Raw genomic sequence first — 576,716 nt, 5'->3', positions numbered from 1 at the left:
TTAAACCTGTCCCCACAAAAGCTCCAGGGTAACTGGAGAATCACCAACATAACCAGGCCATTCTATTTCCAGGGAAGGACTCACTCCAGGCCTGCCTTTCAGAGTTCCCTTGCTAGACACAGCTTGTTACCATGGCAGCGAGTGACAGACCTGCTACAAACAGGTTTACATAAAATGGTGCAAATAAGATTCCCAGAGGTCTCTTCCGGACATTCCAATGATCAAAACCCTACATCAAAACACTTGATTCCAGCCAATAGTAATATTGGGTTGCTAAAAATATTCTTTGTAATTGATATAAGGAAATGTGTACCAATTTGTGTGTCAGTTGGTGGGGCTTGAACTCTGGGCCAGGGCATTGTCTCTGAGCTCTTTTTGCTCAAGATGAGCACTCTACCACTTTGAGCCATAGCTCGGTGGTTCACTGGAGATAAGAGTCTCACAGACTCTCCTGCCCAAGTTGGCTTTGGTCTGCAGTCCTCAGATCTCAGTCTCTTGAGTAGCTAGGATTACGGGTGTGAGTCTCCTGTGCCCAGCTGTGAATGCTCTTATTAGAACCCATGATATTGACTTTATGCTTAATTCTATCAAGAGATCACGTCTCAAGATCACTGTGTCTTACGGAGGATTCATGATCTTCCTTTTTTTTTCTTGTCTTTCATTGAATTTCATCCTCTCTGGCTTGCTACCCAATCTATTGGCATCACATTTTTCTTGACTATCTAAATGAACAGCAGATTCTTCTTGCCTTCTTCTTAATTTTTTGAGGTTTTCATTAATCATACACTGACAATCTTCCATATGTAAAGAGTCAGTATTTGAGCAAAGGATACCTAAAGTGGTTCCACTAAAAACAAAATGAGAATTAGAGATTCATAGTGGGAGATTCATAAACAAGATACATTTAGCTGGGATTTTTCTTGATAATTACAGTTGTATGTATTTAACAAGATGTAGGTTATTGAAGCATGCGCTACTGTTTTGAATAACCAAGATACCATCAAAGGTTGTAATGAGAATGATCTAATTTTTCTGGAATAAAGCATGGAAAGCTTAAAAACATTCTTTGACTCATGTTTATAATATTATAAATAACAAGCCATACTCATTTATCCAAGGGAATATTTTACCTTCAATACACAAATCATCTTTTTTTTTGAAATCTGTTTTGGTTCATTATATATGATCATTTAATCTTCCTTAGCCTACTAACCTCACGTTGTCAGTCTTATTTTTCCATGAGTCTATTAAGGTGATGCTTTTTAAAAAAGAGGGGGGATGAGATTTTTGCAAAGCATCACTTTAATAGACTTTACGAAATCTCATGCCCACCCCCTTATTTTTGCAGGATTTGTGTTTTTGTTTTGCAATTCATTATTAATAAACTTTTGCTGTGTTTTCTGACATTTAAAACGTGCAACTATCAGCAAGAGGTGAACCCATACATACGCAAACACAGCAAATATTTTTGATACGCAAGGTCATTGTGTTGAAATTAACAAAAATTGAATTCTTTCGACGTTCACTGAACTAACAGGCTTGAAGAATCAACCTCCTGAGTAGCTAGGATGACAGATGTGAGCCACTGGTACCCAGATATTAATATATTGTTTTTATTGTCATATCTATTTCTCTATTACAGAATCATTTTGTGTTGGCAGACATAGCACAAGGAATATTTCTGTCTCTGATTCCACAGCCACAGGGGACTCAACCCACTATTGTTTTTTTTTTTTTTAATTTTTCCTGAACTCAAGCAACAAATACAGAAAACAACTTGTTTATGTCACATTGGCCAGAGGAGCTATTTCTATTTCTCATTGTTATGTATAAAATGTTCTTTGTTTTTTCTGTGTTGTACATTTGGGGCTGTTGTTCAGATCTTTTTTAAAAAAATATTTTAAGTAGTGTGCGTTTATTATATTGGAGGCTTCGGGCTATGTTAGCAAGAGTTACAATTTTAGAAATCTGAAAAAAAATCATAAAATGCCATGTGCTAAGAAAATAATAAGGTAAAAATATAAATTTTCAATATAGTTACTCTTTCTTTTCACAGTCTATTGTTGAAATGATTAGCAAGAGCCAGATGCTGGTGGTTTGCACCTGTAATCCTAGCTACTCAGGAGGCTGAGATCTGAGGAACATGGTTCAAAGCTAGCTCTGGCAGGAAAAATCCTTGTGACTCTTATCTCCAGTAAGCCACCAGAAAACAAGAAGTGGAGCTGTGGCTCCAAGTGGTAGAGCATTAGCCTTGGGGGGAGGGCGGGAAGCTCAGGGACAGAGCTCAGGCCCTAAATTCAACCCCAACGACTGACAAAAAAGTAAAAGAAAAACAGTATTAGCAATAACCATTAGCCCTCAGGATGGTTCGCTAAGAAATTGAAGAGACATTTTATATTCTCCATAATTATTCCACAGTAATCTCATGATGTTAATACTGTTATCTGTCCTCATTTAGCGGACAAGGGAAACAACCTTCTGAGATTAAATGAATTGCCTAAAGTGAGAGCATGCATGTGTTCCGTGTCTTGGATCTGTTCTCATTCATCTGCAATTTGGATATTCATCTTCACAGGATCTTGCTTCCACCACAATGACCTCAAATTCAGGGCCCCAAGACTCAAGAGCCGCTCTTTGAAGACCCAAATATGTCGGTGGATGAGCCCAGTACCACACAGTCTGTCCACAGCCTACATGAATTCCTCCAGATTGTTCCTCTCGTGTTGCTTCTGTTCAAGTCAGTTTGCCTTTCTGTAACTCTTAGCCATTCTCCCCACTCCAGCTGCTCCTTGCACCTTCTCCGTCCCTGGTCCCATCCAGTCTCCAGTCTAATTCTATTCTGTTCACAGAGGGCCACAATGTATGGCCTTGCATTGGGATGTGCTCTGTTTTCTAAGGTCAAAACTCCTCCTTCATATACCAGATATAAAGGCATGGGCGGGAGGCTGATCAAAGCGGTGAGGCTCTCTGTGTGGAGGTGTATGCCACCTCTTTCCTTTGCTTCTCCCCAGTTAGAGTTACATATATATGTATATATATGTATATATAATATATCTATATATTATGTGTCTATACATTATGTGTCTATACATACATTCTATCAATCAAGGTTATGGTATAGCTCTTTTGCCTTTTTATTGGTTCTGCTTTATTATTTCCTATAGCCTCCAGGGACTGGGTCCTTTAGGGACTCTTAGAATGGACAACTGCTCCTTGGGTAGGTCATTGAGCAGCCTGAATAAGATACAATAGGAGGAATGAGTATCTGATGAATGACTCCTGAGGAGAGGGAGGTCTGTTTCTCTCTTAATGGCAACATGGGAGTGTAGGATATGATAGAAGACCTTTGAGAGCCTATACCTGTTCAGATTTTCTTATTTTGTCCTCATTTGTGGGGCCTGGGTGCTGTCCCTGGGCTCTTTTACTCAAGGCTAGTGCTCTACCACTTGGAGCCACAGCGCTAATCAGATTTGTCTTTGGGGCTGACATACGGGAACGTAAAAGGGAAGCTTGTTTTTTTTTACATTGATTTCTGTAATAGATGTAGAGCAGCCCACAAACGCTTCCCATTAAGCACAAAGCGAGTGCCCTCCACAAATCAAGCATAGTCAGGGTTACAGAGTGAGGAATGACTGGGAGATCTGTGTTCACTGTGAAGAGCATAAAATCTCTAAGCCTGCGTGTTCGAAAGGTGAAGGATTGCCAGGGTCTAAGAAGATCTGTGCTGGCAATGGTGGCTCATGCCTGTCATCCTACATACCCAGGAGACTGAGACCTGAGGATCATGGTTTGTGGCCAGGTAGAAAACTCTGAGAAATGACACCTGTGAAATAACAAGCAAAATTAAAAAAAAAAAAAGATAGATTGAGCCAGGCACTGTGACTCACACCTGCAATCCTAGCTATCTAGGTTGGCTGAGATGTGAGGATCACAGTTTGAATCCAGCTGGAGCAAAGTCCGTGAGTCTCTTCTCCCCAAGTAGCCACCCCCAAACCGGAAGTGGTGCTATGGCTCAACGTGGTAGAGAGATAGCCTTGAGCACTAAAGCTCAGGGATAGCACCTAGGCCCTGAGTTCAAGCCCCACAACTGACATTAAAAAAAAAGTTAGGCTGGAGGCATGGCTCAAGCGACTTAAGAACTAGCCACGCAAATAGTGGAACAGGTGGATGGTTCTGAGTCCAAACTCTCTTCTAATCCTTGGCTTAAAATATAATAATATTAAGAAAATTGTATCCAGGAATTGGAAACAAGAGGTTTTATGATTATTTTTTGCTTTGTTGTTGCTTTCATTTTCTTCTCTTCTGGTCTTGTTTGTTTATTTATCTGTCTTTGGGAGGGTAAAGAGGAGGCACAGAAGTGTTGGGACAGAGGATAAACAAATGCAAAAGCGGTACTCACGGGACACGATGTGGAAAATGAACTGTACCTCTTGTGGGTGGGGATGGGAGGGAAAAACTGGGAGAGAGCGAGGGAAGAAGTGCCATGGTCCAAAAGGAAAGGTACTCCTTCCCTGACTGATGCAACTGTCACCCCTCTGTAGTATCACCTTTACAATAACAATACAAATAGCTTCAACAAGAAAATTGTAGAAGTTTGGGACCATTACTAAGTGGAGAAAAATCACAAGGCTGGTTGATTATCTAAGGTTCTGAATCACAGTGAAGTATAGATCCTGGTTATATGTTGAAGACCCATCTGTCCTTAGTATCTAAAAATGCCCCCAAATGGTGAGTCCACTGGAGATATAACCAACACGGATCCATTTGACTCCTGGGGAAGTTTGAAGTTTGTTCCTTCCTTTTCTTTTTCAATCATCAGTCCTGGAGCTTGAACTCTGAGCCTGGGTGATGTCCCTGAGCCCTTTTGCTCAAGGCTAGTACTCTACCACTTGAGTCACAGCACCACTTCTGCTGGTTCACTGGAGATCACAGTCTTACAGATTTTCCTGCCTGCTGCTGGCTTTGAACTGTGCTCCTCAGATCTCAGCCTCCTGAGTAGCAAGGATGACAGGGGTGAGCCACATGTACCCCCTGCTTCAGTTCCCAGGTTGTTTACAGCGGAGCAATGTCTGGAGGGAGGCACTGAATTGTCCCATTGCTCTGGGTGTCTGACTCATTCTGACATTGCTGATGATAGCAGCCATTACACAAAAGGGCTGACTCTGGTCCTTTTCATTTATTTATTTTTCTAATGTATTTCTTCCGGTTTTTGCTTCCCTCTGTTTCTCATCCAGGTTGACTGGAAGATTTAAAGGCCACATCTACCAATTTTGGAACAGGGTATAGGTGCATGTTTTGGAGTTGGAGCTAAATGTCACCGGCCCTCTGGGAGATGAGATTCGCCACTCACACATATTAACCTTCCCGCAGAGTCAAGGTCAAAGTCAGCGCAGTGATGGAGGTTACTAGAGTAGGGAAAGGAACAGAGTAGAGCTTTCATCGGGACCCTGGGTCATTTCTCCTACTTTATTGAAATGGACAGGCTTAATGTTGACATTTTCATGCTATCAGCAAGGCTAGTGAGATCATGCGATCTTGGGGTTTTTCTACTGAAGGAATTGGGGTCTTCAGGGTGTGGCAGACAGAACCCATGTCTTGTGAAGGGATGGATCACTAGATAGTCACCAGGCTGGCCATGCCTAAAGCCAGCATCTTCTTTAGCCTCAGTCAGAATTTTAGTTCTTTCCCCCATGTAAACCCATAGAGGCTGTGAACATCTCTCCACGTCAAATGATAAATAAGAGTTTGATGTTTGGATACCTTAAGGAACCAAGAGGGATCTTGGGAGATGTTACCTAGTTTAGCTTGATTTGGGAAAAGTCTGACAACGCCAAGGGCACATGAATGTGCCCAAGTCCCCTCTGTCCTTGTCACATGCCTAAGGGGTAGAGAGAAGGCTGGTCCCCTTAGGAGAGTTACTGAAGGGGAGCTCTGAGTAGGCTTAGTTGTTGGTGGTGGAATGGCAGAAGTGAAATTTCCATTGAAGGGAAAGATGGAGAAGAAAGAAGGGCTAGAGGAAGAGGGACAGAAGCAGGATCTTGGGAGGCTGGTGAGCTGTAGGTTTGGAGGGTGGACCAAACAATGGATGGCCAGGCTCCGGTGGCTCATGCCTGTAAGCTTAGCTACTCGGGAGGCTGAGATATTAGGATTGCGGTTCAAAGTCAGCCCAGGAAGGAAAGTCATGAGACTCTTCTCTCTACTAACCACCAGGACACCGGAAGTGGATCTGTGGCTCAAAGTGGTAAAGGGCTAGCCTTGAGCAAAACAGCTCAGGGATGGCATCCAAGCCCTGAGTTTGAGCCTCACAACTGACTCCCCCCCCCCAAAAAAAATATGTGAAGATGGATCTAGAAAAATTGAGGGGATGGATGGTATTGGGAGAGATGTGGGGAGAATGATGAAAGGAGTCCGACTGATGAAGATGCATCGTACTCACAAACTGGCATGGTGACTTGAAACTCCTCTGCAAGCTACTTGAAGATAATAAATTAAAAAAAAAAGATCTATCCATATGCTTCTTAAAAACACCTGCAACAGTCCTGTAAAGGAAATATTTGAAGAATCTTTTGGAGCATGCCCTTATCAAAGGCAGGCGCGTATCTGTCTTACCCCTTTCTCGTTTACTGTGCCCAGCAAGTTATCTAAAACACGTAATAATGTGTTTATTTAATATCTGTGGTGAGAATAAAGGATGGATAAGTGATCCAATGAAAATTAGGTGGGAGAACTGTCAGAGGCTTTTCATTGTATTTTTAATGCCTTTCTGCTTGTACTTATTCATATCAGCGTGGATTACATTCAGAAGGAAACAGAATCTGAAATGATTACAGCCCTGTTGATCCTTCAAAGACTGTTTAACAGATGCCAACATCACCACGAAAATCTCCCCTGCCTGGGAACGGTTCCACCTGCCCACACTAGCTCTTCAGGGCTACAAGGGGACAAAACCCCTCTTCTGTAGGACCCTCTTTTAATTCTGCAGATGCAGTGGGACTAACGTGTAATCCTAGTCAGTCTGACCAGTGGTAGGTGCTCCTCTAGGTGACCCAGGCAGATTCTGATCCTTTTTGCTGTGGTTATTGTTCAGATAGTGACTCACTGACCTTTTAGCTACACTAAACTCAAACTGTGCTCTTTTTATCTCCACCTCCCAATGAGCTGGGATTAGGGACATGAGCCTTTATAGCCAACCAATTCATTTACTTTTAGAGAGTCCATTGCTTCTCTGGCCTTAGGAGACATTCTTTTCTGTTATAACAAAACATGTAACAACATAGCATAAGGTATCCCTGAGCTGGTTTCTGTTGGCCTTCATTTAGAATTGAGTTATATATTTTCTTTGGATGCAATAGGGATTAAGCATTATTGCCCATATACAAAAGGTATAAAGCTGTTTGAAGAGCTGACATTCACAAAGCTCTGTATTCTCTTTTCCCTCTGTGGCATTATATAATGTCCTCTTTAAAGTTCACTGCCCCCTTCATTGAATGAACTGACTTAGGTGAGTATTAATTTTTTTTATTATTATTCTCCATAAGTAGATGTACAAAAGGGGATTTGATATGACATTACATGCTTCTTTACCCTTCACAATACTCTTCTTCATTGAGTGGACTGACTCAGTTGAGTATTAGTTTCTTTTACCATCACCATCATTATTATACATTATCCTTAAGTAGTTGCACAAAGGGGATTCAGCTCAACATGTCAGTTTGTGAGTACAACACATCTTAATCAGTGTCACCCCTTCCATCACTCTCTCCCATCTCTCCCAACCTCACCCTTCTCCTCGATTTATCTAATTCTGTTTTCACATAGGTAACATTGAATACGATGAGTGCCGTCAACCACTCTTCATCTCTCCATTTGTCTCCCCCTTTTTCATGACCTCATCATTCCTGACACATTTTCTGTCACGTGTGGAAGTTAGATCTAAATTAGAGAGAGAGATAGATAGATAGACAGACAGATAGGTAGAGATAGATGTGCATATGTTCATGTATACAGGGCCATATATACACAGAGATACAAACACATGTTAACTAAAGCATGGCACACACAAAGGAGGACTCCAATGGTGTAACTCCTTTGAACAGCATACTTAAAGAGTTTAACAAAAGGAATACCAGGAAGGTAGAATGTGAACACTGAATTCTCCAAGAAGCTCTGCAGAGTCACCCCAGGCCTTCCATGCAAGGATGCCGGTGCCTATCAACAAATGGGGGGCTTTAATTGCATTGTGACAATCTCCTGCTTGCCTTACTCTCGTTCCAGACTACAGCTTCTTTGTAAATGGAATCTTTCCATTTGCAGCTTTACATTCAGTGTCTAATATGGTGATTGCCTCTCATATAATTACCTTTCATGTGCTAAATTACTCTCACCTAATTTAGTAATTATGAAGTAAATATTCTGTTCATATCTGTGCCTTACAGAATCATTGCTTCTCGTGTTTTATCCATCAACATCGCTACAAAAAGATTTGGGCAATGAAACGTTGGCCAGTCAGATATGTTTATGTGCTCTAAAGCCCCAAAGTTTAAAGATAGAAGTCGACTTGAGGAATCAATCATCAAAGGAAACATGTTCCCACATCCTTTTGGAGAATACCACCGTGGGCCATGTTAATTACATTTTGGTGGGGGGAGGGGTATATATACCGGGAGTGGGCTTGAACTCAGGGCTTCCTGCTCTTGCGTGGCTTATTTCCCTCAAGGCTGCCATTCTACCACTTGAGCCACACCACCACTCCCAGCTTTGTGGTGGTTCACTGGCGATTAAAATTTCATAGACTTCCTTGATTTAGCTGGGTTCAAACTGTGATCCTCAGATCTCAGCTTCCTAAGTAGCTGGGATAACAGGAGCAAGTCGTCAGTATTCGGCTACATTAATTACATTTCATTTGAAAGAGCTAATATGACAACCCACTATCAGACAACAAAAACGACTCTTATTATTGCAGGCTTTTTATTGTTATGTTATCCATATAACAAAATGGTAAAACAAAAAATCTCCAAACAAAATAATTCTCTCTTCCCAAATTGTACCAAGTTATGCATTTATCTTGTTTATATTCAGCCTTGCTTAAAGGCATTTTTTTTTTAAAAAAACACCTTGGACTATTTCTTGGTTTTAGAGATGAGGAAATACATATTGAAGTGGATATAATATAAGCCAAGTCAAAGAGTCAATTGGAAGTTGAGTTGTGACTAGAATTCTCAGCTTTTAGCTTCCTCTTTTGATCCAAACCAACTTCCTTCATCATGAATAGACCGTTTATGTATCAACCTCAATGCCCTATGCCCCTGATCTGCCCTCTCCCCTCCATAGAGGCTGGCAGATTTGCCAAGCTCTGTTTCCCCAGATAGCAAAGGTATGTAAAGAGTCCAAAAGACATGTTATTGGAAATGCATCTCCCAGGCAGAAATCAAAATGACATCAGCTAGAATAAATAACTGCAGCATAAAAGGTTGGCTGTGTCTCAAATGAGGTCAACTTTCTGGCATCCACAAGAAATAAGTGGAAGGGCAGCTTATCTCTCTGAAAGAAGGAGGGTATAAAAACACAATTGGCCAGAATGGAATGGAGTTAGGGTGGGGAATGGAGGCTGATTTCCATGGTGACAACAGGGACACAGAGCACTCTCTATATGCTTTGTTAATGGCATTAAATAAAATGGAAAGTAAACAAGAGATCAATGTTCATCAGGATTACCTCTGAGGAGAAGAAAGTAGGCTAACTCCTCTTCTAAGACTTCTGGAGGCCAAGAGGCAGCAGGAAAATGTTCTTTTCTGGAGGTTCAAGTCTAGTTTGAGCTGCCTTAGTGATGAAGGTCTTTGTGGACTAGCATGGAGTTGATTCTTCATGTGTCTTTGGGGTATTTTTAGTGTGTGTGTGTGTGTGTGTGTGTGTGTGTGTGTGTGTGTGTGTGCCAGTGCTAGGTCTTGATCTCTGGACCTTGGTACTGTCCCTTAGTGTTTTACTGTCAAAACTGGCACTCCATCACTCAAGCCACAGCTCCACTTCTAGTTGTTTGGGTTTTTTTGTGTGTGGGGGTGTGGGGGTTGTGGTGGTGGTTAGAGATAAGTGTCTCATGGACTTTCCTACCCAGGCTGGCTTCGAACCACGATCCTCAGATCTCAACCTCCTGAGTGTCCAAGATTACAGGTGTGAGCCACCAGTGCCCAGCCTTATGCCAACTTTTATGGATGTGGTAGATCTGTAGGTGAAAGACTTGGGTTGAGGTTATCTGATGCCTTAATAAAAGTGAGAGATGCCCCCCCCTTTTTTTCTTTTATCCTAATAGCCTTCCTTTAATTCAGCATCTGTCATCAGCACCTTGCTCAAGGACTTTCCCCATTCTTCCTGGGATTAATTTTTCTAAAACCACAGCCATGCCTGTGGATTTTCACTGCCAAATCCCTTAGCATAACACGCTCGCTCTCCATACTTCAACTCTTGGCATTTTCCCCTAACACGGGTCATATTTATAACACTTTGAGCATACTGCTTCCCATCATTTTATTCTTTCTTGGCTCTCTAGCGATCTTGTCTATGTCCTCATGGTGTTCTACTTCTTTCTTGCCTGACCTTCGCTCATGGAGAATGGAAGCAACCTCCTTCCAGAAACTTCTACCAAAAGTCTCATTCCTCTTCCCCTCCCCACCCATGGGTGGGAAATCCCTCATTCACTCAGTACAAATGCTTATTATGCCTTACTGAAACTTCCTGCTCACTTGTGAAGCTCCTCTGTTGGGCTGTGAACTTGTTGTGACATATCTGTCACTGTAGCCTCCGTGTCTGGTGCACAGAGCATCACCAATACATATTTATTAACTGAAGTGAATTCAGTATAAGGAATTCCTGTCAGGAATTTCCCAGGTTTCTGTTACAGGCCATGGCTTCTGACTTGACGCTATAATGAAATCTCCTTTCTTTTTGGCCATTTGTGGGTCTTGAATCCAGGGCCTGGGCTGAGTAGTAGGTTCTAGAGAAGAGACGTGCATAATGAAAAATTTCCTCCTTCCCTCCCTCCCCTCCCCAATCTCTCTTCTTCCCTTTCTCTCTCTACCTCCCTCTCTCTCTCTCCAGTACTAAGACTTGAACTATGAACCTAGCACTTTCCCCTGGCATTTTAATCAGGGTTGGCATTCTACCACCAAGCCCCACCTCAACTTCTAGCTCTGTGCCAGATAATCAGATGTAAGAGTCCTACAGCCTTTTCTGCTGGGCTGGCTTTGAACTGTGATCCTCAGAACTCAGCCTCCTGAGTAGTTAGGATTGCAGGCATGAGCCACCAGCGCCCAATACCAAAGGTAGTTTTTAAGCAGCTCTTACATAGACAAATGGGATGTTATGTAAGAGGGAAGGAGGCTTACTAACTGAGACCAGGGATAGTTCTGGAAGCTTCGCCCCACTGCGAAATCTAACACAGATCTGAGCAATAACGTTGCTGAAAACAAATGAATAATTGCATTCAAGATTTCAAAATGATATAGCTTCCTCCGGGAGGTTATATAATCCTTTCCTTGCCCTCCGTGTTTATTATCAGAAGAATGTCTGCAGAGACACTAATGGCTGCGATTGTTAAGGAAGAGGGGATGAGGAAGAGAAAATAAGGTGATGAGGGAAAAGGTCCCATTTTCCAAACACATGAAAACCTCAACACTTTGGATCAAGTTACACAGCTAGAATCCCACCCCCTACCACCCCCAAAAGGGCAAAAATTAGACTAAAAGTGCTGTGAAAGGTGGACTCAGAAAAGACATTTTAACCTCTTAAATGTGCTCAGTATTGGAATCAGTAAGGAAGCTGCAAGAAGCTAAGCATGAAAAATTAGGAAGGAAAAGGGCATTTTAAAAAATGGTGGGTTTTTGTTGTTGTTGTTGTTGTTGTTTTTTAAAGGCATGGATTGGTTCTGGTATGGGTGGCTCCTACCTGTAATCCTAGGTACTCAGGATGCTGAATTCTGAGGATCACAGTTCAAAGCCAGTCCAGTAGATCCCAGTTTGGAGCCAGCCTGGGAGAAGAAAGCCAATGAGACCCTCATCTTCAGTGAACCAACAAAAGCTGGAAGTGGACCTTATGGCTTGAGTGGTAGAATGCTAACCTTGAGCAAAAAAATGATACAAAAAAGAACAAGAAACAAAACCTCAGGAACATTGCCCAGGCCCAGAGTTCAAATCTCAGGAAACAAAACAAACAAAGAAACCCTATATTTTTGGCTAACAAACATAGACTCCTTACTTGAGCCCATGAATTAATTGGGAGCAGGACAAAGAATTTAACAAGGCCTCATGTGACCACTCCTGAATGATCAGATCGCTGGATTACCTCTGATTACCTCTGGAACTGCTTGAGACTGTTCTTTTTCTTCTTAAATTGTTGTTGTTGTTGTGGTGGTGGTGTTTGAACTCCAGGGTCTGGGCACTCACTATCTCTGATCATTTTTTGCTCAAGGCTAGCACACTACCACTTTCAGCTACAAGTCCACTTCTAGTTTTCTGGTGGTTCACTGGAGATAAGAGTCTCGTGGACGTTCCTGCCCAGGCTGGGTTTGAACCACCATCCTCAGATCTCAGCCCTCGAACGAGCTAGAATTACAGGCATGAGCCTCCAGCATCCAGCTGGGACTGTTCTTTATTATTTTATTTTAATTATTTATTGGTGTGTGTGTGTGTGTGTGTGTGTGTGTAAGGGGAGAGAGAGAGAGAAAGAAAGAGAGAGAGAGAAGGAGAGAGAGAGAACACTAATTTCCACCACGATCCAGGAGATGTAATGAAAATCAGGTGGATACACATGACTTAGGATAGAAAAGGTCCATGAAGGTGCTTTTCCAGAGCCTTCCAGATACCACAGGCACTTCTGGCTAGGGTGGTAGTAGATCACACAGGGCCAACAAGGCAGGCTAACTACAGCTGGAACCAACTCCCTCTCCTAGTCACGCCCTGGGAGACATCCATGCATTCTATCTCCTCCCTCATGCCTCCTGTAGCCACTCCTCCTTGGAGGCCATTAGTGGTCTCTTGTAATAGTCTACTGTAATAGAAGCTTATTGCAATAGAAGACTGCTGATTGTAAACTGATGAGGACAACCATTAACATAATACAGAGGGTTCTTCCCATCTCACAAGCTACCCTGTGATCTCTGCTAGCCATGTCCTAGGAGCTAAAGCTGCTCTGCTTTTCTTCTGGTAAAGAAGAATTTTCATTTCTTTCCTGGGGTGTAGAAACATTTGAGAAAGTATCAGACTAAACTGTTGACAACCTCATCCTCTCATCCCTTTCTTCCAGAATATTCTAGTCTCAAATCAGGGCTTCTATCTACTTCTCTTTGTGATGGTATGAAGGAGGCTACAATCTTGCTGTGAGGGAAAATGTTCCTGCATTGGGTACCTCCAGGTCTCTTGAAAAGTCATAAGCCTCTTACGTTACATCAGCCACCAGGGCTGTCAAGACATCCTTCCTTTCTTTCTGGTCTCCTGTTAACTTCAACAGCTACTGTAGACTCTTAATCCTTGGATCACAAAGTCCTCAAACCCTTCATCTCCAAGGATTGTCTTGTTCTATTGGTCATCCAAGAACTAAGGCCCTCCCTCCCTGCCCCAGAAGTGTTAGGCATTGCTTCCTGCCTTCACACTTGGTTTATACTGGAGCCCTTAAGTACTTCCTTCCTACCAGCTTCAAAGAATGAGACATTTCCACTGCCACTGAATTTCTCCGTGACCTCTGCCTCTTTATCTCATACTTGTGCATTCTCTTTAGGAACCTTGACTTGGCAGTTTCTGTATTAACTGTATTGTTTATTATTATTATTATTATTATACCTTAGTATCTACTGGGTGTTGACATGGCCTCTCTTGTGTTTGCGACAATTTCACCTTGAGATGGGATATTCTGGCAATCTTCATTTTCCATCTGTTCCCAAAGCCACAGTGACAATACAATACAATATAATGCAATACAATACAATGCAATGCAATACAATACACTATAATACACAATATAACACAATACAATACAATGTAAGCAGAGCCAGGATGCAAACTCACATCTGCTTTACGCTCTAGCCAACTTTTAGTATCAGGTGCAATGATTAATAAGTAAAATAATTCTACAGGTAAATCCTGAAATCTTAGGATCCTTTCTGTGTTATAAAAAATAATTTTCTTATCTTGAAGTAGTTGCACGAAAGAGTTGCCATTCAAACAAAGTGGTTTGTGAATGCCGCTGCATTCATCCTCTCGATTGGTGTCATACCCTTTAACAATTTCCTAATCCCTTCCCCCCAACCCGTGCACTACCTTTTCTTAATACACATTGAATTTTTTTTTTTACTACATTCTCCCCCTCCTCTTCATTTGTCTACCTTTTTCCCTTTGACCCCCACCCTTTTCAAGTACCCCTTTCCTGATGTTGGTTAAACTTCCATTTCACCTCTCCAAGGAATTGCACCAGGAATGCCTCCATCTCTCCTGCAAAAAATAAACATATCTTTGGATCCCCAGAGATTCCCCAAGGCACATCTTCCTGTTTGTCATCCCATACCCAACATGCCTGATGTTGTTGGGTTGTTGTTGGTTTTTTTTTTTTTTTTTGGTTGTTCTTTTTCTTAACATCTTTGTCTATTTTTTTTTTAAGAAAAGTACTATTATCTTTAAGTCATTTTACAAAGGGGTTTCAAGCCAACATGGTCGATAAGTTACCTGGTTCCCTTTTCACTGTAAGTACATTGACTATTAAGACTATATTCACTCTGGTTTTTGTTGGTCCTGGGGCTTGAACTCAGGGCCTTGCTGCTGTCCCTGAGCTCTCTTGTTCAAGACTAGTGCTCTACCACTTTGAGCTACAGCTCCAGTTCTGGTTTTCTAGTGGTTCATTGGAGATAAGGGTCTCAAAGACTTTTCTTCCTGGGTTGGATTTGAACTGTGATCTTCAGATCTCAGCCTCCTGAGAAGCTAGGATTGCAGGTGTGAGTCACCAGCTCCTGGCATAGTTGGTTTTTATATAGTCACTTTTACCACCCACTAGGGAGACCTTGGCTTACAAATTTTCTTCGTGTACATGAGGGCTGTTACCTTTTTCTCTGACTTTGGAGGTTTGGCTTAGTTTGTGCTTAAAATAATAAAAGGATGATACCATCTGTAAACCACATTAGTGACTAAACTTGAAAGGGAAAATGTGTTTTCACACACATTTTCTCCTTGCAGTCTGTTGCTGTGGCGATAAATGCATATATCTGGCACCTGCAGGTGCCGTTGTAGGAAAGAAAAAAATCTACAAACATACAATCATTGGATTTATAGCTGGAAGGGGCACTCTTGGAAGGTGGGGGTGACCAATGAGGTCTGACTGTAGACTATGATCACCTCGTAGCATGGTTGTGGGGAGAGTTGTGTGTCATAGATTATTCAGCAGAGAAGGTACTAACTCTAACTCTAATCTCCTTTCATTAAAAAAGAATCCTGGGTGTGTTAGTTCTTGCCTCAAAGGGCCTGGGTTACATGCGCCACAGCAAACAATTTAGCATCGGGTCTGATTCCTGTGTTTTCTCAACATGCCAGCTGCCTTCCTTCTCTCCTTCCTTCCTCTTTTCTTCTGTGTTATTCAACTTTCAGAGACAGACACCTTCTGCGGTTTCAGAGTGTTTCCCCAATGCCAGAGAATTGTAAATTTTATGTGAGAAATAAATTATATTTTACTCTCTAGGTACCAGGAGTATTATTTCATTCCTTGTTTTTATTTTTATTTATTGCCAATCCTGGGGCTTGAACTCAGGGCCTGAATGCTGTCCCTGAGCTCCTTTGGTTCAAGGCTAGCCCACTACCACTTGAGCCACAGTGCCACTTCTAGCTTTTTCTGTGTATGTGGTACTGAGGAATTGAACCCAGGGCTTCATGCATGCGAGGCAAGTACTGTACCACTTGGCCACATTCCCAGCCCTCTTTCTTTGGTTTTTAAACAAAACTGAATCTGCTATCTTCATGAACATTCGGATCTTTGTTCTTGCCCATTGTTCTCTGAGAGCAAAAAGAGCTAATGGCAGCATTATCTCCACTGTTCATGTGAATTGATTCACCAAGAAGTCAGCAATCCATTCTAAGTTATGTGACTTGTAAGAAAGAGACAAAGGCTAGGCACTAGTGGCTCACACATGTAATCCTGGCTACCCAGGAGGCTGAGATCTGTGGTTCGAAGTCAGCCAGGATAGGGATATTCATGAATGCAGGTTAGGGATGCTCATGAACCTCTTTTCTCCAATTAACCCACTAAAACGGTGGAAGTAGAACTATGGATCAGCACAACAACAACAACAACAAAACAACCACAAAAACCAAAACAAATGCTGGACTTTCTTAGTACCGGGTCCTTTATGGCTATGCCAATCATTCATCTATGAAGCATTTGTCAGTATCATGTTCATTGTTTGTGGTATTTCATTTGAATGTTAGTGTTCTAAAGTAGTTGGATAAAGTCATGCTCCTTATTAAGTATGGAATTTGGTCCAGGCATTTCTGTTTCTGTGACCATAAGCCCCTGCGAGTTGTACGTGATAAGCTACAGGATCATCACCTAGGAAAAAAATGAAGATGGCAACTGTGTTATTATATTATTGCAACCTATAGTTGGGGTTCTCAAAGCCAAGGCTGACTCAGTAGGTTGTAAGATCATTAGATATGGGCCCAGATGGTTAAATAAAATGCCAGAAGACTTGCCTCCCAAATCCTGAAGGCAAAGGGACCCGAAGAAGTTTAAGGAAGGTTGAGAGAATGTAACAAAAGCAGTCTTTCAGATCAGACAGAGCAAAGCAGAAGAACATGGAGAGAAAAACAGAATTTTCTCTGCCTCTCTTCTTCTCTCCCTCCCTCCTCTCTCCACCCTGAACTTACTCTCTGCATGACTTTGTCTCTCTCTCTCTTTCTCTGTCTCTCTTTCTTCCACTTTGTTCCTTCTGCCATTTCTCTCTTCCATCCCTACCCTCCCTCCTTTCCTTTTTCTCCATCTCTCTCCTTTTGTTGCTCCTTCCCTTTTCCATCCTTCTCTCTCTGTATATCTCTTTGTCTTTTGGTCTCTCTTTCCTTTTCCTCTGTTCCCTTCCTTCCCATTATCTCTCTCTCATCCCTCCCCTCCCTCCTTACTTCTCTGTCTGTCTCTCTCTTCCTCCTCCCTCGTTTCTCCCCTTCTCTTCTTCCCTCCTCTCGCCTTCCTTCTGTCTGTCTGCATGTCTCTCTCTTTCTTTCCCTTCCTCACTCTTCCCTTTCTGCTCTGTCTTCTGTTCCTATTTCTCTTTCTTTCTCTCTCACACACCGTACTCACACTGTCTTTTAAAAGGGTTCAATGGAATTTGACTAGAAATTCCACGTTGTTACCTTGGTCACGATTCTGACTTTGTGGGGTGCCTCATTTGCGCATGAGAAAAATACTGATATCAGAAGAACCTGACTCCAAAGGTTGTTTAAAGGTCAATGTCTTGTCTCTAATACTTTCTATATCAACTACATCATTAGGTTTAACTATTACTACTATTATTGTGTTAATGGCAGGCATCTCATCTGTTTTACTTATTGTTTTAAGTTTAACTTCTCCAATAGTGGCCCATCATATCACAGATATCAAATACACATTCAATAAAATAAACTAATGAGTTCACTCGGTCCAGTAAGCAAGTCTGCTCAATGGAGAGTTTTCTAGGCCTGGTAAAAAAACACAGAAACAGCTGAGTCAAAACTGTGGTATATATTAGTTCACCAGCGGAATACAGATTCAGTGTATTCACATATTCTTGACTCTATTTAATGGAGCCATTTCCTCCTTGATTGCTGATAGAACTAATTTTATTCAGCATCGGACAGATGGCAATGTGCTCAGAAAAGAGCCCCCCCCCCTTAGGGAATGCATTTTGATTGGGCTAAACTCTGATTGCTCTAAACCAATTGCAATCATTCCATTCATCTTTGCAAACAGTTGGCGTAGAGTGGGCATATCACAATTGATTCTGGCTAATGAGGATTTAGATGGTCTCTACTGGGGAAACTTTTGTGAAAGTTCCTTTCCAGAGGGGAAAGGAGGAAATCAAGATTTATAGAAGCAATCTCTCGAATCCCCTCTATGTGCTACATATTCATTTCTTGATGATGAGTGAAACTGGAATAGACAAAGAAAATTCACTTCTTGCAGACAGAGAATAAACCTCAAACAAGATGTCATCAGTGTAATCCCACCTGGAACTATGTTGTTGTTTTTGTGCCAGTCCTGGGGGCTTGAACTCAGGGCCCGGGCATTGTCCCTGAGTTCTAACACTTGAGCCACAGTGTGTATGTATGCATATTCCTATGTATATACACAATGCATGTATATTCACACACATGCTCATGTACACATGCATATATACACATGTGCATAGGCGCATGTACACTTATGTGTACATATACATAAACATGTATATATTCACATGCAAGTATATACATGTGCATATATGTAAGTGTATACATACATGTACATAATATATAAACATATATGTGTATATTTTCATTATTTATCAGTTGATTGACACTAAGACTACTCATATTTTGGCTGTTGTGAAAAGAATTGTATAAAACGTTCATTTGACTTCATCATGGGTGTCCTTTTTCGAATTTGTTTTTTCCCCGCTTGGTTTTTCAAGCAAAGATAATAATATTAAATAAATCAACACACCAGTTAGCATTAGTGGCAAAAAATATTATTTTAGGTGGGCTATTATTGCTTCTTAATTAATTTCATGTTTAATTCTCTGGTGGTTTTGAGAAGTTTCAGTCATGGTGTATAACCCATCTGCGAGACGCAAACCTCATTTCAGGCTTCATTATTATGATGGTGATAAGGGCTGTGGCTTCATGAATCTTTATATAAAGACTTCGGATTGTTCCACAGTCTTGCACCTGTTACATATGAATTCCTTTTTCTTTTTTGAGGATCTCTGGAAATCCCTGGGTGGTACAGAATTCTATAACGCATGCATAATGTGTTTTGTTCCTGAATCAGGACAGTGATTGTGCAGTGGTCAAATTTAGAAACTGTTGTTTTGCTCATGTTTCGGTGACTTCTGTCCTTCCATCACGGAGACGAGGGAGCACACGTGGAGTAAAGGCCTGTGCAGGAGAGGGTGCAACAGCAGCAGAGTAGTTGGGTCACAAAGTCTAGTCAGGAGGTTGAGATCTGAGGATCGCAGTTCGAAGCCAGCCAGAGCAGCAAAGTCCATGAGACTCCTATCTCTAATCAATAACTAAAAAAATAATAATAACAGGAGTGGAGCAGTGGTTTAAGAGGTAGAGCACTAGCCCTGAGCTAGGAAGTGACAGCATCATCAGAGGCTTTAGCCTAACTGACGTGTTTCATCGTTAGTTCAAGCCAGAGTAGTGACAATAAATAAATACTAAAAACCTTCTTGCCAGATAAGTAATTATGTGAATAGCTCATCCAAGCTAATTTGGTTTGACAAATTAACCTATAGGAAATGACAGACACTTTAGAAACAAAATCTTTGACTTAAGTACCTTTTTCCTCTTGTGTGTGTGTGTGTGTGTGTGTGTGTGTGTGTGTGTGTGTGTGTTGTTTAGATGTGGGGGTGTCATTGTTTTGTTGTTTTGGTTTGGGTTGTTCTGAGTTGTTTTTATCTTGACTTTGGTTGAGGATTACTTTCTTTTAAAAAATTATTCCTTTATCTGGGAGGAATGGCACACCTATTTTTATATTTCCTATGGACCCTCACGTTTGTCGACAATTATTTCCCTGATTTCTCATTTAGCTACGGATTTTACAAAGCCCTTTGTGTTGAGGATTCTACTTTGTCTTTTCAGAGCGAGAGAGAGAGAGAGAGAGAGAGAGAGAGAGAGAGAGAAAGAAATTGAGTGGTTATTCAGCTCATTTCACATCTGGGGTTCTTGAGGCCTAGAATTGTCTAGCTAATAAAGTCAAGTACCACAGTTTGATTCTGGAGCTAGAATACAGGCCACTGATTTTTAATGTCGTATTCCTTCCAGATTAATATGTTCTACCTGGATGGACTTGATCACATTCGATTTGGCGGATATACGATTTACCTTCCTGGTCCTAACAGTGTTCACCAGCTCAAGTACATTCAGATATCCAGAGTTTGAAATCCTGCTTCTCTATGTGCCAATACCTTGGCCCCTTGTGATGGGGTGTGGGTTGTCATGGTGATGGGAATACAGGCGCTGAGCTGGAAAGGAATTCGAAAAAATAAGAAAACAATTGCTTGATGGGGTACTAGCAAGTGCAGAAACACAGTTGAATGTTGGCTGCTTTGAACAACAAACGGAAGGTCCGTATCGTCGTATTGTCGATGGCCATCGTTAATTAGTACGGCATCGCTCTATCACTAATCCCAATCATGTCCAATTTGAATAATAACTGGGAGAATGATCACACCAATCACACTTGTAATCCCAGCTACTCGAGAAGCAGAGATTAGAAGGATAGCAGTTCGGGGTCAAGCTGGGCAAACACATGACAAGACATAGATGCCGGTCCTCCCAGCTAAGCTGGAGGCAGAGTTAGGAAGATCATGGACAGGCTCAGGCAAACTGTCAGACTCTTTTATCTGAAAAATAACTAAAGCAAGATTATATCTAGGTTTTCACCTGTGAAGAAGGTGACCAATGTTAGCTCCCGAAGAAAAAGAGATTGGAAAATTATCAACCATGGCCATCAGGCTGTGAGCCTGTGTGGCCAACACAGCAGTAATCATCCTTATGGTAATTAATATATGTAATATAGGACACATGTAATATAGGAAGTTGGGGTGAATAGATTCTCCGCTGGCTGTCTTGGAAACTGGCAAATCGAGGAACCCTAAGTACATGTTGTAGATTTCTGATCTCTAAAACTATACTATGACAGGTTTATATAGAGAGACATCTGCCTACTGTTATGGTGTGGTACAGAATAATTTCAATGCCTTAGAGGCCTCTGTGAACTGGGGTATTGGTGGCTCACACATGTAATCCTAGCTACTCAGGAGGCCGAGATCTGAGGATCATGATAAGAGGCCAGCCCGGGGAAGGAAAGTCCATGAGACTCTTATCTCCAGTGAACCAAGGGAAAACTGGAAGTAGTGCTATGGCTCAAAGTGGTAGAGCACTAGATTTGAACACACAAAAAAAGAAGAGCTCAAGGACAGCGCCTCGGCCCTGCATTCAAATCCCACGACTGACAGGAAAACAAAAAAGGAAAGAAAACTATCCCTCCCTGCTCTGCCTATTTATCCTATTCCTCTAATGCTAGCAAAGAACTGAAGTGGTTACTGTCCTTCTAGTTTCCTGGAGAGGCCTTGCTTGTTTAGTTCCTGGGTTTAGTGAGTTCTCACCAGACAGTGTGATACTCAGTAGAGGTTTTTCATAGAGATTGTTTATCCAATTGAAAAACTTCTCTTAGAGGGATTTTTTTTTGTATCATGGATGGTTGGGTTCTGGAATTTGATGAATGATTTTTGGTTAATCTATTGATATAACCATTATATATATTTATTTGATATTTGCAATTTTGTTGTTGTTGGTCATGGGGCTTGAACTCAGGGCCTGGGCGCTGTCCCAGAGCTTTTTGCTCAAGGCTAGCACTCTACCACTTGAGCCACAGCGCCACTTCTGGTTTACTGGTGATTCCTTGGAGATAAGAGTCTCACAGATTTTCTTGCCTGGGCTGGCTTTGAACCACAATCCCCAGATCTCAGCCTCCTGAGTAGCCAGGGTTACAGGCATGGGCCACCACTGGCATTATTATTATTATTGTTGTTGCTGTTGCATATTGTTAAAATCAGTTGGTTACTATGTTGAGGATTTTCACATCTGTGTTCAGAGATTTGTCTGTAATTTTCTTATGTAGTTTGTTAAAGTTATGATACTAAAATGATATTTCCCTCATAGACAAGACAAAGTTTAGAGAATTGGTCAAATTTCTTCCTTAAATGCTTGGGAAAGTATCACCATTGAGCCTGCCTTGTCCTGGTGGTTTCTGGTTTTGAAGGTTATTAATTATTGCTCAAATGTCTTCAGTATATATACATACATATATGTATATGTATATGTTTATTCACATTGAGTGTTTCTTCTTTGAATTTTGGTGGTGTCTTTAATGAGGTTGATGCCTTTAATCTGGGTCATGAAGTTTGTAGAGATATTGTTATTGAAATCATTCCTTTATTATCCATTGTTCTGGTGCCAATTGCAGGGCTTGAACTCAGGACCTGGGTGCTTTCCCTGAGCTTTTTTTGCTCAAGGAGAACACTCTACTCCATAAGCCGCAGCTCCACTTTCAGCTTATTGGTTGGTGGTTCATTGGAGATAAGAGTCTCATGGACTTTCCTGCCCGGGCTGGCTTTGAACTGTGATCCTCACATCTCAGCCTCCTGAGTAGCTTAGGATGACAAGTGTGAGCCAAAGGAACCCGGCTCTTTGTCCTTTTAATGTCCAAGGAATTGATAGTAATGTTACCCATTTTTTTTTCTGATATGACTAATTTATTATCCACTCTTTTTTTCTTATTTGCCTAGCCAGAGCCTTATAAATTAATCTTTTCAAGCAAACAGCTTTTAGAAGAAGCTCTGTAAGTAATTTAATTATCTTTATCAATGGAGCCTTTTTATATGCAAAGTGGACAACTTTTGGCAGAGTGGCTTGTACGTAGACTGACAGGAGAGCTGGATGACTAAGAACAGAAAGGCCTAGAAACTTCTTGTGCTGTTTCAATTGACTGGTAGAGGAAGGAGAGAGGAGAAATCAGCACTGGTTTTCTCTGTTGAGTTCATGGCTGGCTTTCATTTTGAATCCTTAGGTTCTGATTTTCATTCACATGTAAGTATGCTTTCTCCATGCTTGCTTGCTTAGTCGTGTGTGATCTTTGCTGCTGGAGGCATAATTATAATTGCAATATTTCAATGAATTTCTTACCTAAAATATACCTCCACTGGGATATGATTGGCATGCAACTGACATGGCATATCAATTTGGTTTTTCTCACACATATACATATGTATGTACATGGGAAACTTCAGGTGAATATATGTATTTATAATTATCTCTTCTTGATGAATTGATCCCTTTACTATTTTTATTGTTATTTATAAAGGTGATGGGCAGAGGAGATTATGGTTAGATGAGTCAGATAATAAGTACATTTCTTTTGTGGATCCTTTCTATGGATATTTCCCAGTTTTGATCCTTTTATTATTATATAATACCTTGTCTTTTTGTATAGTTCTTTAAAAACTACAAGGTCAACTTAATATAAAGGTCACTATCCATGTTCTTTATGACTTGTATTTGTGTGGAATAGTTTTTCTTTCCCATAACTTTTAGTCTATTTATGGCATTACAGGGTATGATAGTCTCATATTGGTAACATGGTTGAGTTCTGCTTTTTAGACTCATTTTTTGGTTTCATATCTTTTGGTTAATTTATTTAAGTTAATTATCAGTATGTAAGAACTTATGGCTGGACTGGCTGGTAATGATAGCCCATCCAGGAGGTCACAGAGAAGTTACTTTCAAGTTATTTAGACAAGTGGGTTACCACCTTGGGTCTCAAGTCATCTGGGGCAGCCATCTTGGTTCTGCCATCTGACTTGATCACTGAATGGAGCTGATGGTCATCTTGGAGTAGGCCGAGCCTCCAGTGACATGGGTCAGGAGGGAGAGACAAGGTGATGCATTGGATAGAAATGCTCGATTAAGATTCGCCTTCCTCCCTTCGGAAGAGTACAGGCTGGATCCACTGGTTAAACTCCTTTGCGTGTGAGAACGAGTACCTGTTTGTGGTACAGATTCTCTCACACGCTTTGATGAGATAGAGGCTGGTGTGCTTGTTCTGGTGGTGTAAGTGGGTGAACAGACCTAGGACCCTCCCAGACACAAAAACAAATCTGTGTAAACCAGGCCTCGCCTGTCACTAGGCCTTTCTCACTCCCAGCCTCCAGTCCTCCCCATTTAGCTGGTGTGGACCTCTAAATGTGGCTGAAAAATGTGCTGAACTGTTGTCTTCTCATGGCTGACATGCCATACATCTCCTTTCTCTGTTTGTCACCATGTCTCTTTGTTTGCTGTATGTTGGGGTGCGGGTGGGGAGGACGGGTGAGTGGTCAGACCTAATGGGAGACTCTTCAATTTGGGACCATGAGTCTACAAACCTGATTTTAGCTCCTCATTTACAGGGAAGTCCTCCCCTTTGCTCTTTAACAATCCATTACACATGCTTCCTGAATTGTGCTTATGTTTAGAGAGTAGCTCTGTTTGAAATGTGTATTCACTAATGTCCTTCCAAATTAATATAACTTCTATTTTTTTTTTTTTGGTGCCAGTCCTGGGGCTTGAACTCAGGGCCTGTGGGCTGTCCCTGAGCTTCTTTGGCTCAAGGCTAGTGCTCTACCACTTGAGCCACAGTGCCACTTCTGGCCTTTTCTGAGTAGTGTATTGGAGATAAGGGTCTCCAGGATTCTTTTTTTGCCTGGATTGACTTTGAACTGTGATCCTCAGATCTCAGCCTCCTGAGCAGCTAAGATGATAGGCATGCGCCACCAGTGCCTGGTTTACACCTGCTTCTTTATACCAGTTCCTTCTTGGGAACAAGCACTAAGAGATGCTTTCTATGGAATACTAAGAATCATCTTCAAGATTTAAGCACTTGTAATTGTTGGAAACCTTTAGTTACTAGTGACAAAAAGAAAAAAGAGAAACCTACCTTCACTTGCTCCAGTGGAAGAGCACATTCAAAACGCAAAGGCAGGGTTGACTGTCGCCATTCCTGAACGTGAAAGAGAAGTTCAAGGGCTATCTCTTTGTATGTGAACATCATGTTCTTCTGTGTCTTCTTAGTCCCAAGATGAGAGCCCTAGCGCTGTCTGTCAACAGCTCAGAAATGAAGTCCCAGGGAGAGGAGCCTGTCAGTCCCAGCTCATTTCATTAGTGCTCATGTGAGCACCATTTCACTTGAGAGCAAAACATGAGCCCAGCTGTGCAAAGGTACACTACTGGAAAATCCAGAGAGCTCCTCTGTGGGGGATTAATGTGCATTGGCAGAGAAAAGTGAGGCCAATTTGCCCTGCAGAGAGCCTCTTTCTTTTGTCCCCTGTGGTCTTGTCAGGTGCAAGATAAAAATGCCACTCTTGCCTTTTAGGTAAAGGAGAGTAAACCCCACGTTCTTTCCTTCTTCTCTTGACTTTGAATTTTCTTTTTGCAGTTAGTGAAACTTATACTTTTTAAAAAGTGCAACCACTTAGACTTACAGATTCTCAGACTGAGCAACGATCTCAACTGGCATCTGGTCCAAACCATATGAAGCCCCATCCATCCATCCATCCATTTATTCATTCATTCAGTACAGCTACTTTCCCACAAACCAATATCTCTTCTTTCGCATTTCTTTTAGTTTTTTAACAAAAACGTGTATCGATCGCCAGTGAGTATGAGTTCTAGGGACCTAAACGGTGTCTTATTCAGTGACTGAGCTTTGATTTAACTTAATTTCTGCCCAACAGATAGCTTGGGAGATAGTCAGGATTGATTAAAGGCTAAGAAAGGAATGCTGCGGTTCAATAGGAGATAAACGAATACCACGTGCAAGTAATTGTGAGTCGGGCCACACTTCTAAATGAGTTTCAAATAAGCTTTCCTCTTCAGCAGCCTATTTCGCTTTATCTAAAGAAGTGCCCTAAGATTTGTGGGGCACAGATTGTGACATCTGCGATTCAGGGAGGCAAAGCTGACACTCATTAAATATCACCCCTCATGACTACACGTTTCAAGGGACAGGAAGTGAATGTCTAATGGACAATTGCTGGCAAACACAACATTAGCCAACTGCTCTTGAATAGCTGCATTTTACTACACATCTGGCATTTCTGCTAAGTATACAAATAATCTTTGTATATATTATATATATATAATATATGGGATTTATATATGTATATTGATCTATCTATATCTATAGGATATAGATAGGTATCTATCTACATATAGACACCTATCTATTTATACTAATCTATATGTATATCTCTATGTAGACATATCCATATATCTGTATCAGATAGAGATATCTATATAAAGATATATCTGTGTAAAGGTATCTAAATCAATCTATATCTATCTATCCAAATAATCTTTATATACCATACATGGGGACATAGAAAGATACATTTATTGCTTTATACATATATTGATCTACATATTTATATACACATAGAGATACATACATCTTTTTAGAGCCCATACAGATATATATTTATACATATATGAATATCTTTATCTAAATCTATATCTGTATGTCTGTAAACATATATATAGGAAAAGAAGACTTGAGAGTTAGATCATTTTCTCACAAATCACAGAACTAGTCATTATCAGAAGAGATTTGTCGCCCTTTCACAAAGCCCATCATTTTCTGGACTATAATGCAGTCTTCTGCTAGGATGGACAGTTGCTCTTTCCACAAAAAGTTCCCTCGGTTCATGTGTTACATTGCTACCACGAATAAATATCCACTTGGAAGCTCATGGAAAGGACAAACCTGAGTAGGAAAAGAGCATGCATGCTAGAGAAAGGTCATCCACAGAAAGAGATTTAGATGCATGCACATATATTTTCCGTAACATCTTTTTACACATCCAGGTACCAAGTTAGAAAAAATAGCACTACATTTGTATACAAGGGAATCAAAAGCCCAGGAGTACAGTGCGTTCTTCCTGACTCATCAGTATACCTGTATTTCATTTCTAGCTTCCCTTGGTCATTAACAGAACAGTTTCAACCCACAAAGCTAAGGGACTCTGAACCAAAGTACAATGCTGCACAGACTTGTTTGAATTCATGGAGCAGGATACGCTCAGGAATGCAAATGTTCCTAATGATTCCTTCAGTACAAGTTGACTACCTGTTATGCTCAATGATGAATCCATTGCAAAATACACACACACACACACACACACACACACACACACACACACACACACACAATACAAATGACATAGCAGGCCTGTGTCTCTTCCTTGCCTTTGTCCTCAGCAGCTCAGGCCAAGAGCCAAGTCCATGGAAAGCTATGAATATCATTTGGACCTCTCATACCACTGAGAAGTGTTTTCTCAACTACTTAAAAGCTGTATGAATGGGGAAGTGGAAAGAGAAAAACAAGCCAGTCAGTCGTGCAGAAATTCCAGAGGACGGGACACAGGTAGAGAAGGCCCAGAAAACCAATTCACTTCTCATGCAACACATGGAGTTTAGATGCTAATTCGTGTCAGACATTCATCCGTCCTAGTGACTGCAAGTTAATGAAAACATCGTGTGCATCATTCACGGAACAGACAAGAGGATGCATCTGAATGGTTCTATTGTAGACCAAGAAGGTTTAGGAAGAAAGAACAGCTACGAAAGGAGGCCTCCCAACAGGTCCCTGTTGCATTATCTCCCAGGTGACTGTAGGTGAAAGGCTGTTATATCGTTTTAATTTGCTATTTAGCAAATTAAGAGTACATAGCATATTAAAATTAGTATCAATGCCAAACAATGATTAATCAATAATCAATATTAATTAACATTCACAAATTATTGTCAATATTAAATATCCCATTTAATTGATGTTATCAAAATAAGATTAATATTAAATAGACTATTAAATCTTGCCAGGCACTGGTGGCTCATGCCTGTAATCCTAGCCACTCAGGAGGCTGGGAGCTGAGGATCATGATTCCAAGCCAGCCAGTATATATATATATATATATATATATATATATATATATATATATATATATATATATAAATAGTCTGTTCGTCTGTCTGTCGTCTGTCTGTCTGTATATCTGGAGAATTATTTAGCTAGGAAGAAAAATGAAAACCAGGACTCAGAAAATGCATGGAAATAAATACCTTCATATTAAGTGAAAGAAGCAGTTCAGGAAACAAGTAGCAGCCATTTTTCTCTCTGGAAAGTAGAAACTACCACAACCAAAAAAGATCATTAAAAAAAGTAGAAGTGAGACTATTAGAGAGGATGAAGGGAGGGGTAGAGGAAGCAAGCACAAGAAAGAGTGTAACGGTGGCTCACACCTGTCACCCTAGCTATTCAGGAGGCTGAGAACTGAGGATTGTGATTTGAAGCCAGCCTGGGTAAGAAAGACCATGAGACTCTTACCTCCAATTAACCACCAGAAACTGGAAATGGAGCTGTAGCACCAAATGGTAAAGTGCTACCCTTGAGGGAAAAAGCTCAGAGACAATGAGCAGACCCTGAGTTCAAGCCCCAGGACTGACAAAGGAAAGAAAGAAAAAAAACAACAACAAAGGAAGCAAGGAAGGAAGGAAGGAAGGAAGGAAGGAAGGAAGGAAGGAAGGAAGGAAGGAGGAAGGAAGGAAGGAAGGAAGGAAGGAAATAAGGAAGGAAGGGAGGGAGGGAGGGAGGGAGGGAAGGAGGGTGGGAGGGAGGGAGGGAGGGAGGGAGGGAGGAGAAGGAAAGAAGGAAGGGAGAGAGAGAGAGAAAGAGAGAGAGAGACCAAAAGAAAGAAAGAAGGAAAGAAGATGGTATCTGTTAGTGAATATGGTCCAAGCGGATTGCCTGCATGTATAAAGAATGTCATAAGGAGACCTGTCACTTTGTACAATGGATGTAAAGCATTGTTGAAATGTTTAAAAGAACAACACTAGGTGGCAATCCTTAAGATGCTCCAAACATGTCATGAACTGGGCTATTTATGCTTGCTTTGTTTCACAAGAAACCTGTGACATAGGTGCCGCTAGGATGCATATACACAATGGAATTTTATGCCTCTATCAGAAAGAATGACATTGCCCCATTTGTAAGGAAATGGAAGGACTTGGAAAAAATTATACTAAGTGAAGTGAGCCAGACCCAAAGAAACATGGACTCTATGGTCTCACTGCTCACTTTATAGTTAGGAAATGAGGGCGCGGAGGCGGAACTTCCCCAAAGCCACTGGGAAGCATTACTGTGCCTCACTGTACTGGGCTGCTGTGTTTGCTTCTAGGGTGCTTTGAATGGAAAATGGTGGGGGATGTAATCCCCAAAATCGGGCCAGCCCCCGTGGCTTATGCCTGTCATCCTAGCTATTCAGGAGGCTGAGATCTGAGGATCACGGTTCAAAGCCAGCCCATGCAGGAAACTCAATGAGACTCCCATCGCCAGTGAACCACCCAAAAGCTGGAAGTGGTTCATTGTGGTTCATTGTGGAGTGCTGGCTTTGAGTACGAAAGTGAGGGACAGCATCCAGGCCCAGAGTTCAAGCCCAAGGACCAGCACGAGCGCGCGCGCACACACACACACACACACACACACAAACACACACGCACACTCCCTCTTGCAATCCAGATCTGTGAGCAGTAGTGTTGTAACCTAATATCTCAGAGTATAGTGAGAAGAAATGATATGCATAAAGAAATCATTCCCATTCTAATGTCAGAATTATCAGCATTGCCCTTTGTAAGGATTAGTGACATAATTACAAGGTTTTCTACAGCCTTGAATAGACATGATGGCTTGTCAAACCGAGGTTTATCTGAAAACGTCAGGCCCAATGTCTCCAAGTTCATGGTTTCTTCTTGATATCATGAGTTCCTAGTCACAAATCATCCTTTCAAAACTAGAATGAGTCTTCCTGGGAGACAAAAAAAAAAAAGAAACCACACTCACACACACACACACACACACACACACACAATATGAAATCAAATAACAGCCCCATTTATAGTTTTAAGTATTACGATCCATTTTGAATTAATATTTGATGTGATGTTATTAAGGCAGATGTTATTCTTTAAAAGATTTTTATTGTTATTATAAAGGTGAGGTATAGAGGGGTTACAGTTACATTAGTCAGGCCAAGAATGTGTCTCTTTTTGGACAGTGTCACCCCTTCCCTCGCTCTCTCCCAGTTTTCCCCTCCCATGCCCACCCACAAGTTGCATAGTTGTTTTCAACATGGTGTTCAGTGAGTACCACTGCCATATTGGCTCACGCTTTGTCCCTCCATCTCTGATTGATGTCACTCTTGCATCTTGTTGGTGACTGCCCAGCTGATCCAGTACCGTGTGTTGGGACAGCCATCCCATTGGACAGCCAACTTCTCTCTACCTCCCAGGCATTTAGGTTTGTTTTATACCTAAAGCCCAGGGAGTTTGGTTGCTCCTTATGGAGGAAACAGCAACAGCCAATTACCCTCCGCCTGCTTGGCGTAGACAAACAAAGAGAGGAAGTGTGGGCAGCCATCGGATTCAATGAATGAAAACAGAACTAGGAAGACTGAAGGGGAGGAATGGGGTTGAGGGAGATGGGGAAACATGATAGAAGGGGTGACGTGGATCAAGGTACATTGTACCCACAAACCGGCATGTTGAAATGAAAATCTGTACAACTTAAAAACAGTAACACACAAGTCACAGAAAACTTGTAATAAGCCATGTATTTACATATGAAACAGAGCTAGGTAAACTGAGGGGATGGGTAGAGTTGGGAGAGATAAGGAGAATGATTGAACAAGTGACATGGGTCATGATCTACTGTGCTCATAGACTGATATGTTGAATCAAAACCCCTTTGTACAACTACTTAAGGATAATAAAAGGAAATCATAGTCGCATTTCTTTCTGAAGGATTTAGTCTGGCATTGGTTTATATGGGAGAGATGACGGGAGGCTTCAGATCAGTGGGACTTTAGCTTCAATAAAGGTAGAGGATGTAAGAATGCGTTCTGTATCTATAATAACATGCTCAGAAAGGTTGCTGAAGTGCTTTAAGACATCTCTTTGAAACTTGTTTTTAAAGGACTACATTGAAAAAAAAATTCCATTAGCAAGTCTCATGTTTCTCTCCTTTTACTCTCTAAGTGTATGTTATCCTAGAATGCCTTTGATGAAAATTCAGTTCTTCATCTCCATATTTCCGAAGCACCAAATTAAAAGGAAGTCAAGATCTCTAATGTGGCCAAGTGGCCAGTGGCTCACACTTGTAATCCCAGTGCCTCAGGAGGCTGAGATCTAAAGATCAAGGTTCGAAGCCAGTCTAGAAAGGAAAGTCCATGAGACTCTTATCTCTAATGAAGCACCAAAAAGCCAGAATTGGAGAATTGGAGTTGTCACTCAATTGGTAGAGTGCTAGCCTGGAGCAAAAAAGCTCAGGGACAGTGCCCAGTCCCTGAGTTCAAGTCTCAGGACTGGCAGGGAAAAAAAAGTCTTCAGGAATAGTCATTCTGCCTTCTATTACCTATTTCAAACAGACAGATGGTATGAGCATTGGATAGTATAAAAAGGTTCCCTTGAGTCTCTCTGTCTCTGTCTCTGTGTCTATCTCTCCCTCCCTCTCTCTTCCTCCCTCTCTCTCCCTCTCTCTGCCAGTCCTAGGGCTTGAACTCAGAGCCTGGGCACTGCCCCTGAGCTTCTTTTTGCTCAAGGCTAGTGTTCCACCATTGAGCCACAGCTCCACTTCTGCCTTTTTCAGAGTAGTTTATTAGAAATAAGAGTCTCACTGTCTTTCCCTCCTGGGCTGGCTTCGAACCGTGATCTTTAGATCTCAGGTTTCTGAATAACTAAAATTGTAGGTATGAGCCACCAATGCCCAGCAATTCATCTCATTTTTATAAAAAGGATGTGGAACTTCTTGAAGATTAAGCTACTGGTCTTTATCAGTCATTGACAGCTTGGTGTAAATAGCTTACATGGAAGTAATTGGGATTGAAATCATTGATAGAGAAGATTTACATCATAAATCAGACATAGAAGGTGGAACTCGGATGACTTCAAAGCGAATTGTCAGAGAGAAATCTGTCAGAACTGACAACTCAGCTCAAATCAGCACCATACCTACCTGCAAAGATAGAACTCATTCGTCAAAACTACTGGTTAGAATTGCTTAATACATAATTATTTGGTGCCTAATAGGTGACCATGTGTGTTCTGGCTTTGGAGATACAACTGAAAACATACAAAAATTTCATTTAACTCATTATTCCAACAAGAAGCCAGGCAGATGGCACCACCAGTCTAACAATAAATGAGAAGTCTAACAATAAGTGCTCTTTATTGATCCATAATCATTAAAAAAATTCGCAAAATACATGAAAAATGGTTATCTTTAGAAGCAGGAGAGGAAATCAACAAAGAAGATAAGCTCGCATGACCTATAGTACGTTTAATCGTGTGGTGTGTGGTGTGTGGAAGGTGCATGTATTGATTATCTGGTCAGACAAAGGCTCTGAAAGGTGGAGACATTGAGGAAATATATGGATATCCAGGCGAATTTCCCCTCTCTATTAATTTAGGAGCCTTGGCTGCAATTCCAGTAAAGGTGAAGATCTTTCCAGCTCAAATATTCTATGTCTTTGTAATGATGTCCTGGTGTTGGGAAGGCAAATTTAAGGAATAGTCTATCATGAGATGCAGAGCTTTGCTCTCAATAGTCTTTAAGAATAGCAGCTATTGACCTTCAGTGTGGGGAGAAGCAATGAGCAGGGTTCTTATGCAGCATGCCAGCTCTAGAAGGTCAGCTCTAGAAGGACTTCCAGGGTCAAGAAATCAGGGCTGCAAAGCATGCTTCATTACAATGTCCCCACTATACAACATGGTTATTATTATGATGATGATGTCTTCTTGGATCATTCAATTATTCTATCCTTCAATTTGTGCTTTCATACATTCCTTCATGCTCTGGCAGCTCGCCAATCATGATGCCATTTTCAGCAGTGGCACCCATGTCTTGAGTCACAGACTCTACCCACATTTGTGAGTCACAAGGGACACAGGACACGAGGCTTCAAATCTAAAACGGCTCTGTTGCGTGACCACGAGTAACTCTTCTTTGACCTGTCTTTCTATTGATCTTCTTCTAGCAGGCAGGTTTAGCTGTCCATTATGGGGTCTAGCCCAAGGTGATAGATAGTATTGGCTCCAAGAATGGCTCTTGGCCATTTGTCTGACTGATAAAAATCTGGGCACCCTTTCTTTGGGATCAATCCATCAAGGAAGAGGCATCTGAACTGCTAGGAAACAAAAGTATTCTTTTCTAGAAGTACTTCTGAGCTGCTAGGGCATCAACTTGGAGACACTAAGAGTGGAAGAAGCTAGTGAGAACTGGATGGAGGAGAACATAAGTGCAGGGAGAATGGAAACTACAGAGGGTTTTTTGACAAGGAGAATTTATACAACCAGCTTTGCCTGCAAGAACCCAGAGCTGCCCTCAGAGCTACATTGCCCACCCTTAAGCCAAGAATTCCATTTTTTGTCCTAGTTTCTTTTGTTTTTCGGACACCAGTGGCTCATGCCTGTCATCCTTGCCACTCAGGATTTGAAGATCATGGTTCAAAGGCAGCCCAGGCAGGAAAATCCATGAGACTCTTATCTCTTATCTTCAAAAAGCCAGAAGCGGACCTTGAGTGGTTTGAGTGAGTAGTCGACTAGCCTTGAGTAAAAAGGCTAAGGCCCTGAGTTCAAGCCCTAATACTAGCAGAAAGCAACGAACAACAAAACCACTGACCTGTTGTTGAATCGCGTATATCTGGGAGAAGCAATGTAAAGAACCAATAGTTATGAAAGATGATGTCCGGTAAACACAATGGGATGAAGTTCAAATGAGGAAGCCAATTGGAGATGGAGGTTCAGAGCCAATCCAGGCAGACAAAGCTGAGAGACTCTTAACTCCAATTAGCCGGCAAAAAAGCTGGGCACGGGGCTGTGGATGAAGTGGTGGAGTGTCAGCTTTGAGTGGAAAAGCTAAGGGACAGCGTAAAAGCCCGAATTCAGGCCCCAGTACCAACGCGCAGGTGCACCCCCCCATCCACCATCATTGAGAACTCCAGAGCTTTGTTTTTGCAGGTGATACCTAGCAATGGACGCTGTTTACAAATTCAAGCCGGGACACATTTGTAGTATTAGTTCGCCGAGCATCCATATTATTATACTCAAAGAGCATCATGTGGAAAATGTGTCACTTGAGGGTAGAAACAGGAGGGAGAAAATGAGGAAGAACAATGGAAGGGGTGCTAATTGACCAAGCATCTAACTTAGGAAATTGCCAACCCTTTGAACAATGACTTAATAACCACAATAATAATCATTAAAACAAACCCTTGACTGGTGATACCAGAAGAAAGCGAAGAATTGGTTGGGGACAAGGAGACTTGAACAGAACACCAACTAATGTGATCGTTCCTCTAAGCCAGTGATTTTTTTTTTTTCCCCTCAAACTTGAGCGTGTGTGAGACGCAAAATCACCTGTAGGGCATATGTAAACACACCTCATTGAATGCTCCCTGCTGAGTCTGACACCACGCCTAGCAGTTCTCCATCCACTGTGTGTACGGTGACCTACGATCTAGTGTGCTGGCTCAAACGAGCAAAACCTCCAGGGTTTCTGCTTTTGGTGATGTGAACTCAAGCATTCTGCTGGCCCTGGGTGGATGGATTTGGCAGGTCTAGATTCAGGGAGAGGCCAAGATGGCGCTGAAAAGCCATAAGGGATCTGGAGACATCGAATGGATTTCTGAAAGGGAGGAAGCAAATATTGCTAACATTGCACTTCTGCTTCTGCTTCTTCAGCTTGTGAGTACAACCCACCTTGATCCACGTCACCCCTTTCATTGTTCTCCCTCACCCTTCCCAACCTCCACCCACCCCCTCAAGGGACCATTTTCACACAAGCCCGTTGACTATCCCAGCTGCATTTGCCTACCTTTCTTCTCTCCATCAGCAGGAAGTTGATATCTGGGCAAGGACTTCAATGTCTCCTTCAACACATGGTACAGCTTGCCTGTATCTTCTTTTGCTCCTGCTATAGAGATGACCCCACAGACTGCCACATACTGTGTCACTTGTCCTCTAGTAGCTCGCCCCTATTATCCTCGCTCTTCAGGAGGCTAAACTATGAGGACAGGTGAAAGCCAGCCTAGTCAGGAAAAGCCGTGAGACTCTTATTTCCAATTAACCACTCGGAAAAAACCCAGAAGCAGTACTGTGGCTCCAAGTGGCAAAGACTTGAGCAAGAAGAAAGAAAGAACAGGGACAGTGCCCAGGCCCTGAGCTCAAGCCTCATGATTGATGGATTATAAAAGCTGTTCATGAGTGTATGGGACAGGAAAGCCATGATGGTATCCATTTTGAGATTCTGATGAGGTAGGTTGGAGGACAGGGTAGGGAGGAAGAAATGGAGGGATGGAGAGAGGACAAGGGGAAATGAACTCCTGAAAGGAAAGTCTTGCTTTGGGTCATGTTAGGTTGGCAGGGTTTTTCTGCCATTCTTCACCTCAGAGCACCTATGAAGCAAGTGAAAATGTGCTTTCTTTGTGAGAACTTTCTTTTCTAATAATAGCTCCATCTCTCAGGGCACTTTGTTGCTGGAGATCTCAGGGTGTGATAAACCTCAATGTTTCTGTGATACCGTGATTTCTATTCAAGGGAGATAAACTGAGGCAGAAAGAGCCAGGCAAACAGACATGATGGGTTTATTTTATGTATGTTAGGATTTAGGACAAGTAAGTGGTGAGGATTCTCAGGCACTGATGTTATTTTGTCAATCAAATATCTCTCTTCTTTTTGACTGGTTTTGATCAGGCATGCACTGCTCATCGAATGAGACTATTGAGAGAAAGAGATGTTTGGTCCTGTCTCATTGCTAAACTCTTCCTCTTTAGTAATATGAACAACCACAAAGAAAAAAACAAGAGCTGGATGCTGGTAGCTCTCACCTGTCATCGTAGCTACTCAGGAAACTGAGATCTGAGGATTGCCGTTCAAAACCAGCCCAGGCAGGAAAGCTCATGAGACTCTTACCTCCAATGAACCACCAAAACATCCAGAAGTGGTGCCGTGGATCAAGTGGTAGAGTGCTTGCCTTAAGCAAAAGAAGCTCAGGGACAGTGCCCAGGCCCTGAGTTCAGGACAAGGGTGTATGTGCGCACACACAACACATACACACAACACACACACACACACACACACACAATAATCATCATGAAGATGGCATCTTCGTTATCAAGCATTACATGTCCATGTTCTTTTAAAAATTATTCCCACAATTTCTTTTTCTTTTTTCCCCCCACTACTTTATCTGGTACCCAGGATTTAACTCAAGGCCCCAACTTGATAAACATCCTACCAGTCAATCCATACCTTGTATGTGTACATATAAAAATATAATATATGTATACATGTTAGTGGGATGGAGATGATGATGATGATTATTATTATTACTTTTTTCTGGTCCTGGTCCTTGAATTCAGGACCTTGGGTCCCCTCCTTCCTGAGCCTCTTTGGGCCCAAAGCTAGTGCTCTACCACTTGAGCCACAGCTCTACTTCTGGATTTTTCTGAGTACTTTAATGGACAAAAGAGTCTCATGGCCTTTCCTACCTGGGCTGGCTTTGAACTGAGATCCTCAGATCTCAGCCTTTTGAGTAGCTAGGATGATAGGTATAAGCCTGGTTAAGATTATTTATTTATTTATTCGTTCATTCATTCATTTATTGTTTTGCTGGTCCTGGGGCTTGAATTTGGGTCTGGGCACTGTCCTTGAAAGTATTTTTGTTCAAGGTTAGTCTTCTATCATTGGAGCCATGGTTCCATTTCTGGCTTTTTTGGTAATTAATTAGAGATAAGCATCTCCAGGGCTATCCTACTGGGGCTGGCTCTGAACCGTGTTCCTCAGATCTCAGCCTCCTGAGTAGCTACAGTGACAGGCGTGAGGCACCAGTACCCAGCAGGGTGAAGATCTGAATCAGATCAAAAGAACTTTAGGAGAACACAGCTATACCCACACCCTAGGTAGGCTAATTGATGATGCACTCATTTTGATGTCAATTCTGTGTTAAACAGGTGATATCTATGGTCACGTATTTTCACAATATCTCATGCAGTAATATCAAGTTATATTTTAGAGCTATTGAGCCTAAGACTTAAAGAATTTAAGATTATTTTTCTAGGCCAGCAGCCAAATAAGTGAGACATATTACCTGGGTCTTACATATTAAACAACTATTATACCAAGTCATCTTTCTACAAAACCACCACACATCAAAACACCCAAACCCTTATGAATGGATGTGCTTGTATACTATAGATCCCTTACAACTTAAACAAATTCACAAAAACCAAACAGGAAAAAAATCTTGATATGAAAAAAGAAACCCACTATGTCTTCCTTTCTTTAAGTATGTCCTACCTGAGCAAATTGGAATAATTTTTGCATATTATGTTCAGAATAAACCTTATTGCCAACACTTCCTACCCTTAATTCCATTTCCTTCTAGGTATTAAAGTTGAATTCTTGTCATCTAATTGCCTAATAGGTAGAAAAGAGAAAGAGTGCTTTCAGTCTAACCTTTTAGTTCTAGAAAGATCACGATCATAGTAATCTTCCCTATGGAAGGCTTGCTATGAGCAATTTGCCTAAGTTCCAGGGCCTCATGGGACTCTCTGAAGCTCACAATTATATCTAAATGTATATATTCCAGGAGCCAAAGACATAAGTAATCTAACATTAACCCTAGTGTCGGAACAACCCTCATCAAGCAGGTGGAAGCTGTTAATTTCACCTCCCTCCTCTGCAATGGCCTGTGTCTCTCACTTCCTATTCTAACTTGCAAATGTAGGGCCCTTCCCCAATCAGCTTCTAAACACTGCCTCACAGAAGGGGGATGTGTTTGTCTGAAAACAAAATAAAGATGCTGGCCCAAGTAATAGATATGTAGATATACAAAGAAGAGAAGGAAAGAAGAAGGAAGAGGAGCAGGAGGAGGAAGAAAAGGAGGAGAAGGAGGAAGAGGAGGAGGAGAAGGAAGAAGGGGAGGAGAGGAGGAGTAAGAAGAGGAGGGGGAGGAGGAAGAGGAGGAGGAGGAGGAGGAGGAAGCATCTTTAGGAATCTTTCTCTCCCTCTCTACACTGTGCTGCATGCTCTATAGATGGCTCAGCCATTCCCATTTAATCAATTGCGTTATGTGTTTATTGCCTCGTTTTTCACCCTGTTGTAGAGATTATTACTTGAATAAGTCTTAGTGAACTGGAAACGAGCGAAGTGGAATCACTTATGGGCTTATTAGAAAGACATGTTTTCCCATTCACGGACCTGAAAATCTTCACACACGAGGAGCAAACTCGATTCTCCCTTGTTTGTGTCAACGAAAAGGAAGAAATGTTGCTCCACTGAGTCAGATAACTAAAAGATATCCTGTCAGTGATTCTATTTATTTATTTATTTATTCATTCATTCATTTATTCATTCATTCATTCTTTTCTGGTCCTGGGGCTTGAACTCAGGGCCTGGGCACTGTCCCTGAGCTTCTTTGTCTTCAAGGCTGGTGCTCTTCCACTTGAGCCATAGCACCACTTCTGGCTTTTTCAGAGTGCTTTGTTGGACTTTCCTGCTCCAGCTGGCTTTGAAACACAATCCTCAGATCTCAGCCTCCTGAGTAGCTAGGACAATGGGCGTGAGCTACCCGCACCTGGCTGCTCTCTGTGACTCTTAAGAAGCATACTGTGAGAATTGGAAATACTGAGGTGAGTTTTCCCTGCTGCTTTGCAGAGAATGGTAATCCACCGATCAAGTTACAACCCCACCAGTTTACCTGATGCCTTTTTATTTGTATTTTCTCTCTTTCTCCCTCTCTCCCTGCCTCTCTCTCTCCCCACTCTGTTTTTCATACTTGCTCTAGGAACACTTTCCTGAAAGTCTTTAAAATACTTGGTAGGAAGCCAGGTACTGATGGCTCACTCCTGTCATCCTAGCTACTCAGGAGGCTGAGATCTGAGAATCGTGGTTCGAAGCCCAGGCCACAAAAGTTCATGAGACTGGGCTGGGAAGGTGGCTTAGTGGTAGAGTGCTTGCCTAGCATGCATGAAGCCCTGGGTTCATTTCCTCAGCACCACATAAACAGAAAAAGCTAGAAGTGGTGCTGTGGCTCAGTGGTACATTGCTAGCCTTGCCTTGAGCAAAAGATGTTCAGGGACAGTGCCCAGGCCCTGAGTTCAAGCCCCAGGACTGCCAAAAAAAAAAAAAAAAAGGCCATGTGTTATCCCCAATTAACACTAGAAAGCCAGAAGTGGAGCTGTGGCTCAAATAGTAGAGTGTTACCCTTGAGCAGAAAACCTGAGAGAAAGTGCCCAGGCCCTAATTTCAAATCCCAAGACCAGAACACACACACACACACACACACATGCACACACACACACACACATGCACACACACACACACACACACACACACACACGGTAGAAGACAAGGAATATCACACCTTTCATAATTCACTCCTCTGACTTGACCCAGGTCATAGAATTAATTCAAAGTTGAAGACATCCCCAAATTTACATGGGTTGGTATTTAGGCCAAAGTTTCTAAGATACTTAGACTTATTTTATTTTTTGTGCTGGTCTTGGGACTTGAACTCAGGGCCTAGGTGCTGTTCCTGAGCTTCTTTGGCTCAGGTGCTGTGCCACTTAAGCCACAGCACCACTTCCAGCTTTTTCTGAGTAGTTTATTGGAGATAAAGAATCTCATGGACTTTCCTGCCCAGGCGGGCTTTGAACCACCTCAGATCAGATCTCAGTCTTCTGAGTAGCTAGGATGACAGGTGTGAGCCACCAGCACCTGCCTGCTGTCTTCTTCTTCCTCCTCTTCTTCCTCTTCTTCCTCTCCTTCCTCTCCTTCTTCTCCTTCTTCTCCTTCTTCTCCTCCTTCTCCTCCTTCCCCTCCTTCCCCTCCTTCCTCTCCTTCCTCCTCCTCCTCCTCCTCCTCCTCCTCCTCCTCCTCCTCCTCCTCCTCCTCCTCCTCCTCCTCCTCCTCCTCCTCCTCCTCCTCTCTTCATCTACTGGAGAGACTTACACAATACCAGTGTTTAAGGCTGTAGGAGTTCATATAACTGGACTAGAGGATACAGTAGCTACTGTTGCCCTTCAGTGGAGTGCAAAACAGAAAGGGAGGGAAGAGAGAGAGAGAGGGTTAGAAGACTGGAGGGAGAAGAGGAAGAAGCTGGGTTTGGGGAGAGATTGCTGAGGACATTTGAGCAAAGCTAGCCTGTCTATGACTTAAGATGTATTTGTGGAACAGCAAGGAAGTCTAGAGTCAGATGCCTGGTAAGTGGTAGGCTGGGTCAAAGGAACGTTCATTGCTTAATGTGTTACATTCAGGTCATTTCATGGACCTTCGGGGTTTCATGGACAAAAACACAGAATGCTCGACCCAGTTCTGCTTGGAAACCAAGCAGAGACTCTCTCTGTCTGTCTGTCTCTCTCTCTCTCTTTCTCTCTGGAGAACTCAGGCTTCCTCAAGCATTATATCCAGACTCAGACAGAGAGAAAGCATAACATTTAGTCTAGACATGGCAAGAAATGAGCTGTCTCCCCTCAGGAGCGCTAGGAACCATCACTTTTTAAAGTTAGACGAGAACAAACACATCAGCAGACGAGGCCTGGGGAGTTTTCCTGGCACATACGGAGGCAAAAGTACAGCTGAAATCATGTGCTGGTTGCTCACGCCTGTAATTCCAGAAATCTGAGAATCGTGGTTCAAAGCCAACCCAGACAGAAAAGTCCTTGTGAGACTCTTATCTCCAGTGAGCCACCAGAAAACTGGAAGTGGAGCTGTGGCTCAAAGTGGTAGAGCACTAGCCTTGAGTGAAAAAGCTCAGCAGTAGTGCCCAGGCCTAGAGTTCAAGCCCCACGACTGACAAAAGATAAAAAGAAGTGTAGCTGAATATCTCCTCGAAACTGAGAAATTTCAATCACTCTCACATTCATCTTCTTGCCCAGAATTCTGGGAGGGCTGGAAGATGTTGGTGTTTTGATGTACATTGGGATCTGAGGTTGTTACAAATGCACATTTGATTTTGCTAAGCATTCAGGTGCTCTCTCTTACTTCATTATACTTGAGAAAAAGGTAAATAATTATTAACATATAGACAAGGGAAGAGAATCAGAGACTCCTGAATAATAGTAATTTACCTATTACCTGGTTTTAACAGGCTACCATTCCCCCCACCTCCCACCCCCCCACACACACACCAAAATCTTTTCATAATTCCTACTTGGGAAAAAAATCATTAGAGAGGAAATAGAACATGATTCATTATACAGGACTCTAGGCATTCCCACACTGTGAGACCCAAGGAAGGGAAGAACACAAGGCCTCTGGCCATATAAAAAAGAGTTATCAGACAGGTGCCGTTGGCTCACGTCTGTCATCCTAGCTACTCAGGAGGCTGAGATCTGAGGATCGTGGTTCGAAGCCAGCCTGGGCAGGAACGTCCCCGTGAGACTCTTATCTCCAAGGAACCACCAGAAAACTAGAATTGGCACTGTGGCTTAAAGTGGTAGAGCGCTAGCCTTGAGCTGAAAAGCTCAGGGACAGCGCCCTGGCCCAGAGTTGGAGCTCTAGCACTTACAAAAATTAAGTAGTGATCAAAATAAACTCCCAAGAAAGAAAAGAAAATGGCGTGGAACTCTCTCCCTTCCTCCAAGACCACCATTCCGCTCCCCATTCTCTCCATTGCTAGAGGAACAATAATCATGAAGTAGGAGAGGTAGCCTACCACCTATGTTTCTATGGTGATTGTGTGTGTATGTGTGTGTGTGTGTATCATAGGTAATAGTACCATATCTTGGTGTATTTTTCAAGTTTTGCACGCGCTGCCTCTTCTTATCATTCGCTCTTTCTGCATAGCGAGCTTGAGTTTCAGCAGTCTTCACCCAGGTGGACCCCTTTCCCCGACAAATGACCTTTAGGCTCGCCCTGTACAGAGGCACCATGGCATTGACTCATCCATTGGCAGAGGAAGGGAGGACATTGTTTCAGCATCACCATGGTAACGATGGATGCACCAGACATTCTTAGACACATCTCCTGGTGCAAAACCTGCTGCTTTTCCTTGATGCACACCGCAGTATCTGTGGAACGGCATGCCTATTGTCACCCTCATTAGACGGTGCCGGCTTGTTCACGGCATAGCCTGCCTTAAGTTTCCCGGAGCTGCACCAAATAACTCACTCCCGCTGGATGGAGCAGTTGATGATGTTGAGGTTCCAGCCAGTGCCTGCTCCCCCCCCTCCCCCGACCCTTATCACAAGGCCAGTGATTTTCTACAGGAACACGAAGGAAAAGATCAACTCACTTTCCTCAGCGTAGTTGCGATTGGGTAAAGAGACTCAGATTCGGCTTATGTGTGTCCCTGGGTGTAAACTTCTCCAAGTCTCATTCTTTCCTTAGGTAACATTGGCACACGACTATCGTCTATTAGAATTGCTGTTAGAATGAAAGGAGAGGATTTGGCTCTAATGGCTGGCATCTGAAAGCTATCTGAGGATTTGCTTTCTCTCTCTCAGTCTCTCTGTCCCTCTCTTTATCTCTCTCCTCTGTCTCTCTTTCCATGCTCTAGAACAAAAGGTGTTTTTGGAGTAGTTTAGGGGATATTAAAAAAGAAACAACACAGATTATGAGGAATCACAAAGCTATTGCCAGTGCCGCCCCTTGCCCCCCCCCCAGGCAATGAGTTTTCACAAAAGGGTAAAGAAAAATACCCTGGACACCACAGTGTGTGGGCATTGGTAGACACTCCAATGTGTCTGTGCTTGGGACAATGTGTGGGCTCTCTCTTCTGTCCTTTCTCTCTCTTATTTCTCTTTTCCTTTTTTTTTTTTTTTTAAAGAAAGCAAAAGAACACATCCATAAGAACTCTCTGCAAAAATCACTCCAGGGACCCCAGGGTGGCAGAGCAAGCTGAAAGGCGACACCCACCGTTCTGCATGGAGCCTGGGGGGGGGGGGGTGGACTGCTGATTGCCTGCCTTCTCCAAAATTGGCTCAAGCTGGCACGCCTCCTCCTGGGGCAAGCACATTTTTTTTTTCTAGAAGCTGCAAGAATCAAATAATAATAATAAAAAAAGCTCTCTCTAGGATGTTAGCAAAGGATGCCAGCACTTAAAACATGAGTGGGAGAAAAACTAAGGAGAGAGAGAGGGGGAAAATGGTGCTAAGAGTGAAGGAAATAAAACAAGGAGCCACTGGCTGGCTGTATACCCTCACGTTTCTATCAAAGTATGGTAATAATGATATTTCTCTTCACTAACAAAAAAGTAGGTAATGGATCATGATGCCAATAATGTACCCTTTCTTTTATTTTACGAGAAAGAAAAGTGCATTAAATAGCTGTCCCAGATGTGCCATTACTTAGGTGTTGTGAGCAGAAGAATAAAAGGTCAGGTGTCAATTGAGTCAATGATGAATACATATAGTATTGGGCTAGGATCCAGTGATAGCACACTTTGGGTATTTATCTAAAAGATTACAAATTGGGATACAGTAAAGACATTGGCTGGCTATGTGCATTGCTGTGTTATTCACCATAACCAACCTACAATGCCCTACAATGAATAAATGAAGAACATGTTCTATATGTATATATGTGTGTGCATATATATATATATAGCATGCATATCTATATCATCCTATAAATATCTATATATCTATCTACATCTCTATATGATGAAAATCTTACTCATCGGCCAGGAAATGTAAAATGATATCATTGACAAGGATAATGTATGGCCTTGATTTAAACAAAAATCAAGTGAGGTATATCAGGGTTAGAGAGACAAAGGGTGCATGCTTTCTCTTGTGGGTGGCAATTCGATCTAAATGATAAACACATGTGAATGCATATTCAGGGTCACGTGGTGATGTGTACAGAAGTGAGGTTCACGTAGGGCAGAATTCCGATGGTGAAACGCTTTTGAACAACTAAAATGCAGTTCAACCAAATGAACACCAGAAAACAGGAACCGGTGTTGCCAACGAAAGAGAAATGGAGTAATTCAGAGAGGAAGGGCGGGAGACTACAGTCATCGTATTCAATGTACTCATGTGTAAATGGAACTAGGTAACTGGAGGGGGTTGGGGGTGGTGGGGTTGGGAGAAATGAGAGAGAATGATGGAAGGGGTAACATTGATCAAGATGCCTTGTACTTATAAGCTGACGTGTCAAATTGAAACCTCTCTGTATAATGACACAAACAGAATAAAAAAAGTAGATGAATAAAACTTTCTGCAGAAATGAATGTGTTGGTACAATTGGACACAGGTGTTTTAGGGTTTGGAATGAGCTAATGATCCTCTGAGTCACAGACTCTAGAGGCAGGTTCATTTTCCTTCCTGTCTACTACAGAGGAATTTAACTCCGAGTAAAGATCCTGAAAAGAAAGGTCAAAATAAGCATTTCAGGTACCCTGCCCTTTCTACCATCTTCATTCCTCTGCCTCCAACAGGAGAAAAGCCTCAAAGACTAAAATTATGTGACCAATTAGCAGGATGGATGGGAAGACATTAAGAGAGAAATGTTCCCTACTTCAGTAAAATCTCATTAATTTAAATCCCATTTGATACGTGGAACAGAAGCTAGGATGAAATTTACAATCTAGGGCAGCTGGGAAGGGAGATCATCTATTTAACTCCCCTCAATGTCAGAGTTCATATGCATGCAACACAGATTACAAGTGCATTTCCTTAATCTTTATTTTTTTTCTCCCCTTGGGTCAGTCCTGGGCTTTGAACTCAGGAACTGAGAGATGCCCCTGAGGGTTTCGCTCTTGTTGTTTTGCACCAGGCTGGTGTTGTACCACTTGAGCCACATTCTCTACTTCTGACTTTTTTTTTTTTTTTGGTTCATTGGAGATGATAGCCTAGGCTTTGAACACTAATCCTCAGTATTCAGCCTCGTGAATAGCTAGGATGGCAGGCATGAACTGCTGGTGCCCAGTATTTGCTTTATCTTTGGGCTTGTTAGGATGGCGATGGATACTGCTTTGCAGTCAGTGAAAGCTATTAAGTTTTTATGAATAATAGCCATTGGGTTAGCACAGTCACCGGCTGTGGAATTTCTGAGCCCCCCTCTCAGGCCCTCAGTAATCACGGAACATGGCCCCTCATTTGCCAGGGAGGGAGGGGGAATCACGCAGCCACCTGTTTTATGATATCCAGGAAACTCTGCCTTTCATGAGTCACAAAGTGTTAGCAACCTTATGGCCCAAAGGCAGTTGTCATTAGGAAAAGATTGAATGACTTCATTAAATCAAAACTATGTCTACAGCTCTACTTAGCCGCAACAGACAGGGCAGGATGGAAAAGAGAGAAGAAAAATCTGCTTAAAAAAAAACCAGAAGGCGAAAGACAGACTCAAATACAGAAGTCCTAATGGAACTAGCTTCTTCCATGGCTTCGCTCAAATAATATTTGTCTTTCGTTCAGCTTTTGCACCTTGCGGAAGTAACTGCAGGGAGTGGGGGGGAAAGGAAACACCCCCCCCCCGATTGTTTTTTGTGCCAGTCCAGGGGCTTGAACTCAGGGCCTGGGTGCTGTCCCTGAGCTTTGGTGCTCAATACTAGTGCTCTAACACTGGAGCCACAGCTCCACATTAGGCTTTTTGGTGGTTAATTGGAGAGAGAAGTCTCATGGACTTTCCTGCCCAGGCTGGCTTTGAACCATGATCCTCAGATCTCAGCCTTTTGAGTAGCTAGGATTACAGGCGTGAGCCATGCTTTGGGATGCCGAGTTCAGTGTTCATTCGCTCTGTTTGATAGACTTGAGGCAGCTTCTTATTGTTAGAATGCTTAACACTATTTATCTGTAAGGAGTGGACAAATTCAGCGGCATGGTTTTATATGATTATTTGCACTAATTTTTGGTTCTGTGTGTGTGTGTGTGTGTGTGTGTGTGTGAAGGGTATTATGATCTAAATTTAAGTGAAAAGCACTTAATTTGTGGTAGTTTCTACTTCAGCAGAACAAAAAGAAGGAAAGGAAGGAAGAAGAAAATGAGGGAGGGAAGGAGGGAGGAAGGAAGGAAGGAAGGTAAAAAAGGAAGAAAGAAGAAAGAGTTGCTCTTCCTTTTCTGCCTCTCTCCTTTGCTTTTTATTTCCCTTCCTTTCTTATGAAGGATCTGTATCAAATTGAAAATGATTAACCTGACTCATGAAAAGCGACTTCTCTCACTCTGCAAACATGATTATAGATTCATCACTTTTTAAATCCATTTTTTCCGTCTATTTCTCCATTCTGCTTCCCTCTCCCTCCTCTCCAAAAAAAAAATAAATAAATAAAAGTAAAGTCCCACATCGCATGGGAGAGGTGGACTTCAAAGTCTTTCTTCCTCTGCAGACAGCCCAGCAGCTTTGGACGCTGGGGCTCCAGCTTCCCCTGGCCTCCTTCTGCCTACAGGCTGGCAGCCCCTGCAGGAGAAGCCTTGCTTGTTTCCTGCCTCCTGTCAGGACAACTCAAGTCCTGAGGAAGGGAAAACAAATGCAGCTAATGAGCTGGAAAAATAACACACTTGTGAGAACCACTTCAGAGATTAGCCATTTCCTATTTCCAGGGAAAGGAAAAAGAACTGGGGGAAAGCACACACACAGACACACACAGACACACACACACACACACACACACACACACACACAAATGAATTCAATCTTCCTGCCCCTCCAACAGTATTCCCACCACAGCTAGTAGCAATGTGGTTCTCCCCCTCTCCCTCCCTCTCTCTCTCTCTCTTTTTCTCACCCCCACCTCCCTTCCTCCCTCTCCTTTTCTCCTCCCCTCTCTTTTTACAAATCCAGCCAACATATGCAGCATAGCAAAAGAGCGTAGCAACTCTTTAAATACATGATTGAAGCTGCAAACTAGGCTGCTCCAAGATCTTTTTTTTTTTAAATTTTATTTTAGGAGCCATGAGTTGATGGAGGAAAAGTTCCATATTGCCAAGAAGATAGATCAGCCTTGTTCGGCAGACGTGAGCTATGTGTTACGCGAAACAGGTGTGTCACAGCCCAGTGGACCTGTTATTTTTATGCCACTGATGGAATAGGTAGCTTGAATTCCGAATTATCTGTTAAAGGAGATGTAGCTGAAGAGGCTCCTGACACAGGAAGTCTCAATAGATGGGCATCAGAGAAGCAGATATTGGCTAAAGCGAATTCAAACCCCAGTTCAGTTCTTTGGCATTTATTTGTTTTATTGTATAACACACCGGAGCAGAAGCAACCATCCTTGGTGAGGAGGGCCGCTAAACTCTGTGGTTTTTATTTATGTACTATTGCTTCCTAGAGTCAACATATCCAATTAGTACAAAGCAGTAGCTTCAAACTATAGAAATGAATGAGCTGGGCCCCAGTGGCTCACACCTGTCATCCTAGCTACTCAGGAGGCTGAGATCTGAGGATCGTGGTTCAAATCCAGCCTGAGTAGAAAAGCCAGTCATACCCTTATCTGCCATGAACCACTCCAAAATAAGAGCATTAGCCTTGAGAACCAAAGCTCAGGGACGGCACCCAAACCCTGAGTTCAAGCCCCATGACCAACAAAACCAAAACCAAAAAAAGAAAGAAATGTATTATACACCCAGTTCTGGAGTCACAGAGCTAAAGCTAAAGGAGTCTACAGTGTTGGTTTTTGTGTGTGTGTTTGTTTTCCTGGTGGATCTGGGAAAGAAATTGTTCTGAACCTTTCTTCTAGTTCCTGGGAAACCTCACCAACCCTTTCCATCTCTCGGCTTGCAGCTGCCTCCCTCCAACCCTCTGATTCCCAGCTCTGTCTCTCTGTGGCCTTCTGTATGTGTCTCATTCCCTCTTTCTTTTCTAAGGAGACCGAGTCCACCCTCATTCACAGTGCTCCCGTTTAATGATCATTTAAATACATCTGCTAAGATCTTTAAAAAAATTTTTTTTTCTAAATAAGATCACATCTATAGGTCCTAAGGAGATGTATCTCTTTTGGGTCAGGGCCACCATGGAATTCAATATAGTCATGGGAGTGGCAGAGTCAGAGGAAGTGGCGGTGCAGACAATATCAATCAAGAGCCTATCCCACCACAAGGAACCAGACCTCTTTCTGGCTCACCAGCCAGCTTTGCTCCAGTGACTTGAAGATCCCAGTGATCAGCCTCTCCCATCCCCGGCTCTGTGTGCAGCCCTCGGTGAGACAGCATCACTGTAAGGCAGGACTAGTGAGAATACTGGTTTTATACTGGAATTGCTAAAAGGTGAGGTTGTCAGGAATAACCCTGCAGAGGAGATAGGGAGCAGAGAGAGGCAGGGTAGCCTCTAAGACCCATCTATGCCTGAAGGCACTCTGAGGATTTCAGTTCTATAATTCACCTAAAAAACAAAACAAAACAAAACAAAAAAAAGAACCTCTTTGACTTCATCTACCTGTCATTGCGAGTAATTAAAAAAAAAAAACATTGGGGCTGGAGATATGGCCTAGTGGCAAGAGTGCCTGCCTCGGATACACGAGGCCCTAGGTTCGATTCCCCAGCACCACATATACAGAAAACTGCCAGAAGCGGCACTGTGGCTCAAGTGGCAGAGTGCTAGCCTTGAGCGGGAAGAAGCCAGGGACAGTGCTCAGGCCCTGGGTCCAAGGCCCAGGACTGGCAAAAAAAAAAAAAAAAAAAAAAAAAAAAAAAAAAAAAAAAAAAAAAAAAAAAACATGCCTATAATCCTCACGACTTTGGAGGTTGAGATCTGAAGATCCTGGTTGAAAGTCAGCCTGGGCAGACAAATCCCAGATCATTGTATCCCCAATTAGTCATCCAAAAACCATGTCTAGAGATGTAGTTCTCGTAGTAGAGCATGCACCAAGAGCAAGAAAGCCAGTGAGAGCATGCGGCCCTGAGTTCAAGTTTCCATACCTGGCGCAAAACGCAGAACAAAACGATTTTTTGGAAAATCCTTAGTGTATGATCATTCATCCTATACCTATTTTACTGTCAACAAGCATGCAAGATAGTAGTCCCTGGAGCAAACAGGATGAGATGGAGAGAGGTCTAATTCCTGACTAGGAGGGGTTTATAGTATCTTGGAGAAATGTTCAGGTTCTGCCACGGATTTTTTTTTTTTTTGCAGTGGGTGAGAGCAAACATTTATGGTTCAAGCTGGATTTGTCATGGAGGCCCCATCTGAGAGCAAGATCCATGAAGCCCAGGCTTTCGGCCTCTCTTTGTAAACGTCCATGAACGGTGTCATCATTCCTGATGCTCTTGGGGAAAAGACAAAGGTGCAGGACTGGAGGGCGGATGGGGAAGATGGATTGCAGATGGCCAGGAGGGAGCTTGCTCTGGTCCCTGGGTATTTTTAGCTTGCTATTCTCAGAGAGGATCACTGACCTCTGGCCACCTCAATCCTTCCAGATGAGGGAAGAGATGACAGGAAAGCACAGACCCAGGGGTAATAAGCACAGAGCAGAGTGGCAAGAGATGGCTTCTCTTCCAGGATAACTCTTCTGGGGCAATTGAGGCAAAGTATCTGTTTAGGCATGGAGACTACGGATCACAATTATGCAGCCTAATGAAAACCCCATCACCTTTTCCAAATGGTTGCTTCAGCTCTCTTGAGGACTGGGATCAGGGGGGAGAGGAAGTATTATTCTATGTCCAAACCTCCTTTTTCCCTCAGGGAATCTTGTACTACACAAACTGGAAACTAAGCCCTTTCCCTCCATACAGGAAAAGAGCAGGTCATCTCTTATCCAGCCTCCTCTTGGGCCAATGTGGTTGACTCTTACCAGCTAGACTCATCAGCACCAAATGCTGAACTGTACATTGGTGATGGGGAAAAGAGCCTTTCTGCCATGGGTGGCAAAATGGGTGACTGTGTGCTTGTGAAGAGCTTGGGTGAGCTTGCTGCTAGTGAGGATCTGGGAGCCATTTTGACGTTCACATCTGGACTGGCCCAGCTGTGTGCCTTTAGTAGATCTCACAAACTATATAATTGAAACTTGCCTTCTCAGTTTCGTTAGAGACTCATATCTTCTTCTTCTTCTTCAATTGCTTTCAACCACATGCTGGTGACTCACGCCTGTCATCCTAGCTATTCAGGAGGCTGAGATCTAAGGATCGTGGTTTGAAGCCAGCCCAGGCAGGAAAGTCCATGAGACTCTTATCTCCTTTGAACTACCAGAAAACTGAAAGTGGCACAGTGGAGCAAAATGGTAGTACAACTAGCCTCGAGCCAAAGAGCTCAGGGAAAGTGCCCAGATCTGAGTTCAATCCTCACGACTGACAAAAAAAATAAGAATAAAAATAAAATAAATAGCATTGCTTTCAGTACAAGGACAAAGTTCATTCCTGCTATTTACCACAAAGATCACTGACTTAGTTTCTTTCTCCTAGTCATCTGTCTAGCTCTAACACCGAAAGTAGTAGTCAACAAATAGTTATTTATAATCACCCCAGTGTATTCTCAGGTTTCACATCCATGAATTCCACAAACAACAGACTGAAAATGATTTTAAAATGTAGCTGTACTAAATATGTACAGACTTTTCCTTCCCATTAACCTATAAACAGCATTGCCATTATTCACACAGTACTTACATTGCATTAGGCTTTATAAATAATGGAAAGATGATTTAAAAGCTGTGGAAGGATATGAAGATCCTATATTATCTTGGAGCAAGATTATATTCTCTGACAGCAAAGTATCATTGCAGATATTATATGTAAGTACCATGGCCTTTGATATAAAGGACACAAGTACCTGTTGATTTTTGTTATGCATACAGGATCTAATTCTTCACAATTACTGATGAATGACTATCTTTCCATCTATGTTTTATCCTCTTTGGCTCTACCCTGACCCATGTTAGTTTGTCCAGAAAACCACATTTTATTTATTTATTTTTAATTCTTCTCCTTTTTCCTAAGAGTTTGGAAATAAAGACTTGAGGGGTTAAATGACTTATAAATCTCATAGCTGGCAGTGAATGCTCTTTCTTTTTTCTTTTACCCCAGCCCAGTGACCTCACACATGGCTGTGTGTGAATGTAGAATGTAAAACTCATCAGGACATAGGACATGTCTTATTTCTGACCTACGTACTTACTTGGAACGTTACTAACATTAAGCTAGACAAGACATACGCATTTCTGTCGGGACTCACTGGAGACTACTGACCGCCATCTTTAGACAGAGCTTGCAACTGCCCACTTTCCCACAATCCCTGGTGCCCGAGTTGCCTCATTCTCTGACCCCTCCACTCAGCTACATCACTTACCTGACCATCAAAGGCCACTGCCCTACCTTTAGGGAATGCAAGAAGCATAAAGAAGCAGGTATCCACATGTTGCTGTTCTAACACTAGACAAAACACTCTAGCCCAAGATCCAAAGGCCCACACAAACCCAAACCTAGCAACTTAAGAAGTCAAGATACGGACCAGCCAATTGGTGTCAGCCAAGGCAGCTAGATGAAGGGGGAAGGAAATATCAAAATTCCCTGCCCCGTAGGTACCAATGGCCCATGCCTATAATGCTAGCTACTTAGGAAATGGAGGGCTGAGGCTTACAGTTCAAAGCCAGCTTGGGAAAAAAAAAAAAAAAAAGGCTGAGAGACTCTTACCTTCAATGAACCAGAAAAACAAACAAATAAACAAGAAGTAAAGCTGTGGCTCAAGTTTAGAGTGCTAGCCTTGAGCAGAAAAGCTAAAGGAGAATGTCTAGGTCCTGAATTCAAATCCAGTAATAGCGCACACACACACACACACACACACACACTCCTTGCCTTGACTCAAGGCTTTACCCCTTATATGGTACGTGGAATCTTTTTAAAATAGCTTTCAAAACCAGGTACTTCTATCTCAGGCCTGTAATCTTAGCTACTCAGGAGGCTGAGATCTGAAGATGACAGTTCAAAGCCAGTGTAGGTAGGAAAGTCCTTCCCTACGCCCCCCCCCCACCGTCTCTCTCTCCCTCCCTCTCTTTCTGCAGTCCTGGGGCCTGAACTCAGGGCCTGGGCTCTATCCCTGAACCTCTGTTTGTGCTCAAGGCTAACCCTCTACCATTTGAGCCACAGCTCCATTGCTGGCTTTTCTGGGTAGTTTGTTGGAGATAAGAGTCTCATGGACTTTCTTGCCCATGCTGGCTTTGAACCACAAACCTTAGATCTCAGAAGTGGTGCTGGGGCTCAAGTAGTAGAATGCTAGCCTTAAGCAAAAGAAGCTCAGTGACAGTGCCCAGGTCCTGAGTTCAAGCCCTAGGACTGGTACAAAACAAACCAACAAGCACTCAAACGAAATATGCAAAAATTCTTCCATTTCTGCAATTACAGTTTTGTTTTGTAACAGCAAATGGATTATGTAGGGCATGATTAGCTTGGAAAATAAAAGCTTCTTAGAAAGAAAAAAGAAATCAGTATGAATTCCGGCTTTTAAAACTAAATAAAAATCACCATTGGGGTGATATCTAGTGCTTTAGATTCTCTTAATGTATTCTACAATATAAAGTTCTTTGCAAGGGCATATTTTCATTATTTTTAAAAAATATATCTTGCTTCCTTATCTACTGTTTAACTCCAATGCAACAGACATATAGACCCCTTGATAGAGTTATGAAAGTTGAAAATGAACATCTACAGACCTAGGTTCCAGGAGAAATGTCTTGGGCATAAGAATTTACTGAGCACATTGGAGGAGAAACAGGGAAAAATGTATACTCCCACCCAACTCCAGGAAACAAACAAAGTACATCAATTAAGTGGGTCAACTGTGAGAAAATACAAGCCACAGAGCTACTTTGTGGGAATTCTACAGACATAGAAGAAGCGTTCTAACTCCCTTTCGCCACATTTCATGGCAGTGCTGCTTTATTCCTCTTTCATTTTCCCGGTGGGAAAAGCAGTTACAGTCAGGGAAAGTTGGCAACAGAGCTTTGTGTCCAGGACTCTATTGGACCTAGTGAGGGAAACATGGAGGTCTGGAAGACTCCCACCGCATCTGAAGAGCGATACCCTGGCTAATGAATATACATAAAGAATCTAGCCAGATGTTCAAACTTTCCAGAAAGACAGATGCTTCTGTGCATTCCTCCCCTCCCCCCTCCCACCCTGGGCTTTACAAGTTGATGTGAAGCTTATTTTAGATTTAGCATATGAACCATGCTAAGCCAGTTCTTGCGTTCTACATTGGTCATTGGTCTCTAGATTGCCCCACCTGTAACCATGTCTGCGCTCATGCTGTGGTGATTTAGCCACACAGAAACTCAGTGACGAGCGGCAGGTCCCTTCCTTTACCTGGGTATTAAAGCAAGTGACCCAGTGTCCTTTCTAAAACCAGCCATTAAAGGAGATATTGACAATTTCAAGCATGACTGAAAGGCAGGGAATGGACCTGAGAGGAGATTTATTGGAGAATAACTTTAGGCACACACAGACATGCTATGGTCTTGTTGTTATAGGGGAATTCGATCGCGAAATACAGAGGAGCCACCTTTTGAGAGGTTGAATTGGGAGTTTTTATTAGAAAGCCAGTGACTGCGAGCGGACCCATATCCCTCCCCCCCCGCCAAAAAAAAAAAAAAAAAAACCACAACAACTTGCAGCCTCGGATACCCTTAAAACAGTTAGGAAACTGAGCCACAGGGGTAGTGGACTAAACAGCAAAAAGCAGAAAACAATCTCAACAAAGCAGGCCAGCTGGGATGGAGAGTTGAAGAGGGGCGCCATGGTGAGCTGAGGAGTGTTAGGAGACACAGGGCATGGTGTAATGGAGGCACAGGGGTGTGGAATGGCGGCAGGGGTGTGTAAATATCAGTGCCAACTCTCCAAAGCATCACTACATTTTGCAAGAAACAAAAATCTTGCCCAATGTCTGCCTTCCAACGAATTCGATTTAATTCTTCTGTCATAATAGAGGGGGACCATTGACTCAGGAGGCTGAGATATGACAGGATTGCGGTTCAAAGCCAGTGTGGTCAGGAAAGTCTGTGAGATTCTCATCTCTAATTAACCACCAGAAAACTAGAAGCAGTGCTGTGGTTCAAGTGGTAGAGCGCTAGCCTTGAGCAAAAAAAAGCTCAGGGACAGTGCTCAGGCTCCGAGTTCAAGTCTCAGGACTGGCAAAAAGAAAGAAAGAAAAATCTCATGCTACCCAGAGCCAGGAGAGCCCAAAGCATTTGCTTCTTCCACTCAGGCCTATCCACATTATTATACTACGGTATATTTTTACAGTTTTTAATAGTATTATGCATATATTTTTTTCTTTTGTTAGCAAGTGATTTCATCCAAGTCCTCTTTGCCTTGCTTCCTCCTCCAGTAAAACAAAGAAACCAGTCCAGTCCTGTATCTTAGTCTCCATTCCCTCAATCATCTGCAGAGGACAAATGCCAAAAGTGCAAGTCCTGCCCACTTCCAAACCATCTTCTCCGGGAAGGATTTCCTTGCTCCAGATGCTCTTCCTCCCTGGCATTTGGGTGGCCAGCACCATGGCCTGAGAGAGATGTTGTAGTTGTTGGTTTCCATAGCAACTCTAATTTCCTTCTCCATGGCTCACCGAGTGTGTCCTTTTATTCTGAAATGTACATTATTTTTATTATTGTTGTTATTGTTAGTAATTATTTCATCAGCTTTGGACATCCTGTTTCTTCGGGGTCCCTAGTAGCAAATCTCCAGGAACAGGATTTCTCATTCAACATTCTCTCCTCATTGTACCTCCACGTCCCCCCTGCCGCCTGGGAAAGAGCCGAGAATCTTGGCTGCAATAATGACTCATTTCTGGGGAAACATACTCATTCACGTGACCTCTCAGAGATGCCCGGAGGTGGGCAGCCCTCCATCGCCAGGTTGTCCTTCATGATGCTGTGACTGGTCATAAAAAGCCCTACAGGGCCTTTGTTCAGCTCTGTGTCTCAGCGAAGCCTCTGTTCTTTATGACAATGGCCTCCTTCCCTGGGTTACACCTTTACAAACCCAAAGCTACCTACTCTTCTGCTGTTAGTCCTCAAGGTTAGGTTTAGGTCTTCCCTACTCTGTCTACTTTGAATGCTGGTTATTCAAGCTTCCTATATTATCCCCTTCCCTGCCCTTCCTTTCTATTCCCTTCCCTTCTTTTTCCTTTCCTTCCCTCTCTGCCGTCTCTCTCCCTCCCTGCCTCCTCCCTCCCTCCCTCCCTCCCTTCCCTCTTTCCTTCCCATCCCTGTTTCCCTCCAGTTCACTATTTCTCTCTTTCCTCCCTCCCTTCTCCCTGTTTCCTTTCTTCTTCTCCTTTTCCCTCTGCTGGAAAATCAAGCCCTGGGTTTTCTGCATGCAAGGCAAATAAACACTGAGCTACGTCCCCAGCTCTTATATCTATTTTTTTGTTTGGCAGTTGTGGGGCTTGAACTCAGGACCTGGGTGCTGTCCCAGAGCTCTTTTGCTCAGAGCTATCTATCCCTCTATCATTTTTGAGCCACAGCTCTACTTCCAGTTTTTGACTGGTTCACTGGAGATAAGAGTCTCACGGGGACTTCTCTGCTGGGCTGGCTTTGAACTGTGATCGTCAGATCTCAGCCTCCTGAGTAGCTAGAATGACAAGTGTGAGTCACCAGCACTTGTAGCACTTGGCTACACCCACTCTTAATTTGTATTTCAGGGCCAGGCTCTGGGGACCCACACCTGTCACCCTAGCTACTCAGAAGGCTGAGGTGGGAATATCATGCTTCAAAGCATTGGCAGAAAACTCCCTAAGACTCTTCATTTCCACTTCAGCAGTAAGAAGCCAGAGGTGGGGTGTGGCTCAAGTGGTAGAGCCTCAGCCTTGAGCAAAGTAGCCAGGTAAGAATTCCAAGCACAGAGTTCAAGCCCCAGTAATGGCACAAAGACATTGTATTTTTATTATTATTTTGCCAGTCCTGGGCTTGAACTCAGGGCCTGAGCACTGTCCCTGGCTTCTTTTTGCTCAAGGCTAGCACTCTGCCACTTGAGCCGAGCCACAGCGCCACTTCTGGCTATATATATATATATATATATATATATATATATATATATATATATATATATATATATATGAGGAATTGAACCCAGGGCTTCATGTATATGAGGCAAGCACTCTTGCCACTAGGCCATATTCCCAGCCCCAAAACATTGCATTTTAAAGGAGACATTTTCCTGACCTCCCAAGATGGAGCTAGCTTTTGCTTTCCACTTCTCCTAATTATAATGAAATCATTATTTTGATGGATATCTATTGGCGGCTTGTCTCTCTAGTATAATAAACTCCTTAAGGAATTATATTTTGATTAACTGTTGTTTCTAGCAGTATTTTCTGAAGAAAAAAAAGAATTAGAGCTAAATATTTCGGGTAGGGAAAGTAATATTTAGGTTGAAGAAAGGGAAAGAATTAAGTAACTAAATGAATTGTGCTTTGTGCTTTTATGGAATGAAATTTTATCTTCTCCAAGGAGACAAGCCAAGTGTATCACCTGGTGGGCAACAGCTGGGGAAGATAAATCTGTTTCCATTTTCATGAAGCCGTTATTTGGTGTGGTATAGATCAAAGCAAAAGATGAGCTGAAGCAGGACACTGGGGGTCTCACATCTGTAATGCTAGCTATTCAGGAGGCCGAGGGCTGAGGATGGAGGTTCAAAGCTATCCCAGGTAGGGAAGTCTATGAGACATTTATCTCCAATGAACCAACAAAAAGCTGGAAGTGGTGCTGTGGCTTAAGTGGTAGAGTGCTAGCCTCGAGCACAAAGAAGCTCAGAGATAGTGCCTAGGCTCTGAGTTCAAGCCCCAGGAATGGGAGTAGGGGAGGAGGAAGAAAAACAGTGGATGTTATTTTCCCTAGGAATAATGTACTTCTTTACCTCTTTTCTGTACAGCAGGGCAACAGACACACAGGACTGAATTCTCAGTGGATAAAGAGAAGAGAAAGGAAACAGAAGGCAAGAGGGAGACAGAAGGAGAGACCACCAGAGAAATGGTAAAATCAGAGATGGCACCTGCCCCAAGAGAGTGGAACCCGATAAAAGAGGGCTCACCCTGGCAGTTAGGAGGAAGCAGGGGTACTAAGCATGGGGTTGGGGCAGAAGCATGAAGGAAGAGTTCATTTGAGAGGCCACAAAGCTCTTGACCATTTCCAGTTCTAAGAACTCTGTGCCAGATACCAACCAGGAGGCTGATGGATGGACAGAATTTCTCAAGGCATTCGGGTCAAGCATCTCAGTCAAGATACAATGAAAAAATAAATACCCCAGGACATGATCACTGATCCAGGTCTCTAGGTGTTCACACACAGTGAGACCAAAAGAGGACACTCTTAGGAGAGGAACACAAAGGCACAATGCCCATGTGCCTCTGAGCATATAAAAGAACTGTTATCAAATGAACCCCAAGAAATGGAAACAAGAGTCTTTTTGCTTTGGTTTTTTTTTCTGCTCTTTTCTTTTCTTTTTATTGTGTTTATTGGATTATCTGTCTTGGGGAAGGCACAGGAATGGAGGGACAAAGGGTGAACCCATGCAGCAGTGGTACTCACCGGACGCTGTGTGGAAAATCAACTCTACAGCTTGTGGACAGGAATGGGCTGGATAAATTGGGAGAGAGCGAGGGAAGGGGGGACAGCCTTGTCTAAAAAGAAATGTACTCCTTGGGCTGGGGATATGGCCTAGTGGCAAGAGTGCTTGCCTCGTATACATGAGGCCCTGGGTTCGATTCCCCAGCACCACATATACAGAAAACGGCCAGAAGTGGCGCTGTGGCTCAAGTGGCAGAGTGCTAGCCTTGAGCAAAAAAGAAGCCAGGGACAGTGCTCAGGCCCTGAGTTCACGGCCTAGGACTGGCCAAAAAAAAAAAAAGAAATGTACTCCTTACCTGACTTACATAACTGGAACCCCTCTGTACATCACCTTTCATTTTTTTTTTTTTAAGAAAAGAGTCACTGAATCCTTCTTATGGATGATGAGTGCTTATATTTATCACTTTATCCAAAAGTCACAAACTTGCTTTAACTGTGGGGAAACCAAGACTCAGAAAGATTAAGGTACTTCTGTAAAGGCATAGTAGATCACACTAATAGTCCAACCTACTGAGGAGACACAGGAAGGAGAATCACGGTCTGAGACTATCCCATACAACAGTTAGGGAGACTATATCTCCAAAATAAATACGCTGGGAATAGAGGGAACTACCTGTAATACCATCTATGTGGAAGCTATATTGCAGTCCAAAGAGTCTCATGCACTTTCCTACTCTGGTTGGCTTTGAACCTCAGATCTCAGCCTCCTGAGTAGCTAGGAAGACAGGTGTGAGCCATGGGCACCTGGGTAATTATTTATTTTGGAGATAGTATCTTCACTGAGCAGCTCCGGGTCAGCCTTAAATTTCAGGTCCTCCTGCCTCAGCCTCTTGAGCGCCAGGCCCACCAGGGTTAAAGTCTCATGCTGGACGAATGTGGTGTTCTATGTCCAGCAAATCTGAGCTATTTCTTGGTCTCCACTTCCCATTGATTTCCCCCTTTGCATCTTGTCAGTAAAAAGTTGCAGATTGATTTCAAATTTGCAGGTTAGGAATGCTCATTCTGAAATGTCAGCCTGGCCGTACTTATAAACCATGTGGCAGGCACCAGGTTCCGTGTAAGAAATTCCAACACACATCAACTCTTATGGTTATGCAAACCTAAATGGAGCAATGGCAGGATGGATGCAAACTGAGGATGGTTTGCATAGTCAAAGCTGACCTTTGGAACTTAACTTCAAAGACAGATGCTAACCTGCTACCAGTGGCTCATGCCTGTAATCCCAGCTATTCAGGAGGCTGAGAACTGATGTTCAAAGGCAGCCTAGGCAGGAAAGTCTAGGAGACTCTTATCTCCACTTAGCTCCCAATAAAGCTAGAAGGAGTACTGTGGCTCTAGTGGTAGAGCACTAGCCTTGAGCAACAACCTCGGGGACACAGCCCAGGTCCTGAGTTCAAGCCCCAGGACTGGCACAAAAACAATAAACAAAAGATAGCTACTGTGGAACACTAAAGTCGTATCTAGGTTCCATTTGCAGCCATGTGGAATGTTGAGAGAGCTGCTTCCCATCTTCTAGAACTCACTGTACATGTGCTGAGACCCTTTGTATAAGAGAATCTACTTGTACTGTGGATAGAGAGAAGGGCAGAATAACTGAGTGCATGTTGGGAGGGGGTGGGGGCTGCTGCCTCCAGAAAATAAATCAAAAGCATGGATAAACTGTTGGGAATTCTAACGGAAGTCAATTTGGTTTTGCACACACATTGATTTTGCAAAATGAAGCACGCCGCAGTTATTTAATTACTAGCCAGACACCTCGGAGGAAATCCATAATGAGTATCATTTTAATGTGCAATGACAACGGGAGTAAATGGAATATTGACCACATGGGTTTGTCCGTGTTGTGGGTTAGTGACTGACACCTGGGATTCTTCAGAGGACGGGACAGGGGCTCAGAGAGGCCCGGCTCCTGCCTCCTTCCAGCTGTGTGTCTGTCTGTCTGTCAGTCCTCTGTGCTTATTTATAAAGACTGCCGCTTCTGTGTGATGACAAATTATATATGACACAAATGCCCTAGGCGGTAAATACAAATTGGCTTAGGGAATCAAAAGAATTTATTAATTTAGGTTCGTTCTCTCTCTTTCTTTCTCTCTCTCTCTCTCTCTCTCTCCCTTCCATCTTTCGTTCGTTCGTTCGTTCGTTCGTTCGTTCCTTCCTTCCTTCCTTCCTTCCTTCGTGGCTATCCTCCAGGCTATCACCTGTTTTTCTATAGGAGATTTACACTGATGTCCAGTGAAGAGCCAATTTAGCATTAATCCCAATCTCCCAATTTAAAGTTCTATCATATCCTGCCATCTCCAATTAGACAGCTAGAGAAAATGTGTGTGTGTGTGGGGGGGGTGTCTTTCTGATGGGATACAGAAAAGTTACAGCATGTGAGAGAAGACCAGTAAGGATTATCAAAGAGAATGAAGTAACATAATACTCAGGAAGTTACAGAACCAATTGGAAGTATTAATTATAGTAAGTGAAGACTGGAAGAATAAGGAGTAGACAGGAAAGAAAAAAATATGCTACATAGAGAGAGCACCATGCTTGTCAGTGGATAAAGTTTCTGGAAAAACTGATTGTGGCTGAAGGAGACAGGGCTTCCTGAGAGCTAAAGCTTGTGGAACAGTGAAATGGAATTCTTCAAGGCTCAGTTCATTTAGTAGAGGTATTCAGAATTCCCTGGGTGAACACTTCAACAGGAAATCTATAGGACACCACTGTTCAAAAAGAAAACAGCTTCGAAACTACATAGTAAGGTCTAAATGTTTTCAGTAGCTGCATTCAAAAGAAATAGTTGCTCAGGAGGCAGAGAATGGCAGGATTGATATTTGAGGCCAGGTTTGGCAAAACCTAGTGGGTACATCCCATCCCATTAGACTGGTGGCACGCTCTTGTATCTATCTATCTATCATCTATCTGTCTGTCTATCAAGAAAACATGAGCTTGAGGGGCTGGGGATATGGCCTAGTGGCAAGAGTGCCTGCCTCGGATATACGAGGCCCTAGGTTCGATTCCCCAGCACCACATATACAGAAAAACGGCCAGAAGCGGCGCTGTGGCTCAGGTGGCAGAGTGCTAGCCTTGAGCAAAAAGAAGACAGGGACAGTGCTCAGGCTCTGAGTCCAAGGCCCAGGACTGGCCAAAAAAAAAAAAAAAAAAAAAAAAAAGAAAAAGAAAACATGAGCTTGAGGTAGGATTCAAGTGGTAGAGGATCTACCTAGCAAATGTAAGGTCCTACATCCAGATCTAAGTACTACCAAAAATATGTAAAATTCATTTTAGTAATAGACTTTTCTCAAGGTATCATATGATATCTATCTATCTATCTATCTATTTTTCTCAAGGTATCATATTCTATCTATCTGTTCATCTACCTATCTTTCATCTATGTATGTATGTATGTATGTATGTATGTATGTATGTATGTATCTACCTACCTATCATCTATCATGTTTTAAGGAGGTTCTGTGTGTTTCTACCCAAGCAGAATATTTCCACTGGGAGTCCACAGGTCCCTCCACCGAGGCCCAGGCCACACAATAGGGGAAAGGCATTTTTAACCTTTGGAGCCTGAGGTCCTGGAAGATCACATTTAACACCAGAAGTCTCTTTTTGACTCTCAGTGTCAGCATATTCAGGAAAAACACAAGCAAACCAGCTGAAGTCACATGATTCAATTCTCAGGGACTTCCTGTGGGTCTCTAGTCCCTAAAGAAGGAAAGGCAGTAAGTAGTTCCTCGAGCCTCTAATTGTCTAATGACTACGTCCATGGTCTGTGCGTGTGCTCCCTAAGGCGAGGAATAACAGAGCGAGCACTGAATCGTTCCTTTAGAGGCAAGCACCACACTTCAGCTCAGCTCCTCACTTCTTGCATGAATCCAATATTCCGCCCAAAGGGTGCTTCGTGTTAATCTTTTACTAATGAGAGTGGCAGCTCTCCCTGTCTTTCTTGGAGAGGAGATACATTTTCTGTAGGTAAATCTTGATCCATCCGGAAAATGCCATTCATTTAGATGAGAGATTCCAAAACAGAAGAATTAGTAGATAGAGCTATGGCTCCTGACCTTGAACATTTCATTATTTGTGGTTTCTTTCTTTCTTTTCTTTTCTTTTTCTTTTTTGTCCATCATAGGGCTTGAACTCTGAGCCTGGGTGCTGTCCCTGAGCTTCTTTTGCTCAACGCTAGTGTTCTACCACTTTAAGTCACAGCGCCATGTCCAGTGTTCAGATGGTTAATTGGAGGTAAGCATCTCACTGAGTTTCGTGCCTGGGCTGGCTTTTATAAATTTGTTTTCCCAGAGCTGAGGACCGAACTTGGGGCCTTGTGCTCACCAGGCAGGCGCTCTTCCGCTGAGCTAAATCCCCAGCCCCTGGGCTGGCTTTGAACTGTGGTCCTCAGATCTTAATCTCTCGAGTAGCTAGGATTATAGGAGTGAGCCACCAGGGTCCAGCTTGAATATAGTTCTTATCCTCTGTGAATCTGTTTCTTTATCTTCAAACTGACCATAATCACAACTAGTTTAAGTCAAATCACAATGTGACCAGTTTCTCATTATCTTGACAGTATGCTGCTATTGTTGACTGCCAACCCTAAAGACACATTGTTTAGGTCTCTCTCTCTCTCTCTCTCTCTCTCTCTCTCTCTCTCTCTCTCTCCCCGTCTCTCTCTCTCTCTCTCTCTCTCTCTCATCTATCTATATATCTTGGCGCCAGGCCTAGGGCTTGAACTTCAGGGTCTGGGCACTATCCCTGAGCTTTATTGCTCTATCACTTGAACCACAGCTCCACTTCTGGCTTTTTGAGTAGTTTCATTGGAAGTAAGAGTCTCACACACTTTCCTGCCCTGGCTGGCTTCAACCTGTGATCTTCGGATCTCAGTCTCCTGAGTAGCTAGGATTATAGTTATAAGCCACCAGTGCCCAGCTGAGTTCTCTCTTTTTAGCCAAATAATAAATTTAAAATGTATTCAACCTCTGAGCCTCAGTTGCCTTACTTTTTAAGTTGGAAGTCATAGGTGTGTTGCATTGAATAGTTAAGGGAATACACTTATATGCTTAGCATTATTAATGCACACACACATACGTATAGTTACTATCTGTGTGACTTATGGCTTGTTCATATGACGTATGGCTCGTTGCTTTGAGCTCAGAAAAACCTTACTTCCTTCATTTATTAGAAAGAGAAAAATCTTAGCCAGTGCTGGTGACACCTGAAATCCCAGCTACTCAGGAGGCTGATTTGAGGATCACAGTTTGAAATCAACCCGAGGCTGGAAAGTCCGCGATACTCCTATGTCTAATTAACCACCAAAGAGCCAGAAGTGGAGCTGTGGCTCAAAGTGGTAGAGTGCTAGCCTTGAGCAAAAAACCTCAGGGATAGGACCCAGGTCCTGCGTTCAAGCCCCAGGACAGAGAGAGAGAGAGCTGGGGTGGGGGTGGGGGGAATCCTTAATATCCATCTGAGTGTTAGGAACATAACAAAATGTGTCTACGTGAAAGAATGTGGTAAAACCTCAAATGTCATAATGCATGTACTTTAAATAGCAAGCGATCATTCTGGGGGATAGATAAGCTGAACATGTGTTCACACAAGATTCTTGGATTCCACAAAGACCACTGGCTTTTCTACATCTCCCCCGTCCTTAGCACCCACGCCTCCCCACCACCCTGGTCCGCTGTGCCTGGCGCACATCCAAGGCTGGTTGAATAAGCATGAGGCATGATTGCCCAGTTGTTATTTGGCAGAAGAAGTGCAAATTTCTCCCAATTCAAAGAAAACACCCAGGATCTCTGTTGGTTAGTCTTTTCTCTGAAAGCACAATCACACCATTGGAAGAATCTGTCCGAAATAGAACATGAAATCATTTGAGTCAAACGCTTTCTTTGTTTTGGATGAACTGATACCTATTAAAACTTAGGGTTTTAGAGGAAAAAGCAGGTGGCATTATGCAATCTGTTTGCTTATCTTGTTTCATTTCCTCTCTTCTTTTTTTAGTGTTTCAAGTTATTTGCATAATAACAGAATCTTTGTTTTCCTGGAGTTCAGGTTTTTCTGCCTTGAAGCCCAGGGTGAATTCAAAATCCTGGAATTGTGATAGCAAAGTCATCTATCTGGCAACGCTTGGTTGGCTCTGAGCAAATTGGGGCTCAGAGTTGGTTTTAATACTAATCACTGGGTGACTCATGATGTTTTTCTCTTTCCTGATGGTGGCAGAAAGACCTGGTATTGGAGCTCTGATGGCTGCTAGGAAGATAGATGGAATGGATCTAAAACAACACATACGCCTAAGAGAACAAAGACATAGGAGTACTGAATACAGGTGTTTTTTGTTTTTAAAGATTGGTCCAGGTGTTGGTAGCTCATGCCTGCAATCTGAGGCTGAGATCTGAGGATCATGTTTGAAGCTAGTAGCTCTGGCAGGAAGGTCCCTGAGATTCTTATTTCAAATTAACCATCAGAAAACCGGCAGTGACACTGTGGCTCAAAGCGGTAGAGTGCTTGCTATCCTTGAGTTTAAGAACTCAGGATAGTGCCCAGGCCCTGAGTTCAAGCCTCACAACCGATCCAAATAAATAAATAAATAAATAAATAAATAAATAAATAAATAAATAAATGGGCAAAAATAAGTAAACAAAGGACTCCTAAATCTAAAACATTTCTGATCTCTGGCATTTAGATACCTACTCTGCCTGTATTCAATGGAAATTAAAGCTGGGGTTTAGAGCAGCCATACACTTGGTCTAAACCAGGCATCTGATAAACAGTAAATAGGATTGATTCAATTTCCAGCTCTCACTCCAGAATCTGAGATCAAGCGTGAATATACTCTATCTTCAGGAAGATTAAGAAACCTTTTTTTTTTTTCCATTAGATGTCTGAAAACACTCAAAGCTTGGAGATTAGAAGGCTCACTTTGTGAGTTTTTACTAGCCTGTAAAATGTTTCGATATACTATCAGATACGCTCACAAACTGTGATGTGAAAGTCCTCAAATCCATTATTGAAATTCATAAGAGACACCAGTCCATAATTCATACATCATCTGGGTGATGTGTTTACTATTTATGCCATTTTAAAAGAAATTTTGCAAAGAGAGAGGAATGTACAACTAGAGACAGAGGTAGGAGCAGGTCATAACGTCTGACTTCATTATTCCTGTGGCTTGTGCCCTCGTGTCTTGTCGAATACATTCATTTGTTTGTTTAGCTGAGGCTCTCATTTTTAATGCATTAGAGAGGATTGTATCTCAACAGCCCTGCATTAGTTGTGTAAGAGTTATTGTTGCATAATGAATCCTCCCAAAACTTAGAAGCTTAAAATAAAAACCCCTTTAATGGTGATGTTGACAAGCTTGATTTTAAAGTTCCTCTGGACATTTAAGGGATGAAGACAGACCAAACAATCTTTAAAGAGAAAAATGAAAACAAAAACAACTTACAACAAAGCTACATTGACCAACACTGACCCAAGGATGGACACACTGACTAACGGAATAGAATTGAGAGGGTCTAGGAACTGACCTCAGATCTGTAGTCAGTTGGTTTTCAAGAAGAATGCTTAGGCAATTGAAGGAAAGAAAGGAGAGTTTTGCCAAAAAAAATGATTCTGTGACGAATGGATATCAAAGGAAAGAACTGTTGGACTCTCTCTTCTTTTTTATGTGTACATTAAAACTAACCTAATGTATAGAATGGATCCCAAGCTAAAAATCTAAAACTCTTAGACACATATGTGTTTACTCTTACAACTTTGGATTCAGCAATGGCTTCTTGGGAGTGAGAACAAAAAGAAGAGCAAGAAAACAAAAGTTAAACAATATCATCAAAATGCAAAACATTGGACTGTAACACACACCATCAACAAAGGAAAAATAAAATTCACTGAATGAAAGGTTTTGCAAGCCAAACATCTGATAAGACACAAGAATACCTAAGAACTAATAAAATATAATGACCAGAAAAAGAAAAGGAAAGAAAAAGAAAAAAGAGACAAAACATCTTATTCTATGACAAAGTATCTGGATAGAAAAATCTCCAAAGACTGGAGTTAAACCCAGGTAGGGGGCTAAGATGCTTAACATCTTCAGCCATCATGGAAATGCAAAACTAATTATGCTAAAAATGTAACCTCTTTGTTTTATGAAAAACAAAACAGCTTTACCTTTAGAAGGTGAGAAATAGATCATTATATATCGTTGTTTATACATTTAATACATTACATTAAACGGCTTCTGCCGTTTGATTATATAAATTCCTACTCCACATTAATATTCATTTCTTGTATTGGAAGAGACGCTGCTGATTTGACTTTGAGTCGGAGCTTAAAAGCAGGACTTGGTTGACGAAAGGCACTAATTTAAAACATCCTGAATATGTCAGCGTGAAAAAATCCCATCTTTATCCCCACAAGGAGAAGGCTACAGCGGAACATGCGTGGCTGTAGGCAAACACATATCTATTTCAAAGCAAACTCACTCCCCTTCATGGTATTGTACTGACAGGCTAGCACAGATGTTCATACAAGGATGAATACTTTTCCTTGGTCATTTCTAATTTCTCATTCCTATAAATTTTTTCTAGAGTGAATTTGTTTCAATGATTAAACTACACAGTCCTAATTGGCCCATCATAAGATAGCTCCATATATTTCACAAACAACTAGCAAGATCAGTTAACATTTATCACGAGAAAGTTGCTTAAAATACGATTTGTATTTTGCTCCTGTCAAATGACATTCTGTGCCAAGTAGACATGACTGGTTTTTTATCAGGGGCCCATTTAACAAAAGGTAAATAAACGGTGAGTTGCAGCAACTGTAGTTGATTATAAAACCTATGACATGCTTAAAAATGAGGGGCTGGTGGCTCACACCTGTCATCCTAGCTACTCAGGAGGCTGAGATCTGAGGATCACAGTTTGAAGCCAGCCTCGGCAGGAAAGTCCGTGAGACTATGATCTCCAATGACCCACCAGAAAACCGGAAGTAGTGCTATGGCTCAAGTGGAAAACACTAGCCTTGAGCTCATAAAGAAACTAAGGGATGGTACCCAGGCCCTGATTTCAAGCCACAAGACTGGCGAAAAAGGAAAGGCCATTTTTTTTTATCATGTCAGCGAGGAAGATACCACATTGTCAGTCAACCCAGGAAGCTGTATATGCGTACTATATTAGTTGTCAAGAGATCCAATTTTCAAAAACCATCACCAGGAAGCAAGCCTTGATGGCTTCTAACTGTAATCCTAGCTACTTAAAAGGCTAGGATTCTAAGCCAGCCCTAGCAGAAATATCTAAGAGGTTCTTATTGCTAATTAGCCAAAAGCTGGAATTGAAGGCATGGCTCAAGATAGTAGAGCTAGAACTATGAGACAAAAAAGCTAAGTAAGGCTGGGCTCTGGTGGCTCACGCCTGTAATCTAGTTACTCAGCAGGCTGAGATCTGAGGATTGCATTTTGGAGCCAGCCCAGGCAGAAGAGTCAGTGAGACTTTTACCTTTAGTTAGTCACAGAAAAAGCTGGAAGTGGTTCTGTGGCTCAAGTGGTAGAGTACTAGCCTTGAGCAAAAAAGAGCTCAGGGACAGTGCCCAGGCCCAGAGTTCAAGCCCAGGGAATGGCACAAAACAAAACAAAACAAAAGCTGAAGTGCCAGACTTTGAAGTCGGGCCCCACCTTACCATGCGAACCCCACTTTACCACGTGAACCTGAGATAAGCAGGCCCTGTGAGCAGACCCAGGGCCAGCTTATTAGGGCCCAGCTGGTCAAGAACTCTAACCGCTGGGAATGCTTAACTCTAACCACCCCTAGAATGCCTCGAGCCCTATCAGATTTGTACCTGTGTCCTAATCTTGCTTGCTTGAACACCTGATTGCTGTAACTTTGTTCTTTGCCTTTATAAGCCCTGTGTAATCACAGCTCGGGGCTCCCTCCTAACCTCCTCTGTGTCGGTGGGTAGGAAGAGGCCCGAGTTGCAGCTCACTTGAATAAAGCCTTGCCTTGCTTTTGCATTTCGGAACGTCTGAGTCTTGGTGGCCTTCTTGGTGGTTGTTTCACAACTTGGCATAACAAAGCTAAATAAGCATTTGAGGCTTTGAGTTCAAAGTCCCAGTCCTGGCACAAACAAAACACAGTACAACAAAACAAAATATATCAGAAAGCAATAACCTATCAGGGGAAATATACATACATAATTATATGAGTATGTTTATTTTATGTATGTATGTGTAGAAAATCTGCTCCATTGATCAAATTGTTCACTATGTGCATATTTGTATGCATTTTACTTATGTACAAATATTCATACATAAGTATGTGTATTATATGCACAACTGTGTATTCATATATCTGGAGAATAAGTTTATTGATGAAGATAAATTTATTGATGAAGACTGGGGCTGCATCTCAAGTGGTAACATACTTGTATAGCATGCCTGATATCCCAGGTTCAAATCTCAGCATTGCAAATTCAAAAATACAGACCTGATTACAACCTTCATTCTATTCAACTTTGTGGCAATCAAATTTACAAAATTACTAGTTACCTCTGAGGTCTCCTCTCTCTCTCTCTCTCTCTCTCTCTCTCTCTCTCTCTCTCTCTCTCTGTCTCTCTCTGTCTCTTTCTGTACTCAATCATAAGCTGCTGATCAATGACATTAAAAACTCAACATTGCTTCACCTGGTCATTATGCTAGACTAGTACTGTAGAGATAAGAGGGGGAAACACATATTTCCAATTTTCCCAAGAGAAAACTAAAGGTCAAAGAGCAAGAATAAGTTTTCCAGGGAAGAAATAGTAAAATCTTGGCTCAAACTCAGTCTCCTGCATTCTCACCCATGCTCTTCCACTACCGAGAAATATCTAGGGCATTGCTGAAATTACCTGGCTTAAATGAACATCAATCTATGAGGGCTTTGTGTGTAATCTTCCTTCTTGAAAAAAAGAAAAAGCTCTATTTGGCCTTGGAGGTCCCCAGGTGCAAGTTTGACAAATGTTGTGTTGAAAACAAATTATGCTGAATTGCATGTGCATTAATTTCTTGGCTAATATTTCAGTTGCCTACATTGCAAAGCCCTTCAGAGGTCTCATGATTGAGGGGGGAAAAATGTGTGCTTTATGGTTTCTAAATATTTGAATTCCAATTTCAAGGCCTGTCAATCTACCTACATTCATAAGTTAGCTTAACCTGATTTTCTCTGCTTCATGACACTATTGTTTCCTGTTTTCTGGGTTGTCTCTGACACCAGGAAATTTTATATTACATTTAGCTGAATAGATTGAAGGTTGCTCAGGTAGGCCCCTTGCCTGAAATTCGCATTGTACGGCTTCCCATCCTCTTTCCTTTTTTTAACTCTGCTAAGTCTGTGATCAAAGCAATTACAGAGTTTATCTACACTGCAAAGCTGTCAGATTTATAAAACCTCACATGGGTGGAATCGCAAACTTTGGGAAAAAAAAAGGATTAAAAAAAGAGTTCCTTTACTCTCCCGAGAGCCTATTCTAGAAAACAAAAAACCCCCACTTCAATTGGTAGGTAACTTGGCTCTCTGCTAGCTTCCTTTATGGAGGGAAGAAGAGCAATTTAAAAATAAAAATAAGTAAAGCACACACGTCTAGGAATTTTCTGCTTCTTTTTCTTTCTTTGTAACCATCAATAAGAAAGAAATATGTGAAATGTCGAGTCATCCTCAGATTTTCCAATGGTGTATTTGAAGAAGAAAATCTCAGCAAAGGATATATTTGGGGATCTAAGACAGGACTTGTAGGATAGTGAAGTTAACACACACACACACACACACACACACACACACAAAGATGCATCTTTTCTGCATGATTCTATACAGAGTCAGTATATCAGCCCCTCAACAACCTTTTCCTTTAAAAAAAATTATTTCCCTTTTAGAAAGTACCAATACTGATATGCTTTCATCACTGTCTTCCTTATCAACAAACATCTTCACAGTTTTTAAGGGTAAATGAGACCCACGCACCAAACTTTGTAACTCATTTGGATGCTTGCCTTACTGCTATGTGCAATAAGTTTTTGAATTTCCACACCCATCTGGACCTAAACCACCTTCCCATTTTTCTTTGAGGTCAACTCTTAATCCCTCCTTCTTACCCACTCATCTGGCTTCACTGTTCTCAGTGTCTGAGTGTCTGCTGGCTTTCCCCACCACGGTGAGCCCTCTCCTCTTTCTCTACCTTATAGCTTTGCAACCGGCCTTCCACTCTGACCGCCATCTTGCTTATTCTCAACGTATCAGCTACCAGTCTTGCCTTTTTTGGTTGACTTGCTTGGGAGTTGGTCTGCTCCATAGAGCAGAGGCCTGGCTTGTTAGGGAAGTACATAGGGTCTCAGTGCTCTGGGAATCCATAGTCCTCCTTTCTCCTCCACCAATCCTCCCTTCCAGACCTCATTGTCATGATGGTCGATACATTTGCGTCTACAAGGCCCTCAACCCAAACTCCTCCTGGAGTTGTAAAATAAAAATGGATTTCATCCCCTAGCCAATACGTTCTTCTGCGATCGCATCTTGCATTCTCCCCTCCCACCCCACCCACCCATAATTCCTGAAATACATAATTTACCATCTCCCTCTGCACTACACTGGCATTTGTCATGCTCAGGAACTAGGAAATTTGCCTGGCTCAATCCTACTTGCCTCCCAAACGTCACCCAGGCCTCAACTACCCTCATGTAGAAGACTTGGTAGACTTCAATCTTCAGATGTGAACTGATCATCTCTTCTTCTAGAAGTGGGGGGAAGCATCACCAGGGCGGGGTGCTTCTGGGCTGATGTACTCTTAGCTTTGGAGCCTTACAATTTAGGTTCATCGCCTCTCAGACCAGGCACTGGAGAGATTGCGCAGTCTGTCACAGTTCTACTCATCATCCATTAAAAACACACAATGGCAGCCTGGGGCAGGATAATATGATTAATATCACACAGGACGTGTGGTACTGCAGCGAAGGCATGTTTTTAATCAGTGGTGGCTACATTATCATTAATAACAACTGCCAGCTAAGCCCCACGTAACACCCTATGTATGCTGCTATCCTCATTTTTTAATGGTGTCATAAATATGATGGATCTTCTTCGCCGTCTTCCCGCTAGATTGTGAGTTTACTATCAAGAGAAGTTTAAAGCTGGGGATGGAAGTACAAACTGGTAATCCCAGCACTTGGGTGGCTGAGCTAGGGGGATCAGAAGTTCAAGGCCATCTTGGGAAACAGGGAGTCCCGTCTACAACAGAGATAAAACAAGTCGAAACAAAGCCAAACCTCAAACAAGCAAAGCCAAACCAAACCAACAAATAAGGTATGGATTCCAATCTCCCAAAAATTTAGGAAAAGGGCAGTTTACAATTCTTCTCTCTATCCCCTGTGTCTTTCTCTATCCCTCTGTCTCTCTCATGCCAGTACTGGGGCTTGAACTCAGAACCTTGTGTCCTTTCTTGGCTTTTGCATTCTAGGCTAGCACTCTATCACTTTGAGCCGCACCTCCAGTTCTGGCTTTTTTTTTTGTAATTAAATAGAGATAAATGTCTCATAGACTCTCCTACCTGGGCTGGCTTAGAGCTGTGACTCTCAGATGTCAACCTCCTGAGTAGCTCAGATTACAGGTATGAGCCACCAATGCCGGAAAGTTGTCTCGTTTTTAATCTAAATCATCGTGTATCCTACCTTGCACCAGCTAAGTGTTTGACTGATGTCTGGGTCTATGAATTCAATTCAGTGGAATAAAGTCTATGAACAAGTGCAGCCCTAATCCTGACCCTAGGTGAGCAGAACAGTAGCTTAAAGAACTGAACACATTGCTTGTCTGCAATGGCTCACAGAGAGCCCAGGATTCAATTCCAAGTGTGAAAGAGATTGTGGTAGGGGAGGAAAAAGCAGCTAGAGAGACAGGTAGCAACAAAGATTCGATGTGTCCAGATTTTTTAAAAAAAAATCATTCCTTTCTGTATTAGGAAAACTCTTGAGAACCTGTCACGGAAGCTCACGCATGGCAGCCACCACCAAGTGCTCATTAGTTTCTTTGTAAAAAGTGTCAAGCACACACACGTGCGCACACACACACACACACACACACACACACACACACACATATATATATAAAGAGAAAACAGGAAAATCCAGCAAGCAATTGAAAACATCCTTTCCCTTTGGCTCTCACTTACAAGGGAGTCTATGATCCTTCACAGGCCAGAGAGCGAAAAAGAAATTTCCATAGATGAAATAAACATAAGCAGGGCATGCCTGTAATCCTAGCTGCTCAAGAGGCTTTGATAATGGGTTCTAATATAGCCCAGGTGTGTGTGTGTGTGTATGTGTGTGTGTGTACACGTACATGTATGTGTATATGGATATGGATAGGTGAGACATTTTTCTCCAATAAACAACCAAAAAGTCTGATGTGGAGCTATGGCTTAAGTGGTAGGGTGCCAGCTTGAGTGAGGAAGCTTGCCCAGGCCCAGAGTTCAAACCCCCATACGATCATATAAACCAACACACAAACCAAATAAATGGAATGATAAACACGGAATCAATGCTGGAAAAGCAGAGAAGCAGCAAGAGAGAAGCAAAGCACTGTGGATCACCACAATTAGGTAGCAATTCTAGAGAGCTCACATGCTAGGGCCATCTCATAACAAGTAATTAATGTTCATTACCGATCTGTACAAACAAGTTATATAAATGAGTCATCATGATTAGATACACAGGCAAGGATTGGAGTTTTTGGAATTTCTCCACCGACCACATTGCGATCATCCAATAAGCCCATATATTGTGGTGGTATGTGACTTGGAAGAAAATAACTTTCTTTTCTTTGTTGGTCCTGGGTCTTGAACTCTGGGTCTGGGCACTGTCTCTGAGCTCGTTTTGCTCAAGGGCAGCGCTCTACCACTTGAGCCACAGCACCGCTTCCAGCTTTTTCTGTGATTAACTGGAGATACGAGTCAAGGATCCTCAGATCTTAGCCTCCTGAGTAGCTACGATGACAGGCATGAGCCAAAGGGGCCTGGCTGGAGAAAATACCTGTTAACCACAATTTCTTCTTCTGGAAACCTGAAACAGTAACCCCCTGTCTCATAAAGCTGAAATCTGCTCTGATAAAAGAAACAAAAAGGCATAGATGAAGGAAGGGATGGGGAAGGGAGGAAGGGATGGGAGAGAATGTTGAAAGGGGTGACATTGATCAAGATATATCGTATTCATAAACTGCTTTGTTAAATGGTGACTCCTTTAAAAAGTGAAAAAAAAAAAAAAGAATAGCCACAGGCAACTATGATGGGAAAATAGATGTCTATGAAATTCATCAAGTTTTGTCAAATGCACCAGACCTTAACTTTGCAATGCCAACCAAGCAGGTCCAGGTGAAGCAATTACCACGTTGATTGTAGGGGCTGGAAAATGTCATAATGAGTCACCGAGGAAGAGATTCATTTGGATTTCTGTGCGAGTCCTGTTTGATTATCTTGCCCACAAGCACGGACCATCTCAGTCTCTCTGGGCACATTCGATTGGACGTAGAATTAGCTGTATGTTCCCATTCAGGAAAGAGACAAGAGCCGGTGTCATTAGCGCATGTTCATTTATTTTAATGGAACATTAAGACTGATTTATACCATGGCATTAGAGAAGAAAAATTATTCTAGAATGACGCTCAACCTATATAAGAAGAGGGAACATGATCATGGAATTATAGGCTTTCTCAGAGGGTAATGCTAATGTTACCAGTTCTATTTCTCTGTGTCCCCAGGTTGATTGGTCAGCAAGCAGAGACTTTAAGAGCACACAGGAAGTGAGCTTCATCTACAACTATTTTCTTTTTTCAGCAATGGATCTCAGACGACTGTGGGAAGATTCAAATGTGGACAGAGAACACCCCCCCACCCAAAAAAAAGAGTCACAATCATTCTCCTGAATTTCTAAGCCCAGCCTAAAGGCTGCAGTTATTCCATTTAATAGAAATGTTTCTCTTTCCCTTCTTGGTACTACTTTAAGATAATGGTCTAATCAGTATTGATTTTTACTGCTAGGTGTGTGACAGCCTTGTGAACTCAACTTCTTGTTTCTTTATGAGACCAATCAAGAGAAACAACCCTGACGATGATTCATGGCCTTATGTATTTTTTTTCCCCTTCTCAACATTAATTTCTCCCCAACCCCTGTTTTCTGTTCTGTCTCCCCCTTCCTAATGATTGTCCCTTTATTCTTCTTATACATCCCTAGAGGCTTTATGGGAGAAGAGTTACAGAGGGAGACAGGACAAAACATATTCCAGCTAATGCCTTCTGGTTTGCCCCCCAATATGTGGGAAAACCATTTTGTTAGAATAACACGGAGTCATTTTGCTAAGAAGGCTGCTTTTCATGGGGAAGGTATTGATGGAGTGAGAGGGGGAACTTCTTTAGTGAGGCAGTTGTAAATTATTGGCTTTCTCTCTGACCCCTCCTATTAACCTTATATTCTATGAAGCCAGGATTTGACTTGGAGTGTTTATTAGCGAATCCCCAGCCCTAATCAATATTCCTTACAGAAGGTGCTCAATCACTGTATGGGAGTCATAAAAGAACGAGGGGAGGTCATTTGCTCTTATGGTTCCTCCTTACTCACTATTGTCTATCTCCATTAGGGGAGTAGAAAAGATAGACCGTTACTTTCTATTCAAGTTCTCATTTGGAATTTCTCTAGCTGGCAATAAGCACAAATAGTCTCTAAAGGCTGTTCCAGAAGCTTGACACAAATACCAACCCACCCCATACAAACAGACAATAGAATATTCAGAATCTTAGGGGTGATGAAAAAGTGAGTCGAGACGCTGAGAGCTAGGAGAAAGAGTTCCTAAAACAATACCTGCAATGGAAGGCGTTACTCGAGCTCTGGCAAAATAGGATCAAAATTTGATATTTGGCTGGGCTCCAATGGCTCACGCCTGTCATCCTAGCTACTCAGGAGGCTGAGATCTGAAGATCATGGTTCAAAGCCAACCTGGGCAGAAATGTCTACATGAAGCTCTTATCTCCAATGAGCCACTCAAAAACCAGAAGCAGTGCTGTGGCTCACAGTGGTAGAGTGCTAGCTTTGAGCAAAAGAGCTCAGGGATAATGGCCAGACCCTGAGTTCAAGCCCCAATGACAACAACAACAACAACAACAACAATAATAATATCATCTGAACATTGGAGACAAGTTTTATGAGAATCCATCTTCTATCAGCTTTGAAATTTGGGGGAATTCAGCAGAATTTGTATTAATAGCATCCCATCCTTTCAAAAGATAAATTTTAAAAAATGTAATCAGCCACTCCCCACCCCTGATACCTCTAGACTTACTGCACATTTACCTCCTAGATGAACATAAGGCATCTCCCAAGTGTTTGTGACTCTGTATTAAAAATAAGGTGGAAGGCTTAGAGTCCACTGATGGCCAGCATCTCTGATGTCATGTCTTGTTAGTTTGATACGAATTAATTCCCATTTCATCTCTCCTTCAATCTAACACCATCAGCAATTTTATATGGGAATCAACTCTCATACACTCTTATCTCATCAGGAAAGATAATGGACCTACCAAGAAGATACATATATATCATATTCATATCCATATATATATATATAAATATCATATATCTTTAGTGAAGCAGAGACACAGAGAAGCAGAGCAAGTAGAATGACATTTCTGATTTTCCTAGAGTTAACTGACCCTGCCAGATTCTCAAGAGGATAAAAAAGATGACGCTGTCAATCAAGGAAACATCAGATTTAAATTGCTTATTTTGGAATTGCTACCTATTGCTGCCTTCTACGGCCAGCACCTAAGCTGACAAATTTATTATTCAATAGCTGGTGGTTTCATCCATGCTGAAAAAATGAAAACAATTGAAGTAAGTAATCCCAGGGAACAAATTGTTATCAGCTCATAAAACCTAGCTCTCCCAAACAATATTTTAAAGCCTGAATTCTTTCAAACTGCTAAAGCAATGGAACAAAATTGGCGATTTTCCTTTCATTTATAGGGAGTGGTATGAGAAAGAAACTGCCTATATGAGCAGAGAGGATAAAAGGGATGTAGTGGTAGGATGTAGTCAACAGTTACATCTACACTTGGTGTACGAATTTAGGGTAGCACAACTTATCTTACTAGGGCTTGAGTGCTACCGCTTTAATTTTTGCTAATGGCTAATATACCTTTGCACCGGAGACATACAGCCCCATTTCTAGCTGTTGTTATTATTTTTGTGTGTGTGTGTGTGATCAACCGGGGCTAAGAATCTTGTGGGCTTTCATGCCCAGCCTAGCTTCAAGCCACGCTCCTCAAATCTCAGACTCCTGAGTAGCTAGGATTACAGGCCTGAGCCACCAGAGCCTGGCAATGAGATAAACCATTTAAAATGCGATAAAAACCTGACTTCATTGCTTTGGGGACCAGAATTTGCACATCATGGCAGCAGGAGTAGATGGAGGAGAGAGCTGTTCATCTTGTAGCAGCCAGGAAACAGCCAGAGGAGAGGGAGGGAGAAAGGGAGGGAGGGAAGGAGAGAAAGAGAGAGAGAGAGAGAGAGAGAGAGAGAGAGAGAGAGAGAGAGAGAGAGAGAGAGAGAGAAGAGCACCCAGAATAACATACCCCTGGTAGGACTCTGCTTCTTAAGTTTTACACCTTCTTCTGAAATAGGTCCACCAGTGGAGGAGTTCAGCTAGAACACATGAACAAATGACTTGACATAAGCCTGTGATCTTAATCTCAAATCCAGATGGAGTTAAAGCCCCAGAGTACCCTTGCCTATTACTTAAATACCCGGAAATCTCAGTATCTAGACATGTGTCTTTCTGGTATTCCCTAAATGTTGCTTTGCTGTAGGCTTGTGACAGGCTAGCTGTGTTCTCAGCACTTCTTGATGTATAGCCAAGGTTTGGCTGAACCTCTTCAGTGGTAGCTATCGTACACGATGCTTTTCATAATGTCCGAGATCAACATCACCTGAAACTTACAACTGAATTCATTATTTCTACTGAACTTGGAATTCCAATAAATCCCAACCACAGAGTCATTGAGGCTGATATTTACAGGACGATAACAAAATTTATAGAAGCAGCCCACCAAACTGGAGAATGAAAATATATTCAGAGCCCAAAGTGAGCATCTGCCAGGAGTTTTTGCTCTCCCTAGAGACAAAGGTTGACATGGAATATATTGAAATAGGTTGAATTCACAAACCATGTCAGAATAAGGGCCTAAGAAAAAAATATTCCAAGTGTATCCTACAATGGAAAGGTATCCCCTTCCTTTCTGCCCGATGACCATTCGAAACCCATCGCTTCTTCCTGACTCGAGTTGTGAAACAGTCTTAGCACCTCCATCTTCCCTCTTGTTCCCTTGAAACGTGTTCTTTTTTTTTTTTTTTTAACCCCATGGCATTGAAGTTGTACCTGGCTTTGTTTATTCAGTTCTGTTTGCTGGTGTTCACCAGAGTCTGGTTGTACTTCTCAAAGTGTTGAAGATGGCTTTTAAAGGTGGAAGGAGTGAAATCACAGGGACGAAATGCAAGACCATCGAATGCTCAGATGGATGGCCAGGCTCAGTGGCAGGTGAAAATGTAATTCTGAGACGTGTCAGGGCAATTTTGAAACATCTTTTTCTCCCCCTGTGTCCACAGGCACCTGCTCTTCTTCCCCAGATATTTACATTTTCTCACAATATTACCATCACTTGCCAGCTGTGTTCATTACTCTACTCACTGTTCACCATCGCCGAGTAAAGGAAAATAGCCCAGGTGCCCCTCAGTGAATGAATGGATCAAAAAATATGATTGATCTATGTGTGTATGTTATATACATGTATTGTATATTATATGCTAGGTATACGATATAGAGTTTACATTATATATTCTATATAGAGTATATACTGCAATATATATACTCCTTTATATGTGTGTATATATATACACACACCCATATATGTACATATGATCTATTTGCATAATAATGTTAGTACATCATCTAAAGACAAATCGCTGAGCCTGTGTGGTTGAATTGTGTGTGTGAAGTGAAGTAAGACATAGTCCAAGAGACAAAAGATGCATGTCTATCCTCCTATGTAGAAATTAGACCTAATATATAAATGTATATGTAAACACACACAGTATCTAATATATAACTATATATGCCAGCACACTGGGTCATATGTGCAGGTGTACAAGTGTTTCAATATGCGTATGACCCTGTATATGCTATCTGCAGGGGAGCATTCCGATGGTGGAGCTCCTCTGAACAACCCATTTATAGGCTAATGAAGTGAATAGCAGGAAGTTAGAATTTGAGGTGATAGGGGGAGGTCCAGAGGAGAGAGGTAGATGAATGAGGAGAGGAAGAACGGGAGAAAGCAGTCATAATATTTGATGGACATGTGTGAACCTGGAATGAGGAAAATTGAGGGGATGGGTGGGGTTGGGAGAGATGGGAGGAAACCATGAAAGGGCTGACATTGGCTAAGATGCCTTGCACGTTAAATTGAAGTCCCTTTGTACAACTACTTAAAGATGGCAAATAAAGAAAGAAAAATAGACACAGAGAGAAAAATAGCAGATTTTAGATTAAAAAACAAGTCTCTCTATACATTTCATTATCACTCTGCAGAAACACCCCGAAACGTAACAACCACACCACTCTCAGAATGAACATAGATCAAAGAGCAGTACTCTTTCCAAGAATGCCTGTTAAATTGAAACACATCAGACACAATGATTTCCAATTCAAATAATGCTGGGGGAGGGGGGGGGAGAAAATCAATCAAGCAATGTCACCCAACCAATCATTCAACATCCACAACAAAGAGCATTCAGGCCTATGAGGACTAACATTTATTTTCCCAAACTCAAACAATGATTAAAAGAAGAAAGATGAACTGGAAAGGAGGAAAGGGGATTTACATGAGTATAACAGAGTGAACACAAATCTTGACTTAGAAAATTTGTAAATTTCCAGGTGACTGGGAAAAAAATAACTGCAGTGCAGCTTGCTTTGATTAATTTTTCATTTTGAAATAGTTGCAGATTATCATACAACAATAAGAAAGAATGCATTGTGGAGAACCTGTGGGATTGGGGAAATTTGCAGTTTAAAAATATAATACATGCCGAATACTGGTGGCTCACACCTGTAATCCTAGTTACTCAAGAGGAGATCTGAGGATCCTGGTTCAAAGGCAGCCTGGGCAGGAAAGTCTGTGTGACTCTTATCTCTAACTACAACCCTCCCAACACCCCACCCCCCAAAAAAAAGCCTGAAGTGAAGCTGTGGCTCAAGTGATAGAAGGCTTCCTTTAGCAAAAGGGAAAGCACAAGGTCCTGAGTTCAAATTCCAGAACCAGAACACACACACATATATATACACACACAGAGTTTTAAAGTAAATCAAACAGCTGAAATAGAAAACAGTAATCAAAGGAAAGACATTGAAAGAGCTGAAACAAAAGATAGGGCCAACAATTTATCGAACAGAAAATATGGTAAACTAGAAAGGGGAAGTAAATGGTGGGGTATGGCTCCTGCTAGAGCACTGGATTCCTAGCACTGCACACAAATGCAGGAAGAAAAGAGGAGGAGAGGGAGGGGGATAGGGAGAAAGAGGGAGGGGAGATGGGGAGGGAGAGACAGAGAGAAAGGAAAAGAAGGAAGGGCAAGAGAAGGAGGAGGAGGAGGAGGAGGAGGAAGAGGAGGAGGAGGAGGAGGAGGAGGAGGAGGAGGAGGAGGAGGAAGAGGAGGAGGAGGAGGAGGAGGAGGAGGAGGAGGAGGAGGAGCTGAAATAAGTATCTTTAGGAATAGACAAAGCTTACTGAGGAAAAAAAGATATAGATAATAGATCTATAGATAATATAGGAACAAAAGAAAGGAAGGAAGAAAAGAAAGGAAGGAAGTAAAAGAAAGAAAGAGGTTGGAAAGAAGGAAGGAAGAGAAAGAAGGTGAGGAGAAATGAAAGGAAGCTAAATGGAGATAGAATAGACAGTTTTTACTAGCTGAATGGCAAAGATAAATTTAAAACGAGCAAAGTGACCAATTAGCTAAACAATTACCAAAACCATCCTCAACAGTGGAAAATTAGAACAAGTTAATAACTACTCAAAAAATCAGTGTCCAAACACTGATTCCACCCACTTTTACCTCAATAAAGGAAAAATCCACTCAATATGACAACTATCAAAAAATATATCTTTCTGTATTATCTTGTATTTAGAAAAGAGAGAAAATTGTTGTGAGACTTTTTATAATTCCATATGATACCAGGAAAAAAAAGTAAATTTTAGAACAGACAATTTTACACCTTGCAAAAAGATGTGGAAAAATAAATACATTGTCCTTTTGAGTTTTAATCTTGTACAGAGTAATAAATCTGGTGTGTGTGTGTGTGTGTGTGTGTGTGTATGTGTGTGTGACAGACAGAGATAGAGTACTTGGGTTTGAACACAGCACCTACATGCTGTCCCTTAGCTTTTTCACTCAATGCTGGTGCTCTACCACCCAAACCACAGCTCCAATTCTGGCTTTTTGCTGTTTAGTTAGACGTAAGAATCTCATGGACATTTCTGCTTGGTCTGGCTTCAAATCATGATTCTCAGAGCTCAGCCTCCTGAGTACCAGGAAAATGGTTAAAACACTGGACTTTCTTCTTCCTTCCTTCTTTCCTTCCTTTTCCTTGCTTCCTTCCTTCTTTCTTTCCTTTCCTTCTCCCTCCCTCCCTCCCTCCCTCCCTCCCTCCCTCCCTCCCTCCCTCCCTTCCTTCCTTCCTTCTTTCCTTCCTTCCTTCTCTTGATTCCTGCACTGATATCTCTAGAAGAACCGGAGTCCAAAAATGATTAAATCTATCAGCCCAAAGAATCAATACTCGATGAACACATGCCTCAGATATGAGAAACGAGACCGATAAACCTGATGCCTTCTTGATGAGATTTGCTGTCACCGAGACTACAGTGCTAAAGTTCTTGGTGACAGCCTCCTGCCATCAAAGATTTTTAGCATTAGGCTGTTTTTACAAGAAGGCCAAATAATTGGGAGAAATAAAGAAGCCACCATAGACAAAGCAGTCATTCTGCCCTGATTATAGCTGATATCGCTGATATAGATGATTATGGGGGGTGGGCTATCAAATCAATGATGGATTCTGCCCCCCCCACCCCCGACTAGGAGTCGTTGGGAGAATTTAAATCAACGTGTCAAATAACAACTTGTGTGATATCATCTGTTGTGAACCAAGGAAATGTTGGGTCCCTTGGTTTGCTAAGTCTGTTATTAACCACAGATTCAAAGAGGGAAATGAGATGCTAATCATTTGGGGGAGTATAATTGAAGACTTTACCTAGGAAGGCAGGGATACATTTATTTAAATATATCACCCAAGATTGAGTTAGTAGGACACTTGCTTTTCTGCAAGAGATCCATTGAAAAGAACATGCTCATGCACGCATTTTGCACAGGGCAACTGCGTATATTCTACCACCACTTTGTGTATCTTAGGAACACAAGAAAATGGCAGCGGGGGAGAATTTCAAGAGTTAGTCTATTCCTAAGATAGAACCATGGTTCTCATGGGTTAAGTAGTATCTCCCAGTCAATTTGGGATGGAGTGGGTTAAGTGTCTCTCTGAAATCTGTTTCCCTGAGAGTTGGCATCATACCATATTCTTTCTGATCTTCTTGCCTCCATCAGAGGTGCTACATTTACATTTCACTCCAAGTCCTTGGGCACTTGGTTATGCTCACAAAAACACATGAATTATTGAAACCAAGCAGCAAGTGATAGCAAGGAGGACTTCCCATGGGACCATGTCTGCTTCCTGATGCCCAGCTGTGTAAGTGGTCAATACAGAGTCCATTTCAGAGTTGTTTGGGATTGATTTGGGAAGGACAGACATAGGCACAAGAGGCAATTGGCAAACAAGCCCAAATAGTTTCCTAATTAGATTTGGTGTTGGATGACTCCAGTCTATTAGTGTGATGGATCACAAAAGGGCGAGATCAATGCAGGCTGAGTCACTAAGAGGGTTTCAGAGGAGGTGCAATTTCTGTGGGATTTTGAGATAACAGTAGAGGGGTTAAGAAGGGAGTTGGGGGTTCCCAATTTGTTTTAGACACCCACTATCTGGACTTCTTGCCTACGGTGCCATAGACAGCCAAGTTGGACTACCAAGAGAGAAGTTGAGCACGCTGTAAGCTCTGTTTTCTATCAGTCGTTCACATGTAGGCATGCTTGGGTTTGCCAAAGCAAATGCTTCTACCTCAAAGTCCATGAATTTCTTTTTCTTGCCTTTAAAAAAAAATTATCCTTCACCAGCTGTACAAAGAAGTTTCAATGCGACCTCTCAGTTTCTGAGTATGAGGCATCTTGTTCAATGTCACCCCTTTTATTTCCCACCCCCCACCCACCATTTCTCTCAACTCTACGCATTCCTTCAGTTACCTAGCTCCATTTTTCACAGATGGACATTGACTACTAGCACTGCCTTCGCCCACCCTGCCTGTCTCCATTCCAATTCTCTTCCAATCCTGTATGCTAGGAAGCCAGGGTTTGTGGTTTTTTTTTTTTTTTTTTTTGCATTGAACTCATCCGAATACAGTGTATCCCCTGAGCAGAGCTCTTCCACAAATGGCCAGAAGCATCCGGGTGTGCTTTGTAGTAGTTCCACTCCACATCATCCACACTAGCACACCAGCCCTCCCCAGAGAAAGCCCGACAGAGATGTCAAACTGCAAGAGCACATCAATGAATCGGACCCGCTGCAGAAAGTCGGCAGTAGATCAAATTTCCTTTCTGTCAATCGACAGCCTTAATTACAGCACCACTGTTGCTCATTAGCTATCTTTTTCTCTTTCTCTCTCTCTCTTTTTTATGGTGGGGGGGAGGAGCAGGCCATGTAAGGAGAGAGACTGCGGACCTGTAACAAATGCAGAGGTTGTAGGATTCTCATGGAGATACGTCTGGGGTCCCACACAGTCTGTTTTAAGTCACAGCGAACATAAATTCAGGCCGTAGAGTTACTTGAATGAAAGGCATCGTATAAGCGCAGCTCGTTGTCATTATCATTAAGCATCTGTTCCGGATGAGCAAAGCTGGATTTCAGGGCCCCCCACCTGCTTTCTTCTTTCTGAAGAACAAGCATGGAATGGGTCCCCATCCTTTGAATGTTAGAAAATGCAGCTACGCAGGAGATTCTGACACTTGGTTGTTGTTTTTTTTGTCAAGCCTAGCATAGTGACTTATTCTTTGCCAATGCTTTGATATTTTCAATAGGCCAGGTAGCTGACCCAAGACCTCCTTCCCTCCGCAAATCGTGCGCTCTTGACATGGAATCATGAGGAGATGACTTGACACTGGCATCCAGGGGGGGAAACCCATGGAGGATACAGGAAGTAGGCAGGTCCACGGAGGGGACAGGAGAAAGAGAACCTTTGAAATGCCTACGGGCAGTACCTACGTGGCTAATGAGCTAGTGACACCATATCTAATCAGGAAGATCAAGGGCCCAGTCCAAGGCTCACAGGCCTAAGCCTGTGAACGCCATAGAGCTATGCAGTGGGAAGGAAATTCCAAATTGTCTGGAGAATGTAAGCAGGTTTCCTGGACCTGGAATTGTATGTGTATATCCAGTATGTATATATCCATTGGGTCTCAGAATTGGCGTTTCTTGTAAGAACATGGGTGTGACACAGGCTGCTAGTCCAAGAAGACACTGGCTAGGGAAAGACGGTAGCGTTGCAAAGACACAAAGCAGGTACATTTTGTTCACGTAAGCCCAGGTGTCTTAGTGGAGACACCTGAGCCTGATTTGTTTTTTCCCAAGTGTGGTTCTTGGGTTGGCTTCCGGAGGGTTACTGTAAGTGCAAGACCCAAACCCCAATGCCATAAACTGAGGGACAGTGTCTGGGAATCTGAAACTTAACCTTCACCATTAATAATTCCTAGAATAAAGTTTGAGCAATTCAGAAAGGTGCCAGAGGCTCATGCCTGTCATCCTAGCTACTCTGGAGGCTGAGATCTGAGGATCGTGGCTCAAGGCCAGCCAAGGCAGGAACGTTTGTGTGGGACTCTTCTCTCTAATTAACCACCAAAAAGCCCTAAGTCGAGCTGTGGATCAAATGGTAGAGCAGTATCCTTGAGCACAAAAGCTCAGGAACAATGCCCAGGGTCTGAGTTTAAGCCCCAGGACTGGCACACACACACACACACACACACACACACACACACACACACACACAAAAGTATGATAACTTCAATCTACATAATTTCTACTGTTCCTAATGGCACAAAGATGCCATCAACTCGAATGATTAATGAGGGGAAAAGGGCATTTTGTGCTCCTGAAAAGACAATACTCATCATCACTGGAGATTAAACTCTAGACTGTTTTGAAAGAATGAGCCTAATAGTGCTGCTTATTAAATCCATCTGTATAATTTACAATACAAAGAAAGGTACACATGCTCAAGTCTAATCTCACATGTTCCAAATCAGAATGGAACAAAAAGACATGGGCACAAAAAGTTCCCACAATGCTCCAGGTTCCCCTTCATTAGGGTTTTCCAGATAAACAGAAACAGTAGGCTATGTGCATACCAAGACAATGTGGGAAGGTATTCTTAAGGAATTGTCCCAGACAAGTGTAGAGGCTTGCCAGTCAAGTCCAAAATCTTGGCTTGAACCCAAATGTTGGAAAGAGCTAATGCTGCTGTTAAAGGCCGAAGGCAGTCTGCGGACGGAATTCCTTCTTATGTAAAGGAAAGACACAGATTCACACCTTCAATAGTGCCTGAGTCCAATTCACATGACAGAGGGAAGTTTGCCTCACTCAAATCCATGGATTTAATTGTTCATGGTATCCAAAAATACCCTCACAGAAACTCACCACATAATTAATCAAGTATCTGGCACTGTGGCCAAGTCAGGATGATGCAAAAAAAAAAAAAAAAAATAACCACCCTTCTGACTTCCTCTAATGTACTTGTTGTGTTTTTTTTTGTTTTTTTTTGTTTTTTTTTGGCCAGTCCTGGGCCTTGGACTCAGGGCCTGAGCACTGTCCCTGGCTTCTTCCCGCTCAAGGCTAGCACTCCGCCTCTTGAGCCACAGCGCCGCTTCTGGCCGTTTTTCTGTATATGTGGTGCTGGGGAATCGAACCTAGAGCCTCGTGTATCCGAGGCAGGCGCTCTTGCCACTAGGCTATATCCCCAGCCCCTTGTTGTGTTTATTGATTGTATTACCACAATAGAACATAAGCTATGTGTTTTTGTTACTGTGTTTTGCTTTGCTTTTTTGGTGCCAGTATTGGGGCTTGGACAAAGGGCTTGGGGACTTTCTGTTTGCTTTTGGCTGGTGGCCTGTACCACTTGGGCCATAGCTCCACTTCTGGCTTTTTTGCTGTTTAATTGGAAATAAAGGTCTCATGAACTTCCCTTCCCAGGATGGCTTTGATCATCAATGCTCACATATCAGCCTCCTGAGTAGTTATGATTATGAGCACGAGCCACAGAACCTGGTTCAGCTGGGCAGTGTGTGTCTGTCTTGTTCACTGGTAGATGCCCCATATATAGGGACAATGTCTGATTCATGGTAGGCACACGGTAAATCTCTACTAAATAAAACCATCATCACCATCCTTTATTATCGCCCTCAAGTTCATCCAAGGTCGAATGGTAACTATTAGGAGCAGTACAGAATTTGAACCCCACAACATACACACACACACACACACACACACACACACACACACACAATTTAAAAATCTAAGAATTCTGGGTATTCTTGCTATTCTATGTGAGAGGACCTGAGAACATTTTCTTCCAAAATGAAGGCATACCACATTTCTATTCCTAACAGAAAGCCAGGAGCTCACCAGCTTAGGACATAGATAATCATGCTAATTGGAAATTATTTACAGCTTTAATATCCCTTTTATACTCTGGCTCTCTGAATTATGAGATTCCCAGTGCCAATATTCATGGAGATGGGCTGTGGGTGATTCAGTTTCCTTCCTTTCTCCTTTCCCTGTTTCAGATTTATGGGCCTAAATGTGCCAGTTATTTGGTGAATAATTCCTGGACAGGGCTTTCAATAGAGAGGGAAGAATGCTTGATTCAAAAGAGCTGTGAATATTTATAGCCTATGCAGGAATGTGTGGTTTTTTTTTTTAGTAAACAGCCCAATTCCATCAGAGAAACAGAATGAAAATTAATAACATTCCTTTGATTCTTCTGAAAACCAATTGAAAATCAATCTGTCAAGAAAGTTAATAATGACCTCATTCTTTGACCCAGTAATTTCAAGCATCTACCCAAATCATCAAGAAAAATTTACACTCATTAAAATGCTGGTTCTAATAGCCAACACTGGTAACAACTTAAAAGCTGAACATAGGGCTTTGTTTAAATTGTAGCCAGTCAATAAGATAAAAATGGACATGGATAATACTTTTCCCAAAGTTTACATGGCAACAAAACTCTTCATTTTGTTTAGTGAAATTTTAATACATGAGCTTATTTGTAAAATATGATCTAATTAGAGAAAATAAGAGTCTTCTAAAACAGAATGACTAAAAAAATAACATTAATACTGGTTTTAGTTGAAGGAAGCAACAGGTAGTTTTCTCATTTACTTTAAGTTTTATTTAGATTTTTGGAAATCAAGCACAAATAGATATATGACAACACTTTGACCTCCAGGTTGAATAAGGGATTCTGGTAGGTATTAGTTTATTTTCTTTTAGGGGACTTTTTTCCATTAAAAATTTAAATGTCTTCGGTATTCATGACCAAGATGAGCATGTTCTGTTTTATTATCTTAATTGCTGGCTGCTATTTTTTTGTTTGTTTTCCTGCCCATCTATCTGTGTATGCAGTGTTCAGACCTAGATATTTCTGAGAAGGAAGTAGTTGTTTAGCAAGGACATCCAAGGACATGGGGGACAAAGCAGGACTAGTCATAGAGAGTGTATAGCCACTGTCTTCCCCATCCTGTATCCTGCATTGGGAGTCTTCATTTAACCCGGGAAGAGCTTGATGTACAAGTGGGGGTGGGTTGAGGCAGTTTCCCAAATATCCACCCACCAGGTGCCTAAAGGCATCCTCTGATCTCCTGCTGAAGGGCTGGAACCCCACAGGGAAAATTCTTAATATTCTTCACGTCTCATGATGAAGGAGTCTAGATTACAGATCAAAATAATTCTTTCCTTTGCCCATGGCTGCCCCTGCACGCCCCCCCCACCCCAACTTGGACAAAGAAACTCTTGAATGTCCTATGAGATTAAGAGCTTCCCATTTCTACACCTGACAGTTGACAGTTCGTGTTCAAAGCTGCTCATCTGCTCTGTGATTTTTTTTTTCCTGACAATGGAACCCCACACCTTCTGTAAATAAATCACCCCCCTTCCAGTGTTGAGGGTGTTTTTCCTTGGCATGAACTTAAGCTATATCTCCTTCTGATCATTTTTATTGTGTTACAGGAGGTTTTAGTCCTTAGGCCTAAAGTCTTGGGTGTCATAAGGTCCGGTCTAGTCGCTTACCCCAACCCACCAAATTAAATGGGTAAATTGAGTCAGGTGCAGGTGGCTCATGCCTGTAATCCTAGCTACTCTGGAGGCTGAGATCTGAGGATCACTGTTTGAAGCCAGCCTGGGCAGGAACATTTGTGAGATTCTTATTTCCATTAAACTACCAAAAAAAAAAAGCTGGAAGTGGACCTATGGCTCAAGTGGTAGAGTGCTAGCAAAAGAAGCTCAGGGATAGTGCCCAGACCCTGAGATCAAACCTCATGATGAAAACAAACAAATAAATAAACACAGGAAACAAAAACAATAAAGCACTGTAATACAGGACTCAAAACCTTGAAACAACTAGAAGAAAACATAGGAAAATCCTTCAAGATATAGGTATAAACAATCACTCTCTGAATAGGACTCTCATATCAGAAATAAGAATAAGCATTGACAAAGGGTCTTACAACAGATTAAAAGACTTTTCTCATCCCAGGAAACAATTTCCCCCCCCCAACAGAAGATGAATATGCATCATGCAGGAAGAGAATTAAGCCCAAGTAAAGAAACAAATAATCCAGGGCATAAGGGGGCAAATGAAATTGATGAGACAGTTTTCAAAAGAAGTTCAATTGGGGCTGGGGATATAGCCTAGTGGCAAGAGTGCCTGCCTCGGATACACGAGGCCCTAGGTTCGATTCCCCAGCACCACATATACAGAAAACGGCCAGAAGCGGAGCTGTGGCTCAAGTGGCAGAGTGCTAGCCTTAAGCGGGAAGAAGCCAGGGACAGTGCTCAGGCCCTGAGTCCAAGGCCCAGGACTGGCCAAAAAAAAAAAAAAAATAAGAAGTTCAATTGTGTTTTCATGATGCTTCAAAATAATGTGTTTGTCTCACGGGCATGTGATTAGTTTCAACATGGAAAGAGGCAGTGTCTTTTTGCTTTGTCTTCTTTTCCATATCCACAAACATGAGCAAAAGGCAGGCACATAGCAGGTGCAAGTCCAAATGCATTGGCATCTCAGAACTGGCCTTAGGCATCTTCTATCCACTGTTCCTTTGAGCTCTGGATTGAGGCTCCACTAGTTCAGTGTCAGTCCACAAGCTTGTTAGCAATGCAGGCTCTCAACCCACACTGGAGCCAGCGAGGCAGAGTCTCCTTAGGACCCAAGTCCTCCAAGTATTCGCTCCTCTCTCTGCACATTCAAGTCTAAGATGGATTGCAGCCCCAGGGAAGTGGTGAACCTGGGAGCCAAGTACCAGCAATGGGCACACCCATGGCCTCTAGCCTTTGTGGCCCCAGCTCTTGTGGACCATCTTAAATGTTTGTGTCTCATCTCCACCTGTCCCTCTGTGCTTCCTCTTCCCAGAGACTGACTCATGTGTAGCAAGAAAATGGTGCAGATTTGAAAATGAGAGCTCAAAGGCCACAGAATATTTGTTGTTGTTATTTCAAAGCCTAGTATCTATTTGCTCCTAGTAACAGAGTCCCAGTTTATATAATCCCTACCACCACCAAACATAGAATCAACCTTGGCTTCAACATTTCATCTCCTCATTCATGCAGGATCCAAAATCACATCATTTAGAAAATAAATAATGGATCAAGGTATGGTGGATACAGTTGTAATCCCAGCCTTTTGGGAGGCTGAGTCCGGCCAGCCTGGGCTACATAGCAAAAGCAAAGACAAACCCTAAGAAACAAAAATCTTTGTCCTTCAATGTACCTACATTTTTTCAGGTGTGGGTGGCTCATACCTGTGATCCTAGCTACTCAGGAGGCTGAATTCTGAGGATAGGAGTTCAAAGTCACCCTGGGCGGGAAATTCCATGAGACTCTTTCTCCAATTAACCAGCAAAATACCAGCAGTGCGGTTGTGGCTCAAGTGGCAGTGCACCAGCCTTGGGCAGAAAACCTAAGCCACAGGACCTAAGCCCTGAGTTCAAGTTCCAGTACTGGGACACACATAGAACCAGGGTGTAATTCTCCATGATTTCTTGTTCCCTCTGCTCATCAACTGAACCCAAGTTGTGTTCTGTGCTGCTTTGGGTGCTAGGTTGAAGACATAGAACCTGGAACTTCCATAAGCCAGGGTGAACAGAAAAATGAATACATGCTCAGTGTAACGCCTGCTTCATAGATAAAACGCCATCATTTCTCTAGTCACGTTGTTTTGTTACCTCGAAATCAACCCTATCAGCAAGTGCTATCCAGTACCCAAACTGGTGAAGGGAAAGAGACAGCACAGAAAAGGACACCAGGAGAGGCCGCACCCGAGGGCTGCCATGGATGAAGATCTCAGGGTTTAGCATGAAGTCTTGCAGGGGAGAATGGAGTAAAAAAATAAAATAAAAAACCCACCATATATCCTACAAAATGAAGAGGAGTGACGGAAGGGATGCATGGCCAGAGGGGGATGGGTGACGATGTTGACTTGGATCAAGACATATTTTATTCATAAACTGCTTTGTTAAATGGAAACTCCTTTGTATAACTACTTAAAGTATATATATACTATATATAGTATATATATACTATATATAGTATATAGTATATATAGTATATATATATATATATATATATATATATAGTATTAATACCAAACATCAATCATGTACTCAGAGAGAAACAAGAGCATTAAGTAGACACCCAGGTATCTGTTCTGGGTCTAGCAGGGAAAAATGAGGATGACAAATGGAAGATACCAGTATTCACATGATGTCAAGTGGCTCATGCCTGTCATCCTATCTACTCACCAGGCTGAGATCTGGAGGATCATGGTTCAAAGCCAGCCCAGGCAAGGAAGTCCTTCAGACTCTTATCTCCAATGAACCACCAGAAAACTGGAAGTGGAACTGTGTGGCTCAATGTGGTAGAGCGCTAGCCTTGAGTGAAGGAGCTCAGGGACAGCACCCAGGCCCTGAGTTCAAGCACCATGGCCAATAACAACAACAAAAAAATGTACCCACATGATATTTACACCCTCTTTTACTTACTGCCACCTGCCCTCTACCTTTATTCAAATTCTTGCCATCTCCCAAGGCTCAGATTCAATTTCGCCAGCTGTGTGATTTCTAGTTTCTCAATGGCAATGTGTGCTTTCTCTGAATTTCAATGCTGCTGGGGTGGCATAGGCTCACTCCGATTCCAGGGACTTCTTCCCGTAGACAGAGGCCTTATCTAATTTAATTATGTGTGTTCCATAAATTAGATAATACATCACTCTCTAGCAATCATCACTTCTATTTATTCCAAAAGGCCTGCACTGAGCGCGTTCAATGCGTAAGTCATGGAACTTTCCAGTGACCCTGTGAAGCAGACATTCTTGGTATATCCATGGAACATGTGAGAACACAAAGGCTGGGAGAGATCTGAGTCCCGGCTGAGGTTTACCAGGACCGATTGAGAGCAGAACTGACACACAATGCCAAGTCTGTCACACTTGACAGTTGATTTGTAACGCACAGGTTGAACCCAACGAGACTCTTTCGCTGCACTGCCATTCATGTTTGAGGGGTCAGAGGTTATGCTAAGGGACCAAAGAGTCAGGTAGGATGAGGAGGAAAATCTCTGCAATGGTGCAGAAATGTGTCCTTGGAGGGTCCAAAAGTGAAGCTGGGGGCAGCTCGTCACACTCGTCATCCTAGCTACTAAGGAGGCTGAGACCTGAAGATTGCTGTTCAAAGCCAGCCCTGGAAGGAAAGTTCTTGAGACTCTTATCTCTACTAAACTACCAAAAAAAAAAAAAAAAAAAAAAGCCAGAAGTAGCGCTTTGGCCTAAGCAGTAGAGTGCTAGCCTTGAGTAAAACAGCTCAGGTCCCGAGTTCAAACCTCAAGACCAGCACCAAAAAATCTGGAGGTGAAACCCTTGCCTCTTTAGTTTCCTATTGAAAGGTGATGGCTTGTATTTTACAAAGTGGAATCCTGTAGATTACTGGAATATGTTTTTGAAGGGTACCGTGGACCCTGGCCTATTTCCTTCCTTCCTTCCTTCCTTCCTTCCTTCCTTCCTTCCTTCCTTCCTTCCTTCCTTCCTTCCTTCCTTCCTTCCTTCCTTCCTTCCTTCCTTCCTTCCTTCCTTCCTTCCTTCCTTCCTTCCTTCCTTCCTTCCTTCCTTTTTTTGATTGGCTTCCAGGCCCTTGATGAACAGAAACTTCCCAACCGGAAGTCAAAACAAACCTTTCCTCTGTCTGGAGTGAATTGGCCCCCAAACACAACTTTATGGTCATAGAAAGCTGCACAAGGCGTTTTCTTCTACTTTGCTTGAGGAGACCTATCGACTTTGTTCGGAATCTTGTTGTTTTTCTTTTTTTCTCCAGAAAGTGAAGGTGTGGGGGGGGGGGGGGGAGGGGAGAATCTAAAGGAAATGGAAGTATCCATCCTTTGAGAAGTCTGTATGCTGCTTACCCTTGAGGACATAGGGAACAAGATGCAGCTACAGAGAACAGCTGTTAGCCAATCCTTCCATCAGCGTTGTTACAGATGATCACAATGTATGACCCAGCATCAAACCCTGAACCCTCTCAAAAGCCATCATTCCCTCCCTCCCCCCCCCCCCCACAAATATTGATCTAGGCTGTATTCTTGCTAAGAAATGCAAGTGGAATCCAAACCCCTCGTTACTTCCTGGCAGGCAGGAAAGGCCATAATAAATTACGAGGAGCACAGTCCCAACCGATGATGATAGGCAGCAATATAAATGTAAATAGCTTCCTCACTTCTAAATGTGCTAAATGTTATCTCTGTTAATGGACATTTGGCTAGAGATGGCTGAACGCCCAGGTGAAGCATTAACTACGATGTAGAAAATACTGGCTAAGTACTGTGCATTTAGTAAAATAAATAAAATAATACGATACGTCAAAGGTCAACCTCACCCTCAAAAAAAAAAACACCAAGTGGCTGAGGGCTGGTGCCTTACAATCCTAGCTGCACAGGAGCCTGAGATCTGAGGACCAAGGGTCAAAGCCAGCCCAAGCAGACTCTTTTCTCAAATAAACCACCAAAAAGCCAGACATGGTGGCATGGCTCAAGTGGTTAGGATGGCAGCCATGAGTTAAAAGCTGAGCAAGAATACAAGGCCCTGAGTTCAAACCCCAGTATTAACACAGAAGAAAAACCCAAACACCCCACGTGTTAGTCCTAAGAACAATGGTCTGCCAGTGCCAGTAGTTTACATCTGTAATCCTCACTACTCAGGAGGCTGAGATCTGAGGATCATGGTTCAAAGCTGACCCAGGCAGGAAGGGCCGTGAGATTCCAGTCTCCAATTAACCGCTAGTCTTGAGGAAAATGGCTCAGGGACAGCTCCCAGGCCCTGAGTTCAAGTCTCACGGCTGACACACACACACACACACACACACACACACACACACACACAAAGAGCAGTGATTACTGCATTGTTAGTTTTGCAGTCGTGCGGCTGTATTTGTGGGTAGTAGTGAATTTGTCAGATCCAGTTCATTCTGCAGCCCTGCCCAGTGCCAGGCCAGGCCTTTCACCAGCATCATTTTGATGGAAGACTGCTTAATCTTGCCGAGTATGCATGTGATAGTCGGCCAAATAAGTAACGACTTGCATTTAGCACAAGGCTCAGGGCAGCATTCATGGGAAGAATGAGATCCTGGCTTCTAGGCTCCATTGAGTCAGACAGAAGAAACACGTTTCCTTCAAGGCTGAAGAGTTTAATGTACAAAGTTAATGAGTAAAAATTCGTGTGTGTGTGTGTGTGTGTGTGTGTGTGTGTGTGTGTGAATTCATTTCTTCTTTTTTGGTTAGTTCCTTTTCTGTTCCCAGAAATTCCCATTTCATGACAAAGGCTCAGTTGGAATAGGCATATATAAGCTAACAGAGGAGAGAGAATGATCACATGTAGGAAACAGGAAACAGAGAACAAAACTTCCATGGTCTGCTACAGAGCATAAATCAATGCCCCTCCCACAAGGATGGACATCAGCAACCTTCAAAGGATCATAAGATTTGTCCCAACATTTTTGCCATTAGGATTTCATTCCAAGGAAACTGTGGCAAATGTGGGGGAGGAAGACTACGTATGAATGCTATTCATTAAGTTGGAAATTAAATTGAAGATTCAAAATTAGGGAGTGCTACATAGATTATGTCAATGCACCTATAATGATTTATACTTGAGTTGATTTCATGATCTGAAAGAATAACCCACACGGACGGATGCTTAGCACACCAGAGAAGTACAATGAGCTACAAAGCTCTTTGGTTATTATGGGTGGGTATGTAGATTGATAGAATATATATATATATATATATATATATATATATATATATATATATATATATATATTAGAGAGAGATGGCAGATGATAAATAGAAAGATAGATGATAGGTAGATGGGTAGATAGATAGAAAGACAGACAAATAGATGTATAGACGGATAGATAGGAAGAAACTCCCAGTAACTCACAAAAACTCAAGTTTAATACAACAAGAATGTGAAATTAACTACTTTAGCCCGGGCAAGACTCGAACCAATATCCTCCAGATGGTTGCCTACCAAAATAGCTGACATTACAACAGTGAGCCACGGTGCCCAGTTTCTTTCTAACCTCTTGATTCTCCCATTTCCAGGCAATGCATATCTATAGATGAACTTGTTCTCTTTCAGGATCTCACCTCTACTTCCAAGCTAAAAAAAAAAAAGTATGCAAAGATGTAAATGAGAATGCATTCAAACATGAAGAAAAAGTCATTCTTGGCTCTTTATGTTTTCTGGTCTTGGGCCTTGAACTCAGGGCCTGGGCACTGTCCCTGAGCTTCTGTGCTGAGAGCAAGCACTCTACCACTTGAGCTAAAGCTCTATTTCTGGCATTTTTTGGGGGGTGAGGGGGGGTTCTTAATTGAAGCTAAGAGTCTCACAGACATTCCTGCCCCGATTGGCTTTAAACCTTGATCCTCAAATCTCAGCCTCCTGAGCAGCTAGGATGACAGGCATGAGCCACCAGCGCCCCCTCTTCGATCCCATTTTTGAAGTTCACCTTCAGTTCATAATTTGCTAAGTTTCCTTTGGCTTCCACAATGACTCCTTATTGCCCTGGCCTTTCTCCTAGGCTCTGTGCTTGGACAACCAAGCAGGTCTCTGCTGGACATCAGTTCTGGAGACAATTTCACCCTTGAATAGAAGTTTAGTGGACTTGAGAGAGAGAGCTCACTCCACTCTAAAGTCCTTATAATTCACTGTCAAGTGAGTGTTTCATTCTATTTTTCTAGCTATTCTTTCCACACGAGAATCTTCAGAGGGAATGACTCTCCTCATGCCCCATGGCTAGGGTTGTGGAAACAGAATCAGCCCAGTTTTCTTCCTAAAGAAACCATTCTATACACAATTAAACTCAACAGATGAGAAACACAAGACCACAGCTAAGATTCCTGGCCCAGTTCCCAGGATGCTGAAGAAAGTCATATTGAGGAGAGTTTATTATGAAAGATGTCTGAATGTCTCTTAGGAACAACCATTTGTAATAACATTGTGTGTGTGTGTGTGTGTGTGTGTGTGCTTCTTCAGAAAATCCCAATTGTTATCATAGTTGCTACCTCATCGCTGCCTCTCCCCCTAATAATCATGTTAATGAAGTGCAAGTTTCCAATGGAAGGCTAACAGGGTGAGTTTCCCAGATATTATCATAAAAAGCTAAATGTCTGGTGATATTACCCGTGAGAAGTCCTTGAGACTCAAGGACTAAATTGGGCCTGAGAGAGTCCGTGTCATAAGACATATGCAGTTTCAGATCCTCGCTTGACACTTGCCCCACTTTCTTGTTGTTGGTGGTCGTGGGGCTTGAACTCAGGGCCTGGCAACTGTCCCTCAGCTCTTCTGCTCAAGGCTAATGATTGATCACTTTGAGCCCCAGCTCCACTTCTAGTTTTCTGGTGGTTAGTTGGGGATAAACTACTGGCTGGTTTGGTTTCTATATATAACTGGATTTTCCTGCCTGGGCTGGCTTTGAACTGCCATCTTCAGATCTCAGCCTTCTGAGTAGCTAGGATGACAGGTGTGAGCCACCAGCACCTGGCTCACACTTGGTCTTTCTAAGCAAATGTCTTGATTTCTCAACCTTTCCAATGGAGGATGGTGATAGTGATCTATTTATGTTTGTGCAAGGATTGAGCACGTGGAGAGTCTTGATGACAATCCCTAATACGTAACAGACAATCACAAGATTCCTTTTCTTCTCTCTCTGCTGCACGCAAAGGCATTAGCAGCTACAAGGAGAGATGGCCTTCAGTCTCTTGGAAATTTTACTAAAAAACTATACTCTATTTTGCTGGAAAATGGGATTGCTAACTGTAAGCATTGAATAATGGCTTTGAACTGCGATCCTCAGATCTCAGCTAGGATGACAGGGGTGAGCCACCAGCACCCAGTCTCACTTACCTTTTTAAAGGTCCTATCACAGTGGGATTAAATTTCAGTAGGTCCCAAATGTATACAGTGATGACAGATCTGAGAGTCCACCTTTTGTCTTCCCTGCTCCATCTCACTTACTGCTTCCTTCCTGGCTTCCTACAGTCAGTGCTCCAAACAAATTATTTCTGCCCAACTCTATCTCCTGGGCAAGTTTCTGTGACACTCCAGTGTCACACTCGACTGATCGGTGCTCATCTATCAAGACTATGACATAGAAAGTATTCATAGATTGATAGATAGATCGATTGGTCGGTCGATCCATAGATAGATAGATAGATAGATAGATAGATAGATAGATAGATAGATAGATAGATATAGTATATATAGATGATGGACAGAAGAGAAAGTCAAAGGACAAGGGCCAGGCATTGTGGCTCATACCTGTGACCTCAGCTACTCTGGAGGTGGAAATTAGGAGGATCACAGTTGAGGGCCAGCAAGGCAAAAAGTCAGTGAAATTTCATTTCAGGCAAGATGGTTCACATTTGTGTATTTCCAGCTAGGTAGAAGGTATAGATAGGAGGATTAAAGTCCATGGAAGCTGGAAAACAAACAAACATAACACCGTCAGACATTGGTGGCTCATGCCTGCAATCCTAGCTACTTAGGAGGCAGAGATCTGAGAATCAATGTGTGAAGCGAGTCTGGGGCGAAAAGTCTGTGAGACTCTCCAGTTTATCAACAAAAAGCTAGAAGTAAAGGTATTCATGGCCAAAGTGGCAGAGTACCAGCCTTGAAGAAATAAAAAGAGAGAGGCTCAAGGCTCTGAGTTCAAGACCCTAGTATAACACCCCCCACCCCAGACACACACACACCACAAGACATTATCTGAAAAATGCCTAAAGTGTAAAGGCTTGGGGACAGGGATGAATGAGTAGCATGCCTGCCTAGCTAGTGCAAGGCCCTGGGTTCAAAACCTTGGTATCACCAAAAATGAAAAATAAAAATAAAGAGCAAGTGATTCGATTTTTGCAGATTAAATCTCTTGTTTCACAACTGAAATGGAGGGAACAGTAAGTAGTCTTACTGCAAAGACAGACAGTCAGGAAGCCATAATGCCTCCCCAAGGAGCTGAGGCCTAGATTGAGAAGAGGAGGAGGAGGAGGAGGAGGAGGAGGAGGAGGAGGAGGAGGAGGAGGAGGAGGAGGAGGAGGAGGAGGAGGAGGAGGAGAGGAGATGGAGGACCAAAGCAACCACTGTTAAGAAACACCATAGGCTCCCAAGGATAACGCGCAGGCATTCATAATCAGATTTGGTTCCCACCGTGGAAACCCATCCATTATTTCCATCAAGCTGTACTTGTTCATGTGCAAGCCCAGTTCCACAGGTTCATATTGAGCACAGCAGACTGGAAAATAAATAAGTAAATAATAAAAAGGAACTGGAAAGGAAGCACCAGGGGAAGAAGAAGAAAAAAAAAAACTACAGGCTCTCCATTCCCTAACCTTTCTATCTTACAGTAATCTTGACAGTACCTTCATCTGTCAGGAAACTGTGGGAGTCATTTTGTCTTCATGAAATAAGAAGTGTGTGTGGGTGCGGGAGGTGGGGAATTATTTATCAGCTGTTAGCCATTTTGAGCTCTCTATTGACAATTTGTCTAAGGCTTGTTGTTTCTATGACACTGGATCAGATAAAGCCAACAATGGCACGGCCAGCTTGTGAGGGAGACCTGCCATCGGGGAGAAGGGTGCCAATGGATAGAAATTCTGTCTGAAGAGAGGGGGTTGTCCTGCCTGGGGGATAAGATTCAGGAATGGAACATGAGGAAATCCCAGGATGAGGGGAATCTCTTAGGGCAAGCAATTCAACTTGGAGTGGAAAAGAGGACTTGGTTTGGGGAGAAGAAAACAGGTAGAGCCTTTCATCCCTTTGCCTGGATTCATGGAGGACCACTGAAACTTCTCATCTGTGGACAGGATTTCTGAAGCAGCAGTTCTGTGCTTCTGGACCTCACTAGGACCAAACAACCAGAACTAAAATTTCCATTCTGCATGAGACAACTAGGTACATGCACACAATCTGGAAAAAGCTATACTGAACGAATAAACCAGACCCAGAGAAACATACGTTGTGTGGTTTCCCTCATTTGCAGTAGCTAGAATGTGCCTATAAATCTGTAAAAGTAAACATACTGGTTAAAAATCAATACAACAGACCATGATCAGTTGTACAGGTGTCTCGGCATTCACACACAGTGAGACCAAAGGAGGATACTCTTAGCAGAGAAACATAAAGGTGTAAAGCCTATGGGCCTCTGATCATACAAAATAATTTTTATTGAAATGAACTCCAAGAAATAGAAACAAAAGGTGTTTTTTTTCCTTTGCTGTTGTTTTTGTTTTCTCCCCCTTTTATCTTGTTTGTCCATTCATCTGTCAGTGGGAGGGTAAGGGGAGGCACAGAAAAGGATGGAAAGGGGGTAAACAAATACAACAATGGTACTCACTGGCCACTATGTTGAAAATGAACTATCTAACTTGTAGGTGGGGATGGGAGGGAAAAACTGGGAGAGAGCAAGGGAAGGGGTGACATTACTCTTTACCTGATTTATATAACCAGAGCCCCTTTGTGCATCCCCTTTATCATAACAATAACAGAATGCATAAAGAAAAAGAAAAGATTTGACACCATCTTTTTTTTTTTGACTCTTTTTGGGCTCTAAGCAGTGAGACCATCATATGATTGAGATATGTTTCCAGGAATGATTGAGAAAGGCTTTAGGCACTGGCCCCGGAGCAGGGAATTAAAGAACTTGGAGATGGGGAGAAAAACCCGAGATTTTAGAGATACCAAGTCAACTACTGCTTCTAGGACTGACAACCAGAGTGCGGACAGTCCCTCCACCCCCAGCCCGGAATATTTAACAGGAATTCAATTAGCATCCTTGTGTCCCTAAATATATCAAAACCAGTGTGTTAGCTAGCTGTCCATTGCCTGGATAGGATAGCTGAGCTGATCAAGTTATAAGAAGGAAAGATTTCTGTTGAGTGCCTGGCTTCCCTTTTGTAGGCCTGTGATGTTATGGGGGAGGGGGGGTGGACAGATCTAATCTGCTTACCTCATGGTAGCTGGGAAACAAAGAATAAGGGGGAAGGAACTCTCCATGATTCCCTTATTCTGTGGGTTCCAAATGACCTAACTTTCTCCCATGATACCTTCGTTTCTAGAGGTTCTGCCGTCTCCCAGTAGCACCATATGCTGGCAATCACGTAGTTAATAGATATGGATTTGTGGACCCCTCCAGAGTCTCTTCTACAACAGCCAGAGAAGAAGAAACGCCTGAATTGACCAGAGGGGATAGCATTGATTTTCTGATGCTCTCATGATGGGAAGGAAAAATTCCCAGGACCTCATGGGGCATGGGTTTAAATATTCAGAAATGCCTTACTTCCCTCAATGGGGAGTATATAGTGCTGGCTTGAGTACTCTGTGCCAATCAAGCAAATCATAACATCAAGAGCTCCAAACTCAAATTGTTTTCAAATAATTCTAGCATTCTACCATAACAAAACTTAAGGATATTTATACGGATACTGAAATATTCGTCACCCAACTGGATAACACTGACAGTGTCTAGAGTCTAATCAAAGATGATGAGGTATGTGATTAAGCAAGGAACCATAGCAAAACAACACAGAGGATAAATAATCAATCCACAGTAAGGGAAAATTAACACAAATATTAATTTTAGCAAATGATTCCATTGACAGTTGTTATAATGATATTTTATTTTTTTTCAAATTTTTATTATCAAACTGATGTACAGAGAGGTTACAGTTTCATATATAATGATATTTTATAAAACAGCTAAAGAGGAAACCTCAAGATGCAAACAAGAAGAGGAAAGAAAACACCAAAGAATAATATGTATAATTGCAATTATCCCTGCTCCCCACCCCAAAAAGAAAAAGTAGGAAGGGGGAAGGAGGGAAAATGTGTCTGAGAAAGTAATAGCTGAAAAAGTTTAAAATTTTTATGAAAACTATAATCAACAGCTCAAGGAAACAAAAAACAATGTGTGGATAAGACACTTGAAGAATATACAGGGAGAGATAGGACAATCAAATGACTCAAAACCAAGAATAAAGAAGATCAAAGCTAGCCACGGGGCGGGGAACCCAAAACCAAACTCATCACCTATTCCTAGAAAAAATGGTCAAGACAACAGCCTGTTTCCTACTGGAAAAAATGCAAACCACAAGACAACAAAGATCTTTAAACAAAAACAAAAACACACCTGTCAACTACAATTTGATTTCATGTGAAAACACCTTAAAAAAAAAAAGTAGAATAAAAGTTCAGACCTGAGTCATCTATTTTCTTCTGCTAACTTCTGTGTCCTCAGGTTTTCAGGAGCAATGAGCAAAGAGAAACCCAGATTCTAGTAACAGCCTTAGATTTGAAATGCAAACTTCCCAATTTCTTTCTCAGAAATAGTATCGAAGGCAAGCGTGTATGCAAAGAGTTACATACAAAAGCAAAAAGTTGTGCATAACTTCTTGCAGGTGACCTGAACTGAAAGCAAACTGATCACCAAGGAAACAGTGAAATCAGCCATGTTAGAAGCACAGGGCATTTGAAAATTAGGACTTTTTTGTTGTTGGTGGTGGTGGTCATAGGGTTTGTTGGCCAGCGGGCTCTCTCCCTGAGTTCATCTTTCGTTCAAGGCTGGCACTCGACCACTTTGGGCCACAGCTCCTCCACTTCTGGTTTTTGAGTGGTTCAAGTTGGAGGTAAGATCCCCATAAACTTTTCTTCCCCTTCTGGCTTCAAACTATGCTCCTTAGATCCCAGCCTCCTGTATAGCTGGGATTACAGGCGTGACGCACCCATGCCTGGCTAGGGCTTTTGAAACATGGTTGAAATCAGTGATTTTTATTCCAGCCCACTCATGATTCAACAGAGGAGGGACAATTCCTGATGGGAGCTGTGAGCATAAAAAAAGCTATTTCATCTGCTCGCAGAATCCGTGGTTCAGTTTCTAAAGGGTGTGTGCTAGTCTAAAAACCAATAGATCACTTTAAATTAGACAAAGGCTGAGGAGATGGGAACATTTGCAGCATATTCTTAGAGTACTATGATCCTAAGTCTTTCCATTCATACATGATATTACTGGGCGTGGATTTCTATGGTGGCACCTGGGGTTATTTATGAAGAACTCAAGACACATTCAAGCTAACGCTACATAGAGTCAAACGATATGGAAACTGACATTCTCTTACTTTGAAATTTCAAAACCTCTGATTTCCTCTAATTCCATAGGTTAAGCAAGGAACTGGCCCCAGTTTTCAGGGTTAATATGAATAAATAAAATGACTTTTTGGGGCTGGGAATATGGCCTAGTGGCAAGAGTGCTTGCCTTGCATAGATGAAGCCCTGGGTTCGATTCCCCAGCACCACATATATAGAAAATGTCTAGAAGTGGTGCTGTGGCTCAAGTGGCAGAGTGCTAGCCTTGAGCAAAAAGAAGCCAGGGACAGTGTTCAGGCCCTGAATCCAAGGCCCACGACTGGCCAAAAAAAAAAAAAAAAAGACTTTTTGAGCTCTAATCATGCATCATTAGGTACTATCCTTATCCTATTTAGAAGAAAAATAAATCAATCCCAGGCCCACACATCTTCTGGGACAAATATCAACTTTTACCTCCACTTAGCATCATTGAGAATGGAAATAACATGAGCTAAGGTTTACTAGAATATCCTAGCGAGCGACTGTCTGCAATCTCATCGGAAGAATGGCGGAATTGGGGGCTTGGAGATGAGCAATGGGCCATTAGAGCTCTCTGAGTATTTGAAAGGCTGGGTGTGGGAATGGGTTGGGCAGAAGGAGATACCCAGGGCAGAGATATGACCTGTGATGTTTACTGTATCACCAGGACAAGGAAGGAGGCTACAAGCAACTTTATTTTACATGAGTAAAAATAAGAGCAATAACACTAATCACAACCCCTCTAGAGATTCTATTTTTCAACCAAGAAACACGTTCCCCATTGGTGGCAGTGTTTAAGCCAGAGTTAAGCAATGGCACAATCAGGGCCAAGCATACACAAGCTGGGAGGTGGAATTCAAGCCCCTTGAGATCAAGGTCACAAGCAGTCATTCTGTCTTCCTCGAGTCTTAATGAAGTTGTCTATAACAGTTCTGGTTCTTCAGCAGATTCACACGGAATACTTTTGTTATCAGGGAGAGTAGCTGAGGAGAGCTGCAGTAAGGAGTCTCTTCTAAAGATTTTAGTACTGTATTTCTATCCCTTCCTCCTTACAGCCCTGGGGACAAAGTCTCTGAGCCACGGCCTGTGATCATCCCACCATATGCAAAACAACTGATGTGGCAGACCCAAGCGGACCAAGCAGAAACCATCCTTTGAGTTCTCGCTTGAGACTATATCTTGGCATGTATTTTAAAGCTCCAATCTAGATTCCATCATGCTTTTGTTCCCAGAGAAGAATAACCAAACTTTAGCTCCACAGCTGTGTGCCACATATTATCTTTTGGCAGGGCACCGGTGGCTCATGCTTGCAAGCCTAGTTATTCAAGAGGCTGAGATCTGAGGATTGAGGTTCAAAGCCAGCCGAGACAGGAAAGTCCTTGGGATTCTTAACCTCCAACGAACCACCAAGAAACTGCAAGTGACGCTGTGGTTCAAAGTGGTAGGGAGCTAGCCTTAAGTGGAAAAGCTCAAAGATGGAGGAAGCCAGGCTGGGAGTTCAAGCCCCCACGGCTGACCCTCCCACCTGCCCCCCCCCAAAATCTAAGTAATCAGACATAGTCCTGAACTGTCGATCTTAATCTTTCATGTTACTGCTTACGCCCAATTTTCTGGAACAGTCTCCAACTTGGTTACCATCTCTGGCCTCTCTCCATTCCAATTTATATGACATAGCAAGCACTAGCTTATTATTATTATTATTATTATTATTATTATTATTATTATTACTATTATGAGGCAGTTGTGCAAAGAAGTGCCAATTCAACATGTCAGCTTATCAGCACAGTGTGTCTATTTGAAAATGATTTTATTTTCCTGAAGCAGGTGTACAAAGGTGGCTTCAATTCAACAAGTCCGTATATGAGGACCATGCATCTTGAGCAATGTCACCTCTTCTACCCCTCTCCCCATTTCTCCCAACCCCTCCCCTGCCCCAGGCTCCCCCCTTGCTACCTGGATCCATTTTCCCATGTGTACATTGAATAGTATAACTGCTTTTGCCCACTCTTTTTCTCCCCGTGGCTCTCTTCCCCTGCCCTTTGATCTCCTCCAGCTTCCTGATACTTGTTTTACTGAAATAGAAGTGAGTTGTTCAAAGGAGTTATGCCATCGGAATCCTCTTCTGTGTATCCCATCCTTCAGTCAATGCATTTGTGTACATCTGCCTAGAACCCTGTAGCTGCTTTCCTCTAGGTGTATAATCTAGATATTTCAATAATAGGTTAAGACGATAGGGAACATCAGGGCTGCTAATTGCACATCCCAGTGAATGGCTCTGAGAAGGTCACACCATCCTAGAACACAACCATTGGCTCTCCTAAGCTTTCCTCATCTGCATCTCAAGTCAGACACTTGCCTGGGTCTTGAACCAACAGCCCTGGGGGGTAGGAACAGCTATGGGCCAATTACCTTTATCTGATGGCCTCGGTGTATGTATAAAAATGTGTTCAGTCATGTTTTAAGGATTGTTACATGAAAGAGTTTACAAAGCTCTGATGGGATCAAATCCACCTGATGTTTTATAGAGAGACAAAAATGCAAAGATTTATAGTTGTATTATATTGCTAGTGTATGTATCAGGAAATGAGTGGCTAGAAAAAAGATTGGAAGGACAGGGAGAGAGTTACTGAGGGATTGGGCATGGACAGAGAAAGAGGAAAAAGGACAGGAAGAGGAAGTGTTACCAAATGGGCCAGGAGTCAAAGCCACTGGATATCAGATGAGGCCTTATGAACAGTCCTAAGCACCATGGGGCACTCACTGGTGGTTCATGCCTGTAATCCCAGCTACTCAGGAGGCTGAGATCTGAAGATTATGGTTTGAAGCCAGCCAGGGCAGGCAAGTCCATGACAGCCTCATCTCCAATGAACCATCAGAAAGCTGGAAGTGGTGCTGTGGCTCAATGTGGTAGAGTGCTAGCCTTGAGCAAAAGAGCTCAGGGACAGTGCCCAAGCCCTAAGTTCAAGACCTAGGACTGACTAAAGACACAGAGGGAATCCAAGTTTGCACAGACCTGTTTGGGAAAGTTGGAAGCAGCTACACAATTATTTCAGTATCTTTCAATCCTTAAAATATTACTGTTCTTTTGTTTTGTTTCTTGCCAGTCATGGGACTTGAACTCAGAGCCTAGGTGCTATTCCTATGCATTTGTGCTCAAGGTGAACACTCTACCACTTTCAGCCACAGCTCCACTTCTGGCTTTTTTTTTCAGTAGTTAGTTGGAGATAAGAGTCTCCTAATTTTTCCTGCCCAGGCTGGCTTTGAACTGTGATCCTCAGATTTCAGCCTCCTGAGTGGCTAGGATTCTAGGTGTGAGCCACTGGAGCCTAGCTATAGATTGATTCCTAAGAAGAATGGTTGCTGCTTCCGTAATGGAGTCACACTGGAGTTTTAGGAACCACAGGCACTGACATTGAGCAGTCCACCTATTATATAATACTGTTTTTCTTGAGCATGGTAAGTTTTACGTTATCTGTCCATCTCCATGACTGTCACCTAGTTCAAATAGCCCCTACCTCTAGAATGCTGCAGTAGTCCATGAAAGCTCCCTTGAAGCCAACATGGCCAGCCCCTAACATTTATCCTCCACAGATAATCAAATGTGTTATTTTGATTGCTTCACACACAATAGTTTTTATGTGATTATCTTTAAGAAGTTGTATGAATGAATTGCCATTTCACAAAGCAGTGTCTGAATACAGTATATCTTGATCAGTGTTGCCCCTTTCAATATTCTCACCTATTCCTTCCCTAACCTACTTCTTCCTTCACTCTTCTTTTTCAGAAAGTATTTGTCTCATCTTTAAGTAGTTGTACCAAGGAGATGCCATTCAACTAAGCATTTCTAACTCAGGCTCCTTCAATGTATATTTGCCACCTTGCCAAGGCAAATTCTCTTCTATCCAGCCTTCTTTCTTTCTCACAGAAAGCCATGCTGGGTTCTAGCTCAGACTCTTGGCCTTTTCTAATCTCTTGGACTAAAATATTATGGGCTTGAACTCAGGGCCTGGGCACGGTCCCTGAGCTTCTTTTGCTCAAGGTTAGCACTCTACTACTTGAGCCACAGCGCCACTTCTGGCTTTTACTGTGTAGGTGGTACTGAGGAATCGAACTCAGGGCTTCATGCATGCCAGGCAAGCACTCTACCACTAAGCCACCTTCCCAGTCCTGATTTCAATTCTTTGAGAGTTAATAATGTATATATAATTCTACATTGAAGCTTCAATATTTAAGGTGGATGATATTTGGTCCAGAGTAGAAAACGTATGTGTATTTGTAGGAATGAAAGGAGGCAGGGAGAGGAAGGCAGCTGCTCCTATAAAATACCTTTAGAACTGGCCCCATGCCTGAATCCACAAGAATAATAATTTTACAAAGTCAAATTTGTACTCTTAAGGTATATTCATCCTTCAATACAGAAAAGAATTGAGCTATTTCATATCGTTTATAGAACAGCATAAGGAACCTTCAAACAAGATCTTTTTCCAGATGTAACTTTTTGTCACTTAAAGCTAACACTCGATTCATCCAGTTTCGAGCAAGAAGCCTTGAATATTCATTATGATGGTGAAATTAAAGATTGCCATAGACAATGACACAACGATGAAGCTCAGATGGTAGTGAGCTACTCTTTGAATCCCAGTGAATAAGTAAATAAATACACACATTAATAAACTATCTGCATACTATTTAAGGGTACTGCTGTGTCAGGTGTCAGTACATTTCAAATGAGAGGGTTATTATCAATTTATCTTTGTTACATGGTAGCAAATTTAGTCTTAAAGTGGGAACCAAAGGAAGGCTGGGAATTAATAACAGCTTTTTTTTTCCCCCTTAAGAAAAAAGAGGAGATAGATTTGACATTCTCTGAGAGAAAAATGTGGGAAGTACATGTTCCTCCAGTTAAAAATGGTATTTTAGTGGTTTTCTGCTCGGAGGAGAATGTTCCGTTCCTTCCCTGCTTCTTCGCTGGTTAAGAGAAAGTAAGTAGAAATCATGATGTGAAAACTGTCTATAATCTACATGGCTGGAATTTTTCCAGTCTCCAGGAGTCCTTGTTTTAACAAACCTGGGTAAGATGAAAGCCTTTGCTCTGGAAATTATAGCATTTCTGGTAGTTCCACAAAGGTGGTTTTATTTATTTAATAATCAATTATCAGTTATCCAACTGCTGTATCATACTGAATTCTTTGAATACTTCTGATCTGGTCCACTTTGCACACATTCTGTAATGTGGGACCACACCATGAATGAGGAAGGAAGCATATCTCTGTTGTATTCATGGTCAGGACTGTGCATATTTATTCGTATCTCCCATGGATATTTATTCACCACCACCCCATGCCATAACAGGGATATGAAAGTAAGACACACCAAAGCAATATCTGCCTTTCTGAGCTTCACCAGAGAAGGCAAATATGAATCCGATATTCATAGGCCTGAGAATTATGCTACAGGGCTGAGGTGAGCTGAAATCTGAAGGAGGAAGAGGGAAATATCTAAATGAGATGAGCAAGGAATGTAGGATGACTACGAGGGCCACGATTCCAAGCAAAGAAACAGGGTGCCTTGAGTCCTGGAGGGAAAGGAAAGAGGACTTAAGCAGAAAGGAAAAGCAGTACACGAGGGAGATGGGAGGTAGAAATGATGACCCGGAGCCTCTAATTCGCCTTTGATTCACTTGGTGCTTCAAACGGCTTGATCAGGTACAGGGTCATCAAAAAGAACTCCACCAGCTCTATGGGTCATCAGCAATCATTCCAGCCGCCCCATGGAGAATTTCTAAATAAGGGCTCCAGAGGGAAGAAAGCAGTCCTAACCAAGGTCATTGCTGTCGTTGGGAGGAGGAGAAGATGGAAGGTTGGCTGCACATGGTAGATACGTGAAGAAAGGAAGACGAAGAGGAAACAACACTAGAAATGGATGTGTTGGGGGTAGGAATTGCTGAGTCTGTTTTGGGGAACTACATGATGATGAATGTGAAATGTCACACCCAGAAGGTTGGTCTGGTTTATAATGATGAGTTTACTTGGTTAGAGACATGAGTTTTATTTATGCTAAGGCCTCTCCGCACTATTGATATTTGGGACCAAATAATGGTTTACGGTGGGGCTACACCCACTGGGTGACAGAAGCAGCTTCTCCACCATTTCCAGATAAGCAGAAGTATCTCCAGCTACTCCCAATGTTTATTTTTTGTTTGGGGACGGGGGAGAACATACCCCTAGTTAAGAAGTGACTCATTATTCTCTTTATTTCATGCGTGAGTCAAAATAGAAGAGGAAGCTTTGTTTAATAATATTGACTTTAGAATCAGAGAGAAACAGGTTTAAAATCCTCAAAATTAATTCACTCTGCCATCTTACACAAGTTACTTAATCACTTGCCTTTCATCATTTGTAAAACAGGGAGAGCCCTGATTCTTCTGCACGAGGTCACTATGAATATTATCGCTATCAAGTGAGAAGCACAAAGCCGAACATGGCTGGCTTGTTCCATTCATCGGGGTTGCTATGAAGGAAAACCATCATTATGGAATCTCTCACAGCTTTGCCCATGGCAAAAGGCAGGGTCTGAAATGACACCCACTTCCTTTGACCCACCTAAGCCAGATCTGAGTTATCTCTCAAGATTTATAAGTATTGTCCTCCCCCATTGAAGAGTTCTATCCACGATTCCAATATATGGGGATTAATATCATTTCCAAACTCCAAGGGCAGTTAGAGGTCATCTTGCAGAATTTGGATTGTTATCGAGTATTGTCTTATTTTTTCCCCCTCGCTTTCTCTCTGCATTCTTCCTGACTTCCCATCAAGCCATTACGTTTCATAGTTATGTGGGGGTGGTCTATGGTTATTGGGTAACAGTAGATGTTGAGTGTAGGTTAGTGGATTGAAGTCATCCTCATACTGATGGTGGGGGGAGAAATAAATCAACTTCTAATTTTGACTAAGTTAGCACAGGACCACCTTGGGCAAAGGCAGCTGGATGATAAGATCAACTTAACTTTTCTGATCCTTTTAATGCCCAGGGATGGCAATCTACATAAAATATGAATGAGTTCTCAGCAAGAGCCCGAGAGCAAGCTGACTTCATCGGAGATACTGGCATTTTCTCCTGTGTGAGAAGGGAGTTAAGACTTTCAGGAACTCAAGGTGCACAAATGGGGCAGCTGCTCACCATCACAAGACACCCTGGCTGAGAGCAAGGCCTGCACGGGGCTTTGATCTCAGTGGGAACTCAGCTCTCAGATCCACTGCAGACAGGGAGACTTTCAAATTAACCTTGACTTCTCTACGCCACAGAAATGGTCATGACTGAAAGGCAAGGCCTGACCACGGTCAGCACAGGAACCACGAGGCTGAGAGTTAAAATGTGATTTCTTTTGTCATACATAGTAAGAGGCTTACTCTATCTTGCAAATCCCTATAGATGCTTAATAAATATATGTTGCAAGAGATTCCTCAACTGTATCTCTCTGTACATAGTACCTTCTAACCTCAGTTTTCTTTGCCTTCATGTGAAAACTGAGTTAGGTGCCTATAGCTCACGCCTGCATTCCTAGTTACTCAGGGATTTGAGATCTAAGGATCATGGTTGGAAGCCAGCTAGGGCAGGAAAGTCTATGATATTCTCATCTCCAATTAACCAGGAAAAAGTCAAAAGTAAAGCTGAGTGGGGCTCAAGTAGTAGAATGGCAATCTTAAGTGCTCAGGCCCTGAGTTCAGGCCTCAGTACCAACACACACACAGACACACACACACACACACACACACACACACACACCAAACAATACACACACATACAAACACACAAAACAAACAAAATATACACATACAAAAAGGGAAGGAAGGAAGGAAGGAAAAAAGAAAGAAAGAAAAGAAAGGAAGAAAGAAAAGAAGGAAGGGAAGAAGGAAAGCAAGAAAGCAAGCTTTGAATCTATCTCAAGAGGTCCCAAATTAAATGTTGATCCTTTCACAGTGGTGAGTTATTTTTGGATAAGAATCAGGAGATGTGGTTGACCAGGATTCTGGATTCCTAAACGCACTTCCATCTCAGCAAGAACTGTTTTTGGTTGTTGTTTTTTTTTTAAATGCCACTGCTATTTTAGAGTTCTGTGTCTTGTTTGAGGTTCCATTTGAATAAAGAAGCCAGCTAATTAAACCAAACAAAAGCTTCCAAATCAGCAACCTAGATGCTCTTTATGGCCCAAACCAATTGGTATCCATATGATCTGTGATCATCCTTATGGATAAACAAGAAGTGCTTCAGGAGAGATTCTAAGCTATCTTCAGAAAAGGGTGTCACTCTTGAGTTATCTCCCAAAAGGAAACAAAATTATTACAATTTCCGGAGGAGGGGATAATGGAATCAGGCAATCTTGCTCCTTCAATAATTCAAAGCTTGCTGAAAACTGCCTTTGTACATAGACAACTCATGGCACTGCCTCTCAGGCAACCAATCAATATTAGTAACACAGTGAGCACCGCCCAATGTTGTCAACCTCTAAGGAAATAATTACAGCTCCTGTCCTGAAGATATGCATGAACCAAATATACTCACTGTCAAATAATTCATGGGGATACCATTAGAAAATTATGTATGCCAGAGGAGGTAGCCACAGAGAAAAGTTGGGTGGAATCTGGCCATGTCCGATTGTTTTTGATGATAAAGATGAGGGAACACTGAGGAAGTGTTTTCTGAACTGATCTTTTGCAGCCCAGGAGTAGAATTTGAAGACAAGGACATAAAGAAAGGGTCATTTAGGCTGAAAAAGAAACCCCTATAAATACAGTAAATCAATAACCAAAGGACAGATCATCACCTCTGGAACACAGGATACAGGTTTAGTTTTCCCAGAACCTGGCAAGAACACAGATAAGTGGAGTGAAATTCAGTTCTTCTTTTCTGATCTTTACCTAAAATGTCTGGCTCTCTATGACAACACCACATAGAATAATTCTTCTCCCGGCAGCACCTTGAAAATGAGAGGTAGATATGTACTTACTTCAGCTGCTGAGCCTCACTTTGATGAGCATAAATTAATAGGCTTTATCATGACATTTTCATACATGCAAACCATATTCTAGGGTCATACCTACCCCCCGTCTATTACCATTCTGTACCCCATCTTTCTTCCCTTTCCTGCGTATGCCGCTTCTTTAGTCAACCCCCTTTTACTTTCAACACTTCTCCTCCATTCCCCTAGATTCCTCCTACATGAGAAACATGATATACTTGTCCTTGTGGGACTGGTTTATTTCATAACCTGCAAGGGACAGAACTTCATTCTTCTTCCCGGTTGAGGAATACTCCACTCTCTGTGTAGACATCACACTTTCTTCACTCATCCTTGGATTCTATCATTTGGAACAGTGATTGTGAACGTCACTGTTCATCACTGTGAACAGCCATGATAAACTCAGCTGTGTTCACAGTCAGCAAGCCAACATTGTCAACCACAGAGATCCAAGGTGGAAACAAGACTCAGTACATCTCACTTGTCTTTACCTTGTCCATCATAGGATGGATTTCATCTGCTTCTGCTGGCTTCCCTGACCAGTGTGACTGGCAGGATGTTCTAAGATGGCCCCCATTCTTCCTGATGCTGGGATCCACATCTGTGTGTAAACCCCTCTGTTTGTGTCATGCTTGACTTCTAACCACTGGAATGTCTCCATAGACTTTAGCCTTTGAAGGAAAAAAGAAGGATCATGAGACGTACAGATGCAAAGGATTGTGGGAGTCCTCAGGAGCTCAGAGGAGATGCACAAATGCAAAGGCTTATGGGAGTCCTCAGGAGCTCAGAGTGGCTGATGGCTTCTAGACACAGGAGAAATGTAAGATCATCCTCATGGAAAACTACGACAAATCAAATTGTACCACAGCCATTGGTAAGCTTGAAAGATGACCCCTCCAACTCCAGAAAGGGTGACAACACAATCTCATCCTTTGCCTGTAGGTTTGAGACCTGGAGCAGAACACCCCAACGGAACTGTACCCAGATTTTTGGACCCACAGAAACTGAGATAGCATTGTTATATGGCTTCAAATGGCTAAATGTGTGTGGTCATTTGTCATACAGTACTAGAAAATGAAGGCATACAATGTAATTACCCTCTGTAGATTTGCATCAAAAGAGAAGTCTGGGGGAAAAAAAAATCACAGGTCTCTTTGTTAGAAGGTCTTCGAGGCCCAGAGATAGAGCCAAACTTTGAAGGTGGGCAAAGAGAGGCTTTGAAGGTAATTCAACAAGTTAAGATGAGCCTGACACCAGGCGCTCATACCTGTAATCCTCGTGACTGATGAGGCTGAGAGCCAAGGATTGCAGTTCAAAACCAGCCTAGCTGAACAAATTAACTACTAACCAAACCAACCAACAACAACAAAAACACAAAGTGGAATTGTGGCTCAAGTGAAAGCCAACCTCGAGCAAAAAAGCTAAGGGACAGTGCTCAGGCTCTGAGTTCAAGCTCCAGGACTGGCACAAACAAGCAAACAAACAGAAGGAAATAAAGAGACCATTCTGTTCAAATAGCATATTCTGAAGTATTAACTTGCAGGCCTAGGGATGAATAGAGAAATTGGCCAAAAGATAGACATCAATCGTTTTACACATACATCTACATCAAGTAAATATAGAATATTAACTTGTCTTTTCAAATTATTCACTCCTTGAAGGTAATCTACTTGAGGAATTTGTGCTGGCAAGCTCTGTGTGTGTGTGTGTGTGTGTGTGTGTGTGTGTGTGTGTATCAAATAGGATGCTGTTTCTACCTGTAATTCCTCTTTTGCATGATTAAAATACCTCGTGTCTTGCCCCTGGAGTTGAAATGACAAATGTACCCAGTTGCACGCCCCCGTGCTGTCACTAGGGGACTGTTCCATTTGTTAATAGGCATTGCTTTTCACCAGAAACTTCGTCTTCAGCGGAGAGTAAATTGCCTTTCATCTGCACCCATATTTACAGCATGTTCAAAAAGTGGTTTATGTTTTATTTACCACTTTGTGCCGGCAGGAAGATGGGGTTTGAGGGAACCCGAATTCCCTTTTTCAAGTCATACAGGCTGCAAGAAAGATGAAACTGTATGGTAATCTTTTATCCACCATGCTGGAATGCTCCTGGGGGGGCGGGGGGGGGGGACCTATCTGGCTGCTATGAATCCCAATGTATAGGTAAGGAAGTATGTGACGATGTTTCTTTCGCTTGTGAAATTTTCACTCCTAGAAGTGTAACCCTGGCCTGGAGCAATCTGAGCTTTTAGAAGCTACCGTGTCCTTTCAAATGCCTCAGTGGACATTGACCATGTTAGAGTCGATTGCACAGGTTTGGGGAGGAGGTTGTGGGTCACGTGGTAGAGCATCCGCCATGAGTAAAATAAAACTGAGGCAGGGTCTGAGGCCTGGGGTTGGGACGTAGCTCAGTGGCAATGCGCTCGCCTAGCAAGAGCATGACATCCATGACAGAGTCCCCTCCCCCCCAATAAAAAGAGAATATATCCTAAACAAATGCCATTTTAAACCTCTCCAGATCTGCCCAATGATTTTATTTGCAATGGTTGATGTTTATTTCGGGAGCTATAACTATGGAAAGAGAATGAGATTTAAAATAGCTCATATCTACCCAAATGTCAGCACACAAATGCCTTCCTGTGTCTGAATTCACAATAAGAACAATATTCTGGTTGATAAATTGAATACCTGGCTGTTTACGATTATTCACTGAATTCCTGCTTCTCAGATCTGTGATGCAGCTTCAAAGCCAACTATTGAGCAGCTTTGTGAACGCGTAAAACAGTACTCTCAAAAGTTTTTAATCATCATTTGTAGATAATGCTGGAGTACATAATGTAAATTGTCCAATTAGTGCTTCTGTGCATAGTTTTCATAAAAAGAAAATGGTGTGCCTAATTAAATCTTACCAAAAGGTCTGGCATAAGAAAAAGAAAATTTCCAGGACTATTCTTTATAATTTTATTTTTTTTATCTTGCCGGTCCTAGGGTCTGAACTTGGGGCCTAGGTCTGAACTTGAACCCTGAGCCTCCTTGTGCTCAAGGCTAGCAATCTACCACTTGAGCCACACAACACCACTTCTGGCTTTTCCTGTGTATGTGGTACTGAGGAATTGAACCCAGGGCTTCGTGTATGCCAGGCAAGCACTCTACCACTAAGCCACATTCCCAGTCCTCTTGGAGGGGTCAGCCAGCAGCATTTTGCACCAGCAGGAGGACGACCAGCACAGGTGTTCAGTAGGTATCCTAAAAATGTCCACAAGCCTTTTGATGAGCTGGCCTTGTCCTTCATTCCTTCCTCATCTTTCATCTCTCCTTTCTTTCTCTGGTCTCCTGCCATGCTTTGTCTTTTCCTCAGGCCCCATATTAAATCTCTTTCTTTTTGTAATGGTTTGTCCTTCAGTTTGGAGAAGCTCTTTTCTGGGTTTCCTGCCTCTTACAGTCACCTCTAAAATATCACAGAGACTTTCCAGGATCTGTCTCAGAAATCTCCAGGCTCTTCTCACTCAGTAGTCTCTACCTTCTGATTTTTCTTCCCCCAGAATCTTACCAAAAAATAAAGTGAGGGAGGGGATCTGGGTTGTATCTGAGTTTCTTCCCTCTCTGCCATCTGTTTCCCATGTATTCAAGAGTAAAGGAATGCTCACGGGCTGGGGATATGGCCTAGTGGCAAGAGTGCTTGCCCTGTATACATGAGGCCCTGGGTTCAATTCCCCAGCACCACATATATAGAAAATGGCCAGAAGTGGCGCTGTGGCTCAAGTGGCAGAGTGCTAGCCTTGAGCAAAAAGAAGCCAGGGACAGTGCTCAGGCCCTGAGTCCAAGCCCCACGACTGGCCAAAAAAAAAAGGAATGCTCACACCTGAGGTCTTAGCTACTCAGAGGGTTGGAGTTAAAGGATCCAGGTTCCAAGCCAGCTCAAGGAGAGAAGTCTGGGATACTTTATTTCCAAAATAACCAGCAAAAAAAAAAAAAACTGGATGGGAAATGTGACTCAAGTCACAGTTCATTAGGTGAGCAAGCATAGGTACTGAGTCCAAACCCCAGTATAAGCCAAAACAAACAAACAAAACACTAGCCAGGCACAGGTAGCTCATGCTTGTAATCCTAGCAGCTCAGATCTGAGGCTGAGATCTGAGGATCAGAGTTCGAAGACAGCCTGGGCAGGAAAGTCCATGAGACTCTTACCTCAAGTTAACTATCAAAAGAAGGTAGAAGTGGCCCAGTGGCTCAAGTGGTACAGCACTAGCTCTAAGCAATAAAGCTCAGGGATAGTGCCCAGGCCTCGAGTTCAAGCCCCAAGCCTGGCATATCCCAAACAAACAGGCAGTAGGGCTGGGAATATGGCCTAGTGGCAAGAGAGCTTGCCTCGTATACATGAGGCCCTGGGTTCAATTCCCCAGCACCACATATACAGAAAATGGCCAGAAGTGGCGCTGTGGCTCAAGTGACAGAGTGCTAGCCTTGAACAAAAAGAAGCCAGGGACAGTGCTCAGGCCCTGAGTTCAAGGCCCAGGACTGGCCAAAAAAAAAAAAATTCCAAACAAACAGGCAAAGTCCTAAAAAGTAGTATTTTCTCTTATGACAGTAAGTTGGAAACAACTTTAGCTTATTAATTATTAACATGTAGTTCTGGTAATATTTCGGAAAGCCAAGCCAACATGGGGCTGAATTGCTTAGAACTTAAGTCATCTTTTCTGCATTGCTTAGAACTTAGTCTCTTTTGAAAATTAAGCTGGGGGCTGGGGGCTCTCACTTGTATTCCTAGATAATGAGGAGGCTGAGGTCTGAGGTTTGCAGTTCAAAGCCAGCCCAGGAAGAAAAGTCTGTGAGACTCTTACCTCCAATGAACCACTAGAAAACCAGAAGTGGTGCTGTGGCTCAAAGTGATAGAGTGCTAGCCTCGAGTGGAAAAAGCTCAGCATAGCTGATCAAAAAAAAAAAATCAAAAAAATTTTTTAAAGTTATGGAAGTTGGACTTAGTAACCATGAAGAGACCTTCCAGCTCTGAAATTCTTGAAGACTCCTTAAGAAAGCAAAGCAATCCATTTTCCCTCCTGCAGATCTGTTTTCTCTCCCCCTCCCCATCTGATAATTTCCTAAAGAAGAAGCAGAAGCAGGGTGGGGGTGGGGAGGGCAATTTCCAGCTGAGGATGGTCAGAAAATGAATTCAGGTCTGATTCCTGGGGTGCCATGGCTGAGTCTTTCAAAGGCTAGCTTTGAACATCCCTCCTCTGGCCCCTTTCAGGAGAGGAAGGGGGAGGAGGTCTGTTGCTTGCTTTTGTCTTGCTGTATAGAAGCTGGACCTGTATTAGAAGGAATAAAAAGAGAAGCCACTGTGTCCTTTGCCAAGAGCTCCCTCTGAAAGCTGTGGATGGAGCACTTTCCCGAGGGAGTCTCTTCTTCTCACAAGGGGAGGTGTTTGGCCCAGGCCAGGGCCGCGAGTCCAAGCAGAGGTTTACGACGACCTTGGGAAGGTGAGCAGAACACTGACTGTCTTTGCTCTTTGAACAATGCAGCCATGGATGAGGACTGCGGAGCCATCATAATAAACACCATGATTGATATACAGCATGGCCCAAACCCGGAGGGACTTGTGGACGGGGCCTGTGGGCAGAGGGCTCTGCTCTCTCAGAATAGGAACCGAGTGAAAAATGATGTGCCCAGTGGTTCTTAGAAGGGGCAGAGATGGCGCAGATGGGCGCTTTATCAAGAGAATGTACTTTGAAACACTCCCCTGTGGAAGGTGGAGAGGAGACCACAAGTCCTCCCCATTGGGAAACATCGTAATGCTTTGCATTTACAGAGCTAAGTTCAAGCCAGCGGGGAGAGCTAGTGGCTCATGCCTGTCATCCTAGCTGAGCTGTGAGATTCACGGTTCAAAGCCAGCCAGGGCAGGAAAGTCCATGAGCCTCTCATCTCCCATAAACTACTAACAAGCCAGAAGTGGAGATGTGTGTCAAGCGATAGAATAAAGAGCACTAGCTTTGAGCAAAAAAAGAAGAAGAAGCAGCTCAGGAGTCATACCCGGCCCTGAGTTCTAGCTATAGGACTGGCACTAAAAAATATAAATAAAATTTTAAAGGAATATGCGGTTTTTTGTGTTGTTTTGTTTTGTTTTTTGGCCAGTCCTGGGCCTTGGACTCAGGGCCTGAGCTCTGTCCCTGGCTTCCTTTTGCTCAAGGCTAGCACTCTGCCACTTGAGCCACAGCGCCACTTCTGGCTGTTTTCTGTATATGTGGTGCTGGGGGAATCGAACCCAGGGCCTCATGTATATGAGGCAAGCTCTCTTGCCACTAGGCCATATCCCCAGCCCCGGAATATGCGTTTTTAACATGAAAGGGAAAAAAAATGAGTCGCTTCGAGTCAAATTACCCACTATGATGACATCCTCTCCAACTCAGAAAAAGAAATAGCATTTTCACTTAGCCTGTTTTCGTTCACTGGCATCTTGAGCATTGTTGCAAATGAACACAGCCAACAGTGGCAGAGGGCTGCCCAAGCAAGGCTCGGAAGAAGCTCATTACAATTAGTGTGTTCATCAAGTCCCTTGGTCAGTAGGCACATTGAGGAAGTGACTCACATGTAGCTTCATCTTCCTGTGTTCTCCATTCACAATTAGGTTTTGTAGAACTCAACAGGGTTGTAGTTCTTGTCCCAAAACATACTGTACAAATCCAGGCCCCTGGTGGTTCACCCCTGTAATCCCAGCTACTCAGGAGGCTGAGACTCGAAGGTCACGATGCCAAGCCAGTCTAGGGAGGAAAGTGTGTGAGATACTTATGTCCAACAAACCAGCAAAAACCTGGAAATGGAGCTGTGGCTCAAGTGGTAGAGTGCCAGCCTTGAGCACAAAAGTGGGGGGGGGGGTCTAGGAGCTGAGTTCAAGCCTCAGTACTGGCACCAAACCAAACCAAACAGTACAAAATGAAAACACTACATAAAGGATATCCAACTGCAATTCTCTTTGTCTCTCTCTCCCTTTCTTTTTTTTCTTTTCCTTCCTTCCTTCCTTCCTTCCTTCCTTCCTTCCTTCCTTCCTTCCTCCCTCCCTCCCTTCTTCCCTCCCTCCCTCCCTTCCTTCTTTTCTGAGCAAGATGGATTTTGGAAGAATTGGTTGTTACTTGGTTTCAAAGATCAAGAAAATCTGGGCTCAGGTTGTAGTATACCCACTAGCATTTGACAGATACATACCTCAGTTCCCATAAGTGTACTAACCCCAAGGAGTTATGGTAAACAAAAAAATAACAACCAATGTAGTTAAGGAAAGGCACAGTGCTCATTGCCTGGCTTGTAGTAGATGCTCAATAAATCGTAGCCAGTAGTTGCAGTAACAGCAGCAGCAGTATCACTGGCTATTTTTTCCACTTTTTTTTCTTATCTTGTGGTTGTACAAAGGAGTTGCCATTGAACAGTTTATGAATACAATGCTTCTTGCTCCATTTCACCCCTTTCAATATTCTCTCCTACACATCCCTTCCCTCATTTTCCTTCAAGTTGCAGAGTATCATTAAATTCTTGACTGCATCTTCCCTCCCTTCTCTTCCTTCTCTACCCTGCTTCCCTTAACAACAGAAGGCAAATGCTGGGTCTGCAAACAGAGTATTGGAGGAACAAAGAAGATGGGGTTTTATCTTGGATTCTAACTACCATAGGGGGTCTCAGGGATCTTGCAAACACCTTTGGATGCTAAAGACTTGTGGCGAGAATTACCTTTGATGATAGGTGTCAAGGTGCTTTGTAAACAACAGAACTATTCCTGATTCCTATCATGGAGAACTCCCTGTGGAAGGGCATTTGTGTGTGTGTGTGTGTGTGTGTGTGTGTGTGTGTGTGTGTGTGTGTGTGTGTGTGTGTTTCTTTTTTAATATCCAAGACTATCCATTGGATAACTGGCAAAGCATCCAAAAAGCACAGATTTCTGCTGAGTTTCCTTTCCTTTATTTCTGCTGCTGCGTTATTGTCAAAGCTCTTTGATTACAAGAAACTAAAACCAAATCACATTGCTTAGGTAAAATTCTGGTTTGTGGAGAGAATATGAACTCTTCTCTCTTCTCTTCTTTGTCTCCTTCTTCTCCTTCTCCTTCTCCTTCTCCTTCTCCCTCTCCTTCTCCTTCTTCTTCTTCTTCTTCTTCTTCTTCTTCTTCTTCTTCTTCTTCTTCTTCTTCTTCTTCTTCTTCTTCTTCTTCTTCTTCTTCTTCTTCGTCTTCTTCTTCTTCTTCTTCTTCTTCTTCTTCTTCTTCTTCTTCTTCTTCTTCTTCTTCTTCTTCTTCTTCTCTTCTTCTTCTTCTTCTTCCTCCTCCTCCCTTCCTCCTCCTCCTCTCCTCCTCCTCCTCCTCCTCCTCCTCCTCCTCCTCCTCCTCCTCCTCCTCCTCCTCCTCCCTCCTTCCTCCTTCCTTCTCCTCCTCCTTCTTTTTTCTTTCTTCTTCTTTTCTTTTTCTGCCAGTCCTGGGACTTGAAGTCAGAGATCTAAGCACAGGCTCGTGCCCTGGCTGGCTTTGAACCTCGATCCTCAAATCTCAGCCTCCTGAGTGGCTAGGATTATAGATGTGTGCTACCAGTGCCTGGATTGAGGTGAATCAAATCTTTGACTCAAGTAGCCAACCTGAGTATGGTTCAGATGCAACTGAGCTAAACATATGGATGCTTTCACATGTAAAGAAACAAATCTATGCATGTAAACAAAATGAATAAGATGCAAAAATGATATTTAGGAAATGGCAGAGGAGAATGGGTTAACACTCAAAGGCAGCACCCAAGGAAGGAAAAAAAAATCAATTTCCAAGTCCCCGAGGCAGGAAAGAGCTTGGCAAATCAGAGAAAATGAACGGCGTCCATCGCTGCTCTGGCTTGGTGTGGCGCATGGGGTGGATAGCCCGGGTCTGGGTAGCAATCACAAATCCACTTTATTCATTTATTCATGCAGCACTTAACGTATTTACTGTGTGCCTCTTCTCTGTTAGACACGGCTGAGCGCCAGACAGATTCAATTTCCCCCAAGATAATGGACCCTAGATTTTAGTAAGAAGTGAAATTAATTTTAAAAAATGAATATATACATGAAAACATTTGTCAGCATATAACTGGTGTGTTAAACTGAGACCATCTAAGGAGTGAGTTTTGAATAGAGACAAGGATGACATAATTGCTGTAATTGGGGAACCCCATATTTTGAGATCAAGTAGCGAAAGAACCAAGAAAGGATATGGAGAAGAGAATTCTAAGAGACAGGGGGATGAGAAAGGAAGGATGAGCCATAACGTGTGTGCTTTAGACCTGTAATCCTAGCTACTCAGAAGGCTAACATCTGAAGATTGTGGTTCAAAACCAGCCTAGGCAGGAAAGTCCATGAGACATTTTATCTCCAATGAACCAGCAAAAAGCTGGAAGTGGGAGTGTGGCTCAAATGGTAGAGCACCAGCCTTGAGTGAAAAAGCTAAGGGACTTGAGTTCAAGCCCCAGTACTGACACACATGATAGAAAAAAGGAGAGAGAAAGAGAGAGAGAGAGCGCATGAAGTTGTAGAATTAAACTGTTAACGAATGACTGACTAAGGATGGTGAGGGAAGGAAGGAAGGAAAGGAGGGAGGGAGGGAGGGAGGGAAGAAAGAGAGAAGAAAAGGAGAAAAAGGGAGAAGAAAGAAAGGAAAGGAAGGACAGAAAAGGGAAGAAAGAAAAGAAATATAAACTGAAAAGGTTCTCAATTTAAAAACATTGGCAGGTAACAAAAATGAATGTAAAAACTGCTTTGACCACTACTATGAAGAACAAACATATGAACAGGTGAAATGTAGTTCAGAGAATATTCATTTGACATAGAGGATGTTTGTTTGACACTTCTGTTGTACATCGTGTATGTGTGTGTGTGTGTGTGTGTGTGTGTCGGTCAGTTGTGGGGCTTGAACTCAGGGCCTGGGTGCTGTCCCTGAGCTCTTCAGTTCAAGGCTAATGCTCTACCACTTGCGCCACAGCTCTACTCCTGGTTTTGTGGTGGTTCATTGGAGAAAAGAGTCTCACCAACTTTCCTGCCCAGGCTGGCTTTGAACCATGATTCCTATAATTACAGCCTCCTGAGTAGCTAGAATGACCGGTGTGAGCCACCAGCACCTTGCTTTCTATTGTAAATCTAACATAAGAGGAGTTATAGAAAACCTGCATATCCTTAAGGAATATTTATAATGCTCTTATTACTTTTATTCTTTTTCCTGTTAATACTACCACAACTAAGATCTTGTTTCAGGCCACACTCCAAATATTTTAACTATGGAAACCTCATCTTATTTTTTTCAAAGAACCCCAAAACAGAGATACTTACACATTTCCATCCCAGGGAAAAGATTACTGAGTGGTCCAACTAAACATTTGCCTATTAGCTAAGCACCTTGATTTAGGTTTGAAGGAGGGATAGCCGCCTAGGTTATCTCCTTCAAAAGCTTGTATGCTTCTTTCTTTCCTTCTCTCTCTCTCTCTCTCTCTCTCTCTCTCCCTCCCTCCCTCCCTTTTTCTTGTGCTGGTCCTGGAACTTGAACTCAGGGCCCAGGTGCTGTTCCTGAGCTTTTTCCGCTCAAGATTAGGATTCTACTACTTGAGCCATAACTCCACTCACAGCTTATTGTTTTGGGCAGTTATTTGGAGATAAAAGTTTCATGGATTTTTTTTTTTTTTTGCCCAACCTGGATTTGAACTCTAGTCCTCAGATCTCAGCCTCTTGGGTCACTGGGATTATAGGCAGGAGCCTTAGCACCTGGAAGAAGCCTGGACATTTTAAAGGTAGATTTTTAGGATACCTCCTCTCCTCTCAAAGAACCAGAAAATCTTTCTTTCTCTTTATGTTAGTACTGGGGTTTGAACCCCATGCCTTGTACTCATTAGGCAGGTGCTCCGCCACTTGAATTACACTTCCAGCCCTCCACTTTGTTTGTTTTTTACTTTGGATCTATTTTTGTTGAGCTGTCATGTTTTTGTTGAGGGCTGACTCCTATTTATGCTTCCTGACTGACTGGGATCACAGGCACACACTACCATACCTGGCTTTTCTTTTCTTTTTTTTTTGAGATGAATTCCCTTTAAATTTGTGCCCAGGCTGACTTTAAGCCATGATCTTCTAATCTCTCCCAAGTAGCTAGACATATCGGCACAAACCACCATTTTCGTTTAGATTGCCTCTTAGGTCAGGGCGATCCTATTAGTGAATGAATGGTTGATGACCTTCTATGACCTTTGCCACGTGGACAACTCCCCCGCCCCCCAAGTAATTCAAAGCACTTCAGAGTGACACCTCCAAAAAAAAAAAAAAAAAACCGGACATTTTCAGCATAATGAGTACCATAAAATAAGTGCCTTTATTATATTCAAACGGAGATATGAGTGTGTGTGTGTGTGTGTGTGTGTGTGTAAAAGGATGGGGGTGCCAAGAGCCTGGTGAGAAACAGGAAATGATTCACACGTGCACCTGTCTGTGTGTGATTCAGACAGAAACTAACAAATTATTTGGAAAATCCTTTCTACCACCCTCCGCCCCCCCCCCCGCCCCCGCAAATGGACACCATCAGAGAGCTCGGAGCCCATTTGTACACAAATGGAAAGCTTGGCACATCAGAGGCCCAAGAGGAACTTAAGAAGTGGGGGAACAATGGCAAGCAGGTTGTGAGGCTGCTTCGTCCTCGGGCTGGCTGGCTGGCTAATCTCTGTCCTGACTCCGGCTCTAATTTTTGCCTCTGATGTAGGCCATCAGTAATTAAATCACTGCCCTGCCGCTCACTGTTGCTAAAAAGGATGAGGTTTTAAAATAGATCCCCTGCTTCGCTTGTTCTTGTGGGTCTGGGCTTTTCATCCAATTCTGATAAGCACTCTGCCACCCGCTGCTCCTCTCTCTCTCTCTCTCTCTCTCTCTCTCTCTCTCTCTCTCTTTTCCTTCACGTTGCTTCTAGAAAGAATTTGGTAAATAAGACACCCAGGGAAGGAAGCAACCGTTCCTACTGCAGAACGATCGATGGCTTTTTTTAATTTTTGGTTTTCCTTGATGCCAGCAATAATTAACATTTACCAAGAACTGGGTAAGTGCCGAGCCCTGCCTTGGGGTTACCTGAACCAAGCAAGCTACTCCTATCATTCCTTCTTCTCAAAAGTACCCATTGCTTCTGACGCACAGGGTGGTTCAATCACATGTCCGTCAGCCGCTGGGTGATGAGTGCAAGGACGCCCAGATCATCTTCTTCACCCTTCTTCTTCACCCTTCTAATCTCCCTACAAACCCAGGTTTGTGGAGAGCCTGCCTGTCGATACTCCTCCTCACCAGCAGGGGCAGCATCACCGGTGTGGAATGCAGAGCCCTCCATCTCTCTCCTTAGCCATAGGAGACTTAATCTGATTTTCACTACGCATGCTAGGCAAGCACTCTACCAGGAGTCACCTTCCCAGCCTTTGAGGCACCTTCTCAGCCCTCTGACTTTACTAGGATCCCCCAGAAAAGGCCCAGCAACACATTGCCAAATGTGAAAAAAAAAAAGTTTCTGATTTTTTGTTGTTGTTGTTGTTGTTGTTGTTTTTTAATCTTAGGGGGAAATCTTCCTTCCACAAGGAAACAGCTGTTGGAGTTAGCAATTCTACTCAGGAGTATTTGGTCCCAAACTCTACTTTCCTGGAAAAGAAATTGAAGCTGCAAGAGTGACTCACTGGGCCCAATTTCTACATCTTTAAAAATCTGGTGCAGAGCAGTTATAAATGAATTAAGGAAAGTGTAATAGGCTCTACGGAGAGCTCAAATGGTGTAATTCTTTAGAAAGACTAAATCAAAGCCCAGCAAAGTAAGTACTAGGAAATGGGTATTTGCAAGGGTGAAGAGGGGAGGGAGAGGGGGAGAAGGATGAACAGGGTAAGGGAGTAGAATGCAGGCATAAATGCATTGCATATATCTCAAAGTTGAGAAGAATAAGGGGAAAAAGGGTGTGTCAAAGGGGGGGGGTGACATAAGTCCAGGTGCATTGTACACATAAACTGCTTTGTTAAATGGCAAAATAAAATTCAATGCCTAGCCTAAACACGATGGAAAGTGAGGGAAGGGGTGGGGGGAGGGGTGGAAGAGAATCAAGCAAGGTTGACATAGATCAAGAAGCACTGTATTGATAAACAGCTTTGGTGAGTGGCAACTCCTTTGTACAACTACTAAGTGATAATAAAAATATTCCAAAAAAAATCTTGTGCTGTCTCTTTGGAGCACAGTACTCTATAGGTAATAAAAAAATAATAATAAAGCCCTTTTCTTAATACTTTCTTGGCCTGGTCATTCCTAACCCCATCTCTGGTACCAGGGAAGAATATAGAACTACATTTATTTTTTCCCCCTTCAAGCTAGCAGAGACCAACAGAACTGGCAGAAGTTCAGCACCATACTCCATTTCTTAGATATTCTTATTAAATGCAAATCAAGCAAAGAGGCTGGAAGAAAAGAAAACAACTAGATTCCCAGAGTTGATATTTTTTTCTCCTGTTAAATTGAGATGTGGGAGTTATCCTATGCTGAAGTAGTACATTTCAAAAGACACACACACAAAAAAAACCCCTAATGTTTTAAGAAGTGGGTTTTTTTTAACCCCATTAACATGTTGCTAAGCAACACTTTTACAATATCAGCAGCTCTGTGATTACAAGCTGAATGAATGTCTGGAAACACAAGAGCAATGGAAGAGAATGCATTGCCCCATTAATGCTCTGACTTTGTTAGGAAAATTGGGGTGACCGCTTCACATGCTGCAATAGAGATAGAGGGGCACTTTATCCCAGGTGAGTTAAAAAAAAAACAAAAAACAAACCATCACGTGGTATCTATGAAGGATGCCGCTGATATACTAATTATGTCATATTATTTTTGTGTTAGTAGTAGGGCTTGAACTCAGGGTTGGGGTGCTGTCCCTTTGCTTTTTCAACTCAAGGTTGGCATTCAACCACTTGAGCCATGCTGCCATTTCTGGAATTTTGTTGGTGGATTGGAGAGAAGAATTTCAAAGACTTTCCTGCTCAGGCTGGCTTGGAACCACAGTCCTCAGATCTCAGCCTATGGAATACCTAGGATTACAGATGTAAGCCACTGGCACCCAGCTCAGCTATATAATTTTAAATCAATGCGTTACAAAACGGTCTCAGTATTTGCAAAAATAGGATCCTACATTTCCATCAGCCAGCTTTAACAATTTTCAACTTGTAGTCCTCCTTGTTTTATCTATTTCTCTTAATTCTATGTGATTCACAGCAAATTAGTTACTGTATTGTTTCATCAGCAAATATCGCATCAGAGGGAAAAAAAGGTTTTAAAAGAGAGTATAGGGGCTGGGGATATGGCCTAGTGGCAAGAGCGCTTGACTGGTGTACATGAGGCCCTGGGTTCAATTCCCCAGCACCACATATACAGAAAATGGCCAGAAGTGGCGCTGTGGCTCAAGTGGCAGAGTGCTAGCCTTGAGCAAAAAGAAGCCAGGGACAGTGCTCAGGCCCTGAGTCCAAGCCCCAGGACTGGCCAAAAAAAAAAAAAAAAAGAGAGAGTATAAGCCAGGCACCAGTGGCTCATGCCTTTAATCTTAGCTACTCAGAAGGCTGAGATCTAAAGATCCCACTTCAAAGCCAGCCCAAATAGGAAATTCCATGAGTCTCTGATCCACAATTAACTACCAAAGTACAATTAGCTACCAAATTAATCTACAATTAATTACTAAAGCCAGAAAGGAAGCCATGGCTTAAGTAGTAGAACATTAGCTTTCAGCACCAAAGCTCAGGGACAGCGCCCAAGCCCTGAGTTCAAGCTCAGGACCAGCAACCAAGAGAGATAGGCAGACAGAAAGAGACAGAGAGACAGAGAGAGAGAGAGAAAGAGAGAGAGACAGAGACAGAGACAGAGAGAGACACACAGAGACAGACAGGTAGGCAGCACAGAGAGACAGAGAGAACAGTATCATTATTACCCCAAAATTAAAAATATCAGTCATTCTTAAATGTTAGCAAATATCCATCTGAATTTCAATTTCCACTTATTTCATGTTTTCTCTGGTTATTTCTGTGAGGATCTAAATAATTCCCACACAAGTTCATTTTCATTTATCTCTGTCTTTTCTCTTTCACTTTATTTAATGAAGAAACGGTTTGTCTTTTTGAGCCTCCTGAAGCCTGGGTTTTGCAGTTCATATTCCAAAGTTTCTTGGAAACTGTTGGCTCTAAAACCTGATCATATCTAGACTGGGTTTTGGTTTTAGAACAACAATGATTCATCAGTAATCTTCCATTCTTATATCAAGAGGCATATAATATCCAGCTGGGTAGACGTGGTTCACATCTACAAGATTCCATCTCCAGTTAACCAGCAAAACACTGAGCTGGAGACATGGCTCAAGTGGTAGAGTGCCAACCATGATCAAGAAAGCAAGACAGAAGAATGAGTCCCTGAATCCAAGTCCCTAAATCAGCAAGAGATGCAGTTTTACTTGCCTCTTTTTTTGTGGATGCAAAAAGGCTTTTTTTTGGTCAGCTGTGGCCCTGGGTGCTATACCTGAGCTCTTGTGCTTGAGGCTAGCACTCTACCACTTTAAACTATAGCTCCTCTTCCAGTTTTCCGGTGGCTCATTGGAGATAAGAGTCTCCAAGATCCATAGATTTCATCCTCTTGAGCAGCTAGGGTTAAAATGACACAGACTTTGATTCATTTGCTCATTACAGATTATAAAATGACATTCATTTATTAGCACTTTTCTTCCATATGGAGAAATTTGCCTTCCCCATCTAACTGTGAATGAAGTGGAATGGTTCGTGGTGGAAAGGCAGGACACTGGCTCCATTCTCCCCAGCATTCAAAATAATGGGTTGGCTGGAGGTGTGGCTCAAGTGGTAGAGCACCAGTTGAGCAAGCAAAAGGAGGGATGTTGGTTTAATAGCTTTCTCCAGTGATGACCAGGTAAGGTCAGTTTGTTCAGTAGATTTAGATATTTTTGCTAGGTTCTATTCTCTGCAGCCATTTTTTTCTGCAAATATTCAAATGGTCCCATATTTGACCTTTTGAACTTGGCTTGAAACTTTTTTTGCCCAATATTATTCATTATTTACTTTATTCATCTCAATGTAGGGATTTTTTTTCTGTTCTTTGGTTTCCACTATTCTTGTAATGACTGCACAAGTTTGAATGCTATTTTTATGCTTGCTGATTTTGATGTAAGATCAATATTCCTAAAATTTTAGGAGGAAAAAGTAGATCAGGATTCCTTTTCTAACCTTACTGATCCAAAATTCCTCTTTCTTTTTTCACAACATAGGCACACACACACACACACACACACACACACTCACACATAAGATTAGTCTTTTAAAACTGCAACCCCTTTGTTCAACTACTTAAAGATAAAATGTGTATTTAAAAATAACCGATTTGATCATGTATGATACCTACTTTTCATGCAATGAACACATTAATGACAATTATGTTTAAATTCCTAATTCTGACAGCCCTAACATTTGTATATGTGTTCACTTATGTCTAATAAAAGCTTTGTTAATTGAGATGCAGGGTTTTTTGTTTTTGTTTTGTTTTATTTTTGCCAGTTCTGGGGATTGAATTCAGGGCCGAGGCACTATCCCTGAGCTCCTTTTTACTCAAAGTCATTCTACCACTTCAACAACAGTGTCACTTCTGGTTTTTTTTCTGTGATTAATTGTAGATAAGAGTCTCACAAGAACTTTTCTACCTGGCCTGGCTTCGAACTGTGATCCTCAGATTTTAACCTCTTGAGTAGCTATGATTATAGGCATGAGCAATCAGCACTCAGCTACAGGGTTTTTTTCCCCTTCCCTATTTGTATGTTTTGAAATCTTTGATTGATGTTCATAAATGCTGCCCATAATAGTATATAAAGAAAAATATGTGTGTGTGAATGTATGTGTGTCTTTGGAAATATATATATATATGTCTTTGGAAAATATAATATGTGATATAATGTATAATAAATTAAATATAATATAGTTAAAAGAATCCTTTTCCTACTTTTCTGTTTCTGAAACATGGACATACACATTCACCTATTCTCACACACATCACACTGTAGTCCTCCAGACCCTCCTCTTTGGTCCTCCAATCATTTTATCTAGGTCACCTGTTTTTGTGACTCTCACTACACCTGTTATGCCTAATTTGGGTTTTACTTCTAATTAGGAGTAGAAGACTTCCATCCCAGAGAATGTTGCACGTGCTTCATTTGGGGAATTCTTCAGACCCATCACGTTTCCTCCTCCTCAGACTTTATCATCAATCCTTTGTACTTCTTACTGCTTTCAAGTGAACAAAAAAATTTTAAAGTGTCTTTCTGGTGCCTCTTCCACTTAAATTGATCTGTCACGCTTTCTAGAATGTTCTGCTTTCCACTTCTATCCACCAATCCAGCACTTCACCCCTTTCCCTTCCACAGATTCCCTTATGGTGTGACACACAGCAGCTGGATCGTTTCTGTTTATTGTAGATAATACGAATGATGGTTCAGTTTTGCTATCCCCATTGCTTTTTTCCTATATTATATAATCCTAGCTACTCCAAAGGCTGAGATCTCAGGATCAGGGTTCGAAGTCAAACCCAGCCAGGAAAGCCCATGAGACTCTTTATCTCCAATTAACTACCAAAAAAAAAAAAAAAAAAAAAGCCAAAAGTGGAGCTGTGGCTCAAGTGGGTAGAACTCTAGCCTCAAACAAAAAAAGTTCAGGACTACTGCCCAGGCCCTGAATTCAAGCCCTAGGACTGGCATAAAATAAAATAAAACAAGACAAACAATCTCTCATCAGTATAATTTCTAAATAAATTTAAAATTACTTAGCAATATAGTGTTTGTTTATTTTTTTTATTTATTATTAAGTACAAAGGGGTTATAGTTCCATAAAGTTTCTCTTCATTTTACTCAATGATGACGTCTTGGTATGGACTGTTAAGGCTGCAAATTGTCTTACGGATTATGTAATTCACATAATTTGGTCTCCTACAAATGTTTTACATCTCACGAATTCACCGCTTTTGGAGAGACTTAATCTATTGTCAAAATGTCCTATTAAGCTTCTTAAGCTGGAATTATTTAATTTACACTCATCGTCTGCATTCTCCAATTATTCTAGACATATTTTTTGTCTCCTTTGCTTAATAGAAGTTGACAATTAAGAGTATGAAATATGGGGCTGGGAATATGGCCTAGTGGCAAGAGTGCTTGCCTCGTATACATGAGGCCCTGGGTTTGATTCCTCAGCACCACATATACAGAAAATGGCCAGAAGTGGCGCTGTGGCTCAAGTGGCAGAGTGCTAGCCTTGAGCAAAAAAGAAGCCAGGGACAGTGCTCAAGCCCTGAGTTCATGGCCTAGGACTGGCCAAAAAAAAAAAAAAAAAGAGTATGAAATATGACCAGCTATGGTGGTATACATCTGTAATCCCAGATACTTGAGAGGCAGAGATTAGGAGGATCGTGGTTTGATGCCAGTTACAGCCAAAGGAGAGTTAAGACTCCATCCCAATAAACAAGCCAAGAGAGGTGGTGTGTTCTAGTTGTCCCAGCTTCTGGGAAGCAGAAGTTGGAAGATAGCAGTCAGAGGATGGTCTTAGTCAGTAACACGAGACCCCATCCAAAAATAAGTAAAGCAAAAAAGGGACTGAGAGAATGGCTCAAGGGGTAGAGCACCTGCCTAACAAGCATGAAGTCCTGACTTCAAACCCTACTACCATCAAGGGGTGAAAAAGACACGTGAAGTAATTTAAGTTTTTGGAGCACTAATCACTACTACAATTTTCTAGGCAGTACCTATGTTCTTACTCCAATTCATGTCAAGCATTGAACAATAATAATCATCTGAGCTGAAAATCATGGAGATTGTCAATATGCCATGTGCTCTGTTCAGTGGTTTATATACCATTACTAATTGATTCTACCCAATCAATACGCTCTCAGAGCTCCCAGCCTTCATCCCACCTTCCACGTGGAAACTGAGGCACTGTCAACTTAAACCATTTGCCTCAGGTTACACAGCAGATGGGACCAGAAACAGAATTCAAAACTTTAAAATAATAGGATGCAACTGCTTTGTTGACAAGAATCCCCTGCAGGACATGATCAATATCTTTCATGGCTGCTTATCTCCAAAAGGTAAGAGAGATAGAAGAAACACATCCCTGGCTTGATCCCCGGCCTTCTGGAACCTCCACCGAGTCTGTGGTTGTGATTGAAGTAGTACCCTTTATCCCTGTGAGTCCAATAAGCTCCTTTCCTATAGTTTAGCATGCTTCTCTCCCAGGAAACACTAGGTACAGGCAGTAACAATCAGCCTCATCTCCCCTTTACCTTGAGATAGCATACTTTGGGGGCAGTTACAACCATAGAAGGCAATAAGATCCCCTTAAAGTGACCTTCAGGTCTGGGTAGCTACAAGACCCCTTATCTGCCACAACAGCATGGGCAGCAGCCATAAATCATTACCCACCATAATGAAGTCCCTGGTCAACGTGTTCACACTGGGGCTTCTGTCTCCTAGCCCCTCCTAGCCCTGTAAACTATATAGGTCATCTCAGACAATAGCTGGCACCGCTTCTCATTTTGTGAGGAGTCTGGCAGGTCCCTTCGCTGGCAATAAACCTTTTCTTTGTTCTTTTTGCCTGGATGTCTGTATGGTTTTCTGGCAGGGCCTAACAGTCCCCATTAGTGAAGGATCTGAGGAAATGTTTGCTGGAGCTCAAAATCCAACTATCTTCTAATACTTCAAAAAAACACAGCTTCTACACAATGGGTTCTGAGAGGGTTTTTTTTGTTTGGTTTGTTTTGTTTTCTGTCCTTCAAAGGATCTTGCTTTCATCCCATTACTACTTTAGCAATTACACTCTCAAGAGTGCCACGAACTAATGACTCCCTTCATAAAGTCTGCTGTGCCCCTGAACATACGTGTAAGATCTTAAAAAATTGAATTATCCCACTTTACCACAGCGGACAGGATCACCCTAATCAGATGGAGAGAGAAGAACCAAATGGCATAGACATGTTTTGAAAACTCGCCTGAGGTCCTGCTCCTGGAAGATGGCCTGACCTTTAGCCCACTTCTAACCATCAGGTCTCTTCATCTTTACCTGGACCTGAGCTGTGGTTTGCATCCATCCAATGGAGGTGGCATGTGGGTGCCTCACTTCCTGGTGAAAAACGGTTGGCACATACTGATGATGTCATCCAGCCCCAGTCACTTCCTGGTGAGACTGGGTGGCGCAGGTGAATGACACCATCCAGTCCTAATCCCAGAGCACAAGGAAAACTCAGTTGTACTTTCTGATTTTTTTTTTTTTGGAGGCTTCACACAGGCTTTCTTTGGGAGCACTATCTCCATGAATATTCACTTAAGTGAGGTGCAAACTGATTTTCATCTTACCAATTTTGGTGACAGTTGACTCTATGTAGCCAAAGGGCACAGCCTTGAAAACAGGAGATTTCACAGTCAGATACTTGGAAGGCCTGACTAAGGCCAGGCTTGCTCAGGAACTCACCACACAGGAAACAGCCCACCTACCTCTCCCATCACTGCTGCCAAGGGAAGCTCTCAAACCCTTAGTCTTCTCAAGTCTTCCAGTTTTTGTTTTTTAATGAGAAACTGAATATCTGAATGGGCTATTTTTAAGAAAAGATGCCAACATGATATTGTATAGATAAAAACATCCTGCAGTCCCATCACTGGTCAATTCTTGTCATACTCCTTCAAGTAATGTATGCAGTAAACTTCGATGATCAATCCCTTCTGAGAAGATCAGGACAGCCCAGGGCTCTTGCTTGTAATACTGGCTACTCAAGAGGCTGAGATTGGAGGATCGTGGTTCGAAGCCAGCAGTGGCAGGAAAGCCTGCAAGACTCTTATCTAAAGGGGCTACCCTCGAAAAGCTAGAATGCTAGCCTTGAGCAAAATTGCTCAAGGGCAGTGCCTAGGCCTTGAGTTCAAGACCAGCAACCGAGGAAAAAAAAGGGGAGTGGGGAGTAGCAAAATGTTTTCCATCTGTGTGGCGCCTGGCTTTGTTCTGGCTCCTGAGGACATCATGGGATGGGGGTGGGGGCTGGAATCTGGATGACATTCTTGCTATAGTGATGTCGATGGTGGCAAACAGACAAGTTATACCAACACGATGACAAGGTATTGGAATCAAGCCCAGCCGCGATGGAAGTTCAGACACAAAACACGCCGCGTGGCTCCGGTGACTCATGGAAGTGTTGCTTTGAAGACTGACACCACAGACTGAGAGGATGGAGGGAGCCAACCCTGTGGTCCTGCCTCAGATCCTTCACCCGAAGGAAGGAAGGAACTGATCCCTGAGCGTTGCTGCATGGGGCTTCGACACAGACGGGAGTCAGAGCAATAACAGAAGTGGCGGCAACTCCAAATAGCACAGCACAGAGTCAAAGAGGCTAACTACTCAGAGAAAAGAAGAAGGCAGTGTGCTACTTTGTTGGGGGGTTGGGTTGGGAGGAGGGAGGAGTTAACCCTGACTATCATAAAAAGCAAGCAGAGAAAAGTGACAGTAATTCTGATCATCACGGCAGACCATGTGTCCTCACTAGAGGAGAATTCTGTTATTCTTTGTTGTGGTGGTTATTGGTTTGTCCCTGAGCTCTTTTGCTCAAGGCTAGGGCTCTACCACTTTGAGCCACAGCACTACTTCCACTTTTCTGATGGTTCATTGGAGGTAAGAGTCTCGTGGACTTTCCTGCCCAAGCTGGATTCCAACCATGATCTTCAGATCTCATGACAGATGCCACATGGTACTTTTAGAAACCTGAATCCATTGCAAATTAGTCCAGCTACCTTGATGACCCACTGCTGACTGGCTAGATTCTTAAGACACACCCAGACACAGAATGACATTCATCAGAAAATGAATAAGTAACTGGGTGACAGTGGCTCATGCCTGCAATTCTAGCTACTTAGGTAGGAAGCTGAGATCTGAGGATTGCAGTTCAAAGCCCACCTGGGCAGGAAAGTTTGTGAGACTCTTATCTCCAATGCACCATTGGAAAACTGGAAGTGGTGCTGTGCCTCAAAGTGATAAAGCACTGGCCTTGAGCAAAAGAGCTCAGGGATAGTATCCAGGCTCTGAGTTCAAACCCTATGACCCACCACAAACCAAAAACCAAAAAGAGAGAATAAAATAAATTCCAGTCTTTGCTTTTGAGTTACCCTACAACTAGATCCAAATTATCTATACCACTAACGCTCTATAACCATAAAAAAAACCTTTTCCTATGAAATCTTACTACATAAAATTGGAAGACACAACTGTTAGACCAGATGTGCAGACATCAACATACGGACAACGTGAAAGGAAATATGTCAAATCCAAAGGAGAACAAGGCATCTCCAGAAATAGTTCCCGATTTGAATTTGAACCTATGAAATGCTTGAGAATAATTTTAAATACTGATCCTCAGGAAATTCAACGAAATGCAAGAGATTACAGATAAACAGTCCAACCAAAGTGAGGATGGTTTAGGATAGAAATAAGAATACACCAGAAAGAACTCATTAAAAAGAAAAAGAAATAGTCAGAAATCTTGGAGGTCTCCATTTTAATTAGTTGATTAAAGCTTCCACAATGAATTAGGACAAGCAGGACAAAGAATTTCTAAACTTGGTGAGAGGTCATTTGAATGAATCCAGTAAACCAAGAAATGAACTTTATTAAAATGCAGGTAGAGCACGGGGTTTGAGCCTCACATTTGCATTCCTATCTATTCACATGGCTGAGATCTGAGGATTGTAGTTCAAAGCCAGCCCAGGAAGGCAAGCCTGTGAGATTCCTATCTCCAATTAACCAGCAAAAAGCCAGAAGTGGAGCTGCGGCTTAAATGGTAGAGTACTAGCTTCAAATTGAAAACCAAATTGACAGTGCCCAGGCCAGGGGTTCAAGTTTCGGTACCCCCTCCCCCGAATAAAAGCATGAAGAATGCCTACAAGATTTAAAGAATACTGAAATTGTACAAATGTTTGCATTAGGGGAATAGTAGAAGGTGAAGAAAAACACTGGAAACTTATTATACAAAATAATAACCCAACCTTCCTGAATCTTCAAAGAGATAAGGACCCCCAAATACAAGATGCTCAACAGACCAATACAGAGTTTCAGCATTATATATATGACAGTGAAAATGTCAAAGGTGCAAGATAGAGAATTCTAAAAACAGCAAAGGTATGAAATGCCCATAATACAATGGCCCCCAGACTGATAGTGTATTTTTCAGCAGACCCCTTAAGAGGGAAGAATGAAATGGAATGGTACATTCCAAACACCGAAAGAAACAGTAGCTGCGAAGGAGTACTATACCCAGTCAGATAATCCTCCAAATATGTTTCTGAGAGAAACAGAGCTGAAGAAATTCATCTGAGTGTAGTCGAAATAAAACTACAGGAAAGGAGAAGTATTGCAGTCAAGTGCTAAGTGGGCTATAGCACGCTCCTAAATGACCAAAGATTAATAGAAGAAATTTAAAAGGGGAAGTGAAAACAGGTCTCGGAAGCCAATGAAAATATCAACACGAACATGCGCAAATCTGTGAGATTTCTAAGAAAGAATTTACAGCCATTATTGCACACAGTGTCAAAATAGAAAGATCTCAAACCACCCACTAGTTGAAAAGCAACAAAACTCAAAGTTTGTAGAAGGGTAGATGTAATAACGATCAGAACATTAATGAATAAGATTGAAACTAAGACAAATAAAAAAAATCAATGAGACACAGTTGGTTTGGGAAAAGTTAAACAATGAATAAGCCTTCCTGTAAATTAATCGACTAATTAAGAAAGAGAATGCAGATCAATAAAACCACAGGTGTTATTGCCAATGCCATAGACATATAAAAGATTATGTGAAACTGCTAGAAACTACTGTAGGGCAATAAACTGAAAACCTAGAAGAAATAGAAAATTTCTTGAACACATAAGATTCAGGGACAACAAGAAAATCTGAATGAAGCAAGCGGTGACACTGATTAAGATGTATTTTGCTCATACATTGACATGCTCAACAGAAACTCCATTTTCTAACTATTTAAAGATAATTAAAAACAGATGACAAATGAGAAAAGAAAATAATAGCACCAGAGTCATGTCATTGTTTTTCAATTAGGTTTAGATTCTGCATATAAAATAAATCTGTGATATTTGTCTCTCTGGTCTGATTGGTTTTGCATAGCACGATACAAACAACGTAATTTCATTTTTCTTTATAGCTCAATAGCAGATACAATTGTATGACCGTAGAATATTAAAATTGTCAAAAAGGGGCAAGAGGGACTATTAAGAGAAACAATTGTAGAAGGAGTGAAATTAATCAAAGCATGCTGGATTCAAATATGGGTGTATCATAATGAAACCTCCATGTAGAATATGCACCAGTAAAAAAATGGAAAAAGATTTCTGCAAGCCAAAAGGTGGGATTTCATTTCCTTTCAGATAAATAACTTTGTATCTCAGAAAACCAAGGGTATCTTAATCTTTCAAAAACAGTATCCCAGTTTAGACCTAGAAGAAGACGTAGAAGCTTTGTTAAGTGGAGAGTCAGTTTTATGTTCCAAGCATTCTGCTCACGCACTGAAATTTTCATAACATTCTGTGGAGAAATCTTTGAAGATAATTAGGATGGTCATTTTATAGGCCAGCAAATGTAACTAACTTGCTCAGGATAAATAGCAAGTAGCTAACCCAGAATACACATTAGATTTAACTCAAGTGTGATTGACTTCAAAGTCCAGGTACTTTTATATTAATCAATAACAATAATAAGATAATACGATATTGCCACGCATTTGCTATGTGCCAATTTAAGATTCTAAGTGATTAGTTCTAAGTGAATTCCTCAGTTATTTCTCATTAAAATCTTATGAGGTCCTGTTATTAGTTCTCTCAGAAAAATTCAGTACTTTTTTTTTTGCCAGTCTTAGGGCTTGAACTCAGGACCTAAGCACTGTCGCTGAGCTTCTTTTGCTTGAGCCACGGTGCCACTTCCAACTTTTTCTGTGTATGTGCTACTGAGGAATCGAACCCAGGGCTTCATGCATGCTAGGCAAGTACTCTACCACTAGGCCACATTCCCAGCCCACAGTTCAGTATTTTTCCCCTGGTGTTTGTCATACAGCTTACATGTATAATTTGAATGAAGAGAGGAGTTATTTTTTATTTTTATATCTGTCTGTCTCATCTGTCTGTCTGTGAGTTTATTTACTTATTTGTCTATACTGGGGCTTGAATTTGGGGCCTGGAACTCTCAGCCTTTTCTGCTCAAGGCTGGTGCTCTACCACTTAAGCCACATATTCACATCTGGCTTTTGGGGGTTCCATTGGAGATAAGAGCCTCTTGGATTTATCTTCCTGGGCTGGCTTTGAACTATAATCCTCAGATCTTAAGTCTCTTGAGTAGCCAAGATTACAAGTTTGAGCCACCAGTTCCCTGATTATAATTTTTAATTGTACATACTTATGGCATGGCATGCAGTATGAAAATGATGCATTTATACTAAGTATAATAATTAAACTAGGGTAGTGAACATTTCCATCTCTTTAGCATGCTAAAAATCAGTGTGTGTGTGTGTGTGTGTGTGTGTGTGTGTGTGTGTGTTCTGGGGCTTGAAATCAGGGCCTGGGTGCTGTCCCTGAGCTTTTATGCTCAAGGCTAGCACTGTACCACTTGAATACAATTTGCAGCATAAGAAACCAGATTCAAGAAGGTTCAGTAAATAGGATAAGGCAGCTTTCTCCCTCTGTGGTTTTGGCTTTGCAAGGATGGCCTGCAGTATTTCCATAAAGATGGGGGAACAGGGTGCTTCTATCACAACTGAACAAACAGGCATCCAGTCTTGGCTGTTAGTGTTTTGACTGATAAATCTTTTAGATCTTTCCCTTCCCTTCCCTTCCCTTCCCTTCCCTTCCCTTCCCTTCCCTTCCCTTCCCTTCCCTTCCCTTCCCTTCCCTTCCCTTCCCTTCCTTTCCCTTCCCTCTCTGTTCTTCTCCTTTCCTTTCCTTTCTTCTTTCCCTTCCCTTTTCTTTTCTTTTCCTCTCTTCTCCTCCTCTTCTTTTTCTGTTCCTTCTTTCCTTTCCTTTTTCCTTTCTTCTTCTTCTTTTCTTTGACAGGACCTATCTGGGCCAGGCTATCTGTAGACTCTCAGGCTCCAGCGATCTTCACATCTCATCATGAATCTAGAATTTGGACCCAGGACTACAGGCGTTCTCTAACAGCCTCACTCCCTAGTTCATCCCCATATTCTCTTTGTCATTGACTCTGAGGAAAATAGATTGCTGCTTCTTTCTTATTTTTATTTTCTGGTCACTGAGGGTTGAACTAAGGACCTCATACCTGTTCGAATTGACTTGATTGACTGGCACTCTACCGCTTGAGTCATGCCTCCAGTCCAGCTTTTTGCTGGTTATGTTGGAGGTAGAGCATCGGGGTGTTTTCTGCCTGAGCTGATTTCAAGTCATAATCTTCTGATCTCAGCTTTCTGAGTGGCTGGGATTGCATATGTGAGCCTCTGGCACCTGGCTGAAACTGATTGACCTTTGTTATCCTCTAGCCCACTCTATAATAATACTGGCCCTAAGTATTTTTAAGGTCAATGTAGAATATTCAGTGACTTTTATTTTGCAAAGGAAGGGGGGGGAAATGTTTGGATTAAAAGGGGGAAATATTCTATACACACTGAATTTCTAGCCATAGTACATACGGAACATTCAATTAATTAACTTTTTATCTGGTAACTTGGCAAAGAGCCTTTATTTATAAGCCAATTTCCCCTGAAGGTAAAGTGAATCAAAGGCTCCATTTTAATCATGGAAAGAAGAAAAAAAAAACCTGAACGTGGCATTATAAATTTTCCAGCACAGTCTAAGCAAGATAGTATGTGTCTCTAAGAAACAGAGCCAGGTCAAAGAAACAGGTGACAGAATGGGGTTGGGTCTGTTATAAACTCTGCTGATTGTTTATGAGGAAGGAACTTATCTTTCCCATTTTCCCAGAGAAGGCATGAACTGAGCTTCCGGGTTTCTGATGGCACAAGCACATAATATACACTCAAGAAAACCAGTAACAATTGGTGTTGAACCAGGACTCATTCCCTGCCAGGCCTTATGCTAAACCATTTTCTTAAACATAGGCATCGCCCCTATGGGAGAAGTACTATTATTTGATACCGTTCATAGGTAAAGAAAACAGAACTGTGACAGGCCAAGTAAGTTTCTCCAGGCGAATAATTAAGGAGTCAGGTGAGGTATTCTCCCATCTAATAAATATTTATGGAGTATTGATTATAGGTTCTGTCACCCTCTATTTTATTTTACTTTACCCCTTCATTTGGGATAGACCAGCAAATAAAAACACCCATCCATAGTAGATTCGCATTCAAGTGGTGATTGATAAAGCATCAACAATATATGTAATTCAAAAGCAAATAAAGTAGCATAAAGAAGTGTAGCCTATCCACCCACCTCCCCCCAACAGAAAGGAAAAAGGACTGGAAGGGAGAAACAGAGCTCAGCAGCAGAGTAACTGCCTAGTTATTGAGAGACCCTGACTTCAAATTCTAGTATGACCCCCAAATTAAAAATAAATGAAAGAACAAGCCAGTAAAGGGGCCCCGAGGGACTCAGAAAGAAGCCAGAGAAAAAGAGTGAGAATCAGCCAGTTCCAGAAATGACCCTGAAGGTAACAGGGGAGGGGACCATGGGAGTGACACCCCCATCTTGCCTTGTATTGCCTCAGTCTAGGCTGTCTTGAAAATGCAAACAATGCTGACTGTATGGATTCTACATTGAACTCAAGGAAATCTGACTGTAAAAGTGAAGACGCTGAATTTCACCCATTTCCCGGCTTGACTTTTCCTAATAATGGCACCTCCTCTGGCCCCTGTGAATGCCTACACATTTAGATCTAGTAAAAGAAAAAAAAAATCAGCTCAGCTATTCAACCCACCCATGTGCAAATGAAGAGCCAATTGCGAGGTAGATAAAGGGAATATCATTTGATGGGGTCAGGCATCAAGACTGAGAGCATTTCACACTGGTTGGTACCTAGATCCCTTTAATGCCCTTGTAATGACCTTGGCAAAGGACCAAGGGGAAATCTGTAGTATCGAAGCAGCTGAGGCATTTTCTAATGGGCTCAGCATGCTTGCCTTTGAAGAGAAAGTCAGTTCCAGCTCCAGAAAAAAAACACAAATGAACAGGCAGCCTGTGTGCATAACTCAGGAACTCAGCGTTCTATTGCAAACTGGTGTTAATTGAGCTGAAGACTGAAAAATAAAATAAAATACAAAGGAGATTAGGATACCAAGAGACATCTGGCTGTTTGCTCCTGGACTCTCATGCTCATTGTAATTGTTCGAGCTCACAATTTCTCAAAGTATAGCATTATCATTTGATTTTTCTACTTCCAAAGCTTAACTGTCTCCCAATGGTTGGAGGATGTCATTCAACCGTTTGTTTTTTTAGTTTTTTGGTTTTTGTTGTTTTGTTTATGGCGCTGGTCCTGGGACTTAGACTCAGGGCCTGGGCACTGTCTCTGGGCTGCTTCTTGCTCAAGGCTGGCTCTCTACCACTTAAGCCATAGCTTCACTTCTGGCATTTTGCTGGTTCGTCGGCAATAAGAGTCTCATGGACTTTCCTGCCCAGGCTAGCTTCAACAGTGATCCTCAGATCTCAGCTTCCTGAGTAGCTAAGATTACAGGTGTGAACCACTACGCCTGGCTTAATTCAACTGTTTCAAGTTTGACATTTCTCACCATTCATGACCCAACTTTAGCCTGCTTGTTTTTGAACTTATTACTACATCGATTTCTCCGAGACTCCGAGACTAGGTTCCTGACCCTATTCCTTGATGACCAGCATTTTCCTAATTTGATAGCTAATTGTATCTACCTCCCCCCCCCCCCATCTCCCATGAAGGCTCTTTAATCTACCCCTCCACATATCAAATTTCAATGTAAACTCTGTGAACCGGTAGAAGTTCATTCCTTTTCATGCTTTTATGTTTTTGCTACTTACTCCCTACTTCTGTGACACTCTAGTTTGGGGAGTCATTCTCATTGCAAGCTTCATATCAAAGAAAGACCACTTGATGTCTATCCCAGAGCTCAGGACAGGCAGCAAAGATGAAATGGGAAAGGCAAAGACTGAGAGTCCACAAAGAAGAAGGTGCAGGCTCCATGTGCAAGGCCTGGGACACAGCCGTGCTGATGATACACACTCAGGCTTCTTCTCTCCTTACACAAGTGATTGACTTTAAGGCAGGTGCCAGTAGCTCACACCTGTAATCCTAGCTATGCAGGATGCTGAGATCTGAGGATCGCAGTTCAAAGTCATCCCAAGCAGAAAAGTCCCCAATGAGACACTTATCTCCAATTAACCACTCCAAAACCAGAAGCACCCATGTGGCTCAAGGGGTAGAGCATTAGCCTTGAGCACAAAGAGGCTCAGGGACAGTGCCCAGTCCCTGCGTTCAAGCTCCACAACCGACAGAAAATAAAAGTGATGGACTTTTTCACCAAATATTCCACCACGAGGTGGAGGGAAGGGTGCAGAAAAGCGCATGTGCTTCCATTAGAGTTAAATATGGGCTCTCAAGTTCATCTTCAGGTTTGAAAATTCACCAGGAGGGGGACAGAACTCAGAGAAGCCATGACACTTAGGAGCACATTCATCGTTGCTGTGGATTATGTGTGTAAAGAATACAGATTCTGGGCTGGGACTATGGCCTAGTGGCAAGAGTGCTTGCCTCCTACACATGAAGCCCTGGGTTCGATTCCCCAGCACCACATATATGGAAAACGGCCAGAAGGGGCGCAGTGGCTCAGGTGACAGAGTGCTAGCCTTGAGCGGGAAGAAGCCAGGGACAGTGCTCAGGCCCTGAGTCCAAGGCCCAGGACTGGCCAAAAAAAAAGAATACAGATTCTATGAAAGATGAAAAAATTAAGAAAAAAGAATGTATGAGGCTGTGTTGACAGGCTCTTTAACAACAATGGCTAGTCAGTGTGTTTACAAATGCCACTTTCTCTTCCTAGCACTTTATTTCTTATTTGTGTCAGTCATGGGGCTTGAACGCAGGGCCTGGGCATTGTCCCTGAGCTGTTTTGTTTTGTTCAACATTAGGTTGAGCCATAGCTCCCCTTCCGGTTTTGTGATGATCAATTGGAGAGAAGAGTCTCACTGGACTTTCCTGCCTGGACTTGGCCTTGAACTGCCATCCTCAGCTCTCAGCCTCTGGAGTAGCTAGGGATTACAGGCGTGAACCACCAGCACCTGGCATCGTTGCTCTTTTGTGAAGAACTATATTTAGAGCAATATTATAGCTGAAGCAAATATTACATAATGACTCTCCGAGGTGTTACTCTCTTCAGCAAAATACATAATGTTGATGTTTTCCTATCATACTCCCTGTCTAGTCAGAACAAGATATGAATACATAAAAATATAAAACTCAAAAGAGAGAGAGAGAGAGAGAGAGGGAGAGAGGGAGGGAAAGAGAGAGAATACAGAGTCAAGTCAACAAAGGAAGGAGGCACACGAAGCACAGAGAGCCCAGAACAAACAAAGCATAAGCCAGCAACTGTCGAAAGCACATGAGTGACAACTCATACTCCAAGAAACACTGGATGAGAACGCAACCAAAGTGGCATCAACTCGGGAAATCCACCTGATCTTGGACGGCCAGGGTCCTTCGTGGAGGTCAATGGAAATCAGAGTGACGGGCCTTATCTACTTATTCCTTATGACCATTCCCTAAGAGATCGCAGGAGTACAATGCAGCCTTGGTGAATGAAAGCCAGCACTGACTATTAGTTGCGTTACCAGTGTCAATCCTGGTCATAGACCAAATCTCCAGGCCCACAAGGATGCTGCTACCCATTCCCAGGCTGTACTCTAATATTCTAGCATCCTCCAATTGGAAATCAAGCCCGAGTGGATACAGAAATTTCTTCATCTCCCAAGATTAATAAACCACTCTACTTCCCCTTTTGCTTGTATCTGTCCACCATGCTTAGAGTCAGGTTAGTCCCACAGCAGGGGGCGATGGTGAATGTGCTGTAGTTAGCCACTTAGCGATCAAGGATCCTGGCCAACGCTTCGGAGGACCATTGGTCTTCAGCCGCAGATACGCTGCTAACATTGACCAGATAGAAATAAATGGTCACGGGATTGCTGGCTCCCTAGGTTAAAAGTCTGCAAATAGGCTTGTCTCCAATAAATCTCTTCACCAGAAACAACTAGATATTTTAGGATTCAGTAGTTACTTTGTTGGAAGTTACCTTATTGCTGACATGTAGAGATGATGAACTATTAGCTGAAGAGTTATAGGGCTGGCTTGTTGTCTTTTATACATAATGGTATATTCAGAATAGTCAAATCACATCTTTCATGCATTTGGGGCTTCTTAAAACATCGTTTCCCAATGTATTCATTAGCTACCATATGAGGGACAAATATACTTACACATAAATTACAGAGAGACCCTACTATTTTAATAGGTTATATATAATAAAATACTTTCCACATCTGTAAGAACAAAATAATGCTAAAAAGATTATTATATAAAAAAATTAAAATGAGATTCATGCTTGCATAGTTATTATAATAAAATGTAATAGGATAATACATTATTCAATATTATTTTAACACTTCATGGTGAGACCAGATTGGCTTTAAGTTTCATGTTTATGTGTGTGTATATATGTACAAATACAGGGATACATATAAGCACACACATATATAAACATATAAATACATGCACACATATATAACTTATGTCAATGAATAATTTTAGTATGTAACAAAGATCCTCACAAATATAAGATTCTCCATAGCTTGGTTGAAAATAATAGCTCAGATCATGAGTTGCTTTTATTTTGGTTTAGCAGCACAAGGTAGTTACTATCTGTAGAAGAAGAGTTTGTTCCATGTTTTCAAGAATTGGCAACTCTGGGTGCTTGTGGCTCATGCCTGTCATCCTAGCTACTCAGGAGGCTGAGATCTGAGGATCACAGCTTGAAGCCAGCCTAGGCAGAAAAGTTCTCATGAGACTCTTATCTCCAATGAACTACTCAAAAACCAGAAGTGGTCCAGTGGCTCAAGTGGTAGAGCACTAGCCTTGAGCACAAAGGCTCAAGGACAGCACCCAGGCCCTGAGTTCAAGCCCTATGACTGACAAAAACAACAACAAAGAATTGGCAACTCTATTGATGCAAATAAAATCCCTTTTGGATGTTATGCTAGCTATGGAATCCTACCAACAACAATTCACATATGTCTTTACTTCCAATCTGGAGTGAGTAGAAATCTAGGTTCTTTCTATGACTCTCCCTCTCTGTATGGTAGACTGGTCTAGGAAGCCAATATTGGTCTAAGATTCATTGCCTTCTTTCTAGTGGGAAGTCAGAGCACTAGACAACAGTCAATATGCGAGCCAGGCACTAGTGGCTCACACCTATAATCCTAGCTGCTCAGGAGCCTGAGATCTGAGGATTGCAGTTGGAAGCCAGGCCAGGGAGGAAAGTCAATGGAGACTCTTATCTACAATAAACGACCCCCCCCTAAAAAAAACAAACAACCCAAAACCAAAAAACAAAAGCTAGAAGTGGAGGTGTGGCTCAAGTGGTACCAGCCTTGAGTGAATAAAGCCAAACAAGAACGTGAGGCCTTGAGATCAAGCCCCAGTCCACACTCTCTTTCACACACACACACACACACACACACACACACACACACTCCTCAATTTCAAGAATTTCAGAGAAACATACTTTGACAAGCTTTATATACAAACCCATGAGCCTTGGTTTAAAAAGAAAACCAAATGGTTTGAGAAATGGGGACAGAAAAATCAAAACAGATACACATCAAACCAGTTTTGAGGCATTATAATAATTTGCCCCCCTCCCCCTTAAATCCAACCTGATGAGCCGGCTTTTCAGTGTCTTTCTCCTCTCCCACCCACACCACCTTCAAACACACAAATCTCTCTGCACCTCTAGCACTCTATGGGCTGGCAAAAGCCTGGAAACACAACCAGCAAGTGGATTTACCCTTGGGTGTGTGAATGAAATAATCCTCTACACAAAAGTACTGAACTGCAAACACTTCACATGCAGATATCCTCAGGCTGGGGCATGAGATCGATCTTCTAGAAGTGAAATAAAGGGAAGACAGAGAAAGGTGCCAATGTCTCCTGGGGCAGCTGTCAACACATTCATTCTCCCAACTGAATCTTTTAAGAGTGGCCACTTCAGCCCAGGAGAAAAGCCCACGGCAAAGCCTGCCTAAAAATACCTAGAACAGGGACGGGGAGGTTTTATTTTCGTTTTCTAAGCAGACCACCTGTTGTTTGGGAGGTAATTATTTGTGCTTTAGCAATGAAAGGCACAAGAGGGGTGGTGGGGAATGTGTTCAAACCAGATGTTTGCTTTGAAATCGAATGGCGATCACCCAATTCCCTCATTCAGGAAGCTGGGAAGTGGCTAGCCTGTGGTTTGTATAAGCAGGGGCCCGGGCACGCAGTCTGCCAAGTGCCAGGATTTGTGTGGAAAATAATGGGCAAGCTAGAAGCCCTGGGATCCATCCATACTCCCCTTAGATTTCATCACTCTGCCAGTCAAAGACTGTCTATCTTGGCCCGATGAAAGGAGAAATCACTCCTCAAATCATGTTCGATTTACTTGGACATTCGGTACACCGTAAGAAGTTTATTAAAGACCAGGTGCCAGTGGCTCACACCTGTAATCTCAGCTACTCAGAAGGATGAGATCTGAGGATTACAGTTTCAAGCCAGCATGGGCAGGAAAATCTGAGAGAATCTTGTCCCTAATTAAAAACCATCAAAACCCAAGTGGGGCTATTAGCTGCTCAAAGTAGTAATAGCACCAGCCTTGAGCAAAAGGGCTCAGGGGACAGTGCCCAGGCCCAGAGTTCAAGCCCCACAACCAACCAAAAAACAAATAAGCTGTCAAAAAGCCCTAAGTGGAGGTGTGGTTCAACTGGTAGGGTGACTGCCTTGAGCAAAACAGCTAAGTAAGGGCATAAGGCCCTGAGTAGCACACACATGCACGCATACACACACACACACACACACACACACACACACACAGTAGAAGTGCATTGATCATATTTTCTAAAACCAGAATGTGTGCTCGCCTTACGAAGAGCAGACTAAGAAGATGAACATGGAAACCTTCCCCTTGCATATTTACACATCTGTGATCACACAGATACAAAACAACACCTCGCTACTGGGGGATTAAAACAAAAAACAACACAACACATCCCAAGTGCACATTCTCAGAACAGATTTCTCATTAAGACTTTAAAAAGTGCTATTTCTCAAGTTGAATGCCAGTAGATTATTTTTTTCTTTTTTGTACAAGTCCTGGGGCTTGCCTCAAGGCCTGGGAGTAAACTAGAATCAGGGCTCCTCTTCTGCTTTTTTCAGTAGTTTATTGGAGATAAGAGTCTCATGGACTTTCCTGTCCGGGCTGGCTTTGAACCGAGATCTTAACATATCAGCCTCCTGAGTAGTTAGGATAATAGGTAGGAGCCACTGTTGCCTGGATAATGCCAATTAATTTTAAGAATCAAATTAGCTGGGAAGCAACCATCAAGTAATTTATATAGATCTAGTGTCTGGAAAGAAAATGGCACATGGATTGGATAATGCTTCAGGCGTTCAGGTCTGACAGGAGCGATACTTGCTGAATGTGCATTAGGAAAATGTATCCCATCACCTAAAGTTTGGCTTACATTGGTTCTTTTCTAACCCAAAGCCTTCCAGATGGTTTCCATTGGTTGGGTACTTCTCCCCTGGCAATATTCTTCATTTGATGTAAATATGTGTGTGATGGATTTTTGGGAAGATGTAAGAAACACAATAAACACTCAATCCTAAATATCCAATATGGATATATCGCTCTTACATGAATACTCAATTTGGAGAGAAGAGAGAAAATGAATGCTTAGGTCAGGAAAATCATTTCATCAAAGCTAAGAATTAGGCTCAAGAACCTGATCATATAAACAAGTCAGCTGTAGTTCAAGAGAGAATAGAATGATCCTCACATACTGCAGTTGTAGTATTAGTGATCGATTATTATATTTTCAGGTGTAGGGCGTTGGCAATAAGCTTTGGGGAAGAGACCCTTGAGGCAAAACCTTAAGGCAAAAAGTTGCTTTTTACACTGATGTGAGTTCACAGGCATTTCCAAAACAAATGAGAGCTGGGCCCAAGTAGCCCAGACCTGTCACCTTACATAACTGTGTCAATGGTAGAGTGCTTGCCTAGCATGCATGAAGCCCTGGGTTCGATTCCTCAGTACCACATAAACAGAAAAAGCTGGAAGTGGCACCGTGGTTCAAATGGTAGTACGCTTGAGCAAAAGAAGCTCAGGGACAGTGTGCAGGTCTTGAGTTCAAGCTCCAGGACTGGCCAAAACAAAAGAAGAAGAAGAAGAAGCTGAGATCTGAGGATCATGGTTTGAATCCAGCTCTTCCAGGAGTCTGTGAGACTCTTTGCTTTAGCTAACTACCAAAAAGCTGGAAGTGAAGCTGTGGTTCCAATGGTCGAGTGCTATCCTTGAGCAAATAATAATAATAATAATAATAATAATAATAAAAATAAGTAAATGAGGAAAGACTCACTTACATGCTTCCTCTTCTGTACCTCGCAGCTGCTAGAATGTCTAGAAACATATTCATGGAAGGATTAATGCTAACATTAATTCACTAAAGGCATGTCTGTTCATCTCAACAGTATTCACACAGAGTTTAAAACATCGCTGAAAGCCAGTCTGAGATAATGATGGGACTTCGATATAATAGCCCTGTGCATATGGATTCAATGACAACCTGAAACTGTGCTATGTAATAATACGTAACACATAATCATAATAATACATAATCATAACACAACTTCCTTTCCCCTATCTTCCTCCCACGTAGCCCCTGGACAGAGACCACTACATTCATGTCATTTACAAAAGAGTCAGGCTTAAGAATGTCCCATCTGCTATCTGATAGTTGTCATTGTCTCCTAAAAGCTGGGATTCTTCACCATTTACAGAACGATTATGACTGACCCATCGCCTTGGTATCTAGTTCGTATAAGGAGCTTGGCAAAATGGCTAGCACAAGACATTAGAGGAAGCTCTTGGTTTGATTTTTATTTTTCCCAGCTTGATTGAGTTGTCATTAGCAAAGGAAATTGTATGTATTTGAAGTAGACAATGTGATTTTGTGTTGATGTACCTATATGCTGTGAAATGATTACGATGATCAAGCTGATTAACGTATCCATCAACAAAGCTGTGATGATTGTGTATGTAATGAGGACATTAAAAAAAAAAATCTATAAAATGGCACCAGGTGCAGATGGCTCATAACCAGTAATCCTAACTATTCAGAAGGCTTGAGATCTAAGGATCACGGTTCTAAGCCAGCCCCGTCAGGAAAGTCTGTGAGGCGCTTATCTCCAATTAAACAGGAAAAAGCTGGAAGTGGGGCTGTGGCTCAGGAATAGTGACCGGGCTCTGAGTTCAAGCCATCGGGCTAGCACAACACACACACACATACACACCTTTTGGAATTTTTCAGGGGAGTCATTATCCAGGATTTCTATTTTTCTCTTTCTTATGATTTCTATATTTCAGCAGATCTTCTCACTTTGTTCTTGTGTTGTTTTTGTGACATCGTTTAGCTGTCTAGTTGTACCTTTTCTTTAGGTGTCTTTTTTTTTCTTTTTTTTTTTTTATTGGTACTGGGGATCGAACCCAGGACATTGCACTTGTGAGGCAAGCACTTTGCCACTGAGCTACCTCCCAGCCCCTACCCTTTTATAATTCCCAAAACTTCTTTTGAGTCAATTATTTAAATTGTTTTTCAGGCAGGTCATGGGTTGCTGGGCCTTTGAGGTTGACAACTGGTGCTTTATTTGTTCCCTTTGTTTCAGGCATGTTTCCCCTGAATATTTGTATCTTTTGTGGGTCTTCTTAGGTGTCTGCACATTTGATGACATAGACATTTTGTTTCCTCTTTATAGATTGTCCTTAGCAATAAGATGGATGTGAGCTGGGAACTAGGAGCTCACACCTGTAATCCTAGTGACTCAGGAAACTGAGGTCTGAGGGTTGTATTTTAAAGCCAGCTCCCAGGAAGTTCAGGAGGTTCTTATTTTCAATTAACTACCAAAAAAAAAAAAGGAGAAATGTAGCTATGGGTTCAAGTGGTAGAACACTAGCCTTCAGCACAAACAGCTCAGGGATAGCACACAAGCCGTGAGTTCAAGCCCCAGGACTGGCCCTAAACAAAGATGCAAGTAGGTCCATTCGGAGGGATCATGGGCAGATTTTCTGCTGGAGCCTTGGATGGGCTAGATTGCTGCTTGATTTTCTAAGACAGGACTTGAACTTGGGTCTGTCGCAGAGGTTGCATTAGGGCCCATGAGATCTGTGCTCAAGCTTCTATCCCTAAGAGTGTGCTTTGAGCCTCTCTGCAGAGGCTGATCTATGCCCTGAGTTCATAGAACTCAACCTGGCCCCTGAACTAATCAGACTTTCAGAGAAGGCCAGGGTAGAGCCCGGAACCCTGAGGAGGCAAGCTGACTCCCTGGCGTGGGCCTGCTGCTGTGGTGTGTGGTGGTTGTGGGTTCATTCCATGCTGTAAATCCTGCACACAGTCCCAGGCAAGCTTGAGGAAGGGTGGGCATGGATAATGTGACATTGCTTCCTTACCAAGGCCTCTTTGTTTATTTCTCTGCTCTATCAGTTGGCTAACATTTCTTATTGTGATCCCTTAGCTTCTTGGGAAGATAGTTTGCTACATGGATTGTTGTCCAAATGGATGGTTTTAGGAGGAGAGGAGCCTTGGAAATGACTGGTCTGACGTTCTGCAGACATCTCACCTTTCTTTCCACAAAAGCAACCTGCATTAGCTCTGGGTGTTATTATCTGTCCCGCTGGATGGCTCAATAAGGGGCACTTCCTTTTGCTTCTGGTGGCATTAGCTCAAGATTGGGCTCTGTGATTCTGGCTTACCTCACCAATTGTCCACTTGCTACTAGGGCATCCTTCTCTGCCAGCAAATGCCCATTCTTACAGAGTTGCAATATTGTGTTAATAAGCCAGCTCTCAAGAACACAGCCTCCGATCTGTCAGATTGGCCAGTGTTTGAGGTATAAATGCACTCACCACAGCCAAGATGGAGCTGCCAACTGAAGCGGCTGCAGACTTACAAGAAAGAGTTAGCCTTTAAGATGCAGTGATACTGAACTCATGCTTTGTGCTAGCACACAGGTGAAGGCCGCTCTTCTTGACCGGGTTGACCGAGGTGCCTTCAGAAGAGCGAGCGGGAAGCTCTCGGAGGCCTACAGCTCAGGAAATGAGACTTCCAGAGCTTGCATTCACTCTGTGCCTTCTAAACTGCTTCCCGTTAAATCCTATGTCCTCTTCATAAAGCTTTGTGCTAATATCACGTGACCACAGTCCCTTGGCATAATGCACACAAAGATCATGGGATTCTCCCACTTAGAGATTCTCTAAGGTAAGCCCCCCTTGGCCATAATACATAGATGAAGATCTTACTTCCAAGAATATGATTTTATAAGCTCAAAGCTTATCATACTTCCAGCTATATAAATCATGTCCAGGAATAGATATCCCCTCTAGCTGGACCCCAAAAGATGCTTCTAGATCTGACATTCCAAATTTAAAGAGCTTCCCATTTCTCTGTTAAGCACTTGCTCAAAAAATAAGTAAGTAAATAAATAAATGATTTTATTTTAAACATAGAATAAACGCATACCTAAGAACTATAATGACTGAACCAGTGAGTGAAGGTGGGTATTTTTTATTTTCTGTTGTTCTTATGGCTGATTAAATGGAGTTGGGAAAAGAATAGCCTATCAAGAAAAATTATTAGCTTTTTGTACAAACTTGAAATGCAGAGTAGTAAAAATAAAATCTGTCAAATGCCAAATTTTATGGTGCATAAATCTATACTTCAGCCGATATTCGTTAAATGGGTCTCTCACTGTTAACAAATAGAGACTACCTTGGCGCACTGAACGTTTAATTCATTTAACTGAATATTTCCTCGCACTGTGAGTTATTGCCAGTGGCTATGTGGGCTTATTTGGAAAGAGTTTTAGAGATATGTTTCTCCCCTGATTTAAGTCTGAATGTATTCCAAGTTTCCATCTTGTCAGGTTAAGTTCCCCCAAATCTACCTTTACATTTTCCATGTCTCTAGGTCTACTATTGTCAATCATGTTGCTGGATATTTTGGGGGTGAGTAGGGAAAGTTTGGGAAATGAATGTAAGGAGTCATTAAAATCTTGTGTCTGTGTAGTTCCTAGATTGGATGCGATTCTTTCTGAGTTTCAAACGCTCCTCTGAGGAAAGGTGATATTATATTTTGAGAACTGTCACTCAACTTTTGTGTGTGGGAATATTAATTTTTCAATGTGATATTGTTGGGAGGTAAAGTCAAGTGAAAGGTGTTTGGGTCTTGGGGATAAGAGTCCTTATGAATGAATGATTGCTTTTATTACAAGAATGAGTGAATAAGCTATTGTAGAAATTTGACCTTCTCTTCTCTCTCACTCACCTTTCTGTCCTGTCTTTCCTTCTGATTTCCATCATGTTCAGGACCAGCAAGAAGCTTTTACCATGTATAGCTCCCTAAGCTTAAACTTCCCAGCCTCTGGGTTATGTGCCAACTAAACAAATCTCTTTCCTTTTTATAAGTTTCCCAGCCTCAAGTATGCTGTTACAGTTTGGAATTTGAAGGCTAATCATGCCCTCGTCATATCTCACATTTCATTATTGAGAACTTAGGCTAATTTTGTTTTTTTATAAATCAGTCATAGCACTTGAACTCAGTGTCTAGGTTCTGTCCCTGAGCTCCTCTTACTCAAGGCTAGTACTGTACCACTTTGAGCCACAGCTCCACTTCCAGCTTTTTCTGTGATTTAATTGGAGATCAGAGTCTCACCGACTTTCCTGCTCAGGGTGTCTTTGAATCACCGTCCTCAGATCTCAGCCTTTTGAGTAGCTAGGATTACAAGCGTGAGCCACTGGAGCCCCGTTCAAAACTCTTCATTCTTAACCACACCACATGGCTGTCTATTCGCTACCCCAAGGTTTAAAATGTTGGCTAATCCTGGCAGAACAAACACTGTTTTAAGAAGTACTTGCTAATTTAATCATTACCTGGGATTGAATTTCAACAAACAATAATTAAGTTCAGTTTTAAGTTATTTCAACATGTTTTGTATCATGTTGCATGAGAATTCCTTGACTATTACTATGGTTTGTAGATGGTTTGCATTTTCCTAAGCCTTTCTGTATTAAACTTTAGTGATCACTTTGAAGGATAAAGGAAGTGGGAAACAGCTAGGCGTCAGTGTTTTATGACTATTATCTTGGATACTCAGAAGGCTGAGATCTGAGGATCATGATTAGAAAAGTCCCCATGATTCTTTTATTTTTATTATTTATTTATTTATTTATTGGCCAGTCCTGGGTCTTGGACTCAGGGCCTGAGCACTGTCCCTGGCTTCTTCCCGCTCAAGGCTAGCACTCTACCACCTGAGCCACAGCGCCCCTTCTGGCCGTTTTCCATATATGTGGTGCTGGGGAATGGAACCGAGAGCTTCATGTGTAGGAGGCAAGCGCTCTTGCCACTAGGCCATATTCCCAGCCCCCCCATGATTTTGATCTCTAATGAACCAACAAAAAGATAGAAATGGTGCTGTGGCTCAAGTGGTAGGGCACCCACCTCGAGTACAAAAGCTCAGGGACAGAACCCAGGGGCTGAGTTCAAGCTTCAAGACTAACACACAAACAAAAACCAACAAACAGAAAGTGGCCTAAGATGTAAGACTTACACTGAGAAAGCTTTTCTTGTTTTCAAGAGACATGTCCAGAAAAATTGAAAAAAGCAAAGATGGCAAAAAACAAACATGGAAACATATGTGGGCAAGCAATTGGGCTTAGATTTTTATGCCCTTGGGTGATTTTTTTTTTTAAAAACTTATTTATTTTTTGTAAATCAAGCCCATTGCTTTATACTCAGGAACTACACTGAGAATGTCACATTTTCTGGCTGTTGAAGTATCTGTGACATTTGTCATTTATTGCAAGTGACAATAGTGAATGTTTTCTGTGAGTGCCCTGTTACACACACACACACACACACACACACACACACACACGCACGCACACACACTACCTGGCAGACCTGGAATCCTGCTCCTCTCATTCCAAATCCTATTCTTTCCTTGTTATACCTCAATAGTTATAATTCCGAACCCAAAGTGGACAAACACTTGCAGCTCTTTTGTAATGACTTTTGTTTCAGTTTGATTGCTTTCTCTTCTTCTGATGTCCTTGCAAGCTCCCATTTAGTTAATTTTAATTAGCCAATTAATTGATGGCGACCAAACAAAAGCAAAGAGTAGAGGTAAGACATGCTATAATTAATCATCTTCTTTATCTTCCATTTCTCAGGGCTACAGTAGAATCTTTTATTTTCCAGAAGGAAAGGTCATATAAAACAAAAAGAACTTTCCAGATTAGAACACAGTGTGAGCCTAGGGTTGTATCCCGTAATAGCTCAACCCCTTGGAATAGAATGTTTCCTTACAGCCAAGCTGTTCTCTTTTAGTAGCTGGCTGAACTCTTTGGAAATAATCAAGAAAAGCAAAATTACGGTTCTTATTCGAGCTAAACTAAGGGCAAAATGACAGTTGATCGGTATGACTGCCCACTGTCCGAGACTGGTCAAGATGATATGAGAAAGTACACAGGAATTAAGACAGACAGACAGACAGACAGACCTACAGACATGGATATATAAACCTATGAATTCCACAAAGAGACAGAGTAAGAGGTTAAATACAAGTTCGAGATGGCATTAACCCATGAAAATAGGAAGTAACCATAATAAGACATAATACTGATAAAATACTGATCATTGTAAAAATTACACAATATTATGAAGAATATATGTAAGATTAAAAGTTTTATATTTTCCCACTTTCTGGTAGTATGCTAACTTGTAAATAAATATATTTACAAACAATATATAATATATGCCACATACAGTTTATAGCATATAACACATGTTATATATGTTATACACAAAATATAACATATGTTATACATATGTATAATAATATCTTATATATGATATTTATATTTTGTATATGTTTCCATTTTTTAGCCAACTTTGCTCAAAGTTTTACATCTTGGTGTGTTTGCTTATATGTATCAAAGAGAAATATTGGGAAGGTAATTTATTGACTAATTTTAAAACACTATGAAATCCAAAGGAAAAAAACAAAGCTGTAAGATTTACTCTGTATGTGTAACAACTTATTATAAAATAACACCCATGGTGACTATGCTATATGAGCTCAGGAAATAAAACAACCCAACCAGAATACCCAGAGGTAAGTATTCCACATTTGGTCACTTGATGGATGACAAAGGAGACAGATACTGCACTGCACTGAGAAAGCTAGGTCAATAGAATATCCATGCAGGCCAAAATGCATCTTACTCTTATTTTATCCTCTATGGAAAAAATCAAACCTCAGTAGAATGCTGATGGAAAGAGATAGCCAATAAAATTTTAGAAGATAACACAGGTCTTCTTCCTACCTTAAGGAAACAGAACAGAGCTCTCTCTTTCTCTGTGTCTCTATCTTTGTCTCCTCTCTCTCTGTCTCTCTCTCTCTGTCTCTCTCTCTCTCTCTCTCTCTCTCTCTCTCTCTCTCTCTCTCTCTCTCTCTCTCTCTCTCTCTCTTTCCCCCTTCCTTTCTAGATACTGGGGCTCAAACTCAAGATCTTGCATATGCTAGACAAGCTCTCTACCACAGAGCCACATTAACTGTCACAGCGCAATAAATTTCAAGTATAAGAACGTTTCTGGTTGGGGGATGTAGCTCAGTGGTAGAGTCCTTACCTAACAAGCACAAGGCCCTGAATTTGATCCCCTACACCAGGTGGGAGAAAAAGAACATCCCTTCTTTTTAAAGAATAATAACAACAACAATAGCAAAATCCTCATAGAAACTAAAACATAGAGGAACAGAAAGGGAAAATATGTTTCCAATATATTTACTTGTCGGACAAGGATTCATAACCAAAATAATTTATAACCCTTCAAATCAAGAGAAAATTTGAAGACAACAAGCCTGACAGCTCATGCCTGTAATCATAGCTACTCCAGAGGTTGAGATTTGAGGATCCTGGTTTGAAGCCAGCTGGGAGCAGAAAAGTACCTGAGTCTCTTCTTTCCAGTTAACTACACAAAGCCAGAAGTGGTGTTGTGGCTCAAGTGGTAGAACATTAGCCAGAGCCCAGGCCCTGAGTTTCACAAGCCTCAGGACTGGCACAATAAATTAAAACAACATAAATAACCAGAGGATAAAAGAGCTGAAATCAGGGCTGACAGAGTGCCAGCCTAGAGAGCATGAAGTTCTGGGTTCAAACTCCAGTACTGTACAAAAAGAAAGAAAGAAAAAGGAAAAACATATGAGCAAATCAGATATCTAAAGGGCCAATAAGGAAAAGGAGTTCAACCTTATTACTAAGAGTATTGCCCGGTATCATACTCTCACACACCCATCAGGAAGGCTAAAACAAGAAAGGACGCAAACAGTGAGCGTTTCAGGGATGAGAAACAGCTGGGAATCTCAGGCACTGTGGATTTAATAAAACTACTTCAGAGAAACCTGTCAGTCATATATCATTTGAACTGGAAAAGTACATTCCTTGTTATTCTCCCTAATATCCACTTACCAAAATGTTCAACGGTACACACCAAAAGATATGCCAGCTTACTCAAAAGAGCATTCATCTTAACAGATGAAAATGAGGGGGAAAAAAAATCAATGAATGCTCATCACAAGTAGAATGCTGATGGCTGAGGTCTATAATCCTAGCAATTCAAGGAGGCTGAGATCTGAAGATGCCTATTCGAAGCCAACCCTGGGCACAAAAATCCTGAGACCCTGATCTCCAATGAATCTGTAAAAACAAAACAAAACAAAAAAACACACAAGGAATGGAGGTGGGTTTTAAGTAGTAGAGCACCTGCTTGGAACAAAATAAGCCAATGAAAACGCAAGGCTGTGAGTTCAAGCTCCAATATCAGCATACATACACACCAAAACAACAAAAAAGACAAATACATGGTATTGTCATAGTGTGTGTGTGTATATATATATATATATAATGTATATTGTATATGTATATTATATATAGTGGATAGTGTCCAGAAATTGATGCTACTACAGCAGACAAGAAAGAACACATTACGTGTTTCCACTTCTACAAAATATATAGGGAAAGCTCGAGTCTTTGAGGGGTAACGTCGTTGTGAAAGATAACTGAATACAGACGTCAACACGGCAACACGCTTAAGGAGATGCAGGCCATACGCAAACGCTGCTTCCCTAAGGTTTACATGGAGATGCTCTCATTAGAGAGCAGAAAACAATGCTTGAGTTCCTTCTTTCACTCATTCATTCAACCAACACTGACTCCGTACCAACCACTCTACTAGATTGGGGGATGGAATAAGTGAAAACTAGAAGTGAGTAGGCTTTGTGTATGTGTACTAAATTTCTGCAGCAGATAAATAAGAGCCAAAGACTATATAAGGGTTGGGAACCCAGTGAACTGAATGACTTCATTTCTTCTGTTATGGACAGAACCATAGGCTCCATTAAGCCAGATGTCACTAATTCTCCACCCTGGAATTGGACTTTCTGACTCCTGATGCACTTCTAGAGATACAAACTTTTTATTTATTTTTTTATTTTATTTTGTTTTTGCTGTTTTTGTTGCTGTTGTTTCTGTCCCGCCTGTTTTTGTGCCTCGTGGCATCTTTAAAGGATGAACCATTAAAGTTTGTCTCCAGAAGAAAATGAAAACCTTAAAAAGAATAACGTGCAGTTCAAATGAAACATTACACGGTAGCTTTCTGTATTTCTCTCTCTTTTCGTGGAAATCTCAATTTTGAGATGAAAGACTATGAAGCTGTGCTTCCTGAATACAAATATGGATAATTACCAGAAGGGCTCAGCCATCTATATGTTTTTTTTTTACAAGTTATATTTATGCCTGTTCATTCGAAAGAAACACATATTCATGTGTTTCCCAAGCTCTGTGATTATTTAAGAGCTCTTTGCAAATGACTCTTCTTTTCTTTTCGCCAAGTATTGAAGAGAATAATGTGGCAGCATTTGTGTGGATGTACAAATGCAGGAACAGTAATCATAAATGTCTTGTTCAGGGGTAAAAAAAATATATATCTAGCATGAGCCAGATGCCAGTGGCTCACACCTGTGACCCTCAGGAGGTTAAGACTGGAGGATTGAGGTTCTAAGCCTCCCTGAGCAGGAAAGTCAGTGAGATTATTATTTCCAAATAACCACAAAAAATAATAAAACCCACACAGAAGTGGAATTTTGGCTCAAGTATAGAACACTAACCTTGAGCAAAGAAGCTAAGAGACAGCACCCCGGCTATTAATACAAGCTAGTGGCTCATACCTATAACCCTAACTACTCACGAGGTGAGATCTGAGGATCACCGTTCAAAGTCATTTGGGGCAGGAAAGTCTGTGAGACCCTTATTTCCAATGAACTACAAAAAGCCAGAAATGGTGCTGTGGCTCAAGTGGTAGAGCACTAGCCTTGAGCTCCAAAGCTAAGGGATAGTGTCCAGGCCATGAGTTCAAGCCCTAGATTGATTCTTTTTTTTTAATTATTTTCTTCCTATACCCTAATTTTTGATGGGGGTAAAAAAATCAAGGCTCAAGGGAGGAAAGGTTTGATTCCTTCATGCAGCCAGTACTGGAAAGGGAAAAGTAAACTCCAAGCCTCAGTGTTTTATATATAGCTCCTTCTAATAGTAACATGATTTGCCTAACAATCGCGGTGGTATTGATCCCGAAATATCATTAGTTATAACAATGCATTCTCCCAGGCAGAAAGTAGCAAGTGGCAGATCGGTGATCTCATTTCTGATGTTAATGCCCTACGATTACATTACAGCAGTTTCCAGCATTTTATCATGAAATTTAAACATTTAAAGGCAACATCATCTGCTCAGCCGGGAGGTAAAGTGAAAATGAAAAAATGAATGTTTATGATATACTAGATCCAATTACCCATTTATTGTGTGCGGTTCCATCTCTTATAGATCAATTCAAGGAATTCCTAACTTCTCAACAGCCTTTGACTTGTTTTATGGTTGTTGTTGTTCTTTTCCCCTTCCCCCGCCGCACTAAGTAGAATAGGCAGTGACAATCTATGGGGCCTTTAACCACATCGCCTTCATTAGAAATTCTAACTGCAAATACTTCCGAGTTCTCTTTGGATACTCTGTGAAAATAATGAAAAGTCTTGAATCAAATGTGACTCCATCATTTGTTGAGAAAATAGCCAGGGAATGCCAGAAATCATAGGGTAGAGACATTTTCTGGTTATCTATAGCCTGGATCCATGTTTAGTGATGGGCAATATGGGGTTATGTAAAAATATGCCTCTGTCTACAGGAGGGAAGGGCAGGGAAGTGGGGCACATGTGGCTATTCTCTGCACCCCAATTGTGGAGGAGGGGGAGAGCCATGTAACTCAGCACTGGTTAAATCCTGGGTGAAAAGATCATTGTTGGTATCTACGGGGTTTGGTCTCCGCTCTCTTTCAATGGTCTCCCTTTTCCAAAATCAGGTCTTCCAGTCACTATCCTTTCCATTCCCTGAATCAAATGCATTTTTTTTTTTTTGGCCAGTCCTGGGGCTTGAACTCAGGGCCTGAGCACTGTCCCTGGCTTCTTTTTTTTTTTCTCAAGGCTAGCACTCTGCCACTTGAGCCACAGCGCCACTTCTGGCCATTTTTTATATATGTGGTGCTGGGGAATGGAACCCAGAGTATCATGTATACGAGGCAAGCACTCTTGCCACTAGGCCATATTCCCACCCCTCAAATGCATTTTTCTAAGCCCACGCACTTGTAGAGTGACTCATTTCCACAATTTCCAGAGGAATCATCCTGTCCTTCTAGGTAGCATTTTTTCCTCTGATTTTAGTGTGTGTGTCTCATTGTGATGAAGACCCAAAAAGATGCTCACTGGACATGAGGTAGAAAAGGAACCAGACAACCCCTAGGGGTGAGGGCGGGAGGAAAAAATTGGGAGAGAGCAAGGGAAGGGGTGACATGGTCCAAAAAGGAATTCTACTCTTCACCTGACTTATAGTAATGGTACATCACCTCTATAATAACAATTTACAAATTTTAATAACAGCAACAAAAAAACTAAAAGCAGGCCCTGAAAGCAGGACCTCTAGTTTTCACTTTTTGTCTCTTTCTCTCTCTTTTTTTTTTCCTGGGGCTTAAAGCTGATCAGAAACTATGTTTTGTAGCACCAGCATTTGACATCCTCTCGCCTTCTTGTCTATCATTGCATTGTCTAGTCTGACGTCAGCCTCTCATTTGCATTTGCACAGGCAGACTTGGACCAACACACACCACAGAATGAAGTGAGCTCCACTCTGGGCTTCCAAAGGAAAACGCAGGTCTCATCACCAAGAGGGATGAACTTGAAGGTTTCACGAAAATCTAAGATCTGTGTTTGACTTTTCACCGTGACAGACACCTGCCCCAAAGATGGTGAGGGCCAAATTGCTTCTGAAAATAATGGTGACAGTTGTCGTTGTTTCTGTGATTTCAACATAATGGAAAGCTGTCTATGGGAGTGTTTTTGTTTTTGTTTTTGTTTTTTATCAGTAGGCCCCAAGTTCTGTAGGTCTGAAGTCATTGTAGCATAAATGAAAGAAATAAGGGTCTGTGGAAGGCAGGATTGTGGTGCTCAGACTAACTTTTCCACTGAAACAGTGGCATCCTGGCCCAATTGCTTTTGTGCTAAAATAGTAATTAATAATACTTTCTTTGCTCAGAATTCCTTGCCAATATCTTGCTTCCGGCAAAAAGAGGATCATAGAAAAGGCATGATCTTTGGTGTATCAAAACAAGTGAAAAATCTGTTTTAACTACTGTTGCCTTGGGGGAAAAATATTCCATGGGTGTATAAGTTAATTTTCCATGCTGATTACATTATGCATCATGGGGGCTGTTTTGTTTTGAAGAATAGATGCTAAAATGCATGTAAAGTTGCCTAACAATGACTGAAAGGATCAAGCTGCTGATATTGTGATTATTATGGAACACCCCCTACAATACCAACAATAATACATGCCAACAATAGTAATGAGAGAGAGAGAGAGAGGGAGAGAGAGAGAGAGAGAGAGAGAGAGAGAGAGAGAGAGAGAGTGTGTGTGTGTGTGTGTTGTCTTTTGGTGCCAGTCTTAGGGCTTGAACTCAAGGCCTGGGCATTGTCCCTGAGCTTTGGGGCTCAAAGCTGTGGCTATTCTACTTGAGCCACAGCACCACTTCCAGCTTTGTCCTGTCATTTTGTTATAGAGGAATTCGATCATGAGATACAGAGAAGCCACATTTTGAGAGGGTGAATTTTGAGTCTTTATAAGAGAGCCCATGACTGCAGGTAGAATCCTGTCCCAGAATGCTGTTAGCACAAAGCTTATAAAGCAAAACCCACCACGTTTGGGGTAGAGATCCAAGCCCAACAAAAGTGTTACCATTGAAAGGAAAAACCAGGGGCAAGAATTCTCTTTAGCAAAACACCCCCGGGCTGAAAGAGCATGATGTACCTGCATCATCAAAGAATGGCCTGTCTCACCTCTAGGCTTCTTAGAACTTGGTGAAGAGCTTCTACCACCTATCCAGATGCCAGAACAAAGGTGAGGACTGGACAATGTTACTTGGACCCAGTATGCCTGTATCAGTTTATCAGAGATAAGAGTCTCACAGGCCTTTCCTGCCTCCTGAGCCACTTGGGGCGTGAGCCACCAGCACCCTGGTGAGAGGTGTGATGTGTTACTCTTCCCAATAACATTGGCTAGAAACAATGAGGCATTTGAACTGAATGTTTTATTCAGATGTTAGGGATTCCACTGGATATGGAAGTACACAGCTCAAGCAGCTTTTCAACACCTTAATTCATTATATTAATGAGAATGCTTCCTTGGCTGATAGGTAAGAATTCAATTAAAGAAGTATAATGAACAAGTTTACTCCAGAGGTCAACCCTAGCATGGGTTACCTTGTGATTGGGCCAAGTTCCACCATTTTGGTATGGAGTTAGAGGAAGTCTCTCTTATTAAAATTTTTTTTATTATAAAGGTGACGAACAGAGGATTTATAGTTACATACATCCAGTAAAGAGTAGGTTTCTTTGTGGACATTGTCACCCCTTCTCTCCCTCTCCCAGGTTTTGGGGGTTTTATTTTCCCTCCTGTCGCCACCCAGGGTGTTTCTAGAATACATTGCTTCTTATGTGTGTGTGCCTCAGTTTCTCTACTTGTCAAGTTCATTTAGCTGACTTTCTGCCCAAATTAGTAGGGATTTTCATTGCCATTATAATCGTAGTTAGATCTGTTCATTTGGGGGTACTGGCTGCTGAGGGCTGAGAGGCAAGAGAAGGATTCATGAGAGAGAGAGAATACAGTCATACTAATTCATGCATATATGAGAAAATGAAACAGGATAACTTGAGGGGGTGGGTGGGGTTGGGACAGATTGGGGAGAAGACAGAAGGGGTGCTCAATAAACTGACACATTGAATTGAAACCCCACTGTGGAACTACTGAAAGATAATACATTTAACATTTTTGAAAGAATGACATTTAAAAAAATTAAATGGTGGTGGGGGGGTGGAAAAACCAAAGGAGCAAGGAAGAGTCAAGGAAAATAAACAATCTGCCTAAGGGAATCTCCAAGACCGGAAGTACATTTGATGGGGTAGGGAGCCCCTTGTGAGAAATGAATTTGTGTGGACCTAGAGCTGTCACAAGAACTCCCTCACGCCGGTGGATCTGGAGAGTTATTCTGCAATTCAAATACGATCATCTGTGTGGTGACAATTTAAATGTCAGCAGTACTGTGATTACAACTTTATGAGAACATTTTCTTTTTCAACTCCAGGAAAGAAAAATTTCCTCAACATTAAAAAAAAACAACACAAAAAAAACAGATTTCACAGCTATTTGGTTTACTTCAGAATGTAAAGTTAACATGAAGGCAAACACAGTACTTCTGCGGTCAGGAAATCTGGGAATAGGAAGAAAAGACTGTTCCTAGGCTGTATTAGCCATTTGGACTTTATGTAAATAATGTAACGTCATTCAACTTTAGATGTGTCTGTCACCTTTATTAAAAAAAAAAAGCAAAACAAAACAACATAGGGACAATTAATCCTATCTTAATACTTTATTCTGTTGTGGGGCTTGAACTCAGGGCCTGGGCACTGTCCCTGAGCTCTTTTTCTCAGGGCCTAGTACTCTACCACTTTGAGCTACAGCTCCACTTCCATGTTTGGAGTGGCTAATTGGACATAAGAGTCTCATGGGGGCTTTTCTTCCCAAGCTGACTTTGAACTGTGATCCTCAGATCTCAGCCTCTTTGGAGTAGGCGTGAGCCACGGGCACCTGACTCTTTAGTCTTGTTCAGATCCAATTAGAGATTGTAATCTGAAAGCATTCTGTAAATGTGCTGTATTCGTGGTATAATATGTGGAACTTAAAACTTAACCCTCCAGCCTGAAGTTCCCCAGCCTTAAAATCCCCTCAAATGTGTATTTTAGCATTGCATATTTCTGAGAAATCTTCTCCCTCTTGACCATACACACAACAGGCACACACACACACACACACACACACACACACACACACACACACACCTCTCAATCTGTCTATAAAACCAAACTAATCATGAAAGAGTGAACCAATGTAGCGTATCAATGGACTGGAGCTACACAATTTGATTCATGTATTCATGGTTTATTCTAACAATGAATGAGCAAATCGACAATGGTGGTCTGGGGCCTGTCAAATGGCAGGATCCTGACTGGATGGAGAATTTCCTGCTTTGAGGTTGTGATTGCACTACAAGCAACAGCCATGTCACCAAGATGTTCGCAGACAGTGGGGCGCCCGTAGCTCACACCTGTCATCCTAGCTGCTCAGGAGACTCAGATCTGAGGATCAAGGCTCAAAGCCAACCCAGGCAGGAAACTCCATGAGACTTTGATCTCCAGTGAGCCATGGAACAAAGCTGGAAGTGGAAGTGTGGCCCACGTGATTGAGTGCCAGCCTTGAGCTAAAGTGCCAAGCAAGAGGCCTGGAATTTAAGGCCCAGTATTTGGCATAAAACAGAAAGATAAATATGATCTCAAAAAGATACCTTCTAGCCACATGCAAGTGGTGAATGCCTTTAATTCTAGCTACTCAGGAGGCTGAGATCTGAAGATTGTGGTTCAAAGCCAACCCAGGCAGGAAAGTCTGTGAGACTCTTATCTCCAGCTAATCACCAGAAAACTGGAAATGGTGCTGTGACTCAAGTGGTAGAGTGTTATCGTTGCACTGAAGAGCTCAGGGACAAGTGCCCAGGCCCAGAGTTCAAGCCCCAACACCTGCAAAAAAAAAAAAAAAAAAAGCTTCTTTTCCTTCCTTCCTTCCTTCCTTCCTTCCTTCCTTCCTTCCTTCCTTCCTTCCTTCCTTCCTTCCTTCCTTCCTTCCTCCCTCCCTCCCTCCCTCCTTCCTTCCCTCCCTACCTCCTTACCTCCTTCCCTCCCTTCCTGTATCTTTCTTTCAGAACAGACTTTGTTCAACGGACATTCTGCAATGGGAAGAAAGCAAGAGACATCTAAGAGGCTCACAGCTAAGTGTTTGCTTTGAACATTGATTATGAATATTCTTCCTCAGAGTAGCCGTTTCCAGATTGTCCACTCCCCAAATCTTTTGGCATATGAGCACTGGGCAGGGAAAACCAATGGGCCATTTTGGCTTATACTTCATCATTTATCTCATGTCAACATTCGCAGTTATACTGGTCTCAAAAATACCAATAAAACATCACATGAAAAATTCTCTCCCAAGTTTAAACCAGTTTTATCGTATCTGATTTGTTTAATCGAGCAGCTTGATATGAACAAATTGAAAACCAGGCAAAATATAAAAAGGGCATGGCTTTTAATGAGATTAGAGCTTAATTTTTAAATTATTGTTTTTATGCATTTTAAGTTTCAAAATTAATGCATGCAAGCATATAAACTGGTAAAATATAAGAAGCAGAAGCAAAGGCAATGGCTTCGTGTAGTTTGCTAGAATTTAAGATACAAGAAAGGCTCTTTTTGTAAGAAGCAAGAGAAACATAAAAGAAATGAAAACTAAAATTAGATGCAAAATAAAAAAACAATTAGAATCTGACAGAGAAAGAGTAATTGTTATAAGATCAGGTGAATTTTAGTAAGCGTGTATTTGATCAATTAGTGTAAAAGCAGCTTTCAGTCAAGTTATTAGTTGGATTTTTCTAAGTAACTCATAACAGATAAAATATAGACAGCTGCAAAATTAACAGAATAAGGATATGAAGTCTATTGTTTCTTGCCAAGCTTCTACAGAAAATAACTGGAAAATAGTAAATTGTGAGCCAGGAGCTAGGAGCTCATGCCTATAATTGTAGCTAGTCAGGAGGCTGAGATCTAAGGATCATGGTTCAAAACCAGCCTGGGCCAGAAGGTCCATGAGATGCTTATCACCAATTAACCACCCCCCCCCTCAAGAAAAACAAACCCTGGAAGTGGAGCTGTGGCTCAAGTGGTAGAGCATTGGTCTTGAGCATAGAAGCTCAGAGACAGTACTCAGTCACTGAATTCAAGCCCCAGGGTCAGCACACACACACACACACACACACACACACACACACACACACACACAGAGAGAGAGAAAATTATATTTTTCTTCCTAGGTCTAACTAATTTTCATTAAATTATTATAAAAGTTTTTCAAACTTAAATATGTATATATATATGTAACACATCTATCTATCTATATCTTTTGAGCTATTTGAACTACTTGCTAGACAATGATGAGGTTCAGAGAGAGAGAGAGAGAGAGAGACTGCTTTGATCATCTCAAGATGATCAGATGGCTTTTCTGACTGTCTGTAATGATTCTATCCAAATTCCCTTTCTTTTACTTAGAGCTCTTTGTCTCTCTTGATTTTTTCCAGGCACCTTTCCACCCTAGTGCTTGCTTCACTGAAAACTCAGATGAGAATACTTTTCTCAGCCAATTCTCCATTTCAGATAATACCTTCCTTTCTTTCCTTTTTATCTCATTCTTCTTTGAGGCTTGAATTAGGACTTGGGTGTTGTCCCGTCCTTAATCTTTGTTGCTCAAGACTGGGATTGTACCACGTAAGCAACACCTCCACTCCTGACTCTTCTGTGGTTCATTGAAGATGAGAGTCTCACATCCCAGTACCTGGGCTGGCTTCGAACTAGTTCTGAGTTGCCTGTCAAAAATACTTTTCAGGTCTGGGGATATGGCCTAGTGGCAAGAGTGCTTGCCTCGTATACATGAGGCCCTGGGTTCGATTCCCCAGCACCACATATACAGAAAATGGCCAGAAGTGGCGCTGTGGCTCAGGTGGCAGAGTGCTAGCCTTGAGCAAGAAGAAGCCAGGGACAGTGCTCAGGCCCTGAGTCCAAGCCCCAGGACTGGCAAAAAAAAAAAAAAAAAAACACTTTTCAAAGAAACAAATCCTCTGCCTTGGAAAACTTGGTTGATAATCCTATGTCACCACTGCCAAGTAAAAAGAATTAATATTACTTATGATAATTACAAAAAATGTAGATATAGATGTAAGAAAAACACTGCATATGTTCAAACCTAGGACCCCTATTTCATATTTTTCACAGTTTTTAGTAGCATGTGCTAATTATACAAATTAATGGGTTGACATTTGTATAAATGCCTATAATGGAGTTTAATACTGTTCAGCCCCCCCCTTTGTTCTCTCTTATCCTCCCATGATCTTTTCCTCTTTCACTTCTACTCTTCTTTCTCCCTGCATTCCCCACATAAAAGCAAGCCCATGAGACTTGTTTTTCTGAGTCTAACCCGATGATGTAGAGTTTGGTCCCCCCTCCCTTTTGGGGAGGCAGGTAATATGATTCATTCTTTCCTGTGGCTGAATGTTACTCCATTATGTGAATAGACCACATTCTCTTTATCCATTCATTGGTTACTGCTCACCTAGTCAGAGACCATAGCTTGTCACTTGGGAATGGTGCCATAATAAACAGGTAGTGGCACTGTGACTCATTTGGTAGAGTGGACTTTTATTTTCATCCTTTTGTAATTGTTTTTTGTTGTTGTTGGTGGTGGTGGTGATGGCGGTCACAGGGTCTGGGCACTGGGCTTGTTTCACTCAAGGCTAGTGCTCTACCACTTTGAACCACAGTGTCACTTCCCGTTTTCTGGTGGTTAATGAGATGTAAGAGCCTCACAGACTTTCCGGACCAGGTTGCCCTTGAAGCGTAATCCTCAGATCTCAGCCTCCTGAATAGCTAGGATTGCAGGCCTAAGCCACCAGCACCAGGCTCAGTTATGATATTTTGACCTCTGTTTGCCTTACTTTTAGTCTTGGTTTTCTGTTTGTTTAGCATCAAAGGCAAAGAAGAAAATGTTTGTCTTATTTAAACATAAGATAAACCTGAAGAGTAAATATGGTTTAATCTTTGATCCGCTTAATCTAAGCCCCGGAGTTTATATAAAGAAAATAATCAGTAATAATAGTCAATGACTTCTATAAACAGATGTCCTTAAGCATTTAAACTAGCATTTAAAAATGAAATATTCAGTAGTTAGGGATGTTATTGTCATGTAATAGCATGCAATCCTGCCAAATTATTTTTCCCCCAAGTGACATTTAGTTGTACTCAAAATTTCTTGTAGAATGATGTGAAGTAAAAGAAGGCATGATTCACATTGAGAACATACAAAAGAACAGGAGGCAATCCCATTTAGTTAAAAGTCCAAAAGTCCAATTGAGGGCTTGAGCAGAGCAGCCATTGTGTGTGGAAACTAAATATCAGGCAGGCAGGGAGGGGAAGTTACAATATCCACCAGTAACAATGTCCTCTGGCTGGGGAGAAGTCCCTGCTTTGACATTTCTGCTGAGAAGAAGTATTTCCCAGAGAAATTGTATATGAAACCAAATGTCACAGTTTGCCTGAAAGCAAACACAGGGAATTATTTGATAGACAAAGGGAGGGGAGAAGGAAAAGAAGACAGAGGAGAAAGAGGAAGAAGGAGAAAGAGGAGGGAGGAGAAAGGAAGAGGAAGAGGAGGAGGGGGAAGAGGAGGAAGAGGGGGAGGGGGAGGAGGAGGAGGAGGAGGAGGAGGGGGAAGAGGAGGAGGAGGAAGAGGAGGAGGAGGAAGAGGAGGAGGAGGAGGAGGAGGAGGAGGAGAAGGAGGAGGAGGAATAATCAGTGTGATGCTAGGTAGCTCACACCTTTAATCTTAGCTACTCAGGAGTCTGAGATCTGAGGATGGAGGTTTGAAGCCAGCCAAGGGAGAAAGTCTGTGAAACTGTTATATCTAATTAACCAACAACAAAAAAAATCCAGAATCGGAGCTGTGGTTGAAGTAATAGAGTACCAGAGTACTCTATTTCTAGCCAAGAAAGCTAAAGGATAACATTTTGAGTTCCAGCTCCAGTACTGGCACCAAATAGACAAAAAAGAAAGCAAAATTCAAAGTTGAATATCATGCTGGTCTCTACCAAGAATTCAAGGTCTATCATGCTGAAGTTTCTCCTCAGAATTCAGTTACCGTTGTTCCATTTTATCAAAAGCTGGAGAAATATTTTATGTGATTTCTGACTTGAAAGAAATAGCAGGTGACCTCCTCAAATATTTTGCTTCAAGAGAGCTATTATTTTTGTTGGGCTTAGAAAAGACTGCTTGCAGTAACATGTTATCAATATCTGAGATTTTTTTTTTTAAGTACACTATGTCCTTCTTCAACTTGGCAATGCCTTGAGGATGAGAAGGGCGGAAAATAAGATTACAGTAAAAATAGAAATCTACATGTCATTTCTCCAGAAGTGACATTTGAAGAGGCGAAAAAGAACTTTGTACAACAAACAAATAGTTTGTGTTTTTTTTAATATAATAAAACATCTACAAAACTTGATAAAGAGAAGAGTTCGCCAGAATAGGAGAGCCTAAATGAGACAAGAATGCTGTCAGTTTTTTGGCTGAAATTTTAACTGCTTCGCAATCCAATTTTGTCACCACACAAATTCTGATGACATGGGTTCTTTAAAATCACTTTTTGTGCTGGATGCTGATGGCTCGTGCCTCTAATTCTAGCTACTCAGGAAGCTGAGATCTGAGGATGACAGTTCAAAGTCAGCTTGGGGAGATAAGTCTGTGAGACTCTTATCTCCAGTGAACCACCAGGAAACCCAAAGTGGCACTGTGACTCACAGTGGTAGAGCACTAGCCTTGAGCAAAAGAGCCCAGGGACAGTGCCTAGGCCCCATAACTACCACCACCACCAACAACAACAACACCAACAAAACAATTACAAAAAGATGAAAATATAAAAGTCCAAATACTTATTACAGCACTATTTACCATAGCCAAAAAATGAAATGAATCCAGATGGACTTTAGTGGATGAATGGTTAAGAAAACTATGGGATGTTTCTACATTGGAATACTATCCAACCATAAAGTAGGGGCACCACTGGATTCTCAGCAATGGGGTTGAAATTGGAGACCATGATGCTAAAGGAGGCAAGACAGATACAGAAGAATGCAAACCACTTGCTCTCCCTCCTTGGTAGAAACCAGTAAGTCAATCCTCCAGAGGAACATAATGAAATAAGTCATGGGAGGCTGGAAAAGAAGAGAGGTGACTGAAAGAAGTTCAATAAGGAGCCTCAGTTAGCATGGAAGGATAATCTGGGGTTTCTCTATAGTGCAGTCTGGTAACTAGTGGCTGAAAACACCTATGTTATTATTTCACAGTGGCTAGAAAAAAATTCTCTAACACCTCAAAATGATGAATGATGAATAAAATAAAAATGCTTGTTACACTGACCTGATTAGTACACATTGAATCCATGGATTAAATTAACCAGGATGTACCCCACCATAAAGATGTACAAATAGTATGTCTCCACAGAAAAAGAAAAATGGAATGCATTTTATCAGGAGGAATTGGAACCCTAAGGAAAACATCCTAACTATATTTGCTAATCACTTAAGAACAAATTAAGTCTGTTTCTCTGTTCCAACAGAGGAATCCTGGAAAGGGGACCTTTGTGATCCTAAACATGGCATTCCATTCTTTAGGTAGTAAGAAAATGGTGCCAGACTAGGTTAGCAGGTTGGGATAGGAAGAGTTCTTCTCCTGGCTCTGATGTCGTCTGTCTTTGCCATGCTGTTTTTTTTTTCTGTGTCTCTCTTTCCTCTGTATTGGCTGCTAACCTCTGTCCACAGAATGCTTTGCAATTGATGATCTTGAAGACCCTTTCCCACTGACACGTTAGCCGCACGATTTTATCATTACCAACTTCACGCTGAATTACTCCAGCTGATCATGCTGGAAGGCTGACAATGGAGCCAAACAAGCTCTGTGCAAACACCCAGATATACGACAGGGTGAAATATTACTTTTAAACCCTTGTCCAGATTACCAAAGTTGTCAGAAACAACCGCAACAATAACTAGACAGTCCAGGACTGGCTCTCTCACACTTGTAGTCCTAGCTACTCAGGAGACTGAGATCTGGGGGGGGATCACAGTTCAAAGCCAGCCGGGGCAGATATACAAGTGAGAGGTTAAAACCTCTCCAGTCTCAGTGCCAGCACACAAAAGCATCATCCTCATGCTTTCAATTTCCTCTTTCTATTGTCTTCATTTTTATTTCACAAGTTTCTCTCTGAAAATAGAGAAAAGAGAAACATGTTGGTGTCTTTTTTTTTTTCTGAATACATTCTCATTGAAAACCCTCAATGTCTTTGTCAAGCAAAAGTCCTCTTTAGATATTTCTTCCTGCAGATGTAGAGATACTTAAACAGCTCTGGGGGAGAAGGAACAAAAAAAGCCCATAAAGAAAGAAAATTGGTATCATTTTGTATTTGTTTTTAAATGAGAAAAAAATAATTATTCCTATTCAGTTGCTCACAGAAATGCCATCATTCTTAATTTTTTATTGTTTCTTCTGACATAACTCAGCAAAGTGATTTAGTTCTATTTTTCTCTCTTGGCCTGATAATTTTATAAGCACTTGAACACTCGTTGTTTCAGATGGAGAATGATTCACCTCAACTTCGGGTGCCTGCTGGAATCTTCCTTCCTCCAATTGCAATTTGAGTCTGGGAGTAGCCTAACCCATAGCTTCTAGATCAAAGAGGGGATTTCATAAAATAGAAATAACCATGACTCTTCTTTTGGTCGCAAGTGAGGACTCATATCTCATCCTGTTTTAATTAAGCAATAAGTTAGATGTCAAGAGCAATGAGAGTCTTGAAGGTCAATGCTTGCTTAATTAAAAAATTGGAAGGGGCTCTCCTTGTTCAACTATTTTGAAAGCATCAGGAGACCTTTTAACATCTGCGTGAGCCCTCAAAGGAGATGAAGTCATAGCCAGCAAGGCCAATAATTTACTCTGGAATTCAGACTCCTATTCCCAACTACAGGGATCTACTGAGAGTAGCCCGTGGTTTGATACAGAAAGTGAATGTTTGGCATTATGACCCCAAGGCATTAAATAGTCAGTGTTCTGAATATACCCTTACATAGCCAAGAATTTCCACATCTATTAGATTTAGGAAGGTGAGAATCAAAAGTTACAACATCGTAGGACGTTTTTTGCCAGTCATGGGGCTTGAACTCAGGGCCTGGGCATTATCCCTGAGCTCAAGGAGAGCTCTCTACCACTTTGGGCCACAACACCACTTTCGGTTGTCTGGTAGTTCATTGGTGATAAGAGTCTCATGGGGACTTTTCTGTCCAGACTGGCTTCTAACCAAGATCCTCAGATCTCAGTCTCCTGAGCCGCTAGGACAAGCAAAAGAATTTTTTTTAAAGACATTAACCAACTTATATCATGAGGAGGGTAAAGGGGAGGGATCAGACCAATAGAGAGATTAAGGATGAATGAATACATTAATAATAGTCAATGTGAAAAGGAAATCAGGGAAGCTGAGGGGATGCGTGAAGGTGGGAGAGATGGAGGAGAATGATTGAAGTGTGACGTTCATCAATATCCCTTGTGCTCATCTACTGACATATTGAATTGAAGCCCTTTTCTAGAACTACAAAAAGACAATTAAAATAATAATCCTGTGGGTCGCATTTCTCTGAACACACATAAAGTTGTTTGTTCTCTTCTCCAAGCTAGTCTTTTTGTTTGCTTGATTTGGTTTTGGTTTTGTTTTTTGGTGCCAGCCCTGGGGCTTGAACTCAAGGCCTGGACGCTGTTCCTGAGCTCTTTCATTCAAGGCTAACACTTTCCTCACTTGAGCCACAGCGCCACTTCTGGCTTTATTTCCTGATAACTCATGGGTGAGTAGTGTCTCATGGATTTTCCAGCTTTGGCTGGCTCTGAACTCTGATCTGCCTGGGGTGGGTGGGGTAGGGTCTCTGGAGTTTCCTTGAAGATTGTCAGGAGAAGGCATGGCCTGTGGGAGGGGCCCATTTACCCTCCACAATTGATGCTTTATCCGTGAATCTTCTCTTTCTTGGATCCCAAAGTGATTGTAAAGAGAGTAACTCAGATCCAAGGGCGCAGATACAAAGTGTGTGTTGGGGGGGAGGGGGGGTATTGGGAGGAAGAGGGGACTTTTAATTCATTTACAAGGCCCAGGGAAAAAAAGTATTTTTAAGTTGCCTCTGACATTCTTGCAAATATGTCTCCTCATTTGTGGCTGCTTGCAATGTTAAGGATCAGATATTCTTCGCTGGAAAGGCTCTCAGTCTCTCATTCCCCTCACAATATTGCCCCTTTTGGCAGGGCAACCTAGATTGCATAGGAAATAGAAGCCCTGAGATATAACTGATCTTGGAATATAAATTGTGCTGCAAGGTCCAAAAGATAGAGAACCCGGATCTAAGAATGGGAGATTTGATTTCTCATCCTTTTTTACCTATGAACTCATTCTAGGCAGGTGATTTCCTGTTGAGCCCCCTATGTCTTTCTGCATAGAAGGAGGGAAGTGTTGTTTCAAGTAAGTCCCATTTGAGTCTGTAACACACGGTGAGGGAAGTCAGAGAAAGCAGACCCTCTGCTGTCATGAACTTGCATTGTTCTTGAGAAGTGTGAACAATCCGAAGACAAGGATATGTCTAATTATATCAAGCTGCCAAAGAAACACTGTCAATGTGTTCTGTTTGTGTGGAAGGGAACGCTAAGAGTCTGAGCTCCCTGTCCTTAGAGGGGAAGAAATGGATGAACTTCCTGCAGGGCGTGTTAATGAGGGCCCAGCATTTGTGTGGGAAGGCAGAGAGACTTGAGGGGGAAGAAAAATATCTCCACAGGATTTTTAAGACCTGAAGCTCTTTTTGCACAAGCTAAAGAAGATAGGGGTGGAAAAAAATAGCCCCAGCTTCCTCTAAAAAGAGCTGAGTAGAAATTTGGTTTGCAGTGCAAAATGTTTGGATTAAAATAAGATGTGGCTAAACCATTCAGGCTAATGAGAGCATCCTCAAGAGACTCAAAAAGAAATGTATGGCCAGGTGCTGGTATCTCACCACTATAATCCTTGCTTCTTGGGAGGCTGAGATCTGAGGATCATAGTCTGAAGCCAGCTTAGGTAAGTCTGTGAGTATTCTTATGGCTGATTAACCACAAAAAGCTGAAAATGGAGCTGTGGCTCAAGTAGTAGAGAGCTCGTCTTGAAGGGGAAAAAAGAATCTCAGGGACAGTGGTCAGGACCTGAGTATAAGCTCCAGGACTGACAAAAGAAAAAAAGGGAGAGAGAGACAGAGAGAAAGAGCTAGAGTGAGAGAATGGGTGCAAAGAGAGAGAGAGAGAAAGAAAGAGAGAAAGAGAGAGCAGGAGGGAGGGAGGAGGGAGGGAGGGATGAAGGAAGGAAGTGTATGTGTGATTTCTCTTCAACAATTCTCTAACAGAAACAAGGCAAAAACAAAAGGACAATGCCAAAAAAGGATAATCACCAACCAACCAAACAACAACAACAACAACAAAATATGAATTGGGTCCTGTCATTTAAGCACCAAGAGTAGCTTCTGGCATAGGAAAGAAATGTGTGGGTGATCAGGCTTCAGTGGGACCTTTCTAGAAGTCATTTAATACTTCTGCCTTCGTTCTCTTAGCCTGGAATGAATAATGCTTTCCCACTGTCTTTTTAAGTAACGAAGGTCAACAGGAGATTATATAATGACGTCATATTAAACCTGACATGATTACTGAAGGGAAAAGTAGAAGCTGGACAGATTCTAGGTATAAATTAGATTCCCATCAGTGCTCTGCCACTGATAGAAGGCAATTTCGCATAAGCTGTGAGGAACAAGGCAGAACCCCTGGTTTGGTGGGCTCATGTTACAAGCTGAAGTGCTCCAGACCTAGGCTTCTGGCTCTACAACCTTGTGGAAAACTTGCCAGACATAAAAGACCCCCTCCCCACCTATGAACCATTAGACCTGGTAAGAATGGATAAGAATGCCTGTAATCCTAGTAATTTAGGAGGAGGTTGAGATTTGAGGATCAGGGTTCAAAGCCAACCTAGGCAGGAAAGCACATGAGACACTTACCTACTGCTCAAAAAAACAAAACAAAACAAAACAAAAAACACAAACCAAACCAAACAAAACAAAAGAAACAGGAAAGAACCAGAAGTGTAACTGTGGCTCAAGTGGTAGAATGCTGAGTAAAAGGAACTCAGGGACAGCACCCAGGCCCTGAATTCAAGCCCCAGGAAAGACACACACACAAAACTGTGTGCCTGTTATAACCAGATCTTCTTTAACTTTGCTATGAAATATATAGACTGATATATATGATAATATATTAGATATTGTATACATTGATATATAACTATATAATAAAAGACAAATAGTTAGATATATAATATACCACAATGTATTATATTATATACTATAATACATATTATGATTATATAATATATAAAATTTATATGTGTAATATATTTAATAAAACATGTAATATGTTTAATAAAATATAATATATAATTATATAATATATGAATTCACGTAACTATATAATATATAATTGATATATATGATAATATATTCATCCTTTATGGATTCCTACATCTCCTCTAAGCAAGCCAAATAAACTGTGGATGTCATTAGACTGAGTTAAATTATTTGGCCTAGAGTTGCCTTTTGCCCATTATTATCATGTCGTTTTATTCTCATTGCACATTTACATTTTCTTCATGGGTATCCACATATGCAGCCACATATGATTAAGAGACGTGTCTTCCTTCTTTCCCAGTGTTTACTTTCTGTCTTTCTGACCTGAATCTCTGAACCTTGAAAATCTCAATGCCACCTCTGCCTAGGGAGACAGATGGAAGGGTTGATCTTCTTTTTCGGAGAACATCCACTTTTGCCTCTGAAGTGCCTTCCTATTCTCTCAATAACTTTACTATTCTTAATAAACTTTGCCATGACTCTCATCTCAAGAACTAGAGAGAGCTGCATTTACCTGGTGTCAGAAAGGAATGGACACATACGAAACACAAATTTTGTCAGGGCAATTGACTTCTTTTTATTTGTTTTGTTTTTGTTGCCAGTCCTGGGGCATGGACTCAGGGCCTGAGCACTGTCCCTGGCTTCTTTTTGCTCAAGGCTAGCACTCTACCTCTTGAGCCACAGCGCCACTTCTGGCTTTTTTTCTATATATGTGAAGCTGAGGAATCGAACCCAGGGCTTCATATATACGAGGCGAGCACTTTACCGCTAAGGCCATATTCGCAACCCAGGGCAATTTACTTCTGTGCAAGGCTATTGCTCTACCCATAGGCAGGCACACTATACAGGGAAATTTGCAGGGGGTTTTGAATCCCAATCCAAACTGCCCCCTCCTTCCCAAGGAGTTAGGCTCACAGACTAAGTGCAATGGATTAACAAGGTTAGGGAGAGAGGCATTCCTTAATTCCTACCAAAAGTTGTTTTTTTGTTGTTGCTTCCTTTTTCATGTAGCAATTACAGTTTAGTATTTTCACTGCTTCAACACAAGACTCATCTCCCTTCACACTGCTAAGCTGGTCACAAGCAACACACTTAGCAATTGCAGTTGATTAACTTCTTCAACCCAGATGTATGTATCTCCCTCACATGGCTCGCTGGTAATACAGCAGTATAGATAATAGTTACAATGGAAGTAAATAAGGCAAATCATCCCAGGAAATGCCAACACACAACACCAAAATAACACTTTCATTGGACAGAAAAGCAAACTTTTTCTCACATTCGTTAAATGCCACTTCTTGAATAGGTGTGTCACATGATCCTGTTTGTTAAGATGAAAAAAAATTCAGCTACAATTAAATCCAGAGTTGGCTGAATGTGGAAATACAGCATATTTTATTGAGAACTGTTCTTAGGAAGGGAAAGAGGCCTAAGTATGAAACTGAGTTTAATTCCAAGTAGAGTACGGGCCAATGGGAATAGACAAACCAAATCGCAGAGCGAAAAGAGACGGACAGGAAGCCACCTGGTCTAGAACAAAGGGTTCTAATGAAGCTGATCTGGAAGATTCCGGCTAGAGACAAATTGAGGTGTTCAAACTTTGTCTAGGAATTGCACTCCCTGAAGAACTTGATTACATATCCCAGAGTGATCAGATATGGAGAATTGGATATAAAAAAAATCATAAACTGGCCTTTATCAGGAGTATACAAGCAAGAGAAAAGCTTTCCTGAAGCAAAGAATTTGTGCGTTCATTTTTATGGAGTTGTCTGCCTCAGACTAAGTGAGAATAAATGTCAACCATTATCACCATCAATCTTATCAATATTAGATGTATACTTGAGCTTTGCTGGCTGATAAGAAAATTCAACCCACGTGCAGTGGCTCACACCTGTAATCCTAGCTACTTAGGAGACTGAGATCTGAGGATCACAGTTTAAAGCCAGCCCGGGCAGACAAATCTGAAAGACTCCAATCTCTAATTTACCAGCTGACAGCTGGAAGTGGAGGCATGGCTCAAGTAGTAGAGCACCTGACTTGAGTGAGAAAGCCAAACAAGACTGAAAGGCCCTGAGGTTCAAGTCCCAGTACTGGCGCAAATAGGTTCAGCACTTGATTTCTATTCCTACCAGCACCTGCTCATTTTCAGCTGTTATGAAAGCGAGACAGAATTCCATCATGCCTTCCATGCCCATTTTCCAGCTTATGAGTGAAGTTGAACGCTTCTTCCTATGTTTGCACTGGTCCTTTGCATTTCATCTTCACTTTAATTTCAGTGAATGTCCAATTGAGTTTTCCAAGATGGAAATGTAAAGCCAGGAGCCAGTGGCTCATGGCTGTCATCCTAGCTATTCAGGAGGCTGAGCTCTGAGGATTTCAATTTGAAGCCCACCCAGGCAGGAAAGTCTATGAGACTCTTATCTCCAGTAAACCACTCAGAAAAAGCTGCAAGTAGCTCTGGGGCTCAAGTGGTAGCACGCTAGCCTTGAGCACAAAGAGGCTCAGGGACAGTGCCCAGGCCCTGAGTTCAAGCCCTAGGATTGGCAAACAAACAAGTAAACAAATGTAAGACATATTTTTACATCTTGGCAAGACATTGATCAATTAATGAGTTTTGACTATCTTCCCCTGGTACATAATTTGATTTCCCCCATCCCATTTTATTGGTCTCATTTGATGCACAAATAAACCTAATTTTAAAGTAGGCAGAAGAAAAAAACTTACCAGTAACAAAAAATATGAAGGTATGTCCTCTGTATTTTATCAAAGTTTTGTTGTGTGGCTTTTTTACTTGTAGATCAATGGCCTGTGTAAAATTGCCATTTATCTATTGTTAGAAATTGAGATCAACATCCAATGGCATTGAGCAAATGATCAAGACACATTGTACTAACAAACTGACAACTGGAATTGAATTCATTTGTAGAATTTCTTAATGATAGTAATAAAAAGAGTTCCCAGCACCATTTGTTAAAAACAAATGATATACTATTTTACACTGGACATTGAATGGCCATTTTGGCAGAAATCTTGTTGTCACACACACACACACATACACACACACAGAGGTATATGTGTATATGCACAATATGCATATATGCATATGTGTATGTATATATACATGCCCAAATATACACATGTGTGTAGCTACAAATTTTCATCTCATATATCGCTCTGAAAATAAAAAACTCCACAGGATGTTTTTATAGGAGAACAAAAACCCCACAGCCCTTTTTCTCTTTGTGGTTTCAAGTTTCCAGGCACAAAACAGAAATGGATGGAATAAAGAGTTAACTGTGTCCTTCATAAACTGCTTATTTTCCCCACATCAAACAATTCCAGAAGTTGAAAGTGAATACAGTTTTGGAAACCATTTCAAAGAGACGTAAACAACATGTTTGCCACCTTACTTATCAGTTCATTACTAAAAAAAAAAAAGTACGTGAATCACTTACACTATTAGGAGCTGTAGGAAGCAGAGAGAAGTCTTCCCAAATAGTTTTGAAGCCAAGAAATTTAAAAACAAACAAACATCAAAAGGATAAAAATCACTCTGTACTTTGGTTTGCTACAGGGAAATGACACCTTTCCCATCATCATGGTGGGAGAATGAATTTGTTTAATCTTTTTTGGAAATTAATCTGGTAATATTAGTTCAATTAAAAAAATACAATTAGACACAGCAAAATAATACCTTTGGAAAATCTATCCTACCAAAACAAAAGGCAACTTGTGTGTGAACACTTCTGTGCTTGCTAGCAGAATTGAAGGTCTGCACTTCTCAATAACTCTGCTGAAAACTCACCAGACAAAGAATAGTGGGAGAAGAGAGACGCGTTCCTGGACAGCCTGGAGGAAAAGCAAGGAGACTTTCCCATCTCAGGTACCCAGTTTGGGGTGGTGGGGGAGGGTAGACGGAGGGAAACCCTAGCTTTGGTTGATCTAAAGGGATGACCAGGAAGTAAAGGAAGAAAATCCCTGTACTGCGGGAGGAGGGAAGAGGAGGCATGTCTGCAAAGAAGCAGCTCCTTTTCCTTCTGAAGTTAATGGGGACACCGAAGTGGGATTTTCTTTTCACAAGAACAGGGGTATTTTTTTGGCTCATCAATGAGAGGAAGCTGAGGAGAGAGAAGAAGGCATGCTTGGGGCTCTTTATTTATTTATTTTAGAGAGAATGGGTTGAACTCGGGGGACTTGGGAGTCTTCCTGTCTTTATTTCTGAAGATTCCCATTATGAAGTAAAGATAACTCCTTTGTTAGGCTTCTATCTTGTGAGCCTGTGTTTCATTTGTAGGAGCATCCGTCCACTGTGATTCTGACCACAGGATGGGAAAGAATGTCCTACCACCACTGAAATGGAAGTTCTAGAAGGCCCCTTTTTTTTCTTTTGGGTGTTTACTCAGTTTCCCCAATGACCACCATGGCACCCCATCCAGGATTCATACATCTGCTTCCTTAAATAACGACAGCACTTGAAGGACACTCACAAGTGTAGGTTAAGTACACGCATATGTGTACACATTAACCTGTAGATCAACATGGGGGGGAATATAAATCAGAGTGCTGCTCCCTTTGACTCTGTTAAGGGAATAGAGTTAGAAGCAATCAGGCAGCTATTAAGGTAGTTTTTCCCCTTAAGCATCTATGGATTGAATTCTTGTTTTAGGCTTACATTTCTTGGGGAGGGGAACATTATAATTCAGTTGTATAGGAAGCATATTAATGTTAGGAAGAAAATGTACTTAAAAGCACTCGAGGCAAACATGGACTCATCTCTTTTCTTGGATCCTTCACGGTCTGTACCTGAAGGGAAAGTCACATAAATATTCCCATATGGAAGCTGTGAATATCATAAAAGATCTGGAAATTTCCCCACATTCCTAGCCTCTGAAGCTGTTTCAGGCTTCCTTGGGGAAAACATCGCCTGTATGTTAGCTATGGAATGAAGAAATGAATTTGGTCAATCTCACTCTCTTCTGGAAATGCTTTTACAGGCCCCACTGTAAGTTCCATAAGTTCTCTCACTGCAAATACAACTGACAACCAATAGCTAACAGTGTCTTTGCTTTGTCACATGAAGCAGCATGTGAGAAAATAAATCATCATCCTTCACAGCAAATAGCAGTTGGCTCTCTTGGTCTTTCCCCCTGGTGTCTTCTGAGAAAAGCCGCGTGGGAATTTCAGGGGCTCCACAATAAGAAAGTATTTACAAGCTGTTCTGGGTGGTGTGGAGCTAGGTGGAGCCGTCTGCCTGTTGGCTTTCGAGTAGAACTGGAGACATGTTTGAAAGAACTGAGCACAATTATTTTCCAGGAAGCAAGTGGATGTCCCCACAAAGCGCTCCAGAGACCGTCAGTAAAATGAGAGGAGCGAAGGAGGAAAACAGACAGTTTGATACAAGGGACCCCTAAGGCTGTCTGTAAACCACTTGGCCAATGGTGACACTGGTTGCCAATTATAATCACAAGCGTCTTGTTCTTAGAAGAATTCACGTAGCTATGAGAACATAGGCAATCACAAAACAACACAGATTTCCTTCTTGCTTTATATGTGTATCAACTTTGCTGCAGCATGGCATTGTGTACAGGTGGGAAATGGTATAAGGAAACCTCTTTGCAAGAGGTTTGCAAGTTCATGCATCAGAATATTTGGGTTACAAGTGCACGCACACACACACACACACACATACAGGTATATATTTGCTCAAGCCTGCATAACTAAAAAAAAAAACACATAGAAACAAATAGAAAACCAGAATGAGATAGTCACTTTAGCTGGATGTTAACCCCCAATTCATGATTTTAAGGTTTGCGTGATTATCTTTTTTCTTTTTTGGGAGGGGGGGGTTGTCAGTGATCTGCATTGTACATGCTGACAAACACTCCCAGTGATCCTATATTTGTGTTCTCCTCATGCCTAGATACAGTCACGAGAGCTTCATCTCCTTCCTCAATGGCTGGTGCATAGGCCTAGAGGAAATAGCCTTGCATCTGCCTATGATGTTTTCCCAATAACCAACCAGGTGGGGCCCAATAAGGGGCCATTCTGGGTCATGAGCTCATCCTTCTCAGAGGTGAGACAGGATCCTTTGAATAACAACTCTGCCAGGCGATGCAGACACTCTTCCCCCAAAAGAGAATTATGCTCAACACAGGGAAAGTATGGGCACAGGTACCTAGCCATTGAGATGGGTTCAGGAGTACCAAAGGTTATTTTGAAAAGAAGAAAAGGAGGAGGAGGAGGAGGAGGAGGAGGAGGAGGAGGAGGAGGAGGAGGAGGAGGAGGAGGAGGAGGAGGAGGAGGAGGAGGAGGAGAGAGGAGGAGGAGGAGGAGGAGAGAAGAAGAAGAAGAAGAAGAGAGAAGAAGAAGAAGAAGAAGAAGAAGAAGAAGAAGAAGAAGAAGAAGAAGAAGAAGAAGAAGAAGAAGACCATCTTGTTTTCACCACTGCTCCATAGTGGGATGGTCCTAGGATAAGGAGAGGCTGTCACCGAATAGGAGTTTGGAACAGATGGGAATTGCTTTTTTTTTTTCTTTCTTTCTTGAAATAGTTACTGATCTAGAGATGTTAAGATTAGAAAGGGTAATGGGTTTCCATTTGTAGGAATCTGAATTATGGAAATCAACCAAGCAGAAGGAACCATTAGTCATCCTTTCCTCATTTAGAGAGAGCTCTGCAAACAAAAGACAGCGGTGTGTGTGTGTGTGTGTGTGTGTGTGTGTGTGTGTGTGTGTGATGCTGTGATGTGCTCCATTCTAGTGTAAATGCAGATATTTTTGGAGAATGTGTGAAATATGTATACTCTGTATATTTCTAAACCCCCAAAGCACCACAGTGGGTAATGGCAAATTTGGGGTCACACTCTGCCAGAGTTCAAGTCTTGACTCCCTTCCTTGCCAGCTTTGCAACTTCATACAAATGTTCACGTTTCTGGATCTTGTTTTGTTTATCTCTTACTGATAATAGCAACAACCATATAAAAGAAGAGATTCAATTAAAATGGAAGAGCCTGGTGCCAGTGGCTCATGCCTGTAAATCCTAGCTACTCAGGAGACTAAGAGATGAGAGTTAAGGTTCAAAGCCAGCCCCAGCAGGAATGTCCATGAGACTCTTACCTTCAAGTAACTACCAGAAAACCAGAAGTGGAACAGTGGTTCAAAGGGGTAAAGTGCCAACCTTGAGCAAAAAGAGCTCAGTGACAGCACCGAAGCCCCGAGTTCAAGCCCCATGACCAATTACAACAACAACAACAAAATTAAGTTAGATAGACAGTGAAAGGTATTTAGGAGAGTACATCACTGAAAAAAAAAATCACAAGAACTCAGGGAAGTTCTCAATCTGTGTTACTAGTGCCGTGCACTTCCTTTGTGATTGGATGTAAATCCTTTGCCTGCAATGGGCTTCATTGTGAACTTCTAGACAAACTGTACTGTGTTTACATGGGTGAGCAGCTCCAATGCCATGATGGATTCTGCTCTGGAAACTTAAAACCTTATGTTTTTCCTCCCCTGTTTCTGTCAAAAGGCTCCTAAACAGTGCTCTGGGTTTCCAGAAAAAAACAAAAATAAAAACCAAAACCCAAGGCATGCTAACAAACAAGGAGGTTAAGCTAACAATTTATAATTTAATATGTGAACATTTTCATGTACGTAATGGTTTAAGACCAAAGCAACTCTTCATAAATTAGCAATTGCTTGTTTGCTTATTTATTTATATACCAGTATGAGGCTTGAATTCAAGAGCTCAAGCTTTCCTTGGCTTTTTTCCCTCAAGGTTGGTTGCCCTACTACTTAAGCCATAGCTCCACTTCTGGTTTTTGCTGGTTAGTTGGAGATACGAGTCTCACAAACTTTCTTGCCCTGGCTGGCTTTGAACTTAATCCTCAGACCCCAGCCTCCTGATGATTACAGGTGTGAGGTACTGCTGCCTTGCTTGAAGGTGGATTGGAGAGACAGAGAAAGGAGGGGAGAGACAGACAGACAGACAGACAGACAGACAGACTGAGACACAGAGAGAAAGAGAGCTCTGAAATTGGTGGTTTCATTATGCGAAATGAATTATGTCCTTCTCAATCAGTGCTTGAGAAATGTATATTACAAACCTTCAGAGAGGGAGATGGGAGAAAACACACACCAATTTCGCAATCTTACTTGGTAAGGTAAATTCATCACCCTTCATGAATGGTTGACTTAAATGTCTGAAAAGTAATTGCAAACCAACTCACTCTGAGCCCAGAGAAATAATTAAAAACAAAAGGTAACAATTGCCAGAAGTTAAATTTCTGTCTATATCCCCAAGATTTTTTTTCCTTCCAACTTTTTTTTTTCTTTCTCTCCCAGAAAAGATGATTGGCTAGATAGGAATGGAAATGTTCCCTTTTGGAATTTCCCCCATCTGTCACTGTATATATCGAGTCGAGAGAAAGTGATGTGGGGGTAATTCAAATGGAGTTGAAGTAACACAGGTAGGCTAAAGAATACAAGGAGGCCAGTCTCAGAAACCAAAGCCCTCGTTGTAGGAGATCAGCCCTGTAAGGGAAGAAAACGGGGGAGAAACTGAGCAAAAGCACTAACTCAAAGGCAAATTATTCTTCAGTCGTATAGATGCATTCCATGGCTCCTCTCTAGCACCTGCTTCTATGGTGAGACTTAATATAGCTGAACTGCTCCTGTGAAGAGAGACGAGTACTGACATGTGTACATGCTGCTGTAATGCAATCGTCTGTTAGCAAGCCCAGGAAAATGAAAAGAAAAACAAAACATGGCAGGGAGATTTCCTGTCCCTATTTCAATCCGGAAGCTCTGAAGGCACGTAACAGGATACGGTATTCATTCCTTCATCTGTGGCATAAATCCCCACCACAATCGTCTCCCACACATGGGAGTCTTGAATGCTAACACGCGTGTATTGCATGACATTTTTCTAGATCAGTTCATAGCAACCTTATGCAGTACAGGCAAAAAAATAATAATAGTTGTGTGTTTATTTATTGACTTAAAAAGTTATCTTTAAGTCGTTGTCCAGTAGGATTACAATTCAACATGTCAGTTTATGAGTACATGCATTTTGTTGTTGTTCTTGTTAGTTGTGGGTCTTGAACTTGGATAGAGCCTGGGTGCTACCCCTCAGCTCTTTTGTGCAAGGCTAGCGCTCTACCACTTTGAGCCACAGCACCACTTCTAGTTTCATGGTGGTTCATTGGAGATGAGAGTTGCATGGGTTTTCCTGCTCAGGCTGCCTTTGAACTGCGATCCTCAGATCTCAGTCTCCTGAGTAGTGAGGACTGCAGGCGTGAACCACCAGCGCCCAGCTAATGTATCTTGATCCACATCATTCCTTCTCTAATTCTCCTTCATCTCTCCCAACCTCACCCCTCCCCTTAGGCTACCCGCTTCCATGTTCACAAAGGTACATTGAATATTATGCCTATATTCTCACATCCTTCTTCTCTCCCTTCATCTGCCCCCTTTGACCTCCCACATCAGCCAGCAAGTATGTTTCCGATTCCTGGCACTCCTTTTGTTAAACCACAAGTTAGTTATCCAGAGGAATCATACCACTGGACTCTTTCCCTGTATATTCCATATTTTACTTAATATGTGTGTGCATACATATGACCCTGTAGGTGTTTACATATATAATATAGATCTTAATTCTACCTATGGGAGAACGCATGCATCCTATGTTTCTCTACATCTCACTTAATATATTTTTTTCTAGGTCCATCCATTTCCCTACAAATGACACCAGAATTTTATCAAGCAATATCAAGGAATCTCCTAATCACTTCTACCCTTTGGTTCTTAGTGATCGCCTAACCCTTTGGTTCTTAGTGATCTCCTTCGACCTTATTCTAAAAGTACGAAAATCCATGGATTCAATGATTCAATTTGACTTAATTGAGTTTCTTTCACCTGCCACAGACGCCTTTCAAACAATTTTTTCCCCCACAACAATGAAAACCCCAACAAATAAGTCTACCCTCAAGCTCCTGACAGAGACAAACGAGAGGGACTCCATCACTTTCAACACAGAACAGTTTTAAGATCAGGTGGGTAGAAGGGGCGGAGGGGAAGATGTTGAAAGGCTGACACAGATCAAGATGCATTGCATACATGAACTGCTTTGTCGAATGGCAAAGCACTCAGTATACAACAAAAAGATTAAGAAAAGCGAGGGAAGGGGTGTGGTGGGAGGGGAAGGTGATTTGATCAAGAGGTGTGGTAGTCATAAGTTGCTCTGTGGAATGGCAAATCCTTTGTATAGCTACAGAAAGAAAATAAAAACATATAAGTCAGGTTGCCCTGTGGCTCACACCTGTCATCCCAACTACTCAGGAGGCTGAGATCTGAGGATCACGGTTCGAAGTCAGCCTGCACAGGAGAGTGTGTGAGACTCTTATCTCCAATGAACCACCCTAACTACCAGAAAGGGAACTGTGGCTCAAGTGGTAGAGCACCAGCCTTTGAGAGAAAAAACTCCGGGACAGCACCCAGCCCCTGAGTTCAAGCCCCAGGACCAGCACAAAATAAACACATAAATAAACTTTAAATATTTAGACAGATAGATAAAAAGATCAGTCCACCACCAAGAGAGGAACCGTTGCCTGTCAGGCTATACAGAGGAACTCTGCTCTCAGGAGAAGAAGAAAGAGTTTTCCAAAGTGAATTTCAGTGGGGTGGTGGGAAGAAGTAACACCATCATTAAAAGACCAGGAATGTTGCTGCCTCCTTGAGTTCTTCCTGAAGATGGAGAATTCTGAAAATATCCTCTCCCTCCATCTGCGCTGTTTCCATATAAGCAGGTAATGTGACTTCCCATCAGGGGAGAATGCAGTCAACATCCCAATGTCTATCCTATCACATGGAGAGGGGTGGGGGGCGGGGTGGAGGGGAGGGGAGGGATGGGCGACAATGGTCAAGGGGTGACAGTTTGATCAAGATACATGCTGTTCACCAACTGCTGTGTGACCCGGCCACTCCTTTGTCCAGCCACTTCCAGGTAATAATGAAATGAAACAAAAGCGCATCAGGGCAGGACTGAAACCTGGCCAAATATTTCTCTGCATAGGAGAAGACAAAGAGAGGGCTCATGTCATTCATGATGACTTACAATCAAATGGCTGAGGAGGTTCCTGACACGTGTCTTGCACGGGTTTGTGGGGTGCACATATGGACATAGTCCACATCCACAGGTGAACGGGCCATTCATCCCTGTGGTGAGGCGTATACTGCTCCATAGGTAGAAGACGCAGGTGTTCATCTGTTCTGCCACTCTGGGTGGAACTATCCCCTAACCTGGTAGGGAACAGAAGTGGAAAAGCTGCATGTGGATAAACATGGAAGAATAGCATTGTAACATTGCCTACTGGATGGTAAGCTGGCAGAAGACCAGCCCTGGGCTGTAAAATGGGCACTGGAACCCAGTTCAGGGAGAGCTAGGCAGCGTTTCGAGAAGAGGCTACAGGTGCTTTGGCAGGCACAAGGAAACAGCCCGAGCTTTTAGAGAAGCAAAAGCTCTGTGTTTTAAACATGACAACTGTTATGTCTTTTGTATTTTCCATAATTATTGCCTTTTTGTTCTCAGGGCACTAAAGTTCTTTTGAAAATGTCAGCCTGTCTCCGCTGAGCAAAGGGAAACAAGGAAAATGGCTTGGATTCGTACATTTGCAAATTTCAAGAAGGAACAGGGTGCTCAGCTTTTAAAGGCTCAGCTTGGTGGCCAAACTAATGGAGACAAGCATTCAAAGAAAGCCAGCACCCTTTCATCGGCCACTGTGGATTTTTTTTGTTATTTTTATTGTTTTTCTTTCTTTTTTTTTTACACTGTTTTCTACACTATTTTCCCACATTTTGAACTTCCTGATGTTAGTCTCATTAAACCTTGTATTCCACAGAAAAGCCCTGTTGCACTGTAGAAAAGACAAAAAATGGAGGCAGGCAGAAAGCAGAAAATCAAATCAGCCACATGCCCATTGTTGTCTGAAAAGATAACATTTGATGGTCCCTTCTACGTGGCCCTTCAACTTTTTATACACACATAGAGAATATCTAAACATACACACAGGGGTCACAAAAGTAGAGTTCAATGGAATTTGGTAGTTCAATCACCCTATTTTTTATTAGTTTTATTCTGGTGACATTAATTTTTAGCAATGGCACACAGCCTTCTACAGTGCCTTACAACATCTCTCGATTGCTAGGCACTTCACTTGGTTCCATTTTTATTACATTTAATATGACATTGTGAAAACGATATTTTCCCCCCACTAGAGAGAAGGGGAGATGACAATTTTATCACCCACATTCTTTTCTGCTCATCGAGACTTTTTTTTTAATCTCGATTTCTGAGGCTTCTTCCAGCAAATCTTCAATAGAAGTAGGCAAGCTTTGTCCATGAAGGGCCACTCAAAACTGCTCATCTCTGTGATTGTCGCCCAAACAGAAGAGCAGGCAGAGACAACATATAAACAACTGGCTACCGCCATATTTCAATAAGACTTTATTGGCATAAGAAAGCAGTGGAGTGGGCTAGACCAAATGAACTCATGAGTCCCAAGCTTTGCCAAGAGGACATTTCTTTGATTTGCATTTCCTTTATGGCCAGTGATGTAGAGCATTTTTTCATATGTCTATTGGCCATTCTCATTTCCTCATCAGAGAAGTTTCTTTGTAATTCTTTAGCCCACTTGATGAGGGGGGCTATTGGTTCTTCGCGGTTTTGTTTTGGAAGAAGGTAATTTTTTTAGTTCTGCATATATTTTAGAGATGAGGCCTTTGTCTGTTGGATGTCCGGTAAAGATCTTCTCCCAGTCTGTGGGCTTTCTGTTTATCTTGAGAGCTATGTCCTTTGCCGTGCAGAAGCTCTGGAGTTTGATGCAGTCCCATTTGTCCAACCTTTCTTTGATTAGTAGCCTTTCAGGGTCTTTGTTAAGGAAGTTCTGTCCTGTGCCAAGGAGCCCAAGTGTTTCTCCTACTCCTTCCTTTAGTGTTTTCAGGGTGCCTGTTTTGATTTCAAGGTCTTTAATCCATTTGGAATTGATTTTGGTGCAGGGTGATATATAAGGATCTAGTTTTAGTTTGTTGCATGTGTTGAGCCAGTTTTGCCAGCACCACTTGTTAAAGAGGCTATCTTTCTTCCATACTATTGTTTTAGCTCCTTTATCAAAGATTAAGTAGGCATAGTTCTGTGGGTTTAATTCTGGGTCTTCAATTCTGTTCCATTGGTCTTCAGGCCTGTTCCGGTGCCAATACCAAGCTGTTTTTATTACTATAGCTTTATAATACAGCTTGAAGTTGGGTATTGTAATTCCTCCAGCACTGTTCTTTCTGCTTAGGAGTGTTTTTGCTATTCTAGGTCTTTTATTGTTCCATATGAATTTCTGGATTGCTTCCTCTATTTCATTAAAGAATGGTGTTGGGATATTAATGGGTATTGCATTGAATTTGTAGATAGCCTTTGGCAATATTGCCATTTTGATTATATTAATCCTCCCAATCCAGGAGCATGGGAGGTTTTTCCATTTCCTTAGTTCTGACTTAATTTCATTTTTCAAGCTTTTAAAGTTCTCATCAAAGAGGTCTTTCCATCTCACCCCAGCAAGAATGTCATATATCAAGAAAACTAATAATAACAATTGTTGGAGGGGATGTGGCCAAAAGGGAACCCTACTCCATTGTTGGTGGGAATGTAAACTGGTTCAGCCACTCTGGCAAGCAGTATGGAGATTCCTCAGAAGGCTAAATATAGAACTCCCCTATGACCCAGCAGCCCCACTGTTGGGTATCTATCCAAAAGCCCACAAACAAAATCACAGTAATGCCACCAGCACAACAATGTTCATCGCAGCACAATTTGTCATAGCGAGAAGCTGGAACCAACCCAGATGCCCCTCCATAGATGAATGGATCAGGAAAATGTGGTACATTTACACAATGGAATTTTATGCCTCTATCAGAAAGAATGACATTGTTCCATTTGTAAGGAAATGGAAGGACTTGGAAAAAGTTATACTAAGTGAAGTGAGCCAGACCCAAAGAAACATGGACTCTATGGCCTCCCTTATTGGGAATAATTAGTACAGGTTTAGGCAAGCCATAGCAGAGCATCACAAGGCCCAATAGCTATACCCTTAGGAACACATAAGATGATGCTAAGTGAAATGAACTCCACGTTATGGAAAAAAGTGATATATCACAGTTGTAACTACTTTCAACGTCCTATGTGTATGTGTAGTTTCTATTATTGATGATGTTCTTGTATCACCTTCCTATGGTTGTACCTACACTATCTCTGTAATCTTATCTGAGTATATTGGAAACCGTGTTTACTGGTATTGGAAGTAGGAAATTCAAAGGGAATACCAAATTTGAGAGACACAGGGTAAAAAAAGAGAAATAACTACAAAAGCAATACTTGCAAAACTGTTTGGTGTAAGTGAACTGAACACCTGGCGGGGGGAGGGAAAGGGGGGGAGGGAGGGGGGCATGAGGGACAAGGCAACAAACAGTACAAGAAATGTATCCAATGCCCAACGTATGATACTGTAACCTCTCTGTACATCAGTTTGATAATAAAAATTTGAGAAAAAAAAAGAGGACATTTCTAATAATGTTCTGCTTTTTACCTCCAGCTCCAAACTAACCTGTTCTATCATGTTAAAACCTAAATATATATGTATATAATATATTATATAAATGAACATAAATAAATATATACACAATTATATTAAAATGTATATACTATCCATATTATACACATTATATAATATACAATATATATACATATGTATGTATATATTATAAATATATATTAACAACATATGATAGCCTACCTTCTCTGGGAGCCTTAAGAATAGTAGGTGACACAGCCTAGAAAGCTTATAGGGCAGTGAATATCCTAAAGGGCTGTCTGTTGCCTATGGCAGAGTGATGAAGAATGGAGAAATACATCCTTTTCTCCTCCACCATCTTTCAGAAGGTTCTGTGGCTCTCTCAGTCATAGCTCATACCTGAGTCTGGGTTAAATAAGCTGTGTTTTGGGTTCTACCCACCTGCTAACCCCAGGGCAAGCCACATAGAATGTGCATGTGTGTGTATGTATATGTATACCTATGATATTATGTATATGTTATGTATAATATATGATGTAATATATTATGTATTTATTATAGAATATATGATATATATTATTGTCATAATATTCTGAACAGCAGTTCTATGGGTCAGATGATATTTCACTGTAATAAATAGAAGCTGAGGTCTCATTCCTGGCTTGCACCTGTCCTCCATGCTATTCAGGAAGCTGAGATCTGAAGACTGCAGTTCGAAGGTAGCCTGGGCAGGAAAGCCCTTGAAACTCTTATCTCCAATAAACTAAATAAAATACTGGAAATGGAGCTGTGGCTCAAGTGGTAGGGTGATAGCCTTTAGCAAAGGGCCCTAGGCTCTGTCTGGAAAAAAAAAAGGAAAAGAAAAGACAAGGAAAGGAAAGGAAAGGAAAGAAAAGAGAAAGGAATCTCCAGTTAATTGAAGACTCTCCTTTCTAATTAAACTACCAGAAAGCTGGAAAGGTTGCTACACACACACACACACACACACACACACACACACACACACACACCCCTCTAGAAATACATATTGTGGAAGAGGACCAAGGAGCATATGGCTAAATAGTTTAGGTCAAGTTAGCAGTGACTTTTGTTGCCAGTCCTAGGACTTGGACTCAGGGTCTGAGCACTGTCCCTAGCTTTTTTTTCCTTAAGGCTAACACTGTACCACTTGAGCCACAGCGCCACTTCTGACTTTCTCTGTGTATGTGGTGCTGAGGAATCGAACCCAGGGCTTCATGCATGCGAGGCGAGCACTCTACCAGTAAGCCACCTCCCCAGCTCACCAGTGACTTTTTAAGTAGAAGGATTGATCAATTCCGCACACTTTCACTGTAAGTATTCTGACTCTGGTGATGGGGTTGCTCCTAAGACGCCCCTTGGATTTGTTGTTTTTAAGAAGATTGAAGTTAGTAATGGCTTTAAGGAGTTAATGAAATATATCGATCCTTTCATAAGGGAAAAAAATCTATATGGCATCTGCAACAACACATAAGACATACAAGTTTGTTCGTAATTGTAGGGAGCTGCTATTTCTCTCATTAACCCTAGATGGAACACATTGCTTTGGAAAGATTCCTGCATTTGGTGGAAGGCTCGGGGATGGAAAGGCCTAATTTCACCCTGTGGGAACTCAGTGGTGATAAACTTCTTGATTCACTCCGTTCACCCTCTCCTGAATTAATGTTTCTAAAATCGGAATGCCTTTACCCATCCGTGTGTACATTGAGCTCAGTGGATTTTCTTTCCTTTGCTTCCAATAGAGGTTTTATGAAATCCATGACCCAAGTTTCACAATCAATAGCACCTATGCAGGAAAAGAACCGAACACAGCATTTGTGGATATGCTTGACAGGGCTGCTGTATAAAGTAAAAACAGGATGCCTGCCTTTCAAGAGTTTGTGATTCAACAACAACAAAATCCACCCCGATGTTTATGAAACAGATTTATTTCTAATCATTACTTGCCCCCGTTAAGCAATCGTATGTCTTAACTCTGAGTAGGGATTTTTTTTCCGAAGAAAGAGGTCTCAGAACAAAGTCAGAAATAAATAATGTAAAAGGGGGGGATTCAGATGGAATAGGGTATAGATTGGGCCATTCTAACATCTTCATCCCAATGGTGCAATTTGTGATTGAGACAAATTAATATTTAAATCTGGCCAGTGATTTACTTTAGCTGCTGCAGGTGAAGTGTGCACATTATTGTTATTTATTTTATGAAAATGATGGAACGAATATGGCTCACTCCTGTTATCCTGGCTACTTAGGAGGCGGGGATCTGAGGATTAAGGTTCAAAGCTAGCCTGAATAGGAAAGTCTGAGAGACTCTTATCTCTACTTAACCACCAAAGACCCAGAAGTGGAGATGTGGCTCAAGTTGTATATTAACAACCTTGAGAGGAGAAAGAGAAAAAGAAACCTAAGGGATAGCACCTAGGTGCTGAGTTCAAGTCCTAGTACCTGCACCAAAAATAAAAAAAATAGAAAGTGAGGAAGAAAGAAAGAGAAGAAAAAAAGATGGAAAGGGAAAGAAGTGAAATCCCTTTTCTGCATTTAATGGTGGTTAGACTTTGGTCTCCATGCCAGTCTTGCCCTTGCTTTCAGACAGCACAAGAGCAAGTCATTCTGTTAGAGAGTTCTAAAGCAACTACAGAATCATTGTTTTCAGAAGTCACTGAAACACGACATATTCCACCAACTGCTTCATGTCAAACCTTCTGGATACTAAGAAAAATAAAATGTGGGGCTGGGAATGTGGCTTAGTGGTAGACTGCTTGCCTAGCAGGCATGAAGCCCTGGGTTTGAGTCCTCAGTACCACATATAGAGAAAAAGCCGGAAGTGACACTGTGGCTCAAGTGGTAGAATGGTAGCCTTGACCAAAGAAGCTCAGAGACAGTGCTCAGGCTCTGAGTTCAAGCCCTAGGACTGCCAAAAAAAAAAAAAAAAGAAAGAAAAAAGAATGGAGTTCATTGGATTTTAGTGAGGAACTAAGCAGAAACAAAACTTCTTTGAGGATCTCTGAGCTGAGGAGACGGAACAAGTACTTCCATAACTCCTGTTTGGATCAAGGGGCCCGAGGGCTCCTCTAAGTGTGCAGTGATTTCCCCCAATTTATTAGGAACTAATGAACCAGAGGTTTCCAGTTAGGAGAAATTGAACAAGCCAAAAAAGGAGAAGAGGTTATATGGGTGCAGGGGAGACTCTTCTTTAAAGATCCATTTTTAAATATACTAAGGAAAAAATTTTAGAATGGCAGCAACACCTTTGGCGAGAGCTGAGAGGTGTAGACTTTAAGGTCTACTCTATCATGGTCCTCGAACATCACTGCTTTTGGTTCCAGCGCCCTCTCGGCAAGTCAGCAGATAAGGCAGCTGCCCCAGGGACATCATTTTCTGCGCGTTTGCACAGCCCTGGGTATTTGGCTAATTAATTGATATTTATCATTTTTAGACTGCTAGTGCATTAAAACATGCCAACCATTAAAAGTGGAATGGCTCCTAAGCCAATCATACACACACACACACACACACACACACACACACACACACACACACACACACACAGCTCAGAATCACACTCCCAGGATCTCCTTTTCCAGGATCTTCCAGGATGCCTTCCATTTTTGTCAAACCCACTGAAAGTCAGAAGAGGAAGCAGCTGGCAGAGGCTCTCTGGCCCCATCAGCCATTCTGGGTACATACAAGGCGGAATGGAAAAGTCAGAAAAGGGAACCAGAAAAGCAAAAGCAAGGCATTCAGGCCGCTGAGCAACCCCGTTCTCCAAGCTTCAGTTCTGAGGGTGCTATGGGGGAAGGTGGGGGGTGCATGCACCCTGACTTCTCTTACCTGAATTATGTTATACTTGGACAGTGACATCCAGGATCTGCGGATCAATTAATGTAAGCAGACATAGCTTTTGCTTTTCTGCCATGACCCCCAATACACAAAGAACAATCTTCAGTTGAGTTCCCCAAAGACCAGGGTCTGGGCGGGCTCACCATTGAATTCTTCCTTGCCAGCCCTATCTATGGCACTTAATTAAGGAAACCATTTGTCATTCAAACTGGGACATATCTGAAAGCCGTGCTATTTATAATTGTACTGGGTCAAAAACATTAACTGCTGGTATGTCAGACAGAGTAGACTATGTAGCTACTCAGCAGGGAATGGGTGTTTGTTAACTATGTCAATTAGTAAATGAAAGGATGGATAGAAAGTTTGATCTCCTTTGTGTCTTCCGGCTCTGTATTCTATCTTCTACTTCCTTGTCCATTATGTCACCCAGTTTATCCAATTTATCTCTGACTATAACCTCTCCCTGAAGATCTAGACTACAAGGGTGTGTGTGTAGATATGGAAATATATATAACTGGTTATATATATGTATATACTATTAGAGAAGGAATATATAATAGTATATAATATATATTATATGCTGCATAATATATAACTGGTTGAAAAAGCATATATAATCATATATTTTAAGCAAATATTATATAATAACATATAATATATCATATAATATATTATATATAATATATTAATAATTAATATAATATATTAATATATAATGTATTATATAAAATATATTATATTATATATTATATATTAATTATAATATATAATATATTATATAATATAGTAATATATAATCATTATATATTATATTATATTATATATACTATATATTATATTATATTATTATATTATATATTATATTATATATTTATATATATTATATATTATATAGTAATAAGCATATATTATATAATATATTTTATGTATCACATACAATATAATATATATTTATATTTCCCTACTCAACCAGTTATATATTACACATATTAGTATGTATATATTATATATAAGATGATAGATATAATATATATAACTGGTGAGTACAGAAATAGTCAACCAGTTATATATTATGTATAACTATATATCTATATAATGTATAATATATTCTAACATATAGTTAAGTAGGGAGATATACATATTAGATAATATACTATTATTTTTATACATACATGTATATATGTGTATATATATGTATCTGTGTATATATATGCATACATATATATTTTTTTATATCACCAAGTAAGATAGGGAGAAACAGTAGGGGAAAATCTTTCATCAGCTCAAATAATGAGGTCTATTGTTTTACGTCAGTATTTTATTGGCTTCATATCTCTGCTGGAGATGCTACTTGCAGGTTCTCGGGCTGCAGCGAATAGACAGAGGACATTCTCCTCTATCATTCCTGATGAGAAGAATCTGTTTGCATGCACCAAGAGTGTCCTTAGTATGCCTCTAGCCCTGCTATCGAACTGTTGTAAAAACTAAATCGCTCCAAATTACTACTGCTTTGAAACCAAAATCAGTTTTGGCAGACACCTTCGGCCATGCCCCTGCCACAGAGCTGGGTTCGTGCCAACAACTCTACAAGCAGACTGACTCATTTGATTCTTTTATAACATCGCCCTACTAGTTTATCTCTGAGAGTTAGCGTGGTTTCGTGAGATGTGAAATATGCTACTGAGGTATTTTTTTAATGGCCCTGTTGGCTGATGGGAAATGGTGTCTAGGAAAATACTCTAGGCTAGTGTGTTTGAATCACTTCTAGAGTGTTTAAAAACAAAAAACAACAACTGTACTAGCTGGGTGGCAGTGGCTCATCCCTGTCATGCTAGCTATTCAAGCAGGCTAGGATCTGAGGATTGCGGTACCAAGCCAGCCCAGGCAAGCAAGTCTGTGAGACCCTTATCTCCAATTAACCACCACATAAAAAGCTGGAAACGGAGCTGTGGCTCATGTGATAGAGCCCTAGCCTTGAGCACAAAAGCTCAGGGATAGAACCCAGGCACAGAGTTCAAATCCTAGAGCCAGCACACACACACACACACAAACATATACACACATACACATGCACACACACTTGCACACACACAAAGTGAAGTAAATATAAGTAAGAGAGTGGAAAGCAAGAGGAAAGAACCCACTAAACACTTGAAAATAATCCAAGCTCACACCTGCTCAGAAGCTTGCAATCGGAGAACTGCAGTTTAAAGCCAGCCCCAGAAGAAAAGTCCAGGAGACTCTCATCTCCAATTCACCACCAAAGAGAAAAGAAAAAGAAAAGAAAAGCTAGGGAGTTGTGGCTCAAGTGGTTGTGTGTATGTGTGTGTATGCATGTGTGTGTGTTTGCTAGTACGAGGGCTTGAACTCATTTTATTCTTGCTTGGCCTTCTTGCTTTTGATGCTCTTGCACTTGAGCTACACCTCTACCTCCAATTTTCTGCTGGGTCATTAGAGATAAGTCTCACAGACTCTCCTGCCCTAGGTGGCTTTGAATGGTGAGCCTCAGATCTCAGCCTCCTCAGTAGCTAGGATGGCAGGAATGAATCACCAGTGCCTGGCATTTGGCAAACTTTTTGTGCATAAAATGCTGCAGAAGCAATGCTTGGGCTGTTGAATGCTAAAATTGGTGCCTCTGTGGTCTTGATGGCTGTCATTTGGATCATTCGCTTTAGGTCTAATCCATCAGGCATGTCACAGACAACACTGTGGAAAAGATCCACGAGGTAGAGAAGCAGGTTTTCTGAGTTCTACCCCCCAGCCACATGAAGAGACTGCTTCCTGAGAAGCTTTTGAAATGATTGCATCCATAACCAACACATCTCTAAAACAATCCTAAGCCACAACTACTCATTTAAGAACTCCCCAACTCCTGACTCAACAGCAGGCATGGTAGGGAGGAAAGATGACAAAGAAAAATGAAAATAGTGATCCAAAGTGAAAGAATTAAAAAGATGCTATCTGTGTACACTTCTGACTCATTAGACATAGCGGTTGGGCCTCATTCATCATAAAATTGGACATAAAGTTGATACTTAATAAGGGTTATTAACATAATCACCACTCTCTTCCCTCTGGGTCTTTCCTCTCATGCTCTCTCTTGATGCTGCCCATCCATCTGTGAGTCCCCAGGGTTTGGACTCTGGCTGTGTCTTTGTGGTGTGATTCTATTAAAACAGAAAGCAAATCAGATTTGTCAAATGTCTCCCCTTTGCAGAAATTCCTCTCTCTCTGCTACTATACATCATCAAAATTTCTGCAACTGCCTTCTTCAGCTGGTTGTCATCTCGCAGATAAGAAACCTAACAATGTTTCAGTATCTGGACTCATTCTTTGTAGCACTAATCACTATATCCAATTTAGAGAAACAGCACAGGTGCCCTACAATGGATGCATAGATCAAGAAGATGCGTGTGTGTGTGTGTGTGTGTGTGTGTGTGTGTGTGTGTGTGTGTGTGTGTGCATGCCATTCCTGGGGCTTGAACTCAGAGCTTGGTCACTGCCTCTGAGTTGTTTTTGTTTGTTTTTGCTCAAGGCTGGTGCTCTACCATTTGCACCACAGCTCTACTTCCAGCTTTTGGTGGATCATTGGATATAATGTCTTGCCTGGGCTGGGTTTGAACCACCATCCTCAGATCTCAGCTTCCTGAGTAAGTAGCTTGGATTACAAATGTGAGACATTGTGGCCCAGCTTGTTTTTTACACATTACATAGGGCCATTGAACATCTCTTGGTTACCACCAGTGAGTGTGTTTTAATACGTGGCTCCTGTATACATGTTGCAGTAGTGACAGCTAGGCTTGGAAACTAGATGGAAGTATAAATTCTCAGGTCCGTACCCTACACTTCACAGACCAAGTATACTGGCAGTGGTGTCTAGAGTGGGTGCTCCCCAGCTTTCTGGTCCAATGTGAAGACCCTCAAGTTTGATTGTAATAGGAAATGACAGATCCCTGTAAAAATCCTCCAAGAGAAATTCTCCATAGTGAGCATTATTGTCATCTCTACTTAACAGATTTAGAACTTGAAATTCAGAAACAGCCTTCCACCAAAGGTCAACACAGGAAGTAAGTAGCCATGCCAGTTTAAAATTGGGTAGTCCTACTTCTTTGACACCCATCTTCTTTCCACAATAGCAATCTCCCTATCTTTTCAGGAGGAAGTTGGAAAAGAATTTATGACAAGTTCCCTTAGAAGAATAAGTCTGTATTAAGAGAGACAGACAGACAGAGACAGAGCGGCAAGGACAGAGATAAACCCAGGGAGAAGAAGGCAGACAGATGGACAGACCAATAGATACAGAGACAAGAGACAGGCACAGAAAGAAACTGAGGGAAAGAGAGAGACAGAGGGAGAGACAGACACACAGAGAAAAGGCCAGGGTCTTAGTAGCTCTTCAAGGATACCAGTCCAGTGACTTAACTTCCTTCCATCTCACTCCATCTCTTTCAGGAGTGAGAAATATCCCAATCCTGGCCCACACTTGGCCTTTAAAATCACCTGATAGTTGGTAGGATGGACATGTATGTTTCTGGTATGCTTATTATGGGCTGCCCATGGCCAGTATCCATTATTTTATATGACCCATGAACAATGTTCTAAGTATCCAAATGACTTTGGGGGGGGGGAAGGTGGAGAATCTTTTTTTTCCCCCCTTTCTATCACTTCCCTATAGTGTGACAGGCTGATAACAAAGCCTTTAGCCTAGGAGCCTTTGAGAGAAATTTGAAATTTAAAGAAAGACAAGGCACAATACAACTGCCAGACAATGGTATATGTAACAATTATCAGTAAGCCATCAGAACAAGGGAATAATTTGGAACATATTTCTGCTGTGCCCAGTCCTAAGAACAGTGACATATTTTTAAAGATTACTTTATCTATGTTATATTGTCAGTCATGGGGCTTGAACTGGGAGCAGTCCCTGAATTTTTGTGCTCAAGGCTAGCGTGCTACCACTTTAAGACATCACACCACTTCTGGTTTTCTGGTGGTTCATTGGAGAATAAGAGTCTCATGTACTTTTCTGCCTGGGCTGGTTTTGAACTGTGATCCTCAGATCTCAGCCTCCTGAGTAGCTAGGATTATAGATGGGAGCCACCAGTGCCTGGCCTTATTTTATGTTTTCAATTTTTTTTAATCTTTTTATTATTATAAAGGTGATGTACAGAGGGTTTTTTTTTATAGTTACTTGCCTCAGGGAATAAGTATGTTTTATTTGCAATGTCACCCCTTCCCTCGCTCTCTGCTAGACAGTGACATCGTGAGGTGAAGATCTTAAAGAGTTAACACACTTTCTAGAAACCCTGACTTTCTCCAAATGCGTCACTTGGGCCCACAGTAGACCAGGTACGTGGGTGTAAGAACACACACACACACACACACACACACACACACACAGCACAGCAGGAGGAGACGCACGTGCGTTTGCTCCGACTGGGTATGCAATGAAAATAGAAATGGAAGTCAGAATATGCCTTTCCTTGGTTCCTGTCACCTCTCATAAATCTCCCAGCCCAGAGTTCCGTGGGCAAATGAGATATTCACCCAGTCTCTTGCAGGTGGTTTTCTCAGAACGCTGGTAGAAATGCCTAGAAGCATGCTTTCGGTGAGGGCTTTGTGTCCTGCCATGGGTATTATTAGCATACGTGACTGGGGTTGGTGGTTGAAGAAAGAAGACTAGAAAGAAAAGCAGGAGAACAAAAAGAAAGAAAGAAAAGAAAAGAAAAGCCAAATAAGATAACCAGCTATTTATATCAGCTCTGTCGGAAGTGATGACAGGTATAATTAGTGAGTAGAAATCACAGGGCTGATTCCAGCGGGGGTTCCTCCTGCTGTTTTTTTGGGGGGGGGACAGGGGGGGACAGGAGGGGGTGGGAAAGATAAAAGATTGAAAGTGTTCTTGACATCTCTTCAAAGGCAGGCTGCTCCGGCATGCACTTCCATTTATTTTCAGATTGATTAAAAGCAATTTCCTGTTGTTCATAATTGAACCAAGGGCTATTCCTAGCTCCCCTCCCCTCCCCTGGATTCCCCCGTGAGAGCAGTTTGAGAAGAGAATTCTCTAGAGATCCACTGTCTTCTATCAGTTTCCCTCCTCCAGTTCCTGGGTGGGTGAGGGAGAGGTGCTTCTAGTCCAAAGAAAAACAAGCTATTAAATTAATTCCCATGAAGACGTTACTGACACGAACGCACTACCATCCCAGGGGTCTTTACAATAAAAGCAGGAAAAGAACATGAAGGTAAAATTCTACGCTATGAAAGCTGCCAGGAGCCTAACAAAATCATCGAACTCAGTGGTTACCAAACAGAATCAATTATCAAAATTATCTGGTCCTTTCAGATACTTTTTTTTTTTAATGGTCCCCTAATGAGTCAGTGTCTCTAGGCATCAGAGACAGAAATATGTAATTCTATGAGGTTCTCTTCTCTTCTCTTCTCCTGGTCCTGGGGCTTGAACTCTGAGCCTGGACACAGTTCCGGAGCTCTTCAACTCAAGGCTAAGGCCTCTACCACCTGAGCCACAGCACCACTTCCTGTTTCCTGGTGGTTCATTGGAGATAAGAGTCTCACAGCCTTTCCTGCCCAGGCTGGCTTTGAACTGTGATCCTCAGATCTCAGCGTCCTTAGTAACAAGGATTATAGGCATGAGCCACCAGTGCCCAGTTTGTCAAAACATTTTTTTGAAACACTAAACTCATAGCCTAATGATTATTTTTCTAGATGGTTGCTGGATTGCATTGCTTTTTTAAAAAAATGGTATCTTATTATTTTATTATTATATTTTTGATTTTTTATATTTAATTATACTTTATTTTCCCCCTTTATGTTTTGTTCACAAAAATCTAAAATATTTCCACTCATCTCTAATATATTTTGTTCTGAGGCTTTGTTTCACTCAGATTTTATTGAAAAATAAATGTGCTTGTGCTTCTAAAGAGAAAACAAGCCCTCATTACTTTGGCTTGAACACAAGGACTTTCCATCTTACTTGTTTGTTTGGTTTTTGTTTGTTTGTTTTACCCAAGGCTGACAATTTATCATTACAGCCACAGCTCTTCTTCTGGCTTTTGGTGGGTTAATTGGAAATAAGAGTTTCATGGACTTTCCTGCCTGGGCTGGCTTGACCTGTGATCCTCAGATCTCAGTCTCCTGAGTAGCTAGGATGACAGGCGTGAGCCACAAGTTCCTGCCTCTCTCTTCTTTCTGAGACCTTAGTACCCTAGATTCTTGGGTAGTCCTGTCATTGTGGGTGCCTGTTAGATATATCCTGATGACACAGCAATTTATGACACAGAGAGATCACTGCCTCCATGGATTTATCTTCCAGTGGGGTCATGGACAAGCAGAGAGGGCCTTACCCTCTCTCTCTATGTTGATGCTCACTGCATTCAAAAAAACACTCATGATTATAATCCTAGCTGCTTAGGAGGCTAAGAGCTGAGGATCATGGTTCAAAGCCAGCCAGGGCAAAAATGTCTGGGAGACTCTTATCTCTAATGGACCACCAGAAAACGGGAAGTGGCGCTGTGGCTCAAAGTGAAAGAGCTCTAGCCTTGAGCGGAAGAGCTCAACAACAGGGCCCAGGCTCTGAGTTCAAGCCCCACAACTGACCAAAACACACACACACACACACACACACACACACACACACACACACACACAACCAAAACAACAACAAATGAACAAAACCTGCCGTTTTCTCTCAAAGGCTGAAATGCAAGTGCTCATAGAACTTAACCTAGTGTCACTAAGTGAAGGAGGGTCATCCTGAAATGAAATCAGGTATCATGCACTGTGGAGAAAGAGTGCTTTCCTCATCTAATGGCATTTCAAATTCATCTTTTAGCAAGGTGTGTAGAGGCTATGCAAGAAGCCATTGCAGAAATTCGCTTCTGCATCATCACTATCTTTATACAGAGCCTTGCGAGATCTACCCCTTGCTGTATCTTTGATTATGTTTTCCCCGAGGCTCTGACGATCTCCTGATTCACTGATGGTAGGCTCACAAAGGATTTTTCTCTGTATATTGCTTATCTTATTGTTAGGTAGTCTGCGCTCTGGCTGGAGAAATGTCTCTAAGGCCACACACGAAAGACCTTTGATCTCTACCCATCCTTATGTTTGTTTTGTCTTGTGAATGTTGGGGGGCAAGATCACAACGTGGTTATGAACATTTAAATTTTTTTTTAAATCGGAGATTCTGATGGAGAAATCTATTGAAATACATTTTTTAAATATCCAGAGCAAGATCGTTGAAGATAAAAATTGATCTTCTCCTTGGTCGATGTGCTGAGTGACAAGATCCAGCAGTCTGTCTACAACGACCACAATTTCCAAGTAATGCTGGGCATACTAAAAGGTTGTGAGATGTCTATTATGAGATATAAAGAAATATCTGCATTGCGAAGGACAATCATGCTGGGTGCTGGCGGTTCACACCACTCGTGGGACCTGAGGGTTGAGGTTTGATGTTAGCGAGGATAAAACAACAGCTTGTGAGACTCTTATCTCCAATTCACCAGCAAAATGCCAGGCTGGAGACGTGGCTCAAGTGGTAGAGAATGAGCAGTGAAGGTCCCGAGTTCAAGCCCTTGGTACCAGTGCCAGAAAAAAACAACAACAACAACAACAAAAACAAGGACAAGTAATCACGAAACTGCCAGTACTTCTGTAGAGTTTCCTACTTAGCCCAAATCTAAATTTGAGTTCTGGATTGATGAAATTAAAATACTAATTAATGAATGAACACTTTCCCATTCAGTACACAGGAACCCCTTGAATAGCATTTAAGAATACCCCTAGGGGACCTTAGAAAAGGAACTTTGATCTGAAACAGCACTTCACAAAGTATAGGGCAAAGTCCTGCAGATCCAGACTCATGAGATGTCAGAAATATTGACTAGTGACATTAGTTTTCATTGGATTAACCTAGAAGTGACCAATGACATGATGTTAAGTAATGCCACTGCTGTAGTGTTATAAACTGGGGTACTGTGATCATTTGTGTCACCAAATGATCATTTGTGATCCATTCTGACCCAGCAAATTCCGCTTCTAAAATTTAATCAAAGGAACAAATGAGAGATGTGCAAAGCTCTCAACAGAAAGATATTCAGGCCAGCTGTGCAAGAAGGAATATGTAGCCAATAAAAGATAATGTATATAGCCCTGCGCCAGGGGCTCACGCCTGTCATCCTAGCTACTCAGGAGACAGAGATCTTAGGATCATGGTTCAAAGCCAGCCTGGGCTGGAAGGTCCATGAGACTCTTATTCTCCACTCAAAAACCAGAAGTGGCACTGTGGCTCATGTGGTAGAGCCCTATCCTTGTCAAAAGAAGCTCAGGGACAGCGTCCAGGTCCTGAGTTGAAGCCCTAGGAACAGCATGCGTGCGCGTGCGCACACACACAATAAGTTGACACCGGATGGTTGACATGCAAAGATAATAGCTGAAAATTAAAAGCCATATGGGGGCCTATATAAATAATTTCATTCACATATCTTTACACAGGAAAAAAAGCTAGCAAGGGTTTTCACTAACTCTCTCAGTGGGATTTGCAGTGATTTAATGATCATTTTGAATAGCCACATTTTCTTTTTATTTTGTTTGTTTTGTCCAATGAAAATATATTATCTAAGTAGATAAGTGGAATTAAAAAATAAACAAGAACAGATATGTTACTATATCGAGTATTTATTTGCCCTGTTTTGGGAGAGATATTTCTTGGGGAGCATTTCAGGATGTAAATATTCTTACTTTAAAAAACGAAGTGCCAATCACTCTTCTAGATGTGAAGCATACAAAATGGAGCAAGAAAAACAAGCCTTATTTTGTGGGACTCACTTCCCAGCTCAGAGTACAGATAATTATCCAGCCAATGATTGCATGACTAATAAGGTACTGGGTAGAGAAAAATGTTTTGCAAAAAAATAAAGAAGAAGAAGCAGAAAAATTGAGATAATATGAAACAGCTAGAACAAGGGCAACTTCTCTACTAAATAGGTTATCAGATTTTTCATAGTAGTAAAAGTTAATTAAAGCCAGGTTTTGGTGGCTCACACCTAAGATGTGAGGATCACAGTTCAAAGCCAGCCCAGGCAGGAAAGTTCGTGAGACTCTTATCGCCAGTTAACCACCAGAAAACAGAAAGTGGGGCTGTGGCTCAAAGTAGTAGAGTGCTAGCCTTGAGCAAAAGGGCTCAGTGCCAGTACCCAGGCTGAGAGTTCAAGCCCCACAACCAACCACTATCATCACCACTACCACCACCAACAACAACAACAAAACCAAGTAAAACAACAGCCAGAGGCACATCTGGATTAGGAAAGATCATTCCAGCTGTAAGAAGAGCAGATTCAAGGTCCTGGGGTAAGAATCAGCTCAGCATAGTTGATGGGAAAAAAAAAAAGAAAGATTCATGTGTCTGGATTGCAATGAGAAAAAATAGACAAAGTGGCCAAGAGTCAAATGATTTGAGGTCCTGAGACTCTACTAAGAAGTTGGAATGTGATTCTAAATGTTACCTGTGAACTGTTGCTCTTCATTCTTGGCTCTCTATCCAAGTATCACAAAGCTATATCCTTGAGGGATATGGAGTGGATCTATTTGTCATCTTTCACTGGATAAGAATTTTATAATAGGGAGAGTATATTTCTCCAGGTGCCTTGAATTTGAGGTTGGTCCTGTGACTTGGTTTTGGCCCATGGCTTGTTGCTGAAATGACACAAGCAGGACTTGGAATTGTGTTTGCACACGTGTTTGGCTCTTTGGCTTCTGTCATTGACAGAACGAACGGCATGATGAGCACACATGAACCCAATTTATGGCTTACCGCCTCAGCCTGCTCAGTCCGTCTAATTTTGGGTGAGTTATCCATCCAATTCCGGGGTATGTGAGTGAGAAAAATCACTCATGTTGAAGCCATGGAATTACGGGGTGGTTTGTCACACGGCCTTATTGGCTCCATGTCTGACTGTTACAAGGAGCGATGGGAAGGCACTAGTGGTTGTTCAATAATGCACTGTCAAGATTGTGTTCACGTGGATACGCATGATTGTGTGGCTGCTGTCTGGAAAGTGGACGGAAGGGGGAAATGGTAGAAACAGAATTGCTTTTCACCTGCTGCATGTGTTCTGGTGAGAGATGATGATTATGATGATGATGGTGGTGGTGGTGATGGTGGTGTCATTTATTGTTATTGAAATGACTAACCTCAGGAAAACCTTGGTTCTTGCTGACAAGTACTGATAGCTGGATGAAAATCTAACTTGTCAAGACAGCCCATTCCATTCTTGAATACTTCTCCTTGCCACTCTCCTTGGAGCTTTTACTGATTGATAGCAAGGCTTCTCATTGAATGATAGAGAACAGATTTCTTTCACTACCCCTAGCAAAGCTCTCTACATTTGAAAGAGGTTCAAATGCCAGGCACCCTCAAAAGCCTTCTTCTTAGAGTTGACCATGCACAATTGCTTTCCGTTATTTGTTAGCTAACCATTGGTCCTTGGTCTGCATTGGGTGGAGGTCAGATTTCTCATATTTTCTTATGAACTGTTGCTTATAATTTCCAGTCTCCTACATCCCAGTGGCAGGTAGGTATTGTGACAAATAGTTTAGGACAATCTAGGGTCCACACTTGTGGCCCCCACATAGTTGGATATTCAAGAATGTTTGGATCATCCAATGAACATAAGTAAGAAAGCTAGTGTGGCCAGGCACCCATGGTAGGGATTCATGCCTGTAATTCTAGCTACTGAGGAGGTGTGAGATCTGAGGACTGAGGTTCAAAGCCAGCCCAGGCAGGAAAGTCTGTGAGACTCTTATCTCCAGTTAACCACCAGAAAACCAGAAGTGGTTCTGTGGCTCAAAGTGGTAGAGTGCTAAAACTGCTCAGAGACAGCTCCCAGGCCCTCAGTTCAAGCCCTATGGCCGACAAAGAAAAAAAGAAAGAAAGAAAGAAAGCTATTATGTTGTTTGCAAGGCTACTCACTCCTTGTTCACTTGACCAAGTTCCTTTTAGAATTGTTCTAGGCATGGAACTGAAACTAAGCTGCCATTTCGCTTTGAATGAGATGTCAATATCTGGGTAGAAATCCTCAAAATTTAGCATAGGAGTAATTTCCCCAGGACGAGGGAAGGGAAAAGCCCTAGGAAATACTGCTTTCCCATTGTGTTACTTTGCTTTGGTTCTGCTGGGGGCAAAAAAAAAAAAAAATGTTGGTTGGTTTCCTAGCAACCCAGAATCCATCTCTGGATAATTTACAACCATTTCTCATTTGTCATCATTTGTCCTATCAGATCTGATAATAAATAAAATCTTCACGCATCTAACTGACTTCTGTTTGTAATTAGAATCCATCTCCATCTGGGGGTGGAGGGAGGACATTCTCAGTCTTGTACCTAGCACGTGCTGATTTATCTGTGCTTCTCCCCCCCCCCATTTTTTTCTTGTCATTTTCTAACATGACACCCCTCCCTGCCTTACATGGTCCAATCTGTCTTGATTCCCATCTGCAGGACCCCATCTTGCCTTGTAAGTTGCTATCAACTGTCTTGTCTTTGGACCAGAATTTGTCAGTTACCTCCACATACTTATTCGAAGCAGATCATACATGCCAGGTGAGTTAAGTGTACAATACTCTATATATGTACAGCCCAACTTCCTTCCTAGGAGAACAGCTAGCTTTTCTTGATCACACCAGCACAGCTAGCATTTCTTACGAAGTGGCAGTGGGCTTGGGTTATTTTGTCTGCCTGGTATTGCTTTCCCCTTGTTCTGTTCATTGTAATCCAATTCATTTGGTGTGGGCTTGGACAAAACCGATTAATCCATTATGGTAATACTGCTCTCCCTCCCTCCCCACCACCTTTCCCAGCCTTGCTTGATCCAGGGAGGGATTATGACACACACACGACTCTTTTTTTTTTTTTTTTTTTTGGCCAGTCCTGGGCCTTGGACTCAGGGCCTGAGCACTGTCCCTGGCTTCCTTTTGCTCAAGGCTAGCACTCTGCCACTTGAGCCACAGCGCCGCTTCTGGCCGTTTTCTGTATATGTGGTGCTGGGGAATCAAACCTAGGGCCTCGTGTATCCGAGGCAGGCACTCTTGCCACTAGGCTATATCCCCAGCCCTCATTTTTTTTTTGAATTGTCTCTTTTTGGTTCTTTAAAATAAAGTGATGCGTGCCCAAATAGTTCCTGTGGGCCTATCTCTGGCCATGTGGAAAAGCTCCATCTGCAGTACTGAGAATATCGTCAACAAAGATGAGCAGAGAAGCGAGGTACAGGATCAGACAGAAAAAGTAGACTGGAACAGAAACAGAAAGAGTTAGGACATGAAAGACGAACAAAGGAGAAAGGGAGAAGGAGAAAGGAGAGAGGGGCAGGTGTTGATGACATTTGACCTCTGATTCAGGGTAGAGAGTTATCTGCTTTCCTTTGGGTGAAGCAGAGTAATAACATTCCCTATCGCCTCTATTTCCTTTCTTTTCTTTGTTGGTCAGTTGTGGGGCTTGAACTCAGGGCCTGAGCACTATCCCTAAATTCTTTTGCTCCAGGCTAGCGCTCTACCATTTTGAGCCACAGTGCCACTTCCAGTTTTCTGGTAGTTCACTTGAGATAAGAATCTCACCAACTTTCCTGCCCAGGGCTGGCTTCGAACTGCGATCCTCAGCTCTCAGCCTCCAGAGTAGCTAGGATTGCAGGTGTGACTAGGATTACAGGCAGGAACCTTTGGAGCCAGGCTATATTTTCTTCCAAGTCCATTAAACTTGGGTTTCTTCATGGGTACTAATTTATATAATTTATAGGAAATTGTATATAAATGGTATATAAAATTGTAAGGCTTTGCGGATATATTTTTATTCCTATTACTGGGGTTTGAATTTAGGGGTCTCATATTTACTTAGTGTGCTTGTTTGGCTGGTCTTCTACTACTTGAGCTAGGTCTCCAGTCCAACTTTTTGCTGGTTTCTTTTGGAGATGGAGTTGCTCAGACTTCTCTTGGGTTCAGATTGTAATCCCCAGGATTTCAGCCTCCTGAGTAGCTAGGTCTGTCATTTTAAAAGTGATTTTCCATATCTGGTTTGATCTTTGCAACAACTCCTGAGAGGCAGGAGGGGCATTAGAGTAAAAATATCTCCTGTGGCTTTTTCTTTTCATAGTGCTATTCCCAACCAACTTTCAATAGTCCCAAGATAATCTTTCCTTCTTTCCAGACAATGATACCCACCCAGCAGAAGTAGCTTCGCTTTGTACCTTCTCAGAGACCAGGATAAATAGGAAGCAGTCACAGTAGATCTGACAAGATGTATCCATGAACACAAGAGACATGTTTCTCTCAGCAGAGTCCCCACGATCCAACTCAAATTTTGCAGTCCACTAGAAGACAGAAAATAGCAATAGTGAGAAACTTTGCTCTGTTAACGGGACCTCTCTTGGTTTATTCCCAAGCCAGGCTGGGAAAGTGCATTCATGATAATACAATGTGACACATGCACAACTGGTAGTATGAATTGGTTTTATTCGAAACACAAGTGGTAAGTCCTGTAATTCTTAGGAAAATCTCAGAAGGCTTCATGGGGGAGGCATGCTTTTCACTGGGGACCTTGGGTGCTGAATAGTTCATTTCCTGGGATTTAGTGCTGTGTAGATTTGAACTAATGGCACCAAGCTATGGATTCACCGACACTATCTGCATATCTGTATGCCAGTGACGGTCAGCTGACTTTTCTGCAGACATGGATTCTACCTTGGCCTGAGCCTATCTCTCCAGCTCTAAAATAGAGCTGGTTCTCATTCTCCTGACATTATTGGTTTTCTTTCCATCTCTCTATCATTAAAAACCTGGCCCTGACTATCAAACTACCAATATTTGAAAATAGCATGGCTTTTTTTCTTTATTCCTCCCTCCCTCCCTTCTTCCCTTCCTTCCTTCCTTCCTTCCTTCCTTCCTTCCTTCCTTCCTTCCTTCCTTCCTTCCTTCCTTCCTTCCTTCCCTTTTCCTCCTTATTTTCTCCCCTTCTTCCTTCTTGCCTTCCAACCTCTCTTCTTCCTTGCTTCCTTCCCTCTTTTTCTCTTCCTTTTCTCTCCTTTCTCTCCATCTTTCTCCCTCTCTCAGTCCCTCCATTCCTCCTGCCTCCCTCTCTCTCCCTTCCTCCATCTCTCCCTACTTTCTACCTTTTCTCCTTCCCTTTCCTCCCTCACTCCCTTCCCTCTCTTCCCTGTTCCTCCCTCCTTCCCTCCCACTCTCCCTCCCATCTTCCTTCCTCTCCCCCTTTCATTTCTTTTCCATCTCACCTTTCCTCCTCTCCACCCTCACCCTCCCACCCCCCTCGTGTCTGGCCTTTACAAGATTCCAATTAGATACTAATACATTGTTGGTTGATAGTGTACATGTCACTTCCTGGTACAGACTTTCAAATGTGGGCAGGAACTGAAATATTCATTTCACTTCAAAATGATTATGGAAATTTATTGCACATGAAATGAAGATGAAAACATACCTGTCTTTGCTCAACGCCTGCTCTAAATATTTATTGCTGCATCTCAACTGGTGATTTTTTTTCCTTCTCCTTTGAGCCCTATTTGGAATATTAAAGCAGCAGTGGCATTAATAACGGCCTTCATAACAGCAACGACATGGTCAGAGGCGGCGTCATCTTCCTAGACTTCCTCGTGTTGAATCTCCATGTTAACGAGGAACTTCTGGTTCTGGATGCTTTGCTTCCTGGAGTAGCATCTGTAGGTTCTTCACGCCTTTCTGCTTCCTTCCTTCCCCCTTCTTTCCTTCCCCCTGGGTCTCCATTTTCAGCTCAGTGACGTCAGGTTGTCAAACTCCTCTCTAAGGGCTGTGAGGGGAAGGAGGTGCTGTTCACCATGATGGAACCAGTGACTGGCCTGACCTTGATCCGTTCTCCAGCTCGTCCCCTTTCTCACCTCTGTCTTTCAGGTAGGAAAGTGGGGGAAAAAAAAAAAGAACATAAAAACAATAGCAGCCAGCATGCTAGCTGGGTGATCAACAAGGATGCCAGGTCAGATTCTGTCTGACCGTTCAGTTTGGCCATTCATTTTCGTTCATTCATTCATTCATTCATTCATTCATCTGCTGGTGTTTGTTCAAAGCCCAGACACTCTTCTTTGTCCTTGAAAATGTATTAGAAGCAAAAATAGAAACAAAATTCCCTGCTTTCCTAGAATGTACAAATGTGCTATCTGTACAAAACACAGACCAAAGCAAACAACCAAGAAAAGAAAAATGAGCATAATCAAGTGAATTGTGTGGGGTTTGAGAAGGTCATGAGCTTCGTGGAAGACATCCATTGTCACTGGAGCAGGGGAAGGGGAGGAGCAGGCGAAGGGGAGGAGCAGGCCTGGGCAGCCTTGGGTTTGGGGAGGAAGTGAATTCTCAGCCAAGACTGAGGCTATCTGGTATTGGCAGCTCATGCCTGGAATCTCAACTACTTAGAAGCCTGTGTTCTGGCGATCTCAACTCTCAGAAAGCCCAAGCAAGAATGTCTGTGTGACTCTTACATCCATCTAACCACCAAAAAGCTGAAAATGAACCTGTAACTCCAGAGGTACAGCACTAGCCTTGAGTTAAAAAAAAAAAGCTAAAGGACAGGGTTCAAGACCTGAGATCCAGACCCAGTACCAGCACCAAAGCAGGGGATGACAAAGAAAAAACGGACAGCAAGTGAGGGATATTTGGGAGAAAAATGTAAGGGCAAAGAGAACTCCTAGATCAGAGGCCTGAGGAAATCTTTTGGAAACCCAGAAGGTGTTGGTGGGCAGACAGCAGCCCTTGGAGCGATATTAAATCATCTACCTTCAGTATCTTTAATTTTCAAATGTGCCTTTGTGGAAGAAGTCTGGACTACATTAGCCCTGTAATAAGCTTCGAATCCTAAATTCAAGGGTTCTCTCGTCCTTTGTCTATGATACCTAACATGAGCCAATCATGAGAAACTCTTCTCACAGATGTGCTCGGGCAGGAATTACATACATGATTATATATATTTTCTGAAACGCAGAGACATCTCTCAGGACCCAGTAGTGCAGAGCTTTAATGCCTCTGAGTCTGCTGGGGCTACGGCATCCTCTCTTCTGGTCCTTTGGCTTGCTTCACGTCACTTTTCTCCTCCGTGCCCTGGAGATAAAAATGTTTTTAAATGATGTGCTATAGTCTTTCTTTTACAGATTTTTTTTTTACTAACATATCATTGTACCTACCCAGTCTGATATGTGTGTGCATCCATGCCTATAGCAGACCATGAGCAGTGGGCTAAGTTCTCAGCAATGTATTGGGTACATAGTCAGATCTCATCCAATTTCCCTGTTTCCATTTGTATCATGTCAACAGATGCTTCCGGAAATGAATTTTCAGAACTATTTGGAATTTCAGTCCCTAATTTTTACTTCTTAGATATCTTCAAATAGGTAGTGAAGAAGTTCCTTTCAATAAGTACTTCTTAGTGCTTATTACCATGAGCAACACAGGATACATTGACAAGAAGGAGTCTCTTCTCCAGGAATGGGTATGGAAGACAAGTCATAAAAGTAGCTATCATTCATGATCAGTTGTTATTCCATCAGTTAGATTTAATCTGCACCCTTCTCTGCTCCCATGGTAATGATCAATCCAGTATCTTCTGCCACTGCCTGGACTGGGCCCGAATCTCCACATAGCTGAATCTGAGCCAAATTCAACTGCAAGGTTGGTATGATCTCACTCAATCTATCTTTAAGGTCCCATTGTTCTGTGTGTGTGTGTGTGTGTGTGTATGTGTGTGTGTGTGTGTGTGTGTGTGTGTGTGTGTGTGTGTGTTGGCCACAGTGGTTGTCAGCTGTCTTTGTCTCCCTTGCGCTATATTACTCCTTCCAGCCTCAGGAACATTATTGATGCCATTCAGCTGTTGAGAACAGCTGTCGCCACCTTGGTCCATCCAGTTGTTGCTCCTGTTCAGCCTTAAAAATAATCAATTAGACACGAAGGGCATACCTACTGGCTATATAGAATTTTGACTAGGGGTATATACGTTTTCTGGGAGATGAGAGATTTAAACGGTTGGAAAATTGTGTGTCCTATCTACCTGCAAATGGCTAGCCCTATACATAGTCCTTCTTCCAATCCAGGTGGCACTCGTAATTGGTGAAATCAGGGACTTATACAAATGGTTACAAATTTGTACATACCTTGATTCATAGAATTCCTGGCCAAAATGACTTTCTAGAAAGTCCTAAAGACCACAATGGCAAAGCCAGATTGAGAGGCTAAATTCAATTCTCCTTGCTTCCTGCCAGGAGAATAGCTGAGAAAAGTTAAGAAAAAATAAAAGGAACATCTGTGAATGCATTCAACTTCATGGTCGCACAGGATATAATCATGAGAGAAAAATGACTTGCAAATGGATCTTTGCCCCCTCGCTTCTTTTTTCTTTCTTTCTGGATCTATTCATTTAGTTGTTGAACAATCTGAGGCAAATTGCTCTTCTTGGTAAAGAAGTACACATTTCTTATTCCTGCTGGGAAAATATGAGATGCTTGGGAAAAATTTCATAAAAATGTTCACATGAAGCCAGGCCCTGGTGGCTCAGTCCTGTTATCCTAGCCACTTCGGAGGCTGAGATCTAAGGATTGTGGTTCAAAGCCAGCCCGGGGAGGAAAGCCCGTGAGACTCTTATCTCCAATAAACCACTAGAAAGCTGGAAGTGGTGCTGTGGCTCAAAATGATAAGAGTGCTAGCCTTGAGTAAAAGAGTTCAGGTTCAGCACTCAGGCCCTGAATTCAAGCCCCACAACTGACAAAGTTTCACATGAGTTGATCCAAGGAGAGCTTGTATATTTCCAGGCTATAATAAATACACTTTGCTCATAGAACAAAGCAGGTTTTCCCAAAGGAATAAACGGAACTTTATAATATCCTTCCCTTGCCCCTCCTCTATGCTTTCTTCTGCCCTCAAGCTGAGTGGACAAATGAACAAGCCAATACATTTTTAAAAAGTGATAGATCTCTAGGGCCTTTCAATTAGTGTTGTTTTAGTTTAGGTCCTGAAGAGCTATATTTTACCTGGGAAATTTATAGCTGAAAGTATACCTTCCCATCATATCCTACCAATGGAAGTTTGGCTGGTCATGAGAAGATCAACTTGGCATTTCTGATAAGATGTGAAGATTGCCATGAATTTATTAGGTATGGCAATAGAGTCAGATGGTCTTGTAAAAAGTACTTAGTATGCTGGGCACTTGTGGCTCATGCCTGTCATCCTACTTAGTCAGGAGGCTGAGATCTGAGGATCACAGTTCAAAGCCAGCCTGGGCAGGAAAGTCCACGAGACTATTAGCTCCAATTAACCACTGGAAAACCAGAAGTGGTGCTGTGGCTCAAAGTGCTAAAGTTCTGGCCTTGAGCAAAAGAGCTCAGGAACAGTGCCCAGACCCCAAGTTCAAGCCCCATGACCAACCGAGAGAGAGAGAGAGAGAGAGACAGAGAGAGACATCAGTTGGGTTTGTAATAATAGTTTATCTTTTATTGCAAGTTTACTGCAAGCAACATACAAAGCTTAGACTTTTTGCACAAAAATATGATTTGTCACAGTTGTTAGATATTATTTTTCTTCCATTTTATGATTGTGTATACAGGGGGTGATCTACCCAGGAATACAAAATCTTAAATAGTAGAAGCAGGATCTGAACTTTGATTGACTGGATATCTGGGCTCTAACCTGAACCACTACCAAGGAAGGACAAAGGGATAGGTGTACAGACAGACAGGTGGATGGGAAAAATGAATGGTGGACAAAGACCCCAGTTTGTGTATCTTTGAAATCCAAGTTCTAGATCATTCCTCAATGATGGCTTTCTTGTTTTTAACTTTTTATCATTATTTGAAAGGTGATGCATGGAGGGGTAACTATTATATAAGTCAGGTAAAGAGGCCATTCCTTTTTGGACACTGTCACCCCTTCCCTTGCTCACTGTCTTCCAGTTTTTTTTCCCCCCTACCATGCTGGCTTTCTTTTATGGATATTAAAACTCTCCAGCTCCAGGTTTTCTCCCTCAGCATACAATTGGGGAGTTCAGCAGAATAGTGGGGGGGGGGGAATATATTTTACCATTTCAAAGATTCATAATGAGCTAAAAGGCCAAGTCAAAATCAATTTATTATTCACCAGAGTCTCTGGTCCCTGCCTGTTTTGTTCTCCTGAATAAAACATACCTTCTCAAGTGTATGAGCTGCCAGGAGCTGAGAAGAAAAAGGGAAGAAGTAATCCACATTTACATAATTAAGAAGGAATTTTAAAAAATAATAAAAACACATTCAAGGCAGATTTCCTTTAGAACAGTTGTGTTTATCTGACTCTCAGACTCAGGAAAAAACAATGTTTGCCTGGATAGAAAACGTTTACTGTATCTTTTTAAATTTTTTATATTTTTGCTGGATAGCAGGAATTTTATGATGGAAGATCTCTTCATTTCCTGTTTGAAACCACAAGCCCAGTATCTAACAGCTTAGCTCTATCATACCCTGAGCTCAAAAACAAGAACTTAGGGTGTCCTATAAAAACGAGGGTTCTGCAACTAGTCAATGACCAGCTTGAAGACAGGACTATCCAACTGCATCTGTAGTCCAAGATAGATTAAGCTTTGTGACTTTGAAAGTGACCGTGATAATAATTGATTACCACATTTATTCACAGGATGTGGCTCTTTGTCCAAACAAGCATACATCTTCTTTTTTAACTATGCATTGCAGTGGGTAAATTGTTTTACATTAAAAACAACAACAGCAAATCCTCACAATTGCAAATGCACACATGACAGCCGTGCAGAGAATACATCCCTTGGAGAGACAAAGTCCTATGTGGCTTCTATTTAACTTTACAACTGTGTTTTATTAATGCATTTCAGGTACAAGAGCTTAAATCGATAACCCTATTCCCATGGAAGCCAGTCCATTCAGGCAAAGCAGAATTGGAGCTGCTTGCTTTATTTCCCACCCCCTTCCTCTGAAAGCAGTGGCATTTCATTTTCCAACAGAGTTCCCCTTTTTATTCATAATGTCATATTTTAATCCAGTCAATGTACATTAGCTACAAAGTAATGTAAATGTCATTGCTACTCTTTCCTCAAACCATTTTTCTAATTTGCTAAAAACTCAGTACATCACCATTTTTCTACCTTGGATTAATAGGCATTGAGTAGCTTTTCTATATTCCTTCTCTCTCTCTCACTCTCTCTCTCTCTCTCTCTCTCTGTCTCTCTCTCTGTCTCTCTCTCTCCTTCTCAGTGGAGTTTTATTGAACAAAGCTGGAGGCTATTGCAGGATAACAAATGAGACAGCTTCTCCATAAATCTTACCAAGAATTTGGCACTGCTCAACCTTTTGATCAAATCCCCTTGCTCTCTGTGCTTGTTCCTAATGGAGCCCCAAATTCCCTATGCCCCCCCAAGTTCCTGACTTTGTTCCTCATACTTCTTCTGCTTTCACTGACTGTCCTCAAACCTTAAGTCTCCTTGAGTATTTCCATCAAGTGCTCCTCTTTCAAGAATTCCTCCTTGATACACAAACACACATCCCAGTGAACTAGGATTCTGGAATTCTATATATGCACTTATTCAGGGTTCTGGGAATGGTTCACCATGAAGTCTAGCTGACAATGTCTTTGTGTCACCTGCTGTGTAGTCTGCCAATTCCTAGGATAAAGGAATCAAGAAATGACGGTACAGCAAAGCTGCCATCACAACCATGTTTCTTGCAGCACTATTCACTACAGCCAAGGTATCAAGGTATGGAATGAGCCCAAATGCCCCTCAATGGATGAATGGATCAAGAAAAAAATATGTATGAAATATATACAATGAAGCATATGGAACAATGGAACATATACAATAGAAATTTACTCATCTGTTAGAAGGAATGACATTGCAACATTTGTAAGTAAATGGAAAGATTTGAAAAAAAATTAGGTTAAATAATTAGGCCCAGAAAGACAATGCTAAATGGAGATTCCTGGTATTCATTTTGTTCAAGTGTTAATTGCTAGAAAGGTCTACGCAGATTCACTTCTACTCTTCGGTCAACTAAATTGTTTACATAAAAGCCTCTGTGTGTGATTATATAGAAGCCTGTATTTTGAGTCTTAAGCACATAGATGAGGGAAAACATGTGCCCTTTATGTTTCTGGGTTGGGCTAACTTCTCTCAATAGGATATCTGCCAAATGCATCCTTTTCCTTGCTAAGAATACAACTTTATATCTTCTGATGGCTGCATAAAAATTCAGTCTATCACTTATAGGGCTTGAACTCAGGGCTTGGGAGCTGTCTCTGAACTTCCCTGCTCAACACTAGCTCTCTATCACTCAAGCTACAGTTCCACTTCTGGCTTTCTGGGGGTTCACTGGGGATAGGGGTCTCATGAACTTTCTCACCAGGGCTGGCTTTGAACTGTGGTCTTCAGATCTCCTGAGTAACTCGGATAACAGGAATGAGGCACCAGTGGCTGGCACATTTTTTTTCCCATCCATTCATCCATTGTGGAACACAGAACTGCTGCTTCCTTGCATTTTCCTGATTACAATCTTAAATAGCTCAATGCCTTTTGATTATGATTTTTTTCCCCCAGAGACCCACTTACAATAAATCCTGCAACTCAGATGTGTTCATTTGCAATTGTCAATTTGATGACTGAGGGGGGAGAGGGAGGAAAGCTACCCCGAAAGTGACTAGTTGCTTATAAAATCTTTTTCTTTAGTGACTCAAAGAGCAGAATTCAGCCAACACTTCATCAAAGCGCTTCAGAGCTGCTTCTCTCCCTCACAGAGTGGGATTGGATTTCTTGCCCTTCTGAGCAGTTTAGCCAGGTGGAGAAGTCTGCTTTCAGGAATCACGTGTTGCCTGGGAGTAATCCATAAACTTCAGGAAAATAAAATCCCACCTCACCAATGAATATATGCTACAAATGGTTGGTAGAAAGAAAGGGATAACACTAACTATTGATAGAAATGGGGCCAGAATGATTCTCTAGCTGGTGCTTCTGTCAGCGACATCTGAGAAACTGCCATGGCTGTGTAAACACAACTGGAATTCCAATAGACTAGATATTGAAACTCACGTCAGGTTTAATAAAGCAACCGTGCATTTGCTGGAAGATTGTACTATGAAGACATCTCAGTGTAAGGAGAAAAAAAAGTCATTATTTCTCTAATCAATGACTCATTGAATCATCAGATTGAGGTGCCAGACTTTGAAGTCAGGCCCCACCACGTGAACCCCATTTTAGAATCGAACCCTGAGCCAATCAGATTTGTACCTGTGTTCTAATCTCGCTTGCACAGCTGATTGTTGTAACCTTGTTCTTTGCCTTTATAAGCCCTGTGTAATCACAGCTCGGGGCTTCCTCCTAACCTCTGCTGTGTCGGTGGGTAGGACGAGGCCCGAGTTGCGGCTCGCTTAAATAAAGCCTTGCCTTGCTTTTGCATTTCGGAAATGTCTGAGTCTCGGTGGTCTTTTTGGTGGTGGTCTTGCAACTTGGCACAACATTTGGGGGCTCGTCCGGGATAGCCCCAGAGACCCCGAGATCCCAGACTCCGAAGGTAAGAAAACAGCGCTGTTCATTTGTCTTGTCCTTTAATTTGTCTGTCTGTTTTGCTTTTGCTTATACTTGTAGGGCGCGAGTCAGTTTGGTTTTTGGCTGGAACTGACCAGGAGGGCCTCCTAAACGAGACTCAACCCGCCCACCTTGTACTTGGGTCTGCTCCTTCTGCTTATCTGGCAGGAGGTTGTGGGCCAACTCGGGTCCACTCCTTCTTGCAGGAGGTTGTGGACCAACTCGGGTCCATTCCTTCTGCACCCTTGTAGGAGGTTGTGGGCCAGCTTGGGAGATCTCCAACTCGTAGCTTTTCTTGTTCTCAGGCCTGTGTGTTTTCCTCCTTTTGTATTAATTGTTTTGTTTTTTGTAGCCTTTTGGACTGAACATCTGATCAGAGCTATGGATAACGTTCTATCTTGAGGACCTCCATCTAGCCCCCTAGACTTAATCCTAGCTCACTGGAGGGAGGTTAAGGAGATAGCTCATTTTTGTGAGTTTCTTTCTTGCACTGTGCCTGACTGACAAACGGATGATGGGGAACGTTCCTTCCACTCCCCTGGACTTGAAAATGTTCGGCCAATGCTTATTCAGCGCGCTTTAAGATCTTTTGAAAATGTATGTGTGTGTGCATGTGTGAGTGTGAACATGTTCAAGACTGCAGTATGATGCAAAACTAAGTTTAAATTCAAAGGTCTTCATGCCATGCAGTAACTGGGACTGAAAAAAAAAAAAAAAAGAAAAAAAAAAGAGGCTCTTTTGAAACAAGCAGTCTGTAGGCAAAGGGCGGCACCTGGTTTCAGATTGCCTGTGAGCTTCAGTTTTTCCGATGCAGATAAAAGCTAAAGTGTTGTGTTAGTGTTAAAAAGGCTTTGGAAATCAAGAATACATTTCTAGATAAGAAATTTGGAAGTAAAATTGTCCTAAATAATTATTGCAAAGTGAGAAAAGGAGAATTATGGCTACCAAAATGTTTAATTGCCATTCCAGCTTCTTTGTAGGTTTTTTTGTAACAGTTTCCAGCAGGCCCACAGAGAAGCACAGGTGATTCCTACAAGTTTGTCAAGATCTAATACTGACCCTTAATAAGTTCCAGGTAAGAGAGCATGCTTAAAGACTACTTCTGTGTGGACCACCTTGTTGCTTATAATTGGAGTAAAGTGGCCCCTTATAAGACTCATTGATCTGAATCTGCAGTTCGAAGCCAGCCCGGGCAAAGAAAGGTCCCTGTGAGAGACTTGTCTGTAATCAGCAGAGTGCTGGGAACGGAGTGGTGTGGAGCTCAAAAGTGGTAGGGTGCTAGTCTTGAGCTGGAGAGCTGAGGGACAGCACTCAGGCCCTGAGTCCAAGTCGAAAGTCACTCCTCCTGGGACAAAAGTGATGGAGCATCCAGAGGCAGTAAGCCGCTGCTTGGATGGCAGAGATGGTGTCAGATCCTAGAGTCACTACTGTTGGCCTTTCAAAAGTTAAAGCCGGGAAGTCCTAGAAGAATAGTTCATAAGCATGCCTTTCCAATGCCCATGTCTGTCTACTGGGCAGGAATTTGCCAGTCATCTGTGATAATGGTTAGTAAGGGTAAGTTTGTCAAATGAGAGGATAGCACTGGGGACAGATTGGAAATTGCATTGTGCTTATAGACCCCAGAGTTCAGGACAGGTAAAGAATGAATCGGACTCTAAAAGAGACCTTAACTAAACTGGCCTTAGAGACTGGCGCAGACTGGGTGTCACTCCTTCCTTTTGCTCTGCTTAGAGTAAGAAATTCTCCCTATCAGCTTGGCTTTACTCCTTTTGAAATAATGTACGGGTACCCCCCACCCATTATCCCTAGCCTTCAGACTGAATTGCTTGCTGATTTGGATAATGCTGAATTTTTGTGTAAACTCGATTATTTGCAGCTCGTGTACAAGAATGTGACCCCAACTTAAGGCATTATATAATTCTGCTTCTGTCCCTACCCCCCCCATTTATTCAGACCAGGGGACTGAAATCCTAAGAACCACGGTGGAAGGGACCCTAGACGGCATCGCCACTTGGGTTCATTGCTTCCACGCCAGGCCAGCTGACCGCTTTGCACTGGATGACAACTACCGTGATGGAACATGGGAGGTCTCCAAGCACCCAACTCAGCCGCTTTGCCTTCGTCTCAAGACTGAGACTAAGGTTATAGGTTCCTGGCTAGGTAAGGTCTACGCCCCTGAGTCAGCCTGAAGAAGTTACAGAAGATGGATGATCTTCACCCATCAGCCCCCCTTTAAAATCAAGGGACCAGAGTTGTTTTGGGGAAGATGAGGCAGGATAAACTAGAGGCATGCAAAACAGAAGTACAGAGACTATTCTTGTAAGAAATGGTGACAGGCCCTTTGGTTACTACATTGGGCCCTACTGGCCCATGCCTTACCTCTATATCATCCCCTAGACATGCAAGCCATTGAAATGGACAGAATGGAGCCATGATTGGCTCCCAAGGTACCAAAAAGAAAAAGGGGGAAATGAGGTGCCAGACTTTGAAGTCAGGCCCCACCACGTGAACCCCATTTTAGAATCGAACCCTGAGCCAATCAGATTTGTACCTGTGTTCTAATCTCGCTTGCACAGCTGATTGTTGTAACCTTGTTCTTTGCCTTTATAAGCCCTGTGTAATCACAGCTCGGGGCTTCCTCCTAACCTCTGCTGTGTCGGTGGGTAGGACGAGGCCCGAGTTGCGGCTCGCTTAAATAAAGCCTTGCCTTGCTTTTGCATTTCGGAAATGTCTGAGTCTCGGTGGTCTTTTTGGTGGTGGTCTTGCAACTTGGCACAACAAGATGTAGAAACTCAGAGGAAAATAGAATCGCTATAGATGATATACTGGGAAATTAATGCCCTCGGGGTTCTACATAGCTCTCCTAGAGGATTCAATAGCTCCGATGGTGATCAGAATGCCCAGACGTATACATGTACACATGTAAACATTGGTTGCGTTTCTTTTATTTCTCTCTGAGCCTTAGAAAGCCAAGTGCATTCGTAAGAGCATCAAGTTACAGAGAAACGAAAATGGCAGAGATCAAGCCTTGTGATTCAGAGGCTAAGGGCTAGCTAGCCTGCTGTTCTGAGAGATCAGCAGCAATACAATTGTGCACAGGCTATATTTGAGTTGTAGCCTGTAACAGGGACATGAATATTCTCATTTCCTAGCCATGCCAGAAGTTACTGTAAGGGAGTGAGAGTAAGACAGGAAATGGGTAAAAGTCGATAATCAAGTGGAAATGTAACCCCAAGAGTAACCAGCCATAAGTGAAAAAGCCAAGTAAGAAAGTGAAGCCCTGAGATCAAGCCCCAGTATCCACCCAAAAAGAGAGGAAGGAAGGAAAGAAGGAAGGAAGGGAGGGAGGGAGGGAGGGAGGGAGGGAGGGAGGGAGGGAGGGAGGGAGGGAGGAAGGGAAGAAGATGAAAAAACAAATACATTACTTAGGTGCTAATGGCTTATACCTATAATCCTAGCCACTCACAAGACTGAGATCTGAGGATTAGAGAAGACAAAGCTGAGATTCTTATTGCCAATTAACCAGCCAAAAGCCAGAAGTGGAGATGTGGCTCAAGTAGTAGATGACAGCCTTGAGTATGACAGTGTGAGGTCCTGAGTTCAAACCCCAGTACCAGCATGTGTGTATTCCAAACATAAGTCAATAATTGGTGTGCTAAATAAATGGATAGCATTGTAGGAAAATAGGCCACCACATTGGGAACCTTGAAGCTCAAAAATATTCTACCCAGAGGGGCATGAATCTGGGACATTTATACTCCCTCATCAGCTGAGTATGTTTTTGGTCATAAAAGGATCTCAAATATAAAGAAATACAGATCACATATGAGAAATGTGTGCCAAAGAACCTCCCTCACCCCAAGTTTGGATAGGGTTTTGCCATGTCTATTAAGATGTGTTCTAGAAGGGAAATGAAGGAAGCCATATCTGAGGGCCGAAGCCTTGGTGGATCATAAATTTTTATAAATAGGAAGGGGTACTGGTGGCTCATGTTTGCCCTCTTAGCTACTCAGGAGGCTGAGACTTGAGAGTCATGGTTCCAAACCAGCCCAGGCAGATAAACTCATGAGATGCTTATCCCCAATTAACTGGCAAGAAGTCAGAACTGGAGGCATGGCTCAAGTGGTAGAGCACCAACCATGAATGATAAAACCAAGTGAGATCACAAGGCCCTGAAGCAACACCACACACACACACACACACACACACACACACACACACACACACAGAGTTCTTCTACCACATCAACCACTCTGATCCCTTCTTTCCAATCCACGAAAATTAAGATAATCTCTTCAATATTATTCAAATGTTCATCCTGGTAGATCCCCAACGTCGGGGAGTATGTTACACGCAGATGCACCTTTCTTGCTTTGATATCATCACTGCCTTCATTTATATGGAGTCAGAATCACTTGGAGTCTTCCCTTGGTGCTCAACTTCTCTTTTGAAGCCAAACCAAGTATCTCTAGCCATCCGAGCTTCCTGGTGCATCTCCAAGCATGAGTTCTTCCCGCCCTGAGTAAAGCTGACTTATGTTCCAAATAGAACATTATGGAAACCATGCAACCTATGTGTCTCTGTGTCTGGCTTACTGCACGAAATACAATGCTTTCCAAGTCTTTCCATTTCCTCATGAAGGGTATGATAGCATTTCTTTCTGGTGGAGGAAGACAATGCCATGGTGCACATGGTACCACATTTTCTTGATCCATTCATCCATTGAAGGCCATGTGGGATGATTGGTGGTAGCTAGGATGAGCCCATACATCAACAAGGAAACACACTGGATGGTAAGTAAGGGGTTACAAATGATTGAGCTGAAGTGTAAGACACTCAATGGAGAGTGTAAGGAGTATAATTCTTTAAGAAGATGAAGTCAAAGCCCCAGCAAAGTAAGTACCCTGAAATGGGTGCTTGCAAGAGGGGAGAGGGGTAGAAGGATGAAGAGGGGGAAGAAGGGAGAATGTAGGCAAGGATGCACTGTATAAACCACAGAAATGAGAAATGTAAGGGAAGGGGTGGGTGGAAGGAGGGGTGAAGAGGTTGAAGGGATGAGACCGATCAAGATACACTGTACACAAACATGGCTTTGTTAATCGGCAAAGGAAATTAAATCTAACACCTAAGGTTAAGATAAGTAAGGGAAGAAAGAGGCGGGGAGGGGACAGATGGGTTGGAATATGGATCAAGATGTTCTGTGTACATAAACTGCTTCCATGAAGGGCAACTCCTTTGTCCAAATATTTAAAGATAATTTTAAAAAATTGCTTTAAAACATGATGGAAATGACAGATGTGACCTCCAAGATTAAATTGCAATAGTCCCGGCAGCTCTTCCGGGTCCAATATCTTCCTTGAATTACACCCTTTCAAGTGCTTTCCATCCATTGCAGCCAACATCACCCCTGTAGCTTCCTCAGGGTCCCCAACTCTGAATACCCTCAAACTAGGCTGTTCCAGATGTCCCACACAGAAGCGAAGTAAGATCATACACCTGGCCCGTTTCAAGCTGCTGATTCTTTGTTACACAGCATAAATTGCTATTACATAGCGTGTAAGCATTCACAGGCAGCGAGTGACCCGTCATCTTGTCTTCCAGTGAATGGCTCACATGTTTGCTGTCTCTCTTCCTTTCGCGTGTTCTGGATTTCTGATTTTTTTGACAGTCCTGGGCCTTGGACTCAGGGCCTGAGCACTGTCCCTGGCTTCTTTTTGCTCAAGGTTAGCATTCTGCCACTTGAGCCACAGCACCACTTCTGGCCATTTTCTGTATATGTGGTGCTGGGGAATCGAACCCAGGGCCTCATGTATATGAGGCAGGCACTCTTGCCACTAGGCCATATCCCCAGCCCGTTTCTGATGCTTTGATTCCCTCCTGGGGCCATTCTTTTTGAAGTCAGAGTCCTTTTCAGTATTTGGGTCTTTACCACATAAAACTTTTTGTTGAAAGTGACCAAAACTCAAAGGCAAACTTTTTTTTATTCACAACAAATGGGAATTGTGTTTTTCTCCTGTGTTTAAATTTCCAAGAGAAGGGAGGGGATCTGGCCTTAGAGATAGCTAAAACTAGGGATTTAAATGACACCTGGGCTCATATTCTCTCTCTCTCTTCTTATGCTAAGTAGCTTTTTCAAACATATTGTTCTCAGGAAGTTATCATCATTTTTGTGCATTTTTTTGTTTCATTTTAGCTGAGTGGCCAGAAACAAAAGAAAGTTCTTCCTTGACAATCATTTCCAATGTTGTTTTTTAAAAATAAAATCTCAAAGGGAGAATTGCAACTAGCCTATCTTAGATCACATTACTATACATATACCACTGCTATAAGAACGCTTTTGTCAATCCAGATGGATTGTGTGTACAGCTCTGTGGCAAAAGAGACATGGGTGGGAGGTAATTAAATGTGTGGATGGGCTAATCACTGGTGCCTCGTGCCTATAATCCTGGTTACTCAGGAGGCTGAGATCTGAGGATTGTGGTTAGAAACATGAAGGTCTGTTAGACTCTCATCTCCAATTAACCACCAAACAATAATAACAACAACAACATGAAGCTACAGGTCAAGTGGTAGAGCTCCAGCCTTTAGTGAAGAAGCTAAGGGAGAGCACTCAGGCCCTGAGTTCAAGCCTCGATTCTGGTACAAAAACAACAACAAAAAGACTCGCGGCTAGAACAGAGAACTGTAGAATGAAGGCGCCTATGAAACCCAGAAAAACACTAAGCACTGGGCTCTCTTGGTTGGATACGACATGGCTTGCTGGGTTTGGAGTAGTGTTGAATGAAGAAAGATGGTTGCAAAAAGCTGATAAGGGCCCAGATGACTGGAACAAAAGGTACCAGTCAAGAGTAGCAGGTGTGGTAGAAATAGGAAAACCCTACCAATCCACAAGGTGGGGAGTGGAGGGGAAGTTCTTGGATTTCTGGGACAGGCCAGGTGGGTGATACTTGGGCCCATGACTTCTTCACAATAATGGTCACTCACTGGGCTATGTACTCTCTCTGCAAAGGCAGCTTGAGAGGCTCAGCCTGACTTACTGCCATGGTTCATGAATTTGTTGGGGCATCGAGCTGAATTTGCAGTCATTCCTGTAAGAGTAGTCTCCCTACTAACATGTCTTGCAAGAGGCAGGGGATTCTAATAGTTGGGAAAAGATCAGCTTGGAAGGCAGCCCGGATTTAAGTGACTGGGCTGCTACTTATTAAATATATATATCTATGTTTACATGATATATAAGTATATATAAATATTGATCTGCTACTTATTAAATATGGATATTTATATAATTAGCATATATGTATCTATACATATAAAATATATTTCTATTTATTTTATATCTATATATAAATAAAAATAAGTGTATGTAAATATATACATATATAGATATTTATGTATATATACATGTCTATATTAAATAATTATTAAATATAATAAATATTAAATAAATATACATGTCTATACTGGATAAGTCTATATTATAATGAATATATAAATATATGTTTACATACACATATGTAGTTTGGATTAAGCTCTTTTTAATCTCTCTGTACCTCAGGTATGCTTTATCATAGCATTTGTATAATATACTGTTTCAGAGGATTATTACCAGTTCAATGAATTAATTATACAAACTGTCTACGGTCACACCAGATATGTAAATACTATATACTGTTAACCATGGTCATTATAACACTCTTCTTCATATTTAAATCTGTTCCTATGAAATCCATGCATTCTTCAGGATGCCCTAGCAGACGCATGTCACTCAGTTTTTAAGAACAAATGACTGTCACCCATTCAAGCAACATCTGCTCCATATACTGAGAGCAAGAAAGCTTGGAGTTTGCTGTGTGGTGTGTGTGTGTGTGTGTGTGTGTGTGTGTGTGTGTGTGTGTCTGTGTGTGTGTGTGTGTGCACGTGTGCATGCTAGAACTGGGGCTTGAACTCTTGGCCAAGTAACTGAATCTTAGCTTCTTTACACACGGTGGTGTTCTACCACTTGAGTCATTTTGGGCTCAATTGGGCATTTTGCTGTTAATTGGAGATGAGAGTCTTGTGGACATTCTAGCCTGGGCTGGCTTCAAGCTGTGATCCTCAGATCTCAGTCTCCTTAGTAGCTAGGATGACACTCTTGATTCGCCAGTACCTGGCTGGAAATGATCATTCTAAGCCTTCCACAATCTCAAGGAAGAGAGTAACAACACAGGAGAGCTAGAGTGATTTGTGAGATATTTGGGCTGGAAATAGATTTCTTAGAAGACACTAATGGCTAGCTTTAACATCATGTGTTAATGTCTGTACTGATTACATGGAGATCTTCTCTTCAGATAATTCAAGAGAAAACAGACCCCAGCACAAGAAGTGAGCATGCATTTGTGGGTTGTTGCTTTTCCAAACTCAGTAGCAGAGATGTAAACCAGATTTAGGTCCCAACATCTCCATCATAAAAGCTAATCTTTCCTAATGCCCATTTTTATCCAAGCACGGCGCATAATTAACTGCTAGCACAGAAAAGCACTGTATTTAGAGAAGAACAAGGGAAGATCGGCCACAGCTATTTATACTCTCCTTCAGCAAAAATATTTCAGAGTACGCATGCTTGCTACTGACATGGCTTATTTAAAAAAAAAAATCCCTCATAAAATCTATATAAACCACAATGTTAAGAGGGGGAAAAAAGGCTGCTGGATGATTATATGATATAATCACAAAGCTCTCAAATCTGGATGAAGATTAAAGAGCACTCAGCACACCCCTTAGTGTCTTTTCACTAAATACTTTGTTGTGTGTGTATGTGTGCCAGTCCTGGGGCTTAAATTCAGGGCTATACACTTCCAATTTTTTTTTGGGGGGGGTGGTAGCATTTTGAAGATAAAAGTCTCATGGATTTTCCTTCCTGGGATGGCTTCCCACCGTGATCCTCAAATTTCAGCCTCCTGAGAAGCTAGGATTACAGGCATGAGCCATCAGCGCCTACCTCCATTACATATTGTGAAAGGGTCTAATCTAAGTTGCAGAGTGACTTAGGGAAGGTGTGACACTATGACATCCTTGAGTCAGGCATTAGTGGCTCACACACGTAATCCCAGCAATTCCGGAGGCTAAGAGCTGAAGATCAAAAAACCACCTAAGCAGGGAAGTCCAAGAGACTCTTACCTCCGAATTATTCACCCCAAAAGCCCAGAGTGGAGGTGTGCTTCAAGGCGTTAAGCATCCATCTTGAGCAAAAGAAGCTGAGGGACAGTGCCCAGTGCCTGAGTTCAAGCCCCAGTACCAACACACACACACACACACACACACACACACACACACACACACACACTTCACTTCCAGCAAAAATTAACATCAAAACAATTCCATTCGCCTGCCCGGGTAGATGGAACTCCATATTCTGATTATTATCATTCATTTCCCTCCGTAACAAGTTCTTTGAGGCAGATCTGTGCCTCTTCAACTCCTTTGATGAATATTCCATGAACAAGTCCATGGAGCAATTCTACGAAGAGTGAATCTGTCCATCTCTCGGTGAATATTGGGAACAAAAGCTCTTTCCCAGAGCCAGTTGGTGATAGGTTCTCATCGTACAAGTAGTCTTTCTTCTTTTTTTGGAGGTATAACCCAGACACCATGCAATTTATACTTTAAAGTGCACAGTTTAGTAGATTTTGGTATCTCTACAAGGTAGTGCGTCTTTATCACAAGCCCCAAAGACTTCTGGACCCACTAGCAATCACTCTCCTATTTCTTCCTCTTTCATCTTCACCTCAGCTCCTAGGAGCTAGTAACTTATTTGCTCATTTTCTGTCTCCTGAATACTTCCTACAGGTCCAATAATATATCATGCAATCCTCTAGATCTAGCTTCTTTTACTTAGCATTCTATTTTAAATATTTATCCACATTGTTGCCTATGTTGTTGTTTTTTTCCTGGGTGAATAAAATTTTTTGTATGACCAAAGACATTTTGCCTATCTTGCCAGTAATTGAGGAATATTTGATTTATTTCTATTGTTGCCTATTACCAACATTCATATACACAATTTGATGGAGTATTTATTTTCAATTTTCTTGGTTAAGTGCCTGGAAGTGAAATTATTCAGACATATAGTAACTCTATGTTTAACTTTTGAGGAACTTCCAAACTGTCTTACAAAGTAAATCTGCATTCTTAAATTCATGCTAACAAAGAGTAAGGGTTTCTATTTTCCCTGGTCCCTTCTTGAATATTTGTTCTTAAGACTGTGTGTGTGTGTGTGTGTGTGTGTGTGTGTGTGTGTGTGTGTGTGTGTGTGTGTGTGTGTGTGGTCCTGGGGCTTAAACTCAGGGCCTGGAAGCTGTTCAAGACTAGCATTCTACCACTTGAGCCACAGTCTCACTTCTGGCTTTTTTGGTGCTTAATTGGAGGTAAGAATCTCATGAACTTTCTTACACTGGCTGTCTTTGAACCATGATCCTCACATCTCAGCCTCCTAAGTAGGTGGGATTACAGGTGTGAGCCACCAGTGGCTGGCCAGATTCTGTTTTAAATGTCTTTGTTACCCAATGATTGGCCACTCTGGTGATTTTCAACAAACACTGTTGGAAAGGGGCTATTTACTGGAGATGACTGCCCAGGCAAGTCTAACAAAAAAATCTTATAACTCAGTTCTCCACTCCTGTTCCCTCCCCAACAACAACAACAAAAGAAAAACAAAACCACCAACAACAAAAACACTTGCCAGTCAAATGAAATGACTATGATTCCCTTAGAATGGAGCTTTGAAAAAAACTCTCCACTCTGTTTTGTCCCCTCTAGCAATCATCACAACCTATTTATTTCTGAGATAAATACAGAGCTGGGGTTGAAGTAGGGCAAATTAAAATGCCAGAAAGATGGCTATTCTTATCAACACTCAACCATCTATTTTTCTTGAATAAATGCTCCTCACATGTCTAGAGCTCTCTGGGTAACTGCCCAAGTTCTCCAAAAGTTGATTTGGAACCATCTTTTCTGTGCTCATGTTACTGTGACAAACAAGAGAATTTCCAGAAATTCTCACTGTCCTATGGTCTCTCCTGTCACAAGTTAACTTCACATTTGTTCCACGTACTTTACTGTTTCTTTGTGTTTATAGGATCCGAAGACTTATTTACCACACCACAATTTAATTCTTTCACAGCTCTCTGTTAAAAACCCAAGTAAGCTGGGTGTCGATGGCTCACGCCTGTCATCCTAGCAACTCAGGAAGCTGAGATCTGAGGATCATGGTTCAAAGTCAGCCTGGGCAGGTAAGTCTCTGAGACTCTTATCTCCAATTAACCACCGGAAAACTGGAAGTGATGCTGTGGCTCAAAGCGGTAGACCACTAGCTTTGACAAAAAGAGCTCAGGGACACCGCCCCGTTTGTGAGTTCAAGCCCCATGTCAGGAAAAACAAGCAAAACAACACAAAAACATCTCCTCAAGTATAACCTGTGTTCTTCTCATTTGATTTGATTCTTCCAGTAGAACGTGAGCTTCATGAGGGCCTGGATTTTGCTGGCCTGATCTCCCTTTGGGTCTGCACATTTAAACTGCAGATAGTAAAGCAAATAATTGATAGTTGAGTGATGAGAATTCTGTGGAGCCAGCCTCCATTATCGTCCTTCGGTTTAGGACCCTACAAATAGAAATATACTCTCTCGTCCAGTGAGATTCCAAGAATAAGCCAAGTACAACGGGATGACAAAGGACTTCCACTTGAAAGATGGCTGGCATCAGTAGCCGACATCAGAGTTTCTCAGCTTTGGGATGTGAAATAAGTTGCACTGGAGGCTGAATGATCTTTTGCTGTAAGGGCTATGCTGTGAATGAAAGGATGCACGAAACAGCTGGCCTGGTTTCTACCCATCTGTTTCTAGATTTTTCTATTAGCAAACCCTTGAGATGGAAAAAAAGTTGGTTTTGTTGTTCTTTCTTTCTTTTCTTTTTTTTTTAGAAGGATTGGAATATAGCACTCATTTTTGTAGTGACCTGTAGCATGATCCATTTTAAAATTCAATCTCTATTTTCCTCAACTGTAGAATCGCAAAGCTGAATCTGATGAGCTCCTAGTATTTTCCAAACCCTATCCTCATGCATGTGGAGTCTCTCCATGTATCCTGTGACCAATTACAGAGAAAACTGCTTAAACCTCAGGAAATAAAACTGATTTCAAATGCTACAAAATGAAAGAATAAATATGAAACACCAGGATACCACTTTCACAGAATCTTTGTTATGACCATAATGATCCTTTAATGGTTTGGGTGGTCTTTTTTTTTTCAGTCAGGGACATTTTGAGGTTTACAGCCCTATAATAAAACATATAATCTTTCATGTGGTTAACCAACTTATGGCTATTGTACTCAAAACTGCTCTAAGTGGCCGCTGGGATTAAATTTGCTGAGGTTTTTATTTTATTTTAAATGAGTAAGTGGTGAATCAAATACCTCAAGTGAGGAAAAGGGATTTGAGCTTGTCTTTATATTGGTTCTGTAAAGTAGAATATTTTCCTGACTTTTAGCAGCTCTAGCTCTTATTCCCAAAGATCACTTTGCTGTTACAAACTCTACTGAACAATTATATCAGGGAAACACAGGAAAAGGGAGATCAACCAATGACATGATGATTTTTATCTCTGAAGTCGAAGGAAGAGCCTTACAGAAGGCTGCCCTTTTTGCCCTTCCTCCCTTCCTTCTTTCCTTCCTTCCTTCCTTCCTTCCTTCCTTTTTCTCTTTTTCTTTCTCCCTTTCTTTCTTTCCTTCCTTTCTTCCTTCCTTCCTTCTTTCTTTCTTTCTTTCTTTCTTTCTTTCTTTCTTTCTTTCTTTCTTTCTTTCTTTCTTCCTTTCTCCTTTCCTTCTAAATCTGGATAATGAAGTCTGGGTACTTAAGATAGAGGACAGATGGGAAAATCAAGTAAATGATGTATGCCTATTTTGGGGAAGTTATAATTTCTCATCTATCTCTCTCACAGCCTGAAATCCTAACCACCCCCCCCCCATACATATATTACTGTGCTCATTCTAAGACAGGCAACATGACAGAGGTTAAATGAAGATCTTGTCATTATTTAGGTCCATTGCAAACCAAGAAATGCACACTTCGGATATCTGCCTGAAAACTGACAAATGCAGGCACCCTCAAAGTTATTTCTTTTTGACAAGTGCACTTAGGATATGACATAAATGATTGGTATAATTTTGCAAGAGGAAGCAAGGTTTAATGAATACCCAGTCAGGTTCTGGTTGAAAGAAATGCAAGTAGATTCCAGCCACACTACATAAGAAGATTTGCTTTAGAAAATTCTGTTCTAATATAATTTTGTTATTGTTATTAAGGAGTAGTACAGAGAGGTTATAATTCCCTAAATCAGGCAAATGAGTACAATTCGCCTTGGAAAATATTATTCCTTCCCTTGTTTTCTCCCAATGTTCCCCTTCCTAACCCTGCCCACAAGTTGCACAGTGTTGTGCTTGTTTTGTCCTAGGACTGGCCTTGTAGGCCAAAATAAGAACAATTTACTCTTCTTGTTTGTCCTCTTAGAGCACTCTGTTATAAGAATGGAGGGAGGCCACGGATAGAAATGTCTGCAACAAGGAGCATCCGTCACTTTAGGTTTCAAACGCAGAAGGAGAAGGTCGTGTTGCAGAGGTAGAATGGCCTAGGATGGCTTTGAGGAGGAGAAGGAGGGCAATGCCTTAGAGAATTCCTACCCTGTGCACCGGATTTCAAGCCAAGGCTTGAAAACGTGACGTGAAGCCAAATAAAATACGTGGGAAGGATGGATGGAGACCTTGATCTTTCACATCACAGATGAGCCAGCTCCATCCAGAGAGTCCTGCCCAACTCAATGCTATTTGTCTGTGGTGGGATTTTACCTGAGACCTAGATCACATTTTATCTGTGGCCAGGGGAACTCAGACCTGTATGTATTCCTTGGGAAAAATAATTATATATATATATGTGTGTGTGTGTATATATATATATATATATATATATATATATATATATATATATATATATATATATATATATATATATCCAGGCACTGGTGGCTCACGCCTGTCATCCTAGCTTCTCAGAAGGCTGAGAACTGAGGATCATGTTTTGAAGCCAGCCTAGGCAGGAAGGTCTATGAGATTCTTATTTACAATAAATGACTCCAGAAAAAGCCAGAAGCTGTGCCGTGGCTCAAGTGGTAGAGTGCTAGCCTTAAGCACAAAGAGGCTCAGGGATAGCACCCAGGCCCTGAGTTCAAGCCTTAAGACAGGAAAAAACAAAAACAAAAACCCTGCTCAGGTCTATACACACACATTTTAATGTCTTCATATACTGAAAAGAAAGTATTCATGTAGATCCCTGAGCAGTGCTTGTGGGCTTGGGGTAGCTTGGGGTAGCCTGGGACATTTAAAGTGATCCCAACCAGGCATTACAACACCCAAGGACAGATTGCAGAGTGCCAAGAGCCTGAAGACAAAAGAGGCCTAGGCTTGTGAATGAATACAACCACCAATTAGACGCCTTCAATGCTGTATTTAATGTAGAGTCTTTAAAACAAACAAGCATTGTTTCATTTTAAATATTAGATGTCCTTAAGGCCATCACCCTGCAAACTATGCCTTGCTTTTTGGGTTTTGTTTTGGTGGGGTTTTTTTTTTATCCTAAGGCAACTGGCTGGTAGGATTTGACAACTTGACAATGAAAAATATCCTATCTGACAGAGTCCTCTCCCTCTGTCATAGAAAGATCCAGAAATGCAATGTCCAAGACTTGATGTAAAAATTCTAATTCATTTTAGTCCAATGTACATGCACAGGCATTCACAAACACACATGTACACACACACACACACACACACACACACACACACACACACACACTCACTGTAATCCCTGCTTGTTATTACCCAGCCAGGTAAAGATCATAACCATTTATTCAACTGAGAACCATAGTACAAACAACATTTGGCAAGAATTATTTTTCTATTTTCTTATTTCCCTCCTTAAAACTTCTAGCCATTGACCCTAGGACTGGCCTTGTAGGCCAAAATAAGAACATTTTCTTCTTAAAAGTTGTTTTTATGACTCTCTTATATTTTTATTTTTACTCATCCAGTTATCACTTACTTTCTCTTCTGACATGGATTCAAATCTCTATAAGACACAAATGATCTTAGTTAAGCTCAACTTCTATGGCAGAGATAACCAGTCACTTACTATAATGCACATGACATTTCTTTTTTTAAAAATATATTATTATTATTATTATTGTTATTATTATTATTATTATAGTGGTCTACAGAGAGGTTACCATTTCGTAAGCCAGGTAATGTATATATTTCTTTCGTGGGGGGGGGGGGGGGGGACAGGATCACCACTTCATTTGCTTTCCCCATTTCCTCCTCTGTTCCCTGCTCATGGTTCCGTAGTTCTTTTTCCACAGTGACTACTGAAAACCATGACTGCATTATTCATTCTTCTTCCCTCCATGTCAGTGCCTCTCTTGTACCCACGCAAAAGGAAAAGGAAAAGAAAAAGAAATGGCAATATCACCGCCACCACCAATAGCAAAACCTCCCCTATTTCCACTTCCTAGAATTCGTTTTGATACATGGTATTTTAAGCACACACCATTTCTTATGTGATGTAGGTATCCCCACCCCGCTGAAGGTCACATTTCCTCCCAGTCCTTATGTAACTTGGGACAGTGTAACTCTTGTGAAATAAAGAATGTGAAGCCGGGTGCTGGTAGTTCACACCTATAATCCTAGCTCCTCAGAAGGCTGAGATCTGAGGATCAGGGTTCGAAGTCAGCCTGGGCAGGAAAGAGACCAATGAATCACAGAGAAATCCTGAAGTGGTGTTGTGGCTCAAGTGGTAGAGTGCTAGCCTTGAGCAAAAGGAGCTTAGGGACAGCGGCCAGGCCCAGAGTTTGAGGCCCAGGACCAGCAAAAAAAAAAAAAAGAAAGAAAGCTAAGCTCCCTTTCTTTTCCTGCCTTGCTACCTGGATTATGGATGGTGGTCATTTTACACCATACATACACCACCTCTTAGGAAGAAAAGTACAGTGGATTAAGAAAGACTTAAATCCCTGATTAACTATATAGATTGTATAGAGTAGACTATGTAGAGTAGACTATATAGAGTAGACTATTCTATTAGCCACGGACTGTTTATTTTTCAACAATTAACATAACAGAGTAATACAAACTCTTTCTTAAGCTGCTGTAGGGTTGGAACTATGGTCTGTATAGAGACTACAAGTGCACAAACCCCAGCCAGCTCCCTGTATTATGACGCCAGAGATGAAGCTCACTACAGAATGTATTGTCCTTGATTCAGCATTTGGTGACTAGATGTGTTGGCCAAATACATCTGATGAAAACTATAATATATACATATCTACACTCCTGATGCCAATTACTGGCCAGAACACAGGCTAGCTGCCCAGTCTGAGCTGGAAACTTTATTGTAACTTCTGTTTTTTGTCTTTCTTTTTTTTTTTTTCTTCCCATCATGGGGCTTGAATTCAGGCCTGGGCACTGTCCCTGAGCTCTTCAGCTCAAGGCTAGCACTCTACCCCTTGAGCCACAGTGCCCTTTCCTGTTTTTTGGTGGTTTATTGGAGATAAGAGTTTCACGGACTTTCCTGCCCAGGCTGGCCTTGAACTATGATCCTCAGATGTCAGCCTCCTGAATAGCTTGGATGACAGGCATGAGCCACTGGTGCCCAGGAGCTTATGGTATCTTTTTATTCAGTAGTCAAACGTTGCTTTCAGTAGTGATCTCTAATCTGCCCTCAGGACAGCCAATTTTCCTTTCCTAATATTCAGCCTTTTACTATGGAAAGAACCTGCCTCGTACACTTATTTTATGCTTTTAACTGAAATGTCAGACATACCATAAGGAGGTATACGATAGTATCCATCCATTCATCAAATTTTGGTAGATAGTTATTTAAGTACACCCAAAGGGAAAATGAAAGTCCCTTAATTCTTCATGCATATATAACTAAGTCTTGCTTAGTATTCTCTTCTCTCTCTCTCTCTCTCTCTCTCTTCTCTCTCCCTCTCCCTCTCACATATAATTCCCACTCACACACTGTAATCATGTTAACATATCTATATAGGTACAAAGGATATATCTGTGTTTTCAGCTTTTGTCTTGACCCTCTAAATCTAAATCCAGGTTCAGCAAACTCTGGTCTATGAGCTAAATATGAATCTTCTCTGGTTATTGCTTTCTTTCAAATGAAGTTTTATTGAGACATAGGCATTAAAACATCACCTAGGTATTATCAGCCCATGAATGTTTTAGGGCTACAATGCAGAATCAAGTTATGGCCACAGAGACTATATAGCTACAAAGACAGAAGTATTTATTATCTAGCTCTATAAAGAAAATATTTGCTAATCATGACTTATAGACACATGTTTCCCAGTTTTTCTTTAGTTGGTTTTTCCCCGATTCTCTTTGAGATTTTTTTTTTTTTGCTCTTGATTATTTCCCTGCCCTGTGAATTTTTTATGTAGCCTAAGAGCATCTGTGATTTTTAAAATAAAGTAGTAATATTCCTCCTTTCTCATAGAAATTTCTCCACTGAAAGGCAGTATCTATGTTAAGAGTATAAGGTTGGGGGCTGGGGATATGGCCTAGTGGCAAGAATGCCTGCCTCATATACATGAGGCCCTGGGTTCGATTCCCCAGCACCACATATACAGAAAATGGCCAGAAGTGGCACTGTGGCTCAAGTGGCAGAGTGCTAGCCTTGAGCAAAAAGAAGCCAGGGACAGTGCTCAGGCCCTGAGTTCACGGCCTAGGACTGGCCAAAAAAAAAAAAAAAAAAAGAGTATAAGGTTGCTGGGTGCCAGTGGCTCACACCTGTCATCCTAAGCTACTCAGGAGGGATATCTGAGATCATTGTTCAAAGACAGCCCAAGCAGGAAAGTTTGTGACACTCTTATCTCCAATTAACCACCAGAAAACCAGGAGTGGTGCTGTGGCTTAAGGTGGTAGAGCACTAGCCTTCCTTGAATGAACAAGAAACAGCACCCAGGCCCCAATTGCAAGCCCCATGACCAACACATGCACACACACATACACAATACACACACACACACACACGCACACACGCGCGCGCGGGCGCATATAGTCTCCAGGTGCTGGTGGTTAACCCCTGTAATCCTAGCCACTCAAGAGGTTGTGATCTGAGAATCTAAGTTCAAAGCTAGCCCTGGCAGACAAATCTTCTGAGGCTCTTATCTTCAATCAACCAGTAAGACAAAACAAAACAAGCAAACAAAAAAACCTGGAGGTTGAGGTGTAGCTCAAGTGGTAGAGCACCAGCCATTAGTGAAAAGGCCAAGGAAGAACAAGAGGCCATTAGTTCAAACTCTGGTACTAGCATAGGAAAGAGACAGAGAAAGATAGAAAGGAAGAGAGATAGAAAGGAAGAGAGAAAGGGAAAAGAGAAAAGAAGGGAGGGGAAGAGAGAGGAGAGGAGAAGAAGGGAAAGAGAAGGGAAGGGAAGGGAAGGGAAGGGAAGGGAAGGAAAAGCAGTGTGAGGCAGGTCAGAGGTTCTTAACTTCAGCACTACTGATATTTTGGGCCCCATAATTTTATGGGAGACTGTCCTATGCACTGTAGGATCTCAACCAGCATCCTTGACTTCTGCCCAATGGATGTCACCCAGGTACACACAACCTCAACAACTTATGGTACTGTAAGTATGGGAGGGAGGCAAAAGTGTCTCCACTTGTGAAAAAGAACATATCCTAGTCAATACCATCAGGAAACCAAAGAGCTCTAATTTATATTCCTATGTCCTAAACTTAATGTCATTTCCTTTACAATATTTACCATTAAGATAAGAAAGTATCTTATCCATTTCTCAAACCTTGACAGAAGGAGTTCTAAACCACATCTTCAGATACTTTATTCTAAATTTTCCTCCAAAATTGACATTACATGGAATCTCGTTGCCTATCTTTCCAATCATCTCTGACATTTTCTATTATAACAAGGCTCTTTAAAAACTAATCAGGGACTCCAATAATCTTATTTAACTTTTCTTTTTTGTTCAGCATGTCTCTTCTAAGCCAGGAAAATGGAACTTTCAGAAAGTAATTCTTCCCGTCCCTTTCTTTTTCGGTCCCTTTTCAGATATTGAGCTTCCACTCTCCATGAACAAAGACCATTTTAAGGTATAGTCTCATTGTCAAGACATCAAAGCAGAAACTATAGATGGAAATGACTTTCTTTGCTACTGAGTTTATGCAGTCATTTCCTACAGTATTTTTTTGCTTTGAAGAAAAATAGAAATGTTTGTTGCAACTTATCTTCCTCATATCCTGTAGACATTATCTTGAAAACAAAATGGCAGGCAAGACTCAAATGTTTCTGAAAAATGTCAAGGACAAATCCAAGATTTTACAATGTATTTCTTCTGGGTTGTCAGTAGGTGTAACTGAAAATAGTAGAGTCCATGAAAGGTAAGTCGTTGCTAAGCTTTTAATTTCCTTGGCCAAATCATGTGTTTCTATCAAGGTACCATCTTCCTTAACACATCTCTAACTTCATCACCTGTCTGTGTACTTTGTGGAAACTTAGCTTTTGCAAGGGAACATTCCAAAGCCAAAGTAAAATGGCATCCAGGAGATGGTGGCTCACCCCTATCATCCTAGCTACCCAGCAGGTTGAGATCTGAGGATCATGGTTTGAAGCCAGCCAGGGCAGGAAAGTCTGTAAGACTCTCATCTCCAATGAAGCACCAAAAAATGCCAGAAATGGACCTGGGGTTCAAGTGGTAGAGTGCTATCCTCGAGCAAAAAGCTGAAGGATAGTGCCCAGACCCCGAGGATTCTAGCCCTAGGATGGGCACACACATAAAATTAACATAAAATGGCCTTCTGTGTTTCTTGAAGGCCCAGGAACAAGGACACAAATTGAATGTCATTGTAAATTTGGAAGGGTAGAGCTGTGAGCTCCTTCAATCAATCTTGGTCCTCTCAGCCAGTCTCTCCACTCATCAAGCTTGGCCTACGTGTAACATCCTAACGTCGGTGACATATTCAAAACTTCCGTAAATCAGGATTTATTTTCCTTACGTGACCATCATCACTGAACAATGGAAAATCTGTAGGCCTACTTTCAAAAAAAACCCTCATTACCTTACTTTGTGATCCTTGAATAACAACTCACAAACTTCTCTCTAGCCTGGAGAGACCAGAAATAGAGGCTTCATCAGCTGTATTGTTTGGATGTGTTTGAATGGGCCAAATTACAGTGTACATTTCTGCCTGTACTACGGTCCCATTGTATGGCTACGACCCCTACCCTCTGTGAGTTCACATTATTGCGGTTGCTTCCTTCCCTGGGCTACTGATACAATAACTTTCTTACTTGTTTGTGTTGACTCAGAAAACCTCATTCCAGTATCATAAGAATGAAATGAGCTATGAAATTCCAAAGACTTGGGTTGTAGTTCAAGCTCTGCCATTCATCAGTGAGGTAATTTTCCAGTAAGTTCCTTTTCTTTGCTACACCTTGTGATACTTAAATGGTCTCCCCCAACACACTAGGGGTATTATTAAATCACATTACTAGAAGAACATGGTAATAGTATCAGGCCTGGGTAGATCCAGGAGTTCCAACAATATGGTAAAATCCAGCAGCTCAAGGTGGACATTTTTTCCAGGCCCAAATCTTAGCAGGGAGAGAAAGCACCCCCTGCTTCATTGCTCCCAGCACAAATCCTGTCCTAACTCGTGTTCTTGTCCTCAAACTCTCACCATGGTCAGGACTGTAAGCTGATTGTGCTATGATTGGCATTTCTGGGCTCCTGACAGTCTTGAGGTTTACATACAATGAGACTTCCGGCACTTCCACTTGCCACTTCCGGCAAGAATCTCTAAAGCCGCAAGCATCTCTCAAAAGGATAGTGAGATATGATTGCCACAGAAAGGACATAGAAGGGGCTGGCCACAGGAGGAAGTAACAGACAGAAAAGCAGCTCTCTCTTTGATGTGAAATAGCCTTTAACTAAATCAATATTTCAATCAAATCTGCTATCTCTGCAGGAATTGCCTAATACTGGCCTACCCACCAAAGACTACTATATTTTTTTTTTTATCTTGAAGTAGATAGCTTTATATCAGAATTTCAAGACCCATGGCTGCAGGTATTTCCCAAAGGCTGCTCTTAGAAGCTCATCAAAGTGTTGAAATCAATTGTGGGTTAAGAATTCATTCTAGCCAAGCTATGGAAACAGCTCAGATGCCCTACAATAGATGAGTGGATGCAAAAAAAAAAAAAATGTGGTACCTAAACACAATGGAATTTTACACAGCCATTAGAAAGAATAAGATTATGTCATTTGCAGGGAAATGGATGGACCCAGAACAAATCATGTTAAGTGAGGTAAGCTAAGCTCAGAGAGGCAAAGGGTGTATGTTTTCTCTCAAACGCAGAAGCTAGGCTTGAAATACACTGGACATGATAAATTATACAGGACACAGTGAATCCAAAGGAAGATACTCTTAGGAGAGAAAGATAAAGGCACAGTGCCTATGTGCATCTGATCATAAAAAATAATATTTATTGAAATTAACTGCAGGAAATGGAAGCAAGAAGTTTCTTCCTTGTTGTTACTTTTTCTTTCTGTTGTTTTGTCTTCTTTGCTCATTTATCTGTCTTTCAGAGTGTATGGTGGGTCACAGAAATGGAGGGACAATAGGTGAACAAATGCAGCCATGGAACTCACTAGATACTATGTTGAAAATGAACTATACAACTTGTGGGTGGAGATGGGAGGGAGAAACTGGAAGAGAGTGAGGGAGTGGGCGACATTGTCCATAAAACATGTCCTCTTTACCTGACCGAGGGAATTGTAACCCCTCTGTACATTACCTTTATCACAACAATAAAAAAGAGAACCAAAGGGGCTGGGGATATGGCCTAGTGGCAAGAGTGCCTGCCTCATATATATGAGGCCCTGGGTTCGATTCCCCAGCACCACATATACAGAAAATGGCCAGAAGTGGCGCTGTGGCTCAAGTGGCAGAGTGCTAGCCTTGAGCAAAAAGAAGCCAGGGACAGTGCTCAGGCTCAGAGTCCAAGCCCCAGGACTGGCAAAAAAAAAAAAAAAAAAAAAAAAAAAAAAAGAGAACCAAAATAAAAGAATGCATTCTGAAGAAAAGGAACTATTGGCGCTCTAGAGGAGGGACATCCAGCCCTATTATTCTGTAAATTCACTTCCATCTCTCGTTAACTGCAGATTAGCGCCCTGTAGAAATGAAGAAGTCATCTGCTTACTGCAGTCCAGAAGAACGGTCTTGGGTAGCTACTGCTAAATACCAAGATTCATCTTTTCCATCCAGCTTCTACTTTACTATAGAGAAATAGTACCAAATGTTTTCCATCAAGAACTACTAAATGGGCATCATTTCTTCTGAAAGAAAAAGATAAAACAGTTCACACTTTCTCTTTTTCAGCTGTTATAAAAATTTATATGAGTTAACCAGGACCGAATGGATCACTCCTACAACCCTTAGCTACTCAGGAGGCTGAGATGTGAGTATCGCTGCTTGAGGCTAACCCAAGCAGGAAAGTCCATGAGACTCTTACCTCCAATGAACCACCAAGAAGCCGGAAGTAGAGCTGTGGCTCAAATGGTACAGCACTAGCCTTGCATGCAAAAGCTAACGGACCAACAGCCAGGACCTCATGCACACACACACAAAGATGTATGGTAGAGTGGGGATGCTCACCGAGAAAGTTGTAGTAGCTCCCACAACCCAAGGTCAAACACACACTCCACAGCACAGTGCATTGCTTCCATTCCTGCCCCCTTATTCAGAAACCTTACCTGAACTGACCAAGACAAAGCTAATGGCCTGGAATCTTACTTCCTTATTCACCAGAAGTTGGGCATAGGGCTACCTGCTCATGTACAAGGACAGATGGCTCCATGTGAGGAAGCCTAAGACAAGTAACTAGCCAAAATGTAAATTCTATTTCACTGCATTAATAAAAATGCATAGAAAGTGTGCTGTACTGGATGGGGGTGTTTGGAATGTAACTGTAAAACATAACCATGTTTTAAAAAAATTTGTTGAGGGGCTGGGGATATAGCCTAGTGGCAAGATTGCCTGCCTCGGATACACGAGGCCCTAGGTTCGATTCCCCAGCACCACATATACAGAAAACGGCCAGAAGCGGCGCTGTGGCTCAAGTGGCAGGGTGCTAGCCTTGAGCGGGAAGAAGCCAGGGACAGTGCTCAGGCCCTGAGTCCAAGGCCCAGGACTGGCCAAAAAAAAAAAAAAAAAAAAAAAAATTTGTTGAGGGGCTGGGGATATGGCCTAGTGGCAAGAGTGCCTGCCTCGGATACACGAGGCCCTAGGTTCGATTCCCCAGCACCACATATACAGAAAACGGCCAGAAGCGGCGCTGTGGCTCAAGTGGCAGAGTGCTAGCCTTGAGCGGGAAGAAGCCAGGGACAGTGCTCAGGCCCTGAGTCCAAGGCCCAGGACTGGCCAAAAAAAAAAAAAATTGTTGAACTATTTTTTTGTCAGTCATGTGACTTGAACTCAGGGCCTGGGTGCTATCCCTGAGCTATTTTCACTCAAAGTTAGTTGCTATGGTTTACTTAGATAATAACAGACACGTATAACCACATAGTTCCGTGTGTGTGCCTGAGCCAATATTTTATTTATGTGATTGACTTATTTTTCAATATTTAAAATTAAGTTGTTTTATTACCTCTAGTTTCTTTTACGTTATTACACTATAATAATTAATTGTGGAAAACTAACAGGATACCAACCTCTACTCTTCCCTCTTCACTATTAAAATCTATCAACCACTATTAAAGTTTATCAATCACTCTTAAGTATCAGATATACCTTGTGTTCCATTAATGATCAGATTGCTTCCACCCGTCTTCTGGTAGAATTGGTCACTGTGTGTCTGAAAGTCAGTTTACCATTCCTTTGTTTCATACAGACCGCAAAGCCTGAGGTTGCATTGCCTTCTTTGACTTCTAGTGATATATCCACGTGGTACTTTATAAACGTGGGTAATCCAGTGAAACAGCCCCCAAGATGAAAAATGCAAGGAAAGAGGCAAGAACTAAGGGAGTTAGGACAATAAACAACAGGCCATGCATGGGAAGGCTGGCTTTTATTACTATTCGGTTCAGTGTTGAACTGCCCACCTCCCTTTTGCTTGGCCTTGGGTGTGAGCTGTACGCCTACAAAATATAAAAAGAAACAAATTATAATGAATTTAGGGAAGGTAAAATTCTTGGTATTTGTGAGAAAAGTGTGACTTGGACAGTGCCCAGGCCCTTAATTCAAGCCCAATACCAGCCTCCCCTCCTGTCCCCAAAACAGCCAATCAAAATTGAGCAAAGAGAATGACAGGCGTATAAAACATGTTTGCTCTGTGTGGTAGATTATATGGCAAGGAAAAGGTAAGCATTATTTGAATTACTCTTAATGGTTTTTCTTTAAACAAAGAAACAGATTTCCTTCTCTATAGTTCTAATATACTAATTAGCATATGCCCAATAAATTATAGCTTGGTTGCTTTTAAATGTTCCTGATCATGTTTACAACCAAGGGTGAGAGAATTTCTACAGTTTGGGCAGAAAGATTTTGAAGGTCATAGAACTATCATGCTTACTGTACCGGTGATTAAGACTGCTTTTATGGTTATAATTTACAATAATTTTTGCAGTCCCTCACAACCATCTAAATTGACAGAGAAACTAAGTGGCATGAGTCACCCACGAACAAACTAGATGACATGAGTCACAAAGGAAGTCTGGACTGATATAATGTCTACTAGCTGTAAACTATGGTTCTGGGCCAGGTGTGGTAGCATAAGCCTGTGATATCAACACATAGAAGGCCGAGGAAGGAGAATTACCAGTTTGAGGCTACCCTGGCCTCCATAATGAAACCTTGTTTCAAAAACAACTATATGGGGCTGGGAATATGGCCTAGTGGCAAGAGTGCTTGCCCCGAATACATGAAGCCCTGGGTTCAATTCCCCAGCACCACATATACAGAAAACGACCAGAAGTGGCGCTGTGGCTCAAGTGGCAAAGTGCTAACCTTGAGCAAAAAGAAGCCAGGGACAGTGCTCAGGCCCTGAGTCCAAGCCCCAGATCTGGCCAAAAAAAAAAAAAAAAAACCCCAAACAAAAACAACTATACGTAGTTGTTATCCTTAAGGACTTTAAGCTCACTAGGAAGATGAGGATTCTACATGAAGTCTTGAGTCTAGGGTAACAATTCACACCAGTGACTCCACACCTGTAATCCTAGCTACTCAGGAAGCTGAGAATTGAGGATCGTGGTTCGAAGTCAGACCTAGCAGACCAATCCAAGAGACTGTTGTCTCCAAATAACCAGCAAAAAGCTGGAAGTGGAAGTATGGTCCAAGAGGTATAAGCACCAACCATGAGTGAAAAGGCAAAGTGAGAGCACAAGGCTCTGAGTTCAAGCCCAGTACTAGCACAACAAAAAACAAACAAACAGGGGCTGGGGATATGGCCTAGAGGCAAGAGTGCTTGCCTTGTGTACATGAGGCCCTGGGTTCGATTCCCCAACACCACATATACAGAAAACGGCCAGAAGTGGCGCTGTGGCTCAAGTGGCAGAGTGCTAGCCTTGAGCAAAAAAAAAAAAAAAAGAAGCCAGGGACAGTGCTCAGGCCCTGAGTCCAAGCCCCAGGACTGGCAATAAATAAATAAATACATACATACATACATACATACATACATACATACATACATATAAGAAATTCCCCTTAAAAGTAAACTTCCAACACTGGGAGCCAATCTTTACAGTGAGTAGATGATGCAAACCATTTGGCTAGAGAAACATCTGAAAAAAAAATGGAATTAAATTACAAAAACTTACTTATGTTTTCATTTACAACCTGTTAACTTAAAATTTCAACAATTCACAGACAAGCAACATGCAAACTTTCATCTCTTCTAAGAGTAAGACATACCTTCCCTAGCTTTAGGGTTGGATGCTTAAACTATGATTATAAAATAAGGAGTGTCTGCAGAAGTGTTTGGGGGTGCATCAATTTTCTCAAGGGCTTTTCTACTTCATTTGATATTTGAGTTCTGCTTGCTTGAAGATTCTGTGCTTTCATAATGCCAATCGATTTGTTTTTCCTCTTCTCTGCACTGGTCTAATTTTGTTGGATTGTCAGCTGTCCAGAGCTTAAGTATAATGCAAGCAGCTATCCAATTGCATTTCCACAGATAACCATGGATTCCTGCCATTGGTAAACTGAGCTTGCAGCTGCTTTACCCTGTTAATAACTCTAACTTTTGACCACCAGCAGAAATTTATTAAATAAGCATGACAGCTTGATTTATAACAAGACAAAACGAGCATAGAGACCAAGAAGCAAATTCGGCCTACTGCTTGTTTTTGTAAATAAAGTTTTATTAACACCCAACCTTGCCCTTGGCATAAACAGCCTTAAAGGCAATCAGAATCGGAACCCCAATGATGCAAAGAGTGGAAGTAAATTAGCCATCTTGCTGAGACCATGGGGGTATATAGCTAGTAGAAGAGAGAGGTAAAAAGCCAGGTGCTGGTGGCTCACGCCTGTAATCCTAGCTACTCAGGAGGCTGAAATCTGAGGATCGCAGTTCAAAGCCAGCCTGGGCAGGAAGGTTTGTGAGACTCATAGCTCCAATGAACTACCAGAAAACCAGAAGTGGTGTTGTGGCTCAGTGGTCAAGCTCTAGCTTTATGCAAATGAGCTCAGAGACAGCAACTAGGCCTCAATACTGACAAAAACATTTTTAAAGGGAGAGGTAAATAAAGGCTGAGTCCAATTAAACACTGGCAGATCTTCCAATAAGAGAGACATAGAGACCTATCTGTGGTCATGGCAAATGGTAACCACATCACCAATTACCTTCCTTAGTCAAGGTTTAATGCAGCTTTCAAGTCACAGGGCTGTTCACTATGGCCCGGTTCCTTCTCAACTAAGTGAACAGGGCTGGAAAGCAGCTGATGTGAGATTCCTCTTTGTGCCTGAGATTCAATCATAGAAGCGTTCCAGAAAAACCCCCAGGACCCACCTCAGCCTATACTTCTTACGATGGGATTCCAGGCCAGGTTGCAAAACACAGAAGGGGAGAATTGGTGTGTTATCAGAATGACCGGGCCTCTTGCCCTTTGATGGCTGCCTTTAGCTTGGGCCATTCTCTTTCCAATTAATCCCTTGAAAAATACAATCGGATGGCACCATCTTCCAGGATCCAAGGCCTGGTGTCCCAGCAAGGCCACTTTTTAATGGCCAGCCCTTCTAAAGCCTCCTTGTTCTCCCATGAGCCCACGCGCACTATGAGCCATGTGGGTGGGCCTTCCAGATCTCTGGAGAGGGAGCCCGGCCTCTCTCAGATCTGTCTGAGGCTTTGGCAGCTGGGAGAAGGGGTCCACACAGAAGCAGCCCAGCGGGTTTGCCTGTCAGGAGATGAGAGCAGAGAGGCTGAGGCCCTGCTGTGCCTCTGGGTTCTGGGCCAGGCTTCAAAGGCCACTGCCAGCAATACTGTGAGCCCACCCCAGTGGTGGGTAGGGCAGGGCTAGAGGCGGCTGCTGCGGCTGCGGTCTCTGCTTCAAGGCCCGTTCAGGATTGTAAGCTGCGTAGAGGGAGCAGAAGCTGCCCATTGCCCAGGTGCTATGGTGGGGGAGGGGGGGCACAGGTAGGGAGGGGATGGGAGGGTTGAACTCAGGGCCTAGAAACAAATAAGTAAAATCCGTCCTCAGATCGCTCCCGGCCACCTCAGTGAATTATATCCATCGTGCCAATGTGCCCGTTTGCCCGTGGATTGGACAAAATATACAGAACCAGGGGAAAGGGGGCAGCCTGGACTGAAATATACACTCAACTCTCAACTCTGCTATGGGAGGAGGCGCCGGGAGTCAGCCACTCAGCAAGTAGCAGAAAACTGCAGGCGGAAACCAATGGCTCTGACCATTTCCTCCTCAGGAACTCACTTGGGGAGCAGAGAGCAGATCCTGATGGTGTCTGTCTGTCTGTCTGTGTGACCCAGACTCATCAGAGTTTACACCACACTCTGCAGCCTCGATCTTCAGGGTGTGGGAATTCTGTCCTAAGAGATAAAAAGGGATGGCGGGGAGATCATAGCACATATTGCCCCCCCCCCGCCCTTTCCTTCTTCTCCCAGTAAACCACATCGTCTCAATCAGAGGAAGCATGGTTACCGATGGCTTTGAGATTCTCCCCCACCCCACCCCCCTATAGTTTTTGCAGTTCCTGGCCCATATTTATCACTGGCAGGTGAAATTAGAAGACTAGAGAGCAAGGTCGCTGGCAAGATGGTTCCTGAGTATAGTAGTATTGTTATTTCTAATATTTCATTAGGAATAGAGGTGGACAGAGAAAACCTCTGAGCAGTCAGAATCTCTCCATGCTTAGCATCTAAAGATCATGTACACAAACTGTACGAATTAGAGGTGAATACTAAAGCAGTGCTCTCAAAAGGCCTATTGGAGTCTTTTATTTTCCATTGAGCCTACAATTAGGAAAAAAAATTAACTTCAGACAAAAAGCGTGTTCCCAAAGTACTTTATGCACCTTTTTTTTTTTCTTTTGGCACTCTTGGGACTTGAACTCAAGGCCTGGGCAGTGTCCTTGAGCATTTCTGTTCAAGTCTAGCACCCCACCACTTTGAGCCACAGCACCACTTCTGGTTTTCTGGTGGTTAGTTGGAGATAAGAGTCTCATGGCTTTGAACTGTGATCCTCAGATCTCTGCCTCCTGAGTAGCTAGTGAGCCACCAGTGCCAGGCTCTTGTTTTCTTTTCTAATTTAATTTCATTTTTTTGAATGCTCCAAAAAACCATCCACAAACAAAAGAATAGAGCATGTCAAAGGGACACAGGGAGTGAACCACTACAAACACTCAACAACTAAATCTTACACAGTTCAAACAACAAAACAATTAACATAATATTGGATTGTCTCTCAAAATATGCCATGCATATGCATGAGTCAATACAGAAGAAATTACTCAAGTAATAAATAAATAAATGGAGGGGGAGGGTTAAATCATTTCTGCATAGCAATTTACAAATAATACATGCAGACATTTCCTTCTACCAGAGGTAAGGGCAAATCCTGTTTCTCAGAATGTATGGCTATTATTCATGTGTCCTTTCTACAAAATAGAATAGGAAATGGGAAAGGCAATCATTTTACAATGGGGGAAATCTGAGTTGGATTTTAGCCACATAAGGAAGAAAGCCACGATCAGGCACTATCTGTGGCTACCGTATGTGTCCCTTGACTTATAATAAGAGGAGGCTTCTCTCTTCATAAATTCGTGATTTCAATCTAAATCATGAGAAAAGCAAAATGATTTAAAAAAAAAAAACCCAGATAGAGAGATACTTTGCAGAAGACCTGTCCAGCCAGTCTTCCTCAAGACTGTCAACATTAGGCAACAAAGAACAAGAAATGGAGACACTGACATAGACCAAAGGATAGGAGATGTGACAGGCAAATGCAAAGTGGCATTTGGGTCGGGATCCTGGGACAGAAAAAAGGAACAACAGCCTTACAAAGACCAGGATAGGAAAACAGCCTACAGGTTTATTCCCAGTTAATGACAGTGTCTTAGTGTTCACTAAGGTACCAGGGTGAAAATGTGGATGATGGGAGGGTGGGCGTGCTCCATTCTACCTTTGTGACTTAAGAAGGCAAGGAGGAAGGAAGGAAGGAAGGAAGGAAGGAAGGAAGGAAGGAAGGAAGGAAGGAAGGAAGGAAGTTACTGCACATTTACTTATTTATTCATTCATTCATTTAGTACCAGTCCCGGCGCTGGGCGCTGTCCCTGGGCTTTCTTGCTCACAGCTAGCATTCCATCACTTGAACCACAGCTCCACTTCTGGCTTTTCAGTGGCTACTTGGAAATAAGAGTCTCATGGACTTCCTTGTCCAGGCTGGCTTCGAACCACGATCCTCAGATCTCAGCCTCCTGAGTAGCTAGGATTACAGGTGTGAGCCACTGGTGCCTGGCTCATCTATATCTCTATCTATATACATATATACATATACACATATGTACACATGTATATACATATAGATTAAATATATATTAAATGCTAAATAAAACCGTTCAACTAGTTATTTGACTGGCATACGGTGATGTTTAGAATTCAGTGTATAAATGTTGGGTTCCACAGGCTCTCTGATGAACACTAAATTATCAAACAAGCAAACTAAAATCGGAGCCACTTCCCCCTCCCTCCCCCTCCACTCAACAAACAAAATCTAAACCATGGAGGATTTTCAACCATGAGCTAGGAAATCAATAACACTTTCTGTACTCTACTCAGGTAAAACAGAATCTGTTTTACAAAACTTAAAGTATTCATTTCTCAAATTCATTTGGAGACAAAACTGGCTCCCAGAAACCTGCTTTAAGTGATGGAACTAGAATGTTAGCTTTCTAATCCTTGCATCTCAAAACATCTCACTTTTGTCTATTTTTAGTGTCTCGGTCTTGTCTTTTGTCAAGAAGGAAGACATGTCAGCCCGCCCCTTACACCCATTAGCTCCGCTCCTGTTTGCTCTGTGCTTTGTTCTTCCCCCTTCCCCTCCCCCCCCTTTTTTTTAAGCAAAGGAATATTTTGTGCTCCTGTGATTCTTATTTGTGAGAACTAAGGTACTTAAGGCAGAGCAGGCTATACTAGCAAAGGCATATAAACCTATCATGACACACGTGTATGCGTCAACACAAAACATACATGCATGCGTGCATAAAACACACAAGAAACATGCAACCCACACATACACACCAACCCACACATACACACAAAACACACACACAGAGACACCGGCACACACAAATATAAACATATACACACGTATGCACATACATGTATATACACATACATGCACATATACATAACATACATACACACAGATCTAAACACACACACACCTATATGCTCACACACACCCAAGCCCCTTCCCTTCCTCACTGCACACTTCAGTGGTTCAAAGCTGTGCAGAAACACATGAACATAGAGAACTAAATGACCTCCCTGATCATCAGATGGCCCAACAGGATACAGAAAACTGAGAATCTGAAACGTTGACGCCAGCGACTTCTTCCCTAGAAAGCCAGCAATGTGTATGTTGAAAACAAGACAAACCACGAATTGCAGAAAGCCAGTATTTATTGATTAATGCTCTGTCACCTCTATAGATGAAGCCATGGGGACCCGGGAGGTTAGATGATTACATTATGGCTTACATGGCTAATGAGTAATGGATCCAAAGTGCCTCACAACGAGCCTCTATTATTCCCAAACCTGCAGTTTCAACTTCTAAACTACCCTGACTTCAAAAGCAATAACGTTACCCTATGGGTGCTGTTACCATTAAAATTAATGTCCAAGGCTATCTATGTTCATAGAAAACAGACTTCTAATGTTTACTTTAGAAATGAAATTTCAAAGGTAAAGCGTGTATATTAATCCAGGAGATGATGGCTCATACCTACAATCCTAGCTGTTCAGAAGGCTGAGATCTGAGGATTAGGGTTCAAAACCAGCCTAGGTAGGAAAGTCCAGGAGACTCTTATCTCCCATGAACCACCAAAAAGCCAGAAGTGATGCTGTGGCTCAAGTGGTAGTGTACTAGCCTTGGCTGAAAATCTAAGGGAGAACATCTTGGATCTGAGTTCAAACCCCAGTGCTGGCACAAAAGTATAAACATAATGTGAACATTCCAATTATTGCTGTGTTAATTTTCTTTCTCTCGTGATTCCATTAATTGGTAATTCCATTTAATGTGCCACGAGGGTCCCACATTTTTCAGCCACATGCAATAACTAGTTTTCTTCTGTATTTCTTGAGTGTGTGTGTGTGTGTGTGTGTGTGTGTGTGTGTGTGTGTGTGTGTGTCTAGGCTGGGATTGTTACTCCTGAGTATTGGCTTTCTGTAATCAGGCAAAACCTAGCTAGTTTTATTTGGTGTTTGGTATACCATCTTAGCTCCTACCCATCAGCTGAAGGAATCATTTATTTTCCAATAGATACCAAAATGTCTACCCTATGTCAGATAGTTACTAAGTACTGAGATGACACTGGTGAACAAAACAGCTTAAATTGACACTCTGTGGAACCCAGGTTCCAAGGGGAAGAAGAACACCAGACACTGAACAGGCAGTGAGAAGTGAATGAGGAAGAGCCGGCTACTTTGTCTTGAGAACGAGAGCACCTAGCACAGTTCGGAAGCTGGAGAAAGATTTTCCCAGAGGATCGAGATAAAAAAAAAAAAAAAAAAAAAACACCAAGATGGTGGGGTGGGAGGAGAATGTGGCTACTTAAAGGGAGAAGGCTGGAAACAGCATGTACAAAAAGCACTAGGAGACAAGGGAAATGTCATCTGTTGCTGTGAGAGGTATATGTAGGGTGTATCTTAAAAGTCTATATATGAAGGGTATTCATCTGTGTGTGCATGTGTGTGCTGGTACAGGGATTTGAACTCTGGATATCACGTTCTTGCTTCGCTTTTTCAGTCAAAGCTGGTACTCTACCACTTGAATCATGCCATTTCCAGCTTTTGGCTGGTTCATTGGAACTAACCCATCTCATGAACTTTTCTAAGATGCTCAGATCTCAGCCTTCTGAGTAGCTAGGATTACAGGCCCCCAGTCATTGTCTCATTTTTGAAACTAAGAAATAGTGTTCTGAGTATTACTTTTATTAAGAACTCATAGGTAAATGAAAGCTCAGAGAGAACATAGAAGTCTATAATTTAAACTCTGGAGCACTTGCCTACTTAAAAACCTAAGCTGTTTATGAAGAATATCTTTTAAAGTTATATTAAATTGAAAGAGTCACATTTCACTTTCTGTTAAAGTAAATAACATTTTAGTTTATTTAGTATAAGGAGAGACACATAAATACAGAAGCAATCTATTCTGAGATTCTCCAACAGTGAAAGCATGATCCATTGATTTATTTCCTTTCTACAAATGAAAAACAAAACATATTATTCTCCACTTCTCTTCTTCTTCTCTTCCTCTTCTGCTCCTCTTCCTTCTCCTCTGTTTCCTCCTCCTTCTCCTCCTCTTCCTTCTCCTCTTTCTCTACCCCTCCCCCCACTCCTCCTCCTCCTTACCCCTCTCATATACTGGGCTTGAATTCAAGGCCTTACATTCTCCCTTGGCTTTTTCCACTCAAGGATGGTTTCTCTACCACTGAAGCCACACCACTACTTCCAGCTTTTTACTGGTTACCTGGAGATCGTAGTCTCACAGACTTTTCTATCTGGACTGGCTTTGAACCATGATCCTCTGATCTCAGCCTCCCAAGTAGCTAGCTAGGATTCGAGACTTGAACCACTATCCCACCACCACCAAAGACATCAATTTCTTTAATAGCAGCACAGTTAGAAAAATCCAGCTGTAAGGGTAACGAGGTAAAATCAATATTGTTGTGTTTTTATTTTACAATGTACTTTCGATGTGCATTGACTCCCTTGTCTTCTTGTCTAGCGAAGTGTGGAAGATGGTAATACACAAATATAGGACACAATTATTGAGAAGTGTGATCCCAACTTTGTATCTAGAAAAGATTTGATGGCGCTCAAACCACAAGAGCCATTAGTGACAGGTTCTGGACCAAGGTACCAACGCTTCCTAAGCCAAGAGGATCTTATTTCCTCTCCTTCCCGTAAGAGAACACAGGACCTTCTTTTTTTTTTTTTGGCTAGTCCTGGGGCTTGGACTCTGGGCCTGAGCACTGTCCCTGGCTTCTTTTTGCTCAAGGCTAGCACTCTGCCACTTGAGCCACAGCGCCACTTCTGGCCGTTTTCTGTATATGTGGTGCTGGGGAATCGAACCCAGGGCCTCATGTATATGAGGCAGGCACTCTTGCCACTAGGCCATATCCCCAGCCCCAGGACCTTCTTTTATCCCTCCCCTCTTCTTTCTTCTTCTTCTTTTCTGACTCATAAACTTGTTGCAGTGCATGCTCTGGGAGTGTTAAAACAGAATGCACTTATTTACTTCTATTTTTTTTTTTTGGTACCATTTTCTTCTTCTTTTTTTTCTTTTTTCATGATCCTGGCTTCCGACTGTGTGGCAGGAACACATAAAAATTGACATAAAAGTAGGAAAATGTGCCCCAGATGGTATATTAACTGTGAAATAGGTTTAAATGCCTTCACACAGGGGCTGCTTGCCGATCTGTCAGCTCGCAGAGCCATGCAGCCTCGAGTTTGGGGTTTATTTTTTGGTAGGGTAGCAAGGGAAGTCCCTTCCACCAGCTAACCAGTGTCTTTGTAGCAAATCACTCATGTCCCCACCCAGGAAGTTAGAACGTGTTGGGAACACGAGGTTTCTTGGTGAGAGCATGATTATTGGTAAAATGCTGTCCAGTCTATGAGCAAACCTGCCGATCTCAGAGTTTGGATACTGGGAGCAGAGACGATGGGTAGATCAGAGCTAGCAGGTGGGGTGCAAGTTGGCAAAGATGTCATCTGCAAGAGATAGGAGAACATCTTTTTTAATCTTTCTAATGGCCGCATGGATGTGTGGCTCAATTTAAGCCAGTCCCCAAATTACCAAATTCGTTTCTCCTGCACTTACTGCGCCAAATTCACTAAGATCCTCACCATGTGCATACTGAACACCTGCATTTTGGTGTGTTTTTTTTTTTCTTTTTACTGCTACTATAACAAATGACTCCCTACCTCCCTATTTCAGTGGCTTGGAAAAGAAAGGAATTGCTTTCAAGTTCCCAAGATGAAAAGTCTGAACGGGGTCTCTGTGCATCATAAAGGCCCAATGGATGACACAGCAATTGCAAGTCTCTTGAGTAACAAAATAAGCATCAGAAAGGAGGCTCATGGGTTAACTCTCATACAGGCAATATATCCACTGTGACCTTCTACATACCCAGAACCTCCTGGTAAAGTTAGGTTCATCTTCTGTTGGTAAGGCACAGTGTTTATTTCAGTTCCTAATGGTTGTTACATGACGATTTAAGCCCAACTTCTACTATTCTAATTAACTCTAAACTCTACTCTCAGATCTGTCTCTCACGGTTGCAGTTTGGAGTGCCAAAACGCTACCCAGAAGATGCTCCAACATTTAAATAAAGGGACCAGAAACCGAGTCTGATTCATTTTCTCATGTGCTCTACTCCAGCTGCTGCATTTTCATTCCCTGATGATAAAAACTGAGAGATGACATCAACCTCAATTATTGGGGGAAATACTCTGATTCATAACTTTCTTTGATGTGCAGTTTTGATTCATTAGATTAATTGCCAATTCATGTTTGAAGCTGTAAAGTGCTTTCAGAGACGTTTATCCCTCTTCCCAAGTCTCACGATTGCTCTTGCAGGTGGTAACGATGAATGTTGATGGTAACATAGAGGGCCTAATCAAGAAAAAATGACTTTCCCCAAGTCATAAAGTCAATCCATATCGGAATTAAAGCTATCCGGAGGTCATGTATTCCTCCTATAATAGTCAGAAAAAATGGATTGGTGATTATTGAATTGTTGATTATTAGTGATTATGTACTGGTGAAATTTCCATCTTACAGGTTATGATAAAAATCGATATTGATAGAAATATATGTGTATACATATATACACATACACACAGAGCTGTTTAATGTACTCAAACATCACATTAATTAGAAAACATCTCCATTTAAAGATAACAAAAATGGGACATTTGACTGGCTAAACTTCATCCAACCAATAACTGCTCGTTGTCACATCACACATGAAATCTATACACGTTTGGTTCTAGAGCACAGAATTAAACTCTATACCATGTATGGCCTCCCTTTTCTCTGTGATTTTATTTCTAATACCAATTGCTGGCTCCCCTGTACCCTTTCTTGACAGTAAATGAGTTTATTGCCTTATTCCCTAATGTATGAAGTCCTACTTGTTTTCACTTTTCCATTTTTACTCTTTTCTGACCTCAGGGAATAAGATTTAGCAAAGCTGGGGCATTCTATTATCCCAGATGGCATGGGGGGGTGTGGAGGAGAGAAAGATGACTTCCAATTACCATCATCTAAACTAGTAGAAGCCATGCTCATTGAGAGAAGAGTCCGTAATGAGTTTTCACAGGACAGAGGCGTTATCCACAGCATAACAGGCTTCAACAGGGAGATCTGATTATGAATAGTTTGCCCTCGGCAGTTGTCAGTACCTAGCACTTCATGGTCCTCGCAGTATACGTGCTCAGTGGAAAGCTCTTAGTGCTCACTCCCGGGACTCTGCGACATGATTTCCATTTTCAGATCTGCTGAAGGCTTGAGGCTGAGAGGCAAGGCAGGATGCCCGAGTGACAGAAATATCTGAGCGCTGGACCAGAGTTCGAAATGGACTCACTAGGAGACAATGACCACGGTGCTACTCTACCTCCCACCCTGAGAATGTCCAACTCGGAAGATGCTCAATAAACAGTTGAAATTGACTGACTAGATGAAGGAGATAGATTTTTCTAGTTGGGTCAATAAAGACTCATGGAACAAACATATTCTATAATATCAGTGGGAAAAAATAAGCTTGTACAAATGTTGCTTGATTGTATTATTTGTTTGCGTGGTTATTTATTTAGTAAATAACCCAAAGAGTTGGCTAATACTCTACCACCTGAACTAAATCTCCTGGCATTTTTTTTTTCTGTTTCTAATTTGCTTTTGAGAAAGGTCCTCAGTAAGGTTTTCAGGGAGACGACCTTGAACTCTCAGTCCTTCTGATTTTCACTTTGTGCCTAGGTAGGATGAACAGGGGTATACTACCATACCCAGCTACAGGTTTATATCTTTGTAATCCATTGTCCCAGTCCATGGATTTAGTCATTCTCACTCAGAGATGAAAATTTGATTAAGTGGTGAGAGGAGTATGTAAAGGCCTAGGAAGATGTGGTTTGCTGGTCTCCACATCCAATAGGGGACACGAATGGAAAGTGTCAGGGGAGAAATTTGTCAGTGAACTCTCCTAAGAGAGATCATACATCTCAGGAAGCATGCACAAAGGTAGATCCCTCAGAACCTCTAATGCTACCAAAACAGTGCCAACACTTCCAATACCTACCAACAGGATGGACAGAAAACCAGCTTCCAAGTGTCCACATCAGAAAACACTAGCAGCATGAACATGTTTGACCCAACAACCGGAGCTGACATATAAAAAGATCACTTACCCATACCATGGAGTTCCAGAAAATTCCAGAACATGCACCACATAGATGTCCTTTTCTATAGCCTATATCGTCCTATTTATAGATCAGAGTTGTAAACCTGTGAGTGCCAGTATCTGATTTTATAGATGTCGCATTTGGGCCTATGGACTACTTCTAAAGAATAGAGTTCAATGTCAATCATTCCATCTTAAAAATCAGATGCTTGCTTCAAAATCTAAATTGGTGAGGGGTGGAGGAGGGCTAACATTTAAGAAATTTAAGCCTCTGAGGTTCCTCATTTCCACGGTAGTGGTCATCAGCTCCAAGTGAATTGCGGCTGTTCCCATGTGCAGACAGAGCATATGCTTTGCAATATGGCCTGTTCTTCCTTGGTATTATTCCCTGATCTTCCCGGACACTTCAGTTGTGAACCTTCTTCTCTTTCCTGTGAAATACACTAGGATGACCTGGAAGTACAAACACCAAAGTGCTTAATAGGAAGGAAAGGTGAGTTGGGGGTGTGAGGGTGGGGGGTGGGGGAGGGGAGGGCTGTTAGTAAGAGAATTTGAAAGGCTGGGAAGAAGTATTCAGTGGTTCATTCATCAACTTAAATACTGCTTCTCTTTCGTAGAGGGCAGCATGGCTTGAATAAGGTAACAGAAACGATCAACACTACGGAGGAAAGGCTATCTGAAGGTGATTATTGGTCCCCACCTAGAAGGATGGCTTGATCGCCTGTGGAGGTGTTGTATAAATCATTCTACCCCTTTTTCAACCTAGCCCTTGGGCCTTGGGAGCACACACAACAAAAATGCCTGTTTCAGAGACCCTTGTATCTACCCTGTATTCCTTCATCCAAGTACAAGTGTCCACAAGTTCATGGGCTTCTAGAAGCCTCTTAGCCACCGAAGGGGAATTTAGCCTCCATTGTTACAGGGGAGGTAAATATAAGAAATCTTTGAAAGCATCTAAAGGTGGGAAGGCCAAACAGAGAGAAATCTAATTGCGATTTGCCTTAGAGGTTTTGACCTGGATTGAAGCTATCCCGGGCTTCCCTTTGCATATCCCGTCAAATAAGGAAGGTGAACTCGGTGCTTTTAACAGTCTTCAGGCTCTAAAACTAGGTTTGGGTTTCTGAATTGACCTATCTGGGAAATTAGAGATGCAGTTCAAATGGCTTATAATGTTGCCTCCATTTCATGAATTCTGTAGGTGCTCTTATTCAAGGAGATAGCAAAGCTCTTAGCAGTACCCTTCTTTCCAAAGACTGCCCAAAGCTGTTATTGGAGAGATTACTTCAATTGAGATGCTTTCTCCAGCCTGGGAGAATAATAACACCTCACATTTGTACAGCAATTTTTTTAACATTTCTAACATGGCTATACATCTCTGTCCTGAATTTTATACTTATGCTAATCCTATAATATAGGCAAGATGGGAATTTTACAAGTCACATATCAACCATGAAGAAACAAGGACGTGACTTGTGGCAATGACGTATTCGAAAGTAGGCTTGAACACGGAATCTGTTTCTTTTCTTTTACTTCGTCTACGAAGACCAGATGTGTGACTTCGGGGCAAGCTTCTTAAGTTCCCTGAGCTTCCATTTTCTTGTGTGTTCACTCACCCGGAGATAAATTGTCACTTGCAGAATGCAACGCGATGATATATGTGCTAGGTCCTAAAACCCACGCATGCCTGCCAACATTTATCTTGTCTGAGAAAGGAACATGTGATGGGGTTAGATGGATAACCAGGAGATAAATAGGTCTAGAGAGGATGAGGAGACTGGGATGAAGGACAAGTGGCTGCTCCTGATAACCCCACCTACCTGACAGATCCCGGCCCACAATGGGAGAAAGAGGACTGAAGAGCTCAGGCCTGTTTCATGGAGGAAGAAAGAAGTGTGAGGCTAGCTCCCCACAGGCTGATTTTAAATTCATTTGACTTGCTCAAAAGGAGAAGTGTCCAGAGGCTGGTGGCTCATGCCTGTCATCCTAGCTACTCAGGAGACTGAGATCTGAGGATCCAGTGTGAAATTAGCCCAGGCAAGAAAGTCTGTGGCACTCTTATCTCCAATGAACCGCAAAACAACAACAACAACAAAAAAAAAAATCACCAGAGTTGGAGCTAGCTGTGATTCAAGTGGTAGAACGAGGACCTTGAGTGAAAAAGCTTAGTGAAAGTGTCTAGGTCCTGAGTTCAAGCCCCAGTACTGGCAGACACAGAAAGATAAAAGGAAGGAAGGAAGGAAGGAAGGAAGGAAGGAAGGAAGGAAGGAAGGAAGGAAGATTTCAATCAGGCAGTAGGGCTATAGATATGAGATTTGTTTCTTTGCTTGTTTCCTTGTTTTCAGCCTTTGATCTAGTTAAGTGCAAAAATTGTTGTCTCACTGAAATTAAAGTAGTATTTTAGAATGTTACCCCAAAACATCCTTTGAGGGGCCAGTATTTCCCAAAGTAGTCAAATACTAAGATGTTATCGAGGTGAAAAAATACATATATATATGTGATTTAAGGAAACACAATATATAACCTATCTTCCAGCTCCCAAATGACTGACAGGAGCTTATTAAAAGCCTTGAGAAGTGTACGATCCTTGGGCACACTTGTTTAATTTTTACACTCAGAGTCTGTGTAGTTTATTGGACTGAAGAATTCTGTCTTTTTCCCCCGATGTCATTCTAATTGATAGCTTGTAAATCTTGTTTTGTTATCCTGTTTGTTGTGTGCAGGGGGTGGAGTAGGGGGACTTCAGCTTGGTCTGTATCTTGTCTGAAGTACTTCAGTTAATATCTTGTCAGTCAAGAGTTCCCTATTCCTGATTCTACATCTTGGTTTCTATCTGCCTCCTATACTGCCAGCACTTCTGTGGAAAAGAGAGAGACTGGAGGGGGCTGGGGGCAGGGGGTGGGGAGAAAGAGAGAGAGAGAGAAAGAGAGGATAGACAGGGGCCACATTCAGTATCACTTTGTCCCTACACATTGCAAAGCACCCTCTGAAATTGCCTTCGCCCTTTCGCCTGCTTAAGTCATCCAGAAAGCAATCCAATTCATGTTTTAATAATAGAAGTTTACACTCCTCTCACGCCTCTTATTACAGGGTTATCAAATCATTCCACCAGCCTTAATGAATTTTTACAATGCTCCTGCAAAAGAGATGAAGGAAACATCTTACTGGTGTGATTCTCCAGGGCTGTTTTAATGAGGATATTGATAACCTTTTGCTTGAGAATATCTTCAAGTCAGTTTTGTGACAGAGCAGATGGTTTGGTTTTGCAATGACTCCATATAACCTACACAGCCAAAAGGCCTGCATATGTCCGTCTCCAGCATGGAATCCTCTCATTTCTCTTGCGTTACCACTGGCAAACTCTTCATGTGTCCAGTGCTGAGTCTTCTCTGCTGTAGCCTTAGCAGTCATAGAAGGTATGGCAACTCCCAGTTTACCATAGAAGGAGTTACATGGAACAAAAGTCAACTAGCCTGCACTCCTAGCTACTCAGGAGGCTGAGATCTGAGGATCACAATTCAAAGCCAGCCATGATGGGAAAGTCCCTGAGACTCTGATCTCCAAGACACTACCAAAAATAAAAAATGCCACAAGTAGACTGTGGCTCAAGTGATAATGCACTAGCTTTGAACCAGACAAATTTCAGGGATAGCATCCAAACCCTGAGTTCAAGCCCCAAGACTGGCAAAACAAACGAACTGGGCTTCTCAAAGATCGGCAATAATTGGGACTTATTTCAAATTCTTTCCCACAGTACCAAGCTCCATTCTAGCAGTGGAGAAATACAGCAGCAAAATCTACAGAAATATGATCTCTGCTCACTAAAGAGGATGAAGAACAAAAGACAAAAATCATTACAAATTATTGTATCCTCTAAAGCCCATACAGAAGGAAATGACGGGTGAGATTTTGTTGTTGTTTTGTTATCTGTTCTGAGGCTTGAACTCAAGACCTGGGCCCTGTCCCTGCGCTCTTTTGCTCAAGCTTAGCACTCAACCTCTGTGAGTTACAATGTCACTTCCAGTTTTCTGGTGGTTCATTGGAAATAAAAACCTCACAGACTTTCCTGCCCAGGCTGGCTTTGAACTGCGATCCTCAGCTCTTGGTCTCCTGAGTAACTAGGATGACAGGTGTGAGCCACTGGAGTCTAGCTGACCAGTGTGGAATTTTTGTGAGCAGTTCTCTAAACTAGGAGGTCTTGCTCACATTATTCAAAGCCCAGGAGATTCTGGAATTGTGTCAAGTTGAATTCTGACAATGGTGTCAGGGGAGGAGATAATTGAACTCAGGGCCTGGGCACTGTCCTTAGGCTTCTTTTGCTCAAGGCTAGCACTCTACCTCTTGAGCCACAGCGCCACTTCTGGCTTTTTCTGTTCATGTGGTACCGAGGAATCGAACCCAGGGCTTCATGCATGCTAGGCAAGCATTCTACCACTAAGCCACATCCCCAGCCCAGTATAAGGGATCTTGATCCATGTCAACTCTTTCATCATCTCTGCCAATCCTGCCCATCCCCTCCCTTTACCTAGTTCCATGGATATTATGACTGCATTTCTCCCCTCTTCCTCTCTCCATTTGTCAGCCCCCCTCCCCTTGTTCTCCCCCTCCCTACCCCAGACAGCACCTGCTCAACTTCTTGGCAATCATGTTGTTTAAATGGAAGTTAGTTGTTCAAAGGAATGACTCTGTTGGACTCCTCCTCTGCTTGGAAAGATTTCCCGTGTCACCAAGGGACAGCTCCGGCATGGGAGCAAAGGTTAGAAACACATCTTTCTCTTCCCGATGATCAAGTCAAACCCTATCTTCCTCTCAGACTTTCACCCTTCCTCTTTTCATAACTGGAACTTGACTGGAAATTTCCCATGGCAATCCCAACACCATTCTTCCTTGGCAGCATCACCATAGCAACTTGTAGGAGCCGAGTTCTCAGCCACGTGGCAAACTGATGGAACTGTAGTACTTTTGCTTGCAGCTGGGGACTAGGAAAGTGAATCTTACATTGAATCCTACTCCCTGCATTGACATTCAAATCAAACGGCTTTGTCAGGGCGCCTGGAAAATGGAGTGTCATTTTGCCAGCACAATGCTTCACTCAGAAGCACATCCTTGCCTCTTTGAAGTGCTAAGTGAATGGAAAAGGAGAGAAAAGCTTTTTTTTTTTTTTTTGCCTTTCTGGCTGAGGGTTGGGGGAGGGCTGAGAGTGGGGAAGATTGGGAGGAAATGAATAACAGAAAAAAGAAGACTGCTATATCAAGTTTGAGTTCATTACAAATGCTGTCCAAAATCCTTGTGATTTTCTACATCTTTCTCTGTTTCCTTCTTTTGAGGCAGTAGCATGTGCGAAAGAGCTTTTTGCATTTGAAGAACTACTTAGTACTCATGTGTACTGAGATTTCAGGGAAATCACCTACCTTCTGGTAACATCAATTTCCTAGCTTAGAGATGATAGCTAAATTAATACTTACTCACTTGAGAAATCTTTCTGAGGGCAAATGAATAATACATCAGAGCATATATATATATGTATATATACATATCTGAGCATATATACACACATATCATATACAAATATGTATTATATGTGTATATACAAATACATATGTATGTGTGTATATACAACATGTACCAATTTGTGTGAATACATATAATGTACAAATTGATGTGTATATACATATATATGTGTGTACATATAAATATGTATGATGTGTGTGTGTGTGTGTGTATGTGTGTGATATGTTGTTTTGCCAGAGTATGGGTTTGATATTCGGCTAACCCCTGAGTCAATACTTTCATTCTGTAGCCATTGGATGTGTCCAAGTCAGGAAAAGGCACACGAATCCGTCGCTTCCCAAATCACATACCAAATATGTTACCAGAAAGTTTAAGGCAGCTAAACAACCTCAATCCTTGTGTCTGGCAAGACACAACTGTAAGTAAGGATAGTGGAAAAGTTTATTAGAAGAGCAATCTAACAAGAAAGAGGGCACATGACTAAGCTACACCAAGGAAAGGAAGCAGCTAAGCTCCTGTCTGCTGTCTTGGCTGTCTTCAGCCCTCGTCCTCAATACAGAGCTTGGCTTTGGGTTGAATAGTGAGAATGGAATGGCTTTCTGATTGGTGGGCTTATATCAGATTGTAATGTCAAAGATGGACTATTTCATTTGTATTTCCTCATTCTTTTGTCCTTCTTCCTCAGTCCTTGTCCCCATTTCATTGTCAGGCAAATTTTGATCAGCTGCTTTTCTGCTAACTTCTATCAGTATAACACGATGCCACCTGTCTCATTTACTTTGTCTCCAACAGTCACCGAATTTGCTCTGGGATATAAACATTGGTGTCCTCATTCTATAAATGAAGACACAGAAACTTAGAAAGGTTGATCAAAAATTATCTAAGACTGGGAACGAAAGGAAAAGGATGACCACATATCCTTTCAGGACTAGGGTAATTTCTTTTTAGGTCCAAGGCCAGGACTCGAACTCAGTTCCTGACACTTTCACTCATTGGCTCTACCAACTGAGCCATGTCATTAATCCCAAGAACTGGAGTATGTTCTAACAGGTCTACTTAAGGTGCATATGACTCTTCAAGGAAGTGTGCCTTCATTAGCTCTCTAATTAATTAGGCCCATATGCTTTTTATGTAAGATGGCAATCTGTAGAAGATGAATATTTACCAATGACTTTTGTCTGGTAAAGAACAAATGATTTCTTCCCAGGTTTTTTTAAAGATAAGCTCCAAAAATTATGGTTTTATTGCCCAGGAGATCATTTACTACCTTCATATTTATAATTTATCCAGCTTATTTCCCTGTCTCTCTTACCCCGCCATGATTATATATATATATCAGCTCTCAGCCTCTATTCTTTCACTGAACTTTATGATCTTTTTTGTTTTCTGCATCAATGAGAAAATAAATTTGATATGTGCTCCCTCTCATGCAGTCATTTTTTGGCCTTTTAAAAATTATACTTGGGGGGCTGGGAATATGGCCTAGTGGCAAGAGTGCTTGCCTCATATACATGAGGCCCTGGGTTCAATTCCCCAGCACCACATATACAGAAAATGGCCAGAAGTGGCGCTGTGGCTCAAGTGGCGGAGTGCTAGCCTTGAGCAAAAAGAAGCCAGAGACAGTGCTCAGGCCCTGAGTCCAAGCCCCAGGACTGGCCAAAAAAAAAAAATTATACTTGGAAGTTTCATTTTCATAACTGTTAGCCAGCTAGAAAGAAGTATGACTTGCTTTCTCTGGCTGATGCCTACAGATTTACTAGCTCTGGATCTTAGGAGCAAGAAGGTGGTATTAAGGTTGGACATTGCCCTCCAAGAAAGATGGCCAACTGTGACATGTAAATCCAGGATGTGCTGTAGTCTGGGAATGGAAAGGTCTTTAAAAAGCTCAGAGGAAGAATCCTATGTTTCTTATTTGCAGGAGATAGGAATCAATTGAAGAAGACCTCCTTAGAAAGGTGACCCTTCAGGTAGCATTGAAAAAAATGCACATTGCTGTAGAAGAAGAATCTCCAAGACTTCTGGAGTACTAAGAATAAAGTAAGGATCATAACAATGGCTAGTGATTTTATAACTCAAGCTGATGAAGGTTTTATAAGATGTTATGATATAGTGTGACCACTGAAGGAAAAATGGTATACTTCTTAAACTCCTAGCCAACATACCAACTACATTACCAGAAGGCTTAGGACAGCTCAACAACCTTGAGTCTTGTGTCTGGAAAGAAAAGACTTCAGGCAAGACATGAACATAAGTAAAGATACTAGGAGAGTTTACTACAAGAGGAATACGACAGAGAAACAAGAAGATGCAGCATAGATACATCAGAGAAAGGCAGCAATTCAGCCTATGTCTGCCATCTTGAGCAGCCATTTTCTTCATTACAGAGCTTGGCCGTGGGTTAAGTAAGTGAGAATTGGATGGCTTTCTGATTGGTGGGTCTCCTGTAGAGTTCAAATGTGAAAGATTGACTGTCCCTTCCTTATTTCCTCCATCTTTTGGCCTTCTTACTTCTCCATGCATGTGCAGCCTCTGCCCCCATTTTATTGTCCGCAAGTACTTGGTGTGTCAGCTTAACACTGCCATCTGCAAGCTGTGTAGGCCTGTTTTTCTACTAACTCTTATCAATTAGGATTTGTGTTAGGTTAGTGTTTGCATTAGGATGAGATTCGAGAAAGAGTTCAGCCTTGTTTTAGGATTAGAAGTAAGGTGGGTGTATAAATTGGTTTAGTGTTAGTACTAGGCTATAGAATTGTTCAGGTTTGGGATCAGGGTTAGGGTTAGGTTTAGCAGTAGTGCCTGGGGTATGGTAAGGAGTCGGATTAGGTTATATTTGTGTAGTTAGGGACAGGAGAGAGAAATTAGCATTGGAACTCTATAATAAGGACCTCTACCTACCCTCTGGGAAAAACACATACAAGACATGAACAGAAGTAAAGATACTAGGAACTGTTATCCTAGCTACTCAGGAGGCTGAGATATGGGAATTTTGATTCAGAGCCATCCTGGGCAGGAAAGTTCATGAGACTCTTGTCTCCAATTAACCTCCAGAAAACCAGAAGTGAAGCTGTGGTTCAAAATGCTAGAGCACTAGCCTTGAGTGAAAGAGCTCAGGGACAGAACCCAGGCTCTGAATTCCAGCCCCATGACTGACAAAACAACTACAACAACAACAACAAAAATACTAGGCAAGTGTGCTAGAAGGGAAATAACGACAGAGAAACAGAATGTGTGGCAGAGATACGTCATGGAAAGAAAGGCTGGCAGAAGATTATCACACGACATGGAAGAAACTACCAGCCTTCTAACTTCGGCCCAAAGTGGTAGGCTGCTATAAACAGAAACAGCACTCAGAAAGACAGATGGGTGGGAAGGGCCAAGCAAATGAATGGGTCTCCTTTGCTGATGTGTTCTCTTCTGAGGACGACAGTAAGATGCACAGGGGATGAACAATCGCCTCATGACAGCCCCAAGTCTAGCCTAATTTCCCACGGTTCTCCCCCAAGGAGAAGCAGTGGGAAGACTGCATGATTCAGGTTCTAATGCCCCTCTGAGCTCTCCTCATAACCTTTCTACTCTGTTACAGGGGATCGGAAGATTGGGGGGCTGGGGCTGGAATCTGCCAGTCAAGAGCTTGGTGATTTAACAAAGCCTATTTTTTCTTGGAGCCTCCGTTTGTTCCTCTGTAAGCAAGACTGAGAGAAATGATGCACTTAGCCATTTGTGCATAAGAGACATGTGGTCTCTTGTGATACTTAGAAGTCCCCAAGAGACGTATTCATCCTCTTGACAGATTCAGAAGATGATGCTCAATGGAAGGGACTTGCATGTAATTTGAGGCCCATAAAAATGGCTGTCTACCTGCTGGATCTACACTTTCTCCTAAGCTGGAGACAGTGCTTTCTGAGTATTCACTGCCTTCTAACACCCCGTCCTCACACTCTCCATATATGGAAGACAATTCCTGTCCATACCAACTCTCTATCTCCACTTGTCTTCAGGAAGGCTATTTTATATCTCCCTACCTTGAATCCTTCTGCACTTTTTTCCCACTACTGGAGTTAAGCACTTCTTTAAAAGTAAATCAGCGCCAGGCACTGGGAATTCAGGCCTGTAGTCCTAGCTACCCAAGAGGCTGAGATCTGTCTGAAGATTGTGGTTCAAAGCCAGCCCTGGCAAAAAAAAAAAAAAGTCTGTGAGATATTTATCCCCCAACTAACCACCACCACCACCAAAAACAGATGTGGAACTGTGGCTCGAGTGGAAGAGCATTAGCCTTGAGCAAAACTGCTCAGGGACAGCAGCCAGGTCCTGAATTCAAGCTGTGGGACTGGAGCAAGCGCACACTCATGAACACACTTCTTTTACTCAGGTCCCGTTCAAATGGTCTTTCTTCAAAAGAAGCCATTGCTTACCACCTATCTCAAAGGATGCCTTTGTTTACTGTCTTGGTCTCCCTATTCCTACTCTATTTTTCTTAGCCCATCGGAGCCAATGCTTATATTTATTTATTAATTTGTCATTCATTTCCCTTCCCTATAATAATCCCTGTTGAATCAAGGACATTTTTGTTTATTATTGTATCCTCCGTCCTCTTACAGTGTCCTTCAACTAAGAGGAAGCCAATAAATTGAACAATGAGTCTTAATTGTTATACCTCTCCTAGATGAATATAGTCATTTATACTGTGTTCTCATGGCTGTGATTTGATTTCAATGTGATGGTGACAGGGGTTGAATGCAGGTAGCATTTGGGGGAACAAAAGCCTATTTGAATGTCTTTCTCTGGGCTAACAGTGGGAGTCATCTGGCCCTTGAGTCTGTGTCACTGGTTACGAGGAGATTATTAACCTCTAATACTTCGATGTCCTCAAGCTGACCCACATGTCCTTTTAGAATGATGACTCCTTTCCTCAGATCCTGTGTCATTCAGGGTGATTGTGTAGTTCACACAAGTCATAAGTACTTGCCTTCCAAGTGGCTAGAGAAATGAGATCTTGATTAAATTAATAATGTGTAAAACCCTCCTAACCCTTTTGGGGTTTGAAAAATCAACTCACAGTTTACCAAAATGAATACCAGGAAGTGGAGCCATCTGTTTGTGTTGGGAGTGAATTAAGGTCAAGGAATTGGGAGGGCAAATGAATAGAGAGAGGAAGGGTGGGTAAATACAGTCATTGTATTCAATGCACATGTGTGAAAATGGAATCACATAACTTGTTAGAATGGGAAGTGTGAGAGAGATAGGGGAGAATGACAGGAAGATGTGACATGGATCAAGATGTATTGTACTCGAAAACTGACATGTTGATTTGAAACTCCTTTGTACAACTACTTAAAAATAAGAAAATATATTTAAAACAACAACACAACATTAAGCCTGGCACTGGTGACTCATACCTGTCATCCTAGCTACTCAGGAGGCTGAGATCTGAGAATCACAGTTCAAAGCCAACCCAGGGAAGCAAAGTCTGTGAGGCTCTTATCTCTAATTCACCACCAAAAAATCAGAAATAACACTGTGGCTCAAAGTGGTAGAGCTCTAGCTTTGAGCAAAAGGAGCTCAGCAACAGTGCCCAAGCCCTGTTCTTGATACAGGTCCCTTACCTGGAGCATATGGTGATTCTTCTGGAAATACTGAGCAACCTTTAGTCCATCTACTCCTGACAGGAAAAATTTCCCTGACCTCTGTATTCCTAGGATCCTTGATTCGGTTGCTCATACATAATTGGACATTTAATGATGTGGAGAAAATGGTACCCATTAGAATTCCCTCTAGGAAAGTGCAGGAGACTGGAAAGAATATTTGGATAAGGGCCTTATAGGGCTAAAGGTCTGATGGCCAACAAGAGATAGTTACTGAGTTGCTCAGAGTGCACAGATGTTAGCGTTCTCACCATCTGTTTCCCTATTCTTTCTAAGGAGATTCCTTGAGTTTTACCCAGTGCTAGGTTTTCCTCATTGTAGAGGAGCAAGACAATCTCCATCCTGTCATTTCCCTTCCTCCTGTAGAGCATGTTGACCAGTCTAAGCCAAAGGTCAGCAAATAGAAGCTTGTGGAATAAATACAACCAAACATAAATGCCTGCAGCATGGTTTGTTTTTTAATAGCTGGATGCATTTCTTGATATGTGAAATGTATGGAATTCAAATGTCAACATCCAGAAGACTTTTCTGTCAGCTTTACTGAGAGATCATCCATATGTAATTCACTTTATGTAGGACAAGAAATGTAGGCAAAGCCCCTGGGGTTCCATTCTCACCACTACAAAGAAATTACTGACTCCTCCCCCCACCCAAAAAGTAAATCAAGCAAGAAGAAGGAAAGAAAGAAAGACAGGAACAAAAATAGAAAGAAAGAGAGCAAGTGAGAGAAAGAGAGAGAGGCAAGAAGGAAGGAAACAAAGAAGGAAGGAAGAAAAGAAGGAAGGGAGGGAGAGAAGGGGAGGAGGAAGGGAGGGAAGACAGAAAGAAAAGTTTCTTTGAAGGAATTTTAACAATTCAGAAATGCAATTTAGGAACTAATAGTTCAGAAATAGTGCATAAAGAAGAAATACTTTAAATGCGAGCATCACAGGAGGTCCAGTTTAAGAAATAAAAGGAACTACAAGACTTAAATGTTCAATTTCATGGCAATTAAAAAACATATTCATAGGGCTTTTGAACTGTCACGACAATGAATTTTTTAGAAACATTCTCATTTTCTCCTAAAAAAACACAATACCCCATCAGCTAACACTTAATTCCCCTAATTCCCCATCCCATTAATACTTAAGAAGTCACTAAACTGTTTTCGGTTTCTATAGATTTCCCTGTTCGGGATGTTTTAGAGGCATGAAGTTTTATTGAAACACATTCACACTCACATAGTTTCAACAAGTATATTTGCACTATGATGGCTGAGGTGAATTGGTGTGACAGAAGAAGTATGTCCCACGATGCATAAATGCAGTCTTGTATAGAAAAACCTTACTAAGCTCCAGTCTCTGCCAATTAGAGGTTGGCATTCTTTTGAAGTGTAGTATACAGTTGCCCTATGGCTGAAGGAATGATAAAGGACAGGACTCTGCTCATTAGGCTTTGTAGAGTGTCACTTGATTGTACTGAGGCACAATATGGCGTAGAGTTTCTGTTACCTGTAGCCAAAAATCATTGCAGCAGACAAATTTCTTTCTAAAGAAGCAACTAGAAAGAGGAATACATTATGGTTTGGGCCAAAGTGGAATTCCATGCCAATACCAGCCCTCTTCTTTCTTTTCCTTCCCCTCATGTGATGACCTGCTTCGGAAGGAGCTGGTCAATGAGTGAAAAGAATCTCAACTCAATGGCCTGTTGAGGTCTATTCGTGTGCCTGTGCCTGGCTTTGCATCAGGTCTCCCCAGTTTTGAAATATGGCTCTGGATCTCATCTCTAAACAGAGGAGAGCTGAGTTGCTCCGTCTCGAGCAAGGGTGCTATGTTGTATGGGTGATGAGTAGAGTCTGATTTGTGTCTTCATTTTTCCTCTGGTGCTGGAGGGTGTTCACGGTGCATAAAATGAAAGCTAGTGTCTGTGTGGAAAAGCAAGTAACAGATGTCAAGATATGCAACCCATTGTCCTTCCTGCCTCCCCTCCTTTTTCTCCTCCCCAGCCTGTCTTCCATCTCCTATTTTCTTCTTCTCTTTCCTATTTCCTTCTTTGCTTTTTCCTTCCTCTTCTTTCCTTCCTTTTTCCCCTTTCTCTCTTATTCCTGCCCTTCTGTCTTCCTTCTATCCTTCCTTCTTCTTTTCCTTCCTTCTTTCCTCTTTTCCTCCTTCCTCCTTCCTTACCCCCTGCCTTCTTTCCATCCTTCTTCTCTTCCTTCTTTCCTTTCTTCTTTTCATATTTTTCTATTTCCCATCCTTCTTTCCCCCCTCCCCTCTTTCTTCCTCCCTTCCTCCCTTCTTTCCCCTCTTCTCATTTTTCCATCCATCCTTTCTGCACTATTGATTTAAGAGAATTTGTTATTTTAAATGAGGCTTGCTGTGATGTTGGTCCTTCATGTACTTCTTCCTTGGCTTTTTAAATTGCTCTGTTTTTATATAATATACACATGTTCTTTTCAGCTCAAATATTCATTTAATTTTATATTTTAATATACTTATCTTTTTCCCAGGGCATCATGAAGCCATGGTTGTTCACCAGCATGGCTGCTCAGTGAAGAGATGATAAATCATCTCAGATTGAGGAACAGGGATCTAGTGAAATATAGAGATATTTTCAGAAGCAGCAAGAACAGGCAGTGCAACCGAAGGTTCTGATCTCATCACAGTGTGTTATGTGGCACTGGCCAGTTAGCATCTTTCTGTTTAACTGTCCACTCCTTCTGGGACACCAAGTCTCCAGTTTCATGTCATTTCAAAGCACCTGTAGATGGGTGCCCAGTGGTTTACACCTGTTATAGAATGCTGGAAATGGAGCTGTGTCTCAAGTTGTAGAACCCTAGCCCAGGCCTTTAATTCAAGCCCCACAACCAGCACCAAAAAAAAAAAAATCTAAAGTGAGAAAGTGAAAAAGCACTGGTTTTGGAGCTCTGATAGCTCATGCCTGTAATTCTACCTATGAGCCTGAGATCTGAGGATACTGGTTCAAAGGCAGCCTGGGCAGGAAAGTCCATGAGATTCTTATTTCCAATGAACCACCAGAAAACTGGAAGTAGAGCTGTGACTCAAAGTAGTAGAGCGCTAGCCTTGAGCAAAAAAGCTCAGGGACAGTGCCCAGGCCCTGAGTTCAAGCCCTATGACTGGCAAAAATACAAATCAAAAGAAACAGCACTTGTTGAGGTCTTTTAAGGTTTCTAAACTTGAATTAGGTAATCATGCCTAGCACATTCCTACATTACACCTCTCATCTGACTGAACTTTTAATGTTCTTTAACAAAGTTCCTCAGCTAAACAGTGAAGTTAAAAGAAAAAAATTCTCTTTTTAATCTCTGTTTCCCTGAATTGGACATATCCTATTCATCTGATAAAGATTTTTTTTTTTTTACCAAGGAAAGAATAGGTGGTTTTCATTATGCATTCTATAGAATGAGGAAGATAGATTAAACTAGAGTCACTTTCCTGTCTCACACTGAATTTGTCTCCGATTGTTAAATGATGGTTTATAATAGATGTGTTTATGAAAACTGCCACGTACCATTTAGACATTCTTTGTGACGAATAGTGACAGATGCCCTAAATAATACTGCCTTAAGGTAGACATGAGTTCATTTTTATTCTTATGTAAAAGGCATGCAGAGATGGATGCCTGGTCAATAGGAACTGGAGATACAGCTTTTCCTTGTTTTCTACTCTTACTGAATGGCTTCTCTTCTGCTAGATTGGCCTCATGGTCTTTTACGGCCGAAGATGCTACAGTAATAAAGTACACCAGTCAGCTGAGGAAAAAGCTCAAGAAAAGAGAAGGTCATATCATAGCTCCTTTAGAAGTTAAATTCTTTTTCAACTCTCTATCAGTGACTCCCACATAAAGCTGTATTGGTGAGAGAGGCTAGGACAGACAGATGTAGAGCTAGGCAAACGGCCACACCAAACAGTATGGCGGTCTCCCTGCTAAGGAGGAAGAGGAAGCGCTTTGTCGACCTGTGAAAATCAGCTTATCATGGAAGGTCAGGACTGGCTTGCCTATGGCCGCCATCTTGGAAATTTGGTTCATATCACAGCCATAAGAGCACAAGGGGACTCCACTGACATATTCATCTATATAAATGATGAGTTCGTAGGATCTGACATCATATGCTACTCTTTAGTGTGCCTGAAAACAATCTTACTCAGGAAAAGTTGGAGCTATATATGGAAGAGGGAGGGAACTGGTATTAGGGCTTGAACTCACGGCCTAGACACTGCCCCCTTAGCTTTCTCAGCTCAAGGATGGCACTGTGTCACTTGAGCCACACCTCTACCGCCAGTTGTTGTTGCTGTTGTTGTTGTTGTTTGCTGGTTAATTGGAGATAAGAATCACATGGACTCTCTCTGCTCAGGCTTCAAACCTGGATCTTCAGTCTCAGCCTCCTGAGGATCTAAAAATCACAGGTTTGAGCCATGGGCACTCAGCAAGAATGGATATTTTTCTCACCTGCTTGTTTTTCCACACAGAGAAAGTATCGATGTAGTTTTTACCCACAAGGGTCTAGGCTATGAAGATACTCCCATGGTGAAGGTACTAGTTATAGTCTGGGGGTACCAGGGAGATTTCTTCTGGTGGCCCCTGGTTCCTAGTCCCACAGTTCAAGGGCGTTAAGTTAAATCTGTGTATGATGCTGTCACACCAAATTCATATTTCTGATTATCTAGTTTTAAGTCTAATAAAATGCACAAATGTAGGGAGAGTCTATTTAGCCCACCTGGGGTTTTAATGAACAAATTTCTGGACACACTCCAGGATCTTTCTCTATTTCTTTGAGCCTGCATTGTATCTCAGCTGCCGGGGTCTCCTCTCCATTGATCCTCAGTGTTTGCCCTTCTAATTAATAAAGGCTTCATGCCTCCTTTATGAGGGCACTTGAGATGCATTATGAGGTCATATAAGCTAGATTCCTTTTAGAGGCTAAGAATTCTTATCCCCCTATACAAAATCAATCTCCTTGTTTCTACAGAAAACCCAAATTTGAGATCCTGAGTACTTTTATGTGTGTGTGTGTGTGTGTGTGTGTGTGTGTGTGTTTCATGTCAGCTGCTTTTATATTTCTAACAGAATATTAAACTGTTTCCACGGTGATAGTTCATCACTGCAGAGACTGGAGTAAAAAACGCTGGGGTAGCAGAGCTGGAAGAGAAGAGGTTCTGACATCTCTTAACAGCAGTTTCGATGGGGCTACTTAGCACCCAGTAAAATACCCAGGAACTCGTGTGTGTGTGTGTGTGTGTGTGTGTGTGTGTGTGTGTGTGTGTGTGTGTGTACTGTGGGCTTTCCTTCCTCAGCTAGATTTGAACCTCGGTCCTCAGATCTCAGCCTCCCTGAGTAGCTTGGATTATAGGTGTGAGTCACTATTGCCTCATTCCCAGAGAGCTTTTTTCCCAGGGAGTCCTGGGAAAAAGCAAAGCAAGCGTAGAAAATTATTTATGTCTTTGAATCGTCTTAAAATTGTACCTCTTTATTCCCTTTATTTTTCATAAGCCCTTGTGAGCTATTATTCCAAGAGCTTTCATTTGTAATTTCTCACATTAAGAACTGAAAAGGAGGAAACAAATGAAGAAGAAAAGTAAAAGGCTGAATGGAAACATGACATGATTTCCATTCCCCGAATGCAACCGGAAATGTGGCCTGTCAGTTCAGGTTAGGAAATGTGAGAGGCTCCGAGTTAAGTCTGAGGTTCCAGTCTTTGCCGGGCACAAATCCAGCAGTCATCTTAGTAGGGAAAATCGCTCATCACTTTGTCTGTACGTCCAGACATGGATCACACATTTTGGAAGATTCTTTACCATATCATTGTGCTTTTATTTTTTCAGTCAATTCCAGAGAAGAACCTAATGGTGCATTCCACAGCTAAATAAGTTAGAAGAATAAATTACTCGCCCTCATTGTGGGCACATATTTCCATGACTGCATTACAGCCTCTGAGAAGATCCATGATGGTGTTGGAAAAAATAAGCAAAACGAAATGTGGAGCTAAGTGTGTTGGCTCATGCCTGTCCTCCTAGCTACTCAGGAGGCTGAGATCTTAAGATCAAGGTTCAAAGCCAGCCCAGGCAACAAAATCCACGAGACTCTTCTCTCCAGTAAACTGCCAGAAAACTGGAAGTGGTGCTGTAGCTCAGAGTGGTAGGGCACTTAGCCTTGAACAAAAGAGCTCAGGGGCAGTACTCATACCCTGAGTTCAAGCCCCATGACTGACAAAACAAAAAAAAAGATGGAAATCTTAAACTGGGGGTTTATTGGCGATAAGAATCTCACAGACTTTCCTGCCCAGGCTGGCTTTGAACCAGGATCCTCAGATCTCAGCTTCCTGAGTCCCTAGGATGACAGGTGTGAGCCACCAGCCCCTGGCTCCTTACTTGATTCTTAAGCCATCGGATCTGAGATTTCCATTCCCCCAGGGGAGGGGGAGTGTGGTCACCATTGCTGTACCAGTCACCTCTGGGGCTGGCTTCCTGACTTCTGACCCCATCGCTCCTCTGGTGCCCACATGTCCTGAGCACTACATTTCCCAGTGCTGGCTCGGTTGGTGCCCAGTCCCCTCAACCCCAGGGCTCCGTATGACTGAATGCCTCACACCATAATATTTGCCTTTACAAACACAGCTGACACGCAAGATCTGCCTGGATTTAAATAGGCAAGCTGTATCTCTTCACTTCAGGCACTGAGGAACTGTGTGTATGTTGTTCCTCCTCCTCCTCTCCTCCTCCTCCTCCTCCTCCTCCTCCTCCTCCTCCTCCTCCTCCTCCTCCTCCTCCTCCTCTCCTCCTCCTCCTCCTCCTCCTCCTCCTATCAGAATCTGTGTACATTCCCTTGCTTTTTTATCTTTGCCTACTTGTCACTTGATCTTGGCCCCCTGCCTTGTGTCCTGTTAGCTTTCCCCCTCTAAACTCAAATCTGGAGGTGCTGAGAGAATGAATAGGAGGCCACTGGAGCACGGGTGGTATTTACTTGGAGCAGATGGAGACAGAATCCCAAGCTTTCTCTCTCTGAACATGACTCCGAGAGAATTTTCTGGGTCTCATACAGCTGAAGGGATGAATCCAGACATATTCGTTCTCTGGGCTTGTCTACAAAAGAATATGTTAAAAAAAAAAAAAAAACCTCATTATTCTTTTTTTTTTTTTTAAATAGAGACCTGTGCAACGAATTCCAGTGCTATGTTTGTAGTGCGTGTGACAGCATCACATTGGACACACACCAGAACCCATGTTGGCAGATTCGCAGCCTATTTCCAGCTTGGAAAACTTGCGTAATTTCTCTGGTTCCATTCTTTTTTCTCTTCACTTCAGCTGCCTCTGGCTTCCTTACATTACTATGAATCTAAATTCCATGCCAGGCGAAAACTAATATGAATAGCAACAAAGCTAACATTTATCCAAGGCTTAGATGCCCCAGATTCTCTTCAAAGTATACTTCGAGACAGTCAGCTACTTACTACATGAGTAAATAACTATGAAAGAGATGAAGCCAAGTCTTTGGAGAAACTTAATTTATATGATATAAAAATTAAATAAACTAAATATATACACTGCATCATATATTTTGTAACATATATTACAACATATTATATATTATATATGTATTAGTATTATATCTTATATACAAAAATAAAATATAAATATAAAAATCAAACAAAATATTATATTAAAATAATATTATATAATACATATCATATAATATATAACATATATTATAATGTATTCCATATGTTATATGGACTATATTAACATATGGAATATATTAAAATATGTTACTATTAAATTAATATATTACTACTATTATATAATAATTATAATACACTACATACAACACATATATAATATATATCATAGCATATCATATATCATTTGGTATATAATATATAATTAATACATACACAATTATATGACACATAATTATGTAAAATATATTTGTATGTAATATATCATTATCTATTTATCACATAATTCTATTATGTACACCTAATTATATATAGAATAGATATTTTAAGTTACATATTAAGTGACTGCATATTCTAAGTTACTTCTCTCTCTTAAATCTGTCTCTTAAAAACCATTATCTACTTGAGCTCCTGGTATTGATAGAAGATAGGGCCCAGGTTCTCACTAGCTGTCATCCGCCCTCTCAACATCTGGCACAAATCCAGCAGATGAAAGCTGCTCCATAAATGTATAGAATGCCCCAACGCCATTGACAAGCAATAACGCTCTCTCTTGTTTTCTTCTGCACTTTCCTGTGGTTAGAATCATGTTTGGCAAGGCAGAGGCTTCGAGTTACATTAATGATCAGGTGATTAGTCAAGAGACAAACAAATGGCCAGGCACCAGTGACTCACCTCTGTATTCCTAGCCATTCAGGAGGCTGAGCTGGGAAAGAAAGTCTATGAGACTCTTGTCTTTCATTAACCATTAGAAAGCCAGAATGAGGCCCTGGCTTGAGAAGTAGAGCCCTATCCTTGAGCAAAACAGCTCAGTAGTAGCACCCGGGCCCTAAATTCAATCCCCAAGACTAGGAAAACAAACAGAACAAGAACATAGAACCAACTGATGACCAGGCCCTCTTTGCTTAGGTTCAGGGGACAAAAATCACCGGAAGGATTTGAGGTCAGATCTGGATGAATTTTCATAAGATCCAGAACAAGAGAGTGCTTTCCCATTGTAGTTGATGTTTAGCTGGGTGGCTCTACATACAATAATGATAAAAGAGCATTCGATTCAAAGTTGCTACGAGGAACACAAATTGATTCTTCCCCTCCTTAGATGAGCCATTGTCAAAGATCTGATTCCCTTGACTCTTGGTGAGGCAATAATGAATCATGCACTCACTACTTGTTTTTATGTTCTAGGTTTGCGAAAGGAATCTCTGAGTTGTTGGTGCTACCACACAGATAGACCTCTGCCAACCATTGTGAATTATGGCAAGTGTGACCACCCCATACTGCTCCTTTCCAAGTCTCTCCTTCTCGATCTGCATGCTTTTATCTTTCTCATTTCATGATTGTTTTCTGCTCTGCTTGGGTTTGATACTAGACATTGGCTGGGGGGGGGACAACTCCTGTTTTGGATCAGCACTGCCTACTCTCTCTCTCTCTCTCTCTCTCTCTCTCTCTCTCAAGTTGCCATTGATTTTTCTGCTAGGATTCCTGCTGAGAAAATTCAGGTGAGAAAGACCTTCAGGCTAAAACAACGGAGGAAGCAAAAAAAAAAATATATCAGCAATGGGCAGTTAGAATCTACTCGGACCTTTGCTTATGCAACCAAAGAAGCGAGATAGAAGCAATAAGTGACAGGATAAAAAAGAAATTAAACTCCTAAAGCTGGGTGACCTATTAGACTCTTGTGTCAACTTCAGAAAATCTGTTCAATTCTGTTTTTGTATGTATGTATGTATGTACATACGTACATATGTTTGATCTTAAAGTGCTTAAAAAAAGGAGTTTGAATCCACCATGTCCATGTGTGTAGAATCCATCTTAATCAATGTCTCCCTGTTTATCACTCTTCTCCATCTCTCCCAACCCCATCCATCCCCTCAAGTTGTTTTCTTTCTCTTTTCCTTTTCTTCTTTATTTTCTGGGCGGGGGGTGGGGGGGACGGGGGGCGGTCTTGGAACTTGAGCTCTAGAGGCCTGGATGCTGTCCCTGGGCTTCTTTTGCTTAAGACTAGTGCTCTCCCTACCACTTGAGCCACAGGGCCACTTCTGGCTTTTTCTGTGATTACTTGGAGATGAGAGTCTCATGGACTTTCTTGCCCAGGCTGGCTTTGAACTGCAATCTTCACATCTCAGCCTTCTGTGTAGCCAGGATTACAGATGTGAGCCGACAGTGCCTAACTTCTTTTATTCCCATGTAGGTGTGTGTGTATGTGTGTGTGTATGCTCACACTTGTGTGCACTAGTACTAGGGTTTGAATGCAAGCCCTAAAGCACTATTCTTTAACATTTTTTTTTTTTTTTACTTAAGATTGATGCTCTACTACTTGAGCCACAGCGCCACTTTTTCTTCCTGCTTAATTGGAAATAAGAGTCTCATGGACTTTACTGCCTAGGCTGGCTTCAAACTGTGATCTCAGTCTGATGAGTAGCTAGGACTACAGGGTAAGCCACCAGCATCTGGCTATACTGTCCACTTGTCTCCCCTGCCTTTCCCCTCTTGATCAAATGTGCCCACTTCTGGGTATTCATTTTGTTAGGCCATAAGCTAGTTGTTCATAGGAGTTACCATTGGAGTCCTGGCCCTGCATAAACCAGACTCTGGTGAATTTGTGTAGATCTGTTCTTTATTTTGACACAGCCTTGAAATGAGGAATCACAGCAGGACCTGTGATGGAATAGAAGAGAGCAAGAGTTAGTAGGCAGGTTTTTGCACAGAACCACTACTTTCCTTTCGACCTTAAACAACCTCAACTTAGCTGGCTCTTTGAAATGGGTTGTAACCTAGCATATTTTGTAGACTGAGATTTAGCCATGCAAGGCTCCATTAACTCCCAACGGAAGAGAGAGAGATGAAGAAAGGGCCCACGCTGAGAGATTCCCAGCTGAGGTTCCCCTTCCTCCCCTCTCCTCTCTCCCACCTCCCCCCCACTTCCAGTCTCAGAGCAAATGACTGGTCCATCGATGACAAAAATAATAAAGATGGTTTATGATGCCAGGCACTGTCCATGTCTGAGCATGTGTTTTGTGCCAGACATGGTGGTGATGTAGAAACCATGGTGATCATTTCATTCTTGTAACATTGGCACCAATGACAATGTTTCCCATCCCCAAAATATCAATAAAGAGAGAAGGCTCAAAAGAGGTTCAAACACTGACATTTCTCAAACTAGGTCATATTCCCTTGTTATTCCTTGTACTTTTCTTTCATATCAATTGTCAAAAGCTCCTACTCAGGGTATTTATGTGACTTATCCTTCTCATTAGATGAGAAGCTCCATTAGGACCCGACTGGTAAGTGTTTGCTTACTGCTAGCTCCAATTGATGACTGATGAATGAGTAAGCAAGATTTACTTACTGGCCAGGCAGCCAGAAGAGAAGGCACTTTTTCTAGATATCTAAGGTTCTGAGGATCAACCCTAGATTCTAGTTCAGGCCCAACCCTGGGAGTTTTGTTAAAGGGTAAAGGGTATTTATAGTAGAGAGAGCTCTAGAAACAGAAATGTATGTCTAAAGTAAACTAAATACATTAGCCCAGAGATAGCAGGCAAGTGGTAGAACTTTGGTTCCAATGCTGTCATCTAAAGAGAGCGATTTCAGTGCCTAGAAAGGGAAAATGGGATGCAATGGGCCACCCACTCATGGTATAGTTATGAAAATATCAGGTCGTCAATTCGAGAACTATGGAATTCAGAAGCTATCAGTTGCACACTGTTGGAAATAGGGCAATGGAATCTCATGTCGCTCTATTCCCTCCTACATGGGATGTGGTCCTGTGGTCCAGTGTTCTGGGGTTTAATACACGGCCCTCTCAGGCACCAGTGACTACCCAGCCTGGCTGTCAGCTGACTGTCAACTGTCAAGTCGCCACCATGCTGATGTGCCAATAACTCTTACTTGACTTAATGATGTCCCCAAAGTGCAAGATGAGTAATGACATGAATATGCATATGTCAGGGAGAAGCCTTTAAATGAAAAGTTATTGTAAGACTACGTAGGGGAAAACACATGTATATATGAATATAGATGTAAACAAATATGGGTATACATACATTATATACATATATAAAGGGTTTGATATTATATATGTTTTCAGCAATCTCCTGATGGGGGGAATGTGTACATTTAGGTCAAGTTTTATGTATTTTGTGTGTGTATGTGTGAGTATCTGTCTGCGTCTGTAGTTGAAAAAAATGTGCCAGATGCCAGTGGCTCATACCTGTCATCTTAGCTACCCAGGAGGCTGAGATCTGAGGATCATGGTTCAAAGCCAGCCCACACAGGAAAGTCCATGAGACTCTTATCTCCAATAAACTACTCAGAAAAAGCCAGAAGTGGTGCTGTAGCTCAATGGTAGGGTGCTAGCCGTGAGCAAAAGAAGCTCAAGGACAGTGCGTAGGCTCTGAGTACAAACCCCAAGACTGGCACACACACATACACACATACACACACACACACACACACACACAATTCTTTGGCTCATGCCTGTAATCCTGGGTACTCAGGAGGCTGAGGTCTGAGGATTACCAGTTCAAAGCCACCCCAGGCAAGAAAGACCATGAGGCTCTAATCTCTAATTATCCATCAGAAAATCAGAAGTGGCTCTGTAGCTCAAAGCAGTAGCCTTGAGAAAAAATACTCAGGGACAGTGCCCAGGCCCCTGAGTTCACCAAGTCCTATGACTAGAAAAACAGAACAAACAATAACAACAACAACAACAAAACATGAACTTTGGAGCCAGAAAAGATCCAGATTCCAACCTTAGCTTGGCAAATCACAGTTGATCTGTATTATCCTTCTCAGTCATAATTCTTTTTAATAATTTAAGATTACCTGAAAGGTGGGAATAAATCTCATCCTGTAATGTTACTAAAACATGAGATATCTATTGGATATTTACCCTGTAAGCCAGGTGTCTGTTCTGTGTGTGTGTGTGTGTGTGTGTGTGTGTGCATTAACACACCTCACAATCTTTCCATGGGACAGATAATATAACTACCACTTTACAGCTGCAGAAAGAGGCAGGCCAGCATGGAATAGACTGAGTGGCTGTCAGGTGTAGACAATCAAGAAGGAAAAGAGATGGTTTTCTCCTCCCTTCTTCTCCTTTTATCCTCCAGAGACCTCCTCAAGCTGTGCCCCAGGCTGTCAGTTCCATTTGGGGAGGTGACTCCTGAAGTCAGTTTGTAACATCCTAGGTCTGGATAGGACCACGCTTGGGTTGACTCCTGATAATGCTATCCTGTAACTGGTCAGTTCTGCTTCTCTTCCTCTCCCATGGTTTTGAAGCAATTCAAAGAGCCATATGGTTCATGAAAGGACACAAGCCAGGTACCAGTGGCTCACTCCTGTCATCCTGGCTACTCAGGAGACTGAGATTTGAGGATTGAGGTTCAAAGCCATCCCAAGCAGGAAAATCTGTGAGCTGCTGTGTCTCAAAGTGCTAGAGCACTAGACTTAAGCTGAAGAGCTCAGAGACAGCTCCCAGGCCAAAGTTCAAGCCCCAGAATTGAAAAAAGAAAGAAAGAAAGAAAGAAAGAAAGAAAGAAAGAAAGAAAGAAAGAAAGAAAGAAAGAAAGAAAGAAAGAAAGAAAGAAAGAAAGAAAGAGAGAAGAAGAAAGAAAGAAAGAAAGAAAGAAAGAAGAAGAGAAGAAGGAAGGAAGGAAGGAAGGAAGGAAGGAAGGAAGGAAGGAAGGAAGGAAGGAAGGAAGAAAAGAAACAAAAACCAAACAACTCTAAGCATTTGCACCAAAACAGAAAGCTGGCTTTTATACGACATAGTCAAATATGGTCAAATTTCAAAGGTGAAACATGATCCTAGGATATATTGTCATATGTTTTTCTGTCATTCTGTCCCTTAGAACAGAGTTATTTACTTCCTCTTCCCCACAGAAGTCTCATCGCTTTTCTGAAGTAATATTTCACTCTCAGAGTTTCAAGCTAGAGAATAAAATACCCAGTGCTATGTGACAGGGAAAATTTCAAGTTTAGGGACAACCTTTTCTCCACATCCAATTTGCAGAATATTGCCAATGACAAGCATGGATCTTAAGCTTCCCATCTCTTTTCTTAACCTGGTTGTTTCAACCCTTCCTCCAAGTTGCTAGCCAAGGTCCTGATTTCTTCAACATTGTGAATGTGAGATAGAGTGGAAGAGCCAACTTCTGGCTTACCCATGTTAGGCTGCACTATTTCATTACTAGACGTTGGACCTGTTTACAGATGAGTCTCTTCTTTGTGGAGGTTAACAGAGTTTTCGTTAAGGCATAGCTAGTATCCACAGTTCCCCTGAAGAGTGTTAATGCACTGCTTGTTTTTTTGTTGTTTGTTTTTAGTGCCAGTCCTAGTGATTGAACTAAGGGTCTGGGCACTGTCCCAGAGCTTTTTCACTCAAAGTTGACTAGTACTCTGCCACTTAGAGGCACAGTGCTACTTCAGGTTTCCTGGTGATTAACTGGGATACAAGTCTCACGGGGCTGGAAATGTGACTTAGTGGTAGAGTGTTTGCCTAGCATGCATGAAGCCCTGGGTTTGATTCCTCAGTAGTACATACACAGAAAAGGCAGGAAGTGGTGCTGTGGCTTGAGTGGTAGAGTGCTAGCCTTGAGCAAAAAGAATCACAGGGGCAGGACCCAGGCCTGATGTTCAAGCCCCAGGACCAGTAACAACAACAAAAAGAGTCCCCTGGACTTTCCTGCCCAAATGGTGATCCTCAGATCTCAGCCTCCTGAGTTGCTAGGATGACAGGTGTGAGCCATTGGTGCCTGGCTGCCATCTTGTTTCTTTTGTTTTTGTTTTGGCCAGTTCTATACAATAGTCTTATTTTAAATTGTATTATCTATTTTCTTCTCCTTTTTGCCAAATTAGAGGTGGCAATTTCCATTAAATATCCACTTAACCTACAAAATCATTTTCCAATACTTTGGTTTCACTTGCTGGGATATTCAATATTTTCAAAGATGTGCTAATTTCTTGAAGACTCTTGGTATCAATATTTTGTTTGATCACTTTTCCAATGCGATCCACAGAATTCTCTGGCACCGGCCCTTTGTTGACTCAGTGCTCACAGTTAGATAGCAGTGGGTTGAAGGTCAGGATCCAGACCTCCATATCACATGACCCGTGCTTTCATCCACGTTGAGGGTAAGCAAAATAACAATGTGCTAGGTACCAGTGGCTCATACCTGTCACCTAGCCACTCAGGAGGCTGAGATCTGAAGATCACAGTTCAAAGCCAGCCCAGGCAGGAAAGTCTGTGAGTTACTCTTATTTCCAATTCACCAGCAAAAATCCAGAAGTGAAGGCGTGGCTACTGCTGTAGAGTGCTAGCATTGAGTAAGAAAGCTAATGAGAGTGTGAAAGGCTCAGAGTTCATGCCCTAGTACCAATATAACAACAATAATAATGTAATAAAGCATAATTACTGCATCTAGATACTACTTTGAAATAGGCTTTATTAACCTGGCCATTTACACATAATAATATTATTGATAGTAAAGATGATAATAATAATATTGTGTTGTCCAGTTTACAAGAAACCACCACACAGAAAATTAAGAAACTTCCCTGAGAAATGGATGGACCTAGCACAAATCATGTCAAGTGAGGAAAGCCAAGCTCAGAGAGAGAAACTGCACGTGTTTTCTCCGTGCAGAAGCCAGATCTAAACTACCAGGAAATAACAAAGTATGCAGGTGTCTAGGCAATCATACACAGTGGGACCAAAGGAGGCTACTCTTCGAGGAAGAATACAAAGGCCTATGGGCCTCTGATCATATAAAATACTATTTATTGAAATGAACTCCAGAAAATGGAAAGAAGCACCTATTGTTATTTATTTGTTGACTTTTCCCTCCCCCCGCTTTCTGTTCTGTGTGTTCATTGCTATGTCTTTGGGAGAGTAAGGGGAGACACAGAAATGGAGGAACAAATGTAGCAGCAATACTAATTAGACCCTATGTAGAAATTGAGCTATACAACTTGTAGGTGGGGGATAGGAGAGAAAAAAAAGAAACCACTCTCAGGACCTTTCCGATGATCATATTTAGTACCAGTGATGGTAATTTTCTGAGACATGCAGGCCAGAGTTGGACTATGAAGTAAGAGGCCACTGAGCTTGAGATAAAGTCCTTATTTCAAACTTTGTTTCTACTTTTACATCCTGCGGATTCATTTCCACTTGAGACTTTGCTTGAATAAGGAAATGTGTTGTTGTCTGACTGTTTCAATGACCCATAAGTAGAGTCCAGCCCTCAATATCACAAGCAGGAAAACTGAGGTCTAGAGGAAAATTTGATACCCCTGCCTCTAACTAAACTACACTACATGGTGTACACTACACTAACACTACACGGTGGTGACTCAGTACAGAGTTGAATTCTAGAAACCAAAAGTGGGTACCCCAGTTCTCCTGCCCAAGACATCACCTGTCAGTCCCTGCTCTGTCCCTATGTCCCTACGTGAAACAGCGCCCTGACCCAGTCATCTGACTCATGAGCAACATGACTTGAACCCATACCTTGGCAGTCAAATGAAGTGATTATGTTTCAATTCATGACAGCTGCCTATGGGTGCCAGAAAGAGACACTCCGCCATGCATATGCATATGTTATTAATTATGCAACACGCTTTCTTACATTTACATTTTCCCAGCTTTTTATAGCATTCATTATTACTTCATTACATTGGAAGGGAGGGGGATGTAAGGACGGGCATAAACAGGCTTTGCTGTCAGTAGGTAATCAAGTGTGAAATGGCATGGGTCTGTCTTTCAAGCCTATGTCTTTGACAGTTGATGCTTCCACTCTCCTGGATTCCAACTCTGGTACCTGAGGTCACCTGGTATCCGGTGCTTGAAAAAGCAAGTGACTAATGTTCTCTCCTTCCATCTGCAAGATCACAGCCTTGGACTTGGAGACGGAAGTGTCAGGTCCGAACCACACCTTGGCTCCAGTGAGCTATGTGAACCAGGAGCAATTCAATTCCATCTCATTTTATTCATCGCCACTGAAGGAGAGAAGTATTTCTTGATAAAGAATTGCAAGAAGACAAAGCACAGATGGGAAGTTTGGATGAGGGGGTCCAGAGAGGGTAATTCCACAGACAGGAAAAAGCGAACCTGAGCCATAAAGACCATAGTAACTTGCTTGTCTTTCCTTATTCTTCTTTAGAACTCTTTCCTTTGTGGTCTCTAACCATCTGCCCTTTCTTCCTTAAATACGTCCTGTATTTGCTTCGTATGGTCCTTCTTACACTCTGTTCTCTCTGCCTGAGGCTTCCATCTTACCTTCATACCTTTTCTTGGTCTTACTCCTGTTCGAACTCAGATTTTTCTTTTGTGTTTTTCTTTTTTTCAGTGCTGGGGTTTGAACTCGGGGCTTGGGAGCTGACCCTGAGCCTCTTAGTACTCAAGGCTAATGCTCTACCATTTGGTCCACAGCATCACTTCCTGCATTTTGAGTAGTTTATTGGAGTTAAGAGTCTCATTGACTTTCCTGCCCAGGTTGGCTTCATACAGCAATCCTCAGTCTCAGCCTCCTAACCAGCTAGGATTACAAATGTGAGCCACTGGTGCATGGCTGATTTCTATTTCTTAAAAGTGAAATGCCTTGTCAGATGAATACACTGGTGTAGGAGCCATTAGCGAAGAGGCAGAATGTGAATGTGCCATCTCATGGTCGTGATTAGGCAGACAAAAAACAATCAATGAAGATGGGTGCTGAAGGCTCATGCCTGTAAGCCTAGCTATGCAGTAGGCTAAGAGTGGAAAATTAAGGATTGAAGCCAGCCCAGACAGAAAAATTTGTTAAACACTTTCCTCCAATTAACCACTGAAAATCTGGATGTGGAGTGTGGCTCAAGTCATAGAGTCATAGCAAGGAATGAAGGAAAGAAGGAAGGAAGGAAGGAAGGAAGGAAGGAAGGAAGGAAGGAAGGCAGGAAGACAGGGAGGGAGGGAGGGAGGGAAGGAGGGAGGGAGGGAAGGAGGGAGGGAGGGAAGGAAGGAAGGAGGAAGGAAGGAAGGAAGGAAGGAAGGAAGGAAGGAAGGAAGGAAGGAAGGAAGGAAGGAAGGAAGGAAGGAAGGAAGGAAAATCACCAGGACTAGCTGAGGTAAAAAGTAATGACATAATTATAAAGCCTCAGGAGTCCTTGAGAAAGCCAACGATGTCACTCCTAGATTGCTGTGTAAGGAGCCTAGAATAAGGATTTGAAACATGAACAAGCACACAGGCAGGGTAATCTCTGGCTCTCACTCTCCTAAGCACTACTGCTATATTCCCTCTCAACAGATCAGACTTAAGGATTCTTCCACTGATTGGGGAAAATAAATATTTTGGAGAGATGCCCCCCCCCCCCCCGCCCATTCCTAGACTGTCGAAAACCCACAGCAATCACCAGTACAAGGAATCATGGTCATTGTCTTCAATGACAATCCTGAGGAGCTAGCGAGCTAACAGATCACAGGAGGGCTCCATCTAAGATCTGAAGTGCACCCCCACCCCCACCCCCCCACTTAGCTTTAGCTGAGAAAGAGAGCCACGGCAACAATGGAGGCAGCCATCTTGGTGGGTGGAAGTGAAAGGATGTCTGAAGAGGAACTGTGGTTTGATGGACTGACATCTGAGGGGTAGTTGTCAGATCCACCACACACACAGTCTGGCCGGTGAAGTCTCACATTCACCAGTGATAATGAAAATGAGCCCCACCGTTTGTTCATCTGCCCAAAGCACCCAGCAAAAGGCCTCCAGGTTTTTGACTCTGTATCACATGACTTTGACTCATAGGATTTTTGTGCTTGCCAGAAAGACTAAAATCTCATTCAAACTCTCAAGTGTAAAGGGATGCAATGAACCTGAGGCACAATCCCAACACATCTGAGAGCTGAGAAGAGAGAGGGGAGTGAGACAAGTTTAGCTGTCAACAGGAACTAAGGCTGAAGAATGCTGGATTAATTGATAACCTTCCCACCGTCCTTTGGCACCTGTGTGGGCTGTGATTTAATTGCCTCTTCCACAACCCAGCCATGTGGATTCCACAATCAGAAATGGCACCGTCTCCTCTGGAATTATCTTTGAGTCTTTATCACCTTCTGCATCCATCACAATCACATCTTCAGTTGAATTTTTGCTTTGAAGATTATTTTAATTTTTGCAAGCCTCCAACTTCCTGCAAACCATCCTTTCCAAAGCTGTCGCTTTCTCTTATCTGCCAATTGCAGGAGGCTCCCTACCATTTTACCCATGGTCATAATCGTGCCTCTCAACTATGTCTTGAACTCTATTGCTAGAGCAATGTGAAATTGTTTAAAAAGAAAAAAACTAGCTGGGTTCCAGTAGCTCACGCCCATATTCCTACGTACTTAGGAGGCTGAGTTCTTTGGATCATAGTTCAAAGTCAACCTGGGCAGGAAAAAGAGCTCCCCTATGATCCAGCAATCACACCCTTGGGCACTTACCCAAATGACCACAAACAAGGTCATACTAAAACTACCATCACAACCATGTTCATTGCAGCATTATTTGCCATAGCTCCAACCCAGATGCCCCTCAGTAGATAAACAGATCAAGAAGATGTGGTGGATGTATGTGAGCCTCTCATCTGCAATAAATTACTCAGAAAAAGCTGGAATTGGTGCAAAGAAGCACAGAGACAGTACCTGGCCCAGAGTTCAAGCCCCTGGACTGGTCAAAACAATAACAACAACAGAAACAAAATTCAAAAATTAAAAAAAAAATTGGGAATACTATCATCAGGGAATATGGCTTACAGGTTGTTTCTCTTTGTCTTTGGGATGAAATTCCAAGCCGGAATTCAAAGTCTGCCTGGGTCTCACTCATTCTAACCTGTGCACTCTCACTTCCCGCCCCTCAGTTTCCCCAATTCCTCCTTACTCTACCACTATCAGCATCATGAATAGACCCCTTGTTCTCTCATATAAGGCTGGCTGAAATGGTTCTCTTCTCTCCTCCGGCACTGCAAAGCTCCAGGGTTGATTCCAGGTTACGTTTGCTGTTGTCCGAGGCAACCTTCACGCCAGCAGTGCATTAATTATTGAACATCCCTTTTCACTCAACAGTTAGTCCCAGGAGCACAAGGATTGTCTGCTTCATTTACTGTTGCCTTTACCTTTGGCCTAGTATTTGACACCTGATAGAGTTGTGCTGAATGAAACTCAGAAAAAAATTAAAAAAAAAAAAACTCAGACAAGTGAGAATAAGAACTAATTGTAACGCTCCAAATGCTGAGGCAAGGTGAGAAAATTTGAGACCCTGTGGCTTGACTCCAGGCCTTGCCTGGATCCCTTTTGTAGCTACTCTTTTCTTATTGCTTCCAGTAGGAGCTTTCTTCTCTATCGCCCTGTCTCTCATCCCTGCAACCTGAAGGCACAGAATACACTTTACTTCTCTCTGTGTCCTCAGCAACAAGCCCATGATCCTCAGTCCCTTGTCCTCGGTCCTCACTCCATCTCATCCAGCTCAATCTGTTTCATCAGTCATCACGCACATTCTCTTCGACACACTTTTAATTCTCTTCCTCATGTCCTGAGTTCTTGGCATACACTGGACTTGCTTAGTAGCTGTATTATCTTCCTCTGGTCCCTTCTCTTTCCCATTCACCCAGATCATTATTTCATACGTTTGTGTCTTTTTTTCCCCCTCAAACTCCCTACAACTCCTTCTCCATAGTGATTCCATTTCTGACTTCACTTCCCACTTGACCCCCCAAAAATATGCATATTTGACAGCAATGCTCAGAGCCCTCTCATCGATATGGACTCAGATCAACCACCACTTGCTATTTCCTCTCTCTCTGCTGGGACATAGGAGTCGAAATTTACACAGCTGTTACCATACTCCCTTCCCCTTCACAAATGACCTCTCTCTACTTCTCTGCTCTGCTTGCTGTCTTCAATTTCTCCCCTTCAATTCTTCAAGTTCATGAAAAAGAAAATCAAGGATTTATTTGTTATTCTTCTTCTCAACCATGTTTACAAAAACCTCTTCCCACCAGGATTAACAACGACCTGCTTATTAAGTCCAATGACCATGTCTCAGTCCTAATGGTTTTTGCTGGTTTGTTTTTGCCTTGTTTGACACAGGGCCTTGCACTATCTTCTTTTTATTCGTGTGTTTGTTGCCCCCCTACCCCTACCCTCTGGATTCTTTGCTTTCTTCTTTTGCTGGAACATTCTGCATCTCCCCAAACACCTGAATGTTGAGGAGCTCTGGGGTCCAGATCCTGAGTTACTTCTTTTTCATCTAAGCTTAACAATCTAGTTAGTTTCATCCAGTCTTTTTGCTTTAAATACCATCCATATGCAAATCCTACAGCATGGCTACTTCCTAGATTCCTCTTCTAAACTCTAGACTCACATCACTAACTTCCTACATGACATTTCCACCTGAATGTTTAATAGGCATTTTAAATTAAACATATGTTTAAAAATGAGTCCATGAAATTCTCCCCCCACCAAAAAGGAAAGCACATGCTTTATTAATGGCAATTCCATTCCTCTAGTTGCCTGGCTATAATCCAAATTTCTCTTGTTCATTTCCCACTTATACCCCTCCCCCCCCTTTTTTTCTTTTTGGCAAATCTAAAGTAGTTCCAAAACCACTCAACCAGACACTGGTAGCTTGTGCTTGTGCTTGTGATCCTAGCCACTCAGCAGACTGAGATTCGAGGGCTGAAGTTCAAAGTCAGGCTGGACAGGGAAGTCCATGAGACTCTTATCTCTAAGTGAAAAAGCCAGAAGCAGATGTGAGACTCAAGTGTTGGAGAACCCGCTTTACACACACAAAAAGAGCCAAGGGATAGGACCCAGGTCCTGAGTTCAAGCCTAATACTAGCATACACACATAATCCACATGTGAACTCTCCCTCTGAGTCTCTCTTGGTCTGTCTCTGTCTCTCTCTCTCTCTCTCTCTGTGTGTGTGTGTGTGTGTGTGTGTGTGTGTATTTGAGGACAGTATTATTTGCTGATAACCATATCCCCCTGTTTTTCAGTGAAAGTGTACAAATAAATGTATGTGTATGTGTGTATACATAGAGAGATAATAGGTAATCTGTGGATAATCTATATAGATAGACAGATAACAGATAATCTACCTATCTATTTAGATAGAGATGTAGATCTAGATACATCTAGATCTACCTGTCCAGACCTATCTATATAGAGCTACCCATATTAATTTTTGCTAAGTCCTTTGCTGTAATTCAGTCTGAGACCCCATTGGTGAATGCTTGAGTTCCTATCAGTGTTCTAATTGGTCTCTGCATTCCTCCTGGCCCTCTTTGCCCCATTTATCTAATTTCCCCACCTGACCACTGTCATCCAGGCCTCCCTCCTCCCTCCTCCATGAGTGCTCATTTTCATCAAAATAAACTTCAAGCCTCTGCCCCGATTTGCACACATACATTGGCTAAACTCCATTTCCCCACTGAGCTCATCTCCAAAGCGTTCCCCCTCTCCTTGTCTCCTGCTCAGCCACACTTGTTTCCTTGATATGATCATCACTCCAGTATACCCCTCCTTGCTTTCAGACTTCCCCAGGCCCTTTTGCTTCCTGGAACATTCTCACCTAGATCATTGTTACTAGTACCCTCAATTTTATTTTATTTATTGGGAGTGGAGGTGGGGAGGCATGTCACTAAAAGGACAGCAGTGTCAGTAAAGTTTTCTCTGCCATTATATCAAAATTTTCACCCTGTTCCTAAATGGTTATTTCTCCTACTGTGAGGTGGTTGAGTTTATATTCCAAATGTCTTCAGACTCTCCACTCTGGCCAATCTCTTCTGGATTGTTTTCTGTTTTTCTGTTCTAAATGTATTAATGTTTCTTTATTCCTTTGGTTTCCCTAGGCTGAAATCCATCACCTTAAATAAAGACTACATCATTTGCTGTTTATGTTTTATTTTGCTGGTCCTTAGGTTTGAACTCAAGACCTAGGTGCTGCCCCTGAGCTTCTTTTGTCCAAGGCTAAAACTCTAATATTTGAGCCATAACTCCACTTAGGACTTTTGGGGTGATTACTTAGAGATAAGAGTCTCACAGACTTTCCTGCCCAGGGCTGATTTTGAACAGTGATCCAGAGATCTCAGCCTCCTGAGTGGCTAGGATGACAGATGTAAGCTATTAGTGCCTGGCTTGAAATGCTTCTTATAAACAATCTGTGTGATTTCTTAGCAGGGCCTATTTAAAAAAAAAATAACTGGTCTTAGCTGAGCTACTTGAATTGCCCATCATCCAATTATCATATCTGATTTCATCTCACTTCCCACTGGGTTATTTTGAGGCAAATCCTAGATATTATTATTCCATCCATATATATTTATGTCTCTACAAAGGACTTGTATTTGAAAACAGTCACAGCATCATTAACACATACAAAAGTGAACCCTTTTTAAATATCACATATGTTATCAGACCTAAATACGCTGATTCTCCAGTTCAATTTGTTTACACAAATTGCTATCCCAACACGCTCAGTCTTGAGTCAATAGACACATCTGATATGTCTATTGAATCTTTTAATAGCTACAGGTTGAAGTTTGTGTTTGTTCTTTCTTTTTGTCAGTATTCAGGACCTCCCACTCTCTTGGCTTTTTCACTCAAGGCTGGTGCTCTACCTCTTGAGCCACTCAACTACTTCCAGCTTTTTTGCTGAGGAATTGGAGCTGTGAGTCTCATAGATCTGTCTTCCTGGACTGATTTCAAACTGAAATCTTCAGATCTCAGCCTCCTGAGTTGCTAGGATTTCAGGTATGAGCCTCTGGTGCCTGGCCTTTATACTGGTTCTTATTTCAGATTTTAAAATTTTCCCCATGAAGGGGTTGGAAGCATGGCTCAGTTAGTAGAGCACCACTAGCCAATGAGTGAAAGCATCAGGTACTGACTTTGAGTCCCAGTCTCAGACAAAAAGAAAAAAAGAGAAAGAAAGAGGGAAAAGAAAAGAAAAGGAAACAAAAAAATTTTCCCAGGCAATTTATTGGTTGAAGGACATGGCAAATTGTTCTGAAGTTATTTCTATAGTCTGAGTTTTGCTGATGGTATCTCTATGTCTTTTTCTCTTCATGTTTTCATTTTGTTTTCCTCCCATCTGATAGTTCTTGCAGTAAGTAAATATATTCAATAAATCTCAACCCCACTCCCAAACCAAAGCAATGCAAAGTACATTCAAGATAAACTGGTTTTTGTCCATGTGCATGAAGGCAACTGTCTCAATATGTAGATACAGGGCTGGGGATATAGCCTAGTGGCAAGCGTGCCTGCCTCGGATACACGAGGCCCTAGGTTCGATTCCCCAGCACCACATATACAGAAAACGGCCAGAAGCGGCGCTGTGGCTCAAGTGGCAGAGTGCTAGCCTTGAGCGGGAAGAAGCCAGGACAGTGCTCAGGCCCTGAGTCCAAGGCCCAGGACTGGCCAAAAAAAAAAAAAAAAAAAAAAAAAATATGTAGATACAGACATACAGAAAGAAATGATCACAGAAGCATGGTAGGTGCTGGTTCAGAAAGATGTATTGTGGACTTGAACTTTCTTATCTCTTAATAGCTAAGCTTTCCTAAGCTTTTTTTTTTTTTTTCAGTTGTAGGGCTGAACACTGGGCCTGGGCAGTGTCCCTGTGCTCTTCAGCTCAAGGCTAGTACTCTACCACACTGAGCCACAGCTCCACTTCTGATTTTCTGGTGGTTCATTGGAGATAAGAGTCTTGCAGACTTTCCTGTCTGGGCTTTGAACAGCGATCCTCAGATCTCAGTAGTTAGGATTCTAGGCATGGCTAAGCTTTCCTATTACATGCAGGCATGTCATCTTCAAGGAGGGACAATTGTCTCTACTTCATGGGGCAATTGTCTTTATGATCTGATTACACTTGCCTTCTAGAGTATTAATTCCTGAATGAATGAATGAGAGTCACTGAGTTTACATCTTTTCATTAATTCAACACATGCTTTACAGCGTTTGCTAAACAACAGACACTGATGTAAAGATGTGAGCTGTGGTCAGGCCTCAATGGTGCATACCTATAATCCTAACTACTCCAGAGACTGAGATAGGATAATCACAGTTCAAAGCCAGCCTGGGAAGACAAGCCCATGAGAAAAACCAGAACTGGAGGCACATGGCTCAAGTGGCAGAGTGCTAGTTATGTGTGAGAAAGCCATGTAAGAGGCCAAGGTCCTGAGTTCAAGTCCAAGTGGCAGCACAGCAAAACAAAAGAAAAACAAAAAGAGATGGGTTTTCTAATGAAATGGTGTCATGAAATGAAATGGTGTCATGAAGCGACCGGAGTCATTTCTTCAGCGTGCAGCGTTCGTTATTACTAATCCAATTCCAAAGGCTGCATTAGGACACAATGACCTTCTTGGTTTGACCTTCCCACCTCTCACCTGGACTCAACATTTCCAGTCCGCGTAGCAAACCATCTATTTTTCATCTCCCCGACTCATTTCAGTCTTCGCGGGGGTCTCTATGGCGCTGAGGTTTTGCTCATGTTGATCCAGGCGCTGCTCTTCTCAGAAACCCTCCTGCCCTTGGTTTCCATGACAACACGTGTCTCCTGTGCTCTTCTGGCTCCTGGTGCTTCTCTCCTTGGTTCCCCCTTCAATAGATCTTTTCTTCCTTAGCCCTCAACATTTGATCGTTTCTAAGGCGGTGTCTCTCTTGGTTCTGCATCCTTCCTCAGAGACCCTAGTCCATGGATGGCTACAGCGATGCACTCTACCCAAGAATCAGAGATTGGCCTTGATCTTTAACTCTGAATTCCCTGACCAGTTTGACTGTGGACCAACTGCCACCAAGATACATTGCAAGGTACTGACCAGCAGATCTGATAGACATGTCATTTCCCTTAGCAATCCCTCCCTTGCCCCCTTGCACACATTGCACATATAACACACACAAGCACACCCAGACACACCCACATACACACACACACACATCTGCAAACACTCTGGATCTTTTCACTTTCCCCCGATGTTATTATTTCTAGAATCCTACACTATTAAGCCCCGAACATTCATATAACTCTATACATCCAGCAATTTGAAAATGTTCCCCAACTCTACCTTGCTCAACTTTGTCCAACCACACTACTCTTTTCTTGTATTTACAAACAATTCCTAGGAACATTTCAACCACTAAGAAAAATCTAAAGTGAGGGAAGGGGTTGGGAAGGTCAGGATGGGTGAAAATGTTGAAAGGGTGACATTGTTCAAGATGCCTTGTATTCATAAACAGCTTTGTGAAATGGCAACTCCTTTGTATGACGAAAGATAATAAAAGAAAAAGAAAAGAAACACTGAAAATGATTGCCACAAAAATTTCTGCGGGGTTAGATTCAGAGATAGTTTTCCCCGTAAGATATAAAATGCTCTAGTTATTACTGAACAACCCTCTACCCGTTTTTTATTCCCATACCCCCTTCCTAAAGTAATTTTCAACCTGAAGTTGCTTTATGTTTTCCTTTCCCTGTGCAATGCAAATAGATGTAAATCAAGGAATTTATTAGGTTTGGAGATTTTTTTTGTTTTGTTTTGTGTTAGGAAAAAAAAAGATGTCCATGAAAAGAAGTGTATTTATAATCTGCTATGTGGGTTCAGATGTGTGTGGTATTTATATAATCATACTACAAATAATGTACTTGGGGGAGACAGGAGGTGATGAGTGGTAGAGAAGTTGTATAAAAATGAAGAATTCTCAATTAACACTTCCTTCTTCCTCCCACTTCTGTGGCCCTAATTCTGGAATTCACCCAATGGGTTGTAACAGCAAGGACTTCCTAACTAGCACCAGGGTGAGTCTGCTGGGTTATCTCATGGTGGCCCAGAATGGTGGCCTTGCATGACTTCCTGAATTGTGTGTCCTCTGCTCTCTGACTCCATCTCCCTAGGCGACCATCACCCGTGACATTTTGCTATGTTGTTCTAAGACGCCACACTTTGTAAACTGAGCCTCACGGGTGCCCTCTTTCTTGGAGGACAGTAGCAAATCTTCTCTACACTCCCCCCCACCCCCACCCCCAAATCTAGGACAATCAAGTGTCCTCAAACATTGACAAATGAGCAACGGGTGGCAGCCATGCAGCCCAGAGCTTCATGGACCGAGGAATTGGTAGAGGAGGCGGTAGAAGCCATGACCCAAATTGTTAGCCCACATGAGAGCTGGTAAAGCAATGACTGCCTTTATTTCCAGCTACCTCTACAACTTCAACTCACCGGGGAAGAAGCAAAGGAGGTGGTTTGTAGGGGTCTGTGGAATAAAGAGGCAGCAATGAGCAACCGAAACCCTGGCTTCAGGAATATGTAGTCAACAAACCAGGAAGAACCAGAGACTTTAAATATCCCTGTACTGATTGTAGCTGAAGCTCCAATGGCCACTTGTAGCTCCTCCGACACACAGATTGTTAGGAAACATTCAATGACTGTGTGGAGTAAAGCAGTGAGGTGAAGATGAAGTCGAAGCTCAGAAGGACTTCCAGTCAATAGGTATGTGAGTACTGGAACAGTCTTAAACAGTTGTTCTTTCCTTCGTTGCTGCATTTACTATGTAACTGTGGAGTTTTCAGACTGGCCACCAACTCTACCCCACACCCTTGAAAACTATACAAAAGCCCATTGCAAGCCAGGCGCCAATGGCTCAGGCCTCGAATCCTAGCTACCCAGGAAGCCAAGATCCAGCTTAGGAAAGTTCATGAGACTCCATATCCAAAATAGCCATTCAAAAGCCAAGCTGGACACAGAAATGGAGGGACAAAGGGTGAATACATGCAGCAGTGGTACTCACCGGACGCTATGTGGAAAATCAACTCTATAGCTAGTGGACAGGAATGGGCTGGATCAACTGGGAGAGAGCGAGGGAAGGGGAAACAGTGTCTTATGTCATATAAAACCCCTCTAGGTACATCACCTTTCTAATCACGATCAAAGAAAATAGAAATAAACCACTGCCAATGTGTCTCCCAAGGGGACACAATCAAACAACATATATCACTATGGCTAGTCAAGTACGGATCTAATCCAGAACCTTCCACCATCTATTTACTCTATACCATCTACATCTGAGATTTGGGTTAGATGGAAATGCTTGATGTTCTTTGAATTCCTGCCCCCCCCCCCAAATGATGATTGAATCTCTGGGGCTGAGTTTTGCCTTAGGTAAAAGCTACATGTGAGTGGATTTCAGGAGAAAAAAACAAGCACATGGTAAGAATGTACTCATGGGAAATGAAAGAATAGCTTAAAACCTCCTCCCTAGAAAATTTCCCACTGTAATAGGTATGGCAAAACTCAGTGAGAGGCAAGAATTGATAGGTAGAGAGACATGGGTTTGAAGTTTTGCTAACAGTAGCTAAACTGTGTGTATTTTCGGTGTGTGGTACCTTGTTACGGTATGGAATCTCAAAGCAAATTCTGAGGTCTGATGTAGCATCCTCATTATTCTATAGACAAAGACTACAACCCTGAAGAAATGAATCAATCTGTATTTCCAGTGGCCTCATAATCAGTCATGAAAAGAATTTGTCTTCAGCTGGGCAACTGGTGGCTCACACCTGTAATCCCAGCCACTTCCGTTCTGAAGATTGTGGTTTGCAGGGATCTGGTGGCTCACACCTCTACTCCTAGCTACTCCAGAGGCTGACACCTGAAGATCGTGGTTCAAAGCCAGCCACAGGTCCACTTCCAGGTTTCTTGTGGTCAATTGGAGATACCAGTTCTCCTACCCTGTTTATAAAGCTCTCTTTCTCTCATCTCTTGTGTGTGTGTGCGTGTGTGTGTGCATGCGCGTGTGTGTGCGTGTGTGTAACGGTACTAAGGCTTGAACTCAAGGCCTGATGCCTATTCTTTAGCATTTTTGTTCAAAGCTAGAGCTCTACGACTGCAGTCACACCTCTGCCTCTGGCTTTTTGGCCATTAATTGAAGGTAAGAGTCTCATAGACTTTCTTGTCCAGGCTGCCATCCTCAGATCTCAGCCTTCTGTGTATCTAGGATTGCAGGTATGAACCACTGGTACCTGGCTTGCTCCCAAGAGTCTTTAAACCTTCCTGCTGTCTTCCTGTGTTGACCATATGGACCTTCTTGTCTTTCATCAGGTTTTGGCTCCTTGAGGCTGATGCCATGCAGACAAACAAGTTCTTTGTCTTCATTTGCTCTGTAGAGAAAGAAGACTAGCAACTGTGCATTTCATCCCAAGTGACCAGCTCAGGGCTGACCCAAATAAGATGCCAATAAATTGTGACATATGTTGGAAGGGCCACTGTTTATAAGACGTTGACCCAAGCACTATACATTTGTTGCTCACAGGGATTTCCCCAGAGTTTTATTTTCCACACTTTATGGAGTGGGTAAAGAGGTTCAGGGAAGCCAAGAGGCTTGTTGGAGGTGATACAGAAAAGAAGGCTGGGGACGGGTTTGTCCAGCTCTCAGCATTCACTGCATGAAACATCAGGAATCTTGATGTTCATTTTTTGGCAAGATTGGCTTTGCCACTAGGCTAACAACTGGGCCTCCTTCCTAGCGTTCAAGAGCAGAAGCCAGAGGCTCATTCATCTCCATTCTGCATGGTGTTCTCCTGCCAGTTCTTACTGTACAGCTCACGGTCCTTGCCGGACATTCGCCTTCCAAGTCCAGCTTCCTGTTGAGTGCTTACCTTTGGATCTCTGAATGACTGACAAGTCCTAGGGCCAATAAATTCTCTTGGCTCTGTCCTCAGACCTACCCCTTGTGCAGTCTTTCTCTGAAATTGTCTCCTAGGGTTGTGTGAACCTACTGATTTCAATACAAAGCAGATTTTGTGCCTGAAGGAAGCAGATATCTATTTGGGAGGCTGGCTTTCACAAAGAGCAGAGGCTGCAAATACAAGAGCTGGGAGGCCATTGTAAAGAGAGGCACAGAAGGCTGAATTGGGGGGCAGGGGACAGGCTGTCAAATGCTGACTTGTACAGGGAAGGCCCTAAGTTAGGAGGAATAAGGCTATCCCATCTCTCTGGAGCAATTTTCCCTCCCACAATCTCTGTGGCCTATGTCCTGCCAACCAGGAGAACATTCCCCCCCCCCAATCTGTGTGTGTGTGTGAGACACACACACACACACACACACACACACACACACAGAGAGAGAGAAAGCACCCTGGGGCTTGAACTCAAGACCTGAATACTATCCTTTCTCTTTTTCCACTTAAAGCTAGCATTCTACCACTGGAGCCACAGGTCTACGTCCAGCTTTTTGATGGTTAATGGGAGAGAAGAATCTCACAGACTTCCTCCTGCTTAGACTGGACCCCAACCACAGTTCTCAGATCTCAGCCACCATTTTCAGTTTCCAGGGCTTTGGTCCTGGCCCCAGTCCTGTTGGTTCCTTTGGTTTGTTGACAGCTTTTAGCCCTAGGCCACTGCCGTAGGTTCTTCCCTCTGGCTTCAGGGCTTTGGGAGGCTGAAGCTGAATCAGCAAAGAGACCTTCTTTTGGATGGCAAAGCATTCTTTTGGATGGCTCTTCAGCATTAGAAAGTGCAAAAAAGAAGTGATAGGAGGTAAGAGGAGGTAGTTTTATTTGTTTCTTTTTTACTGGAAATCAGGAGCTGGGAGTCCACAAGGGGGAGAAGGCATTCCATGACACAAGGGCCCCCTCATGTGTGAGATTCAACACATAACCTCTCTATCCTTCCTCCATCCCCCAAGACACTCCATTCCTGAGTGGCTATGTCCAGCCCAGCCACTTGATCACAGATAAAGCAGAGAGGTGCAGTTCTGTAAGCACCCAGAACGAACTAGATGGTAACAGGGAAGGGGGCAGGGCTCTGTCAATGACATTATGGAAGACAGTAAGGTGCTGGTGTCTGACATCTAGGTGGACATCACAGGTTTAACTGCCTTTACATCACTGGTACACACCCATAGCAGAAGGGGAGAGGTAAAATCTCTAGGATTGCCCTCTTGCTTTGGTCTCCTGGCTCTATATCACTCTCTTATTTCTCACGTTTGCCTGTTTTTAGAGCTTGTGATACCCCTGGAATGTTCCTATCCCAAGACAGTCAAATGGTGGTCAAAGACAGGGTTGAGATTCAACCCTCTTGGCAGTTTCCTGAGCCACTTGGAGGCTGTCCCAAGTCACAGATGTTTCTGGAGGATCCAGGCTCACTTGGCGTGCTCTGGTATGTTTATGGAGAGCTAGGAGTGCAGCAATTCACAGGTGTATTTACCTTCCAGGTCCTAGGCAGACACTTGTACTTTGCAGTGAGCAAACATCACCATTGCTGCTGTTCCAGATACCACTGAGTGACCAGCTGAAGGACTTCCCTGACTATTTTTATTTCCTCTGCCTTGAGCCCAAGACCCAGGTCCTGTTGGCTCCTCGCTGACCGTTGAATCTTCCCTGCTTTCCTCCCATGGAAAGAAGTTGTCCAGATCACTTTGGTGTGAATTTCCACGGCTGGTTCACACTCAGGTTGTTTCCATTGGTTCATATTCAGGCAGAAAATACTTTACACCTATCATGCATGGTTGAAATGTTATAAATGAGTAGTCTTTTGTTTTCTGAGTAAGCCCACACAGCCAGGTTGGCATTGTTAGAGTGAAGATGCTTATGATGTTCCTTTTATTTTAAAAAGGGGCAGTATTATAGAATGGAATTTTGTTGAAAAAGATATAATTCAAGTGAAGCATGGGTGGCCCATGCCTGTAATAATAGCTACTGAAATCAGAAGGGTTGTGGTTCAAAGCCAGTCTGTGGGGGGCAGGGCACCGGAGGTGGGGCAGATTTATCTCAAGCAATAACTAGATGAAGTGGTGTGAACCTAGCGGTGGTGAGAGGCACAAATAGGAGAACTGTGGTCCAGGATAACCAGAAAGTGAGATCCTATCTCCAAATAGGACCAAAGCAAAAGGGACTGGATTAATTGGCCCACGTGATAGAGTATGTGTCTAGAAAGCATAAGGTCCTGAGATCAAGCCCCAATACTACCCCCCTAAAGAATCTTATAGTTTAAAGTGTTTATCCAGTACATTAAGATCTTGCCATCGCTACTCACGCCTGAGAGTGAGAAAGGTGGAGTAATTACTCTGAGGATCCGTCAAAGAGAGCTAACAAGAACCAAAAAACTATGGTAGCCAGTCACCTTCTCCAAAGACTCCAATCCGCCTCTTTTAAGAAGGTGTGTTCCTCTGGGGCATGGTTTTACTTGCCATTATTTTAGCATCTTTAAATGAGCTTTGTCTTACTGAGACAAGACCGGACCACGCCTGTTTGTGCGGTCAAGTTTTAAGTCTGATCTGCCATTTACCTAGCCAACTGGCCCATAATAACCCATGTAATCTTTCTGAGATCTTATTTGATTTGCACGTCGAAGATGTTAGACTTTGATGATCTTGCAATCTCTTTCTTTCTACCTCTCACATTCTCCTTACTTCTCTTCCTTCCAGATCATTTATCTCATTCTATTTATGTTGTGTGATTTTTGTGATAAAGGAGAGTGTAGAGAGTAAGCAAGTAGCAATTTTTTTTTTTTTAAATCGGTCATGAGGCTTGAACTCAGGGTCTGGGCTCTGTTCTTAAGCTCTTTCCCTCAAGGCTAGTGTTCCACCACTTTGAGCTTTAGCACCACTTCTGGTTTTATGGTAGTTCATTGGAGATAAGAGTCTCATGGACTTTACTGCCCTGGCTGGCTTTGAACATCGATCCTCAGGTGTCAGCCTCCTAGGTAGCTAGGAATTGATCTTGTTCTAGGGTGCTTTCTAGAACTTGCATGGCTCCCTAATTACCAATGAATGCCAAGGGCCTATGAAAATGCTGTCGTTTGCGTGAGAAGAGGAGAAAAAACCCAAAGAAGAAAGAGAAAAAAGAAAATGCTGTTAAACCTGGCAGAACTCCAGGGTGGGTAATCATATTCTATGGGGTGTGTTCTCACTACACACACACACACACACACACACACACACACACACACACAAGTCTGCAGAATATTTGGGAAGCTTTCTGTTTGATTTGTGCTAGGAAATATGGTAAATATTATTGTTACTATTTTTTAAGCCTCCTTGACAATAAGCCTTCAAAAAACCACAGAGGCTCTGTTTCGGATTGCGTTTTCCCCAATTTGTTAGCTGCCAGTGATCTGTTCTCAGGTTGTAAATTCGATGAGGTCCTCCTTACCCCCCTTGCCTTGAATAACTTACCACTAAAGGCATAAAACATTCAAGCCAAAAGAAACTCTGCATCTCCACATGGAGATGCCAGTGAGGAGTGAGGAGAACGAGGACTTGTGGTCTCTTGCTTCAGGCAATAAGAACAGGAAGGGAGCTCTGTTGCCACAGACATGTTCCTGTCCCCCTTTCTCCTCATTCCAGGCCCTGACTAGCCAGAGGAGGCACCAGATGCTAGAACTGGAGGTTCAGACAAGAAATGAACTGGACTCCCAGATTTATATTGAGCAGAAGGTTAGACTCTGGTCTCCTGGCCTTCGGTGGCCAATGGGTCAAATTAAGACCAGAAAAATCTCCTTTAGACCTTATCTCTTCCCCTCCTCCCCCCTTTTTTTTTTGTCTGACTCTGGCCAAAAGGTAAGCTTCATATTCAACATAAAAGCCATGGCAAATTGAAACCCATGAGAATTGAAATCTGAAGCTCTGGACGTGTGTGTGTGTGTGTGTGTGTGTGTGTGTGTGTGTAGCTGTATAGATGAATATATATATGTGTGTGTGTGTGTGTGTGTGTCCTGGAACTTGAGATGGGGCTTAGATGCAGTCCCTGAGCTCTTCTGCTCAAGGCTAGTGCTCTACCACTTTGAGCCACAGTACCACTTCCAGTTTTGGGGTGGAGAATTGGAGGTAAGAGTCTCTCAGACTTTTCTGTTTGGGCTGGTTTTGAACCACAATCCTCAGATCCTAGCCTCCTGAGTAGCAAGGATGACAGGCGTGAGCCACTCACTCGTGCCCAGCTTCTGAGCCTTCATTTCTAAACAGCAATAACCCACTGCCTTTGAGTGCCGGCCATAGTTGTAGGGGAATCCTCTAGTTTTCTTCCTCCTTTCTCTCCGCCTACTTCCTGGCTGACTTCTTTCATTTCCCTACTTTGGCTCAATGAGACCTGCGAATTGAAATTCCTGCCCAGACACCATGTGTCTTGATTTACAGCGATTTATTTATTTATTACCAACGCCGAAGAAGTAACTCTAAGGCTATTCTGGCTCCGTGGTAAGAGAATTAAAGCATTGGAAGGAATGAACCACTATAACTCAGAAGTCACCTGAGGCGGTGGTGTCTGTACCCAGCACACATGTTGGCCGGCATTTGGAAGGATTTCCTACTGGCACAGTCCATTTCCTGTAGTCATTCCATTGGGTCCCACATTGGGACTCTAAGAGATATCCATCTTTTACATCCAATGTCTCAAGAATAATATACTCTTTTGTCCATGTGATGGAACGGGAAGCTGAGATGGAAACCTTTGAGGGCCCAAATGCTGCCCCCTTCCCTTATAGAATGCTTTTTTATGGATACAGATCGGTAGGCTTACCTATACAAACAAACACAGTAGAGGATGACACACTAAGGGGCGGATTCCAATGGTGTAATCCCTTTGTACCACAAACGTTAAGAGAGTTGAACAAAATAAATGCCAGGAAACTGGAATATGAGCTGTCAGGAGTGGGGGTGGGGGTCACAATCACCAAAGTACAGTTGTACCAATGGGTGCAGGTGACTTGAGGGGGCTGTGTGGGGTTGGGGGAGATGGGGAAGGATGATTGAAGGGGTGACATGGATCAAGATGCAAGGTCCTCACAAACCCACCTGTCGGAGTAGGTGGGATTTTTTTTTTTTTTTTGGTACAACTACTTAAAGATGATAAGGACAAAAAAGAGAACCTATTTTTTAAAATAAGTCTTTTTAACTCTAATCCTATGTTTGGTGTCAAGATCATCTTCCTTGGTCGTTGCAAGGACCGGTTCCTGTGTATTCTACATGGCTGTGACAATGTAATAGCCTTACCCTCTGACCACAGATGCCAGTACACAATGTCCCACGCCACGCCCGTGAGGATGGAAAATGTATCCAGATATTGCCAAGCAATCACTTCCCAGGGGAGAACGAAGGTTTTACCCAGAGCCTAATGCAGTCTCGATTCTACTTCCTCTCCTTGTAATATGGTTGGCATGATGAAGCGAGAGGATGGATGGACAACCGGTCAAGCTGGGTGCTGGTGGCTGACACCTATCATCCTAGCTACTCTGAGGCTCATGGTTCCAAGCCAGCCAGGGCGGGCAAGTCGGTGTGACTCTTATCACCAATGAACCACCAGAAAACTGGAAGTGGTACTGTGGCTCAAATGGTAGAGCTCTAACCATGAACAACAACAACAAAAAAAGCTCAGGGACATGAGAGAGAGAGAGAGAGAGAGAGAGAGAGAGAGCGAGAGCAAGAGAGAGAGAGCGAGAGCAAGAGAGAGAGAGAGAGAGAGATTTGCTCTTGGTGTTCTTCGCTCAGCCCTTGATTTTTATCTGCCTGGAATTTCCTCCTTGCCCAGCTCTCTCGCAGGCCAGCTGTTTCCCAATGCAGTGTATACAACTCTGTGATATCCTGGTTTATTCTGAATGAATGGTTAGGGCCCTTTGGTCTTCCTTTTCCAGAACATTCGCCAGATCCCTTTTCATACCCACCAATCCTAGACTAGAATGGGTCCCTACCAGCGTTTGGGTTGGAAAGAAGTGGTATAAACAAGGGAAGCTCAAGTGTGTGATTTGGTCAAGTTTGAAATGTGTCAACTCTCGGCTTTATTTCATTTACTGAACAATGGATGTCATGAATCAGCCAAGAGGCATTATTGAGCAGAGCAGTTAAGAGAAAATTCAAGAAGATCTGCTGGTCATATGATTTATAGCAATCACAGAACACACATCTTTTTTACTCCCTTTATACCACCCTGCACCCAAGCCCACAAGTAGACAAACTAAATCTTACCCACTTACAGGTTGGATGCTGAGAGCTTGCTAATTAATCCTTGTAAAGGACTTTGAGATCTTCTAAAAGGTGACAGATTGTAAAGCCTTTAATGACAGCCTAATTATTATTATTACCAGGTACAAAGCTCAGAGAATTTGAAAGATTCCCCAGGTACCATTCAAAATAGTAGAGGCAAAAAAAAAAAAACCCCATATCTAATATGCAAATGGAGAAATTATAATTTGGGATCATTGAATCACTGACTTTTAATATCAGCCTTTTGAAGAAATCTCTCCACAGTCTGTACTCCCAGTTTCTCAAGTGAATGCTTACCCCAGAATGTCCTGGCCCAATGCGTCTTAGGAGAAAGCCCGAAATTGAAGAGCTTGAATCTGGAAGGGCTGTTTCCTGTGATTACATTCCCACTGCCTTCCTTGGGAGCAGTGGAAGCTTGGGACAAGCATTCAACTTCAGTTTCTTTATCTATAAAATGGGAATCCCATTGCCACACATTGCTTAGCATGCTCCCTGGCATACAACAAAGGGTGAATAGAACACAGCTTTCAAAAACACTAGGAGAGAGCGAGGGAAGGGCTTTGTCCAAAAAGACATGTACTCTTTGCCCGACTTATGTAATTATAACCCCTCTCTATACCACCTTGATAACAACAACAACAACAACAACAACAACAACAACAAAATAATTGTTTTTGAAAGAAAAGAAAGGGCCAGCGGCTCACTCAGGCCTGTAATCCTAGCAACTCACGAGCCTGAAGAGCTGAAGGAAAGTCCATGAGACTCTTTTTTTTTTTTTTGGCCAGTCCTGGGCCTTGGACTCAGGGCCTGAGCACCATCCCTGGCTTCTTCTCAAGGCTAGCACTCTGCCACCTGAGCCACAGCGCCCCTTCTGGCCATTTTCCATATATGTGGTGCTGGGGAATGGAACCGAGCGCTTCATGTGTAGGAGGCAAGCACTCTTGCCACTAGGCCATATTCCCAGCCCCCCATGAGACTCTTAATTCCAACAAGCTACTAAAATATACTAGAAATGGAACTGTGGCTCAACTGATAGAATGTGCTTGCTTTGAGCAAAAAGGCTCAGGGACAGTGCCTTAGACCCTGAGTTCAAGCCCCAGGACTGACACACAAATAATTAATGAATTAATTTTAAGAAAGCACTTGGGCTAACTAATATATGTGAAAGGACTTAAGATAATATATAGTGCCCAGATCTTTTTTTTTTTTTTTTTTTTTTTTTTTTTTTGCCAGTCCTGGGCTTTGGACTCAGGGCCTGAGCACTGTCCCTGGCTTGTTTTTGCTCAAGGCTAGCATTCTGCCACTTGAGCCACAGCGCCACTTCTGGCCATTTTCTGTATATGTGGTGCTGGGGAATTGAACCTAGGACCTCCTGTATATGAGGCGAGCACTCTTGCCACTAGGCCATATCCCCAGCCCAGTGCCAAGCTCTTATCTTAGGACCATAGTTCAAAGCTAGTGGAGGCAAGAAAGCCTACGAGGTTTTTATATCCCACTAACCACCAGCAAGTTGGACGTGGTGGTATGGTTCAAGTGCCAGAATGCCAGCATGGAGCAAAAGCCCGGCATTCAAGCTCCAGTACTGGAACACACACACTTAAAAATGGAACCAGTTTTTTCAAAATTATAAAGCATCTGATCTGTGGGCTGCCTAGGGAGTAGGGGAAGGGCTGCCTGGAACACAACTTACTACTTCTTTTTCTTTTCTTTTTGTCTTCAACTTCCAGCCCTTGGAGCTGCCATTCAAATGTGTGTGATTGTGTACTCTTGGTAAAAGAAGTGACAATTCCTATGTCCAAAGGTTGGTATGGCAATATATATTATATATAATAAGTATATACAATATATTATAAAAAGGATATATTATGATATATAATAAATATAATACATCTCATGAAATAAATATGCATATAGAATACGTATATACTAAATATATAATATAAATTATATCATATAATAAATTATAAACAGAAATATACATTGTATTATGTATAAATAAAGCTATAATAAAAATATAACTATATAAGTATATAATAAATTTAATACATACTATTGATCATATATAAATGTATTACATATAGATATCCATTATGTATATTTTATATAATATATAAGCATACAATAATATATTAACATAATAATATAATATATAAGTATATATAATACATAAGTATATTCTATATAAATATATATTCTATATAAATATAATATACATATTATATATTATATGCATATAAATTATATATTTTATTTATATATTATATAATAATATATAATATATAATATACATAATAAAATTATGTATTAGTATATAGTAAAATAAAATTATGTATTAGTATATAGTATATAGTATATTATTATATAATATATATTATATAGCATATAATATATAAGTAATATATTATATTATATGTAATATACATTATATGTAAATATTGTATTATATGTTATATACTATATTGTATATAGTATAATATTATGTATAAATAATATAATATTATTTAGATATAATGTTATACGTACGGTGTATTATATACAACATATATATGGATATATAAGAACAATGGTGATATTTACTATAGATTATATAACATGTGACATCTGCATATTCATCTCTTTGAAAGGTCAGTGTTCTCCCCCTCTTTCCGATGACAGGGGAAGGTTGGCCTCTTCCTTTCGGGACGCCCTGGGTGGTTACCTAGTACCCCTTCTCCACTCATAGGATTTCCCTGAACTCCAGTTCGCGGTGCGTGGGTAATTTCAGCCGAAGCCCAGTCCCCGACCGTCCACACAGAAGTCCAGTTTATCCCAGACGTGAGCAACACCCCCAGAGAAGGGAGAGAAGCCCGAAATCCTCTCACTAAACTTCCAGCAACGTGACTCACGTAATTGCCCTGTGCGCCTCTCCTTAGCCTTCCTTGTACACCCACACACCTCTGATGCCACAGACTCTGTGTGTGTGTGTGTGCGTGTGTGTGTGTGTGTGTGTGTGTCTAATAGGGGAAATGCAGGCCGGGGTCCATTCTCAATGCCTGAGATTTAAGGAAGACCCCCCCCCCCCCCAGGAATGGCACCTGTAAAGGTAGCTGGAGACTGCAATTGTCCAATCACCCTCCCCCCCCACCCCCCCGCAGCTACCCTAGCTTCTTGAGTGTTTTTCTCTTAATCTTCCTTGGGGACGGCGCGGGGGTGGGGGGGGGGCTTCTTCAGAAGGATTCCTAGGGGCTTCCTGTTGGGAGAAATAGTTGTAGGAGTAACTGGGACAGTCAAGTGCTGGAGATGCATCCAGCACAGCCGAGCACTCCTGGAAAAAGTGACCTAGATCAACCACAGCACTCTTCTGGGGACCCCCCCTGCCACCTACTGACTTAGAACTGAACCCACACTTCCAGTTGTATGGTTCTGGCTTGGGGGTGGGGATTGGGGGAGGAAGGGAGGGAGGAGAGAGCGAGCTGTGGAGAGGGGATTGTGCATTGGTCCCTTTCAGGAACAAGCCCTACCCCCCCTTACACACACACACACACACACACACACACACACACACAGAGTAAAGAGGGTACAGTGAAGATGGAAAGACAGCCTTGAAGGGTGTGGGGGGGTGGGGGGAGGCCAGCTTGGAACTCTGGAGCTGGCTCTGTTATTAGCATAGAGCTCACTGCTTGGGTGAGAGAGAGAGAGAGAGAGAGAGAGAGAGAGAGAGAGAGAGAGAGAGAGAGAGGCTGAGAGCAGAGAAGAGAGGAGAGAGGAGGAGAGGGAGAGAGGAGAGGCAGAGCAAGCGCTCGCTCCGCTCTGGCTAGCATGGGGAGGGCTCAGTTCATCTGCCTGTCAGTTGCTGTTCACACTGCCGTGGAAGTGCTCTGATTCCAAAGGGAAACAGATCATCCAGCCTCACGGAAGAAAACCAGAAAGGAGGAAGGAAGAGCAGGAACGGCAGGGAGGAAAAGAACCAGGCAGAAAAGCAGCAGCAGCAGCAGCAGCAGCAGCAGCAGAAGCAGAAGCAGCAACAGCAACAGCCACGGAGAGGAACCGAGGGGGAAAAGGGAGAAAAAGACTCAATCTATGACTGGATTTGGACTTCTTTTTCTCCAATGCAAAAAGGAATATGCAGTACATTGTTGCCTTCTTCTGCACCGGTTTCCTAGGCACTGTAGTAGGGGCCAATTTCCCCAACAATATACAGATTGGTGAGTGGGGAGGGGGCAGCCTTGGGGAGGGACTTTTTGTGACTTGAACCAGGGATGTGTGCGGCTGGTTTGTTTTGTTTGGGCAGGGATGTGCTCGGTTCGCTTAAGGCTGGTCAGGAGGCTCAGGGCTGCAAACAAGAGGAGGGGGCTTGGCGTGGAGAGGCAGAGGTAAAGTGGGGAATCTTACACACCACACCACACACACACACACACGTGCACACGCTCCAAGCATGCACGTGTGCAATGGAGGAAATCACACCATTTCCCACCCCCACCACAGGCTTCCTCCGAAAAGAACTGTGAGGGGCTGGCTTGTGGGTGTTGAAGGAGTTAAAACTCCATTGCTCGAGAGAGAGGTGTTGGTGGCTGATTTCATGTGATGTATATCCATATGTAAGCTGGGTGTATTTGTGCCGTGCTTGAATGGATGAAAGGTGCACTTAGACATCGCATTGGGGAGGGGGAGGAGGTAGTATATGGCTTCGCTGGGGGAGGGAGGAGGATGGGGAAGAGACCCTCTCAAAGAGGGGAGCCCCCGAAAGATGCTGGGTTGGTTGGAGCCGCAGCGATAAGAAAAGAGGGCCCACGCTGTAGCCCGGAGGCTCCCTCTTGCTCTGGACCCCTCTTTACTGTCTGCCATACTGAGCCCTGGTGCTACAGTTTGCAGGTCCTGGGGACTTGGTAGGCTGCCTGAGACCTAGTCCTCTGGGAGGCTTCACCCACAGACGTTGCCCCTGTCTTTCTGACAGGCACAAACACATACCCGCACCACTTCTCGCCCCCTCTCCTCTGAAAAATCCTCATCGCTCACTTCCTCTTAAGTTGGGAGGCAGGTTGAACACCGTGCATTTCTTTTGGCTCTCCATTATTTCTCTTTCTTGGTGGTTGTCCTCTGATGAGATTTCCTCCTCTCTACACCCTCCCCACCAACCCGCGGCCCACCCCCCCACACACCTTTGCCTGTATTTTTAATGGGGTGTGTGTTTGGGGAAGGTGGGGAGCTGGCACCTAGCACACCTCATAGTTACAGGGGAAAGCAAGTCAAACAAGAACCACAACACGGATAACAATGCATGCCTGTGAGACTTGGTTTGGCGGGGGGGGGGGGGGGGGGGGTAAGGAAGATTAACTGTGAGCAGCATTTCATTGCCATTTGTATCTTCTACCCGGGAATCAGCTACACTGGTTTTTTGTTTTGTTTTGTTTTTGCTTAAAGACATCCTGTTGGGTTCTTCTTTTTCTGTTCTCTCCCCACCAAATCCCCCTGCAGACTGCTTAGCTCCATGAAAGAAAGTCCCACTGTTTGGTAGTTGATGCTCTTTGTGCGTGCTGGTTGGGGGTTGAAGGATGTGTGGCAGGTGATGATTGTGTATCCCATGCATGTTGCAGTAGCTTCTCTCCGGATCTCCCCCCCCCCCCCCCCCCCCCCCGTCTGACTCCCATGGTGGTGGTTGGAGTGGCTGGGGAGGAACTTGCCGTGTTTTCTGACACCTGTTAAGCTGCCTTGGGGAGCAAGTGTGTATATGTGTGTGTGTACGTGGACGCCTGTCTCCCATACAAAACTTCCTGCCTTGGGGAGACACTTCCCTTTTGCCATCCACCCTCCCCCCACCCAGCTTCCACATCCCTCCTCCCAGCTGTTCCTCACTCTCTTCAGGAGAGGAGGAAGGGCAAGGGAAAGAGTTTGGGGTGTGGTCATCTGGGAGGAAAGGGCAGAGCATCCGAATCAAAAATGATCTTGGCGTGGTGAGTGAGCTAGGCTCTTTCAAAGGTGGGCATAGGTACGTGGAAAACACTTGCTCTTCTGTGTTGATCGTGGTTGTGCCCGGGGACTGTCCATCATTTGGGTATAAATTTGTGGAGGAGTTTTGTATAGGCGTATGTGCATATGTGATATTTGTTCATCAATTTTTACCTGCCTTTCATTGTAGGGAAGCCCAAACTTGCTCGCTCAACTGATAAAAACCCATAAATCCTTGTTACTGGCTTCACAGGCTAGGTAGCAATGTTAAATCCTAGAACAAATGCTGAACCTATCACTTCCACGAGGTAGGACTCAATTCTACTTATACAATCTCTAACAAAAGCCTTCCAATCCATTTCTGGTGGTGGTGGTGGTGGTGGTTCTTAAAACAGACACCTAAGCCACTGGAGAAGTTGTTAGGAGTGCATTATTGCAACTACAATTCTTCACGGCTCCGAGGTAAACTTCTCTGTAAATATTCAGTCTAGTTCGGTCTCTGGAAATAGCTGTTTTTTGATTCACAGCAAGATATTTTAAGTGCTTTTATAGACCCACAGTAAATACCAAGGTAAGCTGTGTGCTCTTGTTTCTGAGAACAGGGACCTTTCTCGTGTTTTCTACTGGAACAGAATGTCGGTACATCTTGACATGGTTGAGACCCCACATTTGCAAAAGCACAAGGTTCCACTATTCAGACACACAATGTTAATCCTTTATGTAACAAGCCATTCCTAGCTAGCTGGGAACATGAGCCAGGAAAGAAACACAACACTAACTTGCAGGGGGAAAAAAAAACACAGTTCCCAGACATAAATGGATAATAAACCTCGGAGACAACTCAATAGTTAAATCTCATGCAGGTCTTGTCAAGCCAAAGCCCAAAAGAATCTGAGTAAAGAGTTATAGAGGTGGAGAAGCTCACAGAATCCTAGATGTATTACTTCAATCCCTCCAACCACCTTTATTAGCACCTACTCTTAGGCCTGGCTAGATGAAAGACGATTGGGCCCAGGTGAGATAAGTTCGGTTGAGGAAGGACATCAGTTCCAAGGAGGTATGCAGGGATGTGGAAGAGAAAGGTCACGGGTCTCTTCTCTTCTCTGACCTTCAGCTGAGCTAAGAGGGACGCAATCACAGGTTTGCACAGAATGACTGATGCTATAGGGACCCGGTTACATCAAACTCAACTGCAGAAGTTTAAACCTGGGTGTCTAGTTAAGTCTATTTTGAACACTCAACCCTAGCATTCAAAAAAAAAAAGTATGACTATCTAGGAATTGGAAACAAGAGGGTGTTTGTTTTGTTTGTTTGTTGCTGTGTTCTTGCCTTTGTTTATTCATCTAAGGGGATGCAGAGAAATGGAGGGGCAAAGCGTGAACAAATGCGGCGCTGGTACTCACCAGACACTGTGTGGAAAATGAACTGTATAACGTGTGGGTGGGGACAGGAGGGAAAAACTGGGAGAGAGAGCAAGGGAAGGGAGAACATTGTCCGAAAAGAAATGTATTCATTACCTGAGTTACATAACCGGAACCCCTCTGTACATCACCTTTATAATAACAATATAAATATTTTATATGAATAGCTATATTGATTGAAAGGTATATTCATCAATGCCTCCATCTTTTAAACTTTTTATTATTATTCTAAAGGTGATGTAAGAGGAAATAATAATTATTTTTTTTAAAGTATGACTAATGGGATTAGATTGGTAGAGGAAAGGGTTCCAGGGTGGGGGAGGAGAGAAGTCAATGGAAGAACCCAGATTTATCATAGGCCAGAGCACTAAGTTTCTTTTTGTGTTTTTCTTTTTTCTCCCTTTCCTTATAGGGGGATTATTTCCAAACCAGCAATCACAGGAACATGCCGCTTTCAGATTTGCTTTGTCCCAACTCACCGAGCCCCCGAAGCTCTTTCCCCAGATTGATATTGTAAACATCAGCGACAGTTTCGAGATGACCTATCGATGTAAGTAATCGCTTCTAGTTCTGGGTAGGTGGTGGTGGCGTTACAAAATGACTCGAGTTGTCATGTGTCTTCATGAGAGAGAAGCCCTCCAAGTGAGCCTTTAGCTCCTACCATGCCTGGTAAAATGGGTTGGCTTTTATTTTATTTTATTTTTTTTACTGCCAGCTAGCTTTTAATTAAAAACAAAAACAAAGACAAAATGCAAACTTGGTGGGCACTTGATTGCTTGACTCTCCCTGACTTTGTCTTGGTTCTCCTGAGACAGAGAGAGTTTTACTCACATGCAGGAAACTTCTGAGAGAGACAGAGAATTCAAAGGCTCTGATGTTAGAAGATTGTGGTTAAAATGTTTAAGACATTTCCCATCCACACGTCAAAGGAAAAACATGTCCCTCATAGGTTGAAAAAGAAAAGCAGAGGACAAGTTGTCTATCCAGTTCTTTGCTTTCTTAAGGAGATGACTGGTGACTTTGAAAACTTGATAGTTTGATTCTTTCTAAAATGGCTTCAAGTGATTGACTGCTTAAACCACCATTTTTGCCCATCATTTCGGTTTGTTTAAAGGCGCCGGAAATATCTACAATTTGTATAATGGCCTTTGGGCACCTAACAGAACAGAGGTGTCATCACGAAAGAGAAGGGAGAGACATAGTGCTGATATTGGAACTGAATGCCTGGCAAAATGTGGGTAGCAAGTTCTAGGTTGCCTGCGTCCCTAGGAAACTCATGTGGTTGGTTGGATGGCTGTCTTTTTTATGTCAGTTAAAAGTGGAAAAATTAATCCGTAGAGACTTTTAACCCTCTCGGGCTTAGACTCAAGTGGGAATTCATGGCAGGAAAGTATACATGATACGGACAAGGACCATTTGGGATCTGAAACTAGAATCAATTGGCACCCCAGACTTGTGAGCCCCAAGTGGCTTCATAATTTCTCTGGAGCCACGGATGGTGGAAGGCATGGATCACATGTTTTATATCTTTCCCACATTCCCATCTAGGGACTCTCGGGAGGTTTTGTGCTGAATAGTCTTAGAAGTCTCAAAATGAGAATTCAGAATTCTCCTTCTCCCTAAGATCACTTAGGTGATAATAGTGCGTTGAATCCTGGCATTATAATTATATCAGGTTCCTTTGATTAAGGACTATGATAAGGACTTTGTAGACATTGATAGTAGCATCATCGCCCTTTATTTCAGATTGACAGCTGCCCATGTAATGTACTAGTTGCTTTTCTTGTGTTGGTTCACTTAATCCTCACAGGAAACTTACAGGGGAATGGTTGTCTTCCTTCTAGAGAAAAGGAAACTGGAGCAGCAATAGGTTCTGTAACCCATACTAAAGTTACCTGAAAAATAAATGGAGGGTTTGTGATCTCCAAGGTCTGCATTCCCATGCATAAGTTCCTTACAGTAATGTGATCGTAACACAATCAACCATAGTAAGAGAACTCACCAAGTGAGAAGGTATTTTCAAGGCCTTGTAATAAAATCCCTTCAGGAGAAAAACACAACAGCATTTCAAACTATACCTGGGTTTTGCACATTAGCCTAACAAAACAGCAAGTCCTGTGTTTTGGGAATGCTGAGATTGGAAATCCTGGCTATATTGTTTTGTTCACTACCCTTTAAAAAGAGCTAAAGCCACGGTGGTGACGCACACCTGTGATCCTAGCTACTCAAGAGGCTGAGATCTGAGCATCAAGACAGTCCAGGCATGGGCTGGGAACATGGCCTAGGGCATGAAGCCCTGGGTTTGATTCCCCAGCACCACATATATAGAAAACGACCAGAAGTGGCGCTGTGGCTCAAGTGGCAGAGTGCTAGCCTTGAGCAAAGAAAAGACAGAACAGTGCTCAGGCCCTGAGTTCAAGGCCCAGGACTGGCAAAAAGAAAAAAGACAGTCCAGGCAGACAAACCAGGGCAATTCCTAACCCCAATGAACCAGCCAAAAGCTGGGCATAGAAGTATGGCTCAAGCAGTAGAGTGCCAGCCTTGAAACTATCCTCTTGGAAAGTAGAATACTGTAGAGTAGGTATTTAATTACCAGATTCCCCAAACCCCCGTACTTTTTCATATGGCTTACTCCAGAGTCTGTACTACAAGGAATTGGGACTGAACATTTTTATATCTATAAGCTGTTTAAGAGTATGCATATACTTTGCATGCATAGGCAACTGTTCATATATCTTTTGGGGACGAGAACACCAGAGCTTTGGGTCATACTTTCAAAAAGGGTTCATTACTCAAAAAGGATTACTAGCTTAGAGCATCAAGATGAATAAGTGGTTAGCCTGTGTATTCACTCACACTGCTGAGAACTGTCGCTAGCAGAATTTGGTGGGAAAAGATGAACTGCCTTCCCCCTCTCAAAATGTTGACTGGCAAAAATAGGAGGAAACGTTCTAAGGCAAAAGGAGATGTTTCTCTGCTGTTACGTTCATAACCTAACACCTGGTTGCAAATAAGAGTTTGTTGTTGTATAGTAGGAAGGCAGATATATGGTACTGGCACTGTCGTCCAGGATGGCTGATGGATTTAGAGTCAATGGACCTGTGTTTTTGAACTTGATACCAGCTAAATACTAGTGCCCATGTTTCATGCATTCCTGGTGCCTTCATTCACGTGTCCATTAAGTGTTTCTCCAAAGCTATGGACTGAGATAAATATTGGAAATACAGAAATGATTAAAAAAATAAATAAAAACACACTCTGGATCTCAAGTAACTGATGCTCTGGGAGACTTTCTGAGGCTGTCTATATCTATATCTATCTGTCTATGTATCTATGTATGCTTTGACCTGTACATTTTTCTTCATCCTTCCAAGATCAAAGGAAATACTGAGCAATTTGGATGGAAACAATGGCAGAGTAATTCCTGGCCGGCCTGGAGAGATCTATTAACTTTTACATGAGGCTAGTGAACCCTTCCGGGCAACGTTCACTGTAGTTTATGGGTTTGGGAAGATTATACATCTGCGGTGATTTGAATTGGGTACAACACATTCAAGGGAACACCATGGTTCTGGGCAGAATGGGCTCATTAAACATGCATGAAAAGCTAAGGAAAAGCATGTGTGTTTTCATGAAGTATAGAGTCATAGTTAATTGCCCTAGTCAATCTAACCTCCAGAAAAAAAAAACATGGCTTATTTTTAAACAGAATTATTGTTATTGATTTAAAAAATATCTGTACATTTTGTGATTCATTATCCCTCCAGCAGAGGGTATAGAAAGGAAGGGAGAAGAAGTGCACTCAGAAAGGCTCCAACTAGAGGTATCAATCCACAGGAGAAGGGAAGGGGGGTGAGGGTTATGGAGTAGGAGATGCAGGAAAGATGGAAGATGAAGATTCATGGTACCACCAGCTGGCCAGTCTGAGGGCATGCTGTCTTTACATCCTGTCTTTCTTAAGAGCTTTCTTTGTCTGCCATCACTGTGGGTTACAGGAACGGAATCTGTGACCCACATACCTTGAGGCCGTGGTGAGGAGAACAGACGGGATGGGGCCAGGGTAACTATCCACAAAGTGGAATAGACTGGGGACTACATCCTGGCCATCCATCCAGCCTAGTGGTGGTGCCTTTATGGCACACGTAATAACTAAAGGAATGAATGGAATACCAGTTGGGGGGCTTGGGTTTTGAGATCTAAGGAGCATTGTGGCAATTTAATTCTTACCTTTGCATTTACTGATCCATATTCCTTCAGCAAGTATGCCCCAGATATCTAACCCTCTGCCAAGTATGGTGCCAGATGCTAGAAATATAAAGTCCAACAAAGAAGATCACCCCTTTCCTTATGAAAGGGCCTATCACTTAGCCAAGAGTTCCCCAAATGAAGCACTCCTAAAATTCACCCAGGATCTTACTGTCATAGAAAGACTCAGCATGACAGTCTGCTTCCCGAATCAGAATATTCAAAAGTAGAAGCTGGAAGGCTCCTGCAGTAGTCAGTATGGGAGTCACACATGATGAAACTCTTTTATCTTAACAAGTCTTCCATTTCTTTAGGGCACTTTTTTTTTTTTTTAAAGCCCTTAACCAAATCCAGGCAGGATGTAAGTACCAGAAATACAGACAAAGCGAAGATATGTTCCCTGCCCTGCAAGACTTTCTCCCTAGTGGATCAGAGGGCCTAAGGGAAGAGAAAATTAAAATGTAATGTATGTGTCACAGCAGTGATTGGTATAGAGTACTGGACGCATGGATGGGTCCTCAGAAAATGGTGGTGGAATCCGTCTGAATGTTTAGAGGGATTTTTCCTGGAGGACAAGGTGAGAGGATAGGACAGAGAGGATAGCATAGGAGGATACCATAGGGAAGGGAGATGTTTGACCTGAATGTCTCCAGTTCTAACCTCCAGTGATTTTCCCACTCAGGGTCCCCATTTGACCATCATCCAATACTATAGAATGGGTGACCGGATGACCGCCCCTAAGCCAGTGCCAGCACAGAGCCATCTTTTAGGGGGCCGTGACACTATTAAAAATGGATGGAAGTTCACATCAACACATGGCTATCTTGTCTTTCTTTAAAATGTAATAGAGGAGCTGGGCACTGGTGGCTACTCAGGAGGCTAAGATCTGAAGATCACAGCTGAAAGCCAGCCCAGGCAGAAAAGTCCCTGTGAGACTCTTAGCTCCAAGTGAACTGGAAGTGGCGCTGTGGCCCAAAGAGATCGAGCACTAACCTTGAGCAAAAGAGCTCAGGGACAGTTCCCAGGCCCTGACTTTAAGCCTCATGACCGACAAATAAATAATTAGCAATAGATGGGTGAACGAAGGGGGCAGCACCTAGGCTCTGAGTTCAAGCTTTAGTATGGATAACATGTGCACACACACCCTGACCACACACTCCTGAAAGGTAATGTAACTCTGAATGGGACAGAGAGCGCCTTAGTCTCCTCTTTCCTATCCGGCCTACTCTTCTCACTTTCCCTCCCTCAGAGCACTCAGAGCAACTCCTCAGAGCACTCTGGTCCCTTCATCCTGCAGTGCTGCCTGTGTTGTGTCTTTGTAGGTCAGCTCATCTAGCATCAGAACATCAATTGCTGTCTAACAAGTCTTGTCGGTGTGTGTCAATAGCTTGATGTGACTGTGTACACCGGGAAATACCTTCACACAAACAAATGCCTGTAAGACCCGGAGAAGGACACATCACAAGGATGCTGAGAGACCTACCTGTCAATCATGGCAGGTAGCATCCTTCATCACAGTGGGTCTCTCTCTGTTGTGGACCTTTGTGAGAAGCTCAAGGGCATCCTAACAAATCTTTAGGCACTGGCAACCAACAGAAACCTCTCCATTCTTTTAGTGTGTGTGTGTGTGTGTGTGTGTGTGTGTGTGTGTGTGTGTATGTGTGTGTGTTTCAGGGTCTGGGCACTCGTTTTTGTTCCAGATTGGTGCTCTACCACTTGAGCCATAGCTCCACTGTCATCTTTTTTGGAGGGGTGGTTAATTGGAGATAAGAGCCTCATGGACTTTCTAGCCTGGGCTGACTTCAAAACCACCATCCTCAGACCTCAGCCTCCTGAGTAGCTAGTTTGCAGGCCTGCTCTATAACAAATATTTCATAGATGTGTTATTTAAGTTTTATTTTTGTTAGTATAAAGATGATGTAGAGAGGGGTTACCATCTCATCACCCAGGTTAGGAGCACATTTCTTGTTTGAACATCACCACCCCTTTCCCTCACTCTCTCCCAGTTTTTCCTTTTGGTTCCCACCCACAAATTGTATCTTTCCTTTTCTGCATAGTTTAAGGTTTACACAACTTCAGGAAGGCAATTACCCCTGTTTTTACTGTGAGGCTCCTGAGACTGAGATTTTTACCACAAACAGCAACATCTGCCATTCCAGGGGTTTCCTGAAGCATGCGAGCATCCTTTCCTTGGAAATGCCAATCTCTGGACAGGAAAGTGGGTGGGCCGACAGCACAGATGTTGCCATTCAGTGTACTTAGCGGATTAAATAAGACTGCCAGGAGAAAAAGTGTGGCTCTGAACAAGAGGGCTTCCTGTAGGAGCGAGGATCGAAAGATGGAGCAGATGTTGGTGATAGAGTGCAAGGAATGTTTCTTTTTCCCTTCCTTCCTATCTTCCTTCCTTCCTTCCTTCCTTCCTTCCTTCCTTCCTTCCTTCCCTCCTTCCTTCCTTCCTTCCTCCCTCCTTCCCTCCCTTCCCTCTCTTCCACCCCCTCTCTCTCCCTCCCTCTCCCTCCCCCTCTCTCTCCCTCCCTCTCCCTCTCTCTCTCTTTCTTTCTTTCTGATCCTAGGGCTTGAACTCTGGGCCTGGGTGCTGTCCCTGAGCTTCTTTTGCTCAAGGCTTGTGCTTTACCAACTTGAGCCACCTCCAGCTTTTTCTGTGATCAATTAGAGATATGAGTCTCACGGACTTTCTTGTTTGGGCTGGCTTTGAACCTTGATCCTCAGATTTCACACCCTTAAGTAGCTAGGATTACAGATGTGAGCCGCTAGTACCTGGCTTGCTTTCCTTTTCTTTTTGAGGGGAGTAGTACCACAGCTGGAAATTCATGCTCAAGGTTCTCTGTCACGTAAGCTATATCTCAACCCTCCCTCCTTTGATTTTTGTAGTTATATTTTTTTAAATAAAGTCTTGTTTTTTGCTTGTTTGTTTGTTCGTTTTGCCTGGGGCTTGCCTTGGACAGAACTCTTCCTGTCTATGTCAGTAGTTAGGATGACTGCTGTCAACTACCATACTATGTCTATTGGTTGAGATGGGGTCTCCTTAGCTGTTTTGTTTGTTTGTTTGTTTTGGCCTGGTTTAGTAGAGATCTTTCTCTACTTCCCGAGTAGCTGGGATTACAGGTGCAAACCATCAGGCCCAGGAGGTTATTTTGAGCAGCAAAGTCACAATATTCCTCCTCTCCTTCAACCACTTCAACAACTGCTGGTTTCATGAGCCGAGGAACCCAGCATTTGTTTCCTGTGCACCAGCACAATTTCCCTTCCATGACAGATGCCCACAGCTCCATGGTAGATGTGACCATCTGAGACGCACTCTTCCATCCTCACCTGTGCACTCTCTTGAAGATACAGAGGTGTCACCATGGTTGTCTGTGGTTAAGTCTTGACTCTTAAAGTATTCATGATCATCTGCTTTTGTGTACAGAAACCTATCTGTGAACATTTCTTCCTCTGGCTAAAGATCCCTTCGAGGCTGTAGACAGAGTTAGTTAGACAAACCAGCTGACACACTGATTATTTGCTTCTTCTTCCAGTGCACTTTTCAAATGAAATTTCTATTGTTATTAGAAAGGTGGTGGACAGAGGGGCTACCATCTCATAAGTCGGATGATATCACCCCTTCCCTTGCTCTCTCCCAATCTCCCCTGCCCCCTGTTCCAGCCTCAATGCACTTTTATGCTGACCTCCCATGTGCCCCAGCACAGCCCCTTCCACACCTTTGCAGACCTCATGCATCGATCACCAGATCTTGATGCTGCCCTCCATGGGGCATGTGTCCATCACCGCCCCTTCCACACCCTTTCAGACAGCATGCATCGATCACAGAATATTGGCTCTTGAATGCACACACAACCTCAGACTCACTCACCATGGCGTTCTAAGCAGCTACTACAAATTGGTCAGAGTGGATGCCTGGGATGAAATCCATTTGCTGTTACAAGACATTGTACTAGGAATTGAGGAAAATGAAATGTACGAGGCATTGATTCTCCCCTTAAGGGGATCAGATTCTTGCAGAGGAAGCAGGAATGAACAAAAACAGAAACTACTGTGATGGAGAAAGCCTCTCTCTCTCTCTCTCTCTCTGCCTCTCTGTCTCTCTGTCTCTCTCAATCTCTCCCTCTGTCTCTCTCTCACTCTCTCTCTCTCTCTGTCTCTCTCTCTCTCTCTCTCTCACACACACACACACACACACACATTCAGGGAAGGAAAAGAAAATTCCAGTTGAAAGAATTTAGGTTTTATCAAACAAGGATGTTTGAATTGAAATGAGAAAGTAAGGTAGGCTAGAAGACAGATGATATAGACATATATATATATAGACACACACATATATATATATTGTCTAACACAATGGTCTAGTACATGGAATTGAGATTTGAAGACGTGGACTCAAACTGCTGGGTGATCCTGTCCCCATGTAATCTTGGTACAATTATTATTTATAAATAATTGTACCATTATTTATTTATAAAACGAAGCCCTTCTAGGGCTGAGAATTTGTGGGAAATCCCAGGGAGGAAAGCGGCGCTCTAGCCTATAATTGGAGAGAGGGTCCTTAAACCACTCAGCTTCTGAAAATCACCCTGCCCCTCCTCTACCAGGTTGAACGGGCCACGTTCTGCCTGCAAACGCAGGACCCTTGCCCTTCCTCTTGGCCTTAGTTGACAAATATTTACCCTGTGGCTGAGAACTACAACAGAAATCAGCCCACCTTCTCCCCCATGGAAGTTACCAGCGAGGGGGGGGTGGCAAAGGAATCAAATAATCTCACCAAGGAATGCATCATCATAAGGGACACTACCTGATGAGAAAGGATCGCAGTTGCTTCTGGATGAGTCTGTGGCAATGCAAGAGGCATGAACTCTGTACAGAGGCACGAGCAGGCGTCTGAGCTGGGAACTGGATGGGGCTGAGAACAGGTGGAGAATGCTACGAGAAAGCAAAGCAGAGGCCTGTGGGGGCGTCACGGGGAAGCCTGAGGCTTAGAGAGGATGGCCAGGGGAAGCTTTTGCCATGGATTTTGAGCTTGTTCAGAACCCAACCAAGAGTTTGAAGCAGAGACATGGCCCTCCCTGTTCACACCAGGAGCCAGGTGGTTCAGAACACTTCCGGTTGCCTTGGTTCCCTTTCTCCTGTCACCAATGTGGGATGAAGTCTGGCAAGGGGGGGCAGGAGGGAAGGACAGACACTGAAGGATGGAGAAGCTGAGGAGGGTATACTGAGTGAGCTGCTGGATTTGCCTCTAGGTGATTGAGTGCAGTGCCTGGAATAGTGAAGAGCCTGCCAACACCATCAAATAAGTTTGATTTCTCCATCAATTCATCAATAAGGAAGTCGCTCATTCCACTGATTCTCAGTCTCTGGCTATGGGGAGATAATGATAGTCATCAAATATACATGGCTGTCTCCAGCTTTTGCACCTATGGACTGTTCCTTCTGCAACTTCTCTGTCAGTCTTCTGTCTTTCTGGTCAAGTGTACATGGTGATACATGCCTGTAATCCCAGCACTTGGGAGGCTGAGACAGGGTTCCTGGCTCAACATTTGCTATATGGGTCCTAGATGGTTCATGAAAGTTGATCTCTCTTCTCTCTCTCTCTCTCTCTCTCTCTCTCTCTCTCTCTCTCTCTCCCTCCCTCTCTCACTCTCTGTCAGTTGCAGGGCTTGAACTCACAGCTTGGGTATTGTTCTAAGCTTTTGCTGCCCAAGCCTAGTCTCTACTACTTTGAGCCACAGCTCCAATCCCGGTTTTCTGGTGACTAATTGGAGATAAGAGTCTCACAGACTTTCCTGCCCTGGCTGGCTTGGAACCGTAATCCTCAGATCTCAGCCTCCTGAGTATCTGGGTTTACAGGCAGGAGCCACTGGCTACACAGCTAATATCTTTCACTTTATGTACAAAAGTGCTGTATTGCATTACAGAAAACCAAGGGAACAGAAGCACCAAACCGAATTTATGTAATCATACTACTAAAGATGATAAATTTCCTGTCTTTTATGGGAAGAGAGCAACTTAGAAATTGGTGGATTTATTTATTGTTTTGTAACAGGACTTTTTACTTAGTATATTTATGTTACGTTTTGCTGTTTTGCATTCCTTTCTAATGGCTTTCTCAAAGCCTGTTGTACATCTGTGTCCTAATGTTTTAACTCCATCCCCTTTTATTGGGTATCTAGTTTATTTCTAACTTTTTTTTTTCTTAAAAGCAATGTCATGAGCTGGTGGCTCACACCTGTAATCCCAGCTCCTAAAAGGCTGAGATATGGGGATCGTGGTTAAAGCCAGCCCTGGGCAGGAAAGTCCATGAGACTCTTATCTCCAAGAAACTACTCAGAAAAAGTGGTACTGTGGCTTAAATGGTAGAGCAATCGACTTGAGAGAAAGAATGGCAGGGATATCACAGGCTGAGAGTTCAAGCCCTAGGACTGGTGGTACAAAACAAAACAGAAAAACACTGAGATAACGACCCTGAAATTTTTCAGTCATCTGTGTATATTCTTTCTGGCTTTATGATCCTTAAGGAGCAGTAGAACAATCCACAATGACATCTGACAGAATAAAATTAGTGCATGAAGGATTTGAGAGTGTCTGTTCAATGCCACTTCTGACAGTAACTTGCATGACCTTGAAGAGTCTTTGTGGGATGGTAAAACCAGAGTCTTTGGGTCATGAGAACAAATGCCACTGCTTATGTAAAAGAGCTTTGAAAAATCAGAAGCGCGAGGCAGATGTGGAGTAATATAATTAACCAGGCTTCTTATCAATTAATGTAAATGCATCATAAGGACAATGTGAATAATTCATCTTTGCTGTGGTGGTCATTAGCTGTGAATGAATCTATGTTGCGGATGGGGAAAATGGAATCTTACAACCAAGTTTACTTATCCTGGGGCCCAAATGTTAGCCACAAAAAAAAAAAAAGAAAATCTGAAAGCATTTCTTTTCATTTAAGGATTCCATCCACAAGAACGAACTGAATCTTTGGGCATTAGGTTTAAGAAATCCCCGTTTAAAGGGACAATGAATGGCTAGCTCCATTTTTGCAGGTTGCTGTGTAGCAAGTGACAGAAATCCAATTACTTAAAAAGTTTTGATATCAGCTATCTCTAGATTAAAGGATTTCGATGACTTCATTAAGACTGAGATACCCTATACAGGATGAGTGGATGAAGAGAGAATAGACATAAGATGAAATATATATTACACAATGGGATATATATTATGTATAATGCATAAATATTTTATTCATCAAAAATATTATATCATTTGCAAGGAAATGGGTGGATCTAGGGGGGAAATTATGTTAGGTAAAGTAAGTGTTGCTCAGAGAAACAAAAGGCACATGCATGTTTTATCTTATTTGTGGAAGTTAGAGATAAATTATAAACTTATATGAAAACATATATAGGGTCGGGCTGGGAATGTGGCCTAGTGGCAAGAGTGCTTGCCTTGTATACATGAAGCCCTGGGTTTGATTCCTCAGCACCACATATATAGAAAAAGGCCAGAAGTAGCACAATGGCTCAAGTGGCAAAGTGCTAGCCTTGAGCAAAAAGAAGCCAGGGACAGTGCTCAGGCCCTGAGTTCAAGCCCCAGGACTGGCAAAAAAATTAAAAAAATATATATATATATGGTCATATGCATATATACATACACATATGTATATACATATATGTACATATATATTACATATGAATACATAAGCAAGTTTATTAAATGATGGTATCTGCAGGGATAACTTGTATAACTCCTTTGAACCACTAACTTGCAGTTCAACAAAAGGCATACCAGAAGCTGGAACATATGTTGTTGTGAGGAGGGGGAAAAGAGGCGGAGGCCAGATGAAGGGAGACAGGGAGAATGGATGAATACAGTCGTAACAGTCAAGGTACCTGTGCGAAAATGGAACCAGGTAACTGAGGGGCTGGGTGGGGGTGGGGGAGATGGGGGAGACTGACAGAAGGGCTGACATGGACCAGGAGGCATTGTACTTACATGGCAAGTTGAACTCAAGCCCCTTTCTGCAGCTATTGAAAGATATTTTTTTTTAAGTTAAAAAATCCTGTGTTCAGAAAGTAAAGGAAGAAAGATCATGAATTTGAGGGTAGCTTGGGCGAAAGACAGCAAGCATCTGTCTTAGAAACAAAAGGACGGGGGCTGGGGATATAGCCTAGTGGCAAGAGTGCCTGCCTCGGATACACGAGGCCCTAGGTTCGATTCCCCAGCACCACATATACAGAAAAACGGCCAGAAGCGGCGCTGTGGCTCAAGTGGCAGAGTGCTAGCCTTGAGCGGGAAGAAGCCAGGGACAGTGCTCAGGCCCTGAGTCCAAGGCCCAGGACTGGCCAAAAAAAAAAAAAAGAAACAAAAGGACTGGGAAATTGCTCAAATAGTAGTGTGTGTTTGCATGGTATCACAGGACCCTAGCTTCAATCTCTAGTGTTATTTAAAAAAAAAAAGAGAGAGAGAAAGAAATAAGAAAGCAGGAAGGAAGGAAGGAAGGAAGGAAGGAAGGAAGGAAGGAAGGAAGGAAGGGAAGTGAGTTTGATACCTGGTCCCTAGATTTTTAGCGTGGCTTTTCTTCAGGCACGTAGAGGCTACCTTGAATTCCCAGCCCTACTATTCTTCACCTATTCGCTCAAAGTCCAGTGGAAAGCGATCTTCTCTTGCTAGTCATTTTCCCAGAAGTCCTGGCACTGTTGCTATTAAATGAAACCCAGATGGGTCGCAGGCTTCCTTCTTAAGGCGACACTGTAGCCACCAGGATCTTTGGGATGTCTGTGCTCCTGGAACAGTTCTAGAAAGTGCTATCTATGCACATGGCTCTTCCTTGCGGGGGGCTGAGGAGGGCAGGCAAGGCAGGTGACGTTTTGACCCCATGTTTAGGGCCATCAGCTCTAAAATACATGGTAATTCCAAGACACCTATACTCTCTGCCAATGACCAAGATATTTCCTACTCTGCTCACTCAAGCTGTGGTGCACAAACCCTTTAATAGTCCCAGCTGGAATGTTGGCTGCAAATCTGATAAGCTCACACCACCAGATGGTAGATTCTTCTAATTGGTTCCATCTCCTCTAGTTGTTTTTTTTGTTGTTTGTGTGTGTGTGTGTGTGTGTGTGTGTGTATGTGTGTGTGTAATAATACCTTCCCCAGGCCTAAAGAAGAGGCCTTTGGGAGAGCCAGGATCACACACCACACAGGCTGAGATCTTAGGCTGGTTGTTGGTTCATCCCAGGTTACAGATGTGCAGTGGGAATGCATGTGTGAAGGGGACCCCAGGAGGTAATCACTAGGATGAGGTTCATTTAGCTACCAAGGTCAACTGACCCAGTAGACCATGCCGACTTAATCCATCATGGATGGGTGTGTTTTGTGATAGATGAAAATGCTTATTTGGCACTTCTCAATCCCTTGCCCTAACTCCATGAACTGAGTATACAGTATTTTTCTGATCCATGAACACTATGTTCTGGTTTGGAAATGTGGATATGAATAGGCAGGTTTACACCAGAGGTCATGAGGAGCGAATGGAACAGAGTGATTGTTGGTCCCAGAAGAAAGGGAAATATAAACAACAGAGGGACTGTGACAAACCCACTAAAGTCTCCTGCTATGCTGACTCTCTGACCTGAAGACCTGTGAGCCTCAGAGAAAAATATTTTTATATACTACTGAACTGGAGGAAGGGGGCTGTTTTGTTCTGAAGCAATAACTGACTGCTATAAACAACTACTGTGTATTTAAAACTACCAGTCATGGCTGGAACACTGGGAAATGGCAAATACAGCCCAGTTTTCATGGAGTGCATATCCTAGTTAGAGTGATAGGCATACTTAAGTATGAACATTTAATTCATAATCCGATTGCACAGTTGTAGTGCAAATCTTGGTCTATATAAGGAAGAATTCAGTGCCTAAACTATTACTATTATTAAGCAGATGCTAGTGTCTCTTTACTCTGCTGTTCAAATCAAATGATGACAAAAATACACTTGTTCGCTGAGCAGTTGTACAGAAAATGTTTCAATTCGTTGTGTCAATTTATGAGCACAACACCTCTTGATCAATACCAGTCTTTTTATCCTTCGCCTCCATCTCTCCCAACTCCACCCATCCCTTCAATCTTCCTAGTATATTTCAAATATACCCACCAAATACAAACTCTCTCTCATGCTATCATTATTTTGACTTTCTACCTTCTGAACCTAAGGAAAGGCCGCACCTACTTTTGAGACCCTCAACTCTTTGAAAGTAGAGAACAAAGAGAATCTGAATTTGTCTAGAATGGTGTTTGATAAATATCTCCAGGGCTGACCACTGTGGCTCATATCTGCTTAGATTTGAAGATCGCAGTTCAAAGTCAGCCTGGGCAGAAAAATCCATGAGGCTCTTATCTCCAACTAACCAGAAAAAAAAAAAAAAAGCTGGAAGCGGAGCTGTGGTTCAAGGGCTAGAAGCTTCAGCCTTGAGCAAAACAGGACAAGTGAGAGCAAAATGCCTTGAGTTCACACCCAGTATGAGTGTGCACACGCGCGCGCACACACACACACACACACACACACATCAGTAGGGATTGTATAATGGTTCAGAGCTAATTTTGAATCCTGGGTGATTTTTATAATCGACTTAACCTCTGCAAGTCCTGGTTTCTTATTTTGTCAAGTGGCAGTAATACCACATTCCTCTTAAGAATTGTGTAGACTCAAGGAGACAGACACAGAAAATGCTTAGCATAAGGCCTGGCACAGAATCAGTGCCCCGATAAATGGGAGCTATTATTGTTTGTTCAATTTAATTGTTTCTGGTGACAAGCTTCTTTGAAAATGCCCTCCAGAGCCTTCATCAGGAAATCCAGTGTTCTTGTTGAAATGAAGGGCATTGGAGAATAAAAAGGCCCTGGATAGGATTTTTGTAATTTAGTTAGGAAATATCTAGATCCAAAGCCTCTTTGATCTGGAAATGACAGCTACAACAAAACTCCCCCAAAATAGAGCCACTTTGCTACTTGTTTCCATTACCCATCTGCCAAAGAGAGCTCTTTGCAATCTCCAGGTCTTGCTAAGAGTCAGTTGCTTTCCAAAGGAAAAAAAAATCAAATAATATTTAAATTTGGTCCTGCAGTTATTTGAGAATGACAAGAAAATGTACTTTAGCTAAATTTATATATATATAGCTGGTTGCTGTTGGGAGTGAAATATAGGGCATTGTTGACTACTGTTTGAGGGCTGAGCCACTCCGTGAATTTTAGGATGAAAGGATTCATCGGAATTAGACTCTTTTTTTATTTTGAACAACTTACAGTTTAACAAAACGAATAGCAGGAAGCTGGAGCATATGTTGTTGGGGGAAAAGGGCCTATGGGAAAGAGAGGAGACAAATGAAGAGGGGAAGGTGGTAGGTAAACCCAGTCAATATGCAATGTACGTATGTGAAATGGAACCATATAAGTTGAGGGGAAGGTGGGGTTGGAAGAGACGGGGGGTGGGGGAAGAAAGAGGGAAAGGGTGACGTGAAATCAAAAGGCACGGTACTCGTAAGGTGACATGTTGAATTGCATCTCCCTTTATGGAGCTACTTAAAGATGACTTCTGTTTTGTTTTTGTTTGTTTGTTTATTTTCTGTCCTGGGGCTTGAACTCAGGGCCTGGGCACTGTCCCTAAGCTTCTTTGTGCTCAAGATTAGCCCTCTACTAGTTGAGCCACAGCGCCACTTCTAGCTTTTTCTAAGTAGTTCATTGGAAATAAGAGTCTCACAGACTTTGCTAAACGAGCTGGCTTTGAACCGTGATCTTCAGAGCTCGGCCCCCTGAGTAGGTAGCTAGGATGATAGGCGTGAGCCACCAGCACCCAGCTTCAATTTAAAACAACAACAACAACAAACTTATCTTTTAAGAAACATTGATCAGGGGCTGGACTATGGCCTAGTGGCAAGAGTACTTGCCTCCTACACATGAAGCTCTCAGTTCGATTCCCCAGCACCACATATATGGAAAACGTCCAGAAGGGGCGCTGTGGCTCAGGTGGCAGAGTGCTAGCCTTGAGAAGAAGCCAGGGATGGTGCTCAGGCCCTGAGTCCAAGGCCCAGGACTGGCCAAAAAAAAAAAGAAACATTGATCAGTGAGGCCATTTGTGAATATTCTTTTCGTAAAATGATGATGATGATAGTGATGGTGATGATGTTGATGAAGATCATTTGCCTTATGCACTAAGATGACTTTGTGGATTCTTGTTTATTTTACCTTGATCACAAAGTTCTCCTGTAGACCTAGAGATTGCCGTGGACAGGAAAGACCCCTATAGACCCCTGTCTATAGGAATGGGGTTGAAAGTGGTGGTAGATTGTAGAGATTAACATATGGATTTGGGGGTATAATGAGAAGATACATTTGAAGGAGAGGCTGGCTTTTGTCTAGAGAAGGGCAGTACTGAAGAATACAAGATCTCCAAAGATCTTGTTTTCAACCAAACCACATTGGTTTTAGTTAGTAGGTACTAGAATCACCCCCAGATGAAAGCTTCCTAATGCCTCACAATACAGAGTACCGATTCTCCCTCCCCCTCTCACCCAGGGACTGGCTTCCTAAGGACGTTTGGAACTTTCTAGTTGATGCAGGACGCTTGTGAACATGAAGTCAAGAGCAGGTTTTCTTGGGGGGGGGGGTGCGGGGAGAGGGGATGTGATGACAAGAACACCCCATTTAGTCATTCCAGATGAAACAACACAGAAGAGGTTCCGGTTAAGATGTTGCGGACCCTTTTCACGTGTTGCTGTTTCTCATTTTCTAAAACAAACGGACGAACAGAAATCAGCATGGAAGCTGGGCACCACCCGTATGGCTCCCTCTTGTAATCCTAGTTACCTAGGAGGCTGAGATAGGAGGTTTGAATGGGGGCCTGGGGAGAGGAAGTAGAGAGGGTTTTACCTGCAATCGGCCTACATTGGGAGACATGGCTCACTTGGTGGAATGTCAGCCACCTAAGCCAGAGCATAAGCCCAGTACTAACTTGTTTGTACACACATACACATGCACGCGCACATACACACACACACCAGAATTGGACAAAACAGGGTAGACTGTGCACTTTCTAAACCCCACAGTCCCTCCCTTTACCCATGCGCTTATCACTAGCTGATGAGACTTAGTGCCTGCTTTACTCTGCTTTATGTCTGCCACCGGATGATTTGGGTCCGTGTGGTAGTGATGCTAGGTTGTCATGGTGGAACAAGGACACCCACATTTTCCCTTCCCCCTGTCTTCCTATACACTGCAAACATATACCACATCACATCTTCCCTCCTGCCCACCCTCTATCCCCCCCCTCCAGATCTGAGAGACAACCAACTTTGGCTATTTGAAGTGGAGGGTGTCCATCTTGGCTGCCTAAGCAAATGGATAGAACTGAGGTGTAAACCCGCCGTAGAGCAAGAGGACGCCAAGGGAAAAAGGAAGGGTGGATGGGCATGCACGAGGCCCAACGACAAAGAAAGAATAATCCTAGAGACCAACTCTGGGGTGGGTGAGAGCGGTGCATGCTGGGAGCTGGCCCACCGCCCAGCCTCCCTCCCACCTCTCTTCATCTCACTAGACCAAGAAAATATGCACAGCTGTTCTCCACAAATACTCTGAATTCCCCCGCCAACGCAGAACCCCGGGAAAACCTATGCCAGCAGAAGAGAGTCGATGCACACAGGGGTGATTTTTCTGACATCCTCTACTTTGGCCTTTTCTTTGGCCCCCCTGAGGCCGTTCATGAGCCAGAGTGAGATCTAGCCGAAAGATGGAGGTAGGGCAGTCAGACTTAAAGCCTGATTCTCTTACTTATTAGCTTCATGGTGGAACTAGCTGGACCACTCCCTAATTCTTTTATTTTTCATAGGGTGAGAAATGTTTTATTGTTAGGATAAAGGTGATAGATAGAGGGGTTCCAGTTCTATAAGTCAGGTCATGAGTGCATTTCTTTTGGGACAATGTCACCCCTTCTCTGACTCTTTCCCAGTGTCTCCCTCCCGTCCCCTCACCCACAAGTTGTAGGGTTCATTTTCCACATTGTGTCTAGTGAGGACCCCTGCTGCATTTGTGTACCCTTTGTCCCTCCATTTCTGTGCCTCCCCTTACCCTCCCAAAGACAGATAAAGGAGCATACAGATCAAGAAGGAAAGAAGAGCTGGGGATGTGGCTTAGGGGTAGAGTGCTTGCCTAGCATGCATGAAACCCTGGGTTCGATTCCTCAGCACCACACACAGAGAAAAAGCCAGAAGTGGTGCTGTGGTTCAAGGGGTAGACCAGAAAGAGGCTTGGGGACAGGTGCCCAGGCCCTGAGTTCAAGCCCTGGGACTGGCAAAAACAAAAAAGGAAAGAAAACAAAAACAGCTCCCCCCCCCCCAAAAAAGGAGGGGAATCCTCTTATTTCTGTTTTTTGGAGTTCACTTGGATAAATATTCTTTTGTGTGATCAGAGGCCCATGGGTATTGTGCCTTTCTGTTCTTCTCCTGTGTTCTCCGTGGGTCTCACTGTGTGTGAATGCCTACAGACCCACATCATTTATCAGGTCCCCGCTCCTGAATTCTTTCTTTGTCTCCCCCCCCCCCCCCATGGCTCTCTGGCTGCTTTCAAAGCCTTCTTTCCCCCTGTGGTTTGAGCATTGACCATAAAGAGGGGCCTTGGTGGGCTCCAACCTGAGTGGCAAATATTCCCCATCTGCCACTCCTCACCTGTGAAACATGGGGAGAAAATTATGTCATTATCTCTCGAGTTTCCATGTCCATCGCTGTCAAATGGGGTTAATCATATTTGCTCTCATGAATGGCTTGGAATGTAAAACGAAAATAATTGCTCGTGAATTGCTGAGCGTAATATCTAGCCTGTGAGCGAGACACACCCAGAGCTCACACCTGTCACCCTAGCTACTCAGGAGATTGAGATCTGAGGATCGAGGTGCAAAGCCAGCCCAGGCAGGAAAGGCTGTGAGACTCTTCTTTCTCCAGTAAACTACTCAGAAAACAACAACAACAAAAACAGAAGTGGCATTGTGGCTCAAGTGGTAGAGCCATAGCCTTGATTAAGACAAGCAGAGGGACAGTGCTCAGGCCCTGAGTTCAAGCCCCAGGATGGGCAAAAAATAAATAAATAGAAAAGAAAGGTTGTCTAAGCAAATGCCAGCTCGATTTTGCTTAACACGATTGTACAGTCCTTCCCAATTGCTGCAAAACACCTCTAGACCTCCACCATACTTGCCTAAGAACCCTCCACTCAGTTGCGATCGTGACAATGGAAAGCCAGGGGACTGGGGAAATAGCTGCTTGGTTACACAGGCAGCCAGGAAAATCCTCACAAACGACCAACCTTGTGGCTGGCTGGGACCATGGGATATCCCAGCTTGACAAGTTTCTACACGATTTTCTGACTTCCCAGGGCTGGTGGCTCATGCTAGTAATCCCACCCCCTCAGGAGGCTGAGATGGGAGGATCAAGGTGCAAAGTCTACACAGGCAGGAAAGCCTGTGAGTCTCTTATCTCCAGTGAAGCAGCTAAAAGCAGGAAGTGTATGTGTGTGTGTGTGTGTGTCTCAAGTGATAGAGCACTAGGCTTGTTTGGAAAAACAAGTGACAGTGTGAGGGTTCATGTCACACACACACACACACACACACACACACACACACACACACTGCTTGAATTTATCTGTGCTTTCAGGGTCATTTGCAAAAGTTACCCCTGTCCTCTTGCTTACCCTATCTTCTTCCTCCTAGTTCTTTTAGTTTAAGGCCTTACATTTAGATATTTAATCTACTTGCAGTTTGTTCTTCTATAAATAGTGAGATGAGAGTCCAATTCTATTGTCCCATCTGTGGATAGTTTTTGTTGTTGTTGCTGTTGTTGTTTCCTGGCAACCATTGATCAAAGGGCTCGCTTTTCTTCATTCTATGTTTCTGACAACTTTGTAGGAAATCAATTGGCTATGTAGTTGTGTGGATTTAATTCTGGGTTGTCTACTGTGTTCCATTGTTCAATGTATCTATCGGTTCCTAGGCAGTATTATACTGTTTGGATTATTGTAATTTTGTAATATTTTGCAATCGGGTAATGCAGTGATTAGAGTCTTGCTGTTTTCTCTCCCTCCAGGTTGTTTGGCAATGCGAGGGATTTTTTTGTGTGTGTGTGTACTAGAAATACATTGAATTTTGACAGGGATTTCATTTAACATAAAAATCAGTAACTATTTTTTTTAAAACGTATGGGCAAAAGCTGAGCACCTGTGGCATATCATCCTAGCTACTCAGGAGATTGAAAGCGGAGGATCATGGTTTGAAGCCAGCCCAGGAAGGAAAGTCTGTGAGACTCTTATCTTTACTTAACCAGCACAAAAAGCTAGAAGTGGAGCTATGGCTCCAAGTGGTGGAGTGCTAGTCTTGAGTGGAAAAGTCAAAGATTGGCATTCAGGCCCTGAGTTCAGGTCCTAGAATTGAAACACACACACACACACAAATTAGGCAGAAGACCCTAATAGGTATTTCTAAAAAGAACATGCAGTAATTATCAGCATACACATGAAAAAATGCTGAAAAGTATTCATCGACAGAGACATGCAAACCAGAATGCCACGACCATATGTGTTAGAATGACTATTATTATTGAAGTAGAGTGGGGGTTCGCTACAATGAAACAGGGTCCCCCCCAAGGGAGGGGATTCCTGGTTCCCCCAAGAGTCCACCACACAGTCTCCAGCTACAAGGTGACAAAAAGACAGTTTTATTGGGGAAGTAAAAAGTGAACAAAAAGTGAACCGACCGGCCTTGGTCGCAGCCCGGACTCGGGAGCCGAAACTGCCGACCACGTGTGCAGGATCAGGGCCCAGCCAGACTCGGGAGCTGGGACTGTGCACACCTGTGCAGCTGGGACCGCGTGTCTGTGTGGCCTTCCAGCCTGGTTATAAGGCAAACATCACAGACAAACTTGTCACACACAGGTGACCAATAAAGATACAACACTTACAGAGCATGCTAGGCCGCACGCAGGTGGCCAATAGAGTTACAGTCTGTCTCATAATATTCATTTGAACTAACCTATCATTCTAGTTAGAATTGACGCATGGATTTGGCGGGGCTCACATGATGCAGGCGGATATGCCTACTCATAGCCGGTTCCCTGGAAGCTCCCAGGCCTCAGGTGGTTAATCTACATAACTTATCATAATAAAGAGGAGGACACAGGTTCCCTTGAAGCTCCCAGGCCTCAGGTAGTCAATCTACATAGTAAAGGGGAGCTTCCCTGGATAGGATGGGGGAGGGCTTAGTGGAGATGGAGTTGGCTTCTGCTCTAATCTGAGCTGGAGTCAACCTGAAGTCCCTCCACAGCTATTGATGGCACTGGGCAGATCTGGCCTCCCTATTACAATTATTAAAAGTGAATGTGTGTTGAGAACGTTGTGGAGAAAAGACACACTCTTTTTAAAAAATGTTTTATTTTATTTTGTTGTCAAGGTGATGTACAGAGGGGTTACAGTTACATAAGTCAGGTAATGAGCATATTTCTTGTCAAACATCATTACGCCCTTCCCTCTTTTTTTTCTCCCACTTTCCTCCTCCCCCTCCCATTCCACCCCACAAGTTGTAAAGTTCATTTTCCAACCTAGTGTCTTGTGAGTATCACTGTGGCATTGATTCACCCTCTGTCCTTTGTCTCACCATGTTGCGATTCCCCTTCTCTTCTTCAAATCAGATAAACTTATATACAAGACACGGTACCAAAATCAAAACAATGACTACAGGGGATAAGCCAAAGGGGGAAAAAAAGAGAAAGAGAAAAGAATGAACTTTATACAGTACATTGAAAACAAGAAGAACCTCATTTTCCATATCTTGGAGTTCATTTGGCTTAGCATCATCTTACATGGTCATATGCTATTGAGCTATTGTGATCCGCTGCTAGGACTATCCTAGACATATACTGATTACTACAAGTGAGGGAAACCATAGAGTGTATGTTTCTTTGGGCCTGGCTCACTTCACTTAATATGATATTTTTCCCCAAGTCTTTCCATTTCAAAAGGCATACTCTCGATGGTCATAGAAATTGGTAGTTCTTTTGGAAAACAATATGGAAATTTCTCAAGCAAAACTAAAAATAGATCTGGGCTTTCTAGTACACACCTGTAATCTCAACTCCTCAGAAGATAGAAAACTGGAGGATTGCCATTTGAGGCCAATCATGGGGGAAAAAAAAATTAGCAAAACTCCATCTCAATCAAGGATAGCCGTACAGTGTGGCATAGAAACTGATTCAAACAAGGGAATTGGTTTGAAGTCAGCCTCTGACTGACTGTACTTGTTCACCTGGCTGGTGCCTTACCACTCCAATCACACCTCAAGCCTGTCTTTTGCCTGGTTATTTTGAAGACTCAAGGATTTTTTTTTTCCAGGCTGTGGCTTCAAAATACAACTGTCTAGGTCTTCAGGACCCTGAGTAACTTCAGGGAAGGGGGGTGGGGGGTGGGTAACTGCCTCCAGGTATGCTGGTTACCCAGGTAACTGGGTAGAGATTTAACCAGGTGGGGGCATCTGCATAGAGCCCTCCCCAGGTCGGACGTAACAGCTGGAAATAAGTCTCTCTTTTCTTAGGGTCCTGCAATTCCCTCTAGTATCCAAACCAGCCTCCAGCCTCCCCCCTCCCTGGAAATAAGTCTCTCTTTTCTTAGGGTCCTGCAATTCCCTCTAGTATCCAAACCAGCCTCCAGCCTCCCCCCCTCCCCGCCCCCTCTCTCTCCAACTAAATTTGTTTCCCATTTCCTGTGTTTCCGGTTTCCTGCCGGCATCCTAGATCTCCAGAGTCCCTGCAGGCTTCATTTTTCTTTTCTTGTCACCCTGCTGACTGGCCATTCTGCTAATGACCCCTAGAAGAATGGCAAATTCTCCTTGTCTCCCCAGGGAACAGGACTCTGGAATTGGGGGGACAGTCGTTTGTCTGAACAGTGCCAGACAGCAGAGCTTTGGAAATCGAGGAAGGGATCCTCCAGGGCGCCTTGGAAAGATTCCCCCCTCCCCCCACCCCCCTCCCTCTCTCCATGGGCCCTAAGAAAGGGAGAGGATAAAAAGGAGTCCAGGGAAAGGTGAGATGTGAGCAGATGGAAAGCTAAGTGGCAGCTCCATATGAAGACATCGCAGCTGGAGATGAGTGCATTAAACCCATGAAATAGTCCTCTAGTTCTCCCCACCCCTACCCCCACCCCCATGGCCGCCCCCACCTCCCTCCCTCCACGGTAAATCTGTCTGTGTCAGCTCCAAGACACATTTCCATCTCCCACTGTGCTGTCATCTTCCACTATTTTCTATGCTGCGTTCCCTGCCCCATCATCTTTTCTTGCATCAACCCTCTAACCTGTCTTCATGTCCCGTCCCCCCCCCCGCCACACCCTCCAGATGTTTTTTTAATTTCTCTAGTATTATTCTTTATTTTATTGATTTCCATACAACCTATAAGGAGTCCTGCCAAAGGATTTCCATTCACCAGGTCGTTGTGTGACGCCAATGCATCTTGAAGCCTACCACGCACCTGTGGCTCACACCTGGAATTGGAGCTACTCAAGAGGCTGAGATCGGAGGATCCCAGTTCGAAACCAGACGGTGCAAGAAAGTCCATGAGGGCTGGGGATATAGCCTAGTGGCAAGAGTGCCTGCCTCGGATACACGAGGCCCTAGGTTCGATTCCCCAGCACCACATATACAGAAAACGGCCAGAAGCGGCGCTGTGGCTCAAGTGGCAGAGTGCTAGCCTTGAGCGGGAAGAAGCCAGGGACAGTGCTCAGGCCCTGAGTCCAAGGCCCAGGACTGGCCAAAAAAAAAAAAAGAAAGTCCATGAGACTCTTATCTCCGATGAACCAGAAGTGGAGCTGTGGCTCAAGTGGTAGAGCACTAGCCTTGAGCAAAAGAGCTTAGGGATAGTACGGAGGCACTGAGTTCAAGCCTCAAGAGCAGCGCTACGGAAAAAAAAAAGTCATTTTTTCCCATTGTTTCTCCCCGTCTCTCCCAACCTCACCCCTCCCTTCAATTTTTCCAGTTCCATTTCCACAGAGGTACCTTAAATATTATGACTGCATTTGCCTACCCTCCTCTCTGTCTTCCCCTTCCCCTTGACTTCACACACACACACACACACACACACACACACACACACACCATAAGTTCTAGCTTCCTGCTATTCATTTTGTTAAAGTCTATATTCACTGTTGAAAGGAATCACACCATTGTAATCCTCCCCTGCATATATTATAGTAAATACACCGTATGCATAGGATACATAATTCATAGTATATTAATGACATACACAAATGTATTAGCATATATATGTATATATATATATATATATATATATATGTGACCCTGTGTATGTTTTCCTACAAGTTTATAATCTAGATCTAATTTCCACCCAGGAGAGAAAACATGAGACTTTGTAAAAGGAGGAAGCTCTGCTTCTGTCGATGTCAATTCCCTCCCTTGGGTTGTAAGCTCTCCTCCTGGAGCCGGCTCCCCTCCAGCCTTACCCTGGCATTCATATTCCATCCAGCCTGTCAAACCTTCCTCCAGTTCTACAGAATACAGCGCTGTTTCCTGCCTCAGGACCTTGGCCTCGGCTCGCCCCTCTCCCTGGAGGATGTTTCTTAGATAGCAGCATGTTTGGCTCCCTTTTCTTTTTCATGGTCTCACCTGTCCTGGTTCCTCCTCAAAGAGACCTTCCCGTAAAGCTCCGACTTTAATGCTATTTCATTTTCCTTCAAAGCATTTTTTTTTGGTCCAATGTCATCTGCTTGTCTTATTTGTCCTGTGTCTTTTGTTCACCCACTCATCCGAGGCGCCATGATACACAGGGTCTGTGGTGAATCTGGAATTACAGACATGAGCCCGTGGGGGCCACCTGTGTGAAAGGAGCTTAGAACAGCCATCATTTCAGGGCTAAGCTGGAGAACTCACCCTGAGCTCAATATACTTAGCACAGTAACCCTGCAGGTTAGTAGTAACACATTTCAACTCCCAGAACAACTCATTTAACAGGTGCAAACATGGGAGACCCAGAAGACTCAGGTAACTAGGCCATTGGGTCAGCTGCTAAGTGGCTGGGTAGGAATCCAGCCGGCCTGCCCTAGCTCTCTTCAGAGCCTGTGCCACTGAAGAAATGAGCAAGTACCGGGCACCAGTGCCTCACGCCTGTCATCCTAGCTACTCAGGAGGCTGAGATCTGAGGATTGGGATTTGAAGCTAGTTCAGGCAGGATAGTCCATAAGACTCTTAACCTTTAATGAATCTCCAAAACAATCAAACAGAAGTGGAGTGGAGCTGTGGCTCAAGTGGTAGAGCACCAGCCTTGAGAAAAAAAAAAAAAGCTCAGGGACAGTGCCCAGGTCCTGAGTTCAAGCCCCATGATGGCACAACATAACACAATACAAGACCAGCAAGTGATACTGAAGGTCTTCTCCTGGACCAGCAGCAGCAAGGTTACCTAGCAACCAAGGTTACCTAGCAACCAGTTGTTACATCAGCTCCAAGTCCCCCACCCCTCCCAGACCTCCTGAATCTGTGCTTCCTCCCCCCCCCCCTTTAAGGAATTCAGAGTGAACTCAGCATCGTTCCTGAAACCCCATCACCACTTCAAACTTGACGAGCAGAAACCAGGCAGTGCCGTGCTCTCATTAGTTCCAGCAACCCACAGAAACGATATTATTTTAGGTTGGTTTTTGTTTTTCCTATCCATTTTGTTAAAATATCTGCTAATGATTTAAAAGCAATACACCCTAGAAAGCCACACCGATATAAAGTACTCAGTTGTATCTTGTATAAAGTCATATGGTCCAGTATGTGTTTGGATATATTTTTTGTTGTTTATTTTTGTGCTGGTCCTGGGGCTTGAACTCAGGACCTGGATGCTATCTCTGAACTTCTGTGCTCAAGGCTAGCACTCTACCACTTGAGCATTGCTTCTGGCCTTTTTCCAAGTAGTGTATTAAAGATGAGAGTCTCACAGACGTTCCTTCCCTGGTTGGCTTTGAACCTCCATCCTCCGATCTCAGCCTCTTGAGTAGCTAGGATTCTAGGCCTGAGCCACCAGCACCCAGCTGATATATGTTTATCTTTTTTTAGATGTAATTTCCACTAATGAGAGAACACATACGCCCTTTGTCTCTCGGAGACTAACTTCACACCACATGAATTTTTCCAGGTTGATTAAGCTTCTCTGATAACACTTGACTTTGCTTCAAACCGAGGTAGCATTAGCTCAAGGATTTATAAATGGATGGTCCAAAACAACCTGTTCCTGAACTGAAGAAAAGACAAGTTCCCAGTTGTAAATTGCAGTTGATAATTAATCATAAGTTCTGTGGGTATCCCCAGGGAAGAATTGTTCTCCCCCCCCACTCCCCCCACCCGTGAACAAGAAAGTTCAAGATCACCTTATTAAAGCCCGTGTGGTCGTTGGGGACATATTTACTATCTTTTAGCAGCATTGGCCTTGGATAAATAGTGAACATACTCGTGCTTAGCAATATCAGCTTGGGCTCTCTGAAGGATTCTGCTGTTTACTTTGCTGAAAGAAAGCCTGTGGGGACCTGCATTGCCTATTGAACTCTAGAGCTCTGCAGTTGGCTAGGAATACACACAATGCTGCTACACACTAGAGTCCACACACAGGGAAACAAATCCCTTACCACACACACTTACCCGGTGGAAAATGCCAATGTGATGGAAGGTAAGAAACCTCAGTGTGTGTTTTTCATTGGCTGCGTGGTGGGTATAGGCACTCTGAAGTTGTGTAGAATCTGGAAGGGTTCCTGAGTCTCCCGTCATGAGAGCCATTTCCAACTGGCTTAACCTTGAAGGATGGTCAATGCTTGAGTGACCTATGTCTCCTTTTTCCTCAAGGCTGTAATCAAGGTGTGTGTGTGTGTGTGTGTGTGTGCGTGTATGTGTGTGCGTGCGCACATGCCAGTCCTGGGGCTTGAACTCAGGGCCTTAGCACTGTCCTTCAACTTTGTTTTTCCCTCAGGGTTAGTGCTCTACCACTTGAGCCACACATCCATGTCCGGCTTTGTGGTGTTGAGTTGGAGAAGGGTCTCACTGACTTCTTGCCCAAGCTGGCTTTGAATGGCAACCCTCAAACCTCAGCCTCCTGAGTAACTGGGGTTACAGGCATGAGCCACAGCGGGCCTAGCAAGGCTGTATCTAGGTTTTAAAAAGCGTGGGGAGCTGTTGATTATTTTTGTTGTTGTTTCTCATCATTGCAATATGAATAGTTATTCTGTTAGCCAGAGTCCAAAACCACAACCATCTCATCTGTAGAGTAGGGTTTCTCTAAAACCCATTTCCTCCCTGTCTTTCCTGGTCTTGGCTTGGGGGGGAGGTGGGGAGTTAACCTCACTCAGCTCAGTCAGTTGAAGAGTCTCATTTGGTAGGAAACGAGCAGTTTGATGGATGGAACTCTGTGAGCTGTGATCATGGTGTAGAACGATCAGGATTGAGGCCAACTTTCTAATCAGCTGTTCAGCAAGAGTTACTCAACGCTGTGAAACAAAGCCAGCCCCATGGAATCTAAGCAGGGCTGTGTGCCCTGGGCAGCACGGGGCACTGGGTTTGTTTGGCCCAGCAGGTCTACGAGGTTGGGCTTCTAAACTTGCTAGTGGGGAGGCCTCTGTTTCTTTATCTGTATAATGGGGGTAGTATTTCCCATTCTGGTTATCTCAATGCTAGAGTCAACAAGAGAGCTGAAGTCACACAGAAGTAGATTCTAGCACTTAGAACATTTCTGCACAGCCTATCTGTGGGCATTTTGAAGTGATGGCATTATTATTATTATCACTATTATTATTAGTGTGTGTCTCTGTGTGTGTGTGTGTGTGTGTGTGTGCGCGCGCCCATACACGTGCTGCTCCTGGGACTTGAACTCAGAGCCCGGGTGCTTGTCTCTGTGCTTCTTTGCTCAAAGCTAGCACTCTACCATTTGAACCACAGCTCCACTTCCAGCTTTGGGTGGTTAATTGGAGATAAGAGACTTAGAGATTTTCCTCCCTGGACTGGGTTGGCTTTGAACTGTGATCCTCAGATCTCAGTCTCTTGAGTAGTTAGGATTACAGGAATGAGCTACCAGCACCTGGAGATAGCACGTGTGTGTGTGTGTGTGTGTGTGTGTGTGTGTGTGTAATATATGTATGTGTATATTCTGCAGCACATCTGAAAAATAAGGCCAACTCAGAGAAGCATAATATACATTTAATGGGATTCTGATTCCAAGCCATTGATTTATTTTCCCCCTTGACTTTTGTTCCGAGTGTCTTTCCTATTATGAAATACGGAGGTAGATTACAAGGTGTTTTCGTTTTAAAATAGCCTTTCATAAAAAATTTAAAAGAAATATTAATATCCTCAATCAAGTCCCTGAAATGTCTTTCAATAGTTCTCTGGCCCTTGAAACCAAACGCAAGAACTCGGCAAAGTCATCTCAGATGAATACTAGTGCAGAAAATGCTGTTGTATACATTGTGTGTGTGTGTGTGTGTGTGTGTTGAGAGAGAGAGAGAGAGAGAGAGAGAGAGAGAGAGAGAGAGAGAGGGAGACCTGGCTGTGTTTGGCATGCTAAAAGGGACTTTTCCACATGCTGTATTAATTCTCACATTGCCTGCTGTGTTAGGCAGGCCTACTTTTCTGGATCACACTGATTTACAACGATTGTAAATGGGTATAGGAAACAGGAAGGCAGGAAAATCAGCAGTTTTTTTCCCCAACTCGAGTTCCCATCCCTTCTTACCTTGCTGCTTACAAGCTATTTGACTACACTAAACTTGGATATGATTCTTTTTCTTACCTGACAAAAGAAGATAGTAATACTGCCACACAGAGTACGTGGGGGCCTCACAGTACCTAGAGAAAGGAGGACAGAGACTGGTACTTGGTGAAAAGGGACTCTGGACTTGAAAAAAAAATTTTTTTGTCAGTCATAGGGCTTGAACTCAGAGCCTAGGCACTGTCCCTGAGCTCTTTTGCTCCAGGCTACTGCTCTACCACTTTAGGGCACAGCTCCGCTACCAGTTACTTGGACCTATGAGTCTCACAGGGACGTTTCTGCCTGGGGCTGGCTTTGAATGGTGATCCTCAGATCTCAGCCTCCCGAGCAGCTAAGATTATAGACGTGAACCACTGGTGCCCAACACCCACACCCAATCTCAAGGCTGGATACAGGACTACCTTGAGCAGCCCCTTGAGATATCCAGGCCAAAATCCCTCCAAGATTGCGGTGAGCAACCCCTGACTTCTATTCCCTTTACCCCTTCCAACCTCACCCTGGTGTGTGCCAGACTCTCTTCTTGCCTCTTCAACATTTGCACCCCACACTATCTTCATCTTCACACCCAGACTTGCAAGCTCGACCAACTCACCTGAGGTTCTCAAACTTCTGTGTGCCTGGAAGACTCTTGAAAACACAGCTTTGCTGGGCCCAACTCCAGATTCCCGGATTCCCTTGGTCTGAATGAAGTTAGGAGAATTTGCATTGCTAACAAGTTCCAGGTGAAGGAGATGATGCGTGCCTGGAGACATTTTTTTTTTGGTGGTTTTGCTATTTCCTTCTCTTTGCAGCAGCCGCTCCCTTTTCTTTCCTGTGGTGGCTGGCTGTGGGCTGCATTTCTTTGTGGCAATTTTGCAAACCTGTTCCCATGCAGCATCTCCTGTGAGAGTCACAGGTACCACATTCATCCAGAAACTAAGGCATCGTCTTCCCTCACAAGTCCACAGCCTTTATTAGGCCTCTAGGCTTTGCCTCTGTGTCCCTCAATGATCTGACATTCAGCCCAGTGCTGGCTTCCAAGCCCACCTTGGTTCGCATCATACTCCCTTGTTGGGTGACTTTACATGAGCTGGAGTGGGTAGATCTCCAGAGCAGATATAGGAAGCATGGTGAAATCTCTCTCAGCTCAAGATTTGACCTGTGGGATCCTGGGCTTGGCCCACAACAGGCTATTCCGTGAAGGTGACGGTTACCTATATTGTGCCGATGAGGACCTGTGATTGTTTAAATGGAGTGGGCCATATTCTAGTCACTTCCACTTCATAATAAGAGCCATGTGCTTGTAGTCCAAGGTGGGGATGGAGGGCATGATTTTAGTCCTACTTTTGTGGTTGTGTGTTGGAAAAGTCTCAGAATATGGGGCTGTCAGGTAGAAATAAAGATACCACCAGTTGCCTGTGGCCCAGGCCTTTAATCCTAGCTACTCAGGAGGCTCTCTGAGGATTACAGTTCAAAGCCAGTATGGGCAGGGAAGTTCGTGAGATTCTTGTTAACCACCAGAAAACCAGAAGTGGAACTGTGGCTCAAAGTGGTAGTCTTGAGCAAAAAACAAAACTCAAGAAGAGCACCCTGGCCCAGAGCTCAAGCCCCACAAGTGAAAAAGAAAAGAAAGAAGGAAAGGAGGGATACAGGGAGGGAAGGAGGGAAGGAGGGATGGCAGGCACAAACTCGAAAGGATCTTATCAAGGCAAAGTTTACTTCTGCAGAAGGGCATGCAGAAAGCCAAATATACAAGTGTGTTGGTCAAGAAATCTGCCCAGGTATTATCCCTAAATACATTGCTGCTTCTTGTTGCAATTGATCATCACTTATATATATATATATATATATATATATATACTTATGTATATTATATATAATATATAATAATAAATATATTATATATTATATTTATTTATTATTGGATATATATGTATTAAATTAATGAGTGGATCCCCCCAAAATGTGGTATCTATACACAATGGAATTTTACACAGCTATTAGAAAGCATAAGATTATATCATTGCAGGGAAATGGACAGACCTAGAGCAAATCATGTCAAGTAAGGTAAGGCAAGCTAGGTGAGACAAATGGTGTATGTTTTCTCTCATGTGCAGAAGCCAGATTTAAATACACTGGGACATGATAAATCATACAGGACTCTAGACATTGACATACAGTGAAAGCAAAGGAGGGCACTCTTAGGAGAGAAACACAAAGGTCCAGTGCCTATGCACTTCCGATTCTATAAAATAGTATTTATTGAAATGAACTCAAGGAAATGGTAACAAGAGGGCTTTTCTTTTTTGATGCTTTTGTTTTCTTTTTGTTCATTTATCTGTCTTTGGGAGGGTAGGGAGAGGCACAGAAATTGAGGGACAAAGGGGTGAACAAATGCAGCCGTGGTGCTCACTGGGCACGATGTGGAAAATGACCTTGTGGGTGAGGGTGTGAAGAAAAAACTGGGAGAGAGCAAGGGAAGGGGGTACCATTGTCCAAAAAGAAATGTACTTACTATCTGGCTTAGGTAACTGTAGCCCCTCTATATCTCACCTTTATAATAACAATTGAAAATTTAATAAGGCAGAGAAAGCAAATGAAACCTTTTCCAAATGACAAAAACAGGAGGGTTGGAAGTGAACCCAATAGACGAGTATGAGCTAGTCCCTTCTCTTCAAAGGGTGCACGAAGAGCACCAAGAACCCTTCTGCAAGCTGGTTTTGCTAGACATATGAGGAAGAATAAACCGGAACCTAAGACTCTGAAAGATGAGGTCATGCATGGTTGGAATTCCAAGGAGACCCTCCGTAAAGTTTCCAGACTTGGACTGGTCTTGGGGTGCGTGTGCATCTTAGGGCTTTGCTCAGGGCAGAGCTTCTGCTCTGTTTTGAGGTGATCGTTGTGGGAAAAGACCTACTTTCTGTTAGCCGCACAAAGAAAGGTGCATGGCTCGGGATCTAGTTCACTGTAAACACACCGTGCTTCCCCTCCAGGGAGCCTCACTTCCTGTTTCCTTGTCTTCTGAAATAGGAAAGATGTTTGGGAGTCATCCTGGAGCCCAAATGCTACTGCAATTGGCCATGCTGTGTAAGATAGCAGCATGGCAACCCTTTCTGTGTGAGCATTGTGACATGCCGGGGTCTGGGAATTGTCTTAGGAGCAAGATGAGCCCATTTTTATAGCAACCAAGGAAAGGTAGATGTGATCAGTTTAGCTGTCTTGCAGGTGAATACATTCAGGAGTCAAGAGATCCAATAGCTTCTCTAAAAACCACACAATGAGTACTGTAGACTCAGCCTTTGAGTTCAGTCCTGATTGACACACCAGCACTTCACTGGGACATGATACTAGTCTAGGAGAGATATGAAAATAATCTTCGCTGCTTGGTGCTGGAGGCTCACACCTCTAACCCTAGCTCTCCTGGAGCCTGAAATACAGAAGATCAAAGTTTGAAGACAGTCCTGGGCACTAAACTCCATCCCCAAGATAATCAGCAAAAGGTTATAATCGCATGGGGGGGGGCGGGGACTCCAATGGTGAGACTCTTTTAAGCAATCAACTTACAGTTTAACCAAATGAAGACCAAGGAGTTGGGATAGGTATCCTTGGAGGAAGGAGAACAGATGAATAAAGAGAGGAAGGGCAAGCAAATGCAGTCATAATGTCCCATACACATGTGCGAAAAGGGAAACTGGGTAAACTGAGGTGATGGATGGGGGTAGGGAGACAGGAGGGAGAATGATGAGACGTGGACCAAAAAGCATTGTACTTACAAACTGCCATGTCGAACTGGAACCCCTTGCAAGGTACCACTACTTAAGGATAAGAAAAAAAAATAATTAAATCAATATATAATATTCGGGGTGGCTCACACCCCAAATCCTTGCTATTCAGGAAGCCAAGTTCTGAGCATTGCAATTCAAAGCCAGCCCAGGGCAGGAAAGTCTTCGAGACTCTTATCTCCAATGAACCCCCAGAAAACCGGAAGTGGTGCTGTGGCTCAACATGGTAGAGCGCTAGCCTTGAACAAAAGGAGCTCAGGGACAGCACCCAGGCCCTGAGTTCAAGCCCCATGTCTGACAATAAAAAATTTAAAAAATAACATATATAAATATGATAGATAGATAGATAGATATTTGTTTGTCTCATGACTGGTTGCTGTACCATGGCTTGTTCTCAGAGCTTCAGGCAGATGATAAGGAAGCTTGTAGGCCTGACTCCTCACTGGCCTTGGTGCCAGCCTGTGGTTTCCTGCCTCCCCTCTGTGTCTCCTCGCTTGCATTATGAAAATAAGAAGCAGCTGGGAGCCCTGTGCATTGCAAATGGAATCGTGGCTGCTGTGCTCTCTGCGAACAGCTCATTCATTACCACATGGCGGACATGTCCTGCTATGCTGTTACGATTTATTTGCACCCAGGTGTCACCTGAAATGAAAAGCAATGTAGACTCCTGCTGAATTGGAGTGTCACAAGTTCAGATTTGGGGTGCTCGGTATGCCTATGACTCCAAAGAGTGTACTCCTGTTGCTGAGGTCAGGAAAAACCCTGTGTCCCGATGATAAATACTGGACTTTGTAAGGAACTTGACCTAACCTCTCATCATTTGTAACACTCTACAAATACTAGCTGGTGGCTCATACCTGTAAACCTCAGCTCTTAAGAGGCTGAGATATGAGGATCGTGGTTCAAAGCCAGCCTGGGCAGAAAGGTCCATGTGACTTTTAGCACCAATCAACTACCAAAGAAAAGCTGAAAGTGAAGCTGTAACTCAAGTGGTAGAGCAACTAGCCTTGAGGAAACACACACACACACACACACACACACACACACACACATACACACAGAATTGAAAACAGAGTTTAGGCATGGAAATCTATGTCTGTCATCTATCTAGAGTCCATCCAAATCCGAGTCCCAGTCAATGCTGTGCTTTGCACCCGCACCCCCTTCAAAATAGCTCTGGAGTAAAGAGAAAGGGATCTTTCAGGATTCCGTAGCCCAAAGGCATGGGCACCAAGCTACTTTTCTTCTCCCAAGGGGAGAAGAGGGAAAGGAGGAGCTCCAAGTTTCCTGAACAGAAGCCTTTTAAAAATTAATACTGTTTTGAGTTTGGATCAGCCTTTTGTTCCATCCCAACTCTCTGGTTAGAGAGCCAGAATCTCTTGCCTTGCGAAGGAGAGGGCTTTGAAAATTGGCCCTGTTGTCTAGTTTGTCTGAGAAGAAGAAAAAAAACAAAAAAAACCAACCACCAGAAGGCACGGGGCTATGAAGGTGAGAACCACCCCCAGAAATGTATTGTGACAGGCTGGGTCTGGCAAGCTGGGCGAAGGCACTCTTGCTGGGAGGGAGGGGCGGGGAACAGATTGTTCTCAGGAGAAACATGGAGGAGGCCTTTGTCTCTTGGAGACTTACAGTACCAAACCATCCCTTGATCCAGGGGAAGGAGGGGGGGGTGGGGACTCACTGAATAAAAGCTCAGAGCAAGAGCCAAGCACAGCGGGCTCACACCTGCAATCCTAGCTACTCAGGAAGATGAGAGCTGAGGATCACTTGTTCGAAGACTACCTGGGAAGGAAAGTCCAGGAGATTCTTATTTCCAATGACACACACACACACACACACACACACACACACACACACACACACACACACACAGAGAAGCCAGAAGTTGAAATGTGGCTCAATTTTAGAGGGTGCTAGCTTTGAACAACAACAACAAAAAAGGCCCAGGGACAGTGCCCAAGTCCTAGTACCAGCACAAACAAACAAGCAAATCATACAGAGGATGTTTGATATGAGGCCTTCTCTTCCTCCTCTGCCAGTAGAAGAGCTTCAAGCAGAGTTATCTGAGTCCACCATTAAATTAAAAAAAAAAAAAAAAAAAAGGTACTCTCTCCCGGGAGGAATCGGTACTCTACCTTCCTTTCTCTGAAAGACAGAAAATGTTTTCAACTCAGCCCGTGCCTGAGCTTAACTCGTTGCTTCCGTCTAGAGTTCAAGTCCAAAGTTAATCCCTTTCTGGGGAATCAGAATACTTGGCCACTTCTCACTCTCGTGACTTGAAGGGAGACAGAATAGCTTATAGCTTCTCTATTTTGTCTTCATCTTAGCTTAGACAGCATGTCTGAAATGTGAGCATCAGAGGGATTTGATCTCCTGTATATATGAAGAAAGTGGAGAGACAGACAGACAGACAGAGATTGATGGGAGAACCATGTTCTTGTTGCTTCATGAAAGACTCTGCCCACAGAGCTAGACATAACTAAGTCTCCCAAAACAGTTGATGAAGAACACAGAAGAATGACACATCTGAACAAGTGTGGTGATTAGATGGTGATGGAAAACCCCGTTTCGTGAGTATCCGTTGAACACCTGCTCTTTATGGAGATGCTCTGCTTTTCTTCCTTGAGCTGATCTAAAGGTAATGACTGGTTGTGAACAACTTAACCCTCAGAGATGAGTGACTTACTGAAAGGATTGCTTACGCAGAGGTAGTGAGATTGAGATTTCCACTCCAGATTGCTTCAAAAGCGAGTCTTGGCTTTTGTCACTTCTGGGCTTGGTGACTTCCTATCCCCAAAGAAAAGTTACGATCCCAGGCCTGCAGGCTCTCTAATCTGATTCAAGATGTCCATACTCCTGCCTGATTCTTCTTCCAACAGTGGGAACGCTGGCTAAAGAGCTGGCGAGGGGAACAAGTGTGAAGTTGATGGCATGAAACAGAGGGAGTTTATGGCAGGGAAACAAAACATAGGCCCACAGACCTGAAGTGCAGTCCAAGGCTGAGTTTACCATATTGACAAATGCCCCATATCCATTTCCTCTTTCCTTTACCCTTACATGTCCCCGTTGTGAAATGAGAGAGGTTCTCCAATCCCTTCACGCTTGTGCCCTGGGGGGACCATGAAGTTTATGAGGCTTGGCGAGCATCTCTGAAATCTGCCAGACATTTGTTCTGTCCTGTCTGGGTAGCTTCCTTCAACAGCCAGACCGGAAAAGCCAAGTTCACTGGCATTCTCTTTGCAAAGAAAAAAAAAATGATTGCTAGCCTTGTCTGGCTTCCAGCTAGGGGTCAGGATTGAAGCTGAGGGGATAAGCAGGGCTCTGTCTGCCCTCATTCTCTGCCGCCATGTCTGACCATGCGCAGTGTTGATGGAGGAGTGCTCTGAGAGGCTGACAGGGGCAATGCCAGTGAGCCCCGATGCCCATCCCCCATCACACAAGAACTTACCCACACCACAGATGGGTACTGATCTGGTACCCACTCACTCCATCTTCTTGTTTTGTTTGTTTGGTTGGTTGGTTTTGGTGCCTCTTCTGGGGCTTGAACTCAGGGCCTGGGTGTTGTCCCTGAGATTCTTTGAGCCATAGCACCACGTCCATCCATCTTCTATTTGGAGAATCTCCTCCACTTTGCCATGCTGCCTCTGAGTCCTGTTTCTATGTTGGGACCCCATGGCGGTGGTGTCCACCCCAGAGCCTGCTACATGGAAGGCCAAGCTTCTGACCCACACCTGTAGCCTTGCTCTGACTCATGCGATGTGCCCTTTGCGAGGTTGAACGATTTCCTCAAGGCCATTTGCTGGCCCAGTCACCACTAATACTGTGTCTGCCGTCCTTATGACGAAAAGCACTACACTCATTCCTTGGCCCAACTCTTACTGTTGCTCCGGTTATTCAGCCTTGAGAACGTCCTGTGCTAGTTGTTGGTAAATGTTCTCACTTGACATGATCCGTATGTAGTTATGTCTCTGCTCTTAAGAATGCTACAATTGCTCTTAGGAAAGAAACAGAAAGGTGCACTACCTAGGGGCTGCTCATCATGCAAAATAATATTTACTGAAATGAACTCCAGGACACGGAAACAAGAGGTTTGTTTTTCTTTGTGGCTGTGTTTGTTTTCTTTTATGCTTTGTCCTGTGGGTTTGTTTCTATGTCTTTGGAAACATAAGAGGAGGCACAGAAAACTGGACACTGTGTGGAAAATGAACTATACAACATGTGGTTGGGGATGGGAGGGAAAACTGGGAGGATACGAGGAAAGGGGGTAACATTGTCCAAAGAAAAACCCCAACAAAACAGTGCTCTTTACCAGACTTAAGTAACTGTAACCCCTTTGTATACCACCTTTATAATATCAATAAAAAATTTTTAAATAAAAAAAGAAAGCAATAGTTCAGTGAGGAGGTGAGCTCCTAAATACAAAGGTGGATTGGAGCTTCTCATTCAGCAGGCCCTGGTGGTTCACGTCTGTCATCCTAGCTACTCAGGAGACTGAGATCTGAGGATCATGGTTTGAAGCCAGCCCAGGCAGGAAAGTCCATGAGACTCTTATCTCCAATTAATCCAACCCCCCCCCCCACACACAAACAAAACAAAGCAAAACTGGAAGAAAAACCGTGGCTCTAGTGGTAGAGTGCGAGCCTTGTGCAAAAAAGCTCAGGGACAATGCTCAGGCCCTGAGTTCAAGCCCCAGTACTGGCACAAAAAGAAAAAGGAAAAAAAAAAAGTAAGGCTCTAGAGTCTGGAGACCCCTCATCTTCTGTTTCTTCAACATCCACCAGAAAAAAAAAATTATATCTAGGAGCTCAAAGAGCCCTTAGAGCTCCTCCCACCCACTTCCTGAGTGGTGTGGGGGTGCGGGGAGGGTCTTCCTGTGTTCTTTCGGGTCCGTTTCTCCTTGGCAGGCTGGTCTGCTGTCTCAGATGGTGCTGGGGAGGAGACGTGAGATCGCTGCTCTGAACACGGCGTGCCCCGGCACACTGGCGGACGCCACAGCTTGCTATTAGCTCAGAACAGATTCCGAGGGGCGGTCACACGAGAGAACAAATGCCAGCCTGGGAAGGGAGGACTCCTGATGGTAATGCAGTCTATTGCCAACCGTTCTCACCCTAGCCCTACTTTGAACAACCTCTTTCTGTAAGGCCTTCTTCTGGATGCATGGACTTTTATAATTGGATTTTGTTTGTTTGCCCTGTTTTTTTTTTATGCCGGTTCTAGAGCTTGAACTCCAGGCCTGGGCACTGTCCTTGTGCTTTTTTTTTTTACTCAAGGCTAATGCTCTATCACTTGATCCACAGCTCCGTTTCTAGCTTTTAGTTGATTAATGAGAGATAAGAGTCTCACAGACTTGCCTACCTTGGCTGGCTTTGAACTGCGATCCTCAGATCCCAGTAGCTACGATGACAGGCATGAACCGCAGACCCCAGATGCATAGGTCAGCATGCGTTATTATTCCTAAGTTAACATGTGGAATTGAAATCCCTTTGTACAACTCTTTAAAGATGATAATAAAAAATATTGGACTTAGTGCTGATGTCGCACGCCTATCATCCTAGCTACTCAGGAAGCTGAGATCTGAGGACTGTAGTTCAAAGTCAGTCTGGGCAGAGAAGTCCCCATGAGACGCCTATCTCCAATTAACCACTCCAAAACTGGAAGTGGCGCTGTGGCTCAAAATGGTAGAGTGCTAGCCTTGAGCAAAAATGCTCAGGGACAGCGCCCAGGCCCTGAGTTCAAACCCCATGACCACCACCACCACCAACAACAACAAATCTGATTTGAGAGTTTAAAAAAAAACAAACCCACAAAATAATAAATAAGTCAGGCCCAGAGACAAAAGTTGCATGATTTCCCTTAGGTGTTGGAAGGTCAATTTTGCTTCTAAACCTATAAGTAAATGTGTTGGGTAGTTTACAAGATTCAAGGGAGAACTCAACTGGTATAATTCCTTACAAAAGGCAAAGTCAAGGCCCCACAAAATTAACACCAGCAAATGAGTACTTGCAAGGAGTTGGAGTGGGACAGCCAAATGAAGCAGAGAAGGGGAAAGAGTGTCCTCGAGGTATAAGCCACAAAATCAAGAAAAGGAAAAGAAAGGGATGAAGAGGGAAGGAGCAGGGGAAAATGTTGAAAAGGCTTGACATCCATCAAGATACATTGCGTTCATAAACTGCTTTGTGAAATGACAATACCTTTGTACAACGACGTAAAGCTAATAAAACCTTTTAGAAAAATGAAAAGAGAATGATATATCCCATAGTCGGCTACTCTTCTTGGTTTCGCACAGTATATAATTCCCAGACCTTTTTCGTTCATGCTGGTTATCGGTATGGTCCCCAGAGATAATTGATTTTTGTGACCCCCCCTCATCCTTGTACATATTGAATTTGTCTTTAGATAAATACTGGGGACCATCAGGTATTTGGCATTGTAAGATATATAAAGATAACTGACGGGACCTTTTGATTCATGTATTGATTTGAGCGCTGTCCATTGGGTGCCTGCCATGTGTGTGAGAGCACTTGGAGTGCAGCTCCGATAGGTATTCCATCACAGGAAGGATTGGTGAGTGTGATCATCCGAGAAGCCTAGGGGAACGCATAAATAGTGTAATGGCGTCCCCCCCCCCCCCACACACACACTCCACGAGGCTGGACTGAGCTGAAATGATGCTTTGCCTAACAAAGCACCCAATGGCGTGAGATGGGCAGCACAGAACATCAAAGAACGAGCAAGGGAATCCGGCTCGACTGTGAGGGACCATGGCCTGGGAGCTGATTCAGGAAGGTTGGATAGAGTTCAAGTCGTGGCAAGAGTGTTGGGAAAGGCTCACCCCAACCTGAAATAGTTCATGTGCAAAGGGCAATGCAACGGGAAGGTAAAAACCGAAAAGTATTGGGCTTGAAAGTTGTAATAGACAGAAGAGCTACCGTGTGAACACGAACCACTTGCTGTGCACATCTTGATGGAGCGTTTCCTTTCTTTATTTTGAAATAGAGTAGAACTGTGTTGCCCAGGAATGGTTTGCAGTGCCTGGCTTCTATTGATCCTTCTGCCTCAGTTTCCCAAACAGCTGGAGCTACAGGCTCAGGCTGTCACCCTTGGCTGTATGTGTTTTGAATACCCATTTAGAAATGGGGAATGTTGGGCGCCGGTGGCTCATGCCCGTCATCCTAGCTACTCAGGAGGCCGAGAGCTGAGGATCATGGTTCCAAGCCAGCCTGGGCAGGAAAGTCTGTGAAACTCTTATCTCTAACAAACTACAATTTTTTTTTTTTTAAAAGCTATAAGTGGCACTGTGACTCAAGTGGTAGAGCATTAACCTCGAGCAAAAGAAGCTCGGGGACAGCGCTCAGGCCCATGGGTTCAAGCCCCAGGACTGCCACCAATTAAAAAAAAATAAAAGGCCAGCTTACCCCAGATTTACAGGTGAATAAATTGGCATCTGAGAAAGCACAGAGCTAGGAATGGGTCACTGGGGTTTCCTGGCAGGTGTGCCACGTGTAAGTTGGTTCAGATTATCCTGAAAAGTTGCCCAATTTGAAAATATTGGGTGTTTTTCTGCGTATTTGGTTTGGGTGGTTGTTTTGGTTTTTCTATTCCAAAGCCAGTCAAGAGAAAGAGAATCTCCCCTTCTCCTTTCTCTCTGTGCCTCTGCTCCTCACTTTTCTCTGGAGTTTTACATCCCAAGGGATGCCATGAACAACCAAGTTACTCTTCTTCAGTGTTTTCATGCCAAGGGAAAGTTTAGCTGACAGGCAGCCGGAGCCATAGCCCTCTAGGGGAGAAGAAAGAATGGTAAAGTAGCCAGGATAGGTTGGCCGATACGAGGGCTAAATAAATAAACAAAATCTCCAGAAATTCTTGCTGGAAATAAACTAAACTAAAATAATACCTGGGGAAAGCAAACTGGCCAAGGAAGGTGATAAATGCCTCTCACTCAAACTTGCTAAGAGCCATTTGAAAAGTCTCATAGGTTCGGTGTTGTTTTATAAACTCCTTTAGTGAGGGGGTGAATAACAATTTCTTGCCTTGAAATGTAAGCACAAAAAATATCCAGAGAGTAATGCATTGTCAATTGCTCACAGACAGAGTGTCAATTTGTAGCCTAAGTGAGCCTTATGATTGTGTATTTTGTGACCCAGGGCAAGTTTTCTGGGACATCTATAAAGCAATATCATAGTATCTAGCAATATTATCATAGCCCAACCCTAATGTACTGCAATTATTTTTTGGGTTGATCCTGAGGCTTGAACTCAGAGCCTTAAGATCTCACTTAAGTCATAGCTGGCATTCTAGTACTTGAATCTGCCCCTAATTTCAGCTTTTTTTTTTTTTTTGCCAGTTCCTTGAAGATAAGAATCTCTCCAGATTTGGCTGGCTTTAAATTGTGATTTTTTTTCCAGCCTCCTGAGTAGCTAGGATGACAGGTATGAGCCACTGGTGCCTGGCATTGTATTTGCCACTCTTCAAGAAGGAGTTGGACATTTATCTGACTCCGATGGGAGTCCTGTGTGGAAAAGGGGCATGTTCTCAACATCACAAGCTATGCTAGAACCCTCTAGAGACAAATAGACCAGCTTAAACTTACCTTCAACTTCATTTAATGAAGGTAAGTGTGAATGTAAATCTGAACATCGTCTCTAAACTTAGAGTGGCAGACAATTACACAGCTGACAATTAGAACACCTGCTCATCCATTGGGCAGGTAATATGTCATTGTGGGCCAAGCTATTGTCTATCAAATAGCAGCCAGCTTGGGGATTGATAGGATGGGTCAAACATCAATCACCCAATAGATGGTAGACAAGAGTAATCAATGATTCACCTTGTTTTAGAACACGTGCTCAGAAGGTGAGCAACGTAAATCTGAACCGGCTTTATTTCTTAGTCGCAGGTTAGTCCAACCTAACAAGTATCCATCAAAATCCCGATTAAAAAAAAGCACCTAGAAACATCAGCTTGATCAATAAGTGTTCATGTCCAAATCAATTATCATAACTCTCTACTTTTGCCACCCTTCTTTCATTCCCTGTCTCCTTGATCAAGGGATTTTCTGAGTGTTTTCCTATGATCCCTCACATTCTGGAGTTATGACCTCCACCGAGCCATCATCTTTTCAATGGTGGCTCTACGTCCTGGCAGCAACTCCAATCTGCCCTCTGCCTCTAGACTCTGCCAACCCCAAACCTGTTCCCTAACCCCCACCCCCACCCTCTACAGAAACATGCCTTGAAAACAGATCCAGAGATACCACTCTTAGCCGTGTGTCCAAAAGATGACACATCAGGACACAGTAAAGACACGAGTAGGTCTGGGGATATGGCCTAGTGGCAAGAGTGCCTGCCTCATATACATGAGGCCCTGGGTTCGATTCCCCAGTACCACATATACAGAAAATGGCCAGAAGTGACGCTGTGGCTCAAGTGGCAGAGTGCTAGCCTTGAGCAAAAAAGAAGCCAGGGACAGTGCTCAGGCCCTGAGTCCAAGTCCAAGACTGGCCAAAAAAAAAAAAAAAAAAAGACACGAGTACATCCATGTTTATTGCTGTACCAGTCACCATAACCAATATGGAAATAGCCCAGATACCCTACAAGGAATGGATAAGTGGGTTAAAAAAAAAACATGGCTTGTATCTTTACAATAAACACACACATTGGCACATATATATGCATACATACATATATACACATAATATGTGTATATACACATACACACGTATGTCTATATAACTATACAAATACACACATACATATTAATTTTATCACATCCTAGCCAGAATGAAACAAAACTGGGTTTGCTAGCAAAGCCATTCTGCATTCCTCTCTCTTTCTCTCTTTCTCTCTCTTTCTCTCTCTCTCTCTTTCCCTAACACGTTTAATCACTCCTCCAGGTCAGGCTTAGATCTAATCCTTACCAGTAATCTTGCCTGTATCTCCCACCCTTACCCCATAAGAATTAGCTTCCTTCTACTTCGTATCTTCTATTCCTGTCCTATGTTAGCAATGTGTGTGTGTGCATTTTTCCCCATTAGCCTGACTGACAGCTCTTCAGGAAAATAGATCTCTTTATTTTTTTGGCTCCTCTGTTCACCTTCTTCTCTTCTTGCCCTTGCCTTCTGTCTTCTTCCAACTACCCACAATCCAGGCCCCCAGGCAAGGGAAGTCCACACATACCACATAATACACACATGCTAGCCAAGTTTGTTGAATAGAATCCATTGATTTGTACTCCACTTCTGTGGAAATAACTGTTGTTGGACTCTTCTGTGTTGAGTATGAAAAGTTCCCACTAGCACAACAGCCTTAACTTTTCAGCCCATCTGCATTTTAGAGACATTTTGCTTCCTGGCTTCACTTCTGACTCTGTAAACGTCTTAACTAATGCAAGGTTAGAGCAAAACCAGCTGGCTTATTTTTCTCCCTCTACTATTCCTAGCATGTTCCCTTTTGCCACTGGTATTGTTGGTGTTTTCACCTTTCTGGTTAAAGGCCAAAGCACTGAGATCAGGCTCATTATGCTGATAGGAAGATATTAGGTTTTTCTTCCTAGGATGTTACTACATCAGGGTAAGACTCTACTCATTTTAGTTTATATCTTAATTATTATAACTTGATTGCCTTCTGTATGTGTATGCATGCTAATCTTGGGCTTGAACTAAGGACCTTAGTACTGTCTCTAAGCTTTTGTGCTCAAAGCTAGTGCTCTATCATTTGAGTCACAGCTGCACTTTGGGCTTCTTAAGAGTGTCAAGGACTTTCCTGAGTAGGCTAGCTTCAAACCATGATCCTCAGATCTCAGCCTCCTAAGTAGCTAGGAATAGAGGCGTGAGCCACCAGCACTTGGCAATTTAATTATCTTTAAATAAGTTGTACAAAGAAGCTACGATGCAAGATGTCAGTTTTTTAGTATAGTGCCTCTTGGTCAATGTTACCCCTCATCTCTTCCAACTAAACCCAACCCCTCAGTTTTCATATATATATATATATATATATATGCATATATACATATATAACTATATAAAATATAAATATATAATTTATATATGTTTATGTGTGTGATATACGTATACACGCATCTATGTACATGTATGTCTATATGTTTTACATAGGTTATATATTTATGTATGAATTATATATAAATTATATTATATATTTAAATACATAGTTAAGTATGTATATGTATCTATAAGTATATGTTTCCATGCACATTGAATATATTATGTTTACGTATCTATATTATACATATATATATACACACACATTGAATATGACAGCTACATTCTCCTCTTCCCCTTCCTCTCATCTACTCCCTTTAAAACTAGGTCTACCATAGGACGGATTGGTGGGCCAAGTTCTCCTGAGATAAGAAGCCATGGGAATCTGGAAATTTCCAAACATTTGGAAGATACCTACTGTTCCCTTTCAGCCCCATAATGTGAACCAGTAGATTAGAAACAGCATGAGGCGGGAATGCGGGTGTCTGCTCCCCCTGGGTGTCACTGGCTTCTGACAAACAGGAGGATCATAAACAAGCTTCACAAAGCAAACCCTGGCTCTGGCATTCTGCAGCCCTGTCTGGGAGTTGGGCCCTGTGCAGCCAGGCCCTGCAGAAAACTAATGATGTCTCCCCCGCAGACCTGGCCTTAGCCAAAGGCCCCTTGGAGCTTCACTGGCAAGAGCATTCTTCATTCTCCACAGGCCTCTGGGCCCTCCCTCTCTCTCTCACCCCCCCCCCCCCCCCCCCAGTCTCCCTGGCTATTGTGTCTCTCCCTGCTCACGCTGTCACATTGCCTGGGTCCCTGTCTGAGCTGCTGGGAACCAGGCATTGTCTGGGATGGCTTCCGCGTGAAAGGTGATTCACCAAAATAAATTGCATTGTGTTTTAGGTCTGTGGCAGGCTACCTTTGTAATCACATCGGTAAGGGACTTCATGATGGCTTGCAGGCCTCAGGGTCAGAGCTAGAGACTCCATTGGACTCCACATAGATTAAATGTGGCTGCCAAAAGAACAGTCAGATGCCCTAGCCTTTTTATCAGTAGGTTGGGATGAGAAATGGATGTGTGTGTGTGTGTGTGTGTGTGTGTGTGTGTGTGTGTGTGTCTACGCGTGTGCATGTGTGTTTGAGCTCAGGCCTGGGAGCTGTTCCTGAGCTTTTGTGCTCAAGACTGGCACTCTACTACTTGAACCACATCTCCACTTTGGGCTTTTTTGGTGGTTAATTGTGGAGATAAGACTCTCATGAACTTTCCTCTTTGGGCCTCCTAAGTAGCTAGGATTACAGTCGTGAGTCACTGAGTTCAGGTTTGTTTTTGTTTGTTTGATTAACCACTAGGAAACGAAGGCTTGTTTTCATCTCCCCACCAAGTGTTTTTTGTTGTTTTGTTTTGAGTGATACTCCCCTTTGTACAGCAAATCTCTATATCTCCCTCCAATTAGGTCTCCAACGATAGATCCACAGGCCATGTTCAGTTCCCCTAAGCTCTCGAGAACCACAACGCCATCTCCAAGTCCACAAAGATGGCACCCATACCATCGTTCTCCCCAAAGACTCATGGGCTGCACAAAACTGAAGTTGTTTTTTTGTTTGTTTTTGCCAGCCCTGGGCTCTGAACTCTGGTCCTGGGCCCAGAACCTAAGCAGCTTTTGCTCAAGCCTCATGCTCTACCACTCGAGCTGCAGCTCCACTTCCAGCTTTTTTCTGTGACTCATCAAAGATAAAAGTCTCCAGGACCTTCTTGCCTGGGCTGGCTTTGAACCACAATCCTCAGGTCTCAGCCTCCTGAGGAGCTAGGATGACAGGCGTAAGCCGCTGCCACCTGGCAAAGAGGTTTACTTTTTCCTTACTGACTAAAAGCAAGAAGAGGGAAATAAAGACGGATGTAGTGTTTCGATAAAAGTCAACCTGACTTAATACCAACCTGACTGTGGGAAGTGCTCCTCTCCAAACCCGGGTTCTCATTCTAGCATCTAAGTTGCCAAGGGGCATTTTTCAGGGTCCCTGATTGGTACATTTGCAATGTGGGGGTCACTAGGTTAAAGAACAGAATTCATTTAAACCTGAGTTTCTAAAATGCCATATATGGCATACATGCCAAATGGGACCTGTTGTATCTGACTTACCTCAGTAAGTGCTGAAAAATGCCTATGCCCAGGCATTGAGTCAGACATCCTGAATAAGAGTTTCTGGAAGTGAGCCAGGAGCCCAGAGCTCACACCTGTCATCCTAGCTATTCAGGAGGCTGAGATCTGAGGACCACAGCTCAAAGCCAGTCCCATCAGCAAAATCTGTGAGACTCTGATGTCCAATGAACCATCAATAAGCCAGAAGTGGAGCTGTGGCTCAACTGGTAGAATGAAGCTCAAAGACAGCACCCAGGCCCTGAGTTCAAGCCCCAGGACCAGCACCACAACAATTTAAAACAAAATAGAGATGATTCCTGCTCCCGTGGGAGCCTTCCCAGCAAGCTTCCCCCCTAAGTTCTCATCAGACGTGGGTTCCCAGAGGAGAGATGCCAGTCTCTGTCGGGGAGCCAGCGTGGTTGCCCTAGCAACGGGCTGAGGCTCATTCTTCAGCCCCGCCCCCCCCCCAGGGGCATGATGACACCAAGCAAGCCATCTGAGCTTGTGGGCCTTCCCCTCCTCAAATAGAAAAGAACAGCGAGACCGGATCTGAATGAACCCAACAGACGGCTAGAATGAGAGTGTTGCTTTAAAGCTATCATGACCACAGATGAAGCTACTTGTATGCCATGGAGATTTATGGGCAGCACAAAACATACATTGGGGGGGGGGGAGCGGGGCTAAGAAGATCCTGTTGTCTATGTAGGTTTTGATTTTTTTTTTCCACCTATGAAGTAACAAGTAGAGCAGCTCATCAAGAATTCGAGTTCTATCCCTGACTAGCTATGTGGATTGTTTCTTTAATCTCTTTGAGTTTCAATTCTCCAATCTGTAAAAACAGAGATAAAAATGTGGACCTTCCTGGGTTTTAGAGTAAAATAAAATATTTAGAAACCTTAGCTTAAGACCTGCAATACAGTTGGTGCCTAATAATATGGGAATTTGGCTGCTGCTTTATTCTCTTTGCTCTTGCAGCTGTTAGGAGTATATAGATAGACAGGCTAAGATCCGTTCATTTCCCCCAAAGACTTAGAGTCCAGAGCAGAGAGCAGATGCTTAAACACAGTTATACGGGAAGATGTAGTACGAAGCTCTGCGTACGTACGCGTGACGCTGTCCAGGGCAGCGTGAGGAAAGCTTCACCCTGGAGGATGTAAAAGGTGAAGCAGCATGTTTTTGGCTAAGTAGGATGAGAACAGAGGCTCACAGGTCAGGAAGAGCCACAATTAGACGGATGAACTTGTTCTTAGGATTACTTGATAGTACAGTAGGTACAGTAGGAAAAGACAAGATGAGATGGAAATACAGATATGGATATAGGTATCACCAGAGAAATAGAGATAAGTAGAGAGAGAGAGAGGTAGGAATAGACAGATGGAGGTGAAAACAGGTAGACAATAGATAGGCTGAGATATATCAGTAGGCAGGCAGACAGACCAGACAGACGGACAAGTAGAGATGGACAGATAGAAGGTAAATAGATGACAGAGAGATAGGTGATAGAAGATAGGTTGAGATACATAGATGAATGATAGATCACTATATAGATAATAGATAAGCAGAGAGATAGATAGATAATAGGTTGAGATAGATAGATAGATAGATAGATAGATAGATAGATAGATAGATAGATAGATATGATAAATGGTTGGTTGAGGAACATAAATAGATTATTGATAGATAACTATATAGATGATAGATAAGCAGGCAGACAGATAGAAATAATAGGTTGAGATAGACAGATTGATAGATAGTATTTATAACAGAACCCAAACCAGCTATGACTAGAAAATTTAACTCCTCCTCCCGCCCCCCAACCTGTCACATCTCAAAGTTTAAAGAAAAGACAGCGTCTTCATTTGATTACTAACAACCTGACCTGGGCTAAGCATTGTTCGTTCTCGTCCCTTAGCTAACATTGAGGATTGTACATCAGAACCTATGCATCCTTAATGAAGGTTTGTGGGAATCCATGGAGATAACAACTGCCTGCCATTCACAGAGGAAGCCCGGAAGAATGAGCTCCTCTCTCCCCCCAAGTTCTGAGGCTGCAGGTCTAGGGTGAGAGTTCTATTCCCAGCAACTCCTGAGTGATATTGACATGGCTGTCCTGAAAAAGTCAACTCGGTGAACCACTGCAGGGGTCAACATAGCTACTCCATTTTTAGGTTATTCATTATCATGGGTTCAAGGGGATTGTATCTGATCCACTTTATTCTGTTTCTAGTTTGACTGTGGACAATAGGAGACATAGGTAAGTTGGTGATATAGCATGGACTCCTGAAATTCTTACTCTGTATTCATACTGGGAGTGTTATGTCATTAATGCATGTGTTGATTTGATGAGCTCACATGTACGTGGTTTCTGGTCTCATGATGGAGAACAGATCCCAGAAAGTACCAAAATGTCAGAATGTGTTTATCTGACATGGAGAAACATTTAGTTATCGTATAGAAACAAGATAGAAAAGTCATCAGAATAGAATTATTCAGTGGAATAAGACTAGATTTCTTTTTCTCCTTTTTTTTATCCCCAGTCATGGGGCTTGAACTCAGGGCCTGGGCACTCTCCCTGAGCTCTTCAGCTCAAGGCTAGCACTCTACCACTTTGAGCCACAGCTCCACTTCCAGTTTTCTGGTGGTTCATTGGAGATAAGAGTCTCATGGACTTTCCTGCCCGGGCTGGATTCAAACTGAGATTTTTCAGATCTCAGCCTCCTGAGTAGCTAGGATGACAGGTGTGCGCTCCCCCGCCCTCCCCCGCCACCCCTCCCCCCCCCCCCCCCAGCGCACAGACTTTTTCCCATTTTTTTTTTTAATGGTGGTAATCAGGCCTATGGTTCCTATAGAACTCTTTGCATTTCTGTTATCATTTGATGCCCTTAACAAAACCATGGCTACATTTCTGAGTATATTTTTCCCCTTTCTATGAGATTTGAATTCAGGGCCTCACAGTCATTTCTTAGGTGCTCTCTATTCCTGAACCCATGCCGCCAGCCCTCATTGTTTTAGTGATCTTTCCCATCAGTCCTTCCTTGTTTCTTTCCCCTCCTAGCCTGCTCCTCGGCCCTCTTCTGTCGTCCATGTAGCTGGGGCTACAGACATGCCCTACCACACTCAGCTTATTGGTTGAGACTAGATCTCCCTAACTTTTTGCCTAGCCTAGCTTGCCTCAAGCCTCTGTCCTCTTGATCTCTACCTCCTGACTCACTGAAATTCTAGGCTTGGGTCACTATGCTCATTCTAAGTTGTTTTTGTTGTTGGTGTTGAAGGGGGTGCCAGTCCTAGAGCTTGAGCTCAGAGACTCTTCTTGTCGTTGGTATTTTTGTTTTTAATCCAAGGATAGTGCTCTACCACTTGAACCATGCCTCAAACTGTGATCCTTGGATCTCAGAGGGGTCCTGAGTAGCTATATCCAAGGCAGGAGCCACCGGCCCCCTTGTGCAGGTATTGGGACTTGAACTCAAGACCTTCCCCTCTTGCTTGCTTCGTTGTGATAAAGGCTGATCGACCATGTGAGCCACATCTCTCTTTTTGACCCCCCCTGCTCCCCTCCCGCCCCGGCCTGGTTAATTAGAGATGAGTCCCCAGGCATTTTCTATCCTTCCCAGGCTGACTTCACACCTCGATCCTCAGATCTCACCTTTCTGAGTGGCTGGGATTGGTTACTGCTACCCTTTCACCCTAACAATCTGTTCTTCGAGTCTCTTTTGGGCAGCAGTGTTTCCCAGTCCTGCCAAAAAATGCCACCTTTCCTTCCATGAGCCTGATGGTTTTTCCCCCCCTCCCTGGAAAGAAGAGAACCACAGTTGTCTCAATCCTTCTAGGTTTCCCCCAGCAGTGCATCCCTCAAGGGCTCTTTACAGAAAGAAGCCCTTAGAATTGGCTGTGGGTGTTTGGCAGATGGGATTTAAACACTTTCTCCATGGTGGACCTGTTCGCTGTCTGGCCCTAACCCCAGTGGTTCATGGACCAAATTCAGCCTGTGTTAACATAAGCTTTTTAGAAAGAAAAGAAGATAAAAACAAAAAAAAAAAAAATGGAGTGTCACAAAAGAAAATGAGAATTTACATAAAAATGGATTTTCAGCTTCACCCAAACAAAAAGCCCAGAGATTTGGCAGCTAAGGATTTCTGTTTGTTGTTGGAGTCCAAGCTAGAAGAAGCCCAGGGCTGCTGCTTACCTCCCTTATCCAAGGCCCGTGCGCTCCACTGTGTGTGGTCACCAGCTGTGAACATTACCTGCTTGGCTCCTCTACCGTGTTTGAATTTGCAACCCCCTTGCATCCTTCTTAACAGATCCCCAGGCCTCTTAGGGCCTTGGGAGGGCTAGCAAACTCTCTTAGAATAGGAACTTCAGATGCTACTTGGCATAAAAAGCAACTGGTAGCTTTTGTTTGGTCAGTCCTGGGGCTTGAACTCAGAGCCTGGGTGCGGTCCCTGACCGTTCATGCTCAAGGCTAACACTCTTACCACTGTGAGCCACAGTGTCACGTCCAACTTTCTGGTGGTTCATAGAGATATGAATCTCACAGACTCTCCTACCCAGGCTGGCTTTGAACCGTGATCCTCAGAACTCAGCCTCCTGAGTAACTAGGATGACAAGCTTGAGCCACCAATGCCCAGAATTAGTCCCAGGGACTAAACTCAGAGTTTTGAGGCTGGTAAGCAAGTAGTCCAGTACTTGAACCATAAGCCAGTGTCCTTTTTGCTTTTTGTAAGTTTGTTGTTGTTGTTTTTCCAGATAGTGGCAATATACCTTCCTAACAGGCAAGACTAGATCTTCAACCACCAGAACTATTTCACCCTGCTGATTTTATGAGAGTCTTTTGTGGGGGGAGTAGTCGGGTGTGGATTAGCAAACTGTCTCCTATTATGGCTCAGGGACTCATATAGCTATGAAATAAAAGAACCCATACACTAAGAAACCCAGTTCTATCTGTCTCTATAAGTGGTGGCAAACCCAGCCAGAGAGGGTTTTTGTCTGATCAGGTTTGTAAGTCCTTGTAGGTGAGATTGGAGCAGCCAGCCAGGTTTCATTGCCTAGTTCATGAATGGACTGAGAAACATGCCTCTCCACAGAGCTTTTTTTAATGGTAGGTTGATGATAGAAACATTTCCCAGGGTTGCAATTTACCCTTCCAGCTGACCATTACTCTCGAGTTGAAAAGTCCAGTGGGGAATTTGCTCTCCTAGGTGGGTGTCTCTGTTAAGTATTATAGAGGGACAGCAGCTGAGATTCTCATTTGTATTTGTTTCTGGGGCCCTTGCTTTCAAAGCTTCTGTATCAGAGACCTAGAGAAGGACCCAGGAAATGATGCTTTCCAGAAACTCATCAGAGAGACCCTGGTGCAGGGTCTGATCCAGTAGGAGAAAAATAGGATCTAGAAGGTACCAGAAATATCTTAGGAGATTAGGGTGCCATGTAAGGATACTAACTTGAAAGAAACTCAGCAAGGCAAAGTTTACTTCTGTAGAAAGGAGTACCACCAACAAGCAAACAAGCACGCAAGCACACGGGGCAGGCATCCTAGCCAGCTGCCATTTGTTCTGATTGGTTGGAACTTAGGCTCACACTCTTGTGTGATTGGCCAGCTTGGAAGTTCATCTGACCAGTCAATCCAATCCAGGACATCTTGCTTCAACTTGTCTGGCAACAACACTCAGCTGGGGCTCCATCATTTGAGCCACTGGACAGAGGTAAATGTAGTGCCCCTTTTTCTCTGCCTGCTAGATCAAGTGGCCATTTCCTCCTAAACTAAGCCTTTGAGTCTAGAAGCCAGTTGAAAACAAGGATGCTGCAGACTTCCTCTGAGCTCAGAATGAGGCTCTTTGTGCATTGGGGTGATGACAGAGAGCGCCCAGAATTCTTGTTAGTGGGACGTATGTACACCTTGAATTCACAATTCTCAGGGATGTAGCCACTGGCTGAGCCCCAAATCTCTCCAAAGGTGCAATATTACAGGAAGATGTGAAACGGGGTGACGTTTCTCTGTCTTTAGCTACGGCAGTGTTCAGCAAGTTTTAAAAATTAGATCAAAAGCCAAGTAAGGTAACACATAAAATTCATCTCAGTACTAGGGAGAGCAGAGACAGGAGAATCTCGAGTGGGAAACCTGTATAAAACTACAAGAACAGCTGTGCACTGGTAGCTCATGCCTGTAATCCTAGCTCCTCAGGAGGCTGAGATCTGAGGATGGCAGTTCAAAGCCAGCCCAGGCAGGAAAGTCCATGAGACTCTCATCTCCAATGAACCACTCAGAAAAAGCCAGAAGTGGTGTTTGTGGTTCAAGTGGTCGAGCACTGGCCTTGAGCTAAAGAAGCTCAGGGACAGCACCCAGGCCCTGAGTTCAAGTCCCAGGATCAGGAAAACAAAGTTGTTTTCTTTTCAATCATACATAGACATAACTGGTTGTTGTTGTTTTTTATAATTTGTAATCTTTTAATTTCCACTATGTGAACACTGGAGAATTAGGGTGATAGACTGATACAAGCCTCCCCTTTTTCCAGCATCCTGCAGGCCCCACCCCCATTCCTGTACCCTTCCTATGGACTCAAAATTGCAATTAAAAAGCAAGGTTCAGCCTGAGGATAGAAGGCAAGAGGGCAGCCAGGCAGGAACCTCTTGCCCTAGGAAGGTCAGGCTGGAAGCGACTGATGGGTCTCCAGTCGCAGAGACCAAAGTAGAAGTTTTCAGTACATCCAAATTGGTCCACCCAGTCTGTAACTGCTAAAGGGGACTCAGGTGACCACTAAAGCAACTTCATAACTCTTTCCCGGCTGAATGTCAGCCTATTTGATGCAAGGGAAATTGCCCTATACGAAGCAAGCGTGCCTCCTCCATCCAGAAGAATCCTTAGAGAGGTGCGGAAAGTGAGTAGCGAGTGGAAGGATGATTTATATGGCAATGGCATTTATAAGCATCTTCCATTAATTAAGAGATAGCAAATATGTCGGGCACACGCAGAGTCTGGCCAGCTCCCCGTCCTTGGGACTCATAGGAACATGGTTTCGCCCATTTAATTTGAAGACCATGAGAAAAATGATTTAGTGAGACGAGACATACAAGGCCTGGGTGAAGCGGCTGGTACAGCTTTTAATTGTTGTAGCACATTGGGCAATTTCTTCAAAAAAAATACATATCACCTGGAAATCAAAATTGGTTCTTTGAGGAATTCAACTATCTTCTTGGCTAGTTATGTATCCTAGAAATGTGTAGGCTTAGGATTCACTTGGGACCCCCAAAATGTCACTTCCACTTGAAGTTTACAGACAGGTTTCCAAGCTTTCAGCCCAGGGCTCCAATAAGATGTAAGAATTAAATGTTTCCTGATTACTAATTGATCTTCTTGTTGTTGTTTTTCTGTCAGTCATGGGGCTTGAACTGGAGGTCTGAGAACTGTCCATGAGCCCTTTTTTGCTCAAGGAAAAAGCTCTACTACTTTGAGCCACAGTATCAAGTCTCATGGGGACTTTTCTGCCCGAGACTGACTTTGAACCTCGAATCTCAGATCTCAGCCTTCTGAGTAGCTAGGATTATAGGTGTGAGCCATCAGTGCCCAGAGTGCCATTCTCATTCATTCTCTCTCTCTCTCGCTCGCTCTCTCTCTCTCTCTCTCGCTCTCACGCTCTGATGCGTCAACACCAGAGATGGTGTCTGGTGTCTACAATGGAAGCAGTATATAATAAACCCTTATTATGAGAAGGGACAATACAAGTAAAGAATGGGATCTTGACAGACATCATTTGTTTCCTTGGTCCCTTGGCTTTTTAGATATTTTAAAGCAAGCAACTGTGGTTTAGGTATTGTGGGAGGCTGTTCTGTTTTAAAACTTGGCTAACTCTGAATCAGCATTCCTCCTCTGAAATCTGAAGATTGGTCCATGTCATCTCCATCACCTTGTGTAGAAGACTTTTAAATTTTGATGTATTTTAGCATCACGTGTGGACAGCATATGTCGCACCTATTATGCAGATCTAAGAATTTTAACCATGGACAGTTAGATAACCACCATGATAGTCAAAGTCTACAATGCTTTTTTGCACCTTTGTAAGCAATTCTCTCCCACCCTGCCCATACTGGGTCTCTGTCAACTACGGGTCTGTTTTCTATTTCCACAGTTTTGTCTTTTCTAGAATCTCCCTGAATGTTCTAGAACATGCAATGGAACCAGAGAGCATGCAGCATGTTCAGTCTGGCTTCAGTCACTGAGGCACGTTTTGAGATGAATTTCCACTTTCACCTGTATGAGGAGCTAATGGTGTTACATTGCTGAGTTAATATCCCATTGTATGGAGGAGATGCCGTGATTTGTTTTTATTTTTCCCTTCTCCGGTGAATGAGACATGTAGGCTATATTCACTGTGGGATATTTATGAATTGGAGCTGTTAGACTCATATATAGGCATTTTTTGTGAATGTATTTCATTTCTCTCCAATAAATGTTACAGAGCTGGTTGATGTAGAGTTACTGAGAAGAGTTTATGTGTTTTTCTTTCTTTCTTCCTCTTCCTCCTCTTCCTCCTCCTCCTGATTCTTCTCCTTCTCCTTCTACCAGATAGATAGCTCCTATCAGATTCCCATCATGGACCTGGTTCAGAAAAGGTTAAAACTCACTGAAGATGTAAGCACTTCCTCTGATTTGTGTTGAGTTCCGTCTGCTCAGTGGACTGGATTTTCATGCTGAGGATTAAGTAGCTGAGAAGCAGCTTTTGGATGAAAACAGCCATTGGACTAGCACAGGCAAGTTTCTCACCACAGTCTAGGCTTTCGCAGTGAGATATTGCTAGTCTTCTCTCTCTCTGCCCAGGGCCTTGGCAACCCTGGCCGCAGGGCACCAGTTTGATGGCTTAGCTTCCTCCCTTCATCCTGTTGCCCAGGCAACACAATACAAACCTTCTCTCTGGCCTCCAGCCCCATCATAGCCCTGGCATAGACACAGATCTCAGCTTCTTTAAGACCCATGGCCCTGGCTGGTCCTACCTCCTGCAGAGACCCAAGGCTTGCAAGGGCATTGCTCTCACTGTGGCTTCTCATTTATCCCTTTGTCAGGAGCTGGAAGAGGGTATGCCAGGGATGGTATTTATTAAAATGAGACAAACAAGAACCTGGGCACTGGTTTGGCTACCAGAAGAACCAAACAGGAAACTCACTTGAGCCTTCCTTATTTAAAAACATTGAGTGGCATTCCAATATGTAGGTGCTAAAGACCTCAACACTACAATTATTTATTAGGCTTTAAACAGACTGATCTGTTTCTGTCTTCCCACTTGAGACTTCCTGGTCATTCCTGGGATGATTACAATTAACACATTCTCTCTCTCTCTCTCTCTCTCTCTCTCTCTCTCTCTCTCTCTCTCTCTCTCTCTCTCTCTGTTTCTGTCCCTCTTAGTCTCTGTCTCTGTCTGTCTGTCTGTCTGTCTGTCTGTCTGTCTGTCTCTTTCCTGGACATCCCAGGCCCACATTCAAACATTTGTGGTGCTAAAGCCCATCCATATAACTGGCAGTCACTGCATGTGGGAATGCAAGTTCACTACTTAACCTTATTACAGTCCCTCCAAGCAATGGGATAAAGCCATTACCTTGGATGAAAGTAGTTCCCGGACTTGCAAAGTTAATCAGTGTAAAGTTGTTTATCAGGATGCCTGGAACACTGTTGTCTTCGAAGAGGCTGGTTGCTCTTATTCTTTTTTATCACAACCACCACCACTACCACCAATGCCAAGAGAGCGAGGCACACCAAGCCCTCAGTGGATGGCTCCAAGGAAGGGCAGTCTCTCTCTTCCTGGGCTGCTAGCAGAGGATCATGTGTGGACAAATGGAAAACACCCACGTTGAACTTGACTTTGAAAGCAGAATGTGTACATCGGGATTTGATATCCAAGGGGCATTGGGTTAGTTAGTCTGATGGTTGCTGTGATCAAATATCTCACAGAAACAACTTGAGGAATAGCTACAACTCGACTCACAATTTCAGAGAGTTCAATCTATGGTCCTCTGAAGGCCTGTGGGTTTTGGAAGAAATTGATGGCAATGGGAACATATAGCAGAGGGGGATCTTCATCTCATGGTGAACAGGAAGAGAGAGGAAACAAATAGAGACAGGATGAGGCCAGGGACAAAATACCTCCAAATATTGAGAGAGATGGGGAAGAAACACAGAAGAGGTGACGATGATCAAGATGCACTGGACTCTAAGCTGACGTATTGAATTAAAAGTCCTTTACAAACTTCTAAATATAACTTATGAAAATGAGAGAGAGAGAAACTCCAAGAATCCAAAGCCAGCTAGATCCCACCTTTTAATACGTACAGATCCTCTTAAAATAATAACAGCAGCTGAGATGGAACAGCCCATACCTAAGCCTTTGGAGAATACACTTTATATTATCCTTGGCCCCTTCGAAAACTCAAGTCTGTCCCAGAATACAAAAGACACTTTGTTAGTCTCGACAGGACCCTCTAGCCTTAACAGTTCCAACATCATTTGAAGACCCACATTCAATGTCTCCCCTGAGACTCCTTTTAGCTCTTAACTGTGAGCCCCTACAAAGTCTCATTATATACCTCCAATAGAGAATGACACGGGGTTCACCTTCCCATTCCAAAAGGGAAGGGTGGGAGCACAGAAAGGAGGAATGGGACTAAAAGCTACCATCAAAGACAGCCGAGCAGGGCTGGGGATATAGCCTAGTGGCAAGAGTGCCTGCCTCGGATACACGAGGCCCTAGGTTCGATTCCCCAGCACCACATATAGGGAAAAACGGCCAGAAGCGGCACTGTGGCTCAACTGGCGGAGTGCTAGCCTTGAGCGGGAAGAAGCCAGGGACAGTGCTCAGGCCCTGAGTCCAAGGCCCAGGACTGGCCAAAAAAAAAATAAAATAAAATAAAAAAAGACAGCCGAGCAGTGTGAAGTGATATAACTGCCCTATCTAGCATGGAAAGAACATGGCGTCATTTCACCAGTTAACCACCCAAAAAGACGGAAGTAGAGGCATGGCCCAAGTGGTAGAGTGCCAGCCAACCTTGAGCAAAAAGATCTAAGTAAGAGTGTGAGGTCCTGGGTTGTAGCCCCACTTCTCTCTCTCTCTCTCTCTCTCTCTCTCTCTCTCTCTCTCTCACACACACACACACACAAACACGCGTGCACGCACACACATAAGTACTTCCTAAAGTACACACAGTGTAAACCTTTGGAATCCTTCATATGCCCTTTTCTTTCCTTTCATTCCTTCCTAAAGGGGGAACTTTGCGTTTTCCCTTCTAAGTTAATCGGAATAGTAGCATTTGGCTTTGTGCTCTTTGCAAGTTGATTTTCTAGCCCAGGAGCCTCATGTTCTGATTATGATGTGAAATAACGCAGCCTAGCCTTCAGAGATATGGAAGGTACTAATTGTTTTTTCTTTAAATCCCAAGCATTTGGAAGCAGCTGTTAGCTCTGTGTGTGTGTGTGTGCGCATGCGCGCGTGCACATACGTATGTATGTTTACTCTCCTTTTTCTTCTTCTTGTATTTATTTCTCCTGACAAAGCTTTCTTTTCTTTACAGAAGGATGATAGGAGATAGAAGGAGAAACTGAGTCTGAGGCTCAGAGGCCTTGAATAGTTGGGGAGGAAAAATGAAATAACACATAACTCTCTCTTCTCATTGTTATCTGCTACTTTCATTTCCAACTGTCCGTCTACCCTTCCCACCAAATATGGATAACATTGGTTGTGAAGCAGATCAAAAAAATTCTCTTTTCTCTGGGATGTACAGTCAGTGGGTCTTAAAGAAGGAACTCGGCATCAAAGGAATCCATTGTCAAAGATTCTTTTTGTCCTTCCTTTCCCATTTCGGGGGAGCAAAAATACCTAGACTGGGGGGAAAAAAGACCCTTTAATCTCAAAGTGGCTTCTTTTCATTAGTCTCTTGGCTTTCAGGATAAAAAAAAATATGCAGTCTATTATATATAGCGTCATTGAGGACACTAAATATTAAATTAATAATATTTAATATTTGGAGAATGCCATTGGTGTGTGTGTGTGTGAGAGAGAGAAAGAGAGAGAGAGCATAATCTCATTTACTTGTCTTAACTTCTCAATAAACTCCATAGTACAGTTTCCATTTCTCACTTTTCCCAGGACCAGAACTGAGAGGGTGTGGGAACTTCCCACTTCCTCAGGTGTAAACCACCAATGTGAAGGCCCGAGTTGGGGTGTCACTTGGGGGGAGGGGATGAGTGCACTGGGGAGCCATTCTTTATCATCCAGCCCCACCTGTTCTAGTTTCAGAAAGCAAACTCTGTGGTAGCTCGGTCAATGCCAGTACAGGTAAGAGACACCCTCTTGCGTGGTACCAGTATTCCAATCACATCATCTCATTGAACACTTCCTTTCCTCCCAGATTTGCCTCTGATCTTTTATGCCATTATTCCTCCAAAGCTCTCTTAGCCAGAAGAAAAATAGAAGATTTAGTTGGATAAGAAAAGGTAGTACTTTCAATAGATATGTATTTTGAAGCAATTGTCGCCTTTCTAGGAAAACTAAAATAGTTTTTTTAATAAAAAAAAAAAGTTCTCTTTGTAAAGAAAAATGTCCAAAAAAATGCTCTCACTTTCTAGGGTTGCCTTTTTTTTCTTATAAAAGTTTTATTAAGTTATACTAGCTCTTCGGCATTCAATTCAATGTCTTTTAGTATATGCAGGGACCTTGGCCATGATTAATAGAAGAATGCTTTTCTCTTCTTCCACTAACCCTAACCTCCTCACTTTCTGGGCTCATCGTATTCCCCCTTATCCAGCCCCGATCAACACTGACCTACCCCTGTCTGTTCCATTCTGGTCTTTTGTAACTGGCTTTTTCAATTTAGTACCATGTTGTTGAGATCAACCCATGTGACAGTATCAGCCAAGTACTTCCTATTTCACGGCTGACAATCCGTTGTGTGAATGAACCACATCTGTGTCAACAGCTGGTGCATATTGGGATTGTACAGAGATTCTTGTACACGTTTGTCATGTGGATATAGAATTTGGGGGTTATTTTGTTATTGTTGGGTTGTGTGTGTGGTGTGTGCTTGTTATTGCTAAGCAAGCCCTCTACCATGTGAGCCACGTACTCACATGTTTGGGGTTTTTTGGTTGTTGTTGTTTTGTATGCTTTACATCATTTTTTCAGTTAGTGTATGACATTTTTGCCTGGTGCTTGCTTTGGAGTACAAATTGGGGCCCAGGAGGGGCACCAGTAAATATGATGGGGTAATGTTCTTGCTATCCTAGAGCCAATATCTCACTTAAGGGAGACGATATTCAATTAAATATAGCCAAGAATATCTGGGAATAGGAAATTTTTTTTGCCTCTCAGTACTGTGATTCAGGGCCCCCTGCTCTTGGTTAGTTTTTCTTTCTTTCTTTCCTTCCTTCTTTTCTTTCTTTTTTCTTCTTTTCTTTCCTTCTTTCCCTTCTTTCCTTCCTTCCTTCCTTCCTTCCTTCCTTCCTTCCTTCCTTCCTTCCTTCCTTCCTTCCTTCCTTCCTTCCTTCCTTTCCCTCTTGCTTTCTTGCTTGTATGCTCGCTTGCTCACTCCAGTCTAATATGCAACCTCACCTTGCTATTATTTTATATATTCATTTATTTTTTATTATATGCTCATCCTGGGGCTTGAACTTAGGGCCTGGATGCTGTCCTTGAGCTTTTTCACTCAAGGCTGGTGCTCTATCCTTTGAGCCATGTGTCTAGTTCTGACCTTTCTGGTGGTTCCTAAGAGACAAGAGTCTCATTGATTTTCTGCCTGGGCTGCCTTCAAATCATGATCTCCAAATGTCAGCCTCCTGAGTAGCTAGGATTATAGCTAGGAGCCACCAGTGCTCAGTAGTGATGGTGGGAGGGAGAATAGTTTAAGAAAATAAACTGAGGGCTGGGAATGTGGCGTAGTGGCAAGAGTGCTTGCCTCGTATACATGAAGCCCTGGGTTCGATTCCCCAGCACCACATAACATAGAAAATGGCCAGAAGTGGCGCTGTGGCTCAAGTGGCAGAATGCTAGCCTTGAGCAAAAAGAAGCCAGGGACAGTGCTCAGGCCCTGAGTCCAAGGCCCAGGACTGGCAAAAAAAAAAAAAAAAAAAAAAAAAAAGAAACTGATATAATGAAGTCGAAATTTTTCGCAGGGAAACATCAGTGCCCGGCCCATTCCATTTGCCTAAAGCACTCTCTCAAAGTGTCTTAGATTTGTTTGTTTTCTTGCTTTCAAAGTAAAATTCATATTCCATAGTCTGACTTTGAAGGCCTCTTGCTTCTCAGTCCCAAAGCACGTTGTCCAGAGAGTCTGTTTTTTTGTTGTTTTTTAAAAAATTTTTATTTTATAGCCAAGCTTGGCTTCATACCTGGGAATGTTCTGCTGAAATCTCACTCCCATGGAAATATCAACTCTCCACCCCCCTCCCCCAGGTGCCTCCCTGCTTTTGGGGTCTGCTGGTGTATTTGTAGCCTGTCCCAGTTTTTGTTGTTGTTTGGGGTGTTATAATTGCAGGTACAAGAACAAGCTTTCACACCTAGATGGTGAGATGGCGAAGGACACACACCAGCGAGACACTAAACGGTATAGTAGGCACTTGGTAAAGACTGTGCTTCAGGACCTGATAAAGCTGGGAGTGATGGCCAGATTCACAAGCGTAGTTCCTGCTAATTTATTTCCTCTAAGGGTCCATGCTACGGTTCAGCAATTATGTAAACAGCATTGTTTAAAACAACCAGCTGTGGGTAGACAGCCTCAGATCAGCTGGATGGTAGGCCCTGGATGCAGTCCAGTGTTTCAAGCCAAATAAAAATTGTGAATCTTTCTGAGCCGCTGCACTCTGGTGAACCAAGCTTTTGTCTGGATGTCAGAACAAAGGAATCCCTTCTTATTTTCCTGGCACACCCCTGAGTGAAATTTCCCCCATCTGAGCCTGGGTTGTGTCCCAGACACAAGATGCTGGCAACATTGACTCCAATTCTGTTTCCTTTTTCTATCCCTGGGCATTGAACTGCAAAGCTTCCTGTGGCTACTCCTTGCCACTAATAGCTTCTTAATGTGTATGTGCTGGCTCTTGGAACCTCAATACTTCTAAGGAGGTACAGTAAAAAAGGTATGGGGATTTTCATTGCATAGCTCAATAAACAAATGTCCCGAGAAGTGATGTACCTTTCCCAACTTTTACAAACATGGTAACAGAGCTAGAACTAAGGGCAAGAGCTGAGACTTTATAAATCTTGGGCTGATACTGAATTGGCTCAGTGCAGGCAAAGTTAAACCAGGTGTGGTGCTACATGACTGTAATCCTAGATCTTACAAGATGGAGGCGAGAAGACCCAAGTTCAAAGTCAATCCCGGGTCTAGACTCTGTCTCAAAACAAACAGGTGCCTGTGGTTCACACCTGTCATCCTAGCTAGTCAGGAGGCTGAGATCTGAGGAATACAGTTTGAAGCCAGCCCAGGCTGAAAAATGAGTGAGATTCTTTTCTTTTCTTTTAATTTAATTTTATTGTCAAGGTGATATACAGAGGGGTTACAGTTACATACATAAATAAGAGAGTACATGTCGTATCACTCACTGACTAGCAAAAAGCCAGAAGTGGAGCTACGGCAGGCTTCCTTTTTAGAATCTTCTAGGCCTTTCATCCTGAATGCAAAGGAATAAACCAACCTCACCTTTTAGATAGGTTTTCTCTTCTGTGTTATTGTTGTTGTTATACTATGTTATACTATGAGAAAACAGAGAAGACGAAGTTTGAGAGGTTGATCTTGGAGTCTTTATTAAAAGGATGGTGACTGCATGGTGAACTCTTGTCTCAAAGACCAGCAGCCAGCAAATACATATAACACTGTTAGGAAGCTAAGCCATGAAGGCTGAAGAGGAAAGGAAGAACAAAAACCATACCAAAAAAACAATTCAGCTCCATTTGGAGAGCTGAAGAAGAGCCAGGAGACAAGAGAGGAACATGGAGACACGTGGCATGACCTAATGTCACCGGAGCTGGTCAGGGACTAAATAGGGTCCAGTCAGGGGGCAGGGTCACAGACAACTTGAGTCCCAGGCACTGGATTGACAGGTGTAAGTAACCTATCAGCCTCCAGGGATTCAGGTACACCCATCAGCTGGGAGGTGGTGGGCTTCACTTTCCCCCACCATGAAGACAAGATGCCAAGACCCCTAGCATCCACTACGAGGCCAATGTTCTCCCAGCACTTATTTGAGACCATGTCTTGCTGTGTAGTTTCAGACTGGCCTTGAACTGAGACAGCAGGGAGTGACGGACACACGTGCTAGGAGTCGGCATTGATGACCAGCAAGATTCCAAGGTGGGGGGAAGGCTGAAAAGGCAAATGGGTGGTGCGGATGTGGAAAGAGGAGGATGTTTCTTCTTCAGGCCTGGGCTCCAGCAGAGTGTGTTTTGTTGCTGATTTGTGCTCAATTGGCTCTAGGCTGAATGTCTTCTATTCGAAAATTTGGCGTGGGAAAAGGGAAGCAGGCAGAAAATATTGCATCCCTGCCATTCGCCCTGGTCCTCTTGAAAGGAAATGCCTTCTTAATGAGCCCATCCCAGTGAGACTGGCCTTTCAGATAAACAAATATGCCTCAGCAGGAGAGGCTCACAGGGAGATGAGGGAGGAAAAATAGAGTCACTTCGAGTGACAGTCCAAATAAGAGAGACTTAAGAGGTCGGAAGTTAGCCACTAATGAGCGTATCTCCTTATTTATGCTCTTCTCTGCCTAGGATCCGTACTGTTGATGGCAACAAGACTGTGTTCCTTATTTGTCCAGAGAAGAGCCTTTTCCTGGATTCTGTCGTTACCAGTTTTGGATTGTTTGTTTATTTTAAAGGGCCTGGCTTAAAGAATAGTTGTATGGTGAGGATGAATCTAAAGCTGGTTTGGACTTAAAAGCAACATCCTTTTCTTCCTAACGTACTTTTCTTCCTTGGGAAATAGGGACGCAAAGAAAACCTTCTCGAATTCCAAGGAGCATTTCATTGGAATCATGCTCAGAAAAGCATTTGATGCTGGTGCATATGCAGAACTAGAAATATATTGGCTGTAACAAATAATGCCATCTTCATTTGTGGTGTGATGCACCAGAGTGTAGAAAAGGGAGACCCAGTCCAGATTTTATCAGTTGGCTAGAAGATTTCAGGCAAGTCATTGCTCAAGCCAACTAGCATGTAGTCTTTTTTTCATACATTGAACATACATTGACCTCAACGCACACTGACGACCTACTAAGTGTTAGGCTTTGCCACCAGCACCAAACAGATCTGTGCGCTCCGGGCACTCCCAAAGGCAGACAGTGAAGTGTGACAGTACAGCATGAGAATTATTGTTCTTGTAATATGCATGCCTATGCCATAGAGCCCTCGGAAGGAATTAGTAAGTCTGAAGTTCTCTGTCCCAATCCAGTTTCCCACGAGTCAGAAGCATCTCAGAGCTGGGTGATTAGAGAATCAGAAATTTGCCTCGTTGATGAGGGGCCTAAAATCCAGTTCTTCCCTTTCGAGGTCCAGAATCCCAAATACCAAGATGCCTTCAAATAAAAGCATTCAGGAACGAGCTCTGTGCAGAGCATTAGCATGGTGTTAATTAAGTCACTAGGATTGGAAAACACGAATCTCCCACCTAAGTTCCAACACAATTATTTTGCTAGCTTGTTGATTTGGGATAATTTGTTTAAGCTCTTTGATTAAGCAACCTAATTAGCGAGAAGAGAATTATTGTAAGAAGAAATGTTTGGTGTGGTTATCGGGTGGAGAGAAAGAGTCTATGCCTTGTAATGCCTCAGAAAACTGACTTATGGAAATTCTAGGTTGTGGTTATTTCTGTTATTAGTAACAATAGCAATAAATATGGCTCTCTCCTATATATACATATATGTATATATCATATAGATATCTATATATATCATATATCTCATATTTATCATAGATATCATATATTTTGATTTCATATGAATCATATATATCTCATATACATATATGTATGTATTATGTATATGAAAGAGAGATAGATATACATACATCAGTGGATGGTCATTAATATTTGGTGTCCCAAGAATTAGACAAGGTTTTCTTTCAATAATGAAAACCTTTTTCCAAAATAATAAACAATAGGCCTTTGTAACTTTAATACTAAATCAATACCGTATAATTTCTCTACCTTATGTGTGAAAATAGAAGGAAGGGAGAGATGGAAGAAATTGTCTATTTTTCCTCAAAGCTAATCAGAAAAATTATTCAAGGTCTGGTCTCCAATTATTGACGTTTCATGATTCTGTAGTTATAGAAGCCCTCCAAATTGGTCATTCAATCACCTATGCATTGAATGAAAGGATAAACAATTGTAGTAATAGAAGCTATTGTTTGAGGCAAAGAAAAGCAAATAGGAATGGGGGAAAGACACAATAAAGATGGGAGAGAGGTACAAATTAGTCCTTGCTGATGGCAGCCTTGAATAATCTCCTCTTCACTTGGTCCCAGTGGCTTTACCTAAACTGTCCTTAAAAACCCTTTCTGGCTTGGCAGGCTATGTGATTTCTACCTGCACCATTCTCAAGCAGTGAGCAATAGAGATAGAGTAGGTGGGAGAAGAAAGAGAACTTGCTTCTGCTGACTGATACAGAAGCCGGCTCCTGAAACACACTGGCTCAAATTAAATGGCAAATTCATGTCGATTTAGAGCTTGACAAGCTCAGACTTCTAAATCACTAAGGAAAAAAAAAATTCCATTTAATTCTGGGGTGGTCTCTTGGGCCTTATCTTCCTCAGCTCAGTAATGCTAAGCACAGAGCTAGAATGAAAGGAAGGATGGATGAATTACAGAAAGGAGTAAGAATTGACTGGAATTATCTGAAGAACTGGGCACCCCCAACCCAGCTACCTGCAAAAGGGCCATGAGCACTTTGTGGCTGATGTTTTATTCCCCAAGAGAAATCCAACTCAATGATAGGACCTAGGAAATAAATAACTTGCACACTGGTTAGCAAATGAGGTGCATCTCAAAGTAAGGAATGCATTCAACAGATGCACAATTCAGATTATGGACTCTGACAGCTTCTACGTTCTGCACTGCTACAAACCAGACACAGAGAACTAAACAGAGGGCAAGGTTGTCCCAGAGGCTTCTGGGAATGTCCGTAGAACTGAGATCCAAACTCACAGCCAGAACGGGAGCTCCTAACTCTCCATGAAGTTTTCTTGGCCTCTTTTCCAGCAGGACCAATGATTCCCGGCCTGTACTTGGATTGTTACCCCACATTCTGTTTTCTAGTTATTTCTATGATGTAGAATTGAGTCTGGTATTCTCTGCAGGCATCAGAGCTCACAGTAAGAACAGGGAATCATGGAGAATTTGGGTGCCCATATGTATGAGAATCTATATCTCAGCACAAGAACCAGCTGCTATGCCCAATTCATAAAAGGCTAATAAATTAAGATACAGTAGTCACTATGTTGAGATAGATAGATAGATAGATTGATAGATTCTTAATGGGATGGGTAGATGGATGGATAGATGGATGAATGAGTGGATGGAATTGGATGGATGGATGGATGGATGGTTGATGAGATGGGTGCATGGTTGGATGAGTGAATCATTGGATGGGAGGATGGATGGATGGGCGGGAGGTGGATGATTATATGGATAGATGTTTGGATGGGTAAATGGACGGTTGGATGGGCGAGGCAGAAGCCCTCAGTGGACTGATAAATGCTCTGAATATCTTCCATGTTATCATTTTCCATTAATAATAACTCCAACCTTCAGCAGAGATTTTGAAACACAGAGAGTAGAGTATGCAAGCCCTGTAGTCTGGAGTTTTATGAAGCCCATCAAACAAAGATGGGCATGAGGGTGTGCTATAATTGACACCGCCGCCCTTTTCTACTTTAATCATTTTGTGCATAAGATCATGTGGCTTCCTCCCTCACCCCTAGAGATCCCCCTCCTTAGCTGGGATTACAGGCATGTGCCATCATCACAGACAGCTTGTCTGTTGAAATGGGATCTCGCTAACTTATTTCCCAGGTTGGCCTCAAACCGTGATCTGGCCAATCTCTACCTCCCGTGTTGCCATGGTTACAGCCACGTTCCACCACACCAGGTCAATCAGTGGTGATTTTTAAGCAACACTTAAAAGACCAGAGGCTCTTCACAATGCATTGCTCCAGGCCGTACTTCGTAAATATTCTCTACTCACAATCTAAAAGTGCTCTGTAAACTGTGTAGTATCGCATGTGTGCAAGAGGATACCAGTGGCTATCACTTTTCCAAACTATCCACCCCTGCCCCAGGAGTTCATGTGGAACAAACCACATGATCAGCCATAACCTGCTCTGAAGACCGAATTGTCAATAAAAGATCATACATATCTAGCATTCGCTTGTTTAGCTAAGTGTGTGTTGGATTTCTTCCACAGTATGTACCAACTTATTCTCTATTTTTGACCCAGGGAACATTAAGTCAATTATTATTAAGTATTATTATTGAGCCTTGAGAAGTTAAAAAAAAAAAGTTGGGTACTGGTAGCTCAAGCCTGTACTCCTAGCTACTCAGGAGTCTGAGATCTAAGGTCTCCAGTTCCATGCCAGCCAGGTCAGGCAAATCCATGAGACTCTTATGGCCATTACACTACTCAGAAAAGGCTGGAAGTAGTACTGTGGCTCAAGTGGTAGAGCATTAACTAGCCTTGAGCACAAAGAGGCTCGGGGACAGCACCCGGGTCCTGCGTTCAAGTCCTAGGACCCCCCCCCAACACCCCCCCTCCCCATACACACAAGCTCCTGAGAGAAATGGGTAGTCAAGACCAAGAGCCAAGTCAGAAAGTCTTTGTCTAGAACTGGGAGCTCTTTGGTCTCTTTCCTTGAAGTGGGTGGAAATTTACCTTCATTAGTCATAGGCCTCCTATTACCTGTGAAGGAGCGGTGAAAAATAATACTGACAATGATGATACTATGAATAACAGATGATTAGTAATTTGTATGGGTATATATAGATGTATACACACACACACTATATATATATATATATATATTTGCTACTTTCTTCAACACGTTCTCCTTCTCTATTGTTTGAATTTAGCTTACACTTGTGCACAGAGCTAGAGTGGGCAGGTTCTAATTAGGGACGTGTCAGTGGTTTGCCTCAAGGTCACAGCATTAGTGATGACGGAGGTAAAACCAGGTCATGGAGCTCTCAAGATCTAGATCAGAGCTGTTATCAGGACCCCCGATATCTTGTGGAGAGCATACGGGAGAAAACAGGGACTCTGAATCCCAGATTGCATCAAAAGAAACAGGAACCTTTTGAGAAACTGACTTTTCATATAGTGAAACTGAGAACCAAGAACAGAACACACCTGAGCAAGTGACCTTTGGACTACTCCTGATGACCCTGCCATTCTGATTTTCCATCCCAGATATAACTGGGGATGGAGGTGGGGGGAAAAGCACTTAGAGGCCTTGACAAAGAAGGAATCACACATGTAGAGACAGAGGGCTCTTGGGGGCACTAAGGGTCTTCTGACCTGGAGTCTGACCTTGAGCCTGTTGTGACTTTTTCTTAGGTCTCTCTGGCTATCCCCTCAAGATTTGGTCATGGTGAATTTTGAAGCTCCTTTTAGCTCTCCCATTTCCTGAGTTCACCTTGAGCTACTGGATGGGATATATTTTGATTGTCTTGATTATATGGTTGAATTGTTTGTAATATAGATGGCATTTATATTTTGACACCTGGAATATAATATGCTTTGGGGGGAGGTGCGTGGTGCGTGGTGTGTGTGTGTGTGTGTGTGTGTGTGTGTGTGTGTGTGTGTGTGTGAGAGAGAGAGAGAGAGAGAGAGAGAGAGAGAGAGAGAGAGAGAGAGAGAGAGAGAGAGAGAGAAAGATTCCAGGGGCTTGAACTCAGGGCCTAGGCACTGTCCGTGTACTTTTATGCTCAAGGCTAGTGCTCTACCCCTTGAGCCACAGCTCTACTTCTGGCTTTTCGGTGGTTAATTGGAGCTAAGAGTCTCATGGACTTTCCTGCCCTGGGCTGGCTTCGAACCTTAATCTCAGATCTCAGCTTCCTGAGTAGCTAGAATGACAGGCATGAGCCACCAGCACCTGGCTAGAAGCCAGGTCAGAATATCCCTCACCAAATGCTCAGAACAAGAAGGTACAAACATCCAGTTTCCATCTTTAATAGGTAAAGTAAAATAGAACCAAGAGATATTCCACAACCAACCTTGAGATCACACTAGCCATCTTCAAACCCACGTGTGCTGGGTCACAGATCTCACTCCTTCCACCGTTTCTTGTACTTCCTCCACTACTCAATAACTTCCCAGGGCACCTTGTTCAACTGGAGCCTGTGATGTCATAGTGGTCAGAGCCAGCCTAGCCTGGTGCAGTGAGCAGGAACACCAGCCCGAAAAGCTGATGTCCACGTGAGCCTCTGGACATTGGCTGAGCCATCTATTGGAGGCTAAGCTTCTGTTATTGTTAGCATGGTTAAAAAAATACCCTGTGTCTTACAATGGACATGAGGTTCCTGCAGGATCAGGGAGGGGAAGACACTTCATTTTGTCATTTTCTTCCCAGCCACTCATGTGCCTCTTTCTGGAAGGGTCAGCATCTGGGGAGCTGGATTGGGCGGTGGCATCTTATTAGCAGCTGGGATTCAGATTCAGGGTGAGGAGGACCCGGGCAGAGGCGGAGGACCAGCCTCTGCCTCCCAGGTTCCGGGTGCCATTCTATATTCAGAGAAGCTTCCTGGGACCAGCACCAGGCTGTTGGAGTGTCTCTGGTCTCAGAGGTGGCAGCAACATGGAACAGGAAGACAGTGGAAAGGTCTTCCGACAGGTTCTGCTTAAAGGTGTCTCCAGAATGAAGCCTTTAGAAATAACGAAGGTGGCAGATGCCTTTTACCAGGAACCTGGGGTAGGGCGTGGGGGGGAGGGTGGGGGGAGGGGCGTAGATGGCAGCTGGGATCAAGTGTGACATGCAGACAGCTTTCCACTCCCCCTGTGAGCTCTCAGATTCCATTGACAAGCCATAGTGAATGGGAGGATAAGAGGCTATTTCTTTTAACAGCAGGAGGCTAGAAGTGTGGCTCAAGGGGTAGAGCAGCTGCCTGGCAAGCAAAAAGCAAAAACAAAGTCCCCAGATCAAGCCCTGCCCTTGGTGGGTCACACCTGTAAGTAACCCTAGCCACTGGGGAGGCTGGTCACCGATCTCAGATAGGAAACCATCCTGGACAGGAAAGTCCATAAGGCTCCTATATCTCAATTAAACTGCCCCAAAAGCTAACAGTGGAGCTAAGGTTACACAAAGGCTCGACTGGTAGCATTCGACCTGCTCAACGTGCATTTCCCATTGGGTCATGCCCTGCCTTTTGCCGTCTGAAGCTGGTGATGTTTTCATTGGTGTACACGTACCAGCATGGAAGGGAGCATTTCCAGTTGGTCCATGTCTGTCCTAAAGGACTGCCTCTCTAGTGCAAGCTAAAGGAGCATTGGTGACCCTTTGTTCCGTCATCTGCCTCCATCACAAGGGACATGATTAAGGTAAAGGCTGGACTTTCTCAGCTCTGTGCTCCCAGATGCCTGTGGCCATGAAATGATAGCTGGATGGTTCTTTACTTAAGATGTGTGGTAATACTTCCTTGTTTATCACTTTCTCCCAAACACTAACATACCCACAATCCTATTCACATTATCCTTCTCTCCTTTTTTTTTTTTTTTGAATTATCATGTAGGAGGGTGCTTAGGAAAAGCAGCTAGCATCTGGGAAGAGAACCCAAGGCTTGCATTTGGAGTTTGTGAGATATTACTCAGTGGAAATACGGTACTGTCTGTCCTCACCCACTGTATTGTTATGCTGGAAATATTGGCTTGGTCTGTTGATCCTCTACCCAGCCTGTTCCTTCATAGGAGAGGCATTTAAAGTCACAGATCCCAGAGTAAGCAAATCTAAAGTGTTTAATCTATTATTAATCAGCCAGTTGCCAAAATGATAGAACTCGGGGGGGGGGGGAGGGGGTTGCTAGGAAGACATCAATATTTATGGCCCTGTTAGTGAATGTTACTTCTTTCCCCCTCCTCTCTCTCTCCTCTCTCCTCTCTCTCTCTCCTTTCCTCTGTCTCCTCTCTCTCTCTCTCTCCCCCCGCCCAAACTGCAATCCCTCCTCGCTCAAGATGAGAACAGAACTATGAAGGCTGTTATGTCTTATGTCATTGTACAAGGTAGGAGTGTCGTGTTTTGCAATGAGCTAACTCCAGAGTGGAATCACACATTTGCTCGAGAATATTGGCTGTTAGCTTGTGGCAACCCTCTGTCAAGATAAGTTCAGCAAAAACCAGGCTGTGTTCCCTGATCGTATATGTATATATCGCGGGGGAGTTTAGGGAATTAGGAAGGGCTGGAGAGAATTCTTTCACACGTAATGCAATTTCCTGATGAAGTAACAGAGGCTCCTTTTGCACTTGACAAACAGAAAAAGTAAGTAGGAACCTCTGTTGGGCGTTTCCTAGGGCAAGTGTGTGCGCTGAGTGCTTCGTCTCTAAAAACCCTCCAACAGCTTCAGACTGCGTTTGGAAAAATGGAGGTACTTTGCCTACAAGCCCTACAAGCCCAGACCTTGTTCTGAGCTTGACTTGCTCACCTGAGCTCCGGCCTCCTGTGGCTTTCATTGTTTTATTGCCACTGGAGATATTCCAGGTTTTTTTTGACTCCCTTGAAACCTTTGAATCATCTTTCCAATCATCTGAGTCCATTTCTCTTCCCTCTCTCACTTCTGGCTATTCCTATTGTGGGTCTCCATATAAACTTGATTTTTTTTTGGTCAGATACTCTCATGATAGTGAGTCACCCGCTCTCGTCCCATTAAGTCTCTTCCTTTTAGGCCTTCTTTATTTACCTATTTTCTGTGTTAATAGTGGGGCTTGAGCTCTAGACGTGGCCACTGACCCATCTTAGCTTTTTCATTCAAAGCTAGTGCTCTACCACTTGAGGCACGCTTCCACTTCTAGATTTATTTATTTATTTATTTTTTTAGGGGGATTGGTTCATGGGAGATAAGAGTCTCATGAACTTTTCAGCCTTGGCTGGCTTTGAACTATGATCCTCAGATCTCAGCCTCCTGAGTAATTAGGGTACAGGCCTGAGACTCCCACACGTGGCTGCCGTTAGCTTTTCATCCACCTGGGGTAGTCTTTCTCTGCACAATGATGCACTGAGGAATGTTTAATGTCCGTGTCTCATGGGGGGTGGGGGCGAGTATAGAGAAAGGAGCATGTTGATTTGTAATATCTACCATTACCTATGGTATAAATTCTTCCACCATAGTGGATTCTACCCTGAACTCAAGTTACCCCATAGGATGATTAGAACGGTACGTGGGCCCGACACAGACACACTCCTGTGGACCAGCATTATCCAGCCACGGCTTGTACGGCCTCTGCCTTTATCCTTGGGCTTCTCTTTCTCTACCATGCCATGTGAGGTTGTGGGGCTTCACTTCTGTTTGGTTTCTAGTGGTGTTCCTAGCACCTGACTCAGGGCTTGGAACCCAACAACACTGGTTGGGTTCTGAGTGACTAAATGACAATGGTCTCGGTCACTGCGGAGGATGGGTGGGGCTACCATCCTCATTTGCCACGCAGGGAAATAAAAAGCAGAAGGAGAAAGGAGTTCATGTACCCAACGAGTACATGGGATAGCCAGGGTTTTCCATGCACGCAGTTTATCTCCAGAGCTTTTTTGCTAGTTCTCAAGCTCCATGAATTTGCCTGTGTTCTTACCCTTGAAGAGCAAATAGTCTAGAGAAGGAAAAAGTTTTAAAAAAAGAACAGGGCTGGGAAGGTGGCTTAGTGGTAGAGTGCTTGCTTAGCATGCATGAAGCCCTGAGTTTGATTCCTCAGTACCTCAGAAACAGAACAAGCCGGAAGTGGCACTGTGGCTCAAGCGGTAGAGTGCTAGCATTGAGCACAGAGAGGCTCAAGGGACAGTGCCCAGGCCCTGAGTTCACCAATCACCGCTGCTGAATGTTTTAACACCTGCATCTCATTGTCAGAGGGAAGGCTGTACCGGAAAACCAAAGGATTGATTTTTATCACATCTTTCAACTCCCACGATATAAACTCTTGTCCTGTTGGTTGGTTGGTTGGTGGGTACTGGGGTTTGAACTCAGGGCCTCACACATACTAAGCAACACTCTCTACCACTTGAGCTGCCTTCTCCACCCTACAGGTACTGTTTAACCAAGGCTTGGTGGATGTTCGCAGACTCCTCTCTTACCATGCTGCGTTATATTTTCTGCCTGCTTCAGTTGTTATTATGAAATCTCTCTTGCACAAGAAGAGGGATCAGGCTTTTCTTGAAGGTAGAGACACCACAGAAGCAATAGGAAGGTTTCAGTATAAGAGAGATCTGAGGACGCATTTGAGGCAAATTTCTGGACAGATTTTCCACTCCTCACTCTTGTTCTTGTAGTGTACTCCAATGAAAAGCCTTGTTTAAATCACCACTGAATTTCACACCAAATTCTGCCTTGGATTTTTTTTTCCTCTGCCATCATAATTTCAGTCAGAATGGACATGAGTGGGAAAGATGCTATTTTTGACTCCTTCTCTTCCTTAGCAGCCAGGTTTTGATCTAAGTTACTCAGGAGGCTGAGATCTGAGGATCATGGTTCAAAGCCAGCCCAGAGCAGGGAAGTCCATGAGACTCTTATTTCCAATTAACCACCAAAAAGCCAGAAGTGGAGCTGTGACTCTAGTGGTAGAGCACCAAGCTTGAGTGAAAAAGCTAAGACGCAGCATCCAGGTTCTAAGTTCAAGCTCCAATACCAGCAAACACACACATACACACACACACACACACACACACACACACGTGTTATCCTGTGAGTAGGATCTTTGCAGTAAAGAAACAATACAAATCTCATTTCTTCCATTTTCTACTTCAGTGATTCAGGAAAAATGACTCAATCTTCTGAGACTTTTAACCTTAAAATTTAAATCATTTTTCTTCATGTCTATCCAGGATATATCATCTTTTCTTTTTTGGCACTACTTGGGTTTGAAGGCAAAACCTTGTACTTGCGTGGCTGGGGCTCTATCACTTGAGCCATGTCTCCTGTCTTGATTTGTGACTCATTATTTTGGAGATGGCACCTAGTGGACTTTACTGTGTGGGTTGGCTTCAAACCACTATCTTTCTGATCTCTGCCATTGGAATAGCTAGGATTACGGGCTTGAGCAGCTGGTCAGGATCTTTCAGTTCAAATCAACAGATCAGTCTATCTCTGAGCCTCTACCATGTCTGTCCCAACCCTTCTCTACCACCAGCCTTCAAGAACAGATCCTTTCTATGAGTAGATATGTGTGCATTTGTTTATTCATCATTATTATAATTTTATTATCTTTATTTGTTGTTGTTGGTCCTGAGGCTTGAACTCAGGGCCTGGGCATGGTCCCTGAGCTCTTCAGCTCAAGGGTGGCGCTCTACCGCTTTGAGCCACAGAGCCACTTCCGGACTTTTGGTGGTTCATTGGAGATAAGAGTCTCATAGACTTTCCTGCCCAGACTGGCTTTGAACCGTGATCCTCAGATCTCAGCCTCCTGAGTAGCTAGGATTACAAGCATGAGCCACTTTGGTACCAGACAATTTTATTATCTTTAAGTACTTGCACAAAGGCATATATCATACTTCAGTTCATATTTGTGTGCATATGAATCAGACTGTGTGTGTGTATATATAAATTAGATCTAACTTCTACATATGAGAAAAAAACAGGACAGACTGTATCTAAATTCCTACAATAACTTCTCAGATACATATGTTGGTAGTAAATTGTTTTTTGGGCTGTCTCTCAGCAATATGTGTCTATTTCTCTTTCCATTTTCTCTATCAGCTTCTTCCAGTCAGGTACTAGGTTGTGTTACCCTCCCAACACCTGGAACAATGCTATGAATCTCTGCTCTTCTCATGAATTCCTAGGATAAGTGAGTGAAAAAATAAATAATGAAGGAATGACGTAGAAAGAAAAGAAAGTCAATTTTATAGGACTCCAAATGGAGAGAAAACCTGAAGCTAGTCAAAATACCTTGGAAATAAAATGCACCTCTCTCTATTTCTCTCTCTCTCTTTGAATTTATTCATTTATTTATAAGCTGGGAGCACTTTGCCTATTATCTATTTAATCCTCTGAGTATATTAACCTCATTAACATGAAGGTTTATGAAGTACTTCGTACTTCCTGGGGAGAAAATGGTACAGAAATGTGAAAGTATTACATATGATCACCTCCCCTCAGGAAGAAGAGAGAGGAGAGCAGCCTGCATTTTGTGGGGTGGATTAATTTTGGATATTTCCAGTGGAAATCGACAAGGCCATTTGTCATTTCTTTACATGTGAAATAATTTGCACTTTGCCGCTGGTGAATACCTTCTATTTTAACTAAGTACATTCTGTAGAATTTTCACTTAGAAAACTAGATAAAATACTTCCAGTATTTGCCTTACAGAATCTGTTGTATTAGACATAAACGTATTAGGAAGGAATAAGTTAGCAGTTTCTCAAAGTAATAGAGATCCAAAAGCTTTTTTTTTTTTTCTTTTTCTGTCTTGAGATCTAGGTCCTGGAATATATATTTATTTGTGCAATTTAACATTTTGAGTTTGAGTGTCACAAAAAATAACAAATATAAGCTTGGTGCCAGTGGCTCATGCCCGTAATCCTAGCTACTTAGGAGGTTGAAATCTGAGGATCATGGTTCAAAGCCAGCCCAGGTAGAAAAGCCCCCATGAAACTTTTATCACCAAAAAGGTAGAAGTGGAGCTGTGGCTCAAGTGGTAGAGTGCTCGCCTTGAGCAAAAGAGCTCAAGGACAATGCCCAGGCTCTGAGTTCAAGACCCACAACCAACAACAACAATAAGTACCAACGTATATTGGGGGGTCGGAGGGGCTGGTACTAGGGCTTGAACTCAGGACCTGGGTGCTGCCCTTACCTTTATTACTCAAGGCTGAGTCTCTATCAGTGAGCAAATGCCATTCTAACGTTCCATGATTTCACTTATGTATGGTGTGTGTGTGTGTGTGTGTGTTGGTATGTTGGTACTAGGAGTTGAACTCTGGAATTTGAACTCTCACTCGCCTTTTGCACTCAAGTCTGACACTCTACCACTTGAGCCATAGGCTCCACTTCTGGCTTTTATTGATTAATTGGAGGTAACAGTCTCGTGAGCATTTCTGCTCCATCTGGATTTGAACTGTGATCCTCAGAACTCAGCCTCCTGAGTTCTAGAATTACAAGCTTGAGCCACTAGCGCCCGGCTACACAAAGTTTCTTTATTTCTTTGGTGTCAGCAAATTTTCAGAAAACCATTTAAAGAAATTTTCTGGCAAGAATTTCCTTTTTGTTAAACAGGGATAACCTGGTTTTACCTTTTGAAAGCTGCCATCCATACCAAGTTATTGTATAAGCAGGAACATTGTACTTGCTAGATTTGAAGACTTATTTTCAGCCTGCTGTGAATGTTTGTTCCTGTCTGGAGTGTTTACGGTATTTGCTAGGAGGAAACACTTCTTTTTTGTATGTGAGGTTTTTCTTTTTTTTTTTTTTCTACTTACTTCTCAAAGCTGCAAAGACTATGTGTAAGAGTGCGGCGAGGTGTGAGTTCACATCCTCTGAAAAGGTACGCTGCTCATTGTAAACCCTACAAGTACCTACTGCTAGCATGGCCATTGTATCTCCGTCAGAAGATTTCCTTCCATCTTGACCCAGGGCTTGGTTCTTTAAGAATCACTGAACACAGGAACATCATTTTCTCTGACTTCACAGAATGAATTTAAACACAAAGGGTCAGAATAGTGAATTCCATCCTTCCTATCTAGTCAAAGATTTTTCCCAGAATTTTCTCCCCAGTTTCAGCATCATTTTTATTCTGGCTTTGTAAACTGCAATTCCTTGGTAGGATAATAATGCATTTCATTTATAGACAGATTTTTTTGTGTGTGTGTTAGTCCTGGGGTTTGAACTCAGGGCATGGTGCCTGTCTGTGAGCTTTCATGCTCAAGGCTAGTACTGTATCACTTGAGCCACAGGTCTACATCGTTTTTTCAGTGATTAATTGGAGATAAGAGTCTCCATGGACTTCTGCTCCATCTAGCTTCACATCACGAGCCTCAGATCTCAGCCTCCTGAATAACTAGGATTACAGGCATGAGCCACCAGCACCCAGTTTATAGACAGATTTTTTTAACTTCGGTACCATTGTATGGGCACGCATTATTTTGTAAAATTCTTTGCCTTAGAAGCATCTCAATTGGTGTCACATTTGTCTTGCTTTACAAAGTAATGTTCTGACAAATACATTCGATCGAGTTGTTGAATATGTAATTGTTGAATATCTGCAAAGTATTCCTGAAGAAATCTAGGCCATTTAATGAGTTGATTACTTTTTTTTTTTTTTTTTGGCTAGTCTTGGGCCTTGGACTCAGGGCCTGAGCACTGTCCCTGGCTTCCTTTTTGCTCAAGGTTAGCACTCTGCCACTTGAGCCACAGCGCCACTTCTGGCCATTTTCTGTATATGTGGTGCTGGGGAATCGAACCCAGGGCCTCATGTATATGAGGCAAGCTCTCTCACCACTAGGCCATATCCCCAGCCCCATATTTTTAATTATCTTGAAGTAGTTGTGCAAAAGAATTTCAATTCAATATGTCAATTCATAGCAAAATATGTCGTGATCAGTATCACCTTTCCATCATCCTCCCCCGTCTCTCCCAACCTCACCAATCTCCTCAAATTCCCTGCTTCCATTTTCACATATGTATATTGACTATTATGATTGGCCCACCTTTCCCCTCTCTACTCATCCTCCCCCTCCTCGTTTCCTTCCTCCCTCACATGGTTTAACTTCCCCGTATTCCTTTCACTGAACTCTAAGTTCTTTTTTTTGTCTCATCCTGAGCTAAGGCAGAAAAGTCCAGAAGGGACCAGGAGGAGTTTGGCAATTAGCCAATGGGAGATGGCTTTCCTTGAATGTCTCTGCCATGGTTTGCTTTCTTTCGGGCCTCCCCAAAGATGACAAATGCCAGACAGTATCTAAAACTAGCACTCTAGATGCTACTGAATCTCTGCCTCTGGGCCTCAAGGCAATGGGTGAATCCCCCTGTTTCTCCCTTCTCCCTCTAAAGTGTCTGTTTGTGCCCCACTAACACACATTCTCATCAGGGCTGTGCCAGGGTTTCTTGTGGTGATCCTGCATTTCCTTGCCTCTCCCACATCCTCAGTGGCCGCCCTTGTGGGGAAAGGGTCTTCATCGTGAGTGACACAGGACAGCCCGTGGTCCTTGTATAGCTGTAGGTCGAAGATGGGCAAGTGTAGACCACAGGCTTGCAGGAAGTCAACGGCTCATAAGAGAGGTCGATCTAGAGCCCAGGAATTCTCATTCAAGTCCAGTGCTCTGGTCAGTGCCCTGAAAGCACTTGCTTTGGTCCTGGGGAAATGGAGGAAGAGCAGGAGGGACTCATGTGGGGGGGGGGGGGTTATGAGAGCCCCTGTGGGCAATTTGGGGACTACTTAAATTGAGTGAGTTATTGAGTTATTGAGACTTCAGAAATCGGTGCCTTGGATCCTGTATCTTTTGTTTGTTTCTTTATTGCAGTTCTTGAGTCTGTTCTCGTCTCTAAATTGCTCACTGATAGAGACTCAGCCTTGAGTGATAAAGGTAAGGTACAGCACCCAGGTCCTGAGTTCAAGCCCTAGTACCAGCCCCTCCGACCCCCCAATATACTTTGGTGCTTGTTGTTGTTGTTGGTTGTGGGTCTTGAACTCAGAGCCTGGGCATTGTCCTTGAGCTCTTTTGCTCACAGTGAGCACTCTACCACTTGAGCCACAGCTCCACTTCTACCTTTTTGGTAGAAAATAAGTGCCTCTGATCATATAAAGTATTATTAATCAAAATGAACTCCAGGAAATGGAAACGAGGGCTTTTAAAAACAATTGTTGCTGTTTTTGTTTCCTTTCCTTTTTTTTTGTCCTTTTTTTTTTTTTGCCAGTCCTGGGTCTTGAACTCAGGGCCTGAGCACTGGCCCTGAGCTTCTTTTGCTCGAGGCTAGGACTCTACCACTTGACCTACAGCCCCACTTCCGGCTTGTTCTGTGTATGTGGTACTGAGGAATCGAACTCAGGGCTTCATGCATGCTAGGTGAGCACTCTACCACTAAGCCACATTCCCAGCCCCTGGTTTTCTTTTCTTTTTGTCTTGCTTGTTCATTTATCTGTCTTTGGGAGTGTAAAAGGTGGTATAGAGATGGAGGGACAATGAGTGAACAAATGAAGCAAGGATACTCACTAGACACTAAGTTGAAAATGAACTGTACAACTTGTGGGTGAGGATGGGAGGGGAAAACTGGGAGAGAATGAAGAAGGGGTGACATTGTCTGAAAAGAAATGTACTCTTTACCTGACCTATGTAACTGTAACCGCTCTATACCTCACCTTCATAATAACAATTAAAAAATTAGAGGAAATATAGATGATAGATTGATTAACAGACAGACAGAAAGACAGGGAAATGAAGGGAGCTTTTATGCCAGTAAAGAGAGGAAAAGAGAAGAGAATGGCATGAGCATAGGTTCTGAAGACAATGAATTCACAGGGAAATAAAGGGAAGCTACTATCTTGGCTGCAATATTCAGAGAGAGAGACCCTAAGGGCCTTGAATGCCAAGCCTAGCAGGCCATCAAGTGGCACAATGGACACTCCTTCTCTTCCTGTTTGCCAATGAAAGCCTGAGGGTAAAAGAATAGTTTTCAAAATGGAGCTAGGTACATTAAGGAGAGGTGTAGGGTTAGGGAAGATAGGAGAATGACGGAAGGGGTCACTAGCTGATGGGTGGAATTGAAACAAGCCATTTTGTACAACTATTTAAAGGGTATTTTTTGTTTTTAAGGAACGGGTTTTCAATAAGAAGCAAAAGAGTAATAGCTCTGGATGATTATCACCAACAGGTCTTTATTTAAAAAATTCTTTATTAGCTTTAAGTCATTGTACAAGGAGTTGCCATTCAATAAAGCAGTTTTTAGGCCTAGAGAACATCTAGATCTGTCCTCCCCTCTTTTGATATTCTCACCCACCCCTCCCCACCCACTCCGTCCCTCACTCTTACTACGTATTGAGAAAGTTTTCCATGTAGCAAAGCAGTTTATGTGTACAACGCGTCGCCCCTCTTTGACCAGCCCCTTCTTTTCTTTTTCTTAATGTTGTGGTACATACAATGTATTCTTGGCTGTATGCTCTACCCCTGTGCTCCCCTTAATTTTCTCTTCAACCTCTCCCCTACCACCACCACCACCACCACCATTCCCTCCCCCTTCACCCAATTTCCTACTACTCACTTTGGCTTCACAATGGATTTTTACTCATCCATTAGAAAGAACGGTATTGTACCCTCCTTAAAGGCATGAAAAGACTTGGAAAAATTATATTAAGTGATGTGAGCCACACCTAAACAAGCAAAGGTTGCAGGGTTTCCTTCGTTTGCAGTAGCTAGAAGGTACGTATAAATCTATAAGCAAATATATTGAGTGGTGGTATGCAAAGTGGTTACTAATGGATTATTAAGCCCAGAGCACTGGTAGCTCATGCCTAGAATCCTAGCTACTCAAGAGGCTGAGGTCTGAAGATCGTGGTTCAAAGCCAGCCCAGGCAGGAAAGTCTGTGAGACTCTTACCTCCAATTAATCATAGAAAAAGCTGGGAGTGGTGCTGGAGCTCAAGTGATAGAGTGCTAGCCTTGAGCAAAAGGAACTTATGGACCATGCCCAGGCCCAGACTGGAAAAAGAAAAGCAAGATTAAAAAAAGAATTAACAAGAACCATAAACTTTTGGAGAGTTAAGACAGTAATCGTATAATGCTTTTTAGAAAGACTAAGGCAAAGCCAATAGGTCTTTTTTTTTTTTTTTTGCCAGTCCTGGGCCTTGGACTCAGGGCCTGAGCACTGTCCCTGGCTTCTTTTTGCTCAAGGCTAGCACTCTGCCACTTGAGTCACAGCGCCCCTTCTGGCCTTTTTCTTTACATGTGGTGCTGGGGAATCGAACCCAGGGCTTCAAGTATACAAGGCAAGCGCTCTTGCCACTAGGCCATATCCCCAGCCCCCCAATAGGTCTTATGAATAGAAAGGGCCTGTCCTCATGGTTGGTGGAAAATGAATATCTTGAAGAAGAAATGTCTGCCTTTTGCCAGGCTGGAAACTGAAGTAAAACTGGGAAAGCAAGCCAAGTTATGTCTACCACCTTGGAACCTGGCTGTTCAAGGTTTATTTCAGAATTTCCCTCTGTCTCTCAGCCTAGAAAGGTAGATTCAGACAAGCTCTGCACAGAGATGGCTAAGTCGACAGACCTGAAAAGCAACGCCTTCTGTTTTATTTCAAGTGTAATGACAGCCTTGTTGTCCCTGAGCTATCTCACTGTGGGATACAGTCTTCCGGGGCTTCCTCCTGTCTCCCCAGCTGATCTGATGATTCCCCTGATGGAGGGAAAGGTCGCCATCACTGAGTGTCTGCAAGCAGAGGACCATTCTGCAGAGCTCTCGTGGGGAGAATCCGCACATCAGCTGGAGCGGTTAGGATGAGGACAGATTGCTACCACCAGCCAAGTGCGCATGCCGTAGGAAGTTGTCTCTTCCTGCCTTACCTTCTTCCCCTCCTGTGTCCCCTGAGACTCTGAGGGTTGCCCTCATTGCCATTTTACACACGGAAAATCTGGAAGCTGTTAAGACTTTTCCAGCTGGCGCAGATCCCAATGGGTAATATAGTGATAGACTTGAGATTGGAATTCATCCTTTATGGACTGGGCATAGTGGAGCACAGCTGGCCCAGAACATTTGAATTCTAAAGCCTGAGGAAGAAGGTTCATTAGTTTGAGGCCAGGCTAGACTATGTAATGGGATCCTGTCTCAAAACAATTAACTAATAAGACTACAGGTAGCTCACACCTGTCATCCTAGCTACTTTGGAGGCTGAGATCTGAGGATCATGGTTTGAAGCCAGCCCAGGCAGGAAAGTCCATGAAACTCTTACCTCCAGTGAACCGCCAGAAAACCAGAAGTGGTGCTGTGGCTCAAAGTGGTAGAGTGCTAGCCTTGAGCAAAAAAGCTCAGGGACAGTGCCCAGGCCCTGAGTTCAAACCCCACAACTGACCAAAAAAAAAAAAAAAAAAGGAAGCCTTGCTGATTTTGTATTTTATAGGCCAAGCTCTTTCTCTATTTATTTAGACTTTCCAGCAAAGTCTGTAGAGCCCACATGCTTCTCACTGATTCCACTGAACATGACCTTTTCGCATTCTCCTGCCCTGGGCCTTCATAACCACACCGTGAAAGATGAAAGGCTCTTTGGTCCTTGACCTTTTGCCAGGATATAAAGGGCTTGGGATTAAGTTTCATTTATTCTCCTAGGGGTGAGTCTCATGTCATCAGGGACGTGGCTAAGGCAAAGGAAAAAAATCAAAGCAGACGTTGAAAAAGTAGGAAGGGAAGGGCAGAAAATGCCTCTTCCTCCATACAGTATCTGAGGTGGCAGGTGGGAGAGACAAGTGGAAGTTCAAATCTTCTCACTTGTCCATCGGATCATTTCAGGCAAGTTTCTCGCATGGAAGAATTTGTTGTTGTTTGTTTGTTTGTTTGCCAGTCCTGGGGCTTGAACTCAAAGCCTGGGGACTGTCCCTGAGCTTCTTTTGCTCAAGGCTAGCACTCTAACACTGGAGCTACAGCACCACCTCTAGCCTCTTCTGTGTATGTGGTACTGAGGAATCGAACCCAGGACTTCATGCATGCTAGGCAAGCACTCTACCTCTAAGCCACGTTCCCAGCCCCGGTCGTTTTGTTTTGTTGCTGATCCTGGGGCTTGGACTCAGAGCCTGGGCTCTGTCCCTGAACTGCTTTGTGCTTGAGGCTAGCACTCTACCATTTGAGCCACAGTACCACTTCCAGCTTTTCTGAATAATTCATTGGAGACTTTACTTCCTGGGCTGGCTTTCAATTGTGATCCTCAAATCTCAGCCTCCTGACTAGCTAGGAATGACAGGTCGGAGCCACTGGCACCCAGCTTGCGTGGAGTTTTTGAGTGTAAGGCTCTTTGTAGAATCCTTATCCGGATGGTTCTAGATGGTTCTAAATGGTTCTACACGTAACTGTAGAGCTCACCACTTCCTTCTTACGCTGAAGAAAATATTCATGGTGGATCCGGAATACACCAAGTCCAGGGCAAGGAAACCCCTCTAGGACTCCCAACGAGGAAAAGGAACTCTGATTCTAATTTCCCCATTTTCCTCACTTCATCAACTACACTTCCTCAATCCGTCTACACTGGTTAGATATCTCTTGTTTTTCTCTTCTTCATTATGTTTTTTGCTTGGAGATTCTAGAACTCTGCCTCAGTATCTGACTCTATTGCTCATTGGCTGTCACTCTTATCACCTAAGACACACCTTCAACCCCAATTAGATTTACTTTGAAGTGAACACATGGCTTAAAATTTAGAGTCAAGCACCAGTGACTCACGACTGTAACCTTAACCACTCATACATAGGAGGCTGAGATTTGAGGATTATGGTTCCAAGTAGAAAAATCCATGAGACTTTTTCTCTCAAATTAACCACCAAAAAAAAAAAGCTGGAAATGAAGTTGTGGCTCAAGTGGTAGGGTGCTAGTTTTGAGAGAGAAAAACAAACCAAAGCTCAGGGACAGTGCCCAGGCCCTGAGTTCAAGCCCCAGGACAGACACAAAAATAACGGAGGGTGGGGGGGGGGGAGTAAAGATGTATTCTACAATAAAAGCAAACAGTAACTTGTCCTGGTTTAGTAACACCCTGTGCCATCCTAAGCCCCAATTCCCAGACCTCTGTGATGGAGGAATAGGACTAGATTCTTTCTAGTAGGGTTTTCCAAGGCCACATGCCTTGCTGTTTTGCATTTGTTGTTGTTGTTCTGGTTTGAACTCAGGGCCTGGGCTTTCTTTGCTAGTGCTCTACCACTTAAGCCACAGTTCCACTTCTGGCTTCATGGTGTTTCATTGGAACTAAAATCTCATGGACTTTTCTGCCCAGGCTGGCTTAGAACTGTGATCTTCAGATCTCAGCCTCCTGAGTAGCTAGGATGACAGGCGTGGGCCCTACCAGGGGTGATTTTGACGTTGTTGATCGACCCTAGTGTACATTTCTTTCTTCCTACTTTCTACATTTTATTTCCTTCATTCATTATGTTTCATTTGCAAGATTTTTTTTTTCCTGAATGCTTGAAATGAAAGCTTTCTTAGTTCATTGTTTCTGGTTTAATATCGATAATTTCCTGCTCACATTGGATTTCATTGTATCACTTTGGATTTCTTTCTGGATTTATGATACTTTAAAATGGTTTCCATTTTTTTATACCTCGGTTAATTTAGAAATGGGACATCCTTTAACTTTTCATTCAGTGGTTACCTTGCAGATTGCAATAATCATTCCTGATTTTTCAAATGTTGCTCTCATTGACATTTATTCCTTTCCCCCAGACAGCACAAAGACTTCAGAACATTTTATCTTTATTACCTGCTAGTGTACTTTCAAATGTTGTTCTCTAATTTCCATCTTTAAACTCAAAATATGGTATTATTTTTATTGTTCTCTTTCTCAGCGGTATTTCTTTACATTTGCTCATGTATTTATCATTTTTATTACTTTTTACCCCACTTAGCATCTCTCAGTTGCCATCTGGAATATTTTCTTCTATTCATGAATAATTTTCTTTAGTATCTCCATTAGGATCTGTTGTTAACAAATACCCTTTATTTGTACAAAATGTGGGTTTCTTTTATTCTATTTTGAAAACAAATGTTTTGTCGGAAGTTGGGTCTCTACAGCAATTATTTATTTCATCATTTTCAAGACATCTTTCATTTGCTTCATGTGAAAATCCAGTGATCAGCCTTGAGTTGGTCCTTCAACGATAATCTAACACTCCTCCTCAGTTGGGGTGCTTTTAAGAATTTGTCTTTATCTTTAGATTTCAGATATTTTACTATTTTCTGCCTAGGTGTGATGCCTTTTTAGTTAGCACACTCTGGGGACACTAGATTTCTGCATACATTTTTTTAGTGGGCAATAGGTTTTTGATGATATTTCTACATATCCATAAAATGTACATTACTGATATATATTCATCTCCTCTATTAACCTGTCTTCATCCTCTCTTTACAGTTTTAATACTGTGTGTGTGTGTGAGAGAGAGAGAGAGAAGGAGAGAGAGATTTTTCTTATCCGTTCTTCAGCTGATGGACACCTAGGCTAATTCCACAGCTTAGCTATTGTGAACATTTATTGTGAACAATAAATGTATGTAAATATGTGTGTATGTATATAGTGCTACTTACATTCCTTTAGATAAATGCTCAGGAGTGCTGTAGCAAGACCATAGAGTAGACTTGCTTTTGTGGTTCTATGTTTTTTTTCAAGAACCTCTATACTAGTTTCCGTAATGCCCACATAAGTTTCACCAATAAAGAAATAAAAGAGTTTCAAAGAGGAAAGGAAGAAATCAAATTCTCCCTATTTGCAGAAGATATGATCGCAAATGCCCTAGGAATTTCATCCAAAACCCTCTTAAATCTGATAAATACTTTTAGCAAAAGAGCAGGACACACAATCAATACACAAAATCAATAGCTTTCAAATATATCAATAACAAACAGACTGAAAAAGAAATCAAGAGAACAATTCTATTCATCATAGACTCTGAAAGGAAAAGAAAAAAAAGCACCTAGCAAGAAACATAAGTTGGTGAAAGATCTCTACAATGTAAACTGAAACATACCAATGGGAGTAGGTAGCTAAAATGTATAATCCTAACAACTTAGGAGGCTGAGCCAGCCTGGCTATGAAAGTCCAGAGAGACTCCTATCTCCAATTAGCCACTAGAAAACCAAAAGGGATGGTGTGGTAGAGTGGAGCAAAGTGGTACAGTGGCCTTGAGTGAAAGAGCTCAGAGGCAGTGCACAGGCCCTGAGTTCAAGCCCCATGAACAAGCAGAGAGAGAGAGAGAGAGAGAGAGAGAGAGAGAGAGAGAGAGAGAGAGAGAGAGAGAGAGAGAGAGAGAGAACTTAGTAAGGTCATAGAAGACAGAAAGACTTCCATGTTCATGGTGGGGCAGAATTAGTATTTTAAGGGGTCCAGATGAAAGACAATCCTCATCAAATTTCCATTGTCTTTTTTCACAGAAATAGAAAAGTCAGTTCTAAAATTCATATGAAAGCCCCCAAATAGCCAAAACAATCCCAAGCTAAGACATCAGTGATCTCCATTGTTATCACAATACCAGACTTTGAATTATTCTTCAGAGGCCTAGCACCAAGAAGAAAGCAAGGGAACTGGTACAAAAACAGACATGAAGACCAACAGAACAGAACCAAATCTGGAAACCAGAAATAAACCCACTTAGTTATACAACCTCTTGGTCTTTGACAAAGTGTATATATATGTATGTATGTATATATATACATACATACATATATATGTATGTATATACATATATACATATATGTGTATGAGAAAATATTGCCTCTAAAACACTTGGAACTGGGAAAACTGGATATCCACATAAATAAGGCTGAAATTAAACCAGTACCAAATCTCTTGCCAGTACAAAAATCCATCAAAATGAATCAGAGACTTTAAGGCTCAAAATGTTGAAACTACCATAGGAAAACATTAGAAGAACACTTGATATAGAGGCTGCAACTTTCTGAGTTGTAGTATATTGGATTTCTTGAAGTCGTATCTTGATGTCTTTCTCTTTTTCTTCAGCTGTAGAAAGCTTTTGACAACAAACTCTTCAGACATCATTTCTCTGTCTCCTCCTCTCACCTCCCCTCCCCCGTAGGATATTTCTTTGATATGTGTGAGAGCTTTTCACCTTATCTCTAATGTCACTTTTCCCCCTTAAGTTTTCATGTGTTCCCCCCTGTGCTTCAGTCTGGTTATCTTCTTCTTGTGGATCTTGAGGCTGAAGAATTCTCCTCTCAGCTATATTCACGTCCACTTTTATACGTCCCCATGAAGTTCTGGCTGTCAGTCATTACACCTTTCAACTTGGAAGTTGCTTTTGATGCTTTTACATGTTTGTTCCATTCACCATTGGCATGGTCAGTCCTTTACTCTCTCAGAAGACAGTGGAAGCATAATTGACTATCAAATCTGTCCCCACTATATCTGATGAATGTCTTAAACTCTTCTGGGTCTACCTCTATGTCCTTGGTTCCTTTCTATTTATCTTAATCTTTGGTTCTCACTACTATTATTGATTATATTCTGGATGGTGCATTTGCTGAGAATTTTGTGGGGACTAACTTGAGGCTCAGGAAAATATTATGTTCTTCCTTGGTGTATGTGTGTGTGTATACATGTGATATATGTATATATATATACATATATATATATACATACATACACACACACACACACACACACACACACATATACATATATATATATATATATATATATATATATATATATATATATATATGGAGTCTTTACAGACTCCAGCTCATCTGGAGTTTGTTTTCAACTTCACCCTTTTTTCCTACAGGCAATCCTTCTATGTCCCAACCCAAAGTGACCAGGACTTTATCATTCTCTTCCAACTTCCTCTGCCACTTTCAAACCTCATTTTCCTTTCCACTTCTGGTAAGGTCTTCTATATGCTCACTGGTCAATGTCCCCAAAGCAAAACATAGCTCCAAGTTAAATCCAATTATAAACACATATGTAAACACATACAGCATCATATATACATACACACACACACACACACACACACACACACACACACACACACACACCAGGACATACTGAATGGAGAACTGAGACAAGGACAGTACTGAATGGAAAACTAAGACCAGGACAGTACTGAATGGAGAACTCAGATCAGGGAAGTACTGAATGGAGGCCTGAGACCAGGATGGTACTGAATTGAGAACTAAGACCAGGAAGGTACTGAATAGAGTAATGAGACCAGGATGATAGCACATGGCTCTCTGGAGGCTCACACAGATGTCTCTGATGACATGGAGTGCAGAGTCTACTTGCAGAGTATCTCTCCGCATACGGAGTGTCAGTGCTGTCAAGAGGTCAACTAAAGGAGATCATGATCTCCTTGATATATGACTGTTAAGGTGGGGGCGGTGGGAGGGGAGGACAGTAGAGACCAGGTCTGCGAAACAAAAATTTCTTGTCAAATGGTATTTCCCACAGGTTTGGGTCAGTGACCTTACTTTATGTAACTAAAACCAAACCAAAAAAAAAAAAAAAAGAGGTCAACTAAAGGCACAGAAGATGAGCTACAAGGTGAACTCTTCCTCTCAGTGGTCAGGAAATCCATCTGCTCAAAGACAAGACAAGGCAAAAGTATACTGTCTTAGAGAGTCCTCGGAATGGAAGAATACACCCCAGAGGCAGCTAGACACCCTTGGAAAAAATAAGAGATTGTGTTCTCTTTTTGAAAAAAATACAAACTTCCATCCTCTGCTTATTCTAATTCAATGAGGAATTTTAGAGTCTAGCTACTGTCTTCGGGAAGAATGTACCTTACTGAACTGTGGTTGGGAATGTTGCTTCCACCTTCATCTTCAGCACCTGCTGCTGAGTTTCTACTCCCAATCCATCCATTTATTACCACGACCTTGGGAAGGTTATTCTTTTAATCTCCCCATGTTGCCTTTTCTCCATCTATAGCAGAGAAATAACAGTGATAGCCCAAAGGGTTGTTGTGAAGATTTAAAAAGTAATGCATATCAAATATTGAGTGGTTGGCGCAGGCAGGAATCCATAAAAACATTGCTATTTATAATTAACTTCATGATCATAATGACTTCAGAATCCTAGTGCTTATTGTGTGTTCCTCAGAATCCTGAGGTTCTTATCTCTGTGATGCACTCTTATCCGGAGGTCTCAACTTGCTATCTATTTAATACTTTTTTTTAGTTGGATATGAGGATTACAATGGATTTCTCCAAATCTTGTTACTCATGACAGAAAGCTTTCTTCTGAAAACATATATTCCTAGGATTTACCCACAGCGAATCTGGTCTTTAGAAGGGCTGACGTGGGGCCAGGAAATCTGTATTTTTTTTTTTTTGGCCAGTCCTGGGCCTTGGACTCAGGGCCTGAGCACCGTCCCTGGCTTCTTTGTGCTCAAGGCTAGCACTCTGCCACTTGAGCCACAGCGCCGCTTCTGGCCGTTTTCTGTATATGTGGTGCTGGGGAATCGAACCTAGGGCCTCGTGTATCCGAGGCAGGCTTGCCACTAGGCTATATCCCCAGCCCCTGTATTTTTTTTTTTTTAAGCCCGACAATGATTGTGAGGGGTGACTAATTTGGAACCACTCAACTGGTGGAGACCTGGAGTTAACTGCCCAGTGTTAATATATACGCCAATAGATAGGAATTTTATAATCTGGAGTTAACTGTCTGGTGTTAATCCATACCACAATAGATAGGAATTTTATAATCTGATGGTTCTACCATCTTTGGTTACTGGGCATTATGGAAGCAGGCAAGCCTGTAGCTTTTTTGTTTGTGTTGCTTTTGTTTTGTTTTGTTTTGTTTGTCAATCACACTACAGGGACAGTCTCCTCAGCCCTTGAGATTCAAAATATCGCTGACTGTCCTCTGGTTGAGACTCAAAAAGTTTTATAATTTTTATTTTTGAGATTCACTGAAGTTTGGATGGCCCAGGGGGTGAGCCTTCCTATGGATAGCTGGGATTTTAGCTAGGTGTCCCTAATGTCTTAAGCCATAATTTCTTCAGCATGAGGCTGAGGTAGAAAACTGGTATTCCCATGGTGACTACACCTTGCTGATATGTGTGGGTCATCCATGTGTGATAGTGGGCAGAGATTTCAAATAATGACAGTGAGGCAGCCTTTTGGAAATCATGGAGTTGGGCAGGCTAGGTCATTCATAACTGTTATCCCAGCCATGGGGAGGCTGAGGCAGGAAAATCATGAATTCAAAGTCAGCCTGGCCAATAAAACATGATTCTGTTGTAAAGAAATTGCATGCGATTCTACTTTAAAATCCATATACTGCCAGGCATCAGTGGCTCACACCTGTCATCCTAGCAACTTCAGAGGCTGAGATTGGAAAAACACCGGTTTCCAGCTAGCTCAGACAGGAAAGTCTGTGAGACTACTATCGCCCATTAACTACCAAACATCTGGAAGTGGAACTGTGGCTCAAGTGGTAGAGCACTAGCCTTGAGAGAGAAAAAAAAGCTAAGAGACAGCACTCAGGCCCTGAGTTCAAGACCAGCATCCCTTTTCCCCTTCCCCCCAATAAAGAAGTACCAGCTACGGTTATTAACTCAACTCAGGTATACGCTAATTAAACCTTTGGTAATCTGGGAAGCAATAAAAAGACTAAAATGGATGGCATTTCCTTATCAGAAAAGAACTTTTTTAGAAATCCTAAGAGTCCCCTTTTACTTCTGATTTCTCAGAAGTAACTCAAATCAGAATTATTATTTTTTTCTCTCCAGAATTTGCTACAAACCCAACCCACATATTTTATAATCCACAGCTAGAAAGCCAGAGGCCACGCTAGCATTATAAAGTTTGCAGAGTTGGGCTGATGTGTATTTGCTTTTCATAAATCCTTAAATCTTAGCCCCATTCAGCTGCAAAGGAGAAAGCTGGACTCCAACCGTACCACTCATTTATTTGTGATATGCCCCCCTCCCCCACCCGCCGTGATTTGCCTGTTTCTTTTCACCAAGCAGCTGAGTATCAAGGCAATGTGTTTGAGCTCTTCTAGCCTACAGGAGACTGAATTCATTAGCATTCTTGGACTCCATTCTCCTTTGGGGGGACTCTCTCTCTATATATATTTTTTCTTTTCCTTCCCCTGTAAAATTTTCTGTTCCAGAGAGTACTTTCTCAGCCAGCCCTTTCCTAATGTAATTCTGTTTGATTTCCACTGAGCAGCTCCTGAAAGGGGATGCTGAACCAAGCATTTCAATTCCTGAAAACTGGCTCTCTGGCATGAGCGGCTCTTTATGCATCTGAATATACAAGAATCATGCATTTACCCGAAATGACAGCTAGAACATCTCTTCTCCTCTGCCATCTCCAAACCCTCTGGTCTTATTTGTCCTTCATGGAATGGCCCCTCTAGCTTGGGTGCCTGCTAACACCCGTGAATGTACAAATACACGCAAAAGTCAAACACGCACAATTACATTCATAAGGTGGGGGGAGTCAGGTGCCTGTGGTTCATGCTTGTAATTCTGACTACTAGGAAGTTGAGATCTGAGGTTCTAGGTTCAAAGCCAGGAAAGTTTGTGAGACTGTGATCTCCAAGGAACCACCAAAAACAAAAATAAAATAAAATAAACCACAAGTGGAGCTGTGCTTCAAGGGGTAGAGTACCAGCCTTGAACAGAAAATACTAAGAAGGAGTCCCTGAGTTCAAGCCTCAGTACTGGCACCACAAAAATAGACAGTGTTGATTTGCTGTAAATATCCGCCATTTCCTTTCTAAGTTTCATGTTTCCACAGAAGTCTTAACTGCTGTGGTCCTTTGTGCTTTCCTCTTCCTCCCTCATTCCTTCTTTTACCCTCCTCTTCTTTCTATGTCTTTACGTTCTTCGTCCCCCAGAGATAACCTCTTTAGTTTTTCTTTTGCAGTTATTGCTCATCGCAGAGTCTCATTCTTCACCATTAAAGGGGGTTGTGAGAGATTAGTTTTGAATGATCATTTCTCTTTAGCGTTGAGAAATGTGTGGGCAAACGGGACACGTGTGTCATCCATGGTTTCCTTTGCATGTAGGGAATCACTCGAGGTCCAGCTCCCTTACCTGACCTTGTGTGACCTTGACCCTGCTCAGCACATCAGCCTGTCTCATGTCTTTCAGTTCTCATTCCTGCAGCCACCCAGGCTCTTTGATGCATGCCTTTGGGTCTTTACACATGCTTTTCTCTCTTCTTTTGTGGTTACACACACACACACACACACACACACACACACACAACCTTCCTTGACTATGGGACTTCTATTCCTGCTCACCTCTCAGTTCAAATGAAGTTTCTCAGACCACACACCTAGCACGGTCTCCTACTTTCCTCATCATAATTTGTAACGGTGTATTTGTTGGAGGTGATGAATTGTACTGTTGTATGCCTTTTCATCTATCTTTCTCCTTTTAATTTTCTCTGTGCCACACTCAATGACTGGCTTTCGAGAGTAACAGCAGATCTCCACTATGGTCATAGGGCCTTGGATTTCTTGAAAACATGCTGCTTCCATAAGCCCTGAGTTCAAGCCCCAGTCTGAGAAAGAAAAAAACCCAACAACAGCAACAAGAAAAAACAAAACCAGGCAGCAATGGAAAAATGAACGTGCATCTGTGTGTGTACATGTGCGTGTGGGTGCGTGTGTGTATGTGGGTGTGTGCCCATCCTCAGGCTTGAACTCAGGACCTGGGCTCTGTCCCTGAGCCTTTTTGTGCTCAAAGGCTAGTGCTCTACCACTCTGACTCACAGCTCCACTTCTGGTTTTCTGGTGGTTCATTAGAGATAAGAATCTCATGGACTTTCCTGCCTGGGCTGGCTTTGAACAACAATCCTCAGATCTCAGCCTCCTGAATAGCTAGGATGACAAGCGTTTGCTGCCTGTGCCTGGCCTTATGGATAGTTTTCATAGAGCCATAGTTTAATCTCTTGGGAATGGTAACCCTTGAAGCTATATAATATGGAGATGTGGACTTCAAGGACTCCATGCACGTAAAACCAGAAATCATCTATGAATTGCATTTTTGTGGACTCTCCATCCCCACAGTTTTCACATCTTCCGATTCAACCAATCACAGATAAAAAATATTTAGAAGCTGGGAACCAGGGTGATTTGTATCTATAACCCTACCTACTTGGAAGGCTGAGATCTGAGCATCCTGGTTCAAAGCCAGCCCACAGACACTCATCTCCAATTAATCAGCCAAAAAGCCATACGTGGAGGTGTGGCTCAAGGGGTAGAGGGCCAGCCTTCACTGGAATAATGCTAAGCAAGAGCCTGAGGGACCTGGGCTCATACCCCAATATGGCACTTTTGAAAGACTGGGAAAGGGCTAGGAACGTGGCTTAGTGGGAGAGTGCTTGCCTAGCATGCACAAAACCCTGGGGTGTGATTCCTCAGTACCACATACCCAGAAAAAGCCAGAAGCGGCGCTGTGGCTCAAGTGGCAGAGTGCTAGCCTTGAGCAAAAAGAAGCCAGGGACAGTGCTCAGGCCCTGAGTCCAAGGCCCAGGACTGGCAAAAAGAATTTTTAAAAAAGATTGGGGAAAAACTTTTGTGTTGGTATGAAACACATACAGACTTATTTTTGCATCATTTCCCAAACAATACAGCATAAAATGTTGGACTTACATTGTATTCAATATTCCATTTAGAGATGATTTAAAGCCGGCAGGAGGAGCTGCATAGGCAAGTATTTCATAGAAAGAACTCGAGTGTACATTGATTTTGGTATCTGTTGGGGGTCCTGGGGCCATTCTCCCCCAAACTACCAAAGAATGACTGTGTGCCTCTGCTTGTTTTAGGGGGAAAAAATAAAGAAATCTAAAGTTTTCCCAATGGGCTCAGCTGCGCTTGTATTTCCCAACGCCTCAGAACTATCAGGTGCTCAATAAATCAGTAGGTTTCTTCACAATGCATTCTAACTCAAAGTGTTCCTGACCGTGGCAAAGACATACAAGTTCAATAGATGAAAGAACAATAGATCAATTTCCGACATGAAATGTCAGAAATGTCACACGCATTGAAGAAAATGTGGCAGCAGGGAGAAAACCTGACAGAAAAAATTTGGGCACCTAGTTTGTTCCTCTCTGGACCCAATCTAGCAGACTGTGCACCTGTTGGGTCCACAGCACTTTGTCATTCAAAGAAGATGCTAATTTCTGCCCCTTTTCCCTCTTTTCCTAAAGCAGTTGTTTGTTTGGTTGGTGTTTTTATTAAGCCACTGTAGCCTGGAGCTTGTGGCTCACATCTGTATTTCTAGTTGAGAGCTGAGGCTCACAGTTCAAAGCCAGCCTGGGCAGGAAAGTCTGTAAGACTCTGATCTCCAATTAACTACATATAAAGCCAGAAGTGACCCTGTGGCTCAAGTGGTAGACTATAGCTATGTGGTAGCTATGTGTGAGCACAAATGCTCAAGGATAGCGCCCAGGCTCTGAGTTCAAGCTCCAGGACTGGCACTATAAAATGAAAAACTAAAAAGAAGAAGAAGAAGCCACCATGACAGTCTGGATGAAAGCACTCCAGACAAATGTAAACTATCCTGTGAAAGTCTGATATTAACTGTGAGATATTAAAGTATCAAATCATTTCACTTGTTGTCATCTGAGAAAGAAGGAAAATCGTAAAATCTGTCAGCAACACTTAAAAGCTTTGCATTTTCTTTTTCCTTTTCCATTCAACTGGGTCTTAAAAGCTGACATGAATGTGTAAATTTCCTTGGCTTTAATGAGAATTGGTTGCATACTTTACAGAATTCAGATACAGATCATTGCCAGTCTGGGAGCCGCTAAATAGGACATGTTTTCTCTTCTCTAAGCAAGAGTATTCCTCTTCTTGTGTTTGTTTTTATTTTTTGCAGTATGGTGGAAAGCATCAGGAAGGCAAAAGCTGCCCAGGTATTGGTGGCTCACACCTGTAAACCTAGCCACTAGGGAGGCTGAGATCTCAGGAGTATACCTACCGACAGATATTTTTAAAGAAATTTAGAACTAGCAAGGCTTCGGCGCAACAAGTAAGCTCATTATAGGGAGGGGCTATAGCCCCAGATACTCAGGAGATGATGGGATGTAAGGTAGGCCCTGGCTGACTCTCTAAAGCACAGTGCTGCCTGCAGCACGCAGCACAAGGAGTCCTTACCAGTCCTTACGCATGCAAGGCTGACTGTCCTCTGACTTCAGGGAACTTACAGGTCCAGAAGCATCTGCAAGGGTTAGGAGGAGGCAGCAGAAAATAGCTCAGCATGACTCTGGCTGATAGAGCATTCAGTAGGAAAAGGAATGAAGTCTTCTTTCAAAACTGAATGCACAAGCCAGGCACTGGTGGCTCACACCTGTCCATCCTAGCTACTCAGGAGGCTGAGATCTGAGGATTGTGGTTCAAAGCCAGCCCAGGTAGGAAAGTCCATGAGACTCTTATCTCCAGTGAAACATCAGAAAACTGGAAGTGGTGCTGTGGTTCAAAGTGGTAGAGAGCTAACTTTGAGCAGAAAAGCTCAGGGACAGTGCCCAGGCCTGGAGTTCAAACCCCATGACTGCAAAAGAAAGAAAAGAAAAGAAAAAGAACCCAGAATGGGGTGTAGTCGCTCATGTCTGTAATCCTAGCTACTTGGGAGGCAGAGATAGGAGTGACTAATTTTTGTGGCCACTCTGGGCAAAGAAGTTAGCAAGCACTGTGTGTGGGAATCTAAATGGGTGGGACCATTGTAGAAAGCAGTTTGGAAATCCCTCAAAAAATTAAACATAGAACAATGCTGTGATCTAGTAATACCATTCCTAGGCATTGATCCAAAAGATGACATCAGAATACAGCAAAGTCATTGGGACACCCATGTGTATTCACCATAGCAAAGCTAGGGAAGCAGCCCATATGCCCTTCAGTGAATGTGATATGTGTGTGTTATGTTATATGATTATGTTTTATATGTGTATTATATATAACATATATAAAATACATAACATATATAGCATAAATACAAATCATATGCATATCACATAGATGCATATATATACATGTAGATAATATACCTATAAATCATATACACATCCCATGTAGATGGATATATATACATATAGATTATATATATATCATGTCACGTGTATATTCATCTATACATGTTGATATCTCATATATATGAATTTTATTTATCCCTCAAGAAGAATATTAGGTCATTGGCAGAGAAGTCAATGGACCTGGAAAAAAAAAAACTATGTGAAGTAAATCAGGTTCAGAGAGACAAAAGACACCTGTTTCCTCTCACAGGTGGAGGTTAGATATAAGTTATAAATATATATGAAAGCATACATAGAGTCATGTGTGCATATGGATATAAGCATATTAACGTGGTATCAAAGGTGGGCATTTCAATGGTGTCACTCCTTTGAAGAACTTAGAGGTCATTAGAATATCAGGGAGCCGGACCATGAGATGTCAGGGGAGGGTGTTGGAGAAAAGAAGAGAGGAAGGGTGGGAGAATTGTCATCACTTCTATGCATATTTGTAAAAATAGGACTTGGAGAATTGAGGGGACCATTGAGAGAGAGGGGGGCTAATGATGAAACGGGAGACAATGAGGCAGGTGCCTTGTACTCACAAGTGGACATGATGAATCTCCTTTTTTATACCTACCAACAGATATTCTTAAAGAAAGTAAGAACTAGTAAGGCTTCGGCTCAACAAGTTAGCTCATTATAGGAAGGGGCTATATTCCCAGACACTCAGGAGGTGATAAACAGGAAGTCTGTGATCCAGAACCCACCTGAGTGGAAACATTAAGAACTAATCTGAAAAAAAAAAAAAACTAAAAGCAAAAGGGCTGGAAATGTGGTTCAAGTGGTCTGTGGAGTTCTATCCACATTGAAGATATTGAGAAAAAAAACACAGGTGGCAAAAAACATCAGTACTGTGCAGAGGTGATTATTATTTTTAAAGTCATGATTCTGTCTAAATAACACCATAGATTGCAACAGGGTGGAGAGAGTTGATGTCTGAACTTTGTCTCATGGAACAGCAGAATTTACCAGCTAACAAATGTCAAGAGTGGTTCTGCCATACCCGTGTGCAAAATAAGTCAGGGCAGGACCCAACAGAACACGCTATGTTAAAAGAAAATACACATCTTTATAACCCAGTCCCATAATAATAGGTGAGATGGATGATCAGGGGACTTCCTTCAGCTGGTCTGTAGGCTGCTAGCATCATAAGAACAGCCCTAGCTCTAGATGCTAGCCATACACCTCAGAAGCTAAAGGAAAACAAATGAGTTCTCTCAGTCAGTTCTTGGAAATGGTCCTGCACTCATTTCCTTCCCAAAACAGTCTGTTCTTTTTTTTCCTGGCTTACCTTCTCATAGACATGTTCTGAACACTTTTCACCATAGACATTTAAGAAAGTGTTTCTTGTGGTGGTGGTGGTGGTGTGTGTGGGTGTGTGTGTGCACACATGCGCTCGTGCACACACACACGCTCCCGTGTCAGTCATGGGGCTTGAACTCAGGGCCTGAGCGTTATCCCTGGGCTTCTTTTTGCTCAAGGCTAGTGCTCTAACACAACTCCACTTCTGGTCTTCTGGTGTGGTTCATTGGAGATAAGAGTCTCAAAGACTTTCTTGCCCAGGCTGGCTTTGAACCACAATCCTCAGATCTCAATCTCCAGAGTAGCTAGGATTACAGGTGTGAGTCACCAGTGCCCAGCTGTTGTGGTTTGTTTACTGGCATTTAGAGAGGAAACAAAAATGACCATCTTTTGCCAAGGACATTGGGCACCCATAACTCATGCTTGTAATCCTAACTACTCTAGAGGCTGAGATCTGAGGATCCAAGGTCAAAGCCATCCAAGGCAGAAAAGTCCATGAGAGTCTTATCTCCAGTGAACTACCCCCAAAAAGCTTGCAGTAAAGCTGTGGCTCAAGTAGTAGAACTGGAGCAAAAAAGCTCAGGGTTAGCATCTCATAGGCCCTGACTTCAAGCCTTCAAGCCCCAGGACTGGAATGGACACACACACACACACACACACACACACACACACACACACACACACACACACACAAGCTAAGGTCCTGGCCCTTCGTGGAGAATGGTCATCTCTTACTAGCCAGGACTTGGCAAGCTCAGTAGCCCCAATTTTTAGAAGTTGCCTTTGTAGAAAAGGATGCAATCTTCAATTCCTACCAGTAGCTCTGTGTTGCCAACATCCGCATCTACAGAGGAGATGGAGGAGGAGCTGATCACGTAGAGATACATATTTTTTTAACTTTATCTCCCTCTTATAAGGCAAGATTTGACAATTCCAGGAACCAAAATATCCCTCCGGCCAAGTCATGCTGACTGGTGCAGAATTCTCTAGGACATATCTAACATGATCAAGAAACCTCACTAAGAGGAAGAGCATGACGAAAGAGGCTCCAGTAGACAAGGACGTCATTTTTAATTCAGCCTGCCCAGGTTTGACCATCATAAGAATAGGTAGAAAGCACCTCTATGCCCTGAGATCATTCCTTTAGTATCCTCTGTGTACAGACTCCCCCATGAAGAAAGTATTCTGGAGCCTAAGGCTTGGGGGTCTCCAGTGTAGAGGTTGGGTTAATGAAACGAGGAAGAGAAGAGTTCAAAGGTGTATACAGAAGGCTATTCACCATCAGGGCCCAGTGGTATCTCTGAATCTGTTCCTCGGAGAATCCCAAGTCCACTCAGAACAGATTCACGCCCTGCCCCCAGTGGACCTCGTGGATCTGTGTGCTTCGTACATTCCTGTGTTTCTGCTCTGTCACATGTCCCATCGCTTCTCAGAGCTTTGAGTTTGTGAGTTCCTCCTCCATTCCACGTTCTGTCAGCCTGGGGAAGCTGGTAGGTAGTGCTGGGTTCTCACGCCTCCCATTCACAAACACCAATGTAGCAGATGCTCCACAACAGATGCGTGGATCCCAAAACATGTGGTACCTAGACTAGATGTGATTTTCCTCATCCATTCGATTAAGATGGTGTCATTTGCAGGGAAATGGATGGACCTAGAACAAAGCATGCTACAGTGAGGTAAGCCAAGCTCACAGAGACAAACGGTGCATATTTTCTCTCATATGCCAAGGCTAGATTTGAACTATTACAGGACATGTTAGACAATATGAGACTCTAGGCATTCACCCACCAAAGTGTAACTTCTCTGAACATTTAAAATACTATTTCTCAAAACGAATTCCAGGAAACAGCAACCTGGATTCTTGTTATTGTTGTTAAGGGGTGGCGTTTGTTGTTGCTTTTTTTCTGTTTTGGGGGGGGGTGGGGCACCCAGAAAGGAAGGAAAGAAGGGTAAACAAATGCGATCATGCTATTCAGTCTGTAATTTGGGAGCAGAGACGGGAAGGGGCCACTGAGGGAAAAGCAAAAGAAAGGGTGGCATTGCCCATCAAGGAAATGTACAAATTACCTGACTTGTGTAATAACTTAATAATAGCAATAAAACTATACTTGACAAAATATAAATGGAGGAGCTCAGATGAGGATCTCTTCTAGTCTCAGCAGCCTTACCTCTCCAGTACAGCTGATCTCTCTGGAATCCGCCCATCCCTGACTCCCAGAGGCTCAGGAGAAACTGGAAATCTGAGCTCACTCAGGTTCCAAGCAACCATTGTTGGCTACCAACGTACCTTCAGCACTGTACGCACTATGCTTAGAGCAGAGTCTCTCTCTCTGTCTGTCTCTGTCTCTGTCTCTGTCCCCCTCAGCACTCATTGGGGAAGGGAGAGTTTGCAGACACTCCAGTTCCCAGCAGAATCTGCTTGCTATGTGCTAGAAGCAAAGTACACATGATTACAGGGTCTACGAGAGACAGCAATTGCATTTGTTTATGAAAAGTCAGAATAAGGCTTCCTAGCACGGCGGATCCGCCCTGGTGAGAGCAAGAATTCAAATAAGACCCAGCCAAGTTGCCAAGGCAACCCTTACTGAGCAAGTATTATGTGGCCCATCACTGTGCTGAGCACTCTGTACCTAGCAACTCGTTCAGTCCCCGCAATCTCTGGAGATGAAAGGGGCGATTCCTAATTCCGCATGCGAGCAAAGTGAGGTGTGGACTGGCTAAGAAATCCACTGATGCTCCTACCACAAAGCATTAAAGCAAGTGCCAGGATTCAGACTCCAGCCCTCTCTGGTGGGCATGCCCAGTCACTTTCTGTCCAGGCCCCATTGAGCCAGATAGAGGAAGACATGGCCCTGGACAAGTCTTTATAGCTTCTGACACTCAGACCTTTTTTTTTTTTTTTAAATAGGTTGTAGGGCTTGAACTCTAGACCTGCGCTTTTATGCTCAAGGCTAGAGCTCTACCACCTTGAGCCACAGTGCCACTTGCGGTTTTCTGGTGGTTCCTTGGAGATAAGAGTCTTATGGACTTTCCTGCCTGAGCTGGCTTTGAACCGTGATCCTCAGATCTCAGCTTCCTGAGGAGTTTGGACTGAAGTTTTAAGCCACTACAGCCCTGCTTCAGAATCTCGAATTAACTTGCCCAAGAACAGAATGGAGATTCCAATCCAGTCCATCTACCACCAAACCAGGAAGTGATGGGCATAAACATGTGATCTTGAGCTTTGGTCTTCCACCTGCAAATTGTTGTGGGGAATAAATGCTTTTACAGTATAACACAAGTGTTTAGCAAATGCTCAATAAATGGTGGCTTTTGCTTATGTGTATGCTTATTCTTGTAAGGAACATTATCTCAGCCGCCTGGGTATCATCTGGGGCTAATTAACGACCATTGGCTATTAGCCAACTTCCAAATTAACTTAATGCACCTTCATATAGTCTGCTCCTTTGTGCTTGCCTCTGCTGCAATCTTTGTACAGTAGGCACGTTTGCTTACTCTTGAGTCATCATTGTAGTGGTGCACTTTTCTAATTCTATTTCTCTCCGTCTAGTATATGTCACAGTTTTAATTTTCTAATTCCCTCTTTGCACAGTATGATCCTACTTTAGAGAATATGCCCCCCGTTTTGGTGTTCCTGGGGATTGAACTCAGTTTCACACTTGTTAGGCAGGTGTTCTGTCACTAAGCTGTGCTTACAACCCTGTTTTTTGCTGATTATTATATTATATATAACATATATAATAGTATATGATATGCTATATTATCTCATATATGTATGTATGTGTATATGTATACATATATATGGCATATATGTGTGCATATATGTCATATATGTGTATACATACATACATACATACATATATATATGTATATATATATATATATACACACACACACACACATTCTCACCTTCTCCACAGGCAAGCCCCTGGACTTCTATCCACCTGTTTCAAGCTTGTTTGTCTTTGCTAGGCTCACAGCTACATACTTAGAGCATCCAGCTATGGATGATGAAGAAATCTCACACTTTTCCATCTACACTGGCCTGAAGCTATAATCTTTCCATCTTTCAATGTCCCATGTTGCTGGGATTACAGGAGTGAAACCCTGGTCCTGGATGACGATATATTCTCTGTGGTATCTTCAGATCCAGTAGCAAAATAATAAAGAGCTATGACCATAGTTAGCCTCTCAGTTAGTCTTGTCTAGTCTACAGCCCAGTCTGGTTTGGCTTTGGGTCTTATTCACCTCTGTACTGCTGATAACCATGGTAGAATTCTGGAACCAGAGGAAAGGGTTGCAGCATTGGAGGAAGTAAGAGGGGAACTGGGAAGGCATTGTGATGACCAAAATGGCACAGGGTTGACCACAGTGAAGGGGCTTCCTCCTGCAGATCCTCAGACAGCAGGCACCTCAACACATTTCCTCCCCCGTGGCCACTGCAGCCGTGTTGTGCAGAGGAGGTACAAGGATTCTCATGCTTTATGGAGAAGCATGGTAGGGTGGATGATGGAAGGACAAAGGTAACAGAGTGGCTGTATGGGCTCCCGCTCATATGGGCCTTTCTGCATTGAGTTTTTAAATATGTGTTTGCCACTGGGCACCAGTGGCTTACACCGGTGATCCTAGCTACTTAGGAGGCTGAGATCTGAGGATCATGGTTCAAAGCCAGACTGGGCAGGAAAGTCTGAGAGAGTCTTACCTCCAGTGAACCACTAGAAACCTGGAAGTGGTGCTGTGGCTCAAAGTGGTCGAGTGCCAGCCTTGAGCAAAAGAAGTTCAGGCCCTGGTCTTGAGTTCAAGCCCCACAATAGACAAAAAGAATGTGTTTGCTATTGCAACCCCTCAGCTGCCTGGGGGATGGAGGTAGGAACTTGGGATTCAAGACTGGCACAGATAAGTCAGGGAAACATCTGAGAAACAAAAGCAAAAGAACTGGGTGCGTGGCCCAAGTGGTAGAGGACTTGAGACTAGCATGTGAGGTTCTGAGTTCCAGTGTTGGAAGATGAGAAGAGAGAGAAACAAGTCCAGAGGCTTTAACTCAAAAGTGTTGGAATGAAGTCAAAGTGAATTGAGTGGCCAAATGAATAGGAGAAGAAGGGGAGACTACTGTCAAGAATCCAATGTATAGCCTACAAGAAGAATGAGGGAAGAGGAGTGTAGGGGAGGGATGGGTGAGAATGTTGGAAGAGGTGACATTGATCAAGATGCACTTTATTCATAAACTGCTTTGTTAAATGGCAAACTCTTTGGTACAACTAAAGATAATGATAAAACAATCATTTAAGTCCGAGAAAAGATAAGCAAATAAAAGTGTGTTCACCCTTCAGGACCCTCTTCCTCTTGGAAGTCTGCTCTATTCTCCCTCTTAAGAAGGACACACCGACACACCCTTTCTTCAGAATATTCTGGATCTGCTGTTCTCCCATAGTATCATTTATCTCATTTTTTTTCTCTTCTGCAGCTTTTACTAACAGTGGATGCATGTGTTTCCGTCACATTGCCGTGTCTCTCTCAAAGGCAATGTGCTTTCCCCACAGTATCACAGATGATTCATCGAATCAATCCACTAGCTCATCCTTGGATATTAAGATCTTAGATGCACCAGAAAATAACTTATCCAGGTGGTAAAGACTGTACAATCCCACCTAGATGGGTTTGAATTCTAGATTCATCATGATCAGTTCTCAACCTACCTGTACTATAGCCTTTCATTCATCAACAGCAATAATAATAACAATAGCAATAATAATAATGTGTATGCCCTAGGGATATTACAGACTAAAAGTGTTCATGAATGCAAAATGTATAATCTAGTCATTACAGCATCAAAGGGCTCAATATATGCAAATAGCTAATCATAATAGAAATAATAATGATCGATGTCAAATTATCATCAAATTGTCATGATAATTGCCAAATAATCTAATGATCATTGTCATCATCTTTTGTTCCCTCTGGCTATGAAATCCATGTGTGTTACTCATAGGCCGGCAGGCCCTGAACAGCTTTTCATGAGCTTTCTGCCTTTGCTTTCCCAACATTGCTTGGGATAAGGTCCAAGATGTAATTCCTTTCTTCTCCTTACCTTAAAATAGCAAATCCTTAATAAACCCTTCTAAAATATGGGGGGTGATAGAAGATACATTGAAGGAAAAATAAAAGCCAAGCACTGGTGACTACATGACTTTGGCTCCAAACCACACTGCAGGCTTCTGGGATCTGGAGGACAGGTGAAATATTCTTCACTTTGAGACTTCGGCTAGCCATGAGTCCATGAATCCCAGCACAGTGAGGACCCCCAAAAGGCTAACCCAACACATAAAGGAACACAAGTTTGATCCAGCTCCCCGAGCACGTTTCCCACTTAGATCTTCCAAGTACAAACCTACGTCCTGATACTCAGAGAGGTCCCAGGCCTGTCAAATACCCCCAAAATTCATTCCAGCAAAAATTTCACAGCTCTCCTTGTCTCCTTCTTACTTGTTTTGTAGAAGGCTCTGAGGGGCGTTTGAGGGGGTTGTTCAGGTGGACATGCAAGTCAGGACAGAAGCATGACCACAGTGGCTGTGGTTTGGTGTTGGGGAAGTTGGTCATATGACTCTCTATAGCTGTGCTGAGCCTCTGGAGGAAATGAGAAATCAAACTGGAGAACAATGTACCATGAATTCTAACAGAGTTTAGATCTAGAAGCAGCCACATTTGTGTCCTTCCTGTCTTGTCCTCTTACAGATGAAAGAACTGAAGTGTTTCACTTAAGGAAGGAAGTAGTCCATCACTTACATATTCATTTGCTTGGCACTGATTATGCCTCTCAATGTCAAAGACTGTGTTCTGTCTGGGCATGCTAAAGAAAGAGGAGAAGCTAGATGCTAGTAGCTCATGCCTGTCATCCTAGCTACTCAGGAGGTCAGTGAGATCTGAGGATTCTCATTCAAAGTCAGCCCAGGTAGGAAAGTCCATGAGACTCTTATCTCCAACTAACCACCTAAACAGTAGAAGTGGAGCTCTGGCTCAAGTAATAGTGTGCTAGCCTTGAACAACAAAAGTTCAGAGACAGTACCCAGACCCTGAGCTGAAGCCCCAAGAGAGAGAAGAAAAGGGAGAGAGAGACAGAGACAGAGAAAGGGAAGGAGAGAAGAAGGGAAGGAGGGAGGGAGGGAGGGAGGGAGGGAGGGAGGGAGGGAGGGAGGGAAGAAGAAAGGAAGGATTTGATCTCATAAACGTATAGTCCCACAAGCATACATAATCAACAAAGCAACAGACAACAAGGGAATCAGAGCCAATCTTCCTTCAACCAGCTGTTTGGACTCCATTGCATTCTCTGTTTTCTCCACCTTGATTTGTGCTCCTGAGAGGCTGAAAGCCTGTGGCCTCTTCTTTCTCAGCCCATGTATAGAAACAGAAACTCATGTCAGCTTTGTCAGAGGTATACTAGAACATTTCCAACCAATAACTGGGCAGAATGAAGGTGTAAACAAATAGAATCAATTCTGTTCATTTCTCAACCTACTCATACATGTCTTTTTTTTTTTTTAATTGTAACTGGGCAGTGTCACTAACAATTATGTAAACTGTTAAAACAGGAGTGCAAAAGAAACCCATTACCTTTCTTTAGAAACCAATTTAAATACTTTTGAATGACTGTTAGGTGAATCACCACAAGCGTTGTTATATTTGGTACATGGGAGACAACTAATAAAGATCAGGGAAAGACGCACAGACAACAGTTCTACACTTACACTTATTCTGTAAGTGTCTTCAAGTTCCTACTGTCTCAAAAGATGCCTGTCACATGGGCTGAGGTGCTTTAAGCTGAATCATAGTTTGTGATGTAACCATCTTTTTTTTCCCCAAATAATCTCATTGCTGCCCCCATTGCATCAGATAAAAGGCTTCTACTGTAATTATGGTTTGAGTAAAGTGCTCTGAAGGAAACAAAGGCAGTGCTATGACAGGAATCAGTAGGGTGACCTACTTAGGGTGGTCTTTGAAGAGAGGCCAAAAGCCAGCCAAGGACATGTGGAGAAGAGAGAATCAGAGATAGAGTGAGCAAGCCCCTGGAAAATTCTGGAACTGTAGGAGATGACACAGTAGATGGGAGAAACGAAAACATTGAGGCTGTCCAGGCTCCATGATCTCCTAGATCATGCAAAGTTGTATAGACTTTGTTCAAAGCAGGAGGAAAAACTGCTGGGCTTAAGAGAAGGATCTGCTACCAAAGGATGGAAATGAGCCAGGTGCTTGTGGCTCACGTCTGTGACCCTAGCACTCAGGAGGCTGAGATCTGAGGAGCACAGTTTGAAACCAACCCCAACAGGAAAGTCTGTGAGACTCTTTATCTTCACTGAACCACCAAAAGTCTGGAAGTGGAGCTGTGACTCAAGTACTAGAGTGCCAGCCTCGAGCAACAAAAGCTCAGGGACAGCACCCAGGTCCTGAGTTCAAACCCAATGACTGACACACACACACACACACACACACACACACACACACACACACACTCTGACAAGCTGGGTGCTGCTTGCTCATGCTTGTTAGCCTAGCTACTCAGAAGGTGAGGATCTAAGGACCAAAGTTCAAACATAGCCTGGGCAGAAAAATTCACGAGAAATTTTAAAGATTTTTTTTTTTCTTTTTAGAATCCTTAAGTCGTCGTACAAAGGGATTTCCATTCAAGTTGTGAGTTTGTGAGCACAATGCATCTTGATCAATGTCATCCTGCCCTCATTCTGGCCCCTCTCTCCCAACCCTACACAGCCCATCAATTTCACTTAGCTCTATTTTCACATAATGCACAGGGAACAGGATGATCGCACTAACCCAATGATGTCCAAATTACCAGCTAAAAACTGGAAGCCGGGCTGGGGATATGGCCTAGTGGCAAGAGTGCTTGCCTCGTATACATGAGGCCCTGGGTTCAATTCCCCAGCACCATATGTACAGAAAATGGCCAGAAGTAGCGCTGTGGCTCAAGTGGCAGAGTGCTAGCCTTGAGCAAAAAGAAGCCAGGGACAGTGCTCAGGCCCTGAGTCCAAGCCCCAGGACTGGCAAAAAAAAAACAAAAAAACAAAAAAACAAAAAACTGGAAGCCATGTGTGACTCAAGTAGTAAAAAACACCGGCCTTGAGCTCCACAAAATAAAATAAATAAATCTAAGGAAGAATGCCCTGACCCCTGAGTTCAAGACCCAGTACTTACACACACACACACACACACACACACACGGGTAGAAGGAACTTGTTTTCTGCATGTGCAGCCTTGGGGGCTAGAACCTGTGTGTTCATGGGCTTTTTTAGGATAAGTTGTGTGTCAGTTACACAAAAGTAGAAAAACCAGTACAGGGAGCATGATTTTCCCCACTGTTCTTTCCAGTCTCACACATCCATGTCTTCTCCCTCCTTCCTTGCATGCTGTTTCAGAAGTAATTCCAGAACGAATTCCCAGATCAGCCTTGTACCCCAAGACCTCCACAATACCCCCTTCCCACCACCACGAACTCCTGGAGCTCTTGATTTTCATGGAGTATGAAAAGAGAACATGCTAGGATAATGAAATGTATATACATATGTATTTTTTTTTTAATTCTTACAATTTCTTCTGGAGTTCAAGCAGCCTTTGCTGTTTTCTTGGGAAGAGCCATTATTCCCTGGCATGTGGAGACACAGTGAGGAAAGTCATTCAAAACGGTGGTACAAAGGGAACGGAACTGGGTGGCAAGAAACAGCTGGTCTTTTTGCAAAAATCTCTGTTGGTGGAAATTGTCCAGGAGACCTAAGTGCTGATCCCTGGGCTGAACAGCATAGGCCCTCAGCTTTCATGCTTCAGTTCCCCTGTGGTGCTAAGAAAATATCACAAGGAGAGGTAGAAGAATGCCGAACTCATTGAATCTCATCTCGCTTCCATTGCAAGTCAGGAAATGAACTCCACAGAAGGAGACATTTTGTTTTGTTTGTTTGTTTTTTTTGTTTTTCAGTTTTTGTGCCAGGCCTGGGGGCTTGAACCCAGGGCCTGGGTGCTGTCCCTGAGCTTTTTGCTCAAGGCTAACGCTTGAGACACAGCACCACTTCGGGCTTTAGCATTATTCATTGGAGATAAGAGTGTTAACAGACTTTCCTGCCCAAGCTGGCTTTGAACCTTGATCCTCAGATCTCAGTCTCCTGAGCAGCTAGCCAACTGAGAAGGTCATTTAGAGAAGCTGCAGTTTACTCCATTGTGCACACATTCAACCCAACCAACAAATGGGCTTTATGCTTCCCACGTGCCATCCACTGTACTCGGATGCTAGAATTATAGCAGGAAATAAAGCAGATATAACTCTTTCTGTAATGGGGAAGATGAGATGAAATTCATGCACACTTAATCCAGAATGTAAAGAAATGTTATGGTGGAAATAAACAACAGAATGCAATAGTAAAGGAGAATGAAAAGGAATCTGCTGACTATAGAATTGCGTGTGTGTGTGTGTGTGTGTGTGTGTGTGTGTGTGTGTGCTGGTCCTGGGGCTTAAACTCAAAGCTGGAGCTTTTTTTCTTATTCAAGTCTACCATTGGAGCCACAGCTTTGTTTCTGGCATTTTGTTGGTTAATTGAAGATAAGAATTTCATGGTCTTTACTGCCCAGGCTATCTTCAAACTGAAATCCTCCTATCTCAGCCTCCTAAGTAGCGAGGATTACAGGTGTGACCCATCCATACCTGACACCAGCGATTCTTTTTTCAGAAAGGGCAACTTGTACAAAAGGCCCAGGGCAGAGCAGAAACTTCTAACTGTCCTGAAAAGTAAGAGAAGGACCAGCATGAAGCTAGGCAAAAGGTGTGTGTTCTTCAAGCCGATGTGATGAGAGAGGTGGGCAGAGCTTGAATTCACAGCTAGAGATTTCCAAGTACCTGACGTGTTGTTAAACTCTTCCTAGTTTTCTTCTAATCATTGTAGAAAGAAATCATACTTAGAGTAAGACTCGATCAGCCAAGAATTAGTGTCAATATAGTATTCTCAGCGTGCTTTGTCTATGCTAGGGGTTAAAAAGAGCAGAAAGAAAAATGATCTGGCTTTTCTTCTCTTTCCACCCTCATCTTGATTAATGTTCTTAACTCTGGAAGTCTGCCAAGGGTAGGGCCAGATATGAATTCACATACAGATGATAAAGTTTTTTTTTTTTAATGGAATTTGGTTGCTGGGGATGTCATTTGGTGTTTGAGACTCAGAATCGCTGTCATTGGTGTCTTATTTCTTCTTTCCTTCTTCCTCCCTCCCCTGCTAGCACCCCCCTTCTACCCTTCTCAATAGTTACACTGAAAAGGGAAGATGGATTTTTTTTTCCTGATTTTGGCTACCCTTGAGCTGTCATTGTAGATTTCAGGAAGCTCTGGCCTTGATTGACAGATGCTAATCAACTTCATGGGTGTACAGTGCCACTGGGCTGAAGGAACTCGTTTGCAAGTATAATTTTCACAGGAGAAGAATAGCAAATAAGAAACAAAAGTTGTGTGGGTTCTTTCTTTTCTTCTGCTCACTCAGGCAGGAAGTAGGAATGAAGATAGCTAAAGAAAGGGGTAGACGAATGAAAAGGAGAAGAAGTGTAGGGGGGCGGGGGAATGCAGACAGGAATCCAATGGATAGTCTACAAAATGAAGAAGAGTGAGGGAAAGGGGTGGGGAGGGGAGGGATGGGTGTAAATGTTGAAAGGAGGGGGTGACATTAACTGAGATATATTGTATTCACAAACTGCTTTGTTAAATGGTAACTCCTTTGTACAACTACTTGAAGACAATCATATTTGTAAAGCATACCCAAAGAGAGAGTCGAGTTGAGCTTCACTTGAACAAATGACCTGGTTTTCCTTGTAGTGGTTGATGGTTTCTTAATGAATCAGGAAGAGTGCCTTTGTGATTTGGAGGTGGGGGGGGGGGGGAGAGCGAGGAGGAGGGGGCGGGACCAAAGAGCCGGGAAATCATAAAGCCTATAAAAACTAGCACTCAGCTCTTTCCTGTGACAAATATCCTTGTTCTGGTTCCTCTGGCCCAAGAGGAGAAGGCAGAGTCAGATGGAATGATTACCATGGCTCTTCTGTGGATTCCACCTGTGCTCCCCAAATCATGGTATTCCCACTGGGAACTGCAGCCTCAGTCCTGGCGCCCGAACTCAAGCCAACAACGAACAATGCTGTGGTCCCCAGCTTCCCATCAGAGTTTCCATATCCTTCTGATTCCAGCTCCTCACCCTGGCCCCATCTAAGTTCCCCTGACTATGTGGCCAGCCCTCTGCTCTCCAGTGCCTAACCACCCTCATGGGTAGCTACTTGCTGAGTCAATGTCTGAAAATACCTTCCTTGACAGGACAACCTTTACTGTTTTGACAGGGTCATAGCCTTCCCTAGTTCAAAGCTAGTCACCGCTCAAGAGAAGAATCCTGGACTCACAGTGTACCATGCCTATTTGCTGTTCTTGTGTCAGTACAATCAGTGACTAACCCAGGTGTTCGGAGGCCTCACTGGCTCTGGTGGAGAAGCCAGAAAACGTCAACCTTCCATCAAACTGAGACCTCGATCATTAACTCTGGCCCTCTCCTTGTGAGCAAGGAGACGCTACAGGGGAAACACCGGAAGTGACGCCACAACTATCACCATCATTTCCCAGCTACTATCTTTTCTGCATGGGGTCATCCTTGTTCCTGCCTTCCTTACCTTCATGGGTGTTCACAATAGAGGATGTGTGGGAGAGAGATAAATGTTATATGCTACTATACTGTGAGAGATTACCACCTCTGCCAAGTTGGGCCTTCTGGGACCGTGTTCAACTTTGGCTATTGATACAGTGATTTTACAGAGGTTTAGAGTTTCTTTCTTCCTTCCTTCCTTTCTTTCTGTCTTTCTTTCTTTCTTTCTTCCTTCCTTCCTTCCTTCCTTCCTTCCTTCCTTTCTTTCTTTCTTTCTTCCTTCCTTCCTTACTTCCTTCCTTTCTCTTTCTTTCTTTCTTCCTTCCTTCCTTCCTTCCTTCCTTCCTTCCTTTCTTTCTTCCTTCCTTCCTTCCTTCCTTCCTTCCTTCCTTCCTTTCTTTCTTTCTTTCTTTCTTTCTTTCTTTCTTTCTTTCTTTCTTTCTTTCTTTCTTTCTCTCTCTCTCTTTCTTTCCTTCTATATTTTTTTCTGTCCAGGTTGACTTCAAACTGTGAACCTCAGACCTCACATCTCATGCTATACAGTAGCAGACTAGCATAGAGTAAGAGTTAGCCAACTGTGTCCCACTAGCCAAACCCAGCCCAGTGCCTGTATTTATAAATAAAGTTTTTTAATTTTTATTTCTTATTTATTGTCAAAGTGATGTACAGAGAGGTTACAGTTTCATACATTAGGCATTGGATACATTTCTTGTACTATATGTTGCCTCTTCCCTCACTCCCCCCCCTTTCCCCCCTCCCCCCATGAGTTGTTCAGTTGGTTTACACCAAACAGTTTTGCAAGTATTGCTTTTGGAGCCATTTGTCTTTTTATCCTGTGTCTCTCGATTTTGGTATTCCCTTTCACTTTCCTAGTTCTAATACCAGTATACACAGTTTCCAATGTACTCAAATAAGTAGTGATAGTGCAGGTACAACCACAGGAAGGGGATACAAGAGGATCATCAACAATAGAAGCTACAGTTTCACATCGCCTGTTGAAAGTAATTACAGCAGTGATATAACACTCATTTCCATAACATGGAGTTCAATTCACTTAGCATCATCTTATGTGTTCATAAGGGCACAGCTATTGGGCTCTTGTGATCCTCTGCTGTGACTAGCCTAAACCTGTCCTAATTATTCCCTATGAGGGAGACCATAGAATCCATGTATAAAGTTTTATTGTCCCGAAGCCACCCTTATTTATTTATACATGGTCTTTGGCTTTGGTAGTTGCAATCAAGACCTTGCGGTCCCCAAAGCCTAAAATATTTACCACTGGTGCCTTTGTTGATTCCTGGTAAGGGAAATCAAGTGATAACCCTCCCATTAGAATGCTGTGCTTAGATTCTTAGTTTTCACCTTAACAGCTCTATGACCTTGAGCAGATTAATTAGCCTCCATGTTTTTGTCTATAACAAGTGACTAATATCCAGGTGCCAGTGTTTCACACCTGTAATCCTAGCTACTCTGGAGGCTGAGATCTGATGATTGTGGTTCAAAGCCAGATCAGGTAGGAAAGTCCTGAACTACCAAAAAGCCAGAAATGGAGCTGTGGCTCAAAGTGGTAGAGGGCTAGCCTTGAGCACAAATGCTCAGGGACATAGCCCAAGCCATGAGATCAAGCCCTGGGACCAACACACACACACACCAATACACACACACACCACACACTTACACTTGCAGGCTTTTCAGGAAACAGAGTCACCTGGTTCACAGCACAAGTCATGGAGTCAGGCAGACCCAGACTCCTCTCCCAGCACCATCCATCATCAGAGGAAGATGACTTGGTCTTCCTGAACTGTAGCTACACCATGCATGAACTAGGGAAAAGAAAGGTGGGCCCTGTGGTGAGCAGTAAATGGCAAAGCGCATGACTGGCACATAAACTAGGATTTGGCAGAGGACACACATAACAAGTACCATAACTATAATAACAAACGAGGGGGAAAAAAAGAATGGTATTTTTCCAAATAGTGCCGAGCCTCCTGAAATAGATAGGTAAGGATAGGTCTTTTCATTTGAGGCAGAAGATTCTTCTTGTGTCACCAGCCTTTGCATATTCCAAACCACTTGCAAATTAAATAAACCTTACAGTGGACATAGCTAACTATCAGGTAGGGATTTCCCCCCCCCATTTTTGGGGGGTGGTTAATTAGAGGTAAAATGCTCATGAACTTGCCTGCCCAAAGTTTTGAATTGCAATCTTCAGGTCTCAGCCTCCCGAGTAGCTAGGATGACAGGCGTGAGCTACTAGCACCTGGGCTGGCTCTTGTTGTTTCTGAGCTAGAGTCTCATTTTCTTCTCAGGCCTTCCTAGACTGTGATTCTCCTGTTTATACTCCCTGTTGTAGCTAAGATGAAAGCTGCATGTCCTCCTACACGCTGGATTGTGACTATGGGGATAGGAGTCTAACGGAGTTGGGTTTTTGGGTTGGTTTTTTTTTTTTTTGGTTTTTTTTTTGACTAGGCTGACCCAGAAATGTCACTCTCCTAGTCTGAACCTCCCAGAATGAGCCACTAGCACCCAGCACCCGCCCTTTTAATACCAGCAATCCATGATCTCATGAGTTCTTGTTCCTGAGTTAAGTGACGGGTCCACAGGCTAGCAATACAGTGTTCTGTCCTTGCGTGAGGTGTCTCTGAAAGACCCTCTTCCGTGAAAGTACAGACGCACACAGTGGTGCTGAACTGTTTTCCATGCAAGGTGAAAACATCCTCTTTTGTTTCTTTTGGAATGACTTTAACATCCTAAGTGCTGAGTCATGTAAGGGATATGAACTCCTTGCCTGGGGATCATGGCTGAGGAGAGAGAGAGAGAGAGAGAGAGAGCACACTGTGGGTGGAATGCATTAAGCTTGGCTGGGTTTCAATGCTAGCCGAAGAGCATGCTCTCACTCTCTCTTGGCCTAAGCTCAGAGGACATGACCACTCCAGCAAGTTCAAGTTGCAGTACTGAGAATACTGCAGGCCCCTTCCCCGCCCCCAGGCCTCAGAATGGGTCAAAGGTCACTTGATATCACCAGGTTGGGTTGCTTTTTTATTTTTTTTGAGGGGGGGTGCTAATATTCCTTCCCCAGATATTTCTATACCACACTGAAAATTGTACATACCAAGAAATAGGAAAGGCTTCAAAAGTCTGTCCTTGAGCTAGGTGCCGGTGGCTCACACCTGTCATCGTAGCTACTCAGGAAGCTGAGATCTAAGGATGGTGGTTTGAAGCCAGCCTGGCCAGAAAAGTCCCCATGAGACTCTTATTTCTAATGAACCACCAGGAAACCAGAAGCAGAGCTGTGGTTCAAAGTGGTAGAGCGCTGGCCTTGAGCAAAAGACCTCAAGGACAGTGCCCAGGGCCTGAGTTCAAGCCCTGTGACTGACAAAAAATAAAAAATGAAATACACGCATTATTGTGTCGTCATTGTACAAACCCTGTAGGACTTGTAAAGAATACTATAACCTGGTTGAAGTAAGAGACATCACCTGTCTTATTCACCCCAACCCACAGGAGTGACATAATGACAGGATTAGATATGTCTCCTTAAAACACTCAGTGCTTAGAAGTGGATGACATTTACAGAACTCCTAACAGAGTCCTGGACTAAAGGAAATACTAGCAGTGATAAATGCAAGCTCACATGCTTTAGCCAAAGACTACTTCATAGGCTTCCCCCAAAACCCCAACAAAACCCAACCTCCTTTTTGTGAATTCACTAAGCCACCATTGGGTGTCTGTTCTGGCATCCAAAAAATACGTATTCATTTTTTTTCATTTTCTCTCTATTAGATATCACCAGCTCTTTCAATCTGCTTTCTAAAACTTTTATAAAAATAAATTGAAACAGATAGATACATAGATACATGGATGGATGGATGGATGGATGGATGGATGGATAATAATTAGGCACATATTGCTGTTGATATTTCAAAGGAAGGGTAGAAAATTTTACTTCTCTCCAGAGCTGGGAAAGCTTAAGGACTTTGATGAAGGAAGTAGGGTTACAGCGGAATCTTCAGTGAAGAAAGAAGCAGGGGTACTCACCCAAGTATAGACCTAAAGAGTTCCAGGAATTAGCAGCAGCTACACAGACAGATAAACTCACGCAACTCACGTGGAAGTCAGAAGATACTTCCTTTCTCATTTCCCAAGTTATCCCGTTGAGATAGAACAGCCCTTCCCCACACTGTGTGTCTTATCCTTTGACCTAAGCTGTAGAATGTTCAGGTAGCTCTGCCTTTCTCCTTCCAGAGTGATGGGCTAGAAGAGACACCCAGGCCTCACCTGAATCTTAGAAGTGCAGTGATTTGACTCAGAATTCAATGACTGCTTTCTCTTTTATCTTCATCCTTACTGCTTGCCTTTCTCCTCCTTCTTCTCTTTTCCTTTTGCTCCCCAAGCTCATCCGTCTTATTCCTAAACTCTGCATAGACCTTTAGTTCTTTCTGCCTCAAACAACTTCCCTGGCCCTTTGCCTGGCCAGCTTCTTTATAAGATTCGCCTCACAATTCAAACCTCAGAGCCATGGAGAAAACTCCCTGAGCACACCCCCCAACATAGCCCAGCCCTTCACCTTTACCTCACCTCGGTCTATTTTCCTTGTAACCGTGAAGTGTGAAAACCATCTCATTTATTTGTATGTCATCTCTTTCCCCTTGGAAAGCCTAGGCTCTTTGGGGATAGACATTTTCCTTATCTGGTGCTGTGTCCTCCTGGGAACTAGCTTGCTGACTTTTATAGCATGCTCAGTGAACACGTGTTAGATGAGGAATGAATGAATGAATGAATAGAAGAAAGAAGAGGAGAAACAGAAAAATCTGTAGAACTGCATGTGGTCTAAGAATATCAATGTTTGATCATTGAGAATCAAGAAGAAAAACAGGAAGGAAGGGAGAGAGGGAGGGAGGGAGGAAGGGAGAATGGACGGGAAGGAGGAAAGAAGGGAAGAAGGGAGGGAGTAAAGAACAGGATAGTGTAATGTAAACTCTGCTGTCTATGTGGTGAAATCACAGCACCGCGAGGGAGGGGCTTGTTTCCATTCCCAGCTTTGCTTCATTGCATTTACTTTTGCAGAACCATGTCAGGCACCTTCGAGTGCCTGTTTTGCCAGTAGAGTGAAGAAACTAGGGGTTCTCGGCTGCCCCACCCCCACCCCCAGGCCTTGCTGCCACCCCTGGTTTCGTATCTGTCTGTGTCTATGGTGAGTCTCAATTCTAGGATGGGTGAGTCTGGCATTTGTCTAACCCTTAGCCTCAAGCATAGGTAATTAATCTCCTTGTTTAATAATAAATGCAGCATAGCTCCTCTTTCCCTTCTTCTTGGCAAGCATCTCCCTAGCTGGGCTCTAGGGCCTTGAATAAATCCATAGCCAAAGGAAAATGTAATGCTGACTTAATGGTGTTAAGGCTTCCCTTCTCCAGTCTGGGTGAGCACCCCCCCCCCCCCACCACCACCGGCATTCTGTTCCCTGTGCGATGCTGCCACCCTAGCTTACTTTTGTTGTGTATTCTGGAGCTGCTCTGAGGTTTCCTTCTTTCTCATCACAGTGCTTTTCAGAGAAACTGACCGTTGCACCAGATCATAGACACAAGGTACCTAGCGCCATGCCTCACCTGTCTAGTAGGTGTTCATTAAACCCTGGCCTTGATCATAACTGTGCTCATTTGTTCCACTGGGCACCATTACTGTCATCCTAGCTACTCAGGAGGCCGAGATCTGAGGAACAAAGTTCAAAGCCAGCCCTGGCAGACAACTATGAGAGGCTCTTATCTCTAATGAATGGAAGTGAAGGTATGGCTCAGGTGGTAGAGTGCCAGCCCTGAGCCAGAAAAAGAAAACGAACAAGAGCACAAGGTCCTAAGTTCGAGCCCCAGTATACACACACACACACACACACACACACACACACACACGATAATTTGGCCCACAGTTGATTGTTATGTTCTCAATTTATTGCCCCTGATGCAAAGCATCCCGTACTTGTAAGCAAGCCCCACAAAGGCAGAAAGCATCTGCGCCTTTTGTCACCGCAGACCTTCAACTTGATGGCAATAGGAATTTGTGGAGCCAAGTAAATATTTGTTGCATTTATTACATAAGGGATAAAGTTTAATCTGCTCCATAACAGAGAAGCCCCGGGCATGCCTCTGGAGGTGAAATCAACATGATGTGGTTTAGAGGGAATGGAGACAATTTCTATCTATTATAGTAGTCTCTGCATGTCAGCTCCTGAGCTGAGATACAAGAGGACATAAATGTGGGAAAAGAAGGCCATTCTCGTTGTCCTCTGAGTGACAGAAAAAGAAAACAGTTGGCTTGAACACATCACACTAAGAATGTGATTCCTACCCCCACCCCATAAAGACAGAATTGTCAGAAGCTGGTGGTTAACACCTATAATCCTAGCCTATTCAGGAGGCTGAGATGTAAGTATTGTGGTTCAAATCCAGCCAGGGCAGAAAAGTCCATGAGACTCTTATCTCCAATTAGCCGCCAGGGAACCGGAAGTGGAGCAGAGCCTCCAAGGGGTAGAGCTTTGAACAAAAGAGCTCAGGGACAGTGCCAAGACCCCCAGTTCAAACCCCATGACTGACCCTTCCCTCCATTCCCCCCCCCCAAAAAAAGAATTATTCAGGGAGAAGAATGAGCATCTAAAAATCTCCCAATCCACACATACACCCTGTCTCCTTCCCCCCAAAATGAAGCTGTCCTGTCGCCTCATTATCCACTATTTACCACGAGCCTGACACATTTCCAAGGACTGAAGCCAGGAGCGAAGAAGAAGAAGAAGAACTGTCGGAGTGAGAGGCCTTAAATGAAGTGACAATAAGAAAAAAAAAAGAACTGCTAATACCCAGGAACTCCCTCCCCGGGAGAAAGCTGTCAAGGCCAGTGCCCAGGGCTGAGAGATTTATTGATACTAAGTGGATGGTGCCTTAACCAGGAGTGATTATCAAAGAACACTGGGTGAGCTGAGGATGGACTTGGGCAGCCACAGTGAACCATGTGACAAGGGTTTTCCTGCCCCTGCCAGTTCCTGCCCTGTGCCTCCCAAGAGGGAATTCCTGGCCTCATTTTCTACTTGCTCTGATTATTGGACAGATTCTGCTACAGAATCTCTCAGAGGCAGAGAGCTGGGACTCTGACATTCTGGCAGGATTCCCTGCCAGAATACTCTCTCTCTCTCTCTCTCTCTCTCTCTCTCTCTCTCTCTCTCTCTCTCTCTCTCTCTCTCTCTCTCTCCTTCCACCCTCCCTCAGACCTTCCTGAGTATCTTACCCCTGCCTTCCTTGCTAGCTGATGCCCACTTACCTGTCCTGCCCTGGTAAAGCTGAATCTTTCCTCTTGGAAGCCTTTTTCTTGACACACCAAAAGCCACCCCAGCCAGAGCCCTGAACTCCGTTCTTACTACAGCCTTGAGAATGAATGACTAACACCTGGTTAGCTGTGGTTTCATACACAGGTCAGATGAATGGGCCTCGCACACTGGGACTTCCCTAGACCACCAATGCCTGAGGTGGTATCTCATGAGTGGCAGATCTTGGCTGTCTAATGGTACCTGCGTGGATTGATGGACAGACAGGAAGTCAAGCAAAGAGAACGTGGCCTGCGGCGCATGTATCAGGAGCTCCTGGTCTGTAGCCAGCAGCTCAGAGCTCAGATCTCAGCTTGGTCTAGTGCTATAGGCTTCAGTTTGAAACCACCTCATGGGAGGAAGGGTCCATTTCAGGCCACTGTCTGGGCACAGTGCCTAGCACTGAGAAAAGAAGATTTCAAGTCACAGCTCCTAAGGGCTCCTCATAGAAGGCGGTATGCTTTTCTGAGTACAAGAGCCCACACATAGTCTAGCTACTCTGACCCAACAGCAAGGTGGTAAATGCCTGTAATTCAGCCAGGGTACAACCGGGCCCTGATTCTGCTTTGGAGCAGAATTCTTCCCAATTCCTCCTTCCTGTTCACTCTTGCTAATAATGTCCCTCCAGCTCAGCTGCACTGAAGTTTAGCAAACACTTGATAGGCAAGCAGCCTATCAGGTTTTGGAATCAAGTAAATACTTTCTAGGCAATTTGACTGGAATGCAGAATGCTGGATCCCGAAAGGGTGTTGGATGTTGTAGCATCTAAGTCATTGTTTCACAGGTGAGAAAAACTCTAGTGTTGAATAAATTCCTCAACATTTAACCAATGATTCTGTGTGTGTATGTGTGTGTGTGTGTGTGTGTGTGTGTGTGTAACTGTCTCTGTCTCCATTGGGTATCTCTTTGTGTGTCTCTCTCTGCCTCTATTCTTCTCTGTCTCTATGGGGGAGTCTCTCTGTGTCTATATATCAGTCTCTGCCTCTGTGGTCTCTGTCTCTCTTCCACTGTGATCTCTCTCTCTCTCTCTCTCTCTCTCTCTGAAGTCTGTGTGTGAGTAACTGTCTCTCTGGAGTCTTTCTGTGTATCTGCCTCTGTGTTTCTGGGGGGGGCAGTTCTCTGTCTCTCTCTCTGTCTCTGTCTCTATCTCTGTCTCCCCCCCCCCGTGATCCCTCTGTCTTTCTCTAACTCTTTCTCTCTCTTTCTCTCCCTCCCTCCCTTCTCCTTCTGTTGTTGCTCAAGTTTAGCTTGAATGAAAGGACAACTTGAATGTCAGACTCTGAGTGACTCTACCAGATAGGGCCTACTCAAAGGTAATCAAGCCTGGCTCTCTTAAAGCCATGTTCTTTTAGGGAGACTTAAGGAACAAAGCACTCCATTTAAGGAAAGAGAATTAGCAGAAGGGAAACAGGGAAATAATTCAAAAGGAAGAAACAATGCTGGTCTTCTATGTGTCTAAAAACTTGACCATGTCTATTTCTTCCCTTTTCCTTCCCATCTTTTTGCTACTTCAAAAATTCTCCCAAGACCACAAGTGTCCCTGATATCCAACTGAATGTGTGAACTCTGTAGGAGACATGAGTCTGATTCATATCCCAAAGGAGATTTCATTACAGCAAGGGGAGAGCAGAGATCCTAAAAATACCACAGAGAATGCATTAGAATCATTTAACAGAACTTGTGGGTTTACTGTATATATTTTACCCCCTGTCTGGAGATGGATTGCACAATTTTTTGACAAAAACCTATATTTAATATAGGGAGGATAATATACAATGTATGCTTCCTGGTAGAGAAATCCATATTTTTTGAAATCTTGAGCCTAGTAATTACAATAGACATTTAAAGACAGGGTGTCTCGTGGGCTGTGAATAGAAAGTGTCAGAATGTCCTCATTAGAATGGGAAAGAAAATAGCATGGATGGTAGTGGAAGGTAAATAGATCAGCTGAGAAGAAAGCTATCCAGGACAGGAAAGCTGGAAGCCCAGGGGCACCCTAGGGTCCTCTCCATCTCCTTCTGCAGGTCACGTGATTGTCTCCTCAAGCAATCATTATTCATCCATCCATCAAATATATATCAAGTGCCTCCCATGTTCCAGCCCCCCCCCCGCCCCCGCTGGCTCTGAAGCATAAACAAGACTCTCGGGGTACAGGCCTTCACTCAAGCAAGCTACAGATCTACACAAAGAAACCAAGACGACCGCAACATTTAGAGAATAAGGATTCGAGTAGATGAGAAATGAGACAGGACGATGTGGTAGCGATGCCAAGGGGTGGAGGGGAAGTGGCCAAGACCTATCTGGGGAGGTGAGATGAGCTCAAAAAGAATTGCAGAAGAGAAGCGATGTGTGTAAGGAGTTGGAGCAATGGCTCCACAGGCCGGCAGCGAACAGCAAATGCAGTCTCTTGTGAGCTCCAACCCCTGAGGCACGGGACTGGAAGAGGGCATATTGGCAGGGGGGGGGTTGCTATATGAGGTAGGAGAAGTCAGAGGAGCAGCCATTACTCAGATTCTGTGTCATAACCTGATATTTGGGGCATTTTATTCCATTGGCATCCGGAAATTTGAAAGCCGTAAGAGGCTTTGCATAAGGAAATGAGAAGATGTGTTCTGTTTGCTTTTAATTAATCAAACCTCTGTAGCTTCTGGCTAGAGGATGGATTCTATTACAAAAAAGAAAAAATAATAACCACACCTTAGACACCTGTAATACTAGCTTCTCAGGAGGTTGAGATCTGAGGACCATGGTTCAAAGCCAGCCTGAGTGAGAAAGCCCATGATACTCTTATCTCCAATGAATCATCAAAAATCCAGAGGTTGGGTTGTGGCTCAAGTGGAGTGCTAGCCTTGAGCAAAAAAAAAAAAACAGATCAGGGACATCACCCAGGCCTTGAGTTCTAGCCCCAGGACTGAGACTGATACACACACACACACACACACACACACACACACACACACACCCCTATACGTGTCTGTGTGTATACATTTTATTTTTATGTATTATATAACTATATCGTATTTTATGTATTCTTTTATAATTTATATATAATGTATTTATATAATATTTATATATTATATTATCTACTTTGCTATATATTTGTATGCTATATATATATATATAATATATAAAGTTCAATGCCATGAGTGCCACCTTCAGATACCAGGAAGGCTGTGGAATAGCTTAAGCAGGCATGCCATGATATTCTGCTTTCAAAGAGCAATAAGTCCCTGGACCGGGGACTTTAAGACGTAGTGAGTGGCCAGTATTCAGAAGTATGCAAGGAGGTGTTAGTGAGGACTTGTAAATGACATGCTCACTTGCAATGGGAGCTGGACTTCTTTGCTTCTTTTATCTTTCTTTTCTTCTCCACCCTCCCCCTTCTTTTGAGACAGGGCCTCACTATATACTCCAAGCTGGTCTTGAACTTGCCATCCTCACGCCTCTGCCTCCCCAGTGCTGACATAACAGTTACATACTACACATACACACCTACTTACAGAAAGAGAGGCTGATCTTTCTCCCCATTCACATGGAGAGGATAATTTTCAGAGGTACTGGAAGTATCCCTGGGTTGGGTCCTTTTGCTGGGGTAAAGTCTGTGAACTCTGCATCCTGTATCAGAGAGTACAAGGATGTTTAACTGACTCATCTAAAGTCTGATGGCACACCCTCGGGCTTATTCAATAGTATGATGCTCTAACCAGCAATGTGATCAACCACAAGCCAGGAGTGGTAACTGAGCCTGGGTACCACGCACTGATCTTGTGGGATGGTCACACCACTAAGCTATTGCCATCCCTGATAGACTGGGGGATGATGGGATAGGAGAGGGAGCCTGAAGAACCAGCTAGCCGGGTGTTCAAATATTATATGAACTTCAGCAGGGAGATACACATGGACAGGTAGTGATGGGCTGACAAAGATCAACTCTTGTTTCCCCAAATATATATCAGTATCAATAATTGGTTGAAATCTGTCTTCCTACCGTGGGTTTTCATATTTTGCATTGAAGGAAGGGGCAATAAAAGACAAAGGTAACTTCCAAAAATCAACATGTCCGCCTGACTCTGATTTATCCTAAACATGCTATGTAAACATATCCACTAACTTTCTGATCCTTGGTTTTACCATCTAAAAACAACAGCCAAACTGGGCACCAGTGGCTCATGCTTGTAGTCCTAGCCACACTCAGAAGGCTGAGATATGAGGATTGTGCAATTCAAAGCCAACCTGTGCAGGGAAATCGGTACAACTCTTATCTCTACTGAACTACCAAAAGCCAGAAGTAGAGCTATGGCACAAGCGATAGAGCACTAACTAACTTTAAGTTTAAAAAAAAATAATCCCCAAAGCTCAGGGATAGCACACAGGCCTTGAGTTCAAGTCTTAGGATGCTACACGCACACACACACTCACACACACACACACACACACACACAGTCATTCCTTTCTTTCTTAATAGGATCATTGTTAAGACAAAACGAGGTAATACATCAAAATGTATGACTACTATCATTGATAACCGCGATAACAGCTGTCGTGTAATTGGTGTCCAACAGACAGCAGATATGGGCAGACAAATGCAGGAGAAAGATGGATAGACGGGATGGACAGACGAAGTCATAGGTGGGCTGAAGTCATAAGCAAATGGGCTCCATGGTTTCATGGCTTCCTAATCAACCGTGTATGAGTAATTGGCTGAATAAATTGTCCTGTCGGTGGATCTGGTGTGGGGCCATTTGATCCTTCATCCACAGTTTCTTCTGCCCACTAACCCTTCCTTCTTCTTTTCTAGTCTGTTCCCAGTTTTCCAAAGGAGTGTATGCCATCTTTGGGTTTTATGAGCGGAGGACTGTCAACATGCTGACCTCTTTCTGCGGGGCCCTCCACGTGTGCTTCATCACTCCCAGCTTCCCCGTAGACACATCCAACCAGTTTGTCCTGCAACTGCGCCCAGAACTCCAAGACGCCCTCATCAGCATCATCGACCATTACAAGTGGCAGAAATTTGTCTACATTTATGATGCCGACCGGGGTAAGCCCAGGACAAGGGTATTGGGAGAATGTTCAGGGAGAGAGTGAAAAGTAGCAGCATGACCTCCTCCTTGCTAGCTCACAGAGAGGCGTTCGAAGGTGCTTTGTGCCTGTGGATTCGTTTCTTGGCACAGTGGAGAAACACAGATGAATCCTCTTCACTCAAGGCATCAGTCACAAGGCTCTTGGTTCCCAGGATGGTTAGCAGAGGTGTAGACACAACCACACACACACACACACCACACACACACACACACACACACACACACACACACACAGAGATCTGAACCCAGGGTCTCCTCCTCTCTGGCTGTTTGGCTTTGGGAAAGCTCTCTTTGCCTTAGCTTCACCGCTTAGGGAAATAGAGGTAACATTCTCCAGGCCTTCATGTTCTCATCCCACGAATGATATTGAAATGATCACCACCTCTTACAAGTAGTGTGAAGATTCAATGGAGTCATGGCTAGAAAGCCCCACTGAATGCCTGCAGCATGGTAAACGCTCAAGTCCCTGTGTCTTCTGTCACCCTCACCACTGTTGCCATCATCATTACCCTTGTCACCACCACCTCCTTCTCCTTTGCAGCCCATTCAAATACCAATTTCCCTCTTCCCTTCTCCTCTGAAGATGAACTGTTCTTCTTTCTGCCTGCTATGGTATTTGTTTGCTTGCCTTGCCTTGCCTTCCCCCTTGTCTACCTACTCCCTCTATAAGAACAAGTAAATTATTAATGGTGCGAAATCATTCATGGGACAATCTAAGCCCTGGAAGCTGAAATGGGAGAACGATGCTCTTACATGGTTGCCTGCAGGAAGTCTTAGAAGACAGTGGCTCCCGAAAATACTTTGTCAGGCAGATAGTCAAGTGCTACTCAGATGGGAAAGAATGGAGTTGGAGGCATAGCTCAAGTGGTAGAACATCTTCTACCTAGCAATCATAAGGTCTTGAGTTCAAACACCACTGTTGCCCCTCCAGCAAACAAGGTAATCGTAGATGACCAATGGGGAGGAGGGTAGAGAAAGAGACCTATTTTCTTTCAATTTTCCTTCATTCCATCTGTTCTGATGGTTTCCCTTCTCAGACAGTGGGGAAGCCGGGGGCAGGGGGTGGGGGGCGGGCTACCATTGCTGGGTTTGTGTTTTGAGTTTGAAGGAAGAGAATATAGGCCGATCGGCGCAGTCAATTTGTAGAAACTACACAGGTGAGAAACTGGATTCTACCTAGAACCTTGAAAAAGCAAAAATAATTTACTACTGTTCATTTCAACCCAGGGAGACCTATCTCAAATGTCTGGCCTCTCAAAGGGTAAAATAATATTCTTCTGTTGTGAATAGCAGTCTGCCTGGGCTAATTTGTTACAGCAGCTATGGGAAACTAATACACCACGTAAGTTGTAAAGATGATGAAAAGCAACACTGAATAATCAAGAGTCTCCTCCACTCTAATTGTGTAATTAAATGCAATTTCCTGGACACCTCAACAATGTAATTATTGAGATTATATCCACAAATCTGACCAACAGTTATTAAGTGTGCATGCTTGTAGTGAGCAGTTACTAAATGTTAACATAGGTATCCGATTCTGGCAAGCATTAAACATTCTCATTTAATCCGCACATTGACAGTGTGATTTGAGCATGGTTTAAACTGCCACACTGTACTAAATCCTTAAAAGTTTGGAGAGACAAGAGAGTCTCCATAAGTAAACAATACTCAGTAGATGGGATTTGAGCTTCAGATTTTTGAGCCTCAGATTGTGTGTGTGTGTGTGTGTGTGTGTGTGTGTGTGTGTGTGTGTGTATGCTAATCCTAATCCTAGGACTAGGGTTCTACCACTAGAACCACAGCTCTACTTCTGGCTTTTGGTTGGTTAATTGGGGATAAGAGTCTCATACTTTCTTTCCTGGGCTGGCTTTGAACCTCAATCCTCAGATCTCAGCCTCCTGACTATCTAGGATTATGGACATGAGCCACCAGCACCCTGGCTTCTGATTATTTTTTAATTATTAATGTCACTGTTTGACCATGTCCTGCTAACAAAAAAGGAGACCCAGTACCTGCCCTCATGAAGTTCAGACTTTTGCAGTGAGAAAAGGCCAGAGCTGAGCTGGGCTTGGAGGAGGAACACAGTTTGAGAAGACAGAGGTGGATACCTGGTAGAAATGGGGTGGTGTTTGCATTCACTGATGGTCTTCATTTTCTCTCTCCTACTGGTCGACCTCTAGGCTTGTCTGTCCTGCAGAAAGTCCTGGACACAGCTGCTGAGAAAAACTGGCAGGTGACAGCAGTGAACATTTTGACAACCACGGAGGAAGGTTACAGGATGCTCTTTCAGGACCTGGAGAAGAAAAAGGAGCGATTGGTGGTAGTGGACTGTGAATCCGAACGCCTCAACGCCATCTTGGGTCAGGTAGTAAAGACAGTGAAGGACTCTGGGAGGTGGGAGGTAGAACCATTCAGGAAAAGTTGGATTTACTTTTGCTGTGGTATTATAAAGGCTGTTATAAAGATGGCTGCTCCCACTCATATATTATTTCTATGGAGATAGAATAAAGATTCCAAACACTGTGTTGAAATGTGGCAGTAGAGGATAATGGTTAGTAGTAGAGTCTCTGGATCTAGACTGGCTGGGATTTCAAGCTCAACTGTAGAACTTCCCAGCGTGTGACATTGGACCAGGATTTTAAGCTTTTTACATCTCAAGTTCCCAGTCTGTAAGATGGGACTGATAATAATCACTACACTAAAGACGGCTTTGGTTAAGATGAAAAGAACCAATTCTTACATGAAAAATATTTAGAAAACAACCTACCTCACAGAAAGGAATAGATATGAAAACATTTGCCTCTATTTTTTTTTTTGGCTACTTATAATGCCAACTAGTACTAGCTTATTGAGTCTCTTCACTCTTTGGGGCATAAATGAATTTATCTGTGGAATAGGAATGAAGTCTCTTTCTCTGCATAAAGATGAGATGAGATAGGAGATGGAGACTGAGATGAATGAAAATGAAGTATTCGTAATACAGTAAAGACTTGTCCTACATTGTTTTGTGCTGGGTTTTTTTTTTTTTTTTTGAGTGCTTACAGTATGCCAAGCATTCTACAAAGTCCTCTTCTTGTATAATTTTATTCTTCTTCCTATCAACCCTACAAAACAAGTCCTATCAATGTCCTATTTTCTAAATGAAGAAAAGAAGGATTACATTTACTCAAGACCTCACAGATAACACCTAAGGAAAGCAGGAAGCCAAATCAATCTGAATTTGGCTACAGGTTCCAATTTCAGAGATACAACATTTCATCCAGGAGCCAGTGGCTCACACCTGGAATCCTAGCTAGTCAGGAGGCTGACATCAGATGATCACTGTTCAAAGCCAAACATGGCAGGAAAATGAGTGAGACCCTTAACACCAATAAACCACAGAAACCTGGAAGTGGAGCACGTTGTAGCATATTAAGATTAATTTTTGTTTTATCCTACTCTGGAAAATATGGCACACAGTTTGAAGGGATCTCATCAGTCACTTGGCAGAGTGCTTCTTTCTGCTCACATTTTTATAGACGGGACCCCTAATGGTCGATGGATTGAATGACACTTGCCTCAGATTCAGAAAACTAGTCAGTGACAATGGCAAATCTACTATGTATATCTCTGTTTTTTATAGTCTGACACCACCGGCATCACCCCAAACTGTCTAACACACAGTCACTGGTCTCTTTTCACCTGAGTATAAAAGGTTCTATTGAACCAAAAGACAAAGAGAGTGGTTCCAAAATCTGGTAGAAAATGGATCGTCTCTAATCCCTCAAGTCAGACTGGGATTTTTGTGAGGTTTTTTCTCCTAGCTTTGAGTCACATTTGCCACCTTGCAAGTACTCGATAAATGGTTTTTTAATGAATTAAAGGGAGAAAGAATCTCTAAGGATAATAATCTGAACTATAAGATGAGTCCAAATTTCTAAGGAGGCTATTGGCTGGATAAAGAGCCCTTCAGCTACAGTCAAGGTCACTCTGACAGCTCAGAGGTCATTCAAGGGCAAACAGAGTAGAGGATGCTGAATATCTCCTAGGGATAATAGTGAGCTGGTGGACACTGAATTGTGAATATCTTTAGATACCATCCCAAAGAGGTCAGGGGCTGTTCTACTGTGAGAACTCAAGGAGGCTGGTGAGCAAGACACCAGGTTGTTGTTTTCTAAAGCATATTACACTTGATCAAACTAGAAGACACCAGATTATATAATACAGCCATTAAAGCACAGAGTGTGTTCCACGGTAGATTTCTCCAAGCCATCCATCACCCCTCCCTACTTTATTGTCTCCGTGGTACTTCTCACCTCCGGATGCCCTATCCGTGTTATCTATTTATACATTTACCATCTGGCTCCCTACCAGAACGGCAAGTCAGCTCGGGGAGGTCGTGGGTACTAGGTCAAAGCTGCAATCCCAGCACACAGCCTAGTGCTTGGCGTAGAGTCTATATTCAGCAAATACTTGCTGAGCAGATGAAAAAAAAAATCAAAGATGGCTTCACATTGAGGGGAGATGAACACTTCAACATGAAGAATATTGATAAGCAAGGAACACCGAGGCTATGGATAAAGGAGACTCGATGGAAAGGAATTTGACATTCATGGGGTCGGTAGGTCATGTGATACATCCCATGAGACACTGTACCTCCTAACACCTATCTCAGTTTGCAAGCCCATGTGCATTGATCTGTGCACCTGTTAATTGTGCATCTTCTCCCGTGAAACCTAACCTCAAAGAAGGCAGTGCCTGTTAATTATCCTCCACAATGCCGTTCGTTTTAGAGACAGTAAGCACTTAATAAATATTTCTGAAATGAACTTAGTAAAAGAAAGAAGGTAGGAAGGTCAGTGGGTAGATTGACAAGTCGATGGAGGTAAAGGTTACTCTATGAAATTGCTAATGTTTATTGGTTATAAGTAATCAGTGGTTGGCTTGACATGCGCTTTAATTTGTATATTTATTTTGGAGAAGCCAAGCTGACCAATGGTTTGAATGTGGTAGAGTTTGGAATCTCTCTTATTTGCTGTTTTGTGTTAGAAGCTGGTGGCTCACACCTATGATTCTAGCTACTCAGGAGGCTGAGATCTGAGGATCATAGTTTGAAGCCAACCCCGGACAGGAAAGTTAATGAGACATTTATCTCCAGTTAACCACCAAAAAAAAAAACCCAAAACAGAAGTGGATTGGTGGTTCAAGTGGTAGACTGCTAGCCTAAAGGAAAATAAACTCAGAAATAGTGCTTAGGCCCTGAGTTCAAGTCCCAGGACCAGCTGCTGGATAGACTTTTGAATCAAGGTAGCTTATTGTTGCAAGGGGCAACAAATACTCTGACAAGAAGATGTAAAAGTAACAAAGAATTATTAATCAATAGTGTTTGAGCCTTGTGGTCTGGAGTTTCACAATCTAACCACTGATTCAAGGCAGCCATGGTGTGTGCTTACATATAATTATTCCCCACATTTTAAAAAATGTGAGCTGTTATGCACATATATCCAATTAAGTAGATGGCTGAATGTGGATTTTAATAACCTTGAGAATTTATTCAGTTAGAGAAGCTTGAGTGGCTCTCATATGTTTTATGTTTTCTTGCTACTTTGTAAGGGAGAGGCAAACAGCCCAGTGTGCTTACACACCATTTGATGATTAAGAAAAGAAAAGAAAGGCATTAACTTAATTTCCAGACTAGCCAGCGCTAGCAATAAAGTCTGCTGTCTTAACTGTTCCTTGTTGAGTGGTATATCTGATTTCTCTAGCAAAACTCTGGATAGTTTTTTTGTTTTTGTTTTCTTGCCAGTCCTGAGGCTTTGTCCTTGAGCTTCTCTGTGCTCAAGACTAGCGCTCTACCACTTGAGCCACAGCGCCATTCCCAGCTCTTTCTGAGTAGTCTATTGGAAATAAAGAGTCCTCCTTGCCTAGTCTGGCTTTGAAGCCATCGGTGACCAGCTTGGATAGATTTTTTTTACACAAAGTATTTTTTCCTACCTGCAGTGATTAGAGACTGTGTTCACAGCAGAATGATGTTTGAGGTCCCTGACACTTAATGATGAACAGTAGTCAGGCATCATCTGGAAAGGTTTACAAATCAAGCTTTTGTCCTTGATCCTACTACCAGACAATTACAGTGTGACTTCCCCTCCTTTGGGCCTCTACCTCCCATCTGTTTGATGAGGGGATGGATGACACCACCACTGTATTCTCTCCCAACTTCCGAGTTGAGCTATCAAGTCTGAGAACCCAACTGGCTTAAGAAGGAAGGCTCAAACTTTCATACAAGAGCGACCATGGCATCTGCATAGGATTCTTGCCAGAAATGGAAGGCTCTGAACACGATGAAATCATACACTCACACAGGTGACCATCCGGGAAGCAAAATACTGTCACGATCGTGAAAGTCCACGCGAGATTCCTACCTCAGAAAGACTGCTTTATGGAAGGACAACAGCATTCCAGCTCCATCGCTAGCTTTATTTTTTTTTAATCCCTTGCTTTATTATAATCTCTTTCTCTCCTGGGAGTCAAAACTGACTTCAAAACCTACATTTGTCCAGATGCCGGCAAGTCACATCTATATCTTAACCCTCAGGAGGCTGAGATCTGAGGATCATGGTTCACAGTAGGGCTGGGTAGGAAAGTTCCATGAGACTCTTACCTCCAATAAACAACCAAAAAAGCCAGAAGTGGAGCCGTTTGTCAAGTGGTTGGGCACTAGCCTTGAGTTCAAGCCCCATGACCAGCACACACACACACACACACACACACACACACACACACACACACACCTACATTTGCTACTTAATAGCTAAGCGACATGAAGGAGGCTAATTAACCTTGCTATGGCTATTGCTCACTTGGCAAGTAAGACTAATAATAACGCCATCATTATTCGATAGCTGGGATCTTGTGTCTCCATACCTGGGTTTTTGCGGTGGTGGTTGTAGCTGTAATTGTTCCTCGACTGAGGAGTCCTCTCCCCTTTGTGTTTCGCAGATCATAAAGCTGGAGAAGAATGGCATGGGCTACCACTACATATTGGCAAATCTGGTGAGTAGAGCAATGAAAGCCATCGGCTGGGTCCACGTTTGGGACCTGAGCTGGCCTCCCTGCTTCCTGCCCGGTGTGGGAAGAAGCAAAGGTTCGCAGCCACAATACCAAGTCTTGTCAGTATTCCATTCCCTTTCACCCGCCATAGAAACTACCGTACACTCTGCATGAACTTCTAACCCATCCCCGACAGACAGCAAAGCATTGTCCATCTTCCCTATGTCCTCTTTAAAGCAGCTATTTCCCCTTTGGAAAATATGGACATGCTCAGTACATTATTTTTTTTTTTTGGTTTGTTTTGTTTGCCAGTCCTGGGGCTTGAACTCAGGGCTTGAGTACTGTCCGTGGCTTCTTTTGCTCAAGGCTAGCACTCTATCACTTGAGCCACAGTGCCACTTCTGGCTTTTTCTATATATGTGGTGCTGAGGAATCGAACCCAGGGCTTCATGTATAGGAGGCAAGCACTCTTGCCACTAGGCCATATTCCCAGCCCCAGCTCAGTACATCTTTGAAGGGATACAGATATAGTGATCTTGTTGATTTTGACCCTCTACTTTGAACTTTATAATGATAGTCTCACTGCTCATAAATACATTTAAATCATAATTACACGAATATTGACAAATCTTTAACCAGAAACCATCTTCAAGTGTGAACAGTATTATGTCACTTTTTAAAAAAAATCATTTTCTATACGGCATAGATCAGCCGGGCCGTTAAAAAATGGTTTTTATTTTAATACACCGCAGTTCTTTTTGGGAGGTGCAATTATTATCCATGTCACAACAAAGAGTTGGTTCAGCAAATCATTGTTTGTGCGTGTTGTTTTATCTAGCAGCTACAAGGTGCCATTCTGAGTTTTCTTTGTTGATCAGTATTTCAGCCCAGTCTATTTTTTCCTTTATCATGATTTGCACTTGGACCTTTTTGAATTATCAAGTTGAATCCTCCCAGGTCATTTTTATTTGGCAAAGTCAAAGTTAATTTTACTTTGCATCTAGTTTTTGAATGCTTTTATTAAAATAGGATCTATACACTCTGCCATACCACTAATCAATGTGTATTGCATACCATTTAGTTGGTTCTTGCTGTATTCATAGAATTATTAAACCATCATCATAATATAATTAAATGTTTTTATCATCTCAGAAGCTCATATCTATTAAAAATCACCACCTATCCATCCTTTAGGATCCCCTAACCCTAGGCAGCCGCTGTATCTGGTTTTTCTCAGAGTTCTGTCACAATATTATTCTATTTTTAATCACATAATATTCCATTAGGTGGATAGTTAGTTAGATGACAGATAGATGGATAGATGGATGGATAGATAGATAGATAGATCACAACTTAAAATTGATGGACATTTGGGTTGTTTTACAGCTATTGTGAATATTGCTACTTTCTCCAGAGGATATATCTAAAAGTAGGATTGCTGGAAAACGTGCTAAACACTGTTTAATGGTTTGAGAAATTCCAAAATTATTTTCCAGAGTGACTGTAGCTCCCATCACATTTTAATTGATAATAAATTTTGTCTACATCAATTACCCTCCATGGGAACTTCTCTCCTGACAAATTCATTGGCCAGGTTTGTCTTATAATTTTCCATATTTTTATAAAGATGTGATTTTTAGCTTTTTTTTAATCTAAGACAAAATGTTCAAGAAATTAACCTTGTTTAACTGAACATATGGCCATCACCACTAGAAGCCATGTTATTTCTTTAATGTGAATTATTAATTGATCAGAAGATTGATAGCTTGTACTTATTGCTGAGCAAAGGTCACTAATTGAATTCAGGCAGAAGATGTAGACCCCAAATCGGTGCTCAAAATGGTCTGTCTAATCATTAAAATTCACCCTTTGTGATAAGGTTTCCTGCTTCAGATTAATCCTGGCTTTGCCCTCCTTTTCCCTCCAAAATTTCCTTTCCGTGCCTGTTCCAGTATTCCAGGGTCAGGACTGGTAATAGGAAAGACTCTTGAGAGAGGCTCGTTTACTTGGGAATACCAATGACTTTCTCAGAGATATTTGCATTTTAAATCAGTGATGGCTGTGCAGAGTCTTTCTGAGGAACTGAAGACTTCACCCCCCCCAAAAGACCATTTGGAAACAAAATGAAATTTTTGACCTGGGACTAAGAGGGGGAGAAAAAAAAAGAACCTTTGTCCTCATACTCAAACCCCAGGTCCTTAATGCTAGAAGGAACTTCAGAAGCCAGCATCTGAGATTCATTTGCATGTTGGAGAATGGCTTAGTGGTACCCAGCCAGTTAACATAGCATTGGATCGACCCTGTAATCCTAGCTACTTAGGGGGCTGAGATACGAGGGTCATGATTGAAAGCCAGCCTAGGCAAGAGAGTCCATGAGACTCTTATCTCCAATTAATTTCACACACACACACACACACACATGTATACACACACACACCTGGAAGTGAAGTTGTGGCTCAAGTAGTAGAGTGCTAGCCTTGAGCAAAATAGCTCAGGGAGAGCGCCCAGGCCCTGAGTTCAAGCCCAGGTGCCAGCAGTCAGTGACCCATACATGCACCCTACTCCTTGGGGATACATAGAACAAAGACGGGGCGCACATCATTCCCTCTCTGAGGTAATAGAAATTTTACACCCATGACCTCAGAAGTACTGAAAGATCCCAAGAATTGCCAGCCCCCATTCTGTGGTGTCCCCAAGTCTTCAGCCACAGTGTCCAAGTCAGCTCTCATCCCTTGCCTTCGGGTCTTTTGTTGTTGTTTTCTTTTTTTTTTTTTAATTTTACTCTCTTGACCTAATGAGTTCTCCAATCCTTATAACTGCCAGCTAATAGGATGTAAATTGCATATACCATCCAACTACAAAAGCCTTACATGTTCCAATAGATTAGATGATAATTAGGCTTCAAATTACTAATTAATTCAGTCGGAGACATAGTTGAAGATGTGTGGTGTGTTTCTCTCCCCTTCAGAGGAATAATGCAATTTATAAGATGATAATTTTTTTTTAGAAACTCTGCCACATAATTAGCCTACGGCTGCATAGAACTGACCTCCACCATCAGCGCTTGTGATTAGGATATAATTATAGAGTTAGGGACCAAAGAAGCCTTGGGAAAGGAAGCTGCATTCCTCTTAGTTCTCTCTGTTCTGTCTGAATGCATGCACTTCAAAGCATCCAGCAGTATTCTTTATTATTGTTGTTGTCTTCTTCTTCTTCTTCTTCTTCTTCTTCTTCTTCTTCTTCTTCTTCTTCTTCTTCTTCTTCTTCTTCTTCTTCTCCTTCTTCTTCTTCTTGTACAAAGGAGTTGCTATTTAACAAAGCAGTTTTCAGTGGGGTGCTGGTGGCTCACACCTGTAATCCCAGCTACTAAGGAGGCTGAGATCTGAGGATCACAGCTTGAACCAGCCAGGGGAAGACAAATCTGAGAGACTCTGATCTCTCCAATGAACCAGGAAAATAAAAACAAAGCCAGAGTGGAGACATAGCTCAGGTAGTAGAGTGCTGGCCTTGAGTAAAATAATTTGGGGACAGAATCAGGACCTGAGTTCAAGTCTCTGTACAGGCAAAGAGAGAGAGAGAGAGAGAGAGAGAAAAGAAAGAAAAAAGAAAGAAGGGGAGGGGGGAATGAGGGAGGAGGTAACAAACAGTACAAGAAATATACCCAATGCCTAACATATGAAACTGTAACCTCTCTGTACATCACTTTGACAATCAATAGAAAAAATATATAAAAAAGAAAGGAAGGAAGGAAGGAAGGAAGGAAGGAAAGAAAGAAAGAGAGAGAGAAAGAAAGGAAGAAAGAAAGAAAGAAAAGAAAAGAAAAATATGCAACCCAATAGTTCTTGATATGTTTCCAAAGTTACACAACTACTACCACAATCGATTTTAGGACATCTTCACTACATTAAAAAAGAGACTCCATAACTATTACCAATCATTCCCATATGTTCCCCAACATACACACACACACACACACACACACACACACACACACACACACACACACACACAGGGGGAGGGGAGCGAAGCTGTAAGGACAATGTGTGGCCCTTGACCACAAGGTCTGAGTTCCAGTCTTGCCTAAAGTAGCAGCCATAGACCCAGAACTGAGTTACTCAAAACGTTTCATCGACACCTGTTCCGTTACACATCCATATAGCCTCATCGAGATGGTCATTTCTCACATGACCGAGGCTGAAGGCGTGATGACGGGGGGGGGGGGGGGGGGGGGGGCTGGGCACTCCCTCCCCCACCCCACCCCACCCCACCCCCCGCCTTCCTGGGGCTCTGGGATGAAGGGCTTTCAGCCATCCTGTATCAGGGGGTGGCAGATTGTATGCCTGTAGGATGTTAGCACTGGAGGTGTGGGGCCATGTGGCACATCACCCACACACCCTCCCCGTCCCCCAGCTTTAAGCTGGTACCCCCCGCCCTCTTCTATATCAGCCTGAGAAGAAACTGTTCTTTCCTTTCCTTGCTCCCCCACAGAGAGAAATCTGTCGATCCGGTCTGTGAGGCAGAACTCACCCACTCCCCTCAGTGCATTGTTCCCTGCCATCTCGCTGCCGTACAAGGACAGGCCCGGCTTCCGCGGCCTCTGATGAGACAGTGGCACAGGAGCTGGTGGGGAAGAGTGGTTGTGGGACATACACACACGCGCGCACACACACACACACAGACTTGAGTTTGAATTCTGGCTTTACACTCTCCAACGATGACAGTAGTCAAAACACTACAGGGCTGAGCCTTCAGTGACGTATTTCAATGATGTTGGTGATTGCTGGTCGTAGCGCTTGAACGCAGAGCCTGGTGCTGTTCCTGAGCTCTTCTGCTCAAGGATAGCACTCTACCCCCTCTTTGAGCCATAGCTGCACTTCCGGTGTTCTGGTAGCTCATTGGAGATAAGAGTCTCACAGACTTTCCTTGCCCAGGCTGGCTCTGAACTGCGATCTTCAACACAGGTGCCTGGCTATTTCGGTTCTTTTTTTTTTTTTTAAGGGTAATGATATTATCTATCTCCTCCTGGGATGTTACGAGAATGAAGGAAGGTAATGTAGGTAAAGTGCTTATCGTAATGCATGACTCCGAATCAGCACTTAAGTGTTGGTAATTACTGCTGTAATCATCTACACCACCATCATCATCATTAGTAGACAAGGAACACATATCTGTCTAGGGACAAGAGACTCTCCTTCAGGTCTCTCAGGCCTCTCCCAGATTAAATCGCAGCCCCTTGTCATATATCACCACACCCCACAAATGTCTTTCACTTACCATAATTGAGATCCAATAATAATTCACTCTGGGGTGATGTCTCCCTATTCCTCTGGAAGGTTCGATGCTGTGTCTTATTCACTACCTGCCTTCTCAGTGCCTGATACAGTGAGCTGCATAAAATAGGTCTTCTTTGTTATCTTATGATGCTGAGTGGCTCATGCCTGTAATCCTAGCTACTCAGGAGGCTGAGATCAGAGAACCATGGTTCAAAGCCAGCTTGGACCCTCTCCCCCCCAAAAGTCAGTGGAGATGCTTTTCCTCTAATTAACCATCAAAAAGCCTGTAGCAGAGCTGTGGTTCAAGGAATAAGAGTACTTACCTTGAGCAAAAAAAAAAGCTAAAGAAGAGAGCCCCAGGCCCTGAGGTCAAGTCCCAGTACTGGCACACACATACACACACAAAAAGTCAGTGAATGAATGAATGAATGAATGAATGAGGGAGTCAAGTGGCTTCTCAGGAAATAACCTTTGAACTCACGGGTCACGCCACATTTTCACACAAACTACTGTGCCTGGGCTGAAAGAAGCAGAAGTACAAAGGAACATGAGTCCAGTCGTGAATATGCAAATGAGAGAGCCAGAGGGGTGGGCTGAAGGGGACTCCTAACCTATCAGAGAAGGGGTCAGTCTCCCATGCTCCATCCCTAAGAGAGGTCAACTCACCAGGCTCCTGTTTGAACCGTGCCCAGTGGCAGGTGCTCCACTCTGTGTTCCACTCATCCTACGTCTCCGCCCAACTGTCCCTCCTAGCCACACCTCCCATCTAACTGGTAAGCCAGAACCCCCTGTCGGCTCATTGGTGTGCACCCCCAGAGCCTGGACACTTTCCTCATCTTCTAGTTCTTTCTGTAGGGGTGTGGCTTTAACTGGGGCCACTAAATGGCAACCACGCTTGCCTGCTGTGCCTGGCACTGTGCGCAGCTCATTCAAGAAATCCTAAGGTGTTTCTTTACTTTTGTTCTGCCGCAATCAGATCACGTAAATAACATGTCTCTCTAAAAAGAAGGACGAAGCTGAGTGCCTATGGCCAGGAAAAAAAAAAAGGCTAGAAGTGGAACTGTGGCTCAAGTGGTAGAGTGCTAATCTTGAGCAAAAAAATGCTTAGGGACAATATCCAGGTCCTGAGTTCAAGACCCGGGATTGGCACTAAGAAAGAAGAAAAGGAGGGGGAGCAGGCGAAAACATGGCCTGTGACAGCCCTGCAGGCCCCATACATGGCACCTGAGTTGTGGGAGTGTGTCCATCAGAGAAGAGGAGAAGACACCGGGAGCTTCAGGGTGTCCTTCAACTCAGGTTGAAAGATGCCAGGGAGCTGAGCCCAGGGATTCCTGGTTGCTCATCTCACTAGTTCCTCAGTTTTACAAAATGTGCATTCCTGGCCCAGAGTAGAAAATGATGCGTTGAAGGTCAGCCGAAGGTCATAAGCAGGGCCAGGCTAGGGTTTGCCACTCAATTCCCTGTTTCTTGAGGGCTCCTTTTCCCAGGCCTGCTGCCTTCTTTATTTTCACAACGTGTCCATATGTCTGTGTGTGTGTGTGTGTGTGTGTGTGTGTGTGCATCTGTGCAAAACTGGCATGGACAGAGAAACACAGAGAGACAAGGTCCCAAGTGATTCTCTTCTTCACCGTTTCCCTTGGATACATACCTCTTTGGCATGGAAATTCAGTCTTCTCTCACCGGTTGCGCTCACCCTGCTCTCTGTAGCAGGTGCACATGCAGGTCATGTGATCGCCAGCCCAGAGCTAGCTCGAAGTCCCTGGGAGGGACAGGGGAGTGGACAAGCAGGAAGGCACCCTCCCACCCCCATGCCCAGCAATGTTGTCTTTCTAAGTGGCCCAAACCCTCCAGAAGGCAAAGCTGACTCCCATACCTTCTTCCAAGCTCTAGAAAAATTCATTCCAGAACCCTCGGGAGTTTTCTAAAGACCCTCTCCCCCTAAGCAAGGTGAGGTGATCTTGTCACGTTCTGAGGGAGAAAGACAATTCATGACTGAGCAACCTTTTGAAGAATTGCATGGCTGAAGCTACAGTTTCAATTGATATGGTTCCAAGGGTAGGCTAGCTCTCCATTTGGGTCACCAGAGGCAAATCAGGAAACCCAAGGTGATGGGATAATTGCCCACCAATGCTTCTCTCTCTGAGTATAGACAGTGCATCTGTTTGCTGACTCAAGCACACCTAACCTCTTCTATTGACTTGGTGGGAACCGGCTAAGCCTGTGTGTTAGCAGGGATTAGAGAAGCAGAGGCTCCCTTCAAGGTCTGTTTGGTGAAAGTGGCTAAAATAGGAGAAATGTGAAGCATTTTATGCAGCGACATGAGCATTTGAAGACGCAATTAAGTCCTCCACCCAGGAGTATTCCACACAATCCTGTCCATCCATATTCATGGGCACACACCTGTGTGTGATCACAGAATCATCGATCAAAGCTGGAAGGGCCCTCAGGAGAGAAAGCATCCGGCTCACAAGTCTCTCTACATATTGAGTCTGAAGCTCTGTTTTCCAGGGAAATCTTAAGGCCTTCGTATCTAAAGCCAATGACGATGTGAGCTGCTTTTTGTGAATGGGAAGTAGGACTCAGTAGTCCTCCTGACCTTCTTCGGATTCAACATACTTGTCTCTAAAAATGCCTACAACATGGGGCCCAGCGTGGAAGGCCACTGATCGAGCAGGTGCCCTTATTTTGTAGATCAATAAGGTCGTGTCTGCAGAGGTTGAGAAATTTACTCGAGGACAAACGGCTCACAAGTTTCTAACATAAGACAGAACTCATATGGCTGTCCCTAAAACTCCTTTCTTGATGCTTTGTGATCTGGTTCACAATATAGTACACACACACACACACACACACACACACACACACACACACACAATGTCTAATGTGTAATTTGCATATGGGAAGAACAGCACATGTTTGACAGTATTGTGATGAGGATGAAATAAGATAATGGAAGGACTGTGTGTTACACGGTATCTGCTACGTAGTGCAGGTTTGATCATTATTCTCTTGGTCAAAAATCTGACATCACCCCTCACCTGTGATGACATCTGAGCATTCTTCAGTGCCGGCTTACCTTCACAGAGCCTGAGCAAAGAAATCTCTTTCCTCTTTCCCATGACAACCCCTCCTCAGATCCACCCTCTTCATCTTCTACGATCTTTCAGATTGGTCATCTCCACTTTTGGTTGCAAGCATTTCTAATATCATATGCATTTCCCAATTGTACCTCCCTACAACTCTTCGCTCCATGAAGCTATCATCTGAATGAGTTTTGTCTGACAATTTGGGAGGGAGCTTGACAGGTTCAACTTGTACCATGCAGAGGATAAAATACAAGTTCTTTGATTTGGTCTGTTTATTCATACCTCTTCCAGATGTCAAAGGGCTGAGTAGAGGGAGCAGGCCTTCCAACTGTGCCAATCTGTGTTTAATAAATCTCCTTCCTTGGCCTTGTCTCTTAGCAATAGTGTATATTCCTTCCTCCTGCCAGCTGTGATGTCCTTTCGAAGGAAGACGAGGGCTGAACTCGGAGTCCCATTGCTTGGCACTGGTGGTTCACATCTGTAATCCTAGCTACTCAGAAGGCTGAGATGTGAGGATCTCAGTTCAAAGCCAGCCCAGGTAGAAAGTCCATGAGACTCTTCTCTCCAGTGAAGCACCAATGAAAATCAATGGTGGGCTGTGGGTCAAAGTGGTAAAGCATTTGCCTGGAGCAAAAGTGCTCAGAGACAGTGCCCAGGCCCCGAGTTCAAACCTCATAACCAATACCAACAACAACAACAAAAGTCTCATAACAAAAGACAATCCAACCTTGAAAACAAAATGTTCATCTTGCTATACACCTGCTTCATGAGCTCTAGGGCTTCTTGCCTCGTCCCACCCCTAGTTTTGAAGCGATTCTATTGACAGAGAACCTCTTTTGACCCAGTGGTAGGGAAATGTGATGGTAATAAGAAGAAAAAGCTCAAATTCCTTAAGCATCTACTATGTTAGACAGTACCAATGCTTAACCCAATTGATTCTTCTGAAATGTACACCAATTCTGTCATGTAGGGGCTCTTATATGTGCTTTGTTTTATTGGGTTTTCTTTTTTTTTTTCTTCATTTTAAAAATTGACTTTAAGCGCCAGATGTTGGTGGCTCACTCTTGAGATCCCAGCTACTCGGGAGGCTGAGATCTGAGGATGGCGGTTCAAAACCAGCACAGGCAGCAAAGTCTGTGAGACTTTTATCTCCAGCGAGCTCAGGCAAAGCCAGAAGTGGCGCTGTGGCTCAAGTGGTAGAGTGCTAGCCTTGAGCAAAATGAAGCTCAGGGATAGTGCCCAGGCCTTGAGTTCAAGCCCCAGGACAGGCACCAAAATAGTAATAATAATAATAATAATAATAGGTCTTTAAGTAGTATCCAAAGGATTTTACTTGAATGGGTCGGTTTATGGGTACAATGCTTCTGGGTCTGTGTCATCCCTTGCATCATTCTTTCCACAACTACACCAACCCCACCCATCCTCTCAATCACATGGTTCCATTTTCACATGTGAGCATTGAATGTTATGACTGTATTCACCCACCCATCCACTCTTCTTTTATCTCCCTCTTCCCCCTGCCTCTTGCCCTCATTCTCCTCTGACAAAACATGTTTCAGCTTCCTAGTAATTATTTTGTTAAATGGTAAGTTAATTATTCAAAGGTGTTATACCAGTGGAATCCTCCACTGTATATGTTTATGCTTAAGTCAATTGGCTTGTGTAGGTATACATATAACTATATATGTATGTATATGTGTGTTATATAGGTTTATCATTTAGATCTAGCTTCTGTATAGGATAGAAACTACATGTTCTTTGTTTCTCTGGGCCTGATTTACTTCACATAAATTGTTCCCAGCCCCATCCATTTCCCTGCAAATGACATAACATTATTCTTCCTGGTAGATGAGTAAAATTCCCTTTTATTATCCGTACCTTTTAAAAGGCCAGAGAACTGAGGCTTGAAGAGGTGAAAGAACCAGAAATGACACATCAGCAGTTCTTTTTGTTTCCAAGCATGCATGATAATTAATCGTCCTAATGATGGCCCAGAGCCTCTTCAGAACCCTTAAGCCATTCTCCCAATCTTCACAGACAGATGAAAGCATGTCCAATGGAGTTCTAGTGTTAAACATCTCTTTAGGATATCATAATGACTTGAAACGCCTTTTCATTCTCATCCTTTGAAAATTATAATTGACGTAATAAATGCAGGGACTGTATTAAGTAGTTTACCTAATTGGGCATTTTCACTTCTAGTCATTCTACTCAAATAAATGGCTGGCAAGCATTATGTTGCCACCTACAGCGTGTACAGAAAGGAAACAGGAAAAAAAAAAAAAACAGGGGGAAAAAAAATAAAGAGCAGATTTTAGGCTCAGCTGGTCTCTAACCAGCCACAGTTCCCCTTCCTTTATAATAAAGGGCTTAACCCAGCTCTCAAAGATCATTGCTTTTATCTGGGCACCTTTATCTCATGCCGGTAGTCCTAGCTAACAAGGAGGCTGAGATCAAAGGATCCGGGTTCAAAACCAGCAGATAATCCATGAGAATCTTATTTCCAATGAATCAGCAAAAAGTCGGAAATAGAGGTGTGTGTCAGGAACAAAACGCTAATGGAAAGTGCCCTCCTGACTGTGTGAGCCCCAGGAAAGGAAGGAAGGAAGAAAGGAAGGAAGGGAGGGAAGGAGGGAGGGAGGAGGGAGGGAGGGAGGGAGGGAGATCGCCTTTGTATAGATCAGTCATTGGCACACTGTATTCCATGGCTCAAATGCCTCACTGCTTGACTTTGTGAACTTTGTGTGCTCATGTCCAAGGACTGGTTCAGATTTCCTTTATTGTGTTTTTTGTTTTGTTTTGTTTTTGTTGTTGTTGGTCCTGGGGCTTGAACTCGGGGTCTGGGCGCTGTCCCTGGGCCTCATTGTCCTCAAGGCTAGTGCTCTATGGCTTGGGCCACAGCACCACTTCCAGCTTTTCTTGATTCTTAAGAGTCTCACAGACTTCCCTGCCTGGACTGGCTTTGAACTGTAATCCTTTGATTTCAGACTCCTGAGTAGCTAGGATTGCAGGCATGAGCCACAGGTGGCTATGCTATAATGAGGTAGTAACAAGTCATGACAGAGTCCATGGTTTACCAAGCATAATACATTTATGACTTGTCCTTTCACAGAAGTTTGTTGACTCCTAGTATCAAAGTGGGTGTTAAAACTTTAGAGGGAAAAATAGGCTTAAGAAACACCTAAACAACCTGACCTAAGGAGATTGCTAAGAGACAATCTAGCACCCCTAATTCTTCAAGATAGAAGGCTGTTCCAGGCCCCTGTTGAAGCAAAGCTAGACATTTATTCTGGGCTATTTACTGTGTCTGTCACAATCTGAGGTTCAGCATGTCCCTTTGACTGGAAAAATGTGTGCCCTTCATTCTAAATCTTCACTCCCTTCTAGCTGGGCAGTGTAATACTGTGGTGAAGAAAATAAATGGTATGGTGAGATCATCACTTGAATCTTCACTTGATGTGTGATGGCTAGGGAGTTTCCAAAGGTCCCTGAACCACATTGAGTTGAGAGAAGATTGAGATGGATGTGTGCTCTCTGGCTCACAGTGCACATGCGTGCACCATGCTGGTTGTTCGGGTCTGACAATGGAGGGGATGAGACAGGATTTTGGGTAGAGAACATTCATTCTCTGACCTAGGACAAGAGCTGGGGAGACCTAGGGTGTCTCTCTCTCTCTCTCTCTCTCTCTCTCTCTCTCTCTCTCTCTCCCCACTGAGGATTGAATTGAGGATCTCTCACTTTCCCTTGGCATTTTGTCTTGAAGCTCTCTCTCTACCACTGAAATTATATCTCCAATTCTAGGCGCTGTCCCTGAACTCTTTGCTCAAGGCTAGGCCTCTACCACTTTGAACACAGCTCCACTTCAGGTTTCTTGGTGGTTCATTGGAGACTATATATATATATATATATATATATATATATATATATATATATACATATATATATAATGATCTTTCCTGACCAGGCTGGGTTTGAACCACAACCCTTAGATCTCAGCCTCCTGAGTAGCTAGGATGACAGGTGTGAGACACCAGCACCTAGCCTGGGTTGGCTTGAATTGTCACTCCTCAGATCTTTCTCCTGAAGAGCTGTGAGCCACCAGTGCCTTAGCGAACCTCTGGATTGATTGCTTTGGATGGTCATAACCTCAAAAATCCACCCCCAAGGTTGTTGGGATACATTTATAGAAGACATGTGAAATGATATTTTAATTCTTATTGTCATTCGCATTATTCTCATGAGGAATTCTGTGTGCAAATCCTACCACTCATTCCCACCCTGGCAATAACAGATTGAGCAGGCCTCTGTTAACAGAGAGAAAAGCCTCAGTAAACGTAGCCACTCCTCCTCTTTGTCCTGCCACTGCCTCCCTTCTCCCTTCCAGGACCTGCAATGGATTCCTCAGCAGAAGGTCCATTAAAACTTCCAGGACCTTTCCTACTCTGTAGTAGTATTTATAAGTCATGTGGGGAAAGAAAATTCAAAACATTACGGAAGGCTCTAAAATAACAAGCAACCACCTGCTCTTTCTAATCTCAACTTCCTTGGGTGCAAGTATTCTAAACCTTTTCCATGTCAGCCTATCCCAATTGGTCTGTCAACACTTCATCATCTGTCTCTGTCTCTTCTTGTCTGGCTACGTTACCATAATCCCATCAGTGACTCCCATTAGAAGGATGAATCACATGTGATTCTCCGGATCCTCTCCTTAATGAACGTTGGTTAGTCTATGGCTTGAGATTCATCACTTCAATTTATAGAACCTGGATTTCTTTTCTTTTCTTCCTCGGGATTAGTACTTTGTCAAGATACAGAAGTCTACAAAATGTCAGTCCTGAAGGATTCCTGGTTGATGAAAAAATCCCAGCCGTCCTGCCCAACATCAGGAGCCTGTAGTTACCCAACCAGTCCCTCTGCCTGTGAATTGATACAGGTAGCACGTCCTTCCCACTGCCCCACCAGAAGTCTTGAGTGGACAGTGTGGAATGGACAGAGGGGCAGAAGCAGCAGACAGGGACATGATGACCTACAAGTCCCACAAATGGACTCTGGTAGCTGTTGAGCTTCATTTTGGTTTAGAAATGGTCCTTCTACAAAAAGCAGCAACCTAGTGCCAGGTTTGGGGGGACCGTGGGCTTAGGAGATATGACTTCACTAAGAATCTGGCAGAGCTGGGCACCCCTGTGGCTCACACCTGGAATCCTAGTCACTTTGGAGACTGAGATCTGAGGATCATGGTTGGAAAAAGCCAGCCCAAAGCAAGGAAGCATGTGAGATTCGTATCTCCAGTTAACCACAGAAAAAGCCAGAAGTGGAGCTGTGGCTCAAAGTGGTAGAGCAATAGCATTGAGAGGGAAAAAGAAATCTCAGAAACAGTGCTCAGGCCTTGGGATCAAACCCCATGACAGGCACAAAACAACAACAAAAAAAAACATGGTGAATTGATTTCATTCTTATTCACTAGTCATCATGCATAAAACAGGGGTCTCAGTCTTGAGAGGGCATGTTATAAAATAATAACTAAGAGTAACAATGATTAAACTTTGTAGTTAAAATCTTAATAGAATAAAATTAACAACATAATCTCCTTTAAACAACATTAAATAATTAATAGCATAAATAAAGCAGGTTAAGAAAAATGCTCCAATTACCAACTATTTCCCACCTCCCCCCCCCCAGGTTTTTATTAATAAAATGGCAAAGGGAACTAAAAATGATTTAATTAAACCTGTTTAATGAGAGTGCCGAGGGGAGGGGGAGGGAATAGAATGAGTTGAATTTTCCAGTTACAAAGTAGGCAAAGAGTTAATAGTTTAATCCAGAACATTTCTATGTCAGCAGTGTCCATTTTCCTATATGGTAGGGTAAAAATCAAGCTCACTGACTGCAATAGATGTGTTTCTTAGTGATTAAGGACATTGTAGCACTCAATTTTATGATTTCTCAGCATAAAATTTTACAGGGGGAGAGGGAGGGAGGGGAATGTCAGCTATTTAGATGAACATACATTGACTTCTCTCTCCTCTAATGTTGATGCATTTAGTTTAACACCATAGATATGAGCTCTGCTCATTGTTATCATTCTTTCTTTGTACCTTCTCGGGGTTATCAGGGGAATTAAGTTGGAGGATCAGCTTAAGGCCAAAAAAGGCTTGGCTCTCCCAATCTTCTCTCTCTCTCTCTCTCTCTCTCTCTCTCTCTCTCTCTTTCTCTCTCTTTTCTCTCTCTTTCTCTCTCTTTCTCTCTCTCTCTCTCTCTCTCTCTCTCTCTCTCTCTCTCTTTCTCTCTCTGTCAATCATGGAGCTTGAACTCAGGGCTTGGGTGCTGTCCCTGACCTCTTTCGTTCAAGGCTAGCGCTCTACCACTTTGAGCCACAGCTCCACTTCAAGTTTTCTGGTTGTTAATTGGCAATTAAGTGTCTCACGGATTTTCCTGCCCAGGCTGGCTTCCAACCACCATCCTCCGATCTCAGCCTCCTGAGTAGCTAGAATTACAGGCGTGAGCCACCAGTGCCCAGCTTCCACCAATCTTCTAATCAGACATTCTGGTGACACGAGTCCATCAACACCGATGTCGCAAGCAAAGTGCCATTTCCTTCGGCCTCTAATATGCTCAAGATGGAAAGTCAGCACATAATCGCCCGGGGAGCTTATTACTGATTTGCAAGTGACAGAATTTGACTGCGGGAGATCATTTCCATTTTAATCCCTGAATAGTTATTTTATGAACAAGATGTTCTTCTTTAAAGTCACTAAAGGGGACAGGGGAAAAAAATAATCTTTCAACTGTGTTCTGGCTTTTAACCAGTGGTGGATGGCTGTGTGCATCTTAGAATGCAGGGTGAGTAGGGACACCTCGTTTCTGCTTTCACATTAGTAACAGTTTGCCAGAACCTTTATGAAAATCAGTTTTACCTCTGTAATGCTCCCAAAACTGTAGCAATACATTTATCTCAACCTGAGTTTTTATTTTCAATCCATTAAAAGCATCCACTGCCATATGCTACCTGCCAGACATGTTTCCTGTCTTCTTTCCTTCCTTCCTTCCATCTGTCCATCCTTCTTTATATTATATTTTAAGTAGTTGTACAAAGGAGTTGCCATTGAATAATACAGTTTAGGGATACAATACGTCTTTTTTTTATTTCTTTTTGTTGTTGTTGTTGTGGCCAGTCTTGGGCCTTGAACTCAGGGCCTGAGCACTGTCCCCTGGCTTCCTTTTGCTCAAGGCTAGCACTCTGCCACTTGAGCCACAGCGCCACTTCTGGCCGTTTTCTATATATGTGGTGCTGGGGAATCGAACCCAGGGCTTCATGTATATGAGGCAAGCACTCTTGCCACTAGGCCATATTCCCAGTCCGATACAATACATCTTGATGCCCTTTTTGCTTGAAAAATTTCCAACTCTCCTTCATTCAATCAGCAATTAACTATTGAACATCTGTCTGCTCTTTGCCAGGCATACTCCTAGGTGCTTGGTTCTAAGGTAGCTCAGTGAATAAGACATGCATATATCTCTGTGGTCAGTAGCTGCCATTTGGGTAGGAGGAGAGAGGACAGAGACAAAGCCAGCTGAAAAAGCAAAGTCCTTGAGACTCTTTTATCTCCAATAAACTACCAAAAAAAAAGCCAGAAGTGGAAGTGTGCAGCTCAAGTGATAGAGTAACTGGACAGAAAGCTCAGGGACAGAGGCTAGGCTCTGAGTTCAAGCACCAGGACTGGAAACAACTGCCCCCCCCCCAAAAAAAAACAAAAGATGCATCATTAAGCTACTTAGGTTGCAGGCTGCAGGAGCTCAGTCTCCTGAGGAGCCCTAAATGTCTGGTTATGCACTCGGGCAAGAAGGCGCTAGCACGCATGCGTACTAACTGCCTACCTGTCTCTGGTGGTGAGTTGCCTCTGGGCCTGTGAACTCCTCAAAGGGCCTGGCCTCTTCCTGCAGGGAAGTGAAGGGAGCAGGTGTCTGCGGTCAGGATAGAAAGTGAGCACAGCCAGCACATAGGAAACAGCAGTGTCTACTACTGGACAAGAACTGATTCTTCAAACCCTAACACAAAGGATTTACTTTGTGACCTCCTGCTCCAGCAATTTGGACATGTGGTTTTCCTAGACTCTCAGGGGTGTGTGTGTGTGTGTGTGTGTGTGTGTGTGTGTGTGTGTGTGTACGAAATCCCATCTGAAAGCTTGAACTCAAGACCTAGATGCTGTCCCTGAGCTTTCTGCTCAAGGCTACTGCTCTAACACTTGAGCCACACAGATCCACTTCCAGCTTAAAAAATAAAATAAAATTGTGTGCTTAATTGGAGATGAGTCTCACAGTCTTTTCTTTCCCAGACTGGCTGGGAACTGTGGTCCTCAGACCTCAGCCTCCTGAGAAGCTAGAATTATAGGCATGAGCCACTGGCACCCAGCTCAGTTCTGACTTTAACTCATGGAGCTGGCTGAGATTCAGCCCAGCCCCCCACCCCCACCCCAATTTTCTCCTCAATGCCATATGCCCTTAAAACTCTTTCATGGCAGTAAAAAACTCTTTCATGGTCTATTATTTCTAAAAGATTGCCATGTTTTCTTAACTGACAACACTCTGAAAGTCCTTTTCTGCATACATTCCCACCCCCAACCCCCCTGGATTTTGGTTGTTTCAGATGGGAGGGTAAATCCACTTCCTCTTCACTAGAATTAAACATTCTTGATCTAAATCATAATAGAGGTCATCAAGGAAACACTAACACATATTCTTTCAAGTACAGTACTTCTAAAGACAAGATTAGGCAGTACATTTGTAAAATAGTTTCATCCTTGTTCATGAGAATAAAATATTAAAACCTCAAAGGACAAAAAAAGAAAAAGTCACTCTGCCAGCCTTTTGATCTACAGCTTCCAGACCTGTAAGCAAATGAATTCTGATGTTTGAGCCAAGGAGGAGGAGGAAGAAGAGAAGGAGAAGAAGGAGAAAGGGGAGAGGAGGAGGAGGAGGAGGAGGAGGAGGAGGAGGAGGAGGAGGAGGAGGAGGAGGAGGAGGAGGAGGAGGAGGAGATGTAGCAGCCAAGTGCCAGTAACTCTTGCCTATAATCCTAGCTACCCAGGAGTCTGAGACCCAAGGATTGCAGTTTGAAGCCGGCTCAGGCAGGAAAACTTGTGACAGTCTATTTCCAATTAACCAGAAAAATGCTCAAGTGGAGGTGTAGCTCAAAATGCTCAGCCTTGAGCAGAAAAAGCTAGGGGATTTGTCCCAGGCCCTGAGTTCAAGACCCCATATCATAACAGAGAAAAAAAGAAAAAGATGGGGGGGGCAGGCAGAGGAGAGGGAGAAAGGGGGAGGGAGGGAGAAATGGGGAGGGAAAGAGGGAGGGAGGGAGGGAAGGAGGGAAGGAAAGAAGGAAGGAAGGAAGGAAGGAAGGAAGGAAGGAAGGAAGGAAGGAAGGAAGGAAGGAAGGAAGGAAGGAAATAGAATAACAACACGAAAGGCGCATAGCATGTTAAGAGGAACGGGTGGGAACCAGCGGTTCTTTGGACCATGAAGTCCTCTTTCTCTCACATGAGAATGTGAGGGAGTCGTGAGAATCAGGGGGCCGGGAAGGCCACAGGACCCCAAGTTTGAGCTGACAGCAGCACTCAGGCCTCCGAGTGGCCAGCTCTGGACTCCTCCATCCACCAAACTCCTCCCTGTGCTCCTCCTCTCATTTCCCCTATCAAGATCTTCATGGCTTTGTCCTTCAAGCCATGGGCCCAAACAGACCTGGACTTCATGACCCTTGCTCAAAACCCGGCATTGAGTAAGATGATAGATTAAAAAGAAAGCTCAAGAAAAGAAATTCTGATATTGAAAGCCAAGGAGGAAGAGGAGGAGGAAGATGAACAGATGGAGGAGGGGAAGGGTGAGGGGAGGAAAGGAAGAGGGAAAGGCCTTGCAATCCAATTTGACCTACTCTCCCAGCCTTCCTCCCTCCCCTCTCTCGTTCTCCCTGCTGTTTACAGTCATGCAAGCCTCCTTACTGTTTCTGGAACAAATCTAGCACCGTGCAGTCTCTGGGCATTTTCTTGGAAGCAATATCACTGAGGTGCAGGTGTCGGCCACAGCTCTCAGGCAAGCTCGGCCTGTTTCTCCCCACGCCTGTGTCACCTTCCAGCCACTTTTCCCACTTGCTCTCTCTCCCTAGGACTCCGCTCCCACAAGAATAAGTGCCACTGAACTCTATGCCACTGTAGAGTCACACCGTTATTTGTTTATTATCTCTGCACGTTCTGCTATAGCATCAGATCCATGAGAGGAAGAATTTGACCTTCATAGAACAATGTCCCTTGGGTGCTCTGAAATGTTTTGCAAATAGGGCATTTGAGTGAGGAGGGAGAGGGACAAAGGAAGGGAGAGGGCAAGGGAGGAAATCATCTAAAAGAACATAGTAGCTGGACATTGGTGGCTCATACCTGTAATCCTATCTGCTCAGGAGGCTGAGATCTGAGAATAACAGTTCAAAGCCAGCCTGGACAGCAAAGTCTGTGAAACTTTTATCTCAAAAAGAAAAAAGAAGGGGCTGGGGATATGGCCTAGTGGCAAGAGCACTTGCCTCGTATACATGAAGCCCTCGGTTCAATTCCCCAGCACCACATATACAGAAAATGGCCAGAAGTGGCGCTGCGGCTCAAGTGGCAGAGTGCTAGCCTTGAGCAAAAAGAAGCCAGGGACAGTGCTCAGGCCCTGAGTCCAAGGCCCAGGACTGGCAAAAAGAAAAAAGAAAATGCCAGAAATGGATCAGAACACCAGCCTTGAGCAAAAAGGCTAAAAGACAGCACCCAGGCCCTGAGTTCAAGCCCCAGTCAACACACACACACACACACACACACACACACACACACACACACACACACACACACACAGAGTGAGAGAAGGGAGGTAGTTAGTGAAGAAATGCCTTCCTTTGAGATTCGCTGGGGTGATTTTGCTATTGTTGTTCTGGTCCTGGGACTTGAACTCAGAGCCTGGGTGCTGTCCCAGCATCCTATCACCTGAGCCACAGCTCTACTTCCAGCTTTTCTAAATGTTTTTTAGTTAATTAGGGATAAGATTGCCACAGACGTTCCTGCCCAAGCTGGCTTCGAACTGTGATCCTCAGATCTCAGCCTCCTAAGCAGCTAGGGTTTACAGGTGTGAGCCACTAACACCCAGTGAGGTTTGCATTGTTTGTCCTCTATATCTCATCATCCTAAGAATCTCAGCCACTTACAATCACCCTATCATCCATTGCATAAGCTTCATCCATTGCATCGTCTCCCCAACCTCTTGACCACCGCCCCGCACCTCAGCTCAAGGTAACCTAATGAATGCCATGTGATGCTGAACTGTACCCTGGGTGGGATTCCTGGCCACGCCGTGCTGTGCTAACTTTGCCCACGGCAGTGACGACCAAGTTGAGAAGGAAGGCAGTGTGGTTGTCTCCGTTCGACCACTCCACTTTGAGGAGCAGGACAGGAAAGACGTGTGGTGTGTGACACATGTGTAAGTTGGCTTGCTGGCTTGCTGAGGCCACATGCTCAGACTTCCCCCCACCTTCCCTCCCTTCCACAGGGCTTCATGGACATCGACTTACATAAATTCAAGGAGAGTGGCGCCAACGTGACAGGGTTCCAGTTGGTAAACTACACAGACACCATCCCAGCCAAGATCATGCAGCAATGGAAGAACAGCGACGCCAGAGATCACACACGTGTGGACTGGAAGAGGCCGAAGGTATGGGGGCAATGGGCAGGGCCAAAGAGCGACTAACCCGGCCCCTTTACCTGTTGATGAGTCTTTTGGGAAAGAATGGGACCACCAAAGGAATAGGCTGACATACAATATCCATGAACACTGCATGTAGTTGCAAGGCCCAGATAACCTAAATGATCATGTTGTTGTTGTTGTTGTTTAGATAGAGAAACATTCTGTTGTTTTTCTCTCATGTACACAACATTCAGGACCCAACTATCTGCAGCTGTATAAGGTTCCATGATCACCAAATAGTCACGCTGTTTCTATTTGCTCCACAAGGCTCACACAGCCTGTGGCGGCTGCCTCATTGTCCAAGAGGGCTGCTTAAAATCCACCCATTCAGTCAGTGTTCTACTCAGCGTGTGTACACTGCTTTTCATCCCTGTGACAAAACACCTGTGCAAATCAGCTAAAGGAAGAAAGATCTATTGTAGCTCGTGGGCTCAAGTCTCATTCCATGGTCAGTTGGCTCGATTACATTTTTGTTGTTCTTGTTGTGCCATTGCTGGGGTTAGTACTCAGAGCCTGGGCACTGTTCCTTTGTTTTTATTATTCAAGGCTGGTGCTCTACTGCTTGAGCCACAACTCCATTTCTAGCTTTAGGGTGATTAATTGGATAGAAGAGTTTCACAGACTTTCTTGTCCAAGCTGGCTTTGAACCATGATCCTCCTACCTCAGTCTTCTGAGTAACTAGGATTGCAGGGCTTGTATTCAAGCCCCAATTCCAATACACACACACATACTAAGAATAATAATAATCATCATTATCATCATTCTTCTCAAAAGTCACAAGCACCTGTTCCATGCCTACTAAAATACTACCCTGAAAAACAAAAAATAAAAACCTATGCTAAGTTGGTTTTAAGGAAGGTTAGAAAATGCTATCTCTACCATGTTGCATAGCTCTCGAGAATGATTATGGCATGATTATACCTTTTAGATGGAGGTTCTATGAGGTGGCTCTTATTCTGAAACCTAAATGTCCCTAGCTAAAAATCTAAAACAACAATAATAATAATAATCTACCTGAGGATTAGCCAACAGATCTCTACCTTCAAGTCAGGTAGCCATTACTATGCAGAACTTCTGCTGCTAGTGTCCCAGAAACACAGCCCTACATCCTGCATCCAGAATCTCTTTTCTTGGCTATTTGAGAATGGGTTGGAAGCAAGATAGCAAGTAATTTTTCTTTCCATGTCAAATCAAGTAGCTTGGCAGTGTCTGCATAGTACTCTGTATTGAGAAGGGTCCTGTAGCCAACTGTGTTATCTGGGACAAATAGAGAATTCCTGGCAAGCATTTCCTTGCTACTTGGTCAATTTCTTTTTGTACATTGCAGTCTATATAAGAAGGTGCTGTCCATCCTGTGATTAATCAGGTTGACCTAACTCTTTAAGAATGGGTCGTGTTTCAGTAGGAGTTTAGGCAATCAATCTTCCTGTGCTTTAAAGCAGTGAGTGAACTATGCAGAAATTAATTAATTAATGCCACACCCAATTTCCAAGTATAAAATAATGTTTTCAAAAAAAATGAGGAAGCTGGGTGCCAGTGCTTCATGCCTTTAATCCCTAGCTATTCAGGAGGCTGAGATGTAAGGATCATGGTTCCAAGTCAGACAAGGCAGGAAAGTGTGTGAGGGAAATCTTTTCCCTTTTTCCTTTTATCATTGACAAGGAATGTGGGGGGTGGGGGTCAACAGCTCTTCTTGACTCCCAATGGGGGATGATAATGTGGAGGAAGACAAGTGGTTTTCCATATATTTGGTGTGCAGATGTGTTGTATTTAATCAATGCCTTTCTTCCCCCTGGAACCAATGACTTCGGAAGAACAGATAGATAGATTAAATAGATAGATAGATAGAGAGAGAGAGAGAGAGATGATGGATGGATACATACATAATACAGACAGACATCATACATACATACATACATACATACATACATACATACATACATACATAGAGATAGATAGAGATAGATGAGACAGATAAGAGATTACAGATAGATAGATAGATAGATAGATAGATAGATAGATAGATAGAAAGATGATGGATGGATACATACATAATACAGACAGACAAACAGACATAATACATACATACATAGAGATAGATAGAGATGAGATAGATAAGAGATTACAGATAGATAGATAGATAGATAGATAGATAGATAGATAGATAGATAGATAGATGAGATAAGTAAGAGATTACATACAGAACTCTAGAACTCCGGCTTCTCTCTGGAAGTCACTCCTGGGCCATGCTAAACTCACAATTCAGCAGGGTCATGCTGGCTAGCCCAGTGAGTGGTTCCCTCTGTCTGGGCTAGTGTCTCCGTCCATCTGGCCTCTGTCCTATTGTTTGTTCCCCATCCCTGCCTTCCAGGCAGCTCTCTCTGATGCCTAACTGTCTGTATTCCCCCTCCAGTACACCTCTGCTCTCACATATGATGGCGTGAAGGTGATGGCTGAAGCTTTCCAGAGCTTACGAAGACAGAGGATTGATATATCCCGCCGGGGAAATGCTGGAGACTGTCTTGCTAATCCAGCTGTACCCTGGGGCCAGGGGATTGATATTCAGAGAGCCCTGCAGCAGGTAAGGCTGGCAACGGTTTTCCTACCTCAGAGGAGCCTGCTAGGAAGTCTCCGCGTAGAATTCAGACAGCTATTAAAAAAAAAAAAAAAAAAAAGAAGAACATGGGTTGGGAATGTGGCATAGTGGTAGAGTGTTTGCCTAGCACGCATGGAGGCCTGGGTTCAATTCTCAGTACCACATAAACAGAAAAGCCAGAAGTGGTGCTGTGGCTCAAGTGGTAGAATGGAAAAAAATAAAAATAAAAAAAAGAACAGGTCTGAAGTTTGAAATAACCAATGTGTACTGTTTTTGACTCTTGCAAAGCAGAGGTAGCCTCCTCGTGTGAAAGTCATAAAAGAATAATGTGGCATGCCTTGTAATACAACATTTGTATTTTCTGCTTAGATATGAAGCTGGTAAAGGAAAGTCGATGCTTTCCCTATTTAGACAGAGAACTTGAGATGCTCAAGGGTGGATTGTGTGACACCTGTCAGCCTTCCCTGGACTTTTGTCTTCTTTTCCTTTGTTCTCTGTGCCCAATTCTGCACCTCGAGAATGTGTCTGGGCCCTTCTTGATGGCACTTTCTTGCATCCCAACATTATGATCATCAATTCTTTTTTTTCTTTTTGCGTTTAGTTAAAGAATAAGACTAGAAACGGTCATGCTCGCTCAAATCGATTGGCAATGCAAAGCAGTCTGAGGCCAAATCCATACACCACAGGGAGGGGTATAAATATTCAATTAGTGATACGTCTGTTGCAGAAGCAGGATGAGACAAAGTATACGTGGGTGTATGTTTAATATCCCTGGTTTAGAAGGTTCTGGAGACGTGCCCACTGCTTTCTCACTCTTGGAGCTCCTGGAAGTTTCTGAAAGTCTGCAGAAGAATTTCAAGCCCAGGCTTTGGTTCTCAGTCTGCCAGTGCCTAGCACTCTGATGACTCCTGATTTGGGGGAGGGGAGGGAGGAGAGAGGGAGGGAGCATATGACATGTGGGTGAGATATTTTGGTGCAAATGTCCCTTAAGACCTCTTCTCCCCAGCTTATGGAGTTGTCTAGGTAAGACTAGCTCTATTTTTAAGACTTCATTCAACCTAAGGTCAATTTGGGCTCCCAGGGAAAAAGAAGACTTTCCAAACGAGGGAGAAATGTAGAGCAACATGTATTAAGTATTCCCATTTGTCTTCCAAGCACATGCGCACAATTCCAGTTAATGTTCACCGCCTGGAGAAAGGGGCTAGAAAGAGCCTCACAGATTCCCACTTGTCCCCTATGAAGAGCCTCTGTGTGGTTCTGTCTTTTGGAGTAAAATAAAGCAGAAGCCCTGCTACTGCCCTGCTATTGCAGGAGCACGCTAAGAGGGCCGCCCCCCCCCCCCCCCCCCAGCAGCCATGGCTAGCCTCCCTGTCTCCATGCAAGCAGGCCCCCGGGTCATAAGGTGGTGGCAGCAGACACAAGGCCATTTCCAGAATGACTGCCTGCCCCCTCTTCTCCCCAGCTTATTTAAAATGCTCCTCCAGGCTGGACTGTCCAGACAGATTCTGTTGGCAATGCGAGTCTGGTTTCAAATGGACCCAGGGGCTGGCACTTGGCTCCTCAGCTCCCACCATGACTGGGATGAAGCCCGGAAGGCAATGAGGAGTGGCAGGACAGCTTCTGAACTGGAAGATCTCAGAGCATCTGGGCTCCATACCAGGAGGCTAGACATCCAGGCTTCATACCAGGAGGCGGGACATCCGGGCTCTATCCCAGGAGGCGGGACATCCCTGCTCCATACCAGGAGGCTAGACATCCAAGGTCCATACTAGGAGGCGGGACATCCGGGCTCTATCCCAGAAGGCAGGACATCCAGGCTCTATTCCAGAAGGCAGGACATCCGGGGTCTATTCCAGGAGACACCCAAGCTCCCAACCAAAAGGTGGGACATACCAGGCTCTATACCAGGAGGCAGGGCATCTGGGCTCCAAACTATGAGGCCACACATCCATGCGGGCTCCCTAACCAGGAGGCGGGATATCCGGATTCTCAACCAGGAGGCGGGACATCCGGGCTCCCAACCGGAAGGTGGGACATACCAGGTTCTCTATACCAGGAGGCGGGACATCCGGGCTTCAGGTCTCTTGGAGCAACCTTGAAGCACTCATTCATCTGATTCCCCTCTGAACCTCTTTTTCTTTATCTATGAGACAGAGAGGAGCTGGGAGAGACAGGCTCCCAAGTCTCAACTGACCCAAAGAAACTCTTAAGAGAGTCCAATTTCTATTTTTCTTGTGATCTATCTCACATCCTTTCGGTGGTAATGTACACTCACTTTCTACTTCTGTCCTTTGTCAGGTTAGAGAGGAAACAGTTGTCCTAAGTCCAAGTAAGAATGGCCTCTTTAATTTGGTTGTGGAGCCAGGGCATGTGTGTGCCTGCCTTTTGTCAGCAGCCTGACTGTTCTCTGGCTGAGTGCCTGTGCAACAGGGTCAGTAAAAGAAAAAGAAAAAAAGCAAAGCAGCCCACAGTAGACTCCCTTCAGTCTCCATGAAGAAAAATCCAAACAAACAAGATTGGTCATCAGACTGTTGCTTATAACTAACGGATATTGCTTTGCGTTGACCAGTGTAAATCAAGAGTTTATGCAGTGTTGTGTGTCATCTAGTGATGCCCTTTTTAGTCTTGGCTCACAAGCACGGACCTCAGGGACTTTCAACATAGTCATAACCACTACTTGGCCAGCTTACCTTCTGGGTTATCTCTTGAAATGGTCACCCCACCAGGTGGAACAACTATGTACAAAGATCCTGGGTGGATCCAGTCCTTGGAACCCAAAGCTCAAGTGATCAATGTGTATAGTAGCGGACCCTGGAGGCAGAGACACCTTCTCACACACAGAGAGAGGACTTTCTAATCCAGCTAATGCCTGTCTGAGAGCTGGGCCCATAAATCCCAGCATAGTTTACCTTGCAGGTGGACACACAGGGAGTCAAATTCTCTTAAGCACTTGCATGCATTATCGCACTGAATCCTCAATCTGGCACTGTGAAGATGCTCGTTTTTATTAATTGTGTCTTTTACCGATACTGAGGAACTGAGCTTCAGAGAGGTTCAAAACAGCCTAAAATTATACAGCTGGCCTGTGGCAAAACAGATTCCCGACCCACATTTAGTGAACACATTCCTTATACTTGACTGCTCTGAAACCTCAAAGGCCCAGCCCCAGCAGGGGAGACCCCAGTGCTATGCCCCAGCTCTCCAGGCATGCATGGCTTTGGGCATTATCTGTGTACCCACACCTCTCACCCACTATAATTTCCCTAGCAGCAGAGTGGAGATAATCAGCCAGCCAGCCTGCCCTTGCCTGCCACCCAGGGAGCTGTTCAGAATATTAATGAGGTCACATCCTGGAAGCCCTTAGCACTCCAGGAAGGAGGTGGGAGGTACTGGGGGGGGGGGGGCATCTATCTGCTTCTGGTGGGCAGAAGAGAGCCAAATCTCCAAGTCCAGTAACTCTTATGAAGAGACATAGAGAAGGTCACTGACCTTTAAAGACAGGATTAAGGAAAGGAAAACCTTTGGATCCTTTTTGCTCAGAAATATACACATAGATACATGCATATATTTCTGGAGGACCAAGAAGGGGGGGGGGGCAGAACACTGAATCTAGAAACCCAGCCCAAAGCCTCAAGTTTGGGAAACTTGTCCTCAATACTAATCATCCCCTTGAGTCTCCGCTCTTGTGATCCATCAGGCAGTAATCTTGTACCTATGAGGAAAGAGATGCACAGCATTTTTTGCTGGACCAGATTTGGGAATGGAGAGGCCATAGGCGTGTAAGACAAAGCCCTGCCCTTTCAGGATTCAAAATCCAAGTTTGGAGGCAAGACGAGCCTGTGAGGAAAAAAAAGTTTTTTGTATTTAGAAAAATAACACTTGAAAGGCGTGAGTTAGGAGCTAAGTCACACAGGTGAGTGTTGGTGAGGTGGATATTCAGGGCAAAATGTAGCCTGGGGTGGGGGGTGGGGCGGACATGGTCATCAACAAAGCTTGCTGTGGCAACGGAGATGGGCATTCTCAGAGAGTAACCAGCTCCTGACCAGCCAAGCCACGACACTGAGGAGGGAAAGGGGGTGGGGCATGTAGTTTCTGACAGAGTGGAGCAGTGGAGCAACATTATGAACACCCTGCGACTCAGGCAGCTCAGTTACAACCCCCTGGGCTATTTTCTGCATCTGGTTCTGGCAGTAGATAGCTGTCCATAAGGACTATAGACCAAGATTCTTTGCTGCCCAAACTCTACCCATGTTCTTCAAGCCCCTCCTAAGCCTAGCTATGTTTTCCCAAGTAAACCACGACTTTAGCAAAGAACCCTGTTATGTCAGTTTGGCAAGACCTCGTCCCTACCGCCATGATCGAGTTTCTCATCCTCCACAAATTACTCAGGCCACGTCTGATCATCCTGATTATCTTCAGCAAGACTCCTATTATCCTGGCTTAGCCACAATCCCCCTTGCTCCTGAGGTTTTTCACTTTGCAATTCTCCATCCACTGCCTGCCCCTCTTAACATTCTATTCCTTGGCTCTGTGTGTGTGTATGTGCATGCGTGCTGATAATGGAGCTTGATCTCAGGGCCTTGCATGCTTGCTTGACTTTTTCTGTTCAAAGCTGGGGCTCAACCACCTGAGCCCTTTCTCCACCTGTGTCTTTTTTTTTTTTTTTTTGCTTTATTTGTGTGCCATTTGTGACTTTTCTGCCCTAGGCTGGCTTTGAATCTCAATCTTCAAATCTCAGCCTCTTGAGTAGCGAGAATGTCAAGCATCAGCCACAAAGTTTCTAATATTCCTTGGCTTAAAACTCCCAATTGTCCATGTTGTATTTGAACATGGATCCAATCTCTCCATCACTGAAAAGCCCCATTGCAATGGTTCCTATATGTTCCGCAAGCACCCAAAAAATTAGAAAAATTTCTTAGCTGTGCTGTCACAAGTATCATTGAATAACTGTCCTAATGTACCTCACATAGTAGAGACCATTATATGAACTCCTCTAGTACCAGGCAGGAACTAAAACACATGCCTCAGTTTCCTTCCTGAAACAGATTAAACCAGGGCATCCTAGTCCATTTACAAGCAAACCAAAGTTCATCCTCCATCTTTCATGGAGGAAGTTTAATTAGATGCCAGAAGGACGCCACGCGTTCGTGGGGAGAAGACACCAAGTGGAACTATCCAGGAGCCCATCGGTTCAACCTCACTCACCCTGGGGCAGGTAGATGTGGACAGGGCTGTGTTTCTCTGTGTCCTGACTCTCCATCGCAAATCATTTGGGATTAAGTCATTCTCCCGATCATTCCTTGCTATGGAAGAAGGGCTCCAGTTTGCCTCCTTGTGCATTTTCTAATACTGAGACTTACCTTGATGCTGTGTGTTCAGTATTGGTTTCCCCGAGAAGATGGAAAAAGGATTTCAGTTACCCCTATCTAGGTTCTAGTCACTTCCTTGGAGTTAAGTGCACAAAATTCTGAGTCTTGATCTTCTTATCTGTAAAATGGGCAACATAACCTCCATTCTTCTCGAATTTATCTATGAACAACCAACCACATGGCAACCCTACACCAACCCTGAGCCAATGGGAGAGCTCAGTGTGGCCAAGAGATGACCAATAAGGAAAGAGAGTGAAGTAGCTGATAGTCTTGCCTTTATTCTTTGGAGCAGCATCTGTGCTCTGCTTTCCTTCAGAAAAAAAAAAAAAAAGCAGGGACAGCCTGGATATTTTTTTTCCAGAGCTGGAGATGGCTCCAGCTTTCACCTGAGACAGCAGAAATGCTTGTTGTATAATTTGCTTAGTGCTTTGGGGCCTGTCATGGTCCCTCCACAGAGACTTCAAGCCAGAAGGTGTTGAGAGGGTGGACACACATACATGTAAGCACAAACTCGCTCTCTCTCTCTCTCTCTCTCTTTCTCCCACACATACACATCAATTCCTATATTTCCCAAAGGTAAAAGACTGATCATTATCTGAAAAAAAGATAAAATTCTGTAAGGCTTCCTTTTGAGCTGTTTGTAGTGGGATGGGGGGTTGGAATAAACACCGCTGGGTCACAGGGCAGAATTTGTATTGGTAACAGAAACTTATCTTGGGCTGGGAATGTGACCTAGTGGCAAGAGCACTTGGCTCGTATATATGAAGCCCTGGGTTCAATTCCCCAGCACCACATATATAGAAAATGGCCAGAAGTGGCGCTGTGGCTCAAGTGGCAGAGTGCTAGCCTTGAGCAAAAAGAAGCTAGGGACAGTGCTCAGGCCCTGAGTCCAAGGCCCAGGACTGGCAAAAACAAACAAACAAACAAAAAGCAAAACAGAAACTTATCTTACCAGCTTAGGGCAAGTGCAATAAAGGGCAGCACACACAGTGGGTCAGCATAAAGAAGGGTGGTTTCTCATCTCTTGTCTCCATGTGTTTGATACACAGCTAGTCTCTGCTTCAATTTGTGGGTAGAATTGGTTGCCTACAATCAGTAAGAGCAGCTCTTAACCTCCTGGATGTCAAACCTCTTGATCTCTTTACATTGTTTTGCTTTATCATTTGTTGGTTTTTCTTTTTTTTTTTTATGATCTTGAAGTGGTTGTACGAAGGGATTTCAATTCCACCTGTCCGTTTATGAGTACAACACATCCTCCTCCCTGCCCTCCCTTTCATTTTCCCCCCATCTCTCCCAACCCCACCCACCATCCCTACAATGTTCTTAGCTCCATTCTCACAGATACATGCTTATCTTTCTTTTCTTTTTTATTAGAGTATTTTTTTTTCCTTATTTATTGTCAAAGTGATGTACAGAGAGGTTACAGTTTCATATGTTAGGCTGGGAATATGGCTTAGCGGTAAAGTGCTCGCCTCATATACACGAAGCCGTGGGTTCGATTTCCCAGCATCACCTATATAGAAAAAGCCAGAAGTGGGGCTATGGCTCAAGTGGCAGAGTGCTAGCCTTGAGCAAAAAGAAGCCAGGGACAGTGCTCAGGCCCTGAGTTCAAGCCCCAGGACTGGCAAAAAAAAAAAAAAAAAACACCAAAAACTAAAACACACACGCTTATCTTTCATTCAAACTTGAAGCTATTATTCTATGCAAAGCTTGAGCGGAAGTAACAGGGTTAAAAACGTTCCATGAGGCCTACCTATTTCAGGATTCCACTCTATGTGGTATTTCTATAAAGAGACTGCTCCATGTTCTGGATGGAACATGACTCCTCCTCAAGTGCTCTCCAGATTCTACAGCACACACGCACTGGGTCATTTGCTGGGTCATTTGAAGTAGGAAAGGAAGGAACTTTGCAAACTGGAGGCTCAAAAAGATGAGTGGCTGAGAGTCACACAGCTGTTCAAACCAAAGTCCAAGCCAGGTCTTTAGATTTCCAGGGATTTGATTCCATCACCCAACTTACAAAAGAATGAAGGGGCCCTTCTCAAGGGTAACCCAAGGTGTTATAAAGATAGGAGGCTGGGAAGGGTGATTCGGGTGAGAGTCGTGGGTTCAGCAGAAAACAAACAAATGGGAAGCACCCTTTGTGATTCCACGGTTTGCCATCGGGGTTCTGTTTTGCAGGTGCGGTTTGAAGGTCTGACAGGAAATGTGCAGTTTAATGAGAAAGGACGCCGGACCAACTACACGCTCCACGTGATCGAAATGAAACATGATGGCATTCGGAAGGCAAGTCGCCCCTTTGCTTCCATATGTAGAGAAGAAAGGATAGGCCGGTGCCGTGGGAGCCTGAACCCCGATCATTGAAAGAGACACAGGCAGTGTGCCTTCTAGAAGAGACTCTTACCACGCGATAACTAGGAGTTTGAGGAATTCATGTCCTCTCTACAAAATAGGAAAGAGACCCATCATGGTCTCCCAGAGTGCTTATTTACGATGTGGAACATAGAATCTGGGATCTTAGGCATGCTAGGGGTGTCATGCCACCACTGAGTGACATTCCCAGTGCTGGCACAGTGATTGTATAAGGACATTGTCTGTCTGTCCATCCATCCATCTGTCTGTCAGTGAACAACAACAACAACAACAAAAAATCAACCCTGTGACAAATATTCTTCTGGGAATAGTCCAGGTTCCTTTTTGTTATCCATGTACGAATTTAGTTTTCCTGGTAGAGAAGACCTCTCTTGGTTACTCCATTTCCATATCTCTAAGATGGGAAATAGATCAGGCTTAGATTAGTGCTTGATCTTGGCCCGATACTATGGCTGTTCACATCTACAGCACAGGATGAAGATGCACATTTGGTGAACAGCAAGATGGCTTGTTTACATGCCAGGCACTGGTAGCTTACAGCCTGTCATCCTAGCTACTCAGGAAGCTGAGATCTGAGGATCATGGTTCAAAGCCAGCCCGGGCAGTAAAGTCCGTTGAGACTCTTATCTCTACTTAATCACAAAAAAAAAAAAAAAAAAAAAAAAAAAGCTGGAAGTGGAGCTATGGCTCCAATTGGTAAAGCATTAGCCTTTAGCTAAAGAGCTCAGGAATAGCACCCAGACCCTGAGTTCAAGCCCCACGACTAACAACAACAACAACACCAACAAAGATGGCATGTTTACCCCTTTCGAAATGTTTTTCTCTTTAAGGTGGCTGTGAAATGTATTGGCCTCAGAGCTATAGCCCCTTTCTGGATAGATACACTGAGGCAGAGAATCCAAGCAGGCTACCTAAGGTCTCAGTGAGCTGTTGACTAAAGGAAGCTCTTGTTTTGGGCCGGTGGACCCCCTGGCCCTTGCTCATCCTGCCACTGTTAGCATGGTGGCTGAGTGGATCAGAGTGACACAATTAGGTCGGTTCTGATGACGGCGGTGGGTGCAGGGGACCAGTTGGAGACTTGTGGCTGCCCCTGGCAGGGAGAGCAGCCACGTGACCCCCTTCACCAGACCATCTTCCCTGCAGATCCCGAGGTGGGATTGGGGGGGAGGGGGAGGGGGAACCACCCACTGCCTTTGGATAAAAATGGAAATGCTGCAGATATCTTTCGTAGATGAGCTGGAATAAGCGAGACGATGACTAACCATGGATCTAGTCTGTCCCTCAGAGACCCCAGAAACATGTTTCGTCTTCAAGAGGGGGAGAAATGATAGACGATAGGTAGATAGATAGATAGATAGATAGATAGATAGATAGATAGATAGATATCCTGAACCTCAATTCCATAGTCTCTATAATAATAATACCAGACAGTCTTAGTAACACACTCCTGTAATCCAGACTGAGACAGGAAGAGTGTGAGTTCAAGGTCAGCTGGGGCTTCTGAGTGAGACGGGGGAGGGGGAGAGACAGAGATTGAGAAAGGAAAAGGAAAGGAGGCAAAAGGAAAGATGGAAGAGATAGTACAGAATGGTTGCAAGAATCGGTCAGCGGTGCCTAAATCCACTTAGTAAGCCACTGAGAGGAGCCACGCTTGGCCTGCAGTTGGGCATTCAGGCCGCGTTCGCCTGTTTGCTTGTCCCCATTTGACGTCAGCATTGACTCTCAGTGAGTCAGGCTGTACAGGTCCGTGGAATAGATAAATCAGCCAACAATTTGCAGAGTAACCTGGAAAAGAAAATAATAATCCACAAGCAAACAGCAGTGCTTTATTTTTCCCATCCTGAGGCTGTTTTATATATATATTTATATATATATATATATATTAGGTATATATACAGAGAGAATATATATATATATATATATATTAGGTATATATACAGAGAGTATATATATATATATATATATATATATATATATATATATATATATATATATATATCTTTCCACCACTAAATCCTTTCTGTGAGTGTAGGGCTTACACATTCTTTGTTCAGAGGGCATCTGGCTTTTAGAAAATCAATTCCTCCACATCTGTGCCTGTGGGGCCCTTTTGCCCCCTCAGCCTCCTGAGCAGTCATTTCTCAGGGTGACCTAGTTGGGGTGGTTTCTGTAAACATGACAGAGTTTCACCTGGTGTGTGTCATAGAAATGAAGCTCTTCAATGCTGGTTTGGGGTTTCCAGCCTGTATCTACTGAATCGTAAAGCCAGTACATCCTCTAGGTGCCTGGATGTAACTTGACATCCACAGAAACGTGTGCAGGGGGCATTTATATCCTTCATAAAGTTTAGGAGCCTTAGATGCCAAGATCGGCGCTGGCTCCACGAAAACCAAATCCTAGGAAATCCCATCCAGCGAGTCCGCTTCCCCGGGAGAACTGACACTGAATGCCTGGTCAAAATTCAGGTAGAATTGCACATTCTCCTCAAGGGCTGACCATGGGAGAATGGTAGAGAAACTTCCCAGCCAAATCCTTTCATCTAGGGATCAGCATACTGGTTGCACCATCTTTGTTACCTGTTTTGGGTTCTGGGTTTGGATTTGGGGCACCTGATTTCAGACATCTTAGTCATTTCCACTCCATCTTAGACATTTCCCTTGCCATCTATGTCCTGGGCTTAGTATCCTCATTTCTGACCTGTGCATAGGACTGAAATAGAAAGATGTGGCCAAGGGTGAAGACCACAATGATGCAAAAGCCAAGCTGATCTGGCTTCTAAAACCTTGAAGAATCTGTTGTTCTTTGAGAATTCATATGCCCTCTTGGAAGATTCCTCTCCCTTCTGGCCATTGATGGAAAAACCAATTCGATTAAAGCTCTAAGATACAGCCTCTCGCCAACCATCATCTCCATCCATTTCCACCCACTGACTCCAGGTCCCCAATCACTTCCACACTCCATGTCATAAACACCCCCCTCACCAGGCAGGGGCCATCCTGCCTATCAGTCTTCTTTTCTTTGCTTTTCCTTTTGTTTTTAATTTTTATTATCTTTAAGTAGTTGTAAAGAATGGCCATTCTACAAAGCAGTTTGTGAAGGCAACAGCTGTCTATCCTCTGACCCTTCTACTGGGTCATTTTTCCACTGTAAGATTTGAAAATAGAGCCGGGAGCTGGTATCTCACACCTGTAATCCTAGCCTACTCAGGAGGCTGAAATTTGAGAGTCACAAAGCCAGTCCCGGCAGGAAAGTCCCCAAGACTCTTATCTCCAATTAACTACCAGAAAACCAGAACTGACACTGTGGCTCAAAGTGGTATTGCTGAAGAGCTCAGGGAGAGCGCCCAGGCCCAGAGTTCAAGCCCCACAATTGACATGGAAAGGAGGAGTAAGGTAGCATGAACCAGAGAGCATTTTTGTTTGTTTGTTGCCATTCCATGGGGTTTGAACTCTTGGCCTAGGCACTGTCCCTGAGCTTCTTTTTGGTCAAGACTAGAACTCTACCACTTGAATCACAACTCTACTTCTGGCTTTTTTTTTTTTTTTTTGCTAGTTAACTGGAGATAAGAGTCTCATGAACTTTCTTGCCCAGGTTGGCTTCGAACCTCCATCCTCAGATCTCAGCCTTCAGAGTAGCTAGGATTATGGAGGCATAAGCCACCGGCACCCAAAAGAGAGAGCTTATTTATATAAAGAAGACACTTGTTTTTAATAATGAAACCAGTGCCTACCATAACACCATTCATGAGGGTAGAGCCAATAACAGTATTAATCTGGCCATGAGAATAACATCCCTGTGACCCAATCACCCTTTAAAGGCTGCACACACCTCCCCAATACCATCCTAGGAGCAATTAAATTTCGGTATGAATGACACTCAGCACCACTAAGTCCCAGCTCTCTAAACAGAGAGACTATATTTGTTTTATTTATTATATTCTCCATGCCTAGAGTATACCGATACATAGTAGGCCCGTGCAAATAAATGGTACTTTTTCAAATGAATGGACAGTTTATTGAATATTGATGAGCAATCGGGGAACATAATAATCTAGCCTCTATTGATATCAATCTGCCTGCCAATAAGAAAAAAAAAACAATAAACATGCTAGTAAACTCAATGAAAGAACACCCCACGCAGAATCCCGCTAAAGCTAGACAAAAACTTACTTCACTCTCAATTATTTGAATGTCTTCGCTCAGACAGCCACAGGTGCCACACGCTGGGTGAACTGAAATCTCAGCTGTTTCATGTAATGGAAATTCAGTTCTTGTTTAACTCAGTGCTGAGTTTTTGGCCTGAGGGCTCTGGCTCCGACTCAGGTTATCCCAAAGCTCTCCAGCCTTCCTGGCTGTCGGCATTTAGCAAATGATGGGCAAGAGAGAGAGAGAGAGAAATGGAAATTGTGCTGGAGAATTCTGTGAGAGAAGAGATAGGCAATCCCCTCTGTTGCCTTGTTTTGGCTTGAGTCCAATTATCTGATCCAACTAGGTGCGAAGCATCTGGGAAAATAGAGTTTCTGTCCAAGTAGCCACTTCCTACCAAAACCTCTGCCACGAGGCAATGTGAATAAGAAAGTCAGATGGTCTCTTGGTTGCTTTGCCAGAGCAGGCAACAGATTTATTTGTGTAGTTATTTAGTCTGTTGTGGAGTTTGAACTCAGAGCTAAGGCACTGTCCCTGAGCCTCTTTGTGCTCAAAGCCTGGTGCTCTACCACTTGAGCCACAGTGCCATTTCCAGTTTTTGAGTGGCTCATTGGAGAGAAGAGTCACCTGGGCACTTTTCTGCCCGGGGTTGGCTTCGAACCACGATCCTCAGATCTCAGCCTCCTGAGTAGCTAGGATAAGAGGTGTGAGCCACTGGCTTCTGGCAGGCAGGAAACTTAATTTTTTTAAACATTGACGATAAATGGATTTAAAAGTCAGGGGCAGTGACTTCACAGATAACCTGGAGCTGCCCATGTATAAATTCAACTTGATAACTGTGCACCGTAGATAGATCAGTTGGATTTGCAATTCTATGATCATCTCCTTTTTAAATTTTACTCACTTAAAAAAAAATCCGGTCTATCATCCAGACTCATTTTCTATATTCAAAGGATCTTTAGAGGCAGATAGAAAAATAAGAGATCAAACGCCCTAACTGGCAGAATTGCTGAAACCCTCTCCTGAAAAGTGGGTCCTAAACCTTACTACACTCCTAACTCTGACTTACTTTCAGATGGAATCAAAGTGCCTGCGTATCCTTAGCAGAAAAATCAAAGTATTGTGTAATAATTTCACCTGTTTCCCAAAGAAAGAGAAATGTGTTTCCATCCGCAAAGCTCAATGTCTCTTCAGACATCTTTGTCAGCTTTCTTCCCATCAGACTGTAGAACCACATTTTGCAACCTGCTAGCTCTTGTGATCTACAAGCATGGATCTTGGCATCAGAAAGCCTCTACTGACCCCGGGAATCCTTTTAGTGTATGTGTGCCGGTACTGGGGCTTGAACTCAGGGCCTCCCTTAGCTTTTTTTGCTCAATTCTGGTCCTCTAACACTACAGCCATACCTCCACTACCACTCTGATAGTATTATCTCTGCTTTTCCTGACTGAATTAGGAACAAAGCAAGCTAATTTTTTTTTGGTTGGTTGTCGGGCTTGAACTCAGGACTTGTACACCCTCCCTGAGCTTTTTCAGTCAAGGTTAGCGCTTTACCACTTGGAGCTACAGTGCCACTTCTGGTTTTTCTGGTGGTTATTTTTGGAGATAAGAGTCTCGTGGACTTTCCTGTTCAGGCTGGTATTGAACCTGAATCCTCAGATCTCAGCCTCCTGAGTCACTAGGATTATAGGAGTGAGCTACCAGCACCCAGCCAAGCAAGCTACTTTCTAATGCTCAACTATTCTATGTACTAGCTTCTAAATAGAGACAGCTCTAAATCAGACAACAATCTGCATGCTCTTTTGTATAGATCCCAATTTCACATGAGGGATACCAAGCAAGCTACAAAGGGTCACTATGCTTAGTAATGAAAGCTTCCTTCTAACCTCTATAAATCATATCGACACAGATTTGTCTTCCTTTCGTTCCCTTTTATTGCAATAATGAGGTGGCAGAGTGGTGTTTTGTGCTGTTGGGTTTTTTTTCTTAAAAAAAAAAAGCATTATACCCCAGGGTATTCTATATGTAACGAAGAGAATTGTCAACTAGTTTGCTCTAGAACATATGCTGCCTTTGGAGACTGGTTGTGTTTGAACACAAGAGCAAAACTGAAATGCACCATAATCTAGAAACCTGTTAAGCTTCAACTAAGTATCATTCTGATGAATTATAGTGTTTGTCTTACTGAAAACTTAATGTGAACTTGATAGGAGGGATCTGTTTGTTTCATTTGCACAGCAGGCCTCTGGGACAAGTCCTTTTATCTAACCATTTTCCTGATCAGGAACGGAGGCCTATAGAGGTCAATTAGCTTGTTCAAGGTCACAGTATTTAGGGGAATCCAGAGCTTAAACCACATCTGTTTGAGGCCATACAAATCTCTTGGCCACTGAGATGACTTTGGGTGGGTGAGTGGGGGGAACAAAGAAGAATAGTTAGCGTGTGTCTGTGTGTCTGTGTGTGTATTGAGCTAAGTTTCCTCATGCCCTCCCCACCCCCCCCCCAGCGCTCTACCCCTTGAACCATACGCCAGTCTTCTTACTTTTCAGATTGTGTGTCAGATAGAGTCTCATGTTTTGTCTAGCCTTGAATCTGGATCCTTCTATCTGAACCTCCCAAGTAGTTGGTGGCCTAAAGAATATCTCTTAATACACTGGAACTTAGAATGAGTTTTAAGTCACAGGAAGCACCTGAAGTGGTTGTATCACTTCAGTAGGAACAGATAAACCCATGGACTAATGATGAAGAGGGGAGAAGAAGGAAGGAAAGAACAAAGAGGGGAAAGAGAGAAGGAGAGGGAAAGGGGAAGAGAAAGAAAAATAATACCTTAATATCATGTAGGTGTGGAAAATATGTAGATGTTTTCCCAAGTCTATATTGATTTTATTGAGTAATCTTATTTTTGAGGCCTGTAAGAACTTAGTTCCAAGCTCAGCCACTAATATGCTAAATAATTCAGTATTGTAAAGTTAGATCACTTAATCTTCCTAGGCCTGTATTTTCTTATCTATAAAACAGAGGAAATAATCCCCAAGCCGGTCTGTGGCATTTGCATTGTACAAGGATAAAAAGAGTCAAATTTAGCTGGGTGCCAGTGGCTCACACTTGTAACCCTAGCTACTCAGGAGGCTGACTGAGACCTAAGGATCACAGTTCAAAGCCATCCTAGGCAGGAAAGTCTGTTAGACTCTCATTTCCAATTAACTAGCAAAAATAATGCTGGGAATGGAGCTGTGGTTCAAGTGGTAGGACACTAACCTTGAGCACAAAAGCCCAGGGATAATGGAGTTCAAACCCCACCAACAGACAGAAGGAGAGAAAGAGAAAGAGGTACCAGACTGAAATAGGAACCCTGGAATGAATGCATTTCCATGCATTCATTCATTCATTCATCTTGAGAAAGTGACATGACTTTTTCCATATCATGGTTTGGTGGGGTTTTATTTTCCCTCATACTTAAAATGGCAATCATAACTCATAAATGCCCTAGGTTTTCTTGGAAAGGAAAGGAATTCAAGCAGAAAAAATGCACTGAGAAGAATAGATTTGCCGGAAACTCAAGACTCATCCCGTAAACAGCAGCTCATAAGTCTCCTGGCCCAGAGAGGAGGCCCTTCCCGCTGGGACAGCGTGATAATAAGCAGCAGTCGCTGGAGGCAGGGGACCTGCAGCCAGGGTGCCGGGCCAAGCTCACCCCACTGTTCAGCCGCAGCACCTCGGGCAATTAGCCTTACCCCTTAAGCCAGATGAGATGGCACAAACCCCAGACAGCTCAGCCTGTGACCTAGCAGGAGCACCAAGGCGAGTCACGGTTGCTGTAGGGAACACAGTGGATGCCCAACCCCAGGACTGGGAAAAACATCAAGGGGGAAAGGTGACAGTCTAATGGATCACTGGGCAGGGGCTGTGGTGTGAGCCTCAACTTAGACCCCACAGTTGGTGAAGCCATTCGTCCTTCATCCTTCTGCATATGCACTTACAGGAAAGAGAGAGGGGAGAGAGGGAGGGAGGGAGGGAGGGGGGAGGGAAGGAGGGAGGGAGGGAGGGAGGGAGGGCAGTCTCCCTTGGTATCTCTCTCTTCTCTGTCTCTGCCTCTGTGTCTTTCTGTGTGTCTCTCTTGTCTCTCTGTCTCTCTCTCAATGTCTCTTCTATCTCCTTTCTTTTTTCTTTCTCCTCTTCTCTTTCTCTATCTCTGCATCTCTCCTCTCTTCTTTTGCTCATCTCTCTCTCTCTTCTTTGCTGTCTCTCTGTGTCTGTCTTCTCTGTCTTCTGTCTTGCTACTCTCTCTTACCTTTTGCTTTCTGTCTGTCTCCTGTCTCTCTCCCTCCCTCTCCTTCTCTCATCTCTCTTCCCTCTCTCTTCTTCCCTCAGCTTCTCTGTCTTCTCTTTCTTCTCTCTACCTCTCTCCTCTCTTGTCTTTGCTTTCTCTCTGTGTGTCTGTCTTTCCACCCTCTTCTTTCTCTCATCTTCTTCCTCCTTCCTCTCTCTTCCCCTGCTACACTCTGCTCTCCTCTCTCCTCTCTTCTCTCTCTTTCTCTGTATCTCCTCTCTTTCTTTCATCTCTCTTTCTTTCTTTCTTGGACCCTGTATGCCTATTCTCCCTCATACACTCTCTCATCTCTCTCCCTCTTTTCTGTGGTAGTGCTGGGGTTTGAACTTGGGGCCTTTGTGCAATTGTGAGGCAGGCACTCTGTTCCCCACCCCCCCATAAAGACTACCTCTTAAAATTCTTCACATCCCTATGGAACCTGGCACACACCACTGTCCATATTTTAGCTCAGAGCCTTGTACCCAATAGAAACTTGGTAAATATTTGCTTGGAAAATAAGTCAGAATTGAAAAATTGCTGATTCTTAGAAAAATAAATGCCGTTTAACCTTAACCAAGCCAACACACCCCAGACTGTAATTGTTCATTCTTGGGAAAGGAACACCGAGTGAAGAATAAAATAACTGTCTTTGGAAGTTATTTGTGGGGGGGGGGAGGGGAAGGGGAGAAATACAGGTAACCCAAAGAGAATGCAAAAGGAACATGAAGCTTAATCATGTGATTCCAATTACTATGCAGAATGAATTCAGGGAGTGGAGGGGTTAATAGGTAGAGAAAAGGATAGGTTGGTCCTGGGAATCATTGGATGAAGTTACCAAACAGCTTAGTTGTAGAGATGGTTCAATCTCTTAGCACTCCGAGGATATGGCTCCCGCCACTAGAAGGACCTAGAAAGCTCCTTGTTTCTGCTCCTGCTTGCTGAGGACACTGCCTCACCTTCTATCTCCATCTTCTTCTCATTGGCAGATCGGCTATTGGAATGAGGATGACAAGTTTGTCCCTGCAGCCACCGACGCTCAAGCCGGCGGGGATAATTCCAGTGTTCAGAACAGAACGTACATTGTCACTACGATCCTAGTGAGTACTCGCTTCTCCACCAAGCTGACTTGGAACTGAAGCGAGTTCCAGATGAAAGGTGTTTTTTCCCCCCTACTAACAGTGAAAGCTGCCAAGACCAGGCTATAGATAGATACCAGAAGTTGGAAACGAAATACCCAGTAAATGAGAACTTCTGAGTTTTCTTCAGCCTCTCTGAGATTCACAATCAATCTCTCTCTGTGTCTCTGTCTCTGTCTCTGTCTCTCTCTCTTTCTCTCTCTCTCTGTCTCTCTGTCTCTCTCTCTCTCTCTATCTCTCTCTCTGTTATCTTTGGATAAAGACACCCATAGGCTCTTTTGCACACACTTGCCCCACTTGTGAACCAAAGGGTAACATTAATTGTGCTCATTTAAATATTACACACACACCCCCAATAGAAGCCATTTGCACCTACAATGAAGCAATAAAGTACACAGGGATAAAGCTGCCATGGGTCTCGGTTTTTCAGTTGTTGATCATGAGAAACTTGGATCCCATTCAAGGATTACTTCTCTATGCCCCAGAAATATCTGAGAAGGAGGGAGAGAGAGAGAGAGAGACAGACAGACAGACAGACAGACAGACAGAGACAGAGAGAGACAGAGACAGAGAGAGACAGAGAGCTACTTATATAAAATTTATAATTTGAAAAGCCCTGTACCAAGTTCAATCCCTTAGCTCTCTTGCTCAAGGCTGGCACTCTGCCACTTAAGCCACAACAGCTCCACTTCTGGCTTTTTTTGGCGCTCAATCAGAGACAAGGGTCTCATGGGCTTTTCTTCCCATGCTGGCTTCAAATCACCATCCTCAGATCTCAGCCTCTGGCGTGAGCCACGAATGCCCAACTAAATCCTTCTTATTTCAACCAAGTTTGCTTCTCTATCCCAAATTTATCCTAGGGTGACATTTTCAGGAAATAGACCATAGGGACGAGACAGACTTCCCAATGGGAGGCAATGTTGGAGATAGACTCCTCTGCCAAATCAAAGTCTCCATTTACCATGGGTGAACTCACAGTCTGCATCTTCTCTTCCCCCCCACCCCATTTCTCCACCAGGAAGACCCTTACGTGATGCTCAAGAAGAACGCCAACCAGTTTGAGGGCAATGACCGCTACGAGGGCTACTGTGTAGAGCTGGCTGCCGAGATTGCTAAGCACGTGGGCTACTCCTACCGCCTGGAGATTGTCAGTGATGGGAAATACGGAGCTCGAGACCCCGACACCAAGGCCTGGAATGGCATGGTGGGAGAGCTGGTCTATGGGGTAAGTTCCACCCAACGGGCACAATTAGAGGGCAGAACTAGGGTTTGATGGGGAATTATTTGGAGGTTCCATGACCCTCTTCAACAATGTCTATGACATGCCCCCCCCCCACCAACTGAGTATCATTGCTGCTGAAAAGATAAATCATTCAAAACCCCCTGTCTTAAAACATGCCATCTTCAAGTTCCTGGTCCTAGCTCTCTTATTCCCCCTGCCCTACCCTATGTGTCTTATAGCTTCATACCTTCACCTGATCATTGTTCAACACACATGACAGGACGACTCCAAGATTAATTTTCTCAAGGCAGACTGCTAAATTGTCAATCCCCTAACTCAAAGATTTCCATAGTTCTTTTTATATAAATTTCTTCTCTGGGGCTGGTTATAGATCTAGATCCAACCTAACTTTCAAGTCACTTGTTCCGCCCATCCATTTCCTGCAGCTCTCAATTCAGCCAAACTTCACCCTGTCCTCATTCTGTTTCCAAGATCTCACCCCACCCCCACCCCCCACCCCTACCATTCACCACTTCTAAAGCCCCCCCCCCCAGCACCTGTGTCCGAGAGTAGGATTTTCCTAAGCATTTTCTCTTTGCCCTCGTAGTAGCTGTGAACTTCCCTCAGAACTGTAGAATTTAATGTCTGCTTCTTTTGTGGCTTACTCTGCCTAATCTAATGGCCAGCTATGTCCTGGGCTATAGGGTTTGCTCTTCTCTATCTTTACACCAAAATTAACTCCCCTCAAAACTCCCATCAAGTATTTTTTTTTTTTGGTACCAATACTTGGACTTGAACTCAGGGCCTGGATGCTATCCCTTAATTTTCTTTAACTTGAGGCTGGTGCTCTACCACTTGAGCCATACTTGCACTTCTGGCTTTTTGATGATTCATTAGAGCTAAGAGTCTATCCCACAAACTTACCTGCCCAGGTTGGCTTCAAACCGTTGATCCTCAAACCTCAGCCTCCTGAGTAACTAGGATTATAGGCGTGAGCCACCAGCTCCAGGATCCAATTTTCAATTAGCTGAAAAGCATTGTGAGAGCTCACGGAACACTTCACATCATTTTCAGTATTTAGGGAGCCATCAAGAAGAGACAGATCCCCAAGGACCTATGGGTTTTATGGAGTACAAAGACAATGGGACAGAATAGTAAAAGATAACATAGGAGGAAGGAGTCTGAATTGTATGGCCTATAAAGCTAACTGGCATCCTGTACCCGTCAGAAAGTACATAGGACATTCAAAGTTGCCATGTTCAAATAGAAACAAAGGTGAGGGATGGTAGAAGAGATAAAGGTGTGAAAGGGGAATGAGCAAGCACTATTAGGTTGCGGGCATGGATTGAGGATGGCCGGGGTAACTCTGCTTAGAAAATGACACAGGGAGGGTTATGGACTGATGGAAGAAGTACTATAGACCCGGCTGGAGCAGACGGGTCCCCATGGCTTCAATCAGAGGCACTGAACATTCCAGGCTGAGTCTTTGAGCTGAAGCACATGCCACGCCCCCAATTCCCAATTTGTGGGCAGTGTGTGCCAGGAAGAAGCAATCATTTCAGAGGACTACTCAGTTCCATGATCTCCTATCAGGGCAAGAAGCGTTGTATTGGTGGTGATGTTATACAAAGGGAATTCATACGAGGAAAAGATGGGGTAAAGCCAGTGCTGGCAGCTCACACCTGTAATCCTAGCTACTCAAGAGTCTGAGATTTAAGAGTTGTACTCAGGCCCTGAATCCAAGGCCCAGGACTGGCCAAAAAAAATAAAATAAAATAAAATAAAGAGTTGTAGTTCAAAAAGAAGCCTGGACAGGAAAGAACATGAGACTTGTATCTTCAGTTGACCAGCAAAATGCCTGAAGTCGAGTGTGTGGCTTAAGTGGTAGAGTACTAGCGTTGTGCAAAAAGCCAAGGTAGAGCACCCAGGTCCTGGGTTCGTGCCCTAGTAGGGCACAGAAAGAGAAAGGAGAGAGACAGACAGACAGAGCCAGAGAGAGATGAAAGGAAGGAAGGAAGGAAGGAAGGAAGGAAGGAAGGAAGGAAGGAAGGAAGGAAGGAAGGAAGGAAGGAAGGGAGAAAAAAGAGAAGGAGGAAGGAAGGAAAGACAGAAGGGATGGAGGGAGGGAGGGAGGGAAGGAAGAAAACACTCCTGATGCCGTGGACTTTGGGGTGACTGTGGAGGCAGTAGGTAGGTTGAGGATAAGGATGCCCTCCTCGCCCTCTTCCCCACACCGCTTCTCACCTTGCAAGCTCCATTGATGAAGCCCTGGATGGGTTCATGCTGCATCCGGAGGCTGGTTTCCATGGCAACCGCCTCCAAACTCTCTTAAGGCCATCCCCATGGCAATAAGTGCGAACTTTTCACCTTCTTCGCCTTGCCTCACGCGTAATGCGGTTTCCTTCATTTAAAAGCTCATGATCTGCCCAGAACAAGTGGTATGATCACCATGGGGGCAGGAGGAGTGCGGGGAGAGGGGAGGGGGATGGACAACTCCCCCATCCAGGGCCCATAGGGGCCCTCAGAGCTCTGATAAACTGAGGTCCCTGCCCTGGCTCTGGGCCTCGAGCTGTTAGGCCTTCCCTCCTGTCTGCCCTTCACCAGGCCTGACTCCACCCACTGAACCCTGCCTTCCAGAGGATTCCTAAGGGTCTCATGTCACCATTGCTTGTGAGTTTACTTGAGAATAGAAGGGTTGGGGAAAACATGATCTCAGCCAGAAGCCATCAGTAAGGTCAAGGGGAGAAAAATATATTGTATTCCTTGTGTTTGTGATAGCTACTAGTCACTTTTATTGGCATAGGCTCCAAATCACAATCCATCTGTCTCTGTCTTCCCAGAATATGATTTTGCAAATGCAATCTAAACAATGTAACTGCTTTAATACAAATTACAAAAGCCCCTAGAAACATGGCTTAAGGGGTCAAAACTCTTGCTGAGCAAGAGCCCATTGAGAGGCCCAGTATAAATTTTTTAAAAACAACAACAAAAAACAGGAAGGAGCCAGGCACTGGTGGCTTACATCTGTAATCTTAGTTACTCATGAGGCTGGCACCTGAGGATGGAGGTTCAAAGCCAGCCTAGGCAGGAAAGTCCGTGAGACTCTAATCTCCAATAAAAGTACTCCGAAAAAAGCCGGAAGTAGAGCTGTAGCTCAAGTGGTAGGATGCTAGCTTTGCACAGGGCTCTGAGTTCAAACCCCAAGAGCAGCATACAAGCACACACACACACACACACACACACACACACACACACAAAGCAGGGATTCAAAAAGGGGTGGGGTGGGGCCAGCGGGAAAAAGGGAGATGAATGACGAGGAGAAGGAAGAACCCAGTCAAGAGTCCATACATCCTACATCCTACAAAATGAAGAAGAGTGAGAGAAGGGGAGGGGAGGGATGGGTGAGAATGTTGGAAGGGGATCAAGATGTACTGTATTCATAAACTGCTTTGTTAAATGGCACCTCCTTAATATAACTACTTAAAAGATAATACTTTAAAAAAAAATTAAATTGTAGAGCTGGGAGGTAGCTGGTGCCAGTACTGAAGTCAGGGAAAACATATTAGCAGTCTCCAAATCTGTTCTTCCTGGGCCTTCTCCATAGCTGTCAATCACCATCTCTCTTACCTTCCTTTGTGCTACCCCTTGTCCTTCCCAGCAGTGAGTCCAGTCACATTTCGTCACATTGCTTGAGATAGCCAATGCTGTGTTAAGTACTTAACATTCATTCACTTCCACCTTGTATCAACCCCGTAAAAGCAGGCAAGATTATTTCCAACATAGTATAGATGTGGACAGTGATGCCCAGGAAGGTTCATTCACTTGGAAAAGGATACAACATCCCAAGTTAGGACATACAGTAGTCTACACAATGCCCCGTGCTGCACAGGATGTTGCTGCTGCTCCTCCCTGCATCCTGGTGCCTTTGACATTCCTGTATGCCCATCTGACCATTGCCCCGCTGATGGAGAAAGCGAGTGAACTAAGCAGACAGGGTTGGATCTGAGTTCCACTTCTGCCAGTGTAGGGCTTCCAGGACTCCTGGAGCCGTTGAACTTCACGGATCGCCTCCAAACAACAGGAGCAATGAGCCCTTACAGTACCAGACTCAGCTCGCCAGCCTAGTTAGTTTTAGGCTCTATTTCCTTTTATTTCCTATCACATCCATTTCCCCTGGGTGGCTTCCTGTCATTGCATCTTCTGTTTTGAGATCTCCCCAGCCAATGAGTCACAAATTGGAGTTCCCCTAGAGCAGCAGCATCAATATCACCTGGGACCTTGTGAGAACCCATGAATTCTCACATCTGACCCCATATTCACTGTGTCTGGGAATTCTGCCCCCTGAGATGCCAAAAAGAAAAGTCCTTTCTGGATGAGGCTGATGCACCTTTGAGTTTGAGAGTCAAATTCTTTAAGGAAAGACTTTGGATTGCCTGCAAAAAAATGTTCACAGTCCAGAGGGCTCTTCGGTAATTGAATTATTTTGATCCTTCACAAACCAATCCTGCAAAATAGGTAAAACAAGAATTGCCCTGCCTTTTCCTAATGAAGAAATTGACATCAAAAGAAAGAGAGAAAGAAAAGAAAAAGACAAATGTTTCACCAGATGCAACAACATCATTCAGTGAGGTGCGGAGAAGTTAGCCTTCGATCAGTTCTGCCAGTCCTAAGAAGGCTCCAGAAACTACTCTATCAGGTGGTATAAACCAACCCTAGTGGTCTCTTAGCTGGTATCAAGCTGCTCTGTATAAGTCATCTTTGCATTTCATGCACACGCGCATGCGCGTGTGTGTGTGTGTGTGTGTGTGTGTGCGTACACACATGCACCTGTCCTAGAGTTTGAAATCAGGGCCTAGGTGCTATCCCCGAGCTTCTTTTTGCTCAAAGCTAGTGCTCTGCCACTTGAGCCATAGCTCCACTTCTGACTTTTCTGGTACTTTATTAGAGATAGAGTCTCACAGATTTTCCTGCACAGGCTGGTTCTGAACCAAGATCCTCAGATCTCAGCCACCTGAGTAGTGAGGATTACAAGTATGAGCTCTTTTACCCGCACCTTTCACTAGGTGCATATCTTGCCTAATGGAACATTTCCAATGGCTAGGGAAATAAATGATTCATGGCCAATATTGTATTCTAGTTACCCCCTGTTGGAAATTCTCAGTGAATAGTGATCTCTGAAAAGTTCTAAGAAGTCTCTTTTCCCTCTACTCTCCATCACCTGTTTAAAGCTGTATTTTCTAGACATGTTTATTTTCATGTTCCACTTATTAACTTCCTGCTAGAAATAATGATCCATGAAACAAATCGTTGAGTTGCTAAATGAACTAAGCCTGGAGATGAGGTAGCTCTTTAATTTTCCAGCCTATTATCTATTTTATTAACTCATGGCAGGAAGCAGCAAATAAATCTATGCAATATCTTCACTCATTTCCAAAAATGTGCTATCACTCAAATGTTTTGTATTGTAATTTCTCTCCCAATTCCTTTGTTAAGTTACAAAAATATTTACCCTGTGCTAGCTTTTAAGTATTTGTAAATAATAATAACAGTAATAGTAGTAGTGATAATAATAACGATTTAGGCCAAGGGGCTGGGAATGTGGGTACAGTGTTTGCCTCGCATGCATGAAGCCCTGGGTTTGATTCCTCAGAACCACATACACAGAAAAAGCTGGAAGTGGTGCTGTGGCTCAGGTGGTAGAGTGCCAGCCTTGAGCAAAAGAAGCTCAGGTACAGTGCCCAGGCCCTGAGTTCAAGCTCTAGGACTGGCAAGAAAAAACAAAACAAAACAAAAATTTAAGCCAAGCACCAATGGCTCACATCTATAATCCTAACTACTCAGAAGACTGAGATCTAAAATTCATGGTTCAATGCCAGCTCAGTCAGGAAAGCCTGTGAGATTCTTATCTCCAATAAACCACCAAAAATCCAGAAGTGGACCTGTGGTTTAAGTGATAGAGTGCTAACCTTGAGAAAAGAATAGAAAGAAAAAAAAAGCTTAGGGACAGAGCCCAGGCCCTGAGTTCAAGCCCCAGGACTGGAATATATATATATATATATTCCAGTATATATATATATATATATATATATATATATATATATATATATATATATATATATATATATATATTCCAGTATATATATGCCCCAAGATTTAGGAAGTGGGTGTTAAAGAAAAAGAACAGAATTACACAGGAAAAAAAGAAGAACCAGATCCTCATCTGTGATCAAATTGCTTCACTTTGCTGTACAGCGAGTTTCTTCCCATAGGGGCAAAGTCAAGTCATTCTAAAGCTTTTTATTCCACTGAAGGCATGTTCTCAATGGTCCTAGCCAAGGTGAATGGGGAGAAGAGAAGCAGTGGCTGTTGGCTGGTGGGGCCTTGCCCTATGTGAGCCTCACATCTGGGCTGCTGTGCAGAATCACAGGAGAAGGACACCCACCCCCAGTGGACCTGCATAGGAATGTCTCTCCAAAAAGAATCTTGTGTCTTCTGTCCTGGGACAGCCTCTTGGGTTTACCAAACTCCTCTGAACAGAAGAGCAGCAGTTTTGCCTGAACAGGTGCCAGGGTTTCTAGGATTAGACAGAGGTAGATAAGACAGGAAAAACAAGAGAGATCTCTCCACACAAGAGATGCTCAAGGAGAAGCATTTGTTGCAAACATTTCATGTTTACCAACATTCTGGGTTTGAAATTGAAACATTGAGCCAGACACCAGTGACTCATACCTGTAATCCTAGCTACGCAGGGGGGCTGTGATTTGAGGATTGGGGCTCAAAACCAACCCAGGAAGGAAAGTCTGTAAGTCTCTCATCTGCAATTAACCACCCAAAAGCCAGAAATAGAGCTATGGAGACAATGCTTAGGCCCTGAGTTCAAGTCTTAGGAGCAGTGCCATAGAGAGACAGAGACAGACAGACAGACAGAACTGTGTATTTCTTAGCAATCCTCCAGGACAAAGATTGCAAATATAATTTACATCCTTATTTTCAGGCCATTAGTCACATGATTTCTCCCTTCTGAGTTGCTGTCCTGTGTCAGAGCAACTAGTTAAAGTCAACTCCCTCTGACCTCCATTTCGTTTTGTACCACTTGGATAACACATATTCCGTTAAACTTATGCACTGGGAAAGTGTGTGTGTGTGTGCGCTTACGTGCACATGTGTGTGACAATGTCAAAGACAGAGAGAAAATATCTCTCCTACTAGTTTGTAATTAATTCCTTGAGTGTGTGGAAACCACCATCTACTTATAGCTTCCAGCCTAGAGCTGACACAGTAAGTGCTCAATAAATGTTTAACGACTTCAGTGTGCCTTTCCCATCTCATTAGCCTGAATAATCTTGGTGGCAGGTAAAAGAGATCCAATGCGAGCTGACCGAGGCCGACAGGATTGGCTCAAGTTCCTGGTGACAAACAGAGGAAAGGTGGAACATAGGTTCCTAGAGAGTGTAGGGTACTCTCTGAATTCTGGGTGCCCCAAATGTTACAGCACTGAGGACCACAAACAGTTCTTCCCAAACCCACTTGGGTCTTATACTGACCTTGAGTGTACTTTTCAGGAAAAGCCCATAGAGCATTGGCCAGACCTGGATTTGATCCTCTGCCATGAAATCAGCATGGCCAGCTTCATTCCTGCCCGAAGGGCTGAGAGTCGGGCAGAATGGAAGCATGGTGGCTGGGAAGGAAAACAAACAAACCCACAGGTGTCAATCACAACAGCTTTTCTTTCAAGATGAGGAAAAAGTTCTGGTTCATAAAGCTGCCAAATAATGGAGAAGTCTCTCCCGTAAGATAATGAGTGGACTTGCATATAGGGATGGGGGGAGGGGCAAGGGAAAATTGAGAGAACCATGAAAAGGGCGCCATTGATCAAGAACCATTGTACTCATAACCTGACCTAGCATTGTGACATCTTTATAAAATTACTTGATAATAATAATAATTAATAATAATAAAAGATAATGAGCTGGATGCCAATGGCTCACACTTGTAATCCTAGGTACTCAGGAGGCCCAGATCTGAGGATGGTGGTTCAGCACCAGCTCAGGCAAGCAAGTCCATGAGACTCTGATCTCCAATTAATTAACCAGCAAAAAGCCAGAAGTGGAGCTGTGGCTCAAGTGACAGAGTCTTAGCCTTGAGCACAAAAGCTCAGGGACAGTGCCCAGGCCCTGAATTCAAGCCCCACGACCAGCACAAGAAAGAAAGAAAGAAAGAAAGAAAGAAAGAAAGAAAGAAAGAAAGAAAGAAAGAAAGAAAGAAAGAAAGAAAGAAAGAAAGAAAGAAAGAAAGAAAGAAGGGAGGGAGGGAGGGAGGGAGGGAGGGAGGGAGGGAGGGAGGGAGGGAGGGAGGGAGGGAGGGAGGGAGGGAGGGAGGGAGGGAGGGAGGGAGGGAGGGAATGAGCCAGACTTCCACTTAACAGAAATAATTTCTTGTCCAAAGGTTTGTTGTTGTTGTTTTTTTTTTTGGCCAGTCCTAGGCCGTGAACTCAGGGCCTGAGCACTGTCCCTGGCTTCTTTTTTGCTCAAGGCTAGCACTCTGCCACTTGAGCCACAGCGCCACTTCTGGCCATTTTTTGTGTATGTGGTGCTGAGGAATCAAACCCAGGGCCTCATGTATAGGAGACAAGCACTCTTGCCACTACGCCATATTCCCAGCCCTATTGTCCAAAGGTTTTGAAGTGATCTTTTCCCATTCCGCGCTCTGTAAGATGCAAAGGACAACCGTCCTCCGAGTGAAGAGAGAAGCAAGTGAACCACAGAGAGCCACCGAGATAAAGTAAAATGTTCTGTTCTTTTTTGCAGAGAGCTGATGTAGCAGTAGCACCCTTAACCATCACCTTGGTCCGGGAAGAAGTGATCGATTTCTCCAAGCCATTTATGAGTTTGGGGATCTCCATCATGATCAAAAAGCCACAGAAATCCAAGCCAGGAGTCTTCTCCTTCCTGGATCCTCTGGCCTATGAGATCTGGATGTGCATTGTCTTTGCCTACATTGGAGTGAGCGTGGTGCTTTTCCTGGTCAGCCGTTTCAGCCCCTACGAATGGCACAGCGAAGAGCTCGAGGAAGGCCGGGACCAGACGCCCAGTGACCAATCCAATGAGTTTGGGATATTTAACAGCTTGTGGTTCTCCTTGGGGGCCTTCATGCAACAAGGCTGTGACATCTCTCCCAGGTCAGTTGGCTTTTTAAATTTCTTAAACTCCCTTGCTCCATGCGATCTTTTGCTTAAGGGAAAAGGAAAAAAATAAAAAGTACTGGGAATTAAGAACTGAGAATTATTTCCCCCAACTCCATTGCATTCAATGTTACAGTCCGACCCCTGCCCACTGTCCATTGTGATTTTTCTGGAGGCTGTAGATGGACTTTCCTTGAATACGATCTGTCCAGATAGGCAGGTGTCATCGTGGTTGATGTTTTGTAGCTAAAAATTAGGGACAAGTGGTTGCAGGTGGTTCACACCTGTCATCCTAGCTACTCGGGAGACTGAGATCTGAGGATCATGGTTCAAAACCAGCCCAAGCAGGAAAGTTGATGAGATTGTTACCTCCAATGAACCATCAAAAGAAGAAAAAAAGCCAGAAATGGTGCTGTGACTCAAGTGATTGAGTACTCGCCTTGAGCACAAAAGCTCAGGGACAGTGCCCAGGCCCTGAGTTCAAGCCCCAGAACCTGTACATCACACACACACACACACACACACATACACACACACACACACACACACACACACACACACATCAATGTGCAGAAGTACAGAGAAAGCAGGGAGTAGTACAGTACTGTGAATATTTACTCAGCACCTGCTGGGGATCAAGGCAGTCCTGTAGGTTTATCCTCTCACAGAGGCACCAATGAGGAGCCTCAAAATACCAAGTATCTTACAAGGCATGACAGACAGTGGATTAGATGGTGGATTCAGGCCATGCCCCTAAACTTAGTCTGCAATGGTGGAAGTGATGAAGTACCAAATTGAGCACAGAGGCCCCTCTACAGGACCCTGGACAAGGCGCTTGGCCCTCCTGTTGGCTCCTTGATCTGAAAGATCACATTGTCAGAAAGACCCTGGAACATTCTCCTACCAGCAGTGACTGTAATTTGTTTGTTGTGGTTCAAAAATGGGGTCTCCGGTACCCCCCAATGAAAGAACCAGGGTGATTCAACGCTTGGGAGAAGAAGCAGAGTTGACTGGAATTTGTGAGTTGAACTTATTTTGGAACATGTGGGCTGAAGGGAAGGTTGGGATTTTGTTTGTTTTATAGTGCTGAAGAACCTAGGGCCTCATGCTTGCTAGGAAGAAGGTAGTTCTGCCGTGCATTCGTGAGCGGCTCCCACCTATAATCCAGGCTCCTCAGGAGGCTGAGATCTGAAGATGATGGTTCATAGTCAGCCTGGCAGGAAAGTCCATGATACTTTTGTCTCCTATAATCCTTGAAAAAAAAAAAAGAGCCAGAAGTGGAGCTGTGGTCCAAGTGGTAAAATGCTAGCCATAAGCAAAAAAAAAAGCTCAGGGACAATGCCCAGGCCCTGAGTTCAAGCCCCAAGACTGGCACAAAAATAAAAATAAAAAGATGGTAGTTTCCAAGGTTTAAAAAAAAAAAGGAAAGGTAGAAAAGAGACAGAGGAAGAAAAATAATTCTGAAAACTACCCATCTGGACTGATTCTCACATTTACTAGCCTCCTATGTATGTGTGTAATGGTCTTTTGCCCACCTACCAGAAGGTTCATGCTATAAAGCCTCGCGCATTGACCTGATAAATAAGCACGGACTATATTTCCTCTCACAGCTGTTTTATGCCTCCCTTCCCAGATAGCCATTTCTCCTAGATTACCAAATTTCTAAAGCAGGCAGGCAGAGAGCGTGTTGCAGAATAACACCTCCACGGATCCGTCAGGAGCATAAGTGAATAAATACTAAACTCCATACAAAACTCTGGAGGGATATTTAGTCCTAGGTTTCTTTTTATTTGTTTTTGCGCCACTACGGGAGCTTGAACTCAGGGCCTCATGTTCTAACTTAGCTTCAAGACTGGCATGCTACCATTGAGCCACACCTCTACTTGCAGCTTTTTGCTGGCTCATTGGAAATAAGAATCTCATAGGTTGTTCTGCCTGAACTCGGTTTTAAACCATGATTCTCAGCTCTCAGCCTCCTGTCGCGCTAGGATTACAAACAGGAAGCACCCTGATCTACCTTTCATATTCCAGTGGCATTGTAGATCAGTGTTATGAAGCAACAAGGGAGTAGACTTTCTAATGAGCTTCCTTCTCCAACATTTATTTTGCCTGTCGTATAATGTGGAAAGTTTTATCATTCACCATGATAATCTTGTTTTTCTCTAAATAAGAAGACAGTGGGGGGGGGGGGGGAGGGTGAGAGAGACGTGGGAGAGAAGGTGTGAGACTGAATGCTTGGCCAATACTGACAAACACATGGGGAAGAATAGAAAGAACCAAGCAGGGAAGGATTTGCTTAAAAATAAATCAGGCCAGTGCATAAACAGTGGGAAGAAATGACTCTTATCTAGTTAGGAGGGCCATCAAAACATGTACATGTCATGAGCTTGTTTTTCTCTGGAACTTTCTTCATAACTAAGCAACTATCTCTTCTTTGAATTTTTTTAAATTGTTATTATAAAGATGATACACAGAGGGGTGACAGTTGCATAAGTCAGGTAATGAGTACATTTCCTTTTGGACAATGCGACTCCTTCCCTCGCTCTCTCTCAGTTTTCCCCCTAAGTCCCCCCTGACATGTAGAGTTCATTTTTCCACATAGCATCCAGTGAGTACCACTGCTGCATTTGTACCCCCTTTGTCCCTCCATTTCTGGGCTACCCCCTCTTGAGCCTCCCAAAGACAGATAAACAAGACAAAAAGAAAAGAAATCAAGAACAGCAGCAAAGACCTCTTGTTTCCATTTCTTGGAGTTCCTGTCGAACAGTATTATTTTATATGGTCGATACACAGAGGCATTGCACCTTTGTGTTCTCCTCCTAAGAGTGTCCTCCTCTGGTCTCACTGTGTGTGAATGCCTAGAGTCTTGTATCATTGATCACGTCCGGGGAGCAACTATTTCTTAACAACCCCCTTGTGGTATATTTTCACCCTCCTTCCATCTGAGTTCACTAAGTGAATCTTCGGTCGGCATGCGTCTTGTATCAGCTGTACTCATAGACAATGATTAGCCAACACTGAAAAAGAGTACTCAGCATCATTTCTGGGTGACCTGGCTAGCCTGAGAGGATTTCAGTCTTTGACCTTTGTGTGCCTGGAATCCCTGACAGTTCCATGGAGCTAGCTCAGCAACTGACCCAGAAGTGAAAAAAACAACAAGAGGCTGAACCATCACCCTCCTCCATAGCTTTATGAAAACAACCTCCCCCCAAGCCTCCAGATTTACTTGAATAAAAATAGGAACAACTTTCAGCAAGTCTTGGCTTGGAAGAAGATTGACACATATAAAACGTATAACCATACACAGGAAGGCGCTACAATAGAATGTATCTTCTTTATTGAGTTTTTGTATTGGCCCTAGTCCCAGATTCGCCAGAAGGATTTGCTGCTTACACTGATTCTAAAGCTTAGTACCCTCTTCTGGGGAAATCGAGGAACAAAGCAAAGTGGCTTACTCGTGAGACCAGTGTTATCTGAATTCTTGAGACTCTTCTTCATTCAAATTGAGGTTCCAGATGAGATCTCCAGGCTAGCTGCTCTACCATTTTGAGCCACAGGGCCACTTCAGGTTTTCTGGTGGTTTCGTTGGAGGTAAGAGTCTCACGTATTTTCCTGCATTGGGCTGGCTTTCAACCACGATCCCCAGATCTCAGCCCCTTGAGTAGCTAGGATGACAGGCATGAGCTACCAATGCTGGGCACAAGCAGATCTTTTTAAAACAGTGGTCAGAGACAGAAGTTAAGCAAGCAGTGGTAAACACCTAACAGTCCCTCCTTTCCTAGTTGCTGCCGAAGTCCTTTTTCCTTTTTACCTCACAAAATACTATGGAAACAAGGGGCATCTTTAAAGACTCTGCATGTGCTACATTGTTTATTCACATCCCATTTTAACATCAAAAAGTTAAAAAGAAAAGATTCACCTGAACAGCAACCACGGATTACAAGTTCTTTTCATAGTTTGGTACAGTAAGATTAGAACGCCTTTATCCACCAATGGACTTTGTAGATCTCTTTCTTGTACCCAAAGATCTATTTTAAATAGATATTTTTTAGATTGTACTTTTTTATATCCATACAGAGGAGTATTTTGAGAAGGAGTATATCACAAGAAAGACAAAAATCATTACAGGCAAAACTTATATTTAGTTTTCCCCCAGTGGATTTTTTTTCCTGTGTGTGTGGGCTTTGGGGTGTGTGTGTGTGTGTGTGTGTGTGTGTGTGTGTGTGTGTGTGTGTGTGTGTTTTTGATGCCAATCCTGGGGCTTGAACTCGAGGTCTGGTCCTCTCTGACCTCTTGTTGCTCAAAACTAATGTAGAGCTAAATTTGGCTTTTTCTTTCTTTCTTTTTGTGAGATTAATTGGAAGTTAGAGTCTCATGAACTTTTCCTGCCCAGGCTGGCTTCAGAACCATGATCTCCAGATCTCAGCCTCCTGAGTCGTTAGGGTAACAGACAAGAGCCATTAGTGTCCAGCTCCAGTGTTTCATTTTATTTTAGTCCCTTCATCTTTATTTGCAGCTAACACCATTTAACTTAGCCAGCAGGCGTCCACTAACTACCTGCAATGAACAGGGGATGGTTTGGCTTCTCAACCAACCCTAGCAAGCAGAAGCAGCTGAATAAAGTAGGCATTGTGAACAAGCCATGGTGATGGGTATAAACAGTAATGTGCTACCCATAAAAGCAACCTGCTGTTGCGATGCATGATAAAGGAAGGGAAATGAAAGGATACTTACTTAGCGTGTTCTGAGAAGATTTCTCTGAGGACCGGAATGGGTAAGAGGAAGCCAGGCTTGTAAAGCACTGAGAGACACAAACAGCCATATGCAAAGGCCCTTGGGTGGATAAAGTTTATGGCTCCCAGGACTTGGGGAGCAGTTTGTGTGTCTGGGCTTGTAAATAAATAAATGGAGAGATCAGGGGATTGAGATAGGATTGGAGGAGCCGGCAAAGACCAGGTCACACAGGACCTAGGGCTGTGGTACACACTTATTCTATGGGAAGCCATCGGGGTTGTTAAGCAAAAGAAGAGTTGATTTGCCTACTGCAATATCACTCTGGAGAGCTCTGAGGCCCGTGAATTAGGGCAGAGAAAAGACTAGAGAGTGGAAGCCAGAAGGCCCAGATTAGAGCCTCTCACGGCCATCTAGGGTAAGTCGGGGTGATGGTGGTTACAAGGCTGGTTGTGGCACAGATTTGTGGGTCTCCTTGGAAACCGGCATTGACAGGAATAACTGACAGAACCACACAGCACATAGAAACATCCAGCGCTCTGGGTAGATCTTCGGGTGCTCTAGTTTATTCATCTCCATCTCTAAGGTACTCCCAGGCAGAATCTATGGCCCTTTCCCTGCTCAAAACAACCATCTACCCCATGGTCATGGCTCCATACAGGTGAATGAAAACCAGCTCTGCTCCCCTCTTCTCGCTGAACAACCCCCCCTCCCCCCCACACACACCAGTCTCTCAATCTCCACAGGGGCCATGCATCCCCTGGCTTTATTAAGGAGGTCAAGAGGGGTTGGGAAGATCCTCGGGAGGTAAGGGAATAGAAGACCTTGTGATCTCCGCTTTCAGCACCCTCCCTGTTATTTCTGATCATAGGCTGTCTTCACATGCACGGTAATTATCTCCACCTGGTGAAGCTAATTACCATCAGTGAGAAGAAGTCCCAGGCAGGGGAGTGGTAGCACTTTAGAAAGCTTCCAGAATCTTTCCACATAACCCATCCCTTGCTCAGTTAATTTGCTTATGTCGGAGGTAGATCCTGAAACCTACACACCATGGGAAACAGTGACCAAGGAGAAAAGCCCAAAGAGATGATTAAGGATAGATCACCTGACTACCACCCCGTCCCCACACAAATGCCAGGCTCGCCAATACTGGCTGCCAAAATGGAGGAGGAACGGTGAGAAAAGTGCTCCTCCTACCTCCTGCATTCCCTCCTTTCTCCCAGAGAGAGCCTTGCAAACACGTTTCTTGATTTTTGGGGGGCGGGGGGGGATGGAGGGTGGAGGTACTGGGGCTTGAACTCAGGGCCTCAAGCTCTCCTCCCACTTCTGGCGCTTTACCACTTGAGCCACACCTCCACTTTGGGCTTTTTGCTGATCAATTGGAGATAAGAGCTTGAGAACGAGCTGGAATTGAACTATATGCCAAGGTATATAAGGAAATAATTAGATGAGAACACAGAATGTAATTTGAATAATTCCCAAGAGTCGAGTTTACAGTTAACAGGTAAACGACAGAGAAAGTTCCCCAAGAACTAAAACAATTGGATCTTGTATATAGAAAGGGAGAGACAGAAAATATTAGATCTGTGCTGGGTGTTGGTGGCTTACACCTGTAATCCTAGCTACTCAGGAGGCTGAGAATTGAGGATTCCAGTTCAAAGGAAGCCCAGGCAGGGAAGGCTTTGAGACTCTTATCTCTAATTAACTATCAAAAAGCCAGAAATGTTCAAGCAGTTTTCTGACTATTGAAATACTTTGTCCACAAACAGCATAGTGAAAAGCAGTATTGTAACGAAAGTACATGAAGCTAAAAATAAGGATGGATATACTCCACTTCTACTTGCCATTGTTAAAAATAATGCAAAAATGGTAAAAAAAAAAAATTCTTCTGAAGAAAGGGGCAGATGTGAATGCTTCCCATAGTAAACAAAGATAGGAGCTAATTGACAGTTACGGAAGGTTGGATAAAGTTGAACCAACATCTTTCTTTGAAAATACAATGTTGGACAGCACTTGAGGTGTGGAAGAGCTAAGAAGGTGATACTGAAGAATTGAAGTGGAGCAAATCATCTGACAAATCCTGACATCCACGCAATAAACTTTTACTTTCTACCATGAAAAACAAAAAAGCTGAAAATGGCCCTGTGGCTCAAAGTGGTATGCACTAGCCTTGAGCACAATAGCTCAGGGACAGTGCCTAAGCCCTGAGTTCAAGCCCCAGGAGTGGCACCAAGAAAGAAAAGAAAATTATACCTATAGAAGGAACTCTGGGCGAGGCAGAAGGGGTTGGACAAGCACAGATGGAGAAATGACTGTGCTTTGATACCAAATATCCCATTACTCCGACATGGGTTTAGAGCCTATCTCTACAATTTACTAAGTCTTCAGACTTAATCCAGTAACTTCACTGTTGGATCAAGCCGTTAAGCCTAATTCTCCAATCTCCTCAAATTTAAAAAGGAGATCATTCATAACCCTATCCCAAGAGTTTTATAATAAAACTCATGCAAACAGAGGCTAGCGCAGAGCCTAGTGCATAGCTTGGACTGGAGAGTCAGAAATCTCCATTCTTTTTCCTGGCTGTCGTGCAGTCACGTGACTGCCTTTGAGCTCTGTCCTGAGCCATATCCCCAATCATCCCCAATCATGTGGGATGCACTGTCCCCCATCTCGATACATGGCTGTGCTTCTGGCTCACCTTAAGCCACAGGGAAGTCTGGAAATTGAGAAAGAGGTGGGGGAGGAGGAGGAGGGGAAGAGGAGGAGGAGGAGGAGGAGGAGGAGGAGGAGGAGGAGGAGGAGGAGGAGGAGGAGGAGGAGGAGGAGGAGGAGGAGGAGGAGCCTGAGGTTGCCAGGTGCAGCCATAGGACTAAAGGATATTGGCAGCATTATTCATTCTGTCCCCGGCTTGCTGGCTGGCTTCTCACCTCACTTCCTGGGAAGGAACTGAACCACAGCCCGGCGTGCCTGCCAGGCTGGGCATGACTCAGCTCCCTGGTGATGACCCTTCCCTGCCAGATCAGACCATCCACCAGTGCCTCCTGCTCTCCCGGGCACCAGGATTATTTACCCCCTCTGTGGTCCATCCGACTCTGACTTGCTCTGCATTCCAAAGCGACTGGACTTGCCTTTGCAGAAACTGCAGGCATTGCCACAGACGCGCTGAAAGGACGGGCTCTGCTGTGACTCCTAGGCTTCGTTCTGCTTCTTTCTTTTGTGCCACTTGGAGCAATTAGCTTTGCATCTCAGAGCCGTACTACTGCTGCTGGGGGGTGAGAGGGGGCAGAAAAGCAGCTCACCCTTTAGATAGCCAACAGGAGCCATGCACTGTGCAGATCAGGAAATGTGGAAAGGAGGCGCACGGTGGGACATCTTGTCCCTCTGCTTCTGCCTGAGGCCGGGGATGGGAAAGATAAAAGGCCGTGGCCCAGTGGATGGCGGAGGGGGAGTGGGGTGGAATCGTCGGAAGGCTGTTTCCCTTTCATGTCTCCACTGAGGCCTGGCGACCTGAACACCCACACACGCGCGCGCTCTCTGCTCCTGCGTGGGCTCCCTTCGCCGCATGACGGATGGTTTCCAAGAATAGGTGCCCAAAGAGAGGCAGGTGAAGCTGTTATCACTCCTCATGACGTCCCCTGGGAAGGGGTAGAAGGGGCCTTCTGCCATGCTGTCACCCCCACCAGAGTCAAGGGCAGAAACAGCAGCCATTCCACCTCTCAAAGTGTTGGGCGCTGGGTGGCACTGGGCTGTCAGTGCCTAGCTCCTCAGGAGACTGGAGCTCCGAGGAGAGTTCATTTCTTCTTCTTCTTCTTCTTCCTCCTCCTTCTCCTCCTCCTCCTTCTCCTCTTCCTCTTCTTCTTCTTCTTCTTCTTCTTCTTCTTCTCTTTTTTGCCAGTCCTGGGGCTTGAACTCAGGGCCTGGGCACGGTCCCTGAGCTTCTTTTGCTCAGAGCTAGGGCTCTACCACTTGAGCCACAGTGCCACTTCTGGCCTTTTCTGTGTATGTGGTACTGAGGACTCGAACCCAGGGCTTCATGCATGCTAGGCAAGCACTCTACCACTAAGCCACATTCCCAGGACCCCGAGGAGAGTTCAAAGCCAGCCCAGACAAACAAATCTGAGAGACTCATACCTCCAGTGAACCACCAAAAAGCCAGAGGTGGAGGCGTGGTTTAAGTGGTGGAGAGCTAGCTTTGAGTGAGAATGTTCACCAAAAATGAGAGGCCCTAGTACCTAGTTGGTCCTAGTACCAACACACACACACACACACACACACACACACGTGTGTGGGGGGGAGGGAGTGGATTCTCTGTATATATATGTTTATATATATAAAATCGAAGGATTCTCTGCATACCTATTACATATCTTTATATATTTTATATGATTTTTATATTTATTATTTATATAATATATTACTATACTATTTTATCATATTATTTATTTTTAAATATTTTTATATTTTATAAATATTTATTGTTTATATAATATCTAATGATAATAAATACATACATAATACGTATTATATATTATATAGGTATTTATATTGAGAGAGAAGGAAGAGAGAATCTTTAGAATGGTGTCTTTCTCACCAGCAGTCCTCAATCAGCAAGAAGTCCCAAGAGTGACCATCATCTGTTACCTCTTCAAGGCTTGGCGGGAGGAGGAGGGGGAGGGCAGGGCTGAAATGATATGAGTTCATCGAAAAACAGCCAATCAGAGAATTGAGGTTTATACAGCTTGCAGGTGACAGGAGAAGCAGAGAAACCAAAACCCTGTGTGACAATAATGCAATGGAAACAAAGGGGCTATAAAGGAACGAGAAAGTAAGCACCACCGCAGAATGAAGAAATGAGGCTAGTCTTAACAGGAAACACAAAGGAGATGCGCCAATCAGAAAGCCATCTGGCTCTCGGGGGTTAACCGAGGCAGAGCTCTGTGATGAGGAAGATAGCTAAAGATGGTGTAGATGGTAGAGGTAGCCAAAAGGCCATTTCCCTGCCGTATAACAACACCACACGCTCTCTTGTCTGTTGTGTTTCTCTTGACAAACTTTCCTATCAATTTCCTCAAAGAGAGAGACAGATTCTTCTCCCAAACTTATACATAAAAAATGATGAGTAATGCCTTTTAGCATTGTGGTGAAGTGAAAATAAATAAGGTATTTAGAGGATTTAACAGGATATTTTCCTGTTTGTTTGTATGTTTGTGCCAGTCCTGGGTCTTGAACTCGGAACCTGGGCACAACCACAACAGAAAGACAAAGTTGAGAGAGTTTACATCGCTTGGGAAATGAGCACTGAGCATTTTATAATCCAGACCTTGATGTAGCAACCTTTTTGTGTGTGTTCAACTGAAGTGACCCTTAGCAAACAATGAGTGCTTTTTCAAAAGACTCTTATTTAGATTTGAACACTTTGAAGTTATATAGGGCCTTGTATGGCCTTCAATCGGTGAGGAAAAATGAAAAGAAACAGGAGAGACACAAGAGTCTGACATGCTTTCCCGACTGCAAACTTGGCAGCAAGTCTGAGCACTGAAACGAGTCAGGCCAAAGCCTTTGCTTTTTTAAATTTTTGTGCCAGTCCTGGGGCTAGAACTCAGGGCCTGAGCTTTTTTGTGCTCAAGGCTAGCACTCTATCTCTTGAGCCACAGCTCCACTTCTAGATTGTTGGTGGCTGATTGGAGATAAGAGTCTCACAGACTTTCCCCCCTGATGTGTTATAATAAAACTCAGAGAAGGGTGGGGGCAGCTCTTTTCCTATTATAAATTCTTAGGGGAAAATAAAACTTTTCTCATGACTTGTCATACTTAAAGAAAAAGAATAGATTAACTTCTCCATGTCTTTTTCTCTCATGTTTTGGATAAAACACAGAACACGGGACAAAGAGAGAGAAAAAGAAGGGAAGAAAATATTCTCCTTCCTACTCTCTAAATGTGAAACACAGGTCAAGATGGTTTTTGCATGCTATTGTAGTTGCCTGATTTATTTCAAACTCTAGATGCCTTTCCTATAAATCAGCTGTCAAATGCATGCAGGTCTGCTTCTGGATTTTGAAACTCTTCTGTTCTTAGACTTCTCTATGCTTGCCTGATGTTGGTCATCTCAAATACTGTAGCTTTATAATAAATCTTCATAACTGGTATCAGGACAGAGGCTAGATGATTCCATGGGGCATGGGGCATGAACGAAACCACATTGCATTGAGTTTCACGTAAAACTTGTCTGCAATATTTTCAAAATTGTGAGAGACTAGGATTCCTTTACAGTATCAATGATTGTGGCTCTTATTTGAGATTTACAACCAAATAATAAATAAAATTCTACAATAGTGATATATATATTTTTTATTTCTAGACAATATTTCCAAACACCTAGACATAAAGCTCAGCATACCTGTAGGTAGAAAAAGGCATCCTTTCACATCAAAATTGGGGCATGGAAAACTCTAGAGACAGCTAGAGAAAGGCAAAGAAGAATTAATTTGCTCTCATTATAAATTAACCTAAAAGAAAAGATTACATTGCAAATGACAGAGAAGGTAGCGGGGTTTGCTATACATTCAATACACAATTGCTTTTACTGAGCTTTAGCTTTGATACATGGGGAAAGCTGTGATTTGTATGGGTATATCATAAGAAATGAAAAACAGAAAACCTGACTTTAGATAGTATATAGATAGATAGATAGTGTATATATATATGTGTGTGTGTGTGTGTATATATATATATATATTCTCAGTGTACATATATATATATTCTTATCAGTTGGACCTAAGGGTAATTAAGTAATTAAGTTGGAGTTAGCAATTAAATTGGAAGTACTGGCTGAACTGTGAATTGCTCAACTCACCACAAATGATAGAAAATAATAATAGTAATAATAATGACAATAAATGCTCACAAGAAAAATTAAACACACCAGGCACCATTGGCTCACGCTCTTAATCCTAGCTACTCAGGAGGCTGAGATCTGAGGATCATGGTTCAAAGTCAGCCTGGGCACGAAAGTCCATGAGACACTTATCGCCTAATAACCAGCATAAAGCTGGAAGTGGAGCTTTGGCCCAAGTGGCATAGCATTAACCTTGAACACAAAAGCTCAGGGACAGCACCTAAGCCCTGAGCTTAAGCCCCACAACCAGCACACACACACACACACACACACACACACACACACACACACACACACAAGTAAGCATACCCATACCTTAAACCACAAAACAGAAACTGTTCTGTGCAAAAATTGTTTCCATTTCATCTTGTGAATTTTCCACCCCTGTGTCTGTCAACTGCAGTGAAATGATGTGGCTTTGAAAATGATAAACAATACATTTTTCTGTTGGAGGAAAACACCTCTTTCCCCTACTCACTAAATCAAAACCACAGTGGCCCAAAAAAAAAATAAAATCAAACAATTCCATCCTTCGCCTAAATCTCAAAAATGCTTGCATGTGCTTGAGTGCTTGTGTAAACAATTCAATTAGTGCTAAGCAAAACCATGTGGTAGGCACTTACTGTAGTCTAGGCTTGGGCTAGGCAAGTAGGAGCCTCTGCAGAAGAACGGAACCTTGTCTCTCCCCACTCATAGGCAAAACATTATCTCCTAATTTGGTGGAGAAAACACCCATTAAATAATCAAGCATTCGACAGCATGGTGCTAGCTCTGTTAACCCCAGCCTTCCTGCATTATAGAAGTCTGTCTGTACCGTTACCCTTGCTTCTTTAACACCTACCCTCTAGACCTTTGCTTACAAATGTTATTTTATTTTTGTTGTTGGTGGTGCTGGTCCTAGAGCTTGAACTCAGCTCTTTCCCTGAGCTCTTTTTCTCAAGGCTAGCGCTCTGCCACTTTGAGCCACAGCTCTACTTCTGGTTTTCTGGTGGTTCCTTGGAGGTCAGAGTCTCATAGACTTTCCTGCCCAGGGTTGGCTTTGAACCATGATCCTCAGATCTCAGCCTCCTGAGTAGCTAGGATGACAGGCACAAGCCACCCATGTCAAACTCAGAAATAGGTGAGCAGCCATGGATGGCGAACAAAAAGAAGCAGAATGGAAGGAGAAATAAAATTAGAAAATAAAATTGATAGGAATCTAATGTTACGCGAGAGACGGGTATGAAAAGCAAAGGAACAAATGTAAGGCAGGAAAGAAAGAATGGCTCCATAAGTTCACAAGCAAGAGAATGGTGGGCTGGGAGGTTTCTCTTGATATGCTTCATGTGGTGTATTATGGTGTATTATTGGGCAACCCTCTAGGTAATAGCATGGGCTGTGTAGCAGATGACTACGCGAGGCTAAGAAGGAAGTCACAGGTTCTAAAATGGCTTCCAGGCAGCTAAGAGAGGGGTGTGCTGACGAATCCCACCATAGTTCCATGTTCTAGGCAGCCAAGTCAGGACAGCCCTGGGACCAAGGGTTAGCCATCTGAGGGCATGGGGCTGAGACTCCCAGATAATTTAACACAAAAGACTTTGTCAGCCAGATGCAGATGGCTCATTCCTGTAGCCCTAGCCACTCAGGAGGCTGAGACCTGAGCATCACGGTTTGAAGCCAGTCACGGCAGCAAAGTCCATGAGACTCTTGTGTCCATTTAACCAGCAAAAATCCAGAAGTGGAGCTGTGGTTCAAGCTGTAGAGCATTATTATCCTTGAGCACAAAAGGTCAGGCACAGTGCCTAGGACCTGAGTCCAAGCTCCAGGTCATACACACACACACACACACACACACACACACACACACACACACACACACACACACGGCTTTGTCCGACACCCAAGAGACCAGCAAGGATCTTTCCTGCTTTCAGTTTCTCTCTGCAGTTACAAGATCTTCTAATCTTGTAATTCCCTTATAAGACCGTTCATTCTTCCCAACATAGCAAGATAAGGCCAGATTTTTTAATGTGACCTTTAAAGCTCTGTAAAAGTTGACCCCGGATATTCTACTCCTCTCTCTGTCTCTCGTTTCCTTCCTCCTACACCTCCATTTCATCTCTCTCCTGTGCCCTGGCTTCTCACCTTCTGTAGCCCCTCCCCCCTCTGAGCTTCTATGTATTTTTCATATCTGTTAGTTCTTAGCACATTGTCTATGCATTTAAATTCCTTAACAAATAAATCCAAACTAGAAGATGAGGTTCCTAAAGACAGAATTCAGCTTTTCCTGGCTTTATGGAGGATGGTTGATAAATAACATTCACATGTATTAAAGATATACAAACTTATTGTTTATTTATATTTATTGTTATATATTTATTTAAGATATGTGCCAAGACTAGAACTTAAATGCAAGGCCTTTCTGCTCACAGCTGACACTCTGTCACTTGAATCATGCCTCTACTTCTTTCTGGTATCTTACTGATTCTTTGGAGATAAGAGTCTCTCAGATTTGTCTTCTTGGACTAGCTTGGAGCCTTTTAATTCTCAGATCTCAGCTTCCTGAGTAGCTGGAATTCTAGGCATAAGCCACAGACTCAAAGGCAAGTGATGTTTTGATACACGGTTGTGCTATGAAATTAATTAACAGGTTAATTCATATCAGTATGTGTGTGTTGCGGGGTGGTGGTAACAGTACATAAGAACTACGCTAGCAAATTTCAAATGTATCATTCATTCTCATTTACTAGGGTTGCCATGTTGTATATTAGATCGCTGGAACATTTTCGTTCTGAGTTCATTTGTACCCTTTGACAAACATCACCCCATTTGCCTGACTTTTCATGTCCTGGGAAGAATTGGTACTGCTATTCTACTGTTTTGTGAATTCTCTGCTTAAGATCAAAGCGTATATAACGGGGGCAGCATAATGAGAATGTGGCCACAGTAGAAGATTGCCAGCTTTGAGCTGAAGGACAACTGTGAAGCCCTTAGGTCAAGCCCCCAGTACAGACCCACACAGAACAAAAGCAAACAAGCACAAAGACTTTGGAAGGGAGGTTGGAGGCATGGCTCAGGGGGTAAAGCACTAACCAATGAGCAAAAAAACAACAACAGGTCCTGAGTTCAAGTCCTCATCTCTGACCAAAAAGACAAGACAAGACAAAAGAGCAGAGAACGTCTTGTATATTTCATCAGAGTAATTGCAAAACTACAGAATAAAAAAAGGGGAATTGCCATGGCATTGTTGTATGGTATTCTCCTCGTCACTAATTGAGGTACAGACTAGCCCTAGTCCACAATTGACACCAGCCCCACTATATACCTAAACACTCTTTTCTCAACATCATGCGACACAGAGGAATAGATAATTATGACAAAGGAAACCCCGTTCCTTAAAGGGTTATTAGTTCAGTGATCAAGAATCACAATGTGGGCTGGGGATATGGCCTAGTGGCAAGAGTGCCTGCCTAGTATACATGAAGCCCTGGGTTCAATTCCCCAGCACCACATATACAGAAAATGGCCAGAAGTGGCACTGTGGCTCAAGTGGCAGAGTGCTAGCCTTGAGTAAAAAGAAGCCAGGGATAGTGCTCAGGTCCTGAGTCCAAGGCCCAGGACTGGCAAAAAAAAGAATCACAATGTGATGTGAGCTACAGTGAGTTAAAAAAGAAACAGAGGAAGTGAACCCAACTTCGGCTTCCTGGGAGAAAGTTGCCTTTAAGCTCAGATGGAAGGCCGAGGAGGAGGACCTAGTCACTTGAAGAGACAACAGAAGGGTGCTCGGGAACAGAACATGCTGAGTGAGCCTCTGTCAGGAACTTGAATCCTATTTTAAACATGACAGGAAGCTGTTGAAAAGCTTCCCGTCAGAGCCTCTTTTGGTGGAATTTACATTTTAAAGGCTCTCTCTTCGGATCAGGAATTCTGGCCATCAGAGTGATCTTGCTGTCTGTCTGGCCATGTCTGGAGACATTCCGGATGAGCACAGATGAGGCGAGAGGGACTACGGCACCAGGAATGGACATCCTTGATGTCCATCAACCTCTCACTCTGGGCCAGTCACCTGCCACTAATTCATACCTGGCCTTGAGCATCGATGGCTTAGAGGTTGAAAACCCTAGTGAGATGTTGGGGGTGGGGGTGGCGGGGGGGGGGATCTATTAGAGTTTAGAAAGGGTGACCAGTTAGTAAGGGTATGACATTAGTAAAGGAAGAATCATGATAATCAATGAGTGTGGTTATGATGGTTGCTGCGGAGGCCATAAGAAATAATCCAGGATGTAGCTTAAAGGTAGAACATGTGGAAGAATCTTCTTTCCAGAGATGAAGAGTACTTGTTGAAGAATGGAGAAAAACCACAAGTTCTCTTTACAATACTTGATTTGAGGTGTTTGTTAGACCTGCCAGAGGAGACATAGAATGGACTAAAGAGGATGAAAGGGAGGGGAAAGATCCAGATTGGATTTCAGCATTTCAGGAGGGAGTGGGGACAGTACTGGGGCTTGTACTCAGAGCGTGGTGTTATCCCTTAGCTTTTTCTTTCAAGGCTGGTACTCAAATCACACCTCCACTTCTGGCTTTTGGGTGATTCATTGGAAACAAAAGTCTCATGGACTGATTTCAAACTGCGCCATCCTCAGGTCTCTGCCTCCTGTGTAGCTAGGATTATAGGATTGAGCCACTGACACCTGGATGGACATTCTATATTTAAAGACATGGGAGCCCATGAGGGTCCCTTGGCAGATAACCACTTCCTTAGTCCTAGAGCTTTTAGAGATTAGACATCATTATCACTGAGGTAGGGGGAAACCAAGAAAAACCTAGAAACGAAATAAAGGGACTCATGAACACCTGTGCCAATTCAAGGGGTTATCTGTGTATCCTTTGCTATAAGGAATCTGATTTGGGTGGCTCACGCCTGTCATTCTAGCTACTCAAGAGGCTGAGATCTGAGGATTGTGGTTCAACAGCCCAGGCAGGAAAGTCCATGACACTCTTATCTCCAATTAATCACCAGAAAACCAGAAGTGGTGCTGTGGCTCACAGTGGTAGAGTGCTAGTTTTTAGAGTGAAATAAATAGCTCAGGGAGAGAGCCCAAGTCCAGAGTTGAAGCCCAAAGACCAACAATAAAAAAAGAAAAGACCATCTCAAATTCCCATGTCTGTTTTTTTTTTTTAATATGAGATACCCATATGTATATATGCTCGTATTTCGTGGGCTTCTGCAATCATTTCCATCAGAGAGAAATCAGTAAGTAAATAGAAGCTTTTCATTCAAAGTCACACACAATGAAGTCAGGAAGGGACCCAAGGCAGAGGTGAAAGCCTTTATGTCATTGGCATCAAGATCCATGTTCTCCAGGTTCCCAGGAGATAGCCTCGGCTTCATGCCTTGTGTGTGATTTCTAGGGGGGGGGGGGGGTAGGGGTACCCACAACTCATTTTAATGACATGGATGAATACAAAGGTATTTTCCATTTTATCTGATGCTTACAATTTGAGACACAGTGCAACCTTGACAGTTGTTTGTGACGGTACACGCTGCAATTCCTTCAAGTGAGAGCGGCTCGCACTCAAGTGCTCTTCTATTTTCTAAGCCTTTCACACCTCGGAATAAGCACTTGTTTGCAGCAACATAATAGATCCTCTAAGCCCACATCAGACGTCAGCCCTCCTTCCACCCTCCCTCGGTCCTTTGCATGAGCTATTCAATTCACTCGGAATATTGTACATACACAGCCTCTTGGCCATGCTTTGAACTTGATCCCCTGGTGAACTTTGGGGATTGGGCTGGAGCGAGGATTGTGAATTATTAAAGAAAGGTGTTCTCTTTGGATTCACTAAGGATCCGATCAGTAAAATATAGGAGAGGGCCAAATTAGAATCAGGCTTGGGGTGGATGCCTCTGAAATTTGGGTGGGATGGATTATGAAACACCATAGAAAAATATATGCAATCATGAATGTATCATGATAATCATTACCACTCTTGACCCATTACCTAACCTTCATAACAACCCTGTGAGTTCATAATGAGAACTATTCCATTTTTTCCAGGTTTGTTTTTTTTTAAATAAAAAAAAGTGGGGCTGGGAATGTGGCTTAGTGGTAAGGTGCTCGCCTAGCATGCATGAAGCCCTGGGTTCGATTCCTCAGTGCCACATACACAGTAAAAGCCAGAGGTAGGCACTATGGCTCAAGTGGTAGAGTGCTAACCTTGAGCAAAAAGAAGCCAGGGACAGTGCTCAGGCACTGAGTCCAAGCGTTAGGACTGGCAAAAAAAAAAAAAAAAAAAAAAAAAGTGAGGCTCTTGGCAGGTGTTGAAACTTCCTACCTGTCATCCTAGCTACACAGGAGGCTGGGATATGAGGATGGGGGTTGAAATCCAGCCAGGTCAGATCAATTCTGGAGATTCTTACCTCCAACTAGATAGCAAAAAGTCAGAAGGTAAGCCGTGACTTAAGCGGTAGAGTGCTAGCCTTCAGCTAGAAAGCCAAGGCCCTGCGTTCAAGTTCCACAATTGGTACACACACACACACACACACACACACACACACACACACACACAATGAGGCTCCTAAAGATTCCATAAACTGGACAAGACCATATAATTAATAAGTGGCAAAGTAAGCTGTCAAGTCTTAACTAACCTGCCTGTCCATTATTGTGTCTAAAGTTAGCTGCAGCATTCATTTCCAGGGTGACTTTGGGAAAAGCCATTTCATCCCTGAGCTCCTGCCTGGTTTATTTCACCTGCAAAATAATCAGGACAACCTTGACAGTCCCTGAGGCAGCTTCCGGTCTCTGACTCCGTCTTACGACAGCAGAACCATAAGGCCTCTCGTTTGCAGTGTGTTTTGATTGATTTTTTTTCCCAGAGTACTGTCATCTGTTGTTGTATTTGATCTTCTAACAAGCCATGAGGCACACTGGAAATTAAGTTAGGTACCTTGTCTGTGGTTTGAACATAGTCAGCTGTGCTAATAGATTTAGGTACCTCTCCTCCTCTTTTATCTCAAGCAGTTTTCTTTCTCCTGGGGCCTACCCCATTTCTTACTCCCAGGAAGCCTTCCATTGCTAATTTAATCATTAACTGCTAAGAAGCTAAAGAAAAAAATGTAGTTAAGGACACCCTCCCCCCCACTTCTTCCTCATCAGGACGCTAAACAAGGAATGAAGGATAGCAGGAGCTCCCAAAAACACACCTTCAGCAACAAACACAGATCAAGAACCCATCTAGACAGCATGTACACACAGAGAGCTCTCTGGCAGGACTCACCAGTAGGTTGGAAAATATAGTGTTGTAGGCATCACGGGTAGGGTGGGCTGGGAGGTAGCTGATGTTCTACCAGCATTTCGGGATATTTCTTCTTCCCAGTGCTTTTCACTTGAGAAAAATATCCCTGATGCTTCTGAGATTTCCCCAACCCGAAGCCTAAGATACAAAAGACAGACAGACAAGCTATCCTAGGGGAGTTTAAAAAGTAAAATCCTGCCAGGGACACTAGTGGCTCGCCCCTGTAATCCTAGCTACTCAGGAGGCTGAGATCTGAGAGTTGTGGTTCAAAATCAGCTTCTCACTGTGATTCTCAGCCTCCTGAGTAGCTAGGGTTGCAGGTCTGAGCCACCAGCATCTGGCTGGAGACCAGGCTGAAACGGAGACATATCCTTCCCCTTGAATCTTTCCTCAGTTTCTTCTTCCTTCCCACGGGCTTCCTTTCTCACCTGAGCCCAGCCTGTAATACACGTGACATCTCTTCTGAAAAGAAGTCCTATGACATTTCTGGAAATTTCGAACCCGCCATAGATTTAAGAGCTCAAGTTTCATGATCGCTAATTAAAGCTGTCAGCTTAACACAAGGGGGAGAACGAGGTGGGATCCCCGAGAAGAGAGAAAAAGAAAACAAGAAAAGGTGAAGAACTTACTTTGGCAATTTTCAAACTGACTTGAGCTGTATCTTTGATGGTGTTATTAATCTTTTTATTAATTAAAAAATATATGCTGGTAGCTAAATTCTCTATGGTTTAAAAAAAAAGAAAAACTAGCCAAGTTACCCACTTTGCCTATTAACACCCTAGTTTGGACAGCATGTGGGGGTAACATAAGAAGAGAACAAATGTTTGGATCTGCAGCAAATTTTGTTTTCGGTGTTGTGTTCAAGCCAAGGAACATTTGCTGAGGACCTAATATTAGGGATTGCCAAGGATTCCAAGTTGCAGGTTTTCGCTCCTCCCTCCCGCTCGCTTGTGATCGTAGCAGAAACCATAGAAACGTGTGAGGAGGCAGAGCATGGTCCATGAGGCTGGGATGGGGAGGCCTGGGACTGGGGAGGGGCATTGGGGCTTGGCCCCGCCTACTTGGACACGCCCACAGCGGGACAGGTGCTTTGAGAAAACAGCGTCTGTGAATTCTAGCCCTGGCAAAAATATGGAGTAAAAAATATGGAATCCTTGTTCTCTAGGAGTAGAGATGAAAAAATGGTACATCCATTTGGGAAAGGCAACTCTTCCCCCCGCCTCCTGACTGTATAATCGTGCCAATCTCGTTGCTAAAATGTATGAAGGTCAGGATCACAAAACCTAAGACAGGGACAAAGTCAAGCACACGCTTACAGAAGAATGGGTTAAGACAGGTACCATTACACCCACCCGTGCTGTGCAGCCACCAGGAAAAGAAAGAGAAATCCTAAATACTTCCATTTTTGTTTCATTCGTGCGTAAAGTACGAAAATAAGCTCGTGGAATTGTAACATGGAATGGCGAACACTAGGAATGAGGGATGACCTATGAAGAATTACTAATGAGTCCACATAAGGCCCTTGTGCAACTCAAATGGCCAGGTTGTCATGCGTGAAATTCCAGCTACTCAAGAGGTAAAGATCAGCAGGCTCTCCATTTGAGACCCCCTTTCAACCAGCAAGCCAAGAACAGTGATGTGTGCCTCAAATACCAGAGGTCAATGGGGGAGGAATGATCAGAAACTTGAGTCCTTATTCAAAAAAAAACAACAAAAAAACTCCCAGAAACAACCAAAAAAAGGGCCAAGGTGTGATTCAAGCAGGAAGGCGCCTGCTTACCAAATGCAAGGTGCTGAGTTCAAGCCCCACTACTGCTCCAGAGACCTGTGGTACAACATTGCTTCTACGTGCAAAAAAAAAAAAAAAAAATAGTACATTGTGCAATTGAAATCCTCTTACAGCCCAGGCACCGGTGTCTCACATCTGTGATCCTAGCTGCTCAGGAGGCAGAAATATGAGGATCACAGTTCCATCACATTACAGAATTCAGAGAAATGAGAAGTAAGCGTCCAGATGTAGCAGCCGCCAGCCAGGCAGGCCTCTTGGAAGAGGCAGCCTTTGGAGGTGACTGGGTAACCATTCACTCCGTAGTTCAGGCTGGTGAAGAAAGCTCTATCTGATCTAGTCTTTGGCTGGATCTCTAGAATCACCTTGTCCTACCAATCACCTTAACCACACAAGGCCTCTTCCTAGAAACCTTGGTTCTCCCAGCTTGCTCTGTCTGGGATGCTCTCCTCCAGATTTTTCACACATTTAGCCTGTTCTCAAGCTTCCGCTCTCAGCTAAAATCCCACCCCTGCAGAGAGCACCTGCTCCTACCAAGTCCTTCCTCTCTTCTCCCCACTTGTCATCTGCCGATTAAATCCTTCTAAATGTGGCGTCACTCCATGGCTGTCATGAGAGGGGTGTTCATCTGTGTCACAGATGAGGGACAGTGGAGACTAAGAGAGAAGACACACGTGATGTCATTTAGGGGTATGGGTCTATGTCTCTGCCAGGTAAAGAATTAAGAAGAGTAGTGAAGGATAGTAGTGAGCTTATTAGAAGCAGGAGTACAGACTTTCCACAGAGAGGGGCTCCCAAGAATCCAGGAGTCTATTGGGTCTTCTTGGAAGGCAGTTGATATAATATGGGGGGCCTCCCCTGCATGACCGTCCCTTCATGGACTTGGTGCCGATTGCCTCAGGGCTTCTGCATATGGCACCCCAGTTCTTGTTGTTGTTTCCCCATCTAGGGGGCAGGAGTCTGGAAGTCAATCTGATTGGTGGTATCCAGGGTAGGACATCACTACCAACAGAGGCTATTGAATGGGACCCAGGGCATTATGGGAAGACAAAGAGCCACTTAGAGCCCAAGGCACTATGGGAACTGGAAGCACCGGGATGGGCTCCACATTGTCTGCCACAGGTTAGGATGTCAGCCATTTTCCATCCCAATCTACCTTAACAATTGCCCTTCCTCTTCCCTAACAGCCACAAAGAGAAGAAGCAGGGGTTAGAACCCAGATTGGATAATCCCATTGCCTGTCATTGGAACCACTAGATTTTATGTCTCCTATGGGTTATAAGCAAATAAAAATTGCTAATATTAAGTTAGGAAGCCCAAGCATAAGGAGGGAAAAAATATGAAGGCAGTAATCCAAGCTTGTAGATGACTACTGTATATACCTACTTCCAGCCATTTGTCTGTTCCCAGGTTGAGCTTTTAAATGGGCCCACGTAGTGTCGTTTGCTTTCCAATCTGTTTTGTTCACTCCACACACAATCTGTTCCATGTGTTTCCCTGTCATCTTGTATTTCTGCATTGTGGTAAGGGCTCCCACCAGGTGCCTGCCTTGTTCATTACAGCTTGTTCCTCATAGCCCTTTCAAGGGAGCTCCATTCGAATGCATAGGCAGAAGGAACCTGAGGCTCAGACCTGTGAAATAATCAGCTCCTAATTGCCCATCATCAGAAAGTGGCAAGACAACAGGTCGCCCAGCATCCAGACTCCCACTGAGTAATTCTTATCTCTTCCTCAGAAAGAACTGAGGGTCCTTCTGAAGAAACAACTTTGGGGTGGGTCGTGGGGCCAGAGAGAAAGGGGATGCCTACCATTCACTCCCTCTGAGGCTGCTCTGCTGGCTGAGCTTGGGATGGATGGGAGGAAGGGCCTGAACATGCAGGAAACAGGGAAGGCAGAGGAGGTGGTACAAAACACCCAGTAAATGGGGCATTTGCTGTGGGTTATTTAAAGTAAAATCGATTTGTGGATCTGTGCCATGTGCTGAAGCCAAGCAAACATTCATTAGAACAGAGGAGCACTGGGTGTTCATTTATCTCCTGTTTGCTGATGGGTGTTGGGGGGGGGTCTATTTAAAAAAATCCACAACATCCCATATTTAAATATGTTCCCAACCCGAAGGATTTTCAAATACCAGACATGTTGAGGCACAGATGACAAACCCTTGGAGGCAGTTGAAAGTACGGATGGAGGAGGAAGGTCCGGATGCAAAGAAACCATATGTTTGGGTATTATGGGTTGTCCAGAAGCAGCTCTTTAAATAAAAAAAAGAGTGGCTTCTTCTAAGAACATAAACCCCAAAAATATATACAGAGGAAGTCACACTTTGAGTACCCGAGCAGTGCCAAATATTGTCTTATATCTAGGAACCGAGCTGGGTGGTGGCTGGCACCTGAGAGGTAAAGCTGAGAAAGGAGCCCAGGTGAGATTAGCCCACTGGAATCAGGTGAAGTGTTTTGGTGGTGGTGGTGATGGTTGGTTTTGTGACCGTCCCTAAATTCTTTCATCGCTCCGAACTTGAGTTTCCTCGCTGATTGACGTATGCTTTGTGGGATGCCCATCTGGACTCTAAAGAGAGAGATGCAGATTTGAGAAATGGATGTCCCTTCCCCCCCACACCCCAAGAGTTAAGGGGTTGGGGTAGGATAGCACAATGGTACCATGATATGAAGAAATGGAATTCTGGTCCCCTGGTTGTAAGCTTCACACTATACCACAGGCTTTTCCCTCTAGGAAATGTCCATTATTATTATTATTATTACTATTATTAAGTGGTTGTACAAAGGAGTTGTCATTGCATAAATCAGCTTATAAGTACAATATAGCTTGATCCATGTCACCCCTTTCAACATTTTCCCCCATCCCTTCCCTACCTGCCCCTTCCCTCCCTTTTCTTAATTTCGTAGGATATACATTGGATTCTTATCTACATTCTCCTCCTCTTCTCCATTTGTCCATTTGACCCCCCACCCCAGCCCTTCGAGTTCCTACTTCCTTATTTTGATGAGCTTTTATTTTGGCTTTCTAAGGAATTACACTCTTTGAGATGGCCCTTCGGTCTACTGCCGTGTTTCAGGGAATTCATTTGTGTACACCCGCATACCATCCAACATATTAACTGACGAGGTTGTGAACTAAATCTAGCTTCCACATAGAAAGGAAAACACCCGTCCTTCTTTCTATTTCGGAATGCTAAACACCAGCCCACTCAAACAGCCCCTTCTGCATGAGCCTTCTCCAGCGCCTTCCTTCCCCACTTCTGATTTTTACTAAGCCCTTCATCATGGATTAACTGTGTCTGCCCACCCTAGCAGAACTGGGTAGTGGCTTCTGTGTGGGAGAACATCTCTACTATTAAATTGGCTTCCTTGGAAGGGAACCTCTTAGGTATTTCCCATCCGTATATAGTCACTCCTGTGAGCATTGTGTCAGTCGTGGAGCTTGATCTCAGGGTCTGGGTGCTGTTCTTAAGCTCTTTGGCTCAAGGCTAGCACTCCGCCACTTTGAGCCACAGCTCTACTTCTGGTTTTTGAATGGTTAATTGGAAGCAAGAGTCTCATAGGGACCTTTCTCCCCAGGGTGGCTTCAAACCACGATCTTCAGATCTCAGCCTCTTGAGTAGCTAGGATGACAGGTATGATAATTAATAATAGATATACTTATATAAACAGATACAATAACACAAAAATGAATTAATTCTCCAATTCATCAATTCACGCACCACTATTCCTTGATACCCTGGGACCACACGACACTCCCCTTCCCTATCCAGTGGGGAAATAATGGGGACAGTAGGTGGTTATTCTTTGAAACAGAACTCTGCGTGTTGTGCTAGGGTAATCCCCGGGCCCTCCTTGGAGCATGCGCAACTCCTCAGCTCCCCCTACTCCTGGGACTCAGCATCCGGGGCCCTTGCCAGCCGGAGTGCTGGGACACCGTGACCGACAGCTGGGGCAATGAGACTGCTCCAGCTCTGCCAGGGAAGTGCTGAGCGACTCTGCAGCTGGTGACCGGAGGAATGATTGGCAACAGGGCATGGTGGATGAAGTGACTTCATCAGTGGATTTGTTGTTGCATTGGGCCAAGAGCTAATTACCCTGCTCTAGGAACCTCGGGGCTCCACGCCCAGTAAGCCTCTTTCTGAAGATAGCTTAGCCATGAGGCCACGGAAAACATTTTTTTTCCCTTCCCAGTAATGTAGATAGAGGTGGGCTATCTGAGCCCATGCCTTCATGTTCCTATTTCCATCACTTGAAAAAAAATAGACATTTGAAGTAAATGACAAAAGCAAAGGGCTGCCCTCGCTGACCTCTAGAGCTGAGCTGAATGGAAGGTGCACAGGAGTTATCCCTTCTGTCCTTATCCTCGTGGGAACCACAGGACCTGCTTGGGAAATAAAGAGCAAGGTCCGGAGGTCCTGGACAGGAGGTGGCAGCAATCAAAAGTTGATTGCTGTGTAATAACTTTCCACTCCCTACTCAGACCCCAAATGTGTTCTTTCTAGAATGCCTCTGGTCTGCTTCTTGTCTCCCTGTGCCCTATACCGTTGTCCCTCAATCTGTTTGCAAACTCTATCCAGAAACAGTAATTCTGGGCCAAGCACTATGCCATCTATTCTATTTCTAGTCTCCTTAAAAAAGAAAATCTTCAGGGGTTGGGAATGTGGCTCGGTGGTAGAGTGCTTGCCTAGCATGAAGCCCTGGGTTCAATTCCTCAGCACCACACACACAGAAAAAGCCAAAAGTGGTGCTGTGACTCACATGGTAGAGTGCTAGCCTTGAGCACAAAGACGCTCAGGGACAGCACCTAGGCCCTGAGTTCAAGCTCCAGGACAAGACAGACAGACAGACAGACAGAGACAGAGACAGAGAGAGAGAGAGAGAGAGAGAGATTATATTGGTGACTTATTATGCAGCAATAGAAAACATACATAAACAGAAGTTCAATTCATTGATGATGTTGGTGCTCACACTGCTAACCAAAGGCTCTGCTATGCTTTAGGAGTGTCAGTGATGGCCAAGTTTCAACTCAATGTGTTAGCTTATGAGTACAATGGGTTTTGATCCATGCCACTCCTTCCTTCATTGTCTCCCCATCTCTCCCAACCCCACCCAGCCCCTCAATTTTCCTCATTCTATTTCAAACATATATATTAAATATTATGACTGTTTTTCCTCCCTTTCTCTATTCATTTATCTACCCTCCTTCCCTTTCCCTTGCTTCCCCCCCCACACACACACACTTCTAGTTCTAGGTTTCTGATGTTCGTTTTGTTAGACTGTAATTAGTGATTTAAAGGAGTCCCTCCATTGGAATGCTCCCCCTTCACATAGCATGCTTTAATTAATACGCTTACAAGCATATTCATATGACCTGCATATGCTTACCTGAATTCAATAATTCAATCTACCCGTCCACATAGGAGAGAAAACATGCATCCTTTTGTCCTAATTCTTAGAGTGAATTGTAGTCCTAGAGTGACTCTAAAAAGGTATGCAAGAATAACATGTGAGGTGAATCTCTGGAGCTTGGTTAGCTATTACAGCTCCAAGGCTGAATTGGTGAGCTCGCTGCTTGTGAAATGGGAGGTTTCAGTGTAAGTACTGCCACCTATTAAAAGATCTTAGCCTGAAGTTGTCAGAGCACATCTTACAAAGGGCTTGAAAATACCTTAGCTCTAGGGTGAGACTTCCTTCATCATTTGAGTGGAACATAAAGAGGAATGGGATGCAAATGAGTTGGTCACCGTGTGGTTCCATAGGAGTTGAGGTCATGTCTGTCCATCGTACCAAAACTCACCCCCATATAACGTGAACATCACTCTGTATTGTCTTAGGGAACCTAGAAATGTGTAAGTACCCTAGCGAAATCGGAGGGTGCATTGGCTAGTCATGTTTCTCTTCATCTGACACAAGGGTGTGTCTTTATAAGATGCAGAATGGATTTTAAGAAGTTCAAGGAAGATCTAACTCATTATCTCACCTATGATTGGTGTGTGTGTGTGTGTGTGTGTGTGTGTGTGTGCGTGTGCTGGGGCTTGCACTCGAGGCGTAGGCACTGTCCTAGCATTCTACCACTTGAGCCACAGCTCCACTTATGGCTTTTTGGTGGGTCATTGGAGATGAAGAGTATAATGGACTAATCTGCCAAACCTAGCTTCAAATCGCAGTCCTCAGATGGCAGGCTCCTGAAGAACTCAGATGAGAGGCACGGAGCCACCAACACCCAGTTTGTACTTGCCTTTCTTGTCTTTTTCTGTGGCAGTAGGATTGCAGGAGACTTCCCCTCCGTTCAGTATTGCCATTCCCTACAGTGGCTGGAATATAGCTATTATATTTCCAAAATAGTCTCCCTTCCCTTTCTCCTAAGCTGTAATTTTGCCACCTTTTCCACACAGAAATAATGAGACAGTGACCAACATTTCTGCACCAAGCAATGTGTACATATGCTTATTTTACATGGTGTAGGATTACATTTACATTCATATGTATATGAAGATATATGAATGTGTGTATATACCTTTAGATATATAAATATGTATTTGATAGATATATAATAGATATTTAGAATATATGTAGACATATATTTATAAATAGATATTTAGATCATTTAAAGATGTATATTTTAAATATCTAAATGTATATTGAGACTAGATAAATATAAATATACATAAGTATATATTTAGATAGATAAATATTTAGATGTACACATATATATGTTTGTATATATTGGTGTAGATATATACACACACATATATTTGTAGTGAAACTGTATTTGAAAGAACACTTGTGTAATGTCCGGGGTTTTCTCTAGTCATATACTGACACAAGCATCTCTGTTGCCATGTATCTTGATGTGTGTGTAAGGAGAGGGTGACTCCATACCTCTAGGCTTGGTCAGCCCTGAAGGGCCACGACCCCCACTCCCCATCCCCCGTCAGCGATCACGAAGGAACTCTCCAGTTCTCCTGACATTTCCACCCTCACGGCTTGCTGACAGAGGAGAAAGAGCGCCATGGACTTTGACAGCTCTGCTGACATAGCTGCGGCTGCCAGCTTACTTGATGTCCATGCCTCTGATGTCTCTCTTTTTTTCTTTCTTTTCTTCTGGCCTCCAGGTCCCTGTCTGGTCGCATCGTGGGTGGCGTCTGGTGGTTCTTCACCCTGATCATCATCTCCTCGTACACGGCCAATCTGGCCGCCTTCCTGACGGTGGAGAGGATGGTCTCCCCCATCGAAAGCGCAGAGGACCTGGCCAAGCAGACGGAGATCGCCTACGGGACCCTGGAAGCAGGATCCACCAAGGAGTTCTTCAGGGTAAAGATCATTTCTTGTCTGAAGGCTCTTTGCCCCTAAACCAGCACCACCGCTGTCACTAAAACTTTCCTTCTCGTTAAAAAGGATGACATGGGGCTGGGAGTGTGGCTTAGTGAGAGAGCTGCATGCCTACCATGCAGAAGGGCCCTGGGTTCGAATCCCCAGTCGGCACACAAATAAAAATCAAAATGTATGACATGATACTCAGGTGCCAGTAACTCACGCCTATAATCCTAGCTACTCAGAAGGCTGAGATCTGAGGACTGCAGTTCAAAGCCAACCCAGCCCAGGGAAGGAATATCTGTGAGACTCTTATCGTCAATGAACCACCAAAAAGCAGGAAATAGAGCTGTGGCTCAAATGGTAGAGTGCTATCCTTGAGTACAAAAGCTCAGGAACAGCACCCAGGCCCCTGAGTTCAAGCCCCAGGATCAACACCCAAAGTGGGGGAAAAAATTATATACAGCCAGAGTAACTGCTTCACTAAGAACAAGTCAGGTAAACTCAGAGAATTGCTCAACTTTCTACAGACGGCTAAGAAATCTGCTTTCTTTTCTACATTTTTATTAGCATCAACTAATTATACAAGTGGGGGAAGAGGTTCATTTTTCATAGATACCTTCATCAGGAAGTAGAGATTTGGCTCAAGTGGTAGAACTCAATCCTTGAACAACAACAACCAAAAAAAAAAAAAGCTAAGTAGTATATGAGGTCCTGAGTTCAAGTCCCAGTACCCCACACACACAATGCACCTTGATCAGATGCACCCCCTGCATCGCTCTCCTTCCATCTCCCCCCCCCTTTTCCCAAACCCATCTCAACAAGATCCATCTGTCGAAGCATCAAAACTCCTGCACTAATTTAGACCCCTGCCATACAGCAATCTGTTCCTTCTCTGAGGGCTGAGCAGGACATGAATTACAATCCTCTTCCGGCTCCCATGAGGACTCTAGAGACTAATTAGTGATCCATTTGGAACAATTTATGGATGAAGTGCAGATCTGATGATCTTTGTGTTGCCCTCTCCCTCCCAGCAGGATCTCAGTGACTGTGTGCTTGATGAATAAGACCATAATATATTGGAAAAATTACTGTAATAAGTAATAGATTAAACAGTGCCAAAGGAGAAGAGAGGGTGGGAGGGAAGGAGGGACCATCAAAGGGAGGAGGGAAAGAGGGGGAGAGACTATGCAGGAGACATGGAAATGTATTTGTCTTGAGCTGAAGACAATGAATACAGGCTGAGAAGCGGGGGGGGGGGGGGGGGGGGGGGGAAGGGGGGAGCTCTCTCCTATGCCACCAATTAGACCTCAGTACTCTTTTGTCCTATATGTTAACCCCTTCAGTGCCATTTTATGCATCTATAAGATGAAGAATAAATATATCTATCTCAGGTGCCGGTAGCTCACTCCTGTCATCCTAGCTACTCAGGGGGCTGAGATCTGAGGATCGTAGTTTAAAGCCAGCCTGGTCAGAAAAGTCCATGAAACTCTTATCTGTGATGAACCAGCAAAAAGCCAGAAAAGCAAGAGAGGCTCAAGTGGTAGAACGCAAGCCTTGAGCGAATTAAAAGAAAATGGCAAGCAAGACTGCAAAGCCCTGAGTTCAAGCCCCAGACTTCAAACCCAGTACTGGCCCAGTTCAAGGCCCAGTACTGGCCTTTAAAAAAAAAAAATTCATCTCCAAGAGTCTTAATAAGATTAACTGGGGGAAACAAAAACCATGTGAAAACAAATAGCAATGAGTGCAAGCTTCATTTTCCACTATGACTTCAAGGGAGTTCAAGCATTGGGAAACCAGTCAGGAGAAAGACGGAAGTTCCAGGCCCAGACCTGAAAACACGTCTGTCTGGCTTGAATAGGATGAGTAGCTCCTAGGAAAAGTGGGCAACTTGAACAACATGAGGAGAAGCTAGAAATCCCGTACCTTAAGCATGTGTATCTTGAGAGTTGATGTGAAGCTCAAAGGAGTCACTAGTTGTCCACAAAGCCACTCCAGTGTCCTAGATCTCAATGCCATTAGGGAAGTATGAAACGCATGTAACAGTCACATCTCTTGTCACACAGAGCTGTCTCGGTGCCCAAATGTCTCACCTACAACCAAACACAAAATAGGTATCTTCTTTTAGGTAAAAAACTGAGATCCAGTGTATTTATGATGCCCAGATTCTAGGTAGGTATCAAATCTGAGTTTCCTCATTCTATTGTCTGAGGAGTATTCTTAAAGAGATCGCTCCAAGCTGGGCACCAGGAGCTTACACCTGTAATCCCAGCTACTCACAAGGCAGAGATCTGAGGATCACAATTCATAGCCAGCCTGGGCAGGAAAGTCCATGAAACTCTTTATCTCGAGTGGATCACCACCAAGCTGGAAGTGGTGCTGTTCACTCGAGATATTTCCCCTTGCTCTGCTCCTAACAAGCTGCATGGCATTAGACAATAGAGCTACATCACAGACCTCGGTTTCTCTTTTTTATTTTTTGTGTTGAATCTCAGGGCGTTGGGGCTGTCCCTGAGGTATTTGTTTGTTTGTTTGTCTGTTTTTGTTTTGCCACTCGAGCTACAGCTCCACTTCCATTATTTTTGGTGGTTCATTGGAGAAACGAGTCTTACAAATTTTCCTTCCCAGGATGTCTGCAAACCTTGATCCTCAGATCTCAGCCTCCTGAGTAGCTGGGATGACAGGCGTGAGCCACTGGTACCTGGCCAGTTTCTTCACTTATAAAATACTGCTGTGTCCCATGAGTCCTTCTATCTCTGTGACACTGCCCTTCGATCTCACCTAGACATTTGTAGGTGGGGGAATATACCACCCCCCACAGGAAGAAGATGGAAATAGAGCGGCTAGAATGCTACCACCGCCATCTTCTAAAGAATCTGGCTTCCGGTCCCTATGGTAGCCCCAAACTAGACTCACTTCATCCTCCCCATCCAGTTTAATTAAGACGCGTGAAGGGCCAACGGGAGCTGCCAATGACAGGAGAGAGCCAGGGACAAATACCTCCAGTCTATTTCTAACAATTCCCTGCTGTTCGTGCTCCCTCTCCCATTCCTGGAGATTTGACTGTGCATGTGTGTTGGAGGCACAAGCGTGAGGCTGAAGGGATGTGTTCATTTTCTGCACACGGCTGCCCCAGGAACTCCACCACTCGGCCTTGTCCACCACCCAGATGCCTGCAGTGCCCATCTTGTCAGGTCGAATTGCATCTTGCAAATTTCCCTGCTGTGTGTTTTGTCGGGCTTTATGCCTGGAAGATCATCTGCAAATCTGGTCACAGCCGAATGTCTCCATTTCACGGTTTCCTGGGAGGGAATATTAAATACATTTGGGGCTGTGGGTATTTCTTAAAATCCCTCCTCCCTTTCTTTCTTTGTCTGTCTCGCACATTGACACTGTTGCTTGAATGATGTGCCTTCCTCTTAAAAAAAAAAAGTGCTAGAAAGACATAGAAAGAATCCAGCTAGCAAGGAAATTAAAGATTATTATGTCCCCCAGTGAGACTAAAGGAAGATAGTCTTAGGTGAGGAACCCAAAGAAGTAACACCTCTGAACATTTCAAATACTATTTATTGAAATGAATTCCAGGAAATGGAAACATGTTTGTTTGTTTTTTTCCCCCTGCTGTTGCTGGTGGTGGCAGTGTTTGGTTTTGCTTTTGCCTTATTTGTTTTTGTTTTGTTTTCTTTTGTTTCTTTTTTTTCTGTCTTTTGAGGGCATGGGAGGGTGCAGAAATGGAGAGAGGAAGGGTAAGAAAATGCATGATCTTCAGTAGACACTAGGTGGAAAATAAACTGCAACTTGTGGGCTGGGATAGGAGGGGGAAACTGGCAGGGGGGGAGGGGAAGCAAAGGAAAGGATGACATTGTCCAAAAAAACAGATGTACTCATTAGCTGATAAGACAGTAACCCCTTTGTACAACACTTTAATACTAACAATAAAATGTATTTTAAAAAAGTAAAAGATCCCCATGCCCAAATGGAGAGATTAAACCCTAGTGGGAAGGAATTTTTTCATAGAGGAAACCATGTCTTCTAAGCAGCACTTGAATTCCAACACAGAGCTACTAATTCTCAGCCCAATGCCCTCCTCAAATCATAAAGCATATTGCAAAATGAATGAGCTAGTTAGTTCACCTGAGGATGATATATGAAAAACTAGAACTCAGTGTACCACATGCCTCCCTGAAACTCTTAGTAGCTATTTCCAATATTTTATCCTTAAACTTGGAATTTTCTGAGTCCTAAATATCTCTTATCAATCAACTGGTTCACAAGATAATTGCATATCAGCATGTTCCCAATAAATGATGTTCATATCAAAGAAATATATCTGAGCCAGGCACTGGTGTCTCACACCTGAAATCCTAGTGAATCAGGAAGCTGAGATCTGAGGAACCCAGTTCAAAGCCAGCCTGAGCAAGAAAGTCCATGAGACTCTCATTTCTAATTAACCACCACAAAATAAAAAGCCAGAAGTAGAGCTGTGGACTCAAGTGGTAGAGCACTAGCCTTGAGCAAAGCTCAGGAACAGTGCCCAGGCCTAGAGTTCAAGCCCCAGGACCAGCACAAAAATATGAAAAAGAAACACACATGAACAGGAATAATATAGTGTATGTAGAATAAAATTTAACATTAAATGTGTCAACTTTTGGTAACCACTAAATTATATAGATTGTATGAAGCTGGTTGGAATTGCCTTTTTAAAAGATTAATAGCCCATTATACTGATTTACCACTTTCTATTTCAAAGGATTTTTTTTTCAAAAGCCACATTCTAGTATCCCCAACATACCTCTAAAAAAGGACTCCCGTAAGAAAGAGCTGCAGAGATGATACTAATCCTGGATCCTAAGTCATGGACCCTCATTAAGGACCTAGTGTACTCAAGGTACTCGGGGAGACTGGGAAGCACCCACTACCCAGTACCCCGTGGATTCCTACCCAGTTAGCATGAATTATCTTAGCTGTTCTGAGGCAACTCTTTGTGCTGGGCTGAGATACATTCCACAGGAGAATCAGCCTTTGGTAAGGTTGTTTTCTAGGGGGTTAGAACGGGAATCTTTAGATTTTCAAATGTCCATATGTGATACTGTGTACTCACTGAAGACAAAGACCGATTGCCCTGAACAGTAGCTCATCTCTAAATAGGTAAGGTGTACTCTAGTCCAGGAAATGAGAAAGGAAGTTGCTGGACCTGCCAATTAGAGTAAATAACCCAAACAAAATCCCAAAGGAAATAAGAACTGAGGTGAATTAGGAAGAAAAGAAGAATGTGGTTGATTTAGAGGCTTTTTTGTTTTTGGGTTTTTTTCGGGGGAGGGTTCATTTTGGGGTTTTGGTTTTTGTTTTGTTTTTTGGCAGTCATGGGCTTGAACTCAGGGCTGGGCTTTTTTGCACAAGGCAAGCACTCTACCACTTTGAGCCACAGCTCTACTTCTGGTTTTCTGGTGGTTCAATGGAGATAAGAGTCTCATGGACTTTCCTGCCTGGATGAGCTTTGAACTTTTTTTTTTTTTTTGGCCAGTCCTGGGCCTTGGACTCAGGGCCTGAGCACTGTCCCTGGCTTCTTCCAGCTCAAGGCTAGCACTCTGCCACCTGAGCCACAGCGCCCCTTCTGGCCGTTTTCCATATATGTGGTGCTGGGGAATCGAACGGAGAGCTTCATGTGTAGGAGGCAAGCGCTCTTGCCACTAGGCCATATTCCCAGCCCCCGAGCTTTGAACTTTGATCCTCAGATTGATCTCAGCCTCACAAGTAGTTAGGATTACAGATGTGAGCCCACAGTGCCTGGCTGATTGAGAGGTTTTTGAAACTATGAACAGATGACATATATTTGGCCCTAAGCTATTTGCTTTATCAGATAATAAATTGCATACTGAGGATGGATATCGCAATATGGAATGAGTGGAATTTGGCAGTCCATAAACCCTACAGCCTTACCTTCTAATAATGAAATTCAATTCCACCAGGACTCAGCCCTCAACATCTTTCGGGCAGTACAGATAGGGCCTGTTTCGATCATAAATAAGTTCTACAATGTCTTTAAAAGTCATACAGGGACCGAATTCCTTCACTCTTCCCCAACTTTAGAAGGAATATCATTACTCAGAAGTTATTAAAACAATTCTGAGCTTCCTTGGCTCGTTCTGTGTTTGCAAGGTATTTATCCTTGGGAACCTACTGGTACTAATTAGAGCCTCTTATTTTGCCATGGCTCCTAATTTCTTTCTTCCCGAGCTCATCTGGCTCATGAATGTGTGATCAAGCTGCCCTTTGCTCTTCATTCATAAGCGTATTCCCACCTCCATTCAAGCACAGCCAGCAACTTCATTCTGGCTTTGTTCCTATCCCCTCCCCTCCTCCCCACCCCCTGCCAGAGGTCGAAAATCGCCGTGTTCGAGAAGATGTGGACATATATGAAGTCAGCAGAACCATCCGTGTTTGTTCGGACCACGGAAGAGGGGATGATTCGAGTGCGGAAGTCCAAAGGCAAATACGCCTACCTGTTGGAATCCACCATGAATGAGTACATCGAGCAGCGAAAGCCCTGTGACACCATGAAAGTGGGAGGTAACTTGGATTCCAAAGGCTATGGCATTGCGACACCCAAGGGGTCCGCCTTGAGGTAAGTAGCCCAGATCTGCTGCCTTCCTACCTCCCCACCCCCTCTTCCCTTCCTAGCTCAGGACTGAAACAGCTGTGCCTTGTCACGTGGTCCCAACACACAAGGCCAGCTGTGAAGCCAACTCTTCTTCAAACACCAGTGGGCCTGGAAGATGGCAGCCACCTGAGATCTTCAGCCCTGAGGTTGGAAATGGAACCCCCCTGCCCCCAGGGGGGGAACCTCGGCTTGCTTGAGACTGTCACTGCCTTTTGTTCTTGCCCCATGCTTTGCCTTACCCCTCCCCCTCTGAGTGTGGTAAACCTTGTGCTTTGGTGGTGTGGTATGTTGTCCTTACCCCCCACACCCCTCTTTACCAGATACCCCTGCATCCATCTAGGCTATCCACAGACTCCTCCAGCAACTTAGATTCTTTGACAGGAGACGATGGTGTGTATACTATTTTGTTTCTGAAGAAACAGAAACACCTTGTCCAAAGGAGAAATCAAGTGGATTGAACCACAACACAGATCACTCAAACTGAAATCATAGCCGGGGAAGAGCACCAAATTCTTGGCAGCCATGCCCCCGACTGGTTGAAGGTTTGATGGGTCAGGGGGACGTCATTCGATCTAAAGAACGTAGCTGTCAAAAGTTAAGGAAGACACCGAGAGAGATGGACAGATCATATCTGACAACCCCAGGTGCTCAGCACAAGGTGACAACTCAGAAACAAAAACTGGGATTTTTGACTGACATGAATCTGCAAGCCAAGCATCCTACACTCAGATGCCTTTCAACCACACTAAGAGCCACCAACAGATGGTCCCAAATGCCCACTAACAGGTGGACACATACTGTGGCATGTACATTATCTCCTAGAATACCTCTACATCTCGACATAGGACCGTTATCCCAATTTTTACAGATGAAGAATAACAGGGGTAAGTTTGAGTGACCTGACCCAGTGGACACAGCTAATAAGGTAGGCTCCAGATCTCAAGGCTTGGCAGTCTGACTCAGAGCCCATGGGGATCATTGATTCTAAAGCTGCGCTGGGCTTTATGACCCATGGCGCCATGAAAGGCAGGAGACTCTCGTCTTCTGGGCCAAATGAACCCATCAACTCAGTGATATAAAGATGACTTTGAGAGCCTTGAGCCTCCACTCGCTATTCAGAAGGCAAAAGATGATAATAAACACTCTCCCTTTAAGAATCAGGCACTAAGCTGGGCATTAGTGGCTCAGGCCTGTCATCCTAGCTACTCAGGACACTGAGATCTAAGGATCCCAGTTCGAAGCCAGCCCAAATAGGAAAGCCCATGAGACTCTTATCTCTAGTTAATCACAGAGAAAGCCAAAAGTGGTACTGTGGCTCAAGTGGTAGAGCACTAGCCATGACCAAAAAGTTGCTCAGGGACAGTATCTAGGCCCTGACTTCAAGCCCCAGGACCAACAAAGAAAAAAGATAGCAGTATGCCTTCGAGTACTAGCAAGGGTTTTATGGTTTTATGGTTTCTTTCTTGCATAAAGCCTGAGAAGAATGTTCAACTCCATAGTAAAGAAACCTATTTTTTTTTCTTTTCGCTTACATCTCTGTAAAAGAGTTCACAAGCTTTTTATTGATTTTTGAGAATGAGAGAGCAAGAAATAGGGAGAGAGATATGAAAGGGAACGTGCTTCAATTACAGATCAGTGCTGGCTGATCTACAAGGCAAGATTACCCACCTGGCAGTCACGTGACCCTGCCCTCTCCCAGGGCTCACATGATTCCACCTGTTCACAGTGCTTTCTCTCCAGTAGCCCTGGAGTCATTATCATCCTTGACTATAAAAGCAGAAAAGCAAAAGCCCATCCTTTTCTCCCTCTCTATCTCTGGTTCTCTCTCACACATGCCAGGTTTCCATCATCATACACTCCCCGCCCCCCCACACCCAAAAGGGTGCCATTTCACCAACAATCATGGTGGACCGAATATCACAGGGCACAGTCCCTGCTCCGGCCATCTTACACAGATTGATTTTGTTCCAAAAGAAAACATTCCACAATGACAGAAGTAGGAGAGTAAGGAGAATGGTAGAGTAGGGTGTCCGTTTTCCTGGGGACCCTTTGTGAAGGGCTGCTAGAGGCTTCACAGTGAGGGATGGAGGAGATCCGTTGGTCTTTACTTGGTTTGGAATGGTGGTCACTACTTGTTAAAGATGATTCTACCCCCTCAGAAGGCTGAAAAGTATGCAGAAGTGAGTTGCTGCGGAGATGGGCATCATTAAAAGCTTCCCTTCTACTCCATAAGAGGCAAGACTTTGGAGTTTATTTGACTGGCAGATGTTTTCCAGGCTTGATACCTGAGCTTGCATTCAACAACAACAAAAGCAAACAATAACCAAAAAAAAAAAAGCAAAATACAAACACAAAACAACAACAACCACCACTCCACCAGACCTTTTCAGACAGTACTTTTCATCCCTTTCTCGAAGTAAAAGCCAGATCTCACCACATCTTGTGGGTCTTTTTGTTCCTTCTAGTCTGTTCCAAGTACTTCCAGGACCGACCATCCAGCTCTGCCTGAGAAGATCAAAAAAATAAAATAAACTGATATCTCAGGCTCAACGATTCCTCTAAAACTTGCCAGGTCTACTTGGCAGAAAGCAAGCCAGCGTCCCCACAGACCAATAAAAGACTCTGTTAGTGACAAAAAAAATGTTTTTTCTCTCTTCTGCTCTGGAAACAAATAGTCTAACGAAGAGAGGTGGTTCAATGCATAACTTTCCATTTGGACAGGTGGTGTTTCTCCGAAACAGATGCTGATTTTTGGCTGTCACTGCATGTGAAGAATTGGGTGAGGGTCTGAGTTATGTTTCAGAAACCCTTAGGTTGTAGCTAAAGACCTGTATAGCCAATGCCAATCACTAGGAAAAGGTAACTGGTAAATCCACTAATTATGATCTATTGGGCCTTTCATTGCCAGCCAACTGTATCTGCCAGTCTATCTCTTTTATTATGACAAATACTTTCTCTTTTTAGAGAAGATACATTCCAATTTCCCACTGAAGGGTATATGGCCCATTTTATTCCCTAAAATATCTGTTAATGGCTCTCCTTCATAATCCATCCACCAGGAGTTGTTTGGATTTACTGAGAGTTATACCCTAGCCAGGACATTGGCCAAAGTCTGGTCTTTAACTGGGACTCTGGTTACATGAATTCTTCTCTGGTCCCTGTGATCATGTTGTGTTTGTCTTCCCGTCATGATTTTTGTCCATGCCAAATGTATGGGCCAACGGGGCCAGAGTACAACCCACCTCAGTGGTTAGTGGGTACTCAGAAAGGACTAAGACAAGATCTCCTTCTGCATACCTTCCCCACACAAAGCATAGTGCACACCCTTGCAGACAGACGTGGGAGTGACATGACAGACAGAATAGACACAGGAAAGACAGAATCCAGTACGGTACATGAGCAGAGTCACAGAGAATGCCATAAGAAAACCAACCTGGGCACTGGTGGCCCATGCCTGTCATCCTAGCTACTCAAGAGGCTGAGATCTGAGGATCACAGTTCAAAGCCAGCTGGGGCCAGAAAAGTCTGTGAGATTCTTATCTCCAGTGAACCACCAGAAAACCAAATGTGGGGGTGGGAGCCCAAAGTGGTAAAGTACCAGCCTAGAGCTAAAAGAGCTCAGGGATAGCATTCAGGTCCCATAACCAACAAAAAGAAAGAAAAGACAAGGAAAATCAAACACTGAAAGGCAGAGCGTCAATGTTGTCTTGAGAGGCTTTGCCCAGGGTTTTCTTGGCCTTCGTCACTTAGAAGAAAAGTCTTCCAGAACCATGACAGATAGAAGAGTGGGAGAAGGAACAGAGTGTGGGAAATGCAGAGGTGATGAAACACAGGGCTTCTTCGCAGAACAAACAAGGGGTCCGTCTAGGCCAATTAGAGACTACATTCACAAGTAGATACCATTTGTGGTGACCACAGGAGTAAAGGATGTTCAATGCTGATGTGTTGTCGATTGGATGTCAGAAGAGGCCATCAACATCCATTCACAGTGTGGGATGCTGATGATCCTGGCTTTCATTAAGTACCTGGCAGTGTCTCTCCTGTGGATCAGAGAGAGGAGGGTCACAGGCACAGAGGTCATTTGAAGGGCATTGTCATCTTCTTCATAGGAGGTGATGGCTAGGGTCCAGGTTATTAGGGAGTAGGGATGGAAGGGAGGAACAGTAGTCTATGTCAACATCTTCACTTTGATGCTTAGGGGTTTGATCAAGAAGTCTGGGACATAAGCTTTGGCAGCTCTGTATGTGCTTGCTCAAGAGCTAACAAGAGAGCAAAAAATGCTGACGACCAGGACAGAAAGGGGAAAGAGAATGGGATTTGTGGCTCAAACAACAATTTTGCCACCTTAGTTTTACTTCTAGCTTTAAAAAAAAATGGTGGGAGGAGTGTAGGCTTTCTACTACTGTACACCTCTGAAGAAGCTGTCAACCAATTTTCCCTGCTTACTACTACATTGGATTTACCTTGCGTGTTTCTGCTTTTTTCTTTTTAAAATATAACATGGCCAGCCTGTCAGGCACCAGTAGCTCACACTTGTAATCCTAGCTGCTCAGAAAGCTGAGGTCTGAGGTTCTTGGTTCAAAGCCAGCTGTAGCAGAAAAGTCTGTGAGACTCTTATCTCCAATTACCCAGGAAAGCAGCCCCCAAAAAGCAAAAAGCTGGAGGTGAAGCTGGAATTCAAGTAGTATAGCATCAGCCTTGAGTGAAAAGCTTAAGGGATAGCTCCCAGGCCCTGAGTTCAAGACCCAGTACTGGGGAAGGAAGGGAGGGAGGGAGGGAGAGAGGAAGGGAGGCAGATGGGGGGAGGGAGGGAGGGACGGAGGGAGGGAGGAAAGAAAGGAAAGAAAGAGAGAAGAAAGGAAAGGAAGGAAGGAGAGAAGGAAAGAAGAGAAGAAAGAAAGGAAAGGAAGGTCAAAATTGATCATCAACAATTTACTCCACTGTCCACTGACTTTCCCATTTTTTTTCTTTTCACACATACAGATATAGAAACATATCAACTAAGAACTATTAGTCTGGACTGGCATTTGGCTGAAGGAAAAAAAAATTTAATCATCTCCCATCTTTAATGTGTTAGTGACCTATCTACAGAAGCTGATTTAAATGGCCTTTCTTAGACTCTAATCCCTGAAGTTTTCTCTAATGATAAGATTGTATAGGTTCAAGATGGGATCTAGAATTGCACCATTTGTGCAAGGTCACAAGGGACTCTGTTCTGGATAGACAGAAGTCTATTGGAGAAGAAGAAGGAGAAATATATAGATATAAGGAAGAAAGACACAGAAGTAGTCTGAAGAGACAGAGCAGAAAGAGGAGGAGAATGACCTCAATTTACATCTAAGGCCCATTACTACATCACCAATATTCATCCTTGCTAATTAAGAAGCTATAATTTTATAAGCCTATGTTTTCTTATTTGTAGAACTGGAATAAGAAGTGGAGCTGTGGCTCAAGTGGTAGAGTGCTAGCTAGCCTTGAGGGGGGAAAACAAAGCTCAGGGACAGCACCTAAGCCCCGAGTTCAAGCCCCAGGACCAGTACCATGAAAAGAATAATATAAGGGGCTGGAGGTATGGCCTTGCGGCAAGAGTGCTTGTCAAGTATACACGAGGCCCTGGGTTCAATTCCCCAGCACCACATATACAGAAAACGGCCAGAGGTGGCGCTGTGGCTCAAGTGGCAGAGTGCTAGCCTTGAGCAAAAAGAAGCCAGGGACAGTGCTCAGGCCCTGAGTCCAAGGCCCAGGACTGGCCAAAAAAAAAAAAAAAAGAAAAAGAAAAAAGAAAAGAATAATATAAAACCTGGAATAATAGTGATTCTGAGCTGGGCACTCATGGGCACTCATACCTGTATTCCTATGCTACTCTTGTGCCTGAGATCTAAGAATCACAGTTCAAAGCCAGCCCCTGTAGTCAAATCCAGGAGACTCTAATCTCCAATTAACCAGCAAAAAGCTAGAAGTGGAGTTGTGGCTCAAGGGATAGAGCATCAGCCTTGAGTTAAAAAGCCAAGGAAGAGCATGAAGTCCTTGAGTTCAACTCCCAGTATCCACACAAAATAATAATAACAGCAACAACAACAGTAATAATAATACTTCTATAAAGTTACTTGGACAACATCTGATAAGTGACATAAAGTTCCTGTCACAGAGGGCACCCACTAATGTTCATTGTCTACCCAATAGACCTTCTGAGCCAAATAATATTTCTCTTTTTTTCCTTGGCAAAAACCAAAGGTGTTCATCAGGAGTCCATAAGCCTCACCCCCCCCCATCCCCCGACCCCCTGCACACATCAGCCATTTAAACATAAAGCGTCTCACGCTGAGAACAACTCATAATCCTCTCCCACCAAGTACATGCTGAAAATATAAAATAAAATACTAATATTCTTCACTCCCCCCCCCCACCTCCATTCCTATCTCTCCCAAGTAGCCACCCCTCATCTCATCATGTCATACTGGTTCTGGGTAGATACAGTACAGCCCAGGGAAATGATTGTCCCTTTCAATTGGCCCATGCTTCCTGATGAGTAGCTAGGGATGCTTGTTGTTATGGTAACCTCTCAAACTCTGTGACCCGGGTCAGGCCTGATCAGAAACAACAGCCCTGTGAGCAGAGAGGATGGTTTCACCACCTTCCTCAGAAGAGCTGGAGAGAAAGGAAGGGAGGGAGGGAGGGAGGGAGGAAGGGAGGGAGGGAGGGAGGGGGAGAACGAAAGAAGAGAGGAAGGCAGGGAAGGGATGGGCGCACTTGTGTGATGGCGCACATGTGTTTACAGTGGCTCATGTTGCCAAAGGAGGGCCGAGTTGATCCAGAACTTTCTCCAGTCAGGATGCATGGTGTATTATGGATAGCTTGACAACTGGTACGGTAGTCCAGTGCCAAAATCCGGGCAGAGTAGTTGGCAAGGGATGGACTTAGCATTCCAGAGGTGGTGATGGCAAGATTTGTGGTTAACCTTTATCCATCACTGGCCATTCCAGACACTTCTAAAGTGCATGTGACCTTATGTAAACAGTGCACAGACATCTCTCTCTCTCACACAGAGAGAGAGAGAGAGAGAGAGAACATTAGACCCAGTCAACCAGGATGTAAATTGGCCAGTTGAGATCAGGGAAGTAGCTTGCTGTCTGTACTGCCTCCAACTCCCTAGGAAATCCTCGTCTCCATGCTGCACCTCAGGCATATTGGCTTATGAATCTACTCCAGATTCAGAGCCATCCCAGTGGTAGATGTTTTGCCCGAATGGGACAAACGTTGAATCCAAGACCTAGATTGAACCCAAACACCCCCAAATGATTTTCCTGCTTTCCAAAACTCAATGTGCTTTTTTCATTTCTTTCCATAAAGAAAAGAATGCTGGATAGCTCAATGCCTATAATCCTAGCTACTCAGGAGACTGAGATCTGAGGACCATGGTTCAATGCCAGCCTTGGTAGAAAAGTTTGACCAGCAAAAAAAAAAGCAGAAGTGGAGGTATGGCTCAAGTAGTAGAGAGCCCACCTTAAAAAAAGTTCAGAGTATGAGGCCCTGAGTTCAAGACCTAGTACCATTACACATACACACGTGCACGCACGCACACACACACACACACACACACACACACGTATTAAACCAGGCATTGGTTGTCCATGCCTATAATCCTAAAGACTCAAGTGGCTGAAAACTGAGGATCATGGTTCAAAGCCACCCATACTTATCCTATCTCCAATTAACCACCAAAAACCCAAGAGCGACACTGTGGCTCAGTATGGTAGACTTCTAGCCTTGAGCAAAAAGTGCTCAGGGGCAGTGTCCAGGCCCAGAGTTTAAGCCCCACTACAGAGAAATAATAGATGGATAGATAGATAGATGATGGATGGATTGGTCAATAGTATTGGGGGGAGCTGATTATACTGAAGGGGTAAACTGAGGGGAGATTTACACTTACCTCCATTTCCCAGCAATGCCTTCGGTGTCTTGTGGATGTTTAAGCCTCCATCCTCCCTTCATCTTAATGTGCAGACACAATGATTGCCTTTTCACATGCTAGGAACCCAAGGATTTAGAGAAAAGGTACCTTTCTCTGATGCTTATAGTGATTTGAGCTGAGGCACAACCCACAACTCTGAAACCTTCCTTTTTTTTCTATGCCCTCACCACTGTGCTAACATACATCACTGCCTCTGCCCATTTGAACACATCCTCCTCAAAGCATGCGAGGAATCTGTCAGAACGTGAGACATCCGGTAGCCTCTCTGGACCGAGCTAGTTCCTCTGGAGTGCCACCGTGATGATGTGTTTTGCAGGATTCTAGTGAAACCACACAGGCAAATGTGCATTTACTCTTGTGATAGCTCCAATTTTAGCATGCCTGGCTGAGAACGCATCAACAGCCAAGCAGAGAGAGAGATAGAGAGAGAGAGGAGGAAAGTGGTGAGCATGGGGTAGTGAGGATGGTTCTGGAGAGAGGAACAATACAGGAAATGAAGAGCCTTTCCCTAGGCAAGGACAGAAGTGAGAAGGCTGTGATTTGCCAAAGAAAGCACTGCTCTCGCCTGCTGATGTACAAATTGTATGTTGCTTTCTTTTAAGAGGCCTCTTCTGTCAATAACAGCTCTTTTTAAATTTTTTTAACCCTCTCTCATCAGTGACTTTATTTCAGATGCAGCTAAGTTTGGGGCGGGGGTTGGGGGGGTACAGGGGAAGGTGGCTTTTATGGGAAAGAAGCTGCCAGAGAATACAAAGGTAAACCGAGTGCAAGAAGGATTTGTTACTCATTCACGTTGTTTCTAGGGCTTGTGGATTTGGAAACAAATCAGTGTGCTTTGATACTGGTCTGTCCTGAGTTCAAACCTGGCCTCTCATATTCACAACCCTGGCAACCTTGGGAAAGTAACAAGCAACATTTCAGGCCACCATGTCTGCCAGCAAAAAAAAAATGTCTTTGGCAAGTTCCTTACCTCCCTCAGCTTTCATAGAAGGCAGAAACAGGAAAGAACGCTAGCATGTATTTATTTCAATATTTGTTAAGTGATCCAAAAAGGTGCTAGAGATTACTTAGCACACTACCTGGGACACAGGACAGTGACTAAGAAATGTTAACAATCACTTTTTAGCATCTCCGAAGCTTTGTTTTCTTCTCCTCTTCCAAGGGAGATCCTGTTCTAAGGTTTATAAATTTGCCTTAGGAATTAAATGAATCATTCATGAACTCTATATCAGAGTTCAGCACAAGGGAATTGTTTATTTCACCTGGACCTTGTGCATACGTGGTAAGCACTCTTGGTGCTATGTCCCTCGCTGTAAAAGTGAGCAGTTCTTGAATCGAAATTCCTTTCTTCATCACTTCTACTCTTCCATTCTGCTCATTGCTAACCATCTATTCTATCCATCTATTCTATTCAACGCCCAAATTAGGGATGATTGATTACTTTCTCTGAGACAATACACTCAACATTTCATGAAATGAGATGGAAACTTCAAGACAGTTGTTCAAACATGTGGCTTGAGTTCCTTGTACACACAACGCACCAAAGAGTGTGTCTTAATAGCCACCCATAATTCATCCATAAGCCCAAAGGCAGGAAAGTCCAGACAAAACCTTCACCATGGCTAGGTGCCAGTAGCTCATGCCTGTAATCCTAGCTACTCAGAAGGCTGAGATCTGAGGATCACAGTTTGAAGCCAGCCTGGGCAGGAAAGTCCATGAAACTTTTATCTACAATTAATCACAGGAAAAGCTGAAAGTGGAGCTGTGGCTCAAATGGTAGAGCACTAGCCTTAAGCCAAAACGAAGCTCTGGAACAACTCCCAGGTCCAGAGTTCAAGCTCCAGGACCAAAAACAAAACAAAACAAAAAACTATCCTCAGCAAACAAAGCAATGTTGTGTCCTGGGATACATCTGCAGAATTCCCAGACAAAAGAAAACCAGTGCAAGCATTGCCAAACATAATCTCAGTCATGTTCTTCGGTCCCATAAAAATGAACTTATTTCTTTGGAGAAATGTTTGCCTAGGAGCTGGGAATGTGGCTTAGTGGTAGAGTGCTTGCCCAGCATGCACAAAGCCCTGGGTTCAATTCCTCAGCACCATATGCACAGAAAAAGGTAGAAGTGGTGCTAGCCTTGAGCAAAAGAAGCTCAGGGACAGTGCCCAGGCCCTGAGTTCAACCCCTCAGACAGACAGAAAGAAAGAAAGAAAGAGAGAGAGAAAGAGAGAGACAGAAAGAGAGAAAGACAGAAAGAGAGAAAGACAGAAAGAGAGAAAGAGAGAGAGAAAGAAAGAAAAGAAAGAAAGAAAGAAAGAAAGAAAGAAAGAAAGAAAGAAAGAAAGAAAGAAAGAAAGAAAGAAAGGAAGGAAGGAAGGAAGGAAGAAGGGAGGGAGGGAGGGAAGGAAGGAAGGAACGAAGGAACGAAGGAACGAAGGAAGGAAGGAAGGAAGGAACGAAGGAAGGAAGGAAGGAAGGAAGGAAGGAAGGAAGGAAGGAAGGAAGGAAGGGAAGGAAGGAGAGATTTGTCCAGGCAAATCCATAACACTAGTCAAAAGCAGTCTTTTGCAACCTAAAACCACTATGAATTTTCCCCATCCCTATAATGCTCCTCTTGCTGCCTTCGTCCTCAAGGAGGAAGAAGAAATTTCCAGACATAGTCCAGTGAATACAGAAGCCAACTGTCCTAAAGAATCTCAGAATTTAGCAGGCCAGAAAGCCCTAATGACTACTTGTCACATAGCCTGTCCCCCGGCCAGCTTCTGCATATGTGGGATCTTTATAAACACATTACCAAGTCATTTGCTGCTTCTGCTCTGTCTAATTCATGCAAAGTGGGAAAATAGTGGCCTAACTATAGACACCATACAACACGATTAAACCAACTGACATCCAATCCGGTGTCTACTTGGCAGTTACAGTCAACATCCTAAAGGTAGCAGGCAGAAATGTATGACCATGATGGTATTAATTCTGTCGACATTTCAATGATCTGAATTTCAGCATGCTACATTAAGTACTCTTCAAGAGAGCAATGATGAGTACATTTTGACTTTGGCATTGGCAGGATTATCATTATCTAGTACAAGGAACATAAGGCCACATGTTCCCAGGAGCCAGGTAAAGAAAATGAGTGAAGGGGGAAATGTAGCATGGTTCAAGTGGTAGAGTGCCAATCTGAGCCAAAACACTAAGCAAGAGCACAAGGCCCTGAGTTCAAGCCCCAGTACTAGCACACCGCGCGCACGTGCGCGCACACACACGAACAATGGTAATTATTATTCATTAGTTTTTTTAAATTGGAGATAAAAAAGAAAATGAGTGAATGGGACCAGAGGTCCTGTGTGGTTTTTTCATCATTTATAAAGTTATGAGTACAAACAATAACTCCAAGAAACAGGATGGCAGAGCAATCACTAGGATAAATAATAATTGCAATTACCATTTACTGGACATTTTGTTCATATGCATTCTATGACTTAGGTAATACTCACAAGAATGAAACAGATGCTACTAAAAATTCTCACTTTATAGCCAGGTGTTGATGGCTCAACACTTGTAATCTTCACTACTCAGGAAGCTGAGATCTGAGGATCATGGTTCAAAGCCAGCCTGGGTAGAAAAGTCTGTGAGACTCTTATCTCCAATGAACCCCCAGAAAACCAGAAGTAGCTCAAAGTGGTAGAAAGCTACTAGTCTGGAGCCAAAGAGCTCAGGGCCCAGGCCATTAGTTCAAGTTAAAAAAAAAAAAAAAAAGAGAGAGACAGATACAAGTAGAGCTGTCCAAACAAGAGGTGAGGAGCTGTCAATGGTGGTGAATGGGGAGAATGAAAAAAGGAAGGTTGGAGACAGTGACAGCCAGGAGTGGGTCAGAATTTCCCTCTCTTGACAAAGGACACGTGTTCCCTCTCCTATGCCAAAGCTAGAACTAATTTATAAAACATAGAAGTAAACGGGTACTAGGTTGCATTCAAATGCACACAAACCTATTCCTCCAAGTATGATGTTTGCAAGAGAGAATGCAAATGATGCAATTCCTTAGAAAAACGAACCAACAGCCAAGTACCAGTGGCTCCTATCTGTCATCCTAGCTAACACAGGAGAATAAGATCTAAGGACTGCGATTCAAAGCCAGCCCAAGCAGGAAAGTCTGTGAGACGCTCATCACACCGATATAATAGCCAAAAAAAGTAGAGCTGTAGCTCAAGTGGTAGAGCACTAGCCTTGAGCAAAAAAAGCTCAGGGACAGTGCCTAGGCCTTGAGTTTAAGCTCCAGGACTAGCAAAAAGAAAAACAAAATAGATGCCTTGTATTTACAGATTTGTTGAATGATAACTTCTTTGTACAACTACCTAAATGAAAATATAATCAGAAAAGGAAAACTGAAACATGTCCTTTCACGAGAAATGGATGGAATTGAAGAACAACACATTGGATGAGATAAGCTAAGTTCAAAAAGCCCAGTCTCTCATTTTTTGCTAAATGCAGAAGCTATATGCAGACATAAAGACATAAAGAATGTATACATTCTTGGGTATGTACATAAATATAAACATACAGACATATCTGTGTGTATATCCATAGATATGTATGTATAGAGACATACACACACATAAGACATAATTCTAACTACGGGATTATTTTGTTAGGGAGAGTATAAAAACAACACAGAAAGTAAATATTGTGTGTGTATGTGTGTCTGTCTGTCTGTGTCTGTGTGTGTGTGCACCACTTCTGGGGCTTGAACTCAGGGCCTGGGCACTGTCCCTGAGCTTTTGTGCTCAAGGCTAGTGCTCTACAGCTTGAGCCACAACGCCACTCCCACTGTCTCCCACCCCCTCCCCCAGTGGCTAATTGAATAGTCTCATTGACTTTCTGGCTGGGGCTGGCTTTGAACTATGATCCTTGATAGATCTCAGCCTCCTGAGTAGGTAGGGTTACAGACATGAGCCACTACTATTATGCAGCTATAGCAAATAATTTTGAAATACATTTCAACTCTATTGATATGTAGGGGGCTAAGGATGGAGCAAGAGAAAGCAGCTAGATAAGAGCATTCTGATTAAAAAATTATATATATATATATATACACATATCTATGTGTTCCAGACCAAAAAAAGAAAGAAAGAAAACATGTCCTTATCTTGCTCAGTAGCTTTTTATCATTGGAGATAATTCTCCAGCATTGTGACTCTATTGCCCTGCCCAGCAGCCTGCCTTTCCATGGTACCATCTTTAGAACTAGCCTGGCTTTCTCCTTCCTCTCATTGTAAGAAACATCCACACGGAGCCCAGTGGGCTGGCTCGCCTCCTGAATGCTGGTTCTACTCATCCATTCATCGGGAGGACAATTCCCCCTGCCACCTTTTTGAGGAGCCTTCCCTAGGTTCCTGACACAGACCTGCATGCTTGCAGCTGCTGACAAATGGTTCTGCAAAGCGGGACCAGATGTGGTTGGCAATGAGCTGCACCCGAGCCATCGACACCTGCTTCTCACAATATGGAGCCAGGCTAAGGATCAGATGGGCCTGGGAAATGCTTTCTGTCTCCACCTGCCAGGAATTTGCATGGGGGGGCGGGGGTTGAGGGGAGTGGGAAGTGACACTTGATGGCTCCCCATGTCATGTTAGTATGCAGTTTGGAGGGGGGGGGGGAATGGATGAGTGGGGAATGCAAGTGATCTCTGCCAAATTTAGAGATTTGCTTCTTCTTTTTCCATAACCCTCTGTCAGACAGCCGCTGGGCTCGCTTTGGGGACTGAGTGCCCAGGGCTTCTGATAATAAAGAGCTCTCGAGCTGGGAATGTGGCTTAGCGGTGGAGTGCTTGCCTGGCATGCATGAAGCCCTGGGTTCGATTCCTCAGCACCACATACACAGAAAAGGCTGGAAATGGTGCTGTGGCTCCAGTGGTAGAGTGCTAGCCTTGAGCAAAAGAAGCTCAGGATTTGTGGAGCTGAATCTCTTTGAGTGGCCTGTGAGGTCAATAGTCTCACCACGTAGCAAAGTCTGTCCGGTATAGCTTGTTCTGATCCAGCGGCCTGCCTTTCTCCACAGTGAGTGCCAAGACACTTTGCGTGGTTCACCCATTTGACTCTTGCCTGACGAGGACCCAAGGCAAGAGCATAGAACATTCCCATTTTACACGTGGGAAAACTAAGCTTCCGTCAGTGTCATCAAGTGTCTTGATTGGCTTGGCCTGGAAGGGATTCTTCTGGATGTGCCAACTTACAGTGTTAAAACCAAGAAAGTTCTGGATAAGCAGCAGTGACCTGGTCACCCCAGCTATAGCTACATGATAGCCTGTAAACATGATCACACATTATTAAGAGGCTCAGATCCCATATCCTCATATTCTTTCCTCTAACTCAGCATTCTGTGGTTTTGCTTTGTCTTTCTTTCTTTCTTCCTTTCTTTCTTTCTTTTTTGTTTATGGTTGGTCCTGAGGCTTGAACTCAGGGCCTGGGCACCGTCCTGAACTCTTCAGCTCCAGGCTAGTGCTCTACCATTTGAGCCACAGCGCCACTTCCAGTTTCCTGGTGGCTCATTGGAGATAAGAGTTTCACGGATTTTCCTGCCCGGGCTGGTTTTGAGCTGTGATCCTCAGATCTCATCCTCCTAAGTAGCCAGGATTGCAGGCATGAGAATCAGCACTTGGCTGCTTTTCCTCTTTCTCTTTCAAGCGATACAATTTCTTTGTGCTCTTTTGCACAGTCAGAAAGCAAAAGTAAAGCCTTCTAGCGGATTATTCTGAATCAACATCAATTCTCTGCAGATCAGAGACTTTTCCCTAAGTTTGCTCCAAAGTGGAGCATTCCCACCTGAAAATGAGCAGAGGGGAAGGAATTTTGATCCTATCTGCATTCCTCCAAAAAGACCCAAGGGTGTTTCCATTTCCATCGAGGGTACTGGAAAACCCCACTAACTCTTTTGTTTCCTTCTGCTGGGTCACTGTGTAATCTCTCCCACAACTCCATTCGCCACTCTAAGACACATGGGAATCCTGTGGACCTCCGGCTCTTTGCCTACAATTGCGAGTTTACCTTCCATGATCCACAGCTGCTAATGTAGAATGGGCTACTCTACCCACCAAGATCCATAAAGATAATTATTCAGGGGCCACGTGGACCAATCAGCTTCATGGCTGAATACCAGAGGAGCTAGTACCATGCAGATAGCTATATCCATGGTTACTGGCCTTCCTACATCCTCTGATGAGCCAGAATCAACTTCTGTACATTGAACATCCATCTGAGTGTCTAACGTGGCCCAGCTAGAAAACATACCTGGTTCCATTCAATTTGGTCTTTGTTTTTATTTGGCTTTTCTTGCTACCCAGAAGTCACACACACACACACACACACACACACACACACACACACACACACGGGTAGTTGTTTGATTATCAATGTGGTATTTTTTGGACAGGAAAATACATTTATTATAAATTTCAAATAATTTTATTGTTGCTATTAAGGTGTTGTACAGAGGGGTTACCATGTCATAAGTCAGGTAATGAACACATTTCTTTTTTCTTGGACAGCATCACCCCTTCCTTTGCATTCCCTCAGTTTCCCCCTCCCATCCCTGCCCACAAGTTACCTAGTTAATTTTCCACCGTTATATTGCGTAGCGTGATTGCATCTGTTTGCCCTTCCTCCCTCTGTTTCTGTGCTCCCCTCCTTGACCCCTCCTCAGAAAAAAACAAAAACAAACACCACCAACAACAACAATACAATGTGGTATTTTTAAAGGGGGACATTTGAAGTCATATTTATACCTCTTTAACTTTTGTTTGGGACATATTGAATAGATCCTTTTCTCTGAGTCTCTATCACTGTCAATTAGCAATGGCCTTGGGGTAGCAAGTAATGAATTTCCTGGACAGCACCTGGAATAAAGCAATTAACCCAAGCCAGAATAGTCCAGACGACCATGTTTTGAGCACCAACATTTTTATCTCAAAGAAGGAAAAGAGGAGGAAGCAAGGAATGGAAACAGAAGAAGGAAGGAGAGAAGGAAGGAAGGAAATAAGGGAGGGAAGGAAGGAAGGAAGGGAGGGAGTGAGGGAGGGAGGGAGGGAGGGTATAACCTGCTTGACTCTTCATTACTCTCTAGTTGTAAACTTGTCTTTTGAAATGGCTGACAGAGATGTGCTTCTTGAGCTTAGAGACTGGAGATTCCCCGGATGTTGTAATTGTGTGCAAAGCAGAAGGTTTAAGAAGGGCCGCTTGGGGAAAGGAGTGCTAAGGGAGCAGAAGATGAGGGGTCTTACAGCTCTCTGTTCTTTGGAGGTTATGCAGCGCACTGGTTATGCGCGTGCGCGTGCGCGCATGCGCATGCGCCTTGCTCTCATCGCTGTTGGTTCCAACCCTTAGGTGGGCTAGGCATTTGTAGAATGCGAGAAGCCAAACTATGACATGTAAGCAGGAGTAAGGGTGTTAAGAAAAACAAAGCAGGTGATGTGCTTAGAACAGAGTGCCTGGACCACAGAGATCTCCACAACTTTTAACTCCACTGAGCCAATGACCCTCGCTTTGCTTACTTTCTAGTTCTTTCTTGTGGAATCCCAAATACTGTCAGGTACTGGTGGCTCACACTTGTAATCCTAGCTCCTTGGGAGGCTGAGAGCTGAGGATCACAATTCAAAGCCAGCCCAGGCAGGAAAAGTCTATGAGATTCTCATCTCGGAGCTGTGGTTCAAGTAGTAGAGCTCTGGCCTGTCATCCTAGCTCCTCAGGAGGCTGAGATCTGAGGATTGTAATTGGAAGCCAGCTAGGGAAGTTAATTATACTCTTAACTAAAATTAATCACACAAACAAAGCCAGAAGTGGCGCTCTGGCTCAAGTGGTAGAGTGCTAGCCTTGAGCAACAGAGCTCAGGGACAGTGCTCAGGCCCTAAGTTCAAGCCCCCAGGACTGACACTAAAAAAAAAAAAAAAATCCCAGGTTCCCAGATAGTTTACCAAAGAGCTGAGTTGCAGACATTATGGACACATATATGATATTTACATTTACTGTTGTCTATTCATGTATTCATTCATTTACCTGACGGGGGGGGGGGAGGAGAGAAGGAGGAACAAATTTCCAACATTCCTTCACTCTGTAGAACACCCTGTAATCATCGCTGTGCCTTAGGTCTTTCTTTGTGGGGGTGAAGAGTAGAGCAGTACTGGGGATTGAACTCATGGCCTTGCACTCACTAGGCAAACATTGCCATTTGAGCTTTGACCCCAGCTCAGAGAAGAGATCTTCAAAAGTTCTGCTCTGGAGAACTGACTGTGTATTTGAAGATCATTGGCTGTCAGGCTCAGTCATTTAGGACATTCGAGCCAAAGACATCAGTCAAGTTCACAGCATCTCCTGGTGGGAGGAACAATATCCACACAGTTCCTCATTCAACCCCTCCCTTTGCCCCGCCACAGGCCCCACTGTGAGCCCACCAATTCAACAAAACATAACACAAACTCCTACCCTGTAACCCTTGCCAGTCCCTCACGGAGCTCTTTCCATTAGGATTTTTTTTTCTTCTAACTTTTCTCTAAACACCTCTTCACACTCTCGACCCCAAACTGGATTCTGTACCTGAGCAGAACAAACAGTAAAAGCTTTTTTTTCTTTTTCTTTTTGAAGACAGAAAATGGATCTGGTTGTTCACAGCGAAAAAGAAAAATTTAGTTCTTAGAGGGCTACCACCTTCTTATTCCCCCTTTCTATCATGTCAGTGTGTCATTCCCTGCCATGCCCTGTTCTCTTTTGGTCCCTGCATAGATTCTTTCCCATTCCCTATTTGTGGTTCTTTACCTACACTCACTGCCTTAAAATGGAAGCATAGAGGAGACAGAAGAAGGAAAGGACTCAAACCTAAGCAATGGCTGTCTTTCGTGACTTTTGTATCTGAGCTTTTCCGCAGGGGAAGTTCCCACATCAATCAAAGGCTGTTGGGTATTGATTCAAGCCTAGAAACCTTTGGGTTTTTGTTTTTTAGGGGTGTTTTTTCATTGAGGTTGATGGTAGTACTTGGGGTTTATTTGTCTTTGAGGTTTGTTGTGGATGTTTGTTTTTGTTTTCTGAGTTTTTGAATTTTCTGAATTTTTGTTTTCGGGTCTGTAAAGGTATCTAAATAAATCAAAGTGCATTGCGGGGTGGGGGGGGGGGGGGAATCTGCCCATGGAAGTTGCTTTCCCAGCTTGAAAACTGCCACATTGAAATGCCCCGTGTGGGGTAAGCGAAATCATAAATATAAACTCCTTTCCAGGCAGCAAGAAGCATTTGGATGCTCTTTCCCTTGCCTTGGGAGATGCCTATACCGCAGCCTAGTTAGCTGCCCAGTTATCAACACACACATACATAAAAGGTAATGGCTGCACTAAACAGAGTTCCTGTGAGTCTGGCCTTCCCTAGGGAAGCCTTCAACACGCTTCTTTTCACACTAGAGTCACCACATAGCCAACGTTTCACTCTTTCACAAACAAACAAAGAACAAAGGCAATGGAAATCAGAATAAAACTATCTGCCACAGCTCTCTATGCCTTTCATTCCAGAAGGCTGAGATCTGAGCATCGTGGTTCAAAGCCAGCCCAGGAAGGAAAGTCTGTGCGACTCTTCTCTCCAATTAATCACGGAAAAAGCCAGAAGTGTTACTGGGGTTCAAGTAATAGAGCATTAGCCTTGAGCAAAAGGAGCCGAGGGACAGTGCCTAGGCCCCAGAATTCAAGCCACAGGACTGGCAAAAAAAAAAAAAAAAAGTCTGCCAGCAACCATGAGATGGAAAAGAAATGGGAAAGCTCATAACAGTAAAAGGATCAGGGTAAAAGGCCAGTGGGGTCAGGGCAGGAGTTGATAGTCTATTTGTCTTCCCCATCCATAGCCCCCATGTCCTACTAATTAATTGCTAATTACTCTCCTTCCTTTCAGCATTGCTTCACAGTGGCCTAGGAACCCACCTTAGCTAAGTCCAAAAATGGAGCCGAAGCTGAAGGTGCCACTGTGGTCAGGGAAATTCTTCAGGGAAAGTAAGGTAGAGAGGAAACTAGGAAGTCTCCATGGCCATAGGTGGCCCTGAAAGATGAGGTGGCAAGCCCAGCCAATCCCAAGCATCCATCCAGCCGGCAACCCTAGATCAGGGCTCAGAACCACAGGGAGCGGTCAGTGAGGACATTCTGATGGATCCCTTTGGCCCCTGCAGATGGCCCTGGGTTTGTCATACGTGCATATTTTCATCATGTAACCAGAAACCCCAGCCGTGTGTTCTACTAAATACTCCTTTCCCTCCTGGCACAGGTTGTCTGTGGTCTCCAAGCTGTTAGCTGAAGGACTCATAACCCTCCTGGTTTTTCTTTCTAAGCAGCAGTCACATCAATGAAAGTCCACTGGATTTTAAAATTAAAGAAAAGTGAGAGAGAGAGAGAGAGAGAAGACTCAACTTTGGCCTTTTGCTGATTTTGTTTCCCTCTCTCCTGAAATGTCTAAAGTGTTTCATAATTATCTCTAAATCTGATTCTGTCTTTTTCTACTTTCTAGGTTTTCCTGAAATTTGCCTAATTCTTTTTTTTGTGTACGTGTGTGTATGTGTATGTGTGAGAGAGATTTAATGAATAGAATGCCAATTATGTTGTTCTCTCTCTCTTTCTCTCTCTCTCCCCCTCTCTCTTTCCCTCTGTCTTCTGTGATGTGAGAAACACTCAGAGGAATGGGTGAGCCAGCTGCCTTCCCCAGTCCCCGACTTCGCCAAGTGATAATTCCTTTGATATTGGGCCATTGACATTAACCAATAATACTACTGCATTGTAAAAGTCCATTTTGCAAAAAAGAAAGAAAAAAAAAACAGAAAATCATCCAAGAAAACCATACTATTTGAGCCATTGCTTTCCAAAGAGCTAGCTTCTCTAAAAGTAGCTCAAAATGACCATGCTCCCTAATGGAAAGGAAGGAATAGAAACCATACCAGGGGAAGGGGATGGGGGTGGGGGGAACCCCTAGGTGAAAGGGCAACCTGGCAGGCTGGGTAATGGAGTTGATTCACCCATCCCTGGGGTCACGTGACTTACTGAGTGTTCTCCGCCTGTTACTCATCGAGTGTTATTTATTCGTTTTTAAAGAAATCCAGTAAACCTGGCAGTGTTAAAACTGAACGAGCAGGGGCTTTTGGACAAATTGAAAAACAAATGGTGGTACGACAAGGGCGAATGCGGCAGCGGGGGAGGTGATTCCAAGGTCAGCCCCAGTAAGAAAAAAAAATATATAAACCAAAAAAAAAAAAAATTAGTGGGTTTAAACTAGCATGGCTAGTAACCAGCAACTCTGATCCCAACACCCACCACATGCTTCTAGCACCTAAAACAAAAGAAAAATAATAATAGCGATGATAGTCATCATAATCATCCATTGCAAAAGGAAGCTTCTCGAAGGAATCAAAGGAGCAGCCAAACAGTGTCATCTACTACTACTATTTCAAAGGGACATCTGGTATACCTCCATTTCCCAGACTCCCAATAAAACCCATTCTGATCTGATCTGCTCATTAAGATAGAAGGACATTGCACCTGCATCTGTTTTTTTTTGTTTGTTTGTTTGTTTTGGCTAGTAATGCTCCATCTCCTCCTATTGAGGGCAGAATTTATGTACAATGGGCGGTCCTTTTTTTCTTTTTGGTCTTTTGGTTTTATTTTGCAAAGGACTTGCTCTGGATTCTAGACATGGAAGCAGCCTGAGATATACTTCAAAGCTGGGTCCCTTGCAGCCAGAGAACCTGTGGACAAGAAAGGTCCTCAGGCACTCGTGGCTGCCGGACTTCAGTCAGTCGATGGTGGATGTTGCTGGTTACTGAAAATGATAACAGTGATACTCATCTTGCTATGCTCTAGAAGAACAAACTGTGTGAGTGTGTTGGGCGGGCCAGTGACACGGTGGGGCGGGGTCAGAAGGAAAATTCTGGAGTATCACTTTGTCAGTGCATATATATGCTCTTCTGATTCAAATGAATGATCTGAATGCATACTGTCTGTGCTGAATAACATAAAATAACATTGGTAATGTTATTTATGTTATTTCCCCCCTCCCCCCTGGTTGAAGAGGTCCCGTAAACCTAGCGGTTTTGAAACTCAGTGAGCAAGGCGTCTTAGACAAGCTGAAAAGCAAATGGTGGTACGATAAAGGGGAATGTGGAAGCAAGGACTCCGGAAGTAAGGTCAGTCACCGGCTACAGAGGGGCCATGCACACCTGTAACAAAATCACACAGTGTTCACCAGTGTCCTCCCGGCCTCTGTGAGGCCTCAGACCCTTCAGAAATTTCAGCCCAAATAGGGCCTTGGGTGGCCAACCAACAGTCCAGGGCAGCATATGGTGGTGTTTCTCAGGTTCCTCAAGCATAATCCTTGCCCCTCACAGGTGCTTTTCTATCTGCTATGTTCCTAGAAAGGCAAAACAAACCAGTTAGGAAGGCTGGGAATGTGTCTTAGGGGTAGAGTGCTTGCCTAGTATGCATGAGGCCCTGGGTTCAATTACTTAGTACCCCACATACACAGAAAAAGCTGGAAGTGGCCCTGTGGCTCAAGTGGTAGAGTGCTAGCCTTGAGCAAAAGAAACTCAGGAGCAGTGCTCAGGCCCTGAGTTCAAGCACCAGGACTGGCAGCAAAAATAAAAAAAGAAGCTATGGTCCTACTGCCCACCATGGCAAGTGGTATTTGCTCTAGAGCAAGGTGATTGGGCATATAGCCTGGCATAGCTAGTTATCACATCAAATCATTTACCCAAGGTGATGATCTAGATCTTTCTCAAAGACCACTGAGCTCATTTAAAAAAACACGCCTTGGGAAAAGGGAACACATCAGATATGGGCTTTAATCCTTAAAAAAAAAATAAATGAAGGATACCATCTGGGTGCTGGTAGCTCACACCTGTCATCCTAGCTATTCAGGAGGGTGAGGCCTGAGGATCATGGTTCAAAGCCAGCCCTGGCAGGAAAGTTCATGAGACTCTTACCTCCAATTAAGCACCAATGAAGTCTGAATTGGCACTGTGGCTCAAGTGGTAGAGCACTAGCCTTGAGCAAAAAAAGCTCAGTGACATCATCCAGGCTCAGAGTTCAAGTCCCAGGACTGGCAAAAAAAAAAGGATGCCAGTTTGTTTACAGATTAATAATACCCCCTGCCCCAAGTGGGCTCTCCCCAGATAGAAGTACAGGTGTAAATTTGTGATGAGAAGAAGGTCAGGGGGTCTCATGGCCTCGTAGCATTACCTCCATCACAAACCTCAGATATCAGAGCTGAAAGAGAACCTAGAAAGCAAATAAACACCCTCCTCAGACCAACTTCAAATATTCACATACCACCACCTGGGTTACTTACTTGTTCCATGTGTTCTCTGTATCTGCTAACCTTGTTATTACTTTTCCATGGTACTTAGGGGGCAAAAAAAAATAAATGGCAGCAATACGATGAGAAATAGGAAATTTTGATATTCCTTATAGAAATAGAGGTGGGGAGGGGGGGGGGAAGCAAGCCAAAGAATAAAGATGACAAAGAGGATAAGAAAATTAAATGGTGATGATTACGGCTGAGACCTGATCTCTTTCCAAACCAGAGAGGATAGATAAGTGAGAGATGATGTCTCAGAAGGGACCAGTCTCAAGCCTGATCATTTCACGGTTGGACTAACTAACCAGAGAGATCAAAAGGCAGGGCCCCCCCCATGGCGATGATGTCCTCACACTCTATCTAGAAGCCCCTATCCTGTCCTCTTCAAAGATAAAAAGCCATTGAGGCCACCTAGCGATGCTGCACTTTGCTTGTTCCCCTTCCCTCCCTTCCTCATTCCCTCCATTTCTACCCAAAAGAGACCCAAGGAAGGTGGCGCTAAAAGGATATAGAAACTCATCCCTGAAAATCAAGTGATGTGGGAAGGCCTTCAATCTTCCCCCAACACACAGAAGGTGTTAGCTCCAGCTAGAATCCTGTTCAGGATCCGGGGTCCTGGGGTCTCTTTTCTGGTCTCTGGTCTCCCAACAGCCTAGAAAGATCCAGTGGCCTCAAAGCAAACCAGCTGGGATTTCTGTTTATTCTTATAACATGTCTAACAGATGGGTGCCAGGAGCCCAGTGAGAGACTGAATAGCCAAACACCCCGCTCTAAGCCCCTACAAGCCACGCATCTGAATTCTCCTGTCACTTCCCTAAGGAGAAGGGATTTGACAGAAAACAAAGATTTTTTTTTCTTTAAAACGTTATTTTTTTTCTTGCCAGGCACTGGTGGCTTATGCCTATCATCTTAGTTATAATCCTAGCTACTCAGGAGGCTGAGATCAGAGGGTCACAGTTCAGAACCAGTCCGGGCAGGGGGGAAAAAAAAATCAGTGAATCTCTTATCTTCAATAAACCACCCGAAAATGAAGCTGTGGCTCAAGAGGTAGATCTCCAGCCTTGAGCAAAAAAAAAAAAAAATACATACATATATATCTCAAAGATAGCACTTAGGCCCCAAGTTCAAGCCCCAGGACTGGCGCACACACACACACACACACACACGTGCACACTCATACACACACAAATTTTTTCTTGTGGACATGAGCCAGAGTATCTCTGCTGGACAGCTACCTTGATATTTTTTCCTGGGCACACAAGAGCTCTGTGCACTAATTCATAATCCAAGTTGATATTCAGCTCACACGTAGGGGGGTAGTATTTTTTTCAGGGACGTAGGGGGAGGAACCCCTTTTAGACTGGAACCTGGACTAGAGCCAGCCCGTGAACTGCCCTCCCGCAACCCACATGGTCTCCTTAAGAGTTCTCTACTGAGATTGTGCTTTGAGTCGGAATGTTCTGGAATGCCTTGTACAGCAGCAGGGCCCTGAGCACACGGCTGCTGAGACAGACGAGCAGCCCCCATAGCCATCCGGCTTCGCACAGTATTTGCCTTGCCAATTATTAACACAATGGGCCAATTCTCATCCTGTGTTGCTCTTGGGGGAACACACACACACACACACACACACACACACACACACACACGCAGGCTAGAGATCTGGCCTGGTTTGGAAATGGAACAGCAAAAGTCGCCAGTGAACATGTGTCCCTTTTTTGTTGTTCGTTTTTGTTATTTCCATGCCCTGAAGAGCTTTAGTCCCTAAGAAGAATTTATGAACGACATGATTCCCAGATCCGTTGATCATTGAGGGAATCCTCTTGGATGCTTCAAAATACATCGGAGGTGGTTTGTTCCAACCCTGGGGCTGGAGCTTCCCCTATCTCTGTCAGTTTCTTTTTTCAAAATGCATCCAACTCTGAGGACAACTCTTACCCCTCATGGCTCTCAGTACTTTGAAAGGATGAGCCAAAGTTTTCTTCCAGTAGCTCAGCGAGTGAGTGCATTCCATCAGTGCACTCGTCTTTATTTCCAAGAGCCAACCAACAACTCATGGTAGAAATATCTTTGGAATTCTGGGAGACTAGAAAGAGGAGTACGGTTTGGAGTTCACCCTCACAACCTGGGAGAGGAGGAGGAATTGGAAACCTTTGGGGAAACTGAGGCATGACTCCTTCTTAGAACATTCCACCGATGCCACAAAGGAGGCCTCAAGCCTCTGCATCTGCCTCAGTTGTCTCTTCCAAAAGACTTGAAGCCATCACCGTGGGCATCCCGAACCGTCTTGGAAGGAATGATGGCTGAGAAGCAAACACAGAGCCAACTCCAAGATGGGTCCCTCAATATATGGGAAGAGCAAGGAGAAAGATGAAGGGGAAAAAAAAAACTCTCCCTTCCCTGTAAGGGGAAGCAGCAATGCAAGACAAACGATTCAGAACAGATGAAAGGGTGGGGGCTGGTCACCATAGCAACAAGCCCAAGGATGCTGAAAGATGGGATTTTTCTTTTTCTTTTCACCTGTCACTCTTATAGTACAGTACTCTTTTTCTCCATGTGTGTCTCTCTGTGTCTGTCTCTGTCTCTCTCTGTCTCTCTCAGTCTCTGTCACTCTCTCTCTGTCACTCCCACCAACCAGCTGTCTAGCTCTGGGGGAACACAACTTCTCTGGGATAGGAGGAGAATGGAGTTTCCCACTGGAGAAATGCTCAGATGTCTCAAATCCCAGCTCTTCCTTTATTCCCAGTCACAACTAGGAAGGTCGGCGTTTGCCTGTGAAGCGGGAACGTTGCCTTTTATACCCAAGTCCACAAGATGAGTCTTCACCGCTATGCACAGTGGACTAGAGGAAGAATTAGAACTCTGATCCGCAAGATTATTTTTTTTATTCTGCTCCAAGATGGCCCCTTTATATTCCAATAGGGTGGAAACATCAGTAATTGCCACAAAATAGAAGACCTCAAGCCTCCCTTGAAAGATCTAAATTTGATCTAGAAGCTCATCATAGCCAGGGACTCGTGTCTGTAATCCTGGCTTCTCTGGAGGCTGAATTGAGAGGATCAGGATTTGAGACCATCCCAGACAAGAAGTTCACAAGACTTCCATCTCAACTGGAAGTTGAGCACATTGGTGCACATCTATCATCTTAGCAACACATGAAGCAGATCAGGAGAATCATGGTTCTAGGCAAGCCAAGGTCAAAAGGTTCGGGAGATTCCATCTTTACAGAAAAAGCTGGCTGTGGTCTCACACACACACACACACACACACACACACACACACACACACACACACACGTCACCCCATTTTTGGATGACATACTTCCTTCCCAGAGAGGCTATCAGTGGACACTCTTGCCTTCTACAGCCAAGGAGGGAGACATTCTCATAGCACCTTCAGAGAGAGTTATAGGTTCCCCACAACCATACTGCAGCATGGTGTACTTCAGCTATCAAAAACATGATGGGGCTGGGCACTGGCAGCCCATGCCTGTCATCCTAGCTACTCAGGAAGCTGAGGTCTGAGGATCACAGTTCAAAGCCCATCTGGGCAGGAAAATCGATGAGACTCTTATCTCCCATGAACCACCAGAAAACCGGAAGTAGAGCTGTGGATCAAAGTGGTAGAGCACTAACCTTGAGCAGAAAGGCTTAGGGATAGTGCCCAGGCCTTGAGTTCAGGTCCCACGACTGACACACACCAAAAACAAACAAACAAACAAAAAAAAAAAACTCAGCCTGCGAAGTGAGCACAGCTCTAAACTTCCTGTCTCCTCTCTTCCTCGTCACTCACCATCCTTGACAGCCATCCTTTTTTTTTTTTTGCTAAGATGTGAGCTGATGATACAGGAAGATGCTGTTCCATCTGGCTCCATCCTTGCCCTTGATCAAACAGAAGAGTTTTCTAGAAATTTCTGCGCATGAGTCATACTTCCTGAACAACAAACAGAGACACCCCTCCCCCACGTGAAAGATTCTGGACACATCATGTGAAGTAGAAATTCACTTGTTCAGTCAGCTCTTTCTTTGTTTGTTTTATTTTTCAATTTTTAAGTAGTCGCCATCCAACAAAATAATTTCGGAATACCGTGCATGTTAATCAATCCCCTAATCAATCCTTTTCAACACTTTCACCCCTCCCTCCCCACCCACCCCCATTCCCTCATTTTACTTCATGTTGTAGGATACGCAGGGAAAGGCTCAACCCAAGCGTGGAATGTATAGTTGCACTTTCAACAGACAATTATCTCAGAGCAGGGGCCATTTTCACCCCTTCGCAACCCCACTATCTGCAAGCCATGTGAGGCTTGGCCAAGCAGAACCCAATGTAGAAAGCCACCCGACGTAGGTGTGCTTCAGAGAACCCTGCATTTCTGCCGGCCCACCCAGGGCTGTCTCTGGGGTAGGACGCACTCTGTTATTTGCCAGCTGCAGCCCCTAAACTCAGCCCCTGCTGAATCCTGTACAATGCACCAAACCGTTATAGGGTCAAGGCACCTGGAGTGATGAATAAGAGACTCCCTTCCTTTTTCCCATCCAAAAAAAAAAAATTCTCTTTAAGTAGTTGTACTGAGGAGTTGCCATCTCACAAGGCGGTTTACGAGTACCATCTATCTTGATGCATCTCGCCCCTTTCGACGTTCTCACCCATCCCTCCCCTCCCCACTGCTTCATGTTGTAGGATATACAGTGGATGCTTGAACACTGGCTCCCCCCCTCTTCTCCTCTTCATTCGTCCACCTCTTTCCCCCTGGCCCCCACCTCACCCCAAGAAACTCCCTTCCACATGTCCAGAGTCCATTAGGCAAGTCTCAGAGAAGTGTCTAACGTTTCATAGCCACTTTCCTGTGTAGCTCCTTTCTGTCCCCACCTGGACGGTAACACATAAAGCGGTGTAAAACCACACACCCCAGGCTGGAAATGTGGCTTCGAGGTAGAGCGCTTGCCTGGTATGCATGAAGCCCTGGGTTCAATTCCTCAGCATCACATAAAGAGAAAAGGCTGGAAGTGGCGCTGTGGCTCAAGTTGGCAGAGTGCTGTCCTTGAGCACAAAGAAGCCAGGGACAGTGCCCAGGCCCTGAATCCAGGCCCCAGGACTGGCAAAAAAAAAAAAAAAAAAAAAACAACACATACCCCAGCCAGTGCCACCAATCAGCCAACAGAGGCATGCATTTTATTTTAATTTAATGAGACACTTGTACCAGCGCCAACAATACAAACAAAACTGTGAGAGCTACCATGGCAACTGGAGATAACTATTCTTCCAAGATTTAACGATTTTTGTTTTGACCTTCCATGAATTTAAGAAGTGCTCTCACGCCTGTCATCCCATCTACTCAGGAGGTTTAGATCTAAGGACCACAGTTCAAAGCCAACCCCGGGCAGGAAAGTCCGTGAGACTCTGATCTCCAATGAACCACCAGAAAACCGGAAATGGCGCTGTGGCTCAAGTAGTAGCAGTTAGCCTTGATCTGTAGAGCTCAGAGATAGTGCCCAGGCCCAGAGTTCAAGCCCCATGGCCAAAATACAAAAAAAGAAGTGTGTTCTGCCAGCTTTTCATCCCCATCCAACGCTTTCCTGAGCCATTATCTGTAGCCATAGCCCCCCGTTTGGATAGGCTAGTCTCACTACTTGGGGTGGGGGGAGTTGTCCCTCCTCCTTGCTTGCCCACTTATGAACCCTTTGGCTGTGACAGAACTCAGAGATGACATCCTCTCACTGGACCTGAATGTTTGGTCCCAGGCATTTAGGAATTTTAACACACCAGACCAGAGGCGCCATATCATGTTTCCCCCAACAGCAACAGAGATTCCTAAATTCAGCCACTCAGATCTGCCTGCCAATGTTTTTGTAGCAAGTACCTCTAACAAGTTAAAAAAAAAAAAAAAGACAGGACACAATTAGGCATCCGTATTAGAATTTAATAGAGCCCCTTTTTCTATCTCAGTGACTTTCTATTATCACAAGCCCCCCCCCAGGTTCCTGCCCCTCCCCCCTCCTGCCCACCCCACACCCCCCCAAACTGGGACTTAGAGAAGGAATTAAAGGTATATGTCACTGGGTCATTCTTATATGTAAAATAACTGCCTTATTAAGTTGAAATCAGAGGCACATCTAAGAGAAAGTTCATTTTAAGTACCAACTCTCGGAGGCAAAACAAATTTTTTAAAAGCTTAGATACATGAACCATCAGGAAGGTCGCCTTGTTGCTGAGCAACAGAGAGATGGGGGCAGACAAGGAGATGCAGGGGGTGGGGGATGGAGAAGGGGTGTCATCTTCTAAAAAGAACAGGGTACTCTCCAGGTTTCAGCTCTTGATTTAATGTGCTACCTCTCACCCTAGGAAATAGGCATTTAAGGAAGGGGTAACATATCAATTCAACACACCAGGGATGATTGGAAACGTTATGTATAATATACGTTTTCTCCCCACTCTGGGGAATAGTTGACTACTCAGCCAATGGATTGCTAAGGGGTATGATGGAGGGTGTGGGGTTGAGTGATTGTGTGTACATATGCTGTTGATTGCATGGTCTTTGGCTACTTGACTCACTTGTCCTCTTCCCTCCCCCCTCCCTCCTTTCCCTCCTCCTTTTAGGACAAGACCAGTGCTCTGAGCCTCAGCAATGTGGCGGGCGTGTTCTACATCCTGATTGGAGGACTGGGACTAGCCATGCTGGTTGCCTTAATTGAGTTCTGCTACAAATCCCGTAGCGAATCCAAGCGAATGAAGGTGTCATCATCTTCCTAGACTTTCCCTCCTTACTCTCCCACCCCCTTCCTTTCCCCTTCCCCTCAATCTAGAATGCAAGCTGAGTTTTAGGAGAGTTTCTTAACTTAGAAAGGTTTGAGGAGTGATGGGTAGGTTTGAGGTCAGCCCAAGACAAGGAGCAAACAAGGTTCAAATGGACAGTCCAGGACAGGGAAGTGATTGCTACAAAATCTGATGGTTCTATAGTTGTCTTAATAGAAGTGTCACTCCCCGGATGTGGAAAAGTCTATTTATCCTCAAATGAGTGGGGAAGAGGAGGCGGGGGGTAGAGGGAGTTTACCTTTAAATGGGAGAAGGTCTAGCTACACTCTGCTCTGTGTCCATCTTCCCATCGTTGGTGAATTCAGCCTTTTCTTTGCTTCTACTTTGTGATATAGACTGCAGCCAACAAGATGTAGAACAAAAGGAAGGTAGCTAGATGAGGTAGATAATCCCAAACCACATCTAATAGAGGTGAACACAGCACAACAGAAGAGAAGGATGAGGAAGACTGTAAGAGCTATGGGGAAAGCGGAAAACACTCCAAATGGGAAAGGAAACAGTCATTGTATGGAGTCCCATACAACAAAACCAATGGTGAAAAGCAATAGAAAAATAGATGTTTCTGAGGGTGGTAGCTCATGCCTGTAACCCCAGCTTTATGGGAAGGAGAATGCCAGTCTTGGGGGGGGGGATGATATTTATCTGAAAAAATAACTAATACAAAAGGAGTTGGAGATCTCTACTGGTGGCAAAGAGGAAGGCCCTGAGCTCAAATACCAGTACCACCACAAAAGAAGGAGAAGGAAGAAGAGGAGGAGGAAGAGGAGGAGGAGGAGGAAGAGGAGGAGGAGGGTTAATTGTTAATGTAATATACAAAGTCCATTTTTCTCACAGAGCAACCCAAAGATGGGATAACGTTATGAGCATCCCATCCTTGAGAGCATACAAATAGAGGATAAATACAGCTTAGCAAAGATATTCATTTGATCCCCTGAAGGAAATGGAGGATGATATGACCATGAAAGTCTCTCACCCTTGATCATTTTGCTCCAGTAAGGCTATGTTTCAAGAAGTTAATCACATGGGGCTGGGGATATGGCCTAGTGGCAAGAGTGCCTGCCTCATATTCATGAGGCCCTGGGTTCGATTCCCCAGCACCACATATACAGAAAATGGCCAGAAGTGGCGCTGTTGCTCAAGTGGCAGAGTGCTAGCCTTGAGCAAAAAGAAGCCAGGGACAGTGCTCAGGCCCTGAGTCCAAACCCCAGGACTGGTCAAAAAAAAAACAACAACAAGAAGTTAATCACATGACCACCATGAACAAGGCCTCATGGGAATGTAGCCCATGACCTGTAGCACCTTTGAATTTCAACAAAGAAAGGACATAGACAAGTTACTCACAGGTGACAGTGGTGGCTCACACCTGCCATCCTGGCTACTCAGGAGGCTGAGATCTGAGAATCACAGTTCAAAGCCAGCCCATGGAAGTCCATGAGACTCTATCTCCACTGAACCACCAAGAAATAGGAAGTGGTGCTGTGGCTCAAGTGGTAGAGCTCAGGGACAGTGCTCAGAAGCCCTCAGTTCAAGCCCCAGGACTGGCCAAAAAAAAAGGACAAATCACAACAAAGACACTGGATTAGACCCTAAATTCAATGTAGACTTTGAAGGAGCTTGGCTCACCACAACAAGGATTTATTAACATTAACAGTGCCTTCTTTGCCTACTCCCTCCAAAACCCCAAGCCTGACGAGTCTCCTTCGTCTCTGAAACTTTGGTGAACTAAGAAGAATGCACATCACTTGCTAATAAGACTGCCCATCTTGACAGTTGGCTTGGTGATTCTCTGTGCTCTGCCTTTTCCCACAGTTATTAGCTTTTTATTTTTTCAGAAGGGCAATCCACAACCTTCTATGGAGATCAGGACAAGAGCTTTAGGCAAGACTATTCTTCTTGTCTCTTTCCTTCATCATGGTATTTGACTAACCCTTAGGGCCTTGAGACACTAAATTCGTTTAGGGCTCTTTATGTCTCAACAATGTTCAAAAAGCCTTTGCCTACCCATGGAGGGAGGAGTAGCAAGAAGACAAGTACATAAAGAGGAAAGAAGGGAAGGGAAGGAAAAGAAGAGACGACTCAGGAAGCTGAGATCTGAGGATTCACTGTTCAAAGCCAGTCAGAGCAGGAAAGTACAGGAGACTCACTGAAAAAAAAAAAAAAAAACCAAAAAACTAAAAGTAGAATTGTGGCTTGCGTGAAAGAGCACTCTAGTCTTGAACAAAAAAGCTAAGAGAGTTCAAGCTCCAGTATCAGCACAAATAAAAGAAGACAAAAGGAAGGAAAGCTTTCTGAAGTAGTTTTCAGTTCCAGTTCCAAGTGTTTATGGTGCATATTCATTAGCCATGTAACATGACAATCTTGCAAGGTTACAGGTTAAGAAAACAAACTAGAAGTTGGAGAAGCTTTTCCTATCAGGTCAATTAGCCATTCAACATGACTTCTACAAAACCCGAACTCTAATTGTGTGTGTGTGTGTGTGTGTGTGTGTGTGTGTGTGTGTGTGTATCTTTTTTCCTGCTCAAGGCTGGTGCTCTTACCCTTTGAGCTACAGCTCCCCTTCGGGCTTTTTATTAGTTAATTAGAGATTTTTACTTTTTTAAGTATCATGGACTTTTCTGCTGGGGCTGACTTTGAACCACAATCCTCAGATCTCCTGAGTTTACAGCTAGGATGACAGGCATGAGCCACCAGCATCTAGCAGGAGTATCATTTAAATTCTCAGATAGTAGCAAAAAGATATAACCTAAGGCACATTCTGAATAAAATAATGTCTAATACCCCCAACTCTTTTCCTTTGCCTGGGAGAATGCACTGGAATTCTTTGTCCAGAACTGGTCTATTAAGAACCAGCAGGGTCTTTCATTATTCACCATCTTGTTCCCAAGTGGAAACAACTTCCAGCCTCTCCCATCCCTAGGAGAGCGATTGACCTTTCAAAATTACATGGGACAGGCTTAGCCAGTGACAATGGAGGGTTTGCACATTTCCCTGTAATTAACGAGCAGCTGAGTGACTTACTAACACAAGGGGAACATCTTCGATGGCAGATGGTCACTGCCAGTTCTTTGCAGGTATGCCTGAATGAGGTCATTACTAAGGGAAGAGCTTTTATTAGGCTATTCTATGACATGCAGAGACGAAGTAGGCTTTTATTAGCCAACCAAGCGACTAAATGGTTAGGTTGGAATCCCCTGTTAGTGAAATGAATCTCTGAAGCACCACGTTGGGGAAGGCTTTGAAGTTGTACCTTCCACTTGCCCTTTTCTCCCAGTGTCAAACACAGCAAGAACAGTCACCATGACCAGGATGGGCTTTAAGAATGACTGCTATAAGCCGGACGCCAATGGCTCACACCTATAATCCTGGCTACCCAGAAAGCTGAGATCCGAGGATCACAGTTCAAAGCCAGCCCAGGCAGCAAAGTCTGTGAGACTCTTACTTCCCATTATCCACCAAAAAAAAAAAAAAAAAAAAGCAATAGTAGAGCTGTAGCTCAAGGAGTAGAGGGCTTTTCTTGAGCGAAATGCTCAGGAACAGTGCCCAGGCCCTGAGTTCAAGCCTCAGGACCAACACACACACACACACACACACACACACACACACACACACACACGACTACTGTGTCAAGGGGAGACAGAGAACCAGTCCCTCAGAAGCAAAGGCAGTTAATGAAAGCTCAGGAAGGCCATTTACTTTCTCACTAGGGTAGAAAGTCATTGCTGCCTTACCTCACTCAATCAGTTCCAGAATACCAGGTACCCAGCTCACATACCACACCTATTAAGCCAATGGGAATGGAATATGGCTCAAAAGCCTGCATATTTGCCACCTAGTGTGAAGAGAAGTTTAAGAACTCGTGAGCTACTTTTTGTCTCTGTCCGTCGTGAGAGTAGAACACAGGGCCTGGGTGCTGTCCCTGAGCTCTTTTTGCTCAAGGCTAGCGCTCTACCCCTTTGAGCCACAGCGCCACTTGTGGTTTTCTGATGGTTCATGGGAGATAAGAGTCTCTCATAGATTTTCCTTTCCCAGGCTGGTTTTGAACTGAGATGCTCAGATCTCAGCCTCCTGCGTAGCTAGGATGACAGGCATGAGTCACCAGCACCTGGCCTGATTTATTTTTTTTTTTTAAGCACTGTGTTTCTAGTAAAAATCTGGCTCTATTCATCTCTTCTCCTGAGAGTCCACAAGCAGAGAGAGGAGTCAGAGTTCTCCTGTGGCTAACACTGTGGGGTCCTGACCTCTGAAAAGCCCTCAGCTTCCAGGAAAACCAGCTCTAGTGATATAACTTGTCATTTTTCTCTCTTTTTTCTTTAATTAGGATGATTCTTTTTTTTTTTGTGCTACTATGAAAGGATTGAACTCAGGGACTGGGTGCTGTCCCTCAGCTTTTATACTCACTTTACCACTCAAATGATAGCTTCACTTCATCTCTTTAATGATTCATTGGAGATAAGAGTCTCACAGACTTTTCTGCCTAGGCTGGCTTTGAACCACCGTCCTTAGGTCTCCATTTCCTGAGTAGGTAGGATGACAGGCCTGAGCCACCAGTACCCAGTGGCTTGGAAGTTTTCTGTTTTGATGCCCAGATAAGTATCGCAGACCAATGACGACTATGCCATGAAATCTTGTCCTAGGAGACAAATGCACCTCCAATTTGAAGGCAACATTGTGAGAATGTGCGAGGAACAAAGTCTGAAGTGTGAACTTTAAACTTGGGGATAGGGGGATGGGAGGCTGCGGAGTTAAGTTTCCTTATTAATGGAAGGAACATGGCAGAGGAAATGGCTAGCCATTCCAAGCGAAACCATAGAAGGTTCCACAATTCCCATTTCGATCCATCTGATTTTTTTTTCTCTCAAGTCAGTGAGAGTAAATAAGCATTAACTATTCATGTGTTCAGTGCATGTCTTCCTCATGCTCGTGGTTATATTTATTTTCCCATTTGACTTAAAAGTCTGAGATTCAATTCGCATTTCCTCTTTTGGTGGAAGATTGCCAAGGGAGAAAGTAAATAAACCAAGTTTAAGGGATTTAAGGAGGAGACAGGTTCTATGTGGGTGAAGGGACAGATGGGGTAAATTTATCTGACTCATAGACTTTTTTTTTAATTGAAAGAAATTTTATTTTATTTATTTTCTTTCATTATTATCTTTAAGTAGTGGTGCAAAGGAGTTACTCTCTAACCAAACAGCTTATAAATGCCATATATCTTGTTGAATGTCACCTTTTTTAACATTCTCACCCATCCTGGCCTACCCACCCCTTCCTTCGCTCTTCTTTAGATGGGGGTGGGGGGTCAGGTAAAGAGTACATTTCTTATTGGACAATGTCACCTCTTCCCAGTTTTTCCCTCTCATCCCCATCCACAAGATAGATGACAGACAGATAGATAGATAGATAGAGCTATATAGATACGTTTTTCTTTAAAGTGAATGGAATCAATTACCTGGAAAGTTTTTCTTTTTCACCATAGTGTCTATTCCCTCACTCTTCTTAATTTGGTCAAAAATACATTGGATTCTTGACAAAAGAACACTTGAGGATACTGCCAGAATTTCTAGTAATAAGATGATAGTGAGGTAGGGGGGACAAAAACTAGGACAAAACTGCTCTGGTTTTTACCCTATACTCTGGTTGGTCACGGTAGGTTGATTAACTTCTCTGGAACAGCAGGCTCAGGGTAATATACAAAAGAAAAAGGCACATGTGAAAGGAACTTAACTTTCCATAGAAAATTCAAGATACCTCATAGTGAAAAATCTAAGTGCATACTAATCACCAAGGCTTGAGACTTCAAATAATTCAATAATTTATCTTTAAAAAGATACAACTTGCCATGCACCAGTGGCTCATACCTGTAATCCTAGCTACTCAGGAGGCTGAGATCTAAGAACTGTGATTCAAAGCCAGATCAGGCAGGAAAATCTGAGAGACTCTTTAATGCCAATTAACCACGAGGGAAAAAAAAGCCAGAAGTGACACTGTGGTTCAAATGGTAGAGCGCTAGCCTTGAGCAAAAAAAAAGCTCAGGAACAGTGCCCAGGCCCTGAATTCAAGCCTTAGGATGGGTGAAGATAAATAAATAATTGAACAAATAAATAAAACTTACATATCGGTAGCAGAACCATTACAAGAGACTGTATAATATATGTGTACTAAATGAAAGCCTTCTGCAGTGGGGTAGTGAAGTTTAAGAAGGCTTTGAGAAGAAGGCTAGGACATAATAAGTCTTGGAAAAATAGATATGACTGGTCTTAGAGAAATCTTTCACCCATAGTCATCTCTTCCTTTATATTGATTCCTACAAAAAAAAAAAAAAAACTAAGCCCCACCTCAAAAATTCTGTTTCCATGTTTCTATCTTTCTTTTCTTTTCTTTCCACATCAATTCTGGGACTTGAACTTAGGTCCTCTCACTCTTTCTTAGCTTTCTTCATTCAAGGCTGGTGCTCTACCAGTTGAAGCCACACTTCCACTTGTGACTTTTTGCTGGATAATTGGAAACAGCCTCTCAGATTTGTCTGCTGGGGCTGGATTTGGAACTTGATACTCAGCTCTCAGCTTCTTAAATCCCAGCAAAGTTTTATAGACGTTTGTCCACTGTGATGGTTTCTTCAGAGGCAGTCCGGAACATAGATCTGGAATTCCAGGTCATAAAAGGTCTTTCTCCAAAAGAACCCTGAACAGAACCTGTCCTCGTGTCTAATAATATATTATTCTTGACCGAGCTTGTGGTCTTAAATATTCCATTGAACCTACCAGATTCTGGGGGGGATTGATTCTTGGAGTCCTTTGCACATGTACAACTCCAGCCTCCTAGAAACCACAAGGCAGGTGGCACTCAGTTGATGTCTCTGTGTATAAGTGCAGCTCATATGTGATGATGGGAAGCCTTTGGCAACACCACCCAGAGTGTAATCTGGAAAAGGCACTTCCTTCTCGGCAGCACATTTTCCAATTACATTCTCCATATTGTCTTATGCAGATGAGCCCTGCACTCTCTGAATGCATGGTGCTAGAGAGGGTAGAACATTTATTTTCTAAAGGAAATTAGAAAGTTTTTCTTTCAACCTAGCAATAATACAACCTCAGTTCCTTTTAACATTTCAAAGCATTTTTAATGAAATAATGACACCCTTGCTGAAAAATGAGGGGGGAAAAAGGAGGGGAGGAAGAAGAAAGGGAAGAAGGAGGAAAGGAAGAGAGGGAGGAGAGGTGGGATGGGGAAGGAAGGAAAGGAAAGAGGGAAGGGAAGGGAAGGGGAAGGGAGGAGAGGGAATGGAAAGGAAGGGAAAGGAAAGGAAGGGAAGGGAAAGGAAAGGAAAGGAAAGGAAAGGAAAGGAAGGGAAAAAAGGAGGGAGGGAGGGAGGGGAGGGAGGGGAGGGAGGGAGGGAGGGAAGGAAGAAAGGAAGGAAGGGAAGGAAGAAAGGAAGGAAGGGCTCTACGGATACCTAGCTGCTATGTTTTACAAACAGAATTTAAAGGCTTAAAAATAAGAATTCTGATAAACATAAAGTCCCATGGTTAGTTGATGGGTTGATATCCAAACCAGAATTAGAATACAGATTTCTTCTTAGATATTCTTTTCTACTTGGCTGTGTATCTCTATCAGCATCAATCATCCTGAAGCAATAATCCACCTTTAGGAATCACAGAATGGAAGGATTAAGAAGGATCTTGGCACTCTCTCCCCTCCACCCCCGTGTGGCCAATTTAGTGAACAGGAAGCCTACTTCCTAGAGAAGGAGGCAGCATCACCACACATGAGCTGGATCCCAGTTTACTAGAGAAGAGCAGGAAAAACCAAAAAAGTGGGTGGAAAGGAGAACTAGGGGGTGCCAGTTGAAGTCCAGTCTTGACCTCTTTCCCCTTGACCATCATTGCCAAAGGACCTGGGGTAGAACGCCCCGGTCCTTCTGAAAAAGGGTTTCTGTTTGATCCCACAGCAATCCATCAACGAAGCCATACGGACATCGACTCTCCCCCGCAACAGCGGGGCCGGAACCAGCGGCAGCGGTGAGAACGGCCGGGTAGTCAGCCACGACTTCCCCAAGACCATGCAGTCTGTGCCCTGCATGAGTCACACTTCAGGGATGCCTCTGGGAGCCACGGGGTTGTAACCGGAGCAGAACACAACCACCACCAACACCACCACCAACACCACCAACACCCTTGGGGAGCAGGCCCAGGCTCCCTTAGTCCCATCCCCAACCCTTCAGTGCCAAAAACAAAACAAAACAAAACAAAAAAAGGTACAAAAAAATAATAATAAAAATAAGAAAACCCAACAAGATGACAATGCTACCCACCACCAACCACGGCGACTGCCAGGAAGAAGAGTCAACAGACTTTCCTAAAGAATTTGTTGTTTTTTTTTTTAAAAATAACGTTTTATCATTCCTTTCTCCTTTGACCTTTTCTTCTTTTCTTTCTTTATTGTGTGTGTGTGTATGTGTGTTCTCTCATCCTTTTATGTTGGCTAAGGAAGGATGATAAATAACACTGGGCTTCAATGAAGAGAAAGAGAGAGAGAGAGAGAGAGAGAGAGCTGCCCCCATTGAACGAAGCTTGCGTCTCTGAAAATGGAGTCGTTGGAACACTAAAGAATGCACTAGACTGTTTTTATTTTTTCCCCTGTTTAATTCGGTTGTTAACGTGTCTGCGTGTATGTGATTTTTTTCTTACTAATAGAGCCACAGTGTGCGGGGGGTCTGTGATTTCCCCATTCCTTTCTTTCCTTCTCATTTTCCCAAATCCCTACCCAACCCGTCTTCAGTTTTCAGATTGGAGAGAATCAAGATTCATCCCCACCTTACAAAGCGAGGAAAGAGAGGGTGGGGGAGAAACAAACAAACAAACAAAAAAGCAACTTTCAAACTAATTTCCCAGGGAAAGGAGAGAGACAGGGTCCATGTGACCTTCTGCTCCTCGGCCCCAAGCCTTGGAAGGAGAGAGAGAGAGAGGTGTTACTAGAGAAGGGGGCTGCCTTTCCCACCCCTCCCCCCCAGATGGAACATTCTGGAAGCACTGATTTAGTCAAGAACACATGTGAAAAGGTGTTGGAAAGGACAAGGGCAGATCTTCACTAGAGGAGAGGACTCGTCGCTGCTTAAAGACATTTTTTTTTATTTTTTAAAAAAAAGCATCCATTAATATATGAGAGTTTCTGATGTGCCAAAAATACCATGGCACATGGCTTCAGAGCTGCCCTCACCAAGGAGAAGCAGCTCCATCTGCGATGGCTCCAGTGTTTGGGCTTCGAAGGCAGCGTACTAGCCAAAGGCTGATTGGCCTTCCTGAACCAACATGAGCTGGGGAATGGCTGACAGCCAGACAGGTACTACTATTTGCTCTAACCTCTGAGCAGGAACCCTGTGGGGAAGTTGGCTTTTGTCTGCGGAACCTCTTAGGTGGGAGAGACATGCTATATGAGCTAAGCACAGAAGGAAAGGAGACAGAAGAATTGGGGAAGTGGCAACATCCAAACCACCCCCAAAAGGCAGCTTCCATAGTGAACCCTGCCCCAGTGGGAAGCCAAATAGACTAAGGTAGAGAACTCGCTATTTAATATTCATATAGAAACTTGCTTAGCCTATGCTAATGCTCTCTCAAGAAAGATACGCAAGGACTGAGTTATCCCAGCGACCCTGGAGACACAAAGACGCCTGGTGGAAACAATTCACCCAAAGAGGCTGACCTTCTCCTCTGGTTAAGATGGAATAAGGACATTCCGTTCCTAGGACCAGAATTAATACACCCAATGCCGAGAGGATCAAGCAGGGGTAAAACATGAATGGAGAAGGAAACAAGGCTCATGAGCCTGGCTGATTCCAAACTTTGGTTGGAAGTGGGCAATCCTGGCACACTGTTTTATTGGAGAGCCCAATTTTCATTCCTGGTACAATTGGCGTCCTACTCTGCCACAACCACTCTTCCTAAGGTGCATGATTCAGCGAGTGCCGTGTACCATTCACTTTTCTTGACAACCATATTTTGGGGGTATTCCCATCACCCTTTACGTCTATCCAACCTTCTCTTAGCAACCGACAAACCTGTTTGGGGAACCTGCTAAGGGGTTAGGTGAAGTTACGATGGGCTATATCCATGGATTTTGTTGGTGAACACACCATTTGTTTTTAATGTCTCCCCTTATTCTCTTTCATCAATCATCACAGGAGAGCCATTCCCAAGCCAATTCTTGTGCTCTCCACTCAAGGGTTGATCCATTTTTCTCACATGTTCACGGGGGTCTGGTATAGAAAGCAGCATTTGCAAGATGGAAGACTGAATCGTTCTTTCAAGCCTGCCTATGAATACCCAACCCCAACATGTTGCCCAACTGCCAGACTTTTTCTTAGCTCTTAGCCTTCCAGTGTTGAAGTGGATGTGACCCACCACCAGGAAAACCTGCACTTGAGAAGAGTGGAAGATCATAACCCTTTATCATCAACCTGCTTCTAAAGACTTTTTTTGCCTTTGGCCTGGTGAAATGTGCTCAAGTCACTGGGCTACCCGTAAACATGGTCTGCTACAGAGAGACTGTCAACGCTTGAAATGAGGGTTTATACAACATAGGGGAAGGAGGGGGGCCCCAGACTTCAGCAGAAGATGCTATTTTCACCAGTGGATATAGGAAGGGGAGACAAAAGCAAGAAGACAAAAAAAAAAGTTAACTTGTATTATGTATTTTTACTACATTTTTTCTTAAAAATAGAGCAATGGGGATACTCTGCAAGAGACTGACATTTTTTCTCAACAAGAATCCATACTTAACAGTTCTGGCTTTCATTAAATTTTGCTGTTTGGTACCTGGGCTATTATTATTATTTAACATCTATATTTGTTTTTAACTCTCTTCGCAGATGTGTGAAAGGATTCTTGCTTGATCCAACACTCATTTATTATTATTTTTTGAGGGGGGAGGGGTTTTCCTGTTTTACTTTCAGAGAGCCAGGTTTCTTTCTTTTTTTTTCCTTTTGGTATTTGCATAAAATGAAAATATCACTGAGAATTAAATCACTGTGGATCCATTATCTACTTTTCATCTTTGTCCATTCCATTTTTTTTTGTTGTTGTTCCATTTCGGAAGCCAGGGATTCTAAAGGTTCTTGTCTTATGGTTGAGCCTAAGAGGAATAGGTTTTTAATGATGATCACTGTGCCCTCTTCATAAACATCCCTGCAGTCATTTTTGCTGGACCTGAATGTCATGAGTTAATTCATACAAGTAGAAAGGTAGAATGGCCTCTGCCTCTCAGAATCCATGGCAACAATCTCATAGAACACCAGGTTTGACTTACAGCCACTTCTAGGAACTTGGATGGCTCACAAGACACCCCCAAACTAGGGCCCCAGTGTATTTGTGGTGTGCAACAAAGGCACAGCAAAACCCAGCTCCAGATGGAGTTGATTAGGAGAGAATCTCCATCCCCCGATTCCCTTGATTCTCGTTCTTGCCCAACAGCTTTTCTCTCCCACATTTAAGATGAGCTTTCTGGGCTGGATACAATGCCCTACATCTATAATCCCAGTGACTCAGGAGGCAGAGATGAGGAGGTTCGCAGTGGGAGGCAAACACCAGACACTCATCTGAACCGATAAAACCCACCAATGCTCATTTTCTTGACTCTGTGAACCACCCTTCCCATATTCTTCAGGTTACCTGAAGTCTGTCACACTGTAAAAGGCACTGTGATGGAATTGTCACGGCCCTGCAGAAGGAGGCACAACTATCTCTCACTGAAGTGATAGAAAAACTCAAAATCAAACTAAGCTGAGTGCTGATGCTCACACCTGTAATCCTAACTACTCAGGAGGCTGATATCTGAGGTTCAAAGCCTGCCCAGGCAGAAAAGCCCATGAACTCTTATTTCCAATTAAGCACCACCAAAAAAGAAAAAAAAAGCCAGAAATGGGGCTGTGGCTCACATGGTAGATGATCTTGAACAAAAAAGCTGAAGGACAGCACTCAGGCCCTGAGTTCAAGCCCCTTTACTCTTCAAAGAAATAGAGACATCATGGATTAAGGATGTGGTTTATGGGGCAAAGGATTGCCTTACCGAGTTCAAGGCCCAAGGTACAGTCTTCAGTACCACACATACACAAATAGGAACATCTTGTCTCAAAAGAGGCAATGATCGGGGCTGGGGATATGGCCTAGTGGCAAGAGTGCCTGCCTCATATACATGAGGCCCTGGGTTCAATTCCCCAGCACCACATATACAGAAAATGGCCAGAAGTGGCGCTGTGGCTCAAGTGGCAGAGTGCTAGCCTTGAGCAAAAGGAAGCCAGGGACAGTGCTCAGGCCCTGAGTCCAAGGCCCAGGACTGACCAAAAAAAAAAAAAAGAGGCAATCATCCTCAATCTGAAATGCGTCTTAGAATGATCAAAGGAAATTCTTAAGTCACTAGGGCTCAACCTAAATGCCTTTCCAGATTTGACTGGCTAAGACCAAACATGGGCCATTACGGTTATTGTTTTGGTGGTGGTGGTGGTGGTGGTGGTGGTGGTGGTTTGGGGTTGTTTGATATTGAACTCCTAAGTGATCACAACACACAGCCAAGGAAGGAAACTACACTTGGGCCGTCCTGAGATCTCCGAGCAGTCATGAAAATGTCTTTGAGGCTGGGCACCGGTGGCTTAAGCCTATAATCCTAGCTATTCAGGAGGCTGAGATCTGAGGGTCATGGTTCAAAGACAAGCCTGGCAGAAAAGTCCATGAAGTATGTATGGCCAATTAACCAGCAAAAAGCCAGAACTGGAGGTGTGGCTCAAGTGATAAAGAATCAGCCTTGAGTGGAAAAAGCTATGAAAGAGCTTGACTCCCTGAGTTCAAGCCCCAGTACTAGCAAACATGAAAGCAAGGAAGGGAGGGAGGGAGGGAGGAAGGGAGGGAGGGAGGGAGGAAGGAAGGAAGGAAGGAAGGAAGGAAGGAAGGAAGGAAGGAAGGAAGGAAGGAAGGAAGGAAGGAAGGAAGCTAGGAAAGACAGTCTTTGCAAATGACAAAGCATTCTACCAGGGATATTTGTTCGTGGCCCTGTTTCCCTGCCAGTGAACCACTTCATCACCCTGCTATCCCCTTCCTTTTGCTCTTCCTGCCTCCTAAATAATAGGACAGGGTTATAACTGGGAACTACCTTTCTTGTGAAGAGCCAGGGACAAAGGCAGAAGACACCCAGCCAGTATTGAACCTCTGAAAAATATCTCATGATCCTCTAGTCTAGATCCTCACTAAGTGAGAGCCTGAGCTGGGGGTTAAAAAAAACAACAGTCCAAGATATCAAATCTCCATGGTCCTAGGGATAAACCCATAACTTAGAGATAGAATTCCTCACCTAGGGTGTGGGAGACGGAATCCAATAAAAATTACAGCAAAACACCCCATATTTAAGGACAAAATATTTATTTTATGATATGTAAGGATAAAATAGCAAGAGAGTCACCTGACCCAGGAAGAGAGAAAAAGACAGATATCTCAACCTTGAGCTCTAAAGGTTCCCTTACACGTGTGCATAATAACCCAACATTCTATGGGCAGGCAAAGAGTGACACAGGAATTTCAAAAGATTATCATCAGAGCAATAGCTCTTGGGGTGGGGGGGAGAAGGGGGGTTAGTGGCAGGAAGGGAAGAGAGAGAGAAACAGCTTTGTCAGATGAGTCAGCCTTCAAGCAAGACAGTTATTTTCCAAACTGGAAAACTACTTGGCTATTTCCATTCCAGACACAAAAAATCCCACCATCTGCCTTTGTGCTCTTGAAAAGACTCCAACCATCCGTCTCACCGTCAGTGGGCATTCTGAGTCCACTTGCTGACCACCCTAAATCCTCGGCCTCTATTCTGCTCGTCATTTCTATCATGTGTTAGAGGATGGGAGGCCATGGTTGCTGACATGAACTGCAGATTCCTTGTAAGGTTAAAGTCTCAGACCCACGGCCCTTGACCTCTAAACAAACCTTGCAAGATGGGGACTTCAAACACCAAGGTCAAGTTGGACACCAGTGGCTCACACCTGTCAAACTAGCTACTCAGGAGTCTGAGATCTGAGGATAGTAGTTCAAAGCCAGCTGGTGCAGGAAAGTCCTCCACCTGCTAAAGAAAGCACCAGATTGTGATTTACAAGATATAAAATGCCTGCACTGCTAGCACTTTGCTTACTGGGTCACCCTGAGCTATGTATCCATTTCACTACTCTTAAGATTTAGTGTCCTCATTTGTAAAATGAGAGGAGGGGAATAAACCATGCTTCCTGGAAGAGCTCTCCTGTTGACTGCATCCCGGCTTAAGTGACTCTGGCCCATTTTGTCTCTGAGAGGTATCCGGACCATTTTGAGTTCTCCTGATTGGAGGAAGAGGCTGCTGCCCTGGCCTTGGGTAACTAGAGACCATGGATGGATGCTAACCATAGCACAATGCACAGGAGAGCTTGCCACAACCAAGACAGACCTTTACCTAAAATGCCAACCATACTGCAGTTGAGAAATTGCAATGGAGGCTATATGATTGGATACGATATAATTATAGCATCCACCTAGCATGCTAAGGTGTGAATGATGGAAAGACAAGGCTAAATAGAAAAGGGACAGGAGCCCAGGGACTGGTGGTGGCTTACACCTGTAATCCTAGCCACTCAGGAAGCTGAGATTTGAGGATCACAGTTCAAAGCCATCCTGGGCAGGAAAGTCTGTGAGACTCTTATCTCCTATTAATCACCAAAGAGCCAGAAGCGGAGCCATGGCTCAAAGTAGTAGAGTGCTAGCATTAAACACAAGAACTCAGGGACAGAGCCCCAGGACCTAAGTTCAAGCCTCAGGAAAAGCATAAAATGAATGAAAGGGAGAGAGGAAGAAAGGGAGAGAGGAAGGAAGGGAGGGAGGAAGAAAGAGAAAGAAAGATAGAAAGAGAAAGAAGAGAAAGAGAAGGAAGGAAGGGAGGGAGGAAGGGAGGGAGGGAGGGAGGGAGGGAGGGAGGGAGGGAGGGAGGGAGGGAGGGAGGGAGGGAAGGGAGGGAGGAAGGGAGGGAGGAAGGGAGGGAGGAAGGAGAGGTGTTTCACCTTGCAGAAAAGGTAAGCAAAAGCACAAGGCCCTCAGTTCAAGTCACACGCGCGCACACACACACACACACACACACACACACACACAGTAATTGTAATGGTAATAAATATATAACTAAAAAATAAGACCACAGAAATTATTTATAAGAGAAGCCCAAAGTTGAATGTACATAGAGTTGAAAGTAGAAAATGGAGAATGACTCCAAACAATTCCAGTTGTGGGGGGTGGGGGGATATAATTCAGCAAACCTTAATTAACATAGGTATCTCAGACAAAATAATTCATTCTATTTTTTTCCTTGAAACATAACCACAAAGAAAAGTATTTTCATTTTTCTTTCAGAAAAATATGCTGCGACCTAAAGGTCTTTATGTTCCCAGTACAAACTCATTCATTTGTGGAGGAATGTTTTGTTTTTTTTAATCCACTAACTTAATTTTATTGAGTAATCAGCTTAATGAACTAGGTAAGACTTCGTCACAACAGAGAAAAGAGTTTGTCAGGCTTTGGGAAAACATTAGAAATTTTTTAAAATGCCATACTACCAGTAAGATATCAGGAGGTTTTGATAATCAGACCTTCCTTCTTTTAGGTGCCTTCCCATCATTCTATTGTCACATGACCTTAGCTGAGATCATGTGATCCTACCAACCTCCTGTCCACTGCCCAGACCAGAAGAATAACATTATTTTCCCCCTCTGGTCATGCCATAGCATAGAGCCCAACTGGGTCATTAAAATACTTTTTGAAAAGTGTCTTCCTTTCTTCCTTCCTTCCTTCCTTCCTTCCGTCCTTCCTTCTGTCCTTCCTGCCTTCCTGCCTTCCATCTTTCTTTCTTTCTCTTTTCTTTCTTTCTTTCTTTTTTTCTTTCATTCTTTCTTTTTCTTTCTATTGTGTCAGTCGTAGGTCTTTGAACTCAGGGCCTGGGTGTTATTCCTGAGCATTTTTGCTCAAGGCTTAGTGCTCTACCACTTCCAGCTTTCTTTTTTTTTTTTTTTTGGTTAATTGGAGATAAGAGTCTCATCATGGACTTTTCTTCTTCCCTGACTGGCTTTGAACTGTGATCTTCAGATCTCATCCCCCTGAGTAGCTAGGATGACAGGCATGAACCACCAGTACTGGCTTCTGAGGGTGTTTTAAATCTGGAGTGTTGAATAAAAACAGGTCCTTACTTTCGTATTTGTTCAAGACTATCTTCTGAATCACCTAGACTAAGGTTCTTTCCAGCATGAGAGAGCAGAGAAATCACAGAAGCTAAGACACATGTAGGTCTCCCGACCCAGATGTTCCAAAGATAGCCCTAAGGCTGGCATCGGTGGCTCATGCCTGTCATCCTAGTTGAAGAGGTTGAGATCTGAGGATCACAGCTCAAAGCCAGCAAGGGCCGGAAAATCCGTGAGACTCTCATCTCCAACGAACCACCAGAAAACCGGAAGTGGCACTGTTGCTCAAATGGTAGAGTGCTAGCCTTGAGCTGAAGGGTTCAGAGACGGTGCCCAGACCGAGAGCTCAAGCCCCACAACCGACAAAAAACAAAAAGATAGCCTTTACCCACACCTCCCAGGGATGTGAGCTAGCTCATTGATGGACCAGCCCTTGCCTATGCTACTTTGAATCATATTTCCAACTGGCACAATCAAAGGAAGTCTAATTTATCCATCAGAAACTAGCCATGAGCCATAAATTAAGGGGGAGAAGGTGCCATAAGCGGTAGTTTGTACCTATAATCCCAACTACCTGAGGAAGCAGAGAATAGGAAAATTGTGGTTCAAAGCTAGACCAGATTAGGAAGACTCCCTCCCCCGACATCTCAGTAAACAAGTTGAGTGTGATGGTTTATGTCCATATTCCAACTCTGCAGAAGTATGAGGCTCATGTGGGCAAAACTTACAAGACTTCCCTCAGAAAAGCAATTGTAGCAAAACAAAATAAAAGGCCAATGGTTTGGCTCAAGTGGTAGAGCGCCCTATTATCAAGCACTGAGTTAAAACCCTGGTATTGTAATCATTCATTCATTCATTAAAAAGAAATCAATAACTTGAATTCTAAGCAGCCATTTCTTTGGCCTAGCAACTGATTTCAACATGGTTGACCACATTTAAGCTTTTCCTGTTCAAATCCATTTCCTAGAGTGAGTACCAATGTCAACATGAGGAATTTTGTCAGTCTCTATCTTCTCTTGTGCTGTTGGAGGGGAATAAAAAAAATTGCTTTGCTACTATCATGGTCCCCTTGGTGTGTCATGAGTGTTAACTCATAAATAATTGAAAGCTCTTCAAAAACGATTTAGTGTGAAGGAAGTTAATAAAGTTCTCAAAGGAGCTGCTCTCTGTCCATAAAATTTTATTTTCTACATCCTTTGGAATAAAGAATACTAGCAGAGGATCTCTTACTACATTCTCTCTCTCTCTCCTCTCTCTCTCTCTGTCTGTCTTCCCTTTAAATTATTTCAGGAGGGAAAGAGGATTTTTAAAAAATCTTACTGTTATTATAAAGGTGATGGAAAGAGAGGTCACAGTTACATAAGTCAGGTAAAGAATACATTTCTTGGAAGAGAGGAATTTTTCTTGTTCATGTTTATTTCTGTGCTGTATCAGACTGGACATTTGAAGTTGACTATCAATTTTACATTAACTGTGTTGCCTTTGGTGGAGAGAAACAAACCAAATACATAAATTTGATGATGACTTGAGGGTGGCAATATAGGCCAACAAGAGTACATAAAGAGAAAGGTTGATGGAAATAAATTATACTAACAAAGAGGCCAGCAAGGCCAAGTTGTAATTCATTCCTTTCAGTAATCCCTGGAGTCTGGCACCAGTGGCTCATGTCTATAATCCTAGCTTCTCAGGAGGCTGAGATCTGAAGATCACAGTTCAAAGCTAGCTAGGGCAAGAAAGTCCGTGAGACTCTGATCTTCAGTACACCACTCAAAAAAAAAAAAAAAGTCAGAAGGAAGTCTGTGGCTTAAGTGGTAGAGCACTAGCCTAGAGCACCAAAAAGCCAACAGGCAGCACTCAGGCCCTGAGTTCAAGCCCCAGTACCAGCACAAAAACAAATACATGGTAGATGGATGGATGGATAGATAGATGCATGCATACATACACACATGGTAAATCATCACTGGTAATGACTCTTTCCTCCTGTGTTTTATTTAATTACATGGGCCAGAAATTAATCCTAGTCATCAGTCATAATGATCCAGGATCTTAACAATCTTAACATAGAAGTGGTTTAGTATCCCAGGCTCAAAGGCCACCAGAAAGTAACGGGATAAACTTGAGTCCTCATTTCACCATAGACGTGAGAGTGAGCAGTCTTTCCCACACACCATGCCCAGCCTCTCTGAGTCCAAGTTGCTGGATGGATGGAGAGGAAGGCTGGCTCTACCCCCCAAGGACCAAGCGGGAGGAGAAGGAACAGGCGATGTGCTGAGCAGGTTTCATTCAACACAGGAGGGGAGAATGGACAAGGGATGGATGAGTAGGAAAGGAATCGGTATGGGAAACACTGGCCCAACCTTTGTTGGCCAGCCTAACAAATGACCTTCTAAGTCATTCCCAGGCCCTAAGTTCTTTTCATCTATCATTTAGAGATAACTTCATTTCATGAACCCTAAGATATATGGCTGGTATTTTTAGCATCTCTCGCAGTAATGGTGAGTAACTTCAGGATTTTGTACAGCAGGCACCAAGATTTATGACCCATAATATTTTTTTTAGGAATCATAAAGTTATTTTTTTAGGGGGGAGAGAGAAGAGGCTTTTTGTCAATACTGAGGTTTAAATGTAGGGCTTTATGCTTGCTAAGGGGGTACCATTTGAGCCATGCCTCCAGCTCTTTTACTCTGAGTGTGTGTGTGTGTGTGTGTGTGTGTGTGTGTGTGTGTGTGTGTAACAGTCCTGGAGCTTGAACTCGGGGGTTTAGATGCTGCCCCTGAGCATTTCTGCTCAAGGCTTGAGCCAAAGCCACACTTCCAGTTTTGGGGGTGATTAACTGGAGATAAGAGGCTCACCGACTTTCCCACCTCAAGCTGGCCTTGAACTGGAATCTCCAGATCTCAGCCTCCTGAGTAGCTAGGGTCATAGGTGTGAGACACCAGCATCCAGCATTAACCACTGTTTATTAGAAAAGAACTAGGTTTGTGTGAATAGACTATAGACAGTTGTTCAAGATAGAATAGAATCTTTGTGAGTGATAACGCCAGTGACCAGGGCTCTGAGCAGCTGTGGAATGTGCCTAAAATCTTAAACATCCAAACACAGATTGAAATGTTCCTCCCTCTACCTATTCCTTTGAAGAGGAGATTAAAGAGAGCCCAACAAGAAATTGAATTACTCTGAGAAAAACCTCCTTGGATCCTTATCTGTAAATTACAGGTAATAGAATTATAGGGCCCTTCGCCTCTGAAATTCTTATGTTTAAAATCAAAAAGACAGAGAAAAGTGAGTTATATGAAAATGTGAAAAAAAAATAAGTGGCTACATTTTATAATAGTGTCTCCTCTATTTTAGAAAATGGAAAAGCCTTTTTATGTAACCTTCTTTCTTTTTGTATTTCTAACAAATGACAGGAACCACAAACTGCTTATCAAAACCCATTTTCTTGCTTTCCTGGCCATACCTATTCATGGCCTAGATGCGGCCTTGTGACTAAGTTTAGCCAATGAAGAAAGAGAAGGGTGTCTACTCGCTACTGAGGAGACTGAGATTTGAGGATTGCAGTTCAAAGCCAGCCTGGGCAGGAAAGTTCATGAGAGTTTGAAAGTCCTGATAAAGCTTGAAGAAATGGGTAAATTCCTGAGCACATAAAATCTAAAGGGAAAAAAATGAATCAAGAAGAGGGACTGGGAATATGGCTTAGTAGAGTGCTCGCCCTGCATGCATGAAGCCCTGGGTTCCATTCCTCAGCACCACATAAACAGAAAAGGCCAGAAGTGGTGCTGTGACTCAAGTGGTAGAATACTAGCCTTGAACAAAAAGAAGCCAGGGACAGTGGTCCGGCCCTGAGTCCAAGCCCCAGGACTGGCAAAAAAAAAAAAAAAAAAGGAATCAAGAAAAAACAAAATTGAAACACACCAATACTAGGTAATAGATAAAGCAGTAATTAAAAGTCTTCCACCTAAAAATAGTACAATGATAGATTTAGAGCTACATTCTATAAAAGACTTAAAAAAAAACTCATTCCAACTATTCTCTATTCCACAAAAAGAAAATAACTCTGACACTGTTCTGATGAAACCATCCATATTCTTACAAAGCAGGTAACCATTCAATTTATTACTTTTTAAAAAGGAAAACTAAAGACCAATACCCTGATGAGCACAGATGCAAAATTTTTCCACAAAATGCTAGTGCACTAAAACCAAGAGTACTTTCATCATCTACCTGGTACTGGTGGATTAGAACTGAAATCCTAACTGCTCAAGAGGGTAAGATCTGAAGGTCGTGGTTCGAAGCCAGCCTGGGCAGGAAAATCTGTGAGATTCTTAACCTCTAATAAACTACTAACAATCTTGTAGGGCTGTGGTTCAAATGGTAGAGCACTAGCCTTGAGCAAAAATTGCTCAGGGACAACACCCAGGTCCTGAGTTCAAGCCCCGGGAGCAGTAAACAAAGAAGAAGAAAAAACAGCATTATACAGATGCACATGGATAGCTTAACTTTCATAAGTCTATATATATACATATATATAATATTCATAGAATGAAGATAAACGCCATAGGATTGATGGGGACTGGGGGGCTCCCACCTGTCAACCTAGCTACTCAGGAGACTGTGATGTGAGGTAGTAGTTCAAAGCCAGCCCATCTGGGAAAAGTACATGAGACTCTAGTTAATCACCAAAAGCCAGAAATGGAGCCGTGGCTCTAGTAGTAGAGGGCTAGCCTTCAATACATCCGCTCAGGCACAGTGCCTAGGGCCTGAGTTCAATCTGCACGAATGACACAAAAGAAATATATAATAATATACTAAATAGGGAAAAACCGGAAAGTATTATTTTGAGAATCTGGAAGGCGCCAAGGATGTCTGTTTTCTCCTGTCTCGATACAGTATTGAAAGCGTTAGCAAAAGCAATTAGGTGAGGAGAAAAATTTTAAAAAATTAAGGACATTCACACTGGACCTGTGTTTTAGAAGTTTCTAGTTGACATGGTGAGGAAAATAAGAATACAGGTGAGAAGGAGGAGGATCCCCAAGTATCACTTAATTTAACCCCTTCCTTTGACAGATAAAGTGAGCTTCAGAGAAGCAGAGAGATTACTAGTTGAAATCCAAGTACCTAAGTTCTCATTTAGTGATTCTTTATTCCCCTACCCTACCCCCATCGCTGAGCTTTCCTATACTGGTATTAGCCAACCCAACACTCGGATCCCAAAACAAAACAAATGTTAAAAAAATTACGATGCATCCTAGTTTCAATGACCCAGAGGCCTTAAACGTGAAGCCCAACTGGGGGGGGGGGGGGAAGGTCGCATTATTGACTCAAATTAGGATGAGTAAGCATTACAAGCCATCTTTGCCCTGGCCAAGCCAACATTTTTGAACCCAGAGCTCTGTGATTCATTCCTGGCTGAACTTGAATCTTCCGGGGCACTTGGGGGGCGGGGAGGAGGGGAGTAGAAGAGCCTCTGGCCCTGCCGACAGCTCATCCCTGCTTGATGCTAATTGCATGTGACTGCTTGAATTAAGAAGACACCATTAAAAGTGCATTAAGTTTAATTATGCCAGCAGCATTGGGCAGGGAGGGAGAGGTGCAAGCTTAATGCAGAATGCATAATTAGATAAGATCTGTTCTATTAGATTCTTATTTGTTGGGAAAATGAGTTTCATCTATAAGTGTCACCATAAGGAGTGGCTAAGAGTTCCAGTCTCAAGTGAAGGTCTTTCTACCACCCATGAGGTGGTGATAGGTAACTGCCTTGAAGTGCTGACCCAGCAATGATAGCAATTTCTAGAAATGAGCTGTGAGAACAGATGCCCAGATTCCAGAAGAGGGGTGCCCAGCTACCATGACAAGAGTCCTGGGATAAACCGGGCGTTGGTGGCTCACACCTGTCATCCTAGCTGCTCAGGAGGCTGAGATCTGAGGATCACAGTGCGAAGCCAGCCTGGGTAGGAATGTCTGTGAGCCTCTTATCTCCAATGAACCATTAGAAAACTGGAAGTGGCGCTGCAGCTCAAAGTGGTAGAGCGCTAGCCTTGCGCAAAAGAACTCAGGGACAGTGCTCAGGTGCTGAGTTCAAGCCCAAGGACCAACAACCAAAAAAAAAAAAGATTATGACTTATGTGAAATTCACTTATTATCCTCACACATGGCCATCAGGTCTTGGGGTAAAAGTCTGTGCTTTAAAATGATCAATAGCTACTGTCTACCTCCATTAGCCATCGGGCCTCTCGTGTTTTCTCTGGGATGGGAATAACCCCGTCTCTAGAGCCAGCAGCCTGCATCACATTTCCCAAGGCAGACACTGCAGCATCATGAAGGCTCTGTCTGATGACTGGTTTCAAGCTGCAGCACCCCCCCCCCCTCCGCCTTCCTGGGCACTGTATCTATTCCCAGGTCATCACCTCCTTCGCTTTCCTCTGTCTCCGATGAAATGCGTTTGTGAATGCGAAGCACGGAGGCTCCCACACACATCGTTGATCCTCAGGGAAGTTTGATCGCATTAGGATGATTGTGTTGAAATTCCTGGGAGCCGATGGCCATCTTATCTCCTCCTGTGAGAGACTGATCAGTCTGAGGCCCAAAGGAATGCTCGTAGAACCAAAGCGGGAAGAGAGATGGGCAGAGCAAGACAGGGAGAGCATGCACTAGAACTGGGATTGGATGACGAGTTCCTGGCAGTGACAACAACCCTCGCCAATGCCAGCCACATTTTTCAGAGGAACCAAAGGAGGCTGACAGCACAGAAGATGGCCTGGCAGCCTGGCCTATTCGGAAGCCCACAGCTGGGCAGGGCTGGCCATGACACTAGGTTGGCTTCCTGTGTTTGTTCAGAACTGTCTCCTTGGCTGGCATCCACAACCACAATTAATCCCTATCACAAAATTCATCCGGGGGCATGCATTTTCAATGTGAAAACCCTACAGGGAAACAGTCCACACTACACCTCCAAGTAGTGAGCCAGGCACCAGTGGCTCATGCCTGTCATCCTAGCTACTCAGGAGGCTGAGATCTGAGGGGTGTGGTTCGAAGCCAGCCCAATGAACCACCAGAACAAACAGCCAGAAACAGAGCTGTGGCTCAAGATGGTAGAGCACTAGGCTTGAGATCAAAAGCTCAGGGAGAGTGCCTGAGTTCAAGCCCCATGACCAGCACATCCCCAAAGTGAAGATGCTGACTTATTTGGTTTCATGCCTTTCAAATAGCTAACTTGGATGGGAAACGCCACAAGTCCCCTGGCATCGATGGAGAGAGAAAGCCAGCTTAGCCTCTTCTGGGGTTTCAGGAGTCAAATCAAGGAGAGAAAAACCAGGCAGGTAAGCACAAGAGAAGCACAGCTGGGTTCGATGAGCACAAATCAGCATAGCAGAGTGCTTTTCAAGCCTGGGCTTGGGGCCTGCTAGCCTGACTTTGAATGGAAGTTCTATGTGTGCAAGATATCTAACCATTCAAAGCCTCCAGTAAGGGGCTGGGAATATGGCCTAGTGGTAGAGTGCTTGCCTCGTATACATGAAGCCCTGGGTTCAATTCCTCATGCATCACATATATAGAAAAAGCCAGAAGTGGCGCTGTGGCTCAAGTAGTAGAGTGCTAGCCTTAAGCAAAAAGTAGCTCAGGGAACAGTGCCCAGGCCCTGAGTTCAAGCCCCAACACTGGCACCCAAAACTAAAACAAAATCGGAGCTTTTGTTCAATAACCATTTCTTTCTCCTCCTCCTCCTCTTCTATCAGTGAGATGGTCTTTACTTCTTTTGAGTCCCTCTCTATGAGGGATGTCAGCTATCTTAGGACTTGAAATGACACTTTAAGAAGACAGCACTGGGCTAGGAATATGGCCTAGTGGCAAGAGTGCCTGCCTCATATACATGAAGCCCTGGGTTCAATTCCCCAGCACCACATACATAGAAAACAGCCAGAAGTGGCGCTGTGGCTCAAGTGATAGAGTGCTAGCCTTGAGCAAAAAGAAGCCAGGGACAGTGCTCAGGCCCTGAGTCCAAGGCCCAGGACTGGCAAAAGAAAGAAAGGGGGGGAGGGGGAGAGAGAGGAGGGGGGAGAGAGGAGGGGGGGAGGAGGAGGGGGAGGAGGAGGAGGAGGAGGAGGAGGAGGAGGAGGAGGAGGAGGAGGAGGAGGAGGAGGAGGAGGAGGAACAAACTCAACCCAGAGCTCTTCATCTTGAAGCAGGCCTCCTGACCTAGGCCTCCTGACCACAACCTCCATCTCAACATAGCTCCCCATTCATCTTTCCAGTCATAGCACAAAACACCTAGCCATGGTTTCTAGTCAAAAATTTGGAAACCGTTTGCTTTCTTTTTTCTTTCTGTTTGTTTTTCTCTCACTCTGGAATGTTGAAAACAAAATCAGGTTGCTCTTCAGGACACCACAGTTCCATCATTCTCCTGTCATGTGATCTGGACTGTGAACTCTGACCGTGTCACCGCCCTTCCAGCTCCTCCACTCTTGCTTCCTCCCAAACCATTTCCTCTCCAGCATTAGAGGGGTGAGCCAAGAATAAGAGGCGATCTTCTGTTTAAAACCTTCAATGTGCTGGGCCCTGGTGGCTCCTGCCTATAATCCTAGTGACTCAGGAGGCCGGGATCACAGTTCCAAGCCAGCCTAAGTGGGAAAGAACATGAGAACATGAGACTCTTATCTCCAGTGAACCACCAGACAAAAAGTCAGAAGTGGAGCTGTGGCTCAAGAGGTAGAGCACTACACACACACACACACACACATGCCAAGGGCCTGGAATATCTACACAAGCTTCAGATCACCTACCTAAGATCCTTATCTGAGCAAGGAAGGAGGATGTCAGCCAGCTGATTGGCCACAGTGCCACACGCCTATCATCCCAGTACTTGGGAGGTTGAGGTAGGAAGATCACAAGTTCAAGACCAGGAGGGACTACCCCTGAGCAAGACTGTTTCAAAAGAAAATGTAATTTGGTTTTGAACCAAATTGAACCCATTGCAGAAGCTCTCATACTTTCCAGCAAGAGTCATTTTAAAACTCATTTTGAATACGAGACACAGAAAAGGTGGCTATAAAAATAAAGGGAAAGATACTGCACGAAGGACAAGCATAAAAAATATAAACAAATGGGGTTGTGTCAAACAGATTTCATAACAAGAATTAGAAAAAAATACAGGTATAATTCAGATGGGAAAAAATGGCCAACTTAGCAAGAAGGATTCAAAGCACAAATGTATATTCATTCACCTCAGGAAAAAGTCAATCTCTGTGAACAGAAATTGAGAGCAGCAAAATGAATTAGACATCACATAAAAAGATATTAACTCCATCTCTTAGTAATTGATGGAGCAAGTAGACCAAAGCCTCAGTTCTGACATAGCCTATTCCAACAACACAGCCAACCAAATTAAAGTAATTATATTGAAAGCCCTGCGCACAATGGCTGTAGAACACACATACCTTTGAAGTACATTAAAAAAAATCTCAAAGATAGACCATAATCTGGGTCATAAGACAAGTGCAAATGGATTCATACACAAATAAAATCATACAATATATTCTCTGACAGCATCAGAATTAATTTGGAAAGCACAAACATATATTACCTAGAAAACTCCTGAATATTCTGAAATTAAACAGCACTTTTCTAAGTTACTTCTGGGACAAAGAGGAATAAAATGCAAAAATAAAATTTAACTTATGAAGGGAGTAAGAGGGGCATGGGGGAGGGGAAGGGGAAGAATTCACTGCATATACCACAAAATTAAGAAATATAAAGGGAAGAAATGTGTTGAATGAGGGTGGGCATATTGAATGGGCAACATGGATCAAGAAGTATAAATAGGGGCTGGGGATATAGCCTAGTGGCAAGAGTGCCTGCCTCGGATACACGAGGCCCTAGGTTCGATTCCCCAGCACCACATATACAGAAAAAACGGCCAGAAGCGGCGCTGTGGCTCAAGAGGCAGAGTGCTAGCCTTGAGCGGGAAGAAGCCAGGGACAGTGCTCAGGCCCTGAGTCCAAGGCCCAGGACTGGCCAAAAAAAAAAAAAAAAAAGAAGTATAAATAGGGCTGGGGATATGGCCTAGTGGCAAGAGTGCCTGCCTCATATACATGAGGCCCTGGGTTCGATTCCCCAGTACCACATATACAGAAAATGGCCAGAAGTGGCGCTGTGGCTCAAGTGGCAGAGTGCTAGCCTTGAGCAAAAAAAAAAAGAAGCCAGGGACAGTGCTCAGGCCCTGAGTCCAAGCCCCAGGACTGGCCAAAAAAAAAAAAAAAAAAAGTATAAATAAGCCAGCGCTGGTAGCTCACACCTGTCATCCTAGCTACTTGGGAGGCTGAGATCTGAGGATCGAGGTTCAAAGCCAGCTGGGGCAAGAAAGTCTGCGAGACTCTTATCTTACAGTAAACTACTCAGAAAAAGCCGGAAGTGGCACTGTGGCTCAAGTGGTAGAGTGCTAGCCTTGAGCAAAAAGAAGCCAGGAACAGTGCTCAGGCCCTGAGTTCAAGCCCAGGACTAGCAAAAAATAAATAAATAAACCTTTAGAGACAAACTTAGCAAGTGTTTTTTTTTTTTTTAAATCACGTTTATTATCTTCATGTAGTTGGACAGGGGTATTCCAATTCAACAAGTCACAGTATGAGTGCAATGCGGTCTTGATCAGTAGCACCCTTCCCTCTTTCTCCCCCATCTTTCCCAAACCCACTCATCCCCACGGGTCAGCTGGCTCTATTTTTACATACATACATGGAATGTTACAGCCATATTCACCCATCATTCCTTTCTTCATTCAATGGCCCCTTCCTTTAACCCATCATCCCTTCACACAAAATGAATATCACCTTTCTGTTGATCACCAGTCAGTTGATTGTATAAGGGGCTTACACCATAAAAATCCACACCTGCATATGCCATACCTTCATTAGTTTGACCATGTGTACATGGGGCCCTGTATGTGTTTCCATATGTGTTTGTATTATAGATCTTACTTCCACATGTGAGAGAAACGTGCTATCTCTGAGCCTGAATTATGTTACTCAACATAATTTTCTCCAGGTTCATCTGTTTCCCTGTGAATGACATAATATTATTCTGCCTAGTGGATAAATAAAATTCCTGTGTGTGTGTGTGTGTGTGTGTGTGTGTGTGTGTGTGTGTGTGTGTCACATTTTCTTCATCCATTTATCAGTTGTAGGGCATCTGGGCTATTTCCCTAACATGGCTCTGGTGAATAGTACAGCAATGCACATGAGTGTGCAGGTGTCTTTGCTGTTTTCTGACTTGCCATCCTTGCTATGGAGTTGCTCCCTGGGCAACTACTCTGTGACTTAGAGAATCAACTCTTAGAGTGAGCATCCATTGAAATGATCCTCTTGCCTTCACAGACTTTTAGAATCCCCGCCAGCTTGAGTCCCTTGCTCCTAACAAAAGGCTACCGCAATATTGACAGGATGTCATGCGGAGATTATATTACAAGAGATTGTCACTTCCACCCTGCTCACAGGCTCTCCTTCTGGCCTTCTCCCCCTGACATGCCTTCATGAATCAAATTGACCTCTCACAGAAGTCCATTTGACCAGGAACTGAGGATGGCATCCAGCCAGCTGCCTGTGAGGCCTTTTAGGTCAATAGCTTTCAAGGAACGCAATCCTGCTAACGACTGTGTAAGCTTAGAAGTAGATCTTTATCCATTCAACGTTCAGATGAGACCCTGTGCCCACGAAACCTATCAAAGCTGTATAAAAGACTCACAGGCTGGGAATATGGCCTAGGGGGTAGAGTGCTTGCCTCGTATATACGTGAAGCCTTGGGTTTGATTCCTCAGCACCACATATATAGAAAAAAGCCAGAAGTGGCGCTGTGGCTCAAGTGGCAGAGTGCTAGCCTTGAGCAAAAAGAAGCCAGGGACAGCAATCAGGCCCTGAGTCCAAGCCCCAGGACTGGCAAAATAATAATAATTTTTTAAAGAGACTCTCAAACAGAATACCTATTTGATAGTACTCAGACTTCCGATCTGCAGAACTGTGAGGTAATAAATACACATTATCTTAAGCCACTAACTCTTGTTATGCCATTGCAGATGACTGCCATAAATTCATAGGTATCTTCTGAAGAAGAAAAAAAGCATTAAATCCATGGCAACAACAAAAAATTATCTGTACCAGAATTTCCACAACACAATTATGCATGGAAGCCAAAAATTGGAATGTTGTTCTAAAAAGGAACCGATAAACAAATTATACTATATTCATGCAATCGAATGCTACTCCATTATGCTAATAACATGTTAATTATCTTAAGCAGTTTGATGGCTAAAAGCATGCACAAAATTTGGTTTATGATCAACAACAACAATGTCGCAACAACTCTACGACAGACAAATGACACAAGACTGTATGAGCAGATCTCATGGTTCCAGAAGAGCTGAGCTGTCCAGTGTGTATGTGTGCAGCTTCTGAACCATCCCTCATACACACGCAAAGATCTGTGCCACCAGGATGCCAAAGGTTGGCTTATGATAGGAATCCCTTATAGTAAGATGGTTAGGTGGGAAATTACAGCTCCAAGTCCATTTCATACTGCCAATATGCTCCAGATCCCAAAACCATGTGCACAGACCGTATTTCTGGTTGGTACCACACAAGGCTGGCAGGCACACATGTCCTGTTTCATAACCACTCACATGTGGTTGTAAAATAATATTTATCCCCCACTTATGACTTAAATACATTAGCTTTAGACAAGAGTTAATACCATACTCATGCTCTAGGAAACACTGAAGAAAGCATATGGTTAATTCTTCTGTGATTAATGCATGCGATACATGAGCAATTAAAAAGAACAAACTATAGATGCTAGAGAGAGAGAGATGATAGAGAAAAAGGGTAGATAGGTAGTTATATGATAGAGATAGATAGGTAGGTAGGCAGATAGATAGATGAACAG

General features: G+C 43.2%; 1 protein-coding gene across 4 annotated transcripts; it reads left to right on the top strand.

The window, feature by feature from the left end:
* Positions 1–301,528: 301,528 nt before the first annotated feature.
* On the top strand, positions 301,529–555,758 carry Gria1 (glutamate ionotropic receptor AMPA type subunit 1). Of its 4 annotated transcripts, none has more exons than XM_048334199.1 (16): positions 301,529–301,939; positions 305,514–305,651; positions 426,020–426,259; positions 428,483–428,667; positions 433,281–433,334; positions 453,256–453,417; positions 455,865–456,032; positions 463,598–463,702; positions 473,230–473,340; positions 474,398–474,604; positions 483,409–483,779; positions 511,587–511,785; positions 518,163–518,410; positions 539,486–539,600; positions 547,367–547,501; positions 555,507–555,758. In XM_048334199.1, the coding sequence occupies exons 1-16, from the start codon at positions 301,858–301,860 to the stop codon at positions 555,699–555,701; spliced, it is 2,715 nt and encodes a 904-aa protein (XP_048190156.1). In that variant the 5' UTR covers positions 301,529–301,857; the 3' UTR covers positions 555,702–555,758. The 4 variants fall into 4 exon arrangements, with proteins under 4 accessions (XP_048190156.1, XP_048190157.1, XP_048190159.1 ...); XM_048334200.1 differs by lacking the exon at positions 539,486–539,600 and adding an exon at positions 538,513–538,627; XM_048334202.1 differs by lacking the exons at positions 426,020–426,259; positions 539,486–539,600 and adding an exon at positions 538,513–538,627.
* Positions 555,759–576,716: the final 20,958 nt, after the last annotated feature.

The sequence above is a fragment of the Perognathus longimembris genome, chromosome 25 (genome assembly GCF_023159225.1).
Source record: "Perognathus longimembris pacificus isolate PPM17 chromosome 25, ASM2315922v1, whole genome shotgun sequence".
Lineage (NCBI taxonomy): Eukaryota > Metazoa > Chordata > Mammalia > Rodentia > Heteromyidae > Perognathus > Perognathus longimembris.
Note: the sequence above shows the minus strand (reverse complement) of the source record. Positions and strands in the feature narration are given on the sequence as shown.

What these genes read in the sequence shown, in the direction of transcription:
- Gria1 (XM_048334199.1), top strand. Translation starts at nt 301,858, where the DNA reads ATGCAGTACATTGTTGCCTTCTTCTGCACCGGTTTCCTAGGCACTGTA. An exon ending in GGCTGTGACATCTCTCCCAG is followed by an intron (nt 483,780 to 511,586) that starts GTCAGTTGGCTT and finishes TCTGGCCTCCAG; the next exon opens with GTCCCTGTCTGGTCGCATCG. An exon ending in GCAAGGACTCCGGAAGTAAG is followed by an intron (nt 539,601 to 547,366) that starts GTCAGTCACCGG and finishes TCCTCCTTTTAG; the next exon opens with GACAAGACCAGTGCTCTGAG.